This window comes from Narcine bancroftii, chromosome 12 (genome assembly GCF_036971445.1).
Source record: "Narcine bancroftii isolate sNarBan1 chromosome 12, sNarBan1.hap1, whole genome shotgun sequence".
Lineage (NCBI taxonomy): Eukaryota > Metazoa > Chordata > Chondrichthyes > Torpediniformes > Narcinidae > Narcine > Narcine bancroftii.
The window spans coordinates 12,461,061-12,875,141 of record NC_091480.1 but is presented as its reverse complement, the minus strand read 5'-3'; the positions used below and the strand labels follow the sequence as shown (position 1 = coordinate 12,875,141).

The window sequence follows — 414,081 nt, the reverse complement described above, 5'->3', positions numbered from 1 at the left end:
ATCTGTAGAGGGAAATAGTCATCATTTTGTATCCAAGACCCTTCGTTATCAGATCAGAAAGTAAGTGGGTACGATTTCCCAGCAGTAGTATTTCATACGGTGGCAATCAAGTTTGAATCTGAATTTGGCTTGCAATCAACTGCAATCTTTAAAGTTATGTAACCACATTAAATAACATGTAATGACTCGAATGTTCAGTCATGTCTGTGAAGGGAAATTGATTTTTCCAGTACATCAGACAAGTGATCTTGACATACCTGCAAAAGGCAGCCAGCTCTATATACACAGTTGTATGTTGTCACTATGCAGTAATTGCATCACCTCGAGTGATTTTTTTTCACTTGTTTACCATGGAAATCACATAACAGGCATGTTCGCTTGTGCTTTCCTAGAATCATATTTTTAAATCAGAATAGCTTTTTTTCACGAAATGCCAAGGATTGGAGAACACTCTTGTACATTTATTATTACGCTGCTGCTCTCCCTGACCAATCCTTTCTTTGTAGCTCTTTCTAAAAGTGCTTATTTTCCATCGTTTGCTTTCCTGGTCCTAGTTAATGTGGAAGATCGTTTTCAGACAAATATGTGCACTTTAGAAATTGCCAAAAACAGGAGAAGGAATAAGCGGCTCTCTCCGCTCCGTCCTGCTCTACCGTTCCATGTGATCTTGGCTGATCGGCCACAGGCATCATCTCCTCTTCTGAACTACTTCCTCATCGCCCTCCATTTTTCTCTCCACTTCCTACTCAACTGCCCACAGTGATCCTTCTCTGCAACTGTCCACGGGTAAGAGTATTCGGAAATGTCAGTCACCCACTGTAGGAAGGGGTTCCTGGTTGACGTAGGGACAAGTGTATGAGGCAGGGGAACAGGCCTCACTCCCCACCCTCAACATCACCCCAAAAATACATCTAATAAATGAGGCTGTGGTGCATGTACCCTGTAGCACAGTGGTTCCCAACCGTTTACTTTCCACTCACATACCACTTTAAGTATTCCCTATGCCATAAGTGTTCTGTGATTAATAAGGGATTGCTTAAGGTGGTATATGGGTGCAAAGAAAAAGTTTGAAAACCACTGTTTTAATCGTCCCTAATTGACTCGTTATGTGCACGGTTTCAGAACTCCAAAGGAAATGGGCCAATGACAATTTTTCTCAAGCAAAATATTTCAGTAACAATTGGGTCTAGAGCAACCTTCCCTTCCTACTCACACGCCACTTTAAGCAATCACTTACTAATCACAGAACACTTATGGCATAGGGAACACTTAAAGTGGGATGTGAGTGTAAAGTAAAAGATTGGGAACCTCTGCTGTAGTAGTAAAAAAGTCTGCCTTTGCATTGTCATTCTCCAAAAAGCTATCATTCTTCAATTCCCATGCACATCACAGAGTGGATTTTCAATTCCTCTTTGGAGAGGGACCAGATTCCACTGGCTGTGGTGTGCCACCTCCTTAGTTTAGCATTGATTTCATTTGTTTGAGAACATTTATGCAGTTTGGCTATGATACCCAGTGCTTTAGTTCACCCTCAATATGGTCTCTGACAGTTCTTCCCTTGCTTCCCACAGCAAACTCCCTAGCTGGGCTAGGGCAGTGGTGCCTCGAATATTTTATATAACAGAAAAGGCCTGGAATTATTATCCATATACGATAACAGGTAAGGACTGTTCTGCAATTGAAATCTTTCCTAATTAAGTTGGGTTACAAAATCTACGTTCTGCAGGACAATACCAATCTTCCATTCATCAGTAGAAGGTAGTGAATTTAGGATTTGCCCTCTCTTCCCATTCTCCTTTTTTTTCCCCACATAATAACTTGTAAAATCCAATTCACTGAGGACAGCAGCCTAAATATTGCAAAATCCCACAATTAACGGGCCAGATGAAAGGGTTCTGGCTGATGGTGGTCGAAATATAAATGCTGACCAGGACCCTTCTGCTCCTCCTTGTGTAGCACGGTGGAACTCTCATCATACCTTGACGAAGAGCTCAGGGCCAAAACGTTGGTGATGCATTTTTATCTTTGCTATATAAAGTTCGCGGTTTGACCTGCTGAATTTCTCCAGCAATGTGTTTTTACTTTTTTCTCTTTTTTCTGTGTCAAGCGAAACTCGATGAGTACTGCTCTTGTCTCTGAGTCAGAGATTGTGACTTCAAGCTCTGTGCCAGATTCTAGAGCACAAAAGTCCAGGGAGTGAAATGATAAAGTTTGCAGACACTGTGGTTGAAGTTAAACACAATGCTGGAGAAACTCAGCACATCAAATAGTGTCCTTAATACCGCAGAGATTAAGTACTTTCCTATATAAAATCCAGGTAGGAAATCCAGTGCAGCCTTAAGAGAACTGACATTGTTGGTAGTGCAGGTATTATCAAGGATGTTCAGTGAGGTCTTGCCTGCGTCCTGATGTATATATAAAAGCCCTATGCCACTATTTTGAAGAGCACAGAAGTTATCCCAATTCTTTGGCCAGTACTGTAAAAGTCCAAAAATCCAGATCCCAGGATCTGGATCCAGACCTTGAAAGCTCTCAAACTTTTTTAATTTAGCGGGCTTTTGTGTGCATGTGTGCAAAAGCACCATAGATACACAAAAGTCGTGCAAGTTAACAAATAAATAATTGATTAATTTTAACCTTGTATTTTATGTGAAAAAATGTTTTTGTTTATAATAAACTATCAAAATTTTACCTGTTCATTTCTTTCTTTATTCTCCTTAAATTTGAATTGTAAAAATTACTGTCAGAGAATCTGGAAAATCCAAAAATCAGGATTGACCTAATCCCCGAGCAATCTGGGTTTTCGGACTTTTACTGTATTTAGCTCTCAATCAGTATCACTTAAAAAAAGATTATCTGCTCTTTATCACATTGCAGTTTGTTTGAGTTTGCTCGACAACACTTCAGACCAACTTGATTGACTGTGAAGGGCTCAGGTTGATGTGAGATGTAGAAGAGCTATTGCTCTTTGAATAAAGCCAACAGTAGAGGACAACAGTTTGGAGCAAAATTCAATCTGCTCTAGGAACTCAAAGTGGGATGAGCAGGCATCTGTGGGGTCAAGGAATTGTCCCAATGTAGAGCGTCGACCGAGGGTGCTGCTCGATCCACTGAGTTTCTATAGCCATTAGTTCTTTCCATCAAATTCCAGCATCTGCTGTCTCTTTGTGTCTCCATCCGTTGGAAGTTATGCCAACCTGTTGCCTCTTCAACAGGAAAAGAGACTTACATTTATATAGAATTTCCCACCTCCTATTCAGGGTATCCCAAAACAAACTGTAGGCACTGAAGCTGACAAACACCAGGATGCAGGACCCAATTTCTCCATGGCAAGCAGCAAAGGTATAGGAATCAAATTATTTACTTTTATGATGTTTAGTGAGGGAAGAATATTGACCAAGATATCAATTAGAAGCCCCCTGCCTTTCCTTGGATCTTGTACATTTACCTGAAAGGATAGGCATAGAACATTACAGCCTTCTAGTCTATGCCAAAACAATTTTCTGCCTAGTCCCACAGACCTGCACTCAGTCCATAGCCCTCCATATCTCTCCCATCCATGTAACTGGCCGAATTCTTAAATGTTAAAATTGAGCCTGTATTCACCACTTCATCTGGCAGCTCATTCCACACTCCCACCATTTTCTGTGTGAAGAAGTTCCCCATTATGTTTCCCATAAACTTTTACCCTTTCACCCTTAACCCATGTCCACTAGTTTATATCTCACCTATCCTCAGTGGACAAAGCCGACCTGCATTTATTTATTCTGTCTATCGCCCTCACAGTTTTAAATACATCTAACAAATCTCCCCTCATTCTTCTGCGCTCTGGGGAATTAAGTCCTAAACTGTTGAACCTTTCCCTGTAAATCAGTTTCTGAAGTCCAGGCAACATCTTAGTAATGTTCTCTGCACTCTTTATATCTTTTCTGTAGTTTGGTGACCAAAACTGCACACAATACTCCAAATTTGGCCTCTCCAATGACTGAGATAACTTTGCCATAACATCTCAAATCCAATACTCAACACTTTGATTTATGAAGGCAAACATACAACCCTAACTATCTGTAACATCACTTTCAAGGAATTATGTATCTTTATTCCCAGGTCCCTCTGTTCTACTGCAGGATTGCATGCCTAGGATGGGCAGCTTATCTCTCACCACCTCAAAGGAATATCAACCTAGACTTTTGTATTGGAGTCTCAGGAATAGTACTTAAACCTACGATCCTTTTTGAGCTAAGAGAGCAATCTACTCCGACGTCCACAGCAATGCATGCCTCCGGTCCAAACGGAAACTATACCACCATGACCATCCAGTGAAAGTTTCAGTTTGACAGCGGAATGAAATACGAAAGCCTGCTGATTCCGTGATTGAAGTAAAAAAAAATACGCTGCTGGAGAAATTCAGCAGGTCACACAGTGTACTTTAAATAGCAAAGATAAAGATACATAACCAACATTTCGGGCTTGAGCTCCTCATCGAGGTACGAGCAAAATGTAGGCAGGTGCCAGAACGTTAGTCCTCTCCTTTGCATTGGATCACATGAGGAGTGAAATTAATGCGGGTGCTGTGGCAGGGACAATGTTTGTGATCTCAATCCCATTTCTGCAATAAAAATGCCCCACCATTTTAATGGAGCAACTGCCTACATTTTGCTCATCCCCTGATGAAGGGCTCAAGCCCAAAATGTTTGTTATGCATCTTTATCTTTGCTCGATTAAGTACACCGTTTGACCTGCTGAGTTTCTCCAGCATTACGTTTAAAGTATCACAGCAGAGTCCGTTACCGGAAGAGAGTTTGGTTGCTTCATCTGGCTGGCCACTTGACTTGATCCTGGATTTCCTTGCTGGGATCTGTGGGAAGAACATTTAAAGTCAGCCTCAGTGTGTGCTGCCCAATTATTAAATCTGACCGTGATTAAAACACATCTCCTTTGTACAAGGAAATTGCATTTGTAATTTCCAAAGTGTCTACAACTCAAATGCCTCAAAATGTGGTTCAAACCAAATCCTCTCCTGTGGGCACAGCCCTGAGAAGAATACTTCAATATTATGTCCCAGCTTCTAAATGGAAAATGCAATCCTGTCCTTTCTGAGGACTTTGCTGCCAGGCAACGGGTTTTGTTCTTTATTCATAGTGCACCACGAAGTCCTTTCAGTACAGAATGAACTCACTTAAACATAATTGCTCAAGCATTTCAAAATGAGATGAGTTCACCCAAATGATCATCTTGAGGGTAGGGTGGGGATGATTATTTTATTACTTAATGTCTTTTTTTCTTTCTCTCTTCCCTGCATTGCTTCTCTCCGTCACGTGCAACTAGAGTACACGGTGAGTACCTTCATGCTTTACATTCTGTACATCTATGCATTACACAAATCCTGATGCTGAATGAGGCCTATGCAATATAACCCAATAAAATACCATGGGTCACAAGGGGAATCGGTGACAATCCACAGATGATTAGGCCAGTCATATTGGAAGATAACTATATTTATCCATGACATTGGAATTTTACTTGGAATCCTCACCTCTCTTAGAGAGGTCTCAAATAAATGAGATTGGTTACAGGAATTTTATGGCATTATGCTTATTTTTCTTTTGCCTCAGATCTGAGCTGATAAAGAGGATATTGAATAGGTAAATTTAATAGAGGTGGATAGTCCCAGATTGTTTAAGAACTACAGTACAACTCCGATCATCTGAAATGGTCAGGATCGGGCCGGTGTCAGATAAACCTTTTTTCTTCAGAGAACTGGTCATTTTTTTTAAAAGCAGCCCAGAGGCAACAGCAAATCACTTGTAACAGTGTTTAAACAACAAGGGAAGGCTTTTTAAGCATTAAAATAAAGCTGAATTCCCACTAAACAAACTGCTGGCCGCCGCCGATCACCGTCACCCTGCTGCTGCCAGGAGCCCGACGTCCCTGTTGTTTTTGGGAGCGCAAGGTCCCTGCTGCAGCCTGGAGCCTGATGACCCCGTGGCTGCCATGGGCCCGAGGTCCCTGCTGTTGGGAGCCCGACGACCCCGTGGCTGCCAGGAGCCTGACGACCCTATTGCTGCTGGGAGCTTGACGTCCCCGTTTCTGCCGGGAGCCTGAGATCTCCTTGATCATGTGGGGACATGGGATTCTTCCGACTGCTTACTGGGAGGCAGTGGCGTGCAGTTTGAGAGGAAAAGTTGGAAAGAAAAGTCAATGGGGGTAGGTAAATAAGAAATGGAAAGAGAGAGGGGAGGGAGTTTCCTGAAACGAAGACAATCGTCATTCTAATTTCATGCCGGGTGAATTTTTTTTGCAACCAGTGAGGTCAGTTCAATTCTGAAAAAATCTTGGATAAATGAGGATTTCTGATTTGTTTCGGATATCCTCATTTATTTGAAATTTTTAAAATTTTCGGATAAATGAGGATTTTGGAGACTTTGATTTTGGATAATCGGAGTTGCACTGTATTTAGACCAGCACCAACACAGACGTGGATAGAAAGCTACAGGGCCAAGTGGTGGAAAGGAATTTAGACAGGTACATCAGAGTTAGTGTGAGCACGGGTTTCTATGCTGTATGATTCTATGATATACCTGTACTTTTTTTACTGTGTAATTGGATTAAAGTAACTCGCTTCCCACCTCTGTGTGCATGTCTCAGGTCCTGACAAGTGCACAAGCCCTGTGCAATTGTTTTTTTTTTAAAATTTAGACATACAGCACGGCCCTTTCAACCCACAAGTCGGTGCCACCCATTCGAGCGGTAGAAGGAAACCGGAGCCCCCGGGGAAAGCCCACGCCGACACAGGGAGAAACCCCTTACAGACAGTGTGGGATTCAAACCCCTACCCCAATTGCAGGTGCTGTGCTAAGTGCTACGCCAACCATGCCCCCCAATTGTTCAATTCTTCAGATCCATATTGCATTCCTCTCCTCTCCCTCCTATTCCCCTCCCTCTCTCCACTGTCTCCTGTAATGAATCCTCCCCCTTTTCTACTCCCTCCTTGACGTGACCTTTTTCTCCTGCTCCTGCTCTGCCTTATGTTTCCTTTATGGCACTGATCATTTGGTTACCAGCGTAAAGCTCCCTGATGCTGTGAAATGAAACTACAGTTAACCCCATGTCACAATTAAGGAATGTCCAATCTCGATAATTAGATAATCCATCACTTTCTGTTAATGCAATTACACAGAGCGATGATCAGTGAATAATGTGGATTGAAATGTTAAGGAACTGAGCTACAGGGAAAGGTTGAACAGGTTACGACTTTATTACCAGGAGCGTAGAAGAATGAGGGGAGATTTGATAGAGGTATTTAAATTTATGATGGGTATAGACAGAGTAAATATAGGTAAGCTTTTTCCACTGAGGGTAGGTGAGATACAAACCAGAGGGCATGGGTTAAGGGTGAAAGGGGAAATATTTAGGGGGAATACAAGTTGGAACTTCTTTACACACAGAATGGTGGGAGTGTGGAACGAGCTACCAGCTGAAGTGGTGAATTGGGGGCTCAATTTTAACATTTAAGAAGAATTTGGACAGGTATGGTGGGCTATGGACTGGGTGCAAGTCAGTGGGACGAGGCAGAAATCTGTTTTAGCATGGGATAGAAGGGACAAAAGGGCCTATTTCTGTGCTGTAATATTCTTTGGTTCTCTGGCATTTGGTCCCTTGTTAAGTGCTGAGTTGATCCAGTACTTTTGTGTACTACATATTTCATCTGCTTAGATCCCGATATCATCTTCTTAATAGAGTGTCCTGCAGTAGTGTTCAGTTCAAAACACTGCATGGCAGGATGATGTTAATCTGTTCCTTAATAGTCTACTTATTCTCGAGTCAAATTCATGGATTAAATAATATCCCATTCTCTCCCAGCACCGCGATAGACTTAAATGACCTTTTTAAGTGCTGTCTCATTGATGATGTAAAGATTTCCACAGTAGCTTTCTTAGCATGCTATCTGAAAAAATGTGGTTTAAATATGGCCTTAGATGTCAAATTCCTTTTGCAACTTACAAGGTTTGTGGTATTCTTTAATCTCACCTCTCCCAGGATCAGTATCATGGCAATTCATTTGCACTTTGCACAAATTAATGGAAGCATGACTTTTCAGATCGACCACATTAAGACAGAAACCAAATGGAGTGAAAGGTTCATCTGAATTGCCTTTGTGGAAAAATGTCAAAGCATTTGTTTCCACCATGCATCTGCAGGTTGTGATCTATTTATAGTATTCAGAAGTGATTGTGGCCATTTTATCAGTATATGATCACAGTATGTTTACCAAAGCAGTTTATTGTGTACATGCAGATAAAACTGGACAACAATTTTTTTCAAAAGCTTTGCTTCTTGAAAAAAACAGTTGGGGATTATGATAAGACAATTTAAGATGAACACAAAGTTAATTTCAGATTTATTATATCATGTGGGAAGTTGGGAAAAACATTAAATTTTATTGAATTTAGCATGTTTCATCACATCATAAAGCTGATACATCGTGTAAGTTCAACTGACCTAAAAATGTTTTTCCACTGATTTTCATGTGAAGAGCCAAGGGTTTGTCTTAGTCGAAGTAGAGCTCATAGACTTTCTTAATAAATGCAGTCATGCTACGTCTTTGAGCCTTAAGTGTATACTACACAAAAGAGTCTGGAAAAACAACCAACTGAAAAACTTCACAAAGATTAGCGTATACTGAGCCGTTGTCATACCCACACTCCTGTTCGGCTCCGAATCATGGGTCCTCTACCGGCATCACCTACGGCTCCTAAAACGCTTCCACCAGCGTTGTCTCCGCTCCATCCTCAACATTCATTGGAGCCACTTCTCCAACATCGAAGTACTCGAGATGGCAGAGGCCGACAGCATCGAATCCACGCTGCTGAAGATCCAACTGTGCTGGGTAGATCACGTCTCCAGAATGGAGGACCATCGCCTTCCCAAGATCGCGTTCTATGGCGAGCTCTCCACTAGCCACCGCGACAGAGGTGCACCAAAGAAGAGGTACAAGGACTGCTTAAAGAAATCTCTTGGTGCCTGCCACATTGACCACCGCCAGTGGGCTGATATCGCCTCAAACCGTGCATCTTGGCGCCTCACAGTTCGACGGGCAGCAACCTCCTTTGAAGAAGACCGCAGAGCCCACCTCACTGACAAAAAACAAAGGAGGAAAACCCCAACCCACCAATTTTCCCTTGCAACCGCTGCAACCGTGTCTGCCTGTCCCGCATCGGATTTGTCAGCCACAAACGAGCCTGCAGCTGACGTGGACATTACCCCTCCATAAATTTTCGTCCTCAAAGCCAAGCCAAAGAAGAAGAAAGAAGTATACTCGTCACAAATGTAACAATGCATCACAGCTGATGCAGCATCGACGAGACATTTCTGCTGTACTGAATCTTCCTAAAGACAATATATGCTATTGTTAAGTGTACTCACTATGCTATTGGCTGAAGAATATGTGCATCGGCATGTGTCAGTGTAATGCACAGCATTTGCATGTATGAGCTGCTTTTATGGCCTTTCAGCATCTATCCTGACTCAGCATGCCCAGGCCTGGGACAACTTGGACTGACCAAAACAGCTTGCTTTTTGGGCAGATACTGGTAGACTTAAAATATGATGGGAAATCATAAAAATAGGTTATTTATAAAAAAGTGGCGCATGATAAGAAAAACATTGGGGTGATTTTCATGACCAGCAGTCCAAAAATACACCCCATGTTGTTGAGGAAGCAAAATCTCTGTTGTCTAGTATAATTGATCCTATTCTTTACTGTGTGTTGAAGCAGCATTTAATAGGTTTCTTCTGACACTTCCATAAATTGGAGACCACATTATTTTCCTCCACATAATGAAAGGGGAGGCGAGCATTCAGAAGCCTGAGAATACTCCTTGGGATGGTATCAGGGAACACAAGAGGGTGACATAGCAATTTTGACAGTGCCAACCATTTGAATTGACTGCACCTCATCAAGAGCTTTCCTTCCCATCTCTTTAAATGCAATCATCGTAAAGAATTCCGTCATTTATAACAGCTCCTTTCACTGTGCCTGAGATATCCATCTCAGTTTTTGGTTTTATTAATCCTACTTGGATTATCTCTGGTGGTGCATAGTTTGAGTTTCCCCTCATGAAACCCGAATGTAATTATGTATTGCATGTAATTTGCTGCTTCCTCTATTTTAGTCCTTGGGAGCTCTGATTTAGAAGAGACAAGAGTCTAAATAAGGCATGCTCTCACTGAAATAAGTTAACATCTGCTTGCATGAATTAATGCACACGTTGTATCAGTATGAGTTTTCATTTTAATCAAGGACTCCCAGTTTGAGATCATGTAGAAAAGTTTATAACAATGCCGTTAAAATTCACCAAACAACAAAATGTCAAGGATAGAGGAAAAGCTACACTATAAACGTGCTGATTATGAGAATTTAATGTCATAGAAACCATAGAACATTACAGCACAGAAACAGGCCCCTTTGGGCCTTCTAGTCTGTGCTGAACTATTTTTTTTTTGCCATGTCCATAGCCCTCCACACGACTCCTAGCCTGTCCAAGTTTTTCTTAAATGTTAAAACTGAGCCCACATTCACCACTTCATCTGGCAGCTCGATCGACTCACCCACCACTCTCTGGGTGAAGAAGTTCCCCCCTCATGTTTCCCCTAAACTTTTCCCCTTTCACCCTGAATCATGTCCTCTGGTTTGGATCTCACCTACCCTCAGTGGAAAAAGCCTATTTACTCTGTAACTTAGTTCCTGAAATCTGGGCAATGTTCTACTTAATCTTCTCTGCAGTCTTTCTATCTTATTGATATCTTTCCTGTAGGTAAATGACTAAATCTGCACTCAATACTCCAAATTTGGCCTCTCCAATTTCTTACGCAACTTTACCATAACATCCCCACTCCTATACTCAATACTTTGATTTACGAAGGCCAAGATGCCAAAATCTTTCTTTATAACCCTATCCACCTGTGACACCACTTTCAGGGAATTATGTATTTCTATTCTTGTCTGCGTTAAACTCCATCTGCCATTTTTCAGCCTATTTTCCCAGCTGGTCCAGATACCTCTGCAAGCTTTGAAATCCTTCCTCGCTGTCCACATGCCTCCAATTTTAGAGTCGTCTGCAAAATTGCTGATCTAATTTACTGTATTATCATCTAGAATCTAGATCATTGATATAGATGACAAATAAAAATGGTCCCAGCACTGATCCCTGTCATAGGCCTCCAGTCTGAAAAGCAATCATCCATCACTATTTTCTGGCTTCTGTCCAGCCATTGTCGAATCCAGTTCACTACTTCACCATGAACACCTAGCATCTGAACCTTCCTGACTAACCTTTCATGTGGGACCTTGTCAAAGGCCTTACTAAAGTCCATGTAAACAACATCGTCTGCATTTCCTTCATCATCAATCCTGGTAACCTCCTTGAAAAACTCTAAGATTTGTTAAACACAACCTACCATGCACAAAGCCATGCTGACTAACCCCTAACAGTTCATGTCTATTCAAATAATTGTATATCCGATCTCTTAGAACATCTTCCGATAATTTACTTACTACTGATGTCGGGCTCAGCAACCTGTAATTTTCAGGGTTACTTTTGGAGTCTTTTTTAACTACCCTCCAATCCTCTGGTACAATGCTCATTTTAAATATTTCTGCCAGAGCCCCTGCAATTTCTACACTAGCTTCCCTCAAGGTCTAAAGGAATATCTTGTCAGGCCCTGGGGATTTATCCACCCTTTTTGCTTTAAGGCTGCAAGCACTTCCTCCTCTTAAATCTGTATAGGTTCCATGACCTTAGCTTGTTTTCCCACAACTCTTTGCCCATTTCCTGAGTGAATACTGATGGATTTTTAAAAAAAAACATTTAAAATCTACCCCATCTCTTTTGGCTCCATACAAAGCCGTCCACTCTGATCTTCAAGGGACCAATTTTGTCCCTTACTATCCTTTTGCTCTTAATGTATCATCGATGTGTTTCCAGTTATTTCCCCATTGTATTTTCGATGAATGCTATTCACTGTTGCAGTCTACATCTTCGCAATCAACCAGTCTTTGGAATTGTGTTAACTTACTGAGTGGAGATTAACTTGATTACACACATTGTCTCGCTTTTGCTGGGTGAAACCTACACGATATTGACCTTGTTACTTATAGAGAGTTTACTGGTGCCTTTGAATTGAATGATTTTAAAACCATTCCCTTCTCTTTTGTGGCATGAATCAAGTTGAGACTGGTCCCAAAATGCAAACAGAGAGGAAAGGAAATTTTTGAATATATCTACAATACAAAGATAAAAATTAGGACTACTCTGGCTGGACAGTATTTGTGGTGGGAGAGAAACAGAATTAATATCTCATATTGGTGACCTTGTGGTGACCCACTTACCAGCAAGCGAACTGGCTCCCAAAATGGCGGACGTGCTGTGGAAAACGCAGGAAATTGACCTGCATCCAACACCGGTTTTTATCTGAGTTATCCACGTGACAGAAGCAGTGATGTAATAGGCCCAGCATGCAAGCCTGGAGGGATCAGTCTTGCACTAGACTCCACAGGTACATCGACTTTCCCCGCAAATACATTGACTTGACAACATGTACACCGATGCCACAGCGTGTCCACCAACGTCAGTACAGAATACTTCGCTGCAACCTTTTGGGGAGAGTTGACAGCATTGTGGAGATTATAAAATGAAAATAGTGTGACTGGGTGCTTGATGGATGATTCCAAATTGATGAGGGTCTGTGACTCGATGACCAGGATTGGCAAATGCTAAAGTGAATCAAGTTCTGAGGTGCACAGAAAAGAGGTTGGGGGGCGGGTGGGGAAGGGATCGACAAGGGAAAGTTTGTGGTAGGATGGAACTCATAATTAGTCTCTCAATTAATATATAAACACAAGTAACCATACCAGTGTTTATAAATTATTCTTGAGGTTATTTAATTTAAAAAATGCTTATGTTCCATTACAATCCATATAGACATGGGAAGAATGTACAAACTCCTAACAGCCAGCAGTGGATTCGAACCCGGTTTGCTGGAGCTGTAACAGCATGGGGCTAACCACTACAATAACCATGCTGCCCAAGAAATGAATAAAATATATAGTGCCTACACCCTGCAGTAGAATGTATATATATATTTCATTTGAATATTTAAGATTCAGGAAGGATTTGACAATGTAGATGTTGAAAGAACCTAGGAGCATAATATGATTGGTCAGTCATTTGGGACTGGGTGTGTAGAAACAAGCAAATGTAAATGTCTGCTATTTGCTATTAGGGAATCTGTGGAAGCTCTGACATTGAGTATGTTCAAGGCTTTCAAAGGAATTAAAGACAATAGGATCAGTGGAAAAGTGGACTGGAAGCAAGAATCAGCTGTGAGCTTATTGGGCGGAGGAGTGGGGTTTAGAGTCTGTTCTTATGGAAGAATGAAGAACCAGACAGTTCACTTCTCATGTGGGAAGCAGCAACACTTACATCTGGCTAGTCTTCATCGGCGACAGATCAGCCTTCAACACCATCATTCTCTCAGTGTTGGTCAACTAGCTCCAGTGTTGTCTCTGCAACTGGATCCTTGACTTCCTTATCAGAAGGCCACAATCAGTACAAATCAGAAACAACATATCTTCCTCACTGATGATCAACAAAGGTGCACCTCAAGGCTCCGTGATTAGCCCACTGCTCTACTCACTCTGCACCCATGTCTGTGTGGCCAGGCACAATTCAAATTATGTCTACAAACTTGCCAATGACTCCACAGCCATCAGCAGATTCACAGGTGGCAATGAAGAAGGGTGCAGGGGGGAGACAGTTGAGTGGTGTCACATCAACTTAGGACTCAACTTTAGCAAAACCAAAGAGCTGATTGTGGACTTCAGGAGGAAATCCGGAGAACACGAACCAGCCCTCATCGAGGGATCAGCAGTGGAGAGGGTAAAGAGCTTCAAATTCTTGGGTGCCAACGTCTCGGAAGTCGATGCAATCATGGAGAAGGCCGCCAGCGGCTACACTTCATGAGGAGTTTGAGAAGATTTGGTGTGGGTACATCACCAAACCTCAGAAAATTTCTACAGGAGAGCATTCTGTCTTGTTGCATCACTGGCTAGTAGACAGGTGCCAATGAACAGGGCAGGAACATACTCCAGAGAGATGTTAACTCAGCCAGTGACACCCGTATTCACTCTATTGAGAACATCTACAAGAGGCAGTGTCGGAAGAAAACAGCCCCAATCCTCAAGGACCTCCACCACCAGCCAGGCCCTCTTCACTCCGCTACCATCAGGAAGGAGGTACAGGAGCCTGAAGAGGAGTACTCAGCAGAACAGAAACAGCATCTTCCCCTCCGCCATCAGATTTATGAGTGGACAATGAACCACAGTCATGACCTATTTTCTTATTTTTGAAATGTGAATTTTTAGCAATATTTGCTGCTGTAAAACAACAAATTTTGTGATGTGTTCATGACAATAGCACCTCAAGGGCAAGTTATCCTCTGCAAGGACGGTACCGGGAAAACTTGTGGAAAGCAAGTGATCGACTTGTAATGGCTAAAGTAGCATCAAATTCTTGTGGGCTTAATGGCATTCTGTAAAATGCCTGAAGGAATTCAGTATCTAACTCTGAGATGGAAAGTGTAGTCACAGCTTCTTTACAAAAATAACTTCACGTGTTTTTGGTGAGAAGTTGCTGGCTTTAACAAGCTGATCACATTGGCTGCTCCACATTGAGAGATAGAGGAGGTGTAGATGGAAGAGCCATTTTATCAAGCAAAAACTCAGAGCTGGAGCAGGAGTATGCATTGTGAAGGCAAACTGCAAATATAATGTCACCTGTCTCCCTCAGGTTCTTCTTCCAGCAGTCAACACAAGCGTGGGATCAACAATGAACAGTTATCCTTATAGATTGCAGGTTTTCAGATTTATTGTCAGAGCACATCACATACAACCCTGATTCTTTTTTTCCTGCCAGCGAGGCAGTTGCCACTTATTGGCAGTGCAAAAAAAAAACTGCACTCAACATACACATGTAAACAAATAATGAACTGTAAACAAATTTTCAGAGAGAGAAAAAAATCAACTATGTGCAAAAGTGTGAGTCCTTAAATGAGTCCCTGATTGAGTTTGTGGTTGAGGAGTCTAATAGTGGAGGGGGAGCAGCTGTTCCTGAACCTGGTGGGGTGAGTCTTGTGGCACATAGACCTCTTTCCTGATGGCAGCAATGAGAACAGAGCGGTGTGGATCCTTGCTGATTCCTGCTGCTCTCCGATGGCAGCGCTCCCTGTAGATGTGGTCGATGGGAGGGTGAAAAAGAGACACTTTTAGAAACTTATATAAAAAAAATCTTGTATGACGTTCCACAAGTCATCATTGTGTTCTCTGATTTCTTGAGACCTCAATTTCTTTGACCCATTGAATCCATACAGACCTATCAATTGCCCATTGACGCTAGTTCTTCACTCATCCCATTTTATTCTCCTATTAACTCCCCCAGATTCTACCACTTATCTCCACCCCAGGATCAATTTACTTCAGCCAATTAACCTCCCAACCTTTGGGATGTCTTGGAGGAAACTAGACTATCTCAGGAAAAACCATGCAGTCAGAGAGAGAGCATGCACACTCCACTCTCAGTTAGGATTCAGCCCTGGGTCTCTGACACTGCAAGGCAGCGGCTTTACAAACTACATGGCTGTGTTGTACCCTACCTATCCATTCTGCAAGTCTACCAGTAGCTCTCCATTGTGTCAGATCACATGCTAGTAATTACATGGCCAGTAGTCTCGTGAAATAAGTGCAGTTGCTTGTGATCTCAGTCCTATTTTTGCAATAAAATTGCCCCACCATTTTGTTTGGACAACTGCCAACATTTTGCTCAGACCTCGATGAAGGGCTCAAGAATCATTGGTTATGTATCTTTAACTTTGCTCTATAAAGTACACAGTTGGACCCGCTGACTTTCTCCATCGTTGGGGTTTTACTACAATCAAGGTGTCTGCGGACTTTTGTGTTTTACTCCTGTTTCTGCAATGGTGGGACCGAGTTCTCTCCTGGAGAGAGAGAGAGAGAGAGAGAGAGAGAGAGAGAGTGGGATAATCTGAGGGAAAAATCACTCCAGAGCTTTCTGAGTTGGTGAGAGCAGAGAATATTTTTCTTCAGGATCATGAGATTGAGAGATGTGATACGAAAGGAAACAAGGTCTCAATACTCGTTGTCGGGAGAGAAGATAAAAATCAGTCCGCATGTAATGATTTGTCATTGCCAATTCCCAACTCACTTGCCTCCAGGATCCCTTTCGTTGCTGTGATAAATAACCTTTGAATCCAAAAGTCATGACTTTTAATTAACGGCATTCGCACATGGCTAGTAATGGGACGAATCATTCTGTGAAATATCGTGGCTTTGGCAGTCACACAGGCACTCAGCAAGCAGTGTGTTACAGTTGCCATGGAGAGCTCCTGATTGAAAGGTACATTCAGAGTTCCTGAACCTCTTCTGCACTATAATTACAGAGCTCTCCTTTTGTTAAGCTTCTTGATTGTGAGAAACCAAGAAATCAGTCCATGGTGCCTATAATTCTGCATTATTTGTGTCGTGACACAGTTGTATGTTCAGGGATCTTAGCCATGCATGGCACTCTCTTTCTTCCTTTCACCACTCTCCATCCTGGAGATTGAGGAGCCAGCAGCATGAGGTTAGATGCAGTCCCTATTACTTGGTCAGCCAACTAACGTGCCTTCAAGGGAAGGGCATAAGCGCTGGATGTTGGGGAGAGATAAATCTGCCCGGCAGTTCATATTGTATAAATGCTGAAGTCTTACTGTCTCCCAGTACGACTTGACTCCATTTGGCATGCAGCATGGTAACAGGCCCTACTGGCTCAGGAACCCGTGCCGCCCAATTACACCCAGTTGTCCTAAAATCCCCGGTACGTTATGAAGGGTGGGAGGTAACCGGAGCAACCAGAAGAAACCCACACAGATGAGGAGAACATACAAACTCCTTACAGACTGCACCAGGTTGGAACGCCAGTCACTAGTGCTGTAACAGCATGCCGCAAATTGTGCCACCTTATTTTCTCCTTTGCCTCCCTGCCACTCCTTCTCCTTAAGGTGTGATTAAAATTTATGGTGATGACCAAGCTTTTGACTATCTGCCCTCACTATGTTAGAAATGTATTTGTTGACATAGCCGTACCTATTTATACAGGTATTGTAAAAACACAAAAATGCTAGAGAAGACTCAGCAGGTTCTCCCAGGTACCTTGAAGAAGGGTTCATGCCCGAAACATTGGTTGCATTGCTTTACCTCCTATGGACATCGTGTGACCTGCTGAGTTCACTAGCAATTTTGTGTTTTTACTACAATCACAACATCTGCAGACTTTGGTATTTAACCCACTACTTATTTATTGGTTCAGATATGGGTTCTACTGGCATGGTTAACAATTATTGCCCATTCCAGGGTGGCTTTGGGAAGGTGGTGGAGTGCCACTTTCTTTACCTGCTGTGGTCATTGTGCTGAAGGTGCTTCCGCAACTTTGGTGAAGGGGAGTTCCAGAAGTTGAACCAAACTGTAAAGAAGACAATCAGCGGTATGATTGCAAGGCAGGATGAACCTGCACGTGGTGTTGTTCACCATGCCTGCTGGCATAGCTTGGGAGGTGTTGGAGTAGCCTGGTGCATGCCATGCATTTTGTAGGTAGTGGACACTGCATTTGCTGTATGCTAGTAGACAAGGGCATGAATCTAAAAGGGGTAAGATACTGGAGTGACAGGAGGTGATGGACTCACTAGCTTCTGGCCAACACATGGCCATATAATGTAGATGCCTTCCGGTCTTTGATAAGGTACCCATCCTCTTCCGTAATCCCTTGTTACCGTCACTCCATGATCTAGGAACACCTTCACCCAAGACTACGTGGAACTGCAAAGAGTTGTGAATGCAGCTCAGGCCATCACACGAAACCCACCGCCATCAACTTCGTTCATGGCTCTCGCAGTCTCAGAAGAGTAGCCAACATACTAAAAGACTCATCTCGGCCTGGCCACGTTCTCTTCACACCCCTCCTATTGGGAAGAAGATTCCTGAGTACGAGACCCAGGTTTAATGACAGCTTCTTTCCTGCTGTTATCAGAGGTGTGAATGAACCTCACATCAGTAAGATTGTGTTGCTTCTTTTTATGACTCCCTGTATTTCTGCACTGTTTCTCACTTATTGTGCTGTGTCTGAGATGTCTAGCTGGAATGCTCACAAAACAAACTTTATCACCTCATCCCCATCTAATGGAAGCCTAATCACTGCAAGGATGAGAGCTATTATTCTCTGACTCTTGGGGTGAGAGATCCAGGTCTCTGCACTCCTTGGTGTGAATCACGATGTCTGGCCTGAATGGGCTGCCTCTGCTTTCAAGGTTATGTCAAACCATCAAACTAAACCAAAATGAGGGGGATTTCAAGATGCTTTAGATAATGAGAGGGATGTGTACAGCATTGGAGGAGGAAGAGGTGTGGTTCTCCTTCTTAGCACCCCCCCCCTTCAAGCATGTTCCCTTCAAGCATGTTTGCATGTGTTTAACCTGTCCAACAAAACCAGTTGAAATCCCTCCACTACACATCTACCATTCTGCCAGGGAGAGAGTGGAGAGCACCAAGTTCATTGGAGTTTGCTTAATTAGTGACCTACCATGGACATACAACATCTCCTCACTTGTCAGAAAGGCGCAACAGCAACTGCTTCCTGAGAAGACTGAAGCGGGCAAGGCTACCGGCCACCATTATGAGCTCCATCAAGAGGGTCGTGGCTGCTGTATCACAGTGGCTGCTGAGAAATTGATCAGAGGTCATAAGAGTGGCAAAGAGGATCACTGTAGTTTCCTTCCTCCCCCACCATCGATATGATCTAGCAGGTTGTTTGAAGAGGGCGTGGAAAATCATTGATGATCCTTTCCACCCTGCACACAGCACCTTTCAGCTGCTACCATCAGGAAAGAGATACAGGAGGATCAGAGCCAGCACCTCCACGCTGAGGAACAGCTTCTTCCCACAGACAGTGAGAATGGTGAAATGACCGACTCTCTTATTCATAGAACAAAAGTTATTTACTTATTTGTATATCTGAATACTTGTCCAGCATTTGTGTTGTTCATCTGAATGGTGTGTTATGATTAGTTATATGTCTGCGTATTTTGCACCGAGGACCAGAGAATGCTGTTTTTCGGGTTGTACCGGTGCTATCGGATGACAATAAACTTAAAAGTTCAGAGAATGCCCTCTTGTGGATTCTATGAACTGATTTTGAGGATGCCTCCTTGTTAATGGATAATAGAGTATTGATGTGTTGTTGAATCATACAGCACAGAAAGGGGCCATTCAGCCCACCACACCAATGCCAACCTTGAAGCACTTGTGTGATTTGTAATTAGCAGTGAGGTCCATTGAATCTGGAGTGAACATGCCCATGTCTACTGCCTAGCATTCTGAGCCCAACTCCTAATGCTGCAGAGCAAAAAAAAGTAAACTCATTGCACCTTTCACAATCTCGGTGCCTCGTAAATTCTTTGCAGCCAGTGAAAGCTGTAAAGTGGGCAGGTAAGTAATGTGCAGCGAGATCCCGTAAACAGCAGTGAGGTACATTTCATTTTAAACTGAAATGTAGACACAGCACGGTAACAGGCCATTTTGGCCCACAGGTCCGTACCGCCCAATTAACCAACGCTTTGAATGGTGGGAAGACCACGCAGAGACGGGGAGAGCGTACAAACTCCCTACAGATAGTGTGGGATTTGAACACCAGTCCTGATTGCTAGCACTGTAAGGGCGTTGCTTTAACTGCTATGCCAACCGTGCCCCCTGTAAAGGACAGGAGTGTGCAGCACTCCCTCAGAATGGCAGTGAATTGTGTTAGAATTTCTGTGTTGATCTAATTTCTTTCTCCCCTATTTTCTCCAGTGCTCCTTTCTGCCAAAATTCTCCATTTACATTGAAACAAAATATGAAGACAACAATGGATCCAATGACAACGTGAGTGCTTGTACAGATCTCATTATTAAACCACACTGGACATACATCTACTCTGAGTGAATGCTTGTCTGTCCTGTTCAAAGATTTAAATTTTAAAATATAGACAGGCAGCATGGTACCAGGCCCTTCCAGCCCTTGAGCCCATGCTGCTCAAATACCCCAATTAACCGACAACCCTTGTATGTTTTGAAGGGTGGGAGGAAACCGGAGAGCCGGGAGGAAATCCACCCAGACACGGGGAGAGCGTACAAACTCCTGACAGACAGCGCCAGATTCAAACTGATGCTGTAATATTGTTACACTAACCGTTCCACCCTCGGTCTGCTCAGTCTATACTTCCTGTAAATTTCCAGGGACCCTAAGTTAACAAGGACAGCCTGTACCACACTTATGTCTGGGTTTCCTGGACCAGTTGCTCTTTCTCATACCAGGCAAAATAATAAATCCTGAGTTATAGCCAAAAGATTTCAAATGCTTTGTCCAGGCAGCATGACTGGAATGGAGGGATGAAGGATATTTGCTGTTCACTCCTCTCCCACTGCTCGGCTGTGGGAAGAGACAGTGACATCAGGGATGGGGAGAAGATTATGGTATTGTGGATATCCAATGGCTTGAGTCTCTAATTTGACAGTGGGTGTGGTATCCAAAATCTGTTCACTGGATTCCCTTTCTCTATCATCTCCCATTGGCCCTCTCTCCTACGAGTTTAGCAACCTACCCCAACTCCTGCACCTTGTTTTACTACCACCCAGAGACAGCTGTCATTTGCAACTCATTCTGGTTGGATAAACAACCAGCAGCCACAGCAAAGGAGAAAAACTCCCCATGACGACTTCACTCATCAGTGGAGAGAGGGGTCCAGTGGGTGGGGGCAGCAACCCATTGAGTGTTTATTGTGGAATCAGAGAGAAGTCACAGTGTAGAGGATAATGAGACTATACTTGGTCTATGTAGGAACAATCCACTCCCTTATTCTTCCTTCAAAGCCCTGCATATTATTTTCCTTTCAAGTATTTATCCAATTCCCTTTCTGAATGCAACATTGGAATCTGCCTTTTGCTGCGACCTCCGGCTTTACATTCCAGACCCAAACCGCTTGCTGAATTAAAACGGTTTTCCTGACATCACTTTTGGTTCTTTTGCCAATCGCCTTCATGCATGCCCTTTGCATTTGAATCCTACAGTACTGGAAACAGCGTCTCTTCATCTAGCCCGCCTGATCCCTGTGATTTTAAATGCTTTTCCCATCCTCGTCTAGTCCGATGAGAGTTCCTCCACCCAATCCCCAGTACTTAAGCCGTTCATCCTTAGAAGCATTCTCATCAAACTATGGCCTATATGCTGCAACGCCAGTTACTGACATATCTCTCCCATCCAGAGACCATGCCATTAAAATCCATTAGTTATATTTTGTCATGGAAGTTGAAAGAGGTGAGGGCTGCCTCTCCTGTATAGTGTAGGAAGATCCAATATACATGGAAACCTTATCTGGCCGCTGGTTTTGCAATGGCGTGTTACGGCCATGGTGCGTCCACTCAGTCACTCACTCATTCCTTTCTCCTCCCTGCAGATTTTTGACTCTGACAAAAACCACATGGATCATGAGGTGTGCTTTCTAGACATTGCCTACGATGAAATCCCAGACCGCTACTACAAGAGTTCAGAGGTGAGTCCTTCACCCTTTTGCTGTCAAGAAACAGAGGCACTGCAAAGCCAGCGACACCATCCTGCCTGGGTTACACGATGATGCTCCTCCAGCAGGTGCACACACACCGGTGCACACAACGCAGGTGTAACTGTTGCAGGCACCACCCACAAACATAATGGCAGCACGTGTAACACATATGCACATACATGCTGCTTGCACATGTCGCCAGCACCACACACACAGACACCACCTGTAAATGCGAGAACTTCAGAATCATTGAAAAGTCCCGGCAAACAAAGAGCCCGAGGTCTCTGTGCCAGCCAGTCCCACCTACACCTCCTCCCCAACAACTTTCTTCTTTCTCAGCTTTTATCCACTTCTCTTCTGAACACTGCAGTTGAATTTGCCTTCCCCGCTGTTCTTGGAAGGGACGATGAATACAATCGTAACATCCATAAATCACCTCCAGTTGTGTTAACCCCTGAGACTGGAGATGTCCAAGGAAACATATCTCAGCTCTTTTTCAGGTGCTTGTGTAGCTCTCAAGTGCTTTGGCTGGATATTTTTCAATCTCTGTTTCACTCTGCCTGTTTATGTTGGACTTGACCTCTCTCGGCTTTCTATGTTCAGGGGTTCTCCTACCACATAAAGGATTATTGTCTCTCTCAGTGGATGGTTAAGGTGCTGTCTAATGGAGAAATGATTTACTTATTTAGGAATAGGAGTAGTCTCTTCAGTCATCCAAGGTTCCTCAGAATCAGATTCAATGCCACAAACACGTGTTTGTTGTTTTGTGGTCTCAAAAATTGTGATAAATTATATTTCAATACATACACTATTTAAAAATAAATAATTAATGTGAAAGAAGGGGTGGGGGGGGAAAGTGAGGTAGTGTCTGTGGTTCATTGTCCATTCAGAAATCTGATGATGGCGAGGAATAAGCTGGTTTTGAACCATTAGATTCTCCTGCACCTCATTACTGATGGGAGCTGTGAGAAATGATCCTGGATGGTGGGGGACTTGATGATAGAGTCTATTTTCTTGAGACACCATCTCTTATAGACGTCCTTAATGGACACTGGTGCCCGTGATGGCGATGGGCGAGTTCACAATTCTCTGTAGGGTTTTTTTCCCCCTCTTCTGTGCCTTGGCACCTCCACACCAGACAGTGATGCAACCAGTCATAATGCTCTCCACGGTACACCTGTAGAAATTTCAAGTGCCTTTGGTGACGGACCAAATCTCCTCAAACTCCTAATGGCTGGCGAGCCGCCTTCTTGATTGCATTGACATGGAGGCCCCAGGTCAGGAATTTGAGCTTCCTCCACCATCAGTTAAGATCACGGCTGATATAATTGTAATCTCACCTGTACACTCTTGCCTACCCACAAGGACCTTTCAGCTCCTTGCAAAGGAAGAATTTATCCATTTCCGCATCATTAAAAATATTCAGAGACTCCGCTTCCATGTCCATTTTATGAAGAGAGGTTGGTAGACTCACCGCGCTGTGAGAAAGTAAAGAAAGCATCCCTGCTTTATCAGTGAAGGACAGAAACGTCAGAAATGGTCCCTGGCTGTTCTTATCTTTGAAGAAGTCCCAAATACTTTTATTAATGGACTGGGTGTGGGTGTCATTGGCAAGTCCACCATTTATTGCCCTTGTTTCCTCTCAGAGTTGAGAGGAGCCCAAAAACCAGCCTCAATAGATATGCCCCACAACCCAAAGGGGTACTTAAAAGTAGTTTTTAATTATATTTGAACAAGAAAACAGAATTAAACTTTAACTTATTACTATCAACTTACTTAACCTACTTATTCCCCCCCCCCCCCAATACTAAGTGCAGGTGTGTGTAATGTGAGTATAAGCTTAGAAAAATTCTTTGGATCACAGTCCAATCTCACTGGTTGTAGGCAATTCTTGTACTGTGCACAGAAGTTAGCATTAATAAAGTTCACCAGGGTTTGGTGCTTAACAGGCAAATGGTTACCACTCAGGAGGGTTCTGGTGGGTTTTCTGAGAGAGATTCCTTTTGTTTCAGGAGTGATTCCTTTCCAATCAGTCTTGCTGATGAAACCTGCCCCCTTCGGGGTTCTCCAGATGATCCTCTTTCTTTCAGGTCACCTTTCAGACAGCTTGCCTTCTCCTTTGACCAGGCAGTCTTCCAAACGTTTGCCAGCTTGTCCCTCTGGAACCGATTTCTCTGTCTCTCCTTCTCTCTCACTCCCTCCCTCTCTGAGAGCAAAACTGTTTTCCTCTTGCCTGCAAAGATCTCACGCTCTCCCAGACCAGACAAGGTGCTGAATGTTGCTACTTTGTTGTATAAAAGTCCTGCAAAAATGTTTGTGTGCCCGATATTCTAACAATTCCTCCCAAACCACCTCTAAATACTCTGTCACACCCTCCACTGTTCTTTTTTGCCACCATGAAGATGCAATGGTGTTCATTTATAGTGACCCAAGAGGGAGTTCCCTTCCATTCTTTCTTTCTTGATTTGTATAGAATTGCTTATTGGTTCTTGAACCAAACAGCCTGATGAGTTTAACAATATAGCAGGCCATTCTGGCCTGTAAAACATTTGCTGCCCAACGACACCTGATTAACCCACCAACCCTGTATGTTTTGGAGGGTGGGAGGAAACCGCAGAGTACCCAAAAAAATCCCATGCTGACTCGGGGAGAACATACGAACTCCTTACGGTGCTGGATTCGAACACGGATTGCAGGCGTCGTAATGGTGTGGCGCTCGCCGCACCATTGGCTGCACATGGATTGTTCTTTTAGTTGGACCCAGTTTAACTTTCTGCCGGATTTCTTCTGCCTACAGGACCTCAGGTACTTTGCTTCAGTGAAGACAGGCCGGGGTCCTCTGAAGGAGGGTTGGAGGGATGAGCCCTTGCCTGTAATGTGCTCCTACAAACTCGTGACTGTCAAATTTGAAGTCTGGGGACTTCAAACAAGAGTAGAGCAGTTTGTGCAGAAGGTGAGTGAGACCGAGAGAGGATCGAGCTTGAAAGTAGTTGTTACTGGAATTCCTTCTGATTCTGTTTGAGATGTATGTTTTAATCACTTTGTAATGAGTTATCGATGATCTCGCCTTTAAGAATCTCTATTCTAAAGGATAGATTCTGTATGTATTAAACCATCAGCTACCGCTAGTTTTAAGGCTCAGTTTGAAGCCAATGAACTCAGCCATGACATTAGAGGGGGGAGGGAATGGATGCCTCGGTGGGGGGAAGAGGGGCAACCCCTTAATGTCACATTTCCAATACATTTGGGCCTAACTGACAGCTGACAGGGTGGTGTTTATAGAATTGTGTGATGGTTTTTAAAAAAAAGCATAGAAGGAAAGCAAGAGATTGCAGTTTCTGGAATTTGGAGGAAAACCAAAATGGGTGAAGTAGCAACGGTCGGAGGAAAAAAATTGTCAACATTTCAGGTGGAGCTCTGACCCGAAATGTTGACATTTCTCTTTCTCCAGTAGAAGACCATATAGCAAATTGTTTCAACTTCTGTCCTGTACCAGGATATTAACTGATTCCTTTGGATGGTGTCCAAGATTGTTCTTGCACCCATTCATAGGTACCCAAAAGAAAAACCTGCCAGGAAGCACTATAAGTCTTACTAGTTGACCTGTTACAGGTTTCTCTTGTCTATCTGGAGCAGTAGAAGAACTGATCATTTTAATCAGTTTAAATCTGTCCACTGTCAATTTTTTTTAAAAAAATGAAGCACATTGGAGATTTATGGACTATATAAGTGAACCCATATGGAACAGGAGGATCCTCCATGTGTTATGCTGCTCTTGGTCAAGCCAGCTTGGCCTAGACTGCACTGAACCACTTTTTCTTGCTTAGCCCCACTGACCTGCTTTCAGTCCATAGCCCTTCATACCTATCCCATCCATATACCTGTCCAAATTTCCCTTAAATGTTAAAATTGAGCTGCATCTACCACTTCAGCTGGAAGCTCGTTCCACACTCCCACCACTCTGAGTGAAGATGTTCCTTCTAAACTTTTCCCCTTTCACCCTTAACCCATGCCCTCTTGTTTGAGTCTCACTCACCCTCAATGGAAAAAGCTTATCTGCATTTACTCTGTCAATCCCCCCTCATAATTTTAAATACCTCTATCAAATCTCCCCTCATTCTTCTACACTCCAAGTCCTAACCTGTTTCCCTGTAACACAATCCCTGAAGTCCTGGCAACATCCTAGTCAATATTCTCTGCACTCTCTATCCTATTGATATCCTTCCTGTAGTTAGGTGACCAAAACTACACACAATACAGGTGCACGATCCTTTATCCAGAACCCTTGGGGGACAGTGTGTTCTGAATTTTGGATTTTTCCGGATTTCGGAAAGCCAGATTTAAGCCCACCCGAATTGTGCTACCGTATCCATCCCCACCCCCTTCGAGTAGCCCTGCTGTCTCCCCCAACCCCTCGCCCACCCAACTTGCACTGCTGGTCCCTCACCCTCCCGCCCACCTGACTTGCGCTGCCGATCTCTCCCTCTCGCCCGCCCGACTCACGATGCCACCTCTCTCCCCACTTGCCAGATTTTGGAGCTTTCCAGATTTTAGATGTCTGGATAAAGGATCGTGTACCTGTACTCCAAAATTGGCCTCACAGCTTTATACAACTTTAGCATAACATCCCAACTCTTGAACTCAATAAGGGAGAAATAATTGGGTAGCTGATAGTCAGCACGGACTCCATGGGCCGAAGGGTCCATTTCCATGAGGTGTCTCTGATTCTATCTGTGATTCATATTAGAGACAATTAACTACAGCCAATTAACATATCAACCAGCACATCTTTAGGGTTTGATTTCTTTGTCTCCAAAGTTGCCCGGTGATCCCTTGGAATGTCTGACTTTGATTTGGGAAATTAGCAAAGTTCCTGAGATTCTGGGTCACTGGGGGCAGAATAAGGCCCACTCCCCAGAACCATATGTTTGGTGTTGTTATCAGGACTGTGTGTGTGCCTTGTTAGAGCCCACAGTGTGTGACCTCGGCATTCTCAACATCAGTTTGACTTCCAAAATTTGTGTCAATGGAACAATTTTAACCAAACCAAGGTGATTGAAGCAGGTACATCCTGTCTGATATTCTCGCAATGTTGAGAAAGGAATGGAATTAGCATTACGCCCATTCCTGTGGGACTTCCCCTCTTGGCAAGCTCAGTTAAAATCGTGCACCAAGTGAGAGCAGGAAAGGACTCTAGGCTGAAAGCCTGCTGGTGGAGACCAACAAGACACACTCAGGGATGACGGGGAAGCCTCCCCAGCCCCATGCCAGCATGGTATGTGAAGCATTAAAAAATTACTTAAACAGATCAATTTTTGAGAGAGTGCAAGGACAGATTAGAGGAAAATAAAACAGTGTCGAATGCTGGTCATTTCCACCCCATCAAGATCTCCCATCTGCCTAGGAAAGAAAACCAACATACTGAAAGACCCCAATGGGGAGAAGGCTCGAGTGTGAAAACGCACATCCACCAGCTTCTTCCCCACAGCCACAAGCTCCTGAATGAGCCCCACAACACAGCTCTCATGCTGCCCTGGCCTGGTGCTAACTAATCTTCCTCTGTAATCCTATACTTTGTAATTGTGCTCTTTACACAGTCAGATAAATGTTAGAGATAACCTGTTAGCCTGCTCCCAGATGAACCCTTCCGACTGGACTAAGTATTTTGAGACCAAATTAAAAAGCTTGAGAAATGTATCCTCAAAGAGTAATGGATCTCTGGAATTCCCTGTGCCAGAGAATTGGGGGTGGGGAGGGGAAGAGGGAAAAGGTGATTAGATCATTAGAAAGATTTAAAGTGGAGGGGGAAACATTTTTGGAAGATCTGGCATTAAGGATTTTGGAGATAAGATCAGAGCAGACTTGAAAGGCAAGTGGCTTATTTCTGCTTCTATTTTTCTTGTGTTATAACGAGCTGGTAAGATGTCAGGATTCTTCCACAGCATTGACCGCAAGGATGATGTGTGCAAACACAGTGAACTCAGCCGGAAACATTTCAGTTCAGTCACTGCTGGTAGTCTGAATGTTTCAGCGTGTGTGAAGTTTCAGTCACGTTCTCACCATCAGAAGCTGTGCAGTGCGCCTCCACTTCCTGCTTGTTGGGAGATGCCAGTCTATCCGCCTTAGTTAATGCAACACTACCACGCTGATGCTAAGAAAAGAATGAATTCACAAATCACTTTATCGGTTTTATGATGGAAAGCCAAGTTTATTCTCATCCGATTGCACAAGTGCAATCTGACGAAACAGCCTTCTCCAGGTCCTCAGTGCAAAACACACAGCCAGGCATAACACACGTACAGACAAAGAATACATATGCAATTGAATGTAAATAGGAGAGTCTCGGATGGTTAGTGTGAGCAGTTCCTTTGGTCGTTCAGCACTCTCACTTCTGACCCTAACCCTAATGTGCGGGAAGAAGCTGCTCCTCAGCCTGGTGGTGCTGGGTCTGATCCTCCTGTATCTCTTTCCTGACGGGATCAGCTGAACAAGATACCTGTCACAAGGTACTTCACAGCCATTGAAGTATTTTTGATTGATGATGTCATTTTTAAATAAAAAATTAACCATACAGCAGGATAACAGGCCCTTCCCACCCATAAAACCTGTGCCGTCTAATTGCCCTCAATTACTCTCCCAACCCTGTATGATTTTGGAAGGTGCAAACAAACTCCCCCAAACAACGATACAATCATAACCAAATAATCATTATGGGGCAAATAGTTGCCTGCAAAATGAGTTAACTCTTCTACTTGTTTACATCCACCTGAGAGATCAAAGCATGGCCTAGAGTTCTACCCGGGTATAAAATTAAAACCTAGTGAGACCAGGAAGTGAACTAAACTCAAGGATGTAGAATTGTGTCCAAACCCTGTTAGCCCACTTACAGAAAAATTCCACAAAGGGCTGGTTAGACCACACATACATCAACATAGATCAAGAAAAGGAGATCTGACAAACAAAGCTCTACTCTTGGATAAATTACTGAGCTGATTGGCCTCTGCCCCTCCCAGTGTGCTTTAGCAGCATACATCCCCAACACCTTTAGTCAGGTGATTCTTGGCTTGGCTTCCCAGCAGAGAGACAGCATCTCTGACAGCACAACACTCCCCCAACATTGAACTTGACAGACAGCTTAAATTTTGTTTTCAAGCCTCTAGGGCAGGGCTTGAACCTACAACTCTTTGTCCCCGAGGCAAGGGCTCTTAACTATCCATTTGTAGGAGTCTCTTGGCTTCCCCCCCCACAGCATTCTTGGTGAGGGACACTCGGGGTGCAACTTCATCACCAAACTGACAGAATTGCCCCTCAATAGAGCTGGCACAGACACAGCGGGCCAAATGGCCTCCTGCGTTTTAAAGCCTGTGCCATTCTCTAATTCAGAGAATGTCCCTGAATCTGATCAAAAATTTTTAAGCAACTGATGAGACGTCACTGGGAGTATAATGAGCAGTTTCGGACTCCTCATTTAAGAAAAGATGTGCTCATTTTAGAGAGGCTTCGAAGGAAGATCACAAGGATGATTCTGGGAATTAAAGGATTATCATATGAGGAGCGTTTGTCAGCTCTTGGCCTGTATTCGTTGGAATTTAGGAGAATGGGGGGGGGGGGGAGCTCATTGGAACATTTCAAATGTTGAAAAATGTGGACAGAGTCAATGAAGGTAAGTTGTTTCCCATGGTGGGAGAGTCTCAGAGAAGAGAGCACAACTTCAGAATTGAAGGTCACCTGCTTAGAGATGCAGAGGAATTTCTTCACCAGCCAGAGGGTGGTAAATCTGTGGAATTTTTGGCCACAGATGGTTGTGAAGGCCAGGTCATTGGGTGTATTTAAATCCGAGATTGATAGGTTCTCAATTAGCCATTTATGGGAAGAATGCCGGGCAGTGGGGTTGAGTGGGAAAATGGATCAGCTCATGATGGAATGGCAGGGGCAGACTCGATGGGCTGAATAGCCTGTTTCTGCTCGTGCCTTATGGTCCAAGATGTTTTGCTTGGGCAAGGAAACGTTGTGTAGACATTCTGGAAATGCAGTGCATCTCCTGCTGGCTGGTCTAATACATGGTATGGTTTGGAATAAAGTATCATCCATAAAATATATTGCCACCCAGTGATAAAAATCACACAGCTCTGAAGGAAAGTGCTTTCATAGCAATGTTTTTTCCTAGATTCAGACACAGAGTCTGCATTAGAAGCATCCTGTTGGACCGATTACGGACTTTCCATCAGAATGAGATTGTCTCAAACAATCCCATGTGTACCAACCTCACACAGAGACTTGTGCCTCATGCTGAAGAGCTGGCTATTCTTTCCAGTAGCTGATCCTTACTGTTAAATTAAAAACTTCTTATCTCCTCTATGAGGGATGAATTACTTTAACAACATCAGATATCAATAGTTTAAACTCATCTCATTAGGGTTCTAGTTAAAAATCTCACATTTGGCAGGAAAGCCCTTTGACGTAATTTAAAAATGGTTGTTTAATGGAGTCAAAATCAGGAAAGCTGCTACTAATTGATATGATTAACATAATTATTTTTCATGCATTTTATCCTGATTTTGCCCTGCATTGTGCGAGCCAGTGATTCTCAAATCAGTTGGAGTTAACTCAGGAGAGCTTTTGCAGCTCTCTTTACTGTGTGTATACTCTTCTTAATAGCTTTTGTAAACATGGGTGAAAGTCTGGCTTTCTGTTCAGAATGCAATCTATTTCATTGGAAATCTACCAGAAAGGAGCAGATCCAGATTTACTGCTGTCTTCAGGGATCTTGCCTTCTCGGATTCCAATATGTTCGCCTTTAATGATTTGAAACACTTGCAGAATGATAAGTAATCTGTTTCTTTTGGGCTATTCAATAAATCCTCATTAGGTCTTTGATTGACTGAAGTTCCAAGAAAGCTGGGTGTAACATAGTAAGAAGCCAGCGTCTTGTTGAGGCTCTCTTGACAGATACAAATTATGTTCTTCCTGCAGATAATGGTGCTCTTATAATGATGGGATACAGCAGAATACATGCCCACTTTGCACAGCATAGAATTATAGAGTGAAGTGCACTCAAAACCTTTTCTCTCTGGGTTTTTTTGGATCATTGTCCTGAATTAGGCATTTTTTTTTTTTCAACGACCTTTCCGAACCTGGACAACAAACAGCGAAGTAAAAACCCAATGCTGGAGAAAGTCGGCAGGTCAAGCAGTGCACTTTATTTAGCAGTGAAGATACATGATAAAGATACTTGACCAACGTTTCGGGGTGAGCCCTTCAACTAGTTTCTCCAGCGTTGTGTTTTAACTTCAATTACGGTGTCTGCAAACTTCGAGTGAACCTGTTCTCTTGACGTTTCCGGTTCCACTTACAGGTCTTTGACCCAAAATGTTTCTTTTTCCATGGATGTGGCCTGACCCATTGGGTGTTTAGGGGATTTCCTGTTTGCATTTCAAATTTCCACCATATGCAATTTTAAAAAAAAATGTAGATTTACAGGATGAGCCCTTTCCTCCCAATTACACCCAATTGATTTATAACTTCAGTATATTTTGAAGGGTGGGAGGAAACCAGAGCACCCGGGGGAAACCTACACTGATGCGGGGTGAACATATAAACTCACCGACAGCACAGGATTCGAACCCTGGTCCCACTCATTGGCGCTGTAACAGCATTGCGCAAACCACTATGTTAACCATGATTTTCGTCCAGAACCTACGAGCATGTGGGATTGACTTTCAACAGACTTTGTGTTGAAGTCTGCAGTTGGATTGATCAAAGTCTTCACTCACCGTTTTTCAACAGCACTGGTTCAAGCAAAGAAGTAAATGCTAAAATGAAAAGTAAAACACGAACATCTGCAGACACTGTGGTTGAAGTAAAAACATAATTCTGGAGAAACTCAGCAGGTCAAACGATGTCGTTTATATAGCAAAGATAAAGATACTTATCTGACATTTCAGGCTTGAGCCCTTCATCCAGGTATGGATATTTCAAGCCTGAAATATCAATTATGTGTCTTTATCTTTGCTATATAAGGGACATTGTTTGACCTGCTGAGTTTCTCCAGCATTGTGCTTTTTTCTTTTTCAATGCTAAAATAATTTCACTCATCATTTCTCTCTTCTTGCAGGTCATCAGAGACATTCTATTAATAGGGCACAGGCAAGCGTTTGCCTGGGTGGATGAATGGTGTGGTGAGTTGACTTAGACAATGCAACTATTTTTTTGCCTATGCACTAATAGCACGCGATCCCTCTCTCTTGTTAGCCACAACTTTCTCATCACCTGCCACATGAAGGTGGGAAAAGGAGAGGAGGGGTATTTGGTGTCATGAAAAGCTTTTCAATCATTGATGAGAAGACTTGAATATATCCATTTTCCAGTGAATCTCAACAAGAACACAGAACTCTGATGCTGGTATTGAGATGTGAATATGTGCATTGACCAGAGCCCTGATCCATTCTCTCTCATGTAGGATTTACACTGAAATCAGGAGAGCTCAAACCAGCCACGTTGTAAGATGTCTGATGGCCTCATTATTGCACATTCTGGGCAAAGGCAAGGTGTACTCCATTCTGATCACTTGCCGTGCTAGGGCAGCTAAACTGATAAATAAATGAAGCTAGAGTATCAGTAACGGTGATAATGAACTTGCCAAATTGTTGTTTTTTTAAAAAGTAATCTGTTAAAGGAAGGAAATCTGTGGTGTTTACCTGTCTTGGTCTACGTGTGGTTCCTGACACTTCAGCAGTAATCAAATATGGCCCAGAGTGGCATAGTGATGGAAACTATCAGAACAACTGGATAAAATGGGAAATATTTACTGATATGGGATGGTTTTACATTTTTATTTTTGGCTCTGTGAAAGCAGAGCTGGGGGAAAGGAGAGAGAGAGAGAAAAAGAGGGACAGAGCGTAGACACCGGGAAAGATGGGGATGGGTGCTCATGGAAACCAGATACGTCGAGGTTAAGGCACCAACATCACCTTTTGTTGGCCTGTGCTCCTCGCCCTGCCCACTCTTACCTTCTCCCCAGCCTTTTAATTCAGATGCCTTACTGCTTTTTACTCAGACCTTGAAGAAGGGCCCGGTTATCCATCTTTACCTCCTGTGGACGCTGCGAATCCTCCTGACTTCCTCCAGCATATCTGCGGCTTTACTATATTTACCGATAAGATACTAATGTTACTCTCAGCCCTGCTCATTCGGGGGCAGTTAGGAATGGGTAATACATGTCAGGCCTGCCGCTGTCCAGTCAATGAATGAATGAAAGGGAGCCCTGCAGCTCCCTAGCTTTCTAATGAGTACCCTTCAACATGGACCCTTACTGTTGAAACTCCCATTCATCTCATCATGCTCTGTGTTGTACTCAATAAAGGAAGCTCTTAGACACAACAAATCTCCTAAATTTATTGTGACAGATAAATAAAAATAAACAGACCAGGGCGTTCTACTCAATCCAATTTATTGAATCCATGGGGGCATTTTACTCTGAAACATGTGCCAGTACGAGCTGGGTAACATCAATGCAGACAGCACTGCCAATTATTATGGAATGAGGCAACCATTTAAGTTTTTGTGGAAGCATTTGTTCTGATTTTCGCCTGCAGAGGCTGGTGGAACATAGCACCAATTCGATACACGGTTAGCACAGCAAAACCTCTGTGAAGGTGCTTTAGGAGGTCTTGCTTCAGTGAAGTGGTGGTCGTGTTGAATGGTAGAGAAGGTTAGAAGAGGCAAATCATCCGTCCCTGCTCCTGTTTCTTAACTTCCACAACATTGTGGGACTGCCTCCGCCAAAGGGAAAACTGCCTGGTGCAAGGTAGGAGTTTTGGACAAGCGTGTTTATTGAGGGAAAAAAAACCACTCCGAAATGCTGGGTGAACTCTTGTCGGTCTTGCAGCGTCCGTAGGAGAGCAAGATATATTGTTGACGTTTTGTCCTTTGCCTTTCTTCAAGAAATAAGCAAAGAAGGACAGAGAGTATTAGAGCAGTCTGGGTCAAAGAGGTGAGAGAGGGATGTAACAGCAGGTGAGCTGGGCTGGGCATTTACTTTTTTTTTAAGATATACAGCAGGGTAACAGGCCCCTTTCAGCCACCCAAGTACACCCAATTAACCTACCACGCCCCCCCACCCCGGTACGTTTTGAAGGGTGGAAAGAAAACAGAGGGCTCGGAGAAAACCCGTGCAGACATGGGGAGAACGTACAAACTCCTTACAGACAGCGCCAGATTCGAACCAAGGTCACTGGCACTTTGTCCGTTTTGCGCTAACCTCTATGCTAACCGTACTGCCCTTTTATGAAAGCGGAAGAGAGGATAGACCGTGGTTTGACACTCCAAAGTTGCAAAGGGGCTGACTCAATCTCTTCCAGTTCCCAGGGCTGGAGACATTGACCAGTGGTCAAGTTTGTGATTGGTGATTAAGGACAATGGCTGAAATCTGCGCAATAATTTAGCAGAAGGTATTTTGGTTTATTCCGTGAAGGCTGCGAGACTTAGATTGATGCAAGAAAATCTGCAGATGCTGGGATTAAGTGCTATGCACAAATGTGCTGGAGAAACATTTGTGTATCGTGCCATACCTAAGTGTTGCGAGCATATGTTTAGAAGCTGACACTTTTTTTCTCCCGTTGAAATTTGCTGAGGGATCATTTATAAATGAGAAGTGAAGGACAGTTGGGCATAATGTGTAAGTGTACGCTAAGTATAATCTACACAAAAAGGTATCTCACGGCTAACATCCAACTGTAAACTTGAAAAGAAACAGAGTTTGACAGAACGGCCTCCCAACATGCTCACACTTCTCAAGTACAGGTTGCTAGGGCAACGAGGGAACTGAGGGATAGGTTTTTTACATGAATGTGGTTGAAATTTGAAATCTGGGACCTGGCGCTGTCACATCCACATTTAGGCAGACTCTTGAATTGCCAAGATACGGAAAGATGAAGTTTAAACCTAAGGCAGGCAGATGGGATTAGTAAAGACAAGCAAAAGGGGTCAGCATATATGTGATGGATTGAAGGACGGTCGATTTCTGTGCCGATTGTGAACCTGTGGCATTAATGATTTTTCGTCAATGTTGCCATGAGTGAGACTCCAACCTGACCTTTACCCTAATGCTCTGACGAAGGACTCAGGCCCGAAGCATTAGTGACCCTTTGCTTTCTGTAGTTGCTGACCGACTTGCTAAGTTTCTCCAGCAATTGTAGCACAACCCTAGGATTGGCAGTCTTGTTTAACTCTTGTTTCATTTCGTTGTGGAGTTACAGTCATATATATTAGGGTTCAAATATTCAAGATTTCTAGGCTATTGATTCTTTTTGAATCCTGCCATGGCAGCTAGGGAAAATTCAAGTTCAAGTTTATTGTCATCTCCACAACCCGACAAAACAGCGTTCTCCCAGGCTATAGTGCACACACACAGACGCGAGAGAGAGAGAGAGATTAATTTTTAAAAAAAATTTAGACATACAGCCTGGTAACAGGCCCTTTCGGCCCATGAGCCCAATTTAAACCCATTTGACCTACAGCCCCCCGGTATGTCCTGAACAGCGGGAGGAAACTGGAGCACTCAGAGGAAACCCATGCAGACACGGGGAGAACATTCTAACTCCTTTCAGACATCATAGGATTCAAACCCTGATCCTGATTGCTGGTGCTCTAACCGTTCTGCCTATGTATAGAGACCCAAAATAAAAACCATATTTGATGACATATAGGACCCACTGGCGTATAAGACCACCCCACCCCATTTTAGAGGGATATTTTAGAAAAAATTAGTCTTACTGTATTTATAGGTAAAACTTGGACAGAATATCCAAACAGGGCATGGGTAAAAATCGTTTTAATAAGAATACTGCTGTAATTAAGAGGAGAAACCGTTTTATAAGAGAACATTAAAACAATTATCATCAACAAAAATAAAATAAAACATCAAAGTTCTGCAACAAAGATTTTAATCGTCTTCACTGCCCGAACCTTCATCAGCGCCGTCACAGTCAAAGCCCAAAAACTCAGCGTCACCACTGCTGGTGTCACTGTCTTCAAATAATGCGCCATCCTCAGTGCCATCCACTCTTCTTAAAAGCCTTAATAATAATTCCAGCTCTTACAGTGTCCCAAGATGTCTTCACCCACTCACACACCTGTGTAATGGTGGGACGTTTCACTCTTCCTGCTCGTGTGAGTGCACGGTCTTTTTCTCCCATCCATTTGTTTCCTCATGCTATTTTTAAACAGCTTGTTTCTACACACATCGAAAGGCTGCAAATGGCTCGTCAGACCACTGGGAATAACAGCCATCCGGGTTTTCAGTTCGCGCGCCTTTTTTTTTAAACGGCCTCAGCTCTGTGTACCCAGAACTGATGTCAGACCAGAAGGGCAGGTTTGTTTTTTTCTCCTGCAACAATAATTTGATTCCAGCTTCGACCATCCAGCCTTTTGGATGAACACGAACAAACACACCGCGTGGTATTTTGTTACGTTGGGGTGAGTCTCTCTTTTAAATATTACAAACGGTGGCCATTTTGTGCCATCAGCACTGCGGCCCAGAACTACTGTATAGTTAGGTCTTTTCGTGACCAATGGTTTTTACTATGACGGTTTTAGCTCCTTTAACCCTCACAGTTTTGTTGGATGGTACATTGAAAGTTGCTGGAACTTCACCCAATGTTCCCTATTTGGCTCAGTTCAAAACAAGTTCCTTTTTGTGGATTTATTACAAACTTATGAAATTCTATTATTTTGTCTTCATCATTCGCTGGCATTTTCTGTGCAATCGATGTTTTTGCACGCATTGATAGACCGCTCCGTTTCATGAACCGGTAACACCAACCCTCTATCCCAGTAAAATCCTTAGGCTTTTGTTCTTGTCCTAAGCTCCTGGCCTTATGCATTATCATCTTTGATGTATGGCTATCAAATTATGTGTAAATATTTTCAAATGGGATACATGAACAGAATTCTGCATGCCTCCTCTCTAACCCTAAATCTACATTAGATTTCCATGTAACACCAATGCATCATCATCTTGCTAGAAACGCATTTCCCTGCTTCTCTTTCATTTAACACCCAGTTTTTTTTTAAAACTTCTCAAGTTGTGGCCAACGTGGGGGCTGGACATCAAAGGTTACGTTTACCCTTTTTAGCCGCCTCTAGCTGTTTTTTTGTTGCTTTCTCCGTGCGTAAACTGTTTTTGCTGTCGGGGGCGCTCCAAAGACTTTAGCTGCCGCTCTATTATCATGCTCCTTAGAGTACGTTACAACTTTTAGTTTGAATGCAATAGTGTAACTTGAGCGCTTTCCTCCTGTTGCCATCTGGTGGATGAAAGCCTCCACTACAGTGCCTAAAATGGCGGCTCCAAAATGTTACCTTCGCGTATAAGACTCAGGATGGTTTTTGGGGGGGGGGGGGGGGAGGGGAGGAAAATGGGGTTCCTATATGCCGTCAAATACGACATATATCACACACGTATCCTTTCAATAACTTTATAGTAATGGACTGTTCAGGCAGATATTGCTAATGTTGTAATAATCCTAATAATAATTTCAACCTTGAAGGACTCAGGCCTGAAAAGTTAATTATTTATTTTTACCTTCTCCCTCAACCTGCGGAGTTCCTCCCAACATTTTTGTGTTTTTACTACAATCACACCATCTGGAGATTTTCGTGTTTCACTCTAATAATAATTTGCATTGGTAAAGGTGACCATGAAGCAATAAGATTACTAGTAAACTCCCATCTAGTTCACTCAGAAAAGAAAGAAATCTGCCTTTGGTCTCGGCGTTATGAAGCATTCTTCTCCCACACATATGGTTTGAGTGAAGAATTTCTCACCAGCCCCACCCCTCGTGTTTTCCCAGAGATGCAGATTAGATCCAAGGCAAACATCTGTTTTTGAACATATTTCATTGTCTCATCGGAACATAAACACCATTGAACTACCAATCAGTGGCCTTTTGACGCTGCTGTTCTTGCATTCATCCTACTCGCTTCACATCTGTTTGCTTCAACATCATGGAGTGTAATAAATTGTATCCTCATTATACAAGGTGTAGGCAGTACTGCAATTAGGAGAAATGGTTTCCTCAGTTCCAGCAAAGCAATTTAAATGCAAGGAGGTTCAAGCTATTACTCCTGAAATCTGACTCAAGTGGATTTGTGTGCCTGAATGTTGGAATCTTTCATTTATTGTTGGAAAGATTATCCAGGCCAGATGATCAGTCCCCTGTTTAACTTGTCATACAAATGCAGAGGAAAAATATTCATGTTATATGCTTATAATAACAGAGAAGGGAGCCATTGAAAGCAGAGTTCATGCTGAGAAACCTCGTCAGTCCCATTTCCCCTCGACTTATTCTCATTGAGAGATACCGCTGGAAACAGGCCCTTCAGTACATTTCACCTCCCACCACGAATCCGCACGAACACGAAATGTCCATGTTTCATAAAGCTATGGGAATTGCCTTTCTTTTAATCACTCTAATACTTCTTTCATTTTTGAATCTATTAATGTCGTTTAACGACCATTTGAAGGTCAGATAAACCACAAATCATCGTCCTTGTTTTCAAATCCCTCCGTCGTTTTGTGCGACCCTTTCCTTCTACCCCCAGGAGGGGAGTTTATCCTGCAGGCTTCTTGCTCCAGGCGCGAGTGAGTTACCCCTTGAGGCACCTTAAAAGTTTGCGACAGGTGCCAGTTCTCCCCCTTCAAAACACCCCAAGGCAGTATTTCCAAAGGTAATCTTGGGTCTTCTCACTCCGCACGAACAATCTGCCTCCATCCCACAAGCTCAGCCAGAGGTTTGGGCAAGTGCTGTGTAAATTCAAACCTACAAATCCATTTAATTTGAATTGACCTCGGGTCTCTTCAAATGGTAGGCAGGTAGAAGAGACTGAAAGAACAAAGTAAAGTAATCCGCTACTCTATTTTCTCAGAAATCCTGATGATTCAGTCCTTGGATCACGAGGTAAAACTCCAGTCTGTGCTCCCTTTAATGCACAAGGGCCCTGCTTCCCACACTCCCTTTCAATTCACTGGAGCCCTGGTTCCCACCCTCTGACTCACTAGGCCCCTGATTCCCACCCTCTGACTCACTAGGCCCCTGATTCCCACCCTCTGACTCACTAGGCCCCTGGTTCCCACACACTAATTCACTGCAGCATTGGCTCCCACATTAACTCATTGGAACACTGGTCCCCACAATCTGACTCACTGGAGCCTTCATTCCCACACTCTAACGCATTGGGACACTGGTTCCCATGCTCTAATCCACTGGGGCACTAGTTCACACTCTAGAACTCACTGGGGTCTGTTTCCCACACTAACTCACTCTCACCCTGACACTGGATCCCACACACTCACTCACTGGAGCACTGGTTCCTGCATACTAACCCACTGGGGCACTGGTTCTCACACACTAATGCACTGGAGCACTGGTTCCCATACACTAATTCTCTGCGGCACAGTTTCCACACTCCAACTGACTAGAGAAATGTTTCCCATATACTTAACTCACTGGATCACTGTTCTCACACCCTAATTCATGGGGGGCGGGGGGTTTGGAGGGAGAGACACTGGTTCCCATACTCTAACTCTCTGGAGCACTGTTTCCACGCTCCAACCCACTGGGCCACTGATTCCCACACTCAAACTCACTAGGGCCCTGGTTCCCACACACTAAATCACTGATGCCTCGGAACCTATGCTGCTTTTAAACATTTCTCACCCTCCCTTTAAATTTACAGAGTTAGCTGTAAAACTTATTATCCGATGAAGCAATTTCCATTTTTAAAAAAGTGTTTGAGTGCTATTAGAATCCCAAATGTGGGAAATCCACCTGTCCCAAGCATCCGGATTGGCAGAGCTTTACTCTATTCACTCTTGTGGCTTTCAGTGGATGCTCCTGATAGAATGGAGGTTGGTTCTAAACCCAATCCAGAAACAAGAACACTACCCTGGATGAGCTGTGAGGTAGAACTGAGGATGTGCTGCTTTTGTTGGTACTTCCATCTCTGAGATTAGATGTTAAACAGTGTCTTTGAACAGAATTAACCAAAATTAAAAGAAGGGAAGTTTTTTCAAGCATCCAGTGCAGTTAAAATGGCTTTCATCATTTGATATTTGTCGAGATTTTGTGTATAAATGCTTTTTTCCCTACATTTTAATTTTGTTATGCTACAAAGGTATTTCACGGATCATAAACCGCTTTGGGATGTCTAAAGAGAGAAGCAGAAGGCTCTACTGAAATGAAAGTCTTGGCTATTGATCTACTGGTGTCTTTTAGTTGGTTCAAGAGAACCCATTAAAGAAACTCCGCAGTAACAACAAAGTGTCGATCTTTCAGGTGCTCGCTTCCAAAGATGCGACAGCATCAGCACATTTTTCCTGCCAAATATTACCAGTCCCTGTCCCACAGAGAGCAAAGGAGAAAAAGGTCACGCAACCCTGTTTCCAAATTGCTGAGTCTGCTATCTCTCTATTGCTCACCTGAGCCCCAAATGATGTCAGATTAAAATTTACAAAATGGACTCTGATGCAGATCAGCAATCTGGCTTCCATGTCCATGACCTTTTAATTATTTCAGCCGTTAAAACCCCAAAATGACAAAAGGCGCTAATAGTGAAAGGGCATTTCTTTTAACCTTATTACAGTCACGAGGGGCCAATGGAAAAGAGATTAATGTCACCAGATGTTAAAGCTTCAATAATTCATAAATTATTGGTCCTTGGGTTTACTCTTGAAGAGTGTCTTGGGATCTTTTACATCCACCAAGCTTTGCATTCACATATGAAAGACAACACCTCTGGCAAGTGGAGGTCAGATCATTTGAATGCCCACAATGTCAGAAGTACGGGAATGCCCACTGCTAGACTATAGAATGGTCATAAGAGAATTATTTGCTTTGAGGCTATTTCGTACTCATGGGAGTGGACAGCTTTAGATTCTATTTGCAAGTAAACGCCCTTTAAATTGATAATGAGGATTAATTTATTAATATGCTCTCCTGGCTGGGAGCAGTAATTAAACAGGGTTATTGTTACATTACTGCACTATCTCTAACCAACAGACCTCTTAAAAGGAGCTGCCTGCTAATAGATTAAAGATGTTTTATAATCTAGGTTTCTGTGGAAGGAAAATCATCTTTTTTAACATCAGCAGTTTATACTTCTGAAAAAAACTTTACATCCAATTGCAAAAAGCAACAACATTTCATTATCAGTGCTCTTTAAGGGCGGCGTGACGGTGAGCGCAACGCTTTTACAGCGCCAGCGATCGGGACCAGGGTTCGAATCCCAGGCTGTCCGTAAGGAGTTTGCAAGCTCTCCCAGTGTCTGCGCGGGTTTTTCCCGAGAGCTCAAGTTTCCTCCCACTGTTCGACATGTACCGGGGGTTTATAGGTTAATCGAGAGGCATGGACTCGTGTTTTTTTAAAAAAAAGAAGCCCCATACATTTCCTTTAAAATCACCCCCATCCCTCCACCCCCTCACCTTTTTTTTTAAATTTTTTATTTTTCACACCATAAATCACATTAGCCATGACCTTAATGCGTCTTCTAGCACTTGGCGTTTTTAGTCTGGAGGAAAGGTTCCGACTGTCTACCTCATCCATGCCTCTCATAATTCATAAACTTCCATCAGCTCTCGCAGTCTCCAATGCTCCAGAGAAAACAACCCAAGAGAGAATTCCACAAAATCCTTTTGTCCAGCCTAATTGTGATTTAAGTGGCAGTTGAAAATTCTCCCCGGTGAGGTGGGAACGCAGCGGAGTACTGAACGTTTCCTCTGCACTTTTTGTGAGTGTTCACTCAAGATCTCTACAGACAGATACAGTCTCAAAATATAATTCCCAATGATCGTGGTCCGTTTAACTGAGCACCACATTCCTGCAAGTTATCTACCTGGAAAGGTATTAAATGATAGTTACAACTGTGTAGATCTCAGGAGTCCAATTAGTTGGGAATCAACACAATTACCTACATGTCAGCATATTTGAACCCTATAAATATGTGGTTTAAAGTGTTCCCCGTGGCGAGGGAGCTCAGCATAAAACCCTAGCATAATTTCTTCAGTCCTTCCACTAAATATTTTTCCACTGAAACTTATTTTTGGGAAGCTGGATTAATAGTATTTTTTTTTAATTTAAATTTAGACATACAGCATGATAACAGGCCCTTTCAGATCACGAACCCGAACTTCCCAATCACACCCAATTGACCAACAACGTTTTGAATGGTGGGGGGAAACTGGAGCCCCTGGGGAAAGCCAACGCAGGACGTGCAAGCTCCTTACAGACCGCGCGGGATTTGAACCCAAGCCCTGATCGCTGGCACTGTAACAGCGTTGTGTTAATCCCTACGAGAACCATGCCACCCAAATTAGTGTTATATTAAAGCAATAAAAATATATTCTAAACCCATCTAGCATACCTTAAAATGACAGCACAGCAAAGGAAGCAACAGGTGACAAACATTAGCCAGGGTTCCAGGGTGCATTCTCTTTAGGCCAATCACCAGTTACTGGTACTTTTAAACTTTTAAAGACAGGGTTTCTTGGAAAGTTCCAAGTATGAATGAGAGGCTACAATGAGAGGAGGTACCGTACACATGGCCGATTCTAGAGAAGCACGTAGATGTCAAATGGCTATGTATTACAACAACATAAGAAACGTTCATCAGAAACATGGTTGAAATGCCTATGAACTTTGCAAACTTGATACAAAGGGTTCAAAAACTTGAAGTAGTTTTATACTGCGCGTATAGCTCAAAACCTACATTATAAGTGGAAATTCTGGGTTGTTCATATACACCCAGTCGCCTTATACATAGGCATATACAGTAATCAAAATGAATAGCCAGCACAAAGACTAGTGAAGTAAGTACATTGACATGTTCCCTTAGAGTCAAAATGGGAATTGCTTTCAGTTGATATTCTGTCAGTGCTGAGGTGCTGTTGTGTGCATGTTGCTGGTGGTCTGGATGCTGCTCTGCCGGTTTCTGCATTTCCAAGTCAGCTGGCCACTTGGCCCCTCTCAAAGCAGTACAGATTCACAGCAGCAGATGGTCTACAGACAAAAGTTATGGGCCAGAAATGGCAACCACAATGAGGTTTGATCCCAAGTGTTTTAACCAGCTGAATTTAATATTTCCATTTCCATCCACCCCTTGGTCATCAAATTAAACCATCACCTCATTAACCCAAAACACGTACTGATTATCGGCACAGAAGGAGGCTGTTTGGCCCATTGTACCCATGTCCACCCAAGTAAAATGCTTTCTACCTCATTCTATTTCCCAGTTTGTCCCACATTGTCCTGGTGCTCATCTAGCCCTTCATAGATATGGTGACGATTCTGGCCTGCTCCAGTTTAGAGAGTAGAAACACTCAGGAGACTGCAGGCGCTGGAATCCAGAGCAACAAGCGACCTGCTGGAGGAACTCAGCGGGTCGATCAGCATCCGTGGGAAGAAAAGACTGAATCCTTCATCAAGACTGAGTACAAAGAGGAGATGGCCAATACTGTGGACCCTGGTTCTTAGCTGTTTTCATTGCCTTTGAATGCAATTCAGTCAAGGAAATGGAAAACATCAGCTGTCCTTGTCTGATGACCCATAACCCAAGGCAAGTTGGCACAGGTTTTAAATCGGGACTGCTCTACTCGTGACTACCCAGTGCTAATTCACTAACAAATTTTCACAGAGCACTTGGCCCTGGTGAAATATTTTAGAATGCATTTAGCCAATCTGGTTGGACTAATACCCGTCCAAATCCTGCAAAACATTTCATTGCGTGTTGATTTGTCTTGGACCAACTCATGTTGTAAGACCCTGTAATTGTAGTGGCCTTAATCACGGTGGCTGCTATTACTCTTGTCATTCAGTGATATAAGTGCAGATAATTGCATCTCATTAATAAACATTCTCCATTTTAACTTGCTATCAGTCATCTGTTGAGAATTGACTGGAACGTGGTTTGTTGGTATTTTTCTGAGAGCTTTGGTTAACATGAAACTGTCGAGAATTGAATTTTGTAGATTGTGTTGCAATATACGTCGCGATTAATTCTTGCATTACCAAAAAGTAATTACATCTGCGGTTTATGTTGTGTCTTGTTAAGCTGCCCTGGAAACTGAAACAAAGCACTTTACATTCTCTGCTCCTGCTTCCGCTTGCACTCAGATGTCTGTCAGCGAGCTGGCTTCAAACATCCGTCGAAGTATTCTGCAGAAGCAATTGGACGAGAAATTCCCAGCATGGCCTCTTTGCCAGATGTGTTCTTTTCTCTGAGATCTTCAGCTCGGTGCATTCCCATCTGTGCTTTCCATTGCTAATCCTGACTAACAAGGGTGTCTGATTATTTTCGCAGCAGCTCGCTATCGCTAACCCTCGGAGATCTGATGGTCGTGCTGCTTCCATTTAAGTTTTCAGTCTTTGCTATTTGAAGCAGCAATGCTCCTGGCCAGGCAGTTTTGCTTTTTTTAAATTTAAATTTAAGTGAGGTGGGGCCATTTTAATTTTACGCCATCTCACGAGATGGGATTCGATGAATTTAGGAGCAGGTATGAAGCTAGTGGAGAGCTGATTGGTGAGTTTTCCTGAAAAGCAGTCAAGGTTAGAACAGCTGATTACGTATCGTTTTGCTAAACCCGTTACTCAGTGGAATAAATTCAATCTCCGAATATTGGGCTCAGCTTTTCCTATCAGGGTGCCAAGCTTTTTTGCTCTTTAAATGGAAGTTACATTGTTGCTTCCCACCTGTCTGTGAGATTTGCAGAGTGCCATGAATCTGCGCCTCAGCATCCCCTTTTCTACTGGCACCCCAGTTAATTGGCGATGCAGTGTCCCGGGATAGGAAGCCCTTTGTGCCGTTTCCACTGGGCCACCCTTAACGACACGAATCACTGGACACAACTCGTCCCCGGGCATCGGAGATCGTTTTCCCTTCCGCTGGAAGCAGGTGACTTTCTGCTGTCCCTTTTCCACTGCTTTTATCAGCGCACCGGCATCAACAAACACCGGGGATAATGAGTAGGGGTAGAGGCCGTTATTCCCCGGTGTGAGATGATGTCATTTGACGCCAGCGTTGGGACAGTGTTCCTTTTCCACTGGACCCTGTCCCAGTAAATTCCCAGTTAATTCCTGGGACAGAGTGCCAGGGGAAAAGGGGCAAGAGAAATGGGAAGCCCGGTCACTGTGCACAGTCAATGCCAAGACAGCTAGCGACTTGAACACCAGGCAAATCAAGTGGTTTGGAGGGTGTGTGAACTTGTCGCAAGCGATCAGTCATGTTCTAATCCAATAGCAGTGTACGCTCAAGGGCTTAATGGGCCCACCAGTGCTCCTGCTTTGTTTGATTATGATTGGGCCATGATTGACAGAATGTTAGAGTTTGTTGACCACTCAGGTGTGAAAAGGTTGATTACTAAAAGATTGGATTATTCAGAGAATCATTGAAGTGAATGATATCCATAGATTATTTATACAGACGTAAGTGTATAATTAAGGAGGGATTGTAAATAGCAGTAAAGATCTTAAAGGTGGTGATGGGGAATTGGAGATTGCACAAATGATGTTAAGCTGTCATAGCGAACCTGTAGACAACGGGAGTGATCACAGACTTGCCAACGCCAGCACTCGCCGTGGCCACAATAGATGAGTTGATGGGGAATATCGCCAACGCACACTGCCTTTGGCAAGCAACAGAAGCCAGTGAGTCCAATAGAGGGAGATCGATAAGATGCCCAGTATTTCATCCCAATGGATTAAACTGACTTCAGGACTTGCTGAATCCTGAGTGAGATTTTATTGCAATGATGGGTGTGCTTGGTACAATTTAAAAGTCACCAGGGTCACCAGGGTGGGGTGGGGGGGGGGGGGGGGAAGCATGAACACTTTGCACTGTTAATGCACTGTTAATGCAGAGATCATTATTTAAATTGCAACCAATTACAGCATACTGCCTTGCAGAAGGACTTGGGAATACTTGTGCATGAATTGCAGAAGGTTGGATTGCAGGTGCAGCAGGCTATCAGAAAGGCAAATGAAATGTTGGCCTTCATTGCAAGAGGGATTGAATCTAAGAGGAGGGAGGTTATGCTGCGATTCTTAAGGTACTGGTGATGCCGTAACTGGGCCTCTGGCCAAGCAGTTCCGGTCTCCTTTCTTGAGGAAGGATGTACTGGCTTTGGAGGCGGGGAAGAGGAAGTTCACCAGGTTGATTCCGGAGATGTGGGGGTCAGTGTACGAGGAGAGATTGAGTACTCACTTGAATTTAGTAGAATGAGAGGAGATCGTATAAAAACGTAGGTAAGTTGTTCCCCTTGGAGGGGCAGACTAGAGCTAGGGGACATACCCTCAAGATTCAGGGTAGTAGATTTAGGACGGAGATGAGGAGGAACTGCTTTTCTCAGAGGGTGGTGCATTGCGGATTTGCTGCCCATTGAAGCAGTGGAGGCGACCTCCGGGATTATGCTGGATAGATTTTTACATCGCAGGGGAATTAAACGATATGAGGAAAAGGCAGGTAGGTGGAGATGAACCTGTCGTCAGATCGGCCACGGCTCTTATTACGATGGCTTTCCCAGTGATTGCACTAGCCACAGGCTGTTGCTCCGACCATCTGACCCACAAGCTGCTGTATTAACTACAAATTATATTCTGCCCACGTTTTACTGGAAGAAGTGGCCTCTTATAGGATTTTGGTAAGAGATTTTGCCAGCTTTGACAGGTAATCATTTGCAGGATAGAAAGCTTCCTGAAGACTGTCGGGGAAATAAATTGCAGAGCGTTGCAGCTACTCCTCTGCATGCCATTTATCACCGGTGTCCATCCCTTTGACACCTCTGCGGAATGTAAATTATATCGTACAAGCCACGTCGGGCTCAGAGGTCACAAACTTGCAAAGAAATCATGACCTTTTATTCCGCGATCCATGTTTAAAATTTTTTAATCGGTATCCCAGTGCTCTTCCCACAAAAGGATTAATAAATTTACCACTTCAGAGGGGATTTGAAAGTCAACAGCATGGACAAATTAGTGTGGCATTCGATTCAACGTCATAAAGTGCATTGATAAAGAAAAGGATATTTTTACAGTAATACCGTGGTTTCTTTATAATCACAATTAACAAAGCCAGATTTTTGTTCCCTAATTTTATTTTTAATTGAGTGGATTATGAGTATAAGCAGCTTGAAACAAACACAACCTTTGACTGACCCGAGTATTTAGAGAGTAAGGAGAAAAGATTATGATTTGCACAGCAGCTTTTGTGACCTCTGGGCATGTTTCTACCAATGAGTTTGAGGGCAGAAACAAGCTCTCTGTGCCAACTTATCTAACAAATGTAAAATGTCATTACCATTGTAACAGAAGAAAATGTGGTAACCCAAATGTGTGCATTCCGAGAACAACAGTTTGATAAGTTTTTTTTTGCTCAAGTGCGCCTACTGCGGAGTGAATGTTGATCGGTTCTTGTCAGTTGCTATCTTGTCAGCAAATGTCAGATTTTGCTCGTTGGAGATCAGTATGATGGCAATTCTACCTGTCATTAACTACAGGGAGGCAGCTTTCATTTGAGTGAAGTTGTTGAGGAATGAAAATCTGGCAGGGTACAGCACATAAAGAAGCCTTTACTGCCCAACTATTGAGAGGTGGGGGGAGTGGAAGGATTGAGGGAAGACATCTACAGTCATGACGACTTGCTTATCGTGAATTGTGGTGTCAACTTTCTGGATCGCTTGGTCATTTCTTGTCAGCCAATCCTTGCTTGCTGGACTCGGTCATGAATAACTTCTCCATATCTGCGGCGTGGTCAGCAATTCTCTGAAGAGGTTCCTTGGTCTTTGCTAAATCTGCTGCCTGCACGTCTGGCGACTAAACCTTCAGCTGCATAGCAGCGAGTTGCAATCTTCCTGCTTCAAATTGATCTTCAGTCGAACTTCAAAAGAGTTTTCAGCACTCCTTTTTGTTTTCTTTTGGGTGGCTTTCAACTCCTCTTTCAAATAAAAATACTAACACCCAACCTTTGTGGCTGGCCCTTCACCCAGGCGGTAGCTGCCCCCGACAATAACATTACTTCCCACCTGCTCCTCACTGAATCTGCAAGAGGAATATGTTTCCGCAGTCAGCAACCTCTTTGACCTTTTCACAGACTTGTCTTTGGAGGAAGTCCGAACATTCGAGTGCCAGATGCAAGTTGAAACCAACCAAAAAATTGGATCTCAAGTCCCCGCTTCCTCTGATCCATAATGGGTCTGTTGGACAAATGTATGTTTTTTATTCCTCATGATTTCTTTCTCATTTTTATGTGCCTGTATTCATCATCTGTTTTGTTGAATATCTTGTTTTGGAGTAATGGTTGGGCCTTTCCCCTTTGGAAGTATATCCTGCAGAAGGAGTTTGCTCAAATGAATAACATGATAAAGGGCATTGCAACTCTTTCCTTCACTAATCCAGGGAAGTCCAAAGTATTAACACAGGTCAAAGGTATCCTTTATCAAAACATCCGAAAAGAGGTAAGTAATGTGAACTATAAGGACAATTGTGGAGATCAATCCGCTTCCCAGCTCTCATCCAGAGCCGTGTTGTTTAAGGTGCATCAAGTGTACAACCACGGTTCCCTCTAAGCTGTGCACGTGCGTGCCCACAGACGTTCTGCGACCAGCACACAAAGGAAACTAATGTGCACCCCAAAGGTTAGTGACCTCAAATAATGGAGTAATTAATCTTATTACTTTGTCAAAGGCAACCATACTTGTATTCTTTTAAAAGAGGCCAATACAGTTTTTATTAGCCATGGGAGATAGGCTGTGCCAAAATTTCCTTGAAACAATTTCAAGTTTACATGTGTTTTGTCACAGGAAAAAAAAATTGCACTGCGTAAGATTTTTGTGCACACTGACTACTAAAAATAGTACAACCAGTTCTATTTAAATGCTTTTTTTTTTCATGTATTATTCGGAAGGATAGGGTAGCAATAGAGAGAGTGAAGAGGAGATTCACCAGCATGTTGCCAGGAATGGAAGGCTGTTGTTATCAGGAGTGTTTGGATAGGCTAAGTTGATTCTCAGTGGAATATTGGAGACCAATATCGGAAGGGCATGGATAGGATCACCAGAATCTTTTTTTCCAGGGGTGAGGGGGATGGGGAGATTATGGAGAACAAGGGAAAACAGGCTTAAGGTGAATGGGGAGAAATTTCAAAAAGATGTGAAGGGTACATGTTCACATGGAGGGTGATGAATATCTGGAGCGATTTACCAGAGGAAATGCTAGAGGCATAGACAATTATAACAGTTAAAAGGCATTTGGACTGGTAATTGGGTAGGAGAAGGACAGAGGGGTATGGGCGTAACGCAGGCAAAAGGAATGAATGTAGACAGGCATCGCATTCGGTGGAGATGAAGTGAGCTGAAGGGATCAATTTCTCTGATACTTTGGCAGGAAGAAGAAGGTGGTTTGTTGGCTTTCCTTATTTGCTCCTTGAATACTAACTTACTGGGTCATTTCACAGGGCGTCTCGGACTCGCTCCTTAGTAAGTCTGATGTAATATAAGACAGCCCAGCTTAAGGACAGAACATTTTTGCCCTGAAGAACATTTTTGTCTCAACCACCCCCTAATCCTTAAAGCCTTTGAGTCTACAACCCCTGATTAAAGACCAATCTGCTGAGGGAATTAAGTGTATTTCATTCATCTAAATAATAACTTATCCCTTGAAGAGAACCCAGCAGAAAACTAGGTAAGGAAGTTCAGTTGGTCACAGTTCAAATAGAATTATTAGATTTGTAAACTTCAATTAACGAGTAAGGTGATGGAGCACCTGGACAACAATTTTTTTTTAAAAGGTTTGCGCCCTGCCAAAAAATTGGGGACTATGATAAACAACTTCAAGCTGGACACAAAGATAACTTCAGATTTGCTGTATCACGTAGGAAGTTGGAGAAACATTAAATTAACTTTTATTGAATTTAGCACGTTTAATCACATAATGATCCTGACACTGCGTTAGTTCAAATGACCTAAAAATGTTTTGCCGCTGTTTTTCATTTGTACTCCACATCTGATGTCAGGGTCCAACAATGGTCGGCCAGCGTTGATGGATTCCAGTTGCCCTGATACCACTTTTCTAAGGTCTCCATGTCCTGGTGAAACCCTTCACCGTGTTCGGTGAAGATCAGCGGGGAAGACGTCCAAGTGCGAATGCAGAAATGAATTTTCAACGACATGTTGCGCTTCGTGGTTTAATATGCTTGAAGTGGACTTAAAATAGGGCAGGCCATCACAAAAATAGGTTTTATCTAAAAAACGGTACAATAGGAAAATTTTAAGGTAATTTTCATGATCAGCAGGCCAAAATCTATAAAATACACCCAAAAGTGTTCAGGAACCAAAATATTTGTTGTACAGTGACATCAGAAGTAATTTCACTGCAGACTGTCTCAGAATGAATAAGCTCTTATTGGTGGAAGAGGTGGAGGTTATTTAGTTCAGTTTACATGACTTGTTCCTCGTCCATATTTGAGAATGGACAGGAACTAAACAGATATCATCCAAGAGCAATGTTCTGGTTGGATTATTAATGCGTAGACCACAAATACTCTAAGGTGTTAGTGCTAACGGTTTTAGCTGAGACTTGCACTTTGTTTCCAAGGTCAATTCTACTGGGTAGTGTGGAGCTGCGTTGCAGCCGTGTCTACCACTGCTCATGCTTATTGTGCAGGCAACAAGGGTGAATGAATGCCTGCCTCAATTGTCAGAGAGCAGTTCTGTTTTAAAAAAACACGGAAATGCTGGAGGAACTTGGCTGGTCTCACGGTAGTCCAGCAGTTCTGTTTTGTTTCATCGCCCTCGGAAAATGCCAGCCCCGAGCCTTCTTCCGCAGGACGAAAACCAGACATTTCCCTCGCTGGCATAAAAACAGAAATAGGTGAGAATATTTGACAGGGCCGGCACCGTGCAGGGAAAGAGAAACTGCGTTTCAGGCCAATTCAAAACATTAACTCTGTTTCTCTTTCCATTGATGACCCGCTGGGTGTTTTCGATAATTTCAGATTTTATTCCAGATTTCCAACATCAGATTTTTTTAAAAAATTATATATTTGTCAAGAGCTGTCAAGAAGTACCTTAATAGCTTCCAATGTTTAAAGGACTCCTTGCTGGATTGTGCCCACACTCATTTTACGATGGAAGCCACGGTTGTGCTGTGGAGTTTTTTTTTTAAAACCTTATTTAAGGTGTTTGAAGCAACTGAAGTTGGCCCATTACCAAACTTTCCTTTCCCAGCTGCAATCAGGAACAGTTTTCAAGAACCTAGTCTCGCTAACATCAGTGCTTTGATCGGAACACAATCCACGTCCTCGCATCTGCTCGAATTCAACTGTTTACCAAGGCTCTCTGTCTCTGTTATGCACACAAACAACTTTCTTGAATCACCATGGAGATTGGCTCCTGCCACAGGTTCAGATATGAAGGTCCCCAAAGCGTAGGTTTGTTTGAAAACTACCAGACTTTGGCAGTGGAACAGAGAAAAATTCAGAATGATTAATGATAGGATATAACGGTGATGGTGATGGTTTGGGGTTATTTTAATGTAATTACATTTACCTTTGAATGAACACAACTCGCTCTTTCCACTTCATTTACCTAATAATCATCTCAGCCTTGGAGCGATATTACACAAATGATGCTTCAAATAATTTATTTTTCAACTGCATTTTTCTACTTAACAAGCATTCTTCCCTTTGTAATCCACCTCCCCAAGCAATGCCTCTAACTGCATTTTAAACATCTCCAAAGTCTTTGATTCCAGATCCTCATCTATTTTTTTAAAATTCCAGCCATTTATTGAACTGGGATTAACGAGACATTTTGTTCTGGACATGTGTTTTGAACTTGATTTTCATTATTATTTCATTCTTTCATCTTTTGTTTCACCTTTCTGGACTCAGCCTTTTCTGTATTACCTCGACAACAACCTCTAAGTCTCTCTGTTTCACGGACAAAGAATAGAGGTCCGTAGGGCAACTAGAAGAGCTGGTGCTTCAGAGCTCCAGTGAGTCTTAGTCAATCCTGTCTGTTTGAAGTTTGCACATTCTCTGTGTAACCAGTACCAATGTTATCAGTCATTGTTGAAAATCCTCCAAAGAATGGCTTTCACTTCAGTAGCTTTTCAGATGTTAAAATATACAAAGGGAATGAATGGTGTATGAATTTTAAAAACCGCAGATGCTGGAACTCTGAAATAAAACAAGATCAAGCAACATGTATGGAAAGAGAAAGAGGGTTATTTAACAGGATAAAAGGTTGTCAATTTAAAACAGAGATACGGAAAAATTTCTTTAGACAAAGGGTCGTGAGTCTGCGGAACTTACTGCTATGGGCGGCTGTGGAAGCGAGATTGACAGGAATTTAATTAGTCAGGGCATCGAGGGTTACGGGGAGAAAGCCAGGGGGTGGGGCTGAGTGGGAGGATGGATCAGCTCATGACTAGAATGGCAATGCAGACTTGATGGGCCGACTTCTGCTCCTATATCATGATCTTGTAGTTCTTTGAGATGAAAGACCCTTTGTCATGGAGTCATTGAGTTGATGAATTGTTTGGACCCTTCACCACATCCATGCTGACCTTTTAGTCTATCTACACTAATCCCTTTTGCCAACATTAGGTCCATTTCTTTCTGTGCCTTGCCTGTTCCAAGTGTCTCTGAAATGTTGTGATTCTACGTGATTCTACAATCTCCTCTGGCAGTAAGTTCTGGTGTGTAAAAAATACATTTCCCTCAAATCCCCTTTAAAATGTCTTCCTCTCAGCTTAAACTTATGCCTTCTTATTTTTGATACCTCTACCATTCTTACTCCCCAATCAATGCCGATTATAATTTTATATACCTCCATATGGTCACTCCACAGCCTCCTTTGTTCAAGCTCAGTTTCTGCCACATCTCCCCATAACCAAGGTCTTCCAATCTGGGCAATATCCAGGCGAATCTCCTCCACACTCTCTCCAGCTCAACCATGTCCTTTCTATGGAGAGGCGTCCACAGTTGCACAATGTAATCCATCAGTGTTTTGTAAAGTTGGAACCTGATGTTTTAGTTATTATATTCTGTGTCCAGAACTATAAAGCTAAACCTCCTTAACTATCTGCCACTTTCAGGGAACCTACAGAATTGAACCTCAAGGCCTCTCTGTTCATCATTGAACCATATAATCATAGAACAATACAGCCCTTAAACAGGCCCTTCAGCCCTTCTAGACTGTGCTGAACTATTGCTCTACCCAGTGCATATCTCTCCATACCCTCTCCTCCATGTACCCATCCAAATTGATCCATACTCTCGCCACTCTCTATGTGAAGAGGTCCTGCCTGAGCTTTTCCCTTTTCACCCAGAACCCATCTCCTCTGATTTGTATCTCATCTAACATCAGTGGGAAAAGCGTACTTGTATTTACTCTATTTTTACTCCTCATCATTGAGTATTCCTCTATCAAATCTCCCCTCATTCTCTAAGCTCCAGGGAATTTCCTTACCTCCCTGCTATTTATGGTGTATTTGACTTGCCAAAATGCACCAATTTGCACTTGACAGCATTAAATTCTACCTGCCAGTGCACTCTTTCTGATCTACAGCCTGCTATCACCTTAAACAATTTTCCTCATTGTCAATTGTCACCAATTTTCATCTCATTCACAAACCCACTTACATTCACATCTCTTTGGCTTGGCTTCGCGGACGAAGATTTATGGAGGGGGTAAAAAGTCCACGTCAGCTGCAGGCTCGTTTGTGGCTGACAAGTCCGATGCGGGACAGGCAGACGCGGTTGCAAGGGAAAATTGGTGGGTTGGGGTTGGGTTTTTCCTCCTTTCACATCTAACTCATTAATATCCATCACAAGAGCCCCAGCACCCATCCTTTCACTACGCCGATCCAGAATTCTATATAAGAAGAAAACAGCCTCCCATCACTACCTTCCACCTCCCACCTGCAAGCTGATTTCAGATCCACGTAGCCAGATTGCCTTGATTTTGTCTGAATGGTGAAAAATACATAGAGGTCGCTCATTATTGTCACCATACTTCCATAGTATTGCCGCAAAAGCACACAAGACTAATAAGAGGGAACAATTAGTAAAAGTAGAGAGAGAGAAAACTATCACTGTGATTTGTAGGGAAATAAGTTTGACCTTTTTTTTGACCTCATTGGTCTTTTTTTAGATTTAATATTATGGAAGCTCATTCATATGTAGATATTTCCGTGTGGCAGTTGTATCCCCAAACCCTTTTCTGTGGCAAATGTCATTCAGGGCAGGAAGAACTCCCCTGCTCTTTTTTCAAAATAATCCCATGGAGTCTTCAATTTGACTGCATTGGTTGACTTGGTCAGCAGGAGGCTGAGTGCTTCTGATACAGCCAAAAAGTATGGAGGAAGGAAGAACTCAGCTAGCTCATGGTTAGCAACACTCACATATTTAGCGGCTGATCTAGCGATGCGTTTTCAGCATTATCTTTTGTTTTGTCTTCCTGATGGTTTTTCTTTTACCTCAGCGTCAAGCAAAAGCAAGGAAGTCTTCTGGGTTTCCTCCCACCCTTCAAAATGAATTGGGGTTGTACTTAGGTGGCACGGGCTCATGGGCCGAAGAGCCTGTTACTGTGGTGTATGTTTAAAAGTGCGCAGCCCCATCAAGATGTTTTACCCAATTTCTGTCATTACATGATTTTCCATTCATTCCTGAGATGACAGAAGTCGGATCCCAATTCCCTGAATTATATTTAATCATTCTGTGTGCATTTGTACATCCATCCTCAGCAACTGAACCTTTTAGACAAGTGTAGTAAACTGCAGCTCATGTGCAAAGCAGTTGGAGGGTTCTTGAGCAGTTGGTCACTATACTCCCAATTTAAAATTCTCGGGCGACATTTTAAATGGGGATGATTTTTCTGCGATCCCACTGTCTTCCTTCGGAGTTTAGCAGGTCTTTTGCAGAAGCAGGAAGGAAACGGGGAACTTCCATAGATACCTGGATCTGATCCCAACATTTCCCTACTGGGAATGTGACATTGGCTTGAGTGTGAGGCCTGGAGAAGAAGCAGGAACATGTACCTCGTCACATCGAATGCATGAGTGAGAATTTAATGTCAAATTCATCTGTACTGTTTCCGAACACAGTGAACGTTTTCCCTGCTGCAGCTTCTCAGTTACGTAAGTCACTGTAACAACAGTTTAAGTTAAAAATTTGAGGGGCCACTGAGCTGGTCACGTTAGGTGCTCTGGGCCTGGTAGAAGCCGATTTTGGGCATTGAAATCCGTGATGCCCCAATGACGCCCAAATTAACCTTCATTCTCCATGCACTCTGGAGTGCCCACGGGAAACCCACACAGACATGGGGAGAGCGTACAAACTCCTTACAGGCAGTACCAAATTTGAACCTGGGTCACTGGCGTTATAATGGCGTAGTGCTGACTGCTAATAATGCCCTCCTGAGTATCCCAGAGTAAAGCACGAAAGTCTGCAGACACTGTGATTGAAGTAAAAACAGAATGTTGGAGAAACTCAGCAGGTCCTACAGTGTCCTTTGGGCTTGAGCAGTTTGACCTGCTGAATTTCTCCAGCATTGTGTTTTATTTTCTCAAATCTCGATGAAGGGATCAAGCCTTGTCGCTGTTTTTGATGAGCTCCCGCACCTAAAAAAAATTAGCACCTAGTAACATTACAACATTAACCACTACCTGAAATGCCAACCTATTTTCATGGCTGTTTGAAAACCAGCATAATGCTTCTGCTCCTGTTTTAAACTTCAGCTCTAAAATTGGTGGACATTCAAAGTGTCCTTTTTCATATTTTTCAGGAGCTGGAGACATTCTAGCTCACCCCACCCCCCCCCCCCCCCCCAACACATGGTGGTCTGCAAGGATGTTTGAGCAAGTCCATCCAACTCCAACTCAACACGTGTAGGCCAGTCAAATTAAGATCGCATCACCTTCTGATTGCCAGGCACAGATAGAGATCGATCTGAGAGAAGTAATGTGTGAAAGAATTTTTTTTTTAGACAAACAGCGCAGTAACAGGCCTTTCCGGCCCTCAAGGCTGTGCTGCCCCCGGTACGTTTAAAAGGGTGGGAGGAAACTGAAGCATTTGGGGGAAATCCACGCAGACATGGGGAGGATGTACAAATTCATTACAGAAAGCGGCAGATTTGAACCCTGGAGCACTGGCACTCAAATAGCGTTGCACTAAATACTATCCTTACCGTGCTGCCCAGTGATCTCGCCCAGCAACTGGGTGCCAGGCAAAGGATCCGCATTTTCTTGGACACTAAGGGACATGGGGATATGGTGATAAAATGGCACTGTGGTTGAACATCTGGTGGGCTGGTCTCCATGTGCAGCAGAAGGGAACACACATTGTAACCACATCCTCCCAACACAACTCCAAACCCCTTTTCTCTGGGATATAGAAATCTTGCCTGTTTAGGCTCGTGACCACAGTGTGTTCCACTGTCTCTTGATACGGAGAATAAGCCGCGAACTTGCTTAGCACTTCTTCCTATTGATGGGGAAATGTCAGCTGAAACCTCGTTAGAACACGATTCGTTAATCTGCGGAATCGCTTATAGCGCGGGTGTCTGTGGACCCCAAACATTGATTTTAGGAGGCCAGGCTAACAGTGGCGAACAGCCACAAACTCAAAAATGGACTTTTACGACTCGTTTACAAGATGTGTATGTTAATATGTGGAGTTTAAAGGTCTTAATATAGGGTTTGGAACACAGTATTCTGTTTCCCTGCTTCCTGAATAATGACATATATGCATCTCTTCCGCGACTCGGCTGTAACGCGGTATGAAATCTTGGACCCCAACTACCGTGTTCCATTGAGGTTTTACTGTATCAGAATCCTATCACTGACTTATGCCACTGACAGTAATCTTTGTACGGTCAACTTTATTTTTAAGAGGTGGTAGTAAACTCATGTGAAAGTGCACAGATATTACTGAATCCAAGAGGTTCCACCCAGGGGTTCACCTGTCATCTTCCTGTTCCCTCCCACCCTTCTCCCGTTTATCTTGGCAGATATGACGATGGACGAAGTTCGAGAGTATGAGAAACAAACTCAGGAGGCTACAAATGAGAAGATTGGCATCATGGCTCCCACTATCTCCATCAGTGAAGCGGCCCAGCCGCCGGCAACACGCAGTGCCCCTGCCAGCGCTCCCTCCACACCTTTGAGTGGTGACCCACCAGATTTTCTCAGCGTGCCAAAGGACAGACCACGGAAGAAGTCTGCCCCAGAAATGCTGACCTTGCCAGAGCTCCGGGAGCGCTCGGCAAACAAGTAAAGCTGGCTCCATTGTAGGAGGCAGCGGTTTCTGTGACATTTCAGTTGTTCAATTTATCTAATGCTACTTAACTGAAAAAAAAAAGCCATCTGTTAAGGAATTCTTTAAAGCTTTAGCCTGTAAAGATTCTGTGCAACGATCTTTACAACAGCAAGCTTATATTCATACCGACCAGCCATAAATTAGCATTTGTGATGGAGATTGGGATGAGGCTGTGTTTAACAGTATTGCTGTATTTTACTAAACTCTCTTTATCATTCCTTATTTGGACTTTGAGGCTGACTCAGGACTTTGTGTTAGCATGACTGGTAGTGTGCACTGTTATATTAAAGCACGCCTGTGACTTATTTACAAAGGTTTTAATCTAAATGTTATTGCTAATATGTGGGAAGAGGGCTGAGGTGAACCAGGTAAGGTTCCGTTGTCTTGCAAGCAGAAAGTACAGTAGATTGGGACTACGTTAAAGGGGATTAGTGTCTTCCCACGACACCAGTTCACACCCGAGGTGCATCGATAATGTTCTCTTTACTTAATTAGGCATTGTATGTTTTCAGAGTACTTGCAGTGAAGCTCTCTTCCACCAAAATTCCTCTTTTATGGCACACATTCTGTTCCTCCACAGGTCTTTACAAAAAGCCTGAAGTCCCAAAACTGTGAGAGGTTTCTCTCACAACGTCGTGCTTCAACCCACCACCCTCTTCTCTTGTGTTATTCTTCCATCCATATTTATTCATTGTTACCTGTATTCTCCTGGATCTCCAGAACTGTGTTGAATATGATTTTTTTTTTCAAAATCTAAACCTAAATCTGCCACCTAAAACTAAATTCCCCACCAAGTCGTGCACCATCAGATTCCCTAAATCGAGAGATACATGGTCAACAGCAGCTCACCAAGTCAACTTCCAAACCTTTGTGACCTCTTCCCCGCCCCCCCCACCACCACCACAAGGACCACAGAGAAGACCAGCACCTCCAAGTCACCTGCCATCTCGTTTGGATATACGTCATCCTTTCATTGTTGCTGGGACCAAACCTTGGAAATCTTGCCAAATAACTCTCTGGGTATACGTTCGGAATGCACCAGTTGAAGAAGATTGCTCACCACCACCTTCTCGGGGTTTTAAACCATTTACATGGTCTTAATTTAACTGGTAATTTTGTCTTTTCACGATTTTTCTATAAATATGGTACTTACACCAAGGATTCTTAATAGCAACAGTTAGTTAAATAACTAAATTATGAGACAGTTGATCACTGATTTACTGTGTGGCAAATCCTCAAATACATATTCAGCCTTGATTACTACCAGGTTTGATAAATTACCACCAAACTCTTTTAAAGCAACAGGACATTGCAGCTACGTCATATTCTATGTGATTTCAAATGTCCCCAAAGATCTTTATTTCTGTAGCATCGCGCAAATGAATCATGTCACCACACAATCTGAGGCATTTTGATCACCTCAGAATTAACTATCAAGACACAGCTTTAACAGTTGCAAAAATGGCGTGTTTGTACAGCAGGTAAATTACTGAATGAACAGCCTGAGTTGTGGACCATAGATCCAGAGATGGGAGTTCAAATCCCACCAGGTCAGCTGGCGAATTCAAATAAATTTGTAATGTAAGTGTGTCTAATTATTAGTAACCAGGAAATACCAGATTTTTGTTGTAATCCAATAGATAGACTATGGGGGAAGTAAACCTGCCTCTCTGTTTTACAGGTAACTCACCAATGTAAAAGATTCTTAACTGAATTAGAGATGGACAATAAAAGCTGACATTTCCTGCAATACCAACATTCATTAATAAATAGACAAGAGTTAGTGGTAAGCTGGATTGAACTGAGCCCCCCCCCCATTGCTTTGTAGCTCAACAGCATGAGGTAGGAATTGTGGGCCGGATTTGACATAATACTTCAGTTTATCACAAAAAAAATAGGATAGGATTCTTGTGACCCTTCCACCCTTGGCTGTTCGCTTACTTGTACGGGAATCAGTCAAGAGCAGCCATTCTCAACGAGGCCATGGCACATTTAAGGAAAATGAGAAAAACACAGAAGTCTGCAGACACTGTGACTGAAGCAAAAGCACCATGCTCAAGGAACCCAGCAGGTGAAGCAGTGTACCTGATAGAGCAAAGATGAAGACATGTAACCAGTTTTGAGCCTGAAACTGAAACTTGAATTTAGGCACCTGTCTCCATTTTGCTCGTATCTTGATGAAGGGATCAGGCCCAAAATGTTGGTTGTGTGTCTTTATCTTTGCTATATAAAGGACACTGTTGGACCAGCTTGAGTTTCTCCAGTGTTTTTAAACTTAAGTAAAAGCCTTGTTTTCTTTTCACCTCACGGAACATAAATATTTTTAAATTCTTTTTTAATGTAGTCGATAGGACAGAAGTGCAGAAGAAACTAACTAAACTTGATTGCCTCACAGGGAAGGGGGCCCATAAAATTAAGGAGAGTCCGGGGGGGTGGGTGGGGGGGGGGGGAGAGCCATAAAAAAAGATTGAGAGTGGCTGGACGAGTGCATTCTACCGTGTGAAAGTCAACTTACCTATTCTGATGTGGATTTCACACCTCTATTTGAGAGATCAGAGGTGGAGTTTGGCAAAGGAAAGATACTAAGATCCAACAAGATTGTTGTCCTTCGAGTTGTTCTAGCCAACAGCCTTCTTCACTTCTTTAAGTTCGAATCCCTATTGCTGCTGAATATCTTGACGATGAGAAGGCATAAAGCAAATTACACCGACCCTCTGGTAGTCCATGTTTGAATACAAGAAATAGAAGGTGATGCAGGCCATTCACCTGCTCCTCTATTCAAGATGATCATGGCTAATTTTTCAACATTTTCTTCCACTCCTTTAACATCTAAAAAAAAATCTTTTGATCTCTGTCATTTATTGAACCCAACCTTTACATGCCTCTAAGAACGAGTGTTCCAGATATTCACAACCCTCTAAGGGGGGGGGGGGGGGGGGGGTTGTGGCGGACTTCTCATCTCTGCTCCGAATAGTTGAGAACACATTTTGAGACTGTGATTTTGGACATCCCAGGCAAGGAAAATTTCAAACCTCAATTACTTTTCAAGTCCTGTCAATTTAACAGTAAACAATTCTCCTCATAGAGAATCAGAACAAGTAAATCATTGGGTTGTTGGATTACGCTCATTCCCATTAAATGGATGTGATGTCACATGTGCCATAGCAGTGCAAGTGGTCAAGACAATGGTACTTTAAGCACATCCTCAGGAACTTTGAATCACAATGTCCTACATGACATCCCTTTCGATGCCAGTCACAGTATGGATAACTGTGGTGGGCAACTGTGATGGTCAGCCCGCTCTGTTTAGATGGAAAAATACTCGGCAGGACCATAGTGGATACAATACAGGTTCATTACATTATGCTAGCGGGAGTGAGGAATAGAAAGTTCACCTTAAGATCAACCCTCACTCAAAGATCACAGTGAAATGGTACAGTACTTAAGACATTTTATGGCAGCATCTCTTAAAAGTTGATAAGCATATCTCTTTGAATTTGTTTGAGGTATATTGTTACAGTTCCTTGTTAACATTTGTCATTATGTTCTCCTAAGAAATGTAAATCACTGGCGTCAATCAGTTACCCATATTTACAATTCTGTTAAAGTTTCATGTCTTAAAAACAGTTGAGGGAATGTCTGGAGGGTTTGCCTTTGATACATATCCATTCTTGTGTACATTTGGTTAAAGTTTTAATTATGAAATACTAATTATTAGTCTGGAGAATTAATCAAATCTTTAAGGAAGCTTTTGCTCAGGTTCAAAGAGAAAAAAAAACCTTTATAGGCGCTTGATACTGAGATGCAAAGTCTATGCCATCTTAAGGCTGGCAGTTCTAAATGGGAAGCAGCTGTGGCCACCAGTGAAAAGGTTTGTGAATGGAACAGCAGCTTCTGACAGGTTCTGTTCGGATTGTTAAACCATCAATGCTTCTGTCAACCTGTTTAACAATGTGCAATTTAAAGTGTCTTCGAATGGTTAGTTAAAATGTTAATATAGTAGTCTGGTAAAAGTCTGTGGTTCTGCTTTCAGTTAAACATGAACTGTGTTTCTTTTTCTTCCTCTAAAACACTGATTTTAAGGCTCGAGAATTCTGTATTTAATAAAGACAAAATCAGTGGTGCTTTTCCTTAATAATTGCCCTTTCTGGATGACTTAAAAATAGAATTTTGCACATTGTTGGGCAGCAACAGGTAGGAATGGTGACTCTTCCTGGCCTTACTGGACCCACCATCATTCCAGGTCAGGAGAAGGGTCTCAACCAGAAACCTCGAGTTCCCTCCAGCAGCTCACAGACTCCATCATTTCCTTTTCTGCTTCAAAGGTCTCCAGTCATTTTAGTTCCATGAGAAGGCCCCTATAACTGCGCCTCCTGGCCACAAACCTCAGCAAGATCAAGGAATCACTCCGATTTTACACTGAGGTGCCCAGTGAGTTTTTCTGCTTCATCATCGAGGAATTGGACCATTGTACAGTAGCCCTCACTTGGGAGGCTTTCTTTGCTTGTGGAAGAAATGTTTAATCTGGATTTGCCGTCACAGTTGATTCCCTCTTTCAATGCAGGAAGCACTGAATAGAGATCGCTGATGCCTGAGAAGGCCGAAGGAGGTGGGCCAATTCTAAAAGCCAAATGGTAGCATTGCAGAAGCATGGGGCAGGATGTTACATTGCCATCCAGAAGATTAAAAAAAAGAACAATCAATTGTTTTTTAAAAGAAACGCTATAACTTTGGCTCAACCTGCCACGTTGAAACAAATCAAGGATTTTGCTATAAGCTAGCAGTATGGGGTGGGGGGGAGGGGGGAGGGAAGGGCAATGAACCGGAAGGATAACATGGCCAAAGCATTATTGGGTACCACCACTGAGTTATTGTCAGTAACAAAAAGCTGTTGTGGAACACCAACTATTACCTGAATCGATGTGACTCGGAGGAAATGCCATAGCAACCAGGGATTTTCTTTTCCCTTCTGTTCTTTATTTCCATGTTCTTGTGACTTGTTTATTTGGAATGACTCATTTTGAAATGCAACTGCGCTACTTCTACACAAGACAGTTTGTACAAATAATGGCACTGTGTACACTTGCTACCTTCTGCACAGAGGCTGCATAATCTGTTGAAATCACCATGCGAGGTGATTTCTTAATAATGTGTATATAAAGAAATATAATGCAACCAGTTGTGAATGGCCTTCATATGAGTGTTAATTGCAGTAGCTGTAAATATTACAGAAGATGTATAATTTTAGTTTAATGCATTGATAACACAGGAAGTAAAAAGAATGTCTTAGCTTTATACGTAGTCATTGTTGTCCATGGTGGTATATGAACATATTGCTACATATTAATGGTTCTGGGATTTGAACTCTAGGGATTAAGTCAGGCTTTATCAGTGTGCTGAAGAGTCAGGGTTTGCTTATATTACTTAAGACCATTGTGTAGTTACACTTTTGAATAATAAAAGATGCATAAAACAGCAAATTGGTGGTCATAATTGTAGCAAAGGTTGTGAATATTTAATGCTGGACAATACAGCTTTTTCTGCTTTTTCACTTCAAAGGAATTTTTTTAGCGAATCATTATTACTGGGCCAATGTTGTAAAAGGACTGACAATGGGCGAGTTCCATCTTCAAAAATTTATGGACACTAAATTCCAGCAATGGCCACATCCTGTGTACAAAGGAGTAAGTAAAAACTTCATAAAGATTCAAACTTCATCAAGCCCCACCTGAACAGAGCAAATAACTCAACGCGTCTTTACCATGGTGCTAAGGTTAATTGTTAACAGGGATATCAGCTCCTATCTCAGCTGTGTATGCATGGAGAAGAAATCAAGGATCCTTTATTGTCGTGTAGTAAAACATAAAATGCAATATTACACAAAATTCCCTTTGACTTACCACAAGTCTGACAAACCAGAAATTGCCCGGCACCCCTTACAGTCAGAAAGAGAAGCAAAAGCAGTGGAGCAGAGCTGCCAGTGGGATCTCACCAGAGTGACGCTCTTGGCACCTCTAAATAAAAAGATCAACTCCACGAATGAGGGAGATGTGATTGTAAATTTGAGAGAACATTCCTCTCCCAACAAGTCGGATTACTGTCTGCTCCCCAACTTCCCGTATGGCACACAGGCATTAGTGAATCGGGAGTGGTGGCGAGGCCAGACTGCAAGTTGAGGGAATGATTGGTGGATACTCTTTACTACCCCTGTACTTAAACTTGCAAGAGTGAGCGGTCCCACTAAATCTTGTGATACTTAACATGGAGAGAGACGTCGCCATCTGGTCGGGGCCGCACAGTAAGATCCTGGCAGCAGACACTCCAATATCCCGTCTCGTCCGCCTCTATACTTTTAAGCTGTGCTCGGCACTTACCGAATGGATCAAACTGATAACAGTGTTCCATTCAAAATTAGCCCGCAAGTAGAAATTATATTTTTATTTCTCGGCAGTTGTCGGAGAGACTTTAAGTTTGTGTATGTGAGTTGGGGGGGGGGGGGGGGAGAGGTGAAGAAACCTGGGAGATAGACCCAGGATCGAGAGGGAGAGATAGAAAAAGACCTGGAGAGGAAGTACTGAGTAATAAGGAGACCCAGGAGAGAAAGAGAGATCCCAGAATAGAGAGAAATTGGCAAGGAGATTAGGGACAGTGAGAGAGGAGACTTGGGATAGAGTGATGCAGGATGGAGTGAGGAACCCCAGGAAAGATAAATTAGAGAGAGAGAGAGAGAGTCCTGGGATGGAGGGAAATTGGGAGATAGGTCAATAGACCTTGAATAGTGTTAGAGGAGAAGATCAGAGAGGGAGATACATGGGATGGAGTGGGACCCAGGATATGGATAGAGTGAGGTTTGGGTCAAGAAAGAGAGTGACTCAGTATAGATAGGGAGAGAGAGATTTCTAGAGAGACCCAAATCAGGTGGGGGGATATGAGGGGGGGAGGGCGGGAAGAAGAATGAACAAAAGGACATCATCGTGAAAGAGAGGGGAAAATCCAGGCTGGAGGGAAACCTGGCCTAAATTGATACAAGAGACGGAGGAAAGAAAGTTGGAGACATGGAAAAGGAGCAGTGAGGGTCGTGACCTGAGGGTTTGAGTGGAAGAAGAAAGAATGCCCAGGAAAGCAAGAGGACGGAACAAAACAAAACCGAGTTCTGAGAGGCAATCCCCACAGAGAGAATCTCATGATGTGGAGAGAGGACAAACACAAGGTATATACAGAGAGATGGCGTTTTAAAGAGAGAAGCAAGGGAGAGACCTGAGAAAACAAGGGCCAGAATCAGCACATTTTGGGGATAAGACAATCCTTTCCTCATTGGAATTAATCGACGAGAACTCTGCAGAAAATTAGTGAGTCCAACCTTCCAATACTTTATATTATTAAATTAAGTATTCTATCTTTTAGTGAACCAGTTATACATTGAAATGTAGTGATGGGCTATAATCTAGTTAATGTCTTAACTATCACTGTGGAGCTCAAGAATTCATATATTTCTCTCATCTTGGTTTAGTGCTTGATGTTATAAGAAGCCCCATTCATATCAATGTCCTTGCCCTGTTCATGTAATGAGAGCAGGAACACAAATTAGGTGTGACGTATATATAGAGAGAGGATATAGGAAATGGCAGGCATTTTGTCAGTTCAGCCACCTATAAAAATGAGAACTGCCCCCTGAGAGTCCTCCAGAGTCACTCAACCAAACCATCGGCAACCTGAGCTTTAGATCTAAACCCCTGGCCTGATCAGGAAGCCCCTCGGCACCCTCTCACATTTTGGTGCCAATACCTGGTGCCCCTTCATCCAGTCTCGAGCCAGTGTCCAGCAGTCCACAGCCTGGTGCAAGTCCCTTGACCGCAGTTGCCAGCAGGTCATAGCCTGCGTGGGTTCCTCGCCTCAAGACACCAACAGGCCTGTGTGTTCTTCAGCCGCAGAGCCCCTCATTGGTCTGCCGCCGTGGTCACCATCCCACGGGTGGTGTCTGATCTCAAATGGGGGGGGGGGGGGGAGTGATCTCCCCATTTTTATGTGCCAGTCCTCTTGTTCCCCGGAGTCTGCAACCCCTCGAGGCTGTGGCTGAATTTTGGCACTGCCATCTTCGACCAAGAGCCCAAGGGTCGCAGGATTTTAAAATAAATCACTGTCAAGCTCCTTTAGTAGGCCATTTAATGTCTTTATGACAGTTGGACTGGGTGGTAGAACCTTGCAGAGGAGTGCTGTGTCTCCGCTCCCCCCTCCCCATGGGTCCTCCGGCGGCAGCGCTACCGTTAGGGCACCTCTGCCAGTGCCGCCATTTTTTTTAAGCCAAAGTAAAAGCTGCAGTGATTTAGCTGCATTCAAAAAAATAATCGAATGGCAATCAGATTCAGAATAGGGTTGAAGATTAATGGGGAGATCTTTAAGCTCTGTTGCATGCATTATGTCTGGAATATTAGCATGGGTGCTTGCTATATTTCACTCCTGTTGAAGTCAATGGAGCCACATTTCAGAAGTAGTTTAATACACGTGTCAAACTACTACCGACATTTAATGCAAAACAACAGAAGGCAAATTTCCACAAGTATTTCAGAAGGCAACACACGGTCAGAAAAGTGATGACGGTATAAGAGCACTGCAATTTCACCTATATTCCTTGGAAAAATGAACCAATTTTCAGGTTCAATGCATATTTGGAGTTCAGATTAAAGGATCTAGTCGCATTAAAGGCTCTTACTGCGAATCCTTGTTGTCAAAATCTTTAAACTCCCATTTTAACAGCAGAGCGGGAGCTCTTTCCCCACCTGGAAGGCAGTTCATGACCATTCTCATTGGATTGTCTCCACACAAAAAGAAAGTATGCCTATAGCTCGGGGGAACTTTTTCACTCAGAGAGTGGTGGGAGTGTGGAACGAGTTGCCATCCGGTGTGGTAAATGCGGGCTCACCCTTCAGTTGTAAAGATAAATCGGATAGGTACATGGATGGGAGAGGTCTGGAGGGTTATGGAATAGGTGCAGGTCAGTGGGACTAGCGTTATGATGTTTTCAGCATGGACTAGAAGGGCCGAATAGCCTGTTTTCAGTGCTGTAGTGTTCTATGGTTCTAACTCTCGCTCGCAATATTTGCCTGGATTTTGGCTGAAGAACAATAACCTCTGTGTTCTTGCTGAATAAATCCAATCACTTTTCCAGCATCCATGCAAATACTTTTGACTGATGATGTCCAAGTTGCGGTACTGCAACTCGAACAGAACCTTTGTGAGACACTCAAATGAGCAATACACCCAGCAGGACACATCTGTTTCATTTATCCACTAGAAACAAGCCATGAAAATTTAGGGCAATACAATTCACATTTTTAATGTCAAGTCTTAACTGCTGCCAACAAATCTCTCGAACACTGTGGTTAACTTTTGCAAGTTTGGAGTCTTTCCTTCAACGCTTAGTTATTCTTAAGAAATAAATTTTTGTTTTTGCTTCCTCATTAGCTTTCAGTCACCGTATTTTGCCTCCTGTACATGATTTATATTGAATTAAGTAATCGAATGTAAATGAGCAAATTGTTTTCAAAATGGGGGAAAAAATTGAAAATACCCAGATGCAAAGGAACCTAGGAGCCCTCGTACAGGGCAGCCTGAAGGTAAACTTCCATGTTGTGTCAGTGGTGAAGAAGGCAAATGCAATCCTGCCGTTTATTTCAAGGAGAATAAAATATAAGATCAGGGATGTGATGTTGAGGCTTTATAAGGCCCTGGTGAGACCTAGTTTGGAGTATGCTGGAGAATGTTCAGAGGAGGTTCACGAGGATGATTCTGGGAATGAAAGGCTTATATGAGGAGCGTTTGACAGCTCTTGGCCTGTACTCTTTGGAATTTAGGAGAATGAGGGGGGGGGGGGGTCCGATTGAAATATTTCAAATTTTGAAAGGCATGGACAGAGTTGATGTAGAAAGGTTGTTTCCCATGGTGGGAGAGTCTAGACAAGGCAGAACAACTTCAGGGTTGAAGAACATTTGCTTATAACAGAGATGCAGAGGAATTTCTTCAGCCAGAGGGTGTTAAGTCTGTTGCCACAGGCAGTTGTGGAGGCCACATCATTGGATGTATTGAAGTCAGAGGTTGATAGATTCTTGATTAACCAGGTGATGGGGAGAAGGCCGGGCAGTGGGGCTGAGTGGGAGAATGGATCAGCTCAAGATTAAATGGCAGGGCAGGCGCAATAGGCTGAATAGCCCATTTCTGCTCCAATGTCTTATGGTCTTAAACCGAAAGAAGTAATCTGCTGTAATCGTTCGCCTCAGTTGATGTCCTTAAACTTGGTTGGTTGAGAAGACATACTGCCACTCAGCTTGCTCATGCAAGTCCCCCACACCTTGTAGAGGATTACATGTTATGTCAAGAGCTCAAGGATGTACAGTGGCTGTGCAAAAGCTCACAAGAAGATCTGTACGCATTATAAACAGCAAGCCCTCTGGTTACAAAAGGCAGCCCATTAAATTGTAAATTAATTATTTTGTCATTAGGGGAAAATGTCCTTGATAAGTTTTTAAAAAAACAGTCTTAATGAGCTAAATTATCTGTTCTCATTCCATCCTTTGAAAACCTACATCTACTTTTAATTAAAGTGAGTTATCTTCGTGCATTGTCAGTCTCACCCTGTCCAGGATTTTGGATGTTTAAATATTGAAACTCATCAGAGACCTTCCTACCCACAGTGTTTATCATCACCCTACCCAGGAGTGGTTGCTTGATTTATTATTATGTTTAGATTTTTAAAATTTGGATGTACGACACAGTAACAGGCCCTTCTGGCCCATAAGCCCCTGCTGCCCAAATACCCCAATTAACCTACTATCCCCGAACATTTTGAAAGGTGGGAGGAAACCGGAGCACCCAGAGGAAACCCATCGCAGATACGGGGAGAACGTACAAACTCCTTACAGTCAGCTCCGGATTTGAACCTGGATCACTAGCGCCGTAACCTTGCCAGCAATATCCTTGTCCTGCAAAAGAATAAAATAAACAATACATACGCAAGATAAAGACACATATAATAAATATTATTTACCAAATATGAGAGTCTCAGATGGTGAGTGTGAGTAATTCCTTTGGTTGTTCAGCACGTGGGAAGAAGCTGTTCCTCAGCCTGGTGGTGCTGGCTCTGATCCTCCTGTATCTCTTCCCCGACGGGAACAGCTGAAAGATGCTGTGTGCGGGGTGGAAGGGGTCCTCAATGATTTTGCGTACCCTCTTCAGACAACGATCTCTTTCTCTTCAACCGCCACCAGCACCATTTCCCTCCAGGATCCTCCATTTCCGCCCTCTTCATCAACCCCAAATTGATTTTCCCACCATTGGCAGCCATTGCTTCAGATCCATTGGATCCACAGGCCCCAATCTTTGGAATTCCATTTCTCTTTCTCATTCTAGGAAGCTTGTCAAAGATGACCATTTGTCCACACTTCGGGCACTCAACCCCAGTGATATACTGTCAGATTTTATTGATAATGCTTGGGTCAATTGGGTGAAGGTCAGGGCTGAGTCTGGGCGGGCTGCCTGGACTGCAGCACCTGGTGATTTAGGTGGGTCAATTGCAAGGGTCACCTTGATTGCTCAGGGTGAGTCTTTGACCTTGATTGGCGGTAGTGTGTCCTCCAAACAGGAATGCAGCAGCGCCACCAGGCGGTGGATGCTTCCTCTCCATTACAGCAATACAGAGAACTAAAAGAAAATTATTAAAGACTCCTTAAATGAGTCTGTGATTGAGTTTGTTGTTGAGGAGTCTGATGGTGGAGGGGGAGCAGCTGTTCTGGAAACTGGTGGTGCGAGTCTTATGGCTCCGATACCTCTTTCAGGCCTTCCATACCAGAGGAAAAGTTAGTGCCAACCTTGATGCAAAGCAAATCAACTACCTGATTGGTCAAGGCTTGGGTCAATGATGCTTTTCCCACATTGGCTGCAGTGATAGAGAGTGGTTGCACACCTTTACATTTCTGCAAAGGTTAGCAGCATCTTCAGGGCTGAGCTGTTTTTGAGGAGAAGGGAGAGATAGAGATGGAGAAGTGTAAAAGAAGAAATTCTTGAGCACGGAACCCAAGGGAATGAATACAGGGTCACGGGTAGCATGGTTAACGTACTGGTCAGCGCAACGCTGTTAACAGCTCCAGTGACCCAGGTTCAAATCTAGCAGTGTCTTTAAGATGTTTGTACGTTCACCCCCCTCGCCCCCCCGGTCTGCTTGGGTTTCCTCTCGGAGCTCATACGGGGGGGGGGGGGGGGTTTGTCGGACAATTGGGTGGCACGAGCTTGTGGGCCGGAAGTGAAAACCCATATAAAGACCATTCAGAATGTTTGATCATCAAACATGAGAGCAATGGAGTTTAATCTTGTAAATAGAATTAGTTTTTTTCGACTGTGAATCGTGGCATAGGATATGCAAGATTATATCCTTGTAAAGGTTCTGAATAAATGAGTGAAAATCAAATAAATGAAATTCTAATGTTTTGGAGTAAATAAAGTTCTGAAGAAAGGTCTTTGACCCAAAACAGTATCCCTGTTTCTCTCCTCACGGGTCTGATTTATTTGAACCATTTTACATTTTCAATATCCTATGTTAATAATGCAGGAGCATCGAAGGCCCTTTGACCCATGAAACCCATGCCACTCAATGGATCTGCCAAGTATTTCCACCCTTTTATTCGAGGGAGTGAAAAATGTTGTGTTATGACCACAGGTTGAAGGAGGCTCTAAATATATCGAGAGGAGCGAGGCCATCAAGGGATTATTAGCAAAGAGAAAAGATTTAATTTGCAGCTGTCATTCTGATTTATGCTTCAGGTGTTGTAAGTTGCAAGATATTCAATTTGCTAACACTTGTCTGTTCAGAGATCTACTTTGGACAGCATTCCCACCATACCTCAATTTGAAAATTCTCATCCCTCCTCAAATGCCTTCACACCTGGAAAGGGTGCTAACCGGCTACATCACAGTCTGGTATGGGGATACCTATGCTCCCGAGCGAAAAGCACTACAAAGGGTAGTGGAGACAGCCCAGGACATGACGGGTAAAACCCTCCCCACCACCAAGAACATCAACAGGGAACGCAGCCGCTGGAGAGCAGCAGCAATCATCCAGGATCCACACCACCCAGCACATGTTCTGTTCTCGCTGCTGCCATCAGGAGAGAGGTGTAGGTGCCACAAGAGTCTCACCACCGGGTTCAGGAACAGCTGCTCTCCCTCCACCATCAGACTCCTCAATGACAAACTCAATCAGGGACTCATTTAAGGACCCTCACTTTTGGACTTCAATGATTTTTTTCTCTCTTTTCAAAGTGAGTTTGGGTACATTTCTTTATTTGTTTATTTGTGCATATTGTGTACAGTTTATTTTGCACTGCCAATAAGTGGTAATTCTGCCTTGCCCACAGGAAAAAGAATCTCAATAAATCTGAAACACCTAAATTCTGGAATTGCTGTGAAGTCAAAGGGTCTGTGACATAAGACGTAGGGGAGCCCTTCTCCTTCTCCTACCTCTCCAATGGCATTTTGGCAGTTCAAGCCTCCAAAGGCCTTTTGACTATTCCTGAATACAGTAAAATCCCTGGTATCCAGCACTTACGGGGATTGGTAGATGCCACATCAGCGAGTTTTATGGTTGCTTGAGACTCACTCTTACAAGGCCAAACTAATACACCAGCATTAAGAATAAACAGTTTCAAATATAAAAACACTACACTGTACTTGCACTGAACAAACTTCACTTGCATGAATATATAAACCTTAAAATGTTTTACTTTATTTTCAGTGACTTCCTTTGAAAACATTTAACTGTTGCTGTATCTGCAGGTTCCTCCCCCTCCATGGAGCTGCCTGACAGATGACCAATAACATAATAATTAATTCCCCCACCCCAGTCGACAAATAAAACCTTACTAATATACTTAATAATACACTAATAATGATAAAGACTCTTACTCGGCAGGGACTTTAAAAGTGTCACCCCCCAACGGCGAGTGGCACCAACCAGCTCTTCATCCCGGGCGATGCTATTTTATTCAAAAACAACTTTATTCAAACAGCTGATACAAGCAAAGCCCTCTGCTGCCTGAATATTTGCTCCCATCTTCACCAAAGGTTACTTCAGAGAACATTTACAATTTTAATTATTTAAATTTTTATCCATTTTTTTTAAATTTTTTTATCGATATTTTTGCTAGTTACTTGAGGTTGCCAGTTGCTAGAATTTTGGACAATCAGTTATTACAGGTTTTTAAAATCAGCTGGTGGCATTTGAGGGCTTGACCTTCTGAAAACTTATCAGCATTCCCGTTTAAATAAATTATGTGTCATTTCTTTCATTATACTAACAGTAGGTTTTAAAATCGGTCACAATGTGTTGTGATCAATCTAAATTGCTCCTTTCAGCATCCCTTCTTCATTCCATGGCCGGAAAGCTGAAGTATATGGGCGCAATCTCACTGCAATTATGATTACTTCCACAATTTTCATCCTGCAACCAGCATCCCTGCAGGTACAGAACAAAAAGTATAAAACTGCATCTAATTTGGGGGTCACAAATTTTAGTGACTATTGTAAGGTAGAAACATCATGAGTTGGGTCTGGAGAAGGAGTCACCCAGTACTAAGGAGTAACAGGATGCAGGTGTGACCTTGTACGCTCAAGATAAGTGTGGCAATAACAAGATGATGTGCAGCAGACTAACAGTGAAGGGTAGCAACAGCTTATTGGACAATGTAATGGTATGATAATTTACTAAGTGCGTGTCCTGAGGTATAAAAAAAACACCACTTGCTGATATCGGGAGAATGCGCCTTCTCCAACTAACACTGTTAGTTGCAAGTGTTACAATCTGGTAAGAAAGAACCTTGATTTCGACTCAGTTTGGTGTCTGACTCACTCATTCTCGAACAAAGCAGACCTAACACTATGTAATACTGTCCTTCAAAGTGGCTAAATATGGCCATGGTAATAACTCAAGACAACTTTATTTGATTGATGGGTACAGTTAGGTTTGAGTAAAACGTTGGCATCATTATCAATCAATATCTTTGATGAAAGGCAGTTTGAATCACTTCCAACAATGCATCAGGTTAGAATGTGCCCTTCGCTGCAGGGAGAAGCAGCCAAATTGAATGCAATTTCCAAACTCAGCACAAAATCTTTCTCATTCTTTATTAGGATGCAAATGAATTTCATGCCCAATGATCCAAATTGGGCCATGACAAAGCAACGCTCGTTCAACACCAGTCACCTCGCCAGACCCGCCATTGTGCAGACGGAATGCTGCACGGACTCCCATCCATCAAGCAGCTGAGGCATGGAGAGGCTGAGAAGAGCATGACAGAGTGAGAGCAAAGGACAAGGTAATGTGGCACATTTGACCTGATAACACTAGGCACTGAAGATTTTGCTTCCTGAATGCATTTGGGTGTATTTTATGGATTTTAGGCTGCTGATCTCGAAAATCCCCTGAAGATCACGTACCTTTTTTTTTAGACCCAACCTATTTTTGTGCTCTCTTGTCATACTTTAAAGCTACTGGTATATTGCCCACAAAGCAAGGTGTTTTGGTCAGTCCAAGCATGTCTGGGCTTGCACTCAGTACAACCACTATGCAAATGTTGCCTGAGGCCTGGGCATGCTTTGTCAGGATAGATGCAGGCAGGCTATAAAAGCAGCTCACATAAACAGATTATGTGCATTACATTAATAAAGATTGAAAGCATGTTCTTCAGGTCATAGCATAATGTGTGTACTTAACAATAGTATTTATTATCTTCAGGAAGATTCAATACAGCAGAAATATCTTGTCAATATCCCAACAGCTGCGATACATTCTGTTACATTTGTGGTGGGTATAGATTCCGATTCCGATTTATTGTCAGAGTACAATACATGTGGCAAGGCAGAATTAGCACTTATTGGCAGTGCAAAAAAAAAACTGAACTCAACGTACACATGCAAACAAATAAAGATATGTAAACAAAGTGACTGTGTGATACAGAGAGAGAGAAAAGTCAATTAAAGTGCACAAGTAAGAGTCCTTAAACGAGTCCCTGATTGAGTTTGTTGTTGAGGAGTCTGATGGTGGAGGGGGAGCAGCTGTTCCTGATCCAGCTGGTGTGAGTCTTATGGCACCTACACCTCTTTCCTGATGGCAGTAGCGAGAACAGAGCCTGTGCTGGGTGATATGGGTCTTTGATGATCGCTGCTGCTGTCCGACGGCAGCAATACTTTTTGATGTTCTCAATGGTGATTCTTAATTTTTTTAGAAGCTCTCTGCAGAAGATCGAGATGAAAATCAAGGATGTAGCGTTGCCTTGCTTTGATGTAAGGGGGTAGATTATTGTGTATGAATCACTCACGTGTACAGCATTATTATTCAAGCAAGCACTGTGACCTGGGAAAACGGCTTATGAGTTATTTCAGTTACTGTACATGCTCAGATAAAAGTCAAATTTTCTCGACCATTTTTAATGTTAAATTTATGGGGTCAACTATTATATGGATACTACTTTTGAGGGGCTGAAGTTCACACCAGAATCCAAAATCCACATCAGTAGTGAAGTCCAAATGATCTCTAAATGAATAAAGAACAAATACACAATGAATTAAAGTGATATGCAGCATCTGCGCGTCAAAGCACATAACGTACCACGTAACAAAAACCATAGAGGTAAAACACAAACGTCTGTAGAAACTGTGATTGAAGTAGAAACACAAAGGGCTGAGGGTTGTGGTGGGGGAAAGGTGGGAAGAAAGGGGGAGCTCAAAAGAGGGGACAGGAGTTGAGTGGGGAGAGATGTGAGGGGTTAGGGAAGGGTAAGGAGTAGCGGAGGGGAGATGAGCCTGTTGGAACCAGCAGCAGTGTCAGCTTTGTGGAAGTTAAGGTTGGTGTGGGAACTGGAGAGGGAGTCGGCGTGGATGCCGGCATGGGAAAGGTCAGGACAGCGGTGAGTATCTGCGTCGTGGGAGGCGTCCGCAACTCCATTCTGTGGGCAGCCAGGACCGGGTGGGAAAACCGCGTCGAGTTCGCGGCCAAGGTGTTGGGAGCTTCAGCCTGCGGGCAGCCGGGGCTGTGGTGAGAGACTAGGGTTGATTTTTGTATGAGATATATGAAAAATACCAGATTTTTTTGCCAAAAATAGAGGATTGTCTTTTTCATGAGGTGGAGGTAAATGTGGCATGTATTTATTTACAGTGTCTATAATTGGACAAAATTTATGTCAGGAAGGACTCTTTTTTCCCCCATGATGCTCCAGGGTTCTTGGCTGCAGTGAAGTAAAGCTGTCCACAAAGATTCCACAATTTCCGAGACAAAGCTTTCTCCTGTCTCAGTGAAGATCATAGATTCAGTGAAAAACACACTTTGTTCTGCCTGGATCTTGTTGGTCCTTCAGCACACGAAGATGTCGGTGAGGGAGTGCTGCCGACTGGCACATTTCAGGCTGCCAGATTACGTGCTGAGGGACGCACTGAGGCTTGGCACAATAAACACAAGGGCTTTGTGAGGAAGGACCGCAGGTCTCGAGTCCTTTCATTACCAGGAAGTCCTTCAAACAACAGATGGGGAAGTAAATACAGTGGAGGCAGTGATGCTAAATAGGGAACAAACATAACAATGTACAGTATGGATAGGACACTGAAGATGTGAAAAGGCTTTGAACAGGCTTTCCTTTGTAAATAATTTACTGTGAATAAAGTTTATTTTTGGAGAGAAAAAAAAATCATCATTCTGCCATTGGATGTGTGGATCTCTGGTATTTAACAACAGTGATGTCATCAAGCAAGCTGAACTACCAATCACATTAAAGAATGGACCAAGAGAGCAACCCAAAATGCAAATAGCTCCTTTTAAAAAAAAACTTTTTTTCTGGAGAAAAAATTGGCATTAAGAAAACTTATTCAAATATTGTTGTTTTAAAACATTTCAAATCAATTGAATTTTGAAACCTTATTCTGAGAAAACAGGATTCCACATGTGTTCGTTAGAGGACCTGAACAGTTGTTAATCATGTGCTGTTAAAAGCTTAATTGCAGCTTGTTCATTAAGGGAGTGAATGGCTTGTTGTAATATGTGGCAAGTTGGAGTGAAATCATGGTTTTGCATACTTTCCAGGTAAGTCATTTGATTCTTGAGTATAGCAGATAGTGTCAAGTGAAACAGAAAGGGCAGGGTTCCCTGTTACAGAGAAAAAACTGTGCAAGGGCAGTATCTCTATGAATGAGCAGTCTGATAGCAGTGAGGAAGAAACTCTCTTTGAATCTGGTCATGTACGTTTTCAAGCTTGTGTATCTTTGGCCTGTCGGGAAGGGTGGGGGAGAAGAGAATACAACTGGGGTGTGGGATGGGCCTTTTAATGTGTTGGCAGCATATTGGACTCTGCCTATCACATCCTTTCACAGTGAAAGGCAACGATCAATACATTGACACCATTTATTTTGCTGCCTAATGAGCTGTATTTCTGAGCAAATATTTTTCAAGTGTTATAAAAATAAAGAAAAACTGTAGTTCTTTCACATTTCAGGAGATTCTAAAAACGATTTTCCACCTGCTTCTACCTGTGCATCTGTCGGAACAGCACAGTATCAATTTCAGCAGGTCCTGCACCACCTGTTGTAACCACATGAAGAAGTTTCACGGTGGAGTCTGACAAATCTGCCTTCACTGTAGCGGCAAAGGTTTGCTGCTCGGAAACAAAGTCAACATATAGACCCAGGAAGGCAAAGAAGCATCATCTCAGCCTAACACTCGGTTCACACAAATTGTGGAGGTGGACTGGGATTGGCTATGGTTAAAGTTGATTGATCTCACTCAGCAACAATCCCCAAGGCTGGGCAGTCGATGTAAAGAAACCAGTAATCCATACTTGAACTGTGCTTTGGATGCGGTGTGGTATCCTGTTGAATACAATGTTGGTGATGTTAATGTAGTGAAGTGGGCATGTTTGAAGGCTAAAATTGAAGCTGGATTCTTGTGCAGTGTAACATTGTCAGACGTGAGGCCAGTAAGACGAGATGTGAAACTGAAGCTCAGCTGCCCCCCCCCCCCCCCCCCAAGATTTGTATGGAAGTTTTTGTACTGCTATTTTGGCCAGTTTGCTAAAGTACTGAAACAGGTACTTTTTTTCATTTTGTGGGAGTTTTCTGTGCATAAATTGGTTGCATTGTTTTCTAGATTTTAACAGTGACTGCAATTCAAAAAGGCTTTTATTGGCTGTGAAATGCTTCAGAATGTCGAGAAGTCATGAAAGCTTTTCTAAAGGACGGGATTACCTCTGTCCTCTCCTACCATGCCAGTAGCAACTACCAGACACGTCTTCCCCTCTGCTCCCCCTATTCCTTCTGCAGGGACTGCTTCCTCGTGACTCCTTCATTCACTCCTCCCTTCTTACCAATTGCCCCCTTGCCCCTGTGACTGCAAGAAATGTTCCACTTGCACCCCCATCTTCCATCCCACCTAACTACCATTTGGGGCTGCAAACAGTCCTCTCAAGTGAAGAAGCCCTTGTGAAACTGCAGGGTTAATTTACTGCGTATGGTGCCCCTATTGCAGTCTCCTCCACAGCAGAATGACTGGACCCAGACTGGGAGATTCCTTCGCTCTGTCTGCTGCACTTGCGACCCATTTCAATTCCCCATCCCATTCCCTTGCTGACATGTCTGTCCATGGATTCGTGCACCGCCAGACTGAGATCACGGACGAGTTTGAGGGACAACACCTCCTATTCCACCGGGCAGCTTCCAACCAGGTGGCATTAATGGTGACTTCTCTGGTTCCCTTGAAGAAATCCCTCCTCTTCTCCTTCCTTCTAGTTCTGCCTCTCTCTCATTCCCCTTTCCCCATTGTCTCCTTTCACAAAATCACTTCTCATCATCAATTAACACCTTTTGTGGGTTGGCCGTCCCATTCTTCCCACTTTCTCTCTATAATTAAACTGGCTGACTGCTTTTTTTGCTCATACCTTGAAGAAGGCCTCAAGCCTGAAACTTTGGTTAAATATCTACATCCTATGAATGCTGCGAAAATTGGCCGAGTTCCTCCAGCATTTCTGTGTTTTTACTACAATGAGTGTTTGCAAACTTGCATGTTTTGTTTTCTCTTTAAATCCTATCTTTTCAACATTTATTGATTTTTGATTCCCTCTGAATCAATACAAGGGCATTTCCTCAAAAGTATTGACAATGCTCAAACTGACCCCCTTTAATTATTTAATAACTGATTCATAATACTCGATCAACTAGAGTAATGACAGCAGGCACAGATCGATTGGTCACTCTACCTTTACTAGAAAATTGTGGATTTGTTTCTTTCACTGTCTGAAAAGACGAGAAGAAAGATAAAAGATTCACCATCTCGGAGATAAACTGTTTGACTCTGGTGAGATTAGAAATTCGCAGCAAAATTTGGCACATTCCCTGTATCGTGTTCATGGTGAGATATTGGGGGTAAAAGACAAATGCTACTGAACAAACCCATGTGGAAATGAGGTGCAATGCTGTTTGATTCCAAATCTACCATTACAGTTCTCGCACAGCAGTTCCTTGGGTAAGCCATGATTAATTCTAACATGGCAGCACAGTTAGTCTCGTGGTTAGCACGGCGACATTACAATGCCAGCAATCTGGTGCCATCTGTAAAGCGTTTGTACATTCACCGCATGACCTGTGTGGGTTTCCCCTGGATGCTCCGGTTTCCTCCCACCCTCCAAAATGTATGGGATTGTAGGTTAATTGGGTGGCACAGGTCTCCATGGCCAGAATGGGTTCTAGCGTGTTCTAAGTAAAATTTTAAAATTTACTGTATATTGCCAGCGTACAAGCCAATGCTTGAACTTTGAAAGCTTTCAAAGGGGTCATCATGTACGCCAAGTATAAAATCTGAACCTTAACAGCGAGGTCTCACTTCCAAGTTCTAGTATTTCCCAAATTCAAAACTTGTTACCTTCAAGGAAATGTGAGTGATATTTATTCCGAATTACTATCTTATTAATCCAATAAACCAAACTTTGTAGTTGCAGCTTTAAATATTTTTAATTCGTTGATAAAATGGATAAACGTTTGCATAACATTGCATTGAGATTCTCATAACGATGAATAAACAAAGCATACTGTAACAATATAACAATACTGAACTTCAAACCGATATAATAAGAAATAGACAAAGTAACATGAATTAAGAATATACAAGATAAATTCAAAGTATCTTGAGCTCATGTTTCTGTCCTGATTCTTCGAAGAATGAGATGCAACCTCTCCGTCCGATCGGATATTGGGACACATGATGTCATAGTCACTATGGTAACACTACAAACAATAATTTTTCTTCAAGGGATATGCACAAAATTAACTACAAATCAAAAACACATGGCTTTAAACTTTACACACAGTGCTTCCCCTGAGCCAAGTATTACATTTTAGAACCTTAACAGTGATCTCCCACGGGGTCCAACTGCTGTCAACTCTGTACATGCTTTAATTGGCCAGGTAAAGGGTTTATTTTAGAATAAGCTAATGAAAATTAAACCTTTACTGGGTCATTTGCTTTTTGGAATATTGTGATAACATCACTCCACTGGCCTTGATAAAGGGCACAAGCCTGAGACGTCAGTTATGTATTTCTTCCTTTGCTACTTAAAGGACACTGTTTGACCTGCTGAGTCTCTCCAGCATTGTGTGTGTTCACTTCAACCACGGTGTCCACATAATTCTGTGTTTTACCGCTCCCTCCACTGGTCAGTAGGATGGTTAATCAAGAACAATTGGGGCAGTAAGACGGGTCCTGCTCAAAAACCTACATTTTAGGTTGAAATTCAGGAGTTGTCTTATTCGAGTCATCTTGAACATGAGCATATACGTTAATTTAATTTAAATTTGTACAAATGACTGCAGAATCCAGAAATAGGCAGAGAGGAATTACTCACTATTATCAACTGAAGTTTCCTTTTCCTTTCACCTGATTGAAGGCTACACAATTGGACCTAGGTTGAGGGGGAAGTGTTGGACAGTTTGAGAGAATGGGTCAAGTGGATTACACTGAATGCTTAGCAGATGTTGTGTAGTTCAAATAATCTTTTTCAAATTCTGAATTTGGAGTTGAAGTGCTTTCCTTTTCAGAGGGTAATAAAAGAGCGTGAGTCACCAAAGATGAATATTAATAGAGGGTGAGGTGAAACTTGGGTGATGACTGCCTTGGCAAAAGCCCAAGATGATCTCAAGAGCTCAATTAATATTCAACCGAGTGGTGATAATTCTGTACTCGATTATTACTTTTTATTTTCTCAATGTATCCTTCTGAAGATGAGAAGTGGCAGTGTGACTGACAAAGCTTCTGGCAACTTTAGTGGACAATGCTACCATTAAAGGAATTGTTTGTTGAATGTAACACAGAAAGAATTAATAGTTGCCTTCCACTGTCTATTATCAATGGTGATTTTTCTTTGGCTTGGCTTCGCGGACGAAGATTTATGGAGGGGGTAAATGTCCACGTCAGCTGCAGGCTCGTTTGATTAATGGTAAAGCAGTTAACAAAAATTGCTTTAGAATATTCATGTTGCACACAAAAATATTTACAACAAAAGATTGTACTGGCTACATTTATCATGAGAAATATTCTCCAAATTTTCTGTTCAAGTTTATCAGAATTTAAAAGAATGAGAGGGGATCTTGTAGAAACAAAATTGTGAAAGGCAGAGGTAGGTAAGATGGAGGTAGGTAAGTTGTTTACATTGGTAGGAGAGACTAGAACTAGGGAACATAGCCTCAAGTTTAAGGGTAGTAGATTTAGAATGGAGATGAGGAGGAACTGCTTTTCCCAGAGGGAGGTGAATCTGTAGAATCTGCCCATTTAAGCAATGGAGGTGACCTCAGTGAATATCCAGGGTGGATGACTTTTACATAGTAAGGCATATGGGGAAAAGGCAGGTAGGCGGAGATAAGCCTACTATCAGATCAGCCATGATCTCGTTGAATGGCGAAGCAGGCTTGACAGGCTGGATGCTTTGGTGGATTAACCATTAGGCTGAAGCCTAGGGGCTTGAACCCCCTTACTCTCTGGGCTCCTAGGCTTCAGCCTACTCAGTAAAGGGTAGCCTGGGCTTGGTTTATCGTTTTGCACGTACTTCGCAGGTGAAGCCGGTGACTATGGGCCAGAGTTAATGTTGCGCCATTGCCGGGGTGGTTTCTGGGAGCTGATGGTGGCGGCATGAAGATTTGTGGTGTGTTTGAGGAGGGGGCTCCAATATACCAGTGTCAAACCTGTCACCTGCAGTAGGGAAAGTGAACAACAGGAAGGGTGCGCAGCCGGTGGTGTTTGAGTATGCGTGTAGAGTCATCGGGTTGCAAGCAGCGAGCGCAGCTTCTGTCAGGGGTGGTGAATAGTGGGAACGGTAGGAGAAGCGATCACTTGTTGGAGTTGGAGCAGCTGGGGTTCTGTTCGGTGACTGGGCGCTGGTGGGAGTGCTGGGTGGCTGCTGTGGCCGGTTGGATTTGTGATTTGTATTCACTGCCTCCAGATGGTTCTGCGAGAACAGAGCATTTATTTTTACAAGGATGGTATTTGCAGTTGTGTGGCTTAATGATGACCAGCTGCACAGATTTCCCCATAGACTTGGCTGCGGTGTTTCAGGGGTTGGGTCATACAGTACAGGGAGATCAGCATTTAACAAGTTGCATTCTTCTGTGTAAATTTATTCAGTCTCTTCTTCTTCCCACCCCCAATGCCTGTTAAACCTGAGCACGCCTAAATGAGAGGCCAGTCCCTCGCTGGGGTGTGAGGGTTGGCAGGGGCGGCCTGGGCCACAGTGGGAAGGGAGGGATGGCCTGTGGCAAGGAGTGAGGGGTGCCGGGCCCGTGGCAGAAAAAGGTTGTGGTTGGGGTCCTGATGAAAGCTCAGCCTAGGGCCTGGGTGGTAGTTAATCCAGGACTGGCCAGAAATCGCCGACTCTTGCTTCTATTTCTGAAGATCAGAATTTATTCGCATCAATCATGAAATTCTCTTTTTTGCAGCGACATCATAATGTTGACATTCATATTGTAACCATCTTGCAACATTACGATACATTTTTAAAAAGTGCTTGAAAAGTAAGGCTGTGTCTTTAGTTCAATGATTATTCAGGAATCTGATGGCAGAGGGGAGAAGCTGTCCTTGTGCCGCTGGGTGCTTGTCTTGAGGCTCCTATATCTTTTTCCTGATGGTAGCAGGGTGAAGAGGGCACGGCCTGGGTGGTGGGGGTCTTTGAGAATAGAAGTTGCTTTTAATGCATTTTACCATTCTGCAGTTTGCAGCATTTAAGCATTATTAGCTGTGACACAGTGGGTAACCAAGGAACAGCAATAGGTTATTCATCTCTGCAAATCTGCCCTATGTGATCTACCACAGACCTCCTCTCCTATTTTGTGCCAATTCCATGCAGCCTTCAATTTCCCCAATCTTCAGTGAAATAACCCCATTCATCCACTCCAGCCATTCTCAACCTTTTTATTGGATATGCCCCCCACCCCCCCCAAGACTCTGCTCAAAGTTTATAGGCCCCCTTCCCTGTGAAGCAACCATGTTTAAGATTCTTCCATACGTTTCTCCTACTGACTACATAAAAATTGTTACATGATGGGAAAAGAAAACAGGCTTAAATGTGCTTTCCCCGTACCACCCCCCTTGGGAGGTCTATAGGGCCCCCATTGAGAATGGCAGATTCTGTCCTCCACAACCTTCAGGGATCTATAATTCCAGAGATTTGCCGCACTCTGGATTCTGCATTGAAAGGTTACAGCTGCCAAGAATTTGAGGCATTTATCCCTCAGTTGACACTCAGTCATTTGTCCATCCAGTTCATTAATGTTTATGGGGCAATCTGAGCACAAAATTGATTGCTGCATTTTCTATAATAGAACAGGGACAGGGCTTCAAAATTATTTAATTAGTTGTGAAACATTTTTGAACTCTCTAAAAGAAATTGTTATTTTTATGTAATTTTTTATTTTTGAAGTCTGGATTATGCGACTGTAGTTTCTTTTTTTTAATGTTAACCAAGTGTGTTTGGTAAAGTTTTCTTTGACTCATTTCGCATTTGAGTTTGGCAACGTGGCACATTTCAGAGGATCTATGGTTGATAAAATAATATCACTTGTGTCTGAAGTTTTGGATGTAATGTGATTATTTCTGGGAAGTGAATGTTGGGATGTGGAGTCTTGCACAGATGTGATCAGTTCCTTATCTGAGGTATTTGAGCTTCCAACTTGCTGACAGAGTAAGAAACTGATTTATTTTTACAATTCAAATTTGTGCTTCTCAAATCTACAACTCAGTAGCAGAGAAATAAAAAATTTAAGCATGAAACAGGATTCCTATAAGCTGCAGGTGTAACGTGGTTTTGTGGTCACTGAATCGCAGTGTGAAATGAAGAGTCGTAGTTGAGTTGAGTTCAAATGGAAAACCAGTTTACTGTTGGGCCTGCACACTTTTTAAAAGCCCAGGCTCCCAGCACAGTAACAGGCCATTTTGGCCCGCGAGTCTGTTCCATCCAATTTATACCCAGTTAACCTACAACCCCTGATACATTTTGAAAGGTGGGAGGAAACCGGAGCCCTCGGGGAAAAGCCATGCAGACACGTGGAGAATGTACAAACTCCTTACAGCAGCGCTGGATTTGAATCCTGGTCCCAATTGCTGGCACTGTAAAGGCATTGTGCTAACCGCTACGCCAACTGTGCTGCCCCAAACATTTCATAAACATTTTCTGGGATTCACATATGCAGGTATTCAGACTGTTACATATTATGAAACACTGTATTTCCTAAAATTATGTTTAATCTTAATTAAATTTGATACAGAAATTGGAATAATTACTTTAAAAAGAATGATTTACAGAATAGGTGGAGGTTATGAGAAATTAATTCATCTAAAATAGTTAAAACTAACAACATAACATCAAGAAAATAGAGGCAGGAGTTGGCCACTCTGCCCCTCAAACTTATCCCACCATTTAATATGGCCATGGCTGATTCATGCTGGCCTCCACTCTTCATCTGTTCCCTTTTCACACCACCCACCTTTCTGAAAATTCTCTACCACCTTTTTAAATACTTCTAGTAATCTTCTTTCCACAACTCCCCTGGAGTAGAAATTTCCAGCGATTTGTCGTTAGAAAAATAGTTCCTGCATCCCACCCCCCCCCCCCCCCCACAAGTTTTAAATGATTGCATGTCCCCATTTCAACATTTCCAGAAATATTCATTCACCAAACTGGGACTTGACCTACATCCTCCAGGTTCAGGGAAAGGTGCTACCCATTGATCCTCTGTTAATAGTAGTGGAGCTGTTGATCGAGCCACAATTCAATGAAGTTTTTAAATCGTTTGCAAGACAAACTTAGAGTAATCTTGGTGGGTATTTAGAGCTGTGGGGGGGGGGGGGCGGGGGGAAGACAAGATGTCAGGTCCTCCTAGGTTTCACATCTGGATACTCAGTTGGGTAGAATAGAGAGAACGAAAGCACTGGTCTACATACATAAAAATATTGAAGAAAATGAATGTACCAGAAACATGGATGGGGTATCTATTATTTCCACTTAAAAGGCAGAGATTGCACAGGGAATTGTAGACCAGTTAACTTTGCAATGGTAGGAAAGATATTGAAAGGTTTTTAAAGCTTAGATGAAATATTTTCCTGAGACTTAAGGGAGGTGCAAATTTTAAAGTGGCTCCTCTTGAAGAGCCCTTTGAAGGAGAGATCGACTTGCTTCCAGACCAGCTCTGGAGAGGTGATGAGGCCAATGAGGAGCCTGGGGTTGTTTTAGAGGTGGCGCACTCCTACCAACATTTTCACGGAGTCTCCTTGTGCTCCCCAAGAAGGGATTTGAGGTTCTCGTGCCGACCTGAATGCTCTGCTTCGAGTGGCCACACTACACCCTTTCAAGGATTCTTTGTGATCTCTTGAAGGGATGCAGCTCCGAGGGGCCTGGCATCAGGCATGTCAGTGATGTGACCCTTCACTCCGATCTAACTGAGTGCAGGTCGACCCTCAATGGTGGAGGTGTTGGGCCTGCGACAGGAGGTTGGCATTGGTTCACACCCAAGCTGTGGCTTTGGAGGTTTGGTGGAGAGTGAATTCATGTGATTTCTTCCACCCTTTTGCAGTGGCTGCTGTTGGTCGTCATTGATTTAGAACTATAGAGGATTTCACTGCTTCCCAGAAGACCACTCTGGTTAACTGTGAATTTTATTTTCAACATCCAGCTTTGCAGTGGCATGGCTGCTGAGATCAAGGAAAGAATACATGTTCCAGGACGTTGTCATTGACCTTTGTCATCAGCAGGCATTGTGGTACAAAGGAGATATTAGTACAGTGCCTGTATTTCCATGTAAGGACCTTTCTCTTGTATGCTTCAGGGAACATTTAGCTTGTCGTCCAATCGCGTGTATGTACAAGCAACACTGCTTACTGTTACTTGATGACAGAAGTTAAAGTAATGATGGTCCTGGGGTGGAGATGATTTAAATTGAACAGTTTGCTTTTCACTGCGCAGGTTAGGTCAGTTGGTGAGTTCTACTTGAGTGCAGAGCTTATTGGAAATGGTGTGTGATATGGTGGTGTGAAAGTCTGTCTGCCTTGGTTGACACCAATTTGCCCTGAGTCTGCTATGGGTCCATTGGTTAAATCGATACTTGGATCATGAAACAAGCGGAACATTGGGATGAATGTCAAAGGGCATTCCAACACGAGAACAAGACAAAACGGTCTTGGTTTATTAAGCAAAGTCTTTGGTGAGGCACAATGGTGGTCCTTGCAGCTCCCCATACGTCACATGGAATCATTGCACAATGAAGACTTGAACCATTGTGCCTTTGGGTGAATGGAATCCACCCTGCGATTTGAGGGGCAGGTCGGTCCTGATGATCTCAGACAGTGGAGAGACCCCCTCGGTATATTCAGTTCCAGTTTAACCAACTTCTCACTTCCTTCAAAGAGGCTGAAATCTAAACAAGGTCACATTCAGCAGTTGCCATGTCGGGGGACTGGGGGCAAGGATCAGTGCGTGCACATCTGGAGCTGAGACGTGGTATGGGACAAGGGCTTCAAATGGGAAGTAGAAATGGTTACAGGAAGTGGTGCAGGGTCGGCACCAAGCCTCCACATTAATGGGACAAGACGATTGTTGCCATGCAGCAGTGGTGCTATATGGGTCCTCTATGGTTGCCAGGTTAATATAGATACTCTCTCCTAATTAGATCACAACCAAACCAAATTCGAGGCCTTTCCCACGTTTACCCCGAGACTACCGCAGCAGCAGGTCACTAAATAGGCCATGAAGGCTAAGGACCTGGTTGATCTCCCTAGGCAACATGGGTTGGTAACACTGATGGCGGTCTCTGGGAATCAAGGTGGGTGTTCAAGCTTGTCATGTGCAGGCACCTGAAGCTTTTATCACCAATGCTTTCTTTGTGGAAGAAAACAGCTTGTATGGTACCAAGGAGCAAACTTAAATCAAATCAAACTGTAAACACTCTACAAGTCGGTCAGCATCAAAGGGTGGAAAAATTGAATTCATATTTAATATTAATTTGGAGATACAGCATGGTAACACGCCCTTCCAGCCCACGAGCCCAAGCACCCCAAATACACCCATGTGATCAATTAACCTTCTAATCCATATCTCTTTGGGATGTGAGAGGAAACTAGACAAAACTCGCACAGATACGGGCCAAGCGTACAAACTCCTTACGGACAGCGGCAGATTCGAACCCAGATCGATCGCATTGCGCTAACCTCTACTCTAGCCATTGTCGCCCTTTCTGGTGACCTTCCATTGGATCTAGGGAAAGGATGAGTGGTGAAGGAGCCAAGCAAAAGAAGTGGGTGGTATTAGTTCAATGTCAGATAAATTGACTGGAAACCTGATCAGCTTCAATAACTTCAATCCATAAAGATTTTCCAGGATAGGGGATTCTAAACTGAAAGGACATGGATTGAAGTTGAGAGGGGAAATATTTAAAAAGGGCCTGTGTGGCCCTTGGTTGGTGGGTATATGGAATAAGCTGGCAAAGAAGTGGAAGAGGTAGGCTCAGCTGTAATGTTTATAGGAAAGGTTTAAAGGGATATGGGCTGAACTCTGGCAAATGGGACTAGCTTGGACAAGTTGAGCTGAATTGTCTCTTTTTGTGCTGTAAAGGTCTTTGACTCTAAGACTGGCTGACAGAATAGGAAGTTCCAATCTCTTGTACTGACTTAGAATCTCCAGTAGAGGTATCTTCCTAATCTCCATTGTGCACAGTTTTCAGAAGCACTTAAGCCTGAGCAATAAAGACCAACTTGGCTGAATAAACCAGATCCACGACATACACAATTAGATTGCCATAGCTTAAAACCGTTGCTATGACTTGGTTGTCCCACAAACAATTGCCTCGTGCACAGGGCTCTGGTCTTGTCGGAGTACCGTAACGCTCGTGGAAGCAGAACAGTGGCCAGATGATTGCCACACTGATGTACATCAGGACAGCCATGATGTTGTAGACTGTCAGAAACTTCTCGAATGGAAACGGTAACCTGCCCGTGAGCTTGGCAATGGTTAAAATTATGACCAAGAAGGTGAAGATGAAGCAGATGCAGTACACAGCCATGCACCACTGGCGTCCAGAGTTGGCACTGTACGAGTCCTCAACAAGTAGAAAGATGATACAAGCGATAAAAGCTTCTAATACTTTTAGGAGTCCTGGAACCGTCTTTAAAAATCCACTGATTTCGCCAGGCTTTGCTCGTGTGAGGCCCACCTCAATCCCATAAGCAATAAAACACAGGCAGGACATGGCAGTGGCTGCGATTTGATGGTCTTTAATTACCTGGTTGTTGTTTGATGAAAGAAAAATGGAAGGGTAAATAATGGTGGCAGTCAGGTTCATCAGGAGAGCCACCATAGCGAACGACATGGTGAAATCTTCCCAGGATATCGGCACGTTGGTGCAAAGGCCAGTCAGTTCCCCCAGAAGAATGAGCAAGGTGACAGCGAAGGAAAGGCACCACACAAACATACACCAGTCTCCGTAAGGCCCACTGTAACGCCCAACGTGAGCAATCAGGCTGAAGGTTGTGCAGGAGAGAAAGATTTCAAAAATCCTCACAATACCAACTGGAGTTGTCAACAACCTGAAATTCATTTTAAAATTCATCCTTTAGAACAACTGTGAAATGCCACAGCACCCACACGATTGGCGTGCCTCGCTGCTTCCAGTAAATGACTGAGTGTCTGCTCACTCACTGTTGGCTTAATATGTCACTTATTCCTCCACAAAGCGTTCTGTCCGCTGAGTCACATCTGATTGCAAGGTGATTTATCTGCTTCTCAAGGCTGGCAGGGAATAACACAGAACGAGATCACTGGAGTTTCCTAGGTACCTCATTTCCTATCTGGTCAAAGAGCTTGTTCATAGGGGAGGACTCATGGTGACATCTTACCCTATAAATCGTTATTCATTAACCATTTTCATAATGTTTCTGGGTCTTTGGGTGAATGAAAGTTATTTCCAGGTTCTACTTTGACTGACACTTGAATTGTAGTCAGATTCAGATTTCGTTTTTATTGTCTGAGTACGTGCAAGATATCACATGCAACCCTCAGATTCTTTTTCCTGTGGGCAGGACAGAATTTCCACTTATTGGCAGGGCAAAAAAAAATATACACATGTAAATAAATAAAGAAATGTAAACAAACTGTACAATACAGAAAGGAGAAAAAAAATTAATAATTGGAAAAGTGAGAGACCTTAAATGAGTTCCCAATTGAGTTATTGTTGAGAAGTCCGATGGTGGAGGGGGAGCAGCTGTTCCTGAACCTGGTGGTGCGAGTCTTGTGGCACCGACGCCTCTTTCGTGATGGTAGTGAGAAAAGAGCGTGTGCTGGGTGGTGTGGATCCTTGATGATTGCTGCTGCTCTCCGATGGCAGTGTTCCCTGTAGATGTTCTTGAGGGTGGGGAGGGCTTTGTCTGTGATTTCACGACCTTTTGCAGGGCTTTATGCTCAGGGGTATTGGTGCCCTGATACCAGACTGAGATGCGGCTGGTCAACATCAAGGCCAAGATTCAACTTGAAAGAGAAACTAATGATGTAGATATGGTAATGATGTTGGAGACATTTGGACAGATCTAGTCATAGACATACAGCATGGTAAATACCCTTCCAACCAATAAGCCCATGCGGCCAAAATACCCCAATTAACCTACCACCTTTTGAAGGGTGGAATGAAACTGGAGCACGCAGAGGAAACCCATGCAGACATGAGAAGAAAGTAAAAACTCCTTACGGGCACCAGTTATGATTCTTTGTTTAAAATGTATCTTTATAAATGTAGATTTGTCCTTAACCAGTGACGTTATGCAGCAGAATGGGTCTTGAAGGCATGGTCAGCAGTTTGTTGTGCAATCCTGAATCTATCTCGTTATCGAATACGACCTTAAAGGTGCAAACAATCTGGCTTAATTCTGGAAAATTGCCACAAAGAGGCATGGAGTCGTGCCTCTTTTGTTCTATGGCAATGACCTTTGTACTATGCACCAAAGGTTCTTCACAACTTTTGCTCATCCAATATTAGATATGTGAAACACCACTGGGGGAAAAACTGAGGGGTTGTTGAAAGATGGGATCAGGAAAGAGCCACGTACCTTCAACGCAATCGAATAAATTGGTGTGCATTTTTAGATGTCAGCCACCCAAACATGCAGGTATTGGAGGGATATGGATCCTGTGCAGGTAGCTGAACTTAGCATCATGGTCATTGCAGATGTGGTGGGCCGGAGAAACTGCTCCTGAGTTGTTTGCTGTGTTCCAGTGATGCAAGGAGCAAAATCTGATTATCAAGTGAGTCCTCGGGTGTCAGTCTTTGCCTCCTGAAATGATGAGGGCAGAGATTTGAGGTCATCTCCACTCATAAATGCAAGAACCTCAGAAGAACGGGCAGGAGTTGGCCATTGAGCCCCTCGAACTTGCTTCACCTTTCACTGTCCCATTTTTCTGTCCTGTCCCCATTTTTCTGGAGTCCAAAAATCGAGCAACCTCAGCGTTGAATGAAATGGATGATTGCGCCGCTAAAGCCCTGCATGGTGGAAAAGCGAGCATGTCCATGTCGGTTAACCCTGACTTCCTCCTGACATTAAGTTGTGATGGGGGACAGAAACCTCTGGCGATGCTCAGAAAGGCCTTGCACCAATGACACCTCCAAGCTTGCAAAATGGTTCTCTCAGAGTATGGCTTCCTCTTGAGGTTAAATCAAAAATGCCACATGGCTCATTGCTCCCTTGGTGCCAGTTCCATTAAAGTACAGTCCTAGAGCATTCCTGGGCATCCTTGGGCACTGTAGTTAAAACATAAAACTGGAGAAACTCAGCAGGTCAAGCAGTGTCCTTCATGTCTTTCTTTGGCTTGGCTTCGCGGACGAAGATTTATGGAGGGGGTAAAAAGTCCACGTCAGCTGCAGGCTCGTTTGTGGCTGACAAGTCCGATGCGGGACAGGCAGACACGGTTGCAGGGGAAAATTGGTTGGTTGGGGTTGGGTGTTGGGTTTTTCCTCCTTTGCCTTTTGTCAGTGAGGTGGGCTCTGCGGTCTTCTTCAAAGGAGGTTGCTGCCCGCCAAACTGTGAGGCGCCAAGATGCACGGTTTAAGGCGATATCAGCCCACTGGCGGTGGTCAATGTGGCAGGCACCAAGAGATTTCTTTAGGCAGTCCTTGTACCTTTTCTTTGGTGCACCTCTGTCACGGTGGCCAGTGGAGAGCTCGCCATATAACACGATCTTGGGAAGGCGATGGTCCTCCATTCTGGAGACGTGACCCATCCAGCGCAGCTGGATCTTCAGCAGCGTGGACTCGATGCTGTCGACCTCTGCCATCTCGAGTACTTCGACGTTAGGGATGAAAGCGCTCCAATGGATGTTGAGGATGGAGCGGAGACAACGCTGGTGGAAGCGTTCTAGGAGCCGTAGGTGGTGCCGGTAGAGGACCCATGATTCGGAGCCGAACAGGAGTGTGGGTATGACAACGGCTCTGTATACGCTTATCTTTGTGAGGTTTTTCAGTTGGTTGTTTTTCCAGACTCTTTTGTGTAGTCTTCCAAAGGCGCTATTTGCCTTGGCGAGTCTGTTGTCTATCTCATTGTCGATCCTTGCATCTGATGACATGGTGCAGCCGAGATAGGTAAACTGGTTGACTGTTTTGAGTTTTGTGTGCCCGATGGAGATGTGGGGGGGCTGGTAGTCATGGTGGGGAGCTGGCTGATGGAGGACCTCAGTTTTCTTCAGGCTGACTTCCAGGCCAAACATTTTGGCAGTTTCCGCAAAGGTAGCAAAGGTAAAAATACATCACTGACTTTTCAGGCTAGGGCCCCTTCATCAGGGTGTGGAAAAATGTCAGCAGGCGTCTGAACAAAAGAGTAGGGGAGAGGTGTGTGATAGGCTCTATCAATAAACTCCGAGTCATTGGCTTCAGGAACAATAGACTTTAATACACACAAGACTTTGGCTGGCCTGGACTGCCATAAAGGGGGAGGTAATGCAACCTTTATGGCCGGGGCAAAAGGGGAGGAGACTTAAGGGATGAGTCATTAGTGGGCGGGCCAGCCTCATATATACAGTAACTGGTAGGGGCTATATAATGGAGGAAAACCGATCAGTACAGTGTGGTCGCAAAAATGCTGAATTGTTGAAGGGCTCCAGTTTGAAACGTCGGTGATGTATTTTTACCTTTGCTATATAAAGGACGCTGTTTGACCTGCTGTGTGCTTTTATTTCAACCATAGGGTCTGCAGACGTCCATGTTTTAATCCATGTGCATCCAGTTTAATATATGGTGCCATCCCCAGAACACTCTACCCTGTACATCTTTGACATCCAGCGTTGTCAACCTGCAAAGATGGCGCTAGTGGAAAAGACAAAAACTGTTCCGTAAATGTGCGACGATGAACATCAAGCCATGAAAAAAATTAAACAAATTTTAAAGGGACAGTCCGACATGTCAGCTTCAGAGCATGACGTTGATACTATCCCCAGTGGAAGAAGCTTCAAAAGAGTCTGACAGTGATCAGGATGCGTCACCATATAACCATATAAGACAATTACAGCACGGAAACAGGCCAATTTGGCCCTTCTAGTCCGCACTGATCCAAGTACCCTCCTCTAATCCCACTTTCCAGCACTATACTTATCCAACTCTTTCTTAAATAACAAAATTGACGCTGCCTCCACCACCTTTCCCGGAAGCCCATTCCACACAGTAACCACTCTCTGAGTAAAGAAGATCCCCCTCATGTTACTCCTAAACCTTTGCCCGTCAACTCTCAACCCATGACCTCTTGTATCCATCTTTCCTACTCTCAATGGGAAAAGCCTTTCCACATCAACTCTATCTTTCCCTCTCATTCTCGTAAAGACCTCTATCAAATCCCCTCTCAGCCTTCTACGTTCCAAGGAATAAAGACTTAATTTGTTCAATCTCTCCTTGTATTCCAGATGCTGAAACCCAGGCAACATTTTTGTAAATCTTCTCTGCACTCTCTCTATCTTGTTCATATCCTTCCTATAAATCGGTGACCAGAACTGCACACTGTACTCTAAATTTGGCCTCACCAAAGCCTTGTTCAGTTTCATCATTACTTCCCAACTTCTATATTCTATGCACTGATTTATATAGCCAAGCATACTAAAGGCATTCTTCACCACCCTACCCACATGCGCTCCTACCTTCAGGGAACAATGCACCATCATTCTGAGATCTTTCTGCTCCACTGCATTCTTCAACGCCCTCCCATTTATCACGTAGGGCTTGCTTTGATTATTCTTTCCAAAATGAAGCACCTCACACTTATCAGCATTAAACTCCATCTGCCATAATTCTGCCCATTCCTCAAAGCAGTTTAAATACCTCTGCAATCTTTGAAAATCCTCTTCGTCATCCACAATTCCCTCTATTTTGGTATCATCTGCATATTTACTCATCCAATTTACTGCCCCATCCTCCAGATCATTAATATATATGACAAACAGCAACAGTCCCAATACTGAACCCTGAGGTACACTGCTTGTCACCAGCCTCCATCCTGACAAACGATTATCTACTATTACTCTCTGGCACCTTCCTTCCAGCCACTGTTGAATCCATTTGACTCCAAATTAATACCAAAGGACTTAGCCTTCCTAACTAACCTCCCATGTGGAACCTTATCGAAGGCCTTACTGAAGTCCATATGGACAACATCCACTGATCTACCCTCATCAATATTCCTAGTCACCTCTTCAAAAAATTCAACAAGATTGGTCAAACACAGCCTTCCACACACAAATCTGTGTTGAGTGTCCCTGATCAGACCCTGTCCCTCCATATACTTGTATATACTATCTCTAAGAATGCTTTCCATCAATTTACCTACCACAGACATCAAACCTGCAGGCCGATAATTGCTAGGCTTGCTCCTCGAACCCTTTTTAAACAAAGGAACCACATGCGCAACACGCCAATTCTCCGGCACTAAACCCGTCTCTAATGACATTTGAAAAGTCTCTGCCAGAGCCTCCGTTATTTCCTCACTAACTTCTCTCAAAGTCCTCGGGAAAATCCTGTCAGGACCTGGAGACTTATCCACCTTTATATGTTTCAAAAGCTCCACTACTACCTCTTTCTTAAACACTATAGTCTCCATATTTACCCCCTTTGCTTCCTTTACCCTGCACAGTTCAATATCCTTCTCAGTAAATACTGAGGAAAAGAAATTGTTCAGGACCTCCCCCATCTCTTTTGGCTTCACACACATTTGTCCTTTCTGATTCTCTATTGGACCAATTTTGTCTCTCTCTTTCCTTTTACTATTTACATATTTGTAGAAATCCTTTGGATTTATTTTCACCCTGCTTCTATAGCCACCTCTTACCTTCCTTTAGCCTTTCTAAAGATTCTTTTTACATTCAATATAGTACCCAAACATCTTTTTTCTCTGTTTCTTATATTTATTGTAGTACTCTCTTTTTTTCAAACCAAGTTTCCAATATCCCTTGAGAACCATGGCTCTCTCAAACTTTTGACCTTGCCTTTCAATCTAACATGTGTGTAAAGATTTTGTTCTCTTAAAATCTCTCCTTTAAAAGACCTCCATTTCACTATTACATTCTTCCCAGGAAACAAATTGTCCCAATCCGCCCCTTCAGAAGCGGAACAAATAAGAGGCAAGAGAAAGATCTTGAAGAAAGAAGTAAGCAAGATTGAATGAGAAATTCGTAAATTACAAGTTAAATTTAATACAACTCTAGAAAATAATTTAAAGTTACTAAATGAAACAATTGGAAACGTACCAGGGCTGTAGGTAAATTGGATGGCATGAGCTCATAGGCCAAAATGGTCTTTTACCGTCTGTATGTCTAAATAGTGAGAGAAAATAAGGAAATATCTTTTTTATTATTTACAATCTTGAAAAATGTTTACAATTATCTCAACAAATTTTTTAAAAAGTAATTGCGAATGGGGTAGTTTGGGAGAGATATCTCAATGAACAACCTCTAAAGTGTTCTGCTTTAAGTGGGTTTCTGGAATGTACATTTCCTAAACCATCTTTAACTTCTCAAGTGCTGTATCTCCCACATTAATGTATAGAAGCTGTGTTACCAGTCATTCATATTCAGTTTCATGTTTATAGCTGCAAGGAGATATTTGTTCCCTCGGGCAAAAGTACAGCATATCATGAACTAATGATTTTATGTTGTCACAAGATGGCTATTTTATGCTCCAGAATTTTGTGGGGGAAAAATACAGCAGATTTAACAGGCAATAGTTTAGAGATCTTGCTCCTCATCTGCACTGGAATTGCACAGATCTTGCATGTGACTGAATGCAAGTGTTAGGGACACAGAAAGAAAGAAGAGCTGAATTGAGGCACCCATCTCCCACAAGGTACGGAGAAAACTCACCCTGGGAAATTCAAACTTTAAACAGTAATCCAAAGTAACATTGAAGTTGAGTGAAGTAACTCCGATTATGGTTTGCCCTAATTAGCCTGATTGCTGTCACATTGACCCCTGTTATCCGGCACTTATGGGGATTTGTAGATGACGGATAAGTGGATTTTCCGGTCGCTCGAGATTGCGTGGTGCATGCATTGGAGAAGTGCGGCAATTTTAAGCTTCCGTTTTTTTTTAACCTATTTCTTCGGGGTAACAGGGGTTTTACTATATATCCTTTCTTGGGGAAGGAGACAAAAACTGTGCATGGTATTCCAGGTGTGGCCTCAACAACACACCGTGCAACTGCAGCAAAACCTGCCTCTTCTTAAACTTTTTCAAATGAAGATCAAAATGTTGTTTACCCTCTCAACCACTTGTTGAACCTTCCTGCTAGCCTTTTGTAATCCTTTACTGGAATACTACGATCCCTCTGAGCTGCTCCCATTTCCAGTCTCTTTTGCATTGATGTAATTACCTTTTGATTCAAAGGCAACACTGTAAAACCAAGTGAAGATTCTGAAGTGATGGAGATAATTCTGTAACCCCTGCTCCTGTCGCCATCATTTCTTTAAAACAAACCCTCGGCGATTAGCACATTTTAAACACAAGCCAATTGAGAAATGCCATGACCTCGCCAAGTGTACAAAATCCAGCAGTTGATTTTCTTCTGCAACTTGGTGTTGGCACAATCATTTCAGTAGATGGCAGTCTGCACCAAGTAACAGTAGCCCTCCCATGCTCTCTACATTGGCTCCTGAGTTGGAGAAACTCTAAGAGAGAAAAAAAAATCCTCCCCTTAGCTTTAAATCCTCAATCCTGAAATGTCTCATAATTCTAGACTTGCCTGTCAGGGAAGGAAGCATCTCAGTATCTATCATGTCGACCTCTCAGTAACTATCCTGTCAATCTCTCATAGAATTTTATGTTTTACTTGAATTACCTCTCATTCTTCCAAATGTCATCGTCCCTATAGCTGATCAGAACTGTATGCAGTGCTCCAAGTGTGGTCTAACTGTTGTTTTATCAGCAGAAATGCGACGTTCCAGCTCTTAATGGTGTTGAGACCCAGAGTAAGGCTATTGGTGGGAAAATGGTCAATGCTGAGTTCACAATATCAGCAAGAGTTTTCAGTTATTGGAGGCTTCAGTGGCGTGATTCATTGAACGTGGAGGCCGTCAGAGTTGGACGAGAGGGATGAGGAGAATCTGTCTGCTTTCCCGAAGCAAGGAAAGGGATTGAGACAAATGTGCAAGGAATGGAACAGTGGCAGGGCATCCACTTTGCTGAGGAAACGAAGGATGTGTCAGAAGCCCTTGTGGGGAAGGCAGTGCATTTATCCAGTTCCATTGGAAAATTTCTATTGCATCTGCTTCCAACAGCCTTTCAAGCAATGCATATCAAATAATTATGTGTAAAGTAAAAGATTATCTTCACTCTTCCAAACCAATTTAAATCTGCAGTACCTAGTATTTATTTAAAATATTTAATAATTTTGAATACCTCTACTAAATATCCCCTTAATGAATTCACTCCAACAGAACAATCCCATAATGTTCCTTCTCCAATAAAGTAAACATGATGATTTTGAATCCCCCCCCCATGTTAAAGCCTTTGGAAATGATTCATTACTGAATGCTGTTACATATATTTATGGGAGTATTGATTCATCTGTAAATCAAAATGAATAGTTTCCACTTTCAGAGAAGTCTCAACAAAATCTGCACGAGTAGCTAATGCCAGGCATTGGAAGGACCTGTAATCTGATTTTTGGCATATTTCTGTTTTCATGAGTTTATACAGCACAGGTTGAATGTTGAAAAGAGAACTTTAAATCTTGGACAATTCATTCAGATGCCACTGTTGCAGGCAATTGGGTGTTGCAAGAAATTGGGTGCTTCAGATAATTATCTCACCATTCCTCCCTGCATTACAATGCATGACTTTATGTTATTTTTTTAAACCATCAAGATTTCTTTGAAAATGTGAATGTTTTACCCATTGGGAAGCCAAGAGCAAGTCCTGATGCAAAGCAGTAGTAAAATGAGCAGATCTTAAATCCGAATGATTAAATATCCTTGTTTAGTTTCCCACTAATCGATGAGCTGTTCTATGGAGTGAAATAATCTACTCATTTCATATCATGCTTACCTTGGGTCATATAATTGTAATACAGTAAAATCCTCAGTATCCAGCACCCATGGGCATATGTTTAGAACCTGTCAGTCTGGGTTTTTGTTTTTGGTTGAAGTTGTGGAGGGCTCAAATAAATGAGAGGTGGAGGACTGTCAGGAATTAGGTGCTTGTACCTACAATAAAATCTGGAACCTAGGGGTTTACGTTGCCCAACTAATGCTCCAGCATTAAGAAGAATCCGTTTAAAAGACGACAAAAAAAGTGGTGCGAAAGGGAAAATAATTTTGGGGGAAAAAAATCCATTTACTAATCCTTAATTATGTAAAGTTCACTTTCATCAGGTAGTTCCCATAAGTTACAAAATTTAAATTAGAATCCTGGTTACTGCTGCGGTAACAGTGTTGTGCTAATCGTGCCACCATTATAATTTACACCCCTCCCTCAAGTTCACAGATAAAACCTTATAAATGCTGTATACTTAATACTAATAAAGATATAGACTCTTACCAGCCAGGGAGATGGAGACACTTTGGGAGAGTCGCCCAAGTGGGGAGCAGCCTCGGCTGCCATTTTATTCAAACACAATTTTATTGAAACTTTATTCAATCCGCTGCTATGGGCAGGGCACAAGCGGGGCACTCTGCTGGCTGAATGTTTGCTCCCATCTTCAAGTGGCTGTTTGTTGCTTTGGAGAACATTTACTTTTACAATTTTTAAACTTTTATTCAGTGTTATATTTATTTTAATTTCATTTTTGAAATTTATTTCCTTTTTGCCAATTGCTTGATTTGCCGGTTGCTTGAATTTTGGATACCGGGGATTTTGCGGTGTTTGTAATGCATCATAACTTGCCTGCATCCAGCATAACACTTGTGTGATCGTCATCTCAGGAACCAAAGATAGAACCTGCTCTCCTCCATTTAATAGAAACCATGCATCAATAACATGGGTGTTCCAACCTGAAAAGTGAGGATGTTCTTCTGAGGCAGAGATTATTCATAACAAAGTTCAATAATTAGACTGATAGAATGGGTCAATCTATGGCAAATTATATTTAGAGGGATCCATTCTCCAATCTTTTCTGGCCAATTTCCATTGAAGTGAAATCCAGCAGGTAGAATAACTTGTTTTGAGTGATCCATGCAGGAATGATTTTAGTGATTGTTGACTGGAGTCCGGCCTATTCCTGTCCTGGAGCCTCTGGATAGTGTGCCCACGCAAACACTTGACCGGTAGAACCCATCTGGTCAAGAAGGCATTGTTCATCAAAATTGTAAATTGAAGGTAAATTTTACCATCAAAATTCACTTTATCATCCCATATCTCCTTTTTACCAAATTCCACTTCATCCAATACTGTTTCTACGCTGACTTCCAATCTCCCACTCATCCTGACCTTGACTTGGATTTTGCGCCTTTATAATTCATAGGATTGTATGTGGATAAAAATGTTGATGATTAAGAAGTGCAGAAAATTATAAAGCACACAAGCCACAAAATAATTAACAACAAAACAGAAAATATAAACTATAAAGTAAAATTGTGTGTGGAATAGTCTAGTGGTTATGTTACCGTGATTTATTAAACTAAGGATCCAGGCATACGGTTCAAATCCCGCTGCAGTAGCCAAGGGACTTTAACTATTAATTAAAATACTGGAACAAGTGTTTGTTGATCCTAGAGGTCGCAAATATCCTTTTGGAAAGGTAATATGGGGCTCTTACCCATTGGGATATGTATGATTCCAAATCGAATCATTGTTCTCTGAAATGAACAGAGATGTTAATAAAAATCAGCTTTGCCAAGCAACACCCATATCATATGAATATTTTAAAAATCATTAAATCCAATTGCTGTAAAATATTCTTAAAATTTCTTTCCCCGAAATTCAAATTGCAAAATGAGATGGTTATTTCCTTTTGAGAATGCACTGGGTACATCAATGTGAGCATGTAACTTTGTCCCAGGATTAGAGTGGGAAAAGCTTAACTGCAGTGAGTCCCCACAAGAAATGATGCCCTGCAGTAAAAGCAATCACAACACTAGAAAATGGAATGGGAATTAGATTAGTTCAAATCCCAAGCTGCTTCAGTGGAGCATAATTAAACAGTATTTGACACCAAATATTTGAAAGGTATTTAAGCCCCAAGTTAAATAATTACTAAATGCAGCAAAGGTGAATCAAATTGCACTGATTCGCTGGAGGTGCGTGGAAATTATATACTTTCTTTTACTTTACACTGAAGTTTAGATGCGCAAGCTGCAGAAGTTCAAGGATGTTTCTTCCTTTGTAATTGAGAGATACAGCTGGTTCCTACGCATGTTCCTCAGATGTTGACACTCAGTAATAATTTTGGGAAACCATCAAGGGGAAGGGTAGGGTCACAATATCAAAACACAGTGTCCTTTGTTTAAAGAATGACATGACATCTTAAGCACAGCTGGAAATGATGTTTTTTTTTTCTCTCTCTCTCTGATATGGCCTCTGTTCCACTTTACGCATTGCTAAAGGCATTGCAAAATCATCTGGAATGAGTGAGTACTTGAACTTCATGAAAAAGAGAACTCCCAATCACCTTGTATAGATATCAGCCAAACAGGAAAATGTAGATCGTCTTCTACTTATTATCTGCATATGTTTTCTGAATGCTTTTAAAAAAAATTGTTTAACAAGACGTTCAATGCCGTTGCAGTTTAAAATGATCAAACCTTTGCTTGAAGGCATTCTATTACAAAGGAAGATTCTGAGAATGCATGAAAATTAAGATTTCCTCCCAGGATAATGTGGAGCCACTGGGTGGCTTCTGTCCTCACTTTTTCAGGTGCACTTTCCAAACGATAATAAAATAATTGTCATGGGGGTGTCAGTTGGTCAGTGGAAGGGATGTCATGTGACCATAAGCAGGAAGAATGCACCGAGAGGCCCCTTGGAAACGTGCGCTGCAGGAGCACCACCAGATCGGGTTAGATCAGAATGTTGGAGCAGTTGACAGATTTGCAGCTGCTTGCAGTGAACCTGTCGAACTGTTGCTTCAGAAACACATAGCCAGCCGAACTGTGCTCCCAGGGGATAATGAAGAAGCCCAGCTTCCTCATGGCCCTTTTGATCCCTATAACACATGGGGTTTTCTCATTAGGCTACTTGTCTATTGCAGACTTCCTTTGGCATCTTGCCTCCAGTTCCCTGAGCTGCACCCCGCTTATAATGGCAGATGGTTCTGGCAAAGAGCGTATCGATACAAGGTGGGCTATACCTGGCAGATGTCCACTTTCTGATAATTTGCAATCAATGTCTTTTAGAGCAGAAATTTAATTTTGGTCCTGAATGTTTAATTGTTTGGGCAAGTACAGTAAAACCTCTGGCAACTGGCAGCCTCAAGCAACCGGCAAAAAAAATGAGGTAAATAAATAGATAAATACGAAGAAAATAATAGGTTAAAATAAAGTTTAAAATGTAAAAGTAAATGTTCTCCAAAGTAACACGTACGCTTTTGGTGAAGATGGAGCAAATATTCAGCCAGTGGAGGGCCTTGTTTGAATAAAGTTGCGTGAATCAGTAATGGCGTCACCCTGGATGAAGAGCTGGTTGATGCCGCTCGCCGTTGGGGTGACTCTCTTAAAGTGTCTCCTTATCCCTGCTTAGTAAGAGTTGCCCCAGTCAGAGGCTTTATCTGTAAACATTAGGGGGGAGGTTATTTTTCATGCAGCTCAGAGGAGGGGGAAGAACCTGCAGATGCAGCGACGGTTAAATGTTTTCAAAGAATGTGTCTCAAAATGAAATAAAATGATTTATGGCTTATATATTCATGTAAATAAAGTTTGTTCAGTGTAATTACAGTATTTTTTTCTTTTGTCTTTTATACAATTTATTCTTAATGTAGGTGTATTAGTTAGGCATTGGAGGAGTAAGTTTCAAGCAACCGGAAAATCCACTTATCTGGTATCTACCAATCCCAATAGGTGATGGATACCAGGGGCTTTAATCTACTGCTCATTAGTTGTTCTCGCCTTGTGCATTCAGCCCCTGAAGACAAGTGCTCAGAAAACCAGAACCAAGCATTCTTTGGTGCCCTTTCAGCTGCAGAGAATTCCTCTCAACCCCCCCCCACCCCCCAAATGAGCCTTGCAGAGAGCGGAGTAGATTCACAACATTGAGTGCTATATCCTGCACATATCTTTGATGCCATGGTTTCTAAGTCCACTCATTCACTCCGATCGTCCACAGGGCTCATCTCTCCTGTGCCAGATCCCCATAGCTCTTCATTCCCCAATCTCTCATAACATTATCCGCTGCCTCTCAAATGCTCTCAATGATCTGATGCCTCCATTCCCACTTGGGCCGAGAATTCCAGAGATTCACCCCCCTCCTCAGTGGGGGGGAGGGGGGAGGTAAATTCACATACATCTCCATTTTAAATGACTGCCCCTTGATTTGGAACCACATCCCCTTGTTTGATACTATCCCACGAGTGGAAACAAAATGACTAATGTTAAGGAAAATGGACACTTTCATGAAGCCTTTGCTAGGCTGCGGTGCTTTGCTAAGTCAAGAATCAAGTAATTTGGTGCAGCGGTGGTCATTGGGTTGGCGCCACCCAGTGCGGTAACCCATGGTGTCACACCTTCCCCCCCCTCCCCTCCTCCCCCAACCCCATGGACCTCCTCCAATACCAAACCATCCAGGATCCTTCGTAATGTTTTTTGTACTCGTAAATCACAAATACTAATGACCACAATCTTGTAGCTAAAACACCAGAAAATTTGACAAAAATGCCAAGAGCCCAATGAAAACAACAGCGCGTATGTTTATAGTTACTGCTTTTGTCAAAACCACGTGATTCAAAGCCTCATTGAAATTGGGTAACAACAGCTCTGACTCGAGCACATTAGAAGGTTCCAAGGTCAATTCGCATGGAGTTTTAGCCTTGTACGTATATGTAAGTTGGGCTTACAGAAAATGTTTTTGTTGTTATCACTACAGGGATATTTTTATAAAACATAAAAATTTTTGGCTGAAACACAGCACAAAAATTTTATAGACACTCATTTTGGTGTCACCCGATGTGGTCTACACCTTCCTAGTGATACCAATGATTTGGTGTCTAAGCAATCTCAGACCAAACCTGTCAAGCCTAATTCCTTACTAACTCTGTTCAAGAGATACAGCATGAAAAGAGACCCTTTGGCCCACTGAGTCCACACCCACTTACACTAATCCTACATTATCCTTTTGAGGAAGGGAAGCATTGGAGATGACCCTTCAGGATGGTGACCACGACAGTGGACTGGGTTTGGGGGGGGGGGGGGTTTCCAATGGCTGATGGATGCACATAGGCTGTGGGCTGCTGGAGAACCAGGTATTGGGCCCAGGATTCAAGAGGGTGCTGAGGGCAAGAAGGCCTCCCCAAGGCCCTTGGGCCCTGAAGGTTTCCTGATCATACCGGAGGTTGGAATCTGGAGCTCGGTCGGCCGATGGATCAGACAGAGGTCAGTGCAGCTGCAGGAGCGCTGGAGGCGAATCCACGGACGCTAGGGGTCTTTCTTTTGCTTCTCTTTCTCCTATAGTTAGGGGCAGCAGGCAATGCTCTTGGCGAATCTTTGTTGGCCTTGCAGACAAAGGTTAAAGTACATCATGTACAATGACATTTTTGTGCATTACATGATAATAAAATGAACCTTGAATGAATCTTTGATTCTTCCTGTCTTTAATTCTCCCCCATTTCATCAACTTCGATCTGGACTCTACCAATCAAAGCAGAGACAATTTATGGTGGCCAATTAACCTAGATATCCACACCTTCTCACTTGATCACAGGAAGAGTCCGCACAGACATCACACAAGGTCAGAATTAAACCCAGGTGGTCACATGCCAAATACATGGAGGGTTAACGTTGCGATGAGTTTCTGGAAAACCATCACTACACTGAAGTAGATCCATGAAGGCAATTGTTCTTTTGGTAAATGCATTGAGTGTTACTCATTCAGCACCGACCGGTGTGGGCTTGTTGATGGTGTTCAGACCTGCTTTTGTGTGTATGAGCCACTGTGATAACTGGATATCCACAAATCAATTTTACAGCAGAGTTGTCAAGTAAAAGATGCACAGAGATTAGCATCACCCGGGCATAAGCCACAGTCTTTGGGCATTGGTGCATAACATACGTTAAAGAGCAAAGGTTGTGTTGCATCAAGTGCTGTGCACAATATAAACTCTGATTGCATTTAGCCAATCCATTTTACTTCACAAATTCATCCATAACAAACATGAAATTTCTGGATCAAGGGATTTTGCTAATAATTACAACAGTTGTTGGACCGACATGAGGTTAAATAATGAATTTTTTTGGATAATTTGAGTGACATCATTCCAGTGGTTTTTTTTCCTCTCTGCAAGATGATGTGTTAGGACGTGAAATTTTGCTTTTTTTTTTAAAGTACAGGATTGCTAATCCAGCCAGATAGACAAAGATTACCACTGTTTATGCACAAATTACAAGCATGCCCCTGGATATTTTATTTCTGACTTGTATTGTTTTGAACTAATATAAAGTTTTCTAAGTAAACTTTGATTTATATTGAGGAACAAGTACAATATCTTTTGATAAACTGCAGAAGTTAAGCAAAAACACTAGAGCAGTGGTTCTCAACCTTTTTCTTTCCACTCCCATACCACTAAGTATTCCCTGTGCCATCGGTGCTCTGAGATTAGTAAAGGGATTGCTTAAGGTGGTATGTGGATGGAAAGAAAAAGTTTGAAAACCACTGTTTTAATCGTACCTCATTGACTCATTATGTGCACAGTTTCAGATCTCCAAAGGAAATGGGCCAATGACCATTTTTCTCAAGCCAAATATTTCAGTAACAGAGCACTTGTGGTGTAGGGATTGCTTTAGGTCAGTGGTTCCCAACCTTTTACTTTCCACTCACATACCATTTTTAAGTATTCCCTATGCCATAAGTGCTCTGTGATTGCTTAAGGTGGTATGTAAGTAGGAAGGGAAGGTTGAGAATCACTGCTCTAGACCCAATTATTACTGAAATATTTTGCTTGAGAAAACTTGTCATTGGCCTATTTCCTTTGAGGTTGTGAAACCGTGCACATTAGGTACGATTAAAACAGTGGTTTTCAACCTTTTTCTTTCCACCCACAAACCACCTTAAGCAATCCCTTACTCATCACAGAACATTTATGGCATAGAGAATACTTAAAGTGGTATGTGAGTGGAAAGTAAAAGGTTGGGAACCACTGCTTTAGGTGGTATGTGAGTGGAAAGAAAAAGGTTTGCTTTTAGCTACTTTAAGTTGAGTCTGTACTCTATCAGAATTTTCCATTTTACACGTTCTGCAGCGTTCCCTAAGCAAGATAGTTAACCAAACCTCACCTTTAAGGGATCCCAAGCAACATAAAAGATGACTTGATTCCTACTTCTTGCATGAGTATTGTGGTTTCTTCCAATAACCGGGTCAAAGCTGCATTTTTCCCTAACCCTACAACGCCGTTGAGAAAGACAGTGGCAGCAGGTGTATGGAAGCTCCTTCACTTTCAGTCTACGCCTCACACACCATTCACCATCTTGGGCTTGGATAGGGTGGACTGACAGCAGCTTTTTCCTGGGACGACAATAGCCAATACCAGAGGACATCTGTTTAAGGTAAGTGGAGGAAAGTTTAGGAAAGACGTCAAGGGTACAGAGAACCTGGAATGTATTATTGAGGGTGGAGGTGGAGTCTGGTACAATAGGAACATTCAAAAGACTTTTAGATAGGTACATAGATGTAAAAACATAAATAGAGGGTTAATGTAGGAAAAATTAGATTGTTGTGGAATTAAAACACGAAAGTCTGCCAACACTGGGGTTGAAATAAAAACACAATGCTGGAGAAACTCAGCACAGTGTCCTGTTCAGAGATGCTCCTCGTCTTACGATGGGGTGGAAAAATCATGTAGATGAAGAGTACAGTACCAAACCAACCAAACATCATAGCCTATAGCCAACCTTAAACATCCTCAGAACACTTACCAGCTGGGTAAATTTATCTAAAACCCAACAGTCACAACAGCACCACCATGCGGCGAATTGTGAAACTACAGCACCAAATGACTACAGGTATTTTCATTCGAACATGGATTGGCTATTGTTACCATTGAAAAATCGTAAATTGAACCATCGTAAGTAGATGAGCATCTATACTAGAAGTAGAAAAGATAAAGATGCATAATCAAGCCTGAAACATTGGTTATCTTTCCTACTACATAAAGTTCACTGTTTGACCCACTGAGTTCTCCAGCATTGTATTTTCACATGGGTTTAAGTCAGCATAACACGGTGGGTTGTCAGGCCTGTCCTGTGCTGTATTTCAGTGGGAGTGGGTGTCATTCTGCCTTGGCCATTGAAAGAAATGAGACAAAAGCATGACGACTACTGCACGTGTTTGGTGCCAGCTGCCCAGGGTTAAAATTCTGTTGTTTGGAGATGAAGACATTTGGCATAAAACTCAGGAATAAGTAGGAAATATTGGGAGCGGGGCGACTTCTCTCCCCCATGAAAACAGAACAGCCAATGCACTTCAAACTGGCTAATCAGCATGTGATGGAGACAAACCAGATGAAGAATTAATGAAAGGCCGAATGAACACTTGGGCGAAGCTTGCGTTGGCTGAATTGTCATATGTGCTACAAATCAAGATGAACTAAAGTCCATTATTTTTAGTTGACCACAAAACAACATCGACTTTGCTATTAATGAGGGCCCACCTACCATATTTACCAGTAAATGACTGTCTTTGTACTATGTATTCTAGAACCATGATGTTATGTTCCAAAATGATCCTCTGTGTATTCTTGATCAATTCAATAGCACATGCCAATAAAGTCACTTAGGCATGTGGATGCAAGAAAACTAGAGGGCATTGGGTGTGAGGAAGGGAAGGTCTGGATCGGTGGTTCTCAACCTTTTTCTTTCCACTCACATACCACTTTAAGTAATCCCTATGCCATCGATGCTCTGTGATTAGTAAGGGATTGCTTAAGGTGGTGTGTGGGTGGAAAGAAAAGGTTTGAAAACCACTGTTTTAATCGTACTTAATGTCCACGGTTTCACAACCTCAAAGGAAATGGGCCAATGACAAGTTTTCTCGAGCAAAATATTTCACTAACAATTGGGTCTAGAGCAGTGATTCTCAACCTACCCTTCCCACTCACATCCCACCTTAAGCAATCCCTTACTAATCACTGAGCACTTATGGCAGAGGGATTACTTAAAGTGAGATGTGAGTGGAAAGAAAAAGGTTGAGAACCACTGGATTGCTGAGTAGGTTTATCTAGATTGCACAGGGCCGAAGGGGTTGTAATGTTCTATATTAAACACTACAGCACAGAAAAAGACCCTTTGGCCTATCTAGTCATTGCCAAATTATTATCCTGTCTCGTCCCACTGACCTGGACCACAGTCATCCATTTCTCTCCCATGCCTGTATAGTATTTCTGAAGTATCAAAAACAAGAGGGCAACGATTTAAGGTGACAGAGTTTTAAAATAGGGATCTGAGTTGTGAGTTGTTTTCCCACTGTTATCTGGAATACACTGCCAGAGGAAGTGGTGGAATCAGATGCCATCACTATGTTTAAGATGCATTTTGATGGACATTTAAATTGGTAGGCTACAGAAGGATACGGTCCTAATGCACGTAAATGGGATCAGTGTAGAGAGGTTAGAAAAACAGCATGCACATGATGGATTGAAGGATCTGTTTCTGGGTCATATAATCTATGATCCACAAAATGATGAACTGATTTATTTTGCAATTACGCTGTGACAGTAACTTCAAACCTTATCTATTTTTATTCTGCTCTCCCTCTATCCAAAGAATTCATGAATCAAGGATTCTTCTTGTAAAAAAATAAGTTTTAAACATCTTTGATCTATGATGGAGACACTTTTTCCCAGCCTAATTTTAGCATTAATAGTGTGTGGATGAGTGTTTAGTTTCATAAGAACTCCCGGCTCTATGATCTGAAGCAGAGTTTATTACATTTTACTATGCAATGTCAACTGTTCAGTGCTGAGATCTGCTCTGTTTTATTTAAAGTTGGAGATCCCACGTCCTTGTGTCACTGTCTCTTCCTCCCCCCCTCCCCCCCTTTCCCCTCCCCTCTCCCCCCCTCTCCCCCCCTCTCTCCCCCTCTCTTCCCCCCCTCCCTCTCTGTCTCCTATGGTTAGAGGTAGATGAAAATGATCCAGCCAATCTGCTAATGGGGCAGGGCTCTAACCCATCTGTGTAGGGAGGGCCAGACCATTTGCTTTGGATTTTTTTTACACTGGGAGCTGTGCTTTACATGCAGCTGAAATCATTTGGCATGTGTGGAGTCTTCGGAGAGATTCGGGCACTTCTGCTCTGCTTCCAGAGAGAGAGTGAGAGAAGGAGATCCTAAACAGTCACTTCAGCGGTTTGGTAACTTTCAGTTCACATTTTTTTCTGGAACTTCATCTGATATCAACTTTTTCTTTGGGATAAAGCTCAGGATGGCGGAGCTGTCGGTCAATGATCACTTGGAGGGAATCCTGTCTGATTTTGAAGGTCTGTAGCACTGATTTGGAACTTTGTGTATTTACATGGTCACTTAATGCCAGGCTTTTCAAAACAAGTTTATTTAAATGCCACTTAAATATCTCTATGAAAGCAACATGTTGTAAGTGATTTTTTGTGTTCAACAATTTTGCTCTAATAACTGAAATGCATTCATCTGGTAATATGAAGGAAACTTGATTATTTATTTGTGAGGCACTTTCTAATCAAAGTCAATTGGTTTATCTTTGCCCTGGAGTGTGCTGGAATGTTTTCACTGGGAGATGTGAATAAATGTGAGCAGGTAGAGAGATGTAATTTGATGCTGGTCTCAACAGCTCAAGCGATACCGCAAGCAAATTGGTGTGGGTGCATCCCCTTCCTGCTCTCCACTTGCGAGGGTACACGGCTGCAGTCAACGACTCCTGCTAACCAGATGAAATGAAATGCCATTTGTGTTTTTTTTTGGGGGGGGGGGTGGTTTCTAACACGTCTCCAGCCTTCAGCTGTGAGGTTGGCTCGAATATTAAGAGAGGTTCACATTAGAAATGGAGGACTGTGGATCACTGTTCTCTGTCTCTTTGATCCAGGAAGGGTTCTGAGAAAATTACAGACTTTCAAAGAAAGGGAGCTCTATTATAGCCATGACCACAAACATGGTAAACTCTCCTTCAAGGTATTTATTGTCGTAGACCCTTCAGCAATAATGCTAGAACATTCCTGTCCAATCCACTAGCAGCATGTAGTTCGAGACACAGGTGGATCCCTCTTGGACGTTCTGAATAAGGCCATTGAGTCTTTGATCTTGTATTTGTCTCTTAATCCAAAGTCCAAGTTATTTTTCATTTTGTGCCTGGTTCAATGTGAGATAAATGTGCAATTCCCTAGGCCCCATTTCTGGTGCTGATATGAGATTCTGTGTGAATTTTCTGCTCCCTTAACCATAATAATTCACCTGGTCAGTGGACATTAAAATTTGCCTCCTGGGCACATTCCCCAGTTTACAGTTCAGATCAATCTGCATTATCTTTCAGACAGTTCAAAATGTTTCCTGTTCCAATCAACCCAGGACAAATAAATTGTGAATTAGGCAGAATGTGTTTATGTTCAGCAAATCACTGAACTATTGGCAGAAGTTCTTTATCCAGCAAAACTTGAAGCTATTAGAGTTTGTAACACTTCCACGTCTGGGCTACCTGAATATGCTAAAACTTCTGTAATCTTGCATCCAATTGTTTGGAAATCCCAATGATTCAGTATCTGGTTTGCTCTTCAGAATGCGAGACAAGGGTCCAGAGTGCAAGCAGTCTGGATTGTGGCTGGGCCCCGGTGTCTGGACTATGGGCCAGCTGCCTGGCTGGTGATTGGGTGTGGAATGTGCGTGGGTTTGGGGTTGCAATCGGGTTCAGGTTTGGAAGGGTTCTGACTGGGCTCGCTGGGGTGGGGGGAGGAAATGGTCATGTTCAAGTAGTCAGAGATTTACAGCACAGAATGAGATCCTTTGGCCAAACTTGTACATGCTGATCTAGTCCCATTTAATTGTGTTCGGCCCATATCCCGCTAGACCTTTCCTATCCGTGAACCTAATTGTTGCTTGAACATCACAATTGACCCCATTTCTACCATTTCTTTTTGTCGTTTGTCCCATTTACACACCACCCTCTGCATGTAAAAGTGCCCTCTCAATACTAAATACCTTCCAGAATTCCCTAAGTTGCACAGTTTGTTTACATTTCTTTATTTTTTTTTAATGTGTATGTTGAGTGCAATATTTTTTGACACTTTCAATAAGTGGCAATTCTGCCTCGCCTGCAGGAAAAAAGAATCTCAGGGTTATACATGTATGTACTCTAATAAACCTGAACTTTGAGTACAACTGATCTACAGGCATAACGAGTTCTGCTAAAGATCAGCTACCTGAATCCACAAGAGTCCATGTGAAAGCTAAGTTATACAATTATTCATTTATAGAGTCACTACAGTGGCAGGGCTGGGAGGGCAAGGCAATCTTCTCTGTGGGCCAATGCCATCTTACAATGAGAACAATCTATTCTCTTCTATTCCCCAATTCCACGTTGCTCTCCTCCAGGTATTTATCCATTCCCTTTTGAAATTGATACTTGAAGTAAGTCCCACCAACTTTTTTGTGAATTCCAGATTCTGTGTGCAAATGTTTAGAAGAATGTTGCAGCACCGAAATAGGCCATTCAGCCCACCTATTCCTGCTGGAATAACATTCCATCCTGATTCCCTCCCCTTTTATTGCTCTTGGCAATGGAAATTTTGTTTTCCCCCCACCCCCACATCCAATTCTGAACCAATATAATTTAACTCTGCCATCATCCTACAAAGGTAACACTTTTGGAGATAAAAGTGTTTGCAATTTTTTTTCTTCTTTTAATAGCTATAGAATTTAGGATTGCTATGGCATGGAGAGAGACCATTGGTCCATCAGGTCTTTGCAGAATCTTTGTAGATGTTTCCCTTAATTCCTATTTCTCTGCTCTTCTCTAATACCCTTATATCCTGCATGAGCAGTGTTGCGGTTAACGCAATGGGTACAGTGTCAACCACCCGGGTTTGAATCCAGTGCTGTCTACGAGGTGTTTGTACGTTTTCCACGTGTCCACGTACGTTTTCTCTGGTTTCTGCTCACCCTCCAAAAAAACCTTACGGGGGTTGTAGGTTAATTGGGCGGCACAGGCTCCTGGACCAGAAGGGTCTGCTAACGTGCTAAATGTTTTAATTTAATTATTTAATTTCCCTTGACTGCCTATCCAATCCCCTCTTCAAAGTCCAGACTGATTCTGCTTCCACCACAACAGGTTCTAAATTCCAGATCTGAAGTAACCTTTGCATTTTAAAAATGAGTTTCCAACATTTCTTCATTGAATAATTAGCCCAAATTTTAAAATCAGTGCATCTGGTGACAACTTCCCTCCGTTTATCTATTCCGAGAGATTGACCCTTTAACCGAATCTCCAGTCAACCTACTCTACACCATCGTATAGATGAAATCCCTCATCTGTGCACCATTTGAGTGAATCTTTTCTATCCCCTCTCTTGGACCTTCATATCCTTCCTAAAGTGCATTGAACAAATAAACTATTCACCACAAAAATACAATCTGAGAAGTTTTCTATGACAATCATTAGTTATTTGACAGACTTTTTTATGTTCTCTGGATTATTTAAGATTTCATTCTACTGAACTTTTTGTTAATATTGGAATTGGGGTGAAATATGAGCAGTTTGAATCCTTGCTCACTGCTGGCTGAATCATTTCTTTGTATTAAAGCCAGTAATGTCCAGAGGGATGTTGTGGAAGAAGATTCCGTTTGCTCCTTACACTTGCGACACTTGGAATCTCAGTGTAGTCACAAACTATTTCTGTGTGACTGAATGAGGTGAAACACAAAAGTCTGCAAATGCTGGGATTGTCGTAAAAACACAGAAATGTTGTAGGGTTCCTCCAGAACTTCTGTTTCTTGTTAAATCAGAGGAATTAATGCATTCTCAGTTTCCTAACAAAGAAAAGGCAATGTTTTCACCAAAATTATTTGTTTGCGACTTTAAACTGAAAGCTGTGGGCTTTCTCCCAAACAAAATGTGTACTGTCTTTATGAAGATAAACTGGCTGACGTACTGGTAAAAGCATTTCATTTGAGATCTAATTTCAGTGGATTGCAGTCTCTGAAACGCTGGGCTTTGTAAAGTGAGTGCTTCTCAGATGTAAGCTAAGAGCCGTTGACTAGCCCTGAGGTTTCAGCTGTATAACCAGATCGTTGTTGGAAGAGTTTCTCCACAGGTGCTGGAGACACTCAGCAGGCCATTTTGGGCCTGAGCCCTTCAATAGGAATGTGGATAAACAGGTAGATGCCTGAATAAGTAGCTAAGTTGGGGGGGGGGGGGGGGAGGGGGGAAAGAGAGGGAAGAAGGAGAGAAGGGAGAAAGGGGAAGGAGGAGGAGCGCAGACTAACAGGTGGATACAGGTGAGACAGTAATTTGGGCAGCGCAGTTAGTGCGGCGGTCATTGCAACGTTGTTACAGCACCAGCGATCGGGACCAGGGTTCAAATCCCATGCTGTCTCTACCCTTATCTTCATGGGTTTTCAACCGGAGCTCCAGTTTCCTCCCACCCTTCAAAGTGAGCTGGGGGTTTTCGGTCAATTGGGTGTAATTGGGCTGCGCAGTCTTCATGGGTTGGAGGTCGACGTTGATGCCGTCTGGTTGGACACTGCCGAAACTGTATGTAATCAGAATCTGGTTTTGGCATGAAAATGTCATGCAAGTTGGTGTTTTGTGGCAGCATCATGTGCAAACATTCCTATTATAACCATCTAACAACATTACTATTAATAAAAATAATAGGGCACAAAAAGTAAGGCAGTGTCTTTCGTTCATTGATTATTTGGGCATTTGCTGGCAGCAGGGAAGAAGCCGTCCTTGTGCTCCTGCACCATTTTCCTGATGGTTACAGAGCGAAGAGGGCATGGCTGGGTGGTAGGGATCAAGGCTGCTTTTTTTTAGAAGCCACCTCATGTCGATGTCCTCGATAGAGTGAAGTCTGGTGCTTGTGATGTCGAAGGCTGTAGACCTCTATTAAGTCTCCTCTCCTCATTGTACGCTCCAAAGATTGTCATAGGGTTTAATCTCAGGACCTTCTTGTTCAGAGGCAAGAATGCAAACAACTGAGCCAGTTATGTAGTATGAATTTGGGAGAAGGAAGTTGGTGAGTTTGGGTGCAGGGAGAAGGTATGTCGAGGGATATCAGGAGCTTCCAAACTTTTAGGATTTTTCCTCATTTCCGATTAGCTGGGTTCCAGCATGCCTCCCGAAGTGAGCGATCCACTTCCATTCCAATATCCTCTCTACCTGCAAAAGGTTAAAACTTATTACTTCCAGTGATCTGGCTGAGATTTATTGAAATATTAAGGACTGGCTATGATAGATAGGAAGACAGAACAAGGAAACATATCCTTAGAATTCAAGATGGCCAGATTAATGGAGTAGAAAAACTGCTTCACGTACAGGGAATGAAATCTGAAGTCCTTTCACCCCTCCACCCTGCCCTGAGACAAAGCAAATTAAAAGTGTCAAAGTTGTGGTTAGTAGGTTTATCAACAGTAAAGCACTGGGATTGCTGGAAATTTGAAATAGCAAGAAAACGCCAGAAATGCTCACGTGTTGACTGATCCTTGTTTCAGGTCATAATTGGATTCAGAAGACTGGTCTAGCAACTGAACCAGTCGCTTTCGTCTCTATGTCCACATGACCTGCCAAATAGTTCTGACGTGAGTGAAACACAAAAGTCTGCAGGCACTAAGATTTTGTTCAAAACACACAGATATGCTGAAGGAACCCAGCCGGACTCGCAGCGCACATAGTTCAAGGTAGAAGCAAAAAGTAGACAGGCATCTGAATTAAAAACTCGAGATTTAGGGGGAAGAATGAGAGGGGGAGGAGTCCAGATCAACAGCCAAAAGGTCTTAATTGGGTAAGAGGATTGGTGAGGATCAATTTAGACTCTGTGAAAGGAGAAAGAAGGAAAAGGGTAGAGAGAAAGAGAGCTGGGGGAAAAGTGACAGGGGAAGAAGATGGGGGAGACTTTATTGTAGTGGTTCTCAACCTTTTTCTTCCCACTCACTTACCACTTTAACTATTCCCTATGGCATCGGTGCTCTGTGATTAGTATGGGATTGCTTAAGGTGGTATGTGGGTGGAAAGAAAAAGTTTGACAATCACTGTTTTAGTCGTCCCTAATTGACTCATTATGTGGACGGTTTCATTATTCCACAGGAAATGGGCCATTGACAATTTTTCTCAAGCCAAATATTTCAGTAACAATTGGGTCTAGAGCAGTGATTCTCAACCTTCCCTTCCAACTCCCTTATTAATCAGAGCACCAATGACATAGGGATTACTTAAGGTGGTATGTGAGTGGAAAGAAAAGGGTTGAGAACCACTGATTTAATGGAAACCGGAGAAGTCGATGTTAAAGCCATCCAGTTGGAGGGTGAGCAGATGGAAGATGAGGTGTTGTTCCTCCAATTTGCCGGTGCTTTAAGTCTAGCAGTGCATGAAACCATGGGCAGAGATGTCTGCAAGGGAATGGGACAGGGAATAGTTCTGACTTGTCCTATTTCTGGAAAGCCTGGCCATTAAGAGTTTTGGAATGGTGGCAACTTGAGTATTGGTGGTAACTCAGACATGATCTAAGTTGGGGTTGTCACAAGGGGCTGAATTACCTGCTGTTATTCCCATCTGACAGCCCTACAAATTTCATGCTGTTTTAGTTCTCTGATACTTTTCAAGCCGATAAGGGAGGTGATAAGGTGATAAAGCTGACGCGCTTCACTGAAGCTTCCCTCGAGTGAGGCCCAAATGAAAACCGTCCATCAACCCCATATTAGACACAGCTCAGGCTGCAGGTTTTGAACTTTTTTTTTGAGCCAGATGTCAGTCACTTCATTTGCTCTTTCCCTGGGCTCCAGCTGGGAAGATTAAACGGGCTCCGGTGGTTTTGTGCTGGAAATTGTGCGAACGCCAGCATTTAAGGCCAATCTGAGTTTTTTTAAAAAAAACAGTTGGACTGGCTCTCTGCTTCTAATTAAATGAGGAGCAAATATCAACAGCATTTACACACCTGCCTGTTGTTTTAGTAAAGACTTATCATTATCCAAATGTTTGTATTTACAGGGCCTCTCTGTGTGACTCTGATAAGCTCCATTTGCCAGTCCAGAGGCTACATCTAGAGCGCAATAAATACTTTGGTAGCAGGAAAGAAATAGAAGTGCAGCTGGCCAAGAAACAACAGCCTGAGGTCAAAACCAGCAACTGAGAACCAGTGCGCTGCAATAGATTGCAATGTGCTGGTTAGCATAGCAGTTAATGCAATGCTGTTATGGCACCAGCAATCAGGACCGGGGTTTGAATCCGTGCTGTCTGAAAGGGGTTTGTCCATTCTCCCCGTGTCTTCGTGGGTTTCCTCCGGGGGCTCAGTTTCCTCCCACTGTTTGAAACGTACTGCGAGTTGTTGTTTAATTGGGTGGCCTGGGTTCACGGGCTGAAATGGCCTGTTATTGTGCTGCATGTCTAAATTATAAATTTTTAAAAATTAACAAGTCCTATTTAACTGGATTACTCGTGGTCCGTGTGTACACCCACCATTCGTGATCAACCCCTGAACAGAATATGGGATCATTGATTAGCCCTTTTTAAACTGCAGCCCCTGGGTGGCCCTCCTGTGACCCGGGTGCGATTACTGGGCCAAAGGTGCTGGAAGGACCTTTCAAATCGCAGGGGGATTGACTCGTTAAATCGCCAACCTGGTAATTTAAGGGGGATCCCGCCCCCGCGTTGATGTATCTCGCACTCACTTGAAGTACTGCCGGATGTTCAGAACCTGGCTGCTCGGTCACACACGCGCACAAGCGCTGACGTCACTGGAATAAACAGGTCGGGCAGTTTCCTGTTCAAATCGCCTCGGGGACCCGGTTGGATTCCGATGGGGTTGATCAGGTCAGACCCTTTCTAACTGCTGTGTATCTGGGGCGCTAACCGGCCAAAATGCCCGGTTAACCCCATTTTACATGGCAGCTTGAAAGGGCCACTGATGCATGGTTCTATGAAGCTCAGTGACTCTTGACGTCAGGATGTATACGTTCAATCATTGGTTGAATCTTTCTACCTTTCTCAATGATAATTTATCAAGAAAACCTTTGAAGTGTCCCAATCTTTATTTATTTTCAGCCCACAGTTTATTGGTGCAATGCATTTTATAGCATTGACCATGCAATCTTGCTCTCATGGGGTAAAATGAAAAACTCTTGGAGTTTACTTATGGGCAGGTCATTGAAAAGCTTGGCAGTGATGTGACTGTACAGCTCAGGATGAGAGGATGCCGTTACAGTGCTGGGAATCCAATCCCACACTGTTTGTAAGGAGTTTGTACACTCTCCCCATGTCTGCTTGGGTTTTCCCTGGGGTCTCTGGTTTCCTCCCACTGTTCAAAATGTATCTGGCGTTGTAGGTCAATTGGGTGGCATGGGCTAGTAGACTGAAAGGGCCTGTTACCATGCTTTATGTTTAAATTTCTTTAAAATATGAAATACTGTATAATCCAGCTGTGTAAATTGATTGGAAATCCGTATCCTCCCAGACAGACATTTAATCTAACTATTGTACAGACTCGTTGTAAAACATGGAACTCTCAAATTTGGATCCAAATGGATCATGGCTTCTGGGTTCATGATCCAGTTCTGCAGAAAGAAGCTGACGGCCCTAATTAAACTTTTCCTTGGATGCAAAGTTCATGGTGATGTAACAGACAAACGCCATTCTCCTCAAGCCCATTAGAATGGTTAACTGATCTCAAGGCAAATTTATATGAACAGAATCATTGACTTTTAATTCCGATCAATGCTCTGTGTGACCAATTATGTTACATTTCATTAGTGTCCTGGTTTCTGAAATTATCAGTTTGTTTCTGAGTAATGTACGCACAATTAAGTCACTAAACTTTCCCCAAGTTTTCCATGAATTGCTTTTGCCGCAATGATAATTGGTAATGTCAAAATTCATAAGAGCTATCATTCTTCTTAAACCACAGTCCATCCTATTGAATGGAATTGTTTACAGCACAGGTACTAGTTCTTCAGCTTACGGTGTTTTGCTGACCTATATGAACCTGCTCAAGAATCTAAAGCTTGCCGATCTCACACCCATAGCCTACTATCTTTCTTACATCCATGTGCCTGTCTTAAGAATCTTTTAAACGTTCCTAGTATATCAGTTTCCACCACCACACCTGACAAAGCATCCCAGACACCCACTACTCTCTGGACAAAAATTAAAACTTACCCTGAAGTCTCCCCTAAACTTTCCTCCCTTCACCTAATGCTTTGTTATTGGCTACCGTCGGCCCAGGAGAAAGGAGCTGGCTGTTCATTTATGATCTTGTCAACCTCTATTAAGTCGCCTCTCATCCCTCTTTGCTCCAAAGAGAAAAGCCCCAAGTCTATTAAACCTTGCCTTGTAAGACACGTCCTCCAAACGAGTTTTTACAAAAAAAAATCTGGGCAAATTGGAGAAGAATATTAATGCGATGCAATCAATGCTGACCTGGTTGACAGTCAGTTTGAAGATTGTGTCCTAAGGGAGATATTTTAAATTCTTTAGTAAGTAGCACAATGGTGATCTGACAGAACACAATTATTACTTAAGGAGGGTATTTAAATAATTGGGCATTTCTTGTCTTTCTTAGCAAACTCTTGCAAAAGCACAATTGCAGCTTTACAAATGGGCCAGCTGTGGAAACATTATTGAGATCTGAAAGTTTTATCGAATTAGAGTAACTGGTAATTGATGCCCTAAATTCAGTCAAATCTACCATAGTGTGTTGCCAAGTTCCTTTGGACTTGCTCTCTATTCATTGAGTGGGGTGGGGGTGGGGGGGGGGGGGCGGTGGTGGGCTAAAACCTTCTGGAATAAAGTTTTCAGTATGCCAAGCATCCACAGACCTTGAAAGGGCTGCACCTGTCACCATCAATATCAAAATGGGTGGGAAGTTTGTGTTTACATAATTGTACTGTTCAAATTTTAAACAGGTTTGGTCCAGTTGCAGAAGAATAGCAAGGGTTAGTTTTAAATAGAATAAATCCAGTTCAATTATGAAGCATTTTTCAAGTGAGAATCTGCCCATCATCTCTGTCAGCGACAGTTTTGCTTCGTGGTCTTCGACTTTTCAAGGCTGATTTGATGGATTCTTTTACCACTGGAGCAATTGCCTTTGTATCAGGGAATGCCACTTTTAAGACTGCAGTCTTTAAGCCCGAGGAAACATTTGCTGAATTTTCAGAAAATGAACTGTAATGATGCCTTTGAACAGTGAAGTTGATTGTTTGAGATGGCAGTGCTTGTTGACTATACTTCATTCAAAATGTTCACGGTGATAGGCCGCATTAGATTTGACTTCAGGTTTAAAAACTTATCCTTTTTTTTTGCACCATGGTTTTCATGGCATCCAGTTCAGATGTGGTCAAGCTCGGTGTCACTCGGCTACAAAGTTGGAGATTACAGGAAGGTTGTCACTCTTTATAAACGTGCAGCAAAACCACGATAATTAAAAATACTACTAGCTGGAACATTCAGTGTTTCACAGCAGCAGTTACATGTGTTGGAAGTGCTTGGAAAGTCGAGCTGTCATTACATAATACACAGTGTGGAAGGATGTGAACCCGAAACGTGGACTGTCCATTTCCTTCCACAGAAGCTGCCAGACCTGCTGAGATCACCCAGCAGGTTTTTTTTTCCCCACAGCATTGGAAAAGCACACCAACATGCTGGAGGAATTTGGCTGGTCTTTAGCATCTATAAAAAGCGAAGATATATTGCTGAGGTTTCGTGCCTGAGCCCTCTTCCTCCATCATTTTGGTGTCTTTTTACTCTCATCTCAATGTCTGCAGACTTTCACGAATTGTGTTGATCATTTATTTCCTGCTTTCAATTGAGGGTGTGATTCAAGACCACCTGCCCCATGTGCTTTTCAGAGCTTTGATGATCAGCACTTTGAGGGTTGATTGCCAGTTTGATGCTGTGACCTTTTTCCTTAACCTTGGTGGGGGGGGGGGGGGGAGGGGAAAGGTCAGGTATAGAGAGAACTACTCCGTGACTTCAAAGTGCCATGCGCTTACAGTCACAGTAACCTGGGTTTGAATCCACCACTGTCTGTAAGGACTTTGTGCGTTCTCCCTGTGTCTGTGTGGGTTTCCTCCAGGTGCTCCAACCTCCTCCCACCTTTCAAAATCATATGGGGATTGTAGGTCCGTTGGAGGTATTTGGGTAGCCCAGGCTCATGGGGTGGAAAGGCCAGTTACCAAGCTGTATACCTAAATTTTTAATTTATTTTAAAACACAGTGGTTGATTAATGGTGAGTTCATGCAGAACTGTTGAAGGTAGTTTGGAAATGGGAAGAGGGTAACCTGTCTAGATCCCTGTCTAACTGTTGAATTCCACAGCCTGAGGTCAACTGCACATCATAATGTTGTTTATTGTGATATAAATTGCATGATGTATATATGCATGGAAACAGTGATTTAAAACCATATCATTTGCATCACAAGTGCAAGCTGAAAATAAAATAAGAATTGACACATGGAATTTCAAAAGAGGGAATTTTTATTCTCAATCTTTTTTTTGTGCAAATTTCCATGAGCTAATTTTTTTTTTAGAGAAACAGCATGGTAACAAGCCATTTCAGCCCATGAGCCCGTGCCGCCCAATTACACCTACACTCCGGTAATTTCCAAACGTTGGGAGGAAACTGAGCCCCCGGGGGAAACCCACGCAGACCTGGGGAGAGCGTACAAACTTCTTGCAGACAGCATGGGATTCAAATCCCGGCACTCACTGCTACGCCAACCACGCTGCCCAAAATAAATTGAAGCCCAACGTGGAGCTCTAACCCATGACCCTGAGGTTAAGAGTCTCATGCTCTACCAATTCAGCCAGCTGAGCGGATACCTCCTTGCATTGCTTTCAGAAGCAAGTGCTCCCTATCATAACAAGTTAATCTGGCCAACATTTGGTAGGTAGATTCTAAGACAGCACTGCTCCATTGGACTCCTCCTGGACAGAGCAGATGCCCTTGGATAGGAACCAGAAGTCAGGTTGAGAAGATGAGAGTTCCTGCCCCGTTAAGAGTCGCCAATTTTTAAAGTCAGAGTTAGGGAATCAGACTATGATTCTAGTGCCATGGAAGCAGGCCCTTCAGACCATAATATTAACTATGTATGCTAATCTGATTTACTTATAAATCACCTTTACCTCGGCGATTCAATGTGCATTTTTAAATGTTGTGAGTCTCTGCCTCCTCTAACAATGCATTCCAGATTGTCAACCATCCTCTGGGTAAGAAAGATTTTTTTTTCTCAGATCTCTACTAGCCCTCTTTCTCCTGTGTCTTCTGGTTTGAGATTTCACTGATGTGGGGAGAAGTTCCTCACTATTCATGCACTGGCCTTCAGAATTCTCTCAGCTTCTATCAGCTCCTTCTCTGCCCCATCCTCAAAACTAACCCAGCCTCTCCATTGGAAGATTTCAACCATTTTAAAAAAAATCTACAAAGGATAGATTAAATTCCCATTTTTATGGTTCTAATCATCTGGTGTCCTGCTTAGTTGGTTTTGGACATCTCTTTAAAAATGTGTTTCATGCATGGTTACTGCCCGTCCCAACGGACAAGAGGAGAGGAGGGAAGAGACATTTGGAAAACCAACACACCTGGGACCAAGCCCACAAATTTCCTTTAGAGTCTAGACTGTTGACTGATAGCCTGGGAATTGCCATGTAGTTCAAGTGAGAAAGAATTTATTACAATGCAGCTGGTATCTCCGTTTATGAAAATGGTTATTTTTTTTTCACCTCGATGCACCAGGCGCTTATAGAAATTAGAAACCTTTTGCGGCTGAAGAGCATGCCGCTTCTATTGCATGGCAAACCATATTGAAAGAGGCAGGCCTTGAATTCATGAGGAGATTTGATTAAACTATTCTGATGACAATACAGTGAGAGCCCAAGCATCCTAATTGCCCAATGACATTTCAAATTGTGAAAAGGACTAAGAAGCCTTGACAGCTTTAAGTGTTGCAGGGGGAAATTACATGCCTGCATTTTCTTGTCTGTGAAAGGGGATGAAACCCTCTAGGCTTCTTGACATTGGGCCGAGGAATTTTGCTCAACAGATGCTCGTGTAGAATTATAAAGGTGAGTTAAAAAGGGAGCAAATAAAGAAGTATTTCTCTTCTGAAGTGTCATTTGAATAGAACCATAGAACAATACAGCACAGAAACAGGCCCTTTGGGCCTTCTAGCCTGTGCAGAACTAATTTTCTGCCTAGTCCCACTAACCTGCACCCAGTCCATAGCCCTCTAAACCCATGTACCTGTCCAAATTCTCCTTAAATGTTAAAAATGTGTGAAGAAGTATTCCCCCTAATATTCCCCATAAACTCTTTTCTCCTTTTACCCTTAACCCAGGAAATTACACCTGGAAATAAAGTCCTAACCTGTTTAATCTTTCCCTGTAACTCTGTTCCTGAAGTTCCGGCAACATCCTAGTATATCTTTTCTCCACTCTTTCAATCTTATTGATATATTTCTATAGTTAGGTGACCAAAACTGCTCACAATGCTCCAAATTTGGCCTCACCATTATCTTGTACAACTTGACCATAATATCTCAATTCCTACACTCAATACTTTGATTTATGAAGGCTAAAATGCCAAAAGCCTTCTTTGCAACCCTATTCACCTGTAATGCCACTTTTATGGGATAATGTATGTGTATTCCCAGGTCCCTCTATTTGACCACACTCCTCAGTGCCCTACCATTTACCGTGCATGTCCTTTTTTGGTTTGTCCTTCCAAAATGCAACACCTCACATTTGTCTGGATTAAATTTCATCTGCCATTTTTCCATCTGGTCAAGATCCCTCTGCAAGTGTTGAAAGTACTCCTCATTGTCCTCCACACCTCCAATCTTTCGCGTCATCTGCAAACTTGCTCATTTCAATTTACCACATGATCACCCAGATCATCGATATAGATGACAAACAACAATGGTCCCAGCACCGATCCCTGAGGCCCACCACGAGTCACCATCCTCCAATCTGAGAAGCAATCATCAATCTCCACTTCTCCTGTACAGCCAATGTCGAGTCCAGTTTACTATCTCACCAAGAATACCAAGCCTCTGAACCTTCGTGACTAACTCCCATATGAGACCAGGTCAAAGGCTTTACTAAAATCCATGTAGACAACATTCTCAGCCTTTCATTCATCAACTTCCTGGTAATCTCCTTGAAAAATTCTATCAGATTAGTTAAACTCAACCTACCACGCACAAAGCCATATTGACTATCCCTAACCAGTCCCAGGCCATTCAAAAACTCAAAACGATCAACCAGTTTACCTACCTCGGCTGCACCATTTCATCAGATGCAAGGATCGACAAAGAGACAACAGAGTCGCCAAGGCAAATAGCGCCTTTGGAAGACTACACAAAAGAGTCTGGAAAAACTATTTACATCTATTTACAAACTATGTAGTTTAGCAAGGTTGGCGTAGCGGTTAGTGCAATGTCTTTACAGCGCCAATAGGGTTCGAATCCCATGCTATCTGTAAGGAATTTGTAAGTTCACTTCATGTCTGAATGGGTTTTCCCCAGGGGCTGCAGTTTCCTCCCACCATTCAAAACATACGGGGGGGGGCGGGGGTATAGGTTAATTGGGTGTAAATAGAGCAGCACAGACTTGTGGGCCAAAATGGCCTGTTACTGTCATGTATGTCTAAAATTTTTTTTTAATTTAAAATCTGCAACCAAATTGTCCAGTATAGCCAATACAATGTTCAGCATGAAAACTTGGGGTCATGTCTTTTGCTCTGCTCCATGACTCTGTGACTTTATTTTGGAGTTGTTTTCTGGTAGTTGAATGGCTTGACTCTCGCATTTTGCTTGTTCTTGTCGAGGCTTGTTTTGTTCTGTCACGTGATGCTAATTTGATTGGACCTATTCTTCTCTGTGTGTTTTTATTGCAACAGCATGCAGATTCTGAGAGATTTGCACAGCAATTTTATCCCAAGCTACAGTCCAGGCAGGCTCTAGGCTCTATGCTTGTGCAAAATGCGTAGGTTGCAGTCAGGACTACAGAGCGGAAAAATGCAGATCCCTCGGTAATCGTGGGTTAGAAGTGAAACACCAAAGACTGCACTTCAATCTGAGGCGCCTGCAAGCTCGCACCAAGCTCACACCAAGACACAAGAGCAACTTGTCCATGAACTACTCTTTGCAGACGATGCCGCTTTAGTTGCCCATTCAGAATCAGCTCTCTAGCGCATGACGTCTTGTTTTGCGGAAACTGCCAAAATATTTGGCCTGGAAGTCAGCCTGAAGAAAACTGAGGTCCTCCATCAGCCAGCTCCCCACCAGGACTACCAGCACCCCCTACATCTCCATCGGGCACACAGAACTCAAAACGATCAACCAGTTTACCTACCTCGGCTGCACCATTTCATCAGATGCAAGGATCGACAAAGAGACAACAGACTCGCCAAGGCAAATAGCGCCTTTGGAAGACTACACAAAAGAGTCTGGAAAAACAACCACCTGAAGAAACACACGAAGATCAGAGCGAACAGAGCCGTTGTCATACCCACGCTACTGTTCGGCTCCGAATCATGGGTCCTCTACCAGCATCACCTACGGCTCCTAGAACGCTTCCATCAGCGCTGTCTCCGCTCCATCCTCAACATCCATTGGAGTGACTTCATCACCAACATCGAAGTACTCGAGCTGGCAGAGTCCGCAAGCATCGAATCCACGCTGCTGAAGACCCAACTGTGCTGGGTGGGTCATGTCTCCAGAATGGAGGACCATCGCCTTCCCAAGATCGTGTTCTATGGCGAGCTCTCCACTGGCCACCGAGACAGAGGTGCACCAAAGAAGAGGTACAGGGACTGTTTAAAGAAATCTCTTGGTGCCTGCCACATTGACCACCACCAGTGGGCTGATATCGCCTCCAACCGTGCATCTTGGCGCCTCACAGTTCGGCGGGCAGCAACCTCCTTTGAAGAAGACCGCAGAGCCCACCTCACTGTCAAAAGACAAAGGAGGAAAAACCCAACACCCAACCCCAACCCACCAATTTTCCCCTGCAACCGCTGCAACCGTACCTGCCTGTCCCGCATCGGACTTGTCAGTCACCAACGAGCCTGCAGCAGACGTGGACTTTTTACCCCCTCCATAAATCTTCGTCCGCGAAGCCAAGCCAAAGAAGAAGAAAAGTAAAAACACTCAGTAAATGCTGGAGGAGCTCAGCCGGTCCCGCAGCATCTATAGGAGGCAAAGATATAAGAACTTTTCGGGCCTGAGCACCTTCAATATATAAGCAACAAAAAAAAAACAGGATGGCATCTGAATAAAGACTGAAGGGGGGGGGGGGGGGTTGGTGGGGAAGAATGGGAGGGAGAGGAGACCAGACCAAAAGCCAAAAGGTGTTAATTGGATGTGATGAGAGGGATGGTGAGATGAGAGGAAAGGTGAGAATTGGTTTTGTCACTGGGAAAAGAATCAGAGGGAAAAGAGAGTGAGCTGGGGGAAAGGTGACAGAGGGAAGATTTGGGGTGGTGGTGGGGGGGAGTGGTAGAGTTTAATGGAAACCGGAGAAGTCGATATTTAATGCCCTCAGGTTGGAGGGTGCCCAGACGGAAGATGAGGTGTTGTTCCTCCAATTTGCGGGTGGTCTCAGTCTGGCAGTGCAAAAGACCATGAAGAGACCTGTGAGCAAGGGAATGGGATGGGGAATTGAAATGGATGACCTTTGGGAAATCCATGCTATTGTGGTGGACAGAGCTGAGGTGCTCAATAAAGTCTGCATCAGTCTCTCTGATGTAGAGGAGACCACAACAGGAGCACCAGATGCATGCAGTAGATGACTCCTGAAAGTTCACAAGTGAAGTGTTGCCTGAGGTATCTTGAGGTATCTTGAGGTATCTTGAGGTATTGGGACTTCTGTGAGGCATAATTTCTTAACATTCATTGTGTGAACCCTCTCATACTTGAAATGTGCCCCAAAACTGAGTTGGTGAAATATTGCTTTAATATTTTGTGGTAACTTTATTTGGCTTTGTATATTCTCTGGTTTCCTGACAATAGCAAAATCTAACATGGTGTGAAAAGCTTAAAGGAGAAAATTATTTTGAACAAAGAAGGAAGAAGTGAATCGAGAGTTTAAAAAAAAAATGCCTTGTGGTAGCTCATCGGATTTCAATCCTTCAGATGTAAACTTCAACATTGAGAGTCATAGCTGACCCTAGATCTGTCATCACCTGATTTATGTGCACAGACTCGCACTCAAATTCACTCACGGTCTGCTTCTCTCAAAACTGGATTGAGATCTATTCTCTCTCCAAAATAAACAAACTGCCATCACTCAGGAATACCTCCATCATGTGAGATGCTCTGGTTTTACACGCGCACACACATGCAGACAAACTACTTCGTCATGATTGGATTGTATTAGTCCACCTCATTAATACTGAGCCAAATAAATCACAGTGTACCGTTTAATTTTAAAATAAAATAATGTTTTTAAAAAAAAAACTACATAAGTCCAATATCATTGGGGTTACTTTTGCTAATGTTAAAAAATAAGGAATTCATACTTGCCATGACAAATTTCTCCCAACTTTTAGTTTTGAGAGGGTTGTGAGTCAGTGTTAAGGAAGGCAAATGTAATGTTTGCGTTCACTTTCAGAAGATTTGAATATAAAAGCAAAGATGTAATGCCAGGGCTTTACAAGGTGCTGGTCAGACCACATTTGGAGTGTAGTGAGGTGTTTTGGGCGCCACATCCAACTTAGTTTGAGCTGGTATTGGAGAGTGTCAAGAGAAGGTTTAGGTGAATGATCCTTGGGATGAGAGGGTTAATGTTATAAGGAGCGTTTGATGGATCTGGGCCTGTACTCGCTGGAATTTAGAAAGATGAATGTTGAAATGACTAGACAGAGTGGGCATGGAGCAGATATTTCCAGTAAGGAGAGAGTCGACGACCAGAGGGAACAGCCTCGGACTAAATAGGTGTCCCTTTTGACAGAGACGAGGAGAAATTTCTTCAGCAAGAAGGTAAATCTGTGGAATTCATTGAGTGTATTTACAGAGATGTTGGAGAGAAGGCAGGAGAATGAGACGGAAGGAAAAATACATCAGCCATGATTTGAATGGTGGTATAGCTTCAATTGGACAAATGGCCGAATTCTGCTCTTAATTCTTATGGTCTTGGGTGCAGCTCAAAATACTGCAGATGACAACATTCTGAAATGAGAAAAGGGATTCCTGATTGTGTCAGACATTTTGGATCTGGAGCTGAGGTTGCAGTGGTTTGGAATGAAGGCTGTGAGAACGCTAGAGGCGAATCCGCAGAGACCCAGTGATTCTGGGTGGACTTTGCTTCTCTCTCGCTGATTGTGAGGAGCGCCAAACAATTTCTGCTGATGCTGAACCTTTGCCTGCCTTATTAAAGGAAACTTGTGTAATATTACATTTTCTGTTTTATTACATGACGATAAATGTATCTTGAAAAATGTTGGGAATGCTGAGCAGGTCTGTGGAGAGAGAAAAGAATTGACAATGTCGCACACCAGTGACGTTTCTCTATCTGTCGGTGCTAACAATAGAGATGTTCTGTTTTTTTATGATTGAACAAACTTCTTGCCTTTATATAAAAAAAACTATCTGCAATGGCAGTAGTAGTTGCCTGATAACTCAGCACTAAAGCAGCTTGTGATGTTTTGGGTACAGCAGGATTACTTGTTGCAGGTGGTGGAAGGCAGGAAGGTGGGAGATAGATTTGCTGCAGTGCTTTTTGTGTGTCTTTTCTCCCCCCAAGGAAGGCACTGGAAGCACAGAAGGAAAAGCAGGAATAATATCTGGCAAAAGTAAGGAAAGAGAGGTGACCCTGAGGAATTTTTAAAAAAATATATATTAACTTTTAATTTTAAAATTTTATTTACAGCTGATTCTAGCCATTTAAACCTCAACCGCCCAAATTAATTTACAATCCCGGTATAATTTTGGAAGGTGGGATGAAACCTGGGGAAAACCCACACAGACACGGGGAAAAAGCATTAACTCATTACAGACAGCGCCAGATTCAAACCTGGATCACTGCCACTGTAAGAGTGTCGCGCTAACCGTGATTTTAAAAAAAACAGACACAGAAGTGCAAAAAAAATCACGTAGTCTTGTACTTCATTGAATGCATTTACATGTACCGTTAATCTCAGAAGCTCCGAATTATACTTTATTTTGTTCAGTACTTTTGCTCCAGAATTGTTCAGGTCTTACCACGGAATTTAAGTCTATGCCTTTTTTATGTCCCTTTCCACTGCATGCAATAAGCGAGGCCAGAATGATGTACGAGTTTGTTTCACACCCTTTACAACCTGCCTCAATCATATTGAACTTTAACCTTTAAATGGCAGTGGTAAATTTCTTTTTGGAGCTCTGTGGACAAATGCTATTCGTTGTTTTTAAAAAAAAATTTAATAGCAGTTGAGTACTGTGAGAAATTAGGGGTGAAATGTAGAACAATGTTTATTTGTTAAAGCAACTCTTAAAATAAGCCTGTCTGTGGTACTGATGGATATAGAACTGATAGCACTGTTTAATTTCAGTGACTCACTGTGATTAACACGTGTTCGTATAACATTCCTTTGGAAGCTACCTTCTTGGCCCACTTAGTTTATAAAAATAAGCATGTTAAAATGCTGCAGAGAGAGTTGACATGGATGCTGAGGTGCAGGGTAGATCTATCTACAGTATATATTTGCCTTTTCATCACCCACCGTGTTGTTTAATATGTGCCTTTTGTAATGTGAGGTTTGACTTTCTTTATCAGAGACCATATCCGGATATAAAAGAATGCTCTCTGCATACTTTTACCAGTGTTTTAGTTGGGATCCTTCAGTGAGCATATTTCTGTTGATTGTTATTGCAAGCCCTCAGATCATTTATAAAGTCTTATTCTGAATGGGTGAGCTATAAAGATACAAATCTTTCATCCTGAATGCATTCCGTCATTCATCAAATCTTGCACGGCAGAAGGGGAAGTAAAGGGGAAGAAATCCAATTTAGTTCTTGCTCGCAGTTCCATTTTTGGTCACCAAGGTCCCATCCCAAAAAACAGACGCCAGGAATTTGCAAGTAGCCGGTGATCCTTTGAAACTTGTCTCCAAACTTCCTCTGTATCTGATTTCAGGGGATATCTGATGTTATCTGTGCAATGGCGGTAGGGACAGCTGCTGAGCAATGTTCCTGTACAAGACTACATACAGCTGCATCCAGATTGGAGATGACTGGATCATTCTTCTGTTCGTCAAATTTGTTAATGCTAGCCAAAAGTGGTGATTGATATCATGGAACTCTCCTCAATATTGCTTTTAATATTGTAGATGGCTTCATCACTTTTTAAATGGATTTGTTTTTATCAATAACTACTATATTGTACATTAGATGTTTTACTTTAATAATTTAAGTCATAACTGAGTGATTCCTTTATCTCACTGCAAGTAGTAGTCATGGAAGAAACAATGACGGATTAAACTAAATTATTTACTTTGCAATAAGTGCCAATCTTTAGATCTGAAATTTCTATCACAAATTAGCTTCCTGCACTTTTGCCAGGGCAGCAATGCATTGCAGCAAAACAATATTTTGTGGATTGCAAGAAATCAAACACACATTTCAAGTGACCATGTAAGAATTTGATTGGCTCCCTCCTCCCGACATTGGATAGGTTATTCTTGTGGAGATCCCAGATGTGTGTATGGCCCAGGGTATAATTGTTCTGCAAATTGCAAATTATCATAAACCAACATCACTAAATCATTCAGTCAAGAGCCATTGAATCAATGTTGACTCCTGGTGATTTTATGGAAGGAGTTTCATGAAGATGGCCAATTGATATCTCAGCCATTCCCAAAGTGACTCCATTAATCCTATCCATCCAATTAACTTTTGTTTTTGTCTTTTATCCTTCTACCTTGCCAGCATGGTGATCTTCTGTTTCATAGTTGGCGGACATCAGACATCCAAAATGTGTCTCGTGACCTTCAGCGCAAAAGTTGGCTTTATCTACGCTGTGTAACCTGCTGGTTTCTCCAGTATTGTGTTTTTACTACAATCACTGCAGCTGCAGACTTTCAGGTTTCACTCCAAATGCTTTGTTTCTTCTCGCTGTTCATTGATTGTTCAAGAACCAATCTCCTCCAGCCTTTCCGATGAATCAGACCTCTCTATCTTGTTCTATTGTAAAACACGGCTTTTGCATTAGCACAGCACCAATGAAGAATCCAGTGTACGTAAATAAATTAAAGCACAGATATGCTGGAGGAAGTCGGGGTGTGGGGGGGGGGGGGGGGGTGGTCTCGCAGCATCCATAGGAGGTCTAAACAAAAAGCAGGCAGGCAGGGGGAGAAAGGGGGAAGAATGTGAGAGAGAGAGAGAGAGAGACCAACAGGCAAAAGGTGTTAATTGAATATGATGAGAGGAACAGTGAGAATTAATTTTGACTCCGTGAGAAGAGACGGGGAAAGAGAGGGGCAGAGCTGAAGGAGAGAAGACCAGTTTTGACTAGATTCACAGACTTTGTTTTACTCCTTCCATAAATTGTCTGAGCAAGAACGACATCTCTCTATCATGATCAAGCCTGGTGTAAAAGGTCTTCCTCACACCTTCTTAGTTCATCTCCACATTCAGTCCATTCCAGGCACTGAAGCTTTTCACAACTTCCACATAACCTTTGCTTCCATTGAATTCTTGATGACCTATGCTTTGCCCTCTTGACATTTAATAACAGGCCAACTTCCACAATTAGATTTCTGTAATTATCTTTTCCTTTCTGCTAATAAATGGGTGGTATCTGCTAAATTTGTTGATAACTTTTTTTCCCAATCATTGTTTTTGCTGCCTCAAAAAAAAGAATAAATGCCACTGATTGACCCAGTTTAGAGTTGTACTGAGAATAAATTCTGCACTCTTAATTCTTCTTTTTATTTCATAAGAATTTAATTGCCATTCCTTTACTGATTCCATATATTCTTTAAATAATATATATCCATTGTCCTGCCTTTCCCTTCTTCTTCCATTTCTCTATGTTCTTCTTCTTCCTCTGGGTTGGCCATCTGTTGTTTCCTTGTTTTCTTTTTGCTCTCTTCTTTCTTGTTCTCGTTGTTTTCTGTGTTCTCTTCCTGTTGCTGTGTTGCAGCTGTCACTCTCAGCTGTGGAGATCGACTCCTCAGCTGTTCCCCCCTCCCGTCAGTGTGTTTTTTTTCATGCGCGGTTGCGCACTTTTACTCGGCTCCGTGAGCCATTTTTGTAGTCCTGAGCTCGGGACATCCACCGACCTTAGGGAGCGGGCTTCTCTCTCCGCGGCGGGCCTCCTCGGACAGGTAAGGCCTTCACCTTCTTCTTCCGATGTTCTTTCCTCTTCTCTTCTTCCCGTTGCTTTCGACTTTTCTCTCTTCGCTGCCATTTTCTTCTCACCTTGTCTTTTACTTTATTTTAATTTTTATTCTTGTATCTTTGTGTTTTGTGTGTTTTTTTTGCCAACTTTTATGGAGAGGGCTGGAATTCCCTGACCGGCCACTACTCCATCACGTGACTCCTTCAATAAATTCCATTCAATGGTGTTTGAAAGGTTTACAACCTTCCAGAAGTCTTGCACCTTCCATGGTTCAATTCAAAATGTTTGGATTAATGTACCGTATGTCAATTGAATGGTTCAGAAATGATGGAAGAACTACTCTGGAGAAAGCATGACAGTTTTTTTATTAATCCCCCATTGATTTCAAGAAAATTGTACACATTGAAACTGGTCTCTTTTTTAAAAAAAAATAATGGGATGATGTTGGTGATTTAAAAATAATTCTGTTCCTCATCCAACAAATAGAAAAATTCAGCCCTTGGTTATTTTCAGTTCCAGGGCAGGCTGAAACCTGTACAGCAAGAATAGATGAATTCTTTCTGAAGGCTCAGTCATTCAAAAGTGATAATTTTCTTAATTTGTGCCAGATTCTTGTCAGGTAGAGAATGGCCTATTAAACTATAAAAACGTATATGGGTTAAAAAATGAATACACTTGGACCACAACCATGAGCTACTGAGCTGATTATAAAAAAAAATATGAATTTTGCAGGGATTAAGAAATCATTATTTGGCATTTATTTAGTTCTGTTTTCCACCACTACTCTGAGACTTTGTATGTGAAAATTTCCATTTTTTCCCTATTTGTTTTTTTTTTAACTTTGAAATTCACATTTTTGCAAACCAGTAAAGGGTATTTCCTTGCATCTAAAAATCCCATCTCGTATCAAGCAACAGATGGATATTTATATGAGTTTCTCTGAAATGTATCTACGTTTTCTTTTGATACTGCTGCCGTATTTTGGTTAACAATTCAGAATTTGGTGTTCAATTACATTGCTCACATTTCAGACACAAGCACATTTTGTTTTGTATTTCTATATTAGAGAGATGAAACAAAGAAATTTATAAATGATTGCACTAATTGAATACATATTTCAGTTCAAAGGGATTTCTCCATCCCTGTCTGAATTAATGTCAAAATATCCAGCCTTTGTTTTAAATAGGTTCCTGTTGGGTAACATTGGCACACCATTGACAAAGAAACTTTATTGTTCCGTCCTGACTTGCCTTAGCTTTGAATGGATATAATGGACAAATAGGAAATAATCCGATTTCTGTTTTGAATTTACTGCTTCAAACAGATGTATACAGAGATCAGAAACCTTCCATTGCCTCTTCAGTTTCACAAACACACTGCTGTTTCCAGCCATGGAGTCTCTGAATTCCTCTCGAACTAATACTAATTACTGACCTCCAACACTTTGACCTGTCAGACTGTGTGCACAGTAGTCATTAGTCGAGGAGGCACTCAAACCTGGACGACTGATGCCTGAAGAAAAAAGAAGTTGTCGTTTCACAAGGTGCCTGTTCCCAAGTGAAATAAAGTCCCAAAACTAAATACTGATGTTATGCCTGTCTGGTGAAATTGCTTTATTGCAAGGGTAGTTGGTAAATCAGGCCACTATGAGCATTATTTTTTAAAAACACTACAATGTCATAAAATTTGGTAATTTTTAGTACAGTAAAACCCCCAGTATCCGACACCTATGGGGATTGTTAAATGCCGGATAAGTGAATTTTACAGTTGCTTGAGATCGCATTTGGTGTGGATTGGTGAACTAACTGCTGGGTGGGGGGGGTTGGGGGGGGGGGAGTTCAATTTTAAACTTTTGTACTTTTTACCTTTTTTTTTTGCTGGTTGCTTGAATTCCAGATAATGGGGATTTTACTGCATCAAATGTCCAATATACAGTGCATTTTCCATGTAAGGTTCTATAATAGAGAATGTTTTTAGATCATTTTTTTTCTAATTTAGCCAACCAAACTGTTAGATAATGTAGGCTTTCTGTCCAATTATTCACGTTCCCCTTCAGATTTGGCTAAATGTGTCTGAGCAACCCCTGAGCTGGGTGTTGATTGGAATAATTCACATGATCTGATTAATAGTGTTTCAAGTGGAGCCTGTGAAAGATGTGCTGGGGGTGCAAGATGGGGGAGGGGGGATGGTGGTAGTTTGGGCCTCCAAGTCCTTTGTGCATGGACCAGAACAATGAGCTGCCAGAGCTTCAAACTGCCTGTGGTTTAGAAGGAGGGGAGAACCATTTACAATACTTTCTGGTTATGGATGAGCTCCCTAGTGTCCACAGAATGAAGATTCAGAAGGAGTAGTGCAGCGGCATATCTACCTCACCATGCCAGCAACTTGGGTTGAATCCCAACTTTTGGTGCTGCCTGTGTGGAGCTTGCATGTTCACATCTCCATTTAGGTGGACTTCCTACCAAAGGCATGTGGGTTTGTAGGTTATTTGTCAATGTGAATTGCTCGGAATATGGATGTGAGGGGTAAAACTTGCAGGAGTGGTGGTAAAAATGCAACAGAATTGGTGTAAATAGGTTGAAGATGGATGGACCTTGGTGGGAGTGGGTTAATGAGTGCTCACTGACTAGGTCCTTGAGTGTATTCAGAAAATGTAAAGATAGGGTGAGAAATAGACTCCAAATAAAAGGTTTACAGCATGGCAGGTCGATTCCACCCATGAATTCCATGCTGACCAAATATTTTACAACCCCGTGTGTTTTGGAGAGTGGGATTGTGCTACTTGTGTTAGGTTAATTGCCATAATACTGAAATGACAGTCTATCTTAATGCACAGACTCCACCAACAGCATTGGAAATAGGAGCAGGAATAAGTAACTCAAACCTTCATGCCTGCTCTCCAATTCAATAAAATCTTTTAACTTGGAACCTTTTCCCTCCATGAGTCTCCTTTCCGGTATCCTAAATTCAGGGCCCAAGCATCTGTCGAGATCTTTTGTTCTTAAATACCTTCTTAAAAAGATAACAAACCTGGTTTAGGAACTTGAAGGCTCGAGCAGCATCAGTGGGAGAAAATGAATGGTCGATGTTTTGGGTCAGAACATTTAATCTTCAATTCTTATTGAAAAGCTCTGATCCAAAACGGTGACCATTCTTTTTCTCCTACTGACCCAGCTCATCCATCCAGCAGATTGCACTGGATGACAAATGTTTTTCGTAAGTTTTGTTTCCTGAAAACAGATTGGGGATTATGAAACACCGCTTCAAGCTCAGCACAAGTATGATTTCAGATTTGCTGTGTCACGTAGGAAGTTAGAGAAAGATTAAATGAACTTTTACTGAATTTAGCATGTTCAGTCGCATAATAATGCTGACACATTGCGCTTGTCCAACTGGCCCAACAAGGTTTTGTACTCAGCATCTGATGCCTTTCATGTCAGTGTCCAACAATAGCTGGCCGGCATTGATGGATTCCAGTTGCCCTGATGCAGCTTTTCCATGGTTGCAATGTCCTGGTGAAAACTTTCGCCATGCTCGTCAGTGACTGCACCAAGATCAGCAGGGAAGACACCCAAGCACAAATGCAGAAAATTAACCTTCAGGACATGTTGCATTTCATGGTTTTTTAAACTTGAAGTAGACTTAAAATAGGACAGGAAATCACAAAAATGGGTTTTATCTAAAAAAAAAGTATGTGACAAGAAAACTTTAAGGTGATTTTTGTGATCAATAGTCCAAAATCCATAAGATGCACCCAAAGGTATTCAGGAAGCAAAATTATCATTGTCTTGTGTTTTTTTTATTATCCAGTTTCCAACATCTGAAGCCTCTCGCATGTCCCAATTTGTCTAATTATGTGGATATTTTATTCAAAAAAATTTATATATTTTAATTTTTATTTATCAACAGCTCTGAAACGGTCATTTGAGATTGATGATGTGAACGACGAGCCTCCGTTTACACCTGTTTCTCCTCTGAGCTCGACTTTTTCTCCGAGTCCAACAACAGTTCAGTCACCCAAGCTCACTGAAAACTTTGCCCCTTCTCCGTCTTCGTATCACACAAAGATCAATAGAAGCTCAAGCACCACTGTAGCCCCTGGGTCCGCCCAGTACAGGAAGGTCTCTTCAAGCTTTTCTTTCAATCAAGGCTCCAAACCAATCCCCAGGGCCAATGGGAGTGCAGCAGGCGTGTTGGGTCGTGTCGCCTCTTTTCACAGCAAAGTAAACCCCAATAGCTTTGGCCAATCTTCCAGTTCTGATGTTGTTGCTGGTCTACATGGCTCCACATCTAGTCTTGTATATCCCTCAAGATTAAACTCTGTATCAAGTCCACTTCAGAGTCCACTGGGATGCCAAGATCCTTGTGTTAAGGCAAACTTTGTGTCGTCTCCAGCTTTGAAAAAATATTCATCTCAGGGCAATATGATCCACTCTGAAGTGGACCGACCACCGACCTCTGTGAATGAAACCAGTCATGGTTCGATGCCGTCCCTCGACCTCCACATCGCTGAAGACCTTGCTCTGGAAAGAAAGATGCATAAATCGAGCATACCTCAGAACTCTGGGGTACAGCCTGTGCTCGCTCAAAGCATCACACCAGGTCACAGTCAACGAACGAGCCAGAGAGCGCCATGGATTGCCTCTACTGCCACCTACTCCAGTTTGAGCACGAAGCCTGCGCAAAATCTTCGAGAATTGGGCTATGGGTCAATCAACTCATTTTCCAACAACGTGGCTGGCTCTACATGTAAAGCTCTGGAGAGTCAAATTACAAGCTACGACCATTCAATAGGACATGTTCCAAAATCGCATTTTATACAGAATGTAACAACTTCTTCCCCTATCCAGCAGATGGGATCAAACCAAGGAGTCTCGATGATTTCCATACATCCATCTGGAGACTTCCAGTCTCCTGCCGTCGCCGCAGAGCCCATCTCCGAATCCATGCATCAATTTAACGAATTCAAGTTGGTGGCACAGCCCCAGATGGTTCAAGTCACCACTCCTGCTCGCTTCCCTGTGCCAGATTTGCAAGCAAAACTTGGGCAGAATTCTGGTTTGAATGGGGATCCGATGTTGATTCTACAGACAATGGATTACGCAGGCCCCATGTTCAGAAGGGATCCTTCCTTCTCAAAATCGGCTGAGTTCGGAATACATTATCTCAATTCTAACATCAAACTGGCAGACAATATTTATCATGATAGAAAAATAGAGGACGAAATTCAAGACCCACGTCTGGAGAACGAAGTTAGGGTGCATTTGTGGCAGCAAGGTAAGATGCATATTTCTGAGTCAATTTTATGAAACAATTAATGCACATTAATTTTATTTATGAATTTATTTAAAAAATTGTAGGCCTATTCCAACTAGCCCATCTTCCCACCCCCCTCCCCCATCCTTGTTTTGGCCTAACTGGATATGTTTACTCATTTCTTTATTTTGAAAGCATAAGATATTTTTAAATGCATTCTAGTTATACCTTCATTGAACAGATCTGTTTATCGATTAAAAAAATTTATGGGTTTCCAATTTCCAGTTGGCTACATTGACTTATAGCAGGCTGAATGTACAGAAGTAACATTTTGATGTAGAATGTTAGAAATTGATTCAAATGGGAATTGGATGGACACTTGAAGAAAAATAATCGTATGGAGTTGGTGTGGGTGGGGAATGGGACAAACTGGATGATTCTTGGATGGGCTGAATGGCATTCTTTCATGTACTACCATTTTATTGCAACCCAAAGGAAGACAATTCATTCTAATAAATTAGCAATAGCTCTTTGGTCACGCAGTTGTGCTACCTGTGGCGTTATGCAATGTACCACACCATTTCTGAGGTTATAAATCTTGCTCTGCATTCAACAGAGTTACTTTTCTCACAAAAGCTGCACACGTCTCTGCCTGGCTCAGCTCGGATCTACCTCGCAGTCGGAGACTTGCCAGCACTTGCTCTCACTTGAATGATGGACACTTGGCCATGAGACTGGAGGTGGATGGGTGGGAGGGGCTAGCATGACTTCTACGTAACTGTAATATTTGATGGATGTATTTACAAGATGTAGCACAGCAATCTTGTTCTTAACTCTTGGACTTCTATTTGCAAACTTTTGAGATGGACTTTTTATATTTAAAAAAATGACATAGCATTAATACCTTAATAAAACTTCTGTAACTGAGGGCCATTTAGTCCATCTCCGGGGAGGGTAGAAGGCACACTTCTGCCTCGAATAATAACTGTTATTTTTTTACCATGCTGGATGTTGAGATCAGTACATTTATAAAAAGGGAATAGATCATTTGTTTGGCGAGGACTATGAAACTGGGGGAGAACAATGAAAGGAGATTCAAGCAACTGCCTCCACTTGAACTAAAACGAGCTAATATTGTCTGACCGAATGAGTGTTGGAAATGATTCCATCGTTTAAAAAAATTCATCAATGTTTCCCATCCTTTTAGGAGAGGGCAGTATTAATTATTACCAAAACAGCTTAAAGAGATAAAATACAGGCTTTACCATGAAATCTGTGGTACCCAATTAACCTACTAACCCCATACTTTTTTCTGGAGAGTGGGATGAAACCGGAGCACCCAGAGAAAACCCACACAGGTCATGAGGAATCGCCTTACAGACAGCGTCGGATTCTAACCCGGTCGCTGGCGCTGTGATAACATTGCGCTGACAGCTACAATGAAGATTTATAGATTGTTTCAAATTACTTTTTTTTATACTTTCACTTTTCACTGTAAAGGGGCTCAATATTTTTTTTCCCCTTCTGCTATTTAGCTTTAATTAATTATTGTAAAGATTTCATCAAATTTATTCGGATTCCAGCATGACATTAATGTTGGATTCTTAATGCTGACAGTATTTCTGTGGAACTGCTTTGAACTCCAGAGTAGGCAGGTTTCCTGAAGGCGTGGATGAAGTTAATCCATAAAGACAGCCTCCTGCTATTCATAATTTGGCAAGATATGAAATTTATTAGTTAAAAAAATACTTTGCAATTTTAAATCATCTATCACCTGCTCCCTCAATTTTTAATATTCCTCTTCCGTACACCCTTATGACACCGAAGGAGGTCATTTGGTCCATCAATTTTTTGCTAGCTCTGAGAACAACTCCTTTGACTCTGTTTCTCCATCTAATTCCCTCGTTCACATGCACATTGGCTACCCTAACTTATCTGGCCAACAGCATATCTTTGAAATTCGTCTCAGGAAATTGCTTAATGAATAAATATGGTAAACATGGCAGTCATATTTTAACTTGGATTTTTAGAGGATTATAGAAATGGATTCCAATGGGATTTGGATAAGCACTTGGGCAATAATTGCAAGTATACGGGGAGTGAGACAAATGGGTTGCACTTTGATGGGCTGAATGGCATTCTTCGAATGTGCTACCGTTCCAGGGAACTACAAAGGGAGATACTACATTCCAATAAATCAACAATGGTTCTTTAGTTACACAATTGAAATGCCTGTGGTGCAATACAATACACCATACTATCACTGTGGTTGTAAATCTTCCTCTGTATTGAACATCTGTAAATTTTCCTCTGTATTGAACATCTATACATTTTTCAAAAAAAGCCGCAGAAGATTCCACCTAGATTAAAAATGTCTCCAACAACATTTCATTCCATTTCTTCTTTGCCTTCTCTACACCAATGGGAAAAGTAACTTTCTTTTCTGAATTGATAGTGTCTGTGTATATTTGTGTTTGATTTTGATGGGCTTTCAATTCAACAAATGCAGAACGCTCACAACACAGCAAAGTCGAAGGCCTTCCTGTCCACTGTTCTAATTGCAATTTATCTAGTCAAACCCACAATTCTTGTTCATCTCACTAACACTTGTTACCATGCATTCCTGCATTAAATGGAAAATTCCACCCACCCAACTCCTCAGCAAACTTAATTAGCACCCCTTCCACCACCCCCCCCCCCCCCCCGTCCTCTCTCCAACTGACATCATGCCAAAGCCCCTTTCTGCCTCATTGTGTGACCAATGATCCTTTTATCAAGTTAAGGTCCAATTAATTAAGTACACGAGTGAGAAAGGAAGAAAAGAAGGTGCAGAGGCCTGAAGACCAGTACCTCTAGATACAACAACAGTTTCTTTCCAACAGCTCTCAGACTCTTGAATCTTCCCTTGCTACAGGGTGGCACAGTTAGCGTATTAGAGCGCCAGCGACCTAGGTTCTAGTCCTGCACTGTCTAAGGAATTTGTATTTTCTCCTCACGTCTGTGTGGGATTTCCTCCAGGTGCTCCAGTTTCCTTCCACCTTTTAAAGCATACGGGGGGGGGGGGGGGGTCCAGGTTAATTGGAGTGTTTGGCCAGCACAGGCTTGTGGGCCAGAAGGGCCTGTTACCATGCTGTATGTATAAACTAAACTAATCGAGGGCTGTTCTGACTCCACAAAAGGACTGTCTGCACTATAGCAAGTCACTTTTTTTTGCAGTTGGTTTACCGTAAATATTTACTTTGTACCTTGTGTATTTATTAAAGTTTTTCTTTACCAGTTCTTTGCAGGAAATAAGAATTTTAGGGCATATCTACATTATGCAATGTGTATGACAATAAACTCATCTTCATTAAGGATTTGATAACAGGGCAAGAGAAAATTTGTATATCAAATAAATGTAGGGTTTGTACTCAATGGATGCAAGGCTCGTGCCACTGGAATGAGTTCCTTGTAAATTTATTTTTATTGCTTTGTTCTGTGTTGCCTCAAATGTGGCTCCCACCTTGAACTTGGCCTGTGTTCTGAGTCAAGGTTTGCAAGAGCTGTCTGGCTTATTAAATATGTTTAGTGCTGGGGAGTGAGCTGTCAAAAATTTGAAGGAGATGGAGCGGCAGGGTAGAATGAGGTGAAGGGTCAGGAGATGGAGATGCTGGAGGAGCTCGGATAAACAATGAATTGTCCTTTGCTCGACTGCAATGAGTTACAGCGTTCGTACTTCTAAAGCTGCGGGGTATCGGCTGGTGGTCTTGGAAAAATACATCATGCTCTAAGAAACAAGGTACTGTAAAGCCCCTGATATCTGGAACACAAGCAACTGGGGGGGGGGGGTGGGGGGATAAAAGTAAAGGGAAAGGAGATCCACGGGAACATGAATATTGTTCAGTGTAAACTGGAATGTCAATTTAGTTGATTTTGGGGTGGGAAAAAAAATATAAATTTTCTAAGTTAAGGACTACAATGGTGAAGATGGCGGCCATGGTTCGAGACTGCTGCGCAGCAGTTGCTCACAGCGGCTCCTTGCTAAGGTGCCATTTTGCCCGTTTCTATGTTTGGTTTTGCGTTTAGTATTAAATTATTAGGTAACACCTTGTCCTGGAGAAATGCAATTTCATTTTTATGGCTGTTTAAAAAAAAAATGACAATAAATTCTCACTGACTGAAGATCTACAGTAAGTACAGTAGAGTTTTTTTGTCTTTCAGCTTCTTGCTGCCATGGGGCGGGGGAGGGGTGCGGTGGGGGAAGGTACAGGAGCCTGAAGTTGAGCACTCAGTGGCACAAGAACAGCTTCTTCCCGTCTGTCGTCACATTCCTGAATGAACCACAGACACCACCTCACTTTGACTTTTTCTAGAGCGTATTTTTGTAAATTTATTTTGTAAGGTGGTCTATATAAATGTTTGCACTGTGAGCTGCAGCAAAACGATGAATTTTGTGACATGTTCATGACAATGTATTCTGAATACTAATTTTAAAATGTTTATTTTTCAGGCAGGTGTATTAGTTAGGCAATGTAAGAATAAGTACCAAGCAACAGGAAAAGACCCTTATCTGGAGTCTACCAATCCCCACAGGCGCCAGATACAGGGGCTTGACTGTACCAGGTTTTCCCATGCACAGTAGATAGGCAGTGAATTATTGTCATTTCTTCATATAAATTCAGTGTTCTGTTGCCCCCTCTTTGCAGATTGCAAGCTTGTAATAAATATAAGTGATGATTAGTCTGTGGATAACATACCTCACTGGGCGTGCATGCTGCAGCCTGGCTCTCTGTGGAGTGATGGTGCTTACAAGAAGCTAACCTTGATTGCCAGTGAGCATATAGCTGTCGGCAGACAATTCTGGATTTGTGCCAACTAACTTCAAATTCGAAAGTTTAGAATTTGGAGGAGGAAAGGAATCTTGCTCATGGCAATCCCATTAAAATGGAAGCAACACAAATTCATCTGAAGGGAGCCACCTTTGCTTAAACAGATCTTCTGAATGCATTCCTTTCTGTCACTTGTTAATATTTTCATAAATTTTACAATTTAAAGAGAATCAACTCAAGTGGCTGTCCATGCGTAAGGTTCTAATTTGTGATAATCACACTTTTTTATTGGCTTGCTTACAGGTGAAATTGCGTTTGTTGCTGTTGGTTACATTATATTGGCATAAATATTCACTCATTAATGTTTTATGCAAAACTTTGAGAGATTTTTAGCAGCCACCTTTTTAACAAATGAATATTATCTTTGTTGCTAAAGGAAAAGTAATGTATGAAATGCTTCATTTAGAGATGGGTTTTTCATTGCACGTGTCACTTGCCACATTGGAGAGTCACAGTTCTGTGGAGACAGGAAAGAGAAGGGAAGATCTCCTGCTCACAAATTATTGGGGATGATACTGGACAAAGGTGAGGTGCTTAAATAGTTAGCATTGTGTCGCCTGGAAAACACGAAGGGGGCATTGTTAGCGTGAATGGTCACAGAATTTTCCCCAGGTTAGGGAAATCCAAATGGTGGGGGGGGGGGGGGGTGGGTAGGTTTAAAGTGAGAGGGGAATGATTTAAACCAGTGATTCTCAACCTTTTTCTTTCCACTCACATCCCACTTTAACTATTCCCTATGCCATCGGTGCTCCATGATGAGTAAGGGATTGCTTAAGGTGGTATGTGAGTGGGAAGAAAAAGTATGAAAACCACTGTTTTAGTCGTACCTAATGGACTCGTTATGTGCACGGTTTCATAACTCCAAAGGAAATGGTCCAGTGACAATTTTTCTCAAGCAAAATATTTCAGTAACAATTGAGTCTAGAGCAGTGATTCTCAACCTTCCCTTCGCACTCACACACCACCTTAAACAATCCCTTACTAATCACAGAGCACAAAAGGCATAGTGGCACGTGAGTGGAAAGAAAAAGGTTGAGGACCACTGGTTTAAGCAGGAGCTAAGGGTTTTTCTCACAGAGGGTGATGCATCTATGAAATGAACTCCATTGGAAGCCTTGGAGATAGGTACAATGATGACATTTAAAAAAAAATACTTTGAGAAGTGTTTGGAAGGATATGGGCCATATATAGGTAAATGGAAGCTTGGTTTGCAAACTGATTCTGCCCAAGACCACAAAATAATTACAGAGAGGTCAAGTTTATTGTCAACTGATTGCACAAGTACAGCCTAATAAAATAGCGATCTATGGTCCTCGGTGCAAAACACATAGACACTCAACCAGACATAACACAACAACAAACAATACATATACAGAATAAGAATTCATCTGTACAAATAAATTAATTAATATTGCTTCATGAATCTGAGCGTTTCAGATGGTCATTCAGCATTCTCACTGTCTGTGGGTAAAAGCTGTTCCTCAGCCTGGTGGTACTGGCTCTGTTCCTCCTGTATCTCTTTCCCAACAGGAGCAGCTGAAAGATGCTCTGTGCAGGGTGGAAGGGATCCTCCATGATTTTGCATGCCTTCTTCAAACAATAGTCCCGGTAGGGCACATTGAAGGAGGTGGGGGGGAGCGTGTCTCCAGTGATCCTTTCTACCACTGTGGATTGAGCTCTGATCCATTTCTCTGCAGCATCCACACCACACTGTGATGCAACCGGCCAGGGTGCTCTTGATTGAGCTCCTGTAGAAAGTTGACATAATGGTGGCTGGTAGCCTTGTCCTGTTCAGTCTTCTCAGGAAGTTCAGCAGTTGTTTCTTCCTGACATGTGAGGTGATGCTGTGTATCCAAGATAGGTCACTATTTAAGTGAGCTCCAAGGAACTTGGTGATTTCCACTCTTTTCACTACAGGTTTGTTGCTGTGTACTGGAGGGTGGTCGTTCCAGGTCTTCTGGAAGTCTAGAATCATCTCCTGAGACTCAGTTTGTTAATCTTGCACCATATCACGAGATTTTCCACCTCTTCACTGTAGTGTGACTGATGTGACTGTAGTTGTTTCTGATGAGGCCAACTAATGTTGAGAACACAACTTAGACCATCAGACAAACTAACCTCCTCTCCATCGACTCCATCCACACTTCTCGTTCCCTTGGGGAAAGACTCATTCACCAAGGTCAATATTGTTTCTTCCCCTTCCTGTTTGTAAACACACTCCCATCAGATTCGAGGGCAGTTTCTTCTCCGTTGCCATAAGATTATAGAATGGACCTCTCATCAGTTAAATGATGCTGTCTTTGTACTTTTTTTCAGTGAAATATTTTCTGTAGCAATGTTCTGTTATTTGGCATTACTTCACCTACTCAAGGATAGGTTGACTTAACTGGCTAGAATACAAAACAAAGTTTTTCACTGTACCTTGATGATAAATCATTCAATAGTTCAATTCACTAGATCAGTGTCACTAGCTCGGAGAGTTAACCTGGTCACCATGTACGAGTTGGGTTAAAGAGAATGTTTTGATGTGGCCTTCTTTACATTGGATATACCGATGGCAGATTGGGAGATCACTTCGTTCAGCACCTCTACTCCAACCACAACAACAGAGAACTCCCAGTAGCCAACCATTTCAATTCTGAGTCATGCTCCCAAGTTCACATTATCTGTCCATGGCCTTGTGTACCATCCCACCCTGACCACCTGCAGATTGGAGGACCAACACCTTATTTTCCATCTGGACACTCTCCAGCGGATGTCCTTTGACATTGACCTCTGCTTTCTGCTAAACTTGCTTGTCTTTTCTTTTCCCTCCCCTTTCCGGTTCTTTCCCCCTTTCCCACCCAGCCATCCCTCCTCTCTGATCACTGTTGTTCCCTCTGCACCTATCATCTCCTTCCTTCACCCCCCCCTCCCCCCACCCAGATCATTTGCTCAGACACTGGCCAACATTCTCTCAGACCATGATGAAGGGTTCAAGCCCGAAACGTCAGTTCTGTATCTTTACCTTTGCTACATAAAGGGCACTGTCTGACCTGCTGAACTTCTCCAGTGTTTTGTTCTTTTTACCTCAACCACAGTGTTTACAGATTTTCATGATTTACTTTTGTTTCAATGTGATTAATCTCTATAATTCTATGACTCAGTCATTCAGATCTGTTGAAGCCAGCAGAGCAGAATATGACAATAATGTATGACAGGAGATTCGTTCCTTCCCTATTGTGCCCACTTCACTCCTGAGATCCTAAAATCCTTGATCGGAGCAAGGCAGAATCAGCCATCTTCTAACAACTAGGACAAATCTTTTCACTTGATCACCTCACAATCTCTTGAACGATGAAAACATTTGGGCACAGTTGGCATAGTGGTCAGTGCCAACGATGGGGCCGGACCAGGGTTCGAATCCCTCGGAGTCTGTAAGGAGTTTGTACGTTCACCCCATGTCTGTGTGGGTTTTCCCCAAGGGCTCTGGTTTCCTCCCACTGTTCAAAACATTGGGGGTGTAGGTTAATGGGGTGTAAATTGGGTGGCACGGACTTGTGGGCTGAAATGGCCTGTTACCGTGCTGTATGTCTAAATTAAAGAATTTTTTAAAGAAAGATGTCACTGCACTTGCATGGGCTCCCAACCTGTAAAACCCATCTCTTGCCTATGGAAACAAGGGTCAATGGTTTTCTTTCCTGGATAGAAGGTGGGAGGAAGCACTGCCAGATGGGAGCATAAAACAAGCCCATGAGATTCTGGTAGCCTAAGGTGTGGCCAACAATATTTTCAAAATTGGGAACATGTTGCTGGATTTCTACAGTTATTAAGGCTTGGATTGAGCTTCATGGTATCAGTCTGTTCCTCATCCACAGAGGTTTAAAGAACTGCTTGGACTTCCAGAAATGAGACTTCCATAAATTTGCTGGCGTTCCTACCATTGTTGGCTGAATAACAGGAAATGATGAGTCAGAATGGAGATCAAGAATCTTTTGGGTGGTGCCAAAACAACAATCTTCCTCTCAACATAAACAAGACTAAGGAGCTGATTGTGGATTTTCAGAACAGGTGGCCAAGAGACCACACACGTCCACATTGATGGGACGAGGTGGAGGGGGTTAGTGCCTTCAAGTTCCTGGGAGGACGCATACCAAAGGACTCATCCCAGAACTAGCAGATCAGGACAGCCATGAAGGATGTACACCAGCCCCTCTACTTTCTAAGAAATCTGAGGAGATTTACAGGTCATTGAATTTTATATCAAACTTCAGCAGGTGTAGTGTGAAAAGTGAACTGACTGATTGCGTCATGTCCTGGCCTGGGAATGCAGAAGGTTGCAGGAGGTAATAAACGTAGGTAAGTCCATCACAGGCTCTGACCTCCCATCTACTGAAGACATCTATATGAGCCATTGCCTCAACGAAGCAGACAACATCAGGAAGGCCTTCCTCCCCCCCCCCCCCCCCCCCACACCATCTCCCTGGTTACAACCTCTTCTTGTTACTACCATCAGGAAGAAGGTACAGAAGTCTATCATCTCTAGGTTAAAGATTAGATTTTTTTTCCAACAATGATCAGGCTTTTGAACGATCTCCCTAATCATAAACCACTTCGAGATCGGAAAAAGACCAACCTACACTATGGAAATATTTTTTGTTGTTGCACTATAGTAATTGAGAATATTGCGTCTTTCAAAAGGTAATTCAGCATATTATTTTAGTTCATTTATTTTTACAAATTATGTGTTTAGCTGCTGCAGAAAGGAATTCCGATCTATTGTACTTGTGTGTATGATAATAAACTCTTTATAATGATGCACACAAGCCCTCACAGAGGTGAGACTGCTGCAGTTAGTATGAAGATATGGAATGCAATTACTATCCACAATAAATTCCTTGTTTCCAAGCCAACATAAAACCTTCTGGTATAAGTTGTCTGCAAGGATCACGCAAGGTTCTCGATCATATGGTGCAAGGAGTAGAGTCATGATGGAAATGTGACATTTTCTGCAGAATGTGACAGAAGTGATCCATCTTGCCTCTTTCCAGATTGCCAGTTACATAGTTCTTTTTCTCAAGACTCTTTGACCAATTAAACTTCTTCAGCACCGCTTGATTTCTGAGGAGCGGACGATGTCCGAGTGTGAATTGCTTTCTGTATGGTTTGCACACCAGCTGCCATGGACTTGTCAGAGAGAGGTGTTGGTTCATTGATAAGAAGGTCTTCAGCTCAGCCCCAAGTCAGGTCTGCAAGAGAAGGATCTATGTGTTTGTTGAAGTGACGAAACGGTAATCAAATAAAAGTATTCTTTTCACATTTTCTCCCCAAAATGGAGAACTTTGCATGGCTCCATTTGGAGCTATATTTGACATCCCTTCCTCTCTTCCCCCCCCTCCCCCCCCACTTACCTCCCTGTCTCCTTTCCACCTCCTCTATACTTGCTCACAACTCAAAGGATTTGAGCGGAGGATAAATAATTTGAAAATGTGTCATTATTACTGGCTTCCCACTGAACAAGAGAAAGCAAAATAGATTAGATTCTCAGCAAACCTGCCTTGTCTTGTTAATCTCCAACTACTTTTTGAGTGGCTTTCTGCTTATGTTCTTTTGTTAATTTGATGCTATCAGCTCCAGAATGCATAGATACACCTCATTATACTGAAGATGTTTGTTTTTCATACCCTCATAGCCACTGGTGTTTGGACTTCACCACATCTGATGCAAGTTGCTGTCTGTCTTTTGTCAACATGATATGACAGGGTTATCTCTAGATCAAGATTCCTTTATTTGTCATACACAAAATGGACCGATACACACAATTTGTCAACTTTTGCCTACCATAAGGGCACACAAAAAGGAGCTATTGGCATTGTCTGGCACCCTTAACAATGAGGAATAAAAATCAGAAGAGAACCCCTTCAGAGACGTTGAGTCTCTGCGTAATTGCCACCTGCGCTCCCGCCATCCTTGCAGACGCACAGCTCCCAAACTGAACCTGCTGATACATTCATGAAACTCTGTGTCCAAGGCCCCTTTGGGAGTCCTTCTTGCCCTCGGCACCCCCCCCCCCCCCCCCACAGAATCCCATTCTTGATACCTGGTTCCTGCAAGCCTAAGCAAATGCGTTCAAATCCGACAGTGGTAGTTGGGAAAATAAACTATAGATAAATTATTGTTTTTACCCAGAGGGTGGTTGAAATTTGGAAAGTGGGTGGGGGGGAGGGGGTGTCAGGTACTCGCGCATCATTCAAGAAGTGTCTCTGTGAAATCGTGAATCACCAAGGAATTGAAGGTGAGAGGGCGTGCTGATAAATATGATTAGTATTGATTGATATTGGATGGCCAGCATGGAGATGATGGACTAAAGGGCCTATTTCTGTGCTGTTTATGGCTCTAAGGTTGCAAATGCTAGTTGAATTAAATGAAAGCTATTAGATTATTATCACAGCCCAACCGTACTCACAAATAGACCCAAACAGCATGGAACAGGCCTTTCTGCCCAACTTGTCTATGCCAACCATGTTGCCATTCTGGGCTATTCCTATTCTCAAACTTTCCCATCCACATATCTGTCCAAAGGTTTTTTTTTAATACCTTTCTGTAACCTCCTCTGGAAACTCATTCCAGATGAGGAATACTGTCCGTGTCAACAGGTGCCACTATTAAATTACTCCCGTCTCACCTTAAATCTATGCCATGAAGTTCTCAAATCATTGAACCTGGGATAAGAACCTTGGCCATTCACTGTATCCATCCAATGTCTTTCTGAACACATCACAAAATTTGTCGCTTTGTAGCAGCGTCACAGAGCAAAATTTAAAAAAAAAATTTAGTGGGGAAGAAGCTGTTTTTTTTTTAAACTATTGGGTGTTGGGCTTCAGGCTCCTGTACCTCCTTCCTGATGGTAGCAGTGTGATGAGGATATGGCCTGGGTGGTGAAGGACCTCGAGGATAGAGGCTGCTTTCTTGAGACACCGCCTCTTGTAGATGTCCTCGATGGAGTGAAGACTGGTGCCCGTGATAGTGCTGGCTGAGTTCACAACCCTCCGCAGTCTTTTCCTGTCCTGTGTATTGTCACCTGCAAACCAGGCAGTGATGCAACCAGTTAGAATGCTCTCCATGTAAAAATTTGCAAGCGTCTTCGATGACGTACCAAGTTGTCATGAACGGGAGCTGCTGATGAGCTTTCCGCATGACTGCATCAACATGTATTGAGGACATCTCTGGCGAAGCAAAACCTATTATTGTCTTCAATGGGATATTGAGAGGAGACGATTTAAGAGGCTGTGGGGAAAGAGCAGGGGGATAGGACTGGTGGGTTCTTCTAGTTGGAGCTGGCATAGTCTAATCTGGCTCCCTTTATTCTGTAATAATTCTAGGATACACAGAAAAATGATTGCATTCTGCGTTTTTGTTATCTAGCTTGGCTTAGATCAGTGGTTGTCAACCTTTTTATTTCCACTTGAAGTAATCCCTTCACCATCGATTAATAAGGGATGGCTTAAGGTGGTGTGTGAGTGGGAAGGGAAGGTTGAGAACTACTGCTCTAGACCTAATTCTTCGTGAAATATTTTGCTTGAGAAAAATTGTCATTGGCCCATTTCCTATGGAGTCATGAAACCGTCCACATAATGAGTCGATTGGGTACGATTAAAACAGTGGTTTTCAAACTTTTTTACTTTCCACCACATACCACCTTAAGCAATCCCTTACTAATCACAAAGCACCTATGGCATAGGGAATAGTTAAAGTGGTATGTGAGTGGAAAGAAAAAGGTTGAGAACCACTGGCTTGGATGATAATTACCATTTACAGGGCTGTGTTTGAAATTATTTTTCATTTGTGGGTGGTTTATGTTGATTGCACGAAGCTGGAGCAGTTAATCCAACTCAAAATAAAGAGCATTTTCCCTGTGTTCCCAAACAGCTGAATTTGTTTACCTGTTCTTTTGTCATAAGTAAAACCAAAATTATCTTAAGATCACAAGGATTTTCACATTAAATAACTGGAGTAATCTGTACTTTGTGTTGGTGGTCATTGCTTTTGCTGCTGGTGGGGGGGGGGCAATATTTTAACTGATTGGCTAACACAATGGAGAAGATTACAAAGTTACGATGAACTTGGCTGCCTTTTAAAGCTATCTGGTGAGACTGTCATTCTTTCCTCCCCTATCTATCTCCCCATTTTCTGTCCCTGTTGCTGTTGTTTTCCAAGTCTTGATTGGCCATTTATCTGAGGATTACGCTATTCCTGACAATTTATTGTGAAAAGGTTAGTTTCTCGAAATTTGGCATAAAGTTCCCTTATTGTGTTTAAAGCTTTGTTCTTGCTCCTAGTCCTCCAATTAAATAAATATTTGGATTGTGTCTTGCATAGCTCCTTTAATCTCATTTATTTTCAAAGCGAATTGTAAGGATGAACCACTCTCCGATTTCCCACACACATCCAGTAATCATTAGGCATATCAAAAAGTAAAAACAACAACACTGGAGAAACTCCGCAGGTCAAGCAATGTACTTTACACAGCAAAAACGAAGATACATCACCAACGTTTCGTCGGGGCATGTCAAAAAGCCAGCTTTGCATATGATGTGAGCTTTGCTATAACCCCCTTAGGAGAGAAAAAAAAAACACATTAAAAAATATTTTATGATTTCAGTCCCCGGCCCCCTTAAATGTGCTGTGCCCCCCCCAGGGCATCATATGCCCCCACCACTTATGGTCTGGAGTGCCCATGCAGGAATGTTTACTTAAATTCCAGCATCTGCTTGCTTCTGAGCAATCCTGAGATTCGGGGCGTGTGTATGTTCAGGGGTTTTAGAAGTCAGCCTGCTGTCGGCAGGGAGTGGCAATGTTGCTTTTCTCTCAATGGCCTCTTGGATTTATCAGTAGAATCATAGAACAATACTGCATGGAAACAGGGTCTTCAGACCAACTTGTCTATCTGAGCTAGTTCCACTTGCCTGCCTTCAATCTATGTCCCTCTAAACATTTCTTATCCATGTACTTGTCTAAATATTTTTTATATGTTGTAATTGAACATCTTCTGGTAGCTCATTCCTGATTTTTCTTTTCTATAATTCTACCTTTCTCTTCATTTGGTTTAGAAATAGCTGTTCAGATTTCTTCTGCCAATTACTGTACCCTTCTCTTTTAAAATCTTGTGCTTCGTGGAACATTTCTGGGTCCAGACTTTCCCACACTTCGTGGAATGCGGTTACAATTCCCCATTCATTTCTTCCCCAGGGAGTGAAGTCCCAGTACAAACAGGTTTTCTTTCCAGCTTCGGGAGTTCACCTCATTGGTTTCCTCTGAACTCCTTCCAATCACTTGAAGCCTTACCAATACGACTGAGATCAAAACCAAGCATTGTTTCCAGATGTGGCTCCATTAAAGGCAGATGTCGCTTCAGAGGTAACTCATTGATAAGTAAATTACACTCTCAAAAAAAGACTTTTTGTGTTTCTTTTTACCTTTGGTAATGATTGAGATTATAAGTGATATGTTAGAACTTTCATCACATTCCTGCTTTGTTCTCTCAATTGGGTTGCTATTTAATATTACTCCTTGCTTGGTTCCTTCTGTCTCATGATGCCTGCCTACCTATTTATTGAATCTCTCTTTTGGAGGGTGCTACTTTGTATAACAGTGGCACAGCTCTCAATTCAATACCTTCAGTAAATACAAATATCTTCAATAGGTTGTCCCCTAAATGGTAACATCTCGCCTTAGCCATGTTTTAAAATAACATAAATATAGTAAAACCCCTGTTATCCAGAATTCAAGCAACCGAAAACATCAAGCAACTTGGCAAAAAAAAAATTAGTGGAAAATAAATCGGTTTAAAAAAAATACGGAGGTTTTAAAATGTTGCGCCTCACCGTTCGTTCGCCAATCAGGCACCATGTGATCTCAAGCAACCGGAAAATTCACTTCTCTGGCATCTAGGTGCCAGATACTGAGCATGGTGAAACTGCATTTTCAAATCGACGTGGATATGACCAGTAAATCGGCCGGTCAGTGTCCCGGGATAGGAATGGGGGTTTCCCTTCCACACTAGACCACTCCTAACCAGGACACTGAACGCTTTCACACTTGCAAGGGTTTATCCCTGGCATTTGATCTGTTCTACCTTTAATCGGAAGTGCCTGCAAAGCATTTGCCCGTTTCACACTTGCCCGATCTCAACGCAGGGGATTGTACTTCGGGGTCGGGGCCGGCAATCCCTCGTGTGAGATGACATCATCTGACACCAGCATTGAGCAAATTTTGCTTTCACACTTTCCACTTTAAAGGCCGATTGGCGTTTGATTCCTGGGATCACTGGCAAGTGTGAAAGGGGCTAAATGGTGCTTACTGGAGCATGGATTTGAAAGTCTTTTTAAAATAAAAAATAATGGCCATTGCTCCTTCCTCCTGAGTTGAATGCGTCAATGTTTTCTCTTGATACCAGAGTGAAATTTGATACGTTACTCACACACACAAAGCTTTTCAAATAGCTTGTTAAAACATTATTAATCATCCAACAGGAGTTGGTAATTGCTGTAATGTTTGCACCTCCTCATCCTGAATCAGCACATTTAAAAAAAATTGTGTGAAAAGAGGCTCTTTCCTGACATTTTCTGCGCAAAGCAGCGAAGGAAACTGATTTATGACTTTATTATATTTCCCAAAGAGATTGCCTCGTGTAAGCAAATGTCAGGTTTCCTAAGTTGGGTCAAATCTAATTGGCCTAAAAGAGAGGAACAACAGAATTAGGTGAAGCCCTCCCAGAATCAGAAAGTGTCTTGAATGACCCCAGTGCAGCCTCCCTCCTTGACACCAGGGATGCTTGCATTTTAATGTGGTTAGAAACATTTGCTTCATTTTCCTAAAAGGAATACATGTTTAAAAATATACCCCTTCCCTCCCTTCAAAGTAGGAATTGCAGGAGGTATGCAGCAGAGGGATTGGGTTTCTGTGCAGGTCTCTAGAAGCCTGGATTTTTAGTGTAAATTGCAGCAATTCAGTAAATGCAGAATAATGAAAAGCTAGGGTTGCAAATGTTCCGGACAAAGTTGCCGTTCTGTCATTATAATTCCACCTCAGTCATTAATATCCTTCGGGGGAGGAAATTTGCTTTCATTATCTGATCTTGCCAAAGTGACCCTAAATCCCAAATCCACCATTGATTGAAGGGACGGGCCATAAAATTTGCCTTTCGAGCAGCAACCACATGCCATGAAAGAATAAATGAAAAAAAGATACCAGGTGAGTCCCATTCACAGCAAATGAAGGAAATTCACCACCATTTTTGTTTTGTCACTTTTGACATTTTTTTCACAAGGGCGCAAATAGCTGTCACCAAGGATATCTCTGCAATCATTCTTTTTAAATTTGTTTTACCCAAGTTCTCATGCACCATTCCATTCGTTGTTTGGAAGACTGCTTTCACTCTCCCTCTCTATCTTTCCCTCCATTTCTTTTTCAATCTCTCCAATTGTCTCACTCCTATTCTTTTTCTCTGTACACGTGCCCTTTCTCTCCCTATCCCTCTCTGTAAATGTGTCCTTTCTCTCTCTGTACAGGTGTCCTCTCTCTGTACATGTGCCCTTCTCTCTGTACATGTGCCCTTCTCTCTGTACACGTGCCCTTCTCTCTCTGTACATGTGCCCTTCTCTCTCTGTACATGTGCCCTTCTCTCTGTACACGTGCCCTTCTCTCTCTGTACACGTGCCCTTCTCTCTGTACACGTGCCCTTCTCTCTCTGTACACGTGCCCTTCTCTCTCTGTACACGTGCCCTTCTCTCTCTGTACACGTGCCCTCTCTCTCTGTACACGTGCCCTCTCTCTGTACACGTGCCCTCTCTCTCTGTACACGTGCCCTCTCTCTCTGTACACGTGCCCTCTCTCTCTGTACACGTGCCCTCTCTCTGTACACGTGCCCTTCTCTCTGTACACGTGCCTTCCTCTCTCTCTGTACACATGCCCTCCTCTCTCCCCCTCTCTGTACACATGTGCATGTGCATGTATGTGCATACATATCTATATATGTGTGCATGCGTGAATGCATAATTGCCACAGGTGCATAGAAGTTACGGAAATGAACAAATAAATATTTATTTGGTTTTTTTCATACATTGTATTTTGTATGAAAAAATGTTTTGTGAATAAACTATCAAAATTTGCCTGTTCATCTCTTCTTTATTCTCCTTAAATTTGAATGTTAATCGTACTGCCTGAGAATCCGGTCCAACCCAATCCCTGAGCCGTCCGGATTTTAGGACTTTTTTGTGCGTGTGTGTGTGGGCGCACCTCTCGATCACCTTCTCACTTTCCTTTTCAGTATTCGGAAATTAATCACAAGTTGTAGTCACACAAAGAAACCCATTACCTCCCCCCCCACTCCCACCCACGATTCCTGCAGCTTCCACTTGATGAAAATCAATGAACCAAAGACACGGCCTTACTTATTGTGCACTATTATTTTAATATTTTTATAGTAAAGTAAGATGGTTATAATATGAATGTTTTCACTAATAATGTTGCTGTAAAACATTGAATTTCATGCCAATAGATTCTGATTCTGATGACAATCGTCAAGTAAGTAGTAAATGTTCCCCAATAATCAGCATGACCTCCCTTATCTTTGAAGTCTTGTTGGTTTATTGATAACTCTTTTTAATGAATTATTTGAAAAGCTTTGCAATTAATGTGTCAAATTTCATTACCGCTTCCAGCTGGTTTCTCAGTGGATCCAAAAATTTCTCCTTGGCTGACCAGCCTTTGGCAGAAGGCCATTCTGAGTGAATGAGCTTCTGGACACCTGGCCACAGCTTGTCCTCGACAGAGAAAGCTTTCTGGATTTACCCTTGCTGTGCCACTTCAACCCCACAGCATCGCTCTGGCAGTTGTAGGGAGAGACCTAGCATTATACAGCATCGGAGTAGCTCACCATATCCATCCTGATCGTTTTGACCGTCAGCACGAGTCGACTGCATTAGGATCATACTCCTTCAATGCTTCGCCCTATTTAATTATTTATTAACCTAGTGACTGTAACTGATTTCACCACATCCGTGGGGAGTGTGTTTCATAAGACCATATGACATAGGAGCAGAAATAGGCTGTTCAGCCCATCGAGCCTGCCCCGCCATTTCATCTCGGCCCTACTGCCTGGCCTTCTCCCAATAACTTTTGATGCCCTGCCTAATCAAGAACCTATCAATCTCTGCCAAAGACTTGGCCTCCACAACAAATTCTAAAGATTTACCACCATCTGGCTGAAGAAATTCCTCTGCACCTCTGTTCTAAGTGGACACCCTTCAATCCTGAAGTTGTGCCCTCTTGTCCTAGACACTCCCACTATGGGAAACATCCTTTCTACATCTACTCTGTCCAATCCTTTCAACATTAAAAATATTTTAATGAGGATCCCCCCCCCCCACCCATTCTCCTAAATTCCAATGAATACAGGCCAAGAGCTGTGAAACAGTCCTCGTTTTGATAACCTTTTCATTCCTGGATTCATCCTTGTGAACCTCCTCTGAACCCTCTCAAATGTCATCACATCCTTTCTTAAATGAGGAGCTCAAAACTGCTCACAATATTCCAAGTGGGGTTTCACCAGTGCCTTATAAAGCCTCAACATCATATCCCTTCTCTTATATTCTGGTAATGAATGCCAACATTGCATTTGCCTTCCATGACTCAGCTTGCAAGTTGACCTTCAAATTATCCTGCACAAAGACTCCCAGGTCCCTTTGCATCTGGGTAGTTTCAATTTTCTCCCCATTTAAAAAAAATAGTCTATCCGTTTATTTCTTCTACCAAATATCCAGCACTCTGTGTCCAAAAAATAACCCCATGTCCTCTTCACCGCAAACCTGCGCCCTTTTGTTTCTAACATATAGATGTTATAATCTTATATATTTCTATCAGATCATCCGTCACTCTCCTTTGCTTCAGGGAAATGACTCGATTTTGATCTGAGTTCCTGGCATTCACAGCACTAAAATAAATCGGATGCCACCCAGCCAACACAGGGAAGTGTCTCCTTCCATCTGCACTGCAGTGGTGAAGGAAGATTGCAGTGTCAAGAGATCCTTTGATGGCATGTCACTCTGTGAACAAATGTTGCTCTGCTGGGGTGGAGAAGATTCTGTGATGCACTGTTCTAAAGGAAATGTGAATTTTCCTGTTACCTTAAATCAACACCGTTAGAGCTGTTTATTTCTTTTGTTATCTGGAAGGAGCCATGTGGTGTATAAAGTTGGTTGCCAAGGTTACAAAACTGCCAGGAATGGTTCCTGGGATGCTTTATTAAAAGCCAGGCAAACCACTTTAATAGGGAGACATCATGGAGTTTCTAAACATGATAATGTTTTGGGCAACTGCAGTTTTCAAAATGATGGTTATGAAAAATGCAGAATTGATTAAGTAAGTGTTATTAAATGAGGAAAGCTACAAAGGATCTGCACTGAAATTTCCATAAACTGGGGGAAGGGAGAAAGTCGGTGACCGATGACAAGGTGAGCTAATTCATGGAGGCAGAAAGAATTTTTAAAAATTCTTTAGTGATTGGCCCAAAGTGGGATCTGGTGGGCTGGTAAATGAAGTAATATCAAAATACACGATCAGTTTGGGAGGAGGTCTGCATTGCAAGGAATTGGACTGCAAAAGGAAGGAAATCTTGCTGCAGTTGTACAGGTCTTTGGTGAGATCACACCCAGATTGCTGAGTCCTTGAATTCCTCTCCCCAAGGAAGGAATCGTTTAACTTGCTGCACAGATTCACTTGCAAAAATTGGCAGTGTGATATTTAAAAAGAGGACGGAAGTTGTGGTTTCAGGAAAATGGAACTCAGCAGTTGAAAACTTGTATCAGAATCTGGGGCAGCTTCTCAGCTGCTGAAGACTGGCTCATCGGAGGGAACCAGGTAATCTGCTCCAGAGTGCCTGAGGGTGATTGCAGATTTATTGTCCGAGTACATTCGTGACATCACATACCACCCTGAGATTCTTTTCCCTGCAGGTGAGGCAGAATTAGCACTTATTGGTAGCAGAAAAAATGTATACATGCAAATAAATAAAGAAATTAAAACAAACTGTGCCATACAGACAGGAAAATAAATCTATAAAATGCAAAAGAGGAATCTGGTGGTGGAGGGGCAGCAACTATTCCTGAACCTGCTGGGGTGAGTCTTGTGGCACCTATACTTCTTTCCTGTAGGCAGCAGTGAGAAGAGAGCATGTGCTGGATGGTGTAAATGCTTGATGACTGCTGCTGCCCTCCAATGGCAGCGCTCCCTGTAGGTCAGTGGTTCTCAACCTTTTTTCTTTCCATTCGCATGCCACCTTAAGTAATCCCTATGCCATAGGTGCTCTGTGATTAGTAAGGGATTGCTTTAGGTGGTATGTGGGTGGAAAGAAAAAGGTTGAAAACCACTGTTTTAATCGTATCTAATTGACTTGTTATGTGTATGGTTTCATAACTCCAAAGGAAATGGGCCAGAGATAATTTTTCTCAAGCAAATTATTTCCGTAACAATTGGGTCTAGAGCAGTGGTTCTCAACCTTCCCTTCCCACTCATACACCATTTGCACCGATGGCATAGGGATTACTTAGCGGTATGCGAGTGGAAGAAAAAGGTTGAGAACCACTGCTGTAGATGCTTTTGATGGTGGGAGAGTGCCTGTGATGTCCTAAGCTGTGTCCATTACCTTTTGCAGGGGTTTCTGCTCAGAAGTATTCATGTCCCCATACCAGGCCCTGATGCACCCAGACAGTACACTTTTTACTAAACATCTGCAGAAGTTTGCCAAGGTTTTTGATGGCATACTAAACCTCAACAAACTCCTGAAGAAGTACAGGCTGGTGTGTTTTCTTTGATGCCATTATTGTGTGATACAGTGGGGTGACTGCACCGTTACTGTCTGTGATTGGGCAGTTTAATTCTCCGAGCACTATTTTGAAAATAGCATGAGAGTTCTGCCTGAAATCCTGGCCATTTATGATTTATTCGGCCAAGGCTACTGAGATGGATGACCTGGCCATTTAGGAATTTGCTGGGAGTTATTTAGTTTCCAGTTTGTAGAACTATAACATCAAGCTTTGTTGGCCTGGAAATGCATAACTCTGTGAAACGATCCTTCAGTGAGGAGAAATGGATTGTCTATGCAAGAAATGTTTGTGCATTAGAAATATAAAGCAATTTATACTGGGTTGGGATGTTTATTTGATTTTAATAAATGAAAGCTGTTTAGCCTCTTCTGTGAATATTGCTCAAGGGAAAACCCTCTCTGGCAAACATGGTGATCCAAACACCATCGTATTAATGCATACTTGTGGAATGACATAAATACTGAGTTTGGCACTGGAGCACAATTGTTCAGACAAATGGGCAGGTATGCCAAGAGATATATTAGAGAGCTATATACTGTAGGCATCTAGATCTCCTTTTTTGGACATCTTGAATTGTACTTTTTGTTGATAACACTTCTTGAAAAGACAGAGCACAGGACCGTTTATTCATGCTTGTTACTTCAATCATGTCAAGTAATTTGTAGTTTCGGACAATAGGCAGACCAACCTACTAGATTTCTAACCTTAACCCAGGTGTTTGATTTTATTCCATATGTTGGATTATTTTCTGCTTAGTTCAATCACAAATGGCCCTAAATTTATTTGTCCAAAATTTAAATCCAGGCTTGAGAAAAGCAATTTCAACTGCTGTGATCTGGGGGAACATGTGCTCCAACCATGTGCAAAATTGATGTCAGGCATGGTTTATGGAAAGAGGTGATGGTGTCCCTTGGCCCCTGGTGACCAAGAGTTTGCTCCAAAATTCCCAGACCCACTCAGAGATCAGAGATTATTCAAGATTATTTTATTGTCATATAATAAAACAGGTATAATGTTACATGAATTTGGCTTTAGTTTGCTGGCAGATTCACCATCAGCAGAAATTGCTGGGTGCCTCTTACAGTCAGAGAAAGACAAGCAAAAGAGAGCCCCATTCCCCCCCCCCCCGCGAAATCATCGAGTATCCATGCCTTCGCCTCCAGTGCTCCCGCAGCCTCACAGACTCCAGTCCAAACCATCGGCAACCCCAGCCCAGATGTGAACCTCCGACACGATCAGAAACCTTCAGCCTCCTCGGCGCCCTGTCGTATCCCGGCTCTGATACCTGGTACCCCATCGGCCAGACCGCCGCAGTCTGGTGTGAATCCCTTGATCACAACCACCAGCAGCCCACCGCCTGCACGGGTCCCTCGCCTCAAGTCACCAACAGTCTGCCACCTGAACCCATCGCTGGTTCGCCGCCGTGGTCACCTTCCCGTTGGTCATTGCTTCTCCTCAAATGGGGGTTGGGGGGGGTGGTGTTCTCCCCATTTTCTGGTGCCCTGCACCAGACATCTGCATCCCTGGAGTCTGCAACCCCTCGAGGCTGCTGCCGCTCATGGGCGTCGCCATCTTGGGCCCAGACCCCGCGGTCACAAGATTTGTGGATCAAATGCGAAGAATTCCTAAGCTTCGAATCGTGACAATTCTCTGGTATAGTACAGTGTTTTGGTGAAACTCAGCAGGAAATAAAAGGTAACCAATGTTCCGAGCCTAGGCCTTTTGTCAGATCTAAACACGAAGTAACAATTAATAACAATAAAATACTTGGAATAGTGCTAGAATTCCACATTGCACGATGAAATGCGTTCAGCTCTCCAAGTAGAGATTTATCCCGCTGATATCAATTTCTTTGGCAGACTGTGTTCTCGGAGAAATTTTCAAAGCCCCTCTCTACAATGATTCCTTTGTATTGTGCTCTCCTTCCTCAGCAGAGCTTGCTCATTTAATGCCTGCAGGAAGCAATAGCAGACTAGACATAGCCCCTCTTCACTAGGTTGGACTTTGACAGACTGCAGAGAATTTTTCAATAAACTACAGCATTTTCTGCAAATTTGAAGGTTGATTAAAAACAAAACAGTACGTTGTTTGAAATCTTGAAGGAAACATCCATACACGTACAGTATATACTCCACGTGGCGGTGAGAATATCTCGAAAGGTTCAAGAGGCAGCAAGTTGCGGACATGTGTTAGTCACCAGAGAAACACGATTGGCTGCAGACGATGTGATTGTAGTAAAAACACCGAAATGCTGGAGGAACTCAGCTGGTCTTTTCAGCATCAATCGGAGGCAGAGATATCGCTGACATTTCGGGCCTGAGCCCTTCTTCAAGGGAAAAATCAGAAAATGCAGAAGCAGGATAGACCAGAAAGTCTCAGAATTCAAAGAATGGGGGGGGAAGGTGTTAATTGGTTGTGATGAGGGAATTTATTGTGTTTATGTGAAAGGAGACAGGGAATGGAGAGATGACAGGAGAAGCAAGGTGGCGGGATTTAACAAATGCCATCCAGTTGGAGGGCATCCAGTCGGAAGATGAGGTGTTGTTCCCCCAATTTACTGGTGGTCTCAGTCTGGCAGTGCATAAGATCACGGGCAGACATGTCATCAAGGGAATGGGATGGAGAATTAAATTGGGTGGCCACTGGGAGATCCACGCTTTTGCAGCAGACAGAGCCAAGGTGCTCAACAAATCGATCTCCCAGTCTGTGTCCAGACTGTAGTCTGGTAGTAGTCTGCAGCCTTTATTTACATGTGGGAGAATTTGCGACAGAGAACACATTCACACACTCATACAAAATGATAACACACTAATCATACTCATTGGACACTGGTCAACCACTGATAATCGCAACCCCTGGTTGCGAAGCAAAGGTTTGGCAAACGAGCAGGCACTGCACAAAGGTTAGTAAAGGAACACAAGTCTAGTTACAATTTTCAATGGGTGAATCACAACAGTCTCCCTCTGGTGTATGCCATCCTTTACCAGCAGACACCTTGCAACTAGTTCTCTAGTGTCACCTGCAGCTCGTAGCCTGGAGTGAAGTTCGGGGATCATTTCAAGGGAAAAAGTGATTAAATTGGTCCAACTGATGGGCTTTATACTGGTGGGGGTGGGGGTGTGTGGCTCAGGTTGCCCACCTGATCTAAAGTGTAGGGAAGAACCAATTGTGTGGCAATCTTACCTGTGGGTGGCACTAATCTTGATTGACAGGTGAGCTGACTTCCGACCTGCTTCCCACCGGAAAGGTCAGGTGACCTTTCGTATGACACTCCAGCAATGCACAAACCTGCCAGAGAAAACTCAACAGATCACACAGCATCCATAGGAAGTAAAGGGGAACCAACGATTTGGACCTGAGCCCTTCGTCAGCAATGTCTGCCTTTTCTTATTCCTGACAGGGCCAGGCCTGAAATGTTGGTTCCCCTTTACTTCCTTCAGATGATATGTGACCTGTTGAGTTTCTCCAGCACATTTGTAGATTGCCATCGACCCCAGCATCTGCATATTTTCTTGTTTAACTGTATATTCCATCAGTTTCATCTATGCTCAACAACAGGAGTGAAAAGCACTGGCTCTGGAATATTTTTGTTCAGGAGGAGCTGATGACTTCCACGTAACTTTCAATTCATCTATCTTACAAATATTTATCTCCCTCCACCTTTAATAGATTTAACAATTCCCTCAACTGTAAAGAGATTCACTACTCCAAGAAGTGGCTCAATATTAACGTCCCCTTTTTCGTGATTCTTCCATCATCATCTCCTCCTCTTCACCACCAAGGCTGATGGTTTTTGGTGTCTCTGCCTTCGCTCTTGGCTTGAGGTTTCTCAGGCTGGGGTTTCCCAGGATTCTTTGCAGGCCATCTTAAGGGGTACAATCAGGAGTTAGCTCCTGGATGCTGAGTCTGGTAAAGGGTCTGTTAGAAAGGAGGAGGGCGAACGTAGGAGAACAGCACCCCCCCCCCACCCCAGCAGGTGATTAATTGGTTCAGCTGAGTGACATCAAAGGGGATTTAACTTTATAGGAAGCACAATGTAAAAGAGAGGAGCAGTGAGATAAGAACATGCAGTCGCCTGAGGCATCGTACTTGTATCATGTTGTAGCAGTCATTTAAGAAGGTACTCAATGCCACAAAAAACCCCAATGTGCTCTGAGCATTTACACAATTGACGTGAGATCAGAATGAAGAGGGCCGTTTAAATCTGAATCCAATTAAAATTTGTGTTGGGGGGGAGGAAATGTAAACAATAAAACTGACAAACTTTCAGAGCTGTTTTCGCTCGACTGACAAAACCCTGCAAAGCACTCACGAACCTTGCAGGTTCCTGCAAATGCAGTCTTGGAGAGATTTAGGTCCCCCCAGGCACATATCGGTTGACAGCTTTTGGCATTAATTTTCATCCAAATGTCATTTTAATACATTCCAATCACTCCTCGGATCATTTTCTTCTGAGGCACTTCTTCAGGATTGAGGAGGATTTTCCTCTACTATGTTTCTGGTACGACCATTTAGAAGCAGAATTTATTGCCATGAACATGTCGCAACATTCGTTGTTTTGCGGGAACATCACAACGCAAACGTTAATGTAAACCACCTTTAAAATTAAATAAGTAATAGTGCAGGAACAAAGTAAAAGCGAGGCCTTGTCTTTGGTTCATTGTTTATTCAGGAATCTGATGGCGGAGGGGAAGAAGCTGTCCTTGTGCCGCTGGGGGCTCGTCTTCAGGCTCCTGTACCTTTTTTCCTGATGGTAGCAGAGTGAAGAGGGCACGGCCTGGGTGGTGGGGTCTTTGAGGATAGAGGCTGCTTTTTTTAAGACACCGCCTCATGCAGATGTCCTCAATGGAGTGAAGGCTGGTCCCTGTGGAATCCGAGGAAAGCATCTAGCCCAGCTAAATATTAAAAATCTGTGCTGACCAACTTATCACAGATATCGTCAATATCTCACTCCAGCAGGATGTGATACCCATCAGTTTCAAGCAGGCATCAATCATACCGATGCCCAAGAAGAGTGCAGTAACCCACCTTAATGACTATCGACCAGTAGCACTTACATCAACAGTGATGAAGTGTTTTGAAAGGCTGGTGATGGAAGCATATCAGCTCTTGTCTGGGCAGTGGCTCGTATCCATTCCAGTTCGCTTATCGTAGTAAAAGGTCTATGGCAGAGGGCTCCACTAGCCAGCACTTGTCCATCGCATGGCCAACAACAACCTTGCACTCAATGTCACCAAACCTAAGGAACTGATTGTTGACTTCAGGAAAGGAAAGCCAGAGGTTTACAATCCAGTGATCATTGGGGGAGATCAGAGGTGGAGAGGGTGAGCAAATTTAAGATCTTGGGAGTCACTATCTCGGAGGATCTGTCCTGGACCAATTCATCAGTGTCATTGTGAAGAAAACACATCAGCGCCTCTACTTCCTCAGAAGTTTGCAGAGGTTTGGTATGACGCCAGAAACCCTGGCAAATTTCTACAGAGGTGTGGTGGAAAGTGTGCTGACCGGCTGCATCATGTTCTGGTATGGGGACACCAATACCCCTGTGTAAAACCCTCCAAAAGGTAGTGGGCACAGACCAGGGCATCACAGGCAAAACCCTCCCCACTATTAAGGGCATCTAGAGGGAATGCTACCATCAGAGGGCAGCAGCAATGATCAAAGGCCCAGCAGATGCTCTATTCTCTCTGCCTCCATCAGGAAAGATGTATGAGTGCCACAAGACTTGCACCACCAAGTTCAGAAACACCTGCTCCCCCTCCACCATCAGACTCCTCAACAACATTTTATTGATTTTTTAAAATTCTCTCTGTTTTGCACAGTCAGTTTGTTTACATTTGTTATTTGTTTACGGTTCTTTGCTTACATGTTTACGCTGTGTACAGTTTTTTTTGCACTAGCGATTAGTGGTAATTCCACCGCACCCACAGGAAAAAGGAATCTCAGGGAAATCATGCATAGATTCTGACAATAAATCTGAAGAGGGCATAACTTCAGGATTGAAGGGCGTCCGCTTCAAACAGAGGTGGTAGATCTGCGGAATTTGTGACCACAGGTGGTTGTGGAGGCCGGGTCATTGGGTGTATTTAACATGGAGATTGCTAGGTTCTTGATTAGCCAGGGCTTCAAAGGTTTTAGGGAGATGGCCAGTGGGTGGGGCTGAGCAGAAAAATAGATCAGCTCATGATTAAATGGGTGGGATAGACTCGGTGGGCTGAATAGCCTATTTATGCTCTTATGTCTTTGGTCTAATTAATTTTTAAAAATAATAAAAAGGTAATAAATTTAATAATACTTTTAATCATAATGTACTTAAAAATAAAACAGAAGCACATACCTGGTCAGATGAAATGTGCTCTAGGGCCTGTGTCTGTACTGAATACTGCTACAAACAGTGGCATTGAGAGAGACAGACACTCAGAGGTATCAATGCACACCCTCTTGTATTCAGTTAAACAGTGAGTCAGAGGTACAAGTACCACCCTTATGAAGCATCATTCAGTTTTAGGCATGACCTGGGGATGAGACATTTCAAAACAGTTGGTGATGCGCTTGGGTGATACAGTTGGCAAAGCGGTCAGCACAACGCCTTAACAGTAGCAGCGATTGGGATTTGAGTCTGGCACTGTCTGTAAGGAGTTTGCACTTTGTCCCCATGTCTGTGTGGATTTTCCCCGGGGGCTCCAGTTTCCTCCCACCATTTGATATGTACCGGGGGTGTAGGTTAATTGGACGGCACGGACTCGTGGGCCGAAATGGCCTGTTACAATGCTGTAGGTATCTCTAAATCTAAATTTAAAACAATTCTGGAAATGCCCAGCACATCGGATTCAGCTGCTGTGGATAAAACCAAGAGTTAATTTATTGGGCAACCTTTTGAATAACTTGGTAGATTTTTCTATTTTGGTGAGACTTGCTATAGTTTCCATTCTTCTAGGACCTTTAAATGCAATAAAATTGTTATTCCACATGTTGTTGCCAAATTGGATTGCTGGCTTTTCATGTCAGAAGTGGGATTCATATGGCTTCTATCAGGAATTGACCTGCTGTTTCAAGACAGGTATTTAAATTTATTAAATTTAGACATACAGCACAGTAACAGGCCCATTTGGCCCACAAGCCTGTGCCGCCCAATTACACTCAATTGACCTACAACCCCTGGAACGTTTTGAATGGTGGGAGGAAACTGGAGCACCCAGGGGAAATGCACGCAGACACGGGGAGAACGTACAGACTCCTTACAGACAGCATCGGATTTGAACCCCTGACCTGATCACTAGTGCTGTAACAGCATTGCATTAACCATAATTGCATTTTTAAAAAAATATTTATTAGTCAAGTGTCATCTGCAGTTTTATATATTGTACAAGTGCTTGAGGTATGGGTTAAGTAGCAGGCTGCTTGAGGTGACCTATGAGGTCAGTGTGGGAACCAGAGAGGCTGGTGACAGGGTGGCCATGAAAGCCTACTGGTGCTGGAGTCAAGTGCAATACACAAGCATGCTGGAGAAACCCAACCGGGCACGCAGCTTCCAAAGGAAATAAAAGGTGATCAACATTTCAGGCCTGAGCCCTTCTTCAGGTATGATGATGGGAGATTGTGTTCCTGCCACTATTCCTGTAGATCCTCTCTGTGCTCCTGATTCACAGACAAGGTTCTCGATACAAACCTGAATGCTCCTTCTCCTTGGATTGATCATATGGCCAGGGATTCAAGGGATCTCCAAGGGCAGCCATGAATCTTGACCACTGTCCAAATGATCATCTCATCCGGCAGTGAGTTCAGAACCATGTGCCTGTCTCAGCAGATGGGAGCTGGCCATGCGATGGACAAGTGCTGGCCAGTGGAGCCCTTGGTGTGTCAGCACAATATCAGTGCTGAGGAGTTTTAGCCTGGGAGACCTTAGTCCATAACCATAGTGCTTGAACGTTCTTTGTTTTATTTTTCCTCATTGAATGTGAATATGCTGGAAATTCCTCTGGTTTCCTTTGGATTTGTCAATTAAGTCTGAAGCTTTGAAATCAGTGCAAAAAAGATTGTGACATTTCAAAAGTCTGAAGACATAGTGATTGTAGAGAAAACCCAGAAATACTGGAGGAACTCAGCAGGTCTCGCAGTGAACCGTAGCCCTCACACAATCCTTTACTTCAAAAGTGGTTGAAAACGACAAGACTAAAGGTGACTGTTACTTTAAAAGCGGGGGGGTGGTGGGGGGGGAGGGGAAATCCTTCAAGTATTCCTCTTCCCCATCTTTTGGGGATTATCTGAGTTACTGTTGTAACAATGAGTTAAAAATAATATTAATCCTTTAATTACCTTTAGCTTCACATTTTTGATAAGGTACCATCACGAGCTGGAGTTATTAGCCCTTCTGGGTATTTATCGTCTTACTCCTCTGTGTGGCCATAATCTCTCGATGGATTCCATCTGGCCCTGATTTGGTGAAGCTACTTAGCCAGATATTGACCCTTAAATGTTACACCAGAAAACAAGTGTTATCATAGAATCTGCTTATCTTCCAGGCTCTGCTTTGGATTCTTTAATCTCCTTTTAAACTTTATTTCCCTGTCTTGTATCTTTCTGTTCTCTTTGCTGAATGTTTCTGTCCAATGGTGAAAGGTGCCATCCTGGGCTGATTCATTGACCAATAATGGGTCATGGAGTCATTTACCCCTCTATTACTCAGCATTTGAAAGCCGGGTATTATCTGCCTTTAGGGCGTTGGGTGAACATGTCGAAGGTGGATTGGGGTGGGTCTAAACTTACCTGGCTTCGATTCACCAAGGTAAGTAGTATCAGAGATGAGTATATTAATGCAGGACCAGTCTAAAAGGGGGATCTGTATGTGGTGAACCACTGTAAATATGTTTGGATGTACTTGGACACGCCCCGAGCTGATTGTGTCTGAGGCTCCTCCCACTGAACCCTGAATAAAGGCAACTGGGCCATAGCCCCCTCCTCAGTGCAGTCGACCAGCATAGGCGGGCAACCATTCTGTTGTGAATAAAAGCTTATCTGTTTCCCTACAGCTTCTAGTCTTAGAAATTATTGACTCTGCTGTGCTACACGTCCCACCTTTTCTGCGTCGGGAAGTCAGCTTGCTGTGTAAAAGGACTGACGGACCCGGCTTTTCTTCTGTTCTGTGTGAATAAACAAGCCGGCTTCCAGAGGCCGGTTCTGTAAACGGCAATAATGCGGGTTTTCAGTATAAAAAAGGCTATCGAGTAATACAACGCAGAAACGGGTTCTTCAGCCCTAACACATTCATTTCTGGGTACATGTTTCTTTAATTCATTAGCACCTTTTCCACTGGCACCTTGTCCCTGGAATTAATGGGGAATTAACTGATTAAGGGTCCAGTGGAAAAGGAAAACAATCAGCATGCCGGCATCAAATCACGACGGCCTCTACCCCTTCACATGTCCCCAGCATTAGCTGACGCCAGTGTGCTGATTAAACCAGTGGAAAAAGGACAACTTCCATCCATTCCATTTGAAGGTAGACTCTCCAATCCCCAGGGATGAGTGTATTCAGTGGAAAAGCTATCAGTGTCCTGGTTAGGGGTGGCTCAGTGGAAAAGGCACAAATGGCATCCTGTCCTGGGACAATTAACTGGGATGCCAGTGGAAAAATGGCTTATAACTTGTTCAAAGGACACCAGCGAAAATCTCTTTCATTCTTTAGCTACCTCGTCATTGATATTTCTTCCATGAAATGGGAGTGCTTACCGTTGGTTGCACAGAAGTCAATTCCATTTCAGTGCACAAAAGTGCTGGAGAAACACAGCAGGTCACGCAAAATTCCTCATGCTGCAAAGATACGCAACCGAGCATTTTTGGGGCCTGAGCCCTTCATCAAGGTATGAGCAGAAAGCAGGCAGGTGCTTGAATAAAATGGTGGGGGAGGAGCATAGGTCCACAACAAAAATGTCATCGGTGGATATGGGCAGAAGGGAACAAAAACTGGGAGGTGATGGGGGATAGCTCACCGAATGGCAGGGAAAGGAGTGGGGAGCTGGACGAAAGGAGTCAGAGGGATCAGGAGAGAGAATGAATGAATTACGGTGGTTGCATGAGCAGGTCACAGACTTGTTGCCCTGCAGTCAGTCACTCACTTTCACACTTCCCCCAACACCCTTCCAACATCTCTAAGTCAGGAGTAAGGCGGAATGATCTTCATTTGCCTTGTTTCATGGCAGTTTAAAACATTTGTGTAAATTAAACAAGCTTACACTAGCAAACTGCAGCCAAAAGTTTGACGATTTCCATAATGTTTGCTTCTCTGTCCCACAAGATGACACCACCCAAAAATATAAATATGCAGAATAAAATTGGAAAACATTGTACATGTGAAGATTATATCCTCTCGGATTGTTAACAGCTGTTCCAATTGGTTAAATTCAGCCTATCGAATGGCAGGAAGGCAAGTCCAGTATCGGTCTCCCAACCCCACACTTCTTGCTCAAGATCCACCAAGGGACCCATCCTGGTGGTGCCCACTGTTTCTGTCTCCTCTTGACCTGCTGAACTCATCACCACTTCCAGGTTTTCCTTCAATACACAAACTCGATGGCATGGCAGTCATGGATGAGTTGGGACAAAAGCCCTGACTCTCTGACCCTGACTTGGAAATATAACTCAGATTCTTGATCAGTGAGTCTAAACCCTCTTTATTCAACAATTGTATCTAATTGTAAAACCTGAATCTCTCTATTCTTGCCAATGACACCAAATTGAATACCAAAGCAAATTGTGCAGAGAGCAAGCCATGGAAAAATGGAAGAGATTGGTTGGATCCCAAGGAACGAGGGTTGAGACATTGTGACATTTTTTACTGGCGAGTTTCCACTAATGTCTGCAAACAAAGAGTTAAGGCTGCAATCAGCAAGATCACAGTTATGGAAGCACTGAGGTCTCTTCAATGAAAATTCGGCGACAAATTTAAATATAGATTGCATTGTGGCAGGCACTGAAGCAGAAAGTGCAGTCAGGCATTGACACAGGTTAATAAATGTGTTGGCATATCCATTATCTTCACTTCAAACAGTTAAAATCATAGCACTGATTTTCCACACTTGACAGATGAATGTGGTGAATGACTGCAGCAAACCTCAGAAACTCTTAAAGGCTCCAAATTTCAGCGGGCCAGGAAAAAGTAACCAATGGCCCCTGAGGTCATGTGAGGTCCATAGAGCAGGAGGTCGCACGTCTACCACCTGACCTGTGCTTGATTGTGTCTGCACCAGGTCCTCAACACTGTCTGGCCCAGGAAAGGAGGTACCAGCCATGAGCAGATCACCAGTTGCTGCAGCAGTCCGAACATATGAGGCAACCGTACAATAGCATGACTGAGATAGCTTTCTAACCCCATCAAAAATTCGCCCCATATACCAGAAGACCAATAATAATGCCCTTTTCATTCCCCATAAATAAATCATAATTTTACCTCAATGGGGGCACCTTTCAGGTAGAATCATCTCCAGGGCTTTTTAAATGCCCTTAAAAATCAAGTTTAGCCTTCAGTCCCAGTACTCAGGGAGCGCTGTATTTTTGGCATGTAAGGAGATTAACGTTCCACCTTGCACTCTGTCTCACTGTATGTAACACTTGTTTTATTATTGCACCACCTACTGTACTTGTAAGTGTAGGTTGACTTGCCTGGACAGCTTTTTCTTTTTACACATGACCATAGTCAATTCAGTCCAATTCAATTCAAGATGAAATGATAAGAGTTTATTTATGTGACTTGAGTCCATTTGCACAAACGACTGAAAATTTATTTTAAAGAATGAAGAAAAAATATAAAATTTACGCAGTTTATTTTGTATTTGATAAACTATAACAGGGATGCAGGGACTGTAAGAGCCAAAATATACATACTTACCTTATTACCCCGGGGTCCATAGGCTGGGCGCGGTCATCTTGATTCCTGTGCGCATGCGCGAGCCTTTGGTTAAGGGCGTGAATTCAATATCGTTAGGGCACTCAACTCTCTCGCATGCGCCAACCGAACACCAATACGCAAACCCACCGCACGTGCGCCAACCAAAGACTCACGCCTGTGCACAGCAATCAAGGTGGCTGCGCCCAGCCTATGGACCCCGGGATGCCGACTAACAAGGTAAGTGCACACATTTTGGCTCTTACTTAGCCTATGCCCCTGTTATAATTTATCAAATACAACATAAAAAACATAGTTTATGGTAGTACGGAGTAAGACACTGCGATCTGTTGGGAATAAAAAACTTCTTTAACCTAGACGTGCTGGACTTCAGGCTTCTGTACCTGTTTGATGGCAGGAGAGAGAAGAGATTGTGACCAGTGCGATGGGAATTGTTTATGATGTCGGTTGCCTTCTTGAGGAAGTGTCTTAAAGAGTTGCTTTCAATGGATGAGAGTGATGGACGTGGCTAGGTTTGCCAATCTCTCCAGCCATCTGCATTCCTGGGCACGCAAGTTTTCAATCCAGGCCATGGTGCAACCAGCCAGTCTCCTTTCCATTGTACACCTGTGGTAATTGGATAGGACACCTGACGACATGCCAAATCTCCTCAGACTGCCTAGAAATTAGGGGTGTAGGCATGTCTTCTTCACGCCATCATCTTGTGATCATTCATCTCGATATAAATTCCCCTGTTGGCACTGCTTCAAGAAATAATAGATATATTGGCCAGTATTTATCCCTCAATCAACATAAATAAAGCAGACTTGCCCAAAATTCACCCCCAATTAGTAGTGTTAAATGCACCAAGCAGATGTGAAAGTGCATTGCACTCTGCCAGTTTCAGGAGATTATAATGTGCTGACACAACTACACTGAAACCTCATTAGATCACGATTCGTTAATCCGCGGAAATGGTGACTGTGGACCCCAAACTTTGCAAATCAGTTGATTAAAATTCAGAATACCAATATTAAAAGAATGCGCTTTCTTCATTGAAATTGTTAGTTATAGATCGCGGATCCTCGAAAACTGGTAATATTTGGGTTTGATTATCCGTGGGCACTCTGACGTGTATGCATCTGTTCCGCGACTCGGCTGTAACGCGGTATGAAACTTTGGACCCTCAACTACTGCGTTCTAATGAGGTTTTACTGTACATAATGCTTCGATCTACTGACCATGGTTGGAAAATCCAAACAATAATCTGGTTGTTATTATAACTCCCATTCCACTGAAGGGTCTTGGGCCTGAAATGTTAACTTGTCAACAGATGCTGCCTCTCCTGCTAAGTGTTTCCAGCTTTCTCAGTTTTTATTTTGGATCCGAGCATCCGCAGTTTTATTTTTATTTTCATTGACTCTCAACACATTGCTATGTGCAGAATCCAGCTGTGTACAATCCCATATCCTCCACTCCAACTTCAGGGACTGAACTCCAAAAAGTCCTTCATTGGCTGTGAATTATTTCTGTGTATCCCTAAGGTTACCATATAGATGGGAAATCTTTTGTTCAAATGAAAAATATTAGCCACTGGGGCTTGATGTCAATATTTACCAAATCATAGTTGAGCAAGAGTCTGAGTGGAGAAAGCTGACTCCAAATTTTAATGAACATTCAGTGGGACTCAATGTTCTTAAATGTTATTTGGCTAATGGACAATCAGGGTTTAGGAGAGAGATTAACAAAAATTAAAGAATTTTAACATCAACAAAACAAAACATGGGCAAGACAAAAGTCATTGTTTCCACATGTGCTTCAGACTGTAGGATTTTAATGATTTTTAAGCCTTTTATAAAGCTTTCCTCAAATTTGAACTACTTATGTGCCTGATCACAGCATACGTGGATGTGTAGTGCCGATATGGGGTGTGCAGTGCATCATGTGTGAGGTGAGTAGTGTCTACGTGAGGTGTGTAATGCATTTGTGGGGTACGTAGAGCCTGCGTGGGGTACATAGAGCCTGCGAGGGGTACGTAGAGCCTGCGTGGGGTACGTAGAGCCTGCGTGGGGTACGTAGAGCCTGCGTGGGGTACGTAGAGCCTGCGTGGGGTACGTAGAGCCTGCGTGGGGTACGTAGAGCCTGCGTGGGGTACGTAGAGCCTGCGTGGGGTACGTAGTACCCGTGTTGGGTGCATCATGTGTTGGGTACACTGTGCATGTGATGGCAACAGGTATTTGTTTAACTAATGATTCTGCACAAATGTTAGCCTGGGAAATGCCTTGGTTGGTAAAAATTTGTTACATTCAGTCTCTGGCACTGCCCTGCACTGATTCTATCCAACGCCATGCCCAGTTCTGTCAACCTCAACAACCTGTTTCACCAGTTACCTCTCTCCCCCCACCCCGCGGTCTCTCCCATGTCTCTTTTTCTTCAGCTCACATGCTGCAGAAATGCTCCCCCACATTCTGGTGCCCTGAAATCGAATAGATTTCAATGCAACTTGCAAAATTTAAGGCATTCTTCCTTCGGACTAAAACTGACAGATGTCATTCTGCAATTTTAAAAAAAAAGTAACTCCAAATTGAAGCAAAAAAATAAACCTGGGAAAAAAAAAGATCTTAAATCATTGTCCTTTCCGATATCTCTCCATGTATTTATATAAAAACAAAATGGAAAGATGGAAAATGAACTCTTATCTTTGGGACTCAGAACTGATGCCGTTGGCAGTTTGCACGACATTCTAGAACTTGATTTGAAAATGTTTTGTGGAGAGAACTCACCAGGCCAATCCTAACTCCCAGCTAAGATTTTCCCTTCTTACAATGGACGTTGCAGGTACAGATTGACGTATTAAATTAAGCCCTATTTAATTGATTTTTTTTTTAAAACAGAACAAATTTGTTGTTATTGTAAAAGTACTATATTCTTGACTTGAAGTACTCTTCATTATTAGGGATATTTTCTTTTTCCTTTTTCATTAGTAGGGATAAATTAGGTAAAGATGGGTTTAACAGTGGATGATTGATATTGATCACAGAATAATATGAAAATACCCGAGAAGTATAAAATCCATTTTTTAAAGATTGTATCTTATCTATTTTCTATTCAACATTAATTCTGGCCGTTAATTATGGGGAATGGATTAAACGTTAACTTGATATAATTGTAGATTGTGATGTTTTGAATGGGATAGGTTTCAGTAAATAATTACGGTTACACTTTTGATTTACAATTTTCATGTGATATGTACATGATATGATTTAATTTGTTATTAATTAGAAAGGGATTTTTTTTACTATTAAACAATAAAAATATTTTTAAAATAAATACTCCACATTCCACAGATTCAATCAGGAAGTCATAAGGGGGCTTGTCCCATGAAGAGGCTTGTGCGAAGTCCATGATGTGTGACCTGCCCTTAAGCGCAGCCCTGCTGTACTTGATGTTCAATGCTTTTTGCCCTGACTGCTTGCCTGTGTGAACTGATTCCACGCAGGCAAGTTTGGACACACTTGAACGTTCCACCCCGTTCTTGGCGGTTTGAGAGTCTGAACCTCCCCTGAACCTTGATGTGGACGAGATTCAGGGCGAGACTGACGAAGCAGACACAGTACCTGAAGAGGCCTCTTACTGAACTGAGAACATTGATAAGAGTTTTGCTGCAATGAATCAAAGGGAGCCCCAGCAATGCTATTTAGTTTGAGGGAGGGAAAACTAAGTGAAAGAAGGCTACGAGGATGTGGGCTGTGCACAGAGTGGCTGATTGAGGGCTGGGATCTGTATTCTTTGGTGGTATGTAAGTGTTAAAAGATGGAATAGCTCTACAGTGTTAAGATTCTTAACCCTTGACTGCCCAGGTGTCATTCAGTAACTAGTTGGAGCAATAGAAAATGTTCTATTAATGAAAAATAAGATAAGATGAGAGCTTTTTGTCATTGACATAAGTCCAATATTCATCAGCAAAATTCAAAATACTTTTATTGTCATGTAATAAAACAAAAGTTGTAATATTACACAAAATTTCCTTTAGTTACCATAACACAAACAAAGATTCACCATCGGCAGAAATTGCCCAGACCCCCTCACAGTCGGAGAAAGAGAAACAAAAGAGAGTCTCTGCAGAGTCACTGAGCGTCCAATTGATTCAACCTCCAGTGCTTCCGCAGCCACACAAACTTCAGTCCAAACCATCAGCCACCCGGCCTCTGACGTGATCAGGAAACCCTTGGTCCCCTCTTACATTTCAGTTCCGATACCTGGTACCCCTTCTGCCAGTCTTGAGCCAGTCTCCAGCAGTCCGCAGACTGGTGCGAGTCCCTTGACCGCAGTTGGCAGCAACCCACAGCCTGTGTGGGTTCCTCGTTTTGAGTCGCCAACAGCCCGCCACCTGTGTGTTCTTCAGCCTCAGAGACCCCCACTGTGGTCACCGTGCCGTGGGTTGTCTCCTCTGTTTCTGCAAATGGGGGAGGGAGTGTCTATCTGTTTTCTGGTGGTCCTTCTTCTTCCCTGGTGTCGGCAACCACTTGAGACCGTTGCCGAACAGGCCCAGTGGTCATAGAATTTTTAAATTAAACTGCAGTCGGCTCCTTTAACAGGCTGTTTAAAGCCTATACAGAGCTAATGGCAGTCGGACTGGGTAGTTGGACAGCAAGGGGGAGCGCTGGGCCTCCATTTCCCGCTCTCTGCACACCCACACCAATGGCAGCACCGCCATTTTGCAGATGCACTGAAATTCTTACTGGTTAAGTATATAAAATACATCAATAACTATGGTATAAATTGTCATAATATTTCACGAAACAAGAACAATAATAAAAATAAAAGATTAGACAAATAAATATTAATAGTTGCAGTTCGTGCAAAAATATACGATGTGACAATCGTGCAAACAGATCATTTGGTGGTCCTGGAGCCTGATAGCTGTTGGAACATAACTGTTGTTGAACTGAGAGGGCTGGACTATGGATTCTGCCTGAAGGAAGTGGGGAGAAGGACATCCTTTATGATGTTGGCTGCCTTCTTGTTCACAATGGACAGGAGGTTTGAGCCTCTAATGGACTGGGGTTGACCACTTTCTGCAGTCTTGAGCACTCAAGCCTTCAAACCAGGCTACAATCCATCCAGTCAGTATACTTTCCACATTACACCCGCGGATGTTCAATAAAATGTTTGATGACGTGCCAAGTCAGCTCAGACGTTTTGGAAAGTTGAAGCATTTGTATGCATTCTTCACAGCTGCATCATTGTGCTGGCCATCGGATGCGTTGAGGAAGGCATACCTGTACTGATGGATGGCAGACAAATCTCACACATTACAAGCTGCCAAAAATGGCGATGCTTTTAACCCAGAGGTTTGGTGTAATGATCTCAAGATACATGTTCTAATCTCATCCCTGGAAACAGTAATATATCTGGAATAAAAAATGATGTCAGTAATAGATTGAAGATTCCATTTACTGACATGTGGCCTCATACATACTCCTTTGTTTATCCTGCAAAGGGAAATGGTGTCACCAACTAATCCAGCACCATTATTAATCAAGGAAAAGAGAGTGCCTTCAGCAACATCGAGTGGCTGTGGACCTCCTCATCTCCTCCAATGCGTCTGCCTCCGCCGCCCCATAACCTCTGCAGCCACATGGCCTGCTGTCCAGCAGTGAACCCAAGCTCGCGGTGACGTATTTGCATCGATTCTGCTCCTGGTTCCAAAACCTTATAAATCCATTGATTTCGCAAGGTCCCTGTGGCATTGCACCTTCAAAAATCCTGGATCTAGATCCCAGACATTGGTCTCCAGCACCCTTGGGCTTGGGCTGTCACCCTCCAAGCTGTATGTATGCTCATGAACCTTGTATGTGACCAAAGGTATCAATGTTACCTCATAATCAAAATGATCGTTGAATCTGTTCCACCATCTATTATGAGGTGTTGTGGACAGCCAGGAAGGTTTTCAAAACTTGCAGAGGGATCTGGACCAGCTAGAAAAATGGGATGATAAATGGCAGATGGAGTGTGAGGTGTTGCATTTTGTAAGGAAAAACCGAGAAAGGACATGTATGGTAAACAATAGGGCATTGAGGAGTGCTGTCAAACAGAGGGATCTGGAAATACAAATATATAGTTCCCTGAAAGTGCCATCACAGGTGGATAGGGTTGTAAAGAGAGGTTTTGGCATATTAGTCTTCATAAATCAAAGTGTTCAGTATAGGAGTTGGGATGTTATGGTCAAGGTGTATAAGACATTGAATTGTGTGCGGTTTTGGTAACTAATTATAGGAAATATATCAATAAGATTGCAAGAGTGCAGAGAAGATTTACTAGGATGTTGCCCGGACTTCAGGAATAGAGTTACAGGGAAAGGTTAAACTAGTTAGTACTTTTTAACCTGGAGTGTAGAAGAAGGAGGGCAAATTTGATGGAGGTATTTAAAATTATGAGGGGTACAGACAGAGTAAATGTAAGTAGGTTTTTTTCCACTGAGGGTAGTTAAGACACACACCAGAGGACAGAGGTTAAGGGTGAAAGGGGAAAAGTTTAGGGGGAACATTAGGAGGAGCTTTTCACACAAAAAGTGGTAGGAGTGTGGAACAAGCTGCCAGCTGAAATGGTAAATGCGGGCTTATTCTTAACATTTAAGAAGGCATGAGGATGGGAGGGGTATGGAGGGCTATGGACCAGATGCAGGTCTGTGGGACCAGGCAGAAAAAATAATTCTGTGCAGACTAGAAGGGTCAAAGGGGTTTGTTTCTGTGCTGTAATGTTCTGTGGTTCTATGACAGTACATTACAGATCATTACCACTTGTGTGGAAGAAAGTTCTCCTCTTGCTGTCATCCTTTTTAATGTACGCCCACTTGTTTCTGATCCTTTTGTATTCAACACTACAACTCTATGCTGTTTATGTATTTTATCAAGACCTTCATAAATCTCAGTGTGGATACCAAGGAGGGTCATTTGCGGACATTACCTCCCCAAACAAGGTTTCGTGACAACCCCACCCACACTAGGGTGGTCAGACATCCAGTTTTAGGCTGGACATTTAGGCATTGGAGTAATCTGTCCCATGTCCAGTGCCACCTTGAGCCAGATGTTAATTTTTCCTCCATTTGGGGGTGTAGTGGCAGAAAGGGGGCACTTACCAGGTTAAATGTGACGTCCTGGGCTGCGCGCGGCCATGTTTCTTCTTGCGCGCATGCGCAATGGAATGGAGTACCAGGGCCACTAGCATCACTTCTATCGGAGGGAGGGGGAAATGACGCTAGTGGCCCCAGTACTCCAATCTATTGTGCACGTGCCGGCCAGCAGTATCGCATGTTTCCAAGAAGAAACTTGCTCACGCCCTATGGACCCTGGGACGCAGCATTTAACAGTAAGTGCCCCCTTTCTCTCTCTCCCCCCCCCCCCACATCATATTGTGCCCGCTGCGGTTACCATAATGCCCCCCGCTGAGACTTGTTCTGGCTCCAACCCTGATAAATCTCAAACCCTTCTCCGCAATAAAGTTAAACAACCCCACTGTTTGCTCTTTTCCCAGCTGGAAGCGCAGGGTGAGAAATATATGTCAGACATAACTACCAACTCTGTGTCACAACAAAATCAGAGTGTATCACTCACAATAAAGGATTTTGCTTGGATTCCTTTAAAGTTTGAAGATATTGAGTTACTTTGGTCACAGACAGTTCAACAAGGGCTGGGTGCAGGTTGAGTTCAGTTTTGAATCTGATTAAATTGAAAGCAAATTTCAAACATTGAGCTTGTTTAATTTGATAAATGAATGGGATTTTCATTCCTTAAATATCTTATCTTGCCTCCCCACCTCCAACCCATTTAGTTTTAGCCATCTGTGCATTCTTTGTTGGGAAGCAAAGGAATTCTAAACACAGACCCCCCCCACCCCCACACACAATGACGCAGAAGTCTAATAGATGCATTTAACTACGAAAGAATAAATGCAATTAATTCAGAAAACCATTGCCTCGGCAAATTCAAACTCTGGTTGGAACTGACTCAGAGAGTGGGCATTCGTCTTTGCATGTCTTGATTGAATGAATGATGTCATAACATCTCGGTTGCATTGAAGCCTGCAACCTGACTTTGAGAGACCTTAAGTTGTAAAGGAAGCCATGTCAGCACAATCTGTTTTCTTTCCCTGATTCAACTGTGGCGACAGGGTCTGGAGGAAAAGGCAGACGCCAAGTATTGTCTCAATAATTTTCAACGGTTCCAGCTATTTGACAGTACTGGATATATAGAGGAAGTGATCTGCAAACTGCTAAAGCCCGGGTCTATGAGAGTAAGATGTGGTTTGAAATTGTCTTCCATCATTTCGAGACCAGCTGCAACAACAACCCTTAATTCATTGTGGTCTTGACAGTGAGGGGTCCACGGGGGTTAGGAAAAGGACTGTTTTCCTCAAACTTGAGTGCAGGGTGAAGTATAACCGATGTGGAGACAAGGCTGTGAATGTGGAATAGGAAGTTTCCATGGGGAGCAGTGCAAAACGTTTCTGGGGATCAAGTGGGAAGGGTGCTGATTGAAGAGTATGTTGGGGTTTCTTTGCACACTTCCATATGTCAGGGATGGAGATCATTTCGCCCATCAAATCTATGCCAGCTTTCAGGGCAATCCATTCCTGCATCCAGTAACATATTCTCCCCATCAACTCTCCCAATGTTCAAATACCTTTCAATTCCAACCAGCTGAGGTTAATGCCTATCACAATCTTCTGGGTACAGTTATTGCCTTTTGCAAGCCCTACCGTGTGGTTATTGGCTATTTCCTTCAGGCTCTGGCTATATAACCTGTTTCCTGGTTAATGTGGAATTACTTTTGAACCCTGACCACCTGAGGATACTGCCCACTTTGGCCATACTGGAGGATGGAGTGACTTGCCTTTTTTCTTTTAACCCTTTGAACTCAGGCTATTTTTATCCATTCATCATATTACTCTGGTCTGGATCCAGGGGTAAAGCTGTACAGTCCGTAATTGGGTATTAAACCAGTCCCGGAATAATGAGTACTGCTGCAAATATGACCAGCAATCAGCCATTGCTATGATGCATTTACTTTAAAAGGATAAATATTCACTGCCTTGTAAGTGCAAACTAAGATCTGACACAAACAAGAAATGACCTCTTACCCAAGCACAAGAAAAAAAGTTTGAATGCACCATTTCTATCGTCAGAACAATACACAAAGAAGGACCTGATTAAGTTTTATTAAAATAAAACTACTGCACATGATAGTAGTTTAATCAAGAAATTGAGTATTGATTTTCCCAGAGGAGCTGGTCTTTGATTTGCTAATTCCCATTTCTATGATGCACTTATGCAGACACCTGTGTATCTGGCCTGTACATAATGGATTGCCATCTTACCAACTGGTGCTGTCCATCACAGACCAGAGGTTTGTGGTTGAAGATGAAGTGACACCCATGCCTATTTTCTTGCTCAATTATGCCATTCGACCTCATTCTCATTGTTTAAGTTCTGGTATTCGATTGTGGTAATAACTCAGAGACCAAAGTATGTTTCAGTATTTGTCTCATCACAATGGACCCAGTTCTGTCCTGTGGTGCCGGAGCACAATGATGGCTTGTGTAACTGGGGATTATCTGTGCCCAGATGATCCATCCGCACGTTGACTCTGATTTACAGTTCGATCAAATGTTGCATTATATATTGTTTACAATATGCTGGGACTGGCCAATCAACACCAGGCTTGCTAGAGGTTGGCAGCTGCGGGATGGTGGGATTTACAATAAGGGTGCAAACTGGTGAAGCAAAGGACTGGTCCAGATCACAGGGAGACCACGCCCCATCCCCCATTTGAGAAGGAGGAACAGAGATGTCCCACTGGACTATGGCAGCGGACCAGAGAGGGGCCCTGCAGCTGAAGAATGCACAGGCCGTAGGCTGTCGGCAACTCGAGTTGAAGAACTCGTGCAGGGCTGTTGGGGGCTGCAGTCATTCCAGGCTGCGGACAGCTTGAGACTGGCTGAAGGGGCACCAGGTATTGGAACTGGGATGTGAAAGGGTGCTGAAGGTTTCCTGATCGTTCTGGAGGTTCGGGTCTGGAGCTCGGGCTGCTGTTGGTTTGGACTGAACTCTGTGTGGCTGCGGCAGCACTGGATGCGAATCCAAGTAGCTCTAAGGGGACTCCCTTTTGCTTCTCATTCTCGGACTTTAAGAGGCGCTTTAGGCAATTTCTGCCGATGGCGAATCTGTCTGCCAAGGCACCAGTTAGTTTTAACTTGAATCAAATGGGTCTTGGGGGGGGGGGGTGGGGGAAGACACTGTGAGTCTCTGCAGAGATGAACTCCTAGCATCATATGAATGTTTTAACCTGGAGAGTCTCCCCCAGTTAAGCCACAGAAAACCCAAGCAATTTATCGGGCTCTGCCCTGCCACATCGCCCTTTCTGCTCCTCCTTTGAGCTGAATTCATTTAGCCTGTCTGCAACCTTTATATCATCACAGGCTGCAGAAGGAACAAACACATGAAAGTACGGAACATAGCACAGGAACACGGCCTTCAGTCCACGAGATCTGTGCATATACGATGCTGAATTAAACTACATCCTTTCTGCCTGCACATGAAAGGGCAGAGGTGTTGTTTGGGTCTGTCTGTGTTCACGTGTGTGTGTCCACAGAAAATTGCTGTACTGAGTGGACATTCATAAACGGTGACAAAGTCAATCATCTGCAAATGCTAAAAATCTGAAAAAAACAGAAACACACAGCGGGTCAGGCAGCACCATTGGGAACAGAAGTAGAATCAATGCTTCGGGTCACTTCATCAGAACAGCAAAGTCAATAAAAAACAAATCTAGATTTGTGTCAACCAAAGGTGGTGGATGTATAATCCATTTCCAGTGGGGAAGAGGCTTAATCACTGGTGAAGAAAACAACAGCAAGAAAACAGAAGTGATAGAATCTTTAAATGCTTTGGACTCTGTCCTGGTTTTCCAGGGCTACAACAAGCACATATACTCTGTGTCCCAGTTTTCCAGGTCTCGTTTAATACCCGATTACATACTGTACTTTAATTCTGTAAAGTTTTACTCATGGATCCAGACGAGAGTATATACGATGAATGGTTAAAAATGGCACAAGTTCAAAGGATTAAGAAGAAAGGTATTGGCAAGTCAACCCATACTCCAGTGTGGCAAAAGTGGGCAATATCTCAGATGGTCAGGGTTCAAAGGTAATTGCTTATTAACCAGGAAGCAGCCAATAACCAGCAGTAGGTCTTGCAAAGTCCTTTGTGATGGGCATTAACTTCAGGTGGTAGGAATTGAGAGGCAATCCCACAGTAACTAGCAAACAAGCAATGACCAATGGGGGTTCAAAGACAATGGCCGTCGCTTCTTGGAAACAACAGGTAGCAGCTGCACCAGGTGAGTATCTGTAAGAAGCAATTGCCACTCTCAATGAGGTTCAAAAGTGGACCATTCTCTGGATCTCCAGTCGGGATGGGCAGAGGTACAAATGTTGGTCTAGCCCAGTGGTTCTCAACCTTTTTTTCTTTCCACTCACATACCACTTTAAGTATTCCCTATGCCTTAGGTGCTCTGTGATTAGTAAGGGATTGCTTTAGCTGGTATGTGGGTGGAAAAAAAGTGTGAAAACCACTGTTTTAATTGTATCTCATGTGCACGGTTTCAGAACTCCAAAGGAAATGGGCCAATGACAATTTTTCTCAAGCAAAATATTTCAGTAACACTTGGGTCTAGAGCAGTGATTCTCAACCTTCCCTTCCCACTCACATACCACCTGAAACAATCCCTTACTAATCACAGAGCACCGGGATTACTTAAAGTGGGAAGTGAGTGGGAAGAAAAAGGTTGAGAACCACTGATCTAGTCAAACACACAGCCAACCTTACTTAGTTTGGCAAGTCAGTACACACATGCCTATTATTGCCAAGATGTAGTGGCCTCATGGGCTGAACAGGTACCCAGTTGTATTGTGATGTAATATAGATTTTTATGCATTTCAGCCATGTCCTTACTTTTTGATGAATGATACAGATGGTTTGCTTCATGCCTGGCACAACTCATCATTAATTTTCCAGTGCCATTGGGGTAACATAAATCTTTAGTCTAGTAGCCACGTGGAACATGATGTGTCTGGCAGGCAACAATTCAATGGATGCCAAGACATTTTGTGTCGCAGCTCTTGAACAATTGCCAAGATCTGTCACAAATTAAATCAGCAGAAATGAAGTAAATAAATGCCTTTTTTAAAAATAAATGATGATGTCAATTTTGCTTTCTTGAAACTGTTTCTCCGGAGAGGAGATTCACTTCTCACTGCTCCCAGACCTCAGGTTGGCACAGTCCCACAAAAGAAAGGTGCCTCCATTGCCCAGCTAACCCCTAAAGTCTTGAGGTATCCCATGGTATTCCACCAACAACCCAACCGTTAGAACAGGCGCCTGCCTACCTTTTGATCCTACCTTGATAAAAGGCCCAAGCCCAAAACATTGGTTCTGTATCTTTATCTTTGCCACATAAAGAACAATGCTTGACCTGCTGAGTTTCTCCAGCCTTATGTTTTGACTCCAATCATGTTGTGTTGCAGCTTTTCGTGTTTCACTCCTCTGGTGAGAACAAGTACTCGCTTTAGAATGGATACCACCTTTTTAAGGGGTACCATCATTAATTTGCAAAGCTCTCTTGCTTCAATTTTCAAGCATCCTTTCCTACCAACTGTTTTGTTGGCAAATTGCTCACCAGCAAATTAAAGGGGAGTGATTATTTAAATCAGCTTGGCTTCCAACTTCTAAACAGGCTGGGCTATTTCCTTACCCTGTGCCGAAATGATCCTAATGCAAGTTACTCATCACCTCATCTTGCCTACGGCTGAACTTCAGATGCACACGCATACTCCCACTTGCACTCACAACACATGTCCAGATTGTGCAGATGGAATGAAATGAAGGAGGAATTTTAATTATAGCCATGCTTAAGAATCTGATTAAAAGGTGAGAGAGTGGGTCTTCACTGCATATTTGGTTGGCAGGTTTATACTGGATCTATCTGTAGCTCTCAATATTTTTCAAGTTTTGCCAACAGAGTGAAATGGGATATAAAATATGAGCTAACGTTCCTCCATTGTATATCAGAAGATCAAGGGTGGCTATGGGAAGGGGCTTTTAGAAAAACCTTAAGGGCTCTTAAAATGACATTATAACGCGCGTACTAAATCCGGATCTGGCAGCAGAATTTTTGTGGCTAAAAGGCCTATTAAACATCTTCCTGACAATAGAACAGTGGAATAAAACATTTCTCTCTCCCTCTTTCCCACCACCATTTTATTCAGGTGCTTTGTCATACCTTGATGAAGGGCTAAAGGCCAAAATGTTGGTTGTGTATCTGTATCTTTGCAATTCAAAGTACACTTTAGCCCACTAAGCTTCTCCAGCATTGTGTTTTATATTTTTTAAAATAAAAGATTAGTTCGGCCACCATGTAGAGTTTTGGTCACCACGCTGTAGGAAGTATGAGTTGGTGTCAGGGACGTCACAGATGAGATTTGCAAGGAGTTCTGGAGAACTTATGAGCTGAGAGTGTTCAGGCTGGTACCAAAGGAGACTGATGGTAGGTTGACTAAAATGCATGGCAATGCCAGACTGGATGATGAGCAAGTTCTGAAGGTTCCTCACAGAGAGACCAATACTTCCGAGATGTAAGATTGGAGTGATGTTGAGATGAAAGCTTTTCATGCGGTGCAGGCTGGGGATGTGGAACCTTCTGATAAAAGGACACTGCCAGCAGAAAACCTCACGACATTTAAGATGTAACTTAATGAGCATTTGAAGAGCTGTAAGTCCCAGCACCACGGACAAAGAGCTAGGAAGTGTCTGAATCAGACTGTTTTTAGCAGAACCAGATGTACATTCATTCTTCTAGTCCTGTAGTTTGGACACAATGCAATCAATTCAATTACTGCTGCATTAATTTCAGATTCAGAGTTCAGATTTATTGCCAGTGTACATACATGAAATCATACAGCCCTGAGATTCTTTTTCCTGTGGGCGAGGCAGAATTGCCACTTATTGGTAGTGCAAAGAATTGTGCACAATATACACATATCAACAAATAAAGAAATGTAAACAAACTGTGCAATACAGAGGAAAATAAAAACAATTAATAAAGTGCACAAGTAAGAGCCCTTGAATGATTCCCTGATTGAGTTTGTTGTTGAGGGGGAGCAGCTGTTCCTGAACCTGGTGGTGTGAGTCTTGTGGCACCTCGACCTCTTTCCTGATGGCAGCAGTGAGAACAGTGTGTGTGCTGGGTGGTGTGGATCCTTGATGATTGCTGCTGCTCTACTATGGCAGTGTTCCCCATAGATGTTTTGAGTGCTGAGGAGGATTTTGCCTGTGATATCCTGAGCTGTGTGTCCACTGTCTCTTGCAGGGCTTTACACTCAGGGGTATTCATGTTCCCATACCAGACCATGATGCAACCGGACAGTGCACTAGGCATCTGAAGAAATTTGCCAGGGTTTCAGGGAGGTTCTGTTGGGTCGATAGGGTGCTGGTGTGAGTGCACCTGGTGGATTGCGCACAGCTCTGGTTGCCTGACTTGAGAAAGGATCTTCTGGGTTTGGAGGTGGTGAAGTGGAAGTTTACCAATTGATTCCAGAGGGCAGCTAGCCAGTGAGGAGAGAATGATTCACCAGGGACTATACACTGGAACTCAGAAGAATGAGATGGATAACAAACTTATAAAATGATGAAAAGGAGAGATAAGAAAGAGGCAGGAAAGATTAGTAGGGGACATTGCCTCAGGATTTAGGGGAGCATATTTAGAACGTAGATCAGGAGGAACTGCTTTTTCCAGAGTAGTGAATCCATTGAATTATCTATCCAAGGAAGCAGTAGAGGCGACCTCATAAAACACATTTAAGAAAGAGTAAGATAGATTTTTTCATTGTCGGGGAATTAAGGATTGTGGGGAAAAGGCAGGTAGATGGAGATATCGAGTGGGAAGTGGGTATGTGTTTATTTTTATTATCGGACTTGCAGTTCTAATCTTCCTTTGATGAGCAATAAAACGATGCACTTTTTTGAAAATACATGTGTAGAGCTCATCGAAAGAACCAAAGACTTCTTGATCCAAACCAAGACTTTTATTAGCAAAAGACAGGAGCTCTTCACAGGTGGCCGACCTGTCCGGAATGATCCGACCTGGCTAGGGACACAACCCTTTAAGGCCCAGACAATAGGCGTGGCTTAGCTCTCAGCCAGTCTAGATACAGTAACTATATACACTATGTACATTGGTGATAGATCTGTACTATCACAACATGTCTCTTCATTCTTACAAAAAAATCAATCATCTAATTCCCTGTCAGGAACACGACGTAACTGAAAAGTGTCAGTCCAACACAGGAGAGTTGGTAATGGGATTTATTTGAGTGAATAATGGAGAGCTGGAGAGATTGAGAAGGTCAGGCAGCATCCATGGTGGGAAATGGTTAGTCAATATTTTGCACGGGGCCATTTCTCGCCAGCCTGACCTGTGGACTCCCTCCAGCTCTCATGGTACCCTCAAGTTTCCAGTGCCTGGATTTCTTGTGTTTCTCCAGTGGGTGGTTCATTCATACACTTGTTTCTGCTGACCAATGAAACACAATTTTTCAGGCAAACTTCATCATCCTCGTCTAATTGAGCAAAACTCCCTTCTCATGGCCCCAATCGTTAAAGTTTAGAAAGCCATTTATGTCAGCATCTCTCTGACTGCTTTCATTTCTTATACATATTCAGCACGGTAACAGGCCCTTTCGACAGTGCCGCCCAATCTTACTCAATTGACCTACACTCCTGCTACATTTTTTTGGAGGGTGGGAGGAAACCAGAGCACCCGGAGGAAACCAACACAGAAACAAACTCCTTACAAACAGCACCCGATTTGAATTCCATTCGTTGATGCTGTAACAACGTTGCGCTAACTGCTACGCTAACCGTGCCGGGTTGGCGTAGGTGAGTTGGGTCAAAAGGCCTGTTCCTTGTTGTACGGCTCTATGATTCTCTGACGCTAAAGCCCCATTTAAGCCTCAATTTCAAACCTTTGCTAATCTGCATCGGTTTAGTGACTTGGGGTTATTTTCCCTCCACCTCACGGAACTAGATCTTGTTCTGTCGATGCTCATTTCCAAGAACCACCCAGAAAGTGTGTTTTCATCTCTGTCTAGACTGGATTTGAACCCAGGATCCAGGGTTGAAAAGGACAGCGTTAGTCACACAACCAGAAACAGTGGAGAACTTGTTCATTGGCATCCACACCAGAGTTGTAACAATAGCACAGAGAGAGAGAACAGAACAGCTTTGTGCTCCTATTGAAAAACTAATTCTAACAATGCCTCTTGATTAATACAACAGAAGTGTGGCTGAACATTAAAATATTCCACCAACACACAGGCTTTCTCTATCTTGCACCATTATATCCTGTAAGATCTATTATTTTCAAGTTAAGAAAAACCTTTAATTGTGCTTCTTAATGGCAATCAATGGTTCAGTGCATCATTTCCTTATCTTTCTTCTTTCTTTGGCTTGGCTTCGCGGACGAAGATTTATGGAGGGGTATGTCCACATCTGTTGCAGGCTCTTTGGTGACTGACAAGTCCGATGCGGGACAGGCAGGCAACAGTTTACAGTGCGGAAACAGGCCATAGCGGGCCCTTCAAGTCCACACCGGTTCACTTGAACAACTTGTTCCATTTGTTTGCAATGACACAGTCCGCTTGTCCTGTTCGACTCTGTTCATGCTTGGCTGTTCGGTTTCTGTTGTATGTTTGCTGATGTCATGAAAATATGTGCTCAGTGGACAATGAAAGTTATCTCTTCACCCTACAGATGAAACGGAATGTATATTTCATGTTACGAATTTTGGAATAATGAGTTATCAAGTGCTGGGAGTCGGATGATAATTAACGTCATCTCATCTTACTTTGAATCTCATTAAAAAAAGTCCTGCATTGTCTGGATTCTGAGTTTCAGGAATCGGATGCAAATGAAAGAGGGGATTGGGCAAAAAGTCAAACATTGAGCACTGTACCTTACCCTGAAACAATCAGGAGCCACTTTTGATTTAATCCGGCATTTATTTAGCCATTTATCCTTATCCAGGTAAATGACCCGGATTTTTAAAATAATGGATCTACAATTCTGTTGGTGGCAGGAGTGATTGGAGTTTGGAAGCGTGAATGTGGAACTAACTATATGTAACAGGACCAAAATAATGATCAAAAATTATTGCGTGCAATCTCAATGTCCCCTTAACATACTTCTGTTGTGTAACTGGCATCTAGCAGACATTAAGTGTTTTGAATGAGGCTGGGGTACAATTTAAAGATGATGTGGAATTTTACAATGCAAAAAGCCCTCATTCATTTTTAAAATTGTCTTTGAATTTCCAGATAACTGTTCAATTGTTTAATTCTAAATTTCAGTAATGTTCTGTGGTCTTGGATTAGACCAGTTGTCAAATTTCAGATTTATTGTCAGAGCACATACATGACATCACATACAACCCTGAGATTCCTTTTCCTGTGGGTGAGGCAGAATTACCACTTACTGGTCATCCAAAAAATAAACCCTACACATGTAAACAAACTGTGCAATACGGAGAGAGTTTAAAAAATCAATAAAGTGCACAAGTAAGAGTCCTTAAATGAGTCCCTGATGGAGTTTGTTGTTGGGGAGTCTGATGGTGGGAGGGGAGCGGCTGTTCCTGAACCTGGGGGTGCCAGTCTTGTGGCACCTACACCTCTTTCCTGATGGCAGCAGCGAGAACAGAGCATGTGCCGGGTGGTGCGGATGTTTGATGATCGCTGCTGCTCTCATACGGCAGCGGTCCCTGTAGATGTTCTCAGTGGTGGGGAGCATTTTGCCTGTGATCTCCTGGGCTGTGTCCACTACTTTTTGGACAGCTTTACGCTCAGGGGTATTGGTATCCCCATACCAGTCCATATCAGTAGAGAGAGGGAGCTGTTACCTCACTGATCTCTCCCTCCTCCATGCTGTCAGTCCCGATGAAGGGTCCCGGCCTGCAACATTGACTAATGATGTTGCTTGGCCTGTTGAGTTCTCTAATGGATTGTGTTCAGCTGCTATCTCTTTGCTGCACTGATCTGAGAGTCTGTGAACATAGTCCATTCATGGGATTTACAGGGCAAGGTTGGCAGATTTCCGACCCAGAGGACAATGCTGAACCAGATGAGTTTTTATAACAATCACATAGTTTTATTAGTGATAACACTGGACAACATTTTTTGTTTCAAAAGCTTTGCTTCCTGAAAAAAAATGTGGATTATGATAGACAACTTCAAGCTAAAAAACAAAGGTAATTTCAGAATTGCTGTACCACACAGGAAGTTGGAGAAATGTAAAATTAACTTTTTATGCTTTAGTTTTGTTAATCGCATAATGAAGCTGGCACATTGCATTAGATCAACTGACCTAAAAAAAAAGTTTTGCATAACATAACATAACAATTACAGCAAGGAAACAGGCCATTAGGCCCTTCTAGTCCGCACCGAACCAAACACTCCTCTCTAGTCCCACCTACCTGCACAATGACCATAACCCTCCACCTTCTTCTCATCCATAGACATGTCCAGCTTTTTCTTAAATAATAAAATTGACTCTGCCGCCACTATTTCTCCCGGAAGCTCATTCCACACCGCTACCACTTTCTGAGTAAAGAAGTTCCCCTTCATGTTACCTCTAAACCTCTGCCCCTTAACTCTTAACTTGTGTCCTCTTGTTTCAATCTCTCCTACTCTTAACGGAAATAGTGTATCCACATCCACTCTGTCTATCCCTTTCATAATCTTAAATACCTCTATCAAATTCCCTCTCAACCTTCTATGCTCCAAAGAATAAAGACCTAATCTGTCCAATCTCTCCCTATACTCTAGATGCTTAAACCCATGTAACATTTTGGTAAATCTTCTCTGCACTCTCTCCACTCTGTTTATATCCTTCCTATAATTAGGCGACCAGAACTGCACAGAACTCTAAATTAGGCCGCACCAACGCCTTATACAATCTCAACATCACTTCCCAACTCCTATATTCCATGCAATGATTGATAAAGGCCAGATACTAAAAGCCTTCTTCACCACCCTATTCACATGAGTTTCTACCTTCAGGGAACGATGTACCGTCACTCCTAAATCTTTCTGCTCTTCTGTATTCATCAATGCTCTCCCATTTACTACGTATGTCCTATTCTGATTCTTCTTACCAAAATGAAGCACCTCACACTAATCAGCATTAAATTCCATCTGCCATTTTTCAGCCCATTTTTCTAAGCAGCCCAAATCCCTCTGCAATCCTTGAAAACCTTCTTCATTATCCTCTATTCCACCTATCTTAATATCGTCTGCATATTCACTAATCCAATTCACCACCCCATCATCTAGATCATTATATAACGAACAACAATGGGCCCAATACAGATCCCTGAGGCACACCACTGGTCACCGGCCTCCAACCTGACAGACAATTTTCCACTACCACTCTCTGGCCTCTCCCTTTCAGCCAATGTTCAATCCATTTGACTATCTCAAAATTTATACCTAAAGACTGCACCTTCCTAACTAACCTTCCATGCGGTACCTTATCGAAGGCCTTACTGAAGTCCATATAGACAACATCCACATTCCTAGTCACCTCTTCAAAAAATTCAATCAGATTGGTCAAACAGGACCTTCCGCCCACAAATCCGTGTTGAGTGCTCCTGATCAGACCCTGTCTATTATTTATAAGTACTATCTCTAAGAACTTTCTCCATTAATTTACTGTTTAATTTGTACTGAGCATCTGATGGCTCTCGTGTCAGCGTCCAACAATAGTTGGCCAGTATTGATGAATTCCAGTTGCTCTGATACCGCTTTTCCATGGTCGCAAAGTCTGGATTCAACCTTTCACCATGTTCTTCACTGCACGAAGATCAGCAGGGAAAAAGTCCAAGTGCGAATGCAAAAAATGAATTTTCTATGACGTTGCATTTCATGGTTTAATATTCTTGAAATAGACAAAATATGACAGAAAATCACAAAAATAAGTTATATCTAAAAAATGGTAAGTGATAGGAAAATGTTAGGCCATAATCCAGAAAATACATCCAAAATTGTTCAGGAAGCAAAATCTTTGTTGTCCAGTGTAATAGAACCAGTTGATGACTTGAATTTGAATGACCCAGTTACTATGGTGGGACTTGATGTCTTGCCTCTTGGTTCACTGTCCAGATCTTGGCTATTAATCCAATGATTATCATAATGCAAATGAACCCCTGACTCAGAAGGAATAGAAGAAAAGTAGACGTAAATTTACTGTAATGATTGGAAAAGTTGCTTTCTTTTCCCAAGATAGTGAGATAACACTGGGAAATGAATAAATGTATTTACTTTTTATACACCTGAGAACCATTAAAATGGTAACAGCATGTCAATGCAGATAAAACAAATCCTTTTTCTGGGAACGTGCCTGTGGATGAAATACTCCATGGAAATCTCATTCCTCATATTGTGCCACTAGTCAATGAAATTCAATATAATTATAGAGCAAACTCTGAAAAGCCACAGGTGTGCTTTACACAGCAGCTGCTTTTTACTACTGTTTCAAACAGCTCATGGTGAATTCTCTGCATGCAGTTTACTTTTTTAGCTGGTTATCCTGAGGAGGAGTTAATGTTTATCATAAATCAAAATCAGTCCCAATATGTTCAATCCTCCTTAATGTAGCATGATCTACGATTTTTTCAGTATTTTTCGATAGAAAACACTTCCAGTATTTGCGACGTCTCAATATTGATTGCACTTCCAAAAATACTAAATAGCTTGTAAAATGACTTGGGATGACCTCATGCAAAGGCCAATTCCTTTTTGTTTAATCTTTGAACTCAATGATCCCATATTGCAGCTTGTGAGAACTTGCTGTCCAGAAATTGGCAGGTATATTTCCAGCATGACAGAAGAAACAATGTTTCAGGAATTCAAAGTGCTTTGACATGCCAGAGATGGATTGAAAGCATTTTTAACCTATTAATATTGGATTTATTAACGGAAATTCCTTGTAAGATAGGCACATGAATGTAAGAAAAATATACGGTTGTGGGTGTGAGGTTGGGGAAAAATTAGAGTTTTGTGGGGTGGGTTGGTACAACGTCATGGGAGGAAACTGGAACACTTGCTGGAAACCCACGTGGTCACAGGGAGAACGAACCAGGGAAGTGGTTGAGGCTGCCTCATTAAACATATTTAAAATTCGGTTAGATCAATTTTTACATGATAGAGGAATTAGGGGATATGGGGAGAAGGCAGGTAGGGGAGTGATGTCATAAATTAGATCAGCCATGATCGTATTGAATGGCGGAGCAGGCTCGATGGGCCATTTTTGGCCTACTCCTGTTCCTACTTCCTATGTCCCTATGTTCCTATGTCCCTATGTTTGTAATGTGCTGCAATGTTTTACATTCTGTATTTTGAAAAGTTTTGTAGAATAAATAACTCATTCATTGCAATTAGTTTCCACTGTCCAGCATGCTGAGTAACCCCCAAAGTGATGGAAGAACTCAGAAGGTCAGGCAATGTCCAGGGAAGCCAGTACACAGTCAATGATTCGGACCATAACCCTACATCGGCCCGAGTAACTTTGTTCATCAGAGACTGAGGGTTGGTGCTGCAGAGATCTTGTAGAATCCTGAAGGAGGTTCGGGGCCTTTGGTCAAAGAAGAGGGATGGAGCTGTTAAGAACTTGGTGTGCAAGGAGTTTTTAGTCTTAGTTCTTAAAGTGTGGCTGCTATTGTTGAGAAACAAAGTCATTTGAAGGATAACGTGACAAGTCAAGATGGGATTAATAGATCTGAAGCTTTGGATATCTGTCTTTTGGACAACTCTAATTTTTGGCTTGAAGTGGCCAACATTTGGAAGAACTGGAATGTGTCTTATTAAAACATAGAATTAGAGAGCTACAACATAAAACAGGCCCCCTTAGCCAAACACATCTGCATCAAGCATCTGTCTTTGCACTAATCATACCCTCACCCACTTCTTTCTCCCCATATTTTCATGGACCCTCCCAAGACTCTACCGCTCGTTCAGACCGGGGGTGTTTGCACTGGCCAAGTAACCTGCATGCCTTTGGGATGGGTTAGGAAACTGGAACACTTGGTGGAAACCCACGTGGTCACAGGGAGGACATCCAAACTCTATACTAATAATACCAGGTATCAGGACTGAACACAGGCCGCTGGGGTCTGGGACAGAATCTCTGCTGGCTGCTTCGGATTCTGAAGGTGACTGGCAGGGTAGATTCTGAGGTTAAAAGCACAACTGCTGGAGGAACTCAGCAGGACTCACAGCCTCCCTCGGAGGAAAAGATATATTCAGCATTTCAGGCCTGAGCCCTTCTTTGAGGTACAAGCCAAAAGCAGGCAGGCACTGAACAAAGAAGATGGGGGAGATGGGTGGATTCTGAGGAAACATCTTCACAGGCTATGAAGTTGAGAGGGGAGACAGAGTATCAGAATAAGACATTAAACATTGAGGATTGAGACTATTTTATATCTTCGATTATTGTAAAATTTTTGCCATTCTCTACACCAGGGATTTTGTTCAATATTGTGGTCAAAAGACTTTTGGAATCCAGGGGAATCAAGGAATGGTGAAATTACGTAGGAGAGTGGCAATTAGGAGGAAAATCTACCATGATCTCACCATTTATTTCCTAGCAGTATGTCAGCTATCGACAGCTACCAGGCTCTTGAACTCTGCATTACTGACTCAGCAGAAAGTTTTGCACCATGATTTATTTTAAACTGAATAATTATTATTATTTTTCCCTCTTCCTCGTGTATTATCTTTTCTCTGCTCTTCTGGTGTGTCGTATGTTTTATGCTCCTGAGAAGCTGGAGCAAGTAAGATGTTTATTGCATCTGTACATTGTAATTACGTGTATGGCAATAAACTTCATTCCTTCCTTCATGCATGTGGAATTGCAGGCAAGTTCTATTCCAACTTGTCTATGAAGTGAAGAAGCAGTTAAAATCAACCACACTGGTGGATCTGTAGTCACATCGGATATTTTAATGTTCACTATTGCTGAGAGCAAACTTTCTATTTCAGATGTATTCCCAGACCTTCACAAGATCGCGGAACAGAAGTAGGCCAATCGGCCCATTGAGTTTGCACTGCAATTCCATCCTGAGCTAAACTGTTCTCACATCTAATTCCAAATTCTGGCCTTTTCCCCATAACCCTTGATACCCTGACTAATTAGATACCTATCAATCTCCCTCTTAAACTCCCCCAGTGATCGGGCCTCCACAGCTGTATGTGGCAATGAATTCCACAAATCCAGGATCCTCTGGCTGAAGAAAGTTCTCCTCATCTCTGTTTTAAATGGGTACCTTCTAATTCTAAGACTGTGGCCTTTTGTCCTGGATTCACCCACCAAGGGAAACATCTTATTCACATCTACTCTGTCCAATCCTTTCAGCATTCAAAATGTTTCTATGAGATCTTCTCTCATTCCTCTATGCTCCAATGAATAGAGTCCATGAGCCACTAAGTGTTCCTCATATGTTTGCCCTTGCATTCCAGGAATCATACTGCTAAATCTTCTCTGTACTCTCTCTAACATTATTACATCCTTTCTAAGAAAAGGGGCCCAAAACTGCACACAGTTACTCCAAATGAGGCCTCACCAGAGCCCCACAGAGCCTCATCAACACCTCTTATACACTATTTCTCTGGAATGTATTCCTTGAATTTATTCCTTGAATTTATTTCTTGAAGCTATGTTCTCCATCTGCCATGGAATATGCCAAGCCATATGAAATCATGTCTAGAGATCAATTGCGTGGGCCTCTGGAATTCTTCAACACACAATATGAGAGTAAAACCCGTGGTATCCTGCACCTATGGGGATTTGGTAGATACTGGATAAGTGAATTTTCTGGTGACTTGAGATTGCGCGTTGCATGGATTGGCGAACTAATGATGAGACGTGCCCATCTTAAATTTCCATTTTTTTTAACCTATTCATTTACCTCCTTTTTTTTTGCCATTTGTTTGAGGCTGCCAGTTGCTTGAATTCCAGATAATTGAGGCTTTACTCCATTTCTAAAGATCACTGTGCCAGTCCTAGCCTTGTTAGTCATCCAAATTTTTTTTTACCCACAGCTTCTTAGTCACCTAATCACAGTGTTGCCAGCAACCTAATCAGAAGCAAAGGGATGAAGAGTTGGTCTTGATTCAATGTAATAAATATGTGTGATTGGAAATGTTTTCTTTTTATTCCAAGAAAAATGATTCCAGCTTTTTGTCCCATTCATATTCTCAGTTGGTGGGCAATTTTCTAGTCATGCAAAGTTTCTGATGTTAAACCTAAATCCTTTACAATAAATTCTTTCTCTGTTCAGTGGATTTGGACTAAATGGACACACGCAACTTGTGACAGTTGCGTAACAGAAGGTTTGCAATAATGCACGAAAAATGACCTCGCTTGTCAGATTTTATAATTTTCTTCAAGTTTAGTCGGTGCAGAAATAATTGTAGGTAATTGAATGATGAATTGCAGCACAGGAGGTCGTTCAGCCCAGCAGATACATGCCAGCTACAAATCAAAACTAATCTTCAAAAACTGTAACAAACTTTATCTACAAGTGTATGCCATCTAAACAAATAATAAAGATTTAAAGCTCTAATCTCATGTCAGAAATTATAGATCTCATAAACGTGACAGTTATACGAAATGGAAGGGTTTAGGTCAGCCATTCTCACTCTTTTTTCCGCTATGAACCCCCCCCCCCCCCCCCCCCAGGGCTCTGCTCTAATTTTAAGGGCCCCCTCGTGAAGCGATCCAGTTTTGGTTTCTTCCGTACTTCTACCGACTACATTTAAAAAATTTACGTTACGTGAGGCGAACAAAACAAGGTTTGTCCATTCTCACCGTATCTGCGAGGGTTTCCTCGGGTACTCTGGTTTCCATCCACCCTTTAAAATGATCGAGGGTTGTAAATCACTTGGGTGGCACGGGGTCATGGGCTGGAAGGGCCTGAAACTATGTTGTATTTCTAAATTTAAATTTATTTCTTTTTAAATTAGAAATACTGCATGGTAACAGGCAATTTTGGCCCATGAGCCCGTGCCACCCCAATGAACCTACAACTCCAGTACACTTTGAATCATGGGGAGGAAACCAAAGCCCCCAGAGGAAATCCACGCGGACATGGGGAGAATGTATAAACTTCTTACAGAGAACACAAGATTTGAACACTGGTCCCGATCAATGATGCAATAACAACGTGGCGCTGACCTTGCTGCCCAAAACGCCTTTTTTTTTAATGGTCTGAGCCCAGAATAGCAACTTGGTCAACACAGATTAGATGGACTGAAAAGATCTGTTCCATGCTGTATGATTCTATAACTCTAACCAAATGTTCATATGACCAAGACAAGCTGGTAAGAATCTAAGCTACAATACTAGGTGACAAGTAACCATTTGATTATTCAGTCACTACATTGTCCTATATTAATTGAGGAGATAATGAACAATCCTGTGATCGAGCTCATGAAAGGTGATGGTCAGGATACCTCCTGCAAACCACTAACCACCCAATTAAATAACTCAATTCACCTTTGTGCTCCCTCTGGCAGCTTGCAATGCTCGTAATATTTTACTGCACCTTTAATGCCCATCAATATCAATCTTCCAGATTAAAATGCTAAAGAGTCTCAAAGCCAGCCAAGAGGTTCAAAGGCTGGATTACTAGCCTGAGCTAATCACACAAAATTATCTTGATAAAGAAACTAAAACAAATTATCATTATTTAAATTGTGCAACCATTATTTAAGAGTGTCTGTGGCTAACACTCTCAACCACATTCTTTGCTAACATAGCACTTGACTGAGAGTCGATCAGTCCAGGACACCTCCCTCCTCTAACTCACCCCCAGAAGAAGCTGTCTACCCTCCCACCCACTCTCTGAAGTGGGAGCTGCACACACTCCATGCACCCAATCAATGCAAGGGAGTGTGGAATCCACAGATAGCATTTTTTATTGTTTGTTGAAGTCAGATAATATTCATTGTCCACTCCCCAGTTCCCCCTGAACTTTCAACTGAGGTCATAATTTAAGAGTCAATACATTCGTTGTTCCGGAATTCAACTTGGGTGAGATTGGTAGATTTCTATCCCAAAGGGCTTTCGTGCTATCAGGCAAGAATCCATCAATTTCTAAGTTGTCATTCATAACCGTAACCTTTTCTTTAAAGTCCGGACTTATTTAATTACCTGAAGCTCAATCACCTAGGGCATGGGGAGAATCATATGTGAACTCCAATCTCTACCACAAGAGTCGTAAGTGGCACGGTCAGCGTAGCGGTAAGTACAATGCTGTTACAGCGCCAGTGGCCAGAGTTCAAATCTGACGCTGTCTGTAAGGAGTTTGTATGTTCTCCCCGTGTCTGCAAGGGTTTCGTCCAGGTGCTCCGGTTTCCTCCCACCATTCAAAATGTACCAGGTAATTGGACGATACTGGCTCGTGGGCCGAAAGGGCCTGTTACTGTGCTGTATGTCTAAATAAATAAAAGTCCAGTCTTCTACCAAGTCACCCACTGTTCCACGAGAGAAGATTTGAGTAAAAATCCCAGTGCTGATATAGGAGAATAAAACCTGGAAGCTCCAAAGGAGTTTCTTTGGCTTGGCTTCACGGACGAAGATTTATGGAGGGGTAATGTCCACGTCAGCTGCAGGCTCGTTTGTGGCTGACAAGTCCGATGCGGGACAGGCAGACACGGTTGCAGCGGTTGCAAGGGAAAATTGGTGGGTTGGGTGTTGGGTTTTTCCTCCTTTGTCTTTTGACAGTGAGGTGGGCTCTGCGGTCTTCTTCAAAGGAGGTTGCTGCCCGCCGAACTGTGAGGCGCCAAGATGCACGGTTTGAGGTGATATCAGCCCACTGGCGGTGGTCAATGTGGCAGGCACCAAGAGATTTCTTTAGGCAGTCCTTGTACCTCTTCTTTGGTGCACCTCTGTCACGGTGGCCAGTGGAGAGCTCACCATATAACACGATCTTGGGAATGCGATGGTCCTCCATTCTGGAGACGTGACCTACCCAGCGCAGTTGGATCTTCAGCAGCGTGGATTCGATGCTGTCAGCCTCTGCCATCTCGAGTACTTTGATGTTTGGGATGAAGTCTCTCCAATCAATGTTTAGGATGGAGCGGAGACCACGCTGGTGGAAGCGTTCTAGGAGCCGTAGGTGATCCCGGTAGAGGACCCATGATTCGGAGCCGAACCGGAGTGTGGGTATGACAATGGCTCTGTGTACGCTCATCTTTGTGAGGTTTTTCAGTTGGTTGTTTTTCCAGACTCTTTTGTGTATTCTTCCAAAGCCGCTATTTGCCTTGGCGAGTCTGTTGTCTGTCTCGTTGTCGATCCTTGCATCCGATTAAATGGTGCAGCCGAGATAGGAAAACTGGTTGACCGTTTTGAGTTTTGTGTGCCCGATGGAGATGTGGGGGGGCTGGTAGTCATGGTGGGGAGTTGGCTGATGGAGGACCTCAGTTTTGTTCAGGCTGACTTCCAGGCCAAACATTTTGGCAGTTTCCGCAAAACAGGACGTCAAGCGCTGAAGAGCTGGCTCTGAATGGGCAACTAAAGCGGCATCGTCTGCAAAGAGTAGTTCACGGACAAGTTGCTCTTGTGTCTTGGTGTGAGCTTGCAGGCGCCTCAGATTGAAGAGACTGCCATCCGTGCGGTACCGGATGTAAACAGCGTCTTCATTGTTGAGGTCTTTCATGGCTTGTTTCAGAATCATGCTGAAGAAGATTGAAAAGAGGGTGCGAGAACGCAGCCTTGCTTCACGCCATTGTTAATGGAGAAGGGTTCAGAGAGCTCATTGCTGTATCTGACCCGACCTTGTTGGTTTTCATGCAGTTGGATAACCATGTTGAGGAACTTTGGCTCACTGTGAAAAGCAGGACCAACAAATACTTGTATTTTTTTGAGTTTAATTAACTTCTACTCTCACATTCAGTGCAATGGGGACAATTTGATATATCCTTCTCCCCAATTTGGCCAATTTGTATTTCAGATGGGTGATAGCCCAAAGAAGAAAGGAAAGGATCAATGATAAACAGCACATCCTCCAACTTCAATCATGCCATGATGTCATTGACAACAAATTTTTCCATCGTCAGCTCTTGGCTTATCGCAATAATTATCCCCAATGTTGCCCTAGTTCCGCACAATGGGGAATAAACCCAATGGGGAACAGGAGAATATTCAACAGATCGACAAGATTTTGATCTTAAGGTGGGGGAGGACTGTAATACCAATTTATCAGAAGTTAAAACACAAATGTTTGCAGCCACCGTGATTGAAGTTAAAAAACGTAATGTTGGAGAAACTCAGCAGGTCAAACGGTCTGCTTTATAGAGCAGAGAAAAAAAATACACAACCAATGTTTCAGGATTGAGCCCTTCAAATGTATGAATCAAGCCCAAAAGGTTGGTTCTGTATCTATCTTTGCTCTATAAAGCACACCGTTTGACCTGCTGAGTTTCTCCAGCATTATGTTTTTACCCCCACCCTGTCAAGGGATTGTGACCTCATGGAGTGACCTCTTCTCAGACTGATTGTTGAGTTGATGAGGAAACACTCACTGAAACTCACTCAGTTCGCAAACAGTAACTGAGGAGACTTTAGTGTTAGAAGAGAGGACATTTTCAGGTAAGCCAGTGGCAAACTACAACAGATTTCTCAGTGGCAATAATGAGAAGTGGAGAATATTACAAATTTTTTTGAAATTTGTTCACGTCCAATATTTTTTTTAACATTTATTTACAATGAGCAATGACTGAACTTGTCAAGAAATTTGATAGTCCATGTACATCCTGCTTTTCTCAAGAAAGATTAACTGATCTTCATAAATTACACAAATGTATTAGAATGTAAGGGAAGAATTGCTTTACTCTTCCATAAAAGGATACAAATAGAGTGCGTTTTCCCCTTATCCGAAGTTCGTCAACCAGAATGATCCATTAACCGAACTTTTTTGCGGTGCCAACGTGACGTCACAAGTTGAAAAAAAATTATCACCGAACTTGCCCATGTGGAGCTCTGATGTTCTGTTGGTGCCATTTGGGTAACAACAGTGGGTGTTTTGGAATGTATTAAACATTATTTCATGCTCAAAAAGCCAACCATTCTTTTTGTTGTTTTTAACCGCTGATACAAGTATTCTGTTCATGCTACGGAGCTGCTTAAAGCCATTGTTCTGTTAATTGAGAGAAACCCAATAACCGAAAACTATCTGATCCTGAGCTTTTCAGATAGGGGGAAAAGATTGTAACTACAAAGTGCATCTACTGACAGAGCCAGCAGATCTTTGAAGAGGGCACAAACATTACAAAGCAATTACAGGACAGAAATAGGCCACTTGGCTCAGATTATCAATGCTAATCCTTGCCCAAATCTTCATCCAACCCTACCAATATATCCTGCTTCTTTTTCCCTCACGTTCTTCGCCATATTTTCCCTGGAGAGGATCAAGGATATAGCCTGCGACCATTACCTACGGGAACGCGTTGAGTATTCTCACCACGTTCTGGGAAAAGACACAAAAGTGCAATGCTGAAAAAACTCAGCAGGTCAAATAGCATACAAGGATCAAGTTGCATCACCAACGTTTCGGCCTTGAGCCCTTCTTCGAGGTATGAGCAAAATGTAGGCAGGTACCCGAACAGAATGGTGAGGGGAGGAGGACTGGCCCACAGGCAGGAGGTAATACCACCTATTTCCTCCTGCCTGTGCGCCCATGCTTCTCATTCCCGCCACCATTTTTTTCGGGTGCCTGTCGACATTTTTATTGTACCTTGATGAAGAGCTCAAGCCCGAAACGTTGGTTATATAATCTTTATCTTAGCAATATAAAGTACAGTGTTGAGTTTCTCCAGCATTGTATTTTTATTTCAATAATGGTGTCTTCAGACTTTTAAGTTTTATCTCTGGGCAAAGAAGTTTCTCACAAATTCCCTTTTTGATTTATTAGTGAATATTCTCTGTTTATTGCTTGCTGTGATTTTGTCCAATAGTGGCAACACAACAGTCCAGTCTCAATATATAAAGACGACCCTCTTTTACTTACTTTGAAGTCAGCAATTAGTCTAGGAATGAATAATGACGATTCAACAATGATTTTCCATTCATTCGGCTTGTTTCAATTCAGTAAAGTACCTGTTTAGTTTTAAATGGATCAGCAAATGAGTAAAGTGAATTTTCGAGTAATGAGCCAAACATTTGTCCACTGACATTGTTCATGGTTTTAAGTTGCTGATGTTGCTCTATTATAGAAATGTAGAGATAATACACAAGATCTTTGTTTTAGAGAGCAAGATTTCTCTTGGAAAATTCATAGGTCATCAACAATATAAGTGTATAGGCATTGGCTAATTTGCGGGGAATACTCAATGGGCTGAATGGCCTGCTTCTGTTCCTTGACCTTGTGAATTTTTTTTGTCCTGTTTATCTTTTCAAATCTTTGAGGTAAATTGAGGGCTGAAATGTGTCTGGAATATTGTATCTGTATTTTTTTTTAAACTTTATTTAAAGATTTTATCACATGAATAAAACAAAAAAATTACATTTAAAGAAAAATAAAAATAAAGTAATTATTACAACACAGCATTAATGACCTAACTTAAATCAGTCTAACCCCCCCCATATATACAGCCACTAAAAGAAAATCTATATATATAAAAAACCCCACCCTTCCCCCCAAAATAAAGAGTGAAGAATTAATAAAGTTAATAATATTATATATAAAAAAAACACTCACAAACAAAAAAACAGATAAAAATACTAATAAATTTTTTTATCAAATCTAAAATATCACACATAAAACATATTTAAGTCAAACTTAATTGCATGTACTTAACAAATGGAGTCCACTTCAGCTTATAAAAAGACATCTTATCTTGAATTGAAAAGAATATCTTTTCCATAATTAAACAAGACTTCATCTCTAAATACCACCTATCTAAGGTTAGTATATTTCTATCTTTCCAAGTAAGCGCTATACATTTCTTGGCCACCGCTAAGGCTAAATAGATAAAAGAAATCTGATAATCATTTAAGCCTAAGTCAATTAATGATTGCATATTCCCTAATAAAAATATATCAGGATCTAACACAACATAGATATTATATAAACTATTAAATATTGATTTAATATCTTTCCAAAACTGTTGCAATCGATCACAAAACCAAACAGTATGTAAAAAAGTATTGGCCGTCTGATCATAACGAAAACAACAATCTGACTTACTAAGACCAAATTTTTTTAATTTCTCTGGTGTTAAATATAATTGGTGTATAAAATTATAATTAATCATCGCTAATCTAGCATTGATCAATTTCCGAATACTATTCTGACAAATTTCCATCCAGGCTTCTTCAGCTATTATAGAACCTAAATCTTTTTCCCATTTCAACTGTCTTGCTTTCATTTTCTTGTAAAATACAATCTTTGGCTTGGCTTCGCGGACGAAGATTTATGGAGGGGGTAAAAAGTCCACGTCAGCTGCAGGCTCGTTTGTGGCTGACCAGTCCGATGCGGGACAGGCAGACACGATTGCAGCGGTTGCAAGGGAAAATTGGTTGGTTGGGGTTGGGTGTTGGGTTTTTCCTCCTTTGCCTTTTGTCAGTGAGGTGGGCTCTGCGGTCTTCTTCAAAGGAGGCTGCTGCCCGCCAAACTGTGAGGCGCCAAGATGCACGGTTTGAGGCGTTATCAGCCCACTGGCGGTGGTCAATGGGGCAGGCACCAAGAGATTTCTTTAGGCAGTCCTTGTACCTTTTCTTTGGTGCACCTCTGTCACGGTGGCCAGTGGAGAGCTCGCCATATAATACGATCTTGGGAAGGCGATGGTCCTCCATTCTGGAGACGTGACCCATCCAGCGCAGCTGGATCTTCAGCAGCGTGGACTCGATGCTGTCGACCTCTGCCATCTCGAGTACCTCGACGTTAGGGGTGTGAGCGCTCCAATGGATGTTGAGGATGGAGCGGAGACAACGCTGGTGGAAGCGTTCTAGGAGCCGTAGGTGGTGCCGGTAGAGGACCCATGATTCGGAGCCGAACAGGAGTGTGGGTATGACAACGGCTCTGTATACGCTTATCTTTGTGAGGTTTTTCAGTTGGTTGTTTTTCCAGACTCTTTTGTGTAGTCTTCCAAAGGCGCTATTTGCCTTGGCGAGTCTGTTGTCTATCTCATTGTCGATCCTTGCATCTGATGAAATGGTGCAGCCGAGATAGGTAAACTGGTTGACCGTTTTGAGTTTTGTGTGCCCGATGGAGATGTGGGGGGGCTGGTAGTCATGGTGGGGAGCTGGCTGATGGAGGACCTCAGTTTTCTTCAGGCTGACTTCCAGGCCAAACATTTTGGCAGTTTCCGCAAAGCAGGACGTCAAGCGCTGAAGAGCTGGCTCTGAATGGGCAACTAAAGCGGCATCATCTGCAAAGAGTAGTTCACGGACAAGTTTCTCTTGTGTCTTGGTGTGAGCTTGCAGGCGCCTCAGATTGAAGAGACTGCCATCCGTGCGGTACCGGATGTAAACAGCGTCTTCATTGTTGGGGTCTTTTCATACAAATCAGATATATACCCCTTTTTTGGTATGGAAAGTACATATTTCTCAAAACTAGTTTCAGGCCATAAAATCATATGTCGGCCACATATGTTTTACAAATGATCTTAACTGATAATACACAAGTACAGAATTTCCACTAATACCAAATTTCCTTTGTAATTCCTCAAAAGAACAAAAACATCCTTCAAAAAAACAATCTGATAAGTTTTTTATTCCTTTCCTTTCCCATTGTTTCAAAGTAATATTGGAGACTGTAAAAGGAACAAGTTGATTATTATATAATGGCAATCGCCCAGACCATTTATTTTTAAGCCCCAATTTATTAAGTTTACTTGTCCATAAATTCAATAAATGTTTCAATATTGGTACATCATAAGTTCGTAATAAATTTTTATTCCATCGAAACAAAAACTCATGTGGAAATTTTTCTAAAATAACTGCCATTTCTATCTTTGCCCAACTAGGTGGATCCTCCATATTCATTAATGCACTAAGAAATTTAAATTGAGCTGCCTCATAATAATGTTGAAAATTCGGTAATCTCAAACCTCCAAATTGAAAATCCCACATCAACTTTCTCATTGCTACCCTCGGAAATTTTCCCTTCCATAAGAAGTCTCTAACTGCTTTATATAAATCCTTAAAAAAACCTTTTTTTTTAAATAAGGAATTGATACAAATATTGTATCCGAGGAAAAATATTCATTTTTATAGTATTAATCCTCCCACATTGTATCTATATTGATCACCTTGCCTCCCTCACTTCCAGACAAACCCCACGTTAGTAAAGCTGAAATCTACTTCTTCACTCCTATCCAGCTTTGCTCCAAGCAAGAGTCACAATTAAACAGTGGGAAATGGCCAGCGACCAGGCCACAGGAAGACTTCGAATAAACAGTATGTGACACCCTTACAGGTTGTAACAAGAGAGAGCAGGCGTGCAGAGGACTGAAGTCAAATGGCTGAGATTGCAGCTCTATCAGGCGAACAGAGATGTGCAAGGAACAATAAAGGGTCGTTAGTTCTTGCATTTTCTACACTTCATCATAAATATATAGCAGATGTTATGTAGGAAATGTCCTTACCCAAAGCAAGCTCCCACAAATAGAATATTGAAATCTACATCACAATCCAGGCCTTTTGGTCCACAGTGTTGTTTCAACATAATAACCTACTTCACCAACTGCCTGGAATTTCCCAACCATAAAACCCTTCATTTCTTTTGCTCACCCAAAGAATGGTTTAAACCTGGAATGCACTGCGTGAATAGGTGGTGAAATCAGGTAATCCCATATTTCAGAAGTATCGAGGTAAGTACCCGAATAGCCAAGGCAAAGTAGGCAACAGACCGAGACCTGGTCAAGGGGATTAGTGCAGACTTGATGGTCAACAAAAACAGGCTGAAGAGCCTGTTTCTGTCCCGTATGACTTAGATGCTGCCTGATCTACTGAGTAATTTTAGCATTGTGTGTTTCAAAACGGAGAGATGGGGCAGCACAGTTGATGAGGCAGTTAGCGTAATGCCCTTACAGTGCCAGCGATTGCGACCGGGGTTCCGAATCCCACGCTATCTGGAAGGAGTTTGTACGTTCTCCCCAGGCCTGTGTGGGTTTTACCTGGAGGTGCTAGCTTCCTCCCACTGTTCCAAACGTACCTGGAGTGTAGGTTAATTGGGTGTAAATTAGGGACCACAGACGTGGGCCGAAATGGCCTGATACCGAGCTGTATATCTAAATTTAAATGCATTCCTTTATGTTATTAAATGAGGGTTAAGTTAAAGTATGATACACTAAAATTGCTGCTCCCTTCACAATTAACATCCAACCTGTATTAATGAAAGACGCCAAATGGCATCAAGTACTGGCTTGTGGTAATCGCAAACCTCTACTATCACACAGCCCTACTGCGCAGATTCCTGGCTGTTGTAAAATAAATTACTGTAAATGATTGCGCCTGAACTGGCTTGCTGGCAATGGGAAGGGCTTGCCGCAGTCATCAGGAATTGCTGGGTTGGGTGCTCCACGTTGAAACAGCGCACGTTTCAAGCTTAATTGGTTCTAACTTGGGCTGCAAGATATAGAATTTCAGTTTGAGCTCTGAATTATTCAGCTTTCCCAGCAAATTCAGCTGCTTTTGACTGGTTGGAATTGTAAGATGTAGCATGAATGTTATTGGGCACCCTCCAACTGGATGGCATTTAAATCAACTTCTCTGGCTTCCATTGAACCTCCTCCCACACTACTACTTCTCCCTGTCGCCTTTCCTCCAGCTCTCTCTCTCCTCTTTTCTCTCCATCACAAAGCCAAAATCAATTCTCACCTTTCCTCATATCATATCCAATTCATGTCTTTTGTTGGTCTGGACTCTTCACTTTTTATTCTGATGCCTTCCTGTTCTTTGCTTATACCTTGAAAAAAGGGTTCAGGCCAAAAACATCAACAATATACTGTATCTTTAGAAAACACGCAAGTCTGCAGATGCTGTGATTGTAGTAAAAATGTACAGAACTGCTGGAAGAACTCAGCCAGTCTCGCAGCGTTCATCGACGATAAAGACCTATTGCTGACATTTCAGGTCTGAGCTCTTCTTCACCAAATATATACTGTATCTTTACCTTCTATGAATGTTGCAAGACTGGCCAAGTCCAGGCGGGGGAATGATGTTCAAACCGACCTAGTGGGTCACCAAAGATAGCTGATAGGACATCCAGGATCGTCGGGATGGCGAAGGAAACTGCCCCAGTTCACCACCCACCCGTAGAATCCCACTGCAATTAATCGTGCAGAAATTGGTATGCAAGAAAAGCAGCTTAGCCTTTTGGAGATAAAGCTGTGATTGTCCTTGCTGCCTTGTGCTTTCATTGCTGTCCAAGAGGAAAGAGTTCCCATTAAGTGCTGGGGTGAACAAGGGTTCATCTACAATGCTGCAGAATGAAGCAAACATTTCTATTGTGGTGGCCAATCTTCAAACCACAGCAGATAGAGCTTTAGACAGGGAAATAGTCCAAATAATTGTGCAAATTTTAGTCAGACCCTTGCGTCTTTCTATAGTGCAGCTTATGCCAAGCCAGAACTTGGAAAGTGGAGGACGAAAACCACGGGGGTGTTGGTTTTCCATTTCTCATCCAGTGCGTGACCCACTGGAGAAGGTTTTGTGCTGGTTACTGGGGCCCATGCCTCTTCCTTCCTCCTTTCTTCTCCTACACCCACCTCCCCGCACCTCTTTATTCGGGCGCCTGCCTGCGTGCTTTATCTTCATGCCCTGAAGAAGGGCTCAGACCTGGTTACCCTTTACTTCCTGTAGATGTTGCCTGACCTGCTGAGCCTCCAGCACTTTTGTGCTCTGCCCGACAACCCCAGCAACGGCAGATATACCTGGTTAACTAAGTAAGTGCTCTCAACTTTTCTTTCAATTCACAAACCACCTTACGCTATCCCTTTACTAAAATCAAGGGAGTTACAGTAGACCCTTGCCTTAATTTGGTAATTCTTCATTCTTCCTTTAAATCAGTTCCCTTTAAATGAGTCACTTCTCACTAGAAACTTTAGCACATTCACTCTCAGGATGAAATACAAGATGTTCACTTTTGCACTATATGTTGTACTCAGTTGGGGGGGATCTTTATTGTTCTTGCATTTGGTCGATGTGATAACTGACCAGTAACATAAGCCGATGTTCATCCAGGAATGTTGTCATGGAGAATGGGAAAATGCATAACAAGGTACCTCTTCCCCAAAACCAGTCAGCAAGGGTTGACAATAGTGTTGGTTCCTGCAGAAGAGTTTCTTATGACCAATGAGAAGCTGGAGGGACTCAACAGGTCAGGCACCGTCCACGGAGAGAAATGGACAGTCAACCATTCCAGTTGGGTTCTTTCAAGCAATGATTTATCCAGAATCAGAATTTATTGTCATGAACAAGTCATGAAATTCGGTGTTTTGCGGCAGCATCATAGAGCAAATATTTATATTTTAACCATCTTACAACATTACTATAATTTAGAAATGTAAAGAGTGTCTTTGGTTCATTGATTATTCAGGAATCTGATGGCAGCGGGGAAGAAGCTTTCCTTCTGCCGCTGGGTGCTCGTCTTTAGACTCCTGTACATTTTCCCCGACAGTAGCAGAGTGAAGAGGGCACGGCCTGGGGTGGTGGGGGTTCATTGAGGATAGAAGCTGATTTCTTAAAACATTGCCTCTTGTAGATGTTCTTGATGGAGTGAAGTCTGGTGCATGCAACGTCGCAGGCTGAGTTAACAACCCTCCGGAGTTTATTCTTGTTTATTCCAGATTATCACATCCACAAGGAGCACCCAGGACCTTAAATGTTGACTAATCATTCCCTCTCCACAGATGCTGCTTGAGTCCAGTTTTTCATTGTTGCCTCACGATTAAATTTTCTGCAGTTTCTTGTTTCTAGTTCTTGTATTGTGTACTTGTGGTGCGCTGTTAGACAGAATCAGACACACACAGAAGGTAAAGACTGAACAACAGGCTTTAATCCACAAAAATCTCCACAGAGCCAGGCTGGCTGTGGCTGCAGCAACTCAGTGTGAGGCCTCGGGAGGCCGCCGCAGGTTTATATCCCGGAGGGTGATTGACACCCAACTGGGTGGGGCTTGATCCATTCAGGCCGACTGATTGGCAGCCGGCCAGGTTTTGTCCTGTCCCCTTACACCTCTGCAGGTACCGAGGTTGCCCCCTGCAATAGGTTGGTGGTATTACCACCACAGTACTCAACATGTGAAATTATCTACCGGGGTTGATAGATCAGATTCTGAGAAGCTGACTTCCGAGAAGTTCATAAGTAGGGGTACCAAGTTGAGGAGGAATTTCTTTACACAGAGATGTAAATCTTTGGGACTCTTTGTCCTGAGCACCTTAGAGGACTGTAAATGAGCACATTCAAAGCTAACGTTAGTTAGTGTTTGGGCAGCAAGTGTACCAAAAGATACGGAGGCCACGTATTTTAGTAAGTGGTTCTGTGGCTCGGAAATTACCATGTCCTTAATGGATGGTGTCAAAAGCTCAGAAGTCGTGTATGCTCCTATTTACATTCTCATCTTCCATGTTGTTATCACAGGTTAATATGGAATTTAATGGAAAGTTTCACATATCACAGTAAAAGATCATTTGTTTCACAAAGCTTACTAATTTGGGTTTGTAGCGGCAGCAACACTGCTACTGAAATAACACACAGCCAGACAGGTTGAGCTCAGTGAGCAGAACTGATTCATTGCAGGCTGCCTGTCTGGCCTTATACTCTCAGCCCGGTCCTGGGTGAGAACCGCGCTGGGGGCGCTGACATCACCAGGGCATCACGTGGGTCTCCAAGCGCGGGCTTCTGAGCCCGGTGCCGAGGTCGAAGGGGAAACCCCCAACGGCGCCATTTTGGCCGGCTGCCCTGCCGCATGTGTTACAAGTGGGGCCGGTTCGCCTGCCTAATGGCATGCCACCACACAGCTCCCCCCCCCAGAACCGATGCCGATGTCCTTTATAGTGGGGCGGCCTCGCTTCTTGGGCTGGGCCACAACTACTGGTTCGGTGGGCTCGAGGTGTGCTGGCTTCAGCCTGTCCACCGTAAACAAGTCCCTCCTACTGTCGATGTCCAGCGTGAACGTGGACCCTAAACGCTGGACGACTTTGTACGGCCCTTCGTAAGGCCTCTGCAGAGGTGCCGTGGACAGGCCTCGCCAAATAAAAACGTAGTTCGCGGAGTGGAGTTCGCTGGGGATGTAAGAGGCCCATGTGCCATGTCTGGGCGGCGGTGGGGGCGCAAAGGAGCCCAACTGGGCCTGGAGGTGGGGGAGTCGCTCATGTGGTGACTGCTGGGGGTTGTGAGGTGTGTTGACGAACTCACCAGGTAGCGCTAGCGGTGAGCCGTAGACAAGCTCGGCTGATGACGCCTGTAAATCTTCTTTGGGCGTCGAGCGGATGCTCAGGAGTACCTAAGGCAGTTCGTCCACCCAGTCGGGACCGGTGAGGCAGGTCATAAGTTCCCACTTAAGGTGGCAGTGTAGTCACTCGACCAGCCCATTGGCCTGCGGGTGATAGGCCGTGGTGTGGTGTAGCTTGATCCCCACCCTGTTGGCAAGCTGTGCCCAGAGCGCAGAGGTGAACTGAGCGCCCCGATCGCTGGTGAGGTCAACCGTGCAACAGCGCTCGGGAGCAGGAATCCGTGGAGGCATCTGGCATCGGGATCACCTCGGGCCAATTAGTGGTGCGGTCCCCCACCATGAAAAGATAATGGTTACCCCGGGAAATGGGTAAGGGCCCGACGATGTCCACGTGAATGTGGCTGAACCATTCCCGGTCGTTCTCGAACTCCTGTACGGGCGCTCTGGTGTGCCTATGTACCTTGGACAGCTGGCAATGGGTGCTGGTTCTGGCTCAGCCCGCGATCTGCTTCCGCAGCCCGTGCCAGACGAAACGCTCTGCCACCATACGGACTGTGGACCTGATGGAAGTATGCGAAAGGTCATGGATATGATGGAAGACTTGTCTGCGCCACAGCTGGGGAACCTCTGGCCACAGGGTGCCCATGGAAACATCACACAGTGCCTTCGCCGCTAGGAGTCGGGAGGTCCTGGAACCGCGTGATGGCAGTCCTGAAGGCTCGCGTCTCCTCGTCGGACTTATGGTCCTGGGTGAGCTGGTCGAAGTCGAGGCCGAGTGTCAGCACGCAGATGGCCGGTCATGAGAGTGCAACGGTGACCACATTGTCCTTCTCCGCCTTGTGCCGAATGTCAGTGGTAAACTCCAACACGAAGGAGAGGTGACGCTGCTGGCGGGCCAACCAGGGATCCTTTGCCATGGTGAGTGCCTGAGTGAGGGGTTTGTGGTCGGTAAAGATGGTAAAAGTCCCCTCCAAGAAATAGCGGAAATGTCTCACCACCAGGTACATGCCCAGGAACTCACGGTCAAAGCCGCTATACTTGTGCTCTGGTGGGTGAAGAAGCTGGCTGAAGAACGTCATTGGCTTCCACTGTCCATTCACTTGCTGCGTGATGGTGCTGACGGCTGTGGCAGAGGCATCGATAGAGAGCGCCATATGTAGGTCGGTGTGAGGGTGGGCGAGCATGGTAGCCTTCACGAGGGCATCCTTCATGGCCTCGAATGCCCTGCAGGCCTCTGAAATCCAGGCAAGGGTTTTGTGTTTGGCCACGATGAGGGCGAAGAGCAGCTGCATGATGCGCACAGCATCTGGGATGAAATGGTTATTGAAGTTGACCATACCCACGAACTCCTGCAGCCTCTTGAGGTTGTCTGGACGTGGGAGCTCCTTGATTGCGGCGACCTTCGTAGCGGCGGGCGTGGCTCATTCAGCCGTGATGGTATGGCCCAGGAACTGCATGGACTCTTTCCCGAAATGGCACTTGGCTGGGTTGATCGTGAGGCCGAAGTCGGCCAGTCGGGAGAAGAGGGTGCGCAGGTGGGCCTTGTGTTTCGCCCTATCCCTGATGGCAACAAGGATGTCGTCCAAGTAAATGAAGATGAAATCTAAGTCCCTGCCCACTGAGTCCATAAGACGCTGGAAGGTTCTTGAGCCCAAATGGCATGCAAAGGAATTCAAACAAGCCGAAGGGAGTGACAATGGCCGTCTTGGGTATGTCCCCGTTGAGCCGCCGATAGTCTTCGCAGGGGTGCCAGCTGCCGGAGGCTTTCAGGACCAGGTGGAGTGGTGAGGCCCAAGGGCTATCAGAGCACCGAATGATCCCCAGCTCCAGCAGATGTGAAAACTCTTCCTTCGCCACCTGGAGCTTATCCGGCGGGAGCCAGCGTGCCTTGGTGTGGACCGGTGGGCCTTGGGTGGGGATGTGATGGAACACCCCATGGCGCGGTGAGGCAGCGGAGAACTGTGGCTTGAGAAGGGCCGGAAACTCATCCAGGATATGCTGGAACTCGTCCTTGGGCGTGCTGATTGTGGCCATCTGCGGCTTCTCTGTGCGGGAGGCGTTGAGGCGAATGGCCTGGAAGGTACGGGCATTTACCAGGCGCCTATCCCAAATGTCAACCAGGAGCCCATGGGCGAGGAGGAAGTCGGCACCCAGGATGGCGGTCGGAAGGGACGAGATGGTGAACCTCCACAAGAACATTTGCCAGCCGATCTGGAAGTGGACGGCCTTGCCTCCATCCGTCCGGATCTCTGTTGCATTGGCCGCATGGAGGGGAGGTCCTCGAGGCCGGTTCCTGGACTCGATGGCCATGGCCGGAATGATGCTGATCTGGGTCCCAGTGTCGACAAGGAAACATCGACTGTTGACTGAATCCCACAGGTAGGGCCGTGTCCCTGGCCAGCTGCCGCAGCCATTAACAGCGGCCAGCCGGCCTGCTCGTTTCCCTGGAACAAGCAGTGCTGACGACTTCCGAGGCTTGGCTCCCCAGTGCTGGTGGTCGAAGCAGAGGCACGGAGCAGATGCCTTGCCTCTGGTTATGCTCTTTGTGGCCCCTGTAGGGACCGGGTATTCTACCGCACCGCTAGAGGAAGGCTTGGAGTGGCCGTGCCCGTGACTCGCGACCTGCTGGACTGCTAAGCCCTCCGAGAATCACTCAAGCCATTGCTCGAGCCTTCGAAGCAACTTTTCTCGGGTCAGCAAAGCTCTCTTGGGCCAGTAGCGACCGGATGTCCTCAGGCAGATGGTTGAGAAAGATGCGCTCAGAAAGTGGGCAGTTGGTGTGATCGCCCATGAGTGGGTGCATCTCGTCCATTAGCTCAATTGGGGACCTGTCCCCGAAGGCGCTGAGGTGCAGCATCCGAGCGGCACGCTGGCGCCTGGATAGTCTGAGGGAGCCGGTGAGCACCCGCTTGATGGTCCCGTATTTATCTTCTGCGGGTGGGTGTTGAACGAGGTGCAGCACACATTTGGCGGTGCCCTGGTGCAGGGCAGCGACCACATGGTAGAACCTGGTTGTGTCTGAGGAAATCTGGCGGAGGTGAAACTGAGCCTCTGAGTGGCTGAACCAGGTCTCCGGCTCCTGCTCCCAGAAGTCAGGGAGCTTGACGGCTATAGCATTGACCAAAGGGTCGCTCATGTTGGGTTCAAAGGCGTTTGAACCTGTCGGGGTCACCAATTGCAGCGACAGCTACACTGCTAACTGAAATAACACACAACCAGATGGGTTGAGCTCAGTGAGTAGAACTGATTTATTGCAGGCTGCCTGGCTGGCCTTATACTCCCAGCCCGGACCTGGCCGAGAACTGTGCTGGGGGCGCTGACGTCATCAGGGCGTCACGTGGGTCCCCAAGCGCGGGCATCTGAACCCGTTGCCGAGGTCAAAGGGGAAACTCCCGACGGTGCCATTTTGGCCGGCTGCCCCGCCGCGTGCGTTACAAGCGGGGCTGGTTCACCTGCCTAACAGCGTGCCGCCACAGTCTTTCATTTTTGGCAGAAAGAGATATTGCAGCAAACAAGATGATTAACACAATTTTTGTAAAGGATCTTGCTCACAGCCTTAATGAATGAATGTAGTTGTCATATACATAAGTGTAATGTATAGATAGATCCAATGAAACTCTTGCCTGCAGCAGTTTCATATAAAAAGGGTGGGAGAGATAATATGGAATAAGCAGAATTAATAATAAATAGCCATGTTATGCAAAAACTGTCCTGAGTTTCTACATTTATATATTATTAAAACTCTTGCACAGATGGGCATGTCTACTGAATTTACTTGCAGCTGTCCTGAGCTTTGTGCATGTTTTTGGTGTTAAGATTTCCATTCTTAATGTGCTCAGTGAACATTGAATGTGTTGTTGCATCTTCCGACCACTTGGCTGTGCTGCAGAGCAGGTTTCTGAAGTTCCCTGACCTACAACCATATTCAAAAATAGTCCACAGATGGAATAATAGGAACTTTTAAATTCTTTGGCTTGGCTTCGCGGACGAAGATTTATGGAGGGGGTAACTTTTAAATTTTCTTTGGCTTGGCTTCGCGGACGAAGATTTATGGAGGGGGTAAAAAGTCCACGTCAGCTGCAGGCTCGTTTGTGGCTGACCAGTCCGATGCGGGACAGGCAGACACGATTGCAGCGGTTGCAAGGGAAAATTGGTTGGTTGGGGTTGGGTGTTGGGTTTTTCCTCCTTTGCCTTTTGTCAGTGAGGTGGGCTCTGCGGTCTTCTTCAAAGGAGGCTGCTGCCCGCCAAACTGTGAGGCGCCAAGATGCACGGTTTGAGGCGTTATCAGCCCACTGGCGGTGGTCAATGGGGCAGGCACCAAGAGATTTCTTTAGGCAGTCCTTGTACCTTTTCTTTGGTGCACCTCTGTCACGGTGGCCAGTGGAGAGCTCGCCATATAATACGATCTTGGGAAGGCGATGGTCCTCCATTCTGGAGACGTGACCCATCCAGCGCAGCTGGATCTTCAGCAGCGTGGACTCGATGCTGTCGACCTCTGCCATCTCGAGTACCTCGACGTTAGGGGTGTGAGCGCTCCAATGGATGTTGAGGATGGAGCGGAGACAACGCTGGTGGAAGCGTTCTAGGAGCCGTAGGTGGTGCCGGTAGAGGACCCATGATTCGGAGCCGAACAGGAGTGTGGGTATGACAACGGCTCTGTATACGCTTATCTTTGTGAGGTTTTTCAGTTGGTTGTTTTTCCAGACTCTTTTGTGTAGTCTTCCAAAGGCGCTATTTGCCTTGGCGAGTCTGTTGTCTATCTCATTGTCGATCCTTGCATCTGATGAAATGGTGCAGCCGAGATAGGTAAACTGGTTGACCGTTTTGAGTTTTGTGTGCCCGATGGAGATGTGGGGGGGCTGGTAGTCATGGTGGGGAGCTGGCTGATGGAGGACCTCAGTTTTCTTCAGGCTGACTTCCAGGCCAAACATTTTGGCAGTTTCCGCAAAGCAGGACGTCAAGCGCTGAAGAGCTGGCTCTGAATGGGCAACTAAAGCGGCATCATCTGCAAAGAGTAGTTCACGGACAAGTTTCTCTTGTGTCTTGGTGTGAGCTTGCAGGCGCCTCAGATTGAAGAGACTGCCATCCGTGCGGTACCGGATGTAAACAGCGTCTTCATTGTTGGGGTCTTTCATGGCTTGGTTCAGCATCATGCTGAAGAAGATTGAAAAGAGGGTTGGTGCGAGAACACAGCCTTGCTTCACGCCATTGTTAATGGAGAAGGGTTCAGAGAGCTCATTGCTGTATCTGACCCGACCTTGTTGGTTTTCGTGCAGTTGGATAATCATGTTGAGGAACTTTGGGGGACATCCGATGCGCTCTAGTATTTGCCAAAGCCCTTTCCTGCTCACGGTGTCGAAGGCTTTGGTGAGGTCAACAAAGGTGATGTAGAGTCCTTTGTTTTGTTCTCTGCACTTTTCTTGGAGCTGTCTGAGGGCAAAGACCATGTCAGTGGTTCCTCTGTTAGCGCGAAAGCCGCACTGTGATTCTGGGAGAATATTCTCAGCGACACTAGGTATTATTCTATTTAGTAGAATCCTAGCGAAGATTTTGCCTGCAATGGAGAGCAACGTGATTCCCCTGTAGTTTGAGCAGTCTGATTTCTCGCCTTTGTTTTTGTACAGGGTGATGATGGTGGCATCACGAAGATCCTGAGGCAGTTTACCTTGGTCCCAACAAAGCTTGAAAAACTCATGCAGTTTGGCATGCAGAGTTTTGCCGCCACCCTTCCAGACTTCTGGGGGGATTCCATCCATACCTGCTGCTTTGCCACTTTTCAGTTGTTCGATTGCCTTATATGTCTCATCCAGGGTGGGAACCTCATCCAGCTCTAGCCTTAGGGGCTGTTGAGGGAGCTGGAGCAGGGCGGAATCTTGGACTGAGCGTTTGGTACTGAAAAGAGATTGGAAGTGTTCTGACCATCGGTTGAGGATGGAGATCTTGTCGCTGAGGAGGACTTTGCCGTCTGAGCTGCGCAGCGGGCTTTGGACTTGGGGTGAGGGGCCGTACACAGCCTTTAGAGCCTCGTAGAAACCCCTGAAGTCGCCAATGTCCGCGCTGAGCTGTGTTCGTTTGGCGAGGCTAGTCCACCACTCATTTTGGATCTCCTGGAGTTTGCGCTGAAGATGGCTGCATGCGCGACGGAAGGCTTGTTTCTTCTCTGGACAGGACGGCTTTGTAAGGTGAGCCTGGTGGGCAGCTCGCTTCTTTGCCAGCAGCTCCTGGATTTCCTGGCTGTTTTCGTCAAACCAGTCCTTGTTTTTCCTGGAGGAGAAGCCCAGTACCTCTTCAGTGGATTGCAGTATGGTAGTCTTCAACTGATCCCAGAGGGTTTCAGGGGACGGGTCCGTGAGGCGGGTTGCAACGTCGAGCTTTGCTTTGAGGTTTGCCTGGAAGTTTCCTCTCGCTTCGTCTGACTGCAGTTTTCCAACATTGAACCTCTTTCTGGGGGCTTTATTGTTCCTGGGCTTTGGCTTGAAGTGAAGGTTGAGCTTGCAGCGAACCAGCCGGTGGTCAGTGTGGCATTCCGCGCTAGGCATGACCCTGGTGTGGAGCACATCTTGTTTGTCACTTTCTCGCACCAGGATGTAGTCCAGGAGGTGCCAGTGTTTGGATCGGGGATGCATCCAGGTGGTCTTAAGGCTGTCCCTCTGCTGAAAAAGGGTGTTTGTAATGACAAGCCGCTGTTCTGCGCAGAGCTCCAACAGGAGGCGCCCATTGTCGTTGCACTTGCCGACGCCATGCTTGCCCAGGATTCCTGGCCAGGTTTCTGAGTCTTTGCCGACACGAGCGTTGAAGTCGCCCAGGATGACAACCTTGTCGGCTGTAGGGGTACGTTGGATGAGGTTGCGCAGGTCGGTGTAGAACTTGTTCTTTTCTGCTGGTTCCGCCTGGAGGGTTGGAGCATAGACACTGATGAGGGTGATGTGACGCTTGTTTTGAAGTGGGAGTCGCATGGACATGATTCGGTCCGAGAGGCCTGTCGGAAGGTTTTCGAGTTTGGAGGCAATGAAGCTCTTGACCATGAAGCCTACACCAGATAGGCGTCGTTCATCCGAAGGCTTGCCAGACCAGTAGAGTGTGTAGCCCGCGCCGCGTTCTTGGAAGCTGCCTACATCTGCCAGGCGGACTTCACTGAGAGCGGCTATGTCGATGTCAAGTCTGAGGAGTTCATGTGCAATGAGGGCAGACCGACGTTCAGGTCGATGGCTGTCAGTCATTAAATTACAGCATGGTAAAAGGCCCTTTTGGCCCACGAGCGCATGCTACCCAATTGACCTACAACTTCCGTACATTTTGAACGGTCGGAGGAAATCCACCGGAGAATGTACTAACTCATTACGGACAGCAGGAGATTCGAATCCCAGTCCTGGTCAACGGTGCTGTAATAGCGTTGCGCTAACCGCTACGTTAACTCGTAATTGTTATAATCAAATTGGACTTTTCTTTAGATACACCTGTACAATTAGTTGGTCAACAGCAGCAAATGCATGGACGTAGCATCTCCACTGCACTGTGCACTGTGTTCAGTCTCCAAAATTCAGTTCCACTTAACTCAGTTGAAGTACCAGTAGCTTCAGAGGCAATGTGGTCAGTATTCTAGGCCCTTTGTTTGAAGCTATGCCCTCCCCCAGGACTCTGCTTAAAGTTTATAGGTTCCCTTCCCTGGAAAGTAGTCAAGTTTTGGTTTCTTCCGTACAGCATTAAAAAATATTTATGTTAAGTGAGGTGAAAAGAAAGCAAGGCCTTCCCTAAAATGTGCTGTGCTACCCCTCCTCCTGTTGAGAACGGTTGCTCTACACTGATCACATTGCATTTCTAAATTTTTAATAAGATGAACCCCGTGTCCTATGTATGGACAATATTTATGCACCAATAGTGTTGAAGACATCCAGTTGGTTGTTTAGTGTGGCCCCAGATGTTGAGTTTCCCTCGCAGAGCCCCTGTTATTACAGCTCCAGTGACCCAGGGTCAAATTCGGTGCTGGCTGTAAGGAGGTTGTATGTTCTCTCCAAGTCTGCGTAGGTTTCCTCCGGGTTCTTCCGCTTCCTCCCGCGTTCCATAGACATCTAGGATTAGTAGATTAATAGGTGTATTTGAGCATTGTGGGCCAGAAGAGCCTGTACCGTGTAATATCTCTAAATTTAAATTTTTGTTGCTCTATCAAATCTAAAGTCATTTATGGTTTTTAGACTGCAATGTTGGGAAAGTCGCAGAAAAACTAACATAATTACTACCCGTGTTGTCGTTCACACTGGGCGCCTTTTTAGACTTCAAGTCCCTGAGTGCAACAGTCCCAGGGGTTGGAAATACTAGAGTAATGAATGACCGTCGACGAATTTTTTGGTACGATTTACACCGTAGGCTTCCTTCAAAAAGTTGTAGGGGTCCTGCAGGATAAATCGCAGGGCAGGAATTGGCTCAAAATTCCTGCACATTCCTTTTTAGACTGCCCGTGAGGCAGCAAAATTATTTGATTGTGCCGTTACATGCCTTCATAATTAATGGTGTGACAAGGGCCAGTTTGACAGCTGTTTGGGAAATTCAATGCTCATCATGTTTTCTGGAAGCTGGTCGGAATGACTGACAAATCGCTGTGACTAATTTGGGTGTGGCTTACTGTATTTTCTCATCTACTGGAGGGGCTTCTTCCTGTACAAATCCTTTCTGGACACTGCCGGGTGCAAACAAAATCCTCCATCATAATTCAAAATAAAGTGGACTGCCTCTTGAAGAAGGCTGTGGGCAAAGCTCGTGGTAAGATACAAGAATTAGCAAATAAAGGGAGTGCTGTGTTAGAAGACTGCAGTCAGAGATGTTATTCAGATTACATGGTGAAGTTGTGACTGTGATTACACTAAGGGGGCCATAAGTTGCTGGCGGTTGATTTGACTGGTCTCAACAATTGACAGTCGCCAGCATTCGAGAAGGATGTTAAATGTTTAGAAGGTCACGTGGTATGAAAATATAAATGTGTTCATTGGCTGCTTTTTCCTCTGGATAGGATGGATAAAGTGACATGGTTAACCTAGTGGTTAGCACAATGCTGTTACAGTGCCAGTGACTGGGGTTTGAATCCAGCACTGTCTGTAAGGTGTTTGCATGTTCTCCCCGTGTCTACATGGGCTCCCTCTGGGTATTCCGGTTTCCTCCCACCATTCAAAATATTCGGGGGTTGTTGGTTAATTGGGTGCAATTGGGCGGCGCGGGTTTGAGGGCCGAAAGGGCCTGTTATCATCTCTTTAAATTAAAAATAATAAAGTTAAAACCTTTACCCCATTACAAAAATGTCTCAGATCAAAAGGGGATAGGTTTAAGCAGTTTGGAGAATCAGTGAATTATATTTTTCACGAAGGAAATGATGGCAATTGAACACATTGTCTGAAAAGGTGGTGGAGGCAGGTACTCTCGCACCATTTTAAACAAAACTACCTACACGAGCCAAGGACTAGACACAGTGGGCCCAGGGGTTTGTCTCATCCCTGTGTGACTCCACGTCTCTATCTTGAAAGATATAAAGTTACCAAGTTGTCAGATTTAGATCAGGATTGTATTGCGGGGGTGGGGGGGGGGTGTTATTGTTATTTGTTTGTATTGAATAAGAAGAACATTGATAGGGGTTTTTAAAAGAATGGATTTAATGAAACAAGGCAGGGCAATGTGGTGAAATGCAAACTAGAATGTTTTGTTGTGTACTGCTGGTCCCTGAGTTAGCTTCCCTGGATCAGAAATCTCAGTGAACATGTGATTAGTTCATTGGAACATTTATATTCTGACACATTAGCAAGGCCAATTTTAATGAGAACTCAGGTCTTTCTTGAGATTTAGAAACCAAAGAAATCCATTTAATGAGGTTAAAAATGATTATTTCCCAGTAGTATCTGTTGTCTGGATAAATCCATGGGTTATCTCATTCATTAGATTCAATAGAAAGGATGTGATTAAGGAGGTGTTATGATCATCTTAATTTTCGGCATTCGGTAGTAGAGTCACCAACACCCTGTGCAGTAATTTTTGATTAACTGTCTGCCACATTGATCACAGAGGATTCCATTAAGAGTCACTTCAGTGTTTGCTGTGTAATTTGAAGGACTTAGTCTGAGGCTGTGGGCTGAATACCTGTAGCCCATTTGTCACACAAATCACTGGCCCCTTAATCACATCCTGTGGGCTGACTGAATACACTGGCTCAACATCCAGAACGAAAGGAGCTTGGAGAAATTTGAATTGAAATCTTGTAATACACGTTGTGAATTTCTTTTAATGGCAGTGTCTGCACTTCATGGGTTACTTAGTTTTAGACAATTTTATTCAGACAGATTTAGAATCAGAATTTATTGCCATGAACAAATCATGAAATTTGGTGTTTTGTAGTAGCATCATAGAGCAAATGTTCATATTATAATCATCTGACAACTTTACTATAAATAAAAAAAAATAGTTTATGAAACATAAGGCAGTGCCTTTAGCCCCTTTTCCACTGGCACCTTGTCCCAGGAATTAACAGGGACAGGGTCCAGTGGAAAACGAAAACTGTCAGCACACCTGCATCAAATGATGTCATTTCACACCGGAGATTAACTACCTCAACCCCTACTCATATCCCCGGTGTCGGCTGAGGCCGGCGTGCTGATAAAACCAGTGGAAAAGGGACATCAGAAAGTCACCTGTTTCCAATTGAAGGTAGAACATTCCGATCCCCGGGGATGAGTTGTGTCCCAGTTCAGGGTGACCCAGTAGAAATGGGGCAAAGGGTGTCCTATCCTAGGCCACTGTGATGCCATTGAAAAAGGGCTTTTGGTTCATTGATTATTCAGGAATCTGATGGCACCAGGGAAGAGGCTGTCCTTGTGCCGTTGAGTGCTCGTATTTAAGCTCCTGTACCTTTTCCCAATGGTAGCAGGGTGAAGATGGCATGGCCTGGGTGGTGGGGGTCTTTGAGGATAGAGGCTGCTTTTTTCAGACACTGACTCACGTAGACGTCCTCGATGGAGTGAAGTCTGGTTCCTATGATGTCACAGGCCAAGTTAACAACCCTCTGGGTTATTCTTGTCCTGAGAGTTGGCGCCTCCATATCAGGGAGTGATGCAACCAGCCTTAATGCTCTCCTGTAGAAGTTTTCAAGAGTTTTCAGTGACATATCAAATCTCCTCAGACACCTCACAAAGTATAGCTGCTGGTTAGCCTTCTTTGTGATGGCATCAACATGAAGGGTCCAGGACAGATCCTCAGAGATATTGACACACAGGAATTTGAAGTTCTTGAATCTCTCCACTACTGAGGACTGGGTTGTGTTTCCCTCACTTCCTTCTGAAGTCCAGGTATGGGTAGAACTGAGGAATAGCAAGGGGCGGAAAATGTTAGTGGGGTGGTATATAGGCCTCCAAATAGTAGTGTAGAGGTGAGGGAAGGCATTAAAAGAGAAATTAGAAAAGCGTACAATAAGGGAACAGCTGTCATCATGGGAGACTTTAATTTACATATTGATTGGACTAGCCAAATTAGTAAAAATACTGAGGAGGAATTCCTTGAATGTTTACGGGACGGTTATCTAGACCAATATGTCGAGGAACCACCTCGGGAGCAGGCCATTTTAGATTGGGTATTATGCAATGATAAGGGGCTAATCAGCAATCTTGTTGTGCGAGGCCCTTTGGGTAGGAGCGATCACAATATGATCGAATTCTCACTCGACATGGAGAGTGATGAAATTAAAACCGAGACTAAGGTCCTGAATTTAAATAAAGGGAATTATGATGGTATGAGACGGGAGTTGAGTAAGATTGATTGGGTGGTGTTTATGGGGGAGTTGACTGTGGATAGACAATGGAAAGCATTCACAGATCTCATGGAGAAATTGCAAAAATCGTTTATTCCGGTTTGGCATAAAAATAAACCAAAGAAGGTGGCTCAACCGTGGATAACAAGGGAAATTAGAGACAGCATTAGGTCCAAAGAGAGAGCATATCAATTGGCCAAAAAAAGTACCACAACCGAAGTCTGGGAGCAGTTCAAGATGCACCAAAGGAGGACAAAGGGATTAATCAAGAGAGCAAAAATAAATTACGAAAGTAAACTTGCGGCAAATATAAAAACCGACTGCGAAAGCTTTTATAAATACGTCAAGAGGAAAAGATTGGTGAAATCCAGAGTAGGCCCCTTGCAGTCGGAATCAGGGGAATATATAATGGGGAATAAGTAAATGGTAGACCAATTAAATTTTTGCTTTAGTTCTGTTTTTACAAGAGAGGATACAAATCATCCCAAGGATGTTGGGAAACATAGAGAATAAAGCAAACTGAAAGAAATCAGTATCTCTTAAGCACATGGTCTTGGGGAAATTGATGGGATTGAAGGCAGATAAATCTCAAGGGCCTGATAATCTACATCTTAGGGTACTGAAGGACGTGGCCATTCAGATAGCAGATGCTTTAAGAATTATTTTCCAGAACTCGATAAACTCAGGATCAGTACCCATGGATTGGAGGGTAGCTAATGTTACCCCACTATTTAAAAAGGGGGTAGAGAAAAAGTGGGGAATTATAGGCCAGTGAGCCTTACATCAGTAGTGGGCAAAATGATGGAATCCATTATTAAGGATGTAATAGCGGAGCATATGACTAGCAGAGAAGGGATCGGATGGAGTCAACATGGATTTACAAAAGGTAAATCGTGCTTGACAAATCTATTGGAATTCTTTGAGATGGTGACAGGTAAAATAGATGGGGGAGAGCCAGTGGATGTGGTGTACCTGGACTTCCAAAAGGCCTTCGATGAGGTCCCGCATAAACGACTGGCTTACAAAATCAAGGCTCATGGGATTGGGGGCAAAGTATTGATGTGGATTGAGAACTGGCTGGCAGGTCGAAGACAGAGAGCTGGGATAAATGGCTCGTTTTCCGAGTGGCAGGCGGTGACCAGTGGGGTGCCACAGGGATCTGTACTGGGACCCCAGCTGTTCACAATTTACATTAATGATCTGGATAAGGGGATTGGATGTAATATCTCCAAATTTGCAGATGACACTAAGCTAGGAGGGGTCGTGTGCACGGAAGAGGGGATCAGGAAGCTCCAGTGTGATTTGGATAAATTGAGGGACTGGGCAGATACAGGGCAAATGCACTACAATGTGAATCAATGTGAGGTTATCCACTTTGGTAATACAAACCGGAAGGCAGATTACTATTTGAATGGCAATAGATTAAGAGATGGGGAAGTGCAGAGAGACCTAGGGGTACGTGCACCAGTCTCTGAAGGCGAGCATGCAGGTACAGCAGGCGGTTAAAAGGGCAAATGGTATGTTGGCCTTCATATCAAGAGGGTTTGAGTATAGGAACAAGGATACCTTACTGCAGCTGTACAGGGCCTTGGTGAGACCCCACCTGGAGTATTGTGTGCAGTTTTGGTCACCTTATCTAAGGAAGGATGTTCTTGCAATGGAGGGAGTGCAGAGGCGATTCACCAGGCTGATCCCTGGAATGGCAGGAATGACTTAGGAGGAAAGATTGCGCAAATTGGGATTGTACTCGCTGGAGTTTAGAAGATTGAGAGGGGATCTCATAGAGACATATAAAATTCTGGCAGGACTGGACAGAATGGATGCAGATGGGATGTTTCCAAGGATGGGAAAATCCAGAACCCGGGGCCATGGTTTGAGGATAATAGGCAAACCATTTAGGACCGAGATGAGGAGGAATTTCTTGACCCAGAGGGTGGTGAATCTGTGGAATTCATTGCCACCACAGAGGGCAGTAGAGGCAGGTTCATTAAATATATTTAAGAGGGAATTAGATCTACTTCTTCAGTATAAGGGTATTAAAGGTTACGGAGAGAAGGCGGGGACGGGGTACTGAACTTTAAGATCAACCATGATCTCGTTGAATGGCGGAGCAGGCTCGAAGGGTCGAATGACCTACTCCTGCTCCTATCTTCTATGTTTCTATGTTTCCACAATCATCTCCTTGGTTTTGCTAATGTTGAGCATAAGGTTGTTGTCATTACACCATTCAATGAGCTGATCTATCTCCCTCCTGTACGCTTCCTCATTGCCATTTGTGATTCTGCCGACACTTCTGGTGTCATCGGCAAACTTGTAGAGAGCATTTGAATTGTGCCTGGCCGCACAGTCGTGGGTGTATAATGAGTAGAGCAGTGGGCTAAACACGCATCAGTGAGGAGGAGACATTCTTTCCAATTCGTACTGACTGTGGTCTTCCAATGGGAAAGTCAAGGATCCAGTTGCAGAGGGGAGTACAGAGGCCTAGAGTTTGTAGCTTCTTGATCAGCACTGAAGGAATAATGGTATTGAAGGCTGAGCTATATGGATGAAGATTTGAGGGGAGTGATTTTCAGACAGAGGGAGGAGGATATCTTCAACAAGTTGCCAGAAGAAGTGGTGGAGGTAGATACAATTGCACTGTTTAAATATTTGCAAGGTATTTACTTAGGAAAGGCATGGGGGAATATGGGCCAAACAGGGCAGGTGGGACTAGCGTGGATCACCACCATGGATGAGGTGGGCTGAAAGGACCCATTCCTGAGCTGTTCTAAATTTCTTGCAAAAAAGCAAGATACTTGGAATATGCAGAGGGGGTCTCTCCCCACCATAGGACATGGAACCTTGGTGTCTTTTTGCTTTTAAAATCTCCTCAAAATCAAATGAAGCTGGTCCCTGTTTGCCAATGCTAGGAAACACTTGACAATGTGGCAATTATTTATCACCAGTGATCATTAAGTAAAATTGAACTTGCACACAATGTAGAGCAGGGGTGTCAAACTCAAATTCACGGAGGGTCAAAATTAAAAACTTGGACTGAGTCGAGGGCCGAACTAAATATTTATTGAAAACTTTCAACAACATCTGCATGTTTTCTCTTCTTTCAACATATGTAATGTTAAACTTTTTCTTATTAAAATAAATGTTTAATAATAGTTTTGGATAAACTCTTTCCAGAAGCATTAACAAATGAGAAATAAAATATTCAATCAATAATATTTCTCTATAGAGGATTTGTCAAATGTTGCTAGTGTGCTGTCGAATAGTAAAATCTGAGGGCTATTGAGAATGTGGGAGAATAACATGATTCCTGAAACAATCAAATGGGTGACTGATTGTGAGCATGAACTCTAGCAGGGTTATTTGCCATGCCCTTTTTCCATTGGTACAGATATCCTTTGATTTACACACTTTTCAAGTTTTATGCCTAATGAGCTTGTATCCAGGTGCAGGACCATTTTTAACCAGGAATATATTTATCACTGTGACATGAAACTATTGGAAGATCGTTTTATCCTGAGATTAAAGTTCATAATCCTTACTCAGGCCTGTGTGCGGGAGGGTGGGGTTTGCGGGCGATCGGGTTGGACAACGACAGTGCGGGGGCATCGGCTCTCGCTGCAGGGCGGCATCTCGGTGGATCAGTGGCCCCGTCACCGTGAGTCGCGGGTTGGCCTGCGGCAGGGAGGGGGAGTGGGCAACGGTCCTGGTGAAGTCAGGCCCAAGGCCCCCGGTTCCGGGTGCTGGGAAGCGGCCTTGGCTTCCCCTGACACCGGCCAGGCCCCAAAACCAGAGTCCACGGTGAGACCCTGCAACGTAAACAGAGGAGGTGGGGGCGATTATCGGGCTGACGCCAATGCATTCTGGGATTGAAAGTATTAGCTGTGCATGCGCTATACTGGCGCGGCGGCCAGCGGGCCACCTCTAATACATTTTTGAAATGATTTTGTGGGCCAAGTATAATTATATTGCGGGCCAAATTTGGCCCACGGGCCAGAGTTTGACATGTGTGATCTAGAGGGTTGCCCAACCTTTTAATTATTAAATTCGACATGCAGCATGGTAACAAGACCATGTCAGCCCACAAGTCCACGTCACTCCATTAACTTTCACCCCCAGTGCATACTCATGGGCAGAAATGGCCTGTTACTGTGCTGTATGTCTAACTTTAAAATTAAAAGGTTGGCCACCTCTAAATCACTATTTTTTTCCTGATTTTAAAATATAACAACTTTCTCGCTTGATGGTTATTTTCCAAAGAATGGCTTGGATGGATGAATTTACCTATCAAATGCTTAATTCACATGATCCCCTCCCAGCATTCCCCCCCCCCCCCTCCCAATCCATCCAAGTTGCTGGCATCCTTTCTTCTGTCGCTCTCCTGCTTCCCTGCTCTGGAACTCCTCTTCACGCCTCACTTCAGCCTCTCACGCACCTTCTCCACATTGATGTCCTACTTCCTGTTTTTCCCCCCTCCCACCCATCACCGTTCTTGTGGCCTCACCCTAAACCTGCATCCTTTCGCCCACCTTTATCTCCGTGGTCCCTGCCTGGATCCAATGAAGTCGGATCAGAATTTATTGTCAGGATGTATCACGAAATTTGTTGTTTTGCGGCAGTATCACAGGGGTAAAAATTGCTGTAAATTACATTTTCAAAAGTAAATAAATTAATGCAAAATAAGAGAAAAAGTGAGGTAGAGTCTGTAGTTTACTGTCCATTCAGAAATCTGATGGAGGAGTGGAAGAAACTGTTGGGTGTTCATCTTCAGGCTCTTGTACCTCCTTCCAGATGGTAGCAGTGAGAAGAGGCAAGGCCTGGTCTTTGATGATGGGCTCTGCTTTCTTGAGACACCACCTCTTGTAGATGTCCTTAGAGGAGTGGACTAATACCCATGATGGCACTGGCTGAGTTCACAACTCTCTGAAGCTTCTTCCTGTCTGGTGCACTAGCACCTCTGTACCAGACAGTGATGCAACCAGTCAGAATGCTCTCCGCGGTACACCTGTAGAGACTTGGAGGCACACCAAATCTCCTCAAACTCCTAACGAAGTATAGCCACAGGTGAGCCTTATTCATGATTACATTGACATGAAGGCCCCAGGATAGATCTTCATAGATGTTGACATCCAGGAATTTGAAGTTCTTAACCCTTTCCAATATCGACCCCTCAAGGAGAATTGATTTGTGTTTTCCTAATTTCTCCTTCCTGGAGTCCACAATCAGTTCCTTGGTTTTGCTAAGATTGAGTGCAAGGTTCTTGTTGTGCTAGGAGGAGCATTTTGCACAAACCTCCATCCCTTATCTCAGAACAATGTAGTTTTTGACAGTATGCAATAGATTTCGGTGTCCACCACTCAACCAGCTGATCTATCTCACTCCTGTAGGCTTCCTCAAAGCCGTCGGATTCTGCCAACCACTGGGGTATCATTAGCCAGTTTGTAGATGGTATTTGACGTGCCCGGCCCCACAGTCATGGGTGTAGAGCAGTGGGCTAAGCACGGACCCTTGAAACGCACCTGTATCGATTGTCAGTGAGGACGAGATGTTGTTAGTGATTTGCACTGATGGTGGGTGATCTTCCGATGAGGAAGTTGCAGAGCCATGGAGTTGGAGCTTGCTGACCAGTACTGAGGATTGGTGGTGTTGAAAACTGAGCTGCAACCTCCTTCGAAGAAGACTGCAGAGCCCACCTCACTGACAAAAGGCAAAGGAGGAAAAAACCCAACACCCAACCCCAGCCCACCAATTTTCCCCTGCAACCGTGTCTGCCCGTCGGACTTGTCAGCCACCAACGAGCCTGCAGCTGACGTGGACATTTACCCCCTCCATAAATCTTCATCCGCGAAGCCAAGCCAAAGAAAAGAGAAACAAAGTGAGGGCAAGCACCTGAACTTGAGCCTCCCCTTTTGGGTGCAGAGCATCCAATGACAGCCAATTATAAACTCCCAGGCTTGTGGCAATCAGATACGATGGCAGAGTTGCTTTGTTATTGGCCTAGCATTTTAGTCTACTGACCTGGAGTCAAGAATTAATTTCCTACCGAAGTAATAAATGAATAAAATCTGAACGACCGAGTGTGTGTCAGTAATAATGACCATAGAACGACTGGATTTTTGGAGAAATAATGCTGGTTCGCTAATGTCACTCAGAGAAATCTGCCATTCGTACCTGGTTTGACCTATTTGTGAGTCCAGGCACATTAATGCGACTGATGCCTGCTCCTTAGTTCAAGGGCAATTAAGCATTAATAATCTATGTTGGCATTGTCTTCACATGGCACAAATGAATATACATTTGTTTAATTTCAGCATTGCCATTTCTTTTGGTATCCACGGGGCTCAAATGCAGCCAAATTACATTTCTCGTTGTTAAACTTCCATGATTTAGCTCACGACTGTTTTGAATGAGTGATTAGGAAGGTATTATTTTGAATCCTTTAAGAATCTGGGCAGTTTTCCTTCGTGTTTCACACTGTGATTGCATCTGGAGCATTTCGATGGGACTATTTTGCGAAATGATCCCATGTCTGCTCCGATTGAAGAAAGAGTGAAATTATTGCTCTGTTCAGTAGATGGCATCACTGTTTAATGAAAAGATATTTTATTTCACACAAGGAGGAGCATTTTGCACAAACCTCCATCCCTTATCTCAGAACAATGTAGTTTTTGACTGTATGCAATAGATTTCGGTGTCAATCACCATTGCCTGTTTTGCTGGAGTATTCCCAAAGGTTCCGTCCTTTATCCAATAAGCAGCCATAAGATATAGGAGCAGAAACAGGCCATTCAGCCCATCAAGTCTGCTCGGCAGTTCCAGCGTGAGCTGCTCCATTCTTTCACTCCCCTGCCTTCTCCCCATAACCTTTGATGCCTTGACTATTCGGATACCCGATCAATCCCTGCCTTAAATATACCCAACAACTTGGCTTACATGGCCACCCGCGGCAGCAAATTTCGGAGTTTCACCATTCTCTGGCTAGAGAAAATTCTTTTGCATCTCTGTTCTAAATAGGCACCCTTCAATCCTGAAGTTGTGCCCGAGAATCCCCTGCCATGGGCAACAACTTTGCCACATCTCCTCTGTCCAAGCCTTTCAATATTTGAAAAGCTTCTATGAGCTCTCCCCTCATTCTCTGAACCCCAAGGAGTACAGGCAAAGGGTTGTTAAATTTTCCTTCTACGGCAATCCCTACATTCCAGGAATCATTTTTGTGAATCTTCTCTGAACCCTCTCCAATCCTTTCTTAAATAAGGAGCCCAAAACTATAACCTGTACTCCAAGAGAGGCCTCACCAGTGCCTTACAAAGCCTCAGCATCACATCCCTGCTCTTATATCCTACTCCTTTAATACGATTGCGTTTGCCTTCGTCACCACTGACTCAACCTGGAGGTCAACCTTTAGGGTATCCTGCCTGAGGACACCCAAGTCCCTTTGCACCTCTGAATTTTGAATTTTCACCTCATTGAAGATGTTAATAAAACCCAGTGATGAAGCAAGTCAGTATCGTGACACAAAGTTGCATTTGATATTGGGTAGCAGAAGTTCCAATGTTTTAACACTTCATAACAATCAGCCCATTTATTGTATCAGTGCTATTAAAATTTGCACTAAAAAAAGGACATTTTTTTAAAAACTTGCATTTCTGCTGCACCTTCTCTGTTCCTTCCAGAACATCTGAGATTTATAGTCAATAAGATCATTTAAAAGTGTTTCCTTAGCCGTTTTCAAACTGCAGGTGAGCGGTGACCCTACTTTGTCCTGTTTAAATTCCCAGGAATTCAGGACCTCCCTGGTCTTTCACACTATGGTCCAAATTCCCAGGAATTTGTCCTCCTCGACAACTTGGTGGGGGGGGGTCCCGCCTCCAACCGATGGCGTGTTGCGCACTCACAGGAGTAAGTTCACCCCCATGTCTGTCCATCAGTCGGCCATTCATTAGCTCCCTCCTTCCCCCCATCACCAATGGCTGTGACCCCCCCCCCCCCCACGCTTCGGCACGTCACAATGGCACTATAATGCTGGATGAATGGCTGACTCTGTTTCCTATAATCCCTCATGCAGCTGGAACCACTCAGGGATATCCAGGTGCATGCAGGATTACGGTTAACGAGGACAGCCATTCATCCCGCACCGTGCTGCCGTCTCGTCATGCCGAGGCAGTCCGCTGTTTCAGGAGGTACCTTTTCATTTTAATCAGCATGCAAGGACTGACGAAACGAGGCTTCCCCCTGCCCGTCCATTTGCCTTTTCATACCCAAGGGAGAGGGTGGTCTGGGATCATTTCCCGGGGCCGCGGCCCGCGGACCCATTTAAAATTCCCAGGCTGACCTTTTCACACCGCAGGTCCACAGGAAGGTTCCTGGGAAAATTTCCCAAGCTTCTTCATTTTACACTGCAGTGTGAAAAGGCCTTATACAACACAGGAATTGAACATACACGGTAAGATCCCACAAGGCAGGAATCAACACAGCAAGACTACAGATTGATCATCTGTTTTCAGAATGTTAAAAGATGAGTAAACATTGGCAGGGACATCGGACCAAACTCTTCTGCAAAATGCTGCCTTTGGATGGTTTATGTTCACCCAAAAAAGCCACAGTTTCAATCTCTCAAAGCCGACACTTTCGACAGCAACTGAGATTTTGATGCTCGTCGCCCCCAACATGAATTTGAACCCAATGACTCAAGTGTTTGGCATTTGCCTCCAAAAATTGCAACACAGTCCCTAAATGAGTTTTATAGAAGGAAAGGAGTTCTTTAGTTTCTCGCTTTTAAGTGCTTCGTTGGTTATGAAGCTCCTTAGGATGACCTCTGAGGAACAAGAAAGGTGAAATTGAAATGCAAGTTTTTTTAAAAATGTGGTCAGGTTCTGCGGTCCCTTCCACCCCCATCGACATGATCTACTGGGATTTTTGTCTGGAGGGGGGTGCGCAAAATCATTAAGGATCTCTTCCATCTCACACACAATATCTTTCAGCTGCTCCGGTCGGGGAAGAGATACAGGAGCATTAGAGCCATCGCACCAGCCTCAGGAACACCTTCTTCCCACGGGCAGTGAGAACGCTGAACGACCAAAAGAACGGCTCACACTAACCATCCAAGACTCTCATGTTTACGAAACAATATTTATTTATTTGTATATATGAATACTTGTCCTGTGTTTGTCTGTGTCTTATGTCTGGTTGTGTGTCTGCATGCTTTACACCGAGGACCGGAGAATGCTGTTCGGTCAGGTTGTACTTGTGCAATCAGATGACAATAAAACTTGACAAGTTCTCAGCAATTCAAACTGGATTCAAGGTCAGTTTTCCCCAGACTCAAGGGCAATTTCTTTTCTGCCCTAATCAGATTCCTGGACGATCTTCACAACGGTAAAACTGTGTTGCCTTTGTTCTCTACCAACTCATCACTCTCTGGAACTCTGCACTTCTGTGTCTCACTGTATCATGTGTGCATCGACCACATGTGAGATGTCTGGCTGGACTGCTGTCAAAACAATCCCCTTGGCTGCATCTTTGTACATAAGAAGTAGCAGCAGGAGTAGGCCATCTTGCCTGTCGAGCCTCTTGCACCATTCATGGCTAGTCTGATGATAGTCTCATCTTCACCTATTTACCTCTCCCCATATCCCCTACTTTGTAAAACATCTATCCAATCTTGTCTTAGACATACGGAGGTAGCCTCCATTGCTTCAATGGGCAGCAAGTTCTCTAGATTCACAACCTCTGAGAAAAGCATCTCTGTCCTTAATCTACTACCCAGGATAATGTGGGTATGTCCCCTCGTTCTTGACTCCCCCACCAATGGGTACAACTTATCTCTGCCTTTTATAATTGTACATGTATAGATCTCCTCTCATTCTTCTAAATTAAAGGGAGTTCAGTCCCAGATGACTCGATCTCTCCTCAAAGGCTAACCCCCCTCATCTCTAGAGTCAACCTGGTGAACCTCCTCTGGGCCACCTCTAAAGCCTGTACATCCTTCCTCAAGGATGGAGACCAGAACTGCATGCAGTACTCCAGATGCGGGCTCACCAGTTCCTTGCACAATTGGAGCGTAACCTCCCTGCTCCTAGATCATTCTCTCCAGCAATGAAGGCCAACATTCCATTCACTTTCTTGATAGCCTCCTGCACCCACAAACCAACCTTTTGCAATTCATGCACAAGCCCTCCCAAGTCCTACTGCATGCAGCATTCTGAAATCGCTTGCTATTTAAATCAGTGGTTCTCAATGTTGGTAAATGTGAGGTTACCTATTTTGGAAGGAAGGTTCTTCTTTAAATCAGTGGTTCTCAACCTTTTTTTCCCACTCACATCCCACTTGAAGTAATCCCTATGCCGTCAGTCTCTGTGATTAGCAAGGGATTGCTTAGGGTGGGATGTGAGTGGAAAGAGAAAGGTTGAGAACCACTGATTTAAATATTAACCTTCCTTCTAGAAAACTTCACATTTTTCAACACAGTACGCCATCTGTCAGACCCTTGCCCACTCACTTAATCTCTCCCTATCTCTCTGCAGACTCTCTGTATTCTCCACTCAATTCTTAAGGTGATATGTGAGTGGAAAGAGAGAACCAGATTTAAATATTAACCTTCCTTCCAAAGTAGTTAACTTCACATTTTCCAACACAGTACTCCATCGGCCAGACCCTTGCCCACTCACTTAATCTCTCCCTATCTCTCTGCAGACTCTCTGTATTCTCCACTCAATTTGCGCTCCCACTCAATTTAGTGTCATCAGCGATCTTTAATGTCGATTGTGAACGGTCGTGGGCCGAGCCCCGACCCCTGCGGCACCCTCACTCACCACTGATGGCCAAGCCAACTAGAAAAAAAAGCACCCTGCACCCCAATTTCCTGCTTTCTGTTGGTTAACCAAACCTCTATCCATACTCAGACATCACCCCCAACTCTCTCCATCCTCATCTTCGACGTAAACCTTTAAAGCAGCACCTCGTGCAATAATGCACTTGAATTTGATAACATTGATCAAATGTTTATGTTGGGTCACATGTTTTAATTCCAGCCGGTGAAATCTTACTCCATAAAGCGCTAGGTGCAATTAAAAAGAGAGAATTTCTTTTTGGAGGGTTTATTCAAGCTTTCACTTGATCCTTTCGTATTTTTATTGGGTCATAGCACGACATTGAGTTTGAGGTTAAAATTTCAGATTACATTGGTTCGATTAGCAGTGGCGAGAAAATGTATAGCCATAACTTGGAAGAATGAAATTGAGTATTCAAAGATGGCGTGTGGAGATGACTGGAAAAGATAACTTATAATCAACGGAATAATTGATCAATTTTTGTTAAAGTATGGAGCCCGTATATGAAGTATACGGGTTTAGCATTTTTTTTCTTCCCGGATTGAGATGGCATCCTTCATGGTAATATCTATATGTTCACTCCTTTCTTTTCTTTTCTACTCTTTTCCTTTTGGGGTCGTTATCAGAGGGAAGGGAGGGAATGAGGGGAGAGAATTTTGTGCATTTGTAATTTGCACTTGCTTGGATGTTTTATTCTGAATAATAAATAAAATATACCAAAAAGAAAGCGAATTTCAGGCAGAGCCTGAATGGGGGCGCCTGGTTGGTGGGTTCTGTTCCCCCCCTCTCTCTCTCTCTCTCTTGACCCCCTCACTGAGACCCCCCGCCCCGCACGGAGACCCCCCCCCCACGAAAATAAAACTTGGCTCAATTCCCTTCCGAGGCCGGAGGTTCGCTCAAGGACTCCGCTCCTTCGCGCATTAATCATCGATTGGCCACTCGATTGAAACAAGATGTGAAGCTGCCAGCGATGTCCCACCTGACTGCGGGGGGTCTCCGTGCGGGGCGGGGGGTCTCAGTGAGGGGGTCAAGAGAGAGAGAGAGAGAGAGGGGGGGGAACGGAACCCTCCAACCAGGCGCCCCCATTCAGGCTCTGCCCTGCACCCCGCGGCGATCCTTTGACTGAGCCGGGAGTAGGAGACCCCTTTAACTCCCCACTGATGATGTGGGTTTTCTCCACCCCCCCCCCAAGAAAGGAACACCTCTCCCCAGGACCATATTCGCCCGTGCCTAATGCTCCCAGACCCAGACGCAGCCGTCTCTCTCGACTTGGGCGGCGGGTCATGTAACATCGAGTGCTGCTCGCTTGCTGTTCGTCCTCCCCCCCTCCTCTCCTCTCCTCCTCCCCCTCCTCCTCCCCCCCTCCTCTCCTCCTCCCCCCTCCTCTCCTCCTCCCCCACCCTCCTCCTCCCCCCCTCCTCCCCCCTCCTCTCCTCTCCTCCTCCCCCTCCTCTCCTCCTCCCCCACCCTCCTCCTCCCCCCCCTCCTCCTCCCCCCCCTCCTCCCCCCCTCCTCCCCCCTCCTCTCCTCTCCTCCTCCCCTCTCCTCTCCTCCTCCCCCCCACCCTCCTCCTCCCCCCTCCTCCTCCCCCCTCCCCTCCCCCCTCCCCTCCTCCTCCCCCCTCCCCTCCCCCCTCCCCTCCCCCCTCCCCTCCTCCTCCCCCTCCTCCCCCCCTCCCCCTCCCCCCCTCCCCTCCCCCCCTCCTCCCCCCCTCCTCCCTCCCCTCCCCCCTCCCCCCCCTCCCCCCCTCCTCCCCTCTCCCCTCCCCCCCCTCCCCTCCTCCTCCCTCCTCCCCTCCTCCTCCCCCTCCTCCTCCCCTCCTCCTCCCCCCTCCCCCTCCCCTCCCCCCTCCCCCTCCCCTCCCCCCTCGTCCCTCCCCCTGCCCCTCCCCCCCTCCCCCCCCTCCCCCCCCCTCCCCCCCTTCCCCCTCCCCCCCTCCCCCCCCTCCCCCCCTCCCCCCCCCTCCCCCCCCCTCCCCCCCTCCCCCCCCCTCCCCCCCTCCCCCCCCCTCCCCCCCTCCCCCCTCCCCCCCCTCCTCCCTCCCCCCTCCCCCCCCTCCTCCCTCCCCCCCCTCCTCCTCTCCTCCCCCCTCCTCTCCTCCCCCCCCTCCCCCCCCTCCCCCCTCCCCCCCCTCCTCCTCTCCTCCCCCCTCCTCTCCTCCCCCCTCCTCTCCTCCTCCTCCTCCCCCCCTCCCCGCCGCTCGCTGACTTCCTCTGGAGTGCAACTAGGGCAGCAGTTCGTTGCTTCCTGTTGCAGCCTGCCTGCCTGCCTGCCTGCGCTCCCCTTCCCCTCTTGGCGAGGCTCTCTTTTCTATTGCGAGCGCAGCGTCCACCGAGGGGACCGGCCGGACCTTCAAGCAGGTAAGTTGCGCTGCTCGTCGGCGTGAGTTGCTGCTCCCGTTCACCTCCTGGTTGATGCTCTCGTGAACTTTTATTCCTTTTAAAAAGAAAGCCACGGCTGGACGCCCGCCTGACATGAAGGACGATTCCCAGAAACTCGATACCAATCTTTAGAAACAACCTTGCACTCCAGTGATCTGCTTGAACTTGGGTTGGAACTAGAGCGGGGAGGAAGTAATATTTGCATTAGAACTTTCAATATCAGGTCGAGGGATGAGAAAGTTGCCAATAAACCCCTTTGTTGACCAACAAATATCCTGCAGTGGTAATAAAGGTGAGTTTATTGTCATACACATTGTCCTCGGTCCATGTGCCAGAAATTCTTACAAGCAGGTCCTGAAGATGAAAGATTATAATCTTGAATTAAGAGACAGTGAATACATTAAATAGAAAACAAATATTTACGGAAATCCTGGTGTTTTTTTTAAAGTGACTTGCAAAAGTTGAACGGTCTGGTAGCTTTGGAAAGAAACAGCTCTCGAACCTCCAGATGCTGGTTCTTCAGCCCTTCGCCCCCAAAGTGAGAAGAGGTTGTGACCAAGAGTGATGGGGGCGAGGAGGAGGGGGCTTTATGATGTTGGCGGCCGTCTTGAGGCATGCTGGCTAACCAGTGAATTGGCTTTTCAATACATGGGTTAAAAGAAGCTGTTCGCTCTGGTTATCTGCGTCCTTTCACACTAACCACCAGGCATCCCAGGGAAGAGGGGCGCCTATCCTCTACCAATTGGTCCCAGGATACCCCCCCCCCCCCCGTCCCTTTCACACTGGGCTAATCGGCCCTGGGGATGATCAACCCAACCTAGGTGGTCCACCCCCCCCCCCCCCCCCCCGCGGTGATCTGACGCCGTATATGGCCGTTAATTACTGGGATAAAGTGCCAGTGGGAATGGGGGGCCAGATCCTGTGATGGACCTGGCTACTTTGGATCCCTTCTGCAGCTTTCTGCATTCTTGGGCACTTGTATTGCCGAATCAGGCTGTGTTGCAAACCATCAGTCGATGAGGGTTACCTGCTGGTTGATGATGTCAAGATCTGATCAGTAATGGCAGTGTAGCCAGTGGTTTAAGGTCATGAACTAATTTGATGACTCTTCCAAATGGACTTCAAGACATTTTCAGCATCTCTTTGATATTAATAATACTGTCATTTATGGCTTCTGCTGCAATGAATGCTGTTTAATCATGATGTTATCAAAATGTGTGGGTGGGATTAATGTTGTACATCATCTGCTGTGTATGGAGTGGATGGGTAGAGAATCTAGCCCAGGATTTTGGGTTTGCATTCAAACTCGCTGGAGGTTGATGAGGTGACATCATTCTCTGGGACCTGATTGACAGCATGGGAAATCTTGGGGTTCCCAGTGAGTATAAAACCATTTAACAAGGCTGATAGTTTGTGAAATTAAAATGAAATTAATACTCTGGTAAAATGGCAATGATGTTGACACACCTGTGTCTATTGCTTATTCCACAGTGTTTATTCCCTCAAAATATGCTTTAAATATAAAAGTTTATTGTTGTACAATAAGGACCATTGCATTGAGCCAAGTGAGGTCTTGGTGCTTGTTTGAGAATTCTGACGATGAGATATCGTACTAAAACGACTTTGACAGTCTACTTGGGGAACCATGCAACATGATCCACTGTCTCCTGCAGAGCATCGAGCAGAATTGTGGTCAGATGTGCTTTTCTTCAGAAACTTTTCGACAAGAGACAGGTGGCGTGTTACGGTCCAATTGGATGGAAAATCTTCTGCAGCGACAAGGACGCAGCCAGTGCTATGGAGGCATCTGGAGGGCAGATGCCGGAATCTGGAGCAAAGAAGAGTCTGCTGGAGGAACAGTAGGTCGAGCAGCGTCAATGGGGATGACCACCTACCCCACCCCCACAGATGTTGCTTGGCCTGCTGAGTTCCTATCCTGTGCTAGGCCTCTTTCTGAATTCCTTTGCAAAACATGGGCAGGACCAGAGTACCAACCCACCGTTAACTCCCCTCATCATATGGGATTAATGTACCATCAAACGTTCCTCATATGCTAATCCCTTCACTCCAGAAATAATTCTTGTGTGGCAGGGATGGCGTAGCGGTTAGCAATCGGGACAGGGGTTCGAATCCCACTCTGTCTGCAAGGAGTTTGTTCATTCACCCTGTAGGCTTTTTCAGGTGCATTCTCCGCTAAGAATGCACCTGAAGAAGCAGAAGCGTCCCTTTAAATTGCAGTTCAGGTGGCAGCATTGAAAGCGCAGCGCTGGCCACCTGAAAGGACAGCTGCACCGGGATGCGCATCTGAGCGCATTCCGGCTCCTGTCCCTTGGGCTGTCAATTCAGGATGGCTGACTGTCAGCTGGGACAGCCAGCGCGGGCTATCAGTGCTGCTCCACTCTCTCCCCACTCACAAATTCAATCCCCACAATGTGGAGTGGTCGGCGTGGGCTGTCCCCACACTGATCCTGCTGCCCCACTCTCCCCACTCCCCCTCCTCCGGCGGGGGAGGAGGCCGGAGCACCAGTGGGTGAGTACGGGGGGGGGGCTGGAGCGGCCGGAGGGTGAGTATGGGGGCTGGAGCGGCCGGTGGGGGAGGAGGCTGGAGCACCGGTGGGGGGAGAAAGAGGCGCTCGAGTCGGGTACCACCATTGTTTCGGCCACCCCCCTTCTCCCCTGCCGGCCGCTCCTGTCCCCTTCTCCCCACTCCCGAAATCAGTCATGACTGTGTGGGGACAGCTCGCACCGGCCGCCCGACGGCGTGGGGACTGGGAGAGGAACGGTCAGACACCGGCCAGCTGACTGTCATCCAAATGCAGCCGCTTTTAGGTGGCTGCATTCAGACGGCTGGGGAGGCCACTGTGCTGCGGGGATTATCCCTCTTGGAGGAGGGTTACCAAACTCGCCTTGCAGGCGCCTCCTGCACACTCACTTGGCCTTCCCACAGCCGCATTTTGCCAAAATATGCGGCTTTACAAGTGGGCCAATTGGCCACCTGAAAATGCTTGTGACTGCGTGGGCTTTTCCCAAGGCTCTGATTTCTTCTCACTGTTCAAAATGTACTGCAGCCTGGCGGTGTAGGTTAATTGGGTGCTACAAACTTGTGGACCAAATAGCCTGTTACTATTCTGTATGTCTTGGACTTGGTTGGCTGTGTGGGAAAAGCTCAGACAGCATCTGTGAAGAGAGGAAGAGAGAGACACACACATAGTTACCAATTCAGATGAGTGACCTTGTGGTTTAATTTCATATTTCCATCATCTCCATCATTGACCTTTTGTTTGCAGAGAGATCGATATTGCACAGGATAACCAGGACAGAGACTTTAATCTTCTTTGGAAAAATTAATATGGGGGGGCAACATGCAGACAATGCATATGGGGCACAAGTTTAAAGTCTTATTTGAATCTTGCATTGGATCAGTCCATTGCTGGAACCACAGCCTAGATACACAAATCTCTGAATTAAACTTCATATTTATTAGTGGAAACTGCTAAACCACAGTGAAACTCAAAAACTAGATGCTAGAATCTTGAGCAAACAGTGAGAATTCAATGGATTAGGAAGCATCAGGTAGAAATGCTCAGAACTGGGTCCCAACCCAAAACTAACCATTTTTACCCGTGCCTGACTGCTGAGCTTCTCCAGCATCAGTGGTGGTTACTTCCAACACCACCCACAGATACTGCCCAACATCTGAGTTCCTTTAGCATCTTATTGTTTATTGCAGGGCAACTGTTGACACCAGTGATGTGGGAAATATGGTGATAAAACTAAGACCATAAGACATAGGATCAAAAATAGGCTATTTAGCCCATCAAGTCTGCCCCACCATTTAATCATGTGCTGATCCATTTTCTCACTCAGCCCCACTGCCCGGCCTTCTCCCCCAGAACCTTTGATGTCCTGGCTCATCAAGAACTTATCAATCTCTGCCTTAAATAATCTGGCCTCCCTCAGCACCTGTGGCAACAAGTTCCACCGATTTACCACCTCTGGTAAAGAAATTCCTCTGTTCTAAATGGACTCCCTTCAATGCTTGAGAATAGTGACTGGAAACATTAGTGTGGGAATTTTATTATTCTGAGAGCTAGTATAGATTTGGTGGGCTGAATGGCTTCCTTCCACATTGCAAGGAAACCTCTGGAAAAATCATTAGCCCCTTTTAAACTGAGCTCCTGGGTAGCCCTCCTGGGACTCGGGTGCAATTACTGGGACCAAGATGCTGGAAGCCCCTTTTAAATTGCAGGGGGATCGACCCATTAAATCACCAACCTGTGGACAAGGGGGGATCCCGACCCCACAATGACGTGTCATGTACTCGCCAGAAATACTGCCAGATGTTCGGATGCTGGCTGCCCGGTGACGTACACGTGCAAGCGCTGACGTCACTAGAATAAGCGTGTCGGCCATTTTCATTTTCAAATCGCCTGTGGATGCAACCTAGGTAAGTTTAACTGGGTTCCCCGACTACCTCTCTGGTAGGTCAGGGACCCGGTCAGATTCCGACGGGCACTAACCGGGTGCCAAATTGCCTGGTTGACCCCATTGCTACGGAGCTGGAAGCATTCATCATCATTAACGTAGTTCTCCTTGATGGCAGAATCATCCCATATACTGCATTATTGTGTGGCTAGGCTGCCCTCAGATGAGTTTATCCATGTTGTCATTGGTTCAAATATTAATTACATTGATTAAAAGTTAGTGCTTAGATTCATTCTTGTCCCTAGAGCATTGCAAAGGTAATTGGGACTGGGTTTCAGCCCATCTGCATTCATTACCAGCCAGCATAGCAAGGTAATGAGAATTGTTCACACACTGTTAGCGCTCATTAGAGAACAATACCCCAAATGCTTGATACTTTGGAAAAAACGTGTATTGCTCCCTGGTCAGTGAGTCTCAGAGCAATTGCACGACAATTATCACCCTGTTATGATCACATTTCACAGGACTTTAATGGTAGTTACAGTAAATGCAGCTCAGAACATGATGAACACTTCCCTCCCCCTCCAAGGACTTCATCTACATCTCCCACTGCCTGGGAAAGACGAGCAGCAGCATACTAAAGGAGTGTCACACTTTCTTCTTCCTTCTTCCAAGGCATCAAAAGTTATGAGCAGTGGGAAATGGCAGGGCAGGGCAGACTCAATGGGCTGAATAGCCTATTTCTGCTCCTATGGTCTCCCATCAGGGAGAAGGCTCTGACCAGCAGGCTCAAAGACAGTTTCTTCCCCGCAGTCACGAGGATCCTGAATGAACCCCATATCAGTGCTGGTACAACTTGATCTTCCCTTTCATTGTAATCCTATACACTGTAAATTGTGCTCTTGACGTGGCAGCTTGTAATGTTGCAGTGTTTGAAGGTTGACACCTCAAACACAACTCAAAATTATTAAGTCAAAAGTGTTCCCTGCCCTCCTCTATACATCTGAAACTTGGGCTACTTACAGCAGGCACCAGCAAGGTATCAGCTATGATCTGTATTGTGAAAATACAGAAATGGTGAGGTCTCGCAGCACTCCTAGGAGGTAAAGATATATAATCAAAGTTTCACGTCTGAGCCTCCCCTGAAGAAGGGCTCAGATCTCAAGTGTCGATTAAGCCTAATAGCCTGAATCTGCCTGAGTCTGTCTGATATCGGAAGCTAAGTAGGCTCAGGCCTGGTCAGTACTTGGAGGGGAGACCACCCAGGAACACAAGGGGCTTTGGTTTCTGTTGAGGGGGGCTGGACAAAGTGGAGTCACTCTGTCTGCCTTCTGATAGACAAAAGTTGAAGAACTTCATGTATGTTACATTCTAAATGTAGTATTACATGACAATAATGGAACCGTTACCTCCTATGGACGCCGCAAGACCTGCTGAGTTCCTCCAGCATTTCTGTGTTTTGTGTTTCTGCAGACTTTTGTGTTTCACTCCTCGATCAATGTTGCGTCCACAAATCCACAGTAAGGGGAAGAGAAGCGAGCATCCTCTCGCTGGCATTTGGCTTCCGATTCCATTCAGTCCACTCCATGGGGCAGGCCACTCACTTTGCATGCACAGTGCTGGACTCTGAGAAAGAATGCTTTATTCCAATCTCTGTCGTGCAAAGACGTTAGAGAAATCATATTTATTGAAGGGTGTTCTCAAAATTACCTTGTTTAAAAAATTGAATTCTGGGAATCCCTGGATCATGATGGCTCATGGTGGGTAAGTATTTGGTGCAGGACAGAGAATCCTTGTGTTAGATGCACAGTGAATATCAGCATGAATGGAGCGAACCAACTCAAAAATTACCCATTCCCCATCCTTCAAGTGCCCCACCTGTGAAAAATCTCTGAATTCAATATTGGCCACATCAGAACCGATAGGACTAGAGTTGAAAGCAAGTTATCCTTGGTCAATTTTCTGGCTATAAATTAAACCTGCAGAAGAGATAAATATTTGTTTTGAACTCTTCCTGTTCCTTCAATTCCTCTGTCCCTTTTAAAATTGTTAAAAATCAATTTAACTATCGAGGCATTACAATTACTAAAATGTTTAATAATTTGTTAAGGAGAATCTTCTTTCTTGTTATGTTCAGAAGTCCCTACCTCAATGGTCTCCTCTTCCGATGACTTTAATTGGGCGTGTTAATATTATCAAATTGAATATTTTGTCTAATTCATCTTTCAAGCTCCACCAATTTTGGTTTCAAAATCCTTTTTTGACTCATTAGATTCTCTTGTTTGCAAAAATGAGCATCCCCGCCTCAAAAAAAATCCTTCAAAAATGGAGGTTTGGCATGACCTAATTTTAGATTTTAATAGTAATCGATCTATTCCTACTTGGATTCATCATTAACGAATACCAAGGTGCTTCAAGATGGATTGACCTCGATATTAAGTCTACTGAAAGGTATTCTCAACCTTCGCTACTGAGAGCACCCTTACCTTTTTTGGCTTCCAAGCTAACTGATAATTTGGTTTGAATTACACAATTTGAAAATTTGGTTAGAAAATATTTTGGTTACCGTATTGATTATCTCTATTCTACGCAACTCCTTTTTTCCACCTTCAGTCCAGGATATCGGTTATACTCAATGGCAACCAATCTTTTCTAGATCTGTATATTGAGCAAAATTTGGCTTATTTTGAACAATTAACTTTAAAATACCTAAGCATTTTCTTTTGTTATCTACAGATCAGGAGCTTCTTAAATTCTGCGATATTGTGGCTTCTCCAGGATTTAGAATTTAATTTTATTTTGAAAGTGTACTATTTTAAACCTCATAAAGGATGGCCCTTTATTGAATTACTTTCAAGATCTAGGGATCGTTCTCTGGGTGGTATTAAGAAATTACGGGAATAAGACTTTTCAACAACCATTTGCTGAAATTACATGGGATTCCTTTTTGAAACGTGTTCACTCATCTCCTTGTGCTACCCACTCATTCATTTAATATAACGTAGTCCATCGAGTGCACTTTTGTAAGGTTCAATTAGCTAAATTTTATCCTAATATTTCCTGTAAATATGATACCACTTTAAGTGATCCCTTACTAATCACAGAGCACCTATGGCATAGGGAATACTTAAAGTGGTATGGGAGTGGAAATAAAATGTTTGAAAACCACTTCTTTAGAGGAATATGGAGCAGAAGGTATCAGCTTATGTCGACTTGGTTAGCATGGACGAGTTGGGCCCAGTGGCCTGTTTCTCAGCTGTACCACTATGCTTCTCTCTTTGATGAAGGACTTGTGTTGTAACAGACAGTACCAGCCCATGAGTACTCCTCCTTGTTGATGGAAAAGCTGTTACAAAGTGGACCATGTGGTAGTGAAGGTTTAGTCAGAAGCAAAGGATCTCTTAGTTTGTGAACTAAAACCATGTTTCTCATTTTATTTTGTATCCAATTCAGTTGCAGAAAGGAAAGTGAAACATTTGCAAACAGATGGAAGAGTGAAAGTCTGCCTGATGCTGTGATTGAAGTTTGATATAAAAAAAAACTAATGCTGGAGGAACTCAGCAGGTCTTGGAAGAAAAGATATAGAAGCGACGTTTCAGGTCTGAGCCCTTCCTCAAGGTATAGAAGAAAGGCTCAGGCCTGAAATGCCGTTTATCTCTATTTACCTCCTATTGGTGCTATGAGACCTGCTGAGCTCCGCCAGCATTTCTCTGCTTTGAATACTTTTTCAAACATTTCCGATAAAATTGCATAACCAACGATAATGCTTGCACTTTAAAATTTTGTATACTTCTGTAATTTAGCCTAAAGTCTGTTTCGACTTGCGTCAAGCTGATTTTTATGAGGAACCACGTGATTAAGAGGAAGTCGTGCTGGGGGCTTTTAGGTTCCACTCACTTCGTGGCGACAGTCATCCCAAACTGAGCCTTCTCCTCATCAGCGGCTTTTGCTTTTCTCGGGCACATTTTATCCAAGGGAAGATAAATATTAGTAGCCAAAATCAGAAACAATTGCATAATCTGGGGGGAAAAAGGGGGAACGTTTGCTTTTTAAAAAAATTTTAGAAGAGGGGTGCCATTTGCCAAGCTTCCACCCTCTGCAGTATTTGCCTTGACCCTGGTACTTGCGTGGGCCAGGAGTGGAAAAGGCCGTCATCATTGCTGTAACATTGCCAGGCCGGAGGCGAAAGGTTGAAAGGCGACCTGGGCCAGTGCTTTTTGTTTCCAGAGCTCGGCACTGCCAAAGGTCCCAGTGTGAAGTGATGAGGAAAGGGTGTTAATAGAACGAACCACCAATCTAGGAAGATGCTGATGTTTTATTTGGCAGGAAGCTCAAGTTTCTTTTACCAAAGCAGCTAACTGTTGCTTCCTAGAAATTGTTCAATTTGAAATATTTAGAAACCTCTTTAAACCGATCAAGGCCTAAAAAAGAGTTAGGGCGGGGAAGGGGGAAAGATTGGCGATGGGCAGTGAGAGAAACATTGAAATGCCAGAAGAGAGAGTTTATTCTTGATTGGTCTTCCTACATTGTATTCCTGTCCTGTGTGTCTCAGCGGGATAATCTCTGTGACTGTAGTTCATAAGACGAGCCAATGAAGGGTTTTCCTGTACTGTTGTTTCCAGTGTATTGGGCATGGGGTTTGAATTAGCTCCAACACATTTTATTTCCATTCAGATGCATCACATTATGATTTGGAAAACGTGTCGATTTCTTGTTTTGCCTGCCCTCCAACAGTTACTCAAGTGTGGAGACGGTTACTGATCTCAGTCAGATACCGAACCGATATATTGATTTTTGACAGTGAAATGCTGGAGGGACTGAATCCATCCATGTTCATTCCAGCCAAACAAAGAAAAGAGAGAAACTTAAAACAAACCCTACTCCCCAACTCCCAGTCTGTAACTTTGTCAGTCATGGTGTCTGAAATGCTGATCCAGGTACCCTCCAGTGAAGCAAGCCTGCAAATGCTGTGACTGTAGCAATTACACAAAAGGTGCTGGAGAAAGTCCCGCAGTGTCCACAAGAGACAAAGATGTATAACCAACTTTTTTGGGCCTGATTCCTCCATCGAGTTATGAGCGAAAAGCGGGCAGGTGCCGGAATTTAAAAAAAAAGGTGGAGGGAGGAGGGAAGAAGGGGCGGGGCGGGGGGGAGGAGTGCTGACCAACAGCCAAGAGACCATGGGAGGTCAGGGGAGAAAAGCTGAGAATTGATGCAAATGTAGAGCTGGAGGAAAGCAGACACATAGATGGGGAAAGAGAGAAATGGTGGGGGTGGGAGGGGGGTGCTAATAGGAACGGGAGGAGTCGCTGTTAATGCCATCTGGTTGGAGAATGCCTCGATGGAATATGAGGAGTCATTCCTCCAGTTTGCAGGTAGTATCTTTTCACTCAGCAAGCTCCCAACCTCCACTATTCTTTGCATGACTAAAATCTCTCAAGCTCTCCTCCAGTTCTTCGTTTAAATCTAGATTTGGTTTGTGAAGGTGATGGAGATAAATAAGCAGCAGGGCACACAGGATGTAGACCAGTGGTGCTCAACCTTTTTCTTTCTATTCACATCCCACTTTCAGTATTCCCTGGGCCATCGGTGCTCTGATTACAAAGGGATTGCTGAAGGTGGTGTGTGAGTGGGAAGGGAAGGTTGAGAATCACTGCTCCAGACTCAATTGTTACTGAAATACTTTGCTTGAGAAAAATTGTCACTGGGCCATTTCCTTTGGAGTTCTGAAACCGTGCACATAACGAGTCAATTATGGGTGATTAAAACAGTGGTTTTCAAGCTTTTTCTTTCCACCCACGTACCACCTTAAGCAATCTCTTACTAATCACAGAGCACCTATGGCATAGGGATTAAGGTGGAGAACCCCTGCTCTAGAACAAAAGCACATCCACGCTGCTCAACTGTTCTGCACTGGGAAGGGCTATGGAACATTCTGGAGCCTGTGGAAGGAGCCAGAGGCACAGTCAGCCAATGGGTGTGGCCAAACTGACAAATATATACCTAGAGAGGTTTACCACAGTGGTGCGTGTCTTGTAGCACCTACAGTATACCCCTTTCACTCAAGGGGCTGTAAATCCTTGGAACTCTCCTGCACAGAGGGCAATGGAAGCTTGGTCATTGAGATTGCTTAGACTGTGAATTAAGCAGGAAGGTGGTCTTGAGGCAGAATATTAGCCCTGACTCCCAAGATTGGAATTGGTGCTGACACTAAAACTCAGCAGGTCACGCAGCATCCAGAGGATGCATAAGTCAGTTGATGTTTTGGGTCTGATGCCTTCTCCAGGAGAGCCGATGGGCGGGGGGAGGGTGTGTTGGGGGTGAGGTGGAAGGAGCATTCCCTAGCAGGTGACAGGTAGTAGTGGAAAAGGATGGGTTAAGGAGATAGTGGGGGGGGGGGGGTGAAAGGGCAGTCTTCTTAAAACTTTTTTCTTTCCACTCACAAGTAATCCCTTCCTAACCACAGAGAACCTATGGCATCCTGTGCTCCAGTTTATGAGTTGCTTCACCTGAGTAGTACAGGAGGCCATAGATAGCCATGTCAGTGTGGCAATGATGTGATTGGCCGTGGGGAAGGCCTCGCTGTTGTAGAAGACTGCATCCAGTCTTCCCGATGTAAAGGGGGCCACGTTGAGAGCATCGGATGTAGACTATTTGAGGACCTGAATGGTGGTGAGAGGAGGTGTGGGTACAGTCACAGCGGCGGGAAAAGGATGGTTTGTTCACCTGCATTCTGGTCTTTTTTGAGTTACGCACTTGGACACTTAACACTGCATCTCCGAGCTCTGCAATCTCTCTCTACAGTAAAACCCCATGTAACCAGCACCTATGGGGATTGGCAGATCGCGGATAAGTGAATTTTCCGTTTGCTTGAGACTGTGTGTTGCGTGATTGGCGAACTGACGGCGAGGTGCGCTAATTTTCAACTTCTGTATTTTTTTTGCTTCTTTATTTTCCACGATTTTTTCTTTTTGCCAGTTGCTTGAGGCAGCTGGTTGATTGGATTCTGGAATACAGGCGTTTTAGTGAACAATATTTAGAAAACAATTAAAAAATTTTTCCTGTCAAATAGACATTTGCATTTTTTTCCATATTATCCTCCATTTGACAGATTTTAGTCCACTCACTTTATCTATCTATGTCCTTTTGAAATTTCATCTGTCCACTTTGAAACTTGCTTTCTATCCATCTTTGTGGCATCGGCAGATTTCTATCCATTCTTCCAACTCATTGAAGTAAATTGTGAAACTGGCAGTCCCCAGCACTGATCCGAGTGGCACAATGTAACAACATAGATTTATGCGAGTCAAATTTATAAAATTTGTCATTTGTTCAGTTTAGGAAATTATGACTGTTCCCCCATCTCTGTGGCAGTCGACTTTACGAAATGCAGCTGCTCTTTTACCAAAATGACTTTTCCAGATCTTAATATTTAACATCCACAGATTTAAAAGAAATGTTATTGAAAAAAACCCAGAAATTTTCTCAGTGATAACCCAAGCTATCAATGTTCATAATTTAGGATCTGCATCATTGGAAGGTACACAAGCCTATAAATTGGATACATTAGTGCCTATTTTATATGAAGTGGGGAATAAAAGTCATTTCACCCAACGTTGTGCAAGCAATTCTTTGCTGGCAAACTTGTGTACAGGAGGAAATGGGTAGGTTCAATACTTCCAAAGGCATTTGACATTTTGTGCCTTTGACATGTTTCCAGTTGCACTCCTAGTGACGTCACAAGTTACGCACTGGATGTTTGGAATCCCAAGATAAATTGAAACCTGTAACCATCGTTAAAGCACTCACCCTGAAAAGCTTGGCGCTCATTGTGCGAGAGTCAGCACTTGTTTCCTTGTAACTCTGAAAGAGGCTGTTGTGTCCATTGAATTGAATTTGGCCATTTTATTCCCCACTCATTGTTTTCATTCCCACCTTTTCTCCCCATATTCCCCATCCATTCCCCCCAACGTATCTTTAGAAATGAGAGGAACCAGGTCGCCCAGAAGCAACTCCCATGGCCCATCGGGCAACTGTGTCAACGACTCATCATGCACATTCACCATCAACACACGCACCCGCATACACACATACATACACAAGACCGCGAACACTATAAACACCAACACGCACGCGCGCGCAAACACATGCACATGCGCCAAATGAGCCTGCACTGTAACGTGCACGTGATGAGGGAAACTGTTTCCCTTCACTGTGCATAGCACCATCTGAGCCACAACTACTGGCTGCTCACTCATTCTGCACTTTGGAGAAGTTGAGAGTCCCTTGTGGCACAGGAACTGATGAGGGCTGGTCATTTCCTTGACCCCTTCCTCCATGTTTTCCATCTCTTCCAGAGCAGCCTTTCCTGCAGCTGTTCTGCGTCTGCCGTGGAGGGGTTTGATCAGTCTTCCTAGTGGGCTCTCGGCCCGACTCCCAAGGCGGCAACTGTGAGGTTTGCAGCGAGCTCCTGATAGGAACCACACGGCTACATTTTAACGCACGACTCAATCTGCAAGCACCCATCGTGTTGGTCCTGATACATTTCTGCCCAGTTTCACGAATTTCTGTAGGGAGTTGATTCGACAGAAAGCCTATGTTTATTGGCCAGAAAATACAAAATTTGATTTGCGGGCAACAGGAATAAATCTTTGGCTTGCTGTCTCACGTATGTTGTCGTCAAAAGTATTGCACCAGAGGCTTTATTTGTTGCAGACTGGTGCCTATTTTCTTCTATGCAACAGGCTTTTTTGATCTGGGGCTTCCTTCTGCAAGATATTCTAAAGAATCCATGGAAGTTTTAGTGGTAAAATTGAGGAATATCCTGGGAATTGGCTGTGGGAAACACACAGGCAGCTGCAACCGCAGTAGATTGAAGGGAAAGGCAATAAGGAAAGCATGCAGGTGTTTCCTGTCCATGATAAACTCCTCCCAGCCTTCATCCTATTGAGTTCACTGTAAGTCAATAACTCTTCACAGCGTTCCGTTGTTAGCAAATGAAGGAGAATGGTTTTGGGTTTGCATCCCCCCACCATCCCCACCCCCCCCCCCCCCCCCCACGTCTCCGTAGGATTTCCCAGGGTACTGAAAAGGTGGGATTGTTATTTATTGAGGGTAAAAGCAGCCCCATCTTCCTCACTTAAAGGTAACGGAGAAATAGCAGCAGGATGGGGACATCTGGCTCCTTGAATCTGTTCTGCCGTTCAGCTGATTTTCAACTTTGGTGGCATTTATTGAGCATTATTGCCGTTCCTCTCAATTCCCTTAAATCCTAGATAAGGAAGCGCAAAGGGCTGAAAAAGTCTTGAGCGAACTATCTGCTGTAGGGACTTGTGTTCTGAGGTGGTGCAATTTCCGAGCCAGGCAGTGATGTCGTTGCATGGGATGCTCTCAGTGAATCCCCTGTAGAATGTAGTGAGGGTGGAGGGTGGAATCTGAACTTTTCCTCAACCTCCGTGGGAAGTAAAGGCATTGCTGGTCCTTCTTGGCAATGGATCTGGAAACCAGGAGAGATCCTCCGCCAGGTGCACGCCAAGGAATTTGGTGCTCTTGACTACCTTGACGATGGAGCCATCGATGGTTAGTGGAGAGTGGTCCCTCCGGGCTCTTCTGAAGTCGACCACCATCTCCTTTATTACATAAAGTAAATATTTATTCATGATAAAAATCTGCAAAACAAAACATATTGCAAAACCCTTTATTGTCATTCGGTGTCTAGATGTAGTGTTACTGGTTCTACACATGATGCAGTTATCATATTTATTCTTATAACATTGCGACTGTGATCCGTGACCCAGTGAAAATTAAGCAAATGATGGTTTCAGGGCAAGCAGGCAGTGAAGCTGAAACACGTAGCAGGGGTTTTCTCTCATGGCATGTCCTGGCCAGCGCAGTGGGGGGAGGGGCACGAACAGTTCTGACCGAGCACCAGCAAAGGTTGCATGTGTTTCTAGCGGCGACATTGTTCCTTCTCTTGTTCCCAGATTTCGGGGCTGAAACAGAACGTTATAGGACAAAAGGGAATTGAAACGTTACAATAACCAGATTGAGATAAACGGGGATCAGATTATCATATTAAATTGGTTACAGTGTAAGGTTCTGGGCTCGCTTGTTATCTCTCTAGCTCTTCGCTTTCTGCTGAATTTGTTGTTTTTAAGCCACTGACTAACTGGCAGCAATTGTCTGCCACCCTGTCATGTGACAGGAAGGAAGGTTTGTGTCCGATCTGACTTGTTGCAAATGTTGCTGGAGATACTCGGCAATCTGGTATCAGTTTCGCAGATGCGACCTAGTGCAGGGGACTCGGCTCCCGCAGCTTCGTTGCGGTTCACCTGGTCCCGTGGCTCCCGTCAGGCAAAAGCCTGGCTCTTCTCGCCGCAGAAGGGGATGAAGTGTTTGGGTGAGTTCAACCAGATGGTCTCTCACTCATGCTTTTGATGGGAAACCGGTTGAGATGGGGCTTTTCACTGGGGTAAAGTTTTAAATCAGCCCTGCCCCATGTTTTTTTTGTGGGGGGGGGGGAAGGAGGGTTCCTCAGATCATTTACACTGGAGATTACCCGCAGCTTCCAAGATATGGAATTGATTCTATTTTCACACGAAATTGGGGGAATGGGAAGTTGGGGAGAGAAGAGCCCCTCCATTCCCAATCAGATTACCACTGATGCTATTTCCTTGAACCTTATCAAACAGAGAAATTTTTCAATGATCAAGGTTTAGGTCAGATAATTCCAAAGATTTACCAGTCTGAAATTTCTCTTCCACTTGCACTAAATGGCATTTCCATTTTATTCTGAGACTGTGAGCCCTAATTTTGGACCCAATGAACTCATTGGTGTATATTCTCTCTTTGCTTTTCATGTGACTGTCCTAATGTTGAGTAAGGCAACATTGAAACAAGCTATTCAGCAATTCATCCATGCTGGCCAAAGTGCTGAGGTAGTCTATTTGCCTTTGTTTGACCCATTGCTCTTTAAACCTTTGTTCCACATATCCACCACCATATGAGTGAAAAGGTGCCCTTCAGGTCCACTTTAAACTGTATCCCTCTCACCTCAAGCCTACGTCCTTGAGTTTTGGACTCTCCTAACCCTGGGGGGATAAAAACGTCTGCGACTGTTCACCTTGTCTATGCATCTTGTGATTTTGCTATTCCTCGATAGACCACTGACATGGTCTTTGCCCTCAGACAGCTCCAAGAAAAGTGTAGAGAACAAAACAAAGGACTCTACATCACCTTTGTTGACCTCACCAAAGCCTTCGACACCGTGAGCAGGAAAGGGCTTTGGCAAATACTAGAGCGCATCGGATGTCCCCCAAAGTTCCTCAACATGATTATCCAACTGCACGAAAACCAACAAGGTCGGGTCAGATACAGCAATGAGCTCTCTGAACCCTTCTCCATTAACAATGGCGTGAAGCAAGGCTGTGTTCTCGCACCAACCCTCTTTTCAATCTTCTTCAGCATGATGCTGAACCAAGCCATGAAAGACCCCAACAATGAAGACGCTGTTTACATCCGGTACCGCACGGATGGCAGTCTCTTCAATCTGAGGCGCCTGCAAGCTCACACCAAGACACAAGAGAAACTTGTCCGTGAACTACTCTTTGCAGATGATGCCGCTTTAGTTGCCCATTCAGAGCCAGCTCTTCAGCGCTTGACGTCCTGCTTTGCGGAAACTGCCAAAATGTTTGGCCTGGAAGTCAGCCTGAAGAAAACTGAGGTCCTCCATCAGCCAGCTCCCCACCATGACTACCAGCCCCCCCACATCTCCATCGGGCACACAAAACTCAAAACGGTCAACCAGTTTACCTATCTCGGCTGCACCATTTCATCAGATGCAAGGATCGACAATGAGATAGACAACAGACTCGCCAAGGCAAATAGCGCCTTTGGAAGACTACACAAAAGAGTCTGGAAAAACAACCAACTGAAAAACCTCACAAAGATAAGCGTATACAGAGCCGTTGTCATACCCACACTCCTGTTCGGCTCCGAATCATGGGTCCTCTACCGGCACCACCTACGGCTCCTAGAACGCTTCCACCAGCGTTGTCTCCGCTCCATCCTCAACATCCATTGGAGCGCTCACACCCCTAACGTCGAGGTACTCGAGATGGCAGAGGTCGACAGCATCGAGTCCACGCTGCTGAAGATCCAGCTGCGCTGGATGGGTCACGTCTCCAGAATGGAGGACCATCGCCTTCCCAAGATCGTATTATATGGCGAGCTCTCCACTGGCCACCGTGACAGAGGTGCACCAAAGAAAAGGTACAAGGACTGCCTAAAGAAATCTCTTGGTGCCTGCCACATTGACCACCGCCAGTGGGCTGATAACGCCTCAAACCGTGCATCTTGGCGCCTCACAGTTTGGCGGGCAGCAGCCTCCTTTGAAGAAGACCGCAGAGCCCACCTCACTGACAAAAGGCAAAGGAGGAAAAACCCAACACCCAACCCCAACCAACCAATTTTCCCTTGCAACCGCTGCAATCGTGTCTGCCTGTCCCGCATCGGACTGGTCAGCCACAAACGAGCCTGCAGCTGACGTGGACTTTTTACCCCCTCCATAAATCTTCGTCCGCGAAGCCAAGCCAAAGAAAGAAAAGATAGGAGCACTGCAGTTGGGCAAAGATTCCAGTGAAGGGACTCACTGAATTGTTAGCTCTCTGTCTTTCCGGCATCTGGAATTTTTTTTAAATTTGCCCTTCAGTGTTCGGGATGAAGAGTCACAGTGGTAGGATGCCACTTGAAACATATTGCTTTCTTTTTCTGTATCCTCCTCTTCAGTCACTCTTCCCCATTGTGGTCGGCCTAGCAACACTCGTAAGTGAGCTGGTGATGAGGGTATCCAGTCTGTGTTTGAACCCCTGATAGTTTCCCCTTGCTTGTCCTCTAGAAGATAACACGCAGAATTGCCTGGAAGCCAAATGATGGTCTATCACTTGTGCATTTCAGTCTCACCCTTCCCAAAGGCTGTGTGCTATAAAGCAGTGTTACCCCTAATATGAAGGAACATAACCCCCTAGAGATGATGCAGAGGGCTAGTTTGCAGGGAGCTCTCAGCACTTGAGGAGACTGGCTAGTCACCTTCTTGTTGTTATGGACCACCATTAAAAGCATCTGTGTTTCGATTGCTGGAATCTTCCACACTGGAGTGAACTTAGAAGCCTATGTTGGATCAGTGTTTTGGATGCTTCATTTTACTTCTCCCCCACCCCACCGCCTTCTCAAACAAAGTGAATGGGGAAAACCATATGACATGTGGTGGCAAATGAAATGTGGGTGAAGGGGTGGGATGCAAGAGAAGCCTTTGATTCTGGAAGCATTCAGAGTGTCTACAACTAACAAATGTTCGCAGAAGCCTTCATCATCGGTTCACTTAGAACTTGATTCTAGAGCTTCTCTCCTTCTGGAGACTTGCTCCACTCCCTCCAATTTACTCCTTTCTTCCCGCTGCCTCCCTGACTCCTTTCACATAGACATGATAAAGTCACAAGATCACAAAAGATAAAGGAACAGAAGAAGGCCATTTGGCCCATCGAGTCTGCTCCACAAATCCACCCTGAGCGAAACTGTTCTCGCATCTAGTTCTAAATTCCGGCCTTTTCCCCATATCCCTTGATACCCTGACTGATTAGATACCTCTCAATCTCCCCCTTAAACTCCCCCAGTGATCGGGCCTCCACAGCTGCATGTGGCCACGCATTCCACAAATCCACGAATGACCCTCTGGCTAAAGAAATTTCTCCTCGTCTCTGTTTTAAATGGGTACCTTCTAATTCTGAGACTGTGCCCTCTTGTCCTGGACTCACCCCCACCAAGGGAAACATTCACATCTACTCTGTCCAGTCCTTTCAACATTTGAAATGTTCCTATGAGATCCCTCTCATTCTTCTACACTCCATTAGGGGTGACAAAACTATTTAACCTAGTCCCTTTTCATATCCAATCAACACCTTTGTTGGGTCTGGATCCCTCTCCTATTGTAATTCTGTTAAATATTTAACCTAGTCCCTTTTCATATCCAATTAACACCTTTGTTGGTCTGGATCCCTCTCCCATTGTTGGAATTCTGTTAAATAGGTTAAATATTTAACCTCGTCCCTTTTCATATCAAATTAATACCTTTGTTGGTCTGGATCCCTCTCCCATTGTTGGAATTCTGTTAAATAGGTTAAATATTTAACCTCGTCCCTTTTCATATCCAATTAACACCTTTGTTGGTCTGGATCCCTCTCCTATTGTTGGAATTCTGTTAAATAGGTTAAATATTTAACCTCGTCACTTTTCATATCCAATTAATACCTTTGTTGGTCTGGATCCCTCTCCCATTGTTGGAATTCTGTTAAATAGGTTAAATATTTAACCTCGTCCCTTTTCATATTCAATTAACACCTTTGTTGGTCTGGATCCCTCTCCCATTGTTGGAATTCTGTTAAATAGGTTAAAAACCTATTTATCTGACTTTTCTAATTTTTTTCCCTTGAAGAAGGGCTCAGGCCCAAAACATCGGCAATGTACCTTTGATTCCGAAAGATACTGAAAAGACCAGCTGAGTTCCTCCAGAATTTCAGTGTGTTTACCACAATTACAGCATCTGCAATCTCTAGTGTTTCACACCGCAAAAGTCAAGTCAGGTTAGGAACTGCAAGCTGGGAAGAGTTCAGACCAAAACATTTCATAATCAAAGACTTGCTTTTTTTTTATTGTGCATTCGGCCTCCAGTCAGGCCAGTGCACTTCGCGGCCTTTGAGGTACGGTACTTAATTGAAGTCGCCAAATGACCTGTCGAAAAGATACATAGGATCTTCAATGAGTCTTGAGCAATCATCAAGAAGCTGGAAGGTCTTAACAAGTCAAAGAATCCAAGGAGCGAAGTAGATAGTTGATATTTTGGGTTGGCACCAATGTTCTCTCTAATTTTTAGCAGTCAGTGTGTGCAAATATTTTTCCTGTGACACAAGTATGTGTGGACTGAAGGCTTGTGCAAATGTAAAGTTGCAATTGCTTCAAGATCATTTTGGTGCAGCCTATCTCTCATGGCTAATAGAACGGTATTGGCATGTTTTAATATGATTGCATTCAATAAGTATAGTTATTAATTACTGCACTACTTTTGGGCGCACATTAATTTCCTTTGTGTTCTGCTGGCAAAACATGCATACACGCACACGGCTTGCAGGGAGTAGTTAGCACCCTTTGTCGACCCCTTTGTCTACAGAGGCCAGATTGCAGCTGTTGAACTCCCTCCTCATAGCTATTCCAAGGTGAGGACCCCATTAACCATCTTCAGGATGTTATCTCCCCGGCCATCACTGATCATTTCAGTTTGAGTGACCTCCCTGCCACAGCCTTCAACCTGATCACTTCCCAACCTCGTACTGCCTGCTTCTATCTCCTTCAATGCCAATAAACGGTCCCCACCATTTCTTTCCACGGACACAGCCTGACCTGCTGAGTACTTGCAGCTTCTGCCGTTTCTTTGTATCTTCGGCTGACCAACTGTTTGAAAGGCCACCTTCACTGTTCTTACCTAGGAAAACAGAGCCACTTTGCACAGAGCATCTCCCATGACCTCACCGATTAAGGAGATGTTCCTTGAGAGATGAGTTCTGCCCACATCATCAGAGAGAACTCTGCTCTTCCATGTGGTGCTTAGTGATTGGTTTTGTTCTGTCGAAGTACAGGTGGCCTCAATTCAGCATTGATTCTGAGGACAGCATCTCTGTTAGTGTCAAGTCACGCTTATCGTCATCTGATTGTACAAATACAACCTGACGATTGTATTATCTGATTGTACAAATACAACCTGTACTGGTCCTCAGTACAAAACATGCAGACACACATCCAGACATAACACACATACAGACAAATAAATAATACATATGCAAGGCAAATATTCATATACGCAAATAAATAAATCAATAAATATTGTTTTGTGAATATGAGAGTCACGGATGGTCAGTGAGAGCAGATCCTTTGGTCGTTCAGCGTTCTCACTGCCCGTGGGAAGAAGCTGTTCCTCAGCCTAGTGGTGCAGGCCCTGATACTCCTGTGACTCTTTCTTGATGGGAGCAACTCAAGATGTTGTGTGCAGGGTGGAAGGGGTCCTCAATGATTCTGCGCGCCATCTTCAGACGATTGTGGTAGAGCATGTCGATGGAGGGAGGGAGACTCCAGTGATCCTCTCAACTGCTATTATGGTCCTGCGGATTGATCTTTGATCCATTTCTCTGCAGCAACTATACCACACTGATGCAGCTGTTCAGGATGTTCTCGACAGACCTCCTGTAGAAGGTTGACATGATGGTGGCTGGTAGCCTTGCCCACTTCAGTCTTCTCAGGAAGTGCAGTTGATGTTGCCCCTTCCTGACAAGTGAGGAGATGTTGTGCATCCACGATAGGTCCAATACTTTCTTGCTATCGTACTGTAGCTATTAGCTTAGACACAAAGGGCTGGAGTGAGAGTTTTGAATCATCAAGCAGAAGGCACTTTCAAGCAAGGAAAACACCCATCTGTAAAGGTGGAGGTTCTTTGCTCTTTCTCTGAAAGAATGCGCTGTGGCCAGCTCTGAGACACCGATTCCAACCCTTCTCAGGGAAGGATAATTGGTGGAGCGCTGCGCTCCGCCGCCTGACTGAATGTACAGCCGCAGCAAATGGCTGATTAGGGGCGGGCTGATGACGTCGTCAGCCCGCGTCCCATCTCCCCACTCACCCCTCTCCCTCCATGACCCCCTCAAGGCAGGGGCGGCAGGCGGGAGCCATCGGGGCAGCGATAGCCGTTGGGGCGGGGGGGAGCCGTCAGAGCGGGAGCCATCAGGGCATCAGGTGCCAGCGGGAGCCGTCAGGGTAGTGGGAGTGAGTGGGAGCTGGCTGGAGCTGTCAGGCAGCGGGAGCCGGCAGGAATCGTCAGAGGGTGGCCGGTCCAGGCTGCGACAGCCTCACTGGGCTGCTTCGGCCTTCAAGGCCGCTCTGTGTGGCTCAAAATGCAGCAGTGCAATGGCCTTCTTCCCTATCCATAATCCCCAGTTCCAGCTGCCACGTAGTTATGACGGTTGGCGCGACTGCACCGGTCTTTCCGCCTCCATTGGCTCCGGAGAGCACTTCAAATGTATTATTGGAACAGACTTTATGGCTGCTGTCTGAAAGGCAAGTTTTAAGTTTTCGATCCGGCCTCCAGACGGAGGCTTGACATGAAATGGCCCAGTGATGTTGGCTGATAGCTCCATTCTCTGTCCAATCCTCGGCTCGTGATGAAGAACCCTGTTTGCGTGGTTTTCCCATTGTGACCTCATGGGTTTCCTGCCTCATCCAAAAGTATGATGGGTTAAATTCACCAGTGTGAAGTGCTCTTCAAGGTGTTAGAATCCATAGTGAGTTGATGGGAATCGGGGTGGGAGTAGGGGAAATAAAATAAGATTAATGTGAAAGGGTGCATTTGTGTAAATTGGTGCTTGTCAGGGTGGATTTCATTCGATTGGAAGTTTGTGACACCAGCAAGACTGGGGCCACTGAGCCACAGCAGACACGAGATCCAGTTCTTTGCTTCGCTCCAAGCAAGCTGTCTCCAGGCGGTAGAATGCTGGTGCAATAAAATGCAAGCAGATAAATAACATGAATTCATTTGCAAAGGAAGTATTTCCCCATGTTTCACACTGCCCTTTTGTTGATGTCGAGTTGATTGACAGAAAGCAGCTGACATGAATTAATAAACAGCAATAAAATGCGTGCATCTTGCAGACGAGTTGTGGCCAGATTAGCCCTATTCCAGTCAGGAAACAAAAAGGGATACTCATTATAGGGGTTTAAGATTCCAAAGTTTAAATGGCAAAGCAGGGTCACCAATACTAACATCAGCAGAAGCACAGGGGCGATTCCTGCAGGGCTTTGTTAAAGTATTATAACACTTTGTCGGATGTCACTTTGACAGAAAAGCCTGAGAAATCTGAACCTACTAAAATCGGGATCTCAGCATCGGCACAAAGTGAACTTCTCTGACGATCCCCTGCGGTGTCCACGAGACAGAGCAGCTCTTAATCGAAGGCTACAGTTTCTACCGATGTCTGTGCTAGTTAGGCAATCTCCTCCCCCCACCCCCCCCCCCCCACCAACTTTGAGCAAACATGCCCAACAATGGGTCATGGGTTTGGAAGTTGGTATCTGATACTTTGTGAGTCCTGAACTCTAATTATATCTCTGCCATTACCACTTCTGAGCTTCCCTTCTCCAGGGAATGTCACAAGCTGTGGACTGTTTTGCATTTGTAATCAGTTCATGCAATTCATGATTCATGGCTGCAGATGAACATGCCAACTGTGAATATTTACTTATCAATGCTTCATATTTATTATATTTTTTTCTGACTCACGGTGCATTACATTACTTTTCTTCTTCTTTGGCTTGGCTTCGCGGACGAAGATTTATGGAGGGGGTAAAAGTCCACGTCAATTGTTATAACATTACAGCAAGGTACCCAGTGGAGAGCTCGCCATAGAACACGATCTTGGGAAGGCGATGGTCCTCCATTCTGGAGACGTGACCCACCCAGCGCAGTTGGGTCTTCAGCAGCATGGATTCGATGCTTGCGGACTCTGCCAGCTGCAATGAAGTCTATGGCGAGCTCTCCACTGGCCACCGAGACAGAGGTGCACCAAAGAAGAGGTACAAGGACTGCTTAAAGAAATCTCTTGGTGCCTGCCCCATTGATCACCGCCAGTGGGCTGATCTCGCCTCCAACCGTGCATCTTGGCGCCTCACAGTTCGGCGGGCTGCAACCCCCTTTGAAGAAGACCGCAGAGCCCGCCTCACTGACAAAAGACAAAGGAGGAAAAACTCAACCCCAACCCACCAATTTTCCCTTGCAACCGCTGCGACCGTGCCTGCCTGTCCCGCATCGGACTTGTCAGTCACCAACGAGCCTGCAGCAGACGTGGACATACCCCTCCATAAATCTTCGTCCGCGAAGCCAAGCCAAAGAAAGAAGAAAAACAGCAAGGTACAGGCCCTTAGGCCCATAATGTCGTGCCGACCTACCTCTATTTTTCTTTCCTGTCTATGAGTCTCTTAAATGTCCCTATTCTTCCAACCTCCACCACCGCTCCTGGCAAAGCATTCCGGACACCCAGAACTCTCTGTGTGTAAAAAAAACTTATCCCCTGATGTCTCCCCTTCTGACCTTGTACAGATGTCCTCCGGTGTTTGCTACACCCGCCCTGGGAAAAAGGTACTGACCATCTACCTTACCTCTGCCTTTCATAGTCTTGTGGGCCTCTATCAAAAGTCACCTCTCATCTTTCTTCACTCCAAAGAGAAGAATTTCAGTGCACGTATGTGTCCATTGTACTTCAGTATATGACAATACATCATCATCAAATGGGTTTTATTCACCATCCAATAATTTCTCAAGACTAAAACACTTTGCTCTTTAAACCTGCCCCACCATTCAATGCGCTCATTGGCTGATCTACCTTGGGGGGTCACCTCTCTTTGCCGATTCCACGAAGCTCGAATCTTTCAAAAATATATCTGCTTCTTTTAAAAAAAAATACCTCAATGATATAGCGTCTGGGATCCTCCGAGGTAGAGTATGGAATAGGCTACATTCTGAAATGGTCCAACTCACTACTCTGTTCAAGAGCAGTACATGCTTGTCTTCCCATTTGATACCCTCACTCCCCTGAATGAATAGTTAAAATATCCCCCAAGCAGGCTACTTTGCTAGTCTGTCCCACCAAGCTTGCCATCTCCGTGTGGGAATGCTGATGCATTGCCTTGGAGATATTCCAGTCTGAAAGAGAATGGGCCCTTGTTGCTCTGAACCTTTGCAGTCTTCACTTTTTGGGCAAGATGTTTTTGTCACACAATTCACAGAGAAGTACTGTGAGGCAGCTTAGCTTTTGAAGGAAACGAAACGAAGTGGAACTTGTAGATAAGTTGCTTGGTGGAGGTCAAAGAGAATAAATGCTATTTTGAGGTATGGTCTCGGAAGAGGGTTGATTGTATTGGTTTCCTTCATTGTGGCTTAATTATTTTGATGCACTCAGAGAGCATTGAAGCTGACTGGTGGACGAGAATGGCAAATGTTGCAAAGCCCATGCATCATCTGTGGAGAGAGAAGAGGATGTAAAATTTTGGGATGGTGACCTGTCAACAAGGGAGAAGGGGTAAAGGGGCAAACAGAAAGGTCTGACGTGGGGAGATGGTCAAAGAAATTATGGTGCAAGTCAGACTGAACGGTAATAGGATTCCTGGAAATTGTGACATATCACATTGACGGACAAGTTGATAATTTTAACCTTCATTATATAAGAGGCAAAGGGACCGTGTTCAGAGTGGGATGGAGAATTATCATGAGGGCCGGGGCCCCACTGACGAGCTGAACGGAGGAGCTCCTCATGCAGCCTCCCCAGGCTTCGTGAGATCACACCAGCATGGAGGAGACCACATTTGTGAGCAGTGAATGCCTTTTGGAGAGTGGAAGGTGTGTTTTGCGAGAAAGGTGAGGGGAGGGGGGGGAGTAAGAGGGTAGGTTTTGCCCCTCCCTCCTGGTTACACAGCAAGATGCTGCGGGAGGGAGAGTGGGTGATTGAGCAGTGAACCAGTGTTGCTTTGCACTACAGGTGCTCAAAATGATAGCAAGGCATGTTTTAAATTTGGAGACTGATGGGATGAGACTTTATTGTCATGCACATAAGTGCAATGTAGAAATGCACTGACGTTTTTCTTGCTGTCGTTACACAAGTGCATAAAAGACACTAATAGACAATGAGTATAAATTAAGTTGCCACATGATAGAAAAAAAATGTATATTATAGATCCATTAAGGATAGAAAAATATTCTCAGCTGCAGTTACAAAAAAAGTGATGTTACCATCGATGCAGACCTGGAGTAATGTCTGGTTGAGGTGGTATGGGAACGTTCAAGAGTCTAATTGCTGTCGGGAAAAACCTGATGACAAGGTAGCAGCCTGGTGAGGAGGCATCTGATGGCAAAGGCCACCCAAAGGGATTTTAGACTGGAGGTGCAAGTGTGAGAAATGGTGCGGCCACAAATGAGGGCCTTATAAACCATGACGAGGGCTGAGGGGGCACAGAAGGTTGCTTTGTTTGAGCCATTGAGAGAGAAATGAGGAGAATGGAACTTCATTTAATTTTAACGCTGCGTCTCCAGAGGTACAGTGGACACCTCTTGGCGAAAACAAATCTCTATCATTATTTCCATTTGGCAGATCGCAAAGCGAAAGAGAAGTGAGAATGACATTTGACCTTCCAGCTTCTCCGCCAATAAAAGCCTACTCAGCCTCCTGGCCACCTCATCAGAAAAGCATTTAAGGGCGGCGCGGTTGGCTCAACGCCAGCGACCTGGGTTCGAATCTGGCACTGCCTGTAAGGAGTTTGTACGTTCTCCCTGTGTCTGCGTGGGTTTCTTCCGTGTCATCCGATTTCTTCCCCACCCTCCAAAAAACGTACGGGATTGTATGTTAAGTGGGCAGCATGGGTTTAAATGGCCATATCGGCTTCTACCATGCTGCGAATAAAATTTAAATTTAATTTAAGATGCTGCTTTGATTGAACTACCTGTAACACTGAGGCTTCTTTGTACGCGGGAGTTCGGGACTTTGCTTTTCACCATTTTGTACTTTTTCACGGTTGGCTATTACAGCGCACTTGTATTTTCCTATTTCTGTTCAGCTTAGTATCTTGCACGTCGTTTGAATTTGCCTCCTTCCAAGTCCATGCTGCCTTTGTAACTTCCTCACAAATAAGTTGGCGTGGTTGATGCTTAATTACCCTCTGAAATAGCCTAGCAAGCCAGTGGGCAACTCAGAATGGACAATAAATGCTGGCCCGGACAGGATTCCCATTTTCTGCAATAGATTCCTGTCAATCGAACTGCTGACCATACTGATGCAAGTGGCTGAAATCGATTTGCCGCCATGAATTGCCCCTTGTGAATGGTAATATCTGGGATGAGTTGTGGGAGGATAAGATGAGATTAGTGCAAATAGGTAGGTGACCAGTAAATAGGGCCGTCTCCAATCTGAGTAGGCCCTTTCAAACTGCCATGTAAAATGGGGTTAACCCAGTAACGTGGCAGTCAGAAAGGGTCTGACCTGGCCAACCCCGTCGGAATCCAACCAGCTCCCTAACCTACCTCAGAGTTGGTCAGGGAACCCAGTTAAACTTGCCTAGGTCACACCTCAAGGCGATTTGAAAACTAAAATGGCTGACCCGCTTATCCCGGTGATGTCAGTGCTTGCGTGCATGCATCACCGGGCAGCCAACATCTGATCGTCCGGCAGTACTTCTGGTTAGTACATGAGGCATTATTGCTGGAGCGGGATCCCCCTTAAATCACTGGGTTGGCAATTTAATGGGTAGATCCCCTTGTGATTTGAACAACCTTTGCCCCAGTAGTCACACCCGGGTCCCAGTAGGACCAGCCAGGGGATGCAGTTTAAAAGAGGCCAGTGATTCCATGATTATTTGTAATTTTCCTCCATGTTGAGTTTGTTTGGTGAAATTCCCAAGCCCTCAGCAAGAGACATTGCTGTAGTTTCCTTGACTTTTAAATAGATTGTTCACTCAGTCGATTATTAACTCTACAGTTTGCTGTGAGTCAGACCTCGGCTCTTGCAATGTTATCAGTAAATATTTTGTATTAAGAAAAAGATCAGTTGTGTCATTGACCTCATTGCATTCTTTCCATATTGCACTTTTAAGGAAATTGCTTAATTGGCTTTAAACTCTGGGCCTTTCTGGAACTGTGAAATCTGCCATATAAATGCAAGTCTGCCATTTTATTTCTTTTCCATCCGTTTCCTTCCATCCTTTTTCCCTCTGCCTACTTACTTCCTACCTGTTGCATCAACAAAATGAAGTCAAGTTTATTATCATCTGAGTACAATACAACCTGATGAAATTGCGTTCTCCGGCCCTCGGTGCAGGACATGCAGACACACAACTAGACACCACACACATACAGTCAAACCATACATATACAGGACGGATATTCATATATACAAATATATAAATATTGTTTTGTCAATATGAGCATCTTGGATGGTTAGTGTGAGCAGCTCCTTTGGTCAGTCAGCATTCTCACTGTCCCTGGGAAGAAGCTGTAATTTGGTGTGTATACTACAACCTCAGCCTGGTACTACTGGCTCTGATACTTCCCTGAAAGGAGCAGCTGAAAGATCCTCTGTGTGGGGTCCACAACACTCCTGGTGGACCACATACATCAATGAGGGGGAGGGAGGGAGACTCCATTGATCCTCTATGTCAATCTTGTGGATTGACCTCCGATCCATTTCTCTGCAGCAACCGTACCACACTGTGATGGAGTCGGCCAGGACCCTCTTGATAGAGGTCCTGTAAAAGATTGACTTGATGGTGGCTGGTAGCCTTGCTCGCTTCAGTCTTCTCAGGAAGTGCAGTTGCTGTTGTGCCTTCCTGACAAGTGAGGAGATGTTGTGGATCCATGATAGGTCACTAGTTAATGGATTCCATGGAACTTGGTGCTCTCCACTCTCTCCACTGTGTAGAGTTATTGATGTCAAATGGAGGGTGGCGTTCCTGGTCCTCCTCAAGTCCACGATCATCTCCTTCATCTTGTCCATGTTGAGACAAATTCAGGTGTATCTGGCAAAACATCCTTGAGATGTGTCTCTCGAGCAGACCAGCAGGTTATCGCGAGGATTACATTGAAAAAGACCAATTTAGCACCAATAAGGGCCGCAGTGGAATAATGTTATGGAGTTCATTCAGTCGGGTATGAAATAATGATGAGTTGGAATGAAGGAAAGAGATAGGAAGTCTCGTGGTATGGTGCCGAGATAACAACCCCTCTCTAACATCGGTAAACAAAATAAATGATTATTGATTTCAGGAGATGGGAGAGACCACACTCCCGTCCACGTCATTGCCATGGAACTTGATAGAGTAGATAGCTTGAAGTTCTTAGGAATAGGTATCTCCAATGACCTGACCAGGGCACATTGACACAATGATCGAAAAAGCCCATCAATGCCTTTACTTTCTTAGAAGACTAAAGGAAGTTCAGCATATCCCTCTTGTCCTCCAACAACTGGTACACTTGCACCATTGAACATATTGGTTTTATCATAGCATGGTGTGGGAGTTGAAGCTACAGAAGGCAGTGAATGGAGCTCAGAACATAAAGCAAACTTCCCTCCCCTCCCTGGACTCCCATCTACGATGCCTGCTGCTGAGGAAAGACAACTATCTTACTGAAAGCTCATCACACCATGGACATATTTTCTTTGTCCTGGCATTGGGGAGAAAGCTTAAGAGCACTAACAGGCTTAAATAAAATGCTGGAGAAGCTCAGGAGGTCAAACCGGGTCCTTTACATAGCAAAGGCAAAGATACATAACCGACGTTTCGGACTTGAGCCCTTCTTCAAGGTATGAGAAAAATGCCGGCAAACATCCGAGCAAAAGAGTAGGAGGAGGGAAGAGGGATGGCAAAGGCAGGAGATGAAGAGAGGAGGGAGAGGACAGGAGCTCAAGCCCAAACCGTCGGTTCTGCATCTTTGCCTTTGCTTAGTTTCTCCAGTATTTTGTGTTTTTATTTTTCACGGTGTCTACAGAATTTTGTGGTTCCCTTCTAACAGGCTTAAAGACAGTTTCTTCACTGCAGCATAAGGATCTCTCTTTTTCCCTTACTTCTCTCTAAAGCCCTACCAAACATTGGGTATGACCAACCTTTATTTGACCTTCCAACATGCATAAGCTCACACTTGTCAAGATTCAAATTCTATCTACCATCGCTCTGCCCATTTTACCAGCAGATCAATATCTTTCTGCAATTTAATGAATTGAATTATTGAAAGGCATTGACCTGTCCTCGGGCATTCTGGTTTCAATGTGTTAAATGGTGACGTATCCTTGCAAGTGACAGGTTTGACTTGTGGGTTACGTCTGACCCGCCAGTTTAAGAATGCTGAAAATAGCTTGCAGCCATACCCTCTCCAATTTTACACAGGCATCAAGGGAGGGAGATAGATGATAGGGATGGGCAGATGTGGGACAACGGCCATCTAAATGTTGGCTGGCTAAACCGTAATGCGTCAGGGCCAAGTTGAAGAGAACGTGCCAAAAGTATTCCAGTATTCTAACTGACAGGATATGGATTGTTTTTCATCTCCCAAGGAGTTGTCATTCTCGGGGAAGACATTGGCTGTTGACCCTTGAACGTGGCTCTAAGAGGGGACGAAATGCCAGCTTGACTGGGCCAGTGTATCAATCCATGATATATGACGGTTAGTCAGAGTGATTGTCTGGTCTAGTTTAAATTGTTTGAAGGAATGGAGGAATTAATTTGGGTTTTATATAGTGATTTTAAATTAGAGATGCAGCTTGGTAACAGGCCCTTCCAGCCCATGAGCCCATGCCACCGAAACATGCCTATGTGACCAATTAACCAACTAACTCCCATACATCTTTGACATGTACAAGGAAACCAGAGCACCTGAAGGAAAACCACGCTGTCACAGGGAGAAAGTACCAACTTCCTACAGACAGCAGCAGATTTTAACCTTGGTGCTCTCATAGCATTGTTCTTAATGCAGTGGTTTTCAAACAGTTTCTTTCCACTCACATACCACCTTAAGTAATCCCTATGCCCATATGTGCTCTGTGATTAGTAAGGGATTTCTTAAAGTAGTACGTGGGTTGGAAGGAAAAGTTTGAAAACCACTGCTTTAATCGTCCCTAATGGACTCCTTATGTGCACGGTTTCAGAACTCCAAAGGAAATGGACCAATGACAATTTTTCTCAAGCAAAATATTTCAGTAACAATTGGGTCTAGAGGAGTGGTTCTCAAATGTTCCCCCCACCCCCACCCATACCACTTTAAGAAATCCCTCACTAATCACAGAGCGCCTATGGCATAGGGATTACTTAAAGTAGGATGTGAGTGAAAAGAAAAAGGTTGAAAACCACTGCGCTAACTGTGTTTGTTGCCGGAGGTTTGAAGATTTGGATGATGGATGTTAGAATGACAGATGTGGAACACCTCTTTGCCCAGCTCTTTAGTATTGCAGGCTTGTACTGCAACATTACAACCAGATAGATCCAGAAACATGGGGTATTGTCATTTTTACATCATTGTTAAAACTTGACCACTAGGCAACAGCTCATCATATTGTGCCCACTCATTTCGCCCTGATACAGTCTTTTGCTTTTAATAAGAGGGAGAGTTGACATGGACTTGATGGGCTGAATGGTCTTCTGCATCTGAAAGGAGTACAAGATATGAAAATCTTGAACAGCCGATAGATGCTTTATTTTACGAATCATTGAAATCTAATCCCAGAATCTTATGAGCAAATAATTAAGACATTTCTATTTATCTTGTTCATTTGTGATTATTAAGATTTATGTCTTCATTATCAACTTTAGGAGCCTCCTTTTGAAGCAATTACGATCCAACCTCATTTGTCCACTTTCATTTATAGACTTCACAGGATGAATCTGGACTTGGCCACGAGCCCTTAGTTTGTTTTTTTTTCCAAAGGATTCTCATGGATTTCCAGACGGAAGTACCGCTAACTTGTAGGAAAACCATGAATTTATCTTGACCAGAAAAAAAAACTACTTGAAGAGCCTAATATTTGACCCCAGCATTGCTCTGTGTGGATTGTTCATCCTGCAATTGTTTACAATAGTTCAGCAGTGGGATTCCTGACCAATCTGGGGGATCCCATTACAGATATTAGGCAACTTGTGCAGTGAGCTGAGAGAAGCCTCGTGCTCGAAGAAGTCAACGAGAGTGAATTCCATTCCCCTTTTTTAAAAATAAACATACAGAATGGTATCAGGCCCTCTTGACCCATGAGACTGTGCCACCCAATGACACCCAAATTAACATTTTTGATGGGCGGGGGGGGGGGGGGGTGGAAACAGAATGCCCAGAGGAAACCCATGCAGACACGGGGAGATTGTACAAACTCCTTACTGACAATTCTGGATTCCAACCCGGGTCGCTGGTACTGTAATAGCATTGCGCTAAACGCTACACTATGGTCCAAACTTTACCATTCTATAATAGTTCCCTATCTCTTCCACAACGCCATACCCAACCACATCCCTACATGTGTATTAAAACTAGTTTCACAAACACTTTATCTCCAAAGTATCCTTTGCAATTATGAGCCCACTCCCCAGAGAACTCCAGATCCCAATATGCAGGCATTCCAACCAATGAAGCAAAATCCATAAATCTGTTAAAAGGATGAGCAAAGATTTATGTTTTCAATGTTGACGAGAAGTTGGTACATTTCTGCATTCAACTTGACAGTGTTCCACCGTTAAACCTTTTTGGTTTGAAGTAAGTAATTTATTAGAACGAATAACAGGGAGTAAAATTCCCACAGGATCCAATACTGGGAGATATCGGAGGAGTTCAACCTAAATTAAAACTGAATATGTATCAAGTGACATTTGTACATATTGCTTTGGCAGTGTATTGTTAGAACATGGAAGTCAGGTATTAATTATTGTTGGTTATTGTGGCACGAATTGGAGCACCTCACCAGCCCTACTAATGCAAAAGTATTAAACCCAAGCACCAAAGTTTTAACATTATTCTAAATAACTGGGAGTAATCAACAATATGCATTTGTAGAGGCACTTTGATGTTTAGAAACAAATCCCAAGATCCAAAGAAGATCAATCAGGAGGCAATGTTCCTCAGAGAAAGAACTTGTGTTTCTTTCATGGCTTTTGCATCCCTTTCACAATACCTCAAAGCTCTTTCCAACCCATTTGATGTTCTTTCGTGTTACAGCCTTGGAATAACTTTTGCAGTGTCATTACCATATGACAGTGTGAGAGTTGAATTTTGTGGACCAATTTTTAGGGTAAAATTTAAAGGGTTGATTATTACGTGCATAATACATTTGACTGCGCTAAGTACCTGTGTCGATCGGGAGCTCGGATGGGCCCGGGACGGATTCCAAGTCCGCGTTCGGGGCATCGGGAGCTTGGTGGGGCCTGGGCGAGAGATGGTGGTCAGGGCATCGGGAGCTCGGATGGGTCGGTGGCCGGTGCCTGGTGAAAAACAGCTTGGTTGGGTGGGCAGCCGGGGCCAAAAATAGGGGTGTCGACTTTAGTACGGTAATGACTATTACACGCGTATATACAGTAAACGGCACTGCCCAACTGTAATGTGGAAACTGGAATTCTGTTTCCTATGCCAGTTATGGTACACGGTGTGAGGTTTCTTTAAGCTTTATTGGTAGACTTCCGATCTAGGGGATGGATTAGATCAGCCATTCTCAACAGGGTCCATACGTGTCCCACCCCTCACCCAGGGTCACAGCACATTTAAAGGGGGGAGGGAACCATGGACTGAAATCATAAAATATTTTTTATTTACTTAGTTGGAGAGAAATGCAGAAGAAATTATCTGAACTTGACTGCTTCACAGGGACGGGGACCCATAAACTTTGAGCAGAGGTGGGTGTGGGGGTGGGGGGGGAGGTGGTCATAGCCAAAAATATGTTGAGAATGGCTGGATTAGATTGAGTCTGTGAACAGTGACAGGCGTTTGGAATCAGCCTGATCATTGGGCGAGTAGCCTGCCATTTGACCATTTGCCTCCGTGTTGTTGCATTTGACCCAAGTGATCCGTTCATTGTCCTTCCCCACCCCTGGAAGAAGTCGTCAAGCTCAGCAGTCTTGGTGCATGTCAGGAGGTAATAAAACCATTGAAAACCATCCTGATGACAGGTTATTTCATTGATGTTGATCTGTGGAGTATCTGTCAGGCATCAGATTGTCCACAGTTTGAGCTATTTCCCTATAAGACAATGGACAACGTGCTTTGATCTCGTATCAGGACAACCGAGCTTCTGGCAGTGATTACGTCAAATGGAATTTGATTAATTGGGAGGTGTAAACATTTAGCTGCAATATCTCTATCGAGTCACTTGTGCACGTCCGGGGAAAGAGCTCCAGCCTATCTTTTAAACGAGTTTTGTGATTGGATGCTAGCAAGCCCAGCATTTATTACTCTTCCCTAATTGCCTTTGAGTGACTTGCTGGGCCATATCAGAGGGTAATTAAGAGGCAGTAACATTGCAGGGGGCCTGAAGTCATTCAGCAGGCTGAAGGGTAAGACTGGCTAGTTTTATTCCCTGGACAATGGCTGTGGGATAAACAATTCTCTGGTCTCACGGCCTCTCAGGCTGGTGACAGTATTTCATTCCAGGTTTTCTCAATGAACTGCATTAAAAACTTTCCAGAAAAAGGAAAGTTCTGTGTGGTTTCATTATCCGCAAAGATAAAGGATTGAAAATAAATGAAGGAGAACCTTTTCCTCACTTGCTCCAAAAGTGTTCAAAGTGCATGGTCAAGGGCACAGGGGGCGTGGGGGTGGGAGGAGATGATGTCAACAGTAATGTAGATGTTTGATTTGGTGAAGGTTTCCTTCTCCATTCTCCTTGCCACTCCTACAGGATCGAACAGTGGTCTGTGTGGCTGCAGGAGTGCTGGAGGCGAATCCACGGACACTCAAATGTCTCTGAAGGGACGCTCTTTTGCTTCTCTTTCTCTTCCTGTAAGCCTGTCTTCACCACTTCAGATGGCTGCTCATTCAACACTCCCATCACTCTCTGTGTGAAGTTTCCCCCTCATGTTCCCCTTGAACTTTTCCCCTTTCACCCTTAACCCATGTCCTCTGGTTTGTATCTCACCTACCCTGAGTGGAAAAAGCATACCTATATTTGTCTAGACCGCCCCCCCCCCTCATCATTTTAAATACCTCTATCAAATCTCCCCTCATTTTTCTACACTCCAGGGAATAAAGTCCCAATCTGTTTAACCTTTGCCTGCAACTCAATTCCTGAAGTCCGGGCAACATCCTAGTAAATAGTCTCTGTACTCTTTCAATCTTATCTTTCCTGTAGTTGGGTGACGAAAACTGTACCAAAGATGGGAACTTTCTGCTACAGAAATAATTTCAAATAATCTGAACTTTAGTCCAAGGGGGCTAAAGTGTGCCACGCAACAATAAAATGGTCTTTGATGAACTCGTTCAAGATTTCCAATCAAAACCTAATTTAATCTACATTATTGTTGAAATTGTGCTGATTTTCACAGGCATTCATGGAGGTCACTTGAAATGGCTGCACAATACTGGGACTTCATGTGGGATGAATCACTGGCTGATTTTTAAATTGCTGGCAGTGATCCATACCATGGCTTTCACACAACAGGCTCTGCTCATTGCTGTTGCAGTAGAATCATCTGTTTAAAATTTTAACACGTTTAACTCTGTCCACTGCCAGGGCTAACGACTCTCAGCTTGGAATTTTTGCCTTCTCAGTTGGAAGTACATTTCCGCTATGACTTCAATGAAGAACATCAGTGTCACCTCAGAGCTTGATTTGATGAGCAAATCTTCAATTACATATCTGCTTGGAACTTTGAGCCTTTTTTAAGAGCTTGCTTTGCAGATTTGCTACTGGTTTCTGACACAAGTCATAATGAGAAAGCCCGAATGTAAAGGTGGAGGTTCTCCGTCCTTGCGTCGGGGGCTTACCTTCTTGAATGTGCCGTGGCCGGCTCCAAGACGCTGGCCGTGATGCCTCTTGGAGAAGCGTAATCAGTGGAGCTCAGAGCTCCGCCGCCTCACTTGAATGTAATGCCGCTGGTTGAAGGCGGGCTGATGACGTTGTCAGCCTGAGACACAGGAGCGGGGCAGTCATGGCCTTCCTGAGGGTGCGCTGGAACTTTGTCTGGATACTAAGACCGGCTGAAAAACATCACAAGCGTCCGTCTTACCTGCTCCGGGGCTACCACGATCCACTATAGGGCTCTTTCTGCGTCGGCGCATATGAATGACGTCAACTCGGCAGTGGCTCTGGAGGGCACTACGAGGCGCCACTCGACATGAATGTGACGTTGGAAATGGGTCGATGGCCACACTGAAATAGGCCGTTGTATCCCACTTGAAATAATTACATCGAATTCACAGAACAAATTTGAATTTCTCTTTTGAAGAGAATGTGTATTTACCAATTGTAGGAATTAAGTTGTAATCACCCAACACGAACTTTCTGACTCCTAAAACCAAGAAAACCAAGATTTTATTTGAGAGTTTTGGTCAATTTTTATAAATACTATCTAGATGTTTTCTCTCTTTATTGTTTTCTATTGGGCAGCTGTGGGAGGGGTTACTTTTTAAATCACTATGCATTAATTTTATCTTATTTTCAAATAAGAAATTTAAGTTTTTTAATGCATATGTTAAATTAAATGTAAAAATGTTACAAATATTAAAAAAAAAATGTGACGTTGGAGCAACCTTTTAGGATGGCTCCATGAAAGGTAAATTCATGTTTTCCCTCTGCACTTACAGCCGGCCTCCAGGTCGAGGCCTGTGGCATGAAAGGGCCAATAGTCTCCCAATAAGAATAGGACAATTTTGGATGTGAAAAGATGCTTTTTAAGTGTAGGGACTGATACTGTTGAAATGTACAGACAGCAGGAGCCAATGTACGCACAGTTAAATCCCAGAAACAGCAAAATATTACCAGGTAGGAAGTTTGAGTGATATTGGTTCAGAAACAAAAAAAAGTAACACATTATCCTCAGGTTAAAAAAAAACCTAAATGCCCTCCTCCTTCCAAAAACAAAGGCTTGCTCTCCACCACCATCAACTCAACCCTTACCCATATCTCCTCCATTTCTCATTCATCTGCCTTGGCCCCTGCTGGCCGCAGATGCTACAAATACAGGATTCCCCCTGTCCTGATCCACCACATCCAACACATTATTTTCAGATTTTAAAAAAATGGAATTCTCTCAGAAACAAATATAGCCATTTTGGAATAATTAGGTTTTTGATTTAAAAAAAAAATCTCATCTTACTTTGAATTGCATTTGTAAAGCTCTGTGTCATCTGGATACAGAGGTACAGCAATGGGATGTGAATTATAAATGGTCATTGAGTAAAATGTCAGATACCAAGTTTAGGTGTACAATGGAACCATAGACCAGTACAGCACAGAAAACAGTCTACTCAGCCCTTCTAGTCTGTGCCAAAACATTATTCCTCTTGTCCCTTTGACTTGCGCCCAGCTCCTAACACTCCAGACCTCTCCCATCTATGTTCCTATCCAATTTATTCTTAAGACTTAAGATTGAGCCTGGATTTACCATGTCAGCTGGCAACTCATTCCCCACTCCCACCACTCTCTGAGTGAAGAAGTTCCCCCTAATGCTCTCCCTAAACCTTTCCCCTTTCACCCTGAAGCCATGTCCTCTTGTATTTATCTCTCCTCATCGAAGTGGAAAAAGCCGACTCAGATTTACTCTGTCTATACCCCTCATAATTTTGTAAACCTGTTTCAAATCTCCCCAACTTCATTTACGTTCCAAGGAATATAGCCCTAACCTGTTTAATCTTTGTCTGTAACTCAACTCCTGAAGATCCGGCAACATCCTGAAAACCACTCTTTTAATCGTCCCTAATTGACTCATTATGTGGACGGTTTCATAACCCCAAAGGAAATGGTCCAATGACAATTTTTCTCAAGCAAAATATTTCAGTAAAAATTGGGTCTAGAGGAGTGATTCTCAACCTTCTCTTCCCACTCACATAGCAATCCCTTACTAATCACAGAGCACCGTTGGCATAGGGAATACTTAAAGTGGTATGTGAGTGGAAAGAAAAAGGTTGAGAGGCACTGGTTTTTATCGTTGAGTAGGTTTATATAGGTCGGCAGAACATTGTGGGCCAAACAGCCTGCTCTGTGCTGTAATGTTCTCTTAACACTGTCCTGTTTTCTTTATGGTTATTAGAGTACCAGGGCCACATTTCGAATTATTTCAAGTTTTGCAGACCAGAAACATCCAGGATCCTTGGCGGAATTAACAATCCCTTTCATTATTTCTGATGTTTCAACCTGTATGTTCCCTCATTTTGAGGGATGAAAGGCAAACTGTGCCAAATACTCGACCACTTTGTCACAGTACTGAACCACTGCTTTGTGCATTAGTTCCAAAAGGCAATTACAGATGGGCACACTGAGATCCTTGGGGCTAACTTGTTGTGCACTGCTGGGGTGAGGGTGATGGTTCTGACAAGGGGTCATCCCACCAGCTCCAGTTGTGTCTTTGGGGTTTTCTTTGACAAAACACTCAAACCTTTTTATGTGAGTTTTCACCCATTTGCTTCCCGTGCAGACCTGTTGTTGCTGCAGCATTGAAAAAGTTAAGTTTCTGCTGAGTTTCCCAGTAGTATTTTCTGGGCAAATTCTCTGCACAGTGTCCTGTCATTGGACTGGCTCTATCCCACAACTGCCTTGCTCACACATTTGTGTGGCGAGAGCCACGTTTTATGCAGTTTGGCAAAGCTTATTCCTCTCCGGAGGGTTAACGCTGGCTTGGAGCCATTTAGATTCAAGCCTCTCTCCTGATATTTGAACACAAATATTTATTGGTGAAAGAGATGCTGTCATTTGACAGAAACATTACAGATCAACAAAGTCTGTCTCTCCCCTCGGTGAAAATAAAAAGAGTCCCATCACTTTTTCAGAAAGAAACAGGTTTGAGGGGGATGACGAGAAGTTTTCTCCCCAGGTTCCTGTCAACCATTTATCCCCCAAAATTTAAAGAACAACAGGATGAGCTCACTGTTTAATTCATTGGTGTTAGTGATACCATACTGAGTTCAAAGTGTTTCCCACTGCATTTTAAAAGTTACGACTGGATGAAGCATGCTAAGATAGAATGTGAAGATTTCTTGAATCTTTAAAGTTGGATTTGGAAGAATTAAACCATAATATGCTAGTATTTTTGTGCAACTCGAAGTGCACATGGTTCATTTTCCCTCTGCAGGGCTCGCCTTGGACGTATTTGATTCTCATGTGTGACCATCGGGACGGGCTCAAAGCAATCACCAGATTCCAAATTTATTCCGATTTATTACATGACATCACATGTACCCTGAGATTCTTTTTCCTGCGGGCGAGACAGAATTCCCACTTACTGGGAGTTCAAGAAAACCTGTATTCAATAGCATATAAACATAAAGAAATGTAAACAAACTGACTGTGCAATTCAGAGAGAAGGAAAAAAAATGAATTGCAAAAGTAAGTATCCTTAAACGGGTCCCTAATTGAGTTTGGCACTGAGGAATCTGAAGGCGGAGGGGGAGGGTAGCAGCTGTTCCTGAACCTGCTGCTATGTCTTGTGGCTCCCTCGTCTTCCGTAAGATCTGTATCTATTGGAACGTAACAGCACTACAGACTGAACTTTTTTTTTGTTTTGCCTTCCCTTTTTAATCTCACCCTGCCTTCTGCCCTGGTCCTAATCAACCTTAACTAACAGATATTTTATCTTAAAACAGCAGCCAGAAGTTGTCCGCTCTCCAACAGGAGAGTTAGCCTCCTGGCCTCCACCCTGTCAAGACTTGCAAGTTGGTTGGCCCGAGTAGTTGCCCCTGGGCAGGTGGGTGGTGAACACAATGGACTGAAATGACCTCTGCTAATATAATGAAGTACGAGATAATGCAAACTGCTCCAATATTTTGGTATCCTGTGGTACTTTGACATACGGTTGTTGTTGGTGTAGCTTGCATGACTGCGTGGCAGCTGCAAGAATTTCAGTGCACCTGTGTATTGTACTTGTGTATACGATTCTAGGCTCACGTACATGCACAGGCTAGAAATGATTGGCTTCTTCCCAATTCCCTCAGACCAAACAGTTGCTTCTTGCCTCTCTATTACTCAGGAAGGAACATGGGCCGGCAGGCAGGAGGGGGATGAAATGGGTCCCCAGGAAAAAACACAAAAATGCTGGAGGAACTCAGCAGATCTCACAGAGTCCATTGGAGGCAAAGATCTATAACCAACGTGTCTGGCCTGCCTTGAAGAAAAGCTTAAGCTCGAAATGTTGGTTATATTATCGTTACCCTCTATGGACGCCGCGAAACCTGCTGATCTCCCCCAGGTACTCAATTTGGCTCTGTCAAGAACCCCATGTACCAGATGTAGAAAGGTTGTCTCCCATGGTGGGAGAATCTCGGACATCAGGGCACAACTTCAGGAACGAAGGGTGTTCGCTTGGAGCAGAGATGCGTTGGAATTTCTTCAGCCAGAGGGTGGTGAATCTGTGGAATTTGTTGCCACAGGTGACCAGGTCTTTGGGTCTATTAAAACAGAGATTGATAGGCTCTTGATTAGCCAGTGTATCAAAGGATAAGGGGAGAAGGCCAGGCCGTGGGACTGAGTGGGGAAAATGGATCCACTCATGATTAGATGGGCTGAATAGCCTAATTCTGCTCCTACGTCTTGTGGTCTACTAGTTCTTCCCCTTCCCACGCTAGCCTATGTTCCTCCCTCTTTCATCCCCTGCCTCGCTCCCACGTTTTTATTTGGGCTTCTGCCCTTGCTATTTCCCGAAGAAGCGTTTGCTTCCAAAACATCAACTGTCTATTGCCTTCCATGGATGCTGCCTGACCGGCTGAGTTCCTCCAGCATTTTGTGTGTGGCTCGAATTTGATCTTCTGGCCTCCGCAGCTTTTTGAAGAATGTGATAGTTTCAGGATTTTTTTGGGGGTGAAGATCTGCATCCTGATCTGTGCAAGAGAAGAGTCATGGCTTTGTCCCATGGGTGACTGGTTCCCAGCTAAAATTTGGCTCCAGTGTAATGCGGAGAGCTTTGATGGTTTGAGATCAACTGGCAGGTTCTGCTCGTAGTTATAGTGAAGCTGCTGCCAGCTGAATTTTATGCCTCCATAATTATTTATGGGCTTTTATATAAAAGAATACAGATTCTTCAACCTCAAGCAACTAACTACGACATAAAACAGACGTACAATTGCACTGGACAATAAAGAATTTGCTTCCTGAACACTTTTGGGAGTATTTTATGGATTTTGGGCTGCTGATCACGAAAATCGCCTTAAAAGTTTCCCATCATGTACTTTTTTTTTAGATATAACTTATTTTTGTGATTTCCTGTCCTATTTTAAGTCCACTTCAAGCAGACAAAACCATGAAGTGCAAATGTAATTGAAAATTCATTTTCTGCATTCGCACTTGGACTTCTTCCCTGCTGATCTTGGTGCAGCCAGCGACGAACACGGTGATGTTGCGACCGTGGAAAAGTGGTATCAGGGCAGCTGGAATCCATCAACGCTGGCCGACTATTATTGGACACTGACACAAGAGGCATCAGATGCTGAGTATTAAGTGCAGTATGCTGTATGACCTGATGTTTCTTCAGCATTTTGTTTTTAATCTCCTTGTAGCTAATACTTTCTAATCCAGACTATATCCTTTGGAACTTCTTCTATATCTTCTCCAAAGCTTCCACATATTTCCTGCAATGTGATGACCAGAACTACCCACAATGCACCAAACGTGGCCTAACCTGCTAAATTTTATACTCGAAGCCCTGACTGATGAAGGCAAGTATTCCTCAGGCTACCTTACCACCCTGTAGGCTGATGTTGATGCTTTCAGGAAGCTAATTATGTACATCAAGCTTCTAAGGGCTCTGCCATTTATGGTCTACCTTCCTCATATATTTGAACTTCCAAAATGCAACGACTCACACTTGTCCAGCTTAAAGTCCATATGCCATTTCATCACCTTTATCTCCAACAAATGCTTTAACGGCCGCTCTCACTTCCACAATGATGTGCTGTGTGCAGATTGGCTAATCAGTCCATCTAATTTTTCCTCCAGTTAATTGATGTGTCTATCACAACTGTATAAAAATTGAGGACTTAATATTAACAGAGAATTTTAAAAAAATAAATGATTTGCAATAGTCGACCATAGTGAACAAATTACATTGTAGTAATGCTGTAAATCAGCGATTGATGGACCGGGAAAAGCTCAGGAATATTATGCTCATCAAGGAAGTAATATTGGCTGAATCTTCATGAACTTCTTAAAGGAAATGGCTGGTGAGATAGTCAATGCATTGGTTCAAATTTTATTAATTTTGGGGCTAATTAGATTGGAAAGTATGAAGTGTGACTTCCTCCTTCAAAGATGACAAATAGCAGGAAATTATCGACCAGTTAACTTAATATCATTGGGAAAACATTAGAAGTTATTATTAAAGATGTTATTGCAAGAAACCTGGGAAAATTCGGTGTAATTAATCAACGTCAACATGGTTGGATAAAAGACGAATTATATTTGCCCAATTATTGATATTTTTGAAGTCATGCACTATGGACAAACGACAACCAGTGGATGTTTTCCAGAAAACATTCAACAGACGCCTCATCAAAAAGTTATCACGGAGAGCACGTTCTCTGGAGTCTGCAATCCTTCATGACCACTGGCGAGCACAGGGGCCACCGTCTTTGGCACAGACCTTGCAGCTGCAGGATTTTAAAGTAAAACACCGCTGGCTCCTTTAACAGGCCGTTTAAATCCTTGCGGAGCTGCAGGCATTAGGACCGGGCAGTCGAACTCTTCTCCGCTCTCCCGGGCCTGTCCCAGCTGCAGTTACGACAGCCACTCCGGGCCTGTCCCAGCTGCAGTTACGACAGCCACTATTTTTTTCCTGATAAGCAAGATATGGTGTAAGCTTACCCTGTGGAGACCAGAATGTCAATTGGTGGTTACAGTCAGATCAGCCGTGATCTTATGAAATGGTGGAGAAGGCAGAAAGGGCTGAGTGGAATTAAAGAGCAAAATCTGCAGATGCTGGGGTCCAGGCAAAGCACGAAAGTGGTGGAGAAACTCAGCTGACCCAGTTTCTGCAGCTTTTCTGTGCATGGCCTATCTCTGGCCCTGATTCTTAGATAATGTGTGATCCATGACCAGGTTCGAGGCCAAAGCCACACGTTTAACAAATCAACATTGAATCCGTTTTTAAACTTTAATACTTTAAAACTCATGAGGTCGACTCCTGTAAATTTGATTGGACTGATTACTCCAGTGAAATTATCTCAGAAGGGGAGAGAAGGATAAAACTAACAAGGTCGGGTGGAACGTTAGGGTTTTAATGCATTGAATATCTTCACTGCTTCTTCTATTCACAGATCTGTATCATGCTTGACGCAGATTCTGGTGTTAGTCCCAATGATGTTCATTGTCCAGCTCGTAGTAAATATTACTTCTGCGGAATGAATCCTGTGCAGATTCAAGGCCTTGCTGAATCTTCAGAGAATAGGTCTTCTCAGTGCCATCTTTATCCCATCTGAAAGAAGAATTCAGTCCTCTTACTTTCAGGATATTTACAGAGCATAGGCCCTTCGGCCCATCGAGTTCACTCTGACCATCACTAATCCTACACTAATCCCATTTTATTCTCTTCACATTCCTCTCAACTGCGCCCAAATTCTATGATTCGCCTGCACACGGAGAGACTGGATGCAGGCTGGGAGATCGCTTCACTGAGCACCTTTGCTCTGTCCGCATCAGTGACAGGGACCTCCCATTGGCCAACCATTTCAATTCTGTGCCCTCCCCCACCCCACCCCGCGCTGACGTGTCTGTCCGTGGCCTTGTGGACTGTCAAACCAAGACGACTCAAAAATTGGAAGAGCAACATTTAACGTTCCATCTGGGCACTCTTCAACCAGATGGCATTAACGTTGATTTCTCCAGTTTCTGCTAGCCTAATCCTCATTCTCCCTCTCTTCCCCATCCCTCTTTCTTGTCTCCTTCAGCTCTCCTCCCCTTGCCATTCAGAGAGCCATCCCCACTCCCCTTATTTGCTGGTGTGCCCTCCCCATTAGTCACCTATTACCTCCTGGAACTGTGCCTGCCTACCATTTTATTCGGGCATATGTCTACATCTTGCTCATACCTCGATGAAGGGTTCAAGCTTGAAATGTGGTTGTGTATCTTTTATCTTTGCTGTAAAAAGTACACTGTTTGACCTGCTGAGTTTTTCCAGCACTGTCTTTTCACCATGGGTAACTTAGCACGGCCAATGTAACCTATGGAACCATATCTCTGGGACGGAGGAGCTTTCGGAGGAAACACCAGCAGTCTCAGGGAGAACTTGCAAACTCTGCACTGACAGCACCCGAGGGCAGGATTGATCCTGGGTTGCTGGCGCTGTGAGACAGTGGGCCTGCCATCTATACCATCGTGCTGCCCTCGACAGAGACTGATTGTAGTTCAATCACAGGCCAATGTTGTGGGCGTACATGAGATTTCACTGGCAGTATAAACCTATAACTATGCACCTTTATTGTTCCTCAAAGTACCAGTGACTTAAGCTCACAGATTGCCCATCTTGCAATGAAACACTATCTCTTGTTATTCTTTCAGCGAGGGGGGTGGGGGGTAAATGGATCAATAAAAGGAAGCAGAAGAAATTAAAACGTGTGCTGGGATAATAAACTGGAAAGGCAATCTGCCTGAATTGACTGGCATTGATTGACGCTGCGTTTTTAAAAAGAACCTGAAAATCTGATCAAATGACTGCTTTGCAACGTGACTTCGTCCAGTGCTTTTTACATCAGCAGAACTGCGGATGAAAAATCTTCCAGCCAAACTGTGGCCAGCTGCCTTTGCAAGATTCTGCTCTGGGGAGAAGGAACTAAAAGCTATGTGAACTTAAAGGTTCTCTGCCTCCTCATCTGCCAGATGCCTGAGTCAAGGGTTGAATGGGACTCGCAGGCTAGGCTGTTTCAAATGAGCGCATTCAAACAATGAAGGCAAGAAGGACGTGTGTGGGGGGAAAAAAAAGGAATGGAGAGATCTCAGTGGGCAATCACAGCCTGTGGTGGCCTTTATTACTATTCTAGTCATGCGTATATGTGCGCTTGTGTGTCTGAGTGTGTTGCAGGCAGTAATCCGGGGAGGCTCTGCAAAGTGCAAGGCAGGAAACAATTCTCACGCTCATCCTTACCCTGTGCTGGAATAATTGTTTGTGACTTCCATCGGCTGCAGACATGACCACAGCTCAGCCTCACCAAAAAATCTGATTAACAAGCGCTCGGTCGATTGAGAGGGGAGGGGAGGGGGAAGGGAGAAGCAAATCTCTTGAATGAGGAAGGTAAGTCCAGTGAAGACCTCTCTGATCCTGACCGCCCCCCCCCCCCCCCACCCCAGACTGACCCAAGTCCTTTCTTTTCATTGTGGTTTTGTGGTAGTGTAGTATTTCACCTTGTGCAAAAAAAAAAGACCAAGCATGGTTGAAAAGCTGCTTCATTTCTGTGTAATTTAATAATCAAGCTCACACAAAGCATTTGGCGTATTGTTTGAGTATTAGTGTTGAGCTAATGTACACGGTGTGTTGTAATTTGAACCAGTGCGATGGGTTAATACTGTTGAGCAGTTGGCACTGAAAGAAACAGGGCCTCGGCCGTGACTGAATCGCATTGTGTGCCTCGCCTCTGCTTGTGTACGTTTCAATCCTCTTTCCAAATTGTGGGAAAGATGTTGCATCTGTACAAGATCTGTGCCAGTGTGCTGGCAGACTGTGTGAAAGAGCATTTGTGCTGCAAGCGGTGCTGACCCCAGAGAGCTCCAGTTCGGGAACAGATGGTTTTGGAGAGGTGTTTGAGGCTGTTCCGGGAACAAAAGCTTACAGAAGGTGCTTGCTTTTGATTCTCGGTGATTTCTTTGTATTTTCTCTCGGTCGTGAAGCCTTTGGCCGTGTTTTTGTGAAAAAAATAGATGAATTGCCACTTTTGTCGTGGATATACTGTTTCAGTATTCGTAATCCTTTTGTGCCTGGTTCCTTGTGTTGAACTTCAAACTGCATTTATTAGTCTACCAAGCTCTGCGTTTGTATGGTAGCCCAAATCTGCCCCACCCTTACCTCACCAGCTGATGAAACCCTGTGCCTACTGCAGTCTTGCCTGTTCCCAGATCCTCTTGGATCTTCCTCAACCTGCTCCCTACTCCGCTGCATTCCATCTCGCACTGGCTCTCACTCAGCCAATAAACCTCTGCTTGCTGATCTACATTGGTTCCCCTGAAACGTGAAAGTCTGCAGACGCTCTGACTGTGTTAAAACCCACAGAAATGCTGGAAGAACTCAGCCGGTCTCGCAGCGTCCATAGGAGATAAAGATATCTTTACCTCCCAATGGACACTGCGAGACCGGCTGAGTTCCTCCATCATCTCAGTTGAACAATGGCTGGACCTTATCGTTCTTGCGCTTGTTTTCATAGTCTTCCACAGCCTCTCCTTCCCGATCAGCCATCGAAACTTTCCAGCTGTTTGCCCGTTGATCCTGACACTTAGATCATTGCTCATGTTAACCACTCCACCACTGGCAGTGGTAGGTTCGATTGCCAGGACAAGTTCTAGATTCTCTTTCTAAACTCCTCATCATCTGTCTCTTCCCTTTTCAGCTACTCCTGAAAACCTGTGGCTCTGACCAAGGTTTTGGACATCCACCGTAAAGCTCCTGGTTTGGCTCCTTTGAATAAACGCTTCTCGAAAGGGTACTGGCACGTTGAACGTAGAGTGAGAGGTGAAAGTGCTGCCCACGAAGGCACAGCTCGCACATGATTAGATGGTCGCAATACACAAAAGTGCTGGAGAGGCAGCACAGTTAGTGTAGTGATTAGCACCAGCTGCCCGGTGATCGAATCTGACGCTATCTGTAGGGTCTTTGGGCATTCTCCCTGGGTCTTCGTGGGTTTTCTCTGGTGGCTCCGGTTTTCTCCCACTCTTTTTCACATCCCTGGGCTGAAGATCAATTGGGTGTAATTGGGCGACACCGGCTTACGGGCCAAAGTAGCTTGTGACTGTGCTGTATGTCTAAAAAAGCTCAGCAGGTCACGCAACATCCACAGGAAGTAAACTAATGCTTCTGGCCTAATGAAGATTGCTGAAGTAGGACCCTGGTACCTTTTCCTATGGATGCTACATGACCTGCTGAGTTTCTCCAGCTCGTTTGTGTATCGCACTCGACCCCAGCAGATTTTCTCTGGATAGATCAGTGGTTCTCCACCTTTTTCTTTCCACTCACATACCACTTTAAGTAATCCCTATGCCATAGGTGCTCTGTGATTAGTAAGGGATTGCTTAAGGTGGTATGTGAGTGGGAAGAAAAAATTTGAAAACCACTGTTTTAATTGTCCCTAATTGACTCGTTATGTGCACGGTTTCAGAACTCCAAAGGAAATGGGCCAATGACAATTTTCCTCAAGTCAAATATTTCAAGGACAATTGGGTCTAGAGCAATGATTCTCAACCTTCCTTTCCCACTCATATACCACCTTAAGCAATCCCTTACTAATCACAGAGGGATTACTTAAAGTGGTATGTGAGTGGAAAGAAAAAGGTGGAGAACTACCGGGATAGATGGTTACAGTTCAGGCATGGTTTACATTTTAATCATTGCCATTTGAAAAGGACTTTGACATTGTTCTTTCTCACTAAACCTTTCATTGGAGTTTACTTTTACAATTAATGTAGCAAAGTGAATATTTTCATTAGGAGTTATTGTTACAACAGCCCAGTGGTATATCAGATCACTTCGGAGGCTATTGAAGTCTGGAGCAGATAGGGGCAGTTGTACATCTGAACTGCTGAACTGTATGGTATTCCTGATTTCCTGGCTCCGCCCAATCCTGTGACTGTACCTGCGGCCCCTCCCTTTTTTGACCTTGTATAAAGCCTCCATCATCCTGACCCTTCCCCAGAAAGCCCGGGTACCGACGCACGATGAGGTCCTTGTCCATTGGGAATAAAAGCCTGTAGATCAGTGACTCAGTCTCAGCCTCTCGTGTTATTTACTGTGCATCAACTTCATTGTTGTATTTTTAACATACTAACGTGCTAGGCCATCGTCCCAAGCCATTCCTCACATCCGTTGTCCCCTTTGAGTGAATGGCACCACCAAACCTCAGCTGCTGAGTTTAATTGAACTAGGTCTTGAAACTTTTATTTCCTCAAGCTCTCTAACCCTTCTCAGCATCTACTAACCATTGCCTATGGTATCTTTCACAGCCTGTCAACAAAGGAATGCGGTAGTGCAAGCTTGTGTTTTGCAAATTTCCACAAAAAAACAGATGTGGGATGGAAACATTTTGGACAGTTCTATGACTTCCTTCAAAATGGTAACACGGCGCCTTCTACACTCGCCCAAGAGCCTGGTTTAACATCCCATCAACAAGCCAGAACATCCAACAGGACCGGACTCAATTTTTTCTGCTCATGCTGGTGGGGTAGTTCAGAATGACTGTTCTGTCGCAGAGCTGAGGGTGCTCCCCACTGAGTCACAGTTGAAGGCAGATTCTCAAAGCAAATGTTTGGCTCCCCTCTATCAACTGAGTCCATGATAGCGTCTGTTTTGCTAGTCTCTGGTGCCATTATTACGGGCAGGGTCAGTGATGGAAAATTGAGGTTACGGTATCTGTTCCCTTTTCTGAGCAGCCTCGTATCTAATCCCTGGAGTATTGTCCACTGCGTGCAGAATGTGGCAGGTGAACGCAGTCACTTCTATTGTGCCAGTGGCATTGCAGGCTTCTTGTTGGAATGCCCATTACTATGCAACAGAGATAGCCAGAAGTAAGAGCAGGAAGACTGGCTTTCTGTGCTGTGATTGGAAGACTGCACAATCCAGAAATGAAGGTGCATTGTAAATTATTCTTGTCAGGAGGAAGTGAAACGCGAAAGTCTGCAGGTGCCACGATTGTAGTAAACACATAGCAATGCCGGAGGTAGAGATATAGACGCACATTTCATGACGGTGCCCTTCTTAAGGGTATTTGTTGGTTTGTGCTCCTCTCCCGCTCTTTCTTTCCTTCTCCCGAGCCTTTTAATTCAGGCACCTGTCTGTTTTTTTTTAAAAACTCCTACCTTGAAGGCATGTATCTTGACCTCTGAAGGATGCTGCAAATTCCTCCAACATCTCTGTGTTTTGACTTGATGTGGGGACTGTGGTTTTACCGTTGTTTTGCCTTGTCTCCATGATCCAACACTTGTGAATATTTTTTAAAAAATACATAAAGCAGAAGGCACAGCTTCTAAAGCAGCTTTTTTTTGTGTGTGTGTGTGTGTGTGTGTGTGTGTGGAGTTGCTTAGCAACCCTGACTTTTGAGTCAACAGCCGACCCATTCATAAGACGTTGGGATTTAAGATGATGGCTTACAATGAGCTGAGGCTGAAACCTGACCTTGCCTTGTGAGGAACAATTAGGATATCTGCAGCATTTACCATGCACCAAAATATTTTGCAGGTAACAATGAGCTTTAGAGGATTAGACATTATGTAGGAACATGATTATGGCTCGTTTGTTAAGGTGCTGCCACAGGACCTCCTGTTCTACATGCAGGGTTGATGGCAGGCTGGTTGCTTACGTTCCCTCCGAAAGTTAGCCAAGATGGACAGATAACTAGTGTAAAAGTAGACCCCTTATTTTTGGCCAAAAAAATCTGGAGTTTTCCATGCATCTTGATTAAAAGTCGGCCTGACTCTCTTGGCCCGGCCACCCGCCGATCGGAGCTCACAATGCCTCCGACCACGCAGATACTTACCGCGGTCCCCCGACTTCCCCCGCGATAGGACACGTGTCTTGATGCGCGAATTGTTCTTTGTTTGTTGAGGGATCATTTGGACTTCTGCTACTGATGTGGTATTTTGGATTATAGTGTGTGAATTTCAGCCCCTCAAAAGTAGTATCCATGTAATAGTCGACATCATAAATTTAACATTTAAAAGTAGTCGAGAAAATTCGACTTCTACATCAGTATATATGGTATTACCTTCGTAGCAGAGCTAGACCTACCTAACAACATAGTTTGAATTCTCATAACGCAGCAGTTAATTTGCACCTAGCCGTCGGATAATGAGGAGGTAATATGTTCACAGTGATGTTGATTTCAGGAACAAATGTTGAACAGGAATTCTTTTCTTAAAACATTGTCGTTGGGCGGAAATGTAACATCTCAACACTTCAGCCTCCGTTCCTGGAGTGGGTCTTGAACCTGCAAGAACTTCGAAGAAAGGGTTTAGTGCCCCCCTCCCCCACCCCCTCCAGCCACAGGGCTCGCACCCTTCCTAGTGCACAAAATGGGAGCAACTCCATTCAACCCGAGAAGAGAAAGTTGAAGGTCAGCAGAGATTCAAGGCAACGATAACAATACAATATTTACTTGAGGTCAAATGGAATTCCAACATGGCCAATGTAATGTGAGTGCGGTGTTTACTGCCCCTGGGTCAGGCTTTGAATGGATGATTAAATACAATTGGTGTGTCTCTTTGTGTTTGAATGAGTCCAATAAAGTACTCCTTCTTCAGCCAACTTCAAGAACAACAATGAGTGGACGCAGTCAGGAGCGGGTCTCGTCGAAGGCCGGACTTGACTTGGTTGATGCAATAAGCTGTGGAAGTGATCAGAGCAGAAGAAAAAGGAGCAGGATTAGGCCTGTCGAGCCTGCTCAATGGTTGATCTGATGATGACCTCATCTCCACCTACCTGCCTTTTCCCCACATCCTTTAATTTCCCCTAATACCACATATAAAAATCTATCCAACCTTGTCTTAAATATATTTACTGAGATAGCCTCTACTGCTTCAATGAGCAGCAAATTCCATAGATTCACTGGTAAAAGCAATTCCTTATCTCAGTCCTACATCGCCTACCCCGAATCCTATGGCCTTCATTTTTTCCCCCATCAATAGAAACAACTTGCCTACCTCTTTCTTATCTATGCCTTTCATAATTTTATACCTTTCAATAAGATCCTCTCGCTTTCTTTTAAATTCCAGCGAGTACAGTCCCAGAAGCCTCAATCTCTCCTCGTAGGCCAAAACCTTCATCTCTGGAAACAACCTGTTGAACCTCCAAAGCCAGCGCATCCTTAAGTAAGGAGACCAGAACTGCACGCAGTACTCGAGATGCGGCCTCACCAGTACTTTGTACAGTTGCAGCACGACCTCCCTGCTCCTAAATTCAATCCCTTGTGATGGAAATGTATGGATATTGAAATGAAGGGTGGGAATGAACTTTGAATGGTTTTCCTGTTGTAAATAATTTGCTGTGAGTGAAGTCTATTTTTTTTTTGGTTTTTAAAAAAAAATTAATGTTAATAAACTCAAAGCGAAAAAAGAAACGAGCTGTGGAAGCGAAAGCTGGCGCGTTCAGCAGTAGCACGAGATGGACGTGCTGAGAAGAGAGTTCTGATTCCTGGGTGCTGATGGCACCTCGTGAAGTTCTTCTCAGTTTCTCTGTGGTCAGCTGGAGTGAGTAGCTTTAACTTCAGGTGTTGTCTTTGAATGGGGGGGTTCTGCTACTTTGCTGCCTTTTGCCACTGACCTCCAGTGACAAGATGCATCACATCATTGTAAAAGGGAGCCAAGTTCACCGTGGAATTGTTGAAAACTGAGACTAAAGGGAGAAGAGGCCAAATGCATCCCTTGCTGAGCTTGCCAAATACAATAAACCCACCCCCGCCGCCCCCAGAAGTATCCAGCACCTGTGAGGATTGGGAGATGCCGGACTAGTGAATTTTCCAGTTGCTTGAGATTGCGTGATTGGCGAACTTACCACCTGGGGGCACCAATTTTAAACTTTCGTATTTTTTACCTATTTATTTTGCACAGGTTTTTTTTTGTTGGTTCCTTGAGGCTGCCGATTGCTTGAGTTCTGGATAAAGGGAATTTCCCAATCCCTTACAGTTCCAGGAGGTCAAATGAGTTCAGTATGTGGTGTCAGACAATCATGAAATTTCCCATTTTATCCCAAGGTGCTAAAGGAAGTGAAGGAGAAGTTTGGATAGGATCTGGACAATCTTCCTAAACATAGTTCAGTTCAGGGATGACATCAGAGGACTGGAGAGCTGCAGATGTCATACTCTTGTTCAGAGAAAGGTGTAAGTAAAGTAAAACCCCTGTTATCTGAAATTCAAACAACTGGCAAAAAAAAATTGTGGAAAACAAAGAGGTAAGAAAAAATGTAAGATTAAAATTGGCGCACCACGTCTGACGTTAGTTCACCAATCCACGCAACATGCAATCTCAAGCAACCGTCAAATTCATTTATCCGGCATCTACTAATCCCCAATGGTGCCGGATACCAGGGATTTTTAAACTCTACTTTGTAATTTCAGAGCCTGTTAAAAGTGGGGATACTTCAGCAAACAATAACCAGGGAATCGACCTAGCAGTCATTGGGCCAGTGTGGTTTGATTGGGAAAATCATGGAGTGGTGCTTCATTAGCTGCTCATCGTGCTTGGACCCAGGAAGGAATGGGTAGAAGATTGGTGGGAACCAGGAACAGCGAATTGTTTCTCCGATTGGAGAGAAGGGTGCCATGGGGGCCTCTGTACAAAAGACCACGACATTCTTGATGTGTATTAACAATCTGGAGTGGGATATGCTTTTTTTTAGGGTTACAGGAGGTGCAAGTGTAGAGGATGGTTAAAAGGAACTTCAATATGTTACAGAAAATCTGATGGTTGATTAACAGGTGAAACTGAATTATGAGAAAACTGAACCATTACATTTTGGTCGGGAAAAAAACTGAAAAGGGAAGAATAGTGGACATGATTCTCAGAGCTAAAGGAATGAAAGTACCTGGGAATATATGTGTGTGTTTCGTTGGAAGTACAGGGAAGAGGTTTTAGAAAAATAACATGCAGGATCCTAGGTTTTATTTGTAGACGATGCCAGCCAATCAATCTTGATGAACCTGTTTCAAACGCTCGTGCGACTTTCACTGGAGCCTTGGGCCAAGTTATGAATGCCAAATTTTTCAGGAAGCAGGAGAATCCAGAACTAGGGGGCCACTGTTTTAAACAAACCCAAAAAGTCATCCTTTTAAGATTGAGATGATCCAACTTGTGTTCTTGATTCTTACTTGTGTTATTTCAGCCACGGTGTCAACCTTGTTGTTCTTGCTGTTGGGCTTTTGGATCTCAATCCTTAAGGGAACAGTGGAGGCCAAGAATTAAGACGGGCACGTGAAGAGGGCAGGGAATGGAGGGACATGGACCATGCGTGGATGAATGTGTGTTTCAAACGATGAGCTACTGGAGGAATTCAGCAGATCAGACATTGTTCTCGGGTGCGCGGTTTAAATTGGCGTCACGGTCGACGCAGGGCCAAAAGGGCCTGTTGCAGCGCTGTACTGTTCTCTGTTCAAAGACTTGAATATTTCCAAGGCAATGATGCATAAATGTCCGACGCGAAGAAGAGTAAACGGTTGCCATGGATACACGTGTATGCGGTTACAATTAGATTATCGGTCATGTAAGAGCAGGTCACAATCTTAATAAATAGTGGAGTTGGCTCGAGGAAATGCTTCAAAAATGTATCTTTATATGGCTACTTTTCAAAAGAACTGGCTTTGCATTAAAGCAGCATTTCCCATAGGATCTTTTCCTTTTGCAAGACCTCTATGCTGGAACATTGTGGCAACATAGAGAGCAGTTGTGCTTTAGAAATTAAAGTAGTTTGAAGTGTAAAAGGAATGGATAGGGCAGATAGCCAGCACCCTTTTGTCAGGGTGGCAATGGCCAATGCCAGAGGACATCCATTTTGGTTCGTGGAGGGAAGTTTAGGGAGACATCAGAGGTAAGTCTTATTATTACACAGAGTGGTGGGTGTATTTCCAAAGGTGGTGGTAGAGGCTGTTACAATAGGGATACATGAGTGTAAGAAAAAAATGGAGGGGTATGAGTTGTGAGAGAGGAAAGGGCTGATTAATGTGGAGTAGATTTTTATAGGTCGTTGCATCATGAGCCAAAGGCCCCCCTGGATGTTGTAATATTATTGATTGGTGGAACAGGCTCGATGGTACTGTTCTTGCTCCTAATTCATATTTAAAGATGTCAAGGCTTTGGAGAGGGTGCAGTGGACACACCCACATTATTTACTGGAAGTTATTTGAATTGACGGACGGTTCTCATCGGAACACAGGAATTGCAGGGAGCTCTCATGGAGGTGTAATTTATCATTTCGATCACTATGGATGGGAACAAAATAGCTCGAGAGAAGGTGTTCCCTTCGCTGGGGAGGGGTGGGGGTCACAATCAATGGAGCAAGAATGAAAGGGGTTTTGGAAAATATTCTACAAGTGAACGGTTAGGGTTGCGAATTGCATTTTCAGGAATATAGGAGGCAGGTCCATTTGGAGTATTCAGAACAAGGCTGGGGTCTGTATTAAAGGAAAGAACTTGCATGGCTATTGAGAAATGATGAAGCAGTGTGAAGAACTGGATTGCATTTGCACGGAGCTGGTATGGAATCAATGGGATGAATGGCCTTTTTCAGTGCTGTGCATTGACTTGTCAGCCAATGGCTGCATGTTGACCAAACCTTGCTGCGTACAGGCCTGGGTTGCCTCACTTGCTCGGGAGTTGTCAATGGGCTGAACATTGACTCAGATCTGTCAGTCTGCAGTGGGGCCGACCACAATTTCAATGTGATTGATTGTATCTGCGGTTCCTTTCCCAGTGCTGAACCTAGCAAGTGCTGCACGCCATCTTTTGGACGAGATGTTGATTGAGCCAACATGTGGTGGGTGCAGAGGTTTTAATGTCATCTTGAAGAAAGGCTAGAGAGTGCACCACCAACAACCTCGCACTCGGGGTCACCCAAACTAAGGAGCTGATTGTTGACTTCAGGAAGGTGTATGATTCAGTGATCATTGGGGGATCGGAGGTGAAGTGGGTGAGCAAATTTAAGTTCTTGGGAGTCACTGTCTCGAAGAATCTTTCCTGGACCAATGTGGGCATTGTCAAAAAGTACAGCGGCGCCTCTACTTCCTCAGAAGTTTGCGGAGGTTTGGTGTGGCACCGGAAACCCTGGCAAATTTTGGCAGATGTGTGGTGGAAAGTGTGCTGACCGGCTGCCTCACAGCCTGGTACGAGGACATCAATATCCCTGAGTGAAATTCTCTGACAAAGGTAGTGGACACAGCCCAGGACATCACAGGGCAAAATCCTCCCAACCATCGAGAACCTCTTCAGGGAAAGCTGCTGTCGGAGAGCCACAGCAATCATCAAGGATCCACACCATCAACCTGTTTTCACTGCCACCATCAGGAAAAAGGTATAGGTGCCACGACTCACACCACCAGGTTCAGGAACAGCTGCTGCCTCTCCACCGTCAGACTCCTCAACGACAAATTCAACCAGAGACTTGTTTAAGGACTCTTACTTTTGCACTTTATTAATTTTCTTTTTGTTCTCTCTGTATTGCCCAGCCAGTTTGTTTACATTCATTATCTGTTAACAGGTCTTTATTTGTTTCTATGTTCACGTGGTACATAATTTATTTTTTGCTCCACCGATTAGTGGTAATTCTGCCGTGCCTGCAGGTAGAAGGAATCTCATTTGTATGTGATGTCATGTATGTATTCTGACAATAAATCTGAAATTACAGAAGATAATATGTTCGAGGCGGAGACTGTAGGTGATTCCAAAAGGAATCCTGTCCTTGTTGCGTGTGGGGGGAGAGGCACACGCAAAGAGGTAGGCAGAATCACAGGAAGTAGAGGAGATGCTGGTAAGGGCAGTTGAGGGGAAGTTAACGTTATTTTAAAGAAGGAGGACATCTTGGATGATCCTGATGTGATGGAGGCAGAGGAACTCAAGGAAAGGAATAGCTTCCTTACAGTGGACGGGGTGTGAAGATGTGTAGTCGAGGTAACTGTTGGAGTTGGAGGGTTTGTAGAAAGACGTCCTGACCGGTTTCTGCTCGTGACATCAGAATTCTTCTTGTACTCAGTGATCTTTGCACAACTTTTTTTTTGGTGGGAATGAGGAAGGTATCTTCAAATACGTTGAACAAACTGATAATTGATGTATATTCTCTAACCTCCAGAGAGAATTTGGTAGAAAGTCTCGACTGGTGCCCCAGTGCGGTGCGTACCCTCAGAGTTTCCATCATTTGGTGTTACTTTCTCAAAAGCCCCCACCTGCCCACCCACGTGAATGAGAAAGAATCCATAACAACGTTAAAGAAGAGTGCACAAGCCACAGCTAATATTTATGCCTCAAATGTCATAAAGCACGTTACATGGTTATTATTCCTTTGCTATGTGTAAATTGACCATGCTTTCGAGTGATCAGACTTCAAAAGTACTCCATAGGTTGTAAAGTACTTTGGGACAACCCAAGGTTGTGAAAGAAGCTGAATTATTGCAAGACTTTTCTCTTTCTTGTTTTGTTTATATTAATCCAAGCTTTACCATTAGAAACAGCTGCAGAGGGGATTGTGTTACACATTCTCCACTGGGGCCCTGTGGATTAGAGCGATGAATGGATTCACATTTGGAAGCGGGAAAATGACAGCCATTCCAGACCTTGTTTGTGCAGACTCTAAAATGATGCACCTAATCGAGACTTTAAATATGTCGGCACAAGCTTGCCTGAAGTGTGAATGGGATTTTATGGACGTGCACTTCAAAGTAGTCTCAAGGATTTCTGCCATTTCCTGGATAGTAAAACCTCTGTCATTCGGAATTCACACAACAAATAGCCTCAAGCAACCGGCAAAAAAAAAGTGCGGAAAATAAATTGGTAAAAGATACGGAAATTTAAAATGGGTGCACCTTGCCATTAGTTTGCCAATCACGCAACACGCTATCTCAAGCAACCGGAAAATAAACTTATCTGGCATCTACCAATCCCCATAGGCGCCCGATGAAGGGTTTTTTTTTAAACGTATCTGTGCTGATGTAAACTTTTCTGAGAATCAACTATTTGCCTCAATGCCAGTTACTCAGGATGTGTGACTGCTTTCGTCGGGTGTCCAGGCAATGTCATAGGGCAAAAGCAGCAGAATTACTCTTCACTGTCTCCCCTATCCCATCCACTTGAGTTTAAAAGAACAAAAGCTGACAATTGAAACATTCATGATCTTGACAGGGTGGGAGTGGATAGGAACATAGGAGCACAAGAAGTAGGAACAGGAGTAGGCCAAAAATGGCCCATCGAGCCTGCTCCACCATTCAATACGATCATGGCTGATCTAATTTATGACCTCACTCCACCTACCTGCCTTCTCCCCATATCCCCTACAGGATGTTTCCTGTAGTGATAACCCAAGATAGAATTCACTGTTCAAAAATAAGGGTGATTTTTTTTCATCTCTTTCTGAAAGTTGTGAATGTTTCTCCTTAAATATTTTCAAGACAGAGATAGATAGATGGATGGATGGATGGGTGGGTGGGTGGGAGGAAGGGTGGAAGGAAGGGTGGATGGATGGATGGATGGAAGGGTGAAAGGTAATTGGGGTAGGTAGGAATGCAGATGTGAGGTTGCCATCAGATCAGCCATGAGCTTACTGAATAACAGAATGGTGTCAAGAGTCTGAGTGACAGCCTCCTGCCCTTAATTTGTATGTTTATGTCGAATATTGTCGTCCTACGGTTCGAAGAAGACGCGTTGTTGTGCAGTTCATCTGTGATAACTGGGATGAATCGCACAACAGAAAACCTGTGCGTGATGGAGTTTGAAGTGGAACAGCCGCTGTAAAGAGCCGACTCCACTCTCTCGGCAGAAGAGACCTTGATCAGTGGCACGGACAGCTATGACGGCTGGAGAACTCTCTTGCTGTGGTGTATGACCAGGACCTCTAAGTGTCTTGTCATGCTCTTAGCGCTCCACAATGCCTGACTTCTTGATCAATGGACCATTAATCAGTCTCTTCCGCTCAGTCCACCAGGACCAGACTTCACACGCTGGGTCGAAGACCCATCGGCTACCCTCACCTGGTTTAGCCCGTCTGCCGAGACGGTTTACCGGGGTGTGGCCGCTCCTACAGCTACTTGGAGCCACAGGTGAGAGTTGAGCGTCAGGTGGGGACCAGAGGTGGGACGAGCTGTCCTTAAAGGGCACGACAAGTCCTCCCCCTCCCACCAGAGGTGCTACTCCTCCCTAGTGATGATAAATAAATGTGACTACCACTTATTGTTGATTGACAAACGGCTGCATGTGTAAAACTCAATAGGTTTTTAATTGTCATCTGAGCTTCATACTGCAGCCTTTTCAATAAATCAGCATGTTTATCTAATTGGAGGAAACATGCAACTCCAAATGCTGGGAAGTTTGACAGGAAATCAACATTTTCAACAGTTTAATCTATCGTTTCTCTTGTTTACGTTTATTATGGACTACGGTTTACAGTTACTGATAAGTAGAAATTCTGCCTGGTCCGCAGGAAAAGAATCTCAGTATTGTAAGTGATGTCATACATGTACTCTGACAATAAATGTGAACTTTGAACAGTGGCACTGTGAGTAAATCGTCCTGAATAGGTTGAATGCAGTGAATGGAACTTGCAGCACATTCCCAACCAGTTGCATTTTGGTAGTCATTATCAATCTCCTCACTTTAACACATGGGTGGCTTTGGGGAAAGAAGTTTTGCTGAAGGTTAACGTGTCTCTCGGGCAAAGCTCTGCACCGGTATAAGTGAACACATTTAACGTTGCTGATACATCCAAGTTCGACAAGTGTTGTCTCGATCACGGATCCTGGTCTGAAATGTTACCTTTCCAATGGGCGCTGAGCTCCTCCAGTAGCTCGTTGTTCCCTCAAAATTCCAACGCCTACCATTTTGTGTGTGTTTTTTTTCTTCTTCACAAGTGTTTTCACGTTGAAGAGGTCATTCCCATGCAAGAATCACCAGGTTATCATTGGACATTTTAATTTTATTTTAATTGAAGTGAAAGCTCTTGCAGCCAGTGTTCAGTTTCTCCATGCGTGCGTTCAGTGTCTCGTGATGTCTCCACTTCAGACCTCAGTGGTGGCGTGGCTGTCAACAAGTTGCTGCAGGCTTTAACTGTCTCATCCTCTTTGTTCTTTTTGGACAGGATTGGGTCTGAAGGAGCTGAATGTGAATATGGCGGAAAGAACCCAGGAGACCGGACTTATATGTTCAGAAGGATTTAAGAAGGATGTGACGGGGAGAGATCTCTTCGGCTATGTGGGCATCGAAGCAGTCCTGGATCAGATGAGACGCAAAGCCATGAAAACTGGATTTGAATTCAACATCATGGTCGTAGGTAATTATGACTTGGCTTTGCCTGAGAGAAGCTATCTATGGAGTGTCACCTGATTGATGTTGAAGTTGCATCCAACTTCCTTTCTGTAATTTTGAATACTGTTCATAGTGCAACATTATCATGAAGAGGAAGCGTTATATTCTTCCGAATAGAGGAAATATAAATTTGTTCAACCGTCAGGAACTCAAAACAAATCTTTTACATGGTGACTTAATTATAGACAGATGTCCTCTAAACACTAATGCTTGCAAATGTAGTTGAAAGGACAGTGAGCTCTCGATTTTGGAAATTTCCATTTTATTATTTTTCAGCATGTTGTAAATGATGCAAATAAATCTGTAGGCCTCATGGTATCGGTGTTAGAAGGAAGTGTTGGCCAGTTTTCGTACTTGATCAGATCAGTTTGAGAGAGAGATAGAGAGAGAACAGGAAAGCGTTGTGATTGAGGTGGGTCAGGATTTCATTGCACTGCACTTCCTCAGGACGTGATGCTTTGACTTTTCACGTGAGAGCCAATGAAGAGAAATGCTTTGATCTTTCGCTCCAATTGCAGGGACTAGTAATGTGATGGTTACACGAAAGAACGAGCAATCTGAGTTCTGGATCGTTAATCCAGAGACATGATTTTACATGGAAAGCTGAGAAATTTAAAGGCAACAGAAGCGGTTACCTTGAAACATTTAAAAACACAGCAAGACTGGAAGAACTCAGCAGGTCGCACAGTGCCCACAGGAGATAAAGATATGAGACCGAGGTTTCGGGCCTGAGCCCTTCTGCAAGTTATAGATAAAGCAGGTGGAGTCTGAATAAAAGAAATAGTGAGGGGGGAGTACAGACCAAAGGTAACAATTAGTCAGAGAAGAGGTCAGGAGAAAGGAAAGGTGAGAATTGATAGTGGGGTGGGGTGGGGGGGGGGGGAGGGAGTGGGTTGGGATCTCTGAATACAGAGTGGAAGTAAAGGAGACGGAAGGAAAAGAAAAGAGAGAGGGACAGGAAAGGAGATACGGAGGGGGGGGAAGGAGTGGCTACCGTTGCCCAGAGAAGTCAATGCTGATGCCATCCAGTCTGAGGGTACCCAGACAGAAGATGAGGTGTTGTTCCTCCAGTTTGCAGGTGTGTTCAGTCTGGCAGTGCAGGAAACCATGAGCAGACATGTCAGCAAGGGAATGGGGCAGGGAATAGCGGGGACTTTCCAGTGGCCACCCATTTAAATTTGCTACCTTGAATACCTGTTGAGCTCCTCCAGCATTGCTACAATCACAGCATCTGCAGACGTTTGTGTTTTACACTTTGAAGCAATTAGATAGTATTGAGAACTCATCTGGTTAACCGAGAGGATCTTTCATCTTTATTTGATCTGGCCGTAATGGGACTGCAGATTCACCAATAGGCTCTTTTAGGCTGCAGCACCTGGGTAGCCCTCCTGGGGCGAAGGTGCTTCCAGCACCTTTAAAACTGCAGGGGGATCTACCCATTAAATCGTCAACCTGGCGATTTTAGGGGGATCTCGCCCCTGGGATGACACGTTAAGTGACGATTCACGCAAACTATCGGTGGTTCGTCTCCACCGTTCCTCTCCCCCCCCCCACCCACCAGCTGTCAGTCGCCCTCCTCACCTGCTGTCAATTTCCCTCCCACTGTCAATCGCGCACCCCCCCTCTGCCCCCGCGGCAGCCGACCCCTCTGCCCCCATGTCAGTGATCTCATTCCCCCACCAATTGTGGCACCCCCCCCATAGCAGCAAACCCTCTCTCCACCCCCCCCACCACGGCAGACTCCTCAGCCGGGGTTTCCCTGCGTGCTGGCATCACAGAAGTAACTGGGTCGGCCATTTTTGTTTTCAATCTGCCGGTGGGTAAGTCCTAGGTAAGTTTAACTGGGCTCCCTGACTACCTCCGAGGCAGGGCAGGGACCCGGTTGATTTTGGAGTCCGCTGACCTGGTCGGATCCTTTCAAGCTGCCGCGTGAGTGGGGCGCTAATTGGGAAAATTGCCCGTTTAACCCCATTTTACACAGCAGTTTGAAAGCGCCTAATGTCGTTGAATTCTGTCAGTCTTCAAAGTCCAAGGGCAATAAGAATGTGGTCAGTAAACATCATTATTGTCAATGATGTCCTTGTAAATGAGTAAATATGAAAGCTTTTGGTCAGGGAAATAAATGGAAACACAGGGTTGACACGGTGAGTGTAGCGGTGAGCGCAATACTGTTACAGCACCAGCGATCGGCACCGGGGGTAAAATCCCACGCTGTCTGTATGGAGTTTGTACATTCTGCCCGTGTCTGCATGGGTTTTCCATGGGGGCTCCACATTCATCCCATTGTTCAAAAAGTATTGGGGGGGGGGAGACGTTGTGGGTCAATTGGGCAGCGCGAACTTGTGGGCCAAAAGGGCCTGTTACTGTGCTGTATGACTAAACAAATTTCTGATGAAAGGTCAGTGTTCCGAAATATTAACTTCATCTCTCCAATTTATGGAGCGTCCCCACGCGTTTTGGACCTAAGAACTGAAATTGCCGGAAACATTCAGGTGGCCAGACAGCATCTGCAGAGAGAGAGAGAGCAACGGGGCTGATTTAGACCCTAAAAGCGAGTCTGCCTTGTGAAGTTATCACCTGACATAGTCCTGAGAAAGGGTTTCAAACCTAAAGCATTAACTCTGTGTTTCTCTCTATAGACGCCACCCAACCTGCTGAGTGTTTCCAGCGTTTTCTGTTTTATTTCAGATTTCCATCATTGTCAATAATTTATAATCTCTTGTTTTTTTAGTTTGTCCATATCTGAAATAACAATGGCTTAATACATTAAGTATTGCTTAGGGAGACTTGTTGCTGGTATCTGATTTTTGTGAAAGGAATTTAAAATCATAATAAGAGAAATAAGAGATGGGTCACGTCTCCAGAATGGAGGACCATCGCCTTCCCAAGATCGTATTATATGGCGAGCTCTCCACTGGCCACCGTGACAGAGGTGCACCAAAGAAAAGGTACAAGGACTGCCTAAAGAAATCTCTTGGTGCCTGCCACATTGACCACCGCCAGTGGGCTGATAACGCCTCAAACCGTGCATCTTGGCGCCTCACAGTTTGGCGGGCAGCAGCCTCCTTTGAAGAAGACCGCAGAGCCCACCTCACTGACAAAAGGCAAAGGAGGAAAAACCCAACACCCAACCCCAACCCACCAATTTTCCCTTGCAACCGCTGCAATCGTGTCTGCCTGTCCCGCATCGGACTGGTCAGCCACAAACGAGCCTGCAGCTGACGTGGACTTTTTTTACCCCCTCCATAAATCTTCGTCCGCGAAGCCAAGCCAAAGATATATTCATACCCATTCATGCTGTAAAGTTCAGATTAATTCCTGAAGAGTCCAGTTTTCAAAGCCCTGTCGAGTCTGCAAGATTCTGAATGTTCCATCGTATCTCCTGTGACGATCTGTATTCTTCTGAAATGAAATTCATTGTGAGAGTGTCTATAATGAGCTCCATTTACCCTCCAAGGTAAACTCTTCTCTTGGGAAAATTGTTGAACCCATCATTTGGAGGGTATCTATTTATTTTCTGGCTGAATCAGTCCAAGAATTTTCTTTTAAAACCAACAGTAAACCTTCTGTCATCCGGAATTGAAGCAACCGGCAAAAAAAATCGCAGAAAATAAATAGGTAAAAAAATATAGAAAATCGGGCCGCTTCGCCTTTAGTTCGCCAATCCACTCAACACGCAATCTCAAGCAACCAGAAAATTCACTTACCAATCTCCGTAGGTGCTGGATACCAGGGGTTCTAATGAATTCCATTGCACTGAAACTTTCCCTGAGCCTTTGATGGGAGAGTAGGGAAGGAAAGATAGGAGACTGGTGGGTGAAGAAAGAGAGGGACGGTTAGGATTGGGTTTTGGAGAAGTATGGTTTAATAATTGGGATGAGAGTACATTTATCTCCTCCCTTTGCAATTCAATGAGCCTCATTTGAATTTGTGTACAGTATTTGAAAGATGATGAGACTTAATAATAGTGGAATGTCAAGAAGGGTAGCACATTGGAACGGTAGTAGAATTACTACCTCGTCGTTCCAGTGACCCAGGTTGATGGGGTTGAGTGGAGAGTAAAGTGAGATTAACATGTTTGATAAAACCATAACACACAGGAGTAGAAATAGGCCATTCAGCCCATCGAGTCTGCCCCACCATTTAATCATGAGCTGGTCCATTTTCCCATTCAGCCCCACCACCCAGCCTTCTTGCCATAAGCTTTGATGCCTTGGGTAATCAAGAACCACCTTCTGGCTGAAGAAACGCTGATGCATTTCCGTACTAAGCGGACACCCTTCAATCCTGCCCTCTTGTTCTGGACTCTCCCACCATGGGAAACAACCTTTCTACATCCTTTGTCCGTGGCTTTGAACGTTCAAAACGTTTCAATGAGATCCCTCCTCATCCTCCTAAATTCCAACAAGTACAGACCAAGAGCTTTCAAATGGTCCTCATTTGATAACCCTTTTGTTCCCGGAATCCTCTTTGTGAACCTTCTTCGAACTCTCTCAATGTCAGCACATCCTTTCTTGAATGTGGAGCCCAAAATTGCTCACAATGCTCCAAGTAGATCTCACCAGTTCCTTGATGGTCCATGCAAAGGATCTCTAATTTGGCCAGTTGTTATGAGAAGGGATGAGAAGCATTTTGTTTCTTTCTTTCTTGGCCCTTGAGGGTTTTTGCTTTCACACTGCAACTTCTCGTTTGAAACCGAGACAATTTCCCAGTCTGCTTGTGCCGCCGTTATCCATTATCTTCTGCCTATTTGTCTCTCATAAAGCAACAGTAAGTTTGGCTCATTCTGAAATTACCCCAGCCCAACCATCCTTCGGTCCCTCCCGACCTCATCTTTGGTCAACAAGGTGCCGTAGCAGCACACGAAAGCCGCTTTCAGGTGAAATAGCTGGGAGAATGCGGCTCCGGAGCTGGCTGCGGGTGTGCGCGAAGCGACATTCAGGTGGTAGCGCTGAAGGCGCTGTCCTGGCACCTGAAAGGTCCGCAGCAGGGAGAGGTGTCGCGGAGCAAACGCCGGCTCCTGTCGACAGGTGCCTCGGGGGAAGCACTCGGAAGCGGAGAATACACCTACCCGAGGAGAGTTGGGTAAGTACTCCTCGGGTCAGGGTTCTCCGCTTTCAGGTGGCTTCCCAACAGCCGCATTCGGGTAGTTTAGGCGGCTTTACGTTGGGGTATTCTGGCCACCTGAAGGCGGCTAAAGATTCCATCTCATGCCATCTCTGCAAACTGATCAGTTCATGAGTTTGTATACTTGATCATTTACTTTGTTCACCTGTCACCCCACTGTCGAAGGTGTGCACGTCATTCCATTTAAAACTTTACTGTTCACCTTGTGTTTCCTCTCCTCCTTCTTCATAAGATCACAAGATGTAAGAGCAGAAGAAAGCCGATTGGCCCTCAGATCGAGTCTGCCATTTAATCATAAGCTGATCCTTATCACTCAGCCCCACTCCCCGGCCTTCTTCCACGTATCCCTTGATGCCCTGACTAATCAAATATCTGTCAATTTCGGTCTTAAGTACACCCAAAGACCTCGCTTTCACTGCCGCCTGTGTCGGCAAGATTTTGGCTAAGGAGAATCCTCCGTATTTCTGTTTTAAATTGATGCCCTTTTATCCTGAAGTTGTGGCTTCTTGTCCTAGACTCCTCTACCATGGGTCACACCTACTCTGTCCACACCTTTCAACATTCGAAATGTCTCTATTATGGTTTTTACGCAGCCGCTGTGTCAGGGGAAATTTTTGAAAAATTCCCGCAATGCAGGCTGCGTAAAAGGTTTGGAATGGGAATGAGACCCTCACTCGCGTTCCAAAATATTTCCTGCGGCACCCCTAGATATTTTTGCAGACTGCTTGCAGTCTGAACTGAACCGAACTGAACTGAAGCTGGCCCACGACAATGGGTTAATGAATAGCACGTGTATTTGCAAGTCCCGCCTCTTTACTCGCGGCACTTCTGGTATTCAGTGTAAGATTGCGGAAGGGACCGGAGATTTCGAGTTTCGGTCGTTCGTGTGTGAACCGCCACACTGGAAGGTAGGGAAAAAATTTTGAGCGGGAAAAATAGACTTAATTTCTATGTAAGAAAACATATATGAAATCCGCCCCCCCCCCCCCCATCCTTCTGTACTCCATCAAGTGCAGACCAAGAGCCAACAAATGATCCTCATATGCCAACCCTTCAATTTCCACCAAACTGTATCTCCTCGAACCTTTGTGCTGGACTTCATCAGCCATGTGTGTGCCTCGACCAGATTGAACCTTTCCATAATATTGCTTTCACCCTCTGAAAAAAATCTCATTCTTCCTTAAACTGTGCCAGATGTTACGACAGTGTGTCCAATCGTCAAAACGTGCACATTTCATGGCAACTCTTGACATTTTGGACACTTAAGTGTAATTGAGTTCACATTAAGAAAATATCTATGTTGCATTACTAATTAGACAACATTTAAAGGACCAAATAAATCGCTCCGTGACTGTGTCATTTAGAAGTAAGCTCAATGAAAATGGTAGTTAAGTGATTGTTAATGCTAAATAACACAAGGAAATTGATTTGCTAAGACCACAGCTGATGTGGGCTTGATGCACATGCTTCTGCCAAATGCTGAAATATTATTGCAGTATGATTCACAAGGATGACGGATTCTACATTCACGGGGCAATAACGGAGGGAAATTGGAGACTTTTCTGGCGCCCTTTGCTAAGAATGAAATGGTCCTGCTTGCATTTTAACCAATAGATTAATTTGGAAGGAATGATTTGGATTTTCATGCTCAACTCAACTCATTTCTCAGAGTTTTGGTGTGCTGACAGGTCCTGTCAAAATTTCCTGCCCAGTTGTGCCAATACGAGATTTTTTTTTTTAAAAAATGACGGTGCTGCTGGAACTGTGTAATGGCAGCTCTGCCACTAGTGTGGACACTTGGAGAGCAGGGAGCGGAGGCACAGCCATGGAGAGCAAGGAGCGGGGGCGCAGTTCTCCCCCGGGAGAGTCCATACGCCCGGTCCGTCTGCCGTTGGCTCCGCGCTGGCTGTAATCGTCATATTAAAGGAGCTGACGGCGGCTTATTTTAAAATCCTGCGACCGCGGGGTGTGTGCCAAAGATGGCGGCGCCAGTGTTTGGCAGCAGCCCACAAGGGGTTGCAGACTCTGGGGGAGCGGAGGGCTGACGCACAGCATCAGGAAACAGGAAGGTCCACCCCCCGCCCCCTCTCCCGGTGGAGAAGGAGAAGCAGAGGAGATGATCCACGGGATGGTGACCAGCAAGGGGCTCTGAGGCTGAAGAACACACTGGCAATGGGCAGTTGGTTGCTCGAGGCAAGGAGCCCAAGCAAGCTGCGGGCTGCAGGCGATTGCGTTCAATGGACTTGCACCAGACTGCGGAATGCCGAAGCCTTGCTCGAGATTGGCTGAAAGGTATCGGAGCCAGGATGCAAGAGGGCACTGGAGGCTTCCTGATTGTGTCAGGTGTGCACCTGGAGCTCGCGTTGCTGATAGTTTGGATTGAAGGCTGCGGAGGCTGCTTAAGTGCTGGAGACGAATCCTCGGACACTTGGTAACTCGTGGGAGGGGGGACCTCTCTTAGGCTTCTCCTTCTCTTACTTTAAGGGACCCTGGGCAATTTCTGATGACGCCGAATCTTTGTCTGCCTGATTGGAGACCAGGGGTTTTCAAACATTTTCTTCCCACTCACACACCACCTTAAGCCATCCCTCACTAATCACAGAGAACTGAGGGCGTAGGGACTCCTTAAAGTGGGATGTGAGTGGAAAGAAAAAGGTTGAAAACCACTGGCTTATTTGTACTTAATTGACTCGTTATGCGGACGGTTTCATAACTCCCAAGGAAATGGGCCAGTGACAATTTTTCTCAAGCAAAATATTTCAGTAACAATTGGATCTAGAGCAGTTATTCTCAACCTTCCCTTCCCACTCACATCCCACCTTAAGCAATCCCTTACTAATCACAGAGCACCGATGGCACAGGGATTGCTTAAAGTGGGAAGTGAGTGGAAAGAAAGTGTGAAAGCCACTGCTGTGGAATAAAGGAAATTTTGTGTAATATCATATCTTCTGTTTTATTGCCTGACAACAAAATAATCTCGAATAGTCAAGCTCCTTCAGTCAAGCGCCATTGCAACATCTTCATCGGGGCTTCTTTCTGTCTGATGTGTTTACAGTTTCCTACCCTTTTGCTGTCCATGCCCCTTCAAAATTTTGCAGGATGTTAATTGAATTGATATTGTAGAAAAGTGGTTTTCAAACTCCATCTCCCCCACAACTCACATTCCACCATAAGTGCCCTGCGATTAGTAAGGGATGGCTTAAGGTGGTACGCGAGTGGGAAGAGAAAGTGGAGAACCATTGCTCTAGACCCAACTGTTTCTGAAATATTTTGCTTGAGAAAAATTGTCATTGGCCCATTTCCTTTGGAGTGAAACCGTGCACGTAACGAGTCAGTTAGGGACGATTAAAACAGTGGTTTTAAAACTTTTACTTTTCACCCACTTAACACCTTAAGGAATCCCTTACTAATCACAGAGCACCGATGGCATAGGGATTCCTTAAGGTGGAATACGAGTATAGAGGAGCAGTCTGAAAACCACTGTTGTAGAGCGAAAGAGAAATAATTTCCACAGCCATGGGAGTGCAATAACTTCAACGTCAGGATTAGAGATAGTACCTGTAATATCCTTCAGTGGAAATTGGGAATAATGTCTTTCCGCAAGGTGTTGGGCCTTGGGGTCAGATGAAAATGTTAAAACCAAGATTAATAGTCTTTTCTTTGTTAAGGGGTGGGGAGTGGAGACAGGTCAGTGCAGTGAAGGTCAGATTGGCTGCGATCTTCTTGTCTCGTGGAATAGTCTCCCTGGTCCGAAATGTCACAAAATTAATGAGTGACTAAGCTACAATAGGAAAGGCCGAGAGAGAGAGCACCAATAACAAAGGGAAACAGAAAGATGAAAGCAAATAAAAAAGTGGATATTAGAACATAGAACACGACAGCACAGTACAGGCCCTTCGGCCCTCAATGTTGTGCTGACCTATAAATTCCTACCAATAAAAAAAACAGAACCCTTCCTACTCCATAACCCTCTATTTTTCTTTCATCCATGTGCCTGTCTTAATGTTTCAGCCTCCACCACCACCCCGGCAATGCATCCTGGGCACCCACAACTCCCTGTGTTTTTTAAAAAAATGCTTACCTCGGATGTCTCCCTTAAAACTTCTTCCCTTCACGGTACAGATGTCTTCTGGTGTTTGCAACTCCGGCCCTGGGAAAAAGGCGCTGGCTGTCTACCTTATCTCTGCCTCTCATAATCTTGTAGACCTCTACTGAAGACGACAGGCAGTGAGGTTTTGAATAATATGTTGTCTGGAATCTATGATCCCTGGCAGTAGTTCAAGGCTTTAGGAAATCAAATGGATGATAGCTGTTAACATAACACTATTCCTGCACTGTGGTTCAAATCCAGCATTGTTTATAAGGAGTGTGTACATACTCACTGTGGGTTTCCTCCAGTTTCCTTCCACCTTCCAAAAACCTACGGGTTTGGTAATTGGGTGACACGAGTTACTTGGGTCAGAAGGGCTATTGTTAAAAATAAAATTAAATAGGGATTGGACAGATACAGTGAAGGTGAGGACACCAATGAATGTTAATCAAATTGGGGTTCAAGTCCATAGTTCCCTGAAAATGGGAACATGGGTAGATAGTGGCTCCAGAACTCAGAGGCTGTGGGCTGCTGGTGACTTGGAACTGAAGGCCCCACACGGGCTGCAGGCTGCTAGAGACTGACTCATGGGAACTAGAATTGGAGAGGAGTGCAAGGAGGGTCTCAGGTGCAGAGGGCTTCCCGATCATACCGAGGTTTAGACCTGGAGTTTGGGTTACCAATGATTTGAACGGGAGCAGCTGCGGAGTCTGCGTGAATGATGGAGGCGCATCCACGGACACTCAGTAGTGCTCTTTAGACGGCAATGTTGGACAAATCTTGGAAAAGTTTAACATAAATTAACATAATTACTCACCTTGTCGTCATTTACACTGCACACCTTAAGTTCATGTGCACTTTAGTCCCGGTACTTTCACGTGGCGCAACGTGGCCTGCATCTGTAACTGATGTCCGACGCGTGACATCATCGCATCGGCGGCGTCGCTAATGTCACTACTCTGCGCCCAAGAAGGCATCCATGGCTGTCGATCTTCAGACCACGCTGAAGGTAGCAACGACTACGTATGGCATCATTCGCACTAACCGAGAATTCACGCATTTCGTAGGTGCCTTTGTGATGTGGGGAGGGATGAGTAGGAGGAGAGAAATGGAGCAGGCTGGCTGTTGCATGCTGAGCGTGTCATTAGCTGGACGTCGAATTCACGAGGTGAGCTTTGCGATTTAGAGTGCAGGCTTCCTCTGAGGGATAAATCCCGGTGCAGGAATTGACTAAAAATTCCTGCCCGTGTCATGGAAAATTTCGTAGATCGTGCCATTGCGTGCCTGGAGTCTAAAAACAATAATTGTCCCTGAAGGGTTTCTCTCTGGCTTCTCTTTCTCTTGTTCGGGGCGCCGTTGGGATGTTTGATATTTGTTGTAAAAGTGCTGGCTCGACCACACGGAGTATTGTGTGCAATTCTGGTAGGAAGATGATGGTTGAGCTGGAGAGAGCACAAAGGAGATTCTTCTGGATACTGCGTTGATTGTGGAACTTTAGTTCTGGAGAGAGCTTGGACTTGTTCTCCATAAACCCAAGAAGGCTGAGGAATGACTGGACGGATGTACTTAGGATTTCAAGAAACATCGATAGGTTAGTTTGTCAACATTGTTTTCTCATTGGAGGGCTATCAAAAACAAGAGCCCACGAGTTTAATGGGAGAGGAAGGAGTTTTAAAAGGGGATGTGAGTGACAAGGATTGTGTACAGTTGCTGACATCTGGAAAGAAATGTAATGCTGGAGAAATTCAGCTGGTCAAACAATATACTTTATATATCAAAGATAAAGATGCATAATCAATGATTCGGGCTTGAGCCCTTCATCAAGGTATGAAAAAAAAATGTAGGCAGGCCCCTAACTAGAATACATCTTTATCTTTGCTATGGCCCAAACTGTTGGTTACGTGTCTTTATCTCTCCATAAAAGGTACACTGTTTGACCAGCTGAGTTTCTCCAGCATTGTATTTTGACAGAAGCCACGGTGTTTGTTGATATCTGGAACGTGCTGTTTGAGAAGATGGTGGAGTCAGATTTGGACGGGCAAGGGATAGAAGAATACCATTCTAAAGTAGGCAAACGGATTAGTACAAATGGGTTTAAAAAAAGGTCAGCATGAATGAGATGGGCTGAAGAGCCTCTTTCGTGCTGTGCGACATGACTACATGGCTGTATGACCCATAGATCATTGAGATAACCAAGTAGCCGGTTACATGTTTACAATAATTCTATTGGGTATTAATGACATAGAGCTAACTCAATGGTCGTCAACCATTTTCTGTCCACTCACATCCCACTTTAAGTAATCCCTATGCCATCAGTGCTCTGTGATTAGTAAGGGATTGCTTAAGGTGGGATGTGAGTGGGAAGGGAAGGTTGAGAATCACTGCTCCGGACCCAATTGTTACTGAAATATTTTGCTTGAGAAAAATTGTCATTGGCCCATTTCCCTTGGAGATCTGAAACCGTGCACATAACGAGTCCATTAGGTACAAGTAAAACAGTGGTTCCCAAACTTTTTCTTTTCACCCACATCCCACCTTGAGCAATCCCTTACTAATCACAGAGCACCGATGGCATAGGGATTACTTAAAGTGGGATGTGAGTGGAAAGAGAAAGGTTGAGAACTACTGAGCTAACTGAAGTTTTGGAATTTGATATGATCCTAGAAAGCTCTAAAATGAAACTTGCTTCAAATGGAGCAGCTGGATTCTGCCGAAGAGACAGGATCGCAGAGTAACTGCGTTAAGTTACTGCTATAGCTTCTCCTTCACAATGTTCAGGAGCCAGAGTCCCAGATTTTCCCCCAGAATCGTTGCCATGGCTCTCTATTGACTTTGGAAGGATTGTGGTTTAATGTGGATACATTGAAGAGTTACTGAATCTGCTTCTCTTTCTTACTGAAATTTCAGGGACTAAGTTGCTGGATTTTGTGTGCCAGCCCCTTTCGAACAAAGCTCTTTTTAATAGCCATTTCATCCAGTGTGTCAGTTCTGTTCCACATTTTTGCCAAGTCCATTAATCATCTTGCGTCACAGCTTTGCGTTCCATTTAAATGAAGTGTATGTATATTTGTGTCCTAGATCTCTTCAGTTCTCCAATTTTGGGTGCCGTGTCTTGTACCCTCCTGTTTTTAATTGGAGGCATCTCCTTTGCTCTTCAACTCTGGAATTCTCTCATTCTACCTAGTTTCCTCTGTACCTTTCCATTAGGACATAGAACACTGCAGCACAGTACAGGCCCCACAGCCCACGATGTGTTGACCTACAATCTAACCCTTCCCAGCCTCACCCATAATTCTCCATTTTTCTTACATTCTTGTGTCCATCTAAGAGTCTTTTGAATGTCCCTATTCTACTAGCCTGCACCACCATCCCCGGCAATGCATTCCAGACACTCAATTCCCCTGAGTGGAAAGACCTACAAAAGGTAGTTGACACAACCCAGAATATTAAAGGCAAAGCCTTCCCCACCATGAAGAGCATCTACAGAGAACGGTGCCATCGTGGAACAGCAGCAATCAGCAAGGATTCATATTACTCAGCACACGCTCTGTTCTCACTGCTGCCATCAGGAAAGAGGTATCACCAGGTTCAAGAGCAGCTGCTCCCCCTCCACCATCAGACTCGTCAACAACAAACTCAATCAGGGACTCGCTTAAACACTCTTACCTTTGCACTTTATTGATATTGCACAGTCAGTTGGTTTACATTTCTTTAATTACATGTATACATATCTTCTTGAGTACAGTTTTTTTTGCACCACCAATAAGTAGTAATTCTGCCTGGCCTGCAGGAAAAAGAATCTCAGGGTTGTATGTTACATCATGCATGTACTCTGACAATAAATCTGAAATCTGTAAAAACAAAACTCACCTCTAACATCTCCCCTAAACTTTCCTCCACTCACAAGATATTCCCTCTTTGGTATTCCTCAAAAGCTAGCTCTGATCTCTGTTGACCTTGATGAAGAGCTCAAGCCTGAAACATCTTTATCTTCGCGACGTAAAAGCACTCTTTGTTTGACCTGCTGAGTTTTGCCAGCATTTTGTGTTTTTTCCCTTAACCACGGTGTCAACAGAATCCCATGTTTTACCTGCTGTATATCAAATATAGTTTTGATGGTAAATTCCTGATCACCTCCTGTTCCAGTATTTTGAATTCAGTAAAACTCAAAAGTCTGCAGACGCTGTGATTGCAGTAAAAGCACAGAAATGCTGGAGAAACTCAGCAGGTATCGCAGCTTCCATAGGAGGGAAATATTTATTACTGACATTTTTGGCCTGTGTCCTTCTTCAAGTGATAAGCAAAAAGCAAGTGAGGGACCTATATTAAAGAGCTGCTAAAAAGGGCCGGGTGGGGTGGGGGTTGTGTGGAGGATGTGGTGCAGACCAATAGACAAAAGGTGTTAATTGAATCTGATAAGAGGACATGGGAGGGGGGTAGTTTTTCCGCTCTGTGAAGGGGTGGTGGGGGGGGGGGAGAGAGAGAACTAGAGAAAAGGACTAGGACAAATATTTTGCGCAGGGCTCCAGAAAATGGGGAGTCCACCCTCCTGTTTGAGAGGGAAAAGCAGAGAGGATGACCCACGGGACGGTGACCTTGGCGGTGGACCAGTGGGGTGCTCAGAGGCTGATGAACCCGGCATTCCTGTTTCATGATTGAAGTGCAAATGAATCACTGCTTCACCTGGTAAACCTACTGGGAATTGATGGGAGAGGAAGATCTGAAAAGATGGACAATTCATCTGCAGTATACCAGCATCTGCAGATCTTTTTCATTTCCAAAATTTGGAAATTGTAACCCCTCCACTTCTAAAACTAATCGCAATAAAATTCAATGGTGTGGAGTGGAATATATTTGTCAGATTAATCTAGAACCCATGGATTTATTTGCATTTTATTAACAATATATTGAAAAATCTTGGTTTGGGCTTAGAGGTAGCTGTCAGAGAAAAGTTGGTTGTTGCAAGAAAAGTGGTAACTTTATATTGAAAGGGTTCATTCCACACCTTTCATCCAAATACCTTCACACCAGGGCCACCTGTAAATCATCTAATGTTCTTCCTGGGCACTCCAACTGGATGGCATTAATATCGACTTCCCCTGCTTTCTGCTAGACCACTCCCCATTCTCCCTCTCATCCCAATCCCTCTTGTCTCCTTTCCTCCAGCTCTGTGCCCATTTTCCTCTCCATTCACAGAGCCATCCCCCTCCCCCTGTTTTTTCTTGTGACCTCTCACCCCCACTTTATCCACCTCTTGGCTGAGGGCATGTGCTCCTCCCTCTGCCACTCACCCACCTACCCCCGCTGCACCATTATTCAGGCCCCTGCCTACATTTTGCCCATTCCTTGAAGAAGGGCTCTAACCCAAAATGTTGGTTACGTATCTATGTCTTTGCCACGTAAAGTATGATGTTTCACTTGCTGAGTTTCTCCAGCATCATGTTTTTACTTCAATCACTGGATCTCCAGGCTTTCCCTCTACATCAGTGGTTTCTTTCCACTCACATCCCCCTTTAAGCAATCCCTATGCCCGTCGGTGTTCTGTGATTAGTAAGGGATCGCCTAAGGTGGGATGTGAGTGGGAAGGGAAGGTTGAGAACCACTGCTCTACACCCAATTGTTACTGAAATATTTTGCTTGAGAAAAATGGCCGTTGGCCCATTTCCTTTGGAGTTCTGAAACCGGGCACATAACGAGTCAATTAGGGACGATTAAAACAGTGGTTTTCAAACTTTTTCTTTCTGTTCACATGCTACCTTCAGCAATCCCTATGCCATCGGTGCTCTGTGATTAGTAAGGGATTGAGAACCAACGGTCTACCCTGTGAATTAACAATTGTAGGTAAATGTCAATGAAGTGATAGACGGTTGATGTTTGAGGTTGAATACCTCCATTGATAGCACCAACTGCTGATCATTTCTGACATTTTCTGATTGTATTTCAGATTTCCGACATCTGTCACACTCTTGTTGGAGGGGAAGGTTAGCCTCTTTTAGACTATGATAACCAAATAAACTGCCCCTCTTCATTCAACGCAGAAGTATTTTGGAGAATTGATTCAAGTTTTTAATAATCTGATTACACAAGTACAACCTGACGAAACAGTGTTCTCTGGTCCTCTGTGTAAAACATGCAGACATATAATCTGATATAGCACACATACAGACAAACAATACATATGCAGAGCAAATATTCATATATACAAATAAATAACTCTTAAAGAAAATATTGGAGTCTTGAATGGTTGGTGTCAGCCTTCTCACTGCCCGTGGGTAGAAGCTGTTCCTCGGCCTGGTGGTGCTGGCTCTGATCCTCCTGGATCTCTTTCCTGATGGGAATAGTTGAAAGATACTGTGTATACTGGAAGGGATCCTCAAAGATTTTGGCGCGCCCTCCTCAGACCACGATCCCAATCGATCATGGAGATGGGAGGGAGGGAGACTCCAGTGGTTGTCTCTGCCACTCTTATGGTCCTGTGGATTAACTTCCAATCCAATTCTCTACAGCAACCGTACCACACTGTGATGTCGCTGGCCAGGATGCTCTCAGCAGAGCTCCTATAGAAGGTTGACATGTTGGTGCCCGGTGGTCTTGCCCTCTTTGGTCTTCTCAGGAAGCGTAGTCAGTCGTGCCTTCCTGACAAGTGAGGAGATGTTGAGTGTCCACAATAGGTCACTTGTGAAGTGGACTCCAAGGAATTCGGTGGTCTCCACTCTCTCCACTACAGAGTTATTCATGTGTAGTAGAGGGTGGTTATTCCTGGTCCTCCTGAAATCCATGATCATCTCCTTCGTCTTGTCAATGTTGAAACTCAGGTTGTTATTTTTGCACCATCGTTGTTCTCAATGAGGCCAATGACTGTGGTGTCATTTGCAAACTTGTCATTTGCTGGAGCTGGATGTGGTGGTGGATTTGTGGGTTAGTAGCGCGAATAATAGCAGGCTGATCGCACAGCTCTGATGTCCGTCTGTACTCAGCTTGACGGTGTTTGCCGCTTAAACTACAAAATGGTCGATCAGTCTCAAAGTTCCACTTTAAACCCATTGAACAACTCGACAGGAGCACATCGGGTGCTTAAACCGTTAAGTACTGAAGTAATTATTGTGCAGAGCAATCACCAGGAGGAATTTTCAAATGTCCTCTGGATTTGATTCGAGAAGATTCAGAGTTCTTGCATTCCTTCTCATCAGTTGCTATTTTAAAATGAATTTTTCAGGATGTCCATCTCTTTCTTTTATAAATATTTTTATTGAGTTTAACATGTAAGGATACATAATAAATGACAGGGTGTCCCTCTCTAATTGCTTTTGAGAGGCCGGTGGTGATCTAGCCTCTTGAATTGCGGCAATACTTCTGAATAACCCCACTGTCTTGTTGGGTAAAAAGTTTCAGGATGTAGAACCAGCAGTGACAGAAGGAAAGACAATAGATTTCACATCAGACTCACAGGAGGTACTGTTCGCAGGCGTCTTCCTGAGGGTAGAAGTGACAAGCTTGGGACATGATTTCGGAGATGCCCCAGCAAGTATTTGCAGTGCATTTTATGGGTGGTACAAACTACAGCTGTGGTGCACCCGATCAGGGATGGCAGACAGATGAAGAGAATGTTGAGGAGGAGATGTTATGGGACAATTTACCTTGAATGGTTGCATCGTGGAGTAAAACTCTCATAACCTGTTAAGTTTGGGACGTCGTTGGTGCTGTAACGTCAAACTCTTTGAATTATTTTATGTTAGCCTATTAATACCCCAAATTGGCTCTCGTTCACGTAATAATGAATTTTCCTGTGAAGTTTAAACGAAGCATGGTAAATGGGGTCGTTATTAGCCTGAATACATTGAGGGAACTAAGGCATCAGTGAGTTGTGAGAGATCGTGAAAACCAGGATTCCTGTGAGTTGAAAAAGAGCACGTCAAACGTCTCATCTTGAGCGAGATGCCGAAGTTTGGGAATTTCCAGACAGATGGATAGTGGATTATCAGAGTCTGACGATAACATTTTTTTAAATCTAGAAGGTCGAGGTCTAAAGGTACATCACGGTGCCACGGCATTAAAAAGGCATTGGAGATTAACCCTTTGGATTCGGGCCTTTTTTAACCTTTCGTAATATATTTCTCCGGACTGGGTCCATGGGTAAACTACTGGACAAATACCAGGACAAACCAACTGGTGGTTGAGTATAAAACCAGACCCAGAAAACGGAAACAAGTGCTTGTTGGTCGTCCCTGAAAACAGGGACACGGAGTCCAAAGGGTTAAACCTTCCAAGAAAGTCAATATCACGCGCACAGGGGTTGGAAAAATTAACTTTGGAAATACATTTAGTTACCTCTATAAATAAAAGCATACATATTTTGTATGCACTCTAAACTCAGTCAAATATTCCACATCAAAGTTTTCAAGGGGACAAGTTGTTTCCTGTGCTGCAAGAATTTCTCTGCTGCTTACGGTTGGGTAATTACCCCAGTCTTAAGTGGGCGACTTCCTTGGTAAAGTTTGCATCCAGGCCCGGAAATTGCTTTATTGGTGTCCTGGGGTCTAGTTGATGACTTATCCCAACACCAATAAAAACTATTGCAGAGTAAACAAAAACTGCAACGCTAGGAAGGGAATATAAAATGAAAAGTTTTTCAAGAGGCCAAATCATCTTGGCTGTTACTTCAGGGAATCTCTTCATCTGTTCTGCCTCAATGTCAACAACCAAAGTACATGCCAGCAAGCTCTCAGAGTTGGTGAAGCCTGTTGAAGAGTAATCTTCAACACTAGGCTAGAAAGTGTTTAAGGCTTATCCATTTTAGGGAGAGCTCAGACCCTCTCATCTGCACCCCCACCTCCACTCTGTGCTCCCCCTTCCTTTCCACCCCCCCCCCCCCCCCAGCACTCATACCCTGTCATCATCAAACCCCCCCCAAAACCCCATTCTGACCCTCCCACCGTCCACCTCCCCCTCTGGCCTTCCCTACCTGCCATCACTACCATCTGACTTCCCCAACCCTCCACCTCACCTTTTTGACTCTCCCAACCATCGATTTCCCCCTCCTCCCCATCACCCTCATCATACAGAGAGCTAGTCCCTTCCCCACCGCTTCCCACCTTTTTTTTCCTCTCGTGCCCTCCCACCTCTGACCTCGTGCTTCTTACACCCGCCCTTCCACCCCACCATTTTATTCCAGCACCTGCTTGCTTTTGGCTCACGCCTTGATGAAGGGCTCTGGGCCGAAACAATGCTGCATAAAGAATGCTGGAGGAAATATAATTTTACTGCTTCCACTCCATAAGATGGAAGGAAAACATTAAGCAATATTTGATGACTTTTCAGCTTGTGGGGAAGGGTAATATCTAGTTGCCAACAGAAAGAATCCATTGGGACCAGATCATGATTTGAGCCATCCAAGGGTCATTAGACTCGTAAACAACAAACTCAATCAGAGACTTATTCAAGCACAGTCAGTTTGTTTGCGCTTTTTCCCTTGTTTACATTTCTCTCCTTTATATACGTCTCTTCTTGAGCACAGGTTTTATTTTGCACTAACGCTCAGTAGAAATTCTGCCTGGCCCACAGGATAAAGAATCTCAGGGCTGTATGTGATGTCGTGCATGTTCTCTGACAATAAATCTGAACTTTGAACTTTCACTTTGAAGAAAAGGCAGGATCTGGAATGTCCAAAACTCAGGCCAAATTTAGAACTTTGATTCAATTCGAGAGTGAAAGTAGGATTATATTTGAGGCTGTGTGCAATATCAGGGCAAGTATCTTGGTCGAGATATTGATTTGACGATGACCTTGATTCCACAGTGAAGCTTTATTGGCGGTTGTGAGGACCCACCCTTTACACCCGGTGTTGATCTGCCACGGCCTAGCAAGCTGGGACGGTGACAGCCAGGTCCTCGGGTCACAGATGTTACATCGGAGTGTTCTTCTCCTCGATGGATAGTCCAACGAGGCTAACGTGCACCGTCTTCCCGGGTTTGAAATCCGTGCTTTCCTTCTCTTGGGCTGGCTGCCCAGCTTACCCATCCATTTATACCACCGGACATTCAGTCGCGCCATGATGTAGCAAGCTCAGTGAAAACGGGGGACACTGACGTGAAGGTGATGCAGTAATGTAGGAGAGGCCATTTGCAGTGACCTCCTGCCTGGCAAGCCAGACAGTGGCCACGCGGCGATCACTACACTGAGAAAGGAGAGGCGATGTATTCTACATGCACTTTCCCTGGGTGAGCGGGACCTCACCCGCCCCCTGCAAGTTGACATAATTGGTGATTCGTTTGCAAAAAATATGACATCTGCTCGCAACACATTTAAACACCTTTTGTCTGGCTTTTCCCTCAGAAACTCCCAGTAAAGGCAGTACACTGCAAGTTATAGACAGTGATGCATTTCAGCTGTGCACAATATGACATTTAACGAGTCATCGATTTTAAAAAAAATGGTGATCGTGGCAACAAGCATATTTATTCTGCCTTGTTTTTTTTTAACAAGCATGCAGCTCTTGACCTGGAGACCCTGATGGGTTCCCACAGCAATGATGACTAAAAGCAAATCTATTCCACGCAGCAGAGAAGGGAACGGCTGGATTTTACAGTCTCTTATTATTTACTGGTAAAACCGATCAGAAGCTGACAGTGACAGTCCCAGCGTTGTGAAACAGTTGAGGCATCTTCTGCGAAAGTCTGTTGGCCGCAAGTGCCGCCCCCATAGTTCCTTGAACATAACCCGACTGCCTGGCAACTCACGATTCTTCCTCTTCCTGTCGGCGTTCACTGATCTAATTCCGTTACTGAAACGAAATGACATTTATGCCTTTAACGCACTAACACACACTGTGCAGTGTTAAGTAGGATAGAATGAAAGAAGGGTTTGTGCTGTACCCCTGAAATGTTTTGACTGGTTTTTTTTAGGAGCCGCCAGTATATTTCACAATAAAATGTCTAAGTGTACCAATGAGGAAGAAATTGGCAGTAAAACTCAAAACGTGAAAGCTGATTGTTGAAAAAATGAAATCACAGCACGGACAGTAATTGTTCCACCCACCCCCCGCCCCCCCCCCCCAAGCAGAAGAGAGCCGCTGCCTCAAATCTGCATCCAAACTCTGCCTCGAGGTGTGATGTTGGCCCTCCAAAATGTACTTCTTGGCCAGCACTATCACAGGCACAAGGACAAAAGTCGGAACAACTGGTGGGTAGCTACACCAGACGAAGGGCCTGAGAATCAGTGGGATCTCGACACTGACCCAGAGCCTGTGGAGATTGATCATGTAATTAATGTAGAGGAATGCAGAGGGCGGTAAATATTCAGAGAAGCAAGGGGCCCCAAGACTTGTGTTGCCAGGCAACTCCAGCCGATCCAGTAAATTTCCACCAGCCTGATGTTTCCCCAGATCAGGTGACGAGTATGAAGAATGCCTGAGGAAAGGGGATCCCAGTTATGGGATTGGTTCACAGAATGATGTGATGTTCAGAGGAATGGTGTGTAGTTTCATGCTGATCGAGAAATGCTTGTCACATGGAAGAAGACTTTTATGATTGGTCAGGTCAGATTTTGGCGGGGGATGCAAACTGATCGAATTGTGTGTCAAGAGAACTCCTGGATCCTCTACAGGGATGATGGACCTTCCGCCAAGCTTGTGTGTAATAAAGGAGGGCCATGTTTGGTGAAGAAAAGAGCACCACCCTGGACCTGGACGTAGGGGGTCGAAAAGCGGCCATCCACATTTGATCAAGTTTGAGGTTTGGGTTGGCAAATGTGACAAGGCTGGGTTTCCTATTTCAGACGGGCATCATCACAAGCCTTTTATTCAGGTCCGAGTCTGTGGGGTCCATGAGGCTCAGGGCTAACTCACATGCATCCTTCCCAGTCAGAAGTTAGCGGGTTCAAGTTCCACTCTGGAAGTGTGAGTGCAAGAACCTCGGTTGATTTTACAGCATTTGGGCGGCACGGTTAGCGCAGAAGTTAGCGCAACGCCGATACAGCGCCAGCGATCGGGACCCAGAGCTGTCTGCAAGGAGTTTGTATGTTCTCCCCGTGTCTGGTTCAGGCTCCAGTTTCCTCCCACCGTTCGAAACATGCCAGGGGTTTGTAGGTCAATTGGGTGGCACAGGCTCATGGACTGAAAAGGCCTGTTACCTTGCTGTACATCTAAAGTTTTTATAAAAAGTAGTTTGTGAGGAAATGCTGCACTGTTGAGCAGGTGAAAGTACCTGTGATGTTGATTTGAAAGTTTCCCGCCCGCCCCCCCCCCCCACTCCCTCCCAGTGTCCTACGAAATGAATTATACTTCTACTAGCATTTACTAACTGGTTACATAGCCTTTGTTCCCTGGCTGGTTGAGAGAGCTTGCTTTGCTCAAATTGGCTGGTGCTTTTCCTTCAGTGCTGACCACATTTCAAAGCTACACCATGAGAAGTTCCTTGTGGCTTCTTGAGGCCACACGAACAAAAAGTGCATACTTTCACTTGGGCTTATGTTACATTTTGACATTCTTCATGGTGAACTACAACATCTCTGGAACTATACATTGAACTGTCGAGGGGGGGGGGCAATGAAATTGTGTGTGGCCCCCTCTGCTTTGAGATCACTTACAGACACATTAGCGCAGCTGTAACTCTACCCACCACACAAACTTAAGATTAATGGGCCCATGATTCCATGAGCTTTCTCAGTTCCAAGGTTCAGTTGAAGGAGAATTTAGTTTTGCTTAAAGATTGCTCACTGGACACCACTTTTGTACTAACATTGCCAGATTAAGAACAAAACAACAAGACTTAAAAAAAACCCTCATGTTAGCATATTAAAAATTGACGACGGTCCCTCTAAAACAGCCATTCTCAATCTTTTTACAGTTCAGGCCTCTCCTCCCGCCCCCCACCCCCCCCCCCCCCTCCCACGCCGGACTCTGCTCGAAGTTTATGGGTCCCCTTCACCGTCAAGCAGTCAAGTTTTGTTTTTTTCCGTACTTCTCTCCTATCGACTACATACAAAAAAGATGAAAAATATTCATTTTATGTGAGGCAAAAATAAAATAAGGCCCCCGGGATTTCAGAGGGGTGGGGGTGTTGTAGGGGGCCCCCATTGAGAATAGATGCTTTAAAATGTATTTTTTTTTATTGATGAACCAGTTACAAAGATATTAGTTGTATTTTTGACATGAATTAAGTCTCTATGTTTGATTATTTGCCTTCACATCAGTGCAGACAAATTGCATGAGTAACTCTGACATGGTTATGTGTCAATTACAAAAGTATATGCTCTTCAAATATGATTTGAAATAGTTTGAGAAATTTCAAACTCAGAAGCTCTCCCTCCCATTCGCTTCTGCTCCCTCACTCTCTCTCTCTCCCTCGCTCTCGCCCGCTCACTCTCCCTCGGTCTTCCCGCCCTTGCCCTCCCCCTCACCTCTCTCTCTCACTCATGTTCTCTCTCTTCCACTTCTCTCACACTCTCTCTCTCTCCTCTCCCTCTCTCATATCACGCATTCACCTAACAGTGATATCAATTATCATGGGGTTTCAGGTTCTCCTGACTAGTAGTTTAGTTTGATGTCTAAAATGATGTGAAAGTATATTGAGGAAGTTTTGGTACAGTATACATCTTGTTTTTGCTTCATGCAGTCCAGCAATTTGTGAATGAGAACATATTTTACACTCATGCTCACATCGACATCAGTACTGCTACATCTGGTACGTAAACCATGACAGTAATCTCAGAGAGCTTTGCACTGGGGAATAACACTGGCTGATCATTTTAAAAACACATGAACTTCAGGTCACAGAGCAAAGTGCAGTTTGATTTTTAAGAAGAGGAGGGAAATGAGTGAACAGCTGTGATGGGATAACATCGGTGTGCAACGCCAGCCGAACCCTTTTCTGGTCCCAGCACCTGGGGAACTAATGTTGATCTCTGTCCACGAAGGCTTCTCCTGCAATTTCCCCTGTTTTTGCAGTGTAGAACAGGCGAAGAATGTACATGTTCAAGCAAACAAAGTGATGACATTTTCATGTCAAGATGATTAAAATGAACTTAAACCATTGAAGGATTGAAATGGGGTCAGTACTAGTTCCCTCCACCTCTGCCCTGTCATCAGCTGTGGAGAATTATCAGGGTGGGTCCAGCTTGTTTCAATTCCCTTTGGATCTATTCCCTTGTTGCTGAGGGAATGCGCTCTGTCCTTCATTTGCAGCAGGAATTAATTCTGCAAACACAAGGGAGACGATTGGACAAAATGAGAAGCAAAAACTAAATGGATACGGTTCTCCTGTTGAGTGCATTTGGTTCCGGCAGCAGTCGTAACGGTGTTCCCGCTGCACTCTCCTCTCCATCAGAGAGACTGGGCTCAGACTGGGAGATCGGTTTGTGGAGCTCCACGGCTCTGTCCACCACAAAAGCAGGGATCTCCCATTGGCCACTCATTTCCATTCCCCGTCCCATCCCCCTTGCTGACGTGTCTGTCCACGGACTCGTGCCGTGCCAGACTGAGATCACCCGCAAACTGGCGGAACAGCACCTCATCTTCTGTCTGGGCCCCCTCCAACCGGATGGCGTTAACGTTGACTCCTCCGGTTTCTGATAAAGATCCCTCCCCCTCTCCCCGTCGCCCTCTCCCAGTGCATGTCCTCCCCCACCCCCCCGCCTCCCCGCCACCTTTTCCCTCGGTCTCCTTTCACAGAGCCAAAATCAATTCTCTCCTCTTAACATATCCAAGTAACACCTTTTGTTGGTCTGGACCCCTCCCCCTGCCAGTCTGCTTTATTCTGATGCCTTCCCGTTCTTTGCTTATTCTTGAAGAAGGGCTCAGGCCTGAAACATCAGTCTTGAAATATATTTATTTATTTCCTGTGGGCGCTCCGAGACCTGTTAAGTTCCTCCAGCATTTCTGTGTGTTTTTATGACCATCACAGCGTCTGCAGACTTTCGCGTTGACCAAGAAGTGTAGGGTTACGAGTGATCATTGACCTTCTGGTGTCAACTGCTTAGCAAAGCGCATTCATCGGCAGTTTCTCCTGACAGTGCCGTGGCCAGATTTTTTTCTCTCTCTTACCTTTGATGTCTTGTCAAGTGAAGTGTTTGACACAGGAGCAAGGGGTCTTGTCTATGGAACAGTCACACGCCTGCCCTCTGGCAAAGCAAGAGCATTGTGGATGTGGCAGCATCAAAACTTTTTTTTTTGTTAACGAGTGGTTAAATAATTCCTTAAAAGACATCTTCCCCACCACCCCCACGGCTGCCCGTCCCCGGCATTACCCGTATAGTGTGAACGTCATCTATGAAATGGCGCCACGCGGACAAAACAGACAGCTGGCCTGAGAACAAAAGGCTTAAAGATTGTTTTTAAATTCTTACACACAATGTAACAGTGATTTGAATACCTAGCATATTGAGACACCATCCTTTGAATCTATTCATGAAATGATGGGAGCATAAAATTAGACGGCCTTTTATTAACAATAAGTTAATAAGAGAAAGTGATTGGGTGAATGCGGACAATCTTGCCCAGAGTAGGGGAATCAGTAATAGAGGACATAGATTTAAGGCGAGAGGGGTGGGTGGGAGGGTGGGGAAGCGGGGGGGTGGGGCGTGCATCACTTAACAGGACCGTGAAGGGTAATCTCTTTTACGTGGCAGTAGCTCGTGCACTGAAGCAATTGAAAAGGGAGTTAATGCAGATTGAAGGTTTGATTTTCAATTGTAGGGCTGTGGGGGAGAAAACAAGGCAGATTATCCAGCTTCTGGCCATAATGAAGGATGAATGCAGATCCATTTTGTCCTCGATTCCATTTCGTTCATTGTCCACTGACTTCTGTGGGAAAAAAAGTGACTGCAGAAGGTTATGTTGAAATGCAGTGAGAAGCCACTCCAGTCCATGCTGTTATTTTTGGGATTTTGTGGGCTTTGAAGGAACATTCTCATTACTCCCGAAAGTCGAGTCAGGAGCAATGCATCCTGACCGCAAGGTTTAGCCCGAGTGAAAATGCGCCTTTCATTTGCCCTCAAGGAAGCTCATAACTGGAGATGTGGCCTGCAACTGGAGGCGCCTGCTAAGTCCTTAACCTGCAGACAGTGTCGGCGGAGTCTTGGGGAAAGTTGAAACGACTTCTCGGAAATGTCTTGCCCGGTCCCTCGGGGTGGAGAATGATTTGCTTCCGTTCTGGTTTTGTGCCTTGCGAGGTGGCCAGGGAGGCCAACGTGGGAACCACCGACTTCTCCACAAGCCAGGACAGGGGGTGGCCGATGCGGTGGATGGGCCAGTGGTTTGTGAGGCCGGCCACTCCTTGTGTCGGGCTTCTGTGTGCATGCCCCCCATCGCGAAGGAAATGCAATCGATCTCCGTTCTCAACAGCGACATGAACTTTTAAAAAATTTTCATTTCATGTACACTTTTAAAATATCTTTATTGAGTTTTTAAAAATACACACATATCAATCCAATATATAGATTGAAAGATACAAAAGATGAGAAAAAAGACAATTAGTACTCCAAAACTACTGAAATGCTACGTTTGAAAATTGCGTCTACTCTCGATCAAACCCCTTTTACAAAATATCTCAAAAAAGAAAAACAGAAAGAAAGGGGAAAGACCCCCCCCAACCCCCCCTCCGCCTCTATTATTCAGACCTCTCCCTTTAAACAAGGTTTGCTTGTATATCTCAAATACTTAGGAAATGAAAGGCGGCATTAGGAAACCAGACAACGCTGTTCGGGAGAAACTGAACGCCCTAATTTGTTAAATTATGATAGTACTCCATGAACGGGCCCCACGTCTTGTAGAAATTCATTTTTAGATCTTTAACATTGTATGTAATTATTTTCTAAACTTAGGAAGGACATGGCCTCCTGCAACCATTGAATATGGGTAGGTGGAGGACTGTCCATTTCATCAAAATTGCCTGTTGAGCGATCGATGCAGCAAACGCTCAAATTCGTCTCTGAGATGAGGCCAATAGTATCTTCACTTCTTGGAGAACATCCAAATAGAGCAATTAAGGGGTCTAGTTCCAATCTGAACATTTTTAATGTGGTTTTAAATGAATTTAGGACAGTCGTTCTCAGCCTTTCTACCCACCCACCCCCCCCCCCCCCCACTCACATACCACCATAAGCAATCCCTTTCTAACCATTGGGATCCATGCTCTGTGGTTAGTAAGCAATTTACTTAAGATCGTACGTGAGTGGGGGGGGGGGGAGTTGAGAACCACTGATCTAGAAGGATGTGGCCTACCAGGGGGGTTGGTGTGACTCAAATAAAACAGCGCCTTTTGTAGTTATAGGAACAATCTAATGTTAGACATGGTGCAACTAGTCATCACTTTTCCGTATATTTTGTCAGCGCCATTTGGTTCAATTTTATTCTGTGTCTTATCTTGATCGCATCTCCTCAATCCGTGTGTATCTATAAAGATGCGAAGGCTTGTGTCACATTTTCCCCATTCTAAAATGCTTTGCAGCTGATAGAATACTTTTGAAATGGAGTCACAGTTGTAATGAAGAGAACCCACCAACCACTGCACACCCCAGGTCCCACCAACAGCTGTGTGATAATGACTTGGTCATCTACTTTGAAAGGAGTTCACTGAAGGATAAATACTGGTCAGGAAATGGGCGATAAAGTCCCCTGCTCTGCTTTGCAATATTGCAGTGGGATTTTTCACATCCAAGAATGACCTCACGCCATGCAACTCACCCAAAAGGCACCATCCCCACGTTCAGTACTTATTTAGTGCTGCAGTAAAACATCAATCAAGAAGTGTGTGGATTTAACCCTACACGTGTTGACTCACAGTTGAACCTGTTTTCTCCTGCACCCACTTCTTATTTTGTTCCGTCAGTGCACAGTACAATGCAAAATCTACTTCTGAGCCATCATGGTGGGCTAATCAGATAGCCCACATTTTAAAGATTGCAACACCATTTTAAAAAGTTACCAAGCCGTGAAGGGGTCAGTAGAGCTCGTCGAAAGAACCAAAGACTCGTTGATCCAAACCAAGGCTTTTATTAGCAAAAGTCAGGAGCTCTTCACAGGTGGCCGACCCGTCCGGAATGATCCGACCTGGCTAGGGACACAACCCTTTAAGGCCCAGACAGTAGGCGTGGCTAAGCTCTCAGCCAATCGCTGTAAGCACAGTCATTACACTCTAGATACTGTAACTATATACATTGGTGATAGGTCTGTACTATCACAGGGTCCATGAAAGAAATATTAAGTTGCTACCTTAAAAATGGATGTTAAACATTTGAAAATTATTTGCAGAGTTGTCCGTCGTAAAAGTGTAATTTTCCTGACGGGATGGTGTCGCGGTCAGAGCAATGCTGTCACAGCGCCAGTGACCCATGCTTGAATTCGGCGCTGTCTGTAAGGACTTTTACGTTCTCCCCGTGTCTGCGTGGGTTTCCTCCGCGAGCTCCGGTTTCCTCCAACCCTTCAAAATGTATGGCGGGTGCAGGTCAATTGGGTGGCATGGGCTTGTGGGCCGGAAGGGGCTGTTACCGTGCTGTATGTCTAACTTTTTTTTTAATTGAAATTTTTTTTAAAAAAACAGTGGTCATTGCAAGCCTCAGAATATTTTGGTTGAAAGGGGCATGTTAATGTTTCAAGATGGCTGCTGTGCAGATGAGATGGTCATCTGCTACCTTGTGTGTTTGCCAAGAAACTCTGGAATGGGATGTAGCGGTCCTTGTTAAGGGTCATCCTAACTGCCAGCTGCATAACACAGGGCTATGTTCGACTAGCTGTTTCCGGAGACGAACTCAACAGCTGAAAGACGCTCTTTGGTCTGCTAGTGCAAGCCAATGCTGACGCCGAGCACGTTCAACACTGAATCTCGGTGCAGCCACTGCAAAGGTTCTGTGTCTTAAATGCGGTCAAAAGGCCATCTTAATAAAGTAATGACAGATCAATTCGGTAATTGTCAAAGAAAAAACTATGGGCAGGCCCTCCAGCTCTCAATCATGTGCATGTTTGTAATACTAATGACAAGAAACCCCATTAAGCTGATAGAACATTCGACATTAAGAGGAAATCCATTTCAGAGAGATCTCTATCATGTTACATTCAGTGCATTGGTAGCCTGGTCTGAGGAGAAGTGCTTCAAAAAAAACAACCAATGCATCTGTGAAATTAGTCAGAGACCATATGGGACCTGTACCAAAAGTGACTTCCCTCTGGGAGTTGGACATTATTATTCACTCGTACTCAGAATAATTTGGGACCAGCTTCCTTGTTAAAGGGCATTTATTTTAATCATCCCCCTGTTCCTGTTCCCATGATACTGCCTTTGCTTCAGTTCAATTCTAATTGCCTCTATTAACTGGTTTATTAGAGCCTTTTGGAGATTGAAAGTCTGTGCGTCTGCAAGCATGCCCATGTGTGCAAAATGCGCATGGCCTCGCATTTTATCTCACTCTTCCGCGATCTCTACTGGAAGACGATCAATATGCCCTTTGGTGATCCTCCGTAAACTATCAGTGTGCGAAGGGGAATTTCATCTTTCCCAATACATTTTAATGGGCAGATAAAGATTGTCCATGTCGACTTTGAAAGGAGTTCACTGAAGGATAAATACTGGTCAGGAAATGGGCGATAAATACTGGTCAGGAAATGGGCATTTGAATGCCAGGGTCACACCGTGACAGTCAGCAAGATGCTGGAAATGTAAATTTTGCCTGATTTATCATTCTGAGAAATACTATCTGTGAGCCTCTAATTTTCACTCTTTTTGCCCAGAGTCACAGAAGCAGAGGATTTTACTGACGTTAATTCTTGCTCTCGGCTCCTCGAGACCTCCGCAGGAGAGGTTAGCAGATTCTGAGCACCGGTATCTTATCCACTGTTGTAAATTAATTTTAATTTAGACGTACCACACAGTAGCAGCCCCTCCTGGCCCACGAGCACATGCTGTCCAAATACCCCGAAACCCACACAGGCACGGGGAGAATGTACAAAATCATCACTGACCTCACTGGATTCGAGCGGGGTTTGCTGGCGCTGTAACAGCACTGCACAAACCGCTACACTAACCCCCCCGCCCCTTGATGGACCATGAATTCCACCACAGAAATCCCTATTACAGCGGGTTATCTGTTGAAAGAAGTTTGCAAGTTCAGATTATTTTCGGCTTCGCGATAATAGACACCTCTCATTCCTCTACGTTCCAATGAATACAGTCCAAGAGCCGCGAAGCGTTTCTCTTGGAATGTTGGCCCTTTCATTCCAGGAATCATCCTGCTAAATCTTCGCTGTACTCTCTCCAACATTATTACATTCTTTCTAACTGCACACAGTTCTCCAAATGAGGTCTCACCAGTGCCCCATTGAGCCTCATTAACACCTCTTTACTCTGATAAATTGTTCCCCTTGAAATGAACGCCAACATAGCATTCACTTTCTTTCCTGCCAATCCAACCTAGTGGTTAACGTTTAGGTTATCCTGCACGAGGGCCCCCAAGTCCCTTTGCACTTCCGAATTTTGAATGTTCTTCCCATCCGAATAATAATCTGCCTGTTTAGTTCCTCTTTCAACATGTACGACTGTTCACTTCTCAACATTGGATCTCATCTGCCATTTCTTTGCCCAATCTCCTAAGCTGTCCAAGTCTCTCTACGACCTTTTGGTTTCTTTAACGCTTCCTACTCCGTCGATCTCGGTGTCATCTGCAAACGGAGCCATTCAATCTATAATCTAAATCATCAATAGTAATAGCAAATAGAAGCGGCCCCAACACTGATCCGTGCGGAACCCCGCGAGTAACCGGCAACCCACCAGAACAGGATCCCTTTATTCCCACCCTTTGCTTTCTGCCTGTCAGCCAATGGTTCCACCCAATCTAATATCTTTCCGGTAATTCCATGGGCTCTCATCTTATTAAGCAGCCTCTCATGCGGCACCTCATCAAAGGCCTTTTGAAAATCCAAGTACACGACATCCACAGCCTCTCCCTTCTCCATCCTACTTGAGATTTCCTCAAAAAATCAGACAGGATCTTCTCTTCATGAACCCATGCTGGCTTGGACCTATTATGCCATGCACTACAGGTATTTCTTAACCTTGTCCTTGAGGATGAACTCCAATAAATTTCCAACAACTGACGTCAGACTAATAGGCTATCATTCCCTTTTTTTCTGCCTCCCTCCTTTCTTAAAGCATTGCATTTGTGACCTTCCAATCCTCTGGAACCATGCCAGAGTCCATTGATTTCTGGAAAATCAATTTCACTGCCTCCACAATCTCCAAAACCACCTCCTTCAGAACCTGTGGGTGCGCCTCATCTTGTCCGGGAGACTTGTCTATCTTTAGTCCATTCAGCTAAATGAGCACTATCTCTCTCGTAATCCTGACTGTACTTAATTCTATTCCCTGAGACCTCTGACGATCAGGTATACGGCTATTGTCTTCCTCAGTGAAGGCTGATGCAAAATACTCATTTTGTTCCTTTGCCACCTCTTTGTTATCCATTATCCAGTATCAGTCGGTCCTATATCTACCCATGTCTCTCTTTTACTCTTAATATATTTTCAAAGAACTCTTAGAATTCTTTTGTATGTTATTTTCCAACTTTGTTTCAGAATTCACCTTTTCTTTCCTAATGATTTTCTTTGTCTCTTTTTAAGTTTCCCTGTCCTCTGTTTTTCCACTAATTTTCACTTCCTTGTCTGCCCTACCTTCTGCTTTTATTTTAGCCTCTCTTGTTAGCCACATTTGTGCCATTTTTCCTTTCATAATCTTCTTTTTTCTTGGAAGATATCAATCCCGCATTTGCTTTATTGACTTGACTTGATCTGTGGTAAAATAACCAGCGTTTAATGATTCACGTGTCACATCTCTGGGCACGTAACTGACTTGCTCCATTTCACACTGAGCATTGCAGCGTAATCCCCTTGCCTGGAGGTGGAGTAATTTGTTGAGCTGTGGGCGTGGAGGTACAAAGATGTGACCCTTGCAGAGGACAGTCCGTTCAACATCAGGGAGAGGGAGGACAGATGAGATGGTAAAGACAGGGTGGGAGTCGGATCCATGGTCAGGAATAAGGTCTGTTGCCTGCCTTGTTCAGCGACGTCTTGCTTGTTCATTAATACTTGGAGGTCCGTCCCAGATCAAAGCCCATTCAGTGCAATTTCTGATGCAGTTTCAAGAGGCCGGTCCCCATCGGTGCACGACCAAGATCTTTTTAAAAACGCGTTCCAAAGGTTTACCGTGCTCAGTGTGGAGGCTGGATGCGCACAGGAAGCAGGCTTTTCGTCAGGTGCCACGATGACACTGCACAGTATGGGAGAACTGTTGAGGCAGACCTGCCGAACAGCTGCGATCTCTTCAGTCCACCCACGAAATGACATGGTGGTCCTGGCAGGCCAACAGAAAATTAGCAAAATAATAATATCCTCAATGCTATCCTGTTGGGAAGCTGCGGGTGGTAAAATTGCAACTTTTGTGATCCAGGCAACCGCAATGTCAGCATTTAGCGAGCTCCAATTATGTTCTGCAGTGAAATCTCTGTTGGTTAATCATATGGTAAAATGAGCTGTGAAGCGATAAGTACCAATAACGTCAAAACTAGCTATTAGCATTTTGGGCTTGTCCTGACATTACCACTTGGCCCTTTAATCTGAGACAGCGAGGAAGATTATTATCAGGACCAAGAGCTCGTGACAGTTTCCCAGTCAGAAAATAACCCATTTATTTGAGCACAAAGTCCAAAAGCCTTTGTGCTGGAAACCTAAAAATTCTGGAAGTAATCAGCTGGTCAATGTGGAATTTGCGGTAAAAAGAAACAACGTTAATGTTTCAAGGTGAAGACTCTCTCGGACAAAAAGGTTTATTTATCGGTATTTACTATCTTTACATGACGTGGACCTGTTTACAACTATCTTCCTCTCAGCGATTTGCCACTCCACTCTTTTGGTTGCTTGGTTCCGAGGAAGTGGGCGTCTTTGACCTGATGCATTCACCTTATTTCCCTTTCCACGGATCCTGCCTGACCTGCTGAGTGTTACCTGCACCTTCTACGGTTATCCCTTGCCTGCTAACCTATCCTCAATCTGTACCATGATGCTACCGCCCCCCCCCACTTCTACATGTCCCTAAGTTTGTTGAGCCTCTTGAATAATCATTGTTAAGCCACATTGGAGATGAAGCTGGGATTATTTTTAAATTTTAAATTTGGAAATATAACAAGGTAACAGGTCCTTGTGCCTGCGCTGCCCCAATTATACCCTCTCGACCGACAACCTGGTACGTTTTGAAGGACAGGAGAAAACCGGAGCACCTAGAGGAAACCCATGCAGACGTGAGGAGAACGTTAAAACTTTTTACGGACGACGACGAATTCGAACCCAGCACTGGCTCTGCGATAGCGTGGCACTAATCGCTGTGCTGACCATGGATTAGACATCCATTTCATTAAATTTTACCAACAATAAAGTAAATCTTTGAAATTAAAGGTACCTTCTTCCCATTCGGCAGTCAGATTTGCCTCCGTTCGTTGTGCAGAGTTCCATCAGTTTTGTCTGCTAAGTCCACTATGACTTTTGGTCTTGTGGTTTCCCATTACCCCAGCAATCATGAGGTGCATTGATAAGTATGCTTTCAGTTTGAGACGGTCAGAATTCTGTTTGATTTATGCAAGTCGTCATCTTAAATCCATTATCGCCCGCGTTAGATCTGCGAATGCTATCAGCATTGACTCGGACCTCAGAATCTTTTTGCAAGTTGAACATCTGTTAATTTCTTACAGCTTTGCTTGTGAGACTTCCTTCTGGCCTTGTCTCCTCCTTCAAGCAGTCTCTTTCCCACAGAAAATATACACATAGGCCATACAAGAGAAAAACAGGCCCCTCGGCCCTTCTAGTCTGTGCCAAACTATTTTTCTACCCTGTCCCACTGGCCTGCACCCAGTCCATAGCCCTCCACACCTCTCCCATCCGTGGACCTGTCCAAATTCTTCTTAAAGGTTAAAACTGAGCCCGCATTTACCACTACAGCAGGCAACCTGTTCCACACACCCACCACTCTCTGTGTGAAGAAGTTTCCCTTAAACTTTTCCCCTTTTACCCTTAATCCACGTCTTCTGATTTGTAGTAAAACACGAAAGTCTGCAGACACCGTGGTTGAAGTAAAAATACAATGCTGGAGAAACTCAGAAGGTCAAACATTGTCCTTTATGTAGCAAAGAGAAAGATACATAGCCAACATTTGGGCTTGAGACCTTCATCAAGATATGGTTTGTATCTCCACTACCCTCAGTGGAAAAAGCCTATCTACATTTACTCTGTCTGTACCCCTCATAATTTTAAATACCTCTATCAAATCTCCCCTCCTTCGTCTACGCTCCAGGGAATAAAGTCCTAACCTGTTTAACCTTTTCTCTGTGACTCAGTTTCTGAAGTCCAGGCAACATCCTAGTAAATCTTCTCTGCACTCTTTCGATCTTATTGATATCTTTCCTGCAGTTCAGTGACCAAAACCGCACACAAGACTCCAAATTTGCCCTCGCCAAAGTCTTATGCAACTTTACCATAACATCCCCATCTCCTCTACTCAATGCTTTGATTTATGGAGGCCAATTACTTCCTCCAGCAGCCGTGAAGTTCATTGAGGTAGAATGATCGAAGAGTGAATCATGTGAGTCTGCCGGGTTAAAAAAAAATGGAATGATGGAATTTCAATGGAGCTGCTGCTCGTCAGAGGTCAGCCGCAAAGTCAAGGATCCAGACCGACCCCGCACCCGCTCTGTTCTCGCTGCTACCGTCAGGAAAGAGGTGTAGGCGCCACAGGACGCGCACCGCCAGGTTCAGGAATGGCTGCTCCCCCTCCACTATCAGACTCCTCAACAACAAACTCAATCAGGGACTCATTTATGGGCTCGTTAAGCACTTTATTGATTGATTTGTTTTCTCTCCTCTCTGTATTGCACAGTCAGTTGTTGACATGCCTACAGTTTCTTTTGGTGTTCCCGATAAGTGGTAATTCTGCCTGGCCCACAGGAAAAAGAATCTCAGGGTGGTATGTGATGTCGTGTATGCACTCTGACAATAAATCTGAAATCGGTACCTGAAATCAATGAAAGCATTTTCAAAGTGTTCATTGTGTTCAGGGCGGACATTGTGGGCCAAAGGGCCTCATCCAATGCTGCACTCTTCTACGTTCTCCAAGTACCCCTTTCCCTGACTCCATGTGGCTCCACCCTTTCCCATATTTTGACTTGGGGTGGAAGAAATTTGCATATTGTCCTGAAAACTGTGCGCTCAGCTCCAGAGCTGTTCAGTCAGTTGGCGATAACCAGCGACTCAAACACTGTGACTCAGGAAGAGATCCATCATGAAGATGGCAGACGTGCTGTCCAATGTGTTAGCTTTCTTGTAAGATAAATGCACTAAAAAAAGAGACTTGCATAAGAAGCCCTATCAATTGAACAATAAAACATGAGAACGAAGCATAGATTAACGGGTCGTTTATTTTCTCCTGGAACGTGACATGCAAACGGTGGGTAACTATATTTAACGGGTTGCATTGTGACTCTGGCCTGCTGGTTTTGGCAACCTGAGGAACAGAAGCCACCATCAGGTTGATGTTTGCCCACCGTCAGGTCTTTCAACAGCGGCACAAAGAGGATCAGAACATGTCATAAACTTCAGCAACAAAGTACTTAATAGGAATTATGTAGTCTTTACAATTTGTTTTTAAAGAGTAGTAACTCCCCCCCCCCCCCCCCCCTGCCAGTGAGCACCTTAATACAGGAGCTCAGAGGACATTAAAATTAATGGAATGGTTGAATAATTATCAATTGAAATTTGAGTCAGATCTGCTCGTCTATAACCTAAAGGCTTCGACGTTGGTTTTCGACCTTGTCTATTTATCACCCTATGGAAGTCATTGTATTTGGGTTTAATTAGACAGTTCTCTGTCCGTATATGGCCCCGGGCCATGCCCGAGGACTGTACACAAGTAAACAATTCATTTGGGAAGAAGTCATAATGTGGAGTGCTTCGATGATGCACAGTAACTTTGTTCCACTGACCTGGCCCCAGCTGGATCAGGACCTTCTGACCCTGGCTGCTCCAGAGTCTTGAATTCCTTGGTGGAAGCACAGTGCAGGCGGTTCTCATCTCAGCAGTCCCTTCGTCATGAAATGCTGCCCATCACAAACCCTCTACACAGCTTGAGGAAGAACAGCATTGCCTGTTCATCAGGCGCCTTTGGGTAATGCCACTTCAAATGTTTTGCTCCGAACCTTGTGGACAACCAATATAGAATAAAGCTGGGTGGCAATGTGCTCTTATTGTGCCATTAGGGTGGGATGGTTGACTGTAAAGGGAGGAACGGTTAGCGTGAAATGCTGTTACATCGCCAGCGCTGTCTGTAAAGAGTTTGCACGTTCTCCCCGTGTCTGCGTGGATTTCCTCCGGGTGCTCCGGTTTCCTCCCACCCTCCAGAATGCACCGGGGGTTGTAGGTCTAATTGGTGTAATCGGGCTCGTTGGCAGGAAGGTCCTGTTACCGTGCTGAGTGTCTAAATTAAAATTCAAAAGATGTGGGCCGTTGGACTGAAGATCCTTTTTTTGCGCGATGAATAATCTGCAATCACTTTGGCTTTCAGAATTTTAAGAGTGCAGAAGGTTCAAAAAACTTCTAAGAAGCGAATCAGATAGGAAAGAAATGATTAATTGCGCAGTGTGCATATTTAAAAATGCTCTGCGTGCCAGAAATAATACCAGACTGATGACTTGTGCACAAGGCGAGGAGCTGAAACTCCAGTGCAGTACTGACAGAGTGCAGCCCTGTTGTCGGTCGTGTCAATTCTGATGAGGCACAAAACCAATGTTCACGATGATTATTGGGGTGGATTTCATCCCTGAGTTTCCTGAGATAATGCTTACTATAGCCATCTCGCCTTTTATATTTCCATCGAGTGTTACGAGCCCAGAGGACCCCAAAAACCCAGCAGCAGTAGAAATTCACTGAGACAAATGGTTACTTCAACAAAAGTTGATTTTAATGATTTTTAAACATGAAAACCGGATCAAATTTTAACTTATTGCTCTTAACGTAACCCCCTTCTAATTTTAAGCGCACGTGTTTGTCATGCGTGGGTAAGTTTAGAAAAGTTCTTGGATTCACAGTCCAATCTCACTTCTCACTCCTCCCAGTTCACTGGTTGCAGACCATTCTCGTACCGTGCACAGAATGGAACATTTATGAATTTCACCAGGCTTTGAGGTTTGAAAGGTAAATCGTTACCACTCAGGAAGGGTCTTGTCGGTTTTCAGAGAGAGATTTGTTGTTCGCTGGGCACAAACTGATCCCTTCTAATCAGCCACATCAGTGTCTTGCCAAAGAAACTTGCTCCATCAGGGTTTTCCAGATGATAACTTCTTTCTTTCAGGTCTCCACAACCCACCTTCAAAATGGGGTTTTTCCACAAGCTTGCCGGCTTGTCCTGTTCCAGTCCCTGCTGCTGCTGCTGACTGTAGAACTCAATTATCTCTCTCTCTCTCTGTCTCTCAGAGAAAAGCCTGTTTGACTCCCTCTGCTTGCAAAATCACATGAACCTCTTAGAACGTGGAACTGGACTCAGACAATCTGTGGCTCCAAACCTAATCCGCCAAGTTCTTCCATCTGTTGCTTTTCAAGACAGCAATCCATTAGTGAAGTCCCGAGAGGCACTCCCCAAAGCTTTTGCAAAGGCTCTCGGAGCTGGCCTGTCTGGCTTGAGCAGAGCTCCAGTATTTTAAATGAGATCTGTTTTGAAGTGTTTGGATGTGACCTGCACTGAAAAACCTGCCACCATTTATCTCCTTTAAAATATATCTATACACAATACAAAATACAACACAATCTGTCACAACAGCGTAGAAGAATGCCATTGGACGATCAGCTCTCGGCTGACTCTGAGTGCAATTGCATCAATCAGATTTCCCCACAACTTATTCTCTATCATACGTCTGTTAAATCCCACCAGCTCTCCTCCCATTTACACTAGAGATATGCGACCTCAACATTTCCCCGTGCGCTCTGTTTACCTCACACCCTCCAAAAACGTACGGGTTTGTAGGTTAATTGGGTGGCACGGGTCTCAATGGCCAGAATTAGCTTCTAGCATGTTGTAAATAGCAATTTTTAAAAAAGGTATTGTACAGTCATCTTAACCTAGCAAAAGGGAGTGGATGCAGCCCAGGACATCGCCGATTAAACACTCCCCACCATCGAGAAAATGTACAGGGAACACTGCCGTCAGAGAGCAGCAGCGATCATCGTCAACCCACACCACCCAGCACGCGCCCTGTTCTCGTCGTTACCATCAGGAAAGAGGTGCAGGTGCCACAAGGCTCACACCAGCAGGTTCAGGATCAGCGGCTTCCCCTCCACCATCAGGGACTCGTTTACGGACTCTGAGTTGTGCACTTTATTTTTCTCTCTCTCTCTCTCTCTCTCTCTCTCTCTCTCTCTCTCTCTCTCTCTCTCTCTCTCTCTCTGCATTGCAGTTTGTTGGCTTTTATCGGTTCATTTATAAATGTTGAGTCTGGTTTTTTTTGGCATAGCCAATAAGTAAGTGGTGATTCTGCCTCACCTGCAGGAAAAAGAATCTCAGGGTTGTATGTGTTGTCATGTATGTACTCGGAAAATAAATCTGAAATCAATCTTCCCACACTCCAAGAAACCCACGCAGCTACAGGGAGAACGTACATTGTCCTGTTCCAGTCCCAGCTACTTCTGCTGGCTGTAACACTGTAGAAGTGATCTCTCTCTCTCTCTCTCTCTCTCTCTCTCTCTCTCACCACATGACCCTCTCTCCTCCAGACAATATGCGGCTCCACGAGCTTTCATCTGTTGCCTTTTGCAAACAACAATCCATTAGTGAAGTCTCTTGAGCACTCTTCAAAGCTCATGCCAAAGCTCTGAGGCCCCGATATGTCTCGCAGAGCTCCCGATATATCTAGCAGAGCTCCAGTATTTTAAATAAGATCTGTTTTCAAGTGTTTGTATGTGACCTGCTCGAACAAACCTTTCCCAATTTATCTCTCAAAAACATGTCTATATATATCTATGTACTCTGTCACAAAGCCAACATGATTACAGAATATTCATAGCACAAAAAGTATCTTCAGTCTTACAGCACAATATTTTTAAATTTTAATTTTAACTTTAAATTAACTGCCGTAAATTGCCTCTGGTCCAGTGATGGCGTCAGACTATGTGGAGGAGCTGAGAAGAATTTTTTTTTAATGGTCTTGAAGTGAGTGGTTTATGGTCAGTGAAGACTTGGTGGGCTGGGGGGACTGTTTATATGTTGTATTTCTTCTGATCCGATGGCACCATTCTCTTTGGCCAAGGTTTGGGTCGCCTGCGCTAATATCTCCTTAAATTCACAGTATCCACTTAAAATGACAGGACTTCCAGATTTCCCCACACCTCGGCATCAGACTCGGGTGTCATATCAGTGACTGGCCCTGATGAACTTGGCCAGCACTGAGATATCATGAGATTTGGCTGTGTTTCCAGGCTTTCGTTTTCCTTTGTGCATCCTGTATCTTTGCAGCACCTATCCCAAAGGATCGGGAGGCATGGGACTGACTGCAGTGTTATCATTGCTGCGGTATCTGGATGTACAGATGTCCATTTGAAGAGATTGTTCTCTCCTTATTAAAATATACCAAGAGATCTTTCACCTCAATATCCCAGGACATTTATTTGAGATATCTTCTGAAGACTCCAATGAATTGGCATTCTTGGAACTTCAGTGGTTTTGGACTGTCAGATTTTTCAAACTATTGGATGCTATTGCTGTTTGTATCTTGACGCACTTAGATTCACGTGTTAAAAATGTGGAATAATAAATTTCCAGTGAACCTGCTCAAGTTCAAGGGAGTTGAAAGTTCGCAGCTGCTCTGATTGTAATTTATTGCCCAGAAGTGCCGAAGAAACTCAGCCAGTTACGCAGCGTCCTTCATCCAGCAAAGACGTACAAGCAATATTTTGGGCCTGAGCCTTCTGTCAAAGGGCTGCGTGACCGGCTGAGTTTCTCCGGCACTTCTGTGTGTTAACATTTCAAGGGAGCGCAGGAAGCAGGGCTCTAGTGAGTTTTCAGGGGAGATGGGAACTGGGGCCCCAGAGAGTTTCAGAGGAGATGGGAACTCAGTTTCAAGTTCCAGTTTATCGTCATCTGATGGTACAGATACAACCTGACAATACAACCTGGCAAAACAGTGTATCTCCGTGTCACAGTGCGCACACACAGACACACAATACACCCTACACACAAACAACGTATATCCATCGTGATCCAAACTAAATATATCTAAAAATAATGTACAGATTTCTGGGATTGTTCAACAGTCTCACCGCCGGTGGAAAGAAGCTGTTTTCCAGTCTGGTTGTCCTAGTTTTTATTCTTCTGAGTCTGTTCCTTGAAGATAATGTCTCAAGGATGCTGTGGGATAGATGGCAAGGGTCCTCAATGATTTTCTGACCCCTCTTTAAACACCGCTCCCTGTCGATATCGTTGATAGAGAGAAAAGAGACCCCAATGATCTCAGCAGTTTTAATCACCCTCCGTACTTACTGACCTCTCATCTGACGAGAGGTCCAACTGGCAGCTACCACGCCACACAATGATGCAGCCAGTTGGAACACTCCCCGTTGGGCTCCTGTAGTGCATTGTTAGGATGGTGGCCGGTAGCCTTGCCCTCCTCGACCTCCTTAGGACGTGTAAACGCTGCTGCGGTGCCCCAGTGGGGTTCAGGGGAGATGGGAACTGGGACCCTGGTGAGCATGAGGGGAGTGTGAGAACCAGGGCCCCGGTAAGTTATCGGAGGAGCATTGGAACCAGTGCCGCCAATGAGTGTCGGAAGAGTAGCGGAGATATAATCCGTGAGCCAGATGGCATTTCCAAAGAGCCAGATGGCGAATTTTACTGTACTCCCAGCAGGGCTGACCTCCCCCCGAATTGTCAGCCTGAACCGTCATGGGTGCCGAACGTGCAAACGTGCCCTTGGAGCGGAGCTCGTGCCGCGTAAAGGTGATCGCGGTGGAGCAGCCTCCCATTGCGTGAATAAGGCTCTCCATTTCACGTACGTTTACTCGGTAGGAGGCTGATGAGCTGTGGGCCAGCCGAAGGTGTGGCAGGTGTGTCCAGATGTCAGCTCCAGAAAAATGGAGTTAAAATGTCATCGCAGCAGCTGGACAGTTTAAATTAAGTTTTGGAAATCAATTAGGAAGCTATTCACGGCGATGGGGATTCCGGATCTGTTAGGCCGTGAGCCTGGCTCTAGGGAAGGTAATAAACCGACACAGAGTAGCTTCCCACAGCCACGGCAGCGTCATCGGGGGATGGGGCGTCATGAAGGTCGGTTCAGGGAGAATTCAGGGTGGACTTTGCCGGGAAATAGCAATAAATTTGAGCTCTGCCGGAGACACCCACAATTGCACGAACGACGGTATTTGGAGTGAATGGGGAGAGAATAAAACGGGTCAGGGTAGGATTTGTGCCAACGTGGTCACTGAGGACGACGTGCGCCGAGGAGCCTCTTTGGTTCAATGAAGATGCATCTTAAAATGTAAAATACATTTTTATCCCCCCAAAATATTTTGCTTCTCTCAAGTTTGACTCGATATAACACTGAAATGCTGGCATGTTTAATATCAGCCATGTTCTTTAGTTCATATTAAAACGATACTAGTTTTCTTTCTTTACCCTGGTGTTTAAATTTAATGTAGACGTACAGTAAGGTAACAGGCCCTTCGCTCCCATTAAGCCCGTGGTGCATAAATACTACAATTAACCGACGGCCCCGATATGTTTTGAAGGGTGGGAGAAAACCTAAGCCTAAGCCCCAGTAGGAAACGCGCTCAGACATGGGAAGAACGTACAAATTCCTTATGGACAGTGCCGGATTTGAACCAGGGTCGCCAGTGCTGCAGTAACATTGCACGAGCCCCGCTGCTAACCGTGCCGCCCGTTTCTCCACGCTTCTCAGCTACCTACTGTTGCGTGGGTGGAGAGGGCCTTATCGTGTGACTGTTCCCCCATGTAGTCTTTGCAGCTCTATCCTTGGCTTCACAATGTTCCTGAGCACATCATCATGTGTCAAAATAAAAATGCAATTGCTGGAGAAACTCAGAAGGTCAAACAGAGCCCTTCATCAAGGTATGAGCAAAATGTGGGCAGGGACCTAAACAGAACGGTGGGGTTGACAGTGGAGGGGTGGGGGGGGGGGGGAACCACGGTCCCACAGGCAGGAGGTAATAGGTGGATAAGGGAGGGACTGCACAGCAGCTAGCAGGAGGAGGGGGGCTGGCTCTGGGAATGGAGAGGGAAGGGGGTAGAGAGCTGGAGGAAAGGAGACGGAGGGATGGAGAGTGAGTAGGCGAGCAGAAATTGGACATTACTGCCATCCGGCTGAGACAGAAAATAAGGTGCGCTCCTACCATTTATGGGTGGTCTTGGTTGGACCGTACGTGAGACCACGGACAGACATGTCAACACGGAAGTGGGGCGCAGAATTGAAATGGTTGGCCACTGGGAGATCCCTGTCGCTGATGCGGACAGAGCGAATGCGCTCATCCTGTGTGGCTAGCTTTCGTCTCTATTTCCATCTGTGATTTGGAGGAGTTATATTCCCAGCAGGTATCTCCGTGACGTTTGCATAGCATTTTGCAAGATTTGCTTGACTTTTCATGATTAGCTCGAAAACCAGCAACTTAATTGCAAATAGGAGACATACGCTGACTTCTTTGTGTTCGCACAATTGCTCCTTTGTCTCTCGGCCTGTGGGAAAACTGTATGCGCGGATAAGATTCAGACTTTAACTGAATGGGCATCTCAACAAAAGTTCTGAGGCTGACTTACCCACCGAAGATAAACCTTCGATGATGTTGAGTTCTGGCTTCAAGGGACAGAAGATGAATATGTGGCTTTTGTACCCTCATGACGTTCCAAAGTTTTTCACAGCCAATTAACTACTTTTCCAGAGCATATATTAACTTTTTAATTTAATTTAGACACACAGCACGGTAACAGCCCCTCCAGATCACGAGCCCATGCTGCCCAAATACCCCAATTAACCTACAACCCCCACTCCTTGCTCTTCCTCCCTTCTCCATCCCTCTGTCTTCTTTCCTCCGGCTCTCCACCCCCTTCCCTCTCCATTCAGAGAGTCTCGCCCTGTTTGCTGGTGTGTGTGCCCTCCCTCCCTTATCCACCTATTACCTCTCACCTGTGAGCCTGCGATCCTCCACCTGCCCCTGCCCCCACCCCCACCATTTTGTTCAGGCACCTGCCTACATTTTGCTCGTACCTTAATGAAGGGCTCAAGCCCAAAACGTTGGTTATGTCTCTTTATCTTTGCTCTATGAAGTGCGCTGTTGGACCAGCTGAGTTTCTCCAGCGTTGTGCTTTACCCTAAAACCCCCGTACATTTTGAAGGGTTGGAGGAAACCAGAGCACCTGGTGGAAATCCACGTAGAGGACATACGAACTCCTCACAGACAGTGCCATAGACGAACTCGGGTCTCTTGCGCCGTAACAGGGTTTCGCTAACCGTACGGCCCCTGCTGCATCTGCTGCAAAAGAAATGACGAGCGTTGGCACGTAAGCTTTCACAAAAACAAATTATGCCTGGTGAAAAGTTATTCTACAGTTTTTTGATGTGAACTGTTTCTAAGCACGTGTGTCGGTCTGCCAAGCCACGCTTCATCTGCAGCTGAATCCTCCGTTCATTGCTTTTCTACCTCCTGGCATGATCAGTTCACCACGCTCCTGACAACTATAAACCTGAGCTCATTCAAATCTCTGCTGGCAATCTCCTCACGCTTGTCAAGTCACGTTCACGCATTCCCCCCCCCCCCCCCCGTGCTCTCGAACCTTCGCCGGCTCTCAGTCTTGACAGTGATTCGGTTTTAACATTCTACTTGTTTTGGGATTCTCCGGGACACTACCTCTGGCTCCCTTTCTCATCCCCAACTCCTCTCAGGCAAACCCATTTTTAATGACCACTCACAGAATCTCATCGGCTTTGTGAAGTAAGTTTTTGCAATTGACACTGTGATCTCCCAGTTCAACAACATATTCTCTTCAAATCACCGCAATATAGCATTACCCCAACCATTCCAAGTTCCAAATAAATGTACAAGAAATTAACTTCTTGTCCAAAATACGAATGCGAATGTATTCAGCAGGTGAAGAAAATTCCGTGACATATTAGGTATGAAGCAGAAAGAGTGGATCCCATCTCCGTAACCCTGATCATTATCCTTAATAGAAGCGAACGGTCACAATCGGATTGTGTCGACTTTCCCCACCTCATTCCATATTGCTCACTTCCCTTTGAACCAAAAGTGTCGACGCGTCTGCAGATCTCTGGGAGAGGGAATCCCAAGATTTATGACCTTTTGGGTAAAGCCCAGAAAGTTGGATGATCTTCATTTATCTTTTTAATGTTGCACCTATTTGTGTCCCTGATGCACCTTACAATTGAGAACTGAAATGAGGTCGAAATTGCCGTTCAACCACCCTTGGTTTATGAGTTTGGCGTGATGATAGATCGGTTAAGGAACTAATAAATCTGCCTCTTGTAATCTGCGCATTTCCTTGACTTAACCTCTGACCTGCCGCTAGCCCACAATTTGATCTCATCTGGGGTCGGGATTTGGAAAGGGGACTCAGATCCTTCTTTCTTTCAAGATGCTCGTTCAACTCTTTGTTTCTGGACCATTTTTCACCATGCGCTCTGCCGACTTTCCGCAAGCAACGGACTCCTGAAATCCCGTCAAATGTTCCTCCGAGCAAATTACTCCCTAGTGGGCTGAAATACTGTGAGCTACGCCGTCCGCATGATAGAAGCTGACAATAGGGTCACTGTTCGATGAAATGGGAAGGAAGACGGTCGTAAGAATTTGCTAAACGTCATTTGCTAAACTTCTCAAGACCTCCGATAGATTTGGTCAGGGAAAGGTCAACGCTCTGGCAATGTTTTTAGTCGACAGAAAGCATTTGGACTCAGAGTTAGTGCTGGCTGTGGTACAGTCTTGTTGCCAGGAAGAGGAAACCCAGTACATTTCCAAAGTTCCTACGAGGCTTTAAACAACCAGCAATGGGAATTGTCTCCCATTTTCAAACAAACAACCCGAAAGAGGCCAAAGGCAAATTTATCAATGAAGAGCAAATAAACATGATTAAACTGTTTATATATTCACCCAGTTCACTGAAAAACATTGCCTGACATAGAACAGGCCACATTACTGACTCGTTCACGGAAACATGAATGAAAATGCATGGCACATAGCAACGGTGAAAATTAATGCATTGTCCGAGATAAAGTCTGGGACTTAAATCAGCTGTTTGCCACCCTGCCCTATCCCTACTTTTTCAACAAAAACAAGCTGATAATAACCATGGCTGCACACATGGCACCGAGTGATACCTGTTGGCCCACATACTGAATGGTTCACCACGCATCAAAGATCATTTATCGACTCGTGGGAGAATCCAGTAATTAGAAGAAGATGAATTTTTAGTGTACCTTTCAAACATTCACAGGAGTTACAGTTTTGAAGCTTACTGACTCCTGTAATATACGAGACATTGCACCATAATTGAGTGAACGGTCTAGAACTCTGGCTGACAGCCCTGCACTTCAGCTACCTGTCTGAGGGCCTAGGCTTGAAATGTTCTTTGCCCTTGACTTATGGATACTGATGGACCTGCTGAGTTCCTCCAGCCCATTTGTGTACCTGCTCCCATTAGTTGTATGCCACCAAGAATGTGTGAAGGATCATTTTCGGCTTTAAACGACTCAATGGCAACTTGTGTTAACTGAAAATGTTAATTCCAGTAATCTCCGGTTCGAGGGGAGCCAATAACTTCCCCGGTACAGTCATTGCTCATTATGTACATAAATAATGATGAGTGACCTTCACTTTCATTTGCTCATTCCATCCAAGAGGAAGAGTAAGATGGACCCCTCTCTGTTCAAGGAGGCTGGGGTTGAACCTGCTCCACCAATCATACCAATCCCATGCCTCCTAACACTCGAGTGCTGGGAGGGTGGTCCTACCAAATTACTTTCACAGTGGACAAACTGATCCCTCCTTTCATCCCAACATCCAAGGTTGCATCTGTGATCAGGGAGATGGAGTTGTCCTCCACGGTCCCCGTGATAAATGGCGGGTTTTCTCGGAAGTATGCATTTCACCAAGGTGACCTGCTCTGTGGTCCTCATCGTTCATTCCTCTCAGTAATAATCTGGAGGGCAACCTTGGAGCATTGGGAATCCGTGGCATCAAAGTGTTGAGAAATAATTTTTTGATGAACCAATTTGTTAAGTGTTGATGGAGAGTTTGTGGCTTGAGGGAAAAATGACCATACAAGATTGAAAAATAACCTAAGTTTTGTTGCTTGGTCAAACAAAATTGTCAGGTAAATGGCTTGGAAACCCACTCGATTCATTTTTAAGTCACAGTGGGGATCAGGTTACTAAAGTGGTTCCCTGCTGCTTTGTTCTGCTTTTACAAACTAAAGCATTCAACTGCTCTGCAGACAAGTGGAATGGCTGCTCTCGCTGAAGATTTGGTTTCTTGTTTTTCACTCAGGTGAAAGTGGCCTCGGAAAGTCGACTTTGGTGAACACCTTGTTCAAGTCGAAAGTCAGTCGGAAGTCCTGCACTCCAAACTACATGGAGAGAATCCCCAGAACTGTGGAACTCCAAGCTATTAGTCACAGTAAGTTTAACTGCAAGCCAAACTGCAATCTCATTGGTGTGTGATGCAGCCTCCCTGTGCTCCAGCTCAGAGTCCAGGAGGCTCTCCGTTAACGTCTGCAGTCCCAGTGCTCCAGTCTCAGTCCCAGTCTGGAATCTACGCCTGCAGTCCCAGTGCTACAGTCGCAGTCCCAGTGCTACAGTCCCAGTCCCAGTCTGCAGTCTATGTCTGCAGTCCCAGTGCTCCAGTCCCAGTCCCAGTCTGCAATCTACGCCTGCAGTCCCAGTGCTCCAGTCCCAGTCCCAGTCTACGTCTGCAGTCCAGTGCTACACTGACAACACAGAACTGAACGTATCTGATAACCAACATGCTACTAACAAATTCCTGTCTATTACTTTAATTAATGAGTCTTGGTCTATTCAAAATAAATAGATCAAATACCAAATGTCTGACAACGTTGTATTGAGGTCCCTTCTTGATAGTCTCTGAGGCTACAAAGAGAATTTCTATAATATCTGATTGGCAATGTGGACGTATTTGTGCCTGTCTTAAAAATGATGCAACGGTGGGATCCAGGAAAAGAATAGCATAAAGCTAACACACGTTTCACGTGCCTGCATAATGTGTATCTTTTATCTCCAATTGTTGTTGTCGAGACAAAAGTTTTTCTGCGATAGTTATTTCACAACCGTCTTCAGTGTCTTTCCTGCGGTGACAGCCGATCACGAGTCCAAAATTGTCCTTGAATCTGGTGATGCACAATTTCTTTCCTGTTGTTATCTGACCCGTGCATGAACCTCGCTGTAGTAAAATTATGTGGCCTTGGCTCTGTACCCACTGATCTCTCCTCCTGTACTTTGGTAAGATTAGAGAAGGGCCTAAAGGAGGTGTTAAATCGACAATACGTAGAAATGTTTACTTTCAGCCATGTTAGGTTCTTAAACTGATCTCCTGTCTGTTTTACGTTGGCTTTGTGACTCACCCAGTCATCGTTCAGGATATTTGGCTTCCATCCACTGGTTGAACTATGACTTCAATTGTAAGGTGCCCATTCCTCAACAGGAGAGGAGGTGGGGAAGGATCCAACGTGGCTGGCGGCCACTCGAAGCCACGTCGGACGGAATCCCAGTCGTGGACCAGTTGCCTGTATGTTGGCAGGAGAGTGGGGTTGGTGAGGGGGGCAAGGGTGCAGACCATTTCCTCAAACTATGTGGTGGCCGGGCCATCAGCTTTCTTGGATGAGCAGCAGCACATCGCGGGTCCCTAACGTCATTCTTCATGACAGCGCAGCGTTAGTTGCTTGAGGTTTCCACCTGCCTCCAGGGTACCTGCCAGTCTCCACGTGGGAACCCCTAAGAATTTCCACTGAAATTTGGAGGAAACCTTTGCCTAACCCTAACCCTTGAACAATCCACCACTAGGAACGGCTTCCCTCTTTCAGACTGACCGGAACCCATCGTGATCTTGAACACCTCTATGTCCTCTCTTCTTTCCAACAAGTCCAGTCTAGGAGTCACAGCTCCTCCAGTCTATAGAAGGCAATTCAGCCCATTAATTTCCCTGCAGGAAGTTCTGCCATATTCTCATCAACTCCTCCCAGAATCCAGCCCACTTTTGCTTGAGACAACTTACCCATTGATCGACTGAACCACGCATCTTTCGCGTGTGAGAAGAAACCACAGCGTCTGGGGAAACTCTCGCTGACGCAGGGAGAACACGCAAACTCCACAAGACCATCCAGGCTAGGATTGAACCTGGTTGACTAGACTGTGAGGCAGCTACCGTACATCTGTACGCTGTTGAAATTCCTCATCCTCGGAACAATGCCAGTGAATCTCCCTCACGACATCTCAAGAATGCAAACGTTCAGCCATGGCCACTTTTAGTGTAAGGTGCAAGATGTATTCAAGATTCAATTTATTGTCACGTCATAAAAACAATGTCATGATACACAAAATTACTTTTGCCTGCTGTCAGGCGGACAGATTCGCCGTCAACAGAAATGGCCTGAAGCGCTTCTTACAATCAGAGAAAGAGAAGCAAAAGAGAGTTGTCATTCCAACCCACCCCCCCCCCCACCCCCTCCGAGGTAACGAGTGTCCGTGGATTCACCCCAGTGCTCCCGCAGCCTCCACAGCCACGTGGGGTCCAGTCCAAACTCTCAGCAACCCGAGTTCCAGATCCGACGGAATCCTTCAGCGCCCTTGGTACCCTCTTGCATCCCGGTTCCGAGCCAGTCTCCAGCAGTCCGCAGCCTGGCGCAAGTCCCTTGACTGCAAGTCTTCAGCATGCGTGTGCTCCTCGCCTCATGTCGCCAATAGTTTTTCCGCCTGGGAGTCCTTCAGCAGCAGAGCCTCTCACTGGTCCGCTGCCATGGTCACCTTCCACTGGGGTCGTCTCCTCTGCTTCATCTCAAATGAGCGGGGGAGTGGGGTGGGGGGAGGGGATGGTCTTCCCGTTTTCTGGTGCCTCATGCCACTCCTCTACTTTCCCCAGTCTGCATCGCCTCACGGCTGCTGCCCATCGTAGGCTGCAGTCCCAAGGAAGGACAGAGATGTTGAACGGAAACAAAAGCGTCTGCAATGGAGCCAAAAGCAAACTATGACAAGTCAGCAAGAAACTGAGGGCCACTGGCACAACATGACACATTGAGATGCAGATTCCAACACTTGGGACAAAAAGGTTACTGTTCTGGATGATGCAAATCCAAGATCCTACTCTGTCAGAACAGAGGATAATGTAATCATCAAATACTGAGAAGGAATAGAAAGAGCCTGCTGAAAACACAAGAGACACTGCAGGAACAGACAAACGGTGAACATACAGACTGCACAGCAACAGAGGGAACCAGCAGACAGTCGTGGACCAGCAGAGCCGACACAAGCACCTGTGTTCGGAAGATCCCCGCGCGTTATCAAAGCACCTGACGGACTGAATCTCTAGAAGAAAAATAACAACATCCTTAAAAAGTTTGTGCTGCTGAATGTTTTATTGACGTTTGTGCCGAACTTTAAATTGAAATGAATACTGTATGAGTGTGTCATGTTGTTAGATTAAATATCTCAATGAAAGGAGATGTAGTGCTAATGATCTTCCTGACCACTAGAGGGAGTCAGAGACGAGTTGGTTGCAGCTCTGGGTTGGATTCAAAAATGGATGCCTCCGTGAGGTCTTGTCTGTGTGTGCTTTAGCTAATAAATAGAGCTGTTTTAGAAGAACCCACATTTCTTTATTACAATAAAAGAAACATCACAGTGTTTTCTTGATATGACTTCATATCGCGATGCAGTTGAAATTCTTAAATCCTCAGAACCGTGCGGATAATCTCTCTCACAACTTCTCGAGAATTTTCTCTGTGCAAATACTCAGCCATGATCACTAATGAAAAGAAAGTTGATTCTTAGTGTCGGGGGCAAGGCGTATTTGACCCATGTTCAATACTGTAAGAAAATAACCGCAAAACTGGAGACGATACCATTCGGCCCAGTGTGTCTGTGCTGTCTCAGAAAATGTCATCCAGGGACTTGCTTGGTTGTCATGCAGGTATAGCAATTTTGTTCAGCCATGAATGGCCCAGCATTTATTGCTCCGACCTAATTGCCCTTGAGATGGTCACATTAGACCAACCAAATGCAAAGTCTTGTGGCGAAGGTGCCGTGGCAGGGCTGTTTTGGAGGGAGTTCCCTGATTAAGACCCAATGATAGTGATGGTATGGTGACATATTTCCAAGTCAGGATGATGTGTGGCTTGGATTATCTTCTCGCCCTTGCTGCCCTTGACCTGCACGGTAGAAATCATGGGTTTTGGGAACTGCTGACGCATTCTTGCTGTGATCTAGCTTGTAGAAGATGCACCCGTCGTTGGGAAAGGAGTAGATGTTCTGAGTGGAGGTGGGTCCGTCCGGAAAGGCTGCTTTGTCCTGGATGGAGTCAAGGTTCTTGGGTGTTGAAAGACCCGTATTCATCCAGGAAAAAGGAGCAAGAGAATCCTTGCTCTTTGCACCACGTTCCACAGTACGTGGCTTCGACTTTCTTCAAGAAGTCATAGCTGTGAAAGGAGGTGAGTGTAATTTTCCAAGGACTCTGAGTCAGAGGCTGCTTTCGCGGTCCTCGTCAAGATCGTATCTCTCCCAGGATGGACATTCCACGTCCAATTTCACAACATGTGCGCTTTGCGCAATGCTCTGGCAAATAGTTCCAGCCCTCGTCTGCATTTTCAGTTTACGTAATCATTGCAATCAAAAGGTGTGACGCGAACATGAGCTTCATGCTTTCTGACATTTAATCTGACTGACCTTGTTAGAGGAGTGCTTGTATTTACGTGCGGGTGCTCGTCATCTCCTGAAGCACGACTGCGGAGCAGACAACCTCCGGGCCCTCGTCCTTCATCGCTCGGAGATGGTGCCGGTTGTGACCAGCGATATCTGAATGTTTATACAACCCTGTCTGCAATTCCTGTCATCCGTACAGACCTTTCTACACTGACTGTTCTTGGACAAGCATGAGTGATGAGTCAAATTCTGAAGGTGTTCGTGAATGGCTTTGATGAGTGAAATAAGGAGAGAGCAGTTTCCAGTGGCAGGAGGATAGGAACTGCAGTGCAACCTCTGGGATCTGGTAGATGCCGGATAAGTGAATTTTCCATTTGCTCGAGATTGGATGCGAAATAACCGCGAGGGGCACCGATTTTAAACCTATATTTTTTACCTATTTATTTTCCGTGATTTTTTTTTTGCCGGTTGCTTGAGGCTGCGGGTTACTTGAATTCCATATCGCAGGGATTTTACTGCATGTAGCTCACTTAAGGTAAATGGCGAAAGAATGGAAGAGAAGTGCCGTTGCACACAGTGAATTTCTGTGATTGCCAGTGGAGTTTAAATTCAGTCATCAACTCGTTCACAACGTTGAGAGAAATTGCACAAGTATAAGGGGGCCGAAATCTTTGGGCCTTCGGGGAGGGAGCAGGGGAGAATTTAAATTTTTTAAACGATACAGCACGTTAGGCGGCCTTTCCGGCCCATGCAACCCATGGCGCCCGATTGCACTCAATTAACCGACCAACCCCGGAACGTGGGAGGAAACCGGCGCACCGAGAGAAAACCCACCGAGTTCACGGGGAGAACGTACAAACTCCTCGGAGACAGCTCCGTTTTCAAACCCGGTCGCAGGCACTGTGATAGCATTGCGTTATTCTCTAGGCTAACCCGCTGCCCGTGTGGGAAGGATGAAAGTGTTGACTCTAACAATGGATTGACGGGCTTCACGTTGAGTTCGATCATTCTCTGATGTAATTGAAGTTCATCATAGGTACACCACATGAACCGATCTTCACAAAGTTTTATGTTTTGGGACGGCACGGTTGGCATAGCGTTTCACACCAGCGATCAGTTCCGGGGTTTGGATCCCGTGCTATCTGTAAGGAGTTTATACGCTCTCCCAATGTCGAGGGCTGCGGTTTCATCCCACCGTTCAACGTGTACCAGGGGTGTAGGTTAATCGGACGGCACGGAGTTGTGGGCCAAGATGACCTGTTGCCGTGCTGCGCGTCTAATTTATATGACACCCCCCAACCCCCAGCCAACAATAAGGGTATACTGAATGTGGACAATGACCGAGGTGCTCCAGTAACGTGATACTTGTCGAAGGGCTCAAGCCTGAAATGTCGGTTACGAATCATTACCTTTGCTATATACAGGGCACTGTTTGACCTACTGAGTTTCTCCAGCCTTGTGTCTTTACTCGAGAGATTAATACCCATTGCCTATTTTCAGTCACTCGAAGAGCAGTTTGAAATCCCTCCTTCAAATCTCTGCATAGGTAGCATTACAGTTTCTTTGTGTTCAAGTTCCTGACTCGTCCAGCTGTCCTCCTTATCTTGAGCCATCAAACAAACCATTAAAACAAAAGAAAATTATAATCATCACTGTTAATCACTAAATTAGATGTTCCAGTAGTTTGTCATCCTACAATTACTTGCAGGTAATGAAGAAAGATAGTTGTGGTCATAAAATTAGGCAAGCAGTTGCTCCATGACCACGTGTCAGAAATTCAAGCCTCATTGAAGCTTTTAACTCCAATCTATTTAATTAATCTCGGTGCAAGAGGCATTAAGATTCTAATCTTGAGCAAGCTGAGCTACATCTCCCGTCACTCTACGGGAACAACTCTTGGTGGGAAATGGAAAGAAACTGTGCCCCCTTATGGGGTGTGTAAGGCACAGAAGGAGGCCATTTGGTCCATCAAATCAATGCTAGTACAACCCAAGAAGTGCTGTCTCTCAGTAGAAACATAAAGCAGAACATCAGCCGTCCTGGTGGATGTAAGGTACGGAAGCAAATTCTCGTTCCAAAATAAACTTCTCTGACGTGTCCCGTGCGTGCACTGATGGACGTCGTTCCCGAGTTACCAATTTCACTTCAAAGGTAACTCATTGGTCACAAAGCAGAAGAAGGTGAGGAACGGGAGCAGGAGTCAGCCTTCTGGGCCACTGAACCTGCTCCACCATTTCCGTAAGATCGTGGCTGATCCTGGCATGAACTTGGCTTCACCTTCCTACCTTTTCCCAAGATCCTTTGATGAAAAAATCTATCGAACTGGGTCTTAAACGTGTTGAGCGAGGCAGCCTCGCCGTTGCAAACTGTCAAAACAGTCGTGCGTTCAAAATACTCAATTGCTGAAGTAACTATTGTATTTAAAATGAAGTTTAAATAAAAATTTTTAATTTAGACGTCCAGCAGGGTGACGGACCTTTTTGGCTCGCGAGCCCGTACCTCCCAATGACCTACAGCCCGATGGACCTACAGCCCCTGAGAGGAAACTGGAACACCTGGAGGAAACCCTTGCAGAACACATGGAGAACGGCTGCGGGCGCAGTGACGGCATTGCGCTAATTGCTCCACTGACCGTGCTGCCCTAATGATCCTGTTTCTCCAGGAACGGAAGATAGAGAAATTAGTGTCCACCCTAACGTGGCCGAATTTTGATCAAGCCTTCCATCGAGTGGTGGAGCGTAGAAACGGGTCCTTTGGCCCAGCTTTCGAGCTATGGGTACCGATCCCGTCGACCACTTTATCAAGAGAACAAGAATTAAATAGGCAAGATTTTAAGAACTTTACAGTTAATAATGAATTCCTAGCCAAGTCCTGATTTCATAATTTAAGTAAAAGCAAATCACTGTCAAGTAAAGAAGAAGGCAAGCAGTTATTTCTTTGCCTGCAGACAAAAGAGACCTTTCAGCCTTTGGAGATGGTTCTGCGTTTTGCTCCCTCGAACCTTTCATTCAGATTATTAATATCATCATCTTGTATTCCTAATTCCATATCCAAGCCCTGGCTTCTTAATTCTTAATGTCCCAGCGCCACAAAAAAAAAATCTCTTTTGCACCTTTCCTCCAGCCTTTGGGAGGGACCAGAATTCTGGATTTGAAACTCTTTTCGCAAATGCTGCCACGAAGCAAGATCCCCCCTCGTGCCGATGTCGTGTGGGCACGGAGAAGTACTTGCAGGGGTGTGCAGTTTTCAGAGAAGAGCTCTCCTCTCAAGCAGTGGGGAAGTGGCGAGGTGCGTCGCGAAGTGCGGCGTCGCTTCACGTGCATTGAGCGGAAAGCTGTGAAACCATAATCTCCCTTGAGATAAGGCGACCCCCTTCAGTTATTTTGATTCAGTGGCGCCGGTGTGGTCAGATTTTAACAGCCTGCAGAATCTAAACAGGCACCACTACTGTTGGGAGAGTGGGTGTGAATCCTTGCGTCGTACAAAGCACTCAGTATTTGACAGTGAGGTCGCGAGGCGATTTATTGATGGACCCAAGATCCTTTTGTAAATGTTGCTTTAAAGTTATTGTCAAGAATGAAATTCTGTGCAATAATTGTTGGCTAGATCATCCATTAAATGGTTCACAAAAGCCCCTTTATCTTTACAAGTTTTGGCTTGTGATTGGGAAGTAAGAAATAAAAGCTCTCAATCTTCAAAGACCTTTTGCGGTGATGTCAGCTCCATCAGTCAGTTTTCAAAGCTCTTGAACCTAATTGCAGGATGACAGGCAGAGACCTGCTGAAATAGCTGCTAGCGCGGTCGTAATGGGTTGAATAGCCACCTTTTCTTAAGAAATAGGGTATATTTAAATTTTCAATTTAAATACGTAGGCCCTTCCAGCCCACAAGCCCTTGCCACCCAAATACCCCAATTATCCTACAACCATCATACGTTTGGAAGGGGTGGGGGGGGGAAACTGGAGCACCCGGAGGCAAATTTTGACAGATGCGAGGTGGAAAGTGTGCTGACCAGCTGCATACGGTCTTGTAGGGGGAGACCCCATAACCCCCAGCATAAAGCCCTGCCAAAGGTAGTGGACGCAGCCCAGGACATCACAGGCTGAACCCCCTCTCCACCGACAGAGAGCAGCAGCAATCATCAAGGATCCACACCACTCAGCACACGCTCTGTTCTCGCTGCTGCCGTCAGGAAAGAGGCCCAGCTCGCCGCCGGTATGTTCTTCTTGAAACTTGATTGTAAGGAGGGTTTGGAAAGGTGGGCACTCTTTCCCCCTGTGATGTAGGCAGCCGAGGGGAGACCTCTTCAAGGTTTACAAAGCGAAGGTCGGTCTTTTTTTCCCCCAGGGGACGGATTAAGCAGTAATGTGAAGGGCACCACAGTAGTGAGTGTGTGGAATGACCAGAGGAAGCTATCGATGTGGTGTCGATTCCAATGTTTCACAGCTATTTAGGCCATAATTTGGTCAAATGCAGGTGAATGGGACCAGTTCTGGGGAAACGGCTTGGTCAAGAAGGACTAGCTGGGTTGAAGGTCCTGTACGGCTTCATGACTTGCGCACAGATTAGAAACATCTTTTCTATCAGTTGCTCCGACACAGTGAATCTGCATGAAACAAAGAGCACAAAAGCAGCCATTTGAACCCAGTTGCTGCGTCACCATGGTTACACTCCACGTGCATAATCTCCTCCCTCTTCTATTTATCCAGCCTTCCCTTTAACACGCACACGTGCTGTTTGCCTCGCCCATTCCAAGTGAGGGGGCGGGGGGGTGGGGGGAAGGGAACGACATGTTCCGCTCTGGACAGAGTTATCTCTCCTGACTAGAAGGATCAATGTCGACCTTCTACCGGTGGGTTTCAATTTTGGACACTCACAGGAGGAGGCATCTCTATATCCGACCACTGAATCACCTCACAGCTGTCTCCTCTTCCAGGGAACTTCAGTCTCTCTTCAAGATTTGTTGAGGCGCCGAGGGACCGTCTGATGCAGGCAAATCAGATTAGGGTTGATGGTCGAAAAAGGACGGTGCTGGTCAATTTCGGTACATACACATTGGATATAGAACATATTTGGAGCTGTGATTTAATCCACAAGTTGGTCAAGTCAAGTTTATTGTCAGCTGATGGCATAAGTACAATCCGATAAAATAGCGTTCTCAGGTCCTCGGTGTAAAATATGCAGACGCACAGCCAGACGTAACACACGTACGTACAGACAAACAATACACGTGCAGGACATGTAGTTCATCTAAATAAATAAATGTTGTTTCGTGGATCTCAGAGCCTGGGATGGTTCACGGGAGCAGCTCCTTTGGTCGTACAGCCTTCTCACCGCCCGCGGGAAGAAGCTGCTCCTCGGCCTGGTGGTGCCGGCTCTGATCCTCCTGGGAGTATCTGAAAGATGTGCACAGGGTGGAAGAGGCCTTCGTTGATTTTGCATGCCCTCTTAAAGGCACTGAGGTGTGTGGTAGAGCAAAGGGATCTGCAATACAGATCCATAATTCCCCGAAGGTGTGTAGGGTTGTTGTATTGCGAAGGGTCGTGGTTGTCACACGAAGCACTTCCCACTACTTGGCCGGAAGACGAATCACCTGCAACCGAGGTTTGGCCCCACCGCACCCATTTAGTGCACACCATGCCGTTGGCGAATTTAAATCCCTCCTGTACTTGGCCTTGGGCCATTGGTCGAGGTAATTGATTAGTGTCTCTGTAAATGACCTAGGCTAGACCCTCCAGCCCCATTAAGGCTACCGTGTGGTATCGGATCTTTCTCTCTGCCAACTCAGGACCACCCTGCTTCACTCCAGGCCTCGAACTGTGGAAGGGCGCTGGAGAAATTGTCGGTAAGATGAGCACTGTTAAAGGGACGGGAGCCATGCCTGCACTGAGTCGAGGGGTGGCGGGCATCGTATTTCACTTCCTCGATTGTTGTATGTACCCAGTGCGTCTTGTGGGTGTATTTTATCCCTGCCGCGATTTTCCTACGTCCGACTCTAAATCGCACGCGTGCGTTTCATTGCCAGGGTGATTTTCCCACGCTCGCTATAAATTGTGCGCGAGTTGGATTGCGGAGCAACTTTCCCGCGTTCGTCCTTTGTCGACTAAATCATTTACTACCAAACTGTTCAGAGTCCTTGCTCCTGAGACCCATCAAATCCGTTTTCTCACTCACGACAAATTGTAAAGAGAGCTTATGGCACATTGGCCTTCATAAATCAAAGTACTGAGCTGAGGAATTGGGATGCTCTGGTGAAGTTGCATAAGACATTGGTGAGGCCACCTCTGGAGTGTCGTGTGCAGTTTTGGTCACCGAACTGCGGGAAGGCAAACAGGAAGATTGAAAGAGTGCATTGGAGATTGACGAGGGTGTTGCTGGGATTGAAGAACTGAGTTACAGGGCAAGGTTAAACAGGGCAGGGCTATTCCTTGGAGCGTAGAAGAATGAGGGGAGATTTGATCGAGATGGACAAAATGACGAGGGGTATCAACAGTGTAAGTGCAAGCCGGCGTTTTCCACTGAGGTGAGGTGAGATAAACACCAGAGGACAGGGGTGAACGGGGAAAAATTGAGGAGGAACCTTCACACAGGGAGTGGTGGGAGTGTGAAATGAGCTGCCGGGTGAAGTGGTGAATGTGAGCTCAATTTTGACATTGAAGAAAAATGTGGATGGGGTCATGGATGGGAGGGCTATGGCCTGGGTGCAGGTCGGTGGGACGAGGCGGAAAAATAGCTCCGATCAGAAGGGCCAAAGAGCCTGTTTCTGCGCTGTCGTGCTCTACGGTTGGTCATTTCAATATCTCGGGCGAGTGGAAACACGGAAGAGTAAAGATCACACTCGCGAGGAAACAACCTCAGCAATCTGGTGCACTCCCTCCCTTTCACCTCCTCTGGTTGTCCCGAAACGTTCTGCAGTCAGTGAATACAATGACAAAGTTAACCCAACAGATGAATATGGTGACTGTGCCTCAAATGGATGCATCATTCCTCCGCTCCTGCTCCGCATGCAAAATTGACTCGCGTTCCTAGATTTTCAGTCGTGCGTTCGGGACACCCGAGATGATGGTTTTGATGACGTGAATTATTGTGGGCTTGCAGTCCGGCAGCATTGGACCCAGTGAGTTTCGCGATGTTTGAAAGTATGAGGCCTTACAGAGTTACCTGGCTGGACCACCGACATGGAGCCAGTGTCCTTTTCTATGCCCGTTGTCGCTCGCTGGGTTGGAAAGAGGGAGCTGCTCCACTGTGGCCGCCGCCACTTCTATTCCAGCAAAGGACGGCAGGGTTAGTGAAGTGGTTAGCGCAACGCTGTTTCGGCGCCCGGGGTTCGAACACAGCGCCGGCCGTAAGGAGTTTGTACGTTCTCTCCGTGTCTGCGCGGCTTTCGTCCGGGTGCTCCGGTTTCCTCTCACCCTTCAAAATGTTCCAGGTCGTAGGCTAATTGGGCGGCGCAGGCTTGTAGGCCAAAAGGGTCTGTTACCTTATTGCATGACTAAATTTTAAAACAAAAATTCAATCAGAACGAGCGATCTGTTTTGCAGGTCGGTGCACCGTTTGGCAGTAAATTTCTATCATGTGTTAAGGCAAAGAACAAGATCATTTGATCTTCCTTCATGCCTTGTCTCCTCTTTTCTCACGTCTTTCAATTCCTAACGTCCCCCGTGCGTCTGACCTACTTGACAGTGGAAGGCGACGTGATCTGAGGGAATCTGTAAAGTCAGTGCTATCCTTCGTGGGAAATGTTAAGCCTGGGATAAGATTTTGCGACAAACTGCGTGGAGAGACTCTCCGTCCTTCCACCCTTCGGTCAGTGCCAGCAAAACCGTTCACGCGACACGCGATGGGATCCTGCTGTGCATAAGTTGGCCGCCCACATTAATACAGGGAGAACGCTTTTTAAAGCTGTCTCGCCAACTGTCAGGAGAGGAAGCGTCTTTTCTCATTGTGTGAAACGACGTCATGGATTTACGCAACTTCACGAAAACAGCGAACACAACCTTCCAAAACAAAAAGTTTGAAAGAAAATATGATCAGTGCAGAAGGAGGTTGCTTGAATTGTTATAAAACAATGACATAATTCACGGTGCATTAACTTCTGCCAACAACCACCGTTGAATCTGAGATGCTTTTCATTTCTACAAAAGCGCCACGACTGGTTTTGATTCTGCTCTCGTGTGACTCGTTTAACTCGGAGAGGATGCTGGGAACTTCCTTTTGAAACCTGAAGCAGCGAGTGGTTGGTTCGGGGGTTTTTTTTTCTTCGCCTCTTCTGCCTTAGAATAAAAATCACATTTGAGAGAGCTGATGTCTCCCTTTTCTACTCTGGTGATCTGCCAGCCTTCAACAGCGGTCAGATTAGCAGGCGGCTTTGGTTCAACTTGTGGGCCAAATCCAAAATGATGCTGCGTGACTCGGGCGCTCTGACCTCCAGGCCAATGTTCATTCACTCGTCCAACGGGGAGGTGCGCTGAGGTCTTACTGGGCGAGTCTGGTTGGCAGGGTGAGGTTCAAGTTTGTTCTCCTCGAATTTGTACGTGTTCAACCCCATGAGAAAACATCCCTCCGGACCAGAGTGCACGCATAATTCACGGCACATAATGATCCCGTAAATGATTAAAAAAAAACAAATGTATCATTATTTGGGGTGATTTGCACGGTTACAGGTTCATCGGTCTCACAGCCTGCAGGAAGAAGCTACTCCCCAGTCTGGCAGCCCTGATTTTGATGTACCTCCTCCTTGAAGGTCGCGGATTAAAGATGTCACGCGCGAGATGAAAAGGGTCTTCTAGAATCCCTTGAGGCACAGTTAGAACCTCCTTCTCAGTAAACGATGTCGATCGAGGAAAAGGAGACCCCTGTGATTCTCTCGGCTGTTTGTATGGACATTCGGTCCGATGCTTTACAGCTGCAATCCCACATAGCTGATGCAGCCGGGTACGACCCTCTCAGTCGACCTTTTGTAAAAGGTCATCAAGATGGGGGCCGGTCGCCTCCTGAGGAAGAGCAGGCGCTGCGGCACCTTCCTGACCGACGAGGGGGTGTTGAAGGAAGACCTGAAATACCGGTAGATCAGTTGCTCTCCACGGCGACCGCAAAATTGAACACCACCTTCTCCATTATGAGATTGGTAGAGATCAACAGTTCACTTGCACTTTTTCAATCGATTTCTTTGGCATTTAAAAAAAAATTTCAATGACTTTTGTGCTTGTATTGTTCACTGCAACAAAATCCTGAGGCCAGACCTTTAAGTTGGAGGTCCAGAGGAGGCTTTTCAAACCATTAAGCCTTTGCCAAAGTCTTGTTCCCATATTCTGTCTCGTGGCCCCGCTTGTTATTCACATTCAGCTACAAATTCAAATTTAGACATACAGCCCGGTAATAAGTCTTTTCGCCTCACGAGCCCGTGCCGCCCAATTGACCTCCAACCCCTGGATGTTCTGAAGGGTGGGAGGAAGCCAGAGCACCCAAACAGGGGGAGAACGGGCACACTCCTCACAGGCAGCGCCAGATTGGAACCCCTGTCACTGGCGCTCTAATGGCGTTGCGCTCACGGATACTAAGGGTGCCGCCCAATTTAAATCAATCGTCGATTGCCATTCCACCTTGCTTCCGGGGATGATCGGAAACAGGGTTTAGCGTTTCGTAACAGCATTCTTGTGGCAGCTCCAACGTGGTGAGATGATCCTCAGGACCCCAGTCAAGCAGAATTTGACACAGAGCTTTACGTAGGAGAACGCGGACGGGTCCATGAACAGATGGCCTTTAAGGAAAGAGTTCGGAAGCTTGAGGAGGAAATTGTCAAGCTGAGGCGTTGGTGGTGGAATACATGAACCCGGAATACACAAGAGGTGGTCGTGCTCATGGCAGCAGCACGGAGATACTGAAGGTTAGAGCGAGGAGGCTAAGGAATGGGGTGGTGTTGGGGGTGGGGGGGGAGAGAGGAGATTGAGCTGTCACCCAAGTGCAAGTCAATATAACTCAGCAAACGACGCTTTCGGTGAATGGGGCACGTTGCAATTTATATTCTTCTATATTTAGGACCCCTTCAACCCCACGCGTGGCATCTTTCGAGCAAATGATCCGGGAGGATCAGGGCCAGCACCGCCAGGCTGAGGAACAGCTTCTTGCCACGGGCACTGAGAACGCGGAACGACCACAGCTCACGCTCATCATCTGAGAAACAAAATCTATTTATTTATACGTACAAAATCATTGTCCTGCATATGTATTGTTTGGCTGTCTGTGTATTATGTCTGGTTGTGTGTCTGTATGTTTGGCATCGACGACCGGAGAACGAGTTGTACTTGCGCGATCAGACGACAGTAAGCTTGTCTTGACGTCTAATGGACCAGTTCAATTCAGAGGTCATAGAAGCGTCGGAAGAGATGATGGGGAGGATGGATGATGAAGGAGGACTGTAATGTCTTACTTCAGAAATGAGTTGAATTCTAATTAAGACTCTTCAGATTTCTTGTCAGAGTACATACCTGACATCACATACGCCCCTGAGATTCTTTTTCCAGTGGGTGAGGCCGAATTACCACTTACGACCAGTGCAAAATACTGCACTCGACATACACGGGGAAACAAAGAAAGAAATAACAGTGAACTGTGTCGTACAGAGAGAAAAAAAACAATCAATAAAATGCAAAAGTAAGATGTTTCTGGGTGAGTTTGCTGTCGAGGAGTCTGACGGTGGAGGGGGAGGAGCAGCTGTTCCTGAACCTGGTGGTGCAAGTCTCGTCACGCCTATTTCCTAATGGTAGCAGAGAGAACGGAGCGCGTGCTGGGCGACGTGGATCCTTGACGATTGCTGCCGCCTCTGACGGCAGCGTTCGCTGGAGGTATTCTCGACGGCGGGGAGGCTTTTGCCTGCGACGTCCACTCCCTTTCCACTCAGGGGTACCAGACAGACCACGGTGCAGCCAGTCAGCGTACTTTGAGGCACACGCCTGTGAGAATTTGCCAGGGTTTCCGTCGTCGTACCAGACCTCCGTCAACTCCTGAGGAAGCAGAGGCGCTGAAGTGCTGTCTTCACGACGTCGTCAGTGCGTTGGTCTTCAACCATCTGGGGACGATGGGATCACCTCTCCAGTTACGCAAACATAAATATGGAATGACGTCACGCTGCGCTCAGCACGCAGCTGCCTCTAATGTGGCCATCACTTGGCAATAAGTGGATGGTAGTTGGGAAAGGGTCTTGGGAAAGCCAGGGTCAGTCCCCCAGCATTATCAGATATGAGCGGCTGAAATGGAAACGTTATCTTGCTTTAGTGGATTGAATTTCAGCCCTGAAATACTGATGGAACTTTGAGGTAGTTGAACACATTTGGTCAGGTTGGATTGATGTACATTTGCATTTTCTAGAAACATTGAGCCATTTCTGTTCACCTTTAGCCGTTTACTCCATCCGATTAATGTTTGTGTTTTTTTTTCATCTCTTCCAGTTATTGAAGAAAAAGGAGTAAAGATGAATTTGACAGTCATTGACACTCCAGGATTTGGAGATCAAATAAACAATAAAAACTGGTGAGTTTTTGGTTTTTCCAGGATTCAGGCTCGTTGCATTGATTTATATTTTCAAACAAATTCGAGTAATGTTCAGTGATTTTATTTTAACAATAGAAATGGGAAGTTAAAGGGTAATCAGGTAGAAGTCTTTAAGATTACGAACAACGCAGGTACCTAATCGGGGTTAAAACGTAGCGTCCGTGTAAAAATCGGCCGCCCAGACTTGTGTATACGGTAAGGGAAGAGCCAGAACTCTTTGTCATCTCTCCAAATGAAATCCACAGCGATGAGTTTAACCCTTGGAAAGTTGAAAATCAAAGATGATCAAATCTTGGTAAAGTTTATAATGAAGCAATTCTGTATTACAGCTGGGAGCCAATTGTGAAATATATCAATGAACAGTATGAAAAATACCTGAGAGAAGAGATTAATATCAATCGAAAGAAGCGGATTCCCGACACCAGGATACACTGCTGTGTATATTTTGTGCCTCCCACGGGTCACTGGTACGTACAATGTGGTAACTCTCTCGGTAACTGTCTTTAACCTGAATAGGCTTAGTTCGTCGCAGTAGGAGCCACCTAACTATTGTAAACTTGTGCATTACTTCCTGTTGTACAGCTGCAACAGAATGTACCCACCGTACATAGTCGATCTCGTGTAATCGTCGACCCCCCCCCCATCACATGTTTTCCGTCTGACCTGCGTAAAAAGTCAATCCCCCCCGTCATTTCTGACCCCGACCAGCCGCGCGCCCGAGTCCCTGATGTTCCGGCCGCTCACCCATCTGAACACCCGATGCCCCGACCGCCAACCCATCAAAGCTCCCGATGCCCCGAACGCAGGTCCCGGCCATCCGAGCTCCCGATGCCTTTAACGATGCAGGTAGTCACTGCAGTCAAAAGGATGACTCGGGTAAAAATCGACCTTCCCCTCCCCACCCCACCAATTTGACCCAAAATATCGGTCCAAAGAACTCGACCGTCACACGAGTCTCTCCGGTATTTGGTTTCTATCACACCTCGAATGTGGCAATCGAATTTTCTGACAGAGTCGAAAAATAATACGTAGAACAGTATTCAGTTGGAATGTGCAGAATTCCCCGAGCAATTGAGGTATGTTAATTGGCGAAGGTGTCAGGACCTCGTCGATCAACATTCCAATCGCAGATCGTATTGATTTAACGGCAGTGACATTCTGTATCAGCGCCTCAGTGGATGGATTTCTTGCCTCTGAATTAGAGAGACGACGGTTCAAAAGCAGACACTGGAACAGGGAAGTCCTGGTGGACTCTGTGCATTCAGAGATGCCTTCTTGCAAAGGAGACAGTAAAACTTAGTGGTTCTTTTTTGTGCCTTGAGTGCGGCGGTCACTGTACAGTTTTGAATAAGGGAAGGGTCTTGGTCCGTATTTAATTCTCTGTCGGAACCCTTCAGTGAATAGATTATTTGTGCTATTCTTGGACTCCACAGCATGTACATTAAATGCTATGATCCTGTTTTACACCCGTGATAGATAGGAAGGGACATGAAAGGATCTCACTGCGACTTCCAACATTGTGGTCTCAGATTTCAAATTTATTGTCAGAGGACATACGTGACATCACATGCAACCCTGAGATTCTTTTTCCTGTGGGTGAGCCAGAATTCCCTCTAATTAGTCGTGGAAATAAACCTCTATGCAACGTATACGTGTAAACAAATAATGTAAAGAAACTGTGCAATACGCGGGGGGGGGGGGGGATAATTCAGTAAAGTGCAAAAGTGAGAGCCATGAAATGAGTCCCCGATTGAGTTTGTCGTTGAGGAGTCCGATGGCGGAGGGGTAGCAGCTGTTCCTGGACCCGGTGGGGCGAGTCTTTTGGCACCGAGACCTCTTTCCTGATGGCAGCAGCGAGAACAGAGCGTCTGCTGGGTGGCGTTGATCCTTGATAATTGCCTCTGCTCTCCGATGGCAGCGTTCCCCGGAGATGTTCTCGATAGTGGGGAGGGTTTTGCCTGTGATGTCCTGGGTTGCGCCTGCTATCTTTTACAGGGCTTTATGCTGAGGGGTATCGGTGTCCCCATACCAAACAGTGATGCGGCCGGTCGGCAGACTTTCCACCGCACGTCTGTCGAAATTTGCCAGGGTTTCCAGCGTCACGCCAATCCTCTCTGCAAACTCCTGAGGAAGTAGAGATGCTGACGTACTTTCTTCACGACGCCAATAACGCGTTGGGACCAGGAAAGATCCTCCGAGAGCTTAAATTTGCCCGCCCTCTCTACCTCTGATTCCCCCGGTGATCACTGGATCGTACAACTCTGGTTTTCCCTTCCTGAAGTCAATAATCAGCTCCTTGCTTTTGGTGAAGTTAAGTGTGAGGTTGTTGTTGAATTCAAACAGGAAAACAAAACTGCTCTTTACCCTCTAGGTGCTCCGTTTCAAGCTTCTGAACCTTCTTCCCAAAGGTAGCAGCGAGAAGCCATTGTGACCCTGAACTTAGTTTCCTTAACATTTCTGATGCGTTTAACCTGCGTGTGGTCCGGAAGCGGGATTCAAGCCAAAACATAAAGGACTGCAGATGTAGGAATATGGAGCCAAAACCAGCTGTGTTACTCTTGCTCAAGATTCCATCATCTGCAGACACGTGTCCGTTACCGTGCCGCGCGTCGACGTGTAAATTCAACACGCCTCTTGTTATGAGCTGTGATAGATGCATTTCCAATTTAGTTTTTAAAATTTAGACACGTAGGCCCTTCCGGTCGGTCCGTGACCCCCCAGTTGACTGACAATCCCCGTACGTGTTAAAGGGTGGGAGGAAACCAGAGCACCTGGAGTAAACTCATGCAGACGTGGGGAGAGAGAACAAACTCCTTACGGACGGCGCCAGACTTGACCCCAGGTCGCTCTCGCTGTGACGGCACGGTCCTCGCTGCCTCAGGAACTGTGTCGCCCAATGGTGCCCACTCTCCCTGTATTTTGTAGTCCACGCGCCCAATTTTCTTGACACACTATTTTTCATTTGGTCTCATCATCACAGATTGGGAAGATTTTGCTTCCTTGACACTTGTGGAATTATATGGATTCTGAGCTGCTGGATCACAAAAAAAATCACATGATAATTTTCCAATCACGTACCGTTGTTTTTTATTTCGATATTACCCATTTTTGTGCCCACAAAGCAAGCTGTTTTGGTCCAAGCACGCCTGGGCCTGCACTCAGAACAGGTGCTCCGCAAAGGTTGCCTTAGGCCTGGGCATCACTTGGAAGGCATTTTAAAGATGCTGTCGAGAACTTTCTTGGCAACGACAGAGACCAAACTGCATCGAGCTGATTGACGACGTGCTTCAAGTGGACAAAGCCATGAAGCACAACGTGTCTTTGAAAATTCATCTTCTGCATTCGCACTTGGACTTCTCCCCTGCTGATCTCGGCACAGTCAGTGACGAACGCGGCGTAGGGTTTCACCAGGACGTCGCGGCCGTGGGAAAGAGGAATCCGTCAATGCTGGCCGACTATTGGTGGCCACTGACACAAAAGGGATCGGACGCTGAGTACAAACGAAAATCATTTTTTTAGGTCAGTTGAACGAGCGCAATGTGTCAGCGCCATTGCGCGATTGAGCATGCTAGATTCAGTAAAAGTTGATCTTTCTGCAACTTCCTACGTGATCAGCGAACGTGAAATGATCCTCGTGTTCAGCTTGACGTTGTCCGTCATAGTCCCCGATTTCTTCTGGGGGCAAAAAAATTGTTGTCCACTGTAATTTGAGAGTCTCTTCAGCCCTTCCTGAAAGTGCTGTCCAATTCATCACGTTTTGCCCTTTGACCTGCAGATGCTTGCCTTTCACGAACCCAAACATTAAACGGCTGCGAAACACGCAGAGGAGATGAGTCAGTCAGTAGGGGGTGTGACAGATCGTCCTCCACGACCCTATCGCCTTCCTCACCGTCCGCTATCTTCTCTCCTCAACCGCCAAACCCCACGTGCCCTGCAGGCAGTTCATTTACATTATATCTGATGATAAATTAAATACAGCTGGATATTTGTGCACCAGATTTTCAGTCTTGTGAAGACAGCTGTAAAGTATCAATGTGTAACACATCTTGATCCTCTTAATATTTCATTTCAACTTTATCCCTCAAAGGGCCTATCAGTCCTTGAATGCCTGAACCAGTTTTGATACGTATCTAGAGAGGAAGTTGGACGTCTCCCCAGCTATGTACAGTCTCGTCGGACTCCCGTCGCCAAAGTTTGCGTGTTACATTTCTTTTTTAACTCGAATGCGGGAGAATCGGGGGAAAGCTCAGCAATGAACATGCCTATTGCTTGACGAGGGAAGAATATTGCTGAAGTGTTTCTCGGACTCCCGGGAGTTCAATTGCGATAAAACGTTTTTCTATCGACTGAGGTGGTATTGACTGAAATTTAGGAGGTTACAGTGGCAGACAAAGTATTTCAGCAGGCTGAAGTCCCTGTGATTCTGTGGCAAGGCAACCATTAGTGCCGGGCTCTTCAGAAGTGAGGCCGGGGGCGGGTGGGAGAAATTTGGGGCCATTTCCCATGGCGCGATGAAAAGAAAATATCAGTCTGATCTTCGTTATATCAGTTTTGCGAGGGAAGTTGGGTCACGGGTCAGACGTGACAGAGTTACGGCAGGGGTGTGTGAATCTGCTTTTTCTGCAGCGTACTGATCAGGTCGTGCCTGCGTGTGGTCGGTCAGGGTTTCGGAGGAGAGTTAAATAGCACTTCGGGGAGAGGGGGTGGTGGTGATGACTGGATTGTTTTTCAGACAATCTGCATGAATTTAGTGGGCCACGCACCTTCATCTGCTGCGACCATTTTATGATTCTAGGAGGCTCTAAGGACTAAACGGACAACTTCCTTCTCATCTGCATTGAATGAACTCATCTGTGTTTGGTGTGGACTTAAAGCAGGATGAGATGGAGAAACTGAACCCGTGACAAAGTTGATCCCAAGTTCACAATTTTTAGGTGGTGTAAAGTGGAGACATTTTGATTGATCACGTCGCAGAAATCTGTCCAGAAGCCTCACGTGGAAAGTGCTTTATAGATCAATGGACCAGCTCACTTCACACAGTGCTCAATCGATCATGGAAGATCAGGTGAGACTGACTCGTCGATTTCTCGTTCCCTCTGGAAACAAAGTGGGCCAGGTCTGTTGCCCACCCCCCCCCCCCAACCCCCCCCCCCGACCTCCGAGTGCAGAATGTTTTATTGATTAGAACGTGATGGTAACAGGAAATAACTGTTTTTCTGAATTATCCTTCCACGTAAAGCTAGTATTTTTTGGGATTGTCTTTTTGTTTTAGAGCAGTGGTTCTCAACCTTTCTCTTGCCACTCACACACCGCCGTAAGTAATCCCTATGTCGTCGGTGCCCTGCGATTAGTCAGGGATTGCTCAAGGTGGTACGTGTTAGTCGTACCTGGTGGACTCGTTGCGTGCGCGGTTTCAGAACTCCAAAGGAAATGGGACAATGAGAACTTTCTCAAGCGAAATATCTCAGTAACGATGGGGTCAGGAGCAGTGATTCTCGACCTTCCCTTCCCGCTCACATGCCACCTGAAGCAATCCCTTACCAGTCGGAGAGCACTGATGCCACAGGTGGTACGTGAGTGGAAAGAGAAAGGCTGAGAACCACCGAGAGACAGCACAGTCACAGGCCCTCATGGCCCACGTCACCCAAACGCACCCACGTGACCAATGAACCTACCAACCTTGTGCGCCTTTGGAACGTGGGAGGAAGCCGGCACACCCGGAGGAAACCCACGCAGTCGCAGGGAGAACGTGCAAACTCCTTAGGGACGGCGCCGGAATCTAACCTGGCTCGCTGCCGCTGTCACAGCGTCGCGCTAACCGTGCTGCCTCAAAGGCCAGTGGAAACGTATGAATTTACGTATTCCATGGTATTTCCATTCTATCGCTATTGATCACTCTTCTATCGGTATGTCTCAATACTGTGCTTCCTTGAGACTTCCTCAGTACTGCGCACTCACAACCCTCATGTATTGCACTGCGGGGCCAGCTGCATAATGTCATTCAAGTTATTTGCTGAAGTAACGTCAAATTTTGGAATAAGGGACACGATTCAGTCTTTATATCGAGGCACCGAACAACGTGGCGACAGCTTAAATTTGAAAAAAAGTGCCAGTTAGCATTTCTGTGCACAGATGCCCGATGATCACTGTTCTAAATTCATTACTACTATTCCATAAACAAAGAGTACCAGCCAAACACGTAATACTGGCGCGGAACGGTCAGCGCAACGCTGTTACGGCGCCAGCGACCGGGGTTTGAATCCCGTGCTATCTGTCAGGAGTCTGTCCATTCTCCCCCTGACCATGCCGGTTTCCTCCCGCCCCACCACGTACGGGGTTGCGGGTCAATGGGGCGTATCTGCGTGGCAGGGGCTTGTGGGTGCAGGGGCCTGTTGATGCACTGCGGGTCTAAATTAAATTTGCCTCCGTGCCCTCGCTCTTTGCCAGACCCTTGAAATTTCAAACACTCGTTCAATGCACTTTTAAAATTTATGACTAAATCTGCTTCCGGCACCTTTTGTAGGAGTGGCTTCCGGATTGCAATCGGTCTCTTCGCGATAATAGTCGCGTCTCGTCACATCTGATCCTTTAGTCTTTATTCAGACGTCTATCTTCTGCTTTCTGCCCCGGGAAGGTTACTTCTACGAAACCAGTCCTGATTTTGAATCCCTCGACCAGATCGTCACGCGCGCGCCTGTCGTTTCGATTCAATTCCACTTTTGACGCTCGTTATCATTCTGGTGAACTCCAAAGACGAGACATTTTTCACCCGTCGCATCGCTCACGCTTGATCGTATTAAATCCGAGGGCTCTTCGTTGTTCCGTAGGATTGTGCGGACCTCATTATCTCTATTCGTAAATCCAGCCACATTTTAACAAGCCCAATTTACCTCAGAGATTTCACCCGTTTGTCCTCAATTCCCTTAAGTTCATGAGCAGTACTCCCACCCCACGTCCTCAGCCACTTTCGAGTAAACACTCAGAAATGCTGGTGGAACTCAGCTGGTCTCGCGGTGTCCGTAGGAGGTAAAGATACGTTACTGATGTTTCGGGCCTGAGCTACAGTGCAACCTCATTATAACGCGATCGTTGGGGTCCATGAAATCTCATCGCCACAAAAGCGGGTTCACTGCACTCGCCTTTTTGCTCGCTCCTGCCGGGAGCCCGACGTCCCTGCCGCTGCCGGGAACCTGACCTCCCCGCTCCTGCCCCAGCCCGACTCCAACGACTCATTGCATTCTATCCGAATCTGCGTTAAATCGGGGTGCGTAAAATCGGGGTTTCACTCTGTAGGCCGAAAGCAGGCGGCCGGGCGGGTGCGTGAATGAAAGACCAAAGAGATTCATTGCATATTTGTTCCATTCTGGAAAAGAACAATTCCCCACGCTTTTGTGCCTCACCAGGTTGGAACCAGCCACCTTAAACCCACAGGGGATCCGTACTTTGCTAGAATGTTTCTGGAACATTCATAAACAATAGGTCGCCGTCTTCGTTTTTGTTTCGGACACAGCACGGTAACGGGCCCTTATGGCCCACGCTGTCCAAATACACCCAGAATCTTGTGCCTCAATTTTATTTTGAAGGCCTGTTCTTCCCACTCAACTTCAAAATTGGATTGCGATTCTGCACGTCGAGGCGATGTGGCTTTTTAAGAAAACAGCTCTTGACTTCAGAACACAAATGGGTGTCCTTGTTGCAGAAACTGACCCACTTCTGTTTTTTTAGACCGCAACGTTGAGAAAATAGTGGAAAAAAAATCAACGTAATTACCGGCCGCGTGGACGTTCACACTGGGCGCCTTTTCAAGACTGCACCGGTCCCGGTGGTTGGACGTGCAGGAGAGCGGATGAACGTTAGCGAATTTTTTTTCTGCTACGATTTACACCGCAGGCCCCCTCCAAAAAGTTGGAGGGGTCCTGCAGGATAAACAGCGGTGCAGGAATGGCCTCAAAATTCCTGCGCATTCCTTTTTAGACTGGCTGTGAGGCGGTAAACTTCCTGGATTGTACCGTTGCACGCCGGCAGTCTGAAAACCACATCTGACTGACTTCATGAAGAAGCAAAGAAGTTGGGTTTCAGAATGGAAACAGACACCTCCTTGTTGAGAGGGAGAGGTGGTCGGTCGGTCGTGAGAAGGGCTATTGAAAAAAGAGTGCAAAATAGTAGTTTGCAAGTGAAACCTCTCAGGTATTTCGAATGAAAGCTGTCGTAAGCACATTGACAAGCTGTGATTATCTGACGTCATTCCAGTGTATCACGAAATGCAGAAAAGAGAAAAATTCTTCTTGTCTCTTCGAGGACCTTATCTGCCTTCATCTCTTGCCCTTTTAACGTTGAAGGCCTAATAACCTCCAGTACCTCAGTGATTTGAGAATGGCAGTTACAATAGGGACTGAACCTTGTTGAACCCAAATTGTTATCAGTGATCAGAGCTGGAGGCACAAGGATGTCAAGGCGATGATGTTCGTCGGCCTGTTGAATGCTGGCCTGCGAAGCGGTTGCTGAAGCATGTCTATCTGTAACCTTTACGGTCTTTGACCTATTACGTGCATTCCTTAACAAAGGAGGAAAATAGAGAGCAGTGTATTAATCGTACACTCAATGGTTTTCAAACTGCCCCCCGCCCCCCCCCCGCCGCCAACACCCCACGCACACTCACATTCCACCGTAAGCAATTCCTATGCCTTAAGCACTCTGTGGTTGGTAAGGGACATTTGGAATTACAATTATGGATGCACTGGCCATTGTAATCCCAGAGGTGGAAGTAGGAGATGAGTATTGTCTTTGGGTGTATTTAAGGCAGATATCGAGAGGTTCTTGATTAGCCAGGACGTCAAAAGTTAGGGGGCGAAGGCCGTGGGGTGGGGCTGATTGGGGAAAGTGGATCGGCTCGTGAGGAAATGGCGGGGCAGACTCGATGGGCTGAACAGCCTATTTCTGCTCCTCTGGTCTTTCTTTGATAAATCCAGCCACATTTTAACAAGCTGAATGAATCGTCGGTTGACGATTTTGGTTTCTGATTTCTTCTTGGTTTTGGGAGGGGAGAACTCACGGGAAATTGTTTTATTTTTGTTGGTGGAGGGGCAGGGCTAAAGATTTTTTTCCGATTTGGAAAGACGTCAGATGGAAGAACAATGTCAAAAGTGCAGGAGTGACTCACACCCTCCAGATTCTGGAAGTATTACACCATGGATAGATAGAGAAATGTGAAGAGGAACACACTGAATTTTAGTTCCTCTTAACAGAGTTGGTTGAATTCCCTTTCTCTCTCTCTCTCTCTCTCTCTCTCTCTCTCTCTCTCTCTCTCTCTCTATTGCCTGTTTTTCAAGTCGCGCTGAATCTTTTTCAGCGCATTGGGAAAGTATCCATCATTCCAACTGCAGACTTCTGCACGGTCCAGGGCAGCTGCTCATAGAAGATAGTGTTCAGAGCCAAGAGCGACGATTTTGTATCCTGACTGTTAACCAGAAAAGGTTAACTCGGGGGCCCAGGATTAGGAACAGGCTGCAATTGCACCTCAAGGAATACAGTCAACTCATTGAAACATTGCTCAGTGCCTGTCATCCTAATAGCATTCAAGCGTGTGCCGCTCATTGACAAGCAGCCACCGTCATCCTTTCAGTCGGACTACCCCTGCTGGTAGGGCAGCACAGGGGCAACCCCGGGGCAACCTAGCACGGCGAACCCTTGCCTGTCCACGGTCACATGCACTGCCTGACTGGGGAGGAACGACCCCTCATCTTACGCCTGGGAACCCTTCGACCGGTTGACGTTAATATCGTCTTCTCCGGCTTTTGTTAAAAATGCCCGCTCCACCCATCACCTTCTTCCAGCTCCGTCTCTCTCTCTCTCTCTCTCTCTCTCTCTCTCTCTCTTTTCCCTCTGTCTTCGTTCACAGAGCCAAAATCGATTCTCGCCTCTCCTCCTATCGTATCCAATCCGATGCTGCGGACTCCTCCCCCAGCCAGTCTTCAGTCTTTATTCTGGCACCTTCCTGTTCTTTTGGCTCATTTTTTGAAGAAGGGTTGAGGCCCGAAACGTGGCTAATTCCTCCTACGGACGCCGCGAGACCGGCCGAGTTCCTCCAGCATCTCCACGTGTTTTTAACCACAGTCACGGCACCTCACGAATTTTGCGTTCCACTCTGCGCTCCTCTTTGTCCTACCCCCCAGGTTCACCCAATGCAAAGTACACCAGACAAAAAGGGCAGAAGAAACTCGACGAGCCAAATGGCCAGTCTCTGCGTTAGGTGCACCACGGTAAACAGGGCCTTCCGGCCCGTAAGCCCGTGCTGCTCGAATACACCCATTGACCCGTACGGTCTTGGAGGGCGGGAGGAAACCCACGCAGACACAACGTCCTTCGACTCAGTGCCGGATTTGAACCCCGGTCGCTGGCCCTGCAAGAGCACCATGCCACCCAATGTTAATCTGGGAGCACCACGAGGAATGCCGATCTTCTGATTCCCGGAGTAGTTCAGGGCTGGGGTCGCGCGGGGAAATTCGAGAACCTAATCGCTGTCAGACGAAAACGGTCCTCGGACGTGGAGAGAATGCACTTCGGGCTTCTGTACCTCTTGTCCGAAAGACGTGGCGAGGAAAGGTCGTGACCGGGGTGACTGGGGTCCTCTCTGATTTTGGCTGCCTCGTTAAATTAAATTTTTTAAAAATTCAGACATTCATTCAGCAGGGTTACAGGCCCTTTCCGTCCCAGAGCCCGTGCCATCCAGGAGCACCCGATTGACCGACAACCCCGGTACGTTTCGAAGGGTGGGAGGAACCCGGAGCGCCCGGAGGAAACGCACGCAGGCACGGGAAGAGCAAACGAGCTCCTTGCAGACAGCGCCGGACTCGAACCCCAGTCGCTGGCGCTCCAACAGCCTCGCGCTAACTGCCACGCTGACCATTTCTTGAGGCAGCATCTCCCATGGGTGTCTTCGATGGACAAGATGTCAGTGGCCACGATGGCTATTTGCCACCTTTTTGAGGCCGTCTACAGCTCGTTTCCAAACCAGGTCGCGATGCAATCAGTCGGTACGCGTTGCTGAAGAAGTTTGATAGGATGAAGTGCCTCAGGCACCACCCAGATGTCCCTCCTGTGGCTGTCAGGCATGAGGAGTGCACATTTGAGGAAAGAAAGAACAATCGGGGTGCTGCGCGGCTTCACCCAGGTGGTTGACATCGATTTAATGTGTCCCGACTGTTCTCCATCCAAAAATGACGCAAGTAGCAGAGCAGAGCAGTCGATCCAGATTCTAACTGAGTGGTCGTAACCCCAAACGAACCTCTCGATTGAGGCAAAATGCACAGCAACGTGCTTCACCTCAGAATGTTCTGCCGCTCCTTAGAAAGCTGCTTCACCTGGCGCACACTACTGAAGAAGGTTTCCCCTCCCCGCAACCCTTTGCCGAGATTGCTGCCTTGATAGATTTCAAGCGTGAGGCTGCAGTTCATTGAAATCTGACCCGTGTCAAATTCCAGCGTCGGTTCCCGGCTAAAACGTCGTCGGCGACTCAACCTGTTCCTTGTTGAGGATTTGTCTGTCAAGGAGACGTATTGAAAAGCGACTGTTTGCCACGGTGCCGTGGTTGGAAAAATAAACGGCTGTGTCAGTGTGAAGCTGGCAACTCTCATCTTATCTGAGATTGTTTTCCAAATAGCCTCAATCTGGGTTTTGATTTGTCGAATCGGGAACGGGTCGGCGATGGAAGAAAGTTGGTCCTCGAGCAGAAAATAACATGAAAGTCACTGGAGGTGCTGCCATCTCCAACGGGCAGCACAGTCAGCGCGACGGTCAGCGCCAGCAACCTGGCTTCCCAAGGCCCACGGTAAAACACAAAAGTCTGCGAGGATCTCAGTAAAATAAAAAGAGATAGTGTTCCGACTCGAGTTATCTTGTAGAAACGAGGAAGATGGGAGCAGGAGTAGGTCATTCGGCCCTTCGAGCCTCCTGCGCCATTCAACGAGATCATGGCTGATCTTAAAGTTCGGTAGCCCGTCCCCGCCCTCTCTCCGTAACCTTTCATACCCTTATACTGAAGAAATAGATCGAATTCCCTCTCAAATAGATTGAATGAACCTGCCTCTACTGCCCTCTGTGGCAATGAATTCCACAGATTCACCACCCTCTGGGTCAAGAAATTCCTCCTCATCTCGGTCCTAAATGGTCTGCCTATGATCCTCGAACCATGGCCCCGGGTTCTGGATTTTCCCATCATTTGGAAACGTCCCATCTGCATCCATTCTGTCCAGTCCTGCCAGAATTTTATAGGTCCCTATGAGATCCCCTCTCAATCTTCTAAACTCCGGCGAGTATAATCTCAATTCGCGCAACCTTTCCTCCTAAGTCATTCCTGCCATTCCAGGTATCAGCCTGGTGAATCGTCTCCTCTGCACTCCCTCCATTGCAAGAACATCCTTCCTTCGATAAGGTGAGCAAAACTGCACACAATACTCCAGGTGGGGTCTCACCAAGGCCCTGTACAGCTGCAGTAAGGTATCCTTGTTCCTACACACTCGAACCCTCTTGATATGAAGGGCAACATACCATTTGCCTTTTTAACCGCCCGCTATACCTGCACGCTCGCCTTCAGAGACTGGTGCACAAGTACCCCTAGGTCTCTCTGCACTTCCCCATCTCTTAATCTATTGCCATTCAAATAGTAATCTGCCCTCCGGTTTGTATTACCACAGTGGATAACCTCACATTGATCTACATTGGAATGCATTTGACCTGTCTCTGCCCAGTCCCTCAATTTATCCAAATCACACTGGAGCTTCCTGATCCCCCCCTCTTCCGTGCACACGACCCCTTCTTGCTTAGTGTCATCTGCAGTTTTGGAGATATTACATCCAATCCCCTCATCCAGATCATTAATGTAAATTGTGCACAGCTGGGGTTCCAGTCCAGATCCCCGTGGCACCCCAACCCCACTGGTCACCCACCGCCTGCCACTCAGAAAACGAGCCATTGATCCCAACTCTCTGTCTTCGACCTGCCAGCCAGTTCTCAATCCACATCAATACTTTGCCCCCGATTCCACGAGCCTTGACTTTGGAAGCCAGTCGTTCATGCGGGACCTTATCGAAGGCCTTTTGGAAGTCCAGCTACGCCACATCCACTGGCTCTCCCCCATCTATTTTACCCGTCAACATCTCAAAGAATTCCAATAGATTTGTCAAACACGATTTACCTTTTGTAAATCCACGTCGACTCCGTCCGATCCCTTCTCTGCTCGTCATATGCTCTGCTATTACATCCTTAATAATGGATTCCATCATTTTGCCCACTACCGATGTAAGGCTCACCGGCCGATAATTCCCCACTTTTTCTCTACCCCCCTTTTTAAATAGTGGGGTAACATTAGCTACCCTCCAATCCATGGGTACTGATCCCGAGTCTCCCGAGTTCTGGAAAATAATTCTTAAAGCATCTGCTATCTGAATTGCCGCTTCCTTGAGTACCCTAGGATGTAGATTATCAGGCCCTTGGGATTTATCTGCCTTCAATCCCATCAATTTCCCCAAGACCATGTCCTTAAGAGATACTGATTTCTTTCAGTTCCTCCCTTGCATTAGTCTCTATGTTTCCCAACATCCTTGGGAGGTTATTTGTATCCTCTCTTGTAAAAACAGAACTAAAGTAAGAATTTAATGGGTATGCCATTTCCTTATTCCCCATTATATATTCCCCTGATTCCGACTGCATTTCACCAATCTCTTCCTCTTGACGTATTTATAAAAGCTTTCGCAGTCGGTTTTTATATTTGCCGCAAGCTCGCTTTCGTAATTTATTTTTGCTCTCTCGATTAATTCCTTTGTCCTCCTTTGGCGCATCTTGAACTGCTCCCAGTCTTCGGTTGCGGTCCTTTTTTTTGGGCCAATTGATACGCTCTCTTTGGACCTAATGTTGTCTCTAATTTCCATTGTTATCCACGGTTGAGTCACCTTTTTTGGTTTATTTTTAGGCCAAACCGGAATAAACGATTTTTGCAATTTCTCCATTAGATCTGTGAATGTTTTCCATCGTCTGTCCACAGTCAACTCCCCCATAAACACCACCCAATCAATCTTACTCACCTCCTGTCTCATACCATCATAATTCCCTTTATTCCCTCGGTCTCGGTTTTAATTTCATCACTCTCCACGTCGAGTGAGAATTCGATCACGTTGTGATCGCTCCTACCCAAAGGGCCTCGTACAACAAGATTGTCGATTAGCCCCTTATCGTTGCATGATACCCACCTAAAATGGCCTGCTCCCGACATGTTGGTCGAGACCACCGTCCCGTCAACATTCAAGGAATTCCTCCTCCTCAGTATTTTGACTAATTTGGCTCGTCCAATCGATATGCATGACAGCTGTTCCCTTATTGCACGCTTTTCTAATTTCTCTTTTCATGCCTTCCCTCACCTCGACACTACTATTTGGAGGCTTATATACCACCCCCACTGACGTTTTCCACCCCTTGCTGTTCCTCAGTTTGACCCATGTAGATTCCGCATCTTCCGAGTTGATGTCCTTTTTCTGTCAGTCGCGTCGGTCCCTTCTCTCGCCATCGATACTACCCCACCCCCTTTTCTTTCTTGCCGATCCCTCCTAAATATCGTATACCCCGGGACGTTAAGATCCCAGGCTTGCCCACCCTGCAGCCATGTTTCTGTAATCCCAATCGAATCATATTTGTTTGTCTCAATTTCCACAGCTAAATCATCTACCTTGTTCCGAATGCTTCTCGTATTAAGATATAAAGACTTTCGATTTTTGCTTTTTTACTTTCGCTGCCTAACCTAACTTTTCCTGTTTTATCTTTTGCCCTATCATACAGGTTCCCACCCCACCCTCCTGCCAAATTAGTTTAAACCGCACCCGACGGCTGTACCAAACCTAGCCGCCAATATATTGACCCCTTTTGGGTTTAGGTGTAACCCATCCTTCTTGTAGAGGTCATGCCTTCCCCCAAAGAGATCCCAATGATCCAAGAGGCCAAAACCCTGTCGTTTACACCAGCCCCTCAGCCACACAATCATTTTTCTTCACCTTCCATTTTTGTCCTCAGTTGCACTTGGTGCAGGTAACAAACCAGAGATCACCACCCTGGCTGTCCTATTTCTTAGTTTCTGTCCTAGCTCTCTCTTGTCATCCTTTTTCAGTACTTCCTCCTTCTTTTTAGCTGTGTCATGGGTACCCACGTGTACCGAGACATCAGGCTGTATGTGGAAAGACAAATTGCTTGCACTCATCTCCTTTCAACTCTTTCCTTCCCAAACGCAAGTATTACCGTAAATATGTTGGCGTACAAGGTGACTGGATGTACAAGGACACCACCCCCACCCCCGGCCTCTTGAAATGTAGGTTTTGAGCTGTATCAGCCTACCCCGAGTCTGGCACTTAGCACTGAGAGTTTCCTGCCTCGATAGTCCTTCACCAACCAGGTTCATCAGTGTTTCGTCCGCGTTTCCGATGTCGTCTCATAGATGGTCGTATTTCTTGCGCGGTGCTATTAGGTAGCGATGGAAATCAGTCATGTTAATGTCAAGATCTGCTGGTCACTTCTGCGCTATTTTAGTTTGCTGCCTCAGTCCTAGATTGTTGATTTTCCTGAGATAACTGCACCACGAAGCAATGGCTTCGAAGCCTCTGCTGTGCTCTTGGTTGTCTTTAGCCCGCTTTGGTGCCAAAAGATGCATATTTTATTTCACGGTACCACGTCTGCCACCTGCTTCATCGAATCGGCCAGTGGGCAGTGCCTCCTCTCATTGCACTTTAGCGAATACTTGAGCCTTTCCGAGAAACCCTGTCTTGAAAAGTTCAGAAGTGCCGGTTGACTGGTCACCGCGTGATTTATTGTGATTGGGCCTGACGAGGCGGTGTGACGGTGTGTCAGCTTTTGCAAATGGCAACTCTTTGCTTCGTTTGCCGTGCTGTTCATTTTTAGGTCTGTTAGACAGGTTCGTGATACATTTGTAATGTTTTAATATAACATGACTATCGACACAACTTCACAAGCACGAGTTTCAGTCGGAAAATATTTAGCGGTGGGACGGTAGGAGTCGCGCGAGTGTTTCGTGCCGTTCTCCATTTCCTTCGGGGACGTGCTAAACGACAGGATTATTAAGGTTCGAATTTTAGACTTGGCGTATGAGACGACCCTGGGCGATATTTTTACGGTTCGTGCCCTACCGTCACGAACGCCGACGTACATGGTAGACATTTGTAACCAGTTGATGTTTCTCATCATTTCTGTTAGGCCTCCCCCCAGCCTCCCATCCTCCAACGAAGATGATCCAAGTTTGCCCAGCCTCTCCTCGTAGAATGTACCCTCTGATCCCGGTCCCTCCCACCCGAACTCATTCGGCGCCCTTCCCTTGATTTCGGTGAACAGATTGCATGCAGTCAGTGCGATCTAACCAAAGTTTCGTGCAGTCGCTACTCGGCTTCCTCGGTCTCGTACTCTCCACGTGGCTTTGCGGTGAAAAGGTTTGCGTCGTCGTCCCTGTCTTGCGTTAAGAGATTCTTTCTCAATAGAAGTTGCAGCTGCGGGGGGCGTGGCAAGATGGCGTAAGGATCAGACGTGCCTTCCGGTCCTCTCCTGACTCTATCTTATTGTTTTGTCTAGAAATGCCCGTTAAAATTCTTTAAAAGTTTAGATAATTTCAGTGCTGTTAATTTAACTTATGATGGTACAATTGGTGGAAAAGAGCCAAAAAAAAATGACATTTTCCAAAAGTTCAAGTTTTGGAGCCTACCTGCAGGAAAGACACCGGGCGGGACTCAGCGTGAAATGGATCCCAGGAGAGAGGTACAGTGTTCGGATGTTGGGCTCTATGTTACATCGGTAGAGCCCCCTAAAGAGGGCGCCAAACAGCCTTTAGAACAAAAAGTTACTCAAAAGCATTTGTCAGCTGTAGAGGTGGCGCTGCAACTGCATCTCTTGAGATAGAGAAACCTATACAACTTGATGTACTGGGAGAACTTAATACATTATGGACTGGGGAAAACCCCGGCCAGCGTCCTCCAGTCACTGCTGGAGAGGCTGCGGCTGGGGTTTCCACACGCAGTCATACTACAAGGAAGGCAACAAGAATGAAGGAAGGAAAAGAAGATCCTTTGGTTATGCAGAAGAAGCAGGAATCTGTTGAGCCAAAATCTCTTCCAATTGAAAAGATTCTTGTGAATCTTGAATCTAAATGATCTTATACAATGCAGGGATTATCCAAGAATATGACTGAACTCGGTACTAGGTTTAATACTCTGGTGAAAATGCATTCTCAACAGATGGCTGAGTTTGAAGCTTTCAAGCTTGAAGTGAGAGATAAATTTAATTGGTGTGAAGAAGATAGAGACGAAATACGGGATCAAGTTTTTGATGTGACCAAAATGGTCGAAGACTTACAAACTCAAAATAAAAATTTGGTGAAAAAGATTGATTATTTGGAAAACCAATCCAGACGGAACAATATAAAGATTATTGTTTTGCCGGAAGGTATGGAGGGACCAGACCCAAGAAAATTTTTTACTGAACGGATCCCGCAGGTGCTGGGTCAAGAACATTTCCCGGAAGGTATAATACCGGAATGTGCTCACGGAGCCTTGCGTCGAAGACCTATTTCAGGTCAAAATCCAAGACCTGTTTTGGTTCGTCGCTTGAATTATTACGACAGAGAAATAATTTTACGAGTGGCTATTAGAAACGCACAACAGAGAAAATCACCCTTGATGATTCAAAATAATCGAGTTTTCTTCTATGCGGATTTGAGTCAAGAGGTTACGTTCCAACGACGGGAATTCAATCCTGCTAAAGAGTTGTTGTGGAAGAAAGGTTACAAGGCAACCTTTAGATACCCAGCTGTTTTGAAAGTTTTCCAAGATGGTTGCCCACCAAAGTTCTTTAATTCTCCAAAGGAAGCTATAGCATTTGCTCAAGAGCCGCCAATTACTCAGTTTCGACAGAGACGTAGTCCGCCACGATCTCTAAGGAGACAAGAGATGGAAGAAAAGAGCCGTGCTCCAAGAAGGAATGGTTGTAATGGTGACTCAGCAGTTGGAGCTGATTAAAAGAGTTTTCCTTTTTTTTTCTAATTAAAAAAAAAGGGATATTAAATAATGATGATGTTAGTTTAAGATGAAGTGAGAGTTGGGGGAGAGAACTGGATGGGCACTATTTCCTGAAAGTCATCTGCTACGTGTGAGTTATCTCACACCAATTTTTTTTTTGGGAGATACCGCATTGCGCGGCTTAGACGGGAGGGGGTATTTTTAACCTCCTACCCGTTTTTTTTTGTTTAAATATAAAAAAAAGCATAAGAAAGTATTTGATTGTTTAAAAAACTAAAAATTGATGTGGTTTTTTTTGTAAAGTTTATTCAGTAGATAAGGAATATCTGAAATTTAAATGTGAATGGGATGGATATTTTTTTTATATTTTTTCTTTAACTTTAAGGTGAAAGGAGTGGTAATTCTGGTGTATATTATTTTGCTATTTTAGTTATAGAACAAAGGGAATAATGGTGAAAGTTATAAATTGAATTGTACAATTCTTTTTTTTTATTTTTCACACCATAAACCACATTAACCATGATACATACTTTTTCCTTTTCAAATATATACAGTGCCATTTTCTCCCCCCCCCCTCCTCCCATCCCACCCTCCCTACCTCCCCCCCGTCCATTTAAAGTACAAAATCTAGGATACATTAAACCAGTCAAACAATGTTGTCATTCAATAAACATTTCAGTTTGGTCTAATTGTTCATAGAATTCTCTGAAGTTTTCATTAATCTCCGTTGGATTATATGTGATTTGTTTGTCTTTTTTCCTTGATGCCAATACCATTCTCTTAGCTTGTTCTGTCTTAAGCTGCCATGCTAGAATTTTGTGCATTTTTTCTCCTAGTTCATAATATTTCTGTTTTCTCTTGATTTTTTTTTTAAATTTTTTATTTTTCACACCATAAACCACATTGACCAAGATACATACATTTTCCTTTTCAAATAAATACAGTGTCATTTTCTCTCCCCCTCCCTCCTCCCATCCCACCCTCCCTACCTCCCCCCCATCCATTTAAAGTACAAAATCTAAGATACATTAAACCAATCAAACAATGTTGTCATTCAATAAAAATAAACAAGAAATTCCACTGAGTCAATTCTTTTCATTTCCTTCTCCTTCCGTTAATTTAGGTAGTGAATGTCCCCGGTAGGTTTTCTCTATTGTGTTTCATGTAAGGCTCCCATATTTGTTCAAATATTTGAATATTATTTCTTAAACTATATGTTATTTTTTCTAATGGAATACATTTATTCATTTCTATATACCATTGTTGTATTTTCAAATTATCTTCCAATTTCCAGGTTGACATAATACTTTTTTTGCTACGGCTAGAGCTATCTTAACAAATCTTTTTTGTGCATCCTCCAAATCAATTCCAAATTCTTTGTTTTTTACGTTACTTTGGAGAAAGATCTCTGGATTCTTTGGTATATTGTTTTCTGTAATTTTATTTAATATGTGGTTTAGATCTTTCCAAAATTTTTCTACTTTCTCACATGTCCAGATCGCATGAATTGTTGTTCCCATTTCTTTTTTACATCAAAAACATCTGTCAGATACTGTTGGGTCCCATTTATTTAACTTTTGATGTGTAATGTATAGCCTGTGTATCCAGCTATATTGTATCATACGTAACCTCGTATTTATTGTATTTCTCATCGTTCCAGAACATAACTTCTCCCATGTTTCCTTTTTTATCTTTATATTTAAATCTTGTTCCCATTTTTGTTTAGTTTTACCATTTGTTTGCTCATTCTCCTTTTCTTGCAGTTTAATATACATATTTGTTATAAATCTTTTGATTATCATTGTATCTGTAATCACATATTCAAAGTTACTTCCCTCTGGTAAACTCAGACTGCTTCCTAATTTGTCCTTCAAGTAGGATCTCAATTGGTAATATGCCAGCACTGTATCTTGAGTTATATTGTATTTATCTTTCATTTGTTCAAAGGATAATAATCTATTTCCTGAAAAACAATTTTCTATTCTTTTGATCCCTTTTTTCTCCCATTCTCTAAAGGAAAGGTTATCTATTGTAAAAGGGAGTAACTTATTTTGCGTCAATATTAGTTTTGGTAAGTGATAATTTGTTTTATTCCTTTCGACACGAATCCTTTTCCAAATATTGAGTAGATGATGTAATACTGGAGAACTTCTACGTTGTACCAATTTTTCATCCCATTTATAGAATATGTGTTCAGGTATCTTTTCCCCTATTTTATCTAAGTCTAATCTAGTCCAATCTGGCTTTTCCCTTGTTTGATAAAAATCTGATAGGTATCTTAATTGTACGGCTCTATAATAATTTTTAAAGTTTGGCAGTTGTAAACCTCCTTGTTTATACCATTCTGTTAATTTATCTAGTGCTATCCTCGGTTTCCCCCCTTTCTATAAAAATTTCCTTATTATTTTCTTTAACTCCTTGAAGAATTTCTCTGTCAAGTGTATTGGCAATGCCTGAAATAGGTATAATATCCTTGGGAAAATGTTCATTTTAATACAGTTTATCCTTCCTATCAGTGTTAGTGGTAAATCTTTCCAATGCTCTAAATCGTCCTGTAATTTTTTCATTAGTGGATAATAATTGAGTTTATATAGTTGGCCGTGATTTTTATTTATTTGTATACCTAGGTATCTTATTGCTTGCATTTGCTATCTGAATGTCGATTCCTTCTTAAATTTTGAGAAATCCGCATTATTCATAGGCATTGCTTCACTTTTATTTACGTTAATCTTGTAACCCGACACTTCTCCATATTCCTTCAATTTCTTATATAATTCTTTTATTGATAGTTCTGGTTCTGTTAAGTATACTATAACATCATCCGCAAATAAACTGATTTTCTATTCCTTGTCTTTTATTTTTATCCCTTTTATATTATTTTCTGTTCTTATCAATTCTGCTAGTGGTTCTATAGCTAACGCGAACAATAAGGGTGATAGTGGGCATCCCTGCCGTGTTGACATGCTTAAGTTAAATTGCTTTGATACATCTCCATTTACTGTCACTTTCGCCAATGGTCCCTTATATAATGCTTTAATCCAATTAATATACTTCTCTGGTCAACTGAATTTTTGCAATACTTTGAATAAATAATTCCATTCTACTCTGTCAAAGGCCTTCTCTGCGTCTAAAGCAACTGTTGGCGCTTTACTCCCCTCTACTGCATGAATTAAGTTAATAAATTTACAAATATTGTCTGTTGTGCGTCTTTTTTTAATAAATCCAGTTTGGTCTAGATTTACCATTTTCGGTACATACTCTGCTAATCTGTTTGCTAATAGTTTAGCTATTATCTTATAATCTGTGTTAAGTAATGATATCGGTCTATTTGACGCTGGTGCGAGTGGATCTTTCCCTTGCTTTGGTATTACTGTAATTATTGCTGTTTTACATGAATCTGGTAAAATTTGTGTTTCATCAATCTGGTGGATTACTTCCAGGAGGGGAGGAATTAATAAATCTTTAAATGTTTGATAGAATTCTATTGGGAATCCATCCTCTCCTGGTGTTTTATTATTTGGTAATTTTTTTATTATCTCTTGTATTTCTACTATTTCAAATGGTTCTGTTAATGTATTTTGTTCCTCTATTTGTAATTTTGGCAGTTCAATTTTAGTTAGAAATTCATCTATTTTCCCTTCTTTCCCTTCGTTTTCAGTTTGGTATAATTGTTCATAGAATTCCCTAAAGTTTTCCTTGATCTCCTTTGGATTATATGTGATTTGTTTGTCTTTTTTCCTTGATGCCAATACCATTTTCTTAGCTTGTTCTGTCTTAAGCTGCCATGCTAGAATTTTGTGCGTTTTTTCCCCTAGTTCATAATATTTCTGTTTTGTCTTCATTATGTTCTTCTCCACCTTATATGTTTGTAGTGTTTCATATTTTATTTTTTTATCCGCCAATTCTCTTCTTTTAGTTGTATCTTCCTTCATTGCTAATTCTTTTTCTATATTTACTATTTCCCTTTCCAACTGCTCTGTTTCTCGATTATAGTCCTTCTTCATCTTGGTGACATAACTTATTATTTGCCCTCTAATGAACGCTTTCATTGCATCTCATAGTATAAACTTATCTTTCACTGATTCCGTATTTATTTCAAAGTACATTTCAATTTGTCTTTCAATTAATTCTCTAAAATCTTGCCTTTTAAGTAGCATGGAGTTTAATCTCCCTCTATACATTCTTGGAGGGATGTCCTCTAAGTTTTATTGTCAATATTAAGGGTGAATGGTCGGATAATATTCTAGCTTTATATTCTGTTTTTCTTACTCTATCTTGCATACGAGCTGAAAACAAAAATAGGTCTATTCTTGAGTATGTTTTATGTCTAGCCGAGTAATATGAATATTCCTTTTCCTTTGGGTGTTGTTTCCTCCATATATCCAAAAGTTGCATTTCTTGCATCGATTTAATTATAAATTTGGTTACTTTGTTCTTTCTGTTAATTTTTTTCCCAGTTTTGTCCATATTTGAATCCAAATTCAGGTTGAAATCCCCTCCTATTAATATGTTCCCTTGCGTATCTGCTATCTTCAAAAAAATATCTTGCATAAACTTTTGATCTTCTTCGTTAGGTGAATATATATTGAGTAGATTCCAAAATTCCGATTATATCTGACACTTTATCATTACATATCTCCCTGCTGGATCTATTATTTCCTCTTCTATTTTAATTGGCACATTTTTACTAATTAATATAGCTACTCCTCTTGCTTTTTAATTATACGACGCTGCTGTTACGTGTCCTACCCAATCTCTCTTTAATTTCTTGTGCTCCAATTCAGTGAAATGTATTTCTTGCACAAATGCTATATCAATTTTTTCTTTTTTCAGTAAATTTAGCAGTTTCTTCCTTTTAATTTGGTCATGTATTCCGTTAATATTTAAAGTCATATAGTTCAGCGTTGCCATTTCATACTTTGTTTATCTTCCCTTTCCGTTTCTCCATCATCACCTTTCCTTCTTATCCATTTCTGCTTTCTTGTTTTGAACACTTTATAAGACAACATTTCTAAAACATCAAACATTTTCCGTATTCTCCTATTTAAAACTTCTTTAACCCCATTCTCCCCTCCCCCTCCTGAGTTGTCCTTTAGCCCTTGTTGGACAACCACATCTCCCCTCTCCGTTTGGATTTGAGAATTCACTCGCAAACGTCAGCTGATTTTGCAGTGACCGTAACTCCTCCCCACCCAGCCCCCACCCAGAAAAGATTTCAATTTTCATATGTAACAAAGGTCACTCTTTTAATTCCCTCCTTATTCCCTCTATTCCATTTCCCTCCCTTATTAATTCTTGTCTATACTCTATATATTTTCCTCTAAATACGGATACATTTATGTACGCACACTATATATATACACACATATACCCTTTTACGCACATACATATAGATCGTGGTCATTTTTACTCTTATTACATGTCTTCATCTCTGCTTGTTTTGTAGTTGTTCTGCAAATTTCCTTGCTTCCTCTGGATCCGAGAATAGTCTGTTTTGTTGCCCTGGCATAATTATTTTAAGTACCGCTGGGTCCCTTAACATAAACTTATATCCTTTTTTCCATAAGATCGTTTTCGTTGTATTGAACTCCTTCCTCTTCTTCAGGAGTTCAAAACTTATGTCTGGATAGAAAAAAAATTTTTGACCTTTATATTCCAGTGGCTTTTTGTCCTCTTTCTTCATTGCTTTCTCCAATATATTTTCTCTTGTTGTATATCTTAAGAATTTTACTAAAATGGATCTTGGTCTTTGCTGCGGTTGTGGTTTCGGGGCTAAAAGTTCTATGTGCCCTCTCTATTTCCATTTTTATTTCTTCCTGTAATTCTGGTCTTCCCAGGACCCTGGGGATCCAATCGTTTATAAATTCTCTCATATTCTTGCCTTCTTCATCTTCCTTGAGGCCCACTATCTTTATATTATTTCTTCTATTATAGTTTTCCATTATATCTATCTTCTGAGCTAACAGCTCCTGTGCCTCTTTAGCTTTTATATTAGATTCTTCTAATTTCTCTTTTAAGTCTTCTACTTCCATTTCTACAAATGTTTCTCATTCTCCACATTTTCCACTCTTTTTGCCAACTCTGATATGGCCATTTCCATTTTATTCATTTTTTCTTCTGCATTCTTAATTCTTCTTTTTATCTCATGAAATTCTTGTAATTGCCATTCTTTCACTGATTCCATATATTCTTTAAAAAAAGATACATCCATTGTCTTGCTTTTCTCTTCTTCTTCCACTTCTTTCTGTTTTTCTTCTTCTTCTTCCTCTGGGTTGACCATCTGTTGTTTCCTTGTTTTCTTTTTACCCTCTTCTTTCTTGTTCTCGTTATTGTCTGTGTTCTGCACCTGCTGCTGTGCTGCAGGTGTCTCTCTCAGCTGTGGAGATCGACTCCGCAGCTGTTCCCCCCTCCCGTCAGTGTGTTTTCTTTTCATGCGCATGCGCGGTTGCGCACTTTTACTGGGCTCCGCGAGCCATTTTTGTAGTCCCGAGCCCGGGACTTCCACTGACCTGAGGGAGCGGGCTTCTCTCTCCGCGACGGGCCTCTTTGTACAGGTAAGGCCTTCACCTTCTTCTTCCGACGTCTTTTCTTCCCGTTGTTTTTGGTTTTTCTTTCTTCGCTGCCATTTTCTCCACACTTTTACTTTCACTTTGTTTTGGTTCTTAAGTTTGTGCCTTTGCTTTTTCTGTATTTTTTTTAACTTTTCTGGAGAGGGCTGGAGTTCCCCGACCGGCCACTACTCCATCACGTGACTCCTCCTGGAATTTTGTTTGTGGTTTATGCTCCATTTGTTGAAGATATAGATTTCGTTGTAGATGTGTTTTTATTATTTGGATATCTGAATTTTAACGTAATGATTGGGGATATTTAAATGTGGTATTGGAGCTTTTATTGGATAACTATTCAAGAGTAAAAGGGAAAAATGGTGGAAGAGTACTAAAATTGACTTGTACATGCTTAATGAGGTTTGAATTTTGTTTTAAGATGGTGGTTTATGTGACTAATATGATGATAGATGTGAAGTTAGTTGATATTTGGTGAAGGTTTATCTCTATAGAGAAAGTTTTTTTTTCATGCTACAATTTTTTTTAAGAATTGATTATTGTTGAAGAATTTTTGATAGATAATGTTACTAACTTTACTAATTTTTTATATTAAGTTTGAGTTAAATATATGTTTCATCTTAACTCCGTTTGTTAAATATATGCATTTAAGTTTGATTTAAATATGTTTTTTAAGTCTGATATCTTAGTATTAATTACTTTTCTTTTTGTTCGTATTTTAATCGGTTATGTTTTTGTTTTTTTTCTCACCTATATTATTAACTTTGTTAATTCTTCACTCTTTATTTTGGGGGGGAAAGGGGGGGTTGGACTAATTTGAGTTGGGTTATTAATGTGTAATAATTATTGGGGAGGGTATAGTTTATTTAAATTACTGATACTGTATTGTAATTTTATTATTTTATTCTTAATTTTTTTTAATGTAATCCTATATGTTATTCATGTTATAAAATCTCAAATATAAGTTTTAAAAATAAAGAAGTTGCAGCTGCAAGTCCAATCAGAGTTGCTGGGAGAGTGCTCCGAAATGTGACCGTACGCACGTGGTGAAGAGAATTGAGTGACGGAACGGACACCGTCGACTCCTACAGATACAAATCATGGATAACTCTGTCTATTTTTGCAGGTTACGTCCATTGGATATAGAGTTCATGAACCGCCTATCCAAAATAGTCAATATAGTCCCCGTTATCGCGAAGGCTGATACGCTCACCTTAGACGAAAGACGAGATTTCAAACAGAGGGTACGTATGCGTGAACACCGTACGTGGCAAATCGAATCGACCTACTTAGCTGAAGATACATTTTCTTGACAGCCGACGAATCATTTTGTAATGAACGAGCTAAGATGGATGAAATCGTCTTTAACTTGGAAAACTTACTCAGACGAATTGAAAGCCTCACATAGAAAAGTCAGTGTGATGTGCTAGAACAGCTATTCTCAACCTTCTTATGGCTCTGCTCCCCGCACCACCCCCCCCCCCCCAACCTTTCCCCGTCAAGTTTTGGTTTCTTCTTGACTCTGTTCTTCCCGACGACCTAAAAAAAAAATCAAACGTTAAAATCTTTACGTCACGCGAGTTCAAAAGAAAACAAGGCTTTTATTTAAATGTGTTGCGGCCCCTGTTGAGAATGACTCTGCTGGAACGTACAACAGAGCAGCGCGGGAACAGGCCCTTTTGGCCCAAGTATCTGCGCCGGACTTGGCTCTCAATTTAAAGTCAAACTTTGCCACTCGCAAAGTGCAACTTAATGACTGGATTGCGTAAACACCAACTGAGGATGAAATTCTCCGTGCGTGGTGTGGGGAATGTTGCGCTGCATTACAAAATAGTCTTTTTTTTTTACTCACTTAAAGATTCGGCCCTCGTTCATTCAACCCAGAGCGGAGGAAGAAGTTTTGATGAGGTCACTTCTCTCTTCCCCCCCCCCCCCCCCAAGATTACTTTCTTTATTAGAAACCACTTCTCATAAAGCGAGGCAAGGTTTGTAACTTCCTTCCCCGCTCCCCGCCACTGCCACTTTGATTTGCGTGCGTCTCTGCTTCAGATCTCTCTTTTAATGGTTACCGTTGAGCCCTTTCCCGGTCCCAGGAGCAAGCTGGAGAACACCAAAGTAAGGCTTGTTGGGAGCTTAGATTCAAGGGACACCTTCACCGTCACAGACTTTTTCACAAATGGGCGGATGAACCTAGGGCAGCGACCCAGAATTTGAACCGAGACTGAAAAGATCAGGGCACCGTCGCTGGGCGCAAGACACTGAGTTCTGTGGCCACCTGATTCCCTGTTGAAGAAGCTGCTGCATTCATAGAGCAGACCCCCTCCTTCTGTGGACTAAGAGGTGGAATGGGAGGAGGAAAGGTCACGACAATACGTTATTGTCATGTCCATTGTACGATATACAAATGCACCAAGAATCGTAGCGTCTGGGGCCGGACAGATACTTTGTAGAAAAGTACCCTACAAAAGCAACTGCAATCACGTAATTAAGGAAATTAAACACAGACAATTTGTACAAGAGCAGTCAATATATATTCAGTCACCCTGGTGCAAAGCAATGGACATTTCATTCGTGCAGACAGTCCTTTCGTGATCTCGGAGCAGTTCCCCCTTTATGTCACAAGGCTCAAGAGTCCAATAGTTGTTGGGAAGAATCTGTTCCTGAACCTGGAGGTGCTGCTCTTCGGACCCCCCGTACTTTCTGCCCGAAGGAAGCGGCGGGAAGAGGTCGTGACCAGGATGATGGGGGTCCTTTAGGAGTGCAGCACCTCACAGAGAGGCTTTCACCGGATGAGAGGTCAAGACCCTCTGATGGAACCGTCCACGTTTGTTACCTTCTGGAGCCTTCTGTGTTCCTGGGCATTCGAATGCAGACAGTCCCTGATTTACGACCAAGGTGACTCACGACCGTCCGTACGTACGACCGATTTTTTAAAACTAAAAAGTAAAGGCTACGTGCGCGCACGGTGCAAGCGCGGTGAGCTCGTCAAAAAAGATGACGAGCAAGAGGAAAAAAAACCCATGCCCCGCCGGCGCTCGATTTGGAATTGAAAACGAAGGTAATCCACCGCTTTACAACTTCTACGTGCCACGCTAACGTACTTCCGACTTGCGTCCCATTTCGAGACACAGCCGGTCAGTCAGAACCGAGCACGGTCGGGAGTCAGAGACTATCTGTCTTCAGAGCGGGCTGGGCTGCCGCCAGTCAGCAATCGCGGCGTCTGCAGGTTTCCCGTTTAGTACCGAGTGTATAGAAATTGACTGGATGACACCACTGGTACTGGCCACCTTTAAGCTCAGTCAACATCATTGCCTTTCAGATTCGACAAGACCTGAGAAACAATTCCATCAGTGTTTACCCCCAGACGGAGTTTGACGAAGATTCCGAGGACAAATTATTGAACGACGCAGTCAGAGTAAGTACTTGATTTGTCTCCTTCGGCCGTGAGTCGTTCGATCCGTCGCGTCCCCGGACCCTAGACCGCTGTTCCAAGCTCTGTTGGGCGGCGCCGAGGTTCTATTCGGTCGAGAAGTTTTCTACATTTGATAAAATAGATAATGCGCTCATCTCAACAATCCTACTTATTGATCGGAAAGCTCCGCTCCTGTAGACATACGCCAGGATGTGGCGTGGGCTCCACGTCCGCAGGACGCTCAAAACTGCGGCACAGGTCGAGAAGTGTTGTTAAGAAGGCGTGTGGTGGGTTGACCTTCGTCCATCCGTCGCGGGATGGAGTTCAGGGGCCGCGAGCTACCACGAGACGTTAGTCAGACCCCACTTGGAATGCGGTGTTCAGTTCCGATCACCTCTCCGCGACGATCAGAGAGCACGCCTTAGGATGAGCAAGCTCGGTCTTTTCTCCTTGGACCAATGGAGGGTGGGGAGAGGCCTGATGGAGGTGCACAAGCTGACGAGAGGCATCGATCGTGTCGAGGGCCGGAGGGATTTTTCCCAGGGGACGTTGTTTTGAGCTAGTCGGGAGAAAGGGCAGGGGGCGAGTTTTTCTCCGGAGTGGTGGGGGTGCATGGAAAGTGCAGTCTGCTTTGGTGATGGAGGTGGGTGCAATAGGAGATGGGTGCACGGAAATTCCAGGCAGTCGTTAAAGGAGGTCAGCGCCACACACTGAGGGCCCAAGGGCCTGGACCGCGCTGCGCTGCAGACTTCGACGTTCCGCGATCCAGGATAGAGATGGACGGAGTGGGCGAAGGTTTGGCACATAGAGCTCGGTGTGGGAAATGAAGAAAGGCAGGTTATTTTCAAAACGGGGAGGAAAACAAACAAGACCGAAATCCAAAGAAAGCTAAAAGTTCTTGTGCGTAATTTCACCGAATGTAATCAGGCACTCGGCAGCCGGATCTTCAGAAGTCGACGTCTTCGTTGCAAAGGGGGCGGAGTTCAGAGATTTGAGGCAATCGTTCAGGGCGATGGCGAGGTCTGGCCTGCAGTTCCCCACTCTCGTTTGAACCCCTCACCCAGGAAAGGATAGGGTCACGTTGGAGCAGTTCAAAGGAGATTTGCCGGTGTGGGCAGAGGGGTTCCAGCTGCTTTGGGGGGTTGTGGGTACGGAAGACGCCCATCGCTCTGCCGTGCATCTACGACGGGCGGCGCCACCTGAACTGTCGGGCACTGTGAGGTGCCGCTCCACGTGAACGCGAGAGCAGGCCCAGGCAAGGTGAGTTCGTAGGTCTCCTTGCGTGCTCACAGCCGGCCTCCAGGCGGAGCCTTGACAGGAAAGGGCCTAATGCTGAGGGGTAGTCTAGTCCCTGTCGCGAAGCAGGAACTTCTTGGAAGTTTCAGAGTTTGACCAAAAGAGAGCAGCAAATGTCTGCTCTGTAGAGTCTCGTACACTCTCGATCTCCTGGCTGTGCGGTTGATGTTTCTCATGCAGGATTCCTGCAAACAAGCAGCAGGGATACATCTGGACAGAACAAATGGGAATAGTTGGCGATGAACAGCAATTAGCGTATTAAACCTATCCATGACTCCACAACCCTCGTTCACGACCAACAGCTTGACTTTGCCACCACTTCAAAAGAAAACTGCAGTCAAAATCAGCTGAACAAAAGGTCTCAGTGTCGCTCTCACTGGAGAGATTAATCATTAACAGGCAGCATGGGCAGAAATAGAGAAAGTTAAAGCTGCAGATTGAAACGTACAAAGATCCAGGCCAGTCAAATTGATTGGTTGGTCTCTGCCATCACGTACTGATAAATCCCAGTGAAGCGCAGATACTAACGTTCTCCCAGCCGATAAATTGATCATTCCGCAAAGTATCAAAGTCGCATCGCGGTGAATTCAGCGATAAAGATTCAATAAATTAAAATCCAATTCCTTTGAAAAAGAAGCTCAATATTCCACGCAAAGTGCCTTAAATTTAAACCGAAAGGTATTCATTGGCCAAAGTCGTTGAATCGCTTTGAGCCAAAAGAAAAAGAACTTTTTGTCTTAATAGGTACGGGAGGGATCGCCAAATTCATCTGCCCTATATTCCACACCGTGGTTTAAAGTCTGATATTCTGAGAACATTGTCCCTTTCCAGTTTTCACATTCACCGCCGAACCTTTAACCCCCCCCCGGGTCCTCGGCGATTGAATTCCCTCCCGAAATCTCGACCCCCGTTTTCCTACTTCCTCAAGTGACCGTGAGACCTCAGTCCTTTGACTGAGCTTTCTCGATCAGACTCGACGTGGCTTTGGTGTTCAAGTCGATCTGAGAATCTCCGTTGGAATGTCCTGGGACACATTACCACTTCGTAACAGCTGGATTAATCATCTCCGCACATTTCAGCCCTTTGGATAGACCACCGCTGATCTCGCGGTGGACAGTGCCACGTGGCGTAACGCACGTCTGGGCCAGTTAGAGTAACGTGTGTTTGGAGCACTGCTTCGGAGCAAGGAAATAATTCGCTCAAGAGTCATTCAGCTGCAGGGATCGTTCTCGAGATGAGAAAGTGTAGAGTGAAGCGAGTTGGGACTGAGAGGTCAACGGTGAGTATTTGTCAATTTAAGATCCCTACTAAAAGCAGTGAGGGTTTAAAAATTGGATGGTTCATTGATGTCTCGTGGCTTCTGAAGGAGGGAATGCTTCGCAAAGGGAGAAATTTCCCATTGCGCCCCATTGTACGAAATGAGGCAGGGAAAGCCATGGGCCAAAGACCTGGTGGCAAAGGCGGACGTCACCCTCTGTGTTCTGTCCAGATGAGCTGGGCGCCCGATCGAGGCAGAGGAAGACGTGCGGAGCTTTGCGATCGACTGTGGTCGCGAGGAACCCAGACCAAGTCGAGGGGCTCCTTCGGTAGGTACATTTCAAAACCTTAATTCAGTCGGGTGGTGACGGGGGGGACGGCAGAACAGTCGTGCCCTCTCAGATGAGTGTGTGGATCTCGTGCCATTAATTGAGAAGCACCTCTTGCTCGTCGCTCCTTCCTCGATCGACGTCACCGTAACTTTTATCTCTCGTCCAGTGAAGCCTTCTCGAGTGCCTGACAATCGACTCTGGCGATCTCTCTTCCAAAGGACGTCCACGTTGTCAGGCACGTTGCAGCGTTGTTAAAATACGGGTTCTTTCAATTCTAGTTACCGTTGCTTGTGCCTCATCCTGCAGGAAAAAATTCCCTTTGCAGTCGTGGGCACTGACCAAGAACATCAAGTGAACGGGAAGAAGATACTGGGCAGGAAAACCAAGTGGGGAATTATCGAAGGTAAAACCAAAAATTCTTGATCGAATTGTTTATTGTGAGAATTTCTGGCTTGCCCTGCAAACGAGTCCACTCGTAATTAAGTGCGGCAGATAGTGAAATGATTAAAAATGCGCGCAGTAGCGTGACAGAGGAGAAGAGTACGGCTAAAACCGCGTGGGGGGGCATCGCACCCGACGGCAATTTTTTTTCCCCGAAAAGTTTGCTTCCTGAAAAAAAAAATTGGGGATTAAGGTAGACGACTTCAAGCTGAACACCAAGGCGATTTCAGATCTTCTGCATCACGTCGGTAGTTGGAGAAACATTAAATTAACTTGTATTGAATTTAGCGCATCGAATCACGTAACGGCGCCGACCCTGAAATGTCTCGCCGCTGATTTTCGTTCGCACTCAGCATCCGAAGGAAAGAGTTAACATTTAAACCTAATATTGCCCAGCTCTGTTCAAGAGCAGACATAGGACTTTGATAGGTCAACAAGCTGGCAGACGCTGGAAGACCGCAACAATCCACACGGCGCCTGACCAACAGGCAGCATCCGCGGAAGAGAAACTCTCGCCGTCTTCGATCACTCCTTCGGCCTCCTTCACTGGCCTGATACAAGGTCTGACACGCGACAAATGTCATTCAAGTGAAAGTGAATGGTTACGCCCAGCTATTGTGGTCAGCGTTGTGGAAGAAGTCGATGCAGGGTTTTTTTTTGAAGTGCTAAAATAGCTATGTGAAATGTTGCTCTGAACCTTTCCAAAATAGTCCATAAATCAACCAGTTTGCTTACAAGTTACCACAATGTCTCCAAAGGGATTCTGTTTTCAAGAAGCAGGCCTGACCTTTGATGATTAGATATTCACCCAGGAAACCACCATAAAATGCCACAGGAAAGCAGTGCAAACACGAGCTAACAGTTCAAACCAGTGACACTCAAACCTTCTTTCTCTCTCTCCTCCCACCATTCACTAACCACAGAGCACCTATGGCAGAGTCAGATTCATTCTCTCTCTCCCTCCCTCTTTGGCCCCTTTCCATTCCCTTCTTATTTCCCAGAGGCCCCCCTCTCCCCCTCCTTTTCACAAGCTCCCTCCCTGATGGACAGCCCCACCCACCTCCAGTCTAACTGTTCCCCCTTCCTGCCATTTCCCTCCGTCGAAGCAGAGTGTGTGTGCTGGTCTTTGATGAAAAGGGTTCAAGCTTTGACTTCAGCACAGTCCGTCCTGCTGCCAAATGTCAATGTCCGTTTGGCTTTCGGATTGCAGTCACGGTGCCGGGTTTGGGAATGTAACGATCTTCTGTGAATGCAGTGGAACAAGATGGAACTTCAAACTTAGCTGGTAGCCTTTCACCAGTCAGATGAAGCGTTGCGAATAATCGCCCAAGATAAATACAAATCTGGAACATCCTAGACATTCTTCATTACACCAATGGTTACTAATTAGTTCTTGCTCAGTTCCCAGATGTTCCAACATATCGTATAACAGGCTTATTCGAGAGAAATGAAACGAATGACTTTGACTGGCTGTGAAAGGATCTGAGAAACGTTGGAAAACTTTCAATCTGACAAAGCGATTATGAAAATGGGGGGAAGAAGCCGGAAGACTGCACGAATCTCCAAAAAGAAAAACCAGCAGGCAGGTTCTCGAGCACTTTGGTGTATTTCCTTGTGCCAGTCACAAGGTGCGTCCCTTCAGTGATGTGGATCGCGGGTCACCTGTGGTTAAGGACCGAACATAAACCTGCCAGTTGTTCCTCGAAACGGGGATTTTAACCTCCTCCTCAGGAGGCAGACCAGGCCTCGGCTTAAAATTTTATCTCTCAAACAGAATCAAACTTTCACTCAACTCCATTTTGAAATGGACCTAACCTACCCCCTTCTAATTCTAAGCACACTTGTATATAACGTTTGTGTCAATTTAGAAAAGTTGTTGGGTTCACAGTCCAATCTCACTTCTGATCCTTCCAAGTTCCCAGGTTGCAGGCAATGCTTAGACTGTGCACAGAATGTAACATGTCTAAAGTTCACCAGGCTCTGGTGCTGGAAAGGTAAGCTGTTGCCGCTCAGGAAGGTGTCGTTCCAGGATTTCCTCAATTGAGGTCTCGCTGATGAAACGGGCCCCGTCGGGCGGGGTTCTCCAGATGATTACCTCTTTCTTTCAGGTTAGCACAGAGTTCCACGTCTTGCAGGAGAAACACTAGACAGCTAGTACTGTCAGCCGTCTGTCCCAGTATGCTTTTCTCTCTCTCTCTCTCACACAGTTAGAGATCGGCAGCTTGCCCGACTCACCCCCCCAGTGCTTGCAAAACGAAGTCAATCTTCTGGTTCGTCTGTTGTTTTTACGTTAACACGAACCCATCAGCGACCTCTGAGCACTCTTGTCGAAAGCTTTGCAAAAAGGTGTTAGGAGACAGTGCGCTGTCGCTTTGAAGACCAAAGTCCATTCTTCCACAAGTTCAGTGAACCCATCCGTAACCTACGCCAACTTTTCCCAATGTACCTGCCAAAAACATTTCCACATCTACGTCACAGGCAGTCGTAAAATAGTTTTAATGTGCCGTCAGTAGGAGAGATGAACGGGAGAGACCGACTTAACGTGACTGTTTTGCTCATCAAATTGGAGCAGAGTCCCGGAGGCCAAGGAAAAGGTTGAGAATGGCTGCCGGGGACCTCAGTTACCAAATGGGAACTCTTTTGCTCTGGTCGGGACTCTGTCAAAAAGTCTGCAAAGTCTTTGACCCTTGTTGAATCCTGTTAATGAATGGGTTGATTTCCTGGACAATGGTCATTTGTTTTCTCTTTCCATATTCCAGTTGAGAATGGGGCACACTGTGAATTTGCAAATCTAAGGGATCTACTAATCCGGTGAGTACTTCTTCAAGTTCCAGGGTGAGGAAATAAAAGGAGGGGAGAGAGTGTATGGAAGGACTGGGGATTGAATGGATCGAGGGGAAGAGTGAATGGATGGACTGGAGAGTATGAAGGAAGTGTGAATGGAGGGAGAGAGTTTGGGAGGTGTTGAGAGTGAATGGAGAGATGGGAAGGACTTGAAAGTATGAATGGAGGGGGAAAGAGAGAGTGTGGGAGTCCTGGAGAGGGAGGAAGGATTGAGAGAGTGTGGAAGGACTTGAAAGTATGAATGGAGTGAGTGTGGGAGGAGTGGAGAGAGGGGAAGGAGAGTGTGGGTGGTGTGCAGGAAAAAGGGGCTGAGAGTGTGTGGAGGGGAATGAACAGGGAAGACAGGAAAGGGGGGGAGAGAAAGTATGAAGGAAATAGGGGGAGAGAGTGTGGGAGGAGTGGAGAGTATGAAGGAAGCATGAATGGAGGCAGAGAGTGTGTGGAAGGATTGGAGAGTGAAGGAAAAAGGGGGCATCAAGAGAGAGTGTGAGGGAAAGAGAATGTGGGAGGAGTAGACAGAGTATGAAGGAAGTGTGAATGGAGGGAGAGAGTGTATAGAGTGAGAGTGAAGGAAAGGGGGATAGACTGGAGAGTATGAAGGGAGAGAGGGGGAAGAGAGTTTGTGAGGACTGGAGAGTATGAAGGAAGTGTGAATGGAGGGAGAGTGAAGGAAAGAGGGGTGGAGATTGAATGGATAGATGAGGGAGTGTGGGATGACTTGAAAGAATGGAGGGAGAGAGTGTGAGGGAAAGAGAAGGGGGTGGTCTGGAGATATGAAGAAAGTGTGAATGGAGGGGAAGAGAGTGAATGGAGAGATGGGAAGAAGGAGTGAAGGAAACAGGGAGAGAGTGTGTGGAAGGGAGGTGAGAGAGAATGAGGGAGGAGTTGAGAGTGGAAGGAATAGAGTGATGGAGGAGTGGAGTGGGAGAGAGTTTGGGAGGACTGGAGAGTGAAGGAAAGAGAATGTGAAAGGATGAGAGAGAGTGAGTCCGGGCGAGTGGAGAGAGAGTGGAGAGAGAGAGAGAGAGAGAGTGTCCGGGCGAGTGGAGAGTGTGAGAGAGAGAGTGTCCGGGTGAGTGGGAGAGAGAGAGAGAGTGTCCGGGCGAGTGGAGAGAGAGAGTGTCCGGGCGAGTGGGAGAGAGAGAGAGAGAGAGTGTCCGGGCGAATGGAGAGTGTGAGAGAGAGTGTCCGGGCGAGTGGGAGAGAGAGAGAGAGAGAGTGTCCGGGTGAATGGGAGAGAGAGAGTGTCCGGGCGAGTGGGGGAGAGAGAGAGAGAGAGAGTGTGAGTCCGGGCGAGTGGGAGAGTGTCCGGGTGAGTGGGAGAGAGAGAGAGAGAGTGTCAGAGTGAGTCCGGGCGAGGGGATGTGAGAGAGAGAGAGAGGGAGTGTCCGGGCGAGTGGATGAGAGAGGAAGTGTCCGGGCGAGTGGATGAGAGAGGGAGTGTCCGGGCGACTGGATGAGAGAGGGAGTGTCCGGGCGACTGGATGAGAGAGGGAGTGTCCGGGCGAGTGGATGAGAGAGGGAGTGTCCGGGCGAGTGGATGAGAGAGGGAGTGTCCGGGCGAGTGGATGAGAGAGGATGAAAGTGGGAGTGTCCGGGCGAGTTGATGAGAGAGGGAGTGTCCGGGCGAGTGGATGAGAGAGGATGAGAGAGGGAGTGTCCGGGCGAGTGGATGAGAGAGGGAGTGTCCGGGCGAGTGGATGAGAGAGGATGAGAGAGGGAGTGTCCGGGCGAGTGGATGAGAGAGGATGAGAGAGGGAGTGTCCGGGCGAGTGGATGAGAGAGGATGAGAGTGGGAGTGTCCGGGCGAGTGGATGAGAGAGGATGAGAGAGGGAGTGTCCGGGCGAGTGGATGAGAGAGGGAGTGTCCGGACGAGTGGATGAGAGAGGGAGTGTCCGGGCGAGTGGATGAGAGAGGATGAGAGAGGGAGTGTACGGGCGAGTGGATGAGAGAGGGAGTGTCCGGGCGAGTGGATGAGAGAGGGGGAGTGTCCGGGCGAGTGGATGAGAGAGGGGGAGTGGATGAGAGAGGGGGAGTGTCCGGGCGAGTGGATGAGAGAGGAGGAGTGTCCGGGCGAGAGAGGATGAGAGAGGGGGAGTGTCCGGGCGAGAGAGGGGGAGTGTCCGGGCGAGAGAGGATGAGTGTCCGGGCGAGAGAGGATGAGAGAGGGGGAGTGTCCGGGCGAGAGAGGATGAGAGAGGGGGAGTGTCCGGGCGAGAGAGGATGAGAGAGGGGGAGTGTCCGGGCGAGAGAGGACGAGAGAGGGGGAGTGTCCGGGCGAGAGTGGACGAGAGAGGATGTGTCCGGACGAGTGGACGAGAGAGGATGTGTCCGGGCGAGTGGACGAGAGAGGGAGTGTCCGGGCGAGTGGACGAGAGAGGGAGTGTCCGGGCGAGTGGACGAGAGTGGGAGTGTCCGGGCGAGTGGACGAGAGTGGGAGTGTCCGGGCGACTGGACGAGAGAGGAGGAGTGTCCGAGGATGAGAGAGGGGGAGTGTCCGGGCGAGTGGATGAGAGAGGAGGAGTGTCCGAGCGAGAGAGGATAAGAGAGGGGGAGTGTCCGGGCGAGTGGATGAGAGAGGGAGTGTCCGGGTGAATGGGAGAGAGAGAGGATGAGAGAGGGGGAGTGTCCGGGCGAGTGGATGAGAGAGGGAGTGTCCGGGAGAGAGAGAGGATGAGAGAGGGGGAGTGTCCGGGCGAGTGGATGAGAGAGGGAGTGTCCGGGTGAATGGGAGAGAGAGAGGATGAGAGAGGGAGTGTCCGGGCGAGTGGATGAGAGAGGGAGTGTCCGGGTGAATGGGAGAGAGAGAGGATGAGAGAGGGGGAGTGTCCGGGCGAGTGGATGAGAGAGGGAGTGTCCGGGTGAATGGGAGAGAGAGAGGATGAGAGAGGGGGAGTGTCCGGGCGAGTGGGAGAGAGAGAGGATGAGAGAGGGGGAGTGTCCGGGCGAGTGGATGAGAGAGGGAGTGTCCGGGTGAATGGGAGAGAGAGAGGATGAGAGAGGGGGAGTGTCCGGGCGAGTGGATGAGAGAGGGAGTGTCCGGGTGAATGGGAGAGAGAGAGGATGAGAGAGGGGGAGTGTCCGGGCGAGTGGATGAGAGAGGGAGTGTCCGGGTGAATGGGAGAGAGAGAGGATGAGAGAGGGGGAGTGTCCGGGCGAATGGATGAGAGAGGGAGTGTCCGGGTGAATGGGAGAGAGAGAGGATGAGAGAGGGGGAGTGTCCGGGTGAATGGGAGAGAGAGAGGATGAGAGAGGGGGAGTGTCCGGGTGAATGGGAGAGAGAGAGGATGAGAGAGTGTCCGGGCGAGTGGATGAGGGAGGGAGTGTCCGGGTGAATGGGAGAGAGAGAGGATGAGAGAGGGGGAGTGTCCGGGCGAGTGGATGAGAGAGGGAGTGTCCGGGTGAATGGGAGAGAGAGAGGATGAGAGAGGGGGAGTGTCCGGGCGAGTGGATGAGAGAGGGAGTGTCCGGGTGAATGGGAGAGAGAGAGGATGAGAGAGGGGGAGTGTCCGGGTGAATGGGAGAGAGAGAGGATGAGAGAGGGGGAGTGTCCGGGCGAGTGGATGAGAGAGGGAGTGTCCGGGTGAATGGGAGAGAGAGAGGATGAGAGAGGGGGAGTGTCCGGGCGAGTGGATGAGAGAGGGAGTGTCCGGGTGAATGGGAGAGAGAGAGGATGAGAGAGGGGGAGTGTCCGGGCGAGTGGATGAGAGAGGGAGTGTCCGGGTGAATGGGAGAGAGAGAGGATGAGAGAGGGGGAGTGTCCGGGCGAGAGAGGATGAGTGAGGGAGTGTCCGGGCGAGAGAGGATGAGAGAGGGGGTGTCCGGGCGAGAGAGGGGGAGTGTTCGGGCGAGAGAGAGGGAGTGTCCGGGCGAGTGGACGAGAGAGGGAGTGTCCGGGCGAGGAGGAGTGTCCGAGCGAGAGAGGATAAGAGAGGGGGAGTGTTCGGGCGAGTGGATGAGAGAGGGAGTGTCCGGGTGAATGGGAGAGAGAGAGGATGAGAGAGGGGGAGTGTCCGGGTGAATGGGAGAGAGAGAGGATGAGAGAGGGGGAGTGTCCGGGCGAATGGGAGAGAGAGAGGGGGAGTGTCCGGGCGAGTGGATGAGAGAGGGAGTGTCCGGGTGAATGGGAGAGAGGGGGAGTGTCCGGGCGAGTGGATGAGAAAGAGGATGAGAGAGTGTCCGGGTGAATGGGAGAGAGGGGGAGTGTCCGGGCGAATGGGAGAGAGAGAGGATGTGTCCGGGCGAGTGGATGAGAGAGAGAGAGGATGAGTGACCGGGCATGCTTCAGAAATCCCCAGGATCGATTCTTCATTTCACAAAACAGCAGAGCTGTCTTCTGTCTTCTGTCTTCTGTCTTCTGTCTTCTGTCTTCTGTCTTCTGTCTTCTGTCTTCTGTCTTCTGTCTTCTGTCTTCTGTCTTCTGTCTTCTGTCTTCTGTCTTCTGTCTTCTGTCTTCTGTCTTCTGTCTTCTGTCTTCTGTCTTCTGTCTTCTGTCTTCTGTCTTCTGTCTTCTGTCTTCTGTCTTCTGTCTTCTGTCTTCTGTCTTCTGTCTTCTGTCTTCTGTCTTCTGTCTTCTGTCTTCTGTCTTCTGTCTTCTGTCTTCTGTCTTCTGTCTTCTGTCTTCTGTCTTCTGTCTTCTGTCTTCTGTCTTCTGTCTTCTGTCTTCTGTCTTCTGTCTTCTGTCTTCTGTCTTCTGTCTTCTGTCTTCTGTCTTCTGTCTTCTGTCTTCTGTCTTCTGTCTTCTGTCTTCTGTCTTCTGTCTTCTGTCTTCTGTCTTCTGTCTTCTGTCTTCTGTCTTCTGTCTTCTGTCTTCTGTCTTCTGTCTTCTGTCTTCTGTCTTCTGTCTTCTGTCTTCTGTCTTCTGTCTTCTGTCTTCTGTCTTCTGTCTTCTGTCTTCTGTCTTCTGTCTTCTGTCTTCTGTCTTCTGTCTTCTGTCTTCTGTCTTCTGTCTTCTGTCTTCTGTCTTCTGTCTTCTGTCTTCTGTCTTCTGTCTTCTGTCTTCTGTCTTCTGTCTTCTGTCTTCTGTCTTCTGTCTTCTGTCTTCTGTCTTCTGTCTTCTGTCTTCTGTCTTCTGTCTTCTGTCTTCTGTCTTCTGTCTTCTGTCTTCTGTCTTCTGTCTTCTGTCTTCTGTCTTCTGTCTTCTGTCTTCTGTCTTCTGTCTTCTGTCTTCTGTCTTCTGTCTTCTGTCTTCTGTCTTCTGTCTTCTGTCTTCTGTCTTCTGTCTTCTGTCTTCTGTCTTCTGTCTTCTGTCTTCTGTCTTCTGTCTTCTGTCTTCTGTCTTCTGTCTTCTGTCTTCTGTCTTCTGTCTTCTGTCTTCTGTCTTCTGTCTTCTGTCTTCTGTCTTCTGTCTTCTGTCTTCTGTCTTCTGTCTTCTGTCTTCTGTCTTCTGTCTTCTGTCTTCTGTCTTCTGTCTTCTGTCTTCTGTCTTCTGTCTTCTGTCTTCTGTCTTCTGTCTTCTGTCTTCTGTCTTCTGTCTTCTGTCTTCTGTCTTCTGTCTTCTGTCTTCTGTCTTCTGTCTTCTGTCTTCTGTCTTCTGTCTTCTGTCTTCTGTCTTCTGTCTTCTGTCTTCTGTCTTCTGTCTTCTGTCTTCTGTCTTCTGTCTTCTGTCTTCTGTCTTCTGTCTTCTGTCTTCTGTCTTCTGTCTTCTGTCTTCTGTCTTCTGTCTTCTGTCTTCTGTCTTCTGTCTTCTGTCTTCTGTCTTCTGTCTTCTGTCTTCTGTCTTCTGTCTTCTGTCTTCTGTCTTCTGTCTTCTGTCTTCTGTCTTCTGTCTTCTGTCTTCTGTCTTCTGTCTTCTGTCTTCTGTCTTCTGTCTTCTGTCTTCTGTCTTCTGTCTTCTGTCTTCTGTCTTCTGTCTTCTGTCTTCTGTCTTCTGTCTTCTGTCTTCTGTCTTCTGTCTTCTGTCTTCTGTCTTCTGTCTTCTGTCTTCTGTCTTCTGTCTTCTGTCTTCTGTCTTCTGTCTTCTGTCTTCTGTCTTCTGTCTTCTGTCTTCTGTCTTCTGTCTTCTGTCTTCTGTCTTCTGTCTTCTGTCTTCTGTCTTCTGTCTTCTGTCTTCTGTCTTCTGTCTTCTGTCTTCTGTCTTCTGTCTTCTGTCTTCTGTCTTCTGTCTTCTGTCTTCTGTCTTCTGTCTTCTGTCTTCTGTCTTCTGTCTTCTGTCTTCTGTCTTCTGTCTTCTGTCTTCTGTCTTCTGTCTTCTGTCTTCTGTCTTCTGTCTTCTGTCTTCTGTCTTCTGTCTTCTGTCTTCTGTCTTCTGTCTTCTGTCTTCTGTCTTCTGTCTTCTGTCTTCTGTCTTCTGTCTTCTGTCTTCTGTCTTCTGTCTTCTGTCTTCTGTCTTCTGTCTTCTGTCTTCTGTCTTCTGTCTTCTGTCTTCTGTCTTCTGTCTTCTGTCTTCTGTCTTCTGTCTTCTGTCTTCTGTCTTCTGTCTTCTGTCTTCTGTCTTCTGTCTTCTGTCTTCTGTCTTCTGTCTTCTGTCTTCTGTCTTCTGTCTTCTGTCTTCTGTCTTCTGTCTTCTGTCTTCTGTCTTCTGTCTTCTGTCTTCTGTCTTCTGTCTTCTGTCTTCTGTCTTCTGTCTTCTGTCTTCTGTCTTCTGTCTTCTGTCTTCTGTCTTCTGTCTTCTGTCTTCTGTCTTCTGTCTTCTGTCTTCTGTCTTCTGTCTTCTGTCTTCTGTCTTCTGTCTTCTGTCTTCTGTCTTCTGTCTTCTGTCTTCTGTCTTCTGTCTTCTGTCTTCTGTCTTCTGTCTTCTGTCTTCTGTCTTCTGTCTTCTGTCTTCTGTCTTCTGTCTTCTGTCTTCTGTCTTCTGTCTTCTGTCTTCTGTCTTCTGTCTTCTGTCTTCTGTCTTCTGTCTTCTGTCTTCTGTCTTCTGTCTTCTGTCTTCTGTCTTCTGTCTTCTGTCTTCTGTCTTCTGTCTTCTGTCTTCTGTCTTCTGTCTTCTGTCTTCTGTCTTCTGTCTTCTGTCTTCTGTCTTCTGTCTTCTGTCTTCTGTCTTCTGTCTTCTGTCTTCTGTCTTCTGTCTTCTGTCTTCTGTCTTCTGTCTTCTGTCTTCTGTCTTCTGTCTTCTGTCTTCTGTCTTCTGTCTTCTGTCTTCTGTCTTCTGTCTTCTGTCTTCTGTCTTCTGTCTTCTGTCTTCTGTCTTCTGTCTTCTGTCTTCTGTCTTCTGTCTTCTGTCTTCTGTCTTCTGTCTTCTGTCTTCTGTCTTCTGTCTTCTGTCTTCTGTCTTCTGTCTTCTGTCTTCTGTCTTCTGTCTTCTGTCTTCTGTCTTCTGTCTTCTGTCTTCTGTCTTCTGTCTTCTGTCTTCTGTCTTCTGTCTTCTGTCTTCTGTCTTCTGTCTTCTGTCTTCTGTCTTCTGTCTTCTGTCTTCTGTCTTCTGTCTTCTGTCTTCTGTCTTCTGTCTTCTGTCTTCTGTCTTCTGTCTTCTGTCTTCTGTCTTCTGTCTTCTGTCTTCTGTCTTCTGTCTTCTGTCTTCTGTCTTCTGTCTGTCTTCTGTCTTCTGTCTTCTGTCTTCTGTCTTCTGTCTTCTGTCTTCTGTCTCTGTCTGTCTTCTGTCTTCTGTCTTCTGTCTTCTGTCTTCTGTCTTCTGTCTTCTGTCTTCTGTCTTCTGTCTTCTGTCTTCTGTCTTCTGTCTTCTGTCTTCTGTCTTCTGTCTTCTGTCTTCTGTCTTCTGTCTTCTGTCTTCTGTCTTCTGTCTTCTGTCTTCTGTCTTCTGTCTTCTGTCTTCTGTCTTCTGTCTTCTGTCTTCTGTCTTCTGTCTTCTGTCTTCTGTCTTCTGTCTTCTGTCTTCTGTCTTCTGTCTTCTGTCTTCTGTCTTCTGTCTCTGTCTGTCTTCTGTCTTCTGTCTTCTGTCTCTGTCTTCTGTCTTCTGTCCTCTGTCTTCTGTCTTCTGTCCTCTGTCCTCTGTCCTTCTGTCTTCTGTCCTCTGTCCTCTGTCCTCTGTCCTCTGTCCTCTGTCCTCTGTCCTCTGTCCTCTGTCCTCTGTCCTCTGTCTCTGTCCTCTGTCCTCTGTCCTCTGTCCTCTGTCCTCTGTCCTCTGTCCTCTGTCCTCTGTCCTCTGTCCTCTGTCCTCTGTCCTCTGTCCTCTGTCCTCTGTCCTCTGTCCTCTGTCCTCTGTCCTCTGTCCTCTGTCCTCTGTCCTCTGTCCTCTGTCCTCTGTCCTCTGTCCTCTGTCCTCTGTCCTCTGTCCTCTGTCCTCTGTCCTCTGTCCTCTGTCCTCTGTCCTCTGTCCTCTGTCCTCTGTCCTCTGTCCTCTGTCCTCTGTCCTCTGTCCTCTGTCCTCTGTCCTCTGTCCTCTGTCCTCTGTCCTCTGTCCTCTGTCCTCTGTCCTCTGTCCTCTGTCCTCTGTCCTCTGTCCTCTGTCCTCTGTCCTCTGTCTCTGTCCTCTGTCCTCTGTCCTCTGTCCTCTGTCCTCTGTCCTCTGTCTCTGTCCTCTGTCCTCTGTCCCTCTGTCCTCTGTCCTCTGTCCTCTGTCCTCTGTCCTCTGTCCTCTGTCCTCTGTCCTCTGTCCTCTGTCCTCTGTCCTCTGTCCTCTGTCCTCTGTCCTCTGTCCTCTGTCCTCTGTCCTCTGTCCTCTGTCCTCTGTCCTCTTCTGTCCTCTGTCCTCTGTCCTCTGTCCTCTGTCCTCTGTCCTCTGTCCTCTGTCCTCTGTCCTCTGTCCTCTGTCCTCTGTCCTCTGTCCTCTGTCCTCTGTCCTCTGTCCTCTGTCCTCTGTCTCTGCCTCTGTCCTCTGTCTCTGTCCTCTGTCCTCTGTCCTCTGTCCTCTGTCCTCTGTCCTCTGTCCTCTGTCCTCTGTCCTCTGTCCTCTGTCCTCTGTCCTCTGTCCTCTGTCCTCTGTCCTCTGTCCTCTGTCCTCTGTCCTCTGTCCTCTGTCCTCTGTCCTCTGTCCTCTGTCCTCTGTCCTCTGTCCTCTGTCCTCTGTCTCTGTCCTCTGTCCTCTGTCCCTCTGTCCTCTGTCCTCTGTCCTCTGTCCTCTGTCCTCTGTCCTCTGTCCTCTGTCCTCTGTCCTCTGTCCTCTGTCCTCTGTCCTCTGTCCTCTGTCCTCTGTCCTCTGTCCTCTGTCCTCTGTCCTCTGTCCTCTGTCCTCTGTCCTCTGTCCTCTGTCCTCTGTCCTCTGTCCTCTGTCCTCTGTCCTCTGTCCTCTGTCCTCTGTCCTCTGTCCTCTGTCCTCTGTCCTCTGTCCTCTGTCCTCTGTCCTCTGTCCTCTGTCCTCTGTCCTCTGTCCTCTGTCCTCTGTCCTCTGTCCTCTGTCCTCTGTCCTCTGTCCTCTGTCCTCTGTCCTCTGTCCTCTGTCCTCTGTCCTCTGTCCTCTGTCCTCTGTCCTCTGTCCTCTGTCCTCTGTCCTCTGTCCTCTGTCCTCTGTCCTCTGTCCTCTGTCCTCTGTCCTCTGTCCTCTGTCCTCTGTCCTCTGTCCTCTGTCCTCTGTCCTCTGTCCTCTGTCCTCTGTCCTCTGTCCTCTGTCCTCTGTCCTCTGTCCTCTGTCCTCTGTCCTCTGTCCTCTGTCCTCTGTCCTCTGTCCTCTGTCCTCTGTCCTCTGTCCTCTGTCCTCTGTCCTCTGTCCTCTGTCCTCTGTCCTCTGTCCTCTGTCCTCTGTCCTCTGTCCTCTGTCCTCTGTCCTCTGTCCTCTGTCCTCTGTCCTCTGTCCTCTGTCCTCTGTCCTCTGTCCTCTGTCCTCTGTCCTCTGTCCTCTGTCCTCTGTCCTCTGTCCTCTGTCCTCTGTCCTCTGTCCTCTGTCCTCTGTCCTCTGTCCTCTGTCCTCTGTCCTCTGTCCTCTGTCCTCTGTCCCTCTGTCCTCTGTCCTCTGTCCTCTGTCCTCTGTCCTCTGTCCTCTGTCCTCTGTCCTCTGTCCTCTGTCCTCTGTCCTCTGTCCTCTGTCCTCTGTCCTCTGTCCTCTGTCCTCTGTCCTCTGTCCTCTGTCCTCTGTCCTCTGTCCTCTGTCCTCTGTCCTCTGTCCTCTGTCCTCTGTCCTCTGTCCTCTGTCCTCTGTCCTCTGTCCTCTGTCCTCTGTCCTCTGTCCTCTGTCCTCTGTCCTCTGTCCTCTGTCCTCTGTCCTCTGTCCTCTGTCCTCTGTCCTCTGTCCTCTGTCCTCTGTCCTCTGTCCTCTGTCCTCTGTCCTCTGTCCTCTGTCCTCTGTCCTCTGTCCTCTGTCCTCTGTCCTCTGTCCTCTGTCCTCTGTCCTCTGTCCTCTGTCCTCTGTCCTCTGTCCTCTGTCCTCTGTCCTCTGTCCTCTGTCCTCTGTCCTCTGTCCTCTGTCCTCTGTCCTCTGTCCTCTGTCCTCTGTCCTCTGTCCTCTGTCCTCTGTCCTCTGTCCTCTGTCCTCTGTCCTCTGTCCTCTGTCCTCTGTCCTCTGTCCTCTGTCCTCTGTCCTCTGTCCTCTGTCCTCTGTCCTCTGTCCTCTGTCCTCTGTCCTCTGTCCTCTGTCCTCTGTCCTCTGTCCTCTGTCCTCTGTCCTCTGTCCTCTGTCCTCTGTCCTCTGTCCTCTGTCCTCTGTCCTCTGTCCTCTGTCCTCTGTCCTCTGTCCTCTGTCCTCTGTCCTCTGTCCTCTGTCCTCTGTCCTCTGTCCTCTGTCCTCTGTCCTCTGTCCTCTGTCCTCTGTCCTCTGTCCTCTGTCCTCTGTCCTCTGTCCTCTGTCCTCTGTCCTCTGTCCTCTGTCCTCTGTCCTCTGTCCTCTGTCCTCTGTCCTCTGTCCTCTGTCCTCTGTCCTCTGTCCTCTGTCCTCTGTCCTCTGTCCTCTGTCCTCTGTCCTCTGTCCTCTGTCCTCTGTCCTCTGTCCTCTGTCCTCTGTCCTCTGTCCTCTGTCCTCTGTCCTCTGTCCTCTGTCCTCTGTCCTCTGTCCTCTGTCCTCTGTCCTCTGTCCTCTGTCCTCTGTCCTCTGTCCTCTGTCCTCTGTCCTCTGTCCTCTGTCCTCTGTCCTCTGTCCTCTGTCCTCTGTCCTCTGTCCTCTGTCCTCTGTCCTCTGTCCTCTGTCCTCTGTCCTCTGTCCTCTGTCCTCTGTCCTCTGTCCTCTGTCCTCTGTCCTCTGTCCTCTGTCCTCTGTCCTCTGTCCTCTGTCCTCTGTCCTCTGTCCTCTGTCCTCTGTCCTCTGTCCTCTGTCCTCTGTCCTCTGTCCTCTGTCCTCTGTCCTCTGTCCTCTGTCCTCTGTCCTCTGTCCTCTGTCCTCTGTCCTCTGTCCTCTGTCCTCTGTCCTCTGTCCTCTGTCCTCTGTCCTCTGTCCTCTGTCCTCTGTCCTCTGTCCTCTGTCCTCTGTCCTCTGTCCTCTGTCCTCTGTCCTCTGTCCTCTGTCCTCTGTCCTCTGTCCTCTGTCCTCTGTCCTCTGTCCTCTGTCCTCTGTCCTCTGTCCTCTGTCCTCTGTCCTCTGTCCTCTGTCCTCTGTCCTCTGTCCTCTGTCCTCTGTCCTCTGTCCTCTGTCCTCTGTCCTCTGTCCTCTGTCCTCTGTCCTCTGTCCTCTGTCCTCTGTCCTCTGTCCTCTGTCCTCTGTCCTCTGTCCTCTGTCCTCTGTCCTCTGTCCTCTGTCCTCTGTCCTCTGTCCTCTGTCCTCTGTCCTCTGTCCTCTGTCCTCTGTCCTCTGTCCTCTGTCCTCTGTCCTCTGTCCTCTGTCCTCTGTCCTCTGTCCTCTGTCCTCTGTCCTCTGTCCTCTGTCCTCTGTCCTCTGTCCTCTGTCCTCTGTCCTCTGTCCTCTGTCCTCTGTCCTCTGTCCTCTGTCCTCTGTCCTCTGTCCTCTGTCCTCTGTCCTCTGTCCTCTGTCCTCTGTCCTCTGTCCTCTGTCCTCTGTCCTCTGTCCTCTGTCCTCTGTCCTCTGTCCTCTGTCCTCTGTCCTCTGTCCTCTGTCCTCTGTCCTCTGTCCTCTGTCCTCTGTCCTCTGTCCTCTGTCCTCTGTCCTCTGTCCTCTGTCCTCTGTCCTCTGTCCTCTGTCCTCTGTCCTCTGTCCTCTGTCCTCTGTCCTCTGTCCTCTGTCCTCTGTCCTCTGTCCTCTGTCCTCTGTCCTCTGTCCTCTGTCCTCTGTCCTCTGTCCTCTGTCCTCTGTCCTCTGTCCTCTGTCCTCTGTCCTCTGTCCTCTGTCCTCTGTCCTCTGTCCTCTGTCCTCTGTCCTCTGTCCTCTGTCCTCTGTCCTCTGTCCTCTGTCCTCTGTCCTCTGTCCTCTGTCCTCTGTCCTCTGTCCTCTGTCCTCTGTCCTCTGTCCTCTGTCCTCTGTCCTCTGTCCTCTGTCCTCTGTCCTCTGTCCTCTGTCCTCTGTCCTCTGTCCTCTGTCCTCTGTCCTCTGTCCTCTGTCCTCTGTCCTCTGTCCTCTGTCCTCTGTCCTCTGTCCTCTGTCCTCTGTCCTCTGTCCTCTGTCCTCTGTCCTCTGTCCTCTGTCCTCTGTCCTCTGTCCTCTGTCCTCTGTCCTCTGTCCTCTGTCCTCTGTCCTCTGTCCTCTGTCCTCTGTCCTCTGTCCTCTGTCCTCTGTCCTCTGTCCTCTGTCCTCTGTCCTCTGTCCTCTGTCCTCTGTCCTCTGTCCTCTGTCCTCTGTCCTCTGTCCTCTGTCCTCTGTCCTCTGTCCTCTGTCCTCTGTCCTCTGTCCTCTGTCCTCTGTCCTCTGTCCTCTGTCCTCTGTCCTCTGTCCTCTGTCCTCTGTCCTCTGTCCTCTGTCCTCTGTCCTCTGTCCTCTGTCCTCTGTCCTCTGTCCTCTGTCCTCTGTCCTCTGTCCTCTGTCCTCTGTCCTCTGTCCTCTGTCCTCTGTCCTCTGTCCTCTGTCCTCTGTCCTCTGTCCTCTGTCCTCTGTCCTCTGTCCTCTGTCCTCTGTCCTCTGTCCTCTGTCCTCTGTCCTCTGTCCTCTGTCCTCTGTCCTCTGTCCTCTGTCCTCTGTCCTCTGTCCTCTGTCCTCTGTCCTCTGTCCTCTGTCCTCTGTCCTCTGTCCTCTGTCCTCTGTCCTCTGTCCTCTGTCCTCTGTCCTCTGTCCTCTGTCCTCTGTCCTCTGTCCTCTGTCCTCTGTCCTCTGTCCTCTGTCCTCTGTCCTCTGTCCTCTGTCCTCTGTCCTCTGTCCTCTGTCCTCTGTCCTCTGTCCTCTGTCCTCTGTCCTCTGTCCTCTGTCCTCTGTCCTCTGTCCTCTGTCCTCTGTCCTCTGTCCTCTGTCCTCTGTCCTCTGTCCTCTGTCCTCTGTCCTCTGTCCTCTGTCCTCTGTCCTCTGTCCTCTGTCCTCTGTCCTCTGTCCTCTGTCCTCTGTCCTCTGTCCTCTGTCCTCTGTCCTCTGTCCTCTGTCCTCTGTCCTCTGTCCTCTGTCCTCTGTCCTCTGTCCTCTGTCCTCTGTCCTCTGTCCTCTGTCCTCTGTCCTCTGTCCTCTGTCCTCTGTCCTCTGTCCTCTGTCCTCTGTCCTCTGTCCTCTGTCCTCTGTCCTCTGTCCTCTGTCCTCTGTCCTCTGTCCTCTGTCCTCTGTCCTCTGTCCTCTGTCCTCTGTCCTCTGTCCTCTGTCCTCTGTCCTCTGTCCTCTGTCCTCTGTCCTCTGTCCTCTGTCCTCTGTCCTCTGTCCTCTGTCCTCTGTCCTCTGTCCTCTGTCCTCTGTCCTCTGTCCTCTGTCCTCTGTCCTCTGTCCTCTGTCCTCTGTCCTCTGTCCTCTGTCCTCTGTCCTCTGTCCTCTGTCCTCTGTCCTCTGTCCTCTGTCCTCTGTCCTCTGTCCTCTGTCCTCTGTCCTCTGTCCTCTGTCCTCTGTCCTCTGTCCTCTGTCCTCTGTCCTCTGTCCTCTGTCCTCTGTCCTCTGTCCTCTGTCCTCTGTCCTCTGTCCTCTGTCCTCTGTCCTCTGTCCTCTGTCCTCTGTCCTCTGTCCTCTGTCCTCTGTCCTCTGTCCTCTGTCCTCTGTCCTCTGTCCTCTGTCCTCTGTCCTCTGTCCTCTGTCCTCTGTCCTCTGTCCTCTGTCCTCTGTCCTCTGTCCTCTGTCCTCTGTCCTCTGTCCTCTGTCCTCTGTCCTCTGTCCTCTGTCCTCTGTCCTCTGTCCTCTGTCCTCTGTCCTCTGTCCTCTGTCCTCTGTCCTCTGTCCTCTGTCCTCTGTCCTCTGTCCTCTGTCCTCTGTCCTCTGTCCTCTGTCCTCTGTCCTCTGTCCTCTGTCCTCTGTCCTCTGTCCTCTGTCCTCTGTCCTCTGTCCTCTGTCCTCTGTCCTCTGTCCTCTGTCCTCTGTCCTCTGTCCTCTGTCCTCTGTCCTCTGTCCTCTGTCCTCTGTCCTCTGTCCTCTGTCCTCTGTCCTCTGTCCTCTGTCCTCTGTCCTCTGTCCTCTGTCCTCTGTCCTCTGTCCTCTGTCCTCTGTCCTCTGTCCTCTGTCCTCTGTCCTCTGTCCTCTGTCCTCTGTCCTCTGTCCTCTGTCCTCTGTCCTCTGTCCTCTGTCCTCTGTCCTCTGTCCTCTGTCCTCTGTCCTCTGTCCTCTGTCCTCTGTCCTCTGTCCTCTGTCCTCTGTCCTCTGTCCTCTGTCCTCTGTCCTCTGTCCTCTGTCCTCTGTCCTCTGTCCTCTGTCCTCTGTCCTCTGTCCTCTGTCCTCTGTCCTCTGTCCTCTGTCCTCTGTCCTCTGTCCTCTGTCCTCTGTCCTCTGTCCTCTGTCCTCTGTCCTCTGTCCTCTGTCCTCTGTCCTCTGTCCTCTGTCCTCTGTCCTCTGTCCTCTGTCCTCTGTCCTCTGTCCTCTGTCCTCTGTCCTCTGTCCTCTGTCCTCTGTCCTCTGTCCTCTGTCCTCTGTCCTCTGTCCTCTGTCCTCTGTCCTCTGTCCTCTGTCCTCTGTCCTCTGTCCTCTGTCCTCTGTCCTCTGTCCTCTGTCCTCTGTCCTCTGTCCTCTGTCCTCTGTCCTCTGTCCTCTGTCCTCTGTCCTCTGTCCTCTGTCCTCTGTCCTCTGTCCTCTGTCCTCTGTCCTCTGTCCTCTGTCCTCTGTCCTCTGTCCTCTGTCCTCTGTCCTCTGTCCTCTGTCCTCTGTCCTCTGTCCTCTGTCCTCTGTCCTCTGTCCTCTGTCCTCTGTCCTCTGTCCTCTGTCCTCTGTCCTCTGTCCTCTGTCCTCTGTCCTCCGTCCTCCGTCCTCCGTCCTCCGTCCTCCGTCCTCCGTCCTCCGTCCTCCGTCCTCCGTCCTCCGTCCTCCGTCCTCCGTCCTCCGTCCTCCGTCCTCCGTCCTCCGTCCTCCGTCCTCCGTCCTCCGTCCTCCGTCCTCCGTCCTCCGTCCTCCGTCCTCCGTCCTCCGTCCTCCGTCCTCCGTCCTCCGTCCTCCGTCCTCCGTCCTCCGTCCTCCGTCCTCCGTCCTCCGTCCTCCGTCTTCCGTCTTCCGTCTTCCGTCTTCCGTCTTCCGTCTTCCGCCTTCCGCCTTCCGCCTATCACTTATCTTTCACCCCCCCCCCCCCCCAGGTCACATCTACAAGATCTGAAAGAAGTGACACACAGGATCCATTACGAGACCTACAGAGTGGAAAGATTAAATGAAAACAACGGTGCAATCAAGGCTTCACCGAGGGACAACTATGTCAGCAGCAAACAGGATCTGGAGAACATTTATTGAGACCCCACCAGCAATAAACTTTGGTTTCAGCATTGTACACATTTTGTTTTTCAAAGTGTTTTGTGTGTTAGAGGAAGGCCATGAGCAATAACATTTCTTTTAATGTGGTCAGTTGAAGCAAATCTTCTTAATGGCTCACATTCTACAGATGTTCTCTGTCCATTTGGAAGTTGCATCCAACTTACTGGTTTCTTTGAACAATGATCACAAGACACTTGGTTTCAACATGTTTTATTTCTCTCAATAAAAACTACTTCTAGCTTGCAGGCCAATCCACTTCAGTAGAGAGAAGGTTTCCTTTGCTTAACTTACTGCACAAGTTCACACATTGACAACAGCAAACACACCTGCAGCATTCCAATACTTCAGTGAATTCAAACACTGTTGCCAACCATTTTGAAAAAAGACTAATCCACCACTTACCTGAATACACAGCAAGATGATAAGGAGTACAGATGTTTTGTAGATACTCAGAACTTATTCACTTGAAAGCAATTTTTAAAACAAAATTCAATAAAATGAATCGTACATCCACTGAGAAACAGAAGTAGTCCTAACAGGTCAATAACAAGCACAGGGATGTGAAGAGGGTGAGAATCTATCACCTTGGTAAAAAAAAGAGTACTTCTGTTGCCACAAATTTCTTTTCCAAAATTTAGTAATGACAAGATGCAAATTTTTTTCATTAACTTTATTATACATTGAGATTTTCCAAAGCAGTCTTCAAACTTTTAAATCATCAAGTTAGCCAGTGAAGTTCAACCTCATTAAGTGAGGTCACTAGACTCATTCAACTGTCCACTCAAACATGACCTCATGCTTGTACAACTCAGTGACAGGTTGGAATTAAAGTGGATAAAACCTTTTTTTTTAATTAAATCAGAAGAAACACAGGCTGGAGAAAAAGGAATATGCAGTTCAGGACAATTCTAAACATCACTCAGGAAAGACTGAAAGAAATTCTTCCTCACTTGTCCATTTTATAATAACAAGACCAAACTCTCTAGGGCAGCATGCTTCAGAAATCCCCAGGATCGATTCTTCATTTCACAAAACAGCAGAGAAGTATTGCAATCCACAACGTTCTCCTGAAAGTTATTGGGTGAAAAAGGTTAGATGAGGTGCATTTCTGAGGTACAGAGCTCCATCTTGCTTCTCTCTCACCCCACCACAGGATAATGGCCAGTGCGAATCTCAGTCGAGCACTTGGTTAAAGCCTTGTTTGCAAATGCAATTTTTTTTACTTACACTCCACATTTATCAAAATTTCTGCTTTCTCCACATTTTAATGTGGAAATTTTAAAAAAATAGATTTTATATGTTCATTTTATGATCCAAATAAAGGTGTCTGCTTGTTTTAAGTCTTGTTTAATTTTCTTCAAGTGGGTCTCGAACTCAATTCAGAGGATACACTTGGGACACAATAGTCTGTCGATCATTTGGAAGCCTTCCCTTTTTTGTAGGACTGCGATCACTGTTACACGTCTTATTTCAGAGCGAGTCCCCACAAAGAGCAGCAATGACAACGGCCCTGATGCACGTTCTCACTGAGGGACCAGAACATTGGAAAGAATAGTCTCACCCATAGCCTTTCGATTATGGATCCCTGAGCCAACTCCAGCCAAACTAAATAATGCAGATCAGTTGCATTTGAAGAGCTCATTTCTTACTTTGCATCTCATCAGACAGGAGTTTAATGTAAATATTTAGCTTCGATTTGAAGTGATTTTTTTTCCTCAAGTGGGACGCAACTTTTATTTTCTGCATTTCGTCTCCGGTCCTAAATTTATATTTTTCAAATTGGAGTTTAACCCCCTCAACATCACAGTAAAAATGACATCAGGTCCTGTGGGAATGCAACTCCAAATATTTTCTCGCATTAATTGGCAATTTCTCACCAAGGAAAATACAATTGAGTACCTAGTTCCTGTCTAGATCGCAAATCCAAAAGAGTTCACTTCCATGCTGTCCAATATAACTGACCAGACTCCTATAGACACCTAACATTTATTGTACTTTTTCCATTTTCTCTTCACCCACTCGTATTCATTAAAAGTTTTACCCATCTTGGTATCGATTGATGTCCTGCTATTTTACAACCTCTCTTTTGTTATGATCAGTCATTTTTTCTGGTATCTTCATTACACGTTCACTCCATCTCTTCAGGCAATATCAGATCTTGACAAAAGTTTTCACACAAAAAAAGTTCACAACGTAATCAAAGAACCCCTTGCGTACAGATAGACAAGAAACTTCTCATTCTCTCAAAAGTTATAAATTTCAGCTCTTCCGTCATCTCACTACCCTGGTATTTCCAGATTTTGAAAGATTGGTTTCCTTTTTTTAAAATTTTTCTTTAACATTTCAAAATAAGACCACCCCCATGACAAAAAAAATCCTAAAAACTTCCAAAAATCAATATTCCATGATTGGTGTACAATTTATTCATTTCTGTAGCCATACCTTTCTAATTTAATCCCCACATCCCAATCAAGAAAGATGATTTGTTTTTCACATTTTGTTAAGACTAAATACAAAATTCTTCCATGGATCAGCTGTACGTTTTCTTGCTAAAGCCAACTTTTAGGCTGAATGTGTTGAGGCATTCTTAAATCAACAAATGGGGACTCTCCACCCAATCAACATCCATTTGAAGCAAATCTCAAAAATTTTATAACTTCCTCCAAAAGATGTATTCATTTTCTCACACCACCAAACCCAATTTACGAAAGTACCCATCTGTTCTCTACATCTAAAACATAAATCTGTTATTCTAAATCCGCATCTTTTAAATTTCTCAGGAGTTAAATACAATTGATGCAATGTATAATTAATCATACATCTCACATTCATTTGTGACTGATCTTCCTCTGCCAATACAATATTTACAACGTGCACACGTCGGAAATACAAACCTTTTCCACTTCGTCATTATATTTCCTGACCGTGACTCCCCTTTAAAAAACAAACAATCTCAAAGTTGATAGTGAGCGGACAAGGAATTTCTCCTGCAGTCTATTAGATGAAGAAAACTTCCACTTCGAAACAATCGATAGCACTTACTATTCCTTTATTTTTCCAATCCTCTCAATGAGGACTATTCAATGGAATCGACTTTTTTCGATATATTGCTGGTCTTATTGAAATCAGCCATTTACGCCCTATCATTAAATTACAATGATCTATTTATTATTCTATCCATCAGACTCATCTAACAATAAAGGATTCCATTTATAAATAAAATGCTTAACGTTACCTTCCAAGATCTGGTCCATCTAGGAGGTTGTTCAGTGTTCAAATAATCTATTAATAAATTTCAACCGAGCCACCTCATAATAATTCTAAAAACAAGGCAACTTCAAGTCCATGTTTGGAAGTAAACTCTCGACAATTTACCTTCTCCGTAAAACCATCTTCTCGGGGAGATTTTCCGCTTCATTCAGCATTGGTAAATGATCCCAAATCATTCTATTTATTTCTTTATTTTTTTAATTATAATTCATTCTTGAAGTATTTCTTCCACTTTCTTTTCCAGAGGGGTTACAATAGACAATAGGAGCTGGAGTAGGCCCTTCGGCCAGTCGAGCCAGCACCGCCATTTTACAGATCATGGCTGATCAGTACCCCTTTCCATCCTTATCCCCATAACCCTCAACTCCTTTACCCACTAGAGTCTTATCTAACTCTTTTGAACATAATCTGCCTCTACCACCCTCTGTGGCAGAGCATTCCACAGATTCGCACTTCTGAGTAAAAAAATGTTTTCTCATCTCCGTCCTAAAGGGCCTACCCTGTATTCTTAAACTATGCCCTCTAGTCCTCGTCTCCCCCATCATTGGGAACAAGTAATCAGACTTCACCTTGTCTATCCCCCTGATGATTTTGTATACCTCAATCGTGTCCCCCCTCATCCTTCTAAACTCCGTCGGATACAAGTACAGTTTTTCTAGCCTTACAGCATATGCCATTCCCTGGCACTAACCTTATCAATCTGCGCTGCACACCCTCTATAGTGAGTATGTCCTTCCTCAAAATTGGAGACCAGAACTGGACGCTATACTCCAGGTGGGGTCTCACCAGGGCCCTGTACGACTGCAGAAGGGCGTCTCTGTTCCTCTATTCCAATCCCCTCTTTATGAAAGCCAACATGCCATTTGCTTTCTGAACCTGCATGTTAGCCTCCGGTGAACAAGTACACCCAGATCCATTTGCACCTCCCCACTCCCTAGCTCATCTCCATTTCAATAATACTCAGCTTTCCTATTATTGCCCCCAAAATGGATAACCTCGCATTTGCTCACATTGAACGTCATCTTCCATTCAGCAGCCTACTCCACTGTCCAAGTCCCTCTGCATTTTCCTGACATCCTCCTCACACCCCGCACCGCCACCCACTTTAGTGTCATCTGCAAATTTGCTCCTGTTATTAATAATCCCCTCATCCAAAACATTTACATAAATCACAAACAACTTAGGACCCAATACCGATCCCTGCGTCACATCCTGCCATCCCGAAAAAGACGCTCTTGCTCCAACCCTTTCTTTCCAATTTCCTATCCCTGTCAGCACCTTACCTCCAATACCATGCTCCCTGATCTTGCCCACTAGTCTCCCGTGCGGTACCTTATCAAAGGCTTTCTGGAAGTCCAAATACACCACATCCACTGGCTCTCCCGAGTTCACCCTCTTCGTCACATCCTTGAAAAATTCCAGAAGGTTAGTCAAGCGTGACTTACCCTTAAGGAATCCATGCTGACTAGCCCTTATACTATTATTTCTGCTCAAGTGTTCTGCTAGTACTCCTTTTATGATAGATTCCAATATCTTCCCCACCACTGACGTCAGGCTGACCGGTCTATAATTTCCCATTTTCTCCCTCCCTCCTTTTATATATATTTATATATAAAAAAATTCGGCAGCCACTCTCCAATTCTCAGGAACCTCCCCCGAATCGAGGGAACTTTGGAAAATGTCGACCAGTGCCTCCACAATTTCCATAGCAACTTCTTTAAGCGCCCTGGGGATTTATCAGCCCTCAGTCCCAACAATTTACTCATAACCGTGAGATTCCCTACTTCCTCAGGAAAGTTCCCCAAGTCTCTTGATACCGCATGACCACTACCCCCTAACTGACCGTAACCTACATCCTCCTTGGTGAAGACAGTTGCAAAGTATTTGTTAAATTCCTCATTTCCAGTAATAATTCCACCCTTTTCCATTCCTAATGGACCAATTTCTTCCTCTTCACATATTTAAAAAAGCTTTTGCTATCCGCCATTATATTATTTGCTAATTTCCTCTCGGACTTCATTTTTCAAAATCCGCTTAGCTATCTGATACTTACTCCCTTTGGATTCGATATTGCACTCGATTTCATGAGTTAGCTACGGTTGCCATTTGCATCTCCTAGAGCCTTTCCTCCACTTTGGAATAAATTTGTCCTGCATCCTGTGAAAAATGTTCAAAAATACCTGCCATTTTTCCCCCAGTTGTCCTCCCAGCTAGTGTATCTTTCCATTTTATTTTGGCTAGTTCCTCCCTCATAGCTGCATAATCCCCTTTATTTAACTGCAGTACAGATGCTTCCGACTTCTTTTCTTTTTCCCTTTCTAATTGCAGCTCAAAAGTAACCATACCATGGTCACTATTCCCTAATGGCTCCCCTACATCGAGGTCACTTATTAACTCTGCGTCGTTGGAGATAGAGAGAGCTCATCGTGCATGAAGAAATAAATCATCATCAGGGCAAGCACCCAGAGCCTTCTGAGTGAAGCTCTGGGTCCGATGGTAATTCAAAATAGTAATTTTTTTTTTTTTTAATGCAGATTTGAGTCAGGAGGTAGTAATGAAATGGAAAGAGTTTAATCCTGCCTTATGGAAAAAAGTTTACAGATCTACTTTTAGATATCCAGCAATTTAAAAAAAACCCAACATTTTATGGGCAATCTCAGTTTTTTGAAATTCCACAGGCAGCTTTAACTTTTGCTAATTCTTTGCCAGTTTTTCCAGTCGACAAAGGAATTTGCATCGAAACCGTTGCTGGTGTTGGATCAAGCTGGAAATGGGAAAGTCGAGAAGAAACTGGAATTTGAACAATTCATGGATTTGCAAGAACAAATTCCAGAAGCATTCAACAAATGGAGGGTTTCGTTACTCTCTCTCTGGTTGAGGAGAAGATGTTATTTCTGTTAAATCCAGTCACCAGTTAATAAGGGGGTTATTGCTTTGCAGTTTTTTGGATAGAGGGATTTAAGGGGTTTTTTGGTTTTTGTCAGTTATTAAAAATTGGGTGCCAATAACAGAGATTGCAATGAGTAATTTAATTATTGCAACTTTTAATGTTAAGCGGTTAAATCATCCAATAAAAAGAAAATTGGTTTCAGATTATATTTAAAAATTTAAAAATGAAACATTTGAATTTAGTGGAAATTAAATCCAATGGAAAAAGATTATTCATTTCATTTGACTCGACATCATTCTCTCTCCAGATTAGATTTATTTTTGATTTCTGCACATTCACAAGGTAGATTTAAATTTAGCAGAATATAAAAGTAGATCATCGTCTGATCATTCATTGTTGTTAATTCGATGCTTAGGTACCGAATTGGTTGAATCAGCTCGTCGATGGAGGTTTAATGAAATGTCATGAAAGAGACCAGATTTTGTCAAATATACAAGAGATCAAATGAATATTTTTTTTTAATTAATTTATAAATGAATCAAAACTCAGTTCAAAGCAAGTTTGTTTTGTGGGATGCTTTCAAAGCATATCGAGGAGGATTTTTTATTAGTTATACGACAGAGATTAAAGAAAACAGTTTCAATTAGGAAGTTCAAATTTGGAGAAAGGAATTGAAGGTCTGGAGAAAAAGTGACAGGGAAAATGTACGGAAGATGATGAGAAAGAGTTATCCGAATTGAAATTACGCTGTAATAATTTACAGACATGAGAAAGTGATACAGATCCAAGCGACGGGAGAAAGAGCAGACAAGATGTTGGCACGGCAACTTAAAATCAAGCAAGTATCTCGAGGACGATTAATGCGGGAAGAATGGAGAAATTACTTCTAGGCGATGAGATATTAACGATGATTTTTTTTTATTTTAGGAAAATCTGTAGACATCACTAGGTAGTCAAGATATTGATCAGTAAATTGGTTTCCCGTGGAAAATGTAACAGATATATTTTCGAACAAGGGCTTTCTTCGAGACATTAAACCACCTCTTCCGAAAGATCAATGAATCGTTTCAATATTGGAGTTCCTCTATTCACTATTAACGATCTTGAATCCCATTAATAAATAAAGTCTTGTGGATGTGCTTCTCCTATTTTAAAATCAGGTTTCATGTTCACCCAAGCCACAATTTTATCTCAATCACAGATTATGCCAATAAATTGCAATTCGACTCCTTTATGATCATTCCTCAAATTGGGGAGCTGCAAACCCCCTAGTTCACAGTCCCACGTTCGTTTTCCCCCTATCCGCAAAAATCTCCCGACAGAAACATTCAAATTCATTAAACAACTTGTCGGGAAAAATCAAAGTCGATCGAAGAAAGTATTGAATTCTCCTCAATGCCTTCATCTTCCAACTTACCCTACCTATTAAAGTCATGGGCAACATGTTCAACCTTTTCAAATCATCTCTCCTTTCCTTCAAGGATGGTAAAATAATTTAAGTGACTTGGTCAACTGCGGTCCTGCACAGCGACTAAATATTTTATTCCAGCGTACGGCCAGCTCAATTCAATTGTTCTCTGAAGTGGCGCATAATCTCCGTTGATTTTAAAAGGCACAACTTCACTTTCATTTCATCCCAATCAATTTTATAGTCCAAAACTTCTCAATACTCTTCATCTAACTTTGAGCAGATAGAAAGGATTTAAGGGATCCATTCAGTAAATCAAAACATCAGCAACAAATTTATTTCGTATTCATCTTTTTGATTCACCCCAAGATCATGAATCTTGCCTTATTAACTGAGCCAAAGGCTCCATTGGTAAAAGCTGGTAACAAGGGGCAACTTTGTCGACTTGATCCAGTTAGCCGAAAAGATGCTGAAACCTCCTCGTCGGTCACTACCTTAGCACTAACTAGGGTTCTTCTGCAGTGTTTTGACTCAATCTACAAATATTGATCCCAATCCACATTTCACCAAAACTTTTAGAGAGGAAATTCCATTCCAGCCTATGGTGACAGAATATAGGATATGTTTTTGGGAGATAAATTAGGAGCGGGGTAGGTCACACACAAAACACTTCAAAACAGATCTTAATTAAAATACTGCAGCTCTGCTAATGCTGGACAAGTCAGGGCCCCAGAGCCTTTTCAAGAGCTTTGGAGACTGAAAGCAAAAGACGAAAGAGAGTCTGGAGGGGAACTTGCTATTCTAAGATGGTCGTGTGGTTTGAGAGGGAGAGATTTTCTACAGTGTCACAACTGGGACTGGAACAGACAAGTTGGCGAGGTTGTTGGGAAGACGGCCCGGTCCAGGCCCTTGTGCTTCAGGTGACGGGAGAGGACCGCCTGCTTGATATTTCACTTCAAATAAGGGAAACCAAAAGAAACTCTGTGCAGACCTGAAAGAAAGAGGTGATCATCTGGAGAACCCAGAAGGGGCGAGTTTTGTCAGCAAGACACCGCAGTGGCTGATAGAAGTACATCCGTCGGGGGTGACCCGGAATAATACAACTCTCTGAAAAACCAACAACAACCTTCCTGAAAGGTAACCTTTCAGGCACCAAAGCCTGGTGAACTTTATAAATGTGCACAGTACAAGAATGCCCTGCGAGCAGTGAACTTGGAGGAATGAGAAGCGAGATTGGACCGTGCACCAAAGAACTTCTCTGAACTGACACACACACCCATTACAAACACGTGCGCTTCCAACGAGAAGGGATTAAGTCAGTCCATACAGAAAAGTTAAACTTTGATTCCATTTTCAAGAATAAAGATCATTCAAAGCAACTTTTGTTCACAATTTGTCTGGGTGAATATCTATTGTAGCTGGGATTTTGGGTCCTCTGGGCTCTCATGCTCCCCAATTGCTAGATTGGCCCATTAACCAGAGAGATTCTCACAACCAAGTCAGCTGTTTTTCCAAACTGATAATTTGATTACAAATGCCTTTCACATTTCCACCTGAAACAGTTTTCCCCCCCCCCCCCCCACAAACACTACAAACATTTCAAAATCAAATTGAAACTGACCAAGACACATGCAAATATCACTGCACAGAATACAACATTTGTTCAATTTTTAAAAAATTTAAAATGGCATTTTATTCTGCAAATTTTAGCAACAACAGTAGCAGAGAAACACTGATGATGTCAGACACATTTTTACATCTGAAACCTGTTAAGATACAGCAAGTGGACAGTGCAGAAAGAATCTATTCAGCCCAACCACCCCTGTTGGCTCAACTCTCTCCACCTATGCCTCCTCCATTTCACCCAATTAGCAAAACTTACTTTCTTTCTTAGGTCACGATCCACTTACCTTCAAGAGTCTTGATTTCCACAGGCAGGGCAGCATTGCAATTTCTAGCTGCTCTCTCCACACCTAGTGCAGGATGACAGGGCCAGTCAAACTGGGTGAGTCCTTTGAGGAAGAAAAAGCCTCTAAGCAACATGGATGCTTCATCCTTTTTCAGGGTCTGTATGATACCCCACCTCATGGCTATCCAATTCCTCTCTTGGTTAAATAGTGCTGTTCTGATTAGGGATTGGACAGGAAATGACATCACCCAAAGTCTGTTTCATTGGTTCACAAGTTGTGGCTGATGAAGCTCAGTTTGTAATTGGTCATTCCTAATTGCACTTGTCTGGTCTGTTGGACTAATTCAAGCAGGTTTCCTTGATTAACTCTGCAGTCATGAGTTCTGGAGCAAAGCCATTCTCAACCTCTTATTTTTGCTCTGGCCTCCAAAGGACTTTGCTTCAAGTGTGTGGCCCCCTTCCCTGTAAAGCAGTCAAGTTTTGATTCGCCCCCCCAAAACTCTCTCTCCTGCTGACTGCATAAAAATTTTGTGTTGCATGAGGCAAAAAGCAAAAAGCAAAAAGAAAAAAGACTTTGACTTCAATGTGCTACAGTCCCCGGTGGGGTGGGGGGGGGGGGGGACGACGGGACATAGGGGCCCATTGAGAAGAGATTAACTTCCCGAGAGGGCATTAGTGAACCAGATAAATTCTTCTTTTGCAAACTCTGTTAAAGACGGGAACTTTCGTTCCCACTGAACGCGAGGAAAGCAAATTCTCCAGCTGCATTCGGGGGAATATCAAATTCTTGTTAGTCTGGCAAACTACACCCTCGACCTTCACGTTTCTGAAAAAGTTCAAACCCTTAAACCACTGACTGACGCCTCTGTTACGGAAGGATGAGGGCTCATTCTTCAGTGAATTTGATGTGCAACCTGCTACGAGTGCATCATTATTCTGTGGTCAGTGAACTCAAAATTCCACAATTCTGTCGGAGGAGTTTAAAATGCGATGAAGGGCTCTTCCCAGGGAGGAGTCACGTGATGGAGTAGTGGCCGGTCGGGGAACTCCAGCCGTCTCCGGAAAAGTTTAAAAAAAAACACAGAAAACACAAAGGCACAAACATAAAAGTTAAAATAAAGTGAAAGTAAAGGTGGGAAGAAAATGGCAGCGAAGAAAGAAAAGTCGAAAGCAACGGGAAGAAGAGAAGAAGAAAAGATGTCGGAAGAAGAAGGTGAAGGCCTTACCTGTCCGAGGAGGCCCGCCGCGGAGAGAGAAGCCCGCTCCCTCAGGTCGGTCGAAGTCCCGAGCTCTGGACTACAAAAATGGCTCGCGGAGCCGAGCAAAAGTGCACGATCGCGCATGACAAAAAAAACACTGACGGGAGGGGGGACCAGCTGAGGAGTCGATCTCCACAGCTGTGAATGACAGCTACACCACAGTAGCAAGCAGAGAACAGAGAAAACAACGAGAAAATGGAAATGGAAGAAGGGAAAGGCAAGACAATGGATAGATTTTTTTAAAAATATATGGAATCAGTAAAAGAATGGCAATCACAAGAATTTAGTGAAATAAAAAGATTTAAAAGTACAGAAGAAAAAATGAATAGATTAGAGATGGTCATGTCAGATATAGGAAAAAGAGTGGACAAGGTGGAAGAACGAGAAACAGCCGTAGAAATGGAAGTAGAGGACTTAAAAGAGAAATTAGAAGAATCTAATAAAAAAGTTAAAGAGACACAAGAGCTGTTAGCTCAGAAGATAGATATAATGGAAAATTATAATAGAAGAAATAATATAAAGATAGTGAGCCTTAAGGAAGATGAAGAAAGCAAGAATATGAGAGAATTTATAAAGATTGGATCCCCAGGGTCCTAGGACGACCAGAATTACAGGAAGAAATGGAAATAGAAAGGCCACGTAGAACATTAGCCCCTAAACCGCAGCCACAACAAAAACCAAGATCCATTTTAAAAAAATTCCTAAGATATACAACGAGAGAAAATATATTGGAGAAAGCAATGAAGAAAATAAGAGAAGACAAAAAGCCACTGGAATACAAAGGTCAAAAAAATCTTTTTTATCCAGACGTAAATTTTGAACTCATGAAGAAGAGAAAGGAGTTTAATACAGCAAAAGCGATCCTATGGAAAAAAGGATATCAATTTATGCTAAAGTACCCAGCGGTACTTAAAATAGTTATTCCAGGGCAGCAAAACAGACTATTCTCGGATCCGGAGGAAGCATGAAAATTTGCAGAACAAGTACAAGACAGACAGAGAGATGAAGACATGTAACGAGAGCAAAAATGACCATGAACTATATGTATGTGTGTATATGGGTATATATATATATATATATATATATATATATGTGTGTACATGAGTGTATCCGTATTTAAAGGAAAAGATATAGAGTATAGATAAGAATTAATAAGGGAAAGAAAGGGAAGAGAGGAAGTAAAGAGAGAATTAAGAGAGTGACCTTTGTCATATATGAAAATTTAAATCTTTTCTGGGGGGGGGGCCTGGGTGGGGAGGAGTTACAGTCACTGCAAAATCAGTTGACGCTTGCGAGTGAATTCGCAAATCCAAATGGAGAGGGGAGATGTGGTTGCCCGACAAGGGACAAAAGGCAACTCAGGAAGGGGAGGGGATACTGGGGTTAAAGAAATTTTAGATAAGAGAATAAGGGAAATGTTTGATGTTTTAGAAATGTTGTCTTATAAAGTGTTCAAAACAAGAAAGCAGAAATGGATAAGAAGGAAAGGTGATGATGAGGAAACGGAAAGGAAAGATAAACAAAGTATGAAATGGCTACATTGAACTATATGACTTTAAATATTAACAGAATACATGACCAAATCAAAAGGAAGAAACTGCTAAATGTACTGAAAAAAGAAAAAAATTGATATAGCATTCATGCAAGAAACACATTTAACTGAAATGGAGCACAAGAAATTAAAGAGAGATTGGATAGGACATGTAACAGCAGCGTCGTATAATGCAAAAGCTCGAGGAGTAACTATATTAATCAGTAAAAATGTACCAATTAAAATAGAAGAGGAAATAATACATCCAGCAGGGAGATACGTAATGATAAAATGTCAGATATATTCGGAGTTTTGGAATTTACTCAATGTATATTCACCTAACGAAGAAGATCAAAAATTTACGCAAGATAATTTTTTGAAGATAGCAGACACGCAAGGGAACATATTAATAGGAGGGGATTTCAACCTTAATTTGGATAAAACTGGGAAAAAAATCAACAGAAAGAAAAAAGTAACCAAATTTATAATTAAGTCGATGCAAGAAATGCAACGTTTGGATATATGGAGGAAACAACACGCAAATGAAAAGGAATATTCATATTATTCGGGTAGACATAAAACATACTCAAGAATAGACGTGTTCCTGTTATCAGCTCGCATGCAAGACAGAGTAAGAAAAACAGAATATAAAGCTAGACTATTATCGGATCACTCACCCTTGATATTGACAATAGAGTTAGAGGACATCCCTCCAAGAATGTATAGATGGAGATTAAACTCCATGCTACTTAAAAGGCAGGATTTTAGAGAATTCATTGAAAGACAAATTAAAACGTACTTTGAAATAAATACGGAATCAGTGAAAGATAAGTTTATACTATGGGACGCAATGAAAACGTTCATCAGAGGGCAAATAATAAGTTATGTAACCAAGATGAAGAAGGACTACAATCGGGAAACAGAGCCGTTGGAAAGGGAAATAGCAAATATAGAAAAAGATTTGGCAATGAAGGAAGATACAGATAAATGGCAGATAAAAAAATAAAATATGAAACACTACAAACATACAAGGTGGAGAAGAACATAATGAAGACAAAACAGAAATATTATGAATAGGGGAAAAAACGCACAAAATTCTAGCATGGCAGCTTAAGAGAGAACAAACTAAGAGAATGGTATTGGCATCAAGGAAAAAAAGACAAACAAATCACATATAATCCAACGGAAATAAATGAAAACTTCAGAGAATTCTACAAACCATTATACCAAACTGAAAACGAAGGGAAAGAAGACAAAATAGATGAATTTTTAACAAAAATTGAACGACCGAAATTACAAATAGAGGAACAAAATAAATTAACAGAACCATTTGAAATAGTAGAAATACAAGAGATAATAAAAAAAACTACCGAATAATAAAACACCAGGAGAGGATGGATTCCCAATAGAATTCTATCAAACATTTAAAGATTTATTAATTCCTCCCCTCCTGGAAGTAATCCACCAGATTGAGAAAACACAAAGTTTACCAGATTCATGCAAAACAACAATAATTACAGTAATACCAAAGACAGGGAAAGATCCACTCGCACCAGCGTCATATAGACCGATATCTTTACTTAACACAGATTATAAGATAATAGCTAAACTATTAGCAAACAGATTAGCCGACTATGTACCAAAAATAGTAAATCTAGACCAAACTGGATTTATTAAAAAAAGACAAACAACCGACAATATTTGTAAATTTATTAACTTAATTCATGCAGTAGAAGGGAATAAAGCTCCAACAGTAGCGGAGGCTTCAGACGACAGAGTAGAATGGAATTATTTATTCAAAGTACTGCAAAAATTCAGTTCACCAGAGAAATATATTAATTGGA

The 414,081-nt window shown here is 44.5% G+C and overlaps 3 protein-coding genes and 1 long non-coding RNA gene across 19 annotated transcripts in view; 2 read left to right on the top strand and 2 right to left on the bottom strand.

Annotated features, from left to right (window-relative positions):
• The window catches only part of LOC138747116 (cytoplasmic phosphatidylinositol transfer protein 1-like), a 185,449-nt gene extending 128,074 nt beyond the window's left edge, over window positions 1–57,375 (top strand). The window contains exons 4-10 of the mRNA XM_069906061.1: window positions 1,572–1,660; window positions 5,329–5,336; window positions 19,955–20,026; window positions 21,597–21,692; window positions 24,499–24,654; window positions 31,816–31,879; window positions 56,755–57,375. Coding sequence (XP_069762162.1) covers window positions 1,572–1,660; window positions 5,329–5,336; window positions 19,955–20,026; window positions 21,597–21,692; window positions 24,499–24,654; window positions 31,816–31,879; window positions 56,755–57,020 — 751 coding nt within the window. The 3' untranslated portion in view covers window positions 57,021–57,375. The remainder of the gene's footprint in view (window positions 1–1,571; window positions 1,661–5,328; window positions 5,337–19,954; window positions 20,027–21,596; window positions 21,693–24,498; window positions 24,655–31,815; window positions 31,880–56,754) is intronic.
• LOC138747118 (uncharacterized) lies at window positions 49,628–51,079 on the bottom strand. Its single transcript, XR_011347316.1, has 2 exons — window positions 50,808–51,079; window positions 49,628–49,982 (listed from the first exon to the last, which is right to left on the bottom strand). It is a non-coding gene; the product is annotated as an uncharacterized lncRNA (long non-coding RNA).
• A 28,207-nt stretch (window positions 57,376–85,582) lies between the features above and the next one.
• Window positions 85,583–87,317, bottom strand: LOC138746899 (myeloid-associated differentiation marker homolog). The gene has a single exon (XM_069905530.1). The coding sequence runs from the start codon at window positions 87,219–87,221 to the stop codon at window positions 86,343–86,345; it is 879 nt and encodes a 292-aa protein (XP_069761631.1). The 5' UTR covers window positions 87,222–87,317; the 3' UTR covers window positions 85,583–86,342.
• Window positions 87,318–106,569: 19,252 nt separating this feature from the next.
• On the top strand, window positions 106,570–401,310 carry LOC138746879 (neuronal-specific septin-3-like). Of its 16 annotated transcripts, none has more exons than XM_069905463.1 (11): window positions 106,623–106,734; window positions 132,652–134,019; window positions 288,330–288,521; window positions 334,345–334,473; window positions 350,170–350,251; window positions 350,602–350,739; window positions 376,018–376,135; window positions 378,211–378,306; window positions 381,495–381,591; window positions 384,389–384,440; window positions 399,799–401,310. In XM_069905463.1, exons 1-11 carry the CDS (start codon window positions 106,680–106,682, stop codon window positions 399,947–399,949), a joined length of 2,478 nt encoding a protein of 825 aa, XP_069761564.1. In that variant the 5' UTR covers window positions 106,623–106,679; the 3' UTR covers window positions 399,950–401,310. The 16 variants fall into 16 exon arrangements, with proteins under 16 accessions (XP_069761567.1, XP_069761566.1, XP_069761565.1 ...); XM_069905471.1 differs by lacking the exons at window positions 106,623–106,734; window positions 132,652–134,019 and adding exons at window positions 195,280–195,365; window positions 200,097–200,174; XM_069905465.1 differs by lacking the exon at window positions 381,495–381,591 and having other exon boundaries at window positions 106,582–106,734; window positions 399,799–399,986.
• The last annotated feature ends 12,771 nt before the right edge of the window (window positions 401,311–414,081 follow it).

Coding starts and splice junctions, on each gene's coding strand:
- LOC138746899 (XM_069905530.1), bottom strand. CDS start 87,221: ATGAATTTTAAAATGAATTTCAGGTTGTTGACAACTCCAGTTGGTATT.
- LOC138746879 (XM_069905463.1), top strand. CDS start 106,680: ATGGCGGAGCTGTCGGTCAATGATCACTTGGAGGGAATCCTGTCTGAT. Junction 106,735..132,651: donor AATCCTGTCTGATTTTGAAG/GTCTGTAGCACT, acceptor ATTTATCAACAG/CTCTGAAACGGTCATTTGAG. Junction 350,740..376,017: donor GTGCCTCCCACGGGTCACTG/GTACGTACAATG, acceptor CTATTTTTGCAG/GTTACGTCCATTGGATATAG.